Here is a 487,587-nt window from a genome sequence, read left to right as displayed (position 1 = left end):
GGGCGGAGCTCCACCAGGGGTGCGGGATTGACAGGAAGTGCAAATTTGACAAGATGTGCAAAGAGCAAGTGCGTAGAGCAGGTAAGTTAAAAAGAGCAATTAAATTAAAAAACAGCAATCTGTTTAGAAAATGCTTTAAAAATGTCCAAGGGTTACCAGCCGTTAAGCTTAGCTTCAGCCTTGCCGAGCCGCGTAGTCTCCAGTATCTGACTCGCGTCTGCTCGTGCCAAGGCTTTCAGGTATGGGGCACCGAGCGCCTAGACCGCTTAGCGCCGGAAGTGCCACCCAACCAGGAAGTGTGTCCGGTCTAACCCCCTCGGCACTCTCCGTTCCTCCGTATGTTGGCAATGCTTCCTGAATTCTGTTACTAATTTTTACTCCTCTGCAGCTTAGGTGCAGTTCTATACACTTACTCTTTCTAAAAAAAAAGTGTGATTTATTTTTTCCCGATCCACTTACATTGGACCTCTCGGTTCATGTTTTGTGCTGTAACAGTGTTGAAACACTAGGCAGTATAGAAAAGAACTGTAAATGTTTCCATTAACAGAAAATTGTTCACTGACCTAAGCTATCCTGCCAACTTTAAGGATTGTGCTTTAATTGGTGATAATGATAATTACGCACTTGTATAGCGCACGACTACCCGCAGGCATCTCGGCGCTTTGTAAGAATACCGCTGAGGAACCCTTCCTGGCCTTTTCCCTGTGAGGTGCCCGCTCCTGGTCACCCCCAAGATGAAGCCAGGCATCCTTAGCGTTGTTGGGGCCGTTGTGGAGATTAAGCAAGCTATTGCCCAGAGGTGCAGAGTGGGGCTCATGATTAGAATAGGTACTGATGCGAGAATTATCAGGTCCGAGGAAATTTTGAGCCAGAGACCCACCGGGGCGGGAATTGAACCCTGGTCCCGGCCAGACTTCTGCATCAGGGTCTGCCGCTCTAACCATTGAGCCACGCTTCGTGGTTATCACGAGGAAGCTGCAGGAACAACCTCAGATTCACTGGACGCCATCTTGAAGAACTCCCAGGGTTCTCTGTGCATTTATGTGGTGTCTGCTCTGGCATCTGCAGGCAATTTTGTAACCACCAGGAACTGGTTAATTTGCTGGCTCCACACTCACAGCCATTGGGAAGGTGATTACCTTCCTGCATTATCCATGAAAATAGAGCTTTGTGTTGGGTCAACCTGCAGAGATCTTAGGCTCCAAGCACCAGGGGTGTGGGGTTTGAGTGTTTTCAACCAAAAAGCAGTGACACTAGATCTGAAAATGCCTGATCTGTAGGCATGAAACTCCATTCCAATCATTGAGGCAGGCCCGCAGACTCAGAGTAGGACTTCATTTCTAAGTGAGAGGGGACTCTCGATGAGAGGGACATTGATGCTCTGCAGCAGAACCCAAGAAACTGACCTGAGAGATTTCATTGTCATAAGGAGTAGTGTGCAGGTATAAACACGTCTGGGCTGCATGGTCGCTTAAATTTAGTAATTTTAAAACATAGTCCTCCATAAAAAAAAACACAAGAAAATAATGAAGTGAAAACAACCTCTTTATGTGAATTTATGGAAAATTTCATAGCTCCGCCAACACAGCGCAAATATAGCAATGGCCTTCTAAAATTCAGCAAACGGAACAGTGGGTGGCCTGATGGCTTCTAACTGGGTAACGCGCTATCGCAGTGCGACTCTAGGATTCCGCTTGTTCCTCTGTGACTGCTGTGGTGCTGTGTCTAAGAGACACGGTGGACGGCTCTTGGGTGAGAGCTGCAGCAGATGACTTCTGGGTGAGAGCTGCAGCAGATGGCTTCTGGGTGAGAGCTGCAGCAGATGGCTTCTGGGTGGGAGCTGCAGCAGATGGCTTCTGGCTGAGAGCTGCAGCAGATGGCTTCTGGGTGGGAGCTGCAGCAGATGGCTTCTGGGTGAGAGCTGCAGCAGATGGCTTCTGGGTGGGAGCTGCAGCAGATGGCTTCTGGCTGAGAGCTGCAGCAGATGGCTTCTGGGTGGGAGCTGCAGCAGATGGCTTCTGGGTGGGAGCTGCAGCAGATGGCTTCTGGGTGGGAGCTGCAGCAGATGGCTTCTGGGTGGGATCTGCAACAGATGGCTTCTGGGTGAGGGCTGCAGCGGATGGATTCTGGGTGAGAGCTGCAGCGGATGGCTTCTGGGTGAGAGCAGCAGCAGATGGCTTCTGGGTGGGAGCTGCAGCAGATGGCTTCTGGGAGAGAGCTGCAGCAGATGGCTTCTGGGTGGGAGCTGCAGCAGATGGCTTCTGGGTGGGAGCTGCAGCGGATGGCTTCTGGGTGAGAGCAGCAGCGGATGGCTTCAGGGTGGGAGCTGCAGCGGACGGCTTCTGGGTGAGAGAGGCACCGGATGGCTCCTGGGTGAGAGAGGCTGCGGATGGCTCCTGGGTGAGAGAGGCTGCGGATGGCTCCTGGGTGAGAGAGGCAGCGGATGGCTCCTGGGTGAGAGAGGCAGCTGATGGCTCCTGGGTGAGAGAGGCAGCGGATAGCTCCTGGGCCTCGAGCAGGCTTGGGTTGAGCTCCAACAGCGACAAACAGGTGAAAGCCCAGTTGTAGAGATATTCTGCAGGAATGGAGCCATGCCGCCACACCGCTCCCCTTGGGATCCCTACAAAACAGAAAGAAAAAGAAACCAGGATAAGTTACATTTTCCCCAATAAACAAACATTTAATTATTTATTTGTAGTTTATATGGTATTTTTCAGATAATGGGCTGCACATGTGTTGAGATGTTGCAACTACAAACAGGAATTTGACAGAGTGTAGCATGTTTCAACTACAGTTATGAAACAGCTTTCAATACGTTAGGAGTCATAACTCGCACAGTGCATCACAATAACCTGGTCCTAAGAGGAAAGGATTCATGCTGTATGATAGTGATGGAGAAATGCAATCATTTCGAAAAACACAGCGGAACATTAGGGGAGCACATTGAGAAGGGAAGGCAGAGAGACTAACTCCAAGAAGAACTGCATAGGCAAGTTTTAAACGTGCCCTCCTCAAGGTCAGGGGTCTCTTGCTGAGATTCTAGGGTCTTGAGTCATAGCTTGGATGCTCCATTTTTTTCTTAATCTCAAATTCAAATTCAAATTCAAAAGATACTTTATTCGGTATATTTCAACCATAAAAGTGCATTAAAACATAAAGTACATACTTCAAATATCATTATATAATATATAATTACAGATGATGAGAGAACTGAAAACATTACATCCATTAGTTCATTCATTGGTCCAGACATAATCGCAGTTTAAGAGCCAATTTTAAAAATTCAAGAACTTGAAGGACACTATTACTGTGTAGCAATTGTAAATATAAAAAGGCTGGTCGTATCTGCTTAAAATTCTTTTTTTTTTAAAAGAGCAATTAAAAAGCGTTTACGAGGGAATTCATAAAATCTGCATAAAAACATAAAGTGCATCATATCCTGTGGAGACTTTCCGTCGCAGCCACAGGATGATAGATTTTTACAGAAGCTCTCCTTTATAGGTCTAATAAGCAGATGTTGAAACAGGTTAAATCTAAATCTTGTTAGCATGAACTTGTCGTGGGTACTGAAAGTGCCGAGTAGATAAGGCTCTGTTGTCAAACATGTTTTAACCATGATAAATTTCCTTACACTAACTTTTTGTAGCTCAGCACCCTCCCTCTCAGCCTTCTTACGCTGAAGAAACACCTGCTTGACTAGATCAATGTCCGCTTTTCCAATTCCTGATGGATGTTCAAACAGATCAGGACGACCCATTTCAGTAAAACAGGTTTTTAAATAGTTCAGCCAGGGAGTGCCTAACGCATTCTCGAGGGCCATGAAATCATTAGCAATTAAATGTGTTAGGGGAATTTCTTCGCATAACCACATTTTCAGCCAGCATAACAGAGGTCGTGGGGACAGGATATCGCTCAAATACCCCACTCCTAGTTCCTCATGAACCACAAAGTTGGAAGTGGAGACTGGAACACACAGGAGCCGTTTGTAAAACGAATTTTCTGTGGTCTGAAGTTGTTCCCCAGCCATGTAGCCCCAAAGCTCACTCCCGTATGCTGCGGTTGCTACAGATTTTGCGTCATATAGTTTAATCATAGCAGCCGTAGGCTTTTTACCAAGCTTTGAAGCGAAATTGAAAATGGAGGCATTAACCTTAGTCACATCACTTTTTTTCTTAGCAAGTTGCGGGGCCCAGGTTAACTTGGAGTCAAAGAGTACTCCTAGATAGGAGAATGTATTAGAAAGTGGTATTACTGCCTTATCTAGTTTGAAGGTGTATTGTCTCTTTGGCTGTTTCCCCACCTGCATAATGAAAGATTTAGAGTTGTTCACTAACAAATCTCTGTCTTCCATGAATTTTTTTAATGCATTAAGTAGCAATTGGAGGCCTTTTTCAGTTCTTGCTAACAACACCGCATCATCTGCGTATAACAGAACGGGGATGCTTCTTTTCCCCACTCTTGGACTGTCTGATTTCACCTCCTGTAAAACGCCATCCAGCTCATTTATATAAAAATTAAAAAGGAAAGGGGCTAATATGCAGCCGTGCCGCACCCCCTTCCCGGTTCTAAAATCATCAGTTACTGACAGGTCTTGGCAATACCTTATATTTGCACTTGTGTTGCTATGGAGGTCAACCAGAAAGTTTATAATGCCGCTGTCTACTCCCTTCTCCCTCATGGACCCCCACAGCTTCCCCCTGTTGACACAGTCGAAAGCTGAGGATAGGTCCATGAAGGCCAGATGGACTGTGCCCTTTTGGGCGATGGTATATTTACTAAGTATTAGAAAGAGATTTAGACATTGAGTTGTGGTTGAGCGGCCGTTACAAAAACCATATTGGGTGATAGACATAATATTGTTGTCCCGTGTCCACTCAGAGAGTCGCCGCAATACAATTCTCCCCACTAATTTCGCCATGGAGTTAATCAAGGAGATATGCCTGTAACAAAGGGGGCTATCCCTGTCCCCCTTTTTAAATATAGGCACAATGGTGGAGAGCCCCCATGATAACGGGCATCCGACTCTCGCGGCTGCGATGATAACCGCCACAATAATCGGGGCCCAGAAATTAGGATCAGATTTGAAGAGATCCGGGGGTATCCCATCAGGGCCTGGTGATTTAACCACTGTGAGCCCCTCTATTCCCACCAAAACCTCTCCTATACTAACAGTCAGGCAAGGATCCCCTTTGGTGCATTCAAAGGATACCGCATTAGTTTCACATCCCCCGTACAATTGTTTAAAATGTGCAACCCATTCATCTTTTGTTATAACACATTCTAACCCCTCCCCCGAGTCTTTCACCAGAAAGGGTTTCTTAAGCGCCGCCCAAAATCTAGCACTGTTTTTCAGAGTTTGTGGTTCCAGGATCTCAGCCCAAGCCTCATTCTTCAGTACCTCCTTCCGTGAGGCAATGACTGATTTATACTCTTTTCGAGATCTCTGTACTAATTCCTTGTTTCTTGGTTTTAAAGACAAGGCCGCTCTGAGGTCACGAGCTGCTTTAGAGCATTCCTTATTGAACCACCTCGGGCCCTCCCTCCCTCTACTCTTTAAAGGTTCTGTCATTGAAATAGCTATTTTATCTGTTAAGCTCTGAAAATCAGACAGAACCTGAATTGGATCAGAATCAACCTGAGTGCATCTAGCGATTATATCCCTACAGTTATTTTGGATGTTCTGGTATATGAGGTCCGCAGTGCACATGGACCATTTTAGGCGGCGTCTGCCATCAATTGCTTTTACCCTACCCTTAACCAGGTTACGACTTTCACTAACCACCCAGGGCCCCCTTAAATGTATAGTCAAAGGGTTGTGATCGCTAAGTGGGTTATTGTCTATAGAAAAAGACCTGCATGGGCAAGGTTAACAGCATCTAATCAATAAACGTCCCCTTCCCATGCCCTTTAAAAGTTGGGATAAGAAAACGCTTTGAGGGGTCACATAATGCCATTGCTATAGTGAGACCATGATCATTGAGAAAGTTATTAAAACAGGCCCCCTCCACGGTGTGTTCCAGATGTAAACCATTTATTCTGGAACAGTGTAATTCCTGGAGGTTTTTCCCTAGGGGGTCACCACACGGGTGAATATTAAAATCGCCCATGATCAACAAGTTATGTGCACAATCCCTCATTGAGGTGCCTATATAATCATTTAAAATTTCTAAGTTGCCGTAACTTGTAGCATTGTTAATAGAATTATAAAAATTGATCAAACCAACCTTACAATTGCCCCCAGATAAAACTAGACCTTGTATACCAAGATTGCTTGAAGGCCTACTAACAATTGTACATTTCAGTGCTACCGATATAAACATTACCATACCACCCTTTGGTCTTCCCCGGTTTGCTGATACAGCAGGTACAAAGTATGCCTTATAACCTTCAATGTACATTTCACATTTTACTGACCAAGTCTCTTGTAGGCAGATGATCTGAAAGTCCCTAATGTATGATAGCCAGCTTTCGTCTTGCATTTTGTTTTCTAAGCCCGCCACATTCCAACATATGACATTATTTTTTGTTATTGTTGGTGAAATCACCTCTATCTGTTGTGCTGCAGGAGGCTGTACGGTACTCTGACTCTCCGAGACCCTCAGTCAGTCGCAGGCATCCAGCCCTGAAAACATTTCGAAGCGATTATGTATGGGAACATTGTACCCTCTCAAATTCTGGTTGTCAGCATTAAGATTTGCTATCGGTGTCTGCCAACCATTTGAATTAACTGCCAGTGTCTGCCAACCATTCAGCCCATTGATATTATTGTTATACATATATGGTGCTACCGGACTTGGGGTCTGAGCATGTGATATAGGCCTATACCCACGAGGATTTTTAGGCGAATTTTTGGTGGAGTTCTGGTCAGGTGCATAGAAGTATCCCAGGGGGCGCACACAGACACTGTTTGCATTGTAAACCAGTGAGGATGCGCGCAGTAAGACTGTTGCGACATGTTGGGGGTGCTGGAAGTTAACAACCACGCAGTCCCCCGTGGTCGCTTTCCTCGAGGGGCCAACCCAGTTGACCCTTTCAGTAGATATGATTTGGTCATAGTAGTGAGATGGGTAACCACAGTTTTTATTTAGCCACGCCACCGTTTTGTTTTTTAGGGAGTCATAAGATTCTCCGTGTGGTTGGGCTGGTACTTCCTCATAACGTGGAACATTGGTTAGCACCACCACATATGGCACACAATCAGGGGGGAGATTTACATTCCTAAGTCTAGCCCTCTGTGGGGCCACTGCACGGTTACCTAGGGATACAGGGGCCTGTTGAATTGGCTGGTTTACTGGAGCTGTAGATGGCACAGCCCCAGCGCCAACCGAACTTTGAGGATTTTGCTGCTGCTGCTGCTGCACACTCTGTCCCCTGGCTGCATTCTCCTTCCCATCCCTAACAGGGATAATTTTTGGGGCTGTAACTCCTGGGGCGGGGGTCAAATGTGCCGCCACCAAACTGCCCAGTCTTTCTACCTCAGAAGCTACTATGTCCAATCTGGACATTATTGGGCTGATTAGATCTGAAATTTTGGCCTCCAGCTTTCCTACTATTGTGTTTATTAATGCTTCTAAGTTGGAGTCAGACAAGATCACGCTTCCCTCATTATTACTGCCCTCTTGGTTAGTTTCTTCTGGGCCCTGGTTGCTTGCGCTGTTAGCGTTAGTGGCTTTGGAGTTATTGGGTGGATTAGTGTGAGATTTAGTTTTTAAAGATTTCCCCCCACGCCTCCCCTGATTCTTTCTGCACTTCCTCACTGATCTTTGTGTAGAAGGGGCCTCTAATGACACTTCCACTGCTGAATCTTCCTCCGAAGTGTTAAGCAGGTCCACAGGCTTCTCAGAGTATACCTGTGCCTGTATCACTATGCTGGGTCCCTCTATACTATGCGGGGCATGTTCTAGAGTGCCTTCTAATCCCTCTGCAGTTTCATTGGGCACGGTATCCATGACAGGGGGAACACTTTTACTGCCTAATGAAGCCCTACGTTGCTTATTTATTAGCGTAACTTTTTTTACCAGGAAATTATCCATGGTGCGTAGGCCAGATATCAATGGATCCGTAATTATTGTGGGCATGTTAGCAGGTAACGAGAAGGCTATATTACCTCAATGTAATGCGACAGTTTCCCTACAGTACAGAAATAAAATAAAATACAATATGAGCAGTTCAATGTCTCACTTGAAAGTTCTAGGTCCTTGAGTTGGAACCAGGGACCGTGGCCCGTCCCGTCCTCTTCCGGCCACTGAGGGCCCGCCCTTTGCCCGGGCTTCTCCCGGCGCGATCCCGCGCGCGTCCCGCGGGGCGGGAGGCGCTACCTATCCTTAAGGCGCCTCCGGGCGCACCGCTGACCTCACTCCCGTGCCGAAAGCTGGGGCAGCTGGAAGTGGTAGTCTAACCCAGCCGTTGCCCTCACAGCGCTCGGCGGAGCCCACGGGTAATGGTGGCAGCAGGAGCCGTTTCCCTCATGGCGCTCGGCGGAGCTCGCAGGTGGCAGATGGGCTATGCAAAGCAGGAGCTGTTCCCCTCACGGCGTGTCCGCTCGGCACTGCTGGTAAGTCCCCCAGGAGCTTCAAGCGCTCCCTATCCTTAAGGCGCCTCCGGGCGCACCGCTGACCTCACTCCCGCGCCGAAAGCTGGGGCAGCTGGGAGTGGTAGTCTAACCCAGCCGTTGCCCTCACAGCGCTCGGCGGAGCCCACGGGTAATGGTGGCAGCAGGCAGCAGGAGCCGTTTCCCTCACGGCGCTCGGCGGAGCTCTCAGGTGGCAGATGGGCTATGCAAAGCAGGAGCCGCTCCCCTCACGGCGTGTCCGCTCGGCACTGCTGGTAAGTCCCCCAGGAGCTTCAAGCGCTCCCTATCCTTAAGGCGCCTCCGGGCGCACCGCTGACCTCACTCCCGCGCCGAAAGCTGGGGCAGCTGGGAGTGGTAGTCTAACCCAGCCGTTGCCCTCACGGCGCTCGGCGGAGCCCACGGGTAATGGTGGCAGCAGGCAGCAGGAGCCGTTTCCCTCACGGCGCTCGGCGGAGCTCTCAGGTGGCAGATGGGCTATGCAAAGCAGGAGCCGTTAACCCTCACGGCGTGTCCGCTCGGCACTGCTGGTAAGTCCCCCAGGAGCTTCAAGCGCTCCCTATCCTTAAGGCGCCTCCGGGCGCACCGCTGACCTCACTCCCGCACCGAAAGCTGGGGCAGCTGGGAGTGGTAGTCTAACCCAGCCGTTGCCCTCACGGCGCTCGGCGGAGCCCACGGGTAATGGTGGCAGCAGGCAGCAGGAGCCGTTTCCCTCACGGCGCTCGGCGGAGCTCTCAGGTGGCAGATGGGCTATGCAAAGCAGGAGCTGTTCCCCTCACGGCGTGTCCGCTCGGCACTGCTGGTAAGTCCCCCAGGAGCTTCAAGCGCTCCCTATCCTTAAGGCGCCTCCGGGCGCACCGCTGACCTCACTCCCGCGCCGAAAGCTGGGGCAGCTGGGAGTGGTAGTCTAACCCAGCCGTTGCCCTCACAGCGCTCGGCGGAGCCCACGGGTAATGGTGGCAGCAGGCAGCAGGAGCCGTTTCCCTCACGGCGCTCGGCGGAGCTCTCAGGTGGCAGATGGGCTATGCAAAGCAGGAGCCGTTCCCCTCACGGCGTGTCCGCTCGGCACTGCTGGTAAGTCCCCCAGGAGCTTCAAGCGCTCCCTATCCTTAAGGCGCCTCCGGGCGCACCGCTGACCTCACTCCCGCGCCGAAAGCTGGGGCAGCTGGGAGTGGTAGTCTAACCCAGCCGTTGCCCTCACGGCGCTCAGGGGAGCCCACGGGTAATGGTGGCAGCAGGCAGCAGGAGCCGTTTCCCTCACGGCGCTCGGCGGAGCTCTCAGGTGGCAGATGGGCTATGCAAAGCAGGAGCCGTTCCCCTCACGGCGTGTCCGCTCGGCACTGCTGGTAAGTCCCCCAGGAGCTTCAAGCGCTCCCTATCCTTAAGGCGCCTCTGGGCGCACCGCTGACCTCACTCCCGCACCGAAAGCTGGGGCAGCTGGGAGTGGTAGTCTAACCCAGCCGTTGCCCTCACGGCGCTCGGCGGAGCCCACGGGTAATGGTGGCAGCAGGCAGCAGGCAGCAGGAGCCGTTTCCCTCACGGCGCTCGGCGGAGCTCTCAGGTGGCAGATGGGCTATGCAAAGCAGGAGCCGTTCCCCTCACGGCGTGTCCGCTCGGCACTGCTGGTAAGTCACCCAGGAGCTTCAAGCGCTCCCTATCCTTAAGGCGCCTCTGGGCGCACCGCTGACCTCACTCCCGCGCCGAAAGCTGGGACAGCTGGGAGTGGTAGTCTAACCCAGCCGTTGCCCTCACGGCGCTCGGCGGAGCCCACGGGTAATGGTGGCAGCAGGCAGCAGGAGCCGTTTCCCTCACGGCGCTCGGCGGAGCTCTCAGGTGGCAGATGGGCTATGCAAAGCAGGAGCCGTTCCCCTCACGGCGTGTCCGCTCGGCACTGCTGGTAAGTCTCCTTGTACCCCTTGGTAGTGGAGCTGTCTGCCTCCACGAAGCAGATACTCTGCTTTTTAGTTTATGTTTTACTTATTGACATATTTATTTTAATTTAGTTTCAATTCCTGCATAGTGGTTGCTTCTGAAGGAGCTTGTTAGCACCCACAGAAGCTACCAGGCTCCAGTTCTAATTCCCCCCCTTACCCGGCTTCATTGGATAGTAGCAGTTTTTCAGGCCACGCACTCTGCCATATGCAAAAGTACTTCTGCTACAGGGCTGCTTAAGACACGCCAAACACAAGCATATCTGTGCCCGTTTGTGGCGCAGCACCAGAAACCCTGCCTCTCTGTCCTCTTAGAGCATCCCCCTTACCTAATTGTGTGGTAAACTACTGGCTCTAATACCTACATGTAAATGCTGCCCTAACTGCACCTTTCCCTTGTTTCTGCTTGAAGGTTGTATCTTGTGCACTTTGCCTCTTTTCTCTCCTTCTAGCTAATGCATCTAGAACCCCATTTCTTAAGGCACTCCCCTCACCTTCTCCTCCCCAGCTGGCCAAGCCTACATCCAACTCTTTCCTAATCACTATATGATCCTTAGCCACACATCAGCTGACTTCACTTACCACTGACCGGACAGTGTCTTTTTAAAGGAGACTTGGCCTCATGATACATCTGCCCCTGATTTCTCAACCGCAAATTCCCCCACCCGAGAAGGTATGTTGACCGCTAGGGTAAACAGGAAGATGGATTAGCAATAATTTCTACTCTTCACATACTGGAACTTTGCTTTCTACCTCAGAATGTAATCATGGCAAGATCTTGCTTCACCTTTAACCATACTACTTGTTACTCAGGTGCCCTTATCTATTGCCCTCCTGTGGCCACAACGGGCTGTCCAATAATGGACCCGAACAGTAGGAAATTGCTGGGAGCGGTACAGTTTTTGAAGCATCTCCGCCGACATTCTGCCACCAGGTTCCATGTGTGGTTGTTCAGAATCACACCGTCAAGGAACAGAGCCAGGACAGGAACTCCAATGGCTGCCAGTCCATAGAGGTAGTTTCTCTGTTTCTCACAGGGACAGTTGAAGGCAAGGAATGAGTACCGTTGTTGGCTGCCTAGAGTACCCAAAGCCATCAGGCCATTGAAAATGACCACATCTTTGTTCTTAAACATCAAGGTGGAGAATTTGAGATTTTCTGAAATCACAGAAGACATGTCTTACGGTGTTACCGGTACCAATCTCCAGTGTATAAAAAGAGAGGTCACAGGCTCATATCACCAGTTTCTGTTATCTTCAGTTAAGTATGACAGCCAAAATGACAGTCTTAGAGCTTGCCAAGCAACTCAAGACTGACAAATATATTCTGGAAAAAACACTCCATCACATGAAGACAATAGTTAGAGCTGCGTCTGGAATCGTCTGAGACCAAGTTCCGAAGAGCTCTCAAAACCCACTTGTTCCGCCCTACACTTGTGTAATCGAATCCGGCTATGCCTCCACTTCCCTCTCACCTTAGCGCAGGGACACGCCGGTGCGCGTAAACCAGGCGCTTTACAAACTTCCATAATAATAATAATAATAATAGTCTATTCAGTGACTCGCGAAAAGCAAAAACCCGGACGCCGATCAGCAGGAAATGCGTGAATGTATGGCCTCGGGGGTGGGGCGCCTAATAACTAATAACACTGATGCCAGTAATCCTACCTGCTCTTTTGAAGCTCTTGGTATATGTAAGTGCTCCGTTGAGTAGATTGGGTCATCTTTAGACCCTATCTTTTCTAACACTGATGGCATTTACGTCCTCCCCCTCTCTTCCGCACACCTGGACTGACCCTCTTGCAGTCCCATTTTTGATTCCCTCAACTACTTTAAGAAACACTGGGCCAGATGTAGGTAAAGACTATTCACCGATTCTTAAATACCGAATTTTACCGATTCGGTATTTAAGAATAGGTAAATAGTATGTAGGTAATTTTTCGCTAAATTTGACAGAATCTGTAAAATTCGGTATTTACCGATTCGGTATTTACCGAATCGGTAAAGACCGATTCGGTAAAATAGGGCACACATTCAAGGGTGGCAGGGTGTCACATTGACACCCTGTTGCACCCCTGAATAGTGCATGGGTGCACATGTGGCACACATACATGCCCTAAAGGGCATGTATGTCTGCCACATCGCAGTGTTGGAAAAGCAAAATATTGCTTTTTCAAAGGTTTTCGTTATTTACCACCAACTTGTAGTTGGTGGTAAATAACGAATCCTTAACTGAGAAATGCACTCACTTGAGTGCCCTCTACATTACGGATTCGGTAATTTACCGAATCGGTATGTTAAGAAATTAGTAATTTACCGATTCCTTAAGTTACCGATTCGGTAAAATACTGAATCCTACAAAAAGGCCAACTACATTCCAAATACCAAATACCGGTCGGTAACGGCCGAAATTCGGTAATTTCGGCCGTTACCGACCGGTATTGGGCGACCTACATCTGGCCCACTGTCCTTAAGCTGAAACTCAACCCATCCATTGTTGGGTGAAGGTCTCACTTGACTTTATGCAAAATGTTATTCACTTTGTCCTCTGACATTAACCTGGGCGCAAATGACTTCTATTCACGGATTCATGGTGTTTGCGATGAGATTGCATCTTTCAAAAGCCTCAATGTAAACTGATTGAGCACCACGGCGCTATTCCTACATCCCTGCATATATACTAAAATATATGTCACCTATCAAATATTATAATCTTCTCATTCATAAAGCATGCTTTGAATATTAGGAAGTCAAAATGAATGCTGCCTCAGCTTTGTCATGTGAGATGTTTTCCGTTGTTAAAGACCTCTCCCCTCCTTCATGCCGACCTGATATCTCTTGTTGTCAAGAACTGTGTCAGGAGCTCTCTTTCTCTAATTTTCCAGCAACATATTCTCCATCCAAATACATGTTGTTCCTTAACCTTCATCAGAGTTGGTCCTCTACAACATTTGTCATATGCTTCCACCGATATCAGCCGGTCTCTTCTCTTTCAACTCTCTTTGTTAGGAGGAAGTTCTCTCTCCACTCACATCCATCAAATTAGGTTCCTGTCTTAACCGTGGCCTTCTGTGTATTGCCACTCTAGCCGCAGAAGTTGTAGGTCCTGCTATGATGGAACTCGGTAACCTTTCTTTTCACATTGCTACCATTCCCAATAGTTGGAAGTCAGCCCAGATAGTGCCCAGGCTTAAAAAAGCAGTAGCTGTTCCCAAAATTCTAAGTAACAACCATCTGTGCCGACCAATGCGGGTTTATCCCGACCGCAATACGGCCATGAATCTAAGGAGATTGAATCACATCATTCACGAAGTACGCGGCGGGGAGGAACAGATGGTCCTGGTGTCGATTGACCTCGCCAAAGCTTTCGACACCGTTAATTGGGGGTACCTCCTGCAGGTCCTCCGGATGGTAGGATTGGGTCCCGCCTTCTGTTGCTGGATCCGTATATTGTATACAACCCCTCGGGCCAGGGTACGGCTCGGGGCAGCACGATCGGAGGAATGGCTCTTGGGAAGGGGGACGCGGCAGGGGTGCCCCCTCTCGCCGCTCCTCTTTGCCCTAGCGATCGAACCCTTGGCGGTCCACGTGCAGGCAGAAATGGCGCAATGGGGCATTATAGTGGGCGACACGTGTCATGTGATCTCCTTATATGCGGACGACGCCCTCTTCTATTTAATGGCTCCACGAGAGTCGTTGCCTGTCCTGATCCGGAACCTGGACCGTTTTGGTGCGGCCTCGGGATTGAGAGTCAACTACGGGAAGTCTCTGGTCTTCCCGTTGGCAGGCTGTGGTGAGGGACCGCCCCCGGACCTGCCGCTCCTGGGACTGCGATGGGAGCAGGAGGCGTTCCGCTACCTTGGGATCCACGTAGCCCCGACGGATGCACAACTGTTGGCTTGCAATGTTGACCGGGTTCTTCAATCCTTACGACAGTCCGTGACCTTCTGGAACTCCCTGCCTCTCTCCCTTATGGGACGGCTGGCCATCGCAAAGATGGTGATGCTCCCTAGGACACTATATGTCCTTCAGAACTCCCTGTGCCCGCTCCCCCCACGTGTTTTTCGCGTGCTCAACACCTCGCTCACTTCTTTACTCTGGGCAGGGCGACGTAGCCGAGTAGCCCTTTACATTGTTGTCCGCAGCTGGGAGGAGGGAGGCCTGGACGCCCCAAGGTTTGACCTCTACCACTATGCGGCGCAATTGTTACCAGCTGCTCGGTGGTTTGCGGACGTTGACAACTGGGAAACAGGTCTTCTGGCCGGCAGGGCTGATGGACGAGCCTTAAAGGTAGCACTGATGAGAGGGCGAGGAGCGGACGAGGCCTTACCCTACATCGTCCGCCACACGGCATCAATCTGGCAGCGATTTGTGGAGAGAATATTAAAACGGGCACCCTTTCACAGGGAGTTACCGGTCTGGATTCTGGCCCCTATCATTGCTATGGAAGAGCACATGTCCTTCAGGGACTGGAGACTAGGAGGCTGTGAAACCCTGGCGGACCTCTACCCTGCTGAACTGTTCCGAACCTTCGAACAGGCTTCGGAGGCTTTTGACTTGGGGGAGGGACAGTACTTGCACTATCGGGGCCTACAGGAGGTGGCGAAGGAGGCCTGGCCCCAATTCCCTGAGGCGCCCCCGGTATCCCATACCCTGAACATCCTTCTTTTGTGTGGGAGAGGGCACAGGCTGATATCATTGCTGTATTCGGCCATGAGACAAGACTCGGCCCCGCCGACCCCCCCCTCGTGGGTAGCTTGGGAGGAGGACCTTGGATTTACTTTAGACCCGAGTCAGCGCAAACGTATAGGGGGCCTTACCCGCAAAGGGTCCTGTAATGCCAGATTCAAACTAACACACTTTAATTTCATGCATCGCACCTATTTAACCCCGCTTTCCTTGTGGCGTATTTCGGAGGGCAGGGTAGATAACTGTCCCAGATGTGGTGTAGAAGGAGCGGGATTCTTACACCTGGCGTGGAACTGCCCCCTGGTCAATAACTTCTGGGTGGAGGTGGTGGACCGCATCCACGCCATGACCGGCCTTAAGATAGAACTGACTCAGCTCCACTGCTTGCTGGCCCTGGTACCTAAGACTCGGAAGAGGAACCTTTCTTATAAACTGTTGCTATTAATGTTAGTATTGGCAAGGCGTAGAGTAGCGATAACCTGGATGGGGCGGAGGGCCCCTGAGATGTCAGCCTGGCTTAGGGACGTCAAGGAGTGGTCTTTGGCGGAGGAGACGCATATGCAGCACACACGCAGGGACGCGAAGTTGCAGGAGGATTTGCTTGCGTGGAGACTCATGTGTACCTCAGAATTACACCACAGTGATTCAGACGGCACGAGTGCTGAACTCTCTTCATCAGGGGGGTAGGGATCCGATGGGGAAGGGGAGGGGACCGGGGAAATTGAAGCTGTTCAAGACTAGTCCTATGCTTCTCCCTCAAATGCATTTCATGTTATGATTGTCAAACTCTCTGTTTTTAAGTTGCTCATGAATACGGCCTAAACTGTGATTTCACTACCTACTGGTGCCATAATGAGATGGTCGAACTGTATGCATGTTCTACATGACTGATGCCAATTCTGGGGGGATTGTTTATTTTTCTTCTTGTTGAAAAACCAAAAAAAAGTTTAAAAAAAAAAAGTAACAACCATCTGTTTTACCATTTACTTTGACATCCAAAATCCTTGAGTAAAGCATTAATAAATATCCTTATTCAGTCTTGTAATCCATTTCTCTTTTGGAACCTTCTCAATCTGGCTTTTGGTCCCTCCACATGTCTGTCATGGAGGATCTCCGAATACTGTTGGACCAGGGACAATCTGCCACCCCTGATCATATTTGGTCTCTCTGTGAATTTCTACATTGAGTGCCATCCCATCCTGGTCAACACTCTATTCTCTCTAGGTATCAGCTAATCATCCCCATAAAAAGGATCAGCTCCTTTCTCTCTACGAGGGCACAGCCTTTCTCCCTCCTATTAGGTCCTCTTCCTCTCTTTTTGATTGTAGGGTTCCTCAAGGGTCTTATTTGAGCCCCACCCTTTTCAAATGCCTACATGACCCTACTTGCCAATCTTATGTGTTCCTTTGGCCTGATTGTGATATCTTACATTGACGGCACTGGTATCATTGTTTCCATCTCGAAAGACCTTACACTTACTGTGGCCAATTGCCGATGTTGCACGATTGCTAATGTTGCATGAAAGATCACTGCCTCAAATTTAGTGGGGATAAACCCATGGTTATCTTGTTTGGCCACCATTCTGTCACCTTGACTTCCTTATGATGGGCCACTGAACTTGGTACTGCATCTGGCTCAGTCAATTGACGTAGAAATCTGGGCTTAGTCCGTGACCAACATCTCTCATTTGACCCACAAATCACACACATTGCTAGGTGCTGTTTTAATATCCTCAGAAAGCTCATCAATATTGTTCCTTTTCTCCCACTGAGCATGCAAATTCATTATCTACTCCCTAAATAACTTGTGTATGGACTACTGTAACTCTTATCTACTTGAATGTACCTAAGTAGCTCACCCAATGCCTGCAAATCATTCAGAACTCTACAGCTCACCTTCTTCTTGGCCTTCCTTCTAGTACTTGCCTCGACCCATCTTTTTGATCTCCATTGACTCCCAATCACTCAGCACTCTATAATCAAGGCCCTTTGACTTAAGCATAAGGCTTTTATGACCCTAGCCCTTTCTATTAATGGCACATATTTAAACCTTATTTGCCCTCTTCTGGTCTCTGTTCTAGCAGAGCCAAACAAATCCATGTTTTCATCATTAAAAGACACTGTATTGAGAGTGCCAAGAAACACTTTACTATGTGGCAGTTGATGCTTAACATTAATTAGATGGTTCATCCACCAGCCAAATAGAGGGTTGTAGATGGTACCTGCCTTTTAGGCATGGCTTTGTGCACACAGTGAGTGATCTGCAGATTCATCTGCACCTCACATGATACCCTGTGCCCCCAAGGGAGTGGAGTGCTCAGACATCTGGCCCTCCTGAGAAGCTATCTGGCACATGGAATCCATGTCATGGACTCACCTCTGATGTTATTCTTGTGAGTCTCCCTGCCAAAGGGAAATGGTTCTTGCCTCCTCCACCCACTGGCCAATGGTGCTACTTTTTTTTAACCTTTTATTCTCTTGAGGTTGGGACTGTGTCCCATGACACTGATTGTTGTGATTCCTGATCTCTGGAGGTTGTCCAGTGGCCCTGGAGCCGGTACTGCGACCCTGACCTTTGGAGTTTGGTTCTGTTCCCTCTGGCTGTAGATCTGTTGCCGCTAATGTTTTTTGTGCTTCTGAAGCACTGGTGTTCCACTGTCTCCTGGATATGTTCCCTGTGCACTAGTCCCTTAGTGTGGGTTTTGCGCCCCCTGCATTTGGGAGGTGGTCTGTGTGTAGTTTTGGTATTTATTGTGTATCTGAGTTGTTTATTGTCTAGTGTTGTCCTATTAGAACTTTCCAGAAGCACCTTAGTCCCCAGACTGTAAGCTAGATCCTGTACCTTAAACATTACCCACCTCGCCTGCTTACCTTTGATGTACTTGGCGACGAGCTCTGGCTTAACCTGCACTGTACTTGCTGTTGGGTCGAAGCTTGTGATCTTACGCACTAGGCTGGTGTTCACCTTCTGCAAAGAGAACATGAAAAGGAAATATTTAGCCACAGACCTCCAAAGGAAGCTAGCAAACCAATACCCATGGATAACTGTGCAGCTGAACAAACAGCATAATGAGATAAACTGCAGCTGAGGCATTGTACATGTTGATTAAAAGCACTGTCCATTGCAAGATTCCTCCACTTCTCCACATTAAGTGCCTTAGGTTTTTTGTACAACCATTTGGTTATATTCTGAGTCCTTTAATAATAGAAAGGGACCTGCCAACAGATGATACCACAGAGCAGGTGCTGCAGCTCTCCCAAGAGCTTAGAAAGTTAGGCTACTGAAAGCCTAACAATGAATGTCTCTTCCAACTCCAAGACGGGATCCTGGAACCTCTGTTCTTTTCTGTGCTCTGCTGGGCCCTCGGCCAAATATGTTGCTGAAAGTATTATTGGCTTTTGATTTGCCTAGGACCAAAAGTTTTAGAAGCAAGTATCCCACTGTTCATTGATGTAAAAAACAGTGATGGTGCTTTCTACATAAATCAGTATTCAGTTAGAAATTCATCTACAAATTCTGTGCATTTTTACACAATTAACGGACATCGCTTAACCTAGATATTTCCTTTAACTCCTTGCGAGCTCATGACGAGCTCAGCTCGTCATGCAGCTCTGTGGCCGTGTGCTGATGACGAGCTGAGCCTTCTCATGGTACCGTGGGCCAACCTTTCAATCACCTCTCAATGGAATATTGATGCACACTGTAAACACATTTCCCCCTCATTTTTAGGAACTCTGAAACATATCATAGGGTCAATGAAACCGATTGGTGATTGGTCTGAGCACACAGGTTTGGCGCTCAGCCAGGGAATGGGGGCCTGGGCATGTTCTGTACCCAGGCTGTAATGCAGCCTGGGAGGAGAACATGCAAAGTACGCATGACTGTTTGGCCGGCCCCAGCCGGCTGGCCAAACAGTAATGGGCTCTTACAGTGTGCCACCCACAAAGCAGCAGCACCAGGAAAAAAACATTTATATTCACCTTGAGTTATTAGCATTTTATTTTTCCTTTATTTCACTGCTGCAACGCAGTGGCCTGATGCTCCTCCACCTTAGTGGAGTAGCCGCCACTGGACACCACACCACCTACTTTTCTCGAAAACACTCTCACTAATGCTGTCCTCGGTTAATGTTCACCTCTTTTCGGTCACTGGGTCTGTCGGTAAGCCTGTCACTAGCTAGTTCACCATGCACCCTATTCAAATTCAGATCCTCCAGGTTGTTGCAACATCAGAGCTGATTCCTTCCTCCTAACTTTCAAGTCAGTCTTCAAGGCCCTGCACAGGCAGGAGGAAGGCGTGCGGGAAGGGGTGTAGTGAAGGGTGCATTCACTACACCTCTTCCCCCATGACCCTCCATCTAGGGTCCGACCATGACCTCATCAACTGTACAAAACTGTGTATATTTGCATCTGTAATTAATTATATGTCATTTACTAGCATTTTATCGTTCAACCATTCACTCATGCCCAATATTTGTAATCACCCCATAGTCTGTGACCTACTGTACCGTCTTTGTTGCTGTGTACTGGATTTCGTATCGAAACACTTCCTTCACTAACAATATCAAAATTAATTCAGATACAGAAATGTGTGGGGAGAGGAGACTCGGGCGTGGCAGTGGAGGCAGGTTAGGTCCCATTTCAATGAAATCTGATTCAGCTGCCCCACCAACAGAGCAGTCGTCTCTTTAGGTCTCACTTCGGATACATGAGCAGTTGCCCTGCAGCACCTTCAGATTGTGTTTTAAGTACAGATTTAGTTTTTTTCGATCTTCGTGAATTTGTGGGAATCCAGCTCCGTTTTTGACAACGTAATCTGTGAAAATGGCTCGCCAATGGAGGTCTGTAAAATGAAAAAAATGTTTCATTTCCTGCAGTACTTTAAAATCCTCCAGTGGGTTTTACCCAAAAAGGATGTATGTCATTACAACAAATGCTTTCACAATGCATGCCTTTACAACGCAAGTTTTACAACGCAAGTCGTTACAATGACTTGCGTTGGGGGGTGCTGGATAGTGAGTAGTTTAATTTACTATTCCAACTCCAGTCCCCGTGGATAGTAGGGAAGGTGTTGGATAGTAAATTAAACTATTCGCTATCCTAGAGCGCCCCCCCAGCGCAAGTCGTTGTAATGGACTTGCATTGTAATAGTTGCGTGGTAATGGTATGTCGTTGTAATAGTTGCGTTGTAATGGTTGTTCACCACCCAAAAACACGTTTTCTGCTCCAAAAAATATGCCTGGGAGCTGCCTAAGGAGAAGGACAAGGCTAGAGACGTGTCTGCTTTTTAAGACACCCTCAGGCGTTTTAGACAAGGGGAAGAGGGATGTGGAACCTACTCCCAGGACACCCCCGCACCGCACGGCCACCAGCTGCTGCGTGTGCCCCCCTGCCCGCTGCCTCTCTCAGCCTCGCTGAGCCTGCCGCCTCTACCCCGCCCCCGCTGCCCTAGCGGGATCGCTCTCCCTGCCTGTGTGCTGCCGCGCTAATTTTGCCACTGTTTCTGCACTATTACTGTTGCTGCATTTGTCCACTGTTGTTCTTTTTGTTCCCCCTGAGCCTGTGATTTATTTTTATTTCCCCGTGTTTCCCCTGTGCCCCCCGCCCCGCTCCCCGCCGCCGTGCCAGCGGCCACGCCCCCTTTCCTTTGTGTACCCTCCCCGCTCCCGCCTCCCAGCTCCTCCCTCCCTCCCACTTGGCCATATATGGCGACCGTGCAGTGCAGGTGAGTGTGACCTGCTCCCAGGACACCCCCGCACCGCACGGCCACCAGCTGCTGCGTGTGCCCCCCTGCCCGCTGCCTCTCTCAGCCTCGCTGAGCCTGCCGCCTCTACCCCGCCCCCGCTGCCCTAGCGGGATCGCTCTCCCTGCCTGTGTGCTGCCGCGCTAATTTTGCCACTGTTTCTGCACTACATTTGTCCACTGTTGTTCTTTTTGTTCCCCCTGAGCCTGTGATTTATTTTTATTTCCCCGTGTTTCCCCTGTGCCCCCCGCCCCGCTCCCCGCTTTCCGCCGCCGTGCCAGCGGCCACGCCCCCTTTCCTTTGTGTACCCTCCCCGCTCCCGCCTCCCAGCTCCTCCCTCCCTCCCACTGCCGCCTCTACCCCGCCGCCCTAGCGGGATCGCTCTCCCTGCCTGTGTGCTGCCGCGCTAATTTTGCCACTGTTTCTGCACTATTACTGTTGCTGTATTTGTCCACTGTTGTTCTTTTTGTTCCAATGATTAACAAGAAAGGGACTCAGTTGTTCCTAGACGAAGAGTAATAATAATAATAATACTACTACGGTCAAGAGGGGAGGAAAATTGATGAAGGGGTAGTGCTCAGTGGAGTGCTCCCCTGGGCATCCCATTAGTTGGAATGAATGGCCTCACACACTCTTGCGAGTGTCATGCTTCATCATCGGCCGTTGCTCCTCGTTGGGCAGGCGGTGCAATGTCCAACGGGCTCACCTCTAGGAGGGGCTCTTTATCGGAGATCTTTTTTCCAACAGCCTGTGGGTGAAGTGCAAGTGAGGGGCCAGGTAAGAGGTGGATAGTGTGGGTGGGTGTGTTAAAATATAGCAAGGGATACCGGAGAGCAATTTATTCTGGTGGTTCCCCTACTATAAGTAAAACCAGTGGGTGGCCTACGATCGCCAGAAATTAGGTTCTGTATCACGATCTAGGACTACACAGCGTTACGTGAGGTCAACATGTTTCTCGCTTCTGCGGTTGTGCTGCGATTCTTCAGGACCTTATCTAATTTACATCTATCACAAAGGGGAAGACCTTAAAGTATCAACCTGTAACCATCAATTTGTAACTGTTGTACTACCTGGGCGTAACCGCTCTTGCCTATAGGTCAAGGAGTACAGGTGTCAACAGTACCCGGTAGGTGTGGCATCAAGGGAGAGAACCAATAGGGGTTTAATGGTGCTCAGAGCCTCGGCCAGTGCTCTTTCTCCTACCCATCTCTACCGGATCCGGATAGTTCTTTTTGTTCCCCCTGAGCCTGTGATTTATTTTTATTTCCCCGTGTTTCCCCTGTGCCCCCCGCCCCGCTCCCCGCTTCCCGCCGCTGTGCCAGCGGCCACGCCCCCTTTCCTTTGTGTACCCTCCCCGCTCCCGCCTCCCAGCTCCTCCCTCCCTCCCACTTCGCCATATATGGCGACCGTGCGAACGTGCAGCGTTGACGCGCTGCGGGCGCGCCGATTGTGCGCCGAAGGCGCGCCAAAGGTAAGCCCATCTGCGCCCGTCCGTGCCTGGACCGTGCCCAGGGCCCGGACCCCTGGCTCCCACCGACGGAAGACGACCCGACGGTCCTACGACGCCACCGAACTCATCGCACTCAACGCCGGCAGACTCCCGGGCTGCTGCCGAGCCACCCCGAGACGCACCCACGGACCCTTCTGCTGCAACTCCTGCAAGTTCACCTGCATCCGGACCTGCACCACTCCAGCAGTGCCCAAGACCTCGACGAGCAACAGCAGCAGCCACCTGAAGTGCATCCTGCTCAACACCCGCTCAGTCCACAGACACGCCGTCGAGCTCTGGAACCTGATCGACACCACAACATCAGACGTCGCCTTCCTCACGGAAACCTGGATGAACGCCTCCTCAGCGCCCGACATCGCCATCGCCATCCCGAACGGCTACAAGATCATCCGGAGGGACCGCGTCAACCAGACAGGAGGAGGCATCGCCATCATCCACAGGAACTCAATCCGCATCACGACCAACACCGACGACACACTCGCACCCGCCGAGCACCTGCACTTCCAGATCCACATCAACCCCAAGACCACCCTCAGAGGCACGCTCATCTACAGACCCCCGGGACCACGCACACAATTCAGCGAAGACATCGCCGACTTCGTCAGCCCGCATGCCCTCCCCTCCGCTGACTACATCCTCCTCGGGGACCTCAACTTCCACCTGGAGAACAACAAAGACCGCAACACCACCACCCTGCTGGACAACCTCGCTAACCTCGGACTCAAGCAACTGGTGACCACCCCCACCCACTACGCCGGACACACACTCGACCCTGTCTTCTCCTCCAGCAAGGACATAGCCTTCAGCCACGCCACCGGACTCCACTGGACGGACCACAGCTGCGTCCACTTCAGCTTCAAAAGGACCACGATCCACCACCAACAGCAACAGGTTGCACGCAGAAGCTGGAACAAGATCACAGCCGACCAGCTCGCAACCTCCCTGAGCAAGAACCCACCCACCAGCGCTACGAACCCCAGCCAAGCGGCCACCAACCTCACGAAGTGGATCAGCGACTGCGCAGACGACCTCGCCCCCCTGAGGGCCCCGCCTAGCAGACCCGGCAGCAAGAAAGCCCCATGGTTCACCGACGAACTCAAGAACTCGAAGAAGAACTGCAGAGCCCTTGAGAAAGCCTGGTGCAGACACCCAACACCGGACAACATGACTGCCCTCAAGCTCGCCACCCGAAAACACCACCAACTGATCCACACCACCAAGAAAACTGCATTCAAGGAATGACTGGACAACAACGCACACAACAGCAAGGAACTCTTCAACATCGTTAAAGAGCTCTCCAACCCCAACGCCGGAAGCAACGACATCACCCCTTCGCAAGACCTCTGCAACTCCCTCGCCTCCTACTTCCACAACAAGATCGCGGACATACACAACAGCTTCAGCACTCAACCGACGCACGTCACGACCGAACCACCGCCCCCCACCACCACCCTCCGCGCCTGGACCCCGATCAGCACCGAAGACACCGTCCGCACAATGAACTCCATCCACTCCGGATATCCAACCGACCCTTGCCCTCACCACGTCTTCAACAAGGCCGACGCTGTCATCGCACCCCACCTGCGGGACATCATCAACACCTCCTTCAACACCGCTACCTTCCCGGAGAACTGGAAGCACGCCGAACTCAGCGCCCTACTAAAGAAGCCATCAGCCGACCCCACCGACCTCAAGAACTACCGACCCATCTCTCTGCTCCCATTCCCCGCTAAAGTCATCGAGAAGACCGTCAACATGCAGCTGGCCGCCTTCCTCGAGACGAACGGATCCCTCGACCTCTCGCAGTCTGGCTTCCGGGCCAACCACAGCACCGAGACCGCCCTAATCGCAGCCACCGATGACATCCGAGCTCTGCTCGACAACAGAGAAACAGCGGCCCTCATCCTCCTAGACCTCTCCGCGGCCTTCGATACTGTCTGCCACCGTACCCTAGTACAGCGCCTCAGCAACGTCGGAATCCAGGAGAAGGCACTGGAGTGGACCATCTCCTTCCTTTCCGGAAGGACACAGAGAGTCCGCCTCCCCCCGTTCAGATCAGAAGCCACCGAAGTCATCTGCGGTGTTCCTCAAGGCTCCTCACTCAGCCCAACCCTCTTCAACGTCTACATGAGTCCCCTCGCAGCCATCGCACGCCAGCACAACCTCAACATCATCTCCTACGCCGACGACACCCAGCTGATCCTCTCCCTCACCAACGACCCCGCCACCGCTAGAGCCAACCTACACGAAGGGATGAAAGAGGTAGCCGAATGGATGAAGAACAGCCGCCTGAAACTGAACTCGGACAAGACGGAAGTCCTCATCCTGGGATCCTCACCCTCCACCTGGGACGACTCCTGGTGGCCCCCCGCACTAGGCAGCGCACCCAAACCAACAGACCACGCACGCAACCTGGGCTTCATCCTGGACTCCTCCCTATCCATGACCAGACAAGTCAACGCCGTCTCCTCGTCGTGCTTCAACATCCTACGCATGCTACGCAAGATCTTCCGGTGGATCCCCACCGAGACCAGGAAGACGGTCACCCAGGCCCTCGTCACCAGCCGACTGGACTACGGCAACTCCCTCTACGCCGGAACCACCGCCAAACTTCAGAGGAGACTCCAGCGGATCCAGAACGCCTCAGCATGACTCATCCTGGACATCCCCCGTCGCAACCACATCTCCAGACATCTGAGAGACCTGCACTGGCTCCCAGTCAACAAGAGAATCACCTTCCATCTCCTCACCCACGCACACAAAGCCCTGCACAACCAAGGCCCAGGATACCTCAACAGCCGCCTCAACTTCTACGCTCCCAAACGCCAGCTTCGATCGACCGGCCACGCCCTCGCCGCCGTCCCCCGCATCCGAAGAGCCACCACAGGGGGAAGGTCCTTCTCCTACCTCGCCGCCAAGACCTGGAACTCCCTCCCGACCCACCTCCGCCTGACCCAGGACCACCTCACCTTCAGGAAGCAGCTCAAGACCTGGCTGTTCGAGCAGTAGCGGACCCCCCCTCCCCAAGCGCCTTGAGACCCTCCGGGTGAGTAGCGCGCTATACAAATGCTTTGATTGATTGATTGATTGATTGGAACAGAGAAGGCACAGAACAGCCTTCACGTTTGTTGTGACCAGACCTAGGGGGCATGACGGTACTAAAGTAAAAGAGCCACGAATAGAAAAGAGATGGGAATTTTGTGTCAAAATAAAGTTTGAGCAACATGCTGGAAAAAAAATAATAATAAAGGGACGTTTTTGTCCCTCCACTCCTCCTCCTCCTCAAGGCAGAGGGATGAGAACCGAGATGACAGAATCTACTTTGGTGAAAAAGGACTGGCCTTGGCAGTAGGTCGAATACCCCCCAACAGGGCTTCCAGTAGCTAAGCTCTGTGAGCCCTTCAAGTGCCCGGGCACCTTTCTCAGAGTCAGGCACTGTCCCACGTGAACACTGCCCATTGGTAAAACTGCAGGGGCTGGGAAATACCATGAGCATGACTCGTCTCTATTGGGGGGAGAAATAAGCTATTGACGCCTGCGTGACGGCAGAGGAGGCTGGGTGAATGAAGAGCCGCAGTCTGCATATTGGGAACACAGTGGAGCAGAAAATAGGGGTGCTGGTCCACCGCCCACCCGAACCTGGGCCCAACTCTATATTCTGATGTTTATGCACGTTTCCTGCATCCCTCTTCAGAAAGATATCTCGTTCCAGTGGGGTAAATGGGATGGTAGCCAGACCTTCACAGCTTGTGATATATAATGAAGGAAGGAGGAGAGGGGAAAATGAAGGAAACTGCGGGCGTGCATTTGGGAAGAGTAGAGAAAGGAATGGGTAGGGTAGAAAGAAAGCAAGAAATAAGGGAGAGAAGAACACCAGAGAAAGGATGAAAACGCATGTGTCATGATAAGAAAAACTAGATACCAGTATGATAAAAAAAGAAGTGACTGGAGGACAAAGGAGCAATCAGATCCCAGAAGAGGTGAGAAAGAGAGAGTGTGTGTGAGAGAGAGAAAGAAAGAAAGAGAGACGAGGGTACACGATTTGTGCACTATGGCTCCTAACTATGTTCATATGTTAAAGTTGGGTGCAGAGCATAATTGTGCTTCCGGGTGGGATTTCAGGGCCTGCATCTGTAGTCTCAGTGTAGGAAACTTTGCCTACCTCTCCTCTTCCATCAGCCAGATCTCTCAACACGCGAGCTGGACTATTGCACAAGCCTGCTCCTCAGCCGGTATGCTCTCAAAACTCTTCAGCCACTCATTCACTTCCTGTATAGCAGCCACCACACCACATGGCTTTCTGTGAAACATCGGGCTATCCACAGACTCCTCAACCTAGTCTTCAAAGCCGTTCATTGCAGCTCATCTCACTACTTCACTCAGAAACTCTCCCTCTATAGACAAACGCAGAGTGCAGTAAATGCTGCCCCCCGCAGACCTCCATCCACCCCTTCTCAAAGCTTGGTTGGCTGCGGGTCCTCGCTCCTCTCATGAGCCCACAGTGGCATAACGAAACTCGAGGGGGCACCCACGCCCCGCACCCAATTAGGAGCTGTCTGCTGCCACGCATGCACAGTGCCTGAGGGGGATCTCTGGGTCTCGGGGCCCCAGCACCACGGGGGCTTTTGTTATGCCACTGAACCACACCCATCGGCGTAGCATGGGTTGCCTGCACCCGGGGCACGGCAATAATCCTTCTACTTTTCTTTTACAATTTTGTGTCCCTAAGAATTTTGCGCTCAGGGCAACCATACCTGTGGACCCCCCCCCCCCCCCCCCCCCCCCCGCCCCATCACTAGCCACCCCATATCACTAGCCTCCGCTGGCTCGAGATCTCCACTTTCACCCACTCTCACACTCCGCCTCACCACTGTGGACATGCCCCCCGCTTCTCCTTCCAGTGGCATCCCGTCTCTCCTGCTTGCACTGGCTCCAGTTGCAAACCCCATCTCACTAGCATGCACAGGCCCTCACCCACCGCCCCAGCGGCACTTGCCCCAGTCTTCCCCTACACCCACACCGCATCTCACCAGCTTGCACTTGCTCTAGTCTTCCCCTACACCCACACCGCATCTCACCAGCTTGCACTTGCTCTAGTCTTCCCCTACACCCACACCGCATCTCACCAGCTTGCACTTGCTCTAGTCTTCCCCTACACCCACACCGCATCTCACCAGCTTGCACTTGCCCTAGTCTTCCCCTACCAACACACCGCATCTCACCAGCTTGCACTTGCCCTAGTCTTCCCCTACAAACACACCGCATCTCACCAGCTTGCACTGGTTCCAAGCCCACATCCTCACCGACCGCTCCAGCGGCACGTGCCCCAGTCTTCCCCCTCACCCACTGCACCAGCGGCACTTGCCCCAGTCTTCCCACACCCACACAGCATCTCACCAGCTTGACAAGGCCCTCACCCACTGCACCAGCGTCACTTGCTCTTGTCTTCCCCTACACCCAGACCGCATCTCACCAGCTTGCATTGGTTCCAGCTCTCCACCTCGTCCGAGGCCGCTAGCTCGGGGTGGAAGAGGAGCAGCACGGCCCGCAGGATGTTGTGGATCATGGTGGGCGGCTCCTTGTAGCTCTTGAGCTCAGCGAAAGACTGGTGGTCAAGCTTCTGCACGCACTCCCGCAGATCCTGCAGCATGAACCGGTAGAAGAGGACCCCCATGCGGCTCTCCTCTCCAGTGCGCTCTGCCTCTGTGGAGCAAAGGCACATGTTAGGGCATCCACACACCTTTACTGTGCATTGTACTGCAACAACCAGTTAAAACTTTCTTGTTTTCTTTTTACTTACTGTGCTTTGTACTCCCAGTAGTCAGAGTACTCTGTGTTGAATGTTCTCTGCTTCAGGGAGCACCTGAAGTCACCCTTGCTAGGCTGTGTGCCCTACTTCCTGTTGCTTCTTACTCATCACGCAATGTGCTCTACCTTCTGTTGCCTCATACTCATTACGCGCTATGCTCCCTGTGTCAGGTCAATGTGCTTTGTACTTCTCATACTCTTGATTCGAACTATTATTTTATCAAATGCTTATTTTGCTTCACACACTTTTGTGTACTCAATCCTCATCATGATAGCCCTTTGCAAAATGAATGCAATGAAGTTATGTCTCTGTACATTGCTCTGTGGGTGCTGCATGTTGATACTGGTTTGCACTGTGTATGCCTGCATTATGTTCCAAATCACCTCTACACCTCTGTGCCACTACACCCCAAACACTGTTACTCCCTGTAAGAGTGGGATGACCCAATGAAAGATGGTGGTCTTCAAACACTGTTTGATACTGTAAGTCTGACGGCTTCTCACGCCTGCAAATATTGGACTCCACAGCCCTGAGCCTTATGACGGAGCGCACTGTTACCCGTTGTTAGATAGTTTGGTTAGGTTCTCACCTTCTGGATCTGATGTTGTAGATATTAGATCTTTGGCCAAACAAGTAGGTCTATACATTAGTAGGCCCCATGCCCTACACAACCTTGAAGACCAATATGAGATACAAATAGGTTGCAGGTTTTTCAGCTGCTGCACTGTGCACAAGTAGTACCCGTTCTACAAAATTCACAGGTACGTTTACATTAAAGGTGTTCACAGAAAGAAGATATATTAACACAATTTCAGGATGATTTCAGGACAAGGGTCATCAGGATAAATGTAAACCTCTAACTGTCCTAATGTAGAAAAACCCTGAGATCCCCATGATGGCTACTTGAACACTCATCTTAAAACTGTAGTCAAGCAGGACTCCACCCAACTCGTGAATGTGAGCCTCCAGCAGTAGATATGTTTTGTTTGTTAATTGGTGACAGTTCATGTTTCACATGTCTCCGGTGACTGTCCGACCTCACTGTCATCAGTTCCGTCTCGCTCGAGTTGAATTTTGGCCTATGTACTTTCAAACTGGCAACTTTGGCCAAAGATTTGTGGGTACTCCTCAGGCTGTTTGCAAATATATATATATATATATATATATATATATATATATATATATATATATATATATATATATATATACATATATCAAAGGTAGGTGCAGCGCTGATAACAGTAAAGCTCTGAAAGGGTCAGGGCACGCTATCAATACATAACAAGCATTGACATAGCCAATAGGCCTCGCCTTATGGACCTCATACGTGTTTAGCCATGCAGCGAGACCAGTGAGAGTATGGGTGATGTTAGTGGATGCTATCTACAAATATCAAGGATTATTGATGGGTCCTGCAAACTCACCCAGGTCAGAAGACTCTAGAGCATCCCCTGAAGGACGACTGTGGTTGATAGTTTTCAGTGGGTGCTGGATACCGTATGGCTCTTGACATTAGTGATGTAGACAGGATGCCATCTTTGGATGCTGGGTGTTGTAAGTAAGTGTTGGTGGTATCTCCAAGTGATGGGATTAGATGTGCAGTGGCTAGTGAGTACCAGGTAAGGGGTTCGGTCTGTAACATGCAGGATGTTGTGAGAGGGTACTGATGGTGATGGGGAATAGGAAGGGCCAGCTGTTTATGGAGACGTACAACAAGATAGGATGATGATGTGCAATATCTGATGGCGTGGGGTGCAGTAACTCAATTACGGATTCTGTCGGCGATTGGTGCCCTTAAGTGAAGTGTATGAGGTGCAGTCATTGGGCTCTGGATTCAGGGTGCTTCAAGCGATGCCTGTTTGGTGCTGTATTTTGTTGCCAGTGATTGATGCCTGCTGAGTAGTGTGGTCAGGAGGACGGGGGGGGGGGGGGTCAAGGGTGATGTCAATGGCAATGTGGCCTGTAGTTCCTGTGTGTCGAAAATGGGAATGGGCAATGTCTGTCAGGTTGGATTCAATCAATTCATTGATCTTTCCTACATTTAACATCTGAGAATCCATTATTTCACTGGCAGAATTTGGAAACACCACATGATTCAGTTGGGGAGAAGCATACTCAAGGCAGCAGCAGGCCTTAAGGAGGACTTTAGCACCCGCTGGTATCCACCTATCCATGGCAGCAGTGTGGATAAAGAGGAATCAGTATGGCTGCCAGGGATCACTTTCACTTTATAGATGGATCCTGCTCGCGCCAGGCTTGCCACCACCACTGGTACGATTTCGACTGGAAGAATAAGTAATGCATGCTGCTGCATCCCATTGGGTAAAAGAGAACCATGCCGCCTAAAACTTGGTTGTAATCTGTAACGCACTCCAATTTATAACAAGCTATAACTAAACGCAAACCCACTTTGAGCATCCCAAACTGACTTTGCGCCTGTGCAACGTGTGCCTCCTTATACTGCACCTGCTTTAGGCTGGCACGACTCTTTCAGACCTCTAGAGCTACATTTTAATAGATTAATGGTTTGTTTGTTTTTTAGTGTATATTCTTCAGTCTCTTTTAAGCAAGGTTTGTTGCTCTGCTGTTCAATTATGTTTAACACATTTTATTTCAAGACCTTTAGCCAGACTTTAAGAATATAAATAACACATAAATCTTCCCAGGGGCTAGTATGTTTCTAAAGATTGTGTGTGGCAAAGTCACAGTCCGGTAAAATGTTTTATTTTGATAGCATCCAGCAAACAACGCTTTCGCCAGGCTTCGAGGCACTGCTTGTTCTTCGGCACACGGTGAATAATCATTACTCTTTACTAAACAGACCGAACGTGTTTTAGATCTAGGGCAGGCTATTGCTATCATACTCTGTTGCTGTGCTTGCAAACACAAGTGAGGCGGACTATTTATTTAAAGGATTAGAAGGGTCTTTACACACAAAGGAGTGCTTCAGACCACTTTCCAGATACTAAGATAAGTAAAACTGTGACTTGATTGGCAAGATAAATAGAATGAGCATAGGAAGAGCGCCCTAAATACTTTGGTTTTTAAACGTCATGTAAGCATGTACTTGCAGTCCTGCGGTTGGCTGGACTATTTTCAAGTTAATCTTATGGGAACTCTGCAAAACAAGTCAATGCAAAGATTGACTGTTGCCCAGAATTGTGAGTGTTGGCCTATGTCCAGCAGCTTCGAGTTTTGGGCAGAGCGTTATCCAAATCCTCCAATAGCTGAAGGAATAATATGTCCTGCTGTTGGAATTTTCCAGAGGAGATTCACATCATTTCGATGCTTCCAGTGTTTTGAGAGTTTGTGAAACGTTGTTCTGAGGGGACTCTTGCATTTAAAGCATATATAGGAGGCCTGCTATGAAGCAAGGCAAATGCACGAAACATAACGAGAAAATAGAAACAAAAGGCACAATTAGGAATATTTGTGGAAATGCATACAGGAAACTATCAGAGCAGAGGTGGATTTTGAATCTATTCGTTTGGTAGAAAGTGTACTGCTATCACACAAGGCTCTGGAAACAAAGGTAACACTAAAGTAATACATCTCTGTGAAAACGCTAAATGCAGTCAGTCAAAGTGAAATTAGCCAGTGGCTGAAGTAGACATTGCCCCATGTTGTTTGTTGTAGTGGGGGAAACAAAATGTGAATGATACAACAACAGACCAAGGGATGAAGTATATTATACATATCATTTTAGTAAATTCAAAAGGTCTTGGCTAACAACAGACCTAAAATGGAGGAGATTATACAGGTTTCTGTCTTGTATCACTTATGGAATTTCGCCTATCAATGCGGTGTTAACAATTTAATAATAATTGTTAAGACTCTGTAGGCACAGAACTGCTTTGGACAGAGAAACCCAAACAACCTGGAGCAATCAGGCTATGTATAGACAGGCACATTCCAAATCAGGCGATTTAAAGGGAGTTGCACATCACCTCGTAGCTCAAGGTTTCTCTAAGTTGGACCTCAAATGCGGGGTGAAAACAACTGATGCTGAACCCCAAAGCTGATACATGCAAGCTTTTCAACACATTAAGGCCTAGGGAAGTACAAATGGCTCAAATTGGGAAACTCATCTGCTGCAGAAGTTTTCAAGCACACCTTCAAGGAGACTCTATCAGAATTACAAGGAGTAAGGAATATAAAAAAAACATACTCATATACTCATCAACAATGAAGGAGCACCACTGGAGCCTGCAGGCCACTCTTCAGTGGCTAGGTAATTATGGCCTGACACCAGGACAAATGTTACTTTTTCTTATCAAAAATAGAATTATTTGGCTATGCCTTCATGAAAGACAGGTTAAAAGTAGATCGCAGGAAGTCTGACGCGATCCAGCAGGTGCCAGCCCTGAAGAACGCCACAGAACCTTGAAGTGTCCTGGGCATTCTATTGTGGACGTTTCCTACCAAACCTAGCAAAATTCACAGAGCCACTAAGAGCCCTAACAAAGTCAGACATCCGAAGGATCTTGGGCCCTCACAAACTACAAGAAGGTACTACTGACAAACACCTTGATGGAGACAAAACCACTGAGCCGATAGTAGATGCCAACCCTGTCAGTGTCGGGGCAGTGCTCACGCAAGAAAGAAAGCCAGGTCAGTTGGTCCCCCTTGATTTTGCCAGTAGAGCTCTCCAAGCGGCAGAAGCCAGATACACCCACATTGAAAGTGGATTGTTGGCAAAGTATTGGTGCAACTACTTTCATCTCTACCTCTGTGGGAGAGACTTCAAAGTAATTAAGGTTCATAACCTTATTTGGAGGCACCACACCTCAACCGCCCCCGCAAATTGAGCGATGGGCAGTACAGCTGCAGTAATAAAGATTTACTGTGGTATACCATCCAGGGGCAAAGGTCGGCAAACTTCCTGTCACACCACCCCAATACACCGGGAGGTGATTTGAACGACCAGGATCCAGCCACGGAAGACTACATATTGATGGTTAGTGATAGCTCATGCCCCAAAGTGCTCACCACTGACTAGATCAGCCGGATGACTCAAGATGACGAGGTCCTTCAAAAGACCATCACCTCTCTCAATGAGGAGCATGGGGGACATTATTGTGTGATGTGAACCACTGGTTGGACACAGACAGGGAACAGCTGTCGCAGCTGTGGATAGAGGGGGATGAACTAAGCGTGACAGTGGATGGTCTGTTGTTAAAAGGTTAGCGGATTGTACTACCAGAAACGTTGCACTAGAGAGTAGTGGACTTTCAGCCCAAAAAAATACCAAGGAGCTGCTACGACCAAAGCACACCTGAAAAAGAAAATAAAGTTCCCCGGGCTCGACAACGTAGTGCAGTGCTGCCTAGCTTGCCAGCTGATCGACGAACACAGTGCGACAACACCGGTAGCCACTGAGGAGCTCTATGAACCACCGTGAACAAAGGTCAGTTTGGACTTTGGGAATTTTCTGGACTGACAAATAACCCTAGCATGTTGGATAGGTTCTTCAAATAGTCAGTGGTAAAAATAACTGAGTCTACGGTATTCAGCAAAGTGGGACCTGTGCTTCTAAGGATCTTTGTCACTCTTGGCCTCCCAAGGGGGTGAATTCAGAGAGTTCCTTGAATACATGGGGAATCAAGAACCGGAGAATCAGCCCTCAGTGGTTACAAGCCAATAGGCATATGGAACGCTTTATGAGGCGCTCAACAAGACGATGCACATTGCCATAGATGAAGAATCAAGTGCAGAGACCAGCCTACAATGGTTCCTGCAGGCATAGAGTAATACACCACACTGCATTACTAAATGCTCTCTGTTGGCGATAATGCTAGGGCGCTCAGGCCGTAACACTATGTGAATGAGCCCAGGCTGGGAAGCCACTACTTTTTACCCTGAATGTATTCAAAGGTGAAGTAGACCCAATGACAAAGCAAGCCAACAAAGGAGAGCCAAGACATCAGACACAAAGGCAGGAGACCGCATCCTTGTATGTGATTGTCATCCATGGTTCTGCATGTCATGCAATGGTAGGCTGTGGACAGTTGCCACTGCGGATGACACCCTAGTAGTGTCCAACCAAGGCACGGAAATAATGACTAGGAATGTGCGTTGGTTTTAGAGAGTGACAGGGACAGAAGGAAAAGAGATGGTGAAATAGATGCCTGGGAGCACTATGAAGATGGAGTCCGGGAAGATCAAAGGCCCACAACATCAAGCCAAGCACCTATCAAGTGATGATCAACACCATGTTGTCTGCAAATTTTAGCTCACCGCCACCAGGTCCACCGGTGATTGAAGAAGCCAGAGAGCCTGAACAGGCCCATGCCATGTCCCAGAGTAAGAGCTATGACATGCAGCCCAACCCTGCTCCCAGTCACAGACTGGAGTGAATAGTGACTCTTTCAGTCGAACATTGGATGGGAAGTAGTGAGCTACCCTGCTCAATGTAAGGATCTGGTGACGAGCACACAGCCCGACGGCTGGGCAAGGTCGGTAGGTAATTGCGCACATTACCTTTTATGAGTATCCAAACTGTGTGTGACTGGATCACACAAAATAACACTTCAGAAAGCAGTTTCAACTTCTATCAGTAGTGCCCAGAAGTCGAAGTGGGCAGGATCTGAGGGGCACAATGTGCCCATTTTTTTCCGATTTAAGAAAAAACGTTTACCTACTTTTTGTAAAAAGACAACCGTCCCAGTACGGTTAGTGACGATAGTTTAAATGCTTCAGCTGAAGTGTCATTCAGTGAATCTCCTGTGCTATGGAACCGTAGCTGGGCAGACAGCTAAAGTAGCCTTCTTGCCAGGGTGTCTGCTTGTCTGAAAGAAATGCAAATGTGCTCACAAGTTAATTCTGCAAATGTAGAGGGCTATCTGCAAAGTAAAGGAGGCTTGGGAGCCTGTACTGGCTTTAATTGAGCGAATTACTCAAAACTTTGTGATGACAAAGATGCATTCTTTTTGAGCGGTAGTGGAAAGCTGAGCTGTTAAATGCATGCTCTTAATTGTATTTATAAAGTGCTTACGTATTTATAAAGTGCTTACTACCCCTGGAGGTGTCGAAGCAACAGTAATGTAAAAAGTTGCATTACCTATAGTCTGGGTATTACTAAAATCTATATTTTAGAAGCACCTTTTTAGCTTAAGCTTTAAACCTTTTTGCGCATTTTGTAGCATTCTATGTTATACTGTGTGTAATGCAAGATTAAAATAATGTGTAATGGACAGCAAGTTATGTTTTTTTTTTACTGAATTCTCACTTATCAATGCTTTACTGCTGATGACCTGTATACAATACATGTTATAGCATTTATGACATCATGCCATAGTCTATGCTTATTATGGCTCAAAAACAGCAGCAAGGGTGTAATTCAGACTAATCTTAAAGTGTAGGTGCCAGTCTATTACTGACAGTTGAGAGTTGTGCAGTACAACACTTACAGATACAGTAGGGTCAACAAGACGGCAAGCAGAGTCTATATTTCTTTGGAGCAAGTCGGAAGAAAATCCATGTCTTCTCATCTGCGCCTTGCTCGGCAGTTGTAAGTGGTCTTGTAATCAATCATATATTCAGTTGATGGTTTCCCACTCCCTTCTACTCTGTTTACAAGTGGTGTGTGGCACCACGAGCTGAGCTCTGCAGTTTAGTTCTGATCACTTGAATAAAGACATTGGGGCTTACAGTCCACGTCCATACTTTCTCATCTCTACAAGAAGTGCGCTCACCATGCACATTGCGTTTTAATGTGATTTTTAATGGGAACAAGGCTGACTGTAATATTAAGTCCTTGTTAATATTTTCCAAAGAAGAAACTAGTTACTTACCTGTACACTATAGTTATCCAGTATTATCTTTCATAGATTCACATGCTTGTATCTTCACCGTCGTCATGGTGGGAGTCTCACGGTAACAGAATGACCAAAGCAGTACCATGGAGAAGAAAAACTGCATAGAAAACCCCATAGGCAATGAATTATTTGGTAACCAGACCTCCTTGTTGTTTGGTCCAAAACTCAGCCAATCAGCAGTAAGCCCTGACATCACACTCCCCAGCAGAGCTCTCCTACCTCAGATTTCCAGCCCCAAGTGAGAGACATGGATATACCCAGAGGTAAAAGGTTCTACCTGAGAAACAGGGAGGTGGGCGGGCGCATGTGAATATATGAAAGATAATACTGGAGAACTATAGTGTACATGTAAGTAACTAGTTTCTTCTCCAGTACTGAATCTTTCAGATTCACATGCTTGTATCAGAGTAGCAAATAGTACCAAAATGTTTCCAGGATAGAACCCTAGGACTGGTTCTGCTCCTAAACATTGCGATGTCACAACTATTAGACGCCATCCATAGTAAATGAATAATCTCTGTAAACCTTGAAAATTGGAATATATTCCACATATAATAACACTAAATTAGTGCATAAATTAAACATTGTTCATTAGTCTTTATATTTTCTACTTATTTCTATGTATATTTATGCATATATACACACATGCGTACGTAAACAATTAATTGTATAGAAAAAATGCCTTATTGAAATAGACGCCGAAGAACGGCTTGTCCCACTGCTGTGTCCTCCTTCCACGCAGTATCTAGACAGTAGTGTCTAGTAAATGAGTGAAGGCTCTTCCAGACAGCTGCTCTGCAGATGTCTGGCAGCGACACCCCTGCAAACAAGGCCGTTGAGGTTGCCATCTTTCTAGTGGAATGCGCTTGTACTTTGGAGCGCAGTGGTTTCCCGGCCTTTTCATGACATTTGATAATAGCCGATGTGATCCATCTTGAAATACTTGATCTGGATAAAGGCAGTCCTTTTCTCTGTCCCTCAAAAGCTATAAACAACTGTTTTGACTTTCTGAAAGGTTTTGTTCTGTCAATATAGAATTTGAAACATCTTTTGATGTCTAGCGAGTGAAGGGCCCTCTCTGCTTCTGTTGAAGGATTTCCAAAGAAGGTAGGCAATATTACCAGTTCATTGAGATAAAATATTGTAGGGACCTTAGGGATGAATTTAGGATTCGTCCTTAATATCACTTTGTTCTGATGAAATTGATGAAAGGGTTCTGCTATTGAGAAAGCTTGTATTACGCTAACTCTCCTCGCAGAAGTGAGGGCCAAAAGCAATGCTGTATTCCATTATATGAATTGCAGGTCTGCCTTATGTATTGGCTTGAATGGAGGCTTCATAAGCTGAGACAGTACTATATTGAGATGCCAAGGGATCGGAGGGTGTTGGATCGGAGGGAATACCCTGAAAAGTCCTTTGATGAATTCATTGATTTTTTTTTATTTTTTTTGAAAATATTTTTATTAGCATAGTTTGTAGAGCAGTAACATGCACACATTTTCATATATACGAACTCAGTATGAACCCCGGTGGCACATGCATGTGGTTGCTCAGAGCATATGTATAAGCACAGTGTATACGATTTTCATTTTTCGATGTATCAGAACAAACTAACAAATCCCGTTCATACCCAAACCCACCCCCCGCCCCTAGGAAATCCCACCCGACACTCTCAAACAGGCACATAATCAAAATATCAACAAGTGGGTCACTCCCAATGTACGAAAAAGTAGTGTACGTTGAACACACAGGTAGGGTGGGTTAGCGTGTTCGATGGGTCGGGGTCCCCCGTACCCCATCGCAGTGCACCGTAGGCAGTGTTCGTGCATGGGTGAGTGAATCAAGGCATAGTGACGTCATAGGTGTCTATTCACTTGTATCTCCTTCATCCTCGTCATTAGCAGTCTCAAATGCCCCCAGCGCGGCAAACCATTCCAGTGAGATCTGAGTTTTCCGGTGGCCCTTACTTTCCTCTCTCTGTAGCGCTTCACCCTCAGCTTTACCCCAACGCACTACTTCTGCCCGCCACAGGTCAGGGTTGGGCGGCTTAGATGACTTCCATCTTATCGTGATGGCGCGCTTCGCCAGCAACAGGGCCAGATCGGAGAAGCGCGTCGCCACGGTTCTGGTGCGTGTCGATGGCCCCAGCCCCAGCAATGTACGCTCCAGTGTAGGTGACCTAGGCAGAGTACCAGCCTTCTCAAGTGAGTCATGGACAGTGTTCCAGAAATACCCTAGTTTAGGGCAGTGCCACAGCATATGTACCAGTGATGCGTCGTCAGCATCGCATCGGGGGCAGTTGCTCTTGGATGCAGGGAACATCACATGTAGGCGGTGTGGAGTCAGGTAGGCTCTATGTAGTAACATCAGCTGGATAAACTTGTATTTGGGGTTCCTAGCTACTTTTTTGGGGAACTGAAGTATGCGCTCCCACTCCCTGTCTCTCAGTGGTCTTCCAACATCTGTTTCCCATGCCGCCCGCAGTGGTGACAGTGTAAGTGCCCTCCCCGTTCTGATGCTAGCTGTGAGCCACCTGGTCAGATGGCCGCCCGTTCCCATGAGGTAGAGCATTGTAATGAGAGGGTGCGTAACAGGCTCCCGCCCGTCAGGCGACCACTTGCGTGTGATATAATGGCGGAGTCCGGCGTGCAGGAGAAAGGAGCCTCTGGGGACGCCCATCCTGGTTCTGAAGTCTTCGAAAGATAATAGGTGCCCCTCCGCAAACAGGTCACCCACGTGTGTCACGCCTGCGTCATGCCAGGGCTCCAGCAAGGTCGTCGTGAGTGTGCCCGAGCCCAGAGGTATGCCCAACAGTGGGATTGTGGGGGCATAAGGTGTCCCGGGGGACGTGTACTTTAATGACTTCCGCCAGTATGTTACCGCCAGCTTGAGAAGCGGCGGGGCGTTTCTAGGTAGATCCGAGCCAGGCAGGAGTAAGATGTGCACTCTCCCCCTAGCATGGTCGTCCCCCGAAACATGGATCTCATGAAGATTGCGGCCCGCCACCCAGTAAGCTAGCCATTGTAGTTGACATGCATAATTATAAGCCCTGAAGTCCGGCAAGCCCATGCCTCCAGAGCCAGAGGGGAGCTGCAACTTGGCCAGACTTATGCGTCTACGGCCATGCCCCCACACAAGTTCTGCGAGGAGGGAGTCGAGGGTCGTAAACGTCACCGCTGGAATCTGGAATGGCAGATTGGTGAAGTAGTAGATGAGACGGGGGAGCATCACCATCTTGGAGATTGCCACCCTGCCGGGTATTGAGAGCGGCAATGTTAGCCAGAACTGAATTTGTGACTTCAGTGTTCTGATGGCCCTTCCCAGGTTGCCGTCTATCATCATGCCCGCCTCTCTGTATATCTGCATCCCAAGATATCGGAAAGTGGTGTCCGCCATCTGGAATTCATGAGGGGCAAAAGGCAGGGGGGCCGACTCGTCTGCGGCTACAAAGGTGAACCCATAGGATTTAGACTCACTGATGGTGAGGCCAGAGATCTCTCTGAAGTCCTCGAAAACCTGGGAAACTGGACTCAGGTCGCCCCTTAGGTCTCAGAGATACAAAATAATATCATCCACGTAAGCAGATACGATGTGATCCGTACCATGTCGGCGTATGCCATATTGGGGGGCCATCGACCGAAGCTTGCAGAGCAACGGTTCGAGGGCGAGGACGAACAGGAGAGGGGAGAGCGGGCAGCCCTGCCTGGTTCCTCGTGCTATAGCTATGGGACCAGAGATTTGCTGGGAGGTGCGCACCCTGGCCGTGGGGATGGTATACAGTAATCTGACCCAAGCGAGAAATTCGGGCGGAATCCCGAATTTTGACAGGGTGGCGAACATATAGTCCCACCTCAAGGAATCAAACGCTTGTTTTAAGTCTAGAGATATGCAGCCTTCGGAGACCGTGTTCGCATTAACCCCGAGCATGAGCTGGGCTAAGCGCCTAAGGTTCATGGCCGTATTACGTCCCGTTACAAAACCACATTGATCTGGGTGGACCAGTTGTGGCACATACTGCACAAGCCTCGACGCCAGCACCTTGCTCAATATTTTAGAATCAGTATTGAGAAGGGACAGGGGTCTGTAATCGGCCATCTGCAGACCATCTTTGGCCGGTTTCAAAAGGGACGTGATCAGTGCTTGCATGGATGATTGCGGTAGAGAGGAAGTACGCAGGGCTTCCAGATAAACAGTGTGTAACCGTGGGGCCAGGAGGTCTATATATGTTGCGTAGAATTCAGCTGGCAGGCCATCCGTTCCGGGGGCCTTGCCCTTCGGGAGGGCTCGTATCGCCTGTCTAATTTCCGCCACTGAGATTGTACGCTTCAAGTCTTTGTTCTGGTTGGCAGTAAGTTGTGGGAGGTCCAGTCCCTCCATGAAGGCCGCAAGTGCGGGTTCTGATAGGGGTTGTGGGGGACCGTACAGCGTGGTGTAATAGTCCTTGAACGCCGTATTAATCCCTATTTGGGTGGTAGCCGGGCGGCCAGTTTGGTCCAGGACCCTCAAAACGGGATGGCTGATCGGGGAGTCCCGTAGAATGCGGGCTAGTAGGGGACCGGCGCGGTCTGCCTGTGTATGTTGCCTATTCATGTATTCCCTATAGTCTATAAGCCGCAGGTCTTTCAGAAGCTCTGCGTGTCTAATATGTGCCTCTTGCAGTGGTGTAAAGGGAGCATTGGTGCCCGCTGCTTCGTTCTCTAGGGATGCTAGTGAGCCCTCCACCTCCTTCAGCTGGTTGATCACCTCTCGCTTCCTTCCCACCCTAGTGGTCATTGCAGTCCCCCTGAGACAGACTTTGAAAGCGTCCCATTCCATCTGTCGGGAGCTGGCCGAGTTCGCATTCGTGGAGAAGTATGAGTCGATAGTGTCGGACAGGGAGGACCGGAGGACCGAATCCTCGAGGAGATCTGGGGACAGTCGCCAAGTCGGAATGGGAGCCAGCCTCCTACCCCACCGCCACGTAACCTCCACTGGGTTGTGGTCCGATAGAGTTTTCCCCATGTGCTGAGTCTGGACAATCATTGCCGTAAGGGAACGGGAGCAGAAAACATGGTCAATTCTGGTGTGAAGCTGGTGGGGAGGGGAGAAAAAGGTGTATTCCCTTTCCAGAGGGTGTATGCTGCGCCACACATCCGCTAAATCCCAGCCCTCAGCCCAACTCGCAAGCGCATCTGCCTGTTTCCTGCTCTCTGTAGCCTGTAAGGGGGGGTGTGATCTATCTAGCAAAACATCAAGTACAGCATTGAAATCGCCCCCGATGATCCAGCGAAGATCAGCCCAACCCGCAAGCACCTCGTTGACAGTTAACAAAAAGTCCGACTGGTTTGCATTAGGTGAGTACACACAGCCAATGACAACCGCCTCCCCATCCAACAGTCCCCGCACAAACACATAGCGACCCTCCTGGTCAATCCGTTGCTCCAGCATCTGGAAGGGAAGAGAGCCACGAAGCCAAATCGCCGCCCCCCTTGAGAATGCTGAATATGAGGTAGCAAAGAGTTGCCCCCTCCATTTCTTGCGCAATTTCACCGCTTCAGCAGCGTTCAAATGTGTTTCTTGCAAGCACGCGATCTGTGTCCCCCTGCGGTTAAGTTGTGCAAGGATTCTGTGTCGTTTGTGCACTGATCCCATGCCACGCACGTTCCAGGTGCACAACTGGTAATTGTTAAGAGGTCCCATTACCATCTGTGCGGTGCGACAATGTGAAACAACTGGGTGACCCCACATGTCCTGCTGTGCTAGAAAATGAGAGTGTCTCGCAAACAGTGAACCCCTGAACAAAAGGGTCCCTGAGCAAACGTACCCAAGAGCCAAACCATGGTGCCCAACGTGGGCACAAGTCCGTCAAGTTCGTGTGCATACCGGGGGTGGTAGGCCTCCGTCGACTGTCACTGAACGGACTGCGCGGGCTCGATAGCCCACAGCACAATGGGCCCCTGCACATACAACCCACCATACGTGAAGGAGGGGGATTAGCTATACGTTACCACCCGGAGGGGATCAATCTTGCCGTGGCTCAGAACTCTGCTGCCATCTGGGCCGTGATCTTCGGGAATAGCTGCAGGCTGTCAACTGAACCGGACACCTCAGTGTGGGTGTTGGTGGTGCCAGTGTGTCTGTCTCCGGGTGCTCCCGCGTCGTGGGCGGCCAGTGCCTCCTCAGTTAGACGGTGTTGCGGAGATGATGACGAGTGGTCCACCGCCAGGCGTCCAGGGGGATGCGCCATCGCTGATGCTCCATGGGATGAACGGTGGCCGGGGCTGTGATTGTTGTTCCGTCGGCCTGGCGAGCCCCTGCGGGTGTCACTGTGGCGGTCTACGAATGGGTCCTGCGATGCCGGCGGTGTCAGAGTGACCTCCATCCACTCCGCCGCCTCCTCAGGCGAGTCAAAGAAATGGGATCTGTCGTTATGCAGGATTTTGAGCCGAGCAGGGAACAAAAGAGCATATTTCACATTCCTGTCCCGCAATGTGCGTTTCACCCCCATGAAGGTGGACCTGGCCCGCTGCACAGTGGGAGTGAAATCAGGGTAGACCGATATAGTCTTATCCTCGAAGCGTATTGGCGCTTCCTCCCTGGCCGCTCGCAGGACAGTATCTCGGTCTCTGAAGTGCAGGAGACGAGCGATCAGGGGGCGAGGAGGCGCCCCTGTTTGCGGGGGCCGCGATGGCATCCTGTGGGCCCGTTCCACACTGTAGAGGGGGGTGAGGTCTCTCTGGCCCACTAGCTTCCGTAGCCAATCCTCCACAAATCGCGTGGGGTCCCTCCCTTCGCTTCTCTCCGGAATGCCCAGGATGCGGACGTTGTTGCGGCGGGCACGTCCTTCCGCATCGTCCACTCTACCCCATAGTTGCTTCAGCTGCTTCTCTACGTGGTCCAATTTCGTGGAGTGTTCCGTCTGCTGCGGGATTAGGTCATCTAGCGCTATTTTTTGCTCTGCCACCCGATCCGCCAACTTGTTGTTATCAGCCTTCAGTAGGGACAGTCCAGTCGCCATGTTGTCTATGCGCGTTTCTAGCGCTTCCCGTGTCGCGCGTATTTCATTCAGGATCAGATCTAGCTTGGCGTCCTGCGAACCCTTTCCGGTCGGCGGGATGATGTCCATGTTGGAGGAGGCCAGAGGGTCGTCAGAGCCCGTGGACTGCACGTCCGTCTGAGCGCCCTGGCCCCGAGGTTTGTCTCTGTTTTTGCCCATGGATCTCGTTAGCAGGGTGGCGCTGTGGTGGATGCAGCGGACCGCTGCAGTCCCTCCGAGTGTCCGGCAGTGGTTATGGGGGGACCACTACGTGCTGGGTGGAGGCGGATGTAAGGAAGACCCAGGTCTGGTAGGGACAGCGCAGTCCGCCAAGGCGAGGTGTCAATGCAGGGCGGGTCAGTGTGCTCCTGGCGTCTCCTCAGGCAGGGTGGGCCCCTGGCCCGCAGTGGCGGCTGGGGGGGAGAGGTGGAAGGGTCCAGCCGCAGCAGGGCTTGTCGCATCTGCCGGGAGCGCGGCAAGGGTCGGGGTTGTAGCGTCGTGATAAGGCGCCAAAGCGCGCGTCGCACCCCCCCTTTTCAGACCCCTGTACCTGGGGTTTGTGAGTCCTCAAAATGTGCCACCCCGCGTAGTGCTGCAGGTCTTCCGGTCAGCGGCTCGGGGACAGGCGAGATGAGAGTGTCAGGGCCCGGGTGTCTCGGTCAAGCCCCGGTGCGTTGGCAAGATGGCGCAGGATATTATTGAAGACGGGCCGATCCGCACTGTGACACAGTCAGCCTGCGCAGGGCGAAGCCAGTCCTGTGGTGGTGGCAGCGGACTGTGTGTGCCGTCCTCTCCTCTGTCCCTGTCTTTGTGGCGGAGTGCCGGAGTCTCGCTAGCCTCATGGGTGGGCGGGGGGGGACGGCCCGGCCATAGGCTCGCGTCCCGAAGGGCCACGCAGCAGGGCAGCCGGTCTGCAGTGAAGTGACCAGGCGGGCTGTAGCGGGGCCCGGGTCAGGACGGGACACCACACCGCACTCCGGAGCCCCGGCTGGTAACACAGCAAAAGTCCAATCCCGGGTCCCGGCCGGACCGCGAAGGAGGCAGGGGGTAGGCCGGCCAGGCCGATCACTTTAGGCCGGGGCTCCACTCCGACTCGCAGGCCGCAACAGGCTCCGTCGTTGGAATTTGCCGGAGGAGCGATCCGAGAGGGGCTAAACCTCACCGCTCCACGTCGCTCGCCCCCGGAGACAACTTATGTAGAAATCAGGCGAGCTGCAGGCAGGGGAGTGCAGGATAATCAGCTAGTATTCAGGGCTTAGGACGGAGCTGTAGAATTACACGTCCACCATCGACGGCTCCAGGCCACGCCCCGATGAATTCATTGATCACTCTATGCGACCAGAGCGAAGGCTGATTTGGGACTCTCCTATATCTTGAAATTGCTACCAAGTACACTTTCAATAAGGCATGTGAGAGACCTGCTTTCGACAAGTAAAGAAGATATGGCAAAATTTGTTCCGCAGAAACTGCGAAAGAATGTAGCGCCTAAGATGCGCACCATTGACAGAACCTTTTCCATTTTGCCGCATATGTTTTATTTGTGGAGACTGCTCGAGTTTGAGATAGTATGTCCCTGCAATTTTGAGGAATGTTCAGAGATTGGAACTCATGCTCGTGAGGTTCCATGCCGATAAGTTCAGCTATGTCAAATTTAGGTGGAGAATTTGTCCTTTGTTCATGGAAATCAGGTCCTGAGTTACCGGGAACTGTATCCTGTTGGTTACTGAAAGTTAGAGAAGCTCCGAGAACCATGCTTGTCTTGGCCAAGCTGAAGCTACCAAAATCATGCGACATGACTCCGACCTCATTTTGCGGAGTACTCTTGAAATCAGAGAAAACGCGTAGGCGAACATTCCTGTCCATCTCAGATGTAGCGCATTTCCCAAAGATCCTGTCTGTGGATATCTGCTTGCTAACTGTTCGCACTTTGAGTTGTTCTGGGTGGCGAACAAATCTAATGTTGGCGTGCCCCACTGCTGAAACACTCTTTGTAGTTGTGCATGATCTATTTCCCACGAGTGCTGGCTGTTCTGCTCAGGACATCTGCCCTTGTGTTGTGTATTCCTTGGATGTGTTGAACCTGAATGGAGATGTTGTGACGTATTAGCCATCTCCAAATTTTTCTGAGCCTGTGACGAGAGTGGCTTCGATCTTGTTCCTCCCTGTTTCAAGAGGTAGAACATTGTCGTTGTACTGTCTATTTTTATCATCACCGTAGAACCGCATATCCTGGGAAGAAAGGCCTTTAGACCCAAGAATACCGCTTTCAGTTCCAGCATGTTGATGTGTAATTGTGCTTCCTGCTCGGACCAGTGACCCTGAATTTCGAGTTCTTAAAGATGCACCCCCCAACCTTGCAGCGAAGCATCTGATGTCATTACATAACCGGGACATTGGGGTTCGAAAGCCAGGCCTTGTACTAGGTTCTCTCTTAGCTTCCACCATGACAGAGACTTCCTCATTTGAGGAGATATTGTGATCCGTTCCTGTAAAGGCCTCATCTGTACACGGCAGTTTGGAACCAGTGGCATACAGGAAGACATCATTCCCAACAAGGATTTGTATATTCTTACTGAAGTGTACTTTTTTGACTGTAGGGTTGAGGCCAGACTTAAGATCTACCGAATCCGCTCCTCCGACGGATATGCTTTTGCTTCCTTTGTGCACAGCAAGGCCCCTAGAAATTGAAGCCATTGAGAAGGTACTATTGACGATTTTTCTAGATTGAGTCGCAGACTCAGGCGCTGAAAGAGATCCATGCAGCATTTTAAGGAGATCTGGACTTTCCTGTAAGATGGACCTTTTATAAGCCAGTCGTCCAGATAGGGGAAGATTTAATGCCCCTGCAATCTTAGGTGAGCTGCGACTAGAGCCATGCATTTTGTAAATACCCTTGGGGCCGATTTTAGTCCGAAGGGCAACACCTTTTTTTAAATTTATATTTAAGTTTATAAAGCGCTCAGCTACCCGTAGGTTTCCCGGCGCTAAAACCATAAATGAGAGGGGAAAGTCAGAAAGGAAGGCAGTTTACATGTTGAATAACCAAGTTTTTACCTGTCTGCGAAATCTAAGGTAGCAGGGTTTAGTTCGTAACTGGAGGGGAAGGGAGTTCCAGAGTGAGGGGGCTAACCAGGCGAAAGAGCAGCCACCCATTCTGGATTTTTTGATTCTGGGAACCGAGAATAAGTGCTGATTAGATGATCGCAGAGTGCGGAGGGGACAATAGTGCTGTACCAAGGAATTAAGGAAGGGTTGGGCCAGGCCAGTATTTATTCTGTGCATGATGCAGAGGGCCTTAAATTTTGTGCGGCTTTCAATGCGAAGCCAGTGCAGAAAGCGTAGGGAATTAGAGGTAGGGGATGTATTGGGTAAATTACAGAGCAGTCGCACTGCCATATTCTGGACTGTCTGTAATTTACGAATCACCTCTTTACAGGCTCCCAGGAGAAGGATGTTCCCGTAGTCCAGTCTAGAGGTGATTAAAGCCTGGACCACGGTTTTCTGAGTGTCCTGGGGGAGCATCCAGATGATCTTACGCAACCACTTAATGATAGTAATGCAAGTGGAGGAAGTTTTAACCGCGTGGTTCTTCATAGATAGCTGGTCGTCAAAAATGACGCCGAGGTTGCGTGCTGTTTTAGATGGAGTGGGTAAAGTGCCCATTTGCGAGGGCCAGTGTTGGGGTCCCCATAAGGTGGTGTTATGGCCAAACAGAAGAAGTTCTGTTTTCCCCCTGTTCAGTTTCAGTTTGTTATCAAACATCCAGGCTGCGATGTTACTCAGTCCTGTGCAGAGGGAGGAGGGAGAGGAGTGAGAACCAGAGGAAAGAGAGTAGATGACCTGGGTATCATCGGCGTACGAGTAGATAGTGAGCCCAGCTTGCTCCGCAATAGCAGCCAAAGGTCTGACATACAAATTGAAGAGCAAGGGGCTCAAGATGGAACCCTGCGGAACACCGTACGCTGATGAATAGGTTAGGGAAGCAGATGAAGAAGAGAAAACTTGAAAGGTGCGGTCCGATAGAAAGCTAACAAACCAGTTGAGGGCTGTGCCGGTGATGCCAGAAGATCTAAGGGCGTTGATAAGAATGGGGTGGGAAACAGTATCAAATGCGGCACTCAAGTCAAGCAGAATGAGTGCCAAGGTTTCCCCCCTATCTACTCGGCATCGAATGTTTTCAGAGACCCCCAGCAGAGTAGATTCTGTCGAGAAACCAGATCTAAAACTGGATTGGGATGGATGTAAAATTCCCCTTGATTCAACATGGGTTGAAAGTTGAGAGTTGATGTGTTTTTCCAAGATTTTTGAAAAAAACGGAAGAAGTGAAATTGGACGGAAATTAGATGGAATGCTAGGGTCAGCGTTAGCCTTTTTTAGCAAAGGCACTATCATCGCATGTTTCCATGCAGAGGATACCTTTGCTTCTGTAAGGGAGGAGTTTAGAAGGTCCATAATGAGTTCGAGGGAAGAAGTGTCCAACATTTTTAATATTTGGGGGGGAAGAGGATCCAGTGGGGAGTCGGATTTAATTTTACTGATAATATCAGAAAGAGTATTGATGTTAAGCGGATCCCATGTGTGAATCAACTGTAAGGCGGGAGGACAGGTACCCCGTGGGAACCTAGAATCACAGGAAGTCGTAAGATTAGGTAGTGTGGGTGGGGTCTGCTGAGCAGGGGTAAGGGGCCTGTCCTCTAAGGTCACTCGATCAGAAGATGAGATTGGGGCTGGTAGATAGGGCAGAGAAGGGGCGGGGGCAGGTTTCTCAAAATCTGAATAAATGGTGTCAATTTTGGCGATAAAAAATTCAGCCAATGAGTTGCACTGTGCAGTATCTAAACATGGTGGTTTAGGTTGACACAAAGCGCCCGAGAGCTTTTGTACTACCTTAAAAAGTGCTTTAGGACGATTTTGTGCCTCAAGGATAGTTAAGTTGACATGTTCAACTTTTGCAATTTTGCATAAGGAATGGTATTTTGTTAAGGCAGCTTTGTAGATTTGCTTGGAGCATAGATCATATTTTATGCGCCATTTGCGCTCAAGGTTTTTGCAGATGTTTTTTTCTTTTTTTAAGGCAGCTGTAAACCAGGGCGCAGGCGGGTGGTGAAGGTTGTGCTTTTGCATGCGCTGAGGTAGGCATGCATCGGCAGCCTGTGCGAGCCAGACATTTACAGCATCCGCTGCTTCAATACTAGTGACTTCCGTGAGAGGTCTAGAATTCTCAAGACAGGAGTTGAGTTTCTTAGAGTCCAGTTTATTCCAGTTTCTGGATAGTCTAGATTCTGTAGAGTTAGAGGGGGTGATCGGTTGACGGCCAATGGTGACAGTGAAAGTCACCATATAGTGGTCAGACCATACAATAGGTAAAGGCGCCTCACAGACAATGGCTTCTAAATTAGAAAAAATGGGGTCTAAAAGGTTCCCTGCTTTGTGAGTGGGACCAGAATTATGTAAAGTAAAATTTAAGGCAGCCAAGTCCTGTAAAAGATTGCTGCTGGTGGAGCAAGAGGGATCATTCAGGTGCAAATTCAGATCACCAATAATGAGAAGTTAGTAGAATTCTGAGTTAGCGGTGCTATGTACTCAGGAAAAGTAGCGGCCCAGGAACTCCCTGGGCCGGGGGGACGATAAATGAGCATCCCGGAAAGAGTGAAGTTGGGAGACAGCGAAAGCTTAAAAAGACCTGCCTCGCTGTTTGGTAGTACAAAGTCTTCCCATTTACAGGAGTACAGTCTATTGTAAACTATGGCTATCCCTCCACCATCTTTCATTACTCTGTTTTTACCAACATAAGTGTAATTGTCAGGGAGAGCAGCAGCAATGTCCGGTCCAGAGTAGTCTTTTAGCCATGTCTCGGTGAGGAATAGGGCTGCGGGTTCCTCCGAGACGAGTAGATCAAAGATTTCTCTCTTATGTTTAACTAGTGATCTACAGTTTAAGCTGATCAGCGTCCGAGTCTGACGCAGGTCTGTAGCTGTAGGTTTAGGGCGTGAAGGAGGAAAGTCAGATGAGGCTATGTTGGTTATAGAAGGAAAGGATGTAAGGGGGAAAAAGCAAACTGGGCAGGAGCAGGGGACACAGTGAGGATTCATAGTAGTACAGTGAGCACACTGTGATGGCCTGAGGCTAAGGAGAACTTCCCTGGAGTAAGTATGAGGTAGACCAGAGAGTGGAAGGCCAGGGGTCGTAGCCCCTAGTCCCGGCCCGTCGCGGACGGGCGCAGACGGGCTTGCCTTAGGCGTGCCATCGGCGCGCAAACGGCGTGCCCGCTGCGCTTCCTGAAGTTACACATTTATATATGTGACGGAGGAGGGTTAGGGGGACGTGGCCTCGAAGTGGGCGTGGCCAGCGGCCTCGCCGGTGATGGCGGCGGGAAGATCTAGGTGGGCGCAAGGTCCCGTGGCAGCGCTAGCTCCGCTGCCCGGTGACAGAATACATTCAATCAGGTAGGATTGTTATTAAAATACAGCAACACAAGTAAAAATGAAGATCACAAACTGTGCCTACTCCCGGCTTTCCGCCTCAGGAGAAATGGTTTAAGGGAGCGCTCGTAGTCAGCGCTATTTAAATACCAGAGGGTGGAGGGGGCGTGGCAAGTGGGCGTGGCCAGCGGCCTCGCCGGTGATGGCGGCGGGAAGATCTAGGTGGGCGCAAGGTCCCGTGGCAGTGCTAGCTCCGCTGCCCGGTGACAGAATACATTCAATCAGGTAGGATTGTTATTAAAATACAGCAACACAAGTAAAAATGAAGATCACAAACTGTGCCTACTCCCGGCTTTCCGCCTCAGGAGAAATGGTTTAAGGGAGCGCTCGTAGTCAGCGCTTTTTAAATACCAGAGGGCGGAGGGGGGCGTGGTCTCGAAGTGGGCGTGGCCAGCGACCTCGCCGGTGATGGCGGCGGAAAGATCTAGGTGGGCGCAAGGTCCCGTGGCAGCGCTAGCTCCGCTGCCCGGTGACAGAATACATTCAATCAGGTAGGATTGTTATTAAAATACAGCAACACAAGTAAAAATGAAGATCACAAACTGTGCCTACTCCCGGCTTTCCGCCTCAGGAGAAATGGTTTAAGGGAGCGCTCGTAGTCAGCGCTATTTAAATAGCAGAGGGCGGAGGGGGCGTGGCCTCGAAGTGGGCGTGGCCAGCGGCCTCGCCGGTGATGGCGACGGGAAGATCTAGGTGGGCGCAAGGTCCCGTGGCAGCGCTAGCTCCGCTGCCCAGTGACAGAATACATTCAATCAGGTAGGATTGTTATTAAAATACAGCAACACAAGTAAAAATGAAGATCACAAACTGTGCCTACTCCCGGCTTTCCGCCTCAGGAGAAATGGTTTAAGCTGGAAGTGGCGTCCCTCCACTACAAAACGCAGATACTTCCTGTGTTTTAGAATCGGGATGTGGAAATAGGCATCCATAAGATCTAGTGATGCCATGAAATCTTTTTGTCGTAGAAGCAAGAGAATCTCCTGCAGTGAAAGCATACAGAAGGGAATTTTCTTGAGGTACTGGTTCAGATCCCTTAAGTCAATACCTGTCTCCATTTTGCAGTCTGTTTTTTCTTTATCAGAAAGAAATGAGAGTAAAATTATTTTCCTCTCTGCCGAAAAGGAACTTCCTGTATTGCCCCTTCTGTATAAGGGAAAGAACTTCTGCTTTTAGAGCTGAGAGATGTTGTTTGAAAATTGGGGGATGATTTGGTGGTATCTGAACAAACTCTAGGGTATGGCCTCGATGTATTACATCCAATACCCATTTGTCTGATGTTATTGACATCCAATGCTTCGAGAAGAGATAGTGGTCGTTGTCGGGTATCAGCCGGGTGGAGGGCGCTCTGGTTAAGTCATTGTCGCCTATTAGATTGTTGTGCTTTTCCTCTAGCCGTGGTTTTACCTCTGGACTGCTGGTGAAAAGAGGTATTTGAGGATCGATATTTTTGATTAGAAGGATATTGTCGGTAATTTTGTTGGTTGTATGGCTGGTACCTGTTCGACTGGTACGATGAACTTTGACCAAAATTGCCCTCTAGCACCTCTTTTCCAAAGGGATTGAAATTTTCCTTGCTGAAGGGACCCCAGCGCTCGCGCCGTGTACGTATCTGCCTTAATTCCTTGAAGTGCGTTGTCTATGTGTTTTCCGAAAAGATTTTCCCCTTCAAAGGGCATGTAAACTATTTTGGCCTGTGCTTCAGTCCTAAAAGAGGTAGCTCTCAGCCAACCTTGCCTTCTAAGCGCCACAGCTCCTGCCATTAGACAAAAAGCCATCGAAGATATATCCATGGCGATATCGATGGATTCCGAGGCCGCCTTTGCTCCATCTTGTAGAAAAAAGCTGCTGATTCTTCTTTTTTATCATCTGGCAGGTGAGCCAATAATGGTGCTATATATGACCGCATCTGCCTGTTATAACAGCTGAGGGCCATAGCATTTGCCGCCTTGATGGTAGATGCTGCCATTATTGCAAACCTCTTTCCCGCTCCATCTATTCTTCTTCCTTCTTTATCAGGCGGAGCCATAGATGTGGAGACAGGATTTTTAGAGTGCCTCTGCGCTGCCTGCATCACCACCGATTCTGGTTGTGGGTGTCCTATCAAACACGCAGGTGAAGTTTCTGGCGCTCTATATTTTTTCTCTATTCTTCGGACCGACGCTGCCACTGAAGCTGGTGTCTTAAGAATTTTAAGACCCTCATCCCATATGTGCTGTAAGATTGGGATCGATCTGGTGGATTTCCTACATTCCTCTTTAAAATCATATAAGGAACATTCTGTTTCTTGAACCGGCATGCTGAGGTCAAATCTTTTTGCAGCCTTTTCTATAATATCGTGAAATCCTCCAATGTCTTGAGGAGGCGAATTCACTGGAGAAGGTGATGGTGAAGGAGTTGTTAGCAATACGTACTCATCCCACTCTACTCCTACCGGGGTATTGTGAAGAAGTTCACCTTTCTCCGGTTGATCATCCCCGTCACTCTCTGCCAAGTCATCTCTGATTGTGACTATTGGCGGGGAACGCATTTTTTGCACTGCAGGTGTAGACTGTGCTGCTGGTGCTTGAGTCTGAGCCACTGGAGCGGATGGAGTAGGGGCATTAGCCTCAGGTATGCAACGGTAGTAATCGTCAATCATATGACGTAAATCCGTTACTAGTGATATAGGCATTGATATAGTTTCTTCCCCTTCTTCAGCCTGTTGCTCCTCCTCTTCCTCGTAGTCGCAAGGCTCCTGAAATGATTCATACCTCATCGACTTGGTCTGAGTACTATCTTTAAAGGAGTATACTTCCTCCTCATCCGTCTCTTGACTCTTGATCTGCAGCTGAGATGGACTATACGCCACCCCTGAAGATTCTTCATCGTCCGATTCCTGCATTTCTAGTAAGTTTGATGGAGGTAGCGGAGATATCTTTGTCCATGCTGTGAACTCAGAAGACTTTCTTACCGTCGACGGGCCCGTCGATGAGTGAAAAGATCTGATAGAGATCAAGGTCTTTGACTTCGGAAATTTAAAAGCCTTCGTCAACGGGGCCGCCGTCGACGGGATGCGTATGGTCGTCGACGATATTGCCGTCAACGGTACCGTTGACGAGGTCGTCATCGATTGTTTCGACGACGGAGAAGTAGCCAGCCCTGTCGACGGAGTCGGCGACGTCGACGGCGTAGATTTGGTACCTATCGTCGACGCTGCAGTCGTCGTCGAAATCGTCGTCGTCGACGATGTTGCCATCAACGGTGTCGTCGACATCTTCACAGAAGTTACAGATGGAGACACCATAGTTCTGGTTGGCGGAGCAGAAGACACTCCCCTATTACCTGAAGATTTCTTCAGAGGAGTTTGGGGAAGAGAAGAAGTCTCTTTTCCCTTGGTTTTCAGCTTTTTAGTATCCACCGATTCTTCTGGATTTGAAGATTTCCTCCTTTTGGAAGGTTGGCTTGTGGATTCCTCCTCTGACTCAGAACCTGAGGTGGCCTTCTTCTTCTGAAGCCACAACAGAAGGCGTGCCTCTCAATCCCTCAATGTTTTAGTAGAAAAGGTTCTGCAGTGTTTGCAGTCCTTAGCTACATGCTTGGGGTGAAGGCAATATAAGCAGTCCTTATGTGGATCTTCTGAAAAAAGCCTAGCTTTTCCACAGGATCTGCAGGGCCTGAATAGCCTCTTTTTAGAGCTTTCAGCCATTATAAGGTACAAGATGAATCACAGTACCTTAAATCCAGTAGAGAATTCAGCAGTTGGAAAGGTCAAAAGTTCACACAGGAACAAACTGAGCAGAGCTCAGGGAGACTCCTTTCTCACACGAAGGCGGTTGGAAATCTGAGGTAGGAGAGCTCTGCTGGGGAGTGTGATGTCAGGGCTTGCTGCTGATTGGCTGAGTTTTGGACCAAACAAAAAGGAGGTCTGGTTACAAAATTATTAATTCCCTATGGGGTTTTCTATGCAGTTTATCTTCTCTATGGTACTGCTTTGGTCATTCTGTTACTGTGAGACTCCCACCATGACGACGGGGAAGATACAAGCATGTGAATCTATGAAAGATTCAATACTGGAGAATCTTCGCTTCACAGCACCTCCAATGCGTTTTTAATTTTTTAAGCTAATATGGTGCAAACCATATGGGAGTGCTATAAACAAGCAACAGTTACATTACATAAGGTCACGATAATTTTTTTAGACACAGGGGATTAGGTGATCTGCCGAGAATCACAGGTTGTTTAGCCAGCTGTAAAGCCACACCCTCTCCGGTATAATAGGCAACTTTCTGCTGCCTTTTGTTGCATCTCTGCCTCGCCTCCTGCCACTGGATTGGTTATTTTGAACAGTGGTCGAAGTACATTTAAACAAGGCCATTTAAAAACAAAAATTTTGAGACATGACCCTAGGAAAAACATAAATATAACAATGTTTATTAGTACTACAGCAATCGGGAGGGGTGAAAGATTGCAGGAAAAAAAGCAAACATTCAAAACACATGGCAATCAGGATGGGTGAACGTGTAGAGGAAGAAAGGCTGATATTTGAAACACAAGGGCAGAAACAAACTAATACAAATAGTGTGCTTCTACAAACCTACATGCACAGAAGGGCAAGCTTCATGTAGCAGGGGCGTGCTCCATGGGTGGGGACGAAACACCAAAAGGAGGATCAATTAAAAGCAAAGCACCACTGCAAAGCAATGATTTCAGAGATTCTCACCAAAGAACAAATAAAAAACAATGGGGGTGCTTGAAGCCCACAAAGTAGATACAGCATGTATCGAGACAGAGCATGCGCAACCTAAAAATCTACCGTTCCTGAATGTTCTTTTGCTGAATTGCATCAAGTAAGCCATTTTCATTTTGCAGACTATGAACACCTCAAGCCTTCAATACTCTATAAAAAAAACATATGAAACCTCTTCTTCCATATCTCAGCAAGACACACAGATGTGATGGGCACAAGGTTCCATGTAATGAAAGAACCCAGTATCCAACAAGCTGGAGCCAACCCATTGAACTCACTCCTAATGATCACCAGAGGTTGCCTACGGTTCAAAATGGCCACCACAGCCTAGCGAGTACTGTAGATCTCAGATATCAGGATTTGCAAACCTGACTGGAGCACTGACTAGGGTTTCTCCTGGCTTTTTCTAAGGTCCCCATCTGTCCTGATTTTCTCAAATCATTCCTTGAATATATGATGTTACAACGCATGCAATTACAACACATGCTTTTACAACGCAGTCTTTACATTGCAACTACCATTACATTGCATGACTTTACAATGCATGCCATTACAACGCATTTTAAAAAACTACCATTACAGTGCATTCCTTTAATCGCATACCGTTACAACGCATACCATTACAATGCATAATACTTTTAGGGCAACAGTAGGGTAAGTGTTGGATAGTGTAGGAGTAAACATTACTATTCCCACTCCAGTGAGTGCAAAAGTAGGGTAAGTGTTGGATAGTGTAGGGGTAAATATTACTAAGTGTTGGATAGAGTAGGGGTAACAATTACTATTCCCACTCCAGTGAGTGCAACAGTAGGGAAAGTGTTGGATAGTCTAGGGGTATAAATTACTATTCCCATGTACCCCAAAACCCATACCCACCCTATTACTAAAAAAATCTCCATTACTTACCTTATGACGTGTTGTAATGGCATGTGTTGTAATGGCATGCGTTGTAGTGACATGCATTGTAATGGCATGCAGTGTAATAGCATTCAATACAAAGGCAGTTGTGTTGTAAAGGTAGGTCATTGTAATGACTGTGTTGTAATGAATGTTTCCCCATTCCTTATTTGTGACAAGTTGGCAATCCTTCACTGTATTCTTCAGGATGTCAACCTGTGCATCTAAGGGCAAACTGCCAAAATTGTTTTGAGTGCAGGGACCCTATACCTTCCCAACGGTTCCTGGGCGCACCCATTTGGCAATTAACCCTGCAAGAAGTGTCAGTCTGAAGAGTGTGAGCCTGCTGTGTGACAAAGACACTGCAATTCATACTGAAATTGTGACTCTTTTCTTCAATGTAGGCATGGCTTGTTGGGTCTCGCCTGCAACAGTACATGTGCTGTATTCACTCTCACTTGCGTGAAATAATGTATACAACAAGAGCCTTGGAGTCGGCCCATTGCTCAACGTTTGTTGGCTTCATTGTCACTCTTATTTGATGCCTTCCAATTCCCCAGCACATGCGGACTTCACTTCCTCTTCTTTCAGCTAGAGCATGGACAATTACTGATTGCTTCCGCTTGATTGCTGTCCTGCTGATCAGGGTGTGATTGAGGTACTACTTTTATTTTTTCTTCCATGTCATCCTTGTTGACCCTCTTGCCATTGTAGCTATGTTTTGCTCTGACACACACACTTCAAAGAAGATCTTTTGTCCTTTGAAATGGATGTTTATTGTGACAACAGATCTATTTGCTTCCAAATGTATTTTCACTAAGACATTGACATGGGTGCAGTTGCTTTCTTTATGTGATAGGATTTTTTGCCAAATATCGTATTTATTTTCAAGCATGGAGAGGCTAACTTGTAGTATTTCCTCTGGTTCCCACTTTTGTTCTTCCTTGGTTACACATATTAGCAGCTTTAGGCTGCCTTTACTTTGCGCAGTCACACATAATACATTGTTTTTGTGACCTATTATTTCAGCACACTATGCATATTATTTGATATTTGGTGATTTTTCTTTTGATTTAGTCTGGCCATTTTTTTACAAGGTTGAACAACATGGTGTGCTGTTATCTTTTACCCGGTCAGCAACATCTCCTAACGTTTTTAGACACAACACTGTAGCACAGCTACAGTTTTTAATACAACAGTTTCTATAATATAAACTGTGGCTCAACCCTTTGGAGGTTAGGGGGGAGAATTCCTGAAGAGGGACCAGTCTTGGAATGGAGGCAGCAGCCTTGCGTAAACTGAGTTTGCACCTTTCATGTGGACAACCTAACTACACACATCAGGTATGGGGTTCGGTGCTAATCCCAGAGATCACTAATATATCCCTGTGCTCATCTAGTGAGGGTAGGATGAGATAGATATATTAGTTGCAATGGCTGGGCTGTTCATAGTTTGTATCATGTTAGTACAGTTAATTAGTTTTCTTAGTTTTATCTGTTTACTAATCGCAGCAAACCTGCTTCAAAATAGACTACGACAGATTCAATAAATATATTGTTAACTTCCTCTGTGTCTTTCTTCTGTTTACTATGGATATGCATGAGTGAGAACGAAAGGTGATGATCTGTTTCCACGGTTCCGTTGGGGACTAGAGGTTCATGTTCTAGGTTTGTCGAAATCACCTGTAGCTCTGGAAGGTTATGAGTGCAGGGGAGGCACCGTGAGCTAGTCAGATTTGAGCCTACAGGTACTGATGTGGTAGCGAGACTCAGTCCCTACAGTCTGATGTCCTGTTCTCTCAAGGCACAGTTCTGTTTCCAAACAGAATCTCTGCAACAAACTGATTTTCTCAGAATCACAGGGGTGTTGTGCTAAGACCTAACAAGCATTGACAAAGCCAATCGGTCTTGCCTATGAGACCATTGCCTTTACCATTGCTTTTTGTTCGTGCTGTAAATTATGGGCATTGCCGACTTTGGCAATGATTTGTAGCCATGGTGTATAGCACTGTGGGTGCTGTTTAGCATGGCTAAAAAGAATAATAAATAATGAACTATGACACTTCCTGCCATACAGCATTTTTTAGCAGAAGTGCATTTGCTCTGGCTGTGTCATAATGCTTTTAAAAATGTGTTTTAGCTACCCTGCAAAGCATATGTGCTGCTGTACAGCATGGCCACAAAACATTGCCAAAGCCAATAGATCTCAAAGGCACAACCCATTGGCTTTGTCAATGCTTGTTTTTTCCATGATATTTAGAATTTAACGCATTTGCTGCGATTAGATATTCTTTTTTTATTTTTGTTCACTTGAAACTACTTCCATGCTCCCTTTGGTGAGACGTGATATTAATGTAAATAAAGGCTGGTGGCCAGACATACAGAACCTCCACAAATGACTTCCTGTGCTCTACAGATGGCAGCCAGCTTGAACCACAGCTTTACATTTTTGGAGAAAAAAAACCTGAATCTGCAGTGAGACATTAGAGGCCAAATCTATCCGCTCTCACAACTGACAAAAATTCTGAACTGCTCCCCATTATTACAGCGGGTGTACTTGTCACAGCCACCAACTTTGGGGTAAACCTCCTGTTGCTGGGGGAGAGGGTCCCCCTAATGGAAGCAAGTGAGAACCAACATGCAGATGTAAAGACTGCGTCTGTACCTATTTTCCAAAAGAACATTCTAACAACTAATGAAACCTCAGAACATTGTAATACACCCAATGATTCACTAAGGACATGTAAAACCATTGGCAAATTCACAAACCCAACAATGCAAGGAAAAGCAAATACTTCCTGCAGTGCAGTGTGGCGTGCAAAAGAAGTGTGGCACCTCCACGCGGCTTATAACGTAAATCTCAGATGACTGCAGGAATTAGTAACAGCTTGCTTATTCAGCACACACTGCAAAGCCAAAAGGTCTGGCTTCAATATGCTAATGCACGCAAATTACATTCATGTATTGGTTTGTTTCCTTGTGTAACCACATTAAAGCCAAGCCTATTTGTATTGCAGCCATTTGTTTAGGTTTAAGCTGCTGCGTCCTTGTCGGTGGGTACCTCAAAATGAACATGTCTGTGACTCACACACGATTCCAACTAAAATGTTTAAATAGCCTACTGCAATGAAAGAACTAAACAAAAGGTTTGCTTTCTTTATTCAATACATGTATGAGATAAAGAATATATCGCATTCTGCTTCAGTGTACTTTGAGAGCCCCTCATGCATATCAATGAAAGCATTCTGTGGGAGGCGGAAAGATACATCAAGCCCTTAATAGAATACGGTCACAGAAATACTCCTCTAGGGGAAGCCAATGCCCACTCTTTGTGTTCTTTAAGAACTGATAGCAATAGATCCTGCAGCCAGCTGCACTGTGAAGCCAGACCTAAGAATAAGTCACTAAGCCCCGTAATTCCTGGGAACCACTGCCCCTATATCCAACCTGCCATCTTTGCCATAATAAAAGTTGCGTAAGAAGACTGTTCTTCTATTAAACACCCTGTTCACGGCTGCATTCTCTAATTCACTGTGATCCCCATAGCTTTCGGCCACATTCATGTGCTGCCTTTATTACTTGCTGTTCCTCACTTCTTCAAGCACCGCTATGCCTGTGCTCACTATGACAGAGTGCGCTTGAATACAGGTCTCCTGCTCATCGACCCAGCACCCTGACCAAGGCCAAAGTTTCAAAATCAAAGCATTATCTACAACATGAGGGACACATCCCCTGCTGAAGACGCGATGTCTGGATTTTAGTGATCAGTTGAAACTCTTCTTGGCCTCTATGACTATGCTGCACACTGATGTGCCATCTTCTCTGTTGCTGCCCCCTCTTCTCTGAGTGCACTGTACGAGGACAGGTCTCCCGTTGAACAGCCCGGCACCCAGACTCCAGGGGGCAGGTTCTTACTCACAGCACCACTAAGAGCTTTGGTGCCTTGCGGATGCCACATGTCAGTAGCATCAGTGACACAGTGTCCCAGGAGGAATTTAAAAGATATTAGAAAGAAAGCTGGGCTAGCTAAAAAGGTATGTTTTGGGGAATAAAAGGTGGAGGCAAATATTCGAATTTTGATCTGTTGTAGCAACGAGTTGTGGGGTGTAGTCTAAGAGGTACTGGGTGCAAAGGATAGTATTCCAGTTTCCAACAATGGTGGTGATCAGAGACATTTATCTTTTTGGAAATATTGGCGAAATCCTATGGATGAGTTGAGTGCGTTACTACACGTGTAAGCACATCCCTACAATTGGGCACACTTAATGTGGTTCGTTGTGGCATACAACTGACTCCAGTAGATTCAAATAAAAGGTATCTTTTAATTTTCAGAAAGTCATTAAATGGTATGATTCTTTACAGTTCATAAATCATAGTATCGACGTTTTTCAATGATGCTTTTATCGTTGTCGGGAATAGGGTTAACCAAAAAGATGCTCCAACCAGCACCCTTCAAACACAATTAATGGCAAAAAGATTTTTGTGCAGAGGATATCCCAAGGAAACCGTCAATGAAGCAATTAAGAGAGTATCCACCATCCCTCGATCAGAAGCCCTCAACGGCTCAACCAAAAACGACAGCAAAAGAACCGTAATTGTCTCCAGATACTCCACATCCAGCAAAATGTTCAAGAACATTATTTTGAAGCACTGGCGAATCTTATCCCTAGAACCAGATTTTGGGGATATGTTCAAGGAAACACCCATCTTTGCCTATACACGCACAGAGAACATCAAAGAGGTCTTATCTAAACCCACCAGTGAACATCACACGCATACTGGCACACGTCTGTGCCACCACTGCAATAACTGTAACAATATCATCAAAGGGAACATCAAAATACCTTTTATTTGAATCTACTGGAGTCAGTTGTATGCCACAACGAACCACTTTAAGTGTGCCCAATTGTAGGGATGTGTTTACACGTGTAGTAACGCACTCAACTCATCAATAGTTTCACGACGTACTCGGACAGTTATGTCACCTACTGGAGCACCTTGAAATTAATGAACTTGGCTTTATAGCTACCCATTGAACTTCTTAACGATATCACGCAGTGCGCCACGCCAGTACTTATCGGCCTGAAATCCTATGGATGCAAGTGATTGTTGGGTGTCACAGCTGCTGTGGATGCAAATGCAAAGGATACATGTTGAATTAATTCAAAGACTCTGTTTTAGGTACTACTTCAGTGAGTTTGATATTGACTAATCTTTGAATTGACCACGTTTAGCTTTTATTCAGATTCGATGTATGTTATGACTAAAGACACTGAAGTTTCCTCATTTATGTCACGATTTTGAGTGACTGGCTGCACTTACTAGGGTTGATCTAAAGAGTCTGTGCACAACGCAAGCGCTCAGTTGGGCAATACCAGGAGAGAGCGGGGGTACCAGGAAGGGATGCCCTACCTCCATCATTGGTACCTCGTTCAAAGCTACCACAGTCATGATTGGGGAAGTATACCATTTGTAGGCTATCTTTTGTACTGGGCATGACCTATTCATGACGTCTGCAGAGAGCGACTGCAGGAGCATCTCTGCAGACCCTATGGTGATCCGGAGCTGGGAGGCCTAGAAGAAGCACCACAATGTATCTCTGGTCAGCAAAGAAGGACGAGGCATGCACGTGTGCCTGGAGTTGAGTAATATATGACAGACAGTGACGCAAACCCTACCACGCAAGAGCATTGAATGGAATAGCCTTTTACTTGTGCAGCCAGAAGTGCATTGGGGCTTTGTCACCGGTGAAAGGCGCTATATAGATGCTACCATTACTACTATTCTTGTGCCTGCTTCGGGCTATACTTGTGGCTTAATATGACTGTATCTATCCGATCCTTCTTCTGCCTGCTCCTACATGTGTCTGTGCCTGCATATTGCTGCATTTATGCCGTATTGCGCCTATCTGTACTTGTGGGCCGGTCCATCCTCTCATGCCTGTCTGCATGGGCTGAGGGAAGGGAATCCCTCCTTTTCTGTTTGATTAGATCTATCATGCTTGTGAAAACCATGCAAATGAATGCAGTGATGGCTGCTCATTGCGCGCCTGTCGAAACACAACTATAAACGTGGTGAGAAGACGATTTGGAGAAAGAAAGTCATCATGTTTCATATCCAAGGAATTCCTTTAAGGGATGTGCAAAAACTGTAAAGGTGATACACCTCCTCGTTTCCACACCAAGTTATTACCGGGTGCATTAACCCTGCGGCCCCTAAAGTTTCCCAAGGTCAATGTCAACTGCAGAATTTTATGAGGGAGAGGTAAACGCACAGGGGTTGCCTGGAAATTCAGCATTCAGTGAAGCAGGCACCGAATTCCATATGTTAAGCCTCATTTCTGAGTTTACCGAACCTGGAAAATTTCTCACACTGGGTTGCAGCATTTACGTGGCCAGTGAATTTCATCTGTCCCTCTGGCCCACTTCTGATCAGGGCATTGTATCCCCGAAAAATAAATGGTACTCCCTGTATTTTCGAGCACATTGAACCAGTGTTATCGGTTAGAAGTTAATAGTACTTCAAATACCAATTTACGGGATAATCTGGGGTTTCTCCTATGGAATTATCAACATAATTAATCGAAAACAGTGCATATGAAAGCATACTTTTAACACATCCTAAAGACTTGCACATTAACTTCGATCTCTGCCTGTCTCTCCCTCTCTCATTCACGATCCACAGTCTCCCTTTCCCCATCTTTCCGCTCTCCATATGCCGCCCTCTCCGTTATTGTCTCTTTGCTGCTACCCACTTCTCCTTTCGCCACTTCAGCCTGTCACAATTTCCTCCAGCTTGGTCTCTCTTTATCTCCACCTTTCACTTTGTTCCCTTTCCTTTACCAGTACCCTCTGTGTAGGACTCTTTGTCTCTCTTCCTTTCCTATCTAGATGAAGAGAACCTTGAACGTGAAGAGGCCAGAGTGGGTAATGCGGATCTACAATTAATGGGGCATGTCAGGGAAGGTTGTAAAACAGGTTCTAAACAGTTTCAGTCATGCCAGTTTCCACTGGCAGCAGCACACTGTTTTCCTAGAGTCCTGGTCAGTCGTATGCTGCGTGTATATGTTATGTCAATGGTATCTATGGCGGAGGCCGCTTGCCGTAAGGAAGAGCTATAAACTATTCTTTTCTTTTTTTATGAGTATAGAATCCAACTGTATATCTCCAGGGGAGGTGCTCGGTCTATAAATATGGGTTGATCCGCACAAGCCGTCCCCTTTTATGCAAATTATAGCCCTTTACGCTTCACCCAAAAACATGATCCCGATTTATGGAGTCACATCATCAAGATTCAACCTCTCTAATGGCATATGTGACCGCGGCTGCCATGTCCCACATGCTCATTTTTCTCTCTATGGAACACTTTGCTGAAAGAATAGGAAACACAATACCAAAAATAGGTTATTTTGAGCAACCCTCAGCATTCTATGCCCAATTTATTTCAGGAAATCAACATTTTTACCACGTCTGGATGTGAACTAAGCGAAGATAAAACCGAGGCTCTTCCCTGACTAATCTCTGCTTTAAACACTTTAAAAAGTGCAAATTCAGATGAAGCTCATCCCAAACAACCTATTTAAAAAACCTGTGTGCAAGAGAGTTGGCCACTACTCCCACCTTTTCCAACACCATCCGAACATTTAGGAGATCAAGAAGAGAGTGACGCCATAGTCTCTACTGAACCTGTCCCGGTGGAGATGACTGGACGCAATAAAAATAATAGTCACTCCCAAGATACTACACTCCAGTTATGTGTTTCCCCTATTCTTTCCTATCTCGTTCTTCCGTCACCTCAAGCCTTTGCCACTACTAATAATCATAAAACCTAGCCTGCCCTAGGTCGGGTGACCCCCATCAACAAAACCAACCACAAATGGGGCAAAATCGTCAGCCTAGCCAAGAAAATGTGTCTAAATAAAAGTTTATGGTATAATAATGATCTCAAAATGACAATACAATGCCCATTCCGGGAGCTCATGGATTAATAACCACGAGATAACTATTTGATGAAGAAGTAATCATCTAATTGGGGTTCAAAGTGTGGCAATAGAAATGGACTGGAGTGATGAGGGGCAGAGTCATTAAAAGCAGAGTTTAACAGTCGAACTTATGCATTTAAATTTTTTTAACTCTGCGAGAAAGAAATTGTCAAACGTGACAATAAATCTGTTCTGGTTCAATTGGGTTCAAAGGTTGCATCTTATGGGTTTAAGGCACCTGTACAGTAAATCACAGTAAAGTTGCGTGCCCAGTAAATCACAGGGAACCATAATAATAGTAAAATAACTCTAGTGATTAATGCACTCCCTGGAAAGATCTGTATTGATTTGCTAGCCATTTTATTCCCCTTGCACTGTCTTGTGCTGGGGGCTCCCCCTGACTCTATGTTGGTCTCGTGGAATGCCTGGATTTAATCTTTTGCAGATCGTTTGGTTATGAGGCCCATGCTTTGCCTGCCTGACTTGGTGCTCCCTCCTTGTTGTTTCTGGAATTGACTGGACTAGTCTTAAATCCCTGCTTGGTTTCAACTGTGGAGTCCTCCTTGCTCTCCTGATTCTCTGTTGTGATCGCCTGCATTGTTTACTGTTTATGCACATCTGCTTGTTGATGATCTTGGGGCTCCTTTGGTGTTGGGCGTCACGCTGGCTGGTCTGCCCTCCATCTTAGGATTTCCGTTGGCCCACATCTGGGCCCCATCCTCAAAAAGGCAACCATTTCACCTTCTGTGCAATATTCAGAGAATTGGAACCTCTCCCCTTCATGGAAATCAAAGAAGGACTTCCTGGCACACTTATATATTTGTAATTAAATTGTGACGGTCATCTTATTATGGCTAATGGTCTACCTGTAAGCTATCTCTGGCAACCTACCTCACTAAATATTCCATATTTAGATTCAACAAATATTAGGCCAGGGCCTGTGCAAAAAAGGCTTTGGAGTTGCATTTTCCCTCTGAGCGCCCATTTGAGAAAAATGCCTCAACGTTTTGTCCCCTATGTCTAAATTGAAACAAGACCCTTCTTTGCCATTTTACCTTCTCTTGAAGATGCTCCACGTCCCCCAAACAAAACTGACGTTCAGTCAACAATAGCAATCATAGGACTCTAATGGCTAGAAACCTTACATCAGAAATATATCTCACATCTCCCACAATAGCCACAGTTCCGGAGGTTGCCATTGTAACCTTCCCTCCTCTCCTACTCCCATGCCCCCCTCAGGATCGCCTCTCATTCTGTGCCCCTCCTATCCGTGTATCTTGGTTGCAGACATGGATCCCAATCCCTTGAGGACACTTGACACCAAACTCGAGTTGACTGGCTGCAATCCTTATATAATTAAGTACCCTCCTAATCTAACGAAAAACGCATTCAAAAGCTTTAAGCACTGACTGCTCAAATCACCTAGAAACTCTAATCTCTGACCCATACTTCTGCTCGAAAAAAGAAACTATAATAAGTGACCTCATCTTATACACTAAAAGAAGAGCTCAATTTAGGAAAGAACTTTACTCTCAACTCCTGATTACTACAGTTAAGAAAATCCCATGGTCAAAGACTCTTGGTAGCACCCTCACCTACCTGCAGAGCAGATGCAACCATCTCTATATGTAATAAAGAAACTATCCTCATACAATCCTCAGACCGCAAACTAGAAGTTTTTGATGACATTTTCTCCATCATCAAAAATTCTCTGACTAGCAACAAATCTTACCTCGCCCTTGGCTGTCCAAGCTCTTTAACTAACCCACGGGAACCCCAAGTAATGTTTCTCCTATATCCTCTTCTCTTCAAATACTCCACACCTTACCCCCTCACTCCTCAAATAACTCCACACACTTCGTCAAATTAGACAATTGGGGCCAAATCCAAACAATTTCTTCAAACCCACATAGAGAACCCAGGCTCAACTCCAATGCTATAAACACATCCAATCTTTAGTGACTTCCCATCACACAAACTAACTCAGCTGACACCAATCCATACCTTAAATGCATGCTTCTCAACTGCAGATCTGCAGTGAAACATGCAGCAGACATTGCTGACCGTATCCTTGCACAGAAACTTGACCTACACATCCTTACTGAAACATGGCTTAAATGACCCCTCTGAACCAATCCTGGACACCCAAGTCCCACCTAACCACAACATTATTAGAACGGACAGAGCTAAAAAACCAGAGGCTGGCAACACCTGTATACACCATTTAGTGAAACAGGCTCAAACAGTGGCTCCATCCTCTTGCGAATGTCTATGCTTAGATATTATAAGTAAAAACAGGTCTTTATGCAAAATGCACACTATTTACTATTCTCCAGGTGACAAGCCCTCATTTATTTAATACATTATGGAAATCATCTCATCCAATGTGGGTCAGCAATGTTGCCAGATCTTCCTGGGAGACTTCAACCTCCACTGTAATTACCCAGTAGTGAATAGCCTTAAATACTTCCTAGCAGACCTCTGGGCAAATCACTTAATCTCCCCATGCCTCACAAAAATGAATGTGTGTCCTCATGTAACGTAACTGGTGCTATGTAAAGCGCTCTGATACTCGATTCGGGTCAAGTTCGCGCTATATAAAACTCTGCAAAAAAAAAAAATACCTAATCCAAATCTGCAACATTCCCACCCACATCATGTGTGCAACCTTGGACTTAATCATTGCTAAGGCCAATTCCACCCAACTGGAATTGATCGTGCCGTGTGACTGGACTGACCACCACCGCATCACTTTCAAAATCTCGGTATGTTGGAGTAGAAAATGATCTCAACTAAGGAAACCCACACACTGGAAAAGAAATAAACGAAACACAAACCTGAATCAAATGTTATCCCTCAGCAATAATATCTTGCCTCCTCCTGTTGACATGTCTGATGTCCATGATCTCACAGTCCATTACAACAATTCCATGTTAAACATTCTTGACGCGATTACCCCGCTACAACTAAAAGAATTTCCACCAAAGACTCCAAGCCATGGTTTAATGGTAGCCTAAATGCTGATAAAAGCAATCTGAGACTAGCTGAATGATCGTGGAGATTTTCACCGTCCCTCGAGCACCTTAAGCACCTGAGATCGATGAGGAGCATTTACAACAAACGGATCAGAAGTGCAAATTGAATTTCTTCAGAAATCAACTAGGTAAATCCAGAAATCACCCCAAAAACAATTTGAGTTAGTTAAACTACAATCCAACAGCCAGCCCAACCCTCCCATAATAGGGTCTAGTCTGCTATCAAATTGCCAGGAACCTGCCTCCTTCTTCCTTGAAAAGAGGAAGAAGATTGAAAGTGATTTGCTGTCAACAATGGGCCACTCCAAGGTCATTCCTCATATTAGACCCCCCCGACACCTGGCCCTTGAGCCCCTCCTTACCCTTGGACCCCTACCCCAAAAAAGAACTTCTTGGAACAAATTCAAAACTTTTTATGAAGTCTCCAGCCGCAATATTCTTACAGCACTGAAACCCTCAAACCACTTCAGAGACCCTCTACATGTGAATTTCTTCAGTGAGATGAGGAATTCTATACTTCCACTTTTGACCGAGATAGTCAATGCCTCCCTACTTCAAGGCATGATCCCTGATTGCCTAAAGTTGGGGCAGGTAACTCCTATTTTGAAAAAACCCACGGCGGACCACGAGGACCCCAACAACCTCACTTTGGTGAAGCTCGTCGAGAAATGTGTCTATGTCCAACTTTGCAACCACATAGATCAATTCCATCTCCTTGACCAATTCCAATCTGGCTTCTGTCAGGGTCACAGCACTGAAACGTTGTTTATTCACATAGTTGATGACGCGTTAAAAATTCTGGATCTGAATGAATCTTGCATTCTAATCCTCGTATTTATATATTTATAAAATTAATTTATATTTTTATTTTTATATTTTTATATATATATATATTATATATATATATATATAATAAATTATATATATATAAGTTATATATATATATATATATATAACGATATATATATATATATATATATATATATATATATATATATATATATACTCATGATGGCAGAGTGGGGGGGAGTGTAATTTAGAGTTTCTGGAAAAGGAGATTGCGCCACAGGGGGATCCACAGTTTAAACAGAAAATGGTGGAGGAGATGACTGTTCGTCTCAAGAAGGAGTAGGAAAAAATTAAAAATCGAAAAACCTATAAGTTTAGGCGAGACCGTGATGACTACCCGAACGGACAGATCTTCACGTTCCCAAAAAGATATGATTCAATGCGAGTGGCTACTGCAAATAGACGCATGGATAATGTTGACGACAGAGGAAATTGAAAGCCAATTGAATCCCCCTCAGCTTCGGACTTAAGTTCGGCCGTGGAAAGCGGCTCAGAATTGGATAATTTGGGAGAACGGTCGGAGGCCAGCAACATCAAGTTAACTCTGGGGGAAGAGCTGGAAATTTTAAAATGCAGTCGGAGGGATACATTAGGCAGCGCATCAAAGTGCCTGCCAGAACAGGGCAACCCGGAAAAGAAGGGGGCGCCGGCAAGCAAGGAGAAGGCGCCAAGAAGCGCGGGAGGGGCAGGGCCCGCAGATAGGGGCTGAAACAGGGGATTTAATACGGGATGGCAAGCACGTTGATCCCAGTGCCTCGGAAAACAATACCATCATCAACCTAGCAGGTATTGATCTCTCTGATGCAGAGAAGCAGCTCTTATCTCTTGGATTGTCGTATTGTCCGGAATCTAATTTCAGTTACACCCAGACTCGGGCAGACATATACAGGTTCATTCGGAAATCGAAATAAAAATGTTCCATCCCCAGCGTAGCACCCAGAGGAGGCCTGAAGGGGCTGAAAATGGTATCACAAACCCCGGGGATGCCGGGACTGCTGGGGTCGGATTATGGTCTATTATATGATCTGCAGAGTCTGGAAAGGTGGGACACAATAACAACGGATACCCTCAATGAGTCCCATGAGAGAACTGAAACAGTAGGCACGGATGTGCGGCAATCACAAGTACATGGGACTAATGTCAAGCCACATACTCCTTTTAAACTGAAATCCAAATTTGTCACTGTAGTAGCGCGGTCTAGTGTTGCACGTCACGTAAGCTACGTGACGTGCCGGCGGCGATGTTAGGCTGCGCGCGCACAGCGAGCGAGTGGTGCGAAGAGCTGGTACGAGCAAGACAGGCTCGGCGCTCTTTAGGGAGTGTATTACGAATAAATAGTTAAACAGCACAGAGGCTGCATCGTCTTATTTGGGGATAATAAGGAATACTACAATGGCGACGAGGATGGGATGATCAACCCCCCAACCCCCCACAGAGAGGAAAAGACCACCGAGGAACACAACTATACACCGGTGGACAGGAGAGACCAGCAGCTACCACATCACCACACAGGTACCCTAAAGAGCGCGGCAGGGCCCAAGAGCGTCCACAGGAACAAGGCAGCCACCACAGAAGGGGACAGACCCGGGAGGGCACAAGAAGTGCGCCAAATCCAGCCACCAACCACAACCTAAGGAAATAGAGCTGGATATTGCACAAAAGAGCGAGGGGGCTGACGCAGGTAGTCCCCAGGCCCACGCAAGCGAGGAAGAAGTAGACAGCGCGCCGGGGAGCCCCAAGGGCCCAGCAAGCGCAGAACCCAAGGTCAAGAGCGAGAAGATGAGTACGCAGGCGGCGTATGCGACGGCGCCGGTGCAATTCCTACCCAGGCCCGGTGAACCACTGATGAAGTGGGAGGACTGGCGAGAGTACATTGACAATTTCATAGGGGTATTAGAAGACGAGAACGAGGAAGTGTTCAAACCCCAGCGGAAGAAACGCACGGACAACGACGTATACGCCCATGCCATTGATGACCTCAACTAACATTTCAGGCCGGCAGTGTGCGTGTCAGTGGATAGATTCAACTTCCAACAAAGAAAACAGCGCCCAGGAGAGACGGTAGAGGAATACGTGGCAGCACTGAAACGACTAGCGGCTACCTGCAAACACGACAATTGGGAGGAAGAATTAATCAAGGACCAGGTGGTAATGCACACCATGTGCACGTCAGTACAAGACAAACTATGGGCCAGCGGAGACACCACCCTAAAAGAAGTCTTGGTCATCGTCAAAAGGGCAGAGTTGGCAAAGAGGTGCGCAGAAGCGACGAAGAGAGAAACTGCGTCCAGCACCATGGTAAACAGAGTAGACGACGAAGGGCCCCGTAAAGACCACCTGAACAAGAAGACTGCAGACAAAGGACAGTCCAGATGGCAAAGCTACGGGGGTCCTCCAGGAAAAGTGGCGGGAAACAACAGGAAGCCATGTTACAGGTGTGGAAGCTGGACGCACGAGGCCCACGACAGAAAATGCCCGGCGTTTCGCGCCAAATGCCTATACTGCGGTATAATAGGTCATTACGAGAAGGTGTGCAGGAAAAAGGCCTCCAAAGGCGAAGTGAGATACGTAGGCCAAGACAACGATGACCATGATGAAACGGCGGAGCAGGAAGTATTTACGTTTCTGTGCATATACGACCAGCCACTGGGCGTCGAGGGGCAAGTGCTCAGCATCGATGGCAAAAGAACATTGAAGCCCATCCTGGAGATGACGATAGGCGGCATCACGATCAGTGTGGTGGCGGATACTGGCTCACCATACACCATCGTCCAGCGAGCAGTATGGGAGGAGAAATTTGCACCGCACTTGGGCTCGGAACTGGAAAAGCTAGACATCCGTCCAGTATCATACAACGGGGACCGAATACCTATGGCGGGGTTCAGACCGCTACTCTTCGAGTTCCGCGGCCGGTCAGCCAACTGCAAACTCTATGTGTCGGAGAAAGGCCCCTCGGTCCTGGGATGGCTGGACCAAGGTGACCTAGGCATCAAGCTTGATCCGGGAGGAAAAGAGCAGATACTACTGACGGAACCAGGGAACTGGCCAGACCTGGAAAGGTGGAAAAGCGAATTCCCAAAAGTCTTCGGAGGAACAGTGGGGAAGTTAGAAAAATTCGCACACAAGATAATTCTAAAGGAGAATGCGGTGCCAGTAGCCCACAAGGCCAGGAACATTCCCTTAGCGGTACGTGAAGCAGTCAGGGAAGAACTCAATGACCTGGAGAGAAAAGGGATCATCGAGCCAATAACGTGCACCGAGTGGCTGGCGCCCTTGGTGGTCGTCAAGAAACCCAGTGGCAAGGTCAGGCTATGTGTCGACTTACGCGAACTGAACAAGAACATTGTGGTGGAGAGGTTTCCCCTACCCCGAATAGAGGAGATGCTGGCCAACACCAGGGGGATTAAATGGTATTCCACCATCGATCTGACCTCTGCCTACCACCAAGTAGCTCTACACCCGGAGAGCCACCACCTCACATCATTCATCACCCCATTTGGATGCTATCAGTTCCGCCGAATGCCGTTTGGGCTGGCCTCGGCGGCAGCTGTGTTCCAGAAGTTGATGCACCAGCTATTTCAGAAAACAACCGGAGTGCAATACTTTCAGGATGACATCCTAGTGATGGGCCAAGATAAGACTGACCACGACATGAAATTAGGAGAAGTGTTGCGGATTCTGGAAACGAAAGGCCTCACAGCCGAGTGGTCCAAATTCCGAATAGGAATGGAGTCGGTGACGTACCTGGGGCATGAGATAGGAGTAGGAGGAGTGACCCCAAAAGCAGACAACGTGAAAGCAATATGCGAGGCACCCCCACCTGCCAACAAGGATGAAGTCAGATCGTTTATCGGCATGGCAGAATACTACAGCAAATTTATGCAGCACTTCGCCTCTAAGACACACCATATGAGGCAACTCACACGAGAAAACACAGAATTCAAATGGTCTGAGGAGGCACAAGGGGAATTTGAGGTGGTCAAGAAAGAAATAGCAGAAGCCATCCCACTCCAAGGTTATGACCCCCAAGGGAGGACAGTGCTGACCACAGATGCCAGCGACAAAGGGCTAGGCGCCGTCCTCATGCAGGACCGGGGACATGGACAGTTGGACACGATAAGCTTCGCCTCTCGCACACTGAGCGACACGGAAAAAAGTACAGCGTGATTGAAAAGGAGATGCTGGCGGTGGTGTGGGCCACAACCAGATTCAGGCAGTTCCTGTGGGGCACACGGTTCCAATTAAGAACGGATCACAAGCCCTTGCTAAAGGTACTGGCGTCTAGTGGGCATGCCGAAGCAACGCCCCGGATCTCCAAGATGTCGCTGAAGTTACTGGAGTTCAGATACGACGTAGAGCACATACCCGGGAGCAAGAACAGAGTGGCAGACTACCTGAGCAGGGCGGCAGCCATGGAACAGAGCGATGGCGACAATGCGGGAACAGAAGAATGGGTAGCGCTGACAGAAGATTTAGAGACCACCATCAGCCTCCAGGAGTGGAGACAGGCATATGAGGAGGACCAGATCCTAATGGCAGTGAAAACACATGTCACCCAAGGATGGCCGGAAAAGAGATTGATCAGTGGAGAACTGAAACCATACTTTGAAGTCAGGGAAGAACTATCGATAGAGGATCGAGGAGTATTTATGCACAGGGGGGAGAAAGTGATTCCTCCGGCTAACCTCATCAACAAGTTGTTGGACATGCTCCACGAAGGGCACCTTGGAATATGCAAACTGAGATTGAGGACACGACAGGATTACTGGTGGCCAGGAATGGACATAAGGGCTGAAAGACATGTGAGGAACTGCACCAGATGCCAGGGAGCAGACAAAGCACTCAAACCCCTGCGACCAGCAATGGGACAGTTTGACCACCCAAAAAACCCATGGGAGGAGTTGTCTGTGGACATCCTGGGTCCGGTTCTGGACACACGGGGTATACAGAAGTATGTTTGTGTCATGGAGGACAGGTACTCGAAGTGGCCAGAACTCAAGATAGAAGAAACAATGGACACAGAAACAATTATAACATTCATGGCAGATACATTTGTGAGGGAAGGAATTCCTAAAGCGATCCTCAGCGATAATGGGCCACAATTCAGATCGGAGAAATGGAACAGCTTCATGCATCGGAACGGCATCATATCCAGACACAACTCCATTTACCACCCGGCTGGGAATGGCCTCGTAGAGCGTTTTAATCGAGTAGTGATGGGGTCAATCCAAGCGGCCATATCGGACAACAAAGACTGGGAAGTGGAAATATGGCACATGGTGTGGGCATACAGGATTACCCCCACCAGCACAGGTTACAGTCCATTCCAAATACTGAGGGGACGAGAGCCATTCACCCAGGACAACAGAGTGTGGAAAGAAAAAACGTCAAGAGTGAATGGTCCCCAGCAGTGGTGCGAGCAAATCTGGAGAAGGCCCAAGCGGTTTACACCAAACACTACGACAACAGGAGAAAGGTGAAGGACACTGGATTAGAGAAGGGAGAATGGGTACGAGTAAAGTTGGCCACGATGCAGAGGAAAGGAGAGAGTAAATATAGTAAGCCCATGCAGGTGAAGGAAGTTCTGGGCAGAGCGGCATTGCTGAGCGACGGGAACGTATGGTCGCAGGACCGCATGGCGAGGTGCAACAAGATCTTGTGTTGGGACCAAGGAGCAACAGACTTAGACGAGGAGGACCACGAAACAACTAAGCAGGAACAGCCAGAGACAGTGATTGATGGGAACGGAGAAGACCTACAAAGACAAAAGACTGAAACGAGTGGCCGAGAGCAGAGGGCTGGAGAAGGTACGAATGGAGGAGATGGAGGTGCGGCCGCACTAGTAAGTAGAGGAAGAAGCGATGGAGAGGACCCCAACACCCCGGTAAGACTGACCCGCAGGGGTAGAGTGGTGGTCAAGCCAGCCAGGTTCAGAGACTATGAGATGAGCAGTGGACTATAGTTATGTTGTGCATACATTGGGAAAAAAGGGAGATATGTAGTAGCGCGGTCTAGTGTTGCACGTCACGTAAGCTACGTGACGTGCTGGCGGCGATGTTAGGCTGCGCGCGCACAGCGAGCGAGTGGCGCAAAGAGCTGGTACGAGCAAGACAGGCTCGGCGCTCTTTAGGGAGTGTATTACGAATAAATAGTTAAACAGCACAGAGGCTGCATCGTCTTATTTGGGGATAATAAGGAATACTACAGTACCTATCATGGCTAGAGATTTCATAGATGTTTTTAATGAAAAAGTAGTTGCACAAATAAAGAGACTTAACATCGCCACCAATAATGCCAACAGGAAAGTTACCAATCAAGAGAGGAAATATTGGCAACTTGTAAACAAGCTTAAAGAAAATCATCAAATCATAATACGTAACTTGGACAAAGGAGGTAATTTGGTATTATGGCCCTTAAAGGAATATTTGGAGGAGGCGCATAGCCAATTGAATAACATTGATGTTATAGAAAGGTTTCTTCCACAAAATTTAAGGACACCTAGGAGTCATTGTTTACGCAATTACTAGCCTGGAAAAGTACAGGGCTGCTAAGTTGGGAGGAGTTCAAATACCTAAAAAAAGAGCACGCTACTATCCCGGTGATTTACTTTATACCTAAAGTATACAAGTGACAAACCACCGGGGCGGCCCATCATCGCTGCATGTGATGGCCTTTTAGAAAACCTTTCAAGATATATTGATTTCTTCTTGCAGGACTTTTTCAAAAGTCTTAAATCATTTGTGCAAGACACGTGTGACTTTCTGAGGAAGATACAAAATATGACATGGAAGTCCACGTATTTATTGGTAGCGCTGGATGTGTCCGCCTTATATACATGTATTAAGAATAAGGACGGAATGAGGGCGGTTGACTACTTTTTGATGAATAGACCAATTGCATCATCTCAACATACCAATATGCAGCTTAAAATGTTATTATTCTGCTTGGAAAACAACTTGGTTTTGTTTGACAGCAAAATGTATCAGCAGACTAAGGGGGTTGCTATGGGGCCAGCTTCTCCCCAGCTATGCCTGTTTGTTCATGGGATGGTGGGAGGAGCTGGTCCTCATGCAACAACATGAGCAGATTTTTAACAAGAGTGTGATAACATGGCTGTGCTGTATCGATGATTTGTTCATAGTGTGGGACGGTGATGTTGAGAGTGCAACTGCTTTTATTGAGTTATTGAATAATAACACAGTTAACCTACATTTTACTTCTGATATAAGCAAGGATATGGTCACATTATTGGATGTAAGAGTCCAGGTAACTAACAATAGGTTATCTACGACCCTTTATAGAAAACCTACAGCAGGTAATACACTCCTTCCTGCCTCAAGCGCATCCGCCCCATCTTATCAAGAGCATTCAATATGGGGAGATGCTTCGCATTGGACGGATATGTATCGAGGAAGTTGACTGCAATTTAAAACAGAAGGAAAGTCAGAGTAGGTTTCTAGATAGGGGATATAGCTCAGATGTGATCGAATCGGCAATTGCCAAGTCTAAATCATTGGCCAGACAAGATCTGTTGAAATACAAGTAGAAACATGCCAGCAAAGATTTAAGAGAGGAACCCACAAGGTTGATTCTAGGTTTTTCACGTCATGAAAAACAAATAAGGGCAATAGTGAGGAAGAATTGGCACATTGTGAAGGACGACCCAGTGATTGGGGGGTTACTACCTAACAATCCAGCAGTAACCTTTAGGAAAGCCAACAGTATGGGTAGGTCATTAGTCAGAAGCAACCTTGAAGTGAAAGGAAAGGGTTCATGGGCAAGGAAAGGATTCTATAAATGCTCTGTATGCAAGGCTTGCCAATATGGTGTAAACACCACGACTTACACAACAGCATTTGGCTCCAAAATTTGCAAAATAAGTCAACATCTTACATGCAAGTCTGACTGGTTTATGTGTTAACCTGTAGCTGTAATTTGAAATATATAAGTGGCACAAAATTACCAGCGCATAAAAGGATTCTTCAACATATCCGAGCTATTTGCAACAATGATGAGAGCTACCCTGTTGCAAGGCATTTTAAGATCAGCCATAATAGCGATCCAAAACATCTGAGATACTATGTTATTGAGGCCACAACTCCCCAGAAAAGAGGGGGTGACAGAGAGTCAAAATTGAGGAGGCTGGAAACAACTTATATCCTGCAATTTGATTCTAAGTACCCCAGGGGTTTGAATGCTAGTGAAGATTTGTATACTTTCTTATGATGATGTGGGCTAACTGAGTAATGAAGAGAGCTTTATGGAATCTAGGGGGTAAGAGGAAGTACTGATGAGACAAATGTATACCTTCTTCTATGACGAATGTTGATTGGTCGCACCTAACATGAATTTTTGTCTTGCAAATTTTAGGATAATATTTATATAATTATGATATTTAAGGATGGATTTTAGAAATTATTAAGGGAAAGTGTATTTTTATGTTTCCATATATATTTTGTGATTTTCTGATGGATCTACCTATTATATTGATTATATTTATTACTGTCCTAGTACTCTTTGCACTTTAGCAATTAATGCAATTTGCACAACCATATCCGCTCACAGCAGAGGTTGTGTCAGCCAAATGCGCTGCCTTGAACGGATGATTGTAGGATCATGTGATAGGTAATGTGAGCTCGTTAATGAGTTGAGCTTTAAGGAGGTCACCTTACTGCAACCCGGAACTGTGGAGTGTTTTTGTTAGTTTTTTATGGGATTCACTAGGAATTATACTGCACTGATTTTGTTAAGCACTTTATAATGTTTACTGGTTGGACATAGTGAAGAACTGTAATGATTTATACGTTTATGCTATTATTATGTATGTATGTATGAATTGCGACTTATATAGCGCACGTATCACCCGAAGGCATCAAGGCGCTTGCCTTGGGAACCCGTCCTGGCTTTTCCCTGTGAGATAACCCCTACTGGGTATCCCCAGGGTGAAAGCCAGGCATCCCGCAGCGGGGTGGGCCGCCGTAGTGGAGATTAAGCAACTATTGCCCAGAGTTGCAGCGTGGGACCCCATGATTAGAATAGGCACCGAGGCGGGAATTATCGAGTCCGTGGACATTTTGGGCTCAGGACCCTGCCGCGTCGGGAATTGAACCCTGGTCCCGGGCCAGACCTCTGCATCAGGGTCTGCCGCTCTAATCAGTGAGCCACACTCCTCCATTGTATATATAAATGTACAGTTATGCCATTTTAATTTTGAAAGGGCTGGGGTTTTTAGTGGTCATGCTTGCTAGGTATTCTGGGAAACGTAGTCCACCATGTACAAAATGTTTGTGGAATTATTATAAAAGACCCTCCAATGGGCCCGAGGCATGCATGGTCAATTACAGGCGCTGTGGCTCCATTCCCGAACCTGTGGGTAACTTGGAGCTTTCATTGATACGCGGCGACGCAGACGTAAGGGGAAGCACCACCGCATGGATGGCAGCGGGCCAGGGAGCTGGAAATTATGTCCAGTTCTGAATATATATATTAGCCATAATACCCCTTCCATCTGCAGTGATCTTAATCAATCAATCAGACAGGTTTTGTAGAGCACAGCTGATCACTCGTGAGGGTATATCGGCACCAGATTCTTGCTGCTGAAAGCTGAATCTAAAAGCCCGGTCTTGAGTCCCTTTCTGAATTCTGGGAGGGAGGGAGAAGTTCAGGGGTGAAGGAGAAAGTCAATCCAGTATTTGGCGGCGAGGTAGGAGAAGGAGCGTTCTCCACTGTAGCTTGGGCAGATGCAGAGGATGTGGGTGAGGGAGAGGGAGGAGAATCGCTGGAGGGTCAGTGGAAGTTCAGGCAGTGGTTGATGTATACTGGTCCTAGGACTTCAATGGCTTTGTAGGCATGTATCAGCATCTTCAAGTGGCATCTCTTCTGGATTGGGAGTCAGGGGAGCGTCTTGAGGTGGGGGTGGTGGGGGTCCATTTAGGGAGGTCGAGGCTGAGTCTGGTGGCAGAGTTTGGTGTTGTCTGGAGTCTTTTCAGGAGTTGGGTGGTGATTCCTCTTTGGAGTGCCTTGCCATGGTCCAGGTGTCTGGTGACTAGAGCTTGGTAGTTTTCCTGGTGTTGATGGGGAGCCATCTGAATATTTACAAGAGCATGATGAGAATGAAGAAGCAGGCAGAGAAGATCACATTGATCTGCCTTTACATGGTGAGTTTGCTGTCTAGGATGATACCAGGGTTGCGCACGTGGTCAGTTGGTCTGGGTGATAATCCAAGTATGGAGGGTTACCAGAAGTCGCTCTAAGGAGTGGTGTTGTTCCCGAAAATCAGCACTTCTGTTTTGTCCATGTTGAGCTTTAAGCAGTTGTTCTTCATCCAGTCGCTGAAACTCTTCATGCACTTGTGTAAGTTGGTTCTAGTGGTGAAGGGGTCATCTGAAAGTGAGAGGATGAGCTGGGTGTCGTCTGCATATGATATGATTTTGAGGCTGTGGGCTCTGACAATGTTGGCAACATGCAGGTGTTGAACAGGGTGGGGCTGAGCCTTGAGGGACACTGTAGATGATGCTCTTGGGTTCTGAGGTGAATGGTGGAAGACGGATTCTCTGAGTTTTTCCTGTGAAGTAGGAGGCAATCCATTTGAGGGCATCTCCTTGGATCCTGATTTGATGTGTCATCTTCATCAGGGTTTGGCCGGACACCGTGTTGAATACCACTGCGAGGTTGTGGAGGATTAGGGCCATTGTTTCTCCCTGGTCAAGGATGGTTGTGACGTCAAAAGTGGCAGCATTCAGGGTAATTTTGGTGCTGTGGTTGGAGCACAAGCTGGATTAGGAGGTGTCCAACAGATTGTTGTTCTTTAGGTATTCTGTGAGTTGAGGTTGATGGCTTTCTCAAGGACTTAGGTGGGAAAAGGGAGCAGAAAGACGGGGAGATAACTCTTGAGTTAGCTGGGGTCAGCACAGGGGTTCTTGAGGAGGGGTTTGACCTCTGCGTGTTTCCATTCTTTGGGGACAGTGGGCGTGGTGATGATGTTTTAAGATGGAGGTCTGTGGGTGCTCCTGAGAGGATGGAGTTTATGACGGTCGTGGTGTTCTGAGTAGTGAGCTGTTCCCATGTGGTGAGCAGGTGGTTGGAGTTGGCAGCAGATGGAGCAAGGAGGCTTTAAAGGTCGGTGGTTTGAGGTTTGAAGTTTTTGTAGATGGTGGATATCTTGTCGTGGAAGAAGTCCACCATGGTTTCGCAGTGTTCTTGGGGAAGGGATGATGGTGTTCTTAATGGCTGATGGACTGGAGAACTCTCTGACAATGTTGAAGAGTTCTTTGCTGTGATTGGAGTTGGCTTTGATACATTTGTCCATAGTGCATCCTTTTGTGTCTTTCATGCGTTGGTGGTAATTGTTGAGGGCTGTCTTAAGAGTGGCTCGGTTCTTGCTGGTGAGCCGTCTCCTTTCTGGATGCTTTCAGTTGCCTTTCATGGCTCTGAGTTCCACCGTATACCAGCTGCCCTGTTCGGTGAATGTCTTGGGTTTGGAGGGCTACTCTGTCAGCACAGTTGGTGATCAAGGTGTAGACATTCTTAAAGGCCTTTTCGAGGTTGGTAGCAGGATCGGGCTCAGTGGTGTTGAGGGCGTCAGTCCACTGGTTCTCTGTTATTTTGTTCCAGCTGCAGTGGGAGGAGCTGGAAGGCTTGATGGTGGTGGAAGGGGATCCTGTGATGTTGAAGTGGAAGGTAGCATGGTTGATCCAGGTGAGCTCGGTGACATGACTGTATTTAATTCTGCTGCTCGCAGTAAAGAGGGAGTTAAGCATGTGTCCTGCGCTGTGTGTTGGGTTGGTGACCAGTTTGGTGAGGCTGATGTTGCTCATGCTTTCCAGGAGGTTGACAGTGTTTGTGTCATTGAGGTCATCGTGGTGGAAATTGAGGTTGCAGAGGAGGATGTAGTACTTGGAATCAATGGCAAGTAGGGTGATGAAGCCCAGGATGGCATTGTAGAAGAAGGGGCATGTACCTGGGGGTCTGCAGGAAAGGGTGCTTTTGATGGTTGTTCTGCCTTTGGTATGGTGATGGAAGTTGAGATGTTCCATAATTGGTGTGGTGTCATCTTCAGTGGTGGTGTACCGGATGGTTTCTTTGTGGATGATGGCGATGCCGCCTCTGTGTTTGTTGGTGCGGTCTCTGTGAATCATCCTGTAGCCTTCGGGGGTCGCAGTGGTGATGTCGGAAGTAGGGTTGAGCCAGGTCTCGGTGATAAAGATGGCGTAGGGGCGAGGGAGGTGATGGTATCCAAGATTTTGGTGGCATTCTTGCAGGGTGATCGTGCATTGAGCAGGAGGCAGTGAAGTGGTTCTGATACTGTTATGGTTGTCGTGGTGGTGGTGGACGAGGATGTAGGAGTTCCAGTGATGCAGAAGAAGAGACAGTGTCAGCAGGAAAACAATCTTACCATCGACTGTGGTGAGATGTGTCTGCAGTTGTTGTGGTGGAGTCCTGAATCCAGAGCTTGGAGGCGGTGTATCTTTGGGTGGTGCGAGAGCCAGCATTCCTGGCGCTGTGCACGGTCCAGTTACAGACGGCTTTGCCTTTAGCACGCCAGTGGCATGCCAGCGGCACTGCTGCGGCACGGCTACGCTGCAACCTTAATTAAATAGATCCTGGGAGGAGAGAGGGGCGCTGGGTGGGGCTGACAAGCAGCGGGAGGGAAAAAACAACAGCAAGACCAGGAAAAACGAGCGGAAGGAGGTGCAGGGAAAATAGAAAACATAGCGAAAAATTAAAAGCTAACTGAAAAATACAATGGCAGAATTAACAATGACAGCAGTGTTGATATTTAAAACTAAGGCTAACAAACAATGACAGAATTAACAAAGAATATTGACAACAGCTGAAGATATTGAGAGACTAACGCTAACAATAAATATATAACAGCAGAGGTAACAGAGTACACAGAACAGAGATTGAAAACAGTGATACTGGATATGCTAAAACAGAGGGCAAAAATAGAGTAGAAGGTGGGGATTAGCTACCAGATAGGTGGGAGAACAAGCGAGGAAGAGGCAGCGGGGAGCTGTCACGAAGGGCCTGAAATCTTTCTACTCTCTCTACGTCTACTCTCTAAACGATTCTAAGCTGCGTTGCTGTTCCCCACCCTTCGATGTCAGTGCCATGATGATGTGGTTGTTTAAAGTGCTCTATAAATAAATACTCATTCTTCCCTCTCCACCCTCCTTCAGTGATGTACCTAATCCTAATTGGTCGTTGTCTTGTATGCGTTTAGTCCTCCCTTGATAAGTTTGTCATTTGTTCCAGCAACAAACCAACAAAGCCTGCACTTCTCAGCAAGTGTGCATGTTGTGTTTCTGAGGATAAAAACAGTGGTCCACATTTACTATTGAACAGCAAGTGCCCTCCGGCTATGCCATGTAGCACAAAGGGCAGCCTCAATCGACTTTTGCACACAAAAGCTAAACACCACGAAAGAAACGCTTTCCGCTACAAACCAACAAATTAACATATATTATCATCCAATAATATATTCAAAGGGAGCCTAACGGGTGGCAACGGGCGAATACCCCTCAGACGCCATGCAAAGCACGATCTAAAAATAGCATGGCCTGGCTTTGAGTAAAATCCTAGCTCCAAACAAAACCACTCAAACAATTGCTAATGGGATTATTATCATGTGGCATGTGTAATTTCCATGAAATTACACATTTTTTATGACTTGACTTTGGTCGACTGTCATCACATAGAACACTGTGCTGGGGAGGGTGGATCTGAGGAACAAATCGCAGGCAAGAAGTTCGCTGGCTTGGTTTTGAAACATGGCGCAAAGTTTAAAGCAGTGTGCAAATATGGCAGTGGGCCTTATTTACAGAAAGTGCAGCACTAGCTCGGCAACGCAAGCCCTTTGGCTACGCCACGCTGCGCTACTTTCAAAGCACAGGGATGCGTTATATTTACAACAATATGTCGAATCCCTGTGCATTCCCCTGCCCTGGCGCACACACGGCTGCCATGTGCCACACAGGCACCCTTGTGCCATGGTGCAAGGGTGCCTGCGTTGCGGAGGCATTGTTTCTGTGCAGAAAGGTGTACCTTCCTGCACAAAACCACTAAAAAAAATAAAAAGGTGTTTTCCTCTTCATGTGTGTACTACAGAATGCAGTACCGCTAGAAAGGAAAAAACAAGGAGAAATGTAAACATTTCTCCTCGTTGCGCCTCGCTACGCCTCCCTGGGGTGGTGTAGCGTTCTGATGCATTTCCAGGTTTATGAATTCTCGTAAATCTGGAAATACAGCAGCAACACCCATGGAATGCAAGTGTTGTGTGAGAAGGGGCCATATTTCCTACGACAGGAAAAGCCACCCTGCGTGGCTTTTCGGAGGTTCCGCCAGCGGAGCATCACAAAAAGTGAGCTTGCAAATAAGCCTCTGCATTTTTGGACAACTATGACTAATTACATCATCAACTATCACAGTCTAATCTTTAATCGTTTACAGGAGTATCACTGGAGATTTTCATGTACCTCTTCGCATATTAGTATATCTGGGCCCACATCTCTGCACTTTTTAATTAAATCTGTTTGTAGCCTGCAAGATGTTTCTTCCGCGTGGCTGTAAATCAAAATGCATTTTTTGAAGCATATACGTTGAAACTTACGATGACTTTCATTTGACCTACAAAAGCATATGAAGGTGGCACTGACTTTGTACTTGGTGAATAACGTGGGTTAGGGTAACCAACCGTCCGTAAATTTCACAGGCTGTCCGTAATTTGGACTTCACGTCCGTTGTCCGTGAGGAACCCTTTTACGGACGCCTTTTGTCCGTAATTTTGGCCATCACAAGGAGCAGCACTACTCTCCTGTGAGAAGCCTTAGCCCCTTGATGCTGGCGCCTAGCACTCCTCCTCGAGCAAAAGAGCAGTCCCACCCCGCCCATTGTCATTCTGTATGCAAGCCAATTGCCACATACAGAATGTCAATGTGGCAGTCTAGGGTGTAACAGCATGTGGTGGCCTCCTCCTGCCTCAGTGTACAGCAGGGCATTCTGTTAGATAAAAGGTAAAACGCCCATGCTGCAATGTTAGAAAACAGTTTACATAAAGAAGCCTATGAAACAAGTTAAAAAGAACATGTTATATTCTTTCACTATCTCATCATTTTAGAACTGAAGTATTTTCAATATTATATTCAACAGTCATGGTTACTGCTTTTTTATAATAACAACCCTTGACAAAGCCAATAGTCCTGGCTTGTTGTTGGTGTAATGATGCTTTCTGTATTATATATCTGGATGCAATGACAGAAACAACATAATACCTGTCGCGCGAAACACTATGCTAAGCACAGATTTTTAGCCTAGGTGTTTTAAACCACTCCCTTAATTACATCAAACACCCCCTTTGAAGAGACCCCCCAGCTTTTTTTACGCCAATTAAAGCCCTGGAAACAACACCATGTCACAGTCACCTCACATCCTGACACTGTGCATCAAGCATTACTCATGACTTCTAGGGCCCGATGTAGGTAAATCCCATTTACCGATTTTGAAATACCGAATCCTACCGATTCTGTATTCAAAAATCGGTAAATGGGATGTAGGTCCCAACATCTGGATTCGTTACCGAATCCTTAACAATTCTTAAATTACCGATTTGGTAAATACCGAATCGGTAATGCCCATTCATTCCTATGGGCTTTGAAGCCCATAGGAATGATTAGGCATTACCGATTCGGTATTTACCAAATCGGTAATTAAAGAATTCACAAGGGTGCAGGGGGTGTCACTTTGACACCCTCTAGCACCCCCAAAACGGCCATGTGTGCAATGTGGCACACAGACATGCCCTAAGGGCACGTCTGTCTGTCACATGGCACATGTGTACATGCACAGATGGGCATGTACACAGGAATCGGTTTTTTACCATGGATTTGTATTCCATGGTAAAATACCGATTCTGTAAGCCATGTGCTGCCGGAACATAGGCTACCTACATTGCATTTTCGGTAATTTTACCGAATCGTTATCATTACCGAATCGGTAAATATTACCGACTCGGTAAATTTACCGATTCGGTAATGATAACGATTCGGTAAAATTACCGAAAATGTGCCCCTACATCTCCATTGCCCTTTACCGATCGGAAACGGCCGAAAATCGGTATTTTCGGCCGATTCCGATCGGTAAAGGGCTACCTACATCGGGCCCCTAGTGTTCAGATTACCTATGTGCAGGGGCATAGTGAACCCTCCTCCACCCCACCCCTTGCTTTAGGAACTACAGCAAGGTGAAGTTCTTGATGGGCCTCTGTCTGCAACTCTGCAGACAAAAGCTCATCTCATAATGTGAAAAAGGTGGGTGAGTAAATAAATGAAGGGATGTGTGAATGGCTGGATGGATTAGTGAAAGGATGAATGGAAGGGTGAATGGATAGATAATGAAAGAAAGGATGGATGGATGAGTGAGTGAATGAGTGGAAGTATGGATGAGAGAAAAGGTAAATAGATGGATGTATGGGTGGAAGGGTAGATGGATGGGTAAAGGGGTAGATAGGTGTGTGAAAGGATGGATAGATAGATGGATGAGTGAAAGGGTAGATGATGGGCGAGCGAATGGGTGAATGGATGAGTGAAAGGATGGATGGATTGATGAATTGATAAGTGAAAGGGTGGATGGATAGATAAGTTAAAGGGTGGATGCAAGGATTGATGAGTGAGTGAAAGGGTGTAGATGGACAAAAGGATGGATAGATGAGTGAAGAAGTGAAAGGGTGGATGGATGAGAGAACGGATGGATGAGTAATAGGGTCAATGGATGGATTCATGAATGGATGAGTAGATGAGTAGGTGGGTGGAAGGATGGATGGATAAGTGAAAGGGGGATGGAGAGAGAAAGGGAGGATGAATGACTAAAAGGGTGAATGGGTGGAAGAATAAGTGACTGGGTGGATGGATGAGTAAGTGAAAGGATGGCTGGATAGGTGAAAGGGTAAATGGCTGGATAGATGAGTGAATAGATGAATGGGTAGAAGAGTGGATGGATGACTGTACGGATGGATGGGCTTAAAGGGTGGGTGGATGAATAATGGATGGATGAGTGAAAGGGTGGATGGAGGGAAGGATGAATGAAATGATGGATGGAAGGATACATGGTGGATAGGTTTGCAAATGGTTGAATATGTTTGGATATAGATGGGCACATAGATGGAAGGACAGAATGAATGGTGAAAGACTGAATGATATGTATTACACCTTGTAGCACCCATTATCGTAAGTAACATTTCCTATACATTGACTTTCACGTTTATATGAGTCATTGTCTCTACAAAATGTGTGTGTGATGTAACGCACTCTGACACCCTGCCCTACATACTTGGGATGAGTAACACTATAAAAGAAATTAAATACACATGAGAGAAGGTCTATGTGAAGATGAGGGGCACCATTGGAGGGTTGTAGCAAGGCGGGACTGGCCAACTGGGCATCAGGTGTTTCCATAGGAGGCTGGAAAAGGGGGTGAGCGGTTTTGATACTTGGGGCTGGCACTGCCAAGTTCCTTGGTTATCCAGTAGTTTTCAATCAACAATAAAAGCGGCCTCACTTATATTCAGGTGTGGTTCACCATCGTCTGGTGACTAATGTACCTCCTGGAGCGAGATACCAGTTTTGAATCGTCTAAGGTAGCAAGCAGCTGCCATACTGAAAAACCGTGAAGTGCACGATTGTCTCGACCTAATATAAACTTATTTTAACTTGTACTTAAGTGTTTGTCTATTTACTTACTTATATACTATTGCGCGACCTCTTCTGACACGTCTGTAAAACTTACCTTTTGTCATGAATTTTGACATTTTGTCCCGAATTTTTGTGCTGAATTTTGACCGTTTGTCCTGAATTTTTACACTCGCCGTTTTGAATTTGCACCCATGCCAGTTGGTCACCTTAACGCTGGTGCCTCCAGTAGAGTTCTGCTTTTACTGGGATCTACAATCACTTGAACGCTGTTTCTCTTGATTCCGTGTTTTTGAGCTTTCTCTGCCAACAGTACATGAGTGGTGGTTCCTTATTAAGCATATTCAATTCCACTAACGTATCCCAAATGGATAAAGCAGTAATCGAAAATACATACGTAGCTCGCGCAGTTATGAAATACATTAAACTTGCAATAACGCCGACTAGCGGCCTGGAACACAAAAAAAGCTACTGCTACATACAGTGGCATTCTACCGTGCTGCCACAGCGCCATCTTTTGGTTAGTTGGGGAACTTTTGTCCAGAATTACTGTGACAAGGGTGATAAATATGCAACAGAAGACAAGCAATTTGGTAACTAATGTATTTCTTTGTACGGTTTCACATCATAGCTTACTGTGAATCATTCTGAAAATCACAGTGTGAGTTTCACACCAAACGTTTGTACATTGGCATTGTTATTTCCTGCTTGTGTGGTAAGTTAAAGTGGATGACGAGTATCCAATATTTAGTCGAGGCGTTTGATGACAAGTTGACAAAGAAAATATATTCCTGTACACATGTCAACTGACTCATTGGTAAACCTTTACCTTTAGCAGTTTAATTGGAAAATGTTATAAAATGTAATGAAAAGTTACATTACTAAAACAAAAGTGCATTTCCCAAGTTGGCTGAAGCACCTACAAATCAAAGATGCGGAAATACTAAGGCACTCATTACGAGTGGCCTGGTCATGTGTTATTTATTGCACCTGATAAAATCCGACTCCACCACGTTGACATTTATCAGGTATGATAAATGTCACCCAAATAAGAGTGTTAGGGGAATAACATGCATATTTTGATGCTTGGTGCTTGAAAAACCCCATGTTCTAGAAAATACTGGAATGTTCCCTTGATAAATATCAGCAAGCTTGACCTGCTGAAATTTATCACGGAACTCATAATTGTGATATGTGAGATAACGGAAGTTACAGCACATACTGCAAGTAACCGGGCTGCTTGTAATGAGCGCATATTAAGAACATCATTCATAACCAAAAGCAATCACTTTAACTTCTTTACACCCTCTTAGACACAGACTAAACATTGCAGTATAAAAAAGACAGATGCACTGAGCTTCCAGGTGCACATTCTTGTCACATAAAGGTGTATTTTTTTAAAGTACCTAAGACAAAGGTCTGCTCCGTCTCGCCTTCAGCTTCCTCCAGGATCTCGCTGCAGGCGGCCTGCAGCATCTGCAGCATCTTCTGCAGGTCTTGGAACTCGTGTGCTGGCAGGTCCCGACATTTGCCTGTGCTGACATCAATCACTGCCAGCGCTCGACCAGAGGGCTCCCGGATGGGGACAGCGATGTGCCTCTCACCGTAGGCGTCTGTGGTGATGACCTCTGAGCTGTCTGCACATTTGAAGAGGTAGTCTCTGTGTGAAGAGACATAAACTGTTACACCTGTTGGGATCTACTGCTATGAAATCAGACAATCCAGTGGCTCACTGCTGAGGGCAGTGAGCCTAATTTACAAGACAATGACGCAGTGCTGCGCCGCAAGCCATTTTATTGTGCCGAGCTCTGTCATTTTCAAAGCACACAGATGTGTCGTATTAACAATATGATGCAGCCATGTGCTCTCCCCTGCGCTGGCACACAATTGGCTGCCCTGGGCCAGCACAGGCACCCTTGTGTCATTATGTAAGGGTGCCTGCATTGAGGGGATGACTGTTTTTGTGCAGGATAGGACAACTTCCTGCGCTAAAACAATCTTTGATGGCATTTTCTCTTTCTATGCATGCTGCAAAATGCAGCATGCATAGAAAGATGAATAAACAAAGAGAAATACAAATATTTCTCCTTGTTGCGCCACTCCTATGCCTCCCTTGGGCAGACGCAGGATTCTGACGAATTCCCAGATTTACAAAACGTTATAAATCTTAAATGTGTCAGGTTCCATGGATGTTGTGTGGGAACATCACAGCAAAATCCATGGAACGCCCCTTTCATGCAGAGTAATGTGCGAAAGGGGCCCGTATTTACAAGGCCATGAAAAGTCATGTCGGGTGACTTTTCCTGCCTTGTAAATACGGGCAACCCATTGTGCAGCCAGGACGTCAAAAAAAGGGTAATGCCAGCAGTGCAATGGGCTTTTAAATGAGGCCCTGTGCTTGCCTATAATATCCAGACCTGCCAACTCACATTGTGCCACCATTTATCACACCATATCCGTACCTTTCACACAGTCACTTGGTGAAGAGCCAATATCACTTGGGGGCAGCGAAGACAAAAAACAAGTTACTTACCTGTACATTGTGGTTCTCCAGTATTGTTATATTTCAATGATTCACATGCTTGTATCTTCCCCGTTGTCATGGTGGGAGTCTCACGGTAATTAGAAAAGTAGTACCATAGAAATACATCAGAAACATCCAGAAGGTGGGACAAACTTTGCCATTTGTTAGTCTTCTTATGTAGGTCCAAACTTCGACCAATCACAGACCAGCCCTAGACCTCAGCTTCCCAGTTTGAGCCACCAGACCTCCGATTTCGTGCACAAGTGTGCTAAGGTAAAGAAATAGCCTCAGATCGATTCAGGCTGGACTGTTCCCATGAGGCACAGGGTCAAGACTGATTTGCATATAGCTGGGTCTGTACTGAAGTGGCGAAGTGAGCTAAAGAATGATTATGGATTCAACCCAGATCAGTGACTGGAGGTGAGTGTCTGAAAAGTTTCAGCGCTCCATCCATCATCTCCTTGTGTTTGCTTTGTTCGCCCTTAGTTGGCAGGGTACGCCTAGTCGTGGGTCCCTTGCTCACTTTGCCACTGGATTCAAGCTAGCCTGGCTGATGAAGGGTGTTATCCAGAAACCGTTCCCAGAATGCTTGTTTCCGGTTCAGGGAAGACCTGGCTTGGCAGTTCGAGCTGGACTGTTCCCATGAGGCACAGGGTCAAGACTGACTTGCATATAGCTGGGTCTGTACTGAGGTGGTGGAGTGAGCTAAAGAATGATGATGGATTCAATCCATATCTGTAACTGGGCGTGAGTGTCTGAAAAGTTTCAGTGCTCCGTTGGTTCAGGGAAGACCTGGCTTGGCAGTTCAGGCTGGACTGTTCCCATGTGGCACAGGGTCAACACTGATTTGCATATAGCTGGGTCTAAACTGAAGTGACAAAGTGAACTAAAGAATGATGATGGATTCAACCCAGATATGTGACTGGGGGTGAGTGTCTGAAAAGTTTCAACACTCCGTCCATCATCTCCTTGTGTTTGGTTTGTTCACCCTAAGTTGGCAGGGTATGCCCAGACGTGGGTCCCTTGCTCACTTTGCCAGTGGTTTCAAGCTAGCCTGGCTGATGAAGGGTGTTACCCAGAAACCGGTCCCAGGATGCTTGTTTCTGGTTCAGGAAAGACCTGGCTTGGCAGTTCGGGCTGGATTGTTCCCATGAAGCACAGGCTCAAGACTGCTTTGCATATAGCTGGTTCTGAACTGAGGTGGCGAAGTGAGCTAAAGAATGATGATGGATTCAACCCAGATCTGTGACTGGGGCTGAGTGTCTGAAAAGTTTCAGCACTCCGTCCATCATCTCCTTGTGTTTGCTTTGTTTGCCCTAAGTTGGCAGGGTATGCCCAGACGTGGGTCCATTGCTCACTGTGCCACTGGATTCAAGCTAGCCTGGCTGATAAAGGGTGTTACCCAGAAACCGGTAGCAGTATGCTTGTTTCCGGTTCAGGGAAGAACTGGCTTGGCAGTTCGGGCTGGACTGTTCCCATGAGGCACAGGGTCAAGACTTATTTGCATATTGCTGGGTCCGAACTGAGGTGGCGAAGTGAGGTAAAGAATGATGATAGATTCAACCCAGATCTGTGACAGGGGGTGAGTGTCTGAAAAGTTTCAGCTCTCTGTCCATCATCTTGTGTTTGCTTTGTTCGCCCTTAGTTGGCAGGGTACACCCAGTCGTGGGTCCCTCGCTCACTTTGCCACTGGATTCAAGCTAGCCTGGCTGATGAAGGGTGTTACCCAGAAACCGTTCCCAGGATGCTTGTTTCCGGTTCAGGGAAGACCTGGCTTGGCAGTTCGGGCTGGACTGTTCCCATGAGGCACAGGGTCAAGACTGACTTGCATATAGCTGGGTCTGTACTGAGGTGGTGGAGTGAGCTAAAGAATGATGATGGATTCAACCCAGATCTGTGACTGGGGGTGAGTGTCTGAAAAGTTTCAGTGCTCCGTCGGATCAGGGAAGACCTGGCTTGGCAGTTCAGGCTGGATTCTTCCCATGCGGCACAGGGTCAAAACTGATTTGCATATAGCTGGGTCTGAACTGAAGTGGCAAAGTGAGCTAAAGAATGATGATGGATTCAACCCAGATATGTGACTGGGGGTGAGTGTCTGAAAAGTTTCAACACTCGGTCCATCATCTCCTTGTGTTTGCTTTGTTCACCCTAAGTTGGCAGGGTATGCCCAGACGTGGGTCCCTTGCTCACTTTGCCACTGGTTTCAGGCTATCCTGGCTGATGAAGGGTGTTACCCAGAAACCGGTCCCAGGATGCTTGTTTCTGGTTCAGGGAAGACCTGGCTTGGCAGTTCGGGCTGGATTGTTCCCATGAAGCACAGGGTCAAGACTGCTTTGCATATAGCTGGGTCTGAACTGAGGTGGCGAAGTGGGCTAAAGAATGATGATGGATTCAACCCAGATCTGTGACTGGGGGTGAGTGTCTGAAAAGTTTCAGCACTCCCTCCATCATCTCCTTGTGTTTGCTTTGTTTGCCCTAAGTTGGCAGGGTATGCCCAGACGTGGGTCCCTTGCTTACTTTGCCACTGGATTCAAGCTAGCCTGGCTGATGAAGGGTGTTACCCAGAAACCGTTCCCAGGATGCTTGTTTCCGGTTCAGGGACGACATGGCTTGGCAGTTCGAGCTGGACTGTTCCCATGAGGCACAGGGTCAAGACTGCTTTGCATATAGCTGGGTCTGAACTGAGGTGGCGAAGTGAGCTAAAGAATGATGATGAATTCAACCCAGATCTGTGACTGGGGGTGAGTGTCTGAAAAGTTTCAGCACTCCCTCCATCATCTCCTTGTGTTTGCTTTGTTTGCCCTAAGTTGGCAGGGTATGCCCAGACGTGGGTCCCTTGCTTACTTTGCCACTGGATTCAAGCTAGCCTGGCTGATGAAGGGTGTTACCCAGAAACCGTTCCCAGGATGCCTTTTTCCGGTTCAGGGAAGACCTGGCTTGGCAGTTCGAGCTGGACTGTTCCCATGAGGCACAGGGTCAAGACTGACTTGCATATAGCTGAGTCTGTACTGAGGTGGTGGAGGAGCTAAAAAATGATGATGGATTCAACCCAGATCTGTGAATGGGCATGAGTGTCTGAAATGTTTCAGTGCTCCGTCGGTTCAGGGAAGACCTGGCTTGGCAGTTCAGGCTGGACTCTTCCCATGCGGCACAGGGTCAACACTGATTTGCATATAGCTAGATCTGAACTGAAGTGGCAAAGTGAGCTAAAGAATGATGATCGATTCAACCCAGATATGTGACTGGGGGTGAGTGTCTGAAAAGTTTCAACACTCCGTCCATAATCTCCTTGTGTTTGCTTTGTTTGCCCTAAGTTGGCAGGGTATGGCCAGACGTGGGTCCCTTGCTCACTTTGCCACTGGTTTCAGGCTATCCTGGCTGATGAAGGGTGTTACCCAGAAACCGGTCCTAGGATGCTTGTTTCTGGTTCAGGAAAGACCTGGCTTGGCAGTTCGGGCTGGATTGTTCCCATGAAGCACAGGGTCGAGACTGCTTTGCATATAGCTGGGTCTGAACTGAGGTGGCGAAGTGAGCTAAAGAATGATGATGGATTCAACCCAGATCTGTGACTGGGGGTGAGTGTCTGAAAAGTTTCAGCACTCCCTCCATCATCTCCTTGTGTTTGCTTTGTTTGCCCTAAGTTGGCAGGGTATGCCCAGACGTGGGTCCCTTGCTTACTTTGCCACTGGATTCAAGCTAGCCTGGCTGATGAAGGGTGTTACCCAGAAACCGGTAGCAGGATGCTTGTTTCCAGTTCAGGGAAGACCTGGCTTGGCAGTTCGACCTGGACTGTTCCCATGAGGCACAGGGTCAAGACTTATTTGCATATTGCTGGGTCCGAACTGAGTGGCGAAGTGAGCTAAAGAATGATGATAGATTCAACCCAGATCTATGACAGGGGGTGAGTGTCTGAAAAGTTTCAGCTCTCTGTCCATCATCTCCTTGTGTTTGCTTTGTTCGCCCTAAGTTGGCAGGGTATGCCCAGGCGTGGGTCCCTTGCTCACTTTGCCAATGAATTCAAGCGAGCCTGGCTGATGAAGGGTGTTACCCAGAAACCGGTCCCAGGATGCTTGTTTCCGGTTCAGGGAAGACCTGCCTTGGCAGTTTGGGCTAGACTGTTCCCATGAGGCACAGGGTCAAGACTGATTTACATATAGCTGGCTCTGAACGTAGGTGGTGAAGTAAGCTAAAGAATGATGATGGATTAAACCCAGATCTGTGACTGGGGGTGAGTGTGTGAAAAGTTTCAGCGCTCTGTCCATCATCTCCTTGTGTTTGCTTTGTTCGCCCTTAGTTGGTAGGGTACACCCAGTCGTGGGTCCCTTGCTCACTTTGCCACTGGATTCAAGCTAGCCTGGCTGATGAAGGGTGTTACCCAGAAATTGTTTCCAGGATGTTTGTTTCCGGTTCAGGGAAGACCTGGCTTGGCAGTTCAGGCTGGACTGTTCCCATGAGGCACAGGATCAAGACTGACTTGCATATAGCTGGGTCTGTACTGAGGTGGTGAAGTGAGCTAAAGAATGATGATGTATTCAACCCAGATCTGTGACTGGGGGTGAGTGTCTGAAAAGTTTCAACACTCCGTCCATCATCTCCTTGTGTTTGCTTTGTTCACCCTAAGTTGGCAGGGTATGCCCAGATGTGGGTCCCTTGCTCACTTTGCCACTGGTTTCAAGCTAGCCTGGCTGATGAAGGGTGTTACCCAGAAACCGGTCCCAGGATGCTTGTTTCTGGTTCAGGGAAGACCTGGCTTGGCAGTTCGGGCTGGATTGTTCCCATGAAGCACAGGGTCAAGACTGCTTTGCATATAGCTGGGTCTGAACTGAGGTGGCGAGGTGAGCTAAAGAATGATGATGGATTCAACCCAGATCTGTGACTGGGGGTGAGTGTCTGAAAAGTTTCAGCTCTCTGTCCATCATCTCCTTGTGTTTGCTTTGTTCACCCTAAGTTGGCAGGGTGTGCCCAGGCGTGGGTCCCTTGCTCACTTTGCCAATGAATTCAAGCTAGCCTGGCTGATGAAGGGTGTTACCCAGAAACCAGTCCCAGGATGCTTGTTTCTGGTTCAGGGAAGACCTGGCTTGGCAGTTCGGGCTGGATTGTTCCCATGAAGCACAGGGTCAAAACTGATTTGCATATAGCTAGCTCTGAACTGAGGTGGCGAAGTAAGCTAAAGAATGATGATGGAATCAATCCAGATCTATGACTGGGGGTGAGTGTCTGAAATGTTTCAGCGCTCCGTCCATCATCTCCTTGTGTTTGCATCAGAAGTGGCAAGCCTAGACGGGGAGGAGGAAGGGCTGCATGTGAATCTATGAAAGATAACAATACTGGAGAACCACAGTGTACAGGTAAGTAATTTGTTTTTTCTCCAGTATTGAATCTTTCATAGAGTCACATGCTTGTATCAGAGTAGTTAGCAGTGTAAAACCATAGCTTGTGGCTAGGTGGAGCCCTTCTTTTGCCAGAAGAGACATATTGAACGCATGATAATCTTTATAAATTATACATTAAAACGAATCATAAATAATTCATAACTGTGACAATCAAATACACGAGACCAAATTGAAATAATAGATATGAAAACACTGTACCTTAGTCAAACAGATGTCTCAGGACAGCTTGACCCACAGCAGTGTCCTCTTTCCATGCTACATCTAAGCAGTAATGCTTAGTAAATGTGTGCACGTTGGACCATGTTGATGCTCTACAAATATCTGGAAGCTACACACCGGCAAACAATGATGTAGAAGCTGCCATCTTCCTCGTTGAGTGCGCAGACATCTTCGCAGATAAAGGTTTTCCAGACTTGCTGTGGCAGAACATAATCGCTGAGGAAATCCAATGTGGCATACTGTTTTTTGAAAGTGATTGACCCTTTCTAGGTGATGTAAAGGACACAAACAACTGATCAGATTTTCTGAAAGTTTTTGTTCTGTGCATGTAGAACTTGATGCATCTCTTCACATCCAAAGAGTGCAATGTTCTTCCCGCGTTGGATTAAAGATTCCCAAAGTACGTGGAAAGCACAACTGGTTAATTTAAGTGAAATTAAGTTGGAACTTTAGGAATGAATTGGGGATTTGTCCTCAAGATAAGCTTATCCTACGCCCTAAACATCACAAGGCCCAGGTGAAGTTCCTAGACTTATCCTTGCTGTTGGCAATGAGGGTCCTAACCATGAGGTGGAAGTCCGCCAGGCCTCCCGACCTAGAGGTATGGCGTAGTGACTTACTAAGATGGGGCAGAGCAGAGGGAATGGTTCTGCGTAGGGAGGAAGAGGGAGGACAACGGAAATACCCGATTGCGCAGGAGTGGGAGCAGATGCTACTGGAGGTGGAAGAAATGGAGGGGGAGCAGGAGCCAATTCATGCAGGCGACCCCTAGGTGGGAAAGAGCGGGGAGCGAGGTGGGATGGATGTGAAGCGACCTAGCCCAGATAGCGCGCAGGTTGGTCAGCTGAGTATGAATACACTAGCTGAGATGCGAATGATTAAGGCCTGGGCAGTATACCAGGTACTTGAATGGACCAGGAGACGTACGAAACAGGGTGGAGGGAGAGGGGTGGGTGGGGAAAGGACAGACTGAGAAGATCCTGGACTATTGTTACACATCTAAGCCGAATGCACAGCGATGTAAGAGAAGCTATACTAGAGGTGAATGGAGTATACTGTTGTACGGTATAAAGACTGTGCACGAATTGAAAGATCCGTTAGTAACAAGCTCTTACAGTTGCATCTTGATGGTCTGGAGTTACTAGCTGTGGGAGTAAAAAGAAAAGACTGTACACTGATAGAATGTTTAATTGTATAATGTGATGATATGCAGTCGCCAATAAAGAGTTTAAAAAAAAAAAAAAGATAAGCTTATCCTGACTGATTTGAAAAAAAGGCTTAACAATCGTGAAAGCTTGGATCTCACTAACTCTTCTCGCCAATGCGAGGGCTAAGAGTAGAGTCGTCTTCCAAGAAACATATTTCAAATCGGTTTTATGAATGGGTTCGAAAGGTGATTTAATCAAATGAGCCAGAACTGTATTTAGTTTCCACGAAACTGCAGGGTGGGAAAACTCTGAAGAGTCCTTTCATAAACTCCTTAATGCATCTTATTGACCACAAAGAGAGTTCACCTGGCCTTCTACGAAACCTGGAGATTGCCGCCAGGTGGAAGTTGATTGATGAGTGAGCAAATTTAGAATGTTCCCATCCACTGCATCTGTAGAGCGTTCCCCCAAGAATTCTTCAGAGGAAATCTACTGGTAAACTTTTCGCACTTCCTGTTGTTTTCTGTCGTAAACAGATCCAGTTTTAGAGTGCCCCACAATTTGAAGACCCGCTTCAACTGGGTGTCGTTTATTTCCCATTTGTGACACTGGTAATTGGTTCTGCTTAGATAATCTGCCCAATTTTTGTCCATTCCCGGGACATGCTCTATCTGTAATGTTATGTTGTGATGAATTATCCTTCTCCAAATCTCATGGGCCTGTTCTGATAGAGTGAGAGGCCTGGTACCCCCTTGTTTGGCAAGGTAGAACTTTGTTGTGGAATTGTCTGTTCTTACTAGAATGGAGGAACCCTGGATTCTGGGAAAAAAGGTCTGCAGTCCCAGAAACACTGCCTTCAGTTCTAAGAGATTGATGTGTGAACGTATTTCTTGAAGGAACCATTTTCCGTGAATTTGCAGCTCCTGAAGATGCGCCTCCCAACCATCCATTGAGGTGTCTGTCATCATGATATAATGAGGTTGAACTAGTTGGAACGAAAGTCCCGGAGAAATATTGATTTCCTTCTCCCACCATGACAGAGACTGTTTTATCGTCTGAGAGAGGGAGATGACGTCTTCGATTGAACCGTGTACCTGCACCCACTGCATGTTTAACTACCTGCAGAGGCCTCATGTGCAGCCGACAATTTGGAATCAATGGGATGCATAATGACAGCATCCCCAGTAAGGATTTGAATACTCTCACAGAAGTGAACTCTTTTGCACGTAGAAGGGATGCTAAGCGCATTATCTTGAGCTTCCGTTCCGAAGTGGGATACACCGTCATTAGCCTTGTGTCTAGAAGTGCACCTAGGAACATACGCTTCTGGTTCGGAACCAAATGTGACTTCTCCACATTGAGCTGTAACCCCAGAGACTTGAAGAGCCATTGACATGCCTGCGTAGATTTTCTGTCAGAGTGAAATGTCGCCCCTTTTACCAGCCAGTCGTCCAAGTAGGGGTAAACTTGGTGTCCCTGTCTTCTCAGAAAGGCCGCTACCGGAACCATGCATTTTGTGAAGACTCTGGGAGCTGACGAAGGCCGAATGGCAAAACCTTGAACAGGTAATGCCAACTCGAATCTCAGGAATTGGCAATGATTTGAATGAATGGGGATGTGAAAGTATGCATCCAAGAGGTCGAGGGACGGTAGAAAATCTCCCTCGTTTATTGATAAGAGAATCTCTTGGAGAGATAACATTCTGAACAACTGCTTTTTCATGTATTTGTTTAACTGCCTTAGGTCCATGCCTTGCCTCCATTATCCACATTTTTTCTTTATTAAGAAGACCTAGGAATGAAAGCCTTTCCCTCGTTGCCTGAAAGGTACTCTTTCTATCGCCCCTTTTTTAATAGCGTTAAAATCTCTTGCCTCAACAAGGACAAATGAAGATGGTGAGATTTCCTTGGAGGTGGAGTTTGAGGGGGTTAGTGGAGAAACTCCACGGTGTGGCCGTGTTGGATGATGTCCAGCACCCATTTATTCCTCGTGATGGTTTGCCATTGATGCAGGAATGGAGAGAGGTGATGAGACCGAAGACGATGCAAATGAACTGAGGTGACTGGAGGATAGATGTCACTGCTGTCTTGATGAATCCTGCAGCTTTCCTCGACCTGCAGGATTACGTTTAACTGACTGTTGGTTGTAAGACGTGTTGGAGGAACTAAATTGCTTTTACTGCCCTCCATATTGTGATCTGTAGCCTTGTTGACAATATGGCTGATATCTGTAGGACTGATAAGATTGTCTCTGCTGAAATTGACCTCTACCTCTGCCTCCTCGAAAGGACTGGAATCTTTTTTGTTGCAGCATGCCCAATGAGCGTGCAGTTCGGTATCCTTTTATGCCCTGCAACTCTTCATCAACATGCTTTCCGAAAGATTTTACCCTAGGTGCACGTCTAGCACCTTGGATTGGACCTCAGGGCGGAAAGACGTCACCCTCAACCGGCCTTGCCTGTGCAAGACTGCAGCACCAGCCATTTGCCTAAAGCCAATGGAAGATAAATCAATTGCGGAGTCAACCCTTCCGAAGACGCTCTTGCACCCTCCTGCAAGAGGTCCTTTGCTTCTTTCTTCTTATCCTCCAGGTGAAATTCGAGAAGAGGAGACAGATCTGACCATAATTGACAGTCATACCTTCCCAAAATTGCTAAGACGTTAGAGGCCTTAATGGCGGTAGCCGCCAAGGTCGCAAAACATTAGCCGATACTGTCCAGGCATTTGCCTTCCCTATCAGGCGGTACTGCACAAGGAGATTGCGGGTTCATGTAATGGCTCTGGGCAGCCTACATTATAACGGACGAGGATGGCCAATTAAACAAGCTGGAGCCGAATCTGGTGCCTTGTATTTCTTCTCCATCCTCGGTAACACAGCCGGGACGGAGGCTGGATTCTTCATTATCTTCAGGCCCTCACTCCAAATATGATCGACAATTGGGATGGATCAGACCGATTTCTTTGCAGCATCCTTAAAATCATAAAGAAAACATTCGGTTTGCACCACAGGTAGAGGCAGATCAAACCTTTTGGATGCTCTCTCAAGCAATTCATGGAAGACCACTATGTCTCCCGGGGGTGAAATAGCCGGAGAAGGAGAAGGTGACGGAGAAGATGGAGCCACATAATCATTCCACTCTTGGCCAAGAAGGTTCATATCTTGTGTGAGCTCTTCCTCCTCGGGCTGATCGTCTGGATCACTTTCTAAAAATCATACTGGATGGTAATACATCGAGGAGCCTGTTTCTTTGCCTGAGCAACAAGCGGCGGATTAATCACAGGTGGAGGCAGAGCAACTTGAATACTAGGACCACCAGATGTCAAAGGAATTGTAGCATGAGAGTCCGGAAATCTCTTACAGTAATCATTAACCATGTGTCTGAGATCCGTGACTAGGGAGACTGGGACCAGCATGGAATCCCTCCAAATCTACTGACGCTCTTCATAAGCCTCGTAGGGATAGTGCCCTTGAAAAGAGTCATAACGCTGAACTTGGGAGCGTCCTGTAAAAGAATAGTCCCCTTCCATACACTCTGATTGTGCTTGTTCTTCCTCTTCCTCATCAGTGAACTGACATTTGACTCTGAGTTCTGAAAGACCATAGGCGAGACCAAAAAGACTGTCATCCCCTGATTCCTCCGTATCCAGGAGGTGAGAAGGAAGTAAAGGCGAGACCTTGGGTAAAGGTGAAATTCCATGTGACTTTAGTACCAGATGCAAGCTTCTAGAAACCTGTGCATGATCCGTCGATGACGACGTCGACGATGGGAGATGCCTGATAGTGATCGTCGATATTGGCCAAGGAGGTGATTTGAACACTACCGTCGACACTTCCTTCGACAGCGGCGATGTTTCCGTCGATGAAGTCGTAAACGCGATCATCGGCATAGTGACTGTCGCAGCATTGACAAAGAGATCTTCATCACTATTCTCGTCAATGAAGCCGTCACCACAGCCGTCGACGAAGCGGTCGTCACCACAGAAGTCGGAGTTTCAGAAGAAGATCTCGACGACGGGTCCGCCAAAGGTGTTTTGGTCATCGACGAAGCCTGTTTGAGAGGTGTGACAGGCAGAGAAGCAGCAGATGACTTCTTTAGGCCTAGTTCTTTAGGCTTAACAGCTGTTTTCTCTGCAGTGGAGGATTTTTCTGCCTTTAACTTCTTCACATCAGCCTTTAAGACCCTCATTTTTATGCTTCCTCTCACAGAAGATGGCCCAGGGTTCTCTTCTATATCAGACCCAGAATCTGATTTTTGATTTCTTCTTCTGGAGGCATAAAAATAACCTGGCTTCTCTATCCTTCAAAGTTTTAGCAGGGAATGTTCTACAGTATTTACAGTCTTTTGCCTTATGTTTAGGATAAAGGCAATAAAGGCAATCCTTATGTGGATCATCAGAAAAAAGTCTTGCTTTTCCACAGGAATCCGTCTCGAGGCCAACCATCTTCGCTTCCGAAAATTTCTTTAAACTTTTCTGTTCTCTTGATTGTGTCACTATTTCTAGTTTGGGTGTGTCTTGCAGCGCTGGGAGGCCTTTGGTACCCCTGCGCTTTACAAATGCCCTCATTCATTCATTCATTCTTCTTAGAACCCTCAGACATCTTTAAGTAAAGAAGGTTGAAAACACAATACCTTGAGGCGAATTCAAACAAGGTCAAAAGTTCACCACTAGAAAACTGAGCACAGCTCAGGGAGACTCCCTCACACATGACGTGCGGTTAGAAATCTGGTGGCTCTGACTGGGGAGCTGAGGTCTAGGGCTGGTCTGTGATTGGTCAAAGTTAGGACCTACATAAGGAGGCTAACGACTGCCAAAGTTTGTCTCTCCTTCTGGAGGTTTCTTATGTACTTCTATGGTACTTCTTTTCTAATTACCGCAAGACTCCCACCATGACGACGGGGAAGATACAAGCAAGTGAATCTAAGAAAGATTCAATACTGGAGAAGCTGGAAACCCCTGCACAGATTGGGTTTCCAGCTCAACTTTGGAGGCTGTAAGCAGTTAATGCCCATTGTGCATACCCCCCAGGACATCGGCAGAAGCCTCAGCGAGCTTTGTTTTTTTTAAAGAGAGAGATGGCGGGGGCCGGTGACAAAGGTGCCTGTCATGTAGTTTTCGCCATTAAGACCCCACCCTCTGAGACAGGCCGCCTCCTCACACTGTGAACGTTGTTTTAAAGTTGACAGGTCTGAGCATCCCTGAGTACCATGCAGAGTACCATGCATCCAGTGCTGACCAGGAAAGCACCGGTACCCCCCATTTTTAGCCACCACTTCCCAGGTATGATCTTCTTATTCTGTTCATTCAATGAAATGGAGAGCTTTAGGGTATATGTATTTACCACAGAAGAGACACCTTATTGGTGTGGCAATTTAAAACATTTGAAAATGGCTGCTAGCTAAGTTTATCTAAAATAGCTTGTACCCGCTCGACAATGCCTTTCTTGGCTCCCAGATCCAAGAGCTCTGATTCCAGCAACCGCTTCATGCTTCACTAGACCATCCTTCAAGCTTTGGCTCCCTGCAGTTTCACCTCCATTTTTTCAGAGCAACTTTTATTATTCATGGAGATAACATATGTTCCTCTTTGCACGGTAGGTCTCTATGTCACCTTTCCTTGCACATCTGTATCTGGTTATGACGTGGAATTGTGATGGGTGGAAGGTTCTCTTGTAAATGTTCATAAAATATTAGAGTGCAAATCTCCACTCCACTGAAGAGAACGTATCCTTGGCTTGGCAGAGCCTCATCCTTGCTGCATCCCCCCCCCCCTCAACAGGCATATGAGTGACCAGCGTTATAGAGCAAGGAGCCTCTTACCTGAATAGATTTTCTTTTCTGCGCAGAGTCCCCGGGGAATCGTGGATCTCAGAGAGCCCTGTATTATTGTCTGTTGTCATCACCTTGCGTAGAACGTAGTCGGGAAGCTGGAAGTAAACACAAACATGTTTTATGCACCAATTCAGTCTCACTAGTTTCAAGATAATACATTTTTGGTATCCTCTTAAAACATAACTTCGAGTCCAAGCCTTAATATGATGCACATAGACAATATGAGTTCATAACATGTTATGTTATGTTATATTATTTTATAGAGTGCACAGCTACTCAGCAGAGTGTCCCAGTGCTAGGCAGAGGGGGAACCAACAGGCAACTGAGTTTACTGTTAAAGAGGCAGGTTTTTAGTTTCCTCTTGAACATATCCAGGTTGTGCTTTTGCTGCAGGTGTAATGGGAGTCTATTCCAAAAGAGAGGTACCTGATGGGAAAAGGATCTCCCATCTATTCTAAGGTGGCTAATGCGGGGTACCCTTGCCAGGTACGCCAAGGAAGAGCGAAGGGTGGGTGCAGGTATGTAGGGGCTGATCCTTTTACTAAGATAGGACGCACCCGTCCCACGCAGGGCCTTATGCATAAGGACCATGTCCTAAAATACCGCCCTCTTTTTTACTGGGAGCCAAAGAAGGGCCCTTATGTTGGGGTCATATGGGACCTGGGTGGGAGTCTAAGTAAGACTCTTGCCGCCGCGTTCTGCACCACCTGCAGTCTCCTAAGGACATAGTCTGGGAGACCGAGGTACAGTGAGTTCCCATAGTCGAGTCTCGACGTAATCAGGGCTTGCACTACCTTTCTACCAGCAGACTCAGTCATGTGATCCAATCTGCAGCACAAATGTGTGGTTGAGTTTCTACTAATTAGAAAGTAGTGCCTAATTTAGAAGTGGTTCAGTTACTGAATGACTAGACCTCAAAGAGCGTGCACTGACAACCATTCACTTTGCAGAATAATAGTGTACATTTCTATTATGTGAGCAAGCCCTTTCTACCCCTGCATGCTGTGTGTTTTTCAATTTCAGCAAGTCATCAAAGAAGAAGCTTAAATTACGGGTTCTGTAATGTAATATTTGTGTTCAATAAAGGATGCCATGTGCAAGAAGGTCTGATATTCTGTTGCTTGTCACAGTTTCTTGCTGATGCTCTGCATTTGTCATTCACTAGTTAAATAGACTATTGCATTTCTGTATTACATAAAATGTAAATTAATTTCCTTAATTAGTTATGCATAATCTGTCCAACAGAATGCATTAGGAAGTAGGTGTCTCTGGAAGTATCTTATTTATCAGAATAATGGTTGGTCTAAGGTTAGTACCATTGCTAGTTTACCCCTGTCGAGCCATAACAAATCATGAAATATGGGTGGATTCTTTATTCTGAAACATTATAAAAACTGCTGTATTTTGGAGAACAACCAAACTTTCTTTGGCCTTTTATCTGAGCTGACTCTATGTCAGTCAATTCGCTTTGAACGTAGTTCTTTTCATGGGTTTCTTTCAGAAGTTGACCATATTTTAAACCTCTCGCAGAATATTAATTTTGCTATTTTAATTGATGCTCATTGCTAATTGAATAATTACTTTTTGCTTTCTGTAATGATTATCTTTTTGAATAACCCATGAAGTTTTAACCTGGAGTTCTTGTTTAACATAGGTTTGTTCATCAGCCTTTAATTAAGTCTTAGGAAGACTCACAAGGCCATACGAAGACTCAGGCGGTCCTGATTTCATGTATCGACCCTGTTAGTGAATAACTGTTGACAGAAGTTTGGTGGAGAATACAGTCAATTGGTCTAATTATTCAAGCTAACTACTACTAATTAGTGAAAATCTTTGGTTGTGGGAAAGTTGGAGCATTTCGAAGCTTTTTGGATTATTGCCAGAATTCTCACGCTTGTTGTCTAATCAGTGGATTTGGTGATTAATATTAGGGTTTTGTGAGTGTTGTGAGATGTCATGCGACGGGTGATATGTTATATTGATTTGATGCTCGTACTAGTGGCATGGTATTTGTGTGCACCAAGCAAAGTTTTGACGTATTGCAATACATTATGCGTCATTGTAATGCAGTCTGTCTATTTGCTTTATACTTAGTTCTTTCTTGGGTTTTCTTCAGAGGCTGACCTTACGTTAGCCCTGTCTCAGAATTTTTACTTTGACAATTTTTATTATTAATAATAATAGCGATCTAGACCAACTGAAATTTCGTGAGGATCTTCTGGCCATTTCTGACTGGATGGCAGACAATTATTTTAAACTTAACACATCCAAAACGGAGGTGCTCCTGGTCGGGCATAACACACACCAATGGGATGAATGTCTGACAAAATATCGATTACAAAAATATCTACCTACAAAAATATGGCAACAAAAATGTCGATTAAAAAATATCGACATGCTATCTCTAACAAGGTAAGTACAAAAATATCGAGAAAAAAAATATCGATGTCAAAAATATCGTAATTAAAAAATATCATTTTTTAAATTAAAAAAATATGTAATATAAATAAAATAATACTTCTAAATGTAATAAACATAGTTAAAAATATGTTATAATATTTAAAATTAATAAATAATATAAATAGGGGCCGATTCCGATTCGGTAAAATCCTGTCCGAATCGCCGTACGGAGCTTTTTTCCCGTACGCAGAACCGTACCCACCATGTAGTATGATGTGTACCCAAAGCAGTTCTCCATACGACTCGTACCGAAGACCGTACAACTCACTAATCCGTACGAATCGCATTTGGAATGCTCAGTACTCGATGTCCGTACGGATCGAAGCTGCATTTTCCGACCCAGCAAGTACGAATCGTATCGACAACACTCCGTACGACTCTTTTTCTAAGGGGGCTTAAGAACGTCCGTAAAAGCAGATTTCGCCTCGAAATGCATACGTAACAGTACGGTGCATACACCCCATGATTGCAGGGGTACAGTGCATCGGGGTACTGTGCGTACACTCCTGGATTTCAGGGGTACAGTGCGTATGTCCCCGTGTGTACACCCCAAGGTCGTAGGTGTACGGACCATTGGGGTACGGTTTGTACACCCCAAGTTCGTAGGTGTACGGTGCGTACACCCCGTGCGTACACCCCTTGATTTCAGGGGTATGTGATAGTGTTGCCCTCCATACGAACTCCTCATACGCGACGTTTACGGTACGAATGGCGTTCTCATTCCTCGGTCTGGGTCGTACTTGGCGAGTCGTACGGTATTTTTACGAATCGTACGGTTCACTGTGCGGGTTGATGTTGTACAGATTTACCCTTCATTTTCATACGGTTCGCAATGATTCTGATGTATTTTCTCGCAACGGATCGTACTACGCGATTCGGATGGATTTGTACGATTCGTATGGAAACGGCTATGAATACGAATTGTCATACGGATTCGTTTCCCGAATCGGAATCGACCCCATAATGTAATAAAAAAATTAATTAATAATATACTTATAATACATAATATATACTTCCTTAATATTAGCTTATAAAAATAATTTTAATAACTTATAAATAAACAAAAATATTATAAATTACAAATACATTTATATACATAAAATAATTATATAAATATAAATTAATAAAATGTAAAACAAATTAAAAAAATAAGTAAATGTTGGATAGCGTAGGGGTAAAAATTACTATTCCCACTCCAGAGAGTGCAACAATAGGGAAAGTGTTGGATAGCGTAGGGGTAAAAATTACTATTCCCACTCCAGAGAGTGCAACAGTAGGAAAAGTGTTGGATAGCGTAGGGGTAAAAATTACTATTCCAACTCCAGAGAGTGCAACAGTAGGGAACGTGTTGGATAGCGTAGGGGTAAAAATTACTATGCCAACTCCAGAGAGTGCAACAGTAGGGAAAGTGTTGGATAGCGTAGGGGTAAAAATAACTATTCCCACTCCAGAGAGTGCAACAGTAGGCAAAGTGTTGGATAGCGTAGAAGTTAAAAATAACATACTTATAAATAAATTAATATTTTAAAATATTTAAAAAAGTAATTATTAAATCAATATAAACTATTTACTAATACCAATACATAATTATTAAAAACATGATTAGCAATAAATAATTAAGTACAAATAAATTAATAATAAATACCAATTAATCATATTTATTTGCCAATTAATAATGAATTAACAAAAATATAATTAAAACAATTAATTAAAATAAATTATTACTTAATTACATTTAAATTACTTCCCACCCTATTCCCCTATAAACCATAACCCTCTACAGAACATAATTATCAATTATTCAATTAATGAAAATTAATTACCAATTAATTAAAATTAATTTATAATTCATAAACATTAATAATTAATTTAGTATAATTAAATTACTTCCCACCCTATTCCCTATAAACCCATAACCCGCTACAGAATATATTTATCAATTAATCAATTAATTAAAATGAATTACCAATTAATAACATGTAAATACCAATTAATTAAAATTAATTTATAATTCCTAAAAATTAACAATTAATTTAGTATAATTAAATTACTTCCCACCCTATGCCCCTATAAACCCATAATCTGCTACAGAACATAATTATCAATTAATCAATTAATTTAAATTAATTACCAATTAATAAAATGTAATTACCAATTAATTAAAATTAATTTATAATTCCTAAAAATTAATAATTAATTTAGTATAATTAAATTACTTCCCGCCCTATTCCCCTATAAACCCACAACCTGCTACAGTACTAAAATACGAAATTTACTTAAATGACATAAATAAAAATAAAATACATATTAAATACATAATAATATACATACAAATTATAAACAAATCGATATTAGTAACATCGATATTACTAACATTGATATTAGTAACATCGATATTACTAACATCGATATTAACAAAATCAATATTACTTACCTTCGAAATTCTGTCCCATCGATATTAAAAATATCAATATAACTTACCTTCTATATTATGTACCTTCGATATTTAAACATCGACATTTTTGTATGTCGATATTTAAAAATCGATATTTTGTCTGCCTACCCAATGGGATAGCCAGTGGTGGCCCACAACATTGGGCTCCCCTCCTACCTAAAACGGTGGTCAAGAACCTAGAGGTGCTGACAAATGGGGTCCTTTCATGTGAGCCACATGCTAAAAAAGTAGCCGGGCTATGTTTTGGTCTTCTCCGTGGCCTCAAACCCATTCTGGGGTTTTTTGATGCCCCAATCAGGCAAATAATTGTACAATCTGTAGTGCAGTGGCGGCTAGATTACTCCAATGGACTGTTATTAGGGGAAAATAAAACTGTGACCAAACGACTTAAACGCGTACAGAATGCGGCTGCACATACTATTTTTGGCTTATCTAAGCACTGCCATACTTCCAACCGTCTTCATCGTTTGCACTGGCTATCAATCGAACAGAGAGTTAAGTTTAAATCTCTCTGCACCACTCAAAAGATTCTTCATGGTCGGGGCCCCCAAATTCTCCAGGGTCTGTGTTCTGCATATGTTCCTTCTCGGGCCCTACGCTCTGCTAACCAACATCTGGTCTGCACTACTCGAGTGCATAGGCGTAGAGCAAGGAGGCTTGGGCCCCGATCTTGTGGAACTCTGCCCCTCTTGCTGCCCGGTGTACACAGCATCACTGGACTTTCAGAAAACTGATCAAAACCTGTCTCTTTTCCACCATCTAGCTCACTTCTCTCTACTGGGCAGCCATGTGCATTACAAGAACATTTAACATAACATAACATTAGTGCTGTGACTATTTTTTCAATACTTTGACTACTTTTATTAAAGCTAATTACTTTTTTCTTTCTCTAATTATTATATTTTTGAATAAACCCATGATGTTTTAACCTGGAATCCTTGTTTTGCGTTTGTTTGTTCATCAGCCTTGGACTAAGTCTTATGAAGACTCACAAGGTCTTACGAAGACTTAGGCAGTCTTGATCTAGTGTATCAACCAATATGTCTGCTACAGCGTCAACAAATGCATCAGTTATCAAGTGACATGGAGGTGTTAGATAGAACAATACAATTGCCAGTGCTGAGAACCTAAATTACAACTTCTTAATCAAAGAAATGGTTGTCATGAATGTAACATGAACACCTGCGTTAGAAATTGCAACATATAACTTTTTATTGCTTCTTTTTCTTGGGTAACCAACAATACCAACAAGACCAGCAGCAACAACAACAACAAAACCAGACACCTTTTTTAGGACGAGGCCAACAGAGAGGCAGAGGCCGGACGCGCTTCATGCAGCCATGGGAGATGAGGACTCGCCGTCAATATTACAGGAGCTAGACCAATTACCCATTTTCAATCTATCTGACAGGACTTTAACATCAGCAGAAACATCGATATTAACGAAAGGTCTCAGTTTTGTTCCATCTAGACCAACAGACTTTGTCAAAATGAAGTTGGAGACACTTGAGTTTTGTGGCAAAATTCGGTTAAAAACATTTTTTATGGAAGCCACAGAGGACCAACAGTTAGAAACTACGGGACTTAGGAAGAAATCAACTTTTTGCCCTGCAGGTTCTAAAATTCCGAAAGAAGTAATAACATTTGAACGCACTATTCTATCAGGGATTTCTGCAATTGAAAAAAAGAGAAATTACGTCAAATATAACCTTTCTAAAGCAGAAAAGGACGCGTTATTTACTCTAAAGAATGATAAACCAGTGGTCGTCAAGCAGGCGGACAAGGGAGGAGCAGTGGTCATCTGGGACATCAATAGATATAAAACAGAAGTCCATCGACAATTAGATGACATCAACTGTTACAGACGCATTGGCAAAAATCCAACCAATGAGTTACAAAATCAACTTTTTGATATGATCCAAAAAGGCTTTGACCAAGGTTTTGTAGGGCCAAAAGAACTGGCATTTTTGCAGAACAGGAATCCTAGAATCCCCGTGTTCTATGTGCTTCCTAAAATGCACAAAAATGAAACCAATCCACCAGGCCGACCTATAGTGTCCGGTTGCGAGTCCCTAATTGAACCAGTGGCCAAATACATTGATTTCTTTTTTAAAACCTTTTATAGAGACAATTCCAGCACATCTCAAGGACACTACAGCCTTTCTACATAAAATAGCGACAATACAGTTTGATGGCAACAGACAACTTTTGGTCACTCTTGATGTAGTCTCCCTTTATACCCAAATCCCCCAAGAACAGGCTCTTGAAACATTGGCAGTATTTCTGGATACAAGAGAAAGACCGATGAAAGTACCCACTGAATTTATTCTGGGTTTGGCAAAACTTTTTCACCTTTGATTCTGAGTTTTTTTATCAGACAAAGGGAGTAGCAATGGGGTGTCCCTTTGCACTGGAAGTAAATGTAAATGTAAATGTAAATGTAGTATACTTGTAAAGCGCACAGCTGCCCCAGCAACGGGGCGTCCCGGCGCTGTATAACTCTGGGGAACCCGTCCTGGCTTTTCCTGTGGGATGGTCCCTTGCTGGGAGTCCCCAAGGTGGAGCCAGGCATCCCCGGAATTGGTGGGGCCGTTGTGGAGATTAGGCAAGCTAATGCCCAGAGTTGCCGAGTGGAACCCCTGATTAGAGTAAGCACCGAAGCGAGAATTATCAAGTCCGCTGACCAAGGTCCACGACCCTGCCGCGTCGGGAATTGAACCCTGGTCCCAGGCTGACTTCTGCTCTCAGGCCTGCCGCCTCTAACCAGTGAGCCACACTACTCCACTCCACGCCAAGTGGCAGTCCTGTTTATGGGATTATACGAAGAAAAATTTGTGTATAAGGATAATCCTTACATTGATTGTATATCTCATTATATGCGATATATAGACGATGTGTTCCTAATCTGGACTGGAGGACAAGATGATCTCAACAGTTTTGTTGGATGGCTGAATTCAAGGACTAATGATATTAAATTCAGCAGCACGGCATCAAATAAATCCATCACATTTTTGGATGTCAAAGTTGAACCACATGAAGGGAGCCTGAGTACCACCTTATTCCGCAAAGCGACGGACAGAAACAAAGCACTGCACTTCACGAGTAATCATCCGCGGAGCCTGAGACAGAACCTACCTTTTGGGCAATTTTTAAGGATTCGCAGGAATTGCTCAAAAAAGGAGGAATATTTTGAACATGCTGGCCAATTAAAAGATCGTCTTCTTCAACGAGGATATCCTAAAAAACTTCTAAAAAACTCTCTCAAAAGAGCCTGGTGGACACCCCGTGAAACATTACTGGAGAGGGAAGTCAAACTTGACCTAAAAAGACTGGTATGTGTTTCTACTTTTTGCCCAGCAGCAAACCAACACAGAAAACTAATAACATCCAACTGGCACCTGCTTAAAGATTTACACGACGACTTCGCAGCCCCCCTTTATTTGCCTACAAGAAGGAGAAAAGTGTGGCTACCACATCGTTAGGGCAGCCCTCCCAATTGAAAAAGCACCTACAGTTGAAAATTCAGTATTTACTTTTGAAAAAATCAGCTGGAAACACGAAACCTTTACCAACTGTAAGACCAGGAATGTTGTGTATGCCATCGTCTGCCCCTGTCCCATGTTATACATAGGGAAAACAACCCAGGAAGTTAGACAGAGAATAACACAGCATAAATCTAGAATTCGTAGAGGAGTGGAAAATACCCCCTTAGTCAACCATTGGGTGGCCAAAAATCATGAAAAAACTGATCTAAAATGGACAGTTTTATCCAAAATTGACAGAGACCCACGGGGAGGCGATTTGGATGCAAGATTGAGTCAGCGAGAAGCGCTGTTAATAATGAAATTTAATACAGCAGTGAGGGGTCTGAACGAAATCTCAGAAATGTACAAACCTAGTTCTTAAACATCTTATACTCGTTTTTATTGACATGTCCCGCTACACTCCACTCGTTTCACAAACGACTACAATCCCCAGAATCCTATGGGGCGCCGCCGGTTCCACAGGAAGTAATATACGCTTCTATTACAACATACACGCTACTGAAGGAGTTGGAGCAAGTTCACCGGGAGAAGCACTACCGCGACCATTAGCGGTAAGGAGGGAACATTTCAGGACAGTTCAGACTGCCGGAGTAACGGTCTGTAAAACGAGTGGTAACACGCTCTCCTTCTCGCCAACAGCGAACCATTTTTCATACGTTGAGTTTCCAACGACATGGACCGAGGACAGCGGGACTGTGGACAATAGGACACTGACAAATTTGAATAGGAACCCGTACTCTAAACGGGTGAGTTCAACAATTGAGTGGGCAGCGAGTGTTTGTAGTACCAACATTGTGTGAACCTTGATTCTAAAAACTATGCATGCGTGTGTCTCCTTCTAGCTCCTCCTTGAACATTGGTTTGGAATACAACTTTTTACCCTCTCTGATTTGGAGCCTTGACCCAAGAATTGAGGTAGGCTGAGGGGAGCAAGGTGTTTGATAGGGCTTGCCATAAGTCTCTTAGTTCGGATCAGAATTCTAAAGTGATGTTTTCTTCTTTCTAGTAAAATTTGGTCCTGAGGAGAACCCTGGCATTGGCGGGGTTTGAAACGCGTCGACCGACCCGGTCCCGGGTCACAAAAACATTTCTGTTTTTCTCGTTTTTGTAACTCTACAAAGAACTGTATATTGATCAAAAGAACAGGGTTTATTTATGTTTTTGTATAGTATCGTTGACACCGGGACCAGTATGTGTATGTATGAGCAGTAGTATGAATGTGTGGCCAAGAGTGTTTGAAATTGATAGTGTGTTTAATTTTTTGCTTATGAATTTTACACTTTTTGTATATAAATGTATATAGTCTGTTTGTATTTCCATGCACAAAACAAGTATGTGTTAAAAATTGAATAATACTTGAAAAAGAAGCAATAAAAAGTTATATGTTGCAATTTCTAACGCAGTTGTTCATGTTACATTCATGACAACCATTTCTTTGATTAAGAAGTTGTAATTTAGGTTCTCAGCACTGGCAATTGTATTGTTCTATTAGTTAAGTTTGGCTCAGCCTTGCTGAGTTTTGAGTCAAGACCCTTTCAGTTGTCTTATTATGGAGGTGTTAGAGGCAGCTCACGAGGAAGCCTCAAACTCTGCAGTACCAGGAGACGATTTGCCATCACAACAACTTGTCAGGGAGAGCAGCACACTCTAAAGCCTCTGGAAGAGGTGACATAACCAACTCGTTTGCCCTCCTTTTCATATGAAAGAGGATTTCACCCCTGAGATAGATAATCATTATTGCATGACTTGTGCTTATGATCTTCAAACTCTTGAGTGGAGCACTTGCCCTAAAGCCAGGCCCTTCGCTCAGTATTCACACCCCACGAGCCCACCAGCCATGGTCTTCAGCAATACCAAGCTTGCTCCTAGAGCAGGGGCTGACCTACAGCCAGGTCCTTCTTTCAACACACCTTTTTTCAGAGATGATTTGTGTAGGAAGGTGGCTACCTGACTATGGTTACCCCAGATTTTTTGCCTTGTGTTTAGCTGGTTTTTGACTTAGTTGGCCTGGTTCCCTGCTAATCAGGGCCCCAGACCATCTGCTCTCTCTGTAAAATGGATTCCATGTACCCTAGGTACATACCCTAATTGGAAATGGACTCCTTGTCAGCCCCGGTACTATGCACTATAGGTGCCCAGGGCATAGGTGCCACCAAGGCCTACCAGGGGCTGCAGCATATCTTTTGCCACCCCTGGCTGGTTCTTAAATTGACACAACTGGCTGATCACTCAGCTGGGGCAAGGTGGTGTAATCACCCCTTGCTTAAATATAGTATACCTATATCTGAACCTATATCTGGACACATATAAACCTGTGAGCCACTCCTATGGCAGGCCTTAACAATCCTGGAGGCAGAGTGCGTGGTTTTATGTGAGATGGAGCTCTAGCATGAGCTGAGCCTGTCTGCAGCCGTCGGGAACAAATCCCTAAGCTGTTTCAGGATAATGCCATACCATATACTCTTAAGTGCATTATAATCCTCGCGGTTATATAGCAACTCTGGTTTGGCTTTATCAAAACATGTCGTGTAAGGTGTCATACGATTTGGAATACTATCCCCTCGCCAGTTCTGGCGACGGGGATAGCATTCCACCCCTCTAGAGGGGTAAGACATGTTACTTTACTTAAATGCGGTTAATTTCTAAAAAGACCTTGGATCCACAAAATGGATGCTTCTGCCACAGACACAAGTCTGACCCCCTGAAGCTGACTGAAACTCAGCCAAGGGGGCCTGGACAAAGGGTTTCCTGTCGCAGGGAGGTGTCACACCCCCCTAGACAGGAGATAGTGGATTGTAGCAGGGAGGTTTGAAAGAAACCAGACAGTGCCTGGGGAGCACAAGGCTGCCCCTTGCATAATCCGGCCAAACCGGTTCTGGGGCACTCCAGCCCCCGTCCCAGCGCGGCCAGGATCAAAGGAAGGGGGTGTAACCACCCACTTCCTGGGTCCCACCCATAGGAGGGGACCTAGCAGGTAATCCAGCCCCCTAGATTAGTATAAGACTGGGAGCAGTGCCAATGCACTTCAGATTATCCTGATGAAACATAAGAAACGAAACTCTGGACCCTTTGACATCCTACTCGACGTAGAAGCCCGAAGAATCTCCCTTGTGGTCAAGGAGTGACCACCCTGTGCAAACAGGCACCATCCAGCCATCGACGTCTGCTTTGTTGCAGTTCCCGCCGGAACTCGAGCGACAGAGATCAACGAGATCAAGCTTGCCTGCCTTCCAACAGCCCGATCCACAGTCCCTGCAGAGCTGAGACCCGTGGAGGCGACCGGAAGCGTGGGGCACGCCATCTTGAATTGACCACAAGACGCTGACCGTGCAGCCCACGAGTGACCCTCGAAGCTGTACACCGGGGTTTGAGAAGCCCCAACCCTGAGCCACTTCTGCACCGAAGTTCAGCCCTCCACACTCGACGAGTGCTGCGTGGGGCCCTTCTGCTCCATTTGGCTCAACGCGTTGGTCCGGTCACTTGCCAGCCGGCTTGTGGCCGCTGTACCGACGAAACTTGAAATTCGACCTGCGATTCTGGTTGCTCCAGATCTGCACCAGCTTCCCTGAAAAGGAGCCCCCACTCTAATCCTCCTGGTTCGAGTGAGAAGCAATCTCCTGGTTTCGCGTGGATTGCTTTTGCCAAGTGTTGTTTGCTCCAATCTTGAAGCCGACAGCGCCGACGGCGAGAGCATGCATGGGACAGATCGTGACCCGCTCCTGGACGTCGTAGATGCCCCAGAGCCCACGTGACAGCGGAGAGAAGCTCCTCAACAACCACCTGATTGCGCCCGACATTGCCTGGTTCCATCCTGGTTCCACCCTGGTCACTGCTGAGTGACCCAGACTCTGTCCCCTCTGCTTTCAGGTACTTTTCGACTTGAGTCCACCCTTGGACTCCACCGGATACTTCTCCTTCACCTCGCCTGCAGCCCTTTCAGCTCCAAGCACCAAGAATCTGCGTGACGAAACCCGACTCAACTTCGACCCTGTGCACCCACTTCCTGTGGGTGAGGTAACATTGCAACGCCGGTGTTCCCACACTGGTACACACCTCTAGGGTCTGTGTCTTAAGTTTTGTTCCTCTAGATTCAGCGGAAGTGTCTTTTATCTTTAACTTTGTACCTTTTACGCACCATTGACTTTACATTGATGCAAGCCGCACTTTACGTGCTGCACCCGAATCCCGCGGGCTTTTCCCGACTTCAGCATTGCTAGTCCCGACTGCTCCCAGCGATTCCCTAGGCCCTAGGCCTAACCACTGATCGAATGGTATCCCTTATACCATTTTTTTAGTATATGGTTTGAGTGGCCCCTAGGCCTCATCCAAAATTGTGCAACTTTGTATGTTATACTGTGCTTTTGATTTAACGCTTGTGCCCCTTTATTCATAAAGAATACTGGGGATTGTTTTTAGTAATAAATACATATATTTTTATAATATATACTTGTGTGGTGTCCTTTCATTTGATATTACAGGATTGTATGTGGTAAAACAGCTCGCTTAACACGACCTCTTAAGTTAAGCCTTTAGGCTGCTTAGTCCATGCTACCCCTAGGATAGCTTGTCTAATAAGGTTGACTTACAACCAGACACCATAAGGGTTGTTTGGACTGATACAGGGTGGTTCCAGAATTGGAAACATCATATATCAGGCCAACTTCTCACATTGGTGGCAGCGGTGGGATTTGAGCTTGCTGTTGTTTTACCATTGCAATCTTTTTATCAAATTGAAAGATCACATCAAGTACCTCTAGGTACATATAAATCAAAAGCTTAGCATATTAAGTTCTACTGAACTTAGTAGTTGTAGAGGAAAGGGATTAGCACACCCTGACTACAACTCACTAGTAAGGGACAGTAGGAAAACACTTAGTGTAGGTAGGTGCATCACTTACACCACACTAGAGTCATGTCTGACACAGGAAAGGCCTCAGGGTCTGGTTCTGTGACAGTTGACCTTACCAAGGCAACTTCCAGCTATGACAAGCTAACCCACAAAGACTTGGTTGCCTTGTGCATCTCAAGAGGGTTAAAAAGGGGCAGAAGTCCCACCAGTCCTTCCCTGATAGCCATTCTAGAACAGGATGACTTAGAAAAGGCGAATGCAGTTCCCTTAGAGTCAGGAGATGGAGTGAACCCCCCTGTAACTGATACCACTCCAGAGGAGGAAGAAGAAGAGGAGGAAGAGGAGGAGGATGGTTCAGACTTAGAAGAACCTGAAGATCAGGAACTAGGGGTTAACCAGGTTGTAGTTGCCAGGCTTAACCAGGCTAACTTAAACCTACTGGGGAATGGAGAGGGCCAGCACCTGCCCAGACCCTATAGCATTCTCCCAGGCAACAGAAGAGTGAGATCTCCATCAGGGGACTCTCATATTTCTAGTGCCTCAAGAGAATCTCAAAGAGGCATGACTGCCTCACAAAAGATAGAGCATAAGGCCAGGATGAGAGCTGTCAAACTCCAAATAGAGAGGGAGGAGGTAGCCCTGGCCCAAGCTAGACTTGCCTTGGCAAGAGAGCAGAAATTGTGTGGCTTAGATGCCACTGGTGGCAGCAATATTCCTAAAGAGAAACCCAGGTCCTATGATAGTAGAAACCTGACAAAGATTGTGCCCCCCTACAAGGAAGGGGATGACATCCACAAATGGATAACTGCTCTTGAGAGAGCCTGCATGGTACAGCAGGTTCCTGAGGAACAGTGGGCAGCAATTTTATGGTACTCCTTTTCAGAGAAAGGGAGAGATAAGCTCCTCACTGTTAGACATGAGGATGCAAACAATTACAAAGTCCTGAGAAGTGTCCTAATAGATGGGTTTGGCTTAACCACTGAACAGTACAGGTTGAAGTTCAGAGACACCCAGAAGACACAGACACAGGACTGGACTGATTTTGTAGATTGTGCTACTAAGGCTCTGGAGGGTTGGCTACATGGCAGCAAAGTACATGACTTTACAGGATTGTATAATTTGATTATGAGGGAGCAGATCCTAAGTAATTGTCAGAACCAGCTCTTACACCAGCACCTGGTGGACTCAGATTTGACCTCTCCCCATGAATTGGGAAAGAGGGCAGATAAATGGGTCAGAACCAGGATTAGGCCTAAGAATCAGGACAGTAACCAGAAGAAGGAGTCTACCATGCCTCAAGATAAGGGTGGGGATAAAAGTAAAGAAAAGACTTCCCCAGGGCCCCAAAACTCCAAGAATGGGGGTGGGTCCCAAGACACTTCTTCAACTGAGAAAAAGCCTTATTGTTATGCCTGTAAACAGGTTGGGCATTACAAAACAGACAACTGTTGTCCCAAGAATAACAATAAAGAGAATATACCTCCAAAGCCAACTCCAGCACCTCCTGTTACTGTCAGCAGTAATCCTCCAGGAAGTGGGAGCACACCCAGGAATCTGGGTGGGTTTACTCTTGGAGCACAGGTGGACCCTGGCCTATCCAGGTCCTCATCACCCAATAATCTTGTTCATGAGACTGGCATGGGGTTTGCCAACTTCTCTGATTGCCCAAATACTTTGAGCAAATATAGACAAGAACCCATCATCAATGGTTTGAAAGTTGAAGCCTTTAGAGACACAGGGGCTAGCATCACCATGGTGGCTGACTGTATAGTCCCCTCTAAGCAACTCTTACCAGGTGCCACATACCAGGTAACAAACATTGATGGAATCCAAACAAATCATCCCATGGCAGTAGTAAGTCTCAGCTGGGGAGGTGTCACTGGCCCAAAGAGAGTGGCAGTGTCATCAAACTTGCCTGTAGACTGCCTACTTGGTAATGATTTGGAAATCTCAGCCTGGGCTGAGGTTGAACAGGAAACCCATTCTAGAATGGTAAATTCCAATAGAAAGGTTAGTGGGGCTGTAATGGCTACAGCCCCAATTCAAGATGTCCTTCCTGAAAAGGTTGGTAGGGCTGAGCAACCCTCTGCCCCATCTTTAGCAGAAGCTCTTCCTGAAAAGACTAGCAAAGCTGTTATGATAACAACAGAAACCCAAACTGAGTCTCCTCCTGAAAAGGTTGGTGGGGCTGTGATGGCCACAGCCCAAACTCAAACTGATATGTGTGTTGTGAAGCCTGAAATGATGGATAACTCCACACAAACTGAGAGCATGGAGGAGGAGGAGAAATCTTCCCCTCACCAGACATTAGGACATGATCAGCCTCCTCAGGGAACTGATCTTACCCCTGATGAAGGAACTGCCCCAGAGGTGGTTGGGCCTAGCCTGACATAACCTCTGATGTCAGTGGACCCTTCTCAGGTGGGACCCAGTCTGGAGCAGGTAACCTGCCCCTCTCTCCCTTGCCTTAGCCAGCCCAGGGCTGCAGAGGACAAGAAGGACAGTGAGGCCCAGAGGGCCCCCTGTCAAATAAAGCACCCCATCAACAGATTAGGGGCACCAAAACTAGTAGCCCTAGTGAGGTGAAAACTTTAAAAACTCCTGAGGGAGCCCCCTTAAAAACAGTTAGGGACCTCCCACAGATGGATTCTGTTGGGCACAGCCAAACCTGGGACCCAAAGGGCCCAAACCTGAACTGTCCCTCCAGCAAGCCAAACAGAGGGACCCAGCCTCCAGCTTTAGGTAGCCAGAGGTTGACCCTGAGAGCACAGTGCAACTCAGTTAGAGAAAGAAAGGCACACCTGGTGGAAGATAATTGGAGGAAGCTGAGCCCTAAATTAGTGGAGCCTCACTTCAATACTCCATATCCAAACCAGCCTTTAACTTTGCATAAACACACCCAAGGTAGTGATTCCCTATGGTGGAGACCCTCTAATACCCCTAGGGTGAGGGACTGCTTAGTGGACCATGAGACAGGGGGTACCCATTCTAGTGCAGGTACTTCCTTATATGGCCACTCAGGCAATATAGGCTTACCTGGCCAAGGATAGCCTTATCTCCTTTCGTTTGGGGGGGGGGGGTTGTGTAGGAAGGTGGCTACCTGACTATGGTTACCCCAGATTTTTTGCCTTGTGTTTAGCTGGTTTTTGACTTAAATGGCCTGGTTCCCTGCTAATCAGGGCCCCAGACCATCTGCTCTCTCTGTAAAATGGATTCCATGTACCCTAGGTACATACCCTAATTGGAAATGGACTCCTTGTCAGCCCCGGTACTATGCACTATAGGTGCCCAGGGCATAGGTGCCACCAAGGCCTACCAGGGGCTGCAGCATATCTTTTGCCACCCCTGGCTGGTTCTTACATTGACACAACTGGCTGATCACTCAGCTGGGGCAAAATGGTGTAATCACCCCTTGCTTAGATATAGTATACCTATATCTGAACCTATATCTGGACACATATAAACCTGTGAGCCACTCCTATGGCAGGCCTTAACAATCCTGGAGGCAGAGTGCGTGGTTTTATGTGAGATGGAGCTCTAGCATGAGCTGAGCCTGTCTGCAGCCGTCGGGAACAAATCCCTAAGCTGTTTCAGGATAATGCCATACCATATACTCTGAAGTGCATTATAATCCTCGCGGTTATATAGCAACTCTGGTTTGGCTTTATCAAAACATGTCGTGTAAGGTGTCATACGATTTGGAATACTATCCCCTCGCCAGTTCTGGCGACGGGGATAGCATTCCACCCCTCTAGAGGGGTAAGACATGTTACTTTACTTAAATGCGGTTAATTTCTAAAAAGACCTTGGATCCACAAAATGGATGCTTCTGCCACAGACACAAGTCTGACCCCCTGAAGCTGACCGAAACTCAGCCAAGGGGGCCTGGACAAAGGGTTTCCTGTCGCAGGGAGGTGTCACACCCCCCTAGACAGGAGATAGTGGATTGTAGCAGGGAGGTTTGAAAGAAACCAGACAGTGCCTGGGGAGCACAAGGCTGCCCCTTGCATAATCCGGCCAAACCGGTTCTGGGGCACTCCAGCCCCCGTCCCAGCGCGGCCAGGATCAAAGGAAGGGGGTGTAACCACCCACTTCCTGGGTCCCACCCATAGGAGGGGACCTAGCAGGTAATCCAGCCCCCTAGATTAGTATAAGACTGGGAGCAGTGCCAATGCACTTCAGATTATCCTGATGAAACATAAGAAACGAAACTCTGGACCCTTCGACATCCTACTCGACGTAGAAGCCCGAAGAATCTCCCTTGTGGTCAAGGAGTGACCACCCTGTGCAAACAGGCACCATCCAGCCATCGACGTCTGCTTTGTTGCAGTTCCCGCCGGAACTCGAGCGACAGAGATCAACGAGATCAAGCTTGCCTGCCTTCCAACAGCCCGATCCACAGTCCCTGCAGAGCTGAGACCCGTGGAGGCGACCGGAAGCGTGGGGCACGCCATCTTGAATTGACCACGAGACGCTGACCGTGCAGCCCACGAGTGACCCTCGAAGCTGTACACCGGGGTTTGAGAAGCCCCATCCCTGAGCCACTCTTGCACCGAAGTTCAGCCCTCCACACTCGACGAGTGCTGCGTGGGGCCCTTCTGCTCCATTTGGCTCAACGCGTTGGTCCGGTCACTTGCCAGCTGGCATGTGGCCCCTGTACCGACGAAACTTGAAATTCGACCTGCGATTCTGGTTGCTCCAGATCTGCACCAGCTCCCCTGAAAAGGAGCCCCCACTCTGACCCTCCTGGTTTGAGTGAGAAGCAATCTCCCGGTTTCGCGTGGATTGCTTTTGCCAAGTGTTGTTTGCTCCAATCTTGAAGCCAACAGCGCCGACGGCGAGAGCCTGCGTGGGACAGATCGTGACCCGCTCCTGGACGTCGTAGATGCCCCAGAGCCCACGTGACAGCGGAGAGAAGCTCCTCGACAACCACCTGATTGCGCCCGACATTGCCTGGTTCCATCCTGGTTCCACCCTGGTCACTGCTGAGTGACCCAGACTCTGTCCCCTCTGCTTTCAGGTACTTTTCGACTTGAGTCCACCCTTGGACTCCACCGGATACTTCTCCTTCACCTCGCCTGCAGCCCTTTCAGCTCCAAGCACCAAGAATCTGCGTGACGAAACCCGACTCAACTTCGACCCTGTGCACCCACTTCCTGTGGGTGAAGTAACATTGCAACGCCGGTGTTCCCACACTGGTACACACCTCTAGGGTCTGTGCCTTAAGTTTTGTTCCTCTAGGTTCAGCGGAAGTGTCTTTTATCTTTAACTTTGTAACTTTTACGCACCATTGACTTTACATTGATGCAAGCCGCACTTTACGTGCTGCACCCGAATCCCGCTGGCTTTTCCCGACTTCAGCATTGCTAGTCCCGACTGCTCCCAGCGATTCCCTAGGCCCTAGGCCTAACCACTGATCGAATGGTATCCCTTATACCATTTTTTTAGTATATGGTTTGAGTGGCCCCTAGGCCTCATCCAAAATTGTGCAACTTTGTATGTTATACTGTGCTTTTGATTTAACGCTTGTGCCCCTTTATTCATAAAGAATACTGGGGATTGTTTTTAGTAATAAATACATATATTTTTATAATATATACTTGTGTGGTGTCCTTTCATTTGATATTACAGGATTGTATGTGGTAAAACAGCTCGCTTAACACGACCTCTTAAGTTAAGCCTTTAGGCTGCTTAGTCCATGCTACCCCTAGGATAGCTTGTCTAATAAGGTTGACTTACAACCAGACACCATAAGGGTTGTTTGGACTGATACAGGGTGGTTCCAGAATTGGAAACATCATATATCAGGCCAACTTCTCACAATTGGCATACCCTTTCTGTATGGTAAGCAGCACGTGGGCACACATCTCTCACTGCAGAGCGGAGTTAACATGGTCTTCTAAAACACTGCGCACCCTCTTTGGCGTCGCCAGTGCTTCGTTTAGGCCCTGTGCTCTGCACCCGTTCCCACAGATGCCACTGGGCTCAATGTTTGGCTATGGCAAGCAGAGTGAGTCTCCTGGGATAGCCCTGTACCTAGCACCTTCACCCACACACCCTGCTGGATATGCACTTTGCCTTTAGCCTTTCAACGTTTCTAGTTAATAGATGCGAAACAATGAATCATTAGCGTTGTTACTGAGGTAATTGATGATAACATCTGTGACATGTGTGAGGTCATGTCCTGCACCTAGGGGTTATGCATGTGTAGCTATTTATGTCAACACACTTTCATAGCTTTATGCTTTTAATTGTACGTATAATGCCACTTTACCGGAAGTGTTTTAGAGGATCATATTATTTTTATTTCACACAATATTTTGTCTTTTAAGTAATGATTCCTATCTTCGCCTGGCCAAAGGTTTTTCAGTGAATTGTTCTAATTGTTGATGATAAACTTTGGCTCCTGCCCAAAGTATCCACTGAACACAGCCTGTAGCCATGTGGCCAGCTGGCCCAGCGCCGAGGAAGTGGCCTTTTATATCGGCCTGTCCTGCTCACCTCAGTAATCTGCTAGGTTAGTACTCTACTTTTAAATTTAAAATTTGGAAGTTTGCGAACTGTTCACAACCAGAAATAATCTTAAATGGTTTAAACGGCGCCGCACAGTTCACAAATAACTACTGATGCATTCAGTAACCTTGTCGCAACCTACTACTCGCTGTAGTCATTCTTTGTCTGGCCAACTACTGATCCAAATCGGTTCTGTAACCTGCCAGTGATCATAGTATTATTTTTGCGACTCCCAAGCATGTATTTGATTTTGTTGCACACGTCTGTGATCATTGGAGTGCAGACCTGCACATTTTGAATTCGTATTTTGTTTATTTTAAAACACATTTTCACACCACTCTGGTCTTCACCCGATTCACCACAGGGTTGGTTGTGCGCCTCTCACTCCTACATGAACCTTGTAATTTTTGTCTGCAGCACATGGTACACGAACCGTTTCCCATACTCACCGCCTTCATCTTTTAAAGGCAGCAGATACAGGATTTTTAACCCACAACATCCAGACACATTTTTAAATATTTACAACAGTTTTGAGGTTTGCAAAACCTGCAATACTGCAGATGATGATGAGAAAAGCAGCCATCTCACCAAATCAGATTAGTGTTCAAGGTCTTTGTGTCTCTGTGAACTGCTGAATTCCAGTCACTATGAGGCTCGTGACCTCAGTCAGTAATGGTATGGTACTTCGTATCCTGCACTCCGGCCTCCGTAGGACGGGGCTTCCTCATATCTGTGTGGAATCCTGAGTGGAACTTCCTTCTCTGCCCGCAAGCTCCCTAACCTTAATATAGCATTATGGTCTGCTGTGAAGGGCTATACTAGTCGCTAAAGAACCCCTACCCAATGTATAGCTATGAGGAACAGGTGAGGGCTATAACACAGGAGAGGGCCTTTAACAACCTGGTATAGCCTGAAGCAAGGAGGCTATAATGCTAGTGGAACATTGCAACCACTGAGGGTAGAAAGTTTTAAATCGAGCAGGGAGAAACGTTGGAGCAGAAGGCCTATACAAGCCACTATCGGCCCGGAGACACTCCGTTGTCTTCAGTGCAGCTCTCGACTTGTCAATGCTGTAATTGGTAACGCTATTTCTCTATGTCGGCTACTGGGCCGTAGTCAATAGGGGTAAGAGTCTTCATAGCATAGTCGGCTTCTGGGCTGTAGTCAATTGAGTGTAGTTTTTACTTACCTAACGTGAAGCCTCCTCGACTTGCATGTTCCTTCCATGCACTGGCAGATTCTTAACTAAGGCTAGAAACTTTTTTCTCCGGACTATGAGCTCCTAAATATTTCCTCCATGCACCATGGCCCCTAGTTTTGGAAGTTGACCTAATCTTCCTGCGGACCCATTCATACCTTTTCTGTGCCAGGCTCCATGAGGTAGGTGGTGACGTTCTTGATGTTGGGTGCTCGGTTGTGGATCCAGGCGAGGGCACTGCTCACCAATTGTAAGATGTTCCTCCGGGTCTGCACATAGTGATACGCTTCGCTGAATGTGTTGGAGACTCCCTAAAACGAGAGCCATCCAATATGTAAGATAACATCATTCCAGTGAGCATGGAAAATCATGGTAAAATAGAATGCCATTCACGCTACCACACCCAGCCAACCATGTGTAATCACTACTTGAATGACATTCACCCAGCCATGGAAACTTAGCAAACCATCATCACTGATTGAGTGAGAAGTACCTAGTGAAATCACCTCCACTTATTCAGTGAGAGACTTTGTAAGTAGCCAGTCCGTAATTCGAGTGCACAGCATGGCTGACGCTTAGCCAATCCCCACTTATTGAGACAGGCACACTTTGCCAACAATCAAAACAGACTTCATGAGGTACACTTACCAAATATCTCCCTCAATGGATGTGGGAAAATTAGTCAATTATCAACACTCATTGAATGAGAGCCACCTAGTCAACCACCTACACTCATTGACTGGAGACACTTGACCTATTACATCCATGCATTAGGGAAGGACATCTGATTTATGATCTCTCAATGAAGGGCCCTCAGCTAACTATCTACACTAATTGATAAAGGAACAATAAGCTAACCACCTAGAGCACTGATTGATGGACCCATGACCTACATATACTCTATGGGGCAGAGTTACAAGCCCCTTGCGCCACTTTTGCGTCACTTTATCCATGTTAAAAGTGACGCAAAAGTGGCGCAAGGGGCTTGTAAATCTGCCCCTATATTTTTCAATGAGTGAGGGTGACTTAACCGATAGTCTCCACTGAGTAAGGGCACTCAGCTATAGACCACCGACTGTCACTCTCTAGTCACTGAATGAAGTGCCCTTGGCCAAGACGCTCAACTCAGAGAAGGTTATTGACCTCCAAGCAGCTACAATGGTCCACACAACTCTCCACTGACTAATTAGCAAAGGAAACACTGAGTGTTAGGGAGCAAGTCTGGTGTTCATGGAAGTTGTGTGTATAGCGTAGGGACATGCCCTTTCCTGACCATAAGCTAATCACAGTGCAGTATTACAGTCACGCTCAATATGGGAGATTCTTTGACACCTGATAAAAGCTGATCTCATGGGTTAGGAAGATATTCCGCTCCCGCGGATCACGGATTGTGTCAATGCCGAGTGTTCCAAAGATGCGCATGCGTGAGTCCTTCAGTGGTAGCACCAGGAAAGACCCTGTTCTCTCATCCAGCGGGCGGTCGTACTTCCAGAAATGGATATTTCCATGGTACTGGACCCGGGGAACGTGCACTGGCTTTCCTTCATCCACTGCGTTGAAGCTGGAATATATGAACCAGAGAGAGCAGGAGAAAAGGGTGTAAGATTATCACAAAACCATGAAATCGTGTAGGTGTCCACTTAGTAGTCGTAATCTGAAATTACCCAATTTTCCTCATACCTTATTCAGTCCTGGAACAGTATTCTTTTTGTCCACCCTCAGTCACCTCCACCTCCCAGTACGCTCCACTTTCTCACTTCCAACTCAACAGCAGAAGTTTCATTCATCAGCACTGTCAGGCTATCTCCCACAGTGTCATCAGCGAAAGAATAGCACATCTGTTCTGCCCAGCGGTGGTAAGATACCAGATATGTTATTTCATGGTAAAGTGATGTTACGTTGGTTGCTACTAAAGCACTTAATGCAGTCCAGAGTCTATTGAGTGCTGGGTGGAGGAGAGGATGGGATGAAACAGGGAAGAGGTAATTAGTGAGGAGTCTTGTGAATAAAAATAGCATTCCCAAAAGCATGTACAACACCAGTTAACAGAGCGGTATGGCATTATAGGTAGCAGTGGCGGTTCCTCAGCTAAGGCGGAGGAGAGTTGCACCACTGCTTCAGCTGTATGATGAATGCAAAAAATAAAATGATAATAACGTTCATTGTTATCATTTTGTTTTCTGTGTTCAGCTTGCAGTTGAAGCCAGGCAGATGGGCTGTGCTCCCTGCGTCACAGGGGTAGGAGAGGTGGCAGCATCTAAAGTACGCATGATGCTTTGACCGGCTGTCTCGGGCCGGCCAAAGCGTCATGTGCACTCTGAATATTCTCCATGCAGGCTGTATTGCCGACTGCGTGGAGAACACGCACAGCCTGTCAGCCCCTGTCTGAATGCCAAACCACAGTGCTCAGACCAATCACAACACTGCTAATGCAGCATTGTGATTGGTCAGGGGATTCTGGGAGGCTGTGTGCTTTCTGCCAAGACTCGATGAGGACGGAGAAAGAAGAGGCAGCCGCCGGCGCAAAAGAGGCGAGTTGTATTTTTTTTATTATTTGCCCACCCTCCCTCCCCCTCGCCTTACCTCCCCTGGTCAGTAGCAGCCGCTACTGATGGGTAGCAATCCACAATTGTGGCTAGACTGACACAAAAGAGCATAAGAGTCTTGGTGGGAACAGGGACTGAGAGATGGAGCCAGAGAGCCATGAAGTAGAAAGTACGAAATGGTATCTTACAAAGCAATGATGATGCCTCCTACAGTCGGACGCTATTGCAAAAGGATTGATTCTTTCTTAGTTGCAGGCTTACTGCCTGAAGATGTCAGCACTGTAGATAGCTTGATATTGAGGAGTCAATGGGTATGCAACCCAAGATCAGATATGGATAAGAGAGATAAAAGGAATTTATTCTGATAGTTCAAACTTATTTTGCTGACATCATGATGCTAAAAGCTATGTAGCCAGACTCTACATTTATCAACATTACATGAAGAAGCCTAAGGCAGTACTTAATGAGATTGAGAACAGAACCGGTCTTTCCGGGTCTCTTGTGGCACATTAATGGAGCGACCCACAGACAGGCTTCATATTTAGTGTACTCGTATGTCCATTGGATTTCATATTTTCACAGAGTGAGAACCAGCATGGTACACCAGAAGGGAACTTTGGTGGTCACCTTGAAGTCCATCCAAGACATGACCATTTCCAGTGGTTCTTTGTACCATACGACAGGTGAGAGGAAGTGTCCACTGTTGCAGGTCACTGTGTCCCCTATCAGTTTTTGCAGCCATGTTCATCTAGGAAAATCACGAAGCAGCGGGCACACAACATGCATTACAAGCTGCATTTTGTAGCACGTTTTGCAGTACTCCTAACATACTACAAAATGATTTTCATAAACTTATATGTGGAGTTTACCCTTTGCCTCTCCTATCTTTTTTATGTTTGGAGATCTCTGCTTCGACTATGCAGTCTCCTAACCCGCAAGTGTATGTTTTAGTGGTAAATGTGGGAAGTGTAGAGGCAAGTGGCTGGGAAATGGGGAATACCTACGAGGAGGGGATTTGGTACGAGTATGAAGGTGTTTAGGGAGTGTTAACTGGAGTTTTAGGGTTTAGGGAAGGACGTGCACCCAGCCACAAAAGAGTAAGCCCATTGCTAATCACAACCTTCACTTGTAAAGTTACTACAGCCAAAAAAGAGACCCAAAACAGTCGAAACTTACTCCAACTCAGAGATTAAGTAAGTCCCACAACACACATAAATAACCACTGGCACTACAACATTCTCCCACTGAAAATAATGGAGACAGGGACTTCAAATAAAACCCCATTCAATAATTTACAATAATATTTAACACTAAAATATTTCTGAGTTAAGTGAAATCTCTGTATAGTAAAGTGTAGGAAAAATTAAAAAGTTTATTAAATTTGGAAAACGTTAACAAAAATACCTTTATGTTAAATATTATTTTTAATTTATTGTACATATTTATTCTAAATGTCAAAAAAGTACTACAGCACTAACTAGTTAATTTTATATTAAATCTTTAATTAAAATATATTGAAATTATTTTTCTGAAGTTAAACTCAAAAAATAAATTCCAACTAAAGTGAAAAAATTATGTTTTTATAACGCATCAATTATTAGTAAAAGTGATGTATAATATGAATTAAAATTCATTGTATTATATTTTCATACAATTTAATCTTACATTAATCTTTAAACTTTAAAAATGTTGTTAAATGATTTAATAATTAAATAATACATCTTTTATTTTTACATATATATTGCAACAAAAATATATGTATTTACATTTTTAGCTATTTGTAATAGTAAAATGTATTCTAACTTTATTTCTTATGGGTTTTATTTTATGTCCCTGTCTCCTTTATTTTCTATGAAAGATTGTTACTGTAAAAATGGTTGGAAATGTGTGGTGCTGGATCTACTGCTGTTTCTGTTTGGCAGTAGTATCTGCCACTTGAAGACTGGCTCCATCCCCTTTTTCAGAGGGTGGAGATGTGTAAGTCTACACTTTTGAGTAACGTTATACTTGAAATTTGTGAATAGCCAAAAGTAGTAAACATACTCAAAAGTGTTAGATTAAAGTTGCACATGTTACTTACTCGCAAGTGTAAGTTACCTATGTGAATAGCCAAGAAAGTGCTTATTTTGTAAAATAATAGGCATCATGGCGCAAAGGTTTCCTTTGGAGATGACCACCTAAGATTTCCAATGCAAATGCAGGTGCACCTCTTAGTGCTTTGTCTCTTTTTGTTATATATTGGGCACTCAATTTTGCATAACTGCTCCCCATTGATCCTATAGACACCAACACATAAGGTTCATTTCGTCATTTGTTTGAATCAAGCCACAGTCTACGTTTACGCAGAATCATATTGTTCCTGATTTGGTCCATCGTTAGGGAGTTGCCTGGATAGTACTGTTGTTTGTTTCCACTTTGGTATTCGTAATACAGCATTTATAAATTGAAGTCAAAGCACCAGAACTCGGTGAAAAAAATATAATACGATTTAAGGTGAATTCAATGCCACAACTCGATATTTGTTTTGGCTGGGAATGTAAATCTAAACCTGGCCACACCAATGCACACAGTCCCACATTACTGATACAGTAGGTATTTTAACACAATATTGTCCTGAAAAAAGAATATCTAAGAAGTCCCATTTTTAGTTGAGTGCACCACAGTGCTATCATCATGCTTTGGTGTGGGGGGTTGCCTTGGATGAAGCATGCCATGATAAGTTGTGGGTGTGGCGACCTCTCAAATATCTTTTTTTTATCATGTTGGTGAGGAATTTGAGGCTCCTAGACCCTTTACCAGAAAATGTAATTACTACTCAAGCATGTTTTGTGATTTCTGTGCTTGGAGGTTATTCCATGCTTTCAGATCAATAGAAAGTAAGGATGTCATCGATTGAATCGTTTTTGATCCTTTCAATCTGTGGAAGTTTCTGTGTATGGAATGAGAAGCCATATCTTAATCTGAAAGATTTCAGTGTACATCTGCCAACGTAGCTGATAACTTTCTGGCATCTGTGCAAAGTAGGAGCATCTGTACATTGAATAATTTGGGTGGGACAAATCGCACTTCATACAGATAATTTCTCCAATCCCATGGACTTTATTTCTGGAGGACAGAGTAGAACACGTTTAAGGCTGTGCAGCACTGTGTAATATAACCCTTGAATCTTTTCCAAGGTATCTAATGGTCCAGCAGCTTGCTTCCCTTCATCCAAGATGAAGAAAAGATCTTCTCTGAAGTTCGTCAGTGCTGTCTCGGTTCCCTAAGGCCTTGACTGTAGGTCAAAGCAAACGTTTGCACACAAAACATTCTTAATGGGTGTTAGTCGCATCCTTCTCTAGGATTTTACTTGATTGTATGTTAGAAATTGATCAGTGGCCTGCCAAATCTTGTGGGTTGGCTGTGAGCTTCTTCAGGAAGGTCTGATGATGGCATCACTTTTACTAGCACCAGAAATTATATGTGCTAGCTGTTCTGCTCAACAGCTAACTACATCAGAATCAGTCTTCTGTTTCAGTAAGTATTTTAGAGTATACTCTGACCCCCCCGCCCCCCGGGGAAAGGGGGGGTGGGGGGGGGGGTGGGGGTAGCACATTGCCTGGGCCGGTTTTGGTTCCCAGTCCGGCCCTGCTGTCTGTCTGCCTGACGATGGGCTTTGGCACTCTTAATCCTCAGAGTCCAAGTGCAGTTCTACAGTGTAAACTTTCTTATGTTATGTTAATTAAATTTAATGTAGTGCACGACATCTCGGCGCTGTCAGCAGTTTTACCTTTATATAAATATTACATTTTATATAAAGAAGCGTGTTTCCTTCCCCTTTTTGTAAGACAGCTAACATTTACAGAACACATCCATTTTATAACGGATCTAAGTCATAACTCCTTCCTAACTAAGGTAAGTTGGCCGGCATGGAATGGTGATAAGCTTAATAAGTCATTAGAGTACGACATAGGACCAGAAGGATCAGATCAATTTAGTACTTCAAGGTAACCACCGACTATACAAATTAATTCCATTCATATTAATTTCATGTACATTTATTGCATCTGGATATTCTGAAAACCTGGCATGGAACTGGCCCTTTTGGATCTATACTGAACATCCTTGCTTTGCAATCACTTCTCAGACCAACTAGCATCTGTGCCACACATGGTCAATTTGGATTCATACTCACCTCACTCCCTTCATGTCTCGGTATAAGGACTTATTCAGGAGATACGGTGCATCTTCTAGAGTGCAGGCCACATATCGGAGAAGGTGAGGCCCCCGCTCTGCCTCAGGGGGACTCTGCTCCAGAAGCCCGATACTTGCACTGATCTTCTTTCTGGTCCCATGAGATTCAGCATCCTGTGTGAAGAAATGTGCCTGTCACCAAATGATAGCTTACCCCTTTGCAACCCAAGGGTACCTGCACGACTATATGGTTTCCAAATGGCCGGCTTTAACTGAAAAATTCTAGATGTCCTTAAATCATGGTGACATTGAAAATGTCTCTGTTTTTAGGCTACTTTGTTGGTGATAGAAGTCCCTAGCCTCTTTGAAGTGCAGGTCAGTAAATGCTGATATTGCAATTACTTTATTAGTAAAGAGTGAGTCTCTGCCCAGGTACCCCATCACTCTGCAAGGACCTAAGCCATAACTGTGATGTGGGTGTCAGAGGCGCCTAACCTTGGAAGCTATGGTGTGGGATATCTGGGAGGGAAATATGTATGTGTAATAGGACAAGGATTTGTGATAGGACAGAGGTACGTGTGATGAGACAGATGGTAATGTAATAAAAAGAGAGGAATGTGTGACGACACAAAGGTGTGTTGGCATGCAGGGATGTGCATCAGGGCCGTCCCCAGTGGTGCATTCTTTCTGGTTCTGACAGATGCTGCTGGCCACACCCACCTTGTAAAGTGCCTGGAAGGCAGCTTGGTATATGGGCTCTAGGCTTCCGCCGCTTCTCTCTGCAGCTCTCTGGATCTCATTCAGCCACTTGCGCCGAGCAGACCCGCGCACGCGCTCCGTCTGTGTTCGCTCAATGCTCGCAGTCAGGAACTCCACCAGGCTCTCGAAGACTTCCTCCGGTGTGCCCGGAAGCTCCTCCATGAGGGATTCGATGTAGCGCTGGAAACCTCTGGAGTTGATCTTCACGGCCTCATCCTTGCAGACCTGGGCAGATTTGAGACGTTCCCGTCCTGGGTGTGAAATGAGAGCAGGACAAGGGTTGCTGTTGTCACAGAGAACATGATATTTTGATTATTCCAGGAACTATACTTAGAGTCTGAGCACTCATAATGTCTGGCCATGGGCCATTGGCTCCTCAATAGCTTTGTGCATGACCCACAAGCTCCCACGTTGTCAGGCCAGGTACCATAAGATTCCTCACGTGTGTCATTCCTCATACATCTTCCAAGCTGCAAGCACGTTACTCCCAGGAGTCATGACGTCCCACACACACTGTCTTACCATGTGCCCCACTGAAGCTCCTCACAGTGTCAAATGCACCTCATACTGTTTCTATATCCCAAGCTCCTCACAAGCTGATCATATGTTCAAAGATCCTCATACTCTCTGTTCATGTGCCCCATGTGGTATATAAAAGATGTTCTTGAGTCAGGATATATTTCATGTAGCTTTATTCATGGATAGTTACAGGTCCAGTTCTTATGATGATATATAAGAGAGACCCCACCAGGAGTGATCTCCTTCTCACTCAGCCTGCCTCCAACTGTCAATGGGCATAGGCATTAACTACAACATTCTATGATGTCATTGGGTAAACATACTGTGACATCAAGTGAGCATCAAGGAAATACAAACCTGGGGAAAAGGGATAAAGTCATGTACAACATATCTCCTTTCTTTAGGGAAAAGAACAAAATGATATATACTAATAACTTTGTTAAATTTGCAAACAAATTATGGCGCCAAACAAGAAGATACGAACATGTAAGAAGTTATAAGAAAGGAAGAGAAGATGAAAAACAAGGAAGACACAAACGCACACCACCATCCTCTTCCTAATTATGGTCGAAGGCAAGAAACATATAGAAAATTATGAGAAGACACAAGAGAGAGAGAATACCAGACGTCTCCGGCACCTTAAGTATAGTGTACAAGAATCCGCCAAAACACATGTGAACCAGCACTAAGAGTAAAGGCAGGAGACTACACACCAAATTACAGAAAAGTTGAAAGTTCAAGAAGAAATTGAATACATGAATGAAGGAATTTATTTATCCAACATTCACTTAACCCGGAAACAATCAGTGGAATACATTTAGTCACATTTACTAACAGTAAAGTATAAACTCACTCATCAATTACTCAACACTAAATGTTAATAATGTAACACGTAAACGACCTGCAGGAATTACACGTGTAGAATTAATATGAAAAGGATGATTTATCCTATATAAATATCATATTGGGGATGCTCTCATCCTTAAAGTATAACTAGGGGTACATTTATCCTTCATAAATATCACATTAAGGGATTCACTCACTCTTATCGAATGTAAAAAATTTAAAGAGATATGCTCATCCTTAAACCAGTTGCAGGGATACACTCACCCTGGAATGCAACTTTAACTTAACGGGATTTATAAGAAATACTTAACCCGTGAATTTCAACATTCTATGATGTCATTGGGTAAACATACTGTGACATCAAGTGAGCATCAAGGAAATACAAACCTGGGCAAAAGGGATAAAGTCATGTACAACACCCCAAATCTCTCACACTGTCAATATAGCCCCAAAGATCTTCACACAAATCTTTTGGCCACCAGTGTGTCATACTGCCTGCCCACGGGCCTGAGGCCTTCCCACATTAGTGAAAAGATGCTGTAACGGGAGTGGGATTTTGGAAGGAGAAATGAATGAAGGTTCTACATCTTTTCTTCACATCTTCCAAACACTATGATTTTAGTGTAAGAAGAAAGAAGAGGCTTTGAAATAAGGGTCAGCCTTAGTCTGTGGTTCTTTGTGAGTCTCTTTGACCCGGACAGTCTGGACCTTTCGGATTCACTGGATCAGCATGAAGTCATGATGGACCGACTAATAAGAGCGTAAAGTATCAGTGGTGAGGCCTCATGTGTGGTAATGTGTCCCAGCCTGGATGGTACATGTTGCGGAGGGCTCATATGAGATATGCGGTCAGGTTTCTGGAGTCCGCATCTGGAGCATTATGTTGAGCCATGGCTGGCACAACTGGAGTACTGTGACCTAATTTAGAGGCACGTCTGGAGTATTACATCGATTTCAGATGACAACATTCTGCGTCTTATTTCAAGGTCTGGAGTCCACACGTAGAGTGTCATTCCCACTTCTGAGGCCTCTATGTGGAGCATTGTGTCCAGTTGTTGAGGCCTCATCTGGATTAATATTCCAGTTCAGGAGGTCACACCTGTAGTGCTGCATCCAGCTCCAGAGCCAGGATGGGCTCCTTCCATGTCTTGAGGCAACATGTAACTTCTACATATGGGGTACTGTTCTATTCTGGACACTACATCTGGCATAGTGTGTCCTCTCAGGCAACACCTGTGTTAGTATGTAAAGACCACATCTGATGTACATCGATCAGTCCCAGAGGTCGCACGTGAAGTATTAGGTCCTGTTCTGGAGTCTGTATGTCCTAAAGATAAAGGCTGCTTAGAGACAGTCCAGAGTTGTGCAATGCTGATGAGGAAAACTAAAGCCTCACTCCCTCAAGCATTTAAACATGATTGTTCTGAGAGAATAGGGCCGAGGTTCACAACTTAAATACTCCAGTTCTGATGGGATTAGTTAGTAACACACCAGGTAAGCTGATATGAGCTATACCAGCTGCCCTCTGTTCCGTGTTCCTAACTTTTGTCCCAATGTATTCTTACGAGAAAGGTCCAACCCTATTCAAAGGAGGCAGGCGCCACCATAAAAGAGTGGCCTTCGTACTGAGCAACTGTGGGACTTTGACTTGTGTTTCCAACCTATGCATGGCTATAAATGTCCTTGATTGCAAAACCACGGACAGCAATGAACTTTGCTTTCTAAGGTGTGTGGGAAGGAATCTCTTAAAGAAGGGAGTCGCTTATATTCCTGAAATAATTAATTCTGTAAAAAGGGTGGCAATTTCCACTGGACCTCGAGGCCATAGTGTGAGTGAGACATGCCGAATGGAGCCCGCCCTACAAATATCTATGAGAAATATTTTTGGGGAAAACTGTTGTGAATGCGTAAAACAACTTCGCAGCAGGTGGAGAGAGGAAAAGTAAATACATTCATAACGGATCGTGCCAGATACAACCGAGCAATGGTAGTTAGAACACAATGGGAACAGCTGAAGAGCAGTTTTTGTGCCAAGAGCAAGTAGAACATTGACAACATGAATTGAGCCTACAATGCTTCTTCGCCTGTCCGCAAAGATAATTGCATGTTTCTTTGAGATGTTGAGTAATGTGTAATCAATCCCACGTGGTGAGACACAAATCAGCGCTCTTGTTGCATTCTACCAGCAGGGGGCAACGTGTTACAATCTGATAAAGCTGCTCCGTGTAATTTAATATTTCTCCTTGTTTTTCAATTCTTTATTTAGCATTTATTTTATTGCTCATGGAATACAACAGTGGTATAGCACAGTCAAACAACAACAAGTATGATGGTATACGACACTGACAGCAAGTCCCAAAGGCAATATACAGCATACAACAGGAATAACAAGCATTGGCACGGCCAATAGGTCTCGCCTTTGGCACCTTATAAGTGTTTAGCCAGAGCTATTGGCTTTGCCAATGTTTTTAAACTATATTGTAGAGCAGGTTGTCTGTGGTGCAGCATGTTGAAAAGTTAAAATAAACAAGCGTTAGAGCTGTTGGCGTTGTAAATTACAATGTCTTTTTCCTATGTTTTTTGATTTGGAGTGTAGTGGATGTATGCGGTTTGGAGTGGAATTGCATGTGTTGTATTGGATTTGTTAATTGTGAAATTGTGTGGCGTGGAATAGTGTGGGCTGGATTTGTGGAATGGAATTATGTGGCATAGTGAACAGACAGGGCTTGGGATCTGTAAAGATTAGTTAAGAAGTCAAACGTAGGAGCAGCAGCAGCAACAGGGAGTTAGGGGAACAACAGAGGAGCTGGGTGGGATATTGGCTGTGTTTGCCTAAAACTAAACATTGGCATTGTAAATGATGGAGTGCAGTAGATGTATGTGGTGCGGAGTGCAATCATGTGGGTTGGATTCGAATTGTTAGTTGTGGAATTGTGCAGCATGGAATAGTGTGGTGCGGATTGGATTTGTGTAATGAAATTATGTGGCACGTTGTGTAGTGGAATTCCATGGATATTAATTATGTGGTATTAAGTGTGAAGTGTAATTATGTGAATTGGTATTTTGTGTTGTTGAGTGGTCTCTAGTGGAGTTTATGTGGTGTGCTGTTGAATGTGATGTGGTGTAGTTTGGATGTATGTGGCGTGTTATGTAATTGTATTGTTGAGCAAAAATCTGTGGTATGTTGTCAAATTATGTGGTGTGCAATGGAAATGTGTGGAGTTGAATTGTGAGGGCTTGAGTGGAATTATGTGATACGCAAACAAATTAAGGTTGGAAAGCTGTATAAATCATACGTTCATCCCTAGTCAAGAGATCTAGGTTAAATCCATTGTTCTTTTGCTCACTACACCACCCCAGTTTGGACCAAGCTGTATGCGGATAAGTCTTGCCTGATCCCAGGATGCTTGTTTCCGGTCCAGGACCTGGCTTAGTTGTTTGAGATAGACTGTTCCCATGAGGAACAGAGTCAAGACTGATTTGTATATGGCTGGGTCCAAAATGGGATAGAATGGTGAACAAAAGAACGATGGATAAAACTCAGATCTGTGTGAATGGGGGTGAATGTTTGATTTGTTCAGCATTCCGTCCATCATTTGTTCCTTTTGCTTTTGTCACTCTAAGTGGGAAGGGTTTGCCCAGACGTTGGTCTGATGCTCACTAGATTCAAGCTAGCTTGGCTGATGAGGGGTGATGCCCCGAAACCAGTCTCATGATTCATGTTTCTGGTCCAGGGAGGACCTGGCTTGGCAGTTTGTGCTGGACTATTCCCATGAGGAACAGAGTCAAGACTGATTTGTTTATGGCTGGGTCCAAACTAGAGTGGTGTAGTGAGCAAAAGAACGATGGATAACACCCAGAGCTGTTTGACTGGGGATGAGCGTTTGCATTGTTCAGCATTCCGTCCATCATTTGTTCCTTTTGCTTTTGATTGGAATTATGTGGTATGGTGTGCAGTGTTGTTTTTTGGATTGTTGCTATGTGATATCAAGTGCTTTTATGTGGGGTGTATTTATCTGGTATTGAGGTGAGTGAAAATATGTGAAGTTGAATTGTGTTGAGTAGTATTATGTGGAGTGTAATTATGTTGGGTGGTGTTGAATTGTGTGGCGGTGAACTGTGTGGTTGTGAATTCTGTGCATGTAATAAGTTAACCTACCCATTAAAACTGATGTGCAACGTTACCACAGAGAAAATTAGCCCATGATTGAGTGCTCCCTCTGCCTCATCTCTTTCTTTAACCACAAAGTATGTATGTTTACGCACAATGCAGAACTCGGCCCCTTTGTTGGAGCCCAGGGCCTTCCGGGAGTGGAATGCGGACCTTCCTACCCCAATCACAGAGGAGCAGTAGGCGTTTTGTTGCAATCAGCTAACTGTTTTATCCCCCAACTATGAGCTCTGCTTATTCCATTTTAAATTCCCCCATAGATTCTATAGGACTCCAACCCATCTTCACCTTATGGGAATTAGAGATATGTGCACTTAAACTTGAAACAAAGCGTTTCTTCACATAATACTTCTTGTGTTAAATAGATCAATTCACAGTTTTTGAGAATTCAATCGTTTTGTTCAATTTATTAATTCATCAATTACTTCATGGGGAAATTCATTCCAACTTTCTTGATAATCTTTTGTAATACAACATTGTTTATGGTAACCAATGCATTTCTGGTCATACAGAGACCCTTCCTCAGGGGTCTAGAGAAGAGATACAAAAAACCAGATGAGGATTCTATAATTGGTGTATATATAGTTCACAAAAAAACAATATATATAATTACTACTGTAAAATTAATATTGCAGCAACTCAATGAGTGAATATAACTCTGATCTTTAGACTTGATACAATTGTCTAAAACACATAAGGTCCCAAAGGTGAGACCAATTGGCTATGCCAATGCTGGGGGTGGTTGTGTGTGTGTGTTTGTATGGGTGGCTGTGTGTGGGAGGGGTTGTGTGTGGGTGTGGTTGTGTGTGTGGGTGTGGTTGTGGATGTGTGTGTGGATGTGTGGTTGTGTGTGGTTGTGTGTGTGGTTGTGTATGGCTGTGTATGTGGTTGTGTGTGTTTGTGTGTGTGGTTCTGTTTGTGGTTGTGTGTGGTTGTGTGTGTGTGTGTGGTTGTGTGTGTGTGTGGTTGTGTGTGTGTGTGTGGCTGTGTGTGTGTGGTTGTGTGTGTGTTTGTGTGGGTGGCTGTGTGTGGGAGTTGTTGTGTGTGGGTGTGGTTGTGTGTGTGGTTTTGTGTGTAGTGTGTGTATGTGGTTGTGTGGTTGTGTGTGTGGTTTTGTGTGTGGTTGTGTGTGTGTGGTAGTATGTGTGGTTGTGGTTGTGTGTGTGGTTGTGTGTGTGTGTGTGGTTGTGTGTGTGGTTGTGTGTGAGGTTGAGTGTGTGGTTGTGGTTGAGTGTGGTTGTATGTGTGTGTGGTTGTGTGTGTGGTTGTGTGTGTGGTGGTGTGTGTGTGTCTGTGGTTGTATGTGTGGTTGTGTGTGTGGTTGTGTGTGTGGTTGTGAGTGTGTGGTTGTGTGTGTGTGGTTGTGTGTGTGTGGTTGTGTGTGGTTGTATGTGTGGTTGTGTATGTGATTGTGGCTGTGTGTGTGGTTGTGTGTGTTGCTATGTGTGGTTGTGTGTGGTTGTGTGTGTGGTTGTGGTTGTGTGTGGTTGTGGTTGTGTGTGGTTGTATATGAGTGATTGTGTGTGTGTGTGTGGTTGTGTGTGTGTGGTTGTGTGTGTGTGTGTGGTTGCGTGTGTGTGTGGCTGTGTGTTTGTGTGGTTGTGTGTGTGTGTTTGTGTAGGTGGCTGGATGTGGGAGTGGTTGTGTGTGGGTGTGGTTGTGTGTGTGGGTGCAGTTGTGTGTGTGTGGGTGCGGTTGTGGATGTGTGTGTGGATATGTGGTTGTGTTTGGTTGTGGTTGGGTGTGTGTGGTTGTGTGTGTGGTTGTGTATGGTTGTGTGTGTGGTTGTGTGTGTTTGTGTGTGTTGTTGTGTTTGTGGTTGTGTGTGGTTGTGTGTGTGTGGTTGTGTGTGTGTTTGTATATGTGGTTGTATGTGTGATTGTGTTTGTGGTTGTGTGTGTGGTTGTGTGTGGTTGTATGTGTGGTTGTGTGTGGTTGTATTTGTGGTTGTATGTGTGGTTGTGTGTGTGTGGTTGTGTGTGAGGTTGTGTGTGTGGCTGTGTGTATAGTTGTGTGTGTGGTTGTGTTTGTGTGTGTGGCTGTGTGTGTGGTTGCTGTTGTGTGTGTGGTTGTGGTTGTGTATGTGGTTGTGTGTGTGTTGTGTGTGTGTAGTTGTGTGTGTGGCTGTGTGTGTGGCTGTGTGTGGTTATGTGTGGTTGTGTGTTGTATGTGTGGTTGTGGGTGTGGCTGTGTGTGTGGTTTGTGTGTGTGGTTGTGTTTGTGTGTGTGTGGTTGCTGTTGTGTGTGTGGTTGTGTGTGGTTGTGTGTGTAGTTGTGTGTGTGGTTGTGTGTGTGGTTGTGTGTGTTGTTGTATGTGTGGTTGTGTGTGTGGTTGTGTGTGTGGTTGTGTGTGTGGTTTTGTGTGTGGTTGTGTGTGTGTGGTTGTGTGTGTGGTTGTGATTGTGTGTGTGTGGTTGTGTGTGGGTGCAGTTGTGGGTGCGGTGTGGTTGTGGGTGTGGATGTGTGGTTGGGTGTGGTTGGGGTTGTGTGTGTTTGGTTTTGTGTGTGATTTTGTGTGTAGTTGTGTGTGTATGTGGTTGTGTGGTTGTGTGTGTGGTTTTGTGTGTGGTTGTGTGTGTGGTTGTATATGTGGTTGTGTTGTGTGTGTGGTTGTGTGTGTGTGGTTGTGTATGTGGTTGTGTGTGAGGTTGTGTGTGTGGTTGTGGGTGTGGTTGTGTGTAGTTGTATGTGTGTGTGGTTGTGTGTGTGTGGTTGCGTGTGTGGTTGTGTTTATGGTGGTGTGTGTGTGTTTGTGTCTGTGGTTGTATGTGTGGTTGTGTGTGTGGTTGTGTGTGTGTGGTTGTGTGTGTGTGGTTGTGTGTGTGGTTGTGAGTGTGTGGTTGTGTGTGGTTGTATGTGTGGTTGTGTATGTGATTGTGGCTGTGTGTGTGGTTGTGTGTGTTGCTATGTGTGGTTGTGTGTGGTTGTGTGTGTGTGTGGTTGTGTGTGTGGTTGTGGTTGTGTGTGTGGTTGTGGTTGTGTGTGGTTGTGATTGTGTGTGTGGTTGTGGTTGTGTGTGCGTGCGGTTGTGGGTGTGTGGATGTGTGGTTGGATGTGGTAGGGTGTGTGGTTGTGTGTGTGATTGTGTGTGTGGTTGTGTGTGTGGTTGTGTGTGTGGTTGTGTGTGTGGTTGTGTGTGTGGTTGTGTGTGTGTGGTTGTGTGTGTGAGGTTGTGTGTGTGGTTGTGTGTGTGGTTGTGTGTGAGTGTGGTTGTGGGTGTGGCTGTGTGTGTGGTTGTGTGTGTGGTTGTAATTGTGTGTGTGGTTGTTGTTGTGTGTGTGGTTGTGGTTGTGTGTGTGGTTGTGTGTGTGTAGTTGTGTGTGTGTGGTTGTGTGTGTAGTTGTGTGTGGTTGTGTGTGTTGTTGTATGTGTGGTTGTGTGTGGTTGTGTGTGTGGTTGTGTGGTTGTATGTGTGGTTGTGTGTGTGTGGTTGTGTGTGATTGAGTGTGTGGTTTTGTGTGGTTGTGTGTGGTTGTGTGTTTGTGGTTTTGTGCATGGTTGTGTGTGTGGTTGTGTGTGTGTGTGTGGTTGTGTGTGTGTGTGTGTGGCTGTGTGTGTGGTTGTGTGTGTGTTTGTGTGGGTGGCTGTGTGTGGGAGTGGTTGTGTGTGGGTGTGGTTGTGTGTGTGGTTTTGTGTGTAGTGTGTGTATGTGGTTGTGTGTGTGGTTTTGTGTGTGGTTGTGTGTGTGGTAGTATGTGTGGTTGTGGTTGTGTGTGTGTGGTTGTGTGTGTGTGTGTGGTTGTGTGTGTGGTTGTGTGTGAGGTTAAGTGTGTGGTTGTGGTTGAGTGTAGTTGTATGTGTGTGGTTGTGTGTGTGGTTGTGTGTGTGGTGGTGTGTGTGTGTTTGTGTCTGTGGTTATATGTGTGGTTGTGTGTGTGGTTGTGTGTGTGGTTGTGAGTGTGTGGTTGTGTGTGTGTGGTTGTGTGTGGTTGTATGTGTGGTTGTGTATGTGATTGTGGCTGTGTGTGTGGTTGTGTGTGTTGCTATGTGTGGTTGTGTGTGTGGTTGTGTGTGGTTGTGTGTGTGGTTGTGTGTGGTTGTGGTTGTGTGTGTGGTTGTATATGAGTGGTTGTGTGTGTGTGTGTGGTTGTGTGTGTGTGGTTGTGTGTGTGTGTGTGGTTGTGTGTGCGTGTGGCTGTGTGTGTGTGTGTGGTTGTGTGTGTGTGTTTGTGTGGGTGGCTGGATGTGGGAGTGGTTGTGTGTGGGTGTGGTTGTGTGTGTGGGTGCAGTTGTGTGTGTGTGGGTGCGGTTGTGGATGTGTGTGTGGATATGTGGTTGTGTTTGGTTGTGGTTGGGTGTGTGTGGTTGTGTGTGTGGTTGTGTATGGTTGTGTGTGTGGTTGTGTGTGTTTGTGTGTGTTGTTGTGTTTGTGGTTGTGTGTGGTTGTGTGTGTGTGGTTGTGTGTGTGGTTGTGTGTGTTTGTATATGTGGTTGTATGTGTGATTGTGTTTGTGGTTGTGTGTGTGGTTGCGTGTGGTTGTATGTGTGGTTGTGTGTGGTTGTATCTGTGGTTGTATGTGTGGTTGTGTGTGTGTGGTTGTGTGTGAGGTTGTGTGTGTGGCTGTGTGTATAGTTTTGTGTGTGGTTGTGTTTGTGTGTGTGGCTGTGTGTGTGGTTGCTGTTGTGTGTGTGGTTGTGGTTGTATATGTGGTTGTGTGTGTGTTGTGTGTGTGTAGTTGTGTGTGTGGTTGTGTGTGTGGCTGTGTGTGGTTATGTGTGGTTGTGTGTTGTATGTGTGGTTGTGGGTGTGGCTGTGTGTGTGGTTTTGTGTGTGGTTGTGTTTGTGTGTGTGATTGTGTGTGTGGTTGCTGTTGAGTGTGTGGTTGTGTGTGTGGTTGTGTGTGTAGTTGTGTGTGTGGTTGTGTGTGTGGTTGTGTGTGGTTGTGTGTGTTGTTGTATGTGTGGTTGTGTGTGGTTGTGTGTGTGGTTGTGGTTGTGTGTGTGTGGTTGTGGATGTGTGTGTGGTTGTGATTGTGTGTGTGTGGTTGTGTGTGGGTGCAGTTGTGGGTGCGGTGTGGTTGTGGGTGTGGATGTGTGGTTGGGTGTGGTTGGGGTTGTGTGTGTTTGGTTTTGTGTGTGGTTTTGTGTGTAGTTGTGTGTGTATGTGGTTGTGTGGTTGTGTGTGTGGTTTTGTGTGTGGTTGTGTGTGTGGTTGTATGTGTGGTTGTGTTGTGTGTGTGGTTGTGTGTGTGGTTGTGTATGTGGTTGTGTGTGAGGTTGTGTGTGTGGTTGTGGGTGTGGTTGTGTGTAGTTGTATGTGTGTGTGGTTGTGTGTGTGTGGTTGCGTGTGTGGTTGTGTGTATGGTGGTGTGTGTGTGTTTGTGTCTGTGGTTGTATGTGTGGTTGTGTGTGTGTGGTTGTGTGTGTGTGGTTGTGTGTGTGTGTGGTTGTGTGTGTGGTTGTGAGTGTGTGGTTGTGTGTGTGGTTGTGTGTGGTTGTGTATGTGATTGTGGCTGTGTGTGTGGTTGTGTGTGTTGCTATGTGTGGTTGTGTGTGGTTGTCTGTGTGTGTGTGTGGTTGTGTGTGTGGTTGTGGTTGTGTGTGTGGTTGTGTGTGTGGTTGTGATTGTGTGTGTGGTTGTGGTTGTGTGTGGGTGCGGTTGTGAAACTCCTTCCACCCCAGCTTGCTTTTTTGACTCGGGGGATAGTGACAAGCTTTTGGTCTGCTGACCGTAGTGCCCTATTAGGTGTATACCAAGTACAACGTTGCTGAAGAAACTTCGGTCCTATGCCATGAAGGGCTTTAAATACTAGGCATAGTGCCTTGAATTTAGTTTGTTTGCGGACCGTGAGCCAGTGAAGTTGTTTAACCTTGTTTGATATGGATTTAAATTTTGGTGTGGCTGTTATGAGTCTAGCAGCTGCGTTTTGTAACATCTGCAACTTGTTCATTGCTCCTTTGTGAACAGTAAGGTAAAGACTGTTACAGTAGTCCAATCTTGACATTATAAGGGCTGATACCACTGTTTGTTGTGCATTCTTAGGTAGTAGGGGCATGATTTTTTTGCAGGATTTAAGGATAAAAGATGTGGTGGAGGCGACCTGGTTTATTTGGTCCATGAAGTTCATTTTATCGTCGATCAAGAATCCAAGGTTCTTGACCTTTTTTTTCGGGGCAGGCAGCGGTCCCATCTCCTCTGGCCAGCAGTTAGGTTTCCCAAAGGGGGGGTCATTCCCAAATAGGACCACCTCCGTCTTGCCGGCGCTCAGCTTTAAACAGTTCTGTGACATCCAGGCGCCTACAGCTGTCATGCATTCCCCTAGTTTAGTAGCTGTTTCAAATAGGTTATCCGGTAGAAGAGATACAACGATTTGAGTATCGTCGGCGTAGGACGTTAAGGAAAATCCAAAGCTTTGTATTAAAGGGGCTAATGAAGACACATAGACATTAAACAATGTCGGGCTTATCCTTGTGGCACACCACACGGCAAGGAAAATGATTTGGCTTTGAATTCATTTAGAGTTACCATTTGGACTCTGTCTGTGAGGAATGATTTGAGAAGCTTCCAGGCCTTGTTCTTAATCCCCAGTTTGTCCAAACAGTTCATCAACAAAGTGTGATGGACCGTATCGAACGCCGCAGATAGATCCAGCAAGATCAATACGGCCTTGCCCCCCTGATCAAGTATGGTTCTGATCTCTTCTGTAGATTTCAGGAGTGCTGTCTCCGTACTATGGGACTCTCTAAAACCGTATTGAGTTGGATCTAGCGCCTGTGAGTCCTGTAGAAACTTATAAAGCTGGTTGTTCATATTACTTTCAATGAGTTTTGCAGGGAGGGGTAACCTGGAAATGGGTCTGTAGTTGTTTGGCTCATTTGCATCCAGATTTGCCTTTTTTAAGAGGGGTAAAATGGATGCTTGTTCCATTCCTTAGGGAAATATCCCTCGAGGTACATATTATTAAATATTTTGGTCAGTTGTGTTGCAACAGGTCCAGCTGCCTTCTTAACTGTGGAGCATGGACATGGATCGGTTGGGGAGCCTGATTTGGCTTTATACAGACGTTTGAGAGTATCTTCTACCTCTACAGTGGAAAAATCCTTGAAAGTTAGCATATCTGGGTTTGTGGTCTGCCCATCCTTGTTTTGCCTGATATTGTCATCAGACGGTGAGAATGTTAGGAAAATGCTGTTGACTTTATCAAACAGGCCTTGAGCAATTTTGTTGCATACTTCTTGACTAGCCACTATTGGAGGTGTCTGGGGGTGAGCTAGGGTGTTAACAATTTTAAAAAGTTATTTAGGGGAATTCTTCGCTGAGGCAATTTTGTTGCTAAAGAATTCTTGCTTTGAAATCTTAAGAAAATTCTTATAGAGTTGTAACCCTGCTTTATATTCTTTTGTATCATGTTCCTTATAGTCTCTTCTCCAAGCCCTCTCCAAGCGCTTACAGGCCAGCTTTTGTTCTTTCAGTTCCTGCGAGTACCAAGGAGCGGAGGGATGCTGTCTGGTATGGCTAAAAGTTTTTAGCGGGGCTAATTTGTTCCCTGCTAGTTCTAGCCATTTCGAGTAAGCTCTAGTGGCTTTGTCTAGATTGCTAGGGATGGGAGTGGAAGATTCAATTAGGGTTTGGACACGATCTTTCTCATTTATTTTGTTCCATGCTCTATTTCTAGTGTATTTAACAGCTAAATTCCTCATCTTTCTGTCTGGTATCCTGAAATCAAATAGAATTGCTGAATGGTCGGACCAAACTAGAGGCAGAATAGTAATTCCAGAAATTTGTGAGTTGTTAGTGAATATGGCATATAGGGTATGACCAGCTTGATGAGTAGCCCCCTGCACAAGTTGTTCTAGGTTGCCACCTCTCATGGTTTCCAATAAGTTCATAGTGTCAGGGTCCCCCGTCAATTCCATATGGTAATTGAAATCTCCTAAAATGGTATAGGACTCTGAACATAATCCCCTTTCTATTATGTTACTAAGCAGTGTGGGAAAAAGGCCTCTTGGGCCCGGCGCCCTATAGAGGAGAGTTCCTCTAAAAGTGTAATGCTGGGAGAGTTTGAGGCAGAATTCCAAAGCTTCGCAGTCCTCTATAGCTATCGGATTGAAGGATGTCACAATCGATTGATGATAAATAATTGCAAGACCACCTCCACGTTTCTGTTGTCTATTGAGGGTGTAACTAAAGTAATCGGGAGGGGTAGCTGTAACTAAGTCAGGCCCAGAGGCCGCGTCTGTCCATGTCTCTGTAATGAAGGCAATGTGTATGCATTCCTCCATAATGAGGGAGGCGATTTGTACACTATGCTTTACAAGTGACCTAGCATTAAACAAAGAAAACTTCCTGCATGGATGTGGTTGTGTGTGTGTGTGGTTGTGTGTGTTGTTGTGTATGGTTGTGTGTGTGTGTGGTTGTGTGTGCGGTTGTTGTTGTGTGTGTGGTTGTGTGTGTGGATGTGTGTTTGGGTGTGGTTGTGTGTGTGTGGTTGTGTGTGTGTGGTTATGTGTTTGTATGGTTGTGTGTGGTTATGTGTATGGTTGTGTGTGGTTGTCTGTGGTTGTGTGTGTGGTTGTGTGTGTGTGGTTGTGTGTGTGTGGTTGTGTGTGTGTGGTTGTGTGTGTGGTTGTGTGTGTGGTTGTGTGTGTAGTGAGTGAGTGTGGTTGTGAGTATGGTTGTGAGTGTGGTTGTGTGTGTGGTTGTGTGTGGTTGTGTGTGTGAGTGGGTGGGTGTGTATGTGGTTGTGTGTGTGGTTGTGTGTGGGGTTGCGTATGTGGGTGGGTGTGTGGTTGTTGTTGTGTGTGTAGTTGTGTGTGTGGTTGTGATTGTGTGTGTGTGTGTTTGTTTGTGTGTGGTTGTGTGTTTGTGTGTGGTGGTGTGTTTGTGTGTGGTGGTGTGGTTGTGTGTGTGTTGTGTGTGTGTAGTTGTATGTGTGGCTGTGTGTGTGGTTGTGTGGGTGTGGTTGTGGTTGTGCGTGTGTGTGTGTGGTTGTGTGTGGTTGTGTGTATGTGTTTGTGGTTGTGTGTGGGTTGTGTGTGTGGGTGTGTGTAGTTATGGTTGTGTGTGTGTGGTTGTATGTGTGGTTGTGTTTGGGAATGTGTGTGGTTTTGTGTGTGTGTGTGGCTGTGGGTGTGTATGGTTGTGTGTATGGGTGTGGTTGTGTGTGTGGTTGTGTGTGTGTAGTTGTGTGTGTGTGTGTGGTTGTATGTGTTGTTGTGTGTGGTTGTGGTTGTGTGTGTGTGGTTGTGGAGAAGTGTGGCTCACTGGTTAGAGGAGGCAGACCTGGAAGCAGAGGTCAGCCCGGGACCAGGGTTCAATTCCCGGCTCGGCGGGGTCTTGAGTCCTAAAATGTCCATGGACTCAACAATTCTCGCTCCGGTGCCTACTCAATTCACGGGTTCACACTCTGCAACTCTGGGCAATAGCTTGCTTAATCTCCACAACGGCCCCTCGCGGCGGGATGCCTGTCTTTCACCTTGCGGATACCCTGCCGGGGTTATCTCACAGGGGAATACCAGGACGGGTTCCCTAAGCAAGCGCTTAGAAACCGCTTGGTGATTTGCGCTATATAAATTCCTGTACATTTACATTTACATTTTGTGGTTGTGGTTGTGTGTGGGTCAGTAATATTAAAAGCATCTCAAAATAAAGGAACACAAACATCGAGTTTGTGGAAAGAGAAAGCATGTCATAAGTCAAAGGGGCAGCAGCAAAGCATTAACACAACAGCATGTTCTTTGATGTTTGGTGTTCTTTGAACGAGGTTGGCCATATGGTGCCTCTGGTCCCTACGCGCACGCCCGCGCACATGCACTGCAAGCTATAGCCGATGGTAGCATTTTTTGAAGCCCTTCTTACTTAAGATCTGGCCAGCCCAGCGCAAGCACTGAGTCAGGCGAGACCTAAAAAAGGGCTATGTTGCAGCCAGTGTTAGCCGAGTCAAAGCATTTTTTTCTGATGGGACTTCTGTGGGGGAGAATAAGGTAGGTGGAAGAGGGGCAAGCAACATCAGGTGGGGGCGAGCAACACATTGAGAGTGGCGACGGGGCACGGCACAAGCAGAAACAAGCGGCTGAGAAAGAGGGCCACGGAGAAAGCACAAACAACAAAGGAAAGAAGAATGTGGGAGGGGCACCAGCCAAGCAAGGACTTAGGATGGGACAAGAGGAGGCATGGGCAAGTGCAAACAACGGAGTGGGAGCAGGAGACAAACAACAGAGGAATGATTTTATGGACACAAAATATCAACCAGTGAAGGCAATTATAAACTGGAAGCAACAAAGAGCAATTGGGCAGCGGCGGCCTCCATAAACAGAGGGTAGTGGGGCGGATGAGGTCGCGTGGGAGGAGTCATGTGGGGTGAGGAGAAATACATTATTTAAATTAAAAAATAAAACATACCTTTCGCCGTGGGCAGCCTCCAGCATCACGTCTCCCCGCGCTGCCTCTACTCTTCCTGCCTGCTTGTCCCAGCAACCCTTTGCACAGACTCCCTGTCCAATCCCTGTGCTGCAGAGCAGCGTGGGGATTGGTCTGAGCAGGCAGGAAAGACACCCTGCTCAGACCAGGAAGTCTGTGGGGTTTCTCCAGCCCGGCTGCTCAATGCAGCTGGCAGGAGAAAGCCTTTGGGGCATATTTTCAAGGCGTTGTTGGCACATTATCACAGCCAAAGCCGCGATAAATATATCACCCCATTCACAAGCTGGTGCTAACAGCCCATAGCACCTGTTTACCCGTGATAGCAGCAGCAAAAAACATCGCCACAGCTGACCCCCGCAACTATCGCTAATGAGATACAGAGTAGGCGTTCCCGTGTAAAAAGCCACGACAACACCATGAGAACCCAAAACAGGGCGTGTTAGCAGCAGGAAATTAACACCTGCTCTGACCTGGTGTAAAGTCGGCTGACAGCCTGCACCAGAAAAGGGAGACAAGGCCAGAGCCACACATGAAGGGCAACAGATGTCATGGAACCACTGACCAGGCAGATGGGAGCCCCAACAGGGCCACAACACCCACCACCAGCCCCCCCTCTAGGACCACCCCGGACCGACACCGGGGCAGCAAGGACAAAGACAGCAGCCCTCAGAAAATGCACCAACCTCACAGACCCAACACCAGAGAATGTCATTGCCCACCACAGGCTCAAAAGGGCAGCCATCCTCCGCATCCTGACCACCATTGTCCACAGGCTGACGGTACCAACACAGCTGACAACCAACATCCCACCTCAGACAAAGCTTCTGGCTGTGCTACACCTGTTGGCCCCTGGTACCCTATAACCGACAACCGCCTGAGGAGGAGTCTCACAGCCAGCACAATCCAAGTCCCTCAAAACGGTCATGGATGAGACCATCAGCTTGGTACCACACTATCTACACTTCCCCCACACTGTGCAGGAACATCTGGAGACCAAGAAAGGCGTCTACGCCACAGCTGGCAACCCGCACGTGTTATGGGCCAATTGACTGCACACATGTCCTACTTGAGCCCCCTGGCAACACCGCACACAATTACCGCAACAGAAAGCGCATGTATACCATCAATGTCCAGGCAATAGCGGACCACCGGGTAATCTCTACCAACATCGACGCCAACCACCCAGGCAGTGTACATGATCCCTACATTTTCCGACAGTCCATCACCAACCAGCAATACCAGGATGTCACCCACGGAAATGCAATGCTTGTTGGCACATACCAAATGTATCAAAATGGCAGATAGATGCACAGCTTGTTGATGATGAGAGAGGTTAAGCTTTAGTTTGTAGGCTTATAGGTGCTCAATAAGGTGACGTCGAGGGTCCTCCGACGTCGAACAAAGTATTAGAATAGTAGGCTAGAGGGTCTCTAGTCCCATCCCTTAATTGGCACACAAAAATGGTTGTCCTTTCTTGGAACAAGAAAGAGACTTTCATTCAATGTTCATTCAAATTTGCTTTGATGTTTATTTCATGATCAAGTTCATTATTTTTCAAAAAACTGTTCTGATCATTTCACGATCATTTTCAACATCGTAAATCCAAGCACTGTCTTACAAGCGGGTCCAATGCATTTCGGGCATTGTTAATATGCCCTTCATCAGGGAATTGACACTGAAAACAATGATATGAGCATACGTTAGCACTGTGTTTGGTAAGTGTAAAAAATCATAAAGTAGCATACATCATCGTGCAAATAAAGATACAAAAAGCAATCATTTAGCATGTCAAAAAAAGCATTTGTGAATGCGTAAAAGATAAACACTTATGATATGTACATGCATTACTGAACTCTAGAATGAGACGCCGTGTCACTTACGTGCCTCTGATGGAAAGTTTATCAAAATCTAAAAAAGAAGGTGAACGAGCTCTCATTAAAGTCTGACGGTTATGTGAATGCCATTCTAAATGGGTTAGCGGGGAGACTAAAAACTAACCTGATGTTAAGCGGCAATGCGCCTGGGTCCGATGTTTGACTCTGAAAGTCGCCGGCAAAAGATTCACGTTTGCCGGTTGAGATACATTCAAATAGGGGTGTCATGTGATCGGTGACGTGTGGATCAACATAGTAGAAAGACTATGTGTTCGTTATGAGCTGTGTTGAGGTGTGGGCTCAAAGATATACTGTGCCGGTATTCCCGTGGACCGGTTTACAAAAAAAGGGGTGTAGGAATGTAATGATAAGAGCAAGAATAGTACTACTAAAAATAAAAAATAAAAAATGTTGAAAAGTTAAAATTAAGAAGCTCGGGGATTCGAACCGGGGTCTATAGGGTTATAAACCCAGTGATTTAGGTTAAGTAGCTAACTGGGGGTGGAATGAAAACAAGCTGTTTAAACAGTGTCAATGAGATTATAACTTGGAACGTGCACATTAACAGCCAAGTAGGTGTACTGAGCAATTAAATCATAAATAACATGAAAACTCGATTCTGTCATTAAGGCCCATTGGTTTCTGGGTCGACAGTTTATATATCCAATAGTTCTCTCGTCTTATGTTGGACACAATTCAACACCCCAGATATGGCCATTCCATCAAACTACGAGTGAATGCAACTTGTGACACCAGTAACTTGATATACGGAATCAAATGCCCATGTGGCAAGTTTTACATCGGTAAAACAGAAAGACGCATCAAAGTGCGCTTAACGGAACACAAGTCCAACATAAGACTGAAAAATTCCAAATCAGCGTTATCATCTCACTTCGTTGAAGCACAACACAATGTTTCCCAGATCAAATTTACCATTCTTGAAACAGTCATGAAACAAGAGGGAAGAGACAATAATAAATTTCTACTCAGACGAGAGAACTATTGGATATATAAACTGTCGACCCAGAAACCAATGGGCCTTAATGACAGAATCGAGTTTTCATGTTATTTATGATTTAATTGCTCAGTACACCTACTTGGCTGTTAATGTGCACGTTCCAAGTTATAATCTCATTGACACTGTTTAAACAGCTTGTTTTCATTCCACCCCCAGTTAGCTACTTAACCTAAATCACTGGGTTTATAACCCTATAGACCCCGGTTCGAATCCCCGAGCTTCTTAATTTTAACTTTTCAACATTTTTTATTTTTTATTTTTAGTAGTACTATTCTTGCTCTTATCATTACATTCCTACACCCCTTTTTTTGTAAACCGGTCCACGGGAATACCGGCACAGTATATCTTTGAGCCCACACCTCAACACAGCTCATAACGAACACATAGTCTTTCTACTATGTTGATCCACACGTCACCGATCACATGACACCCCTATTTGAATGTATCTCAACCGGCAAACGTGAATCTTTTGCCGGCGACTTTCAGAGTCAAACATCGGACCCAGGCGCATTGCCGCTTAACATCAGGTTAGTTTTTAGTCTCCCCGCTAACCCATTTAGAATGGCATTCACATAACCGTCAGACTTTAATGAGAGCTCGTTCACCTTCTTTTTTAGATTTTGATAAACTTTCCATCAGAGGCACGTAAGTGACACGGCGTCTCATTCTAGAGTTCAGTAATGCATGTACATATCATAAGTGTTTATCTTTTACGCATTCACAAATGCTTTTTTTGACATGCTAAATGATTGCTTTTTGTATCTTTCTTTCCACGATGATGTATGCTACTTTATGATTTTTTACACTTACCAAACACAGTGCTAACGTATGCTCATATCATTGTTTTCAGTGTCAATTCCCTGATGAAGGGCATATTAACAATGCCCGAAATGCATTGGACCCGCTTGTAAGACAGTGCTTGGATTTACGATGTTGAAAATGATCGTGAAATGATCAGAACAGTTTTTTGAAAAATAATGAACTTGATCATGAAATAAACATCAAAGCAAATTTGAATGAACATTGAATGAAAGTCTCTTTCTTGTTCCAAGAAAGGACAACCATTTTTGTGTGCCAATTAAGGGATGGGACTAGAGACCCTCTAGGCCTACTATTCTAATACATACCAAATGTACACACCACACACCTCAACACCACAAACATGCAACTCACAACTCTGGGGATGCACACGTCACAAGCTCACATACACCATGCCAAACAACATGCAAACACACCAGACACAACAGCACAACTTACTGTGAGAACCTGGGCCAGCCATGCAAAGAAGCCATCAACGACAGGGCAGCTCAGCCACACAATAGCAGATTGTGGGAAGAGGAGGGGCCCAGGCATGTGCGAAGGAGGCAAGTGACCCATGAATAAGAATGTACACAATGCCAAGTGTGGCGTGGATGTGCTGGCCAGACTGCAGTATGCAGACCACAGACATGTCCATGTCGACATATACCGCTGGTGTTTGGAGTGTAGTGGACCGTGGACGCAACCATGTCACCCCAGCCAGTGGGGAAGATCGCAGAAATGTAGCTTGTTACGTCTCCCCCGTAAGCGTGAGTGAAGTGGGCTGGCCCAGCGTATGCCAGGCCAGCGTAGCGGTGTGAATAAGGTCACACATTTGGTACTGAGTCTTGGCAGTGAACGTTATTTAAGGCAGAGTTAATGTCACTACTCCCTTCGATGTGGTGCCACCAAGTCTGTGCATAGCATTACAGCCACACGTGTCTGTGGGACTACTGCCCTCGGGCCAAACTGCACTCGGGTAGGTCACACAATTGGAACTGAGCATCGAGTTTTCAATTGCAGAGTACGTATCATTGCACACAAGGGGATGTGTAAGAGGAAGACGTGTTGCAGTCAAGAGGAAAAAAGGATCATCCTTACGTAGGTGATCGAACACTACCGACAACTGCCCTGCTGGAAACTGTGAAATGGAAATGTACTCATACAAACTCACATCCGTCATGTAGTCCAAATTTCCACTGTCCCACATCTAAATCCAGCACCTCCCAAACAGTCACCATGTACATTTTCATACAGTCTGCATGTATACAAAAACAATGCGCCAACATACATGTCAACATAATGTGAACATGCATCTCCACATATCAGAGGGACACACAACACTTCCAGCAGAGCAGAGAAGACCACTCATCAGTGATGCCAGAGAGGACCACCACACCTTCGACACCGACGCCCTGCAACAGCCAGTAACGGACATATGCTGCAGGCTCGCACCAGTATTTATTTATTTAGTGTATTTTGTATAGCGCGCAGATACCCCAACGGGGTGTCCCGGCGCTTCTGCACATTTGCTCAATCTTACACAAGTGAGTTTAGCAGAAAATAAATGTTTTCAGTGCTTTGCGGAAAGGTAGCTCCTCCTGTATCATCTGGATGGAGAAGGGGAGTTTATTCCATTGAGAGGAGGCACATACCTGGAAGGTTTTTCCCCCGGAGCGTGCTTTTTTTAACCTGGGGGTAGATAACAGACTTTTTGAGTTGGATCGAAGGTGTCTCGCATTGCTATATGGGCGAAGACAGGAAGAGAGATAAGCAGAGCCCTTTCCTTTGATAGCACGATGGGCTAAGGTGAAGGCTTTAAATTCCGCTCTTTTACTAACAGGTAACCAGTGTAGCCTGCGTCGATGTGACGAGATGTGCTCACGTAGGGAGATGCCTCAGACCAGCCGGACTGCTGCATTCTGGACTGTCTGTAACCGATGACAAAGGCCAGAAGCAAGTCCCAGATATAGACCGTTGGCGTAATCTAAATGGGATGTTATTAATGCCTGAACAATGGTTTTCCTGGTGCTACGAGGGAGAAAATTGATAAATTTTCTGATCATCCTAATTTTTTAAAAACAGGCAGCAGACACCGTCTGGACTTGATTATGGAAGGATAGGCTAGAGTCCCATATTACCCCCAGGTTTTTTACTGCTTCCTTGGGGGAGGGGGCCACACTCAAATCAAGTAGCCACCAGAGGTTCGAGTCCAAAGGAGAGGGTTGATGGAAAAAGAGAACCTCGGTTTTTCCTGCATTCAACAGAAGGAAATTATTGTCCATCCAGCAGGCGATGTTACGAAGACAGAGTTTCAATGGGTCAAAGGTGGTCTGAGTGGGAGCATCATAAGAAAACAAAAGCTGAATGTCATCAGCATACGAAGTAGCCTTAATTAGTGACTGAGCAATGAGCTCGGCCGGGGGTAAAAATAAACAGTAAACTACAGGGGGCTTAGTGAGGAGCCCTGAGGGACACCCCACTTTAACGGACGGCTCTCAGAGGTGTAGGGAGGAGTGAACACCGCCTGTGTCCGATTGGATAAAAAAGAGGACAACCAGTCCAAGGCCTTACCTTGAATACCTTTAGACCGAAGGCGGTCAAGCAGGACGGGGTGAGAGACGGTGTTGAATGCTGCCGAAAGATCAAGCAGCACCAACACCGCTCTTGAACCCCCGTCCAGCTTCTATCGCACGGAATCCGCCATCTCTATTAAGGCAGACTCGGTGCTGTGGCCTGGTCTAAATCCATGTTGGGAGCCATGGATTAGACCATAGGTGTTAGAACCGGGTCTCTAGTTGGCAGGGGTATGTACCCTAGTCCAAGTAGGGACCACCGCTTCCGACCTGGTAGCTTGGCGCAGAGCAGCAAAGGCGTAACTTCAGAGGCAATGTGTAAAGTATTTGTGCAACACGCAGCAGCAGTGACGCAATAAGAAACACTCACAAAAAGGGACACCACACCAGTTTGTATATAAAAATATAAATATCTTTATCTAAGAATTATGAGAGATCAATCATCAGGTAAATGCAGTTGCAGGCAATATCAATAATTAGCCAATTCTAGCTTCCAGCCCAAATCAATGGTATAAATGAATCTAGTTGCCAGGCAAGATCAGTATTCAAAAATGAACCCAGTTTCCAGGTGAGTTCAATAAGAAAGGAAAAGTCACACACAAATCCTGGGTTCTCAGAGGGTTCTCTCTGTTGCCTGCGTCTATGTAAGCCAGCCTTGCAGGTACAACAAGTCTGTTCACAGGGGTTATGGCGGCAAGGCTGGGGCAATACCAAGACTTTACATGTGCATCCAGCCGTCCCCTTGAAGGCTGCTTGAGTGGTTTGGCAAATCACAAGTAATGTGGCAACCCAAGTCCGGTCTTTGGGGGCCTCCGTTCAGCTCAGGGGGGCACTTGCACAATCCTTCCCAACGAGCCTCCCCCACGGTACTGCCGCGTGTGAGGGAGGGGAAATGCGGTATCCCTGAAATGCCCCCAATGCAGGTGCAACAGTCTGGTCGGCCCGCTGCCCTGAAGACAGCTCCCCGCAGCCCGCTCCCCCAGTGGAACAGTTTCCTAGGAGGCCTCCCGCCCAAGACGACAATAGGCGCGGGAGGCTCTGCACACACCCGGGCTTTACCTGGGAGCCAGACGGGGGCTGGCAGCAGTTCGGTTCCTCTCCCGCCTTCGGTGTGACCTTCTCTGTCCCGGCCGCAGCTGGGGAACCCTTGAGGCAGCTACCAATCCTAGCGCGGACCTCCAGTGACGTGAGGGGAATCCCTCGAGGCATATCCAATGAGGAAGCGGCAGGCTGATGATGCGACGGGGACTCCTGGCGATTGCAGCCAATCCCAGCACGGCCTGGGGCTAACGTCGCACCAATCCCTGCGCGGCTTCTCGGACACTGGAGGTGGCGCGCCCGGGGCTCCCGGCCACGGCGGTGATTACGGTGCCAGTATCCCGCTACGTTTAAATGCGGGCTCCAGTGAAGTGCGGACACCGCGTCCAGCGCCACGGGGTTGATTTAATTAAGGCTCCCAGTCCGGCCCTGCGGCGGTGACTTCAGTGGGCCCGCGCTTCACTTCCACAGCGCTTCCCAGTGCCCCGGGGGCCCGGCGGCAGGGGTGCTCTTCAGGATCATAGCGCTTCAATTCCTTTCACAGCGCTAAGTGGCACAGTTCGGTCCCTGTTAGAAGTTATTCCACAAGGGGAGGTTCCCAATGTTAGCCTATGGAGGATTAAACCTTACTGCGGTAGCAGTGGCTTGTGGCAGATATGCCAGCCTCACAAGGTTTTAGGGAAGAGCACCTGCACCTCAGCACTGTTTAGCAGTGGTGAGGCGCCCAGAGTCCTAAGTCCAACGAAATGTAAGGTAAAAATGGGAGGCAAAAAAGGGCAAAAATGTAGGGGAGACCACCCTAAGGCTGACAGGTCTAACACGTGTCCCCCCCAGCTGAAAGTGGGGAGAACTACCCAACCTCCAGGGAGTTCTCATCACTAAGGCGGAAAAACAGAGAGAGACCGTCAGCATTGGCGTGGTCTACTCCGGGTCTGCGTTCCACCCTGAAGTCCATCCCCTGTAGAGAAATGGACCACCTCAACAATTTGGGATTCTCGCCCCTCATTTGCATGAGCCACCTGAGGGGCCAGTGGTCAGTCTGAATCAGGAAGTGGGAGCCAAACAAGTATGGCCTCAGCTTCTTCACAGCCCAGACCACCGCAAAGGTTTCTCTCTCTATCGAACTCCACCGCTGTTCTCGGGGGAGCAACCTCCTGGAGATGAAGGCTACTGGTTGGTCCCTTCCCTCCTCATTGAGTTGCGAAAGTACCGCCCCTATGCCATGCTCTGAGGCGTCCGTTTGGACAATGAACTCTTTGGAGAAGTCAGGGGCCCTGAGCACAGGAGCGGTGCACATGGCCTGCTTTAGAGAGTCAAAGGCTTTTTGGCAAGCCTCTGTCCAGATCACTTTCCTAGGGTATTTCTTAGAGGTTAGCTCAGTCAAGGGGGCCACAACGGTGCCATAGCCCTTGACAAATCTGCGGTAGTAACCTGTGAGGCCCAGGAATGCCCTGACCTCAGTCTGTGTTTTGGGAGGCTCCCAGGCCAGGATGGTTTCTATCTTGGCCTGTAGGGGCTGCACCTTGCCCCCGCCTACCAAGTGTCCTAGGTAGACTACCGACCCCTTCCCTATCTGGCATTTGCTAGCTTTGATAGTCAGGCCTGCCTGCTGCAGAGCCTGAAGCACTTCCTGGAGGTGACCCAAATGGTCCTCCCAGCTGCTACTGAAGACAGCTATGTCGTCCAGGTAGGCAGCAGAGAAGGCCTCTAAACCGGAGAGGACCCGGTTCACCAGCCGCTGGAAGGTGGCAGGAGCATTTTTCAGTCCAAAGGGCATCACTCTAAACTGGTAGTGGCCCTCTGGGGTGGAAAAGGCGGACCTCTCTCTAGCTCCGTCTGTTAGGGCGATCTGCCAGTACCCTGACGTGAGGTCAAAAGTACTCAGGTATCGGGCAGCCCCTAGTCGGTCAATGAGCTCATCCGCCCTAGGGATAGGATGAGCATCAGTCTTGGTCACAGAGTTCAGTCCACTGTAATCCACACAGAACCTAGGTTCTGGTGTGGTGCCCGGTGGAGCAGCTTTTGGTACCAGAACCACCGGACTGGACCAAGGGCTGTTGGAGGGCTCTATCACCCCCAACTCCAGCATCTTAGCGACTTCACTCTGGATGCTGGCCTTCACCTTATCTGACAGCCTGTAAGATTTAGACTTGACAGGGGGGCTGTCTCCTGTGTCCACATCATGGGTACACAGGTGGGTAATCCCGGGGATAAGGGAAAACACTGAGGCGAACTGCCCCAGGACCTGGCGACAGTCCCTCTGTTGCTCAGGAGTCAAGGATGGGGAGAGGACCACTCCCTCCACCGATCCATCCTTCTCTTTGGAAGCAAAGAGGTCCGGGAGAGGTTCACTTTCCTCTTCCTCTGCCCCATCCGTCACCATCAGTAAGGTGAGCTCAGACCTCTCATCGTGGGGTTTGAGGCGGTTGGCATGTAGCACCCTGTGGGGCTGCCTGGGGGTCTTAAGGTCCACTAGGTAAGTGGCCTTACCCTTCTTCTCCAATATCTCATAAGGGCCTGTCCAGCGATCCTTGAGGGCGCTAAGCTCTCCAGGCTCCATGACCCACACCTTCTGTCCAGGTTCTAGCTCCACAGGGTGAGAATTCTGGTCGTACCATTCCTTCATCACCGCCTGGCTGGCCTCTAAGTTGTCAGAAGCTTGCTTCCACAACTTAGCCATTTGGCTGCGGAAGGCTAGCATGTAGCTCACTACATCTTTTTTTTTTTTTTTTTTGCAGAGTTTTATATAGCGCGAACTAGAACCGAACCGAATCAGTTATCAGAGCGCTTTACATAGCACCAGTTACGTTACATGAGGACACTTTCATTTTTTTTTATTTTTTTTTTAGGCACGGGGAGATTAAGTGATTTGCCCAGAATCACAGGGGGTTTTTGGCGTCGTTACCGAGACTTGAACCCGGTTCCCCAGGTCCGAGGTCGAGCGCCTTAGCCGTTAGGCCAACCCCTCTCCCCTGAGGAGAGGGGTTGGGGAATCTTGGGGAAGCCTCCTTGGAGTCTTCTCCCACCCATCCTTCACTAAACTGAGAGGTCCCCTAACAGGGTGACCGTACAAAAGTTCAAAGGGGCTGAAGCCCACTCCCTTCTGCGGTACCTCCCTGTAGGAAAACAACAAACAGGGCAAGAGGATGTCCCACTTTTTCCTCAGGCCCTCAGGCAGACTCCTGATCATGCCCTTTAGGGTCTTGTTAAACCTCTCCACGAGACCATTGGTCTGTGGGTGGTAAGGGGTGGAGAACTTATAAGTAACCCCACACTCCTTCCACATGGCTTGCATGTAGGCAGACATAAAATTGGTACCCCTGTCGGACAACACCTCTTTGGGGAAACCCACTCTGGTAAAAATCCCCATCAGGGCCCGGGCCACTGCAGGTGCAGTGATGGTTCTCAGAGGAATAGCCTCTGGGTACCGGGTGGCGTGGTCCACCAGAACCAGGATAAACCGGTGGCCAGAAGAAGTCGGTGGATCCATAGGCCCCACAATGTCGATGCCCACCCTCTCAAAGGGGGTGCTAACGACAGGTAGTGGTTCCAGGGGAGCCTTCAGCTTAGCCCCTGTTTTCCCACTGGCTTGGCAGGTCAAACAGGTCCTGCAGAAGGTATCTGAGGAGACCCTCATCTGCGGCCAATAAAAATGTGGGACAAGCCTAGCAAAGGTCTTGTCTTGACCCGAGTGTCCTGCCAAAGGGATCTCATGGGCCAGTTCCAAAAGAAAGGCCCTTTAGCACTGGGGGACCACTAAGGCCCTCGATGACCCATGCACAGGAGCCTTGGGCTCACTGTAAAGGAGCCCATCCTCCCAGTAAATATGATACTTCGCGGAGGCATTGCCTGCTGCTTGGGCTTCGGCCTGTCGCCTCATGCCCTCAAGGGTAGGACACTCCTTCTGTGCCCGGCAAAACTCCTCCCTGGTGGGCCCTCGTTCCACCTGCCACTCTGCAAGGGTAGGTAAGTCCCCCAAGGGAGCAACATCCCCCTCCGTGGACTCCGGTGCAACCTCCTCAGGTGCCCCATCCATCTCACGGGGTGACTGCCCCGCGGCGGCCTTCCCACGCCCTCGGGCTCCTCCCTTCTTAGCAGCTGACTGGGCCATTTTTCCAGGCTCCAGCCCTGGTTGACTCCCTTTCCGGGCAGCCATAGACCGTGTGGTAGCACAAATCCACTCCGGTAACCCCAGCATCTCCACATGCGCTTTGAGCTCTACCTCCTTCCAGGCAGTATGTTCTAGGTCATTCACTAACAGACAGTCCACTGGCATGGCAGGGCTCACAGCAACTCTTAAAAGGCCTTGAAACCCCTCCCCACTCAAATGGAACCTGTGCTATGGGATAGTGACCCCCCCGGTTGTCAGCCATCACAACTGGATGGACTGCATCGGGAATTATTTGCTCTGGGGACACAAGCTGACTCCTTACCATAGTCATGCTGGCACCTGTGTCCCTCAGGGCCTCCACCCCCGACCATTGAGGGTGACCCACTGCTTATACTTGGTAGTATTTGAGGGCACATGGACCTTAGGAACCATCTCACTGTCTCCCAGAGACACTAGGACAAGCCCTGCCCCCTCACTCCCATCATCTAGGGACAGCTCCTCCCCAAGCGCTACACTAGCCACCCCAGGGTTTTTACCTCCAGTGGGCTGTGGTGCTCTCTTGCGACACTTGGGATCCCCCTTGTAGTGTCCAAGTTCACCACACTCGTAGCACCGGACAATTCTGGGCTGCTGACCTTTGTCAGGATAAATGGGCTTCTGGTGGCCAGATTGGGGCTGGGACCCAGACCCTTCCCCTTGTGAATTATTTTGGGGACCTATGGAGAACTCTTTCTTTTTGTCTCCCCCCTCTTTCCTCTGGTGGGAACCCTGACCACCCCTTTGGGAGTCCCCCCCAGGACCCTTGTTGGACACCCTGGTACTGACCCAGGTGTCCGCCTCCTCCGCAAGCTTCCTAGGATTGGTCAACTTGAGGTCAACCAGGTGTTGGCGCGGCTCTGGAAAACATTTCTCTAGAAGGTGCTCTCTTAAAAACAAGTCATACAACCCTTCATTGTCATGCACATTGCTGCCCCGCACCCAACCATCTAAAGCTTTACTAGCGTAGTCCAGGAAGTCTACCCAGTTCTGTGTGGGAAGTTTTTGGCTATTCCTAAACCTCTGCCTATACCTTTCAGGGGTAAGACCGAACCTCTTAGGCAATGCGGCTTTCATGACAAAATAGTTAGTCTGGTCTTCCTTCTCTAGGTAAAGGAGGGTGTCCCTAACATCTGGAGGTAGGTACTTATACAAACCACCCCCCCAATAACTCTCTGGGACCCCATGGGCTCTTAAAGACACCTCATAGGCGACTAACCACTTATCAATATTATCCCCCACCTTAAAACTGGCCATCACATCTTTAGGCATAAAGACCCTGGACTCACGTGAAGCTTCCATAGGTACGCTGCCACCATTCTTGTTGCTGTTGGCCCCTACTTCTAGGGCCCGGATTTCCAGTTCCTTCAGGCTGAGCTCATGGGCAAGTTCTTTTTACCGCATAGCCAGTCGCTTGTTCTCGCGATCCTGCTCCATGGCCCACCTTTCTCTTTCCCGCTCTTTCTCCAGCTTGGCAAGCTCCAACTTGAGCTGTCTCTCCTCCCTCCTGTCCTCCAGGTCCTCTGAGGACAGGCTCTTCACTGACACACTACTGCCTGCCCTGGAAGGTACCCTTGTACCTGGTAACAAATTACCATTTCCCGCCAAGTGCAGTAGGTCAAGATTTCCTGTGGTGTCATTCTCCGGTCCTTGCCCGTCCCCATCTCCTTCTGGGTGGGCTGTTACCCATGCTCTCAAGGCTTTCTGAAGCTCTGACTTCTTGGCGCTTCGCTTGAAGGGCACCCCTTTCTCCTCGCAGAATTCCTTGAGTTGTGCCACTGTGTAAACTTCCAGATTGGCCAGCTCGAATTCCATCTTGCTAGGTAGGGCCTCAGACGTTTGTAGAGAAAACCAAATGGGACTTAGGCAAAAGGACTTTTAAAAAGAGCAGCCAGTCAGGGAGAATTTAAAAAAAATTCAAAAATGCCAATTGGAGAGGGTAGACAAAAATTCAATAGAGTCAGGTGTAGGGTTGCGGTGTACACTGCATTGCTGCGCGGTGTTACACAAGCACAAGTCCTATCCCACCGCTCGATCACCAATGTTAGAACCGGGTCTCTAGTTGGCAGGGGTATGTACCCTAGTCCAAGTAGGGACCACCGCTTCCGACCTGGTAGCTTGGCGCAGAGCAGCAAAGGTGTAACTTCAGAGGCAATGTGTAAAGTATTTGTGCAACACGCAGCAGCAGTGACGCAATAAGAAACACTCACAAAAAGGGACACCACACCAGTTTGTATATAAAAATATAAATATCTTTATCTAAGAATTATGAGAGATCAATCATCAGGTAAATGCAGTTGCAGGCAATATCAATAATTAGCCAATTCTAGCTTCCAGCCCAAATCAATGGTATAAATGAATCTAGTTGCCAGGCAAGATCAGTATTCAAAAATGGACCCAGTTTCCAGGTGAGTTCAATAAGAAAGGAAAAGTCACACACAAATCCTGGGTTCTCAGAGGGTTCTCTCTGTTGCCTGCGTCTATGTAAGCCAGCCTTGCAGGTACAACAAGTCTGTTCACAGGGGTTATGGCGGCAAGGCTGGGGCAATACCAAGACTTTACATGTGCATCCAGCCGTCCCCTTGAAGGCTGCTTGAGTGGTTTGGCAAATCACAAGTAATGTGGCAACCCAAGTCCGGTCCTCGGGGGCCTCCGTTCAGCTCAGGGGGGCACTTGCACAATCCTTCCCAACGAGCCTCCCCCACGGTACTGCCGCGTGTGAGGGAGGGGAAATGCGGTATCCCTGAAATGCCCCCAATGCAGGTGCAACAGTCTGGTCGACCCGCTGCCCTGAAGACAGCTCCCCGCAGCCCGCTCCCCCAGTGGAACAGTTTCCCAGGAGGCCTCTTGCCCAAGACGACAATAGGCGCGGGAGGCTCTGCACATACCCGGGCTTTACCTGGGAGCCAGACGGGGGCTGGCAGCAGTTCGGTTCCTCTCCCGCCTTCGGTGTGACCTTCCCTGTCCCGGCCGAAGCTGGGGAACCCTTGAGGCAGCTACCAATCCTAGCGCGGACCTCCAGTGACGTGAGGGGTATCCCTCGAGGCACATCCAATGAGGAAGCGGCAGGCTGATGACGCGACAGGGACTCCTGGCGATTGCAGCCAATCCCAGCACGGCCTGGGGCTAACGTCGCACCAATCCCTGCGCGGCTTCTCGGACGCTGGAGATGGCGCGCCCGGGGCTCCCGGCCACGGCGGTGATTACGGTGCCAGTATCCCGCTACGTTTAAATGCGGGCTCCAGTGAAGTGCGGACACCGCGTCCAGCGCCACGGGGTTGATTTAATTAAGGCTCCCAGTCCGGCCCTGCGGCGGTGACTTCAATGGGCCCCCGCTTCACTTCCACAGCGCTTCCCAGTGCCCCAGGGGCCCGGTGGCAGGGGTGCTCTTCAGGATCACCGCGCTTCAATTCCTTTCACAGCGCTAAGTGGCACAGTTCGGTCCCTGTCAGAAGTTATTCCACAAGGGGAGGTTCCCAATGTTAGCCTATGGAGGATTAAACCTTACTGCGGGAGCAGTGGCTTGTGGCAGATATGCCAGTCTCACAAGGTTTTAGGGAAGAGCACCTGCACCTCAGCACTGTTTAGCAGTGGTGAGGCGCCCAGAGTCCTAAGTCCAACGAAATGTAAGGTAAAAATGGGAGGCAAAAAGGGCAAAAATGTAGGGGAGACCACCCTAAGGCTGACAGGTCTAACAATGGGTTTCCATGAAGCCTGCTAGTTGCTGATGTACCAGTTTTTCAAGAACCTTGCTGGGGCGGGCAACAAGGAAATGGGCCTGTAATTGGCCGGTTCGTCTGGGTCTGCGCCCAATTGTACCCAATTGCAGTACCCAATTGCAGTGGCTTCTCCTTGCCCGACCCAGGCTCCAATTGCTAACATGGATTACTTTAACTTTTTTTTACATTCATAGTTCAGAATTTTTTTGAGTGCTTCGCCAGTAAGGTTAAGGAGATGAACCTACTGCACTATATTGATGTGCCTGAGACCCGGACGGACCCGATCAATTTAAATACCTGCTTAAATGGCTCTGAGTGGCACAGAGGTGAGGCGATTCATTTAATTCACCAGCACTAGCCGAATGCTTTGTTTCAACATGATACCCGCAGGCCTCTTGGGGATGGGGGCGGTTATAGGTCGTTATTGTGCCTAATAAACAAAGTTAATCCTTAAAATATGCAGCCATTACTTCAGCACAGATTCGCCTTTGACATGAAGGTCAGAGGTTTGAATACCGGCCAGGTGACTCAGCCTTGCATCATTTCGTGGCAGCCATAATGTGTACGATAATGATCACTCCTATTAATAAACTGCCGAAAGGCAATTCACTTTGTGACTACAAAGTGCACGCAGCGCCTTATCTGAATTCTAATCGGATGCCTGGAATGGAAATCTAGAAGAGCAAATACTCAACGTTCTACAGTAACTGCGTGATACTGAGAAGTGCTGGTAATCGCCAATTGAATGTATTGTGCACCTGCTGAGAAGTGCAGGTATATTTAAAGAAGTGAATATGCTTATTTAAAGCACTGACTCAAATGTACATTGTATTAAAATAAAATAGTAGCTGTAATTTTGGCAGACTGATGCTTCTCACGAAAGGCCTTCCCATGTTAAGTTGACATGTGACTGACTCTTTTCCTGCCCTATTGCCTCTTTAACAGGAGCCTGCCTGTCCGGTTTTTCTGTGGGACACCTCCATTGCTCATTCCAGGATGTGACGTCACTCACCTCTCGTCAGCACCGCAGATTCCATCCCTTCCTTGTACTTGGAGAGCACGGCTTCCAGCTCGCTCAGCTCGATGAACCCAGAGCCGTCCATGTCCCACTTCTGGAACAGGGCCTCGAGGACGAGCTTCCGCCGGGCAGAGAAGGCCTCGCGACGAACCTGGAGACACACAGCAGCAGTGGAAGTCATGAGAAAGGATGTGTCAAGGTTAGCTTGGTATACATTTACAACGAACTGACCAGCTGGTGAGGACATTTTGATAAAGTGGCGCCAAACTGCGCTTTAAAGCTACTCTTCAAATAAACTGAATATGCAATTTGACATGGCCCCCGCCATCAAATCACAAAATAAAATATAAAAAAAAACACTTTCCTTCAATTCTACCAACGACTTGTTTTCATCTTGCCACTTCAAGGTAGATTTGCAGTCGGATAGTCTGAATAACAAAGTAAAGGTAGAGCTCAAACCTTGCATGGCAGAACTATGTTTCAGGTTAGAAACATGTCCCAGGCTGGGACAGCAAACCTGGGTGCACTGACCTCCGAGGCCCGTGGCAGCAGTTCATTCTAGTGTATGAATTTTTCATTGTCATTGTGTGATCTTTATATGTTGTAAGAATGTGAATGTCGATAATCTCACAAGTGGTGACATTCTTTTCCCCTGGTGACCCTCCATGCACTGGTGGGCCTCAACAGCTGATATTATGAGAGCAGGTGTAATGGCGATCTTGTGACAGTAAAGGGCACTGCAGATCCCACCAGCCCTGGAGAGCAGAGCTGATGGTGGCACATGAAGACCACAATAGGCAGCTACCACACTGCGACACCATAGGACGCCACAAAAGCGCGCCAGGTTGGACAGGGACTTGTTGCTCTGACAGCCAACTGGAATTTTGTCTGAATATCTGAAAATCCTTGCTGCAGTTCTGGGGGTCTCTAGCAGCACTGTTGGTATAGATACGGCTCCATTGATTCAGCACTGGACAGGATGCATGGATGTCGTTGAGGGTTCACCAGGGGTCGCAGCAGGCCCGGCTCCAGGAATTTTTATTTGGGTGGGCCAAGGACGCATTTGGGTGGGCCACTGCAGGCTCGATTTGTCGCATATATGTCTGGGCAGACCTGCATCAGGGCCCCCTTTATCTCTTCTTAGTCTTACAAGGCCCAGTAAAACTCACTCTTTTCCAAATCTCTTTTTAATGTTATCACTCTCAAAAAGTGTTTTTCCATGTAATGTTACTTTGATTGGGAAGAGGAGGTTTCTGAGGTGGGAGGATCAGGCAAGTGATACTTCTCAGGCTCCCTCTGTGTGAGCCTTCAGGGAGAATCCATCTTCATTACTACCTCCACCTGACCTCGGACTCTGCAACGCACTGCCTTACAGGCTTGAATATCCACTTCTCGACAGTGCACCTTACCGAACAGCTGACCTTGGACCCCAGCCCCATATCAGGCACCATCTCCCGGTAAAAACATTAGTAAAATCACCTTCATACTTAAAACATTGAATAGAGCAATAAATATAATTAGCATGCACTTTAAAGTATGCTCCACAGTGGCCCTTATGGCCCGACTGCCAATTAAATAAACAAAAACAGAAAGGCCATGACAGGGCCGGCTTCAGCGCTGATGCAAAAGTCTTTTTTGGCGCTGCACCAAAAACCTCTTTCTCCATAAATACCTTTACTCCCACCTTCCAACAGTGCCCCTCATCCATGCATGCCCCCCTATTGACCTCTTCCTCGGATTCCCTCACTGCCACACGCCACAAGTGCCCCTCATATCTCCATAGCCCCTCCCACTCATGACCTCCTCCTTGGAGACCAATACCCCTTATCGCTCTGTAGCCCCTCCCACTCAAGACCTCCTCGTCTAACTCCCTCACTACCATCCTTCACCAGTGCCCCTCATCGCTCCATAGCCCCTCCCACCACCTCCTCCTCAGACTCCCACACTGCCACCCTCCACCAGCGCCCCTCATCTCTCCATAGCCCCTCCCCCTCATGACCTCCTCCTCAGACTCCCTCACTACCACCCTCCACCAGCGCCCCTCATCGCTCTATAGCCCCTCCCACCACCTCCTCCTCAGACTCCCACACTACCACCCTCCACCAGCGCCCCTCATCTCTCCATAGCCCCTCCCCCTCATGACCTCCTCCTCAGACTCCCTCACTACCACCCTCCACCAGCGCCCCTCATCGCTCTATAGCCCCTCCCACTACCTCCTCCTCGGATTCCCTCCCCCAATGACCTCCCACTCTGATTCCCTCACTGCCACCCTCCACCAGTGCCCCTCATCTCTCTGTAGCCCCTCCCCCTATTGACCTCCTCCTCGGACTCCTTCACTGCCACCCTCCACCAGTGCCCCTCATCTCTACGTAGCCCCTCCCCCTCATGACCTCCCACTCTGATTCCCTCACTGCCACACGCCACCAGTGCCCCTCATCTCTCTGTAGCCCCTCCCCCTATTGACCTCCTCCTCGGACTCCCTCTCTCATATGCGTTTCATTTGTTGTATAGCGCTACTCATATCAGTGTATTGTGTGTCAGTATTTTACACCACACACACATTACACAGAGACAATGAATCATAGAAGTATGTAAATCAGTCTACAGGGAATGTCACATAAGCCAATGAGGATTACAAGGTGTATGAATCACATGCCATCCATACTGGTGGGCAGGATATTTTAAGAGGGTTTGGTCTGGGGAAACACAACCTTAGGATTTAAAGAGTATTCCATGGGGGTCAGCTTTACTGATAAAAATGTGTATCTGCCCAAACACACTCATTTAGCAACATTAGAATAATGAAATACTGGGGAAGTTCTAACTATATCACACAAAAAAAAGCGACGTTCTAATTATACCATTCATGTTTGTTTGCAGCTCTTTGGTGGCAGTTCATTGTTCACTGCCTTTTGTTAGGATTGTAACTTCTGAAGTAACACAAGGATCTCTGTGAGAAAGGCAGTAACCCACTGAGCTATCCACATAAAATACAGTGCGTCTGCATTTAAAAAATACTAACAGACAAACGATTGCTCTAAAGCAGGTTCATTAACCACCAACTTTATCTGGGCATTGGCATTTTGTATTGTTTTATTGTTCACCAGCATCGGCTATGATGAAATTATAAAACCTGTTTAAATGAAGCACATACGAAGCTTGTGTCCTGCTGGGCCTGTGCAGATTTTAAAAAGAATTTTTTTTGTAACACATTCTCTTACCTACTCCATTAGTCATACTTTGTGTCACAGCCTTATGTGATAAGCAGCTGCAGGGGTCAGGGGGTGACTAGGAATAAACAGACCACTTTTCCCCTGCGCTGCATAGAAAAAGAAATATCAACGCAGCAGGACAGGAGGCAAAGCTTACCAAAGGTTACCGTTGTAAAAGAAAGGATTTGTCCCCTTTCACCATGCAGAGATGAAGGGGTGAAATAAGTAAACAAAGCCTAGTTAACATTTTAATGGTCTTTTAAAGACCTGTTAAGTACTTTGGTGCGGCTGCGAAAATCTTAAACTGTCTGTATGTGTGCGCCCGGGAAGCTGTCCCGGGCTGACACACACGACCTGTGCCTTTCACGCCTGCCTTCAAGCCCTCACTGCGAGGGCCAAGGCTCCTGATTGGGTGGGCCAGGCTCATCTTTGGGTGGGCCGGGCCCACCCGGCCCACCCGCTAGAACCGGGCCTGGGTCGCAGCCGCAGTTGCGACCCCTAGCTTCCCTCCTGTGACCCCTGGCACTGCCTTTGCGACCCCTGGCTTCAGAGGTGGTAGGGGCAGTGCCAGAAACACAAGCTAGACAAGGCTCCAGTGAGTCTTGTTTACATTCTACGCCCCTCAGCTATATCATGTGAGGAGCCAGGTAAGAAAGTGCCGGGGTGTCTCCTGCTGCCACGGAGCATGTGAAGGGAGCTGGAAATACAAGAGAGAGAGGGGGTGGAGGGTAAAGACTCTAAGGGGAAAGGAGGGGGAAATAACAAAAAGGAAGAACAGGAAGATGACACCACAGAGAGACGAGGGAGAGAGACAAAGACTCTCTATTTGTGCATGTGAGAGAGAGAGAGAGAGAGAGAGAGAGAGAGAGAGAGAGAGAGAGAGAAGGGTTAAAGAGACAGCAGAGGGAGGTGACTGGTGTGAGAGAGGTATAGACAGGTTTGAAAGAAAGTGTGGCAGTTGAGAGCAATAGGTGATAGACACATAGACAGGTGACAAAAAGATAGTCAAGAGATAGACATAGGGGGGATTTCAGTGAGAGGGCATGTCCATATGAGAGATGTGATGGACAGAAACAGGTAAGTAAGAGATAAGACTGGTGGAGAAAAGTGATAAAGAGAGACAACTGGTGATAGACAAATGAGCAGCAGAGGGAGATTGGTGAGACTTGCTAGAAAATGTCAGCTTAGGGAAGGCCAGGTAAAAGACAAGTAATAAAGATGCAGCTGCGAGCATGGAGACAGGTGAAAGAGGTGAGGGACTGGTGAGAGTCTATTTAGAGAGGAGAGGCACAGAATGAGGGAGACAGATGAACAAGTTACTAACCTTCAGTACCACCTTTTCTGATATAACCGCAGATTCCTCACCTTTGAATTTTCCAGGCATCAGACTGGATCCTGAAGATTTTTTTATGAGCATTACCGCTGCGTGCCGGTGGGTGGATTCGTTTGGCTCGACGTGCGACGGCAGCACCCATCCCGGAAATGACATCCGCTGCACCTATATAGGCTCAATTTAGGCGCGCTGACGTCAGTTTCTTTTCACGACTTTCCACACCAGAAGCACAGAGCCATGAAGAACACAGACCACCGGTGTGGGAAACTAAGGCCCTAAAAAGAGATCAGCCCTGTCCCTAGGAATCCTTTCTCAGAGCAGGGAGGATGGGAGGGTTGGTAAGGTCTCTGTGGCTAGATATAGTGTTTACCAGATAAGGTGTTATTTAAAGTAAGTAACTTGTTCATCTGATAAAGACTTCTAGCTGCAGATTCCTTACTGTTTAATAGATACCCAACCAATACCATCCCCGGTGGTGGGTCTGTGGACCAATTTCAAACAAGAAGTCCTGCAGAACCGAATGGGCAAAGTGCCCCACCCTAAGGGCCTGATTGTCCAGCAGTCAGTAATGTTTGGTGAACGAGTGCAGGGCAGCCCACGTTGCTGCCTGGCAGATGTCCAGGACCCGAACTCCATGAACTAATGCAGTGGTCACATCTTTAACTCTGGTTGAATGAACTTGCAAACCTTCTGGAGGTTGCTTCATGGCCAATGCATAGCAGACTTTAATGTAGATGGCCATGGTCCACTTTTGCACAGCCCGGCTTTTCTTCGCACCAACATACCTCACGAAGAGTTAGTCATCCACCCAGAACGCTCATGTGCGGTCAAGATAGAACAACATCAAAAGAAGAGGGTTAGAGATAAGATAGTAGAATATGTTTAGAATTGCCGCTCTGCAGAAGAAACGTATTTATACTGTGCATAGACACTGTCTAATGACTAAATGTACTGCTGTGATTTTGTCGTTTTGTTTTAATAAAAAGAGTTTAAAAAAAACAACAACGCTCTTTTTAGGTCCCGATGGTGGAGTCCCTCCACTTCTTCAGAAAGATGTAGAGGAGCGTAAAAGGTAGGCTGTGTGATGGACTGGCCTACGTGAAAATGGATAACCACTGTGAGTAGAAAGGAGGCCGTTGTGCAAAGCACCAGTTTGTCAGGATAAACTGAAAAGTAAGGCGGCATAGATGGCAAGGCCTTCAGCTCACTTACTCTATGGGCAGATGTAATAGCCACAAGGAAGGCTGTTTTAATCGTCAGATGCCTGAAGGGACAATTATGGAGATGCTTGAAAGGAGCACACATCAAGAAAGTCAACACTAGATTAAGGTCCCACTGAGACATGATAAATGGTGAATATTGTGGGTGTGTATTAAAATTACTGAGACCTGTGGAAGGGGTAGTGGTCTTCAGAGTGTCTCAATCACTCCAGTTCAATCTATGCTAGACATGTATGCCCTTTTCCTGTCCTCATCTCCTCCATTTGCAAATCTTACACCTTATATCTTTCCTCTTCAGTACCCTCTTTTCACTCTCTCCTGAAAGCATTTTCTCGCATCTTCGTCACATTTCACCAAAGCCCAAACATACAATATGCCAACTCGCTTGTAAGCACTGCAGTTTCTTTTTCTTTCACCTTGTCAATATTTTGACAACTGTGCACCTTCTTCACACATTTTTGCACAGATACATAATTGTAACTGGAATACATGATTGTGCACTCTGCAGACAGACCAAGGATTGGGTGATCATATATTTTAAACACCTTTTTTGACCTACTGACAGGCATTATGAGAAATGTGCACTGTCTCCAGCCTCGACTCCAGAGGGAAGAGATGAACAAGACTCTTTAGAAACCCATGTACAATAGGGGATTTGAAGAAAGAAGGTTGGTCAGGCAGCCGCAAAAAGGCAGAAAGAGCAGACAGATATCACTTAAGAGTGCCCAGAGCACAGCCCTGCTGGACAAGCAAAAGAATAAAGAGTAAAACTACAGAAAGGAGGACAGAAAGGGGATCAATGTATTTTTCTGCACACCAAGCCACTCATTTTTTTCCAACTGCAGGCATATACCTTCTTGGTGGTGGGACGCCTGGCTGCCAAGATGGCGTCACAGCCTTTGGGAGGAAGGTCAAAGGCTGTCAACTGGCAATGCTCAATCTCCACACAAGAATACACCCCTTGTGTGCTGGTAAGGCCAAAAGTGAGCACGGTGAATTGAAAGTGCTTGTGGCCAACCAGGAACCACAGGTAATGCCAGTGGGCAAGTCCAACGCTCCCATTCAGTCTCCTGGGTCCAGGGCAGACAGAACCTGAGCTAAAATGAGCATTTTGAATTTCTCATTCTTGAGGAAGTATTTGAGGGGCCATTAGCTGGTCGTGAGATGGTGGCATAAATGGAGGGGTTGTTACAAAGGGGAGGCAGTAGCCCCTTCTGAGGAGTAGCAAAACCCACCTGTCCAATGTTAGGGCCTACCTGTGGAGCAGGTGATGGTGAATCCTGCCGCCAACTGGATTCCCCTTCTGGTCATGGGGCAGATTAGGAGGGTTTTGAGCAGTGCTTAATTTGTAAAATATTAAGTGCCAGGGCTCTGACCAGGAGGCCACTGCAGCTTGCACCACCCTTCGCCCCTGTCATCGCTGCCAAAACAACTACTAAACATCTCTCTTGCATGGAAATGCAACAGTTCAGATAATTCCAGGTCCCAAAGCTAAAGGAATGGCTGTGGAGGCAGGTATTAGTAATTTTTTTATATATATTGTTTTCCCTCAACAACTGTTATACTGCTCATCTCTAAATTACATGAGCAGCGCCATCTTGTGGCAGACTACACTAAGTGTGGTGTTGATAATTAGGTGTGGGTGCGAGCACTGGAAATGGATTACGTGCCGGTGCTCAGCACCTGAAAGCTCCGGCTCAAATTAAGCACTGGTTTTGAGGCTGGAGCTGCTGGGGGATGGTGGACTGCCCAGACGGCTGGCAGCCTGACCCACGAGGTCTGTGGGTACGGCAGTATCTACCACGCAGAGGTTTGAGAACATGCGCAGCTCAGTGGCTGGGAGAGAATAGGTGTGACTGAAAGCCCCCTCCATAGCCACACAAGGAGGGAAAGGCGGATTGAGGGTTGCGTGGGGCCACAAGTATCGCCCAAGGACTTGGCGGTAGCCAGACTGTCCTTAAAACACTCCAACGTAGAATCCGCCTTGTCTTGAAAGAGACTGGTTCCATCAAAGGGCATGTCCATAAGAGAGAATTGGACATACCCCAAATGCCAGTCATCCTCAACCAGGCGCCTCAAAGCCACCATCAAAAAACTGCTCTGCCTAGAGAGTCCACAAAGGATAGTGAACTTCGCTGTATCTCTCCCATTGGCAACAGCCTGAGTGAGTATGGCCCGGGCTTTCACCATAACTGTTGGCAGCACTTATGCAACCATGTCCCACAGAGCATGGCAGTAATGGCCCAAAAGGAATGTGGTGTTCACGGATCACAATGCCAGATAGGCGGGAGAAAACATCTTCTTTCCCAAAGAGTCCAGCCTCTTGGATTGCTTATCTGGTGGAGTGGTAGGGAACGTACGTTGGGGTGTAGAGGCTTGGACCACCAAGCTCTTCTGGGTAGGGTGTTGGGTGAGGAAGTTTGGGTCCCCTGGGGTGGGGCAATGGCAGCAGGTGATCACGCTATTCAAAGGAGCCCCTGTGTGAGTATTGGGTCAAGTCCTCAAAAGGAAGTCAGTGAGGGCATCATTGAAACGGCAGTAGCAGTTCTGAGGGGACCACTCCCGGCTGCAGCACCTTTGTCAAGACGTCAGTCTTGACTGCCACTGAAGGCAACTGAATGTAAAGGACCTCAGCCATACTCCACACCACCATTGCATGAGGAGCTCCCTCCTCCGTATCCACAGCAGGGGGGAAAGCATACCAGTATCTGGAGAAGTATCCCGTTCGCTAGCTTCACTCAGTTTCTCACACCAGTCCATGTTAGGGTCTGGTATGCCTCGGGGTCCAGCAACCCCTCCCATTCCTCTCCGAGTCCTAACCCAAGGAAATAGGATCCTGTTGGTGCCAGATGCGATGCCCCTCTGGCTCCATATCCGAATCTGAGATCAGAATGGGGATGGCGCTGCCGGTGGGGGCTGGTGCCGTTGGGAGTTTTGACATCGGTGCCCCAGGAATGGATCCTTGGGGCCCGACTGGAGCTTGGCCAATGCCGCTGGTGCGGAACCAGATGGGGCCTCTACTGACCATGCAGAGCCAAAAGGCATGCAGGTAGGATTGACCCGCCCAAATATGAGACGCGTAGCCTCATAAAACTCCTTTAGCTGGGCAGGAGTCTCTCCAGGAAAGTCGGGGAGGTGCAGAGTCGGCTCAGGCTCTACCAGGGAGCCAGGTTCTGATTGTCAAAGCTCCCTTGTCTTGCCGGCCAACAGGTGAGGAGAAGTCGAAGACCTTTTAAACTACTTCTTCTAGTGTCAAGACTTACCCGAATGCCCAGAGAATGGGACGAGGATCTCGGACTCCATAACCACTCCCAGGACCTTCCCCTAGACCAGGACCTCAAGTTTTGTGCTGTCGTCCGCCAAGCCACCATGAGCTAGAGGGACGGCTCCTGCAAGGCCTTAGGATTCATGGAGCAGCACTAAGATCACAACTTTGGGTCGTGGTTGCGCTCGTGACACCACAGGCATTCACGATGCAGATCCGTCACCGACATCAATCGATGACAGGCTCCACAGGGCTTGAAGCTGGCTTTACTGGAGGACATCCCTGCCACACCAGGAAGAAAAAACCTCGAACACTCAACAAAAAGTTTACAAAACTCAGTGAAGCAGTGATTGAAGAGGTAGCTCTTCTACAGATCAGCGTTGGCTAGCACAGAAAGAAAAGAACTAACGTCAGGCGCGCCTGGGTGGTGCCTATATAGGTGCTGCGGGCGTTATTTCTGGCATGGACGACGCTGTTAAAGCATGCAAAGCCAAACAATGCCACCTACCGGCGCACAGGGATACTACTCACGAAAAGTCTTCCGGATCCAGTCTGATGCCTGGGAAATTCAAATGTAAGGGATCTGCGGTTTGAAGTCACTATCAGATGAAAGAGCTGCTAGAGACAATGAAAGATACAGCTCAGACAGAAGGGAAGGCAGGTGTGAGAAAAGTTCAACAATTAGACAACTTAATAAAACAGCTGTAAGGAGGACGAGTAAGAATATGGCAGCTGAAAGAAGGAATATTTAGAGAGGTGATAATGTGACAGAGCTGAATTGGAGACAGAACAGTTCTACAGTTTAAAAAAGAAAGTGGAGATAAGAAGACAAGTTAGAGAAAAACAGCTGAGGGAGAGGAGTGGAAAAGGAAAGATAAGAAACATGGAAGTTATATTAAGATAAGACAGGTGAGAGGAGGGAGATAAGTGAAAGAGGTGAAAAAGAAATAGTACAGGTGAGAAAGTCAGGTGAGAGGGGAAGGTAAGTGAGATATTAAATGGAGATCAGTAAGAAATACAGTTGAGATACAGGAGACAGGAGGGTGAGAAAGAGACAGCAACAGCTGAGAAACAGACAGCTGAAGAAAGGGTGACAGGGCCAATGGTCATTTGATATCACTTCCTGTAATTTAATTGGGGGTAAAATGCTATGTGATGTCACTTCTGTACCCTAGCATTTTGGTGAACAGACGTTGCTGACAGGGAGGTGCTCTTACCTTTTCCAACCGCTTGAATTTCCGCTCCTCTGTCTCCATGTACCCGTTTCGAATGAAGGCAACCAACTTCTCTACCACTGGCAGGGAGGTCTCTTCCGCCAGGAAAGATTCCATCAGCTGCACAAACTGGGGCAGATTCAGAGAGCTCCGGTCAAAGGCGCTATTGATACGGGGAGGCTCCCAGGAGTGGATATCAGTTATGATGGAGCGCAAATCTGGGCAGGGGGCAGAGCAAGAGAGGAAATGATGGAAAGCACAAATATATGATGAAACATGATCAGGTTTAAATACACCCAGGCCGGCCTAAATGCCGCATGCTCTTTTTTAATATGAAAAACTGTTTTATACCTCAAGAAAGCAAGTATAAAGACCTTCAAGAGCTAAATCATGACGTTTTTCCACGGCTCATCTGAAACTTTCATGCCTACAGAACCGTTTACCTTGAACTGCCTGTAGGTGGCAGCAGCAGATAAAGCATCTGAGAACTGTCATATCTTAACTGGGGACAGAGCCATCTGCGAACGCTTCAATTACCAAGGGCAATGGAAGTATACAAAACATATTGGTCCGTTTCTACCCTACAGCAGAAGCTTCATGCGGCCAATTCACAGGGGTATTTAAGAAGGAGAAGAGGCTACAGAGCCTCCCTTTAGAGAGTGATATCTCAAGCTTGGACGTTTGCATCGCCAACGGGGAGGCAGAGACACTGGTGCTGGGACACCAGTTAAGACTGCGCCTCTGGGAGTGGCAGGAGTTGTTGCAGGATAGCACCAGGGCACAGGCTCTGGCCCCACAACATCGTCTATACAATGTGGGAGAAAAGGCTAGTAAACTGCTGGTGTAGCAGGATAAGAGAGAAGCAGGTAGTAGGTAGCAAAAAATGTCTTTGTAAGTCGGCTACACATTGACAATTCCCTATAAGGCATGGATACTCGCAGGGCACACGTCCTAAACAAGCATTTACAATGCAACGGTTTCGCCTTTGGAAAAGTTAGAGCTATTGGCATTGTAAATGACAAGTTTGTATTTATGTGTTGGTTTTGAAAACAGATAAATAAATGGCATTGTCATTTACATTGCCAATAGCTTAATCTCTCACAAATGTGAGACCTATTGTACCCTACTGACGAGCTCAGCAGACAGCAATTACTACCACACACACACACACCCAGAGCCACACACACACACCCAGAGCCAGCCACACACACCCAGAGCCAGCCACACCCAGAGTCACACACAACCAGAGCCACACACACACACCCAGAGCCCCCCACACACACCCACCCAGAGCTCCACACACACACACACACACCCAGAGCCACACATACACACACACACCCAGAGCCACACACACACACACCCAGAGCCACACACACACACACACACACACCCAGAGCCACACACACACACACCCAGAGCCACACACACACACACCCAGAGCCACACACACACACACACCAAGAGCCACACACACACATACACCCAGAGCCGCACACACACACACACACACACACACCTAGAGCCACCCACACACACACCCAGAGCCACACACACACACACACACACACACCCAGAGCCACACACACACACCCAGAGCCACACACACACACACCCAGAGCCACACACACACCCAGAGCCACACACACACCCAGAGTATAATATAATAAATAATATTTTTACTTTGGGGTAGTTTAAGGACAGCGGAGATCAGAATTTTCATGCATTAGTTTGATTAATTAGGTTAGTGCATTTCCATAGGAATTACTTGGCATATGATGTTACAAACCTTTTTAAAGTAGCATTTTGTGCTAATAATGGTTTTTGGTATAGCGTTTTATTGCACGGATACCAACACAGTCGGCAAAAATCTAAGGAAAAGTCTGTTTTTGAAGTAAAAAGGAGCAACAGTGAAGGGATCTGGCCAGAACGGGGAGGCAGAGACACTGGTGCTGGGACACCAGTTAAGACTGCGCCTCTGGGAGTGGCAGGAGTTGTTGCAGGATAGCACCAGGGCACAGGCTCTGGCCCCACAACATCGTCTATACAATGTGGGAGAAAAGGCTAGTAAACTGCTGGTGTAGCAGGATAAGAGAGAAGCAGGTAGTAGGTAGTAAAAAATGTCTTTGTAAGTCGGCTACACATTGACAATTCCCTATAAGGCATGGATACTTGCAGGGCACACGTCCTAAACAAGCATTTACAATGCAACGGTTTCGCCTTTGGAAAAGTTAGAGCTATTGGCATTGTAAATGACAACATTTGTATTTATGTGTTGGTTTTGAAAACAGATAAATAAATGGCATTGTCATTTACATTGCCAATAGCTTAATCTCTCACAAATGTGAGACCTATTGTACCCTATGGACGAGCTCAGCAGACAGCAATTACTACCACACATACACACACACACCCAGAGCCACACACACACACCCAGAGCCACACACACACACCCAGATCCAGCCACACACACCCAGAGCCAGCCACACACACCCAGAGCTAGCCACACCCAGAGCCACACACACCCAGAGCCACGCACACACACCCAGAGCCCCACACACACACACACCCAGAGCTCCACACACACACACACCCAGAGCCACACACACACACACACCCAGAGCCACACACACACAGAGCCACACACACACACACACACACCCAGAGCCACACACACACACACACACACCCAGAGCCACACACACACACACACCCAGAGCCACACACACACACACCCAGAGCCACACCCACATACCCACCCAGAGACACACACACACACACCGAGAGCCACACACACACACCCAGAGCCACACACACACACCCAGAGCCACACACACACACCCAGAGCCACACACACACACACACCCAGAGCCACACACACACCTAGAGCCACACACACACCCAGAGTATAATATAATAAATAATATTTATACTTGGGGGTAATTTAAGGACAGCGGAGATCAGAATTTTTCATGCATTAGTTTGATTAATTAGGTTAGTGTATTTCCATAGGAATTACTTGGCATATGATGTTACAAACCTTTTTAAAGTTGCATTTTGTGCTAATAATGGTTTGTGGTATAGCGTTTTATTGCACGGATACCAACACAGTCGGCAAAAATCTAAGGAAAAGTCTGTTTTTGAAGTAAAAAGGAGCAACAGTGAAGGGATCTGGCCAGAACGGGGAGGCAGAGACACTGGTGCTGGGACACCAGTTAAGACTGCGCCTCTGGGAGTGGCAGGAGTTGTTGCAGGATAGCACCAGGGCACAGGCTCTGGCCCCACAACATCGTCTATACAATGTGGGAGAAAAGGCTAGTAAACTGCTGGTGTAGCAGGATAAGAGAGAAGCAGGTAGTAGGTAGTAAAAAATTTCTTTGTAAGTCGACTACACATTGACAATTCCCTATAAGGCATGGATACTCGCAGGGCACAAGTCCTAAACAAGCATTTACAATGCAACGGTTTCGCCTTGGGAAAAGTTAGAGCTATTGGCATTGTAAATGACAAAATTTGTATTTATGTGTTGGTTTTGAAAACAGATAAATAAATGGCATTGTCATTTACATTGCCAATAGCTTAATCTCTCACAAATGTGAGACCTATTGTACCCTACGGACGAGCTCAGCAGACAGAAATTACTACCACACACACACACACACACAGAGCCACACACACACACCCAGAGCCTGCCACACACACCCAGAGCCAGCCACACACACCCAGAGCCAGCCACACCCAGAGCCACACACACCCAGAGCCACACACACCCACCCAGAGCCCCACACACACACCCGCCCAGAGCTCCACGCACACACACACACACCCAGAGCCACACACACACACCCACCCAGAGCCACACACACACACACACACAGAGCCACACACACACACCCAGAGCCACACACACACACACACACACACCCAGAGCCACACACACACACACCCAGAGCCACACACACACACCCAGAGCCACACACACACACACACACCCAGAGCCACACACACCCAGAGCCACACACACACAGACACCCAGAGCCACACACACACCCAGAGCCACACACACACACACACACCCAGAGCCACACACACACCCAGAGCCACACACACACTCAGAGTATAATATAATAAATCATATTTATACTTTGGGGTAGTTTAAGGACAGCGGAGATCAGAATTTTTCATGCATTAGTTTGATTAATTAGGTTAGTGTATTTCCATAGGAATTACTTGGCATATGATGTTACAAACCTTTTTAAAGTTGCATTTTGTGCTAATAATGGTTTGTGGTATAGCGTTTTATTGCACGGATACCAACACAGTCGGCAAAAATCTAAGGAAAAGTCTGTTTTTGAAGTAAAAAGGAGCAACAGTGAAGGGATCTGGCCAGAACGCATGGCATGTCCAGCATTAAGTGGGGGAGGGTCGGCCGCCAACAAGGTTTTAACTCCAAGCCGGGAAATCGGAAAGGGGAGGGGTGTCCAGCATCGCTAAGCTTTTGGGCAACCCTGTCCACACCATGGCAAATATGCCTGGGTCTTTCATGTACCGCCTGACTGATGGAGGTAACTCGCGCCGAAACAAAAAACTCCAAAGACAATATTTTTATTTTACCTCAACAAATAAACGTCATATGAACTAAGGCCCCAGGCGCTGCCGCTCACGGCGATCGTGCTAAGTGCATCATCGATGCTACATTTTAAAAGGTCGAAACAAGCAATGGCGGGAGCGTTACTAGAGGGGAACTTAGAGGTCCAGTTCGCGCCGGCCCTTCACGGTACACCGAAGGTCAGGGGAGAGAGCATTCTGGAGCCAGTTAGATGTTGCACGCGAGGTACAACTCTCTGACCTCAAACTACATACACACCACAAAGTGCCTTACTTCCTGCATGCGCCAAGCTTAAAGCAGTACACAACCACCACGCTTAGCAAGAGAATGGCAACACAGGGCTTCACCCACACACACCCAAGTGTTGGTCCTGGAATCCATAACGGAGAAGATGCATTTCTGTCAAACTGTTTTTTCCTAGTTTGTTAAAACAACGGCCTAAGCCACCAGAAATGTCACTAAGGAGGCTCTGCAGAGACTGAGGAGGTGTATGCAGAGACTGAGGAGGTGTCTGCAGAATCTGAGGGGGTGTCTGTAGAGACTGAAGAGGTGTCTGCAGAGACTCAGGAGGTGTCTGCAGAGACTGAGCAGGTGTCTGCAGAGACCGAGGAGGTGTCTGCAGCGACTGGAGGCTGTGCAGAAACTGAGGGGGTGTTTGCAGAGACTGAGGAGGTGTCTGCAGAGACTGAGGAGGTGTCTGCAGAGACTGAGGTGATGTCTGCAGAGACTGAGGTGATGTCTGCAGAGACTGAGGGGGTGTCTGTAGAGACTGAGGAGGCTCTGCAGAGACTGAGGAGGTGTCTGCAGAGTCTGAGGGGGTGTCTGTAGAGACTGAGGAGGTGTCTGCAGAGTCTGAGGGGTGTCTGCAGAGACTCGGGAGGTGTCTGCAGAGACTGAGGGGTGACTGCAGAATCTGGGGAGGTGTCTGCAGAGTCTGAATGCTGTCTGCAGAGTCAGCAGAGACGGAAGGCGTCAGCAAGGAGGGTCGTAGCTGTCAGACGCCTGGCTCGCCGTCCCGAGGCCCTGGGGCAGCGGAAGAGGCTCGGGTTAAACTCTGGCTTCGCTGTGATGCTTTCATGAGGTTTTTAAGGGTGAGTTAATGACCTGAAAGCCCCTTCCTGGGGCAGTTATGAGCAGATGCCCTCAGAGTCTCGCTGACTGCAGCGACCACAGCAGAGAGAGAGGGGCTCTGGCCCACCCCGTGCCCTGACACCCGAGCGACGCGGGGGGGGAGGCCGCTCCTCGGCCGCCTGCGAGCCGTGGTGCATGGGGAGAAGGGAAAGGGCTACCTAGGGGGAGGCTGACCCTCAGAGTCACGGGGATAGAGTTCCGCCGGCCCTGGAAGTCAGTGGCATCCCTATGCCCCCCTGACGACGGAGGTGTGTGCCCCGGTGCCGGGAACGCATGTCGTGGGCACACTCGCCCTGTCTAGGCACCTCCTCTCAGCAAGGAGGCATGGCACGGACAGTGTTAAGACCACCTCTGACAGGACTGCACAGGTGCTGCCTCCTGACGGCATCCCCACAAGCCCCCGCTATGCTCCCTCGACAGCCCAGAACCCACTGAGATACATAACAACGGTTGGTTCATCAGGAATGCATCGTACTGTCTGCCCCGGGGCGCAGTGCCAATAAAGTTCTCAGGTGAACAGCCCTGAACATCTGCCCAGCGGCCATCGTGTGCCCCAGGCCTCGCGGTGTAATAATGCATGTAGCACTTCCTGCCAGAGGGTCTCTGCTTCAAAGCACTGTAAACAACACGTGGAAAGAGGCGACTTTTCCATTCAGACCTGGGTTATTTCGGATCAGTCCTGGCACTGAAAGCTCGAGCACAATCTGCAGTGGAGCCCAGCCGTCAGCCCGACGTCACAGGCAGGCAGCTCTAAGGGTGCAAGCCAGACGTGAACTTGCTTGGCTCACTCCCTTTGCCATGGCTCACTAAGGCTGCACGCTGGTGCAACAGCGGCAGACTGGACAAACCCTGCTCTCAAAAGTGCTGAGACGGGAAAACGCTAAGTGCAGCACTTAAAAAAAAGAAATCAAAGAAACAAATACATGTAGGGTTGTTGTGAGCTCTTTGGATAAAACAGGTGAGAGGAAGAGAGAAGGATCATGGAAAGATGGAAGTGTGTAGGAGCATAGAAAGGAGGAGATGGAAGGGAGATGGAAGGCCGTGAAAAGGAGCCCAAGGCAAGCGGAAGACTGTAGCATTCTATCGGATAGAGAACACGTTCTTCCACCGCCAGAAATGGGTATTTCAGTCAGAAATGCAAGTTTTCTTTTCGGAAAGGACCCCCTCCCAAGAAGACAGCCCGCGCAGTGCCGGCTGCTGCTACTGGTGCAGTTAAGACCTCGCCGTCCCAACCAAGGGCAATAAAAGCTGTGTAAATACCACTATACAATAGTCTAATCTCGGAGCATCTGTGAAGCCTGTGCCTCCCGCCGTGGAAATAGTGCCAGGCGCATCACCGGACTCCGAACGAGCGTCTTTCCCCTCTGTCATACCGGCACTCAGTGATGTGACACTTTATACTAGACACACACCTGCGTGCAGTACATGGAGATGGTGGGTGAGTAACTGGGCATTCCCATGGAGTGAATGTCTCTTCTAAAACAGCCCGTGAAGAGGCCCCTTCCACAGCACGGGCCCCTCAGCTGTAAACGCAGTACAGAGCGCCAGGCACCAAGCGCCCCGCGTACCCTCCCTGCGGGGGCAGCACCTGTTAGGAGCGTCGCTGGACAGGGGCGCCAGGGTCCGCCTAGCGCCTGAGTTACTGGCTACCTACCTTGTGGTGCGGTGTGATCCTGGATAGATCACTTTATTGAACTGCGCCAGTCGACCCTTATCGGCCAACAGTGTGACTTTTTAGAAAGAGTCAGCCACACAATATTAGGGGTTACATAAGAAAAGTGGGCCGTGACATTACTTTTTGTCTCCATAGTCCCGATAAGTCTGCTCTCTGTTACAGTCACATCTATGTTCTCTTCCTAGAATATTAAACACCTGCGAAGGCTTCCCTTATGCTGTCCTCAACCCACGCATTCCACTTTATAGGGCAGTTCCAAATCTTAGGGGTATCCTTGCCCCAAAGAGGCGGGCAGGGGCGCCCTGCCAGTTTTTGGTATGCTTCACATCACTGACTGGGCAGAGGTGAGATCCGTTGGCTCATCTGTGCGCTGCCGTGTCATGGGAACTCACCTCTGATCCCGGCTTCCCCCATGTGAGCGCGCTGTGATCCTGTGCAAACCCTTTCTCTCCGTGCGCCGCGGTGAAAAGAGAAGGGGCCGATAAGAGACAGGATGAGCGTCTGCATGAATCCCGGGCTCCAGAGTGGGCATCCCTGAGTGTATGCACCTCGATTGCACCGAGAGATGCTGCCCTCCCTGACCCGACGGCAGAGTTGATGCACATCTCAGGAAGAAGCAAGAAGTGCGGATAAAGTGCTGCATGAGATGCAGGTACCGCAGAGCTCTCAGTCCCAGCTCTCCTTGGTACTGAGAGCGCCGCTACCTGCCAAGTACTGGCATAATCCGCCCTTCCTGCCCCACATGAGCATAGGCCCTCGTGACAGACAGAAACAAGCAGTGTACGCAAAGTGCTGCACGCCGTCGGGGCAGCTGTAGGTATAGCGGGGCGCTCCGTAACAGTTGGCACTTAGAAAGCACTTAAATACTGATGACACAGCACTTCCTACTCAATACTCAGGGTACTTCGATCTCTCCTACTGGGACACTCTTCCCTTCATACCCCCGCGTTAGCACTGATCACAATGACAGGCAGAAACAAGATGTGTCCATAAAGTGCTTCAAACAGCTGAGGCAGCTGCGAGTACCCGTGGCACAGTACCAGTACGTGATGATACCTAGAGAGAGTACTCTAACCGCTCAAGTAGTGAAAGAAGGCGCACTTGTACTCTACGTTAGCACTGATCACACTGACAGGCAGAAACAAGGTGTGTTCCTAAAGTGCTTCAATACAAGTCAGGTCCCGGGCCGGCAGCCAATCACAGCGCGGCCCGGGGAATGACGTCACGGGGGTGTCCCGGGCCGGCAGCCAATCACAGCGCGGCCCGGGGAAGGACTTCAGGGGGTTGTCCCGGGCCGACCGGCGGTGATTTTCACACGGCAACAGATGAGGGGTGGGCTCCCTCAAAATAAATAAATAAAACGGGACTAAGCAAATTAAAAGAAGCGCTCCTCAGCGCGGACCTCGGCGAGAGGGAGGGTGTGGGGGGCGGGACTTAAAAAAAGAGACAGAAACACCCACGGATCGCATCAAGCAGCGGACCTCGGCGAGAGTGAGGGTGAGGGGGGGCGGGACTTAAAAAAAGAGACAGAAACGCCCCCGAATCGCATCGTGGCGGGGGAAAGAGTAATTGACAACCATCTCTTCCAATGGCTAGCCTCCATTTATGGAGCTAGCCAATGGAAGAGAAGGCGGGACAAAGCCCCACACTGTAGGATCATAAGATTTCGCCCTGCGCAGTGCTACGGCATGGCGAAACCTAAAAAAGAAGTGGGGGGACGCTGTCACCGGAAGTGAAGTCAGGAAAGGAAGTGACATCACGAAAGGTGGCTTGCACCATCGGGCTCATTGCCTCCCCTTGCTCACCCCTTTGATGCGATTGCTTCTACGAAATCAGCGTGTGTGCAGCGTGCGGTGAGCTCCGAGCTCCTCGTCCCAAAGAGGCCAAAGAGTGAAGTCCAGCTATTTGGCAGGGGGGACGGTGTCCACCCGGTAAAATAAGTGGGGGGACGCCGTCCACCCGCGTGGTACCCCGACTCGGGCCCTGGATACTCGCAAACATCTTCCCAGGGGCCAAAAGGTGTGCTCTGTGATGTGACCGAGGGACACACTGATGCCAGGGGAGTGCGGTCGGGCCACAGGTAGAGGTGTGCATTGGCCTTAAGGTGGGTGTAGGGGAAGCAAAACATATACATCTAGTTGCTGAATTGCACTATGTGCAACCAGAAAACCTGGGATTCATCTCGGCTTCCCCACTTTAACAAGGTGTGTGATCCTAGGCAATAGTTTTACTTCACTTTCCCTCCTTTTTCTTCATTATTACATATACGTGGACTCGAAGTACATGACTTCAGGATACTTGCTGTACAAAACCTTCTCCTGTGTTTAATTTCTACTATAATGTTTTACTTGTACACTAGTTACTCAGGCAACCTAAATAGTGCACATGACAACCAACTTAGCTCTTTAGATCACTATTGGCATTGTTATCAGGGTGAAGGGAAGAATTAATGTTTCTAAATTCAATAGTGAAAAATATCACTTTAAAAATAATACTTCTCAATGCACTGATATTATCTGATGTAGTAAAGTGAGATGCTCCTGAAAGTAAATTAAATACGCTTTTTGAATTTTGAAGAGACTTATATCACATTTTTACACTTTTGCTGTAAGATGACTTTAAAAATGAAGGTGCTCCTAAAGTTATGTGGTGCAGGACTTGCTAGTTACTTCCTTTCTTGAACACCAATTAATCTTTAAATAAATCTTTCTTGTTTATTTAACTTTGTTTTTTAATTATTTGCCTCTATCCAGTAAACAGCTGAACAACAGGGGGCCACCTGTAAAGGTCAGGATGGCTGCATGTGGCTTTGAGTGTCACTGCTTTTCAAAGGTAAAGTGCAGAGAGGCACAGTCCTTTCAGTTTCTAGTAATTGTATATGAATATTCCTTGAATATTTCCACTTTACATGTTTTGGGATATTTACAAAGGCATTTATCAGTATGTGATGTATTCACATAATCGGAAATGCCTTTGTTCACTTGGTCCTGTGTGGCAGAGAAACAGAAGTTTGCAAACTGTGCAGCACATTTTTGGCAACTAGAAGGTACTGCTTCATACAAAGTTTAATTATGAGCTTAATAGTATTAGTGTGGAATACCATGTGGGAGACTACAACCCCTTCCTCATATTTCGCTGCGTTGTATTTTCTTATTACAGGTGAGTTCTCACATCAGAATATGCCGGTTATAAAACTATGAACACCTGGTCTCTCGTAATAAGGTATTGTAAGCAACTTGTGATGACAGAGTGTGCGAAGTCCATGGCGGCCTCCACTCAGTGTGAAGAAAGCTGGTACAGAGGGCCCAAGCCCTGTAGTTTGTAGAAGCAGCTTCTAAAGTACACTCAGCCTGATTCATCAAGCTAAATTGCACTCGCAAAGGGCAAGATTCTCAGAATCTTGCCTTTTGCGAGTGCAATTTTTGCATTTGGGATTCATCATCCCAAATGCAAAATTCGGTATTAAAGAATTCGCACATTTGCGAAGAATAGCATTTAAGGAATCTCTATTTGAGATTCCTTAAATGCAATTCATGAATCATTTTAAAATTGCGAAATTGCAATTTTGGGCCGCTATTTACCGAGAGGTCAGACCTCTCGGTAAATAGCAAAAACTTAGAAAAATGCATTTAAATGCATTTTTCTAAGTTGCATGTTACACACACACATGTCCTTTGGACATGTGTGTGCGCAACACCAATGTAGATTACATTTCAGGGGTGCTTTGGACACCCCTGCACCCTTGAAATCGCATCCTTATTTGCGATTAGCTAATTGCTAATCGCAAATAAGGAACATGTAGGAATCGCAATATTTTTTGCAATTCCTACATGAGTACCGTTTTGCAAGTCCTTAATAGCGATTCCTTATGATTCGCTATTAGGGGCTCGCAAAACGGGAGAATGATGAATCAGGCTGTATGTCTCTTAACAGAAACAGTCCTTGGGCTGCGTTCTACCTTCCTTAATTTCCAAACGTAAGTACTCTTAGGCAGGCTGCAGGAGTGAGCTGTGCCTGTCCGTCTACGGAATGAAAAGCATTTCTTTCACAAGTATGTAATTGTAATTTGTAATTGTATTTATTAATACCCCTGACGAGGCATCGAAGCACTTTGTCGGCAAATAGCGTGCTACTCCGGAACCGAAAAAGGATCAGGGGTGAATTAGTATAGGAAGATATGAAATTAATTAGAGCTGTGGACATGTTAGTTTAATATTTGTACTGCAAAGGATAGTGGAGGGATAGAAGAGAGAAGGTTTTTTATTTATATAGCGCTTGCTACCCCTGATGAGGTGCTGAGGTGCATTTCGGCGGGTAGCACGCTACTCTGAAACCCAAACAGGATTAGTGGGGAATTAGTATAGGGAAATATGAAATTAATTTGATTGGTGGACATGTTAGTCTGTTAGTTGGATTGAAAGCATAGTGGAGGGATAGAAGAGGGAAGGTCTAGAAAATGTTTCTGTTTATTTTTTGGAGCTCATAGCAATAGGAGGAGGTTTGGGATGAGTAAAGGGGAGGGGGAAGAGTTGGAGGGAAGTGTTTAGAAAGGCTTGTTTGGGATATCTGAATAGTAAATGAGGTATGAGATGATGTAAGGAGGGAAGAGTCTAGAAAAGGTTATTTTAGGGATCACAGTAGTAGAATGAGGTTTTAGATGAGTCAGTGATTGGAGGTAGAGGATATATTGAGAGAGGTATAGGTTGGGATATAGGGTACCGCATTGGAGATGTTGAATTTGAAGTAAAGTAATACATATAAAGATACATAAGAAGGTATATATGTATAAGGAAGGTATATATAGATTTATATTTAATAAACTCAGACTTTCAAGTGTTGCTGTACTTTAAGTTAATTTATTTATTTAAATATTATTTGGGTAAATCAATAGTGAAACAATTGTAGATAAATAGTTATGATAAAAGATTCACTTATTTAGCAGTCCCTGATATACATGTTAAACATTGAATAATATAACTATAATATGTACATTTGTTCAGCAGAACTAACACATATCTATATATTTATTAACGTGATTATTATACACGTTTATACATAGCAATACTCATATGTAGGTACACATCTATGGTCCAAATCGATGCTATATACAGAGGGAAATGCTGTATATTTATATTTGAGTATGGTGGTTATGTGGGGAGGAGCCAACCCTTGAGTAGTCTTCTGAAGATAAGGTGGTTATCCTTGGATCTTATGTTTGGGGGTAACGAGTTCCATAGTTTGGCAGCTTGAACAGAGAAGTATGTGCCACATATGTTTTTTTTCTTGTATGGTGGGATTTTGAGCCGAGGTGCCATACTAGAGCTGAGGTTCCTTTGTTGAATGTATTTGGTGATTTTATTCCTAATGAAGAGCGGGTCTTGTTCCATGTATCACTTTGTGGGTGATGCAAAGCATTTTGAATGTGAATCTTCTGGCAACTGGTAACCAATGTAGGGTTTTCAAGGCTGGGGAGATGTGGGCTTATGGCTTTATATGTAAGAGCAGTCTGGCAGCAGAGTTCTGAATCCTTTGTAGTCTTTTCATAGTTGTTAAAGATGGTCCTAGAGGCTATTGGCATAATCAAGTTTAGATAGAACCAGAGAGAAAGTAGCCTGGACCTTGTGTGAGAATCTCAGGTGTGGAAAGATACCTCGAAGAGTTTTTATAGTAAAGAAGCTTGGTCTTGCTAGTTTGTACACTTGGGCATTCATTGGTAGGTTGGATTCCGTGGTTATTTACTTCCTTTGATACTTTAGGCGGTCAGAGAGCGGGGGGGAGGGGTTTGGGCATTCTCTTTTGTCAGGATTTCACCGAGGTTTCAGCTGCCAAAAGAAAAAAAAGAAAACAACAAAAAGAACGTAAGGATGTGGGTCTGATTGCCTTATACAGTGATCAGGGGGAGAGGAGTGAAGGGAGATATCACCTGATACCAATGCCAGTGTTCGCAGCTTTCTTGCACTGTGAGAATAGTAACGCACAGTTAAACCAAAAACACAGTGAGCGCTTTGTCCTGCTTAACTCCCTCCACCCGTCCCCTCCTTGGGAGCACCAGCCCCCTTCCTCCACACAGTCTCAAACCAGCCCTGTACATTGTGTAGCCACGTCCCTCCTGGAACGTGGCTGGTGTCTGCGTGATGCCAATGCGAGAAACTCTTAAAGGAACAGTCCGTATCCTGCGCCGTGATCCCTGTCTCTGAAAACAGAGAAGAGGACACAGAGAGAGGTAAGGGGGAAAGTGTTCTATTGCAGCGTCCTGTGCTTCTGTCTGACGTGGCGATCCTTCGTCACACACCCCTACCCCAGCCTGTTCCCGGTTGGGGAACAGGGAAATGTGTGAGAGGAAGTCCGCGTTCGCATTGTCGGCACTCATACTATGCCTGACCTCAAAAGAGAAGGGTTGGAGGGAGAGGAACCAATGCAGTATCCGCGGGCTGTTCCCCTTGTTCCTACTCATCCAGCGCAGTGGGGCATGGTTGAAATACAAAAGGAAATGGGTGCCCTCAAGGTAGTACCGGAGCTTATCCACAGTCCACTTAATCGCACGGCACGCCTTCTCTATTATGGGGTATCATTGCTCACGCGGATGGAGTTTGCGGCTAATGAACAGCATGGGATGTTCAATACCCTCATCAGATGCCTGTGACAAGAAGGCCCCCAGCCCGTTTTCAGAGGTGTCTGCCTGTAGAAGAAAGGGCTTGGTAAAATCAGGAGTGCGAAGCATGGGACTGGATGTGATTACTGCTTTCATGTTTTGGAAGGCCACTACCGCCTCGGATGGGGGATGTAGTAGATCTTTCGTCTTGGTCTCTATTTTCAACAAGTCAGTGAGAGGTGAGGCCATTTCCGAGTATTGGGGAATGAATCTCCGGTATAGCCAAGAAGTCCTAGGAAGGCCCTGACTTCTTTTTTCGTGGTGGGCAAAGATGTATGAACTCTCGCTTTTATCTTTTCCTGTTGGGGTTCTATGTACCCGTTCCCAAGGAGATACCCGAGATATTTCACCTTTTGGAACCCTGCCCGTGATTTCTTTTTTTTTTTCCATTTCTTTTTGTCCTCATATATGCCGCCAGTAGATGTAACCTCTAAGTGGGATCACTCCGCGCCACTTACACATTTTATTTTTTCTTCGATTCTGCCAACCCAATGTGCACAGCATACAGAGATCGCCCAGAGGCAGGCTATTTCTTAGTCCAACTCCCCCTTCGAGATGTTACCTGGGAGGACCAGCCCAATAACCTCTGGCATAATCATTGGACTTTGATTATTTTATGACCCATGCTCTTAAAGCTGACCACACTTTGCTAGCAGTTTCACCACCACACATCATGTCCGACTGACTTATTATCATGATATTTCTCAAGCACTCTGCGAATTTTGGAGGGGCCACCGACTTCCACTCTCTACATATTTCTCTCCTTGCAATCACAACTACATAGAAGATACATTGAGTGGCCGGGTTGTTGAGCGAGTAGCCAGGTGGGAGCCCAAAAAAGATTAATCTGGGACTACAGGTGATCGATGTCAACAACACCTCTTCCAAAAATCCGCATACCTGTCTCCAATAGCTGGTAATTTGTGGGCATAAAAAAACATATGTAAGTCGTCTGCTGCTACCAACTTACACCTTGGACAACAATATCTCTCTGCTGATATCCTGGAGAGCTTAGCCGGAGTCCAATATACCCTATAAACTGTGAACAAATGATTCCTTCTAAGATTTGCTGGTTTTATTGTCCTTTGTGATATTAGAAATGAATCTGTCCAGATTTTCCTGCTCTCTTCCGGATTATCAGCTAGATCTCTACTCCAAAGAAGAGATACTTCAGAAGTTAATGTGTCCTCTGCCCCAATCAAAGTGTTGTACCAAAAGGCTACCTCACGTTTCCAAAGATTACTCCTTTCGATAAGATCTAAGAATTGGGGTTCCTCCCGCAAGCCCCATTCTTGTCTCCCCCACCAAGCGGACAACTGATAAAACTTAAATCTTGTGAGGGAGCCCCCCGTTAAATTTGCTAAGGATTCCCAATCAAGCAATTGTAAATTCTTACAAACATCTGCCCACTTTTCAAGGCCCGCCTCTTTTAACGGAATTGCCAATCTATCTAGCAGGCAATCAGGGGGGGCGGGTGATTCCCAGATGGGGGCATGCATATTATAATAGGGGTTTGCAAGATTTTCATGAGATACATCCAAGTTTTTAACGCTGCCTGGAAAATTTTCAGGCAGACTTTTTTGTAACATTTTTGGTGGCCAAATTTATAAAGGAAAAATTCCAAACTAAGTGACTGATCAGATAACATTGCATGAAATAGGCGACCATGCGAGGAGGAGTCAAGTCTGTTCGCCAAAATTCTAAAGTTCTTAAGCTGGAAGGCATAACAGTACATCAACAAATCTGGTAAAGCAAGGCCACCCGGCTTCAGCCCCCTTCTTAACTTCCTCCAAGCAATTCTAGGAGATTTTGAGGCCCAGATAAATGTACCTATTTTCCCTTGTAGGTTGGCAATGTCTTTGATACTGAAACATAATGGTATATTATTAAACAAAAAGGTCATTTTAGGGAGAATGGTCATTTTTATAAGGTTTACTCTACCATAAATGTTCAAAGGTAGAGACGCCCACCTTGTTAATAGTTTGCTGACTTCTTTTACTACCATGTGCCAGCTGGTTTTGGCGGTGTCTGCTTATTTCTGTGTGATTTGTATTCCCAAATACCTCATTTTTTGTTTAGCACCCTGTATAGGGGGAGTGCTGTTCCAACTCATGATTTCAGTCTTCTCCTTATTTATTTTGTAGCCCGACACCCTCCCAAATTCTTCAGACAGTTTAAATAATACGGGGATCGATTCTTTGGGGTTGGTAGTATATAGGAGAAGATCATCCGCATATAACGCAGTCTTAAGTTCGACATCCCCCATTTTAAAGGGCAGGATATTGGGGTCTGATCTTAGGGAACACACAAAGGGTTCAATATAGACATCAAACAATAAGGAGGACAGGGGACAACCCTGCCTTGTACCCCTTGAGATGTCAAACCAGTCTGTCATGGCGCCATTAATCAAGACTCTAGCACGGGGGTTCTTATATAGAGTTTTGATTCCCTCAACAAACGTGGATGGAATCCCCATCTTAGTGAGTGTTTGATTGATTCAGATGCTCCGTCCATCACCACCCCTTTTTGTACCGCTTTTGGCCGCCATTAGTGTGGTAGGGTATGCTCAGACGTGAGTCCCTTGCTCACTTTGCCACTGGATTCAAGCAAGCCGGGCTGAAGACGGCTGGAATACCAGAAACCGGTCCTCGGAAGCTTGTTTCCGGTCCAGGGAAGGCATGGCTTGGCAGTTCGGGCTGGACTGTTCCCATGAGGCACAGGGTCAGACTGATTTGCATATAGCCATGTCTGAACTGGGGTGGCAGAGTGGGCTAAAGAACGGTGATGGATTAAACCCAGATGTTTTGACTGGGTGTGAGTGTTTGATTGATTCAGATGCTCCGTCCATCACCACCCCCTTTTGTACCGCTTTGGCCGCCATTAGTGTGGCAGGGTATGCTCAGACGTGAGTCCCTTGCTCACTTTGCCACTGGATTCAAGCAAGCCGGGCTGAAGACGGCTGGAATGCCAGAAACCGGTCCTCGGAAGCTTGTTTCCGGTCCAGGGAAGGCATGGCTTGGCAGTTCGGGCTGGACTGTTCCCATGAGGCACAGGGTCAGACTGATTTGCATATAGCCATGTCTGAACTGGGGTGGCAGAGTGGGCTAAAGAATGGTGATGGATTAAACCCAGATTTTTTGACTGGGTGTGAGTGTTTGATTGATTCAGATGCTCCGTCCATCACCACCCCCTTTTGTACCGCTTTTGGCCGCCATTAGTGTGGCAGGGTATGCTCAGACGTGAGTCTCTTGCTCACTTTGCCACTGGATTCAAGCAAGCCGGGCTGAAGACGGCTTGAATGCCAGAAACCGGTCCTCGGAAGCTTGTTTCCGGTCCAGGGAAGGCATGGCTTGGCAGTTTGGGCTGGACTGTTCCCATGAGGCACAGGGTCAGACTGATTTGCATATAGCCATGTCTGAACTGGGGTGGCAGAGTGGGCTAAAGAACGGTGATGGATTAAACCCAGATTTTTTGACTGGGTGTGAGTGTTTGATTGATTCAGATGCTCCGTCCATCACCACCCCCTTTTGTACTGCTTTTGGCCGCCATTAGTGTGGCAATGTATGCTCAGACGTGAGTCCCTTGCTCACTTTGCCACTGGGTTCAAGCAAGCCGGGCTGAAGACGGCTGGAATGCCAGAAACCGGTCCTCGGAATCTTGTTTCCGGTCCAGGGAAGGCATGGCTTGGCAGTTCGGACTGGACTGTTCCCATGAGGCACAGGGTCAGACTGATTTGCATATAGCCATGACTGAACTGGGGTGGCAGAGTGTGCTAAAGAACGGTGATGGATTAAACCCAGATTTTTTGACTGGGTCTGAGTGTTTGATTGATTCAGATGCTCCGTCCATCACCACCCCCTTTTGTACCGCTTTTGGCCGCCATTAGTGTGGCAGGGTATGCTCAGACGTGAGTCCCTTGCTCACTTTGCCACTGGATTCAAGCAAGCCGGGCTGAAGAAGGCTGGAATGCCAGAAACCGGTCCTCGGAAGCTTGTTTCCGGTCCAGGGAAGGCATGGCTTGGCAGTTCGGGCTGGACTGTTCCCATGAGGCACAGGGTCAGACTGATTTGCATATAGCCATGTCTGAACTGGGGTGGCAGAGTGGGCTAAAGAACGGTGATGGATTAAACCCAGATTTTTTGACTGGGTGTGAGTGTTTGATTGATTCAGATGCTCCGTCCATCACCACCCCCTTTTGTACCGCTTTTGGCCGCCATTAGTGTGGCAGGGTATGCTCAGACGTGAGTCCCTTGCTCACTTTGCCACTGGATTCAAGCAAGCCGGGCTGAAGATGGCTGGAATGCCAGAAACCGGTCCTCGGAAGCTTGTTTCCGGTACAGGGATGGCATGGCTTGGCAGTTCGGGCTGGACTGTTCCCATGAGGCACAGGGTCAGACTGATTTGCATATAGCCATGTCTGAACTGGGATGGCAGAGTGGGCTAAAGAACGGTGATGGATTTAATCCCAGATTTTTTGACTGGGTGTGAGTGTTTGATTGATTCAGATGCTCCGTCCATCAACCCCCCTTTTGTACCGGAATCCCCATCTTAGCCATTGTCTCCCATAAAAAAAAACAATTTACCAGGTCGAATGCCTAAGCAGCGTCTATCGCCACTATTGTGAGGGGAAGACGTCTTTCTTCTGCAATATCTATAGCCCCTAACACCTGGAATGTAAGCTCATTAAGTTGTCGACCTGGTATGAAACCTCTCTGATCTTGATGTATTATTGATTTTATTACTTTTGCTAACCTGGAAGCTAGTACCCCTGAAAAGATTTTCAGATCAGAATTCAAGAGAGAGATTGGCCTGTATGATTCTATCCTCTGGGGGTCTTTATTTGGTTTTGCAATTAATACAATTGTAGCTTCGAGCCAAGAGGGGGATGTACTTTCTCCTTGGATGAGAATTTTGTTAAAAAGTGATACTAGGGTGGGGAGAACCAATTCTAGATTGTCTTCGTAGACTTCTATTGGTAAGCTGTCAGGGCCAGCCGCTTTCCCTCGACTCATCTTCTTCACTTGCATTCTGACTTCCCCTTCCGTGATCTCGCTGGCCAACAGGCCCCTCTCCTCCTCGGATAGTTGGGGCAGAACAATCTGACCCAACCATGAATTAACTGCCTTTGATTCGATATGTCCTACCTCCTGGTATAGGTCTTTAAAGAAGTCCCTTGCCTCCTCCCTAATCAGATCTTCTCCTGTTAGCATGATCCCAGATATTCGATGGATCAGTGAGTCTATGTTGTTTCTACTCTTCTCTACCCTCGCTTTCCACGCTAGCAAAGCCCCACATTTCTCCCCATACTCGAAATTCTTCATTTTGCTGACCTCCCATCTGTCCTTAATGATTTTATCGCTTTTTGCTTGAAATTGCGATTGAAGATCCAGGAGATCTTTTTCTAGCCTTGGGATACTTTCTCTATCTAACTGGACTGCAAACTGCAGCTATAATTCCTTCTTTTTTTTCCCATCAAGATCAAGAGTTTCACTTTTCTTCAAAGATTTTCTCTTAAAAGACATTAGGGAACTGAAAGTTCCCCTTAAATAGGCCTTAAAGGAATTTTCAGAGGTGTCTGTCTGTAGAAGGAAGGGCTTGGTAAAATCAGGAGAGCGAAGCATGGGACTGGATGTGATTACTACTTTCATGTTTTGGAAGGCCACTATCGCCTCGGATGGGGGATGTAGTAGATCTTTCGTCTTGGTCTCTATTTTCAACAAGTCAGTGAGAGGTAAGGCCATTTCTGAGTATTGGGGAATGAATCTCCGGTAATAGCCAAGAAGTCCTAGGAAGGCCCTGACTTCTTTTTTCGTGGTGGGCAAAGATGTATGAACTCTTGCTTTAATCTTTTCCTGTTGGGGTTCTATGTACCCGTTCCCAAGGAGATACCCCAGATATTTCACCTTTTGGAACCCTGCCGTGATTTCTTTGCGTTTATATGTAAGCATGCCATTTGAAGGGCTGGAGGACCTGATGACAATGGTGGAGATGATGTTCCCAGGTGGAGCTATATATTATGATGTCATCAAGATAAGCGGACGAATGTGCTTGGTGGTCTGATAGCACCCTGTTCATGAGCCTCTGGAAAGTGGCATGTGCTCCGTGGAGACCAAAAGACAGGACAGTGAATTCATACAAGCTGGTGGGGGTAGAAAAGGCAGTTTTTTTCTTGGTCCTTTGGTCTGAGGGGCACCTGCCAATATCCCTTCGTGAGGTCCAGGTTTGTCATATACTGGGCATCACCTAGCTTTTCAATGACCTCGTCCACGCAAGGGAGGGGGTAAGAGTCACATTTTGATATAACGTTGACAGCCCTGAAATCTATGCAAAACCGGTTGGAACAATCCGGTTTTGGTACTACAAAGATTGGTGAAGACCAATCGCTTTGTGAAGGCCGTATCACTTCCAGAGCGATCATACCTCTTGTCTTATCGCCTCTGTGCCGGCAGTAGGTATGCAATAGGGTTTCTGCTTCACTACCTTGCCTGGCTGAGTGGGAATGGAGTGCTCCGTTAAGGAGGTACTCCCTGGAAGATCAGAAAACAAAGGGGCGAAAGGGCGTAGGGTGGCTTGTAGTTTTTTTTCCTAATCTACAAAGAGATCATTGTTGACTACTAGTTGGTTTAGAGTGGTATTGGTGTCCTGAACGGGGACAACAGTATGAAGGTCCTTGGGAAGTGGCCCTAGCCATTTTTTCAATAGGTTCATATGGTACAATTGTGTCCTCTTGGGAGTGACATGTACGTGATAGGGCGTTAGGCCTATTTTGTTCGTGATTTTGTATGTGCCTTGCCATTTGGATCTGATTTTGGAAAGGGCGGATGGCATAAGGACTAGGACCAAATCCCCCACCTTTAAGTGTCTCCATTTCTTTCCTCTGTTGTTGAACAATTGCTGTCTGAATTGGGCTTGTTCTAGGTTGGCATCTGCGAACTCTCTTAACTTGTGGCGTCGGGTACGTAAGGCTTGTGTATAGTCAAGGAAAGATTTGGTTTCCTCTTCTTTTTCTTATTCCCAAAGCTCCTTGGTTATGTCTAACAAACTCCGGGGCGCGCTGCCGTAAAGGAGTTTAAAAGGGGAACAGCCCAGACTGGTTTGGTCTGGCTTCTGACGACATACAGAGCCAGAGGGAGAAGCATGTCCCATTCCTTGCCCTCAACACTCAACAGCTTTTTTAACGTCAGTTTAAGGATAGCATTATACCTCTCACACAAACCATCAATTTGTGGATGGTGTACTGCTGTTTTAATATGTGATATGTCAAGGGATTTACAGATCTGTGCCATCAACCTAGAAACAAAGGGGGTTCATTGGTCCCTGAGAATTTCATGTGGGAAATCGACTCGGGAGAACAATTCTAACAATTTGTCACTGATGTTAACAGTGGTGGGAGTATGTAGAGGAAAAGCCTTGGGGTACTGGGTGGCATAGTCTACTACGACTAAGGTGTACAGGTTGCCCTTCCTGGTTCGGGGTAAGAGGCCAATAAGATCCATGCCTATTCTCTCAAACGTCCTTCCGATAACCGGAAGTGGCTGCAGGGGAACAGCTGGGGGTTTGTAGGGGTTTTTCTTTTGGCATACCTCACATTCACTACAGAACTTAGTGACATGTGAAAAGATACCTGGCCAGTAAAAATGCTGCAACAATACGTGCATTGTCTTTTGCACACCCCTGTGTACTGCCAGTAAATGGGAGTGGGCGAAAAACAAGACCTGTTCCCTAAAGGCCTGCGGTACCACCAATTGAGGGGGTCCCCTGGGTACCAATCCTGTATAGTAGCTCATTTTTAACCTGAAAGTGGGGGTACAGAGGGTTTGGTAAAAGACAGGTCTGTCTAGCATGGTCCCAGGAGACTTGCAAGGTGGGGTTGTGTGTCTGGCTGAACCCAAAGCTTCTGTCAGAAAGCCTGGGGCCTGAGTGAGGAAGGACTTTGCGAACTGGGTCTTGGGGTTGAATTCAGTCCCTCAGCAATGTGAGAAACGCCGGTTTGTCCTGTCCTATTATCAACTGCTCAGGGAGGGATGGCAGCACCCCAAGCTTAGCCTGTAGGGTCTGACCATTTGGCAGAGAGATGGGTAGCTGTACTATGGGGTCGATACGGATGTCTCCGTGTATGCACCTGATAGGCACAGTTTCTCCCGTAGGGGTGGTTGAAGGGTCGACCAGAGATTGGAGTATAACTGACTGGCGACAGCCGGAATCTAATAAAGCTCGTTCTGTCGCACCCTTTATGAGTACACTTACGTAAAAACTGGGTCCCATTTCCTCGGTGTAGAGGATAGAACGGGGTATGCAGCTTATGTCCATGGGTTCCTCCCGGGATTTCTTATGGAGAGAGGCCCTAGCAATGTGGCCCCACTCTCCAAGTTCAAAACACTGAGGACCCTTTGAGGGAATCGGATCAGGGACGAAGGTGCAAGGTCTCACAAGCTCTGGTAAGGGTCACAATGGCTTTTTGTCGGTCTTACTTGGAGGACCGGAGGGAAGTGTGGGTTTCTCAGAGTCCCAGGACAGGGAATGCAGTTGGGCCCGGTAAAAGGAAGTGGCCATTTCCACGGCTTGTTCCACCGTAAGGTTGGTATGTTGTTTTAGCCACCTCTGTGTGGGAAAGGGTAACGCTTCGATGTTTTGTTCCAGATAGATCAATGACATGATCATGTTTGTGGTTTCAGTCACTTGTCTGCGGCGGCCTTTAATTTAAAGAACAAGGTCTTTGGGTTATCCGCAGGGGTTCCCCGCTCCTTCCTAAACCGCACTTTATAGGCCTCGGAATCCATCCCCAGATGGTCCAGGACGATGCTCCTTATTTCATTGTAGGGAGTGTTTCCGTTTGCATTGGCTACCTGTAGGAGAGTAGGGTCTGCTATCCTATGATCACCCCAATTTTTGCTTTTTGCTTCACTGGTTTCGACTTAATGTGGCTGTGGGCCTGCTAATCAGACCCCCAGCCTGCTGTTCTCTCTCTAAATTCACAGACATGTACTTTAGGTACATCACCAATTTGGTACTGGACACCTTGTCAGCCCCTATCCAGAGCACTATAGGTACCAAGGGCATAGGTGCATCCAAGGCCTACCAGGGGTTGCAGCATATCTTTTGCGACCCCTGGCTGGTACTTAAATCGACACAACTGGCTGACCCCTCAGCTGGGGCAAGGTGGTGTAATCACCCCTTGCTTAGATATAGTATACCTATGTCTAAATCTATATCTGGACACATATATACCTATCAGTCACTCCTATGGCATGCCTTAACAATCCTGGAGGCAGAGTGCTTGGTTTTATGTGAGATGGTGCTCTAGCATGAGCTGAGCCTGTCTGCATCTTTCGGAACCATTTACTTATAGCTGTTCTAGTGATACTGCCATACCATATACTCTTAAGTGCATTATAATCCTCGCGGTTAATGCTAACTTTGGTTTGGCTTTATCAAAACATGTCGTGTTTGGTGTCATACATTTTGGAATACTACCCCCTTGCCAATTCTGGCGACGGGGGTAGCATTCCACCCTTTTAGAGGGAGAAGACATGTTACTTACTGCAAATGCGGTTAATCCTAACCAGAGCCCCAGCATCACAAAATGGATGCTGCTGCCACAGACACAAGTCTGGCCTCCTGCTGCTGACCGAAACTCGGCAGAGGAGGCTTGATCAAAGGATCTCCTGTCACAGGGAGGTGTCACACCACGCCAGACAGGAGATAGTGGATTGTAGCAGGGAGGGTTGAAAGAAACTAGACACTGCCTGGGGCGCACAAGGTGTCCCTGGGCAGATTCCAGTCAAAACGGTTCTGGGGCACTCCAGCCCCAGTTCTGGCGGCAAACTGGACAAAGGGAAAGGGGTGTAACCACCCCCTTCCTGGGTCCCACCCATAGGAGGGACCTAGCAGGTAATCCAGCCCCCAGATTTGGAATATAGGTGGGAGCAGTGCCAATGCACATCAGATTATCCTGACTGAAACTTATGAAACGAAACTCTGGACCCTTCGACATCCCACTCCTCGTGGAAGACTGAAGAATCTCCATTGTGGTCAAGGAATGACCACCCTGTGCAAACAGGCACCATCCAGCACCTCGACATTTGCTTTGTTGCAGTTCCCGCCGGAACTCGAGCGACAGAGACCAACAAGAGCCAGCTTTCCGGCCTTCCAACAGCCTGATCCACAGTCTATGCAGAGCTGAGACCCGTGGAGGCAACCTGAAGCGTGGGAGTGGCCATCTTGGATAAACCACAAAGCGCTGACCGTGCAGCAACTAAGGCTCCCTCGAAGCTGTGCATTGGAGTTTGAGAAGCTCCAGCCCGAGCAGCTTTTGCACCGAAGCTCACCCCTCCACACTTGACGAGTGCTGCGTGGGGCCCTTTTGCATTTTTCTGCTCGACGCGTTGGTCCGGTCGCTTGCCCCTTGGCTAGTGGCCCCAGAACCGACGAACCTACAAATTTACACAGCTGGTCTGGTTGCTCCAGACTGGCACTAGCTCCCCTGAAAAGTAGCACCCGCTCAGACCTTGCTGGTCCGAGTGTTAAGCCATCTTCGAATCCTCCGTGGGTTGCCTTTCCCAAGGCTTGTTGACTCCGATCCGGAAGCCGACACCGCCGACAGCGAGAGCCTTCGTGGGACAGCTCGTGATTCACTCCAGGGCATCCTCGGTGCCCCAGAGACCACGTGGCAGCGGAGAGAAGCTACACGACATCGACCTGATTGCGCCCCCGACATTGCCTGGTTCCTTCCTGGTCACTGGCTAGTGACCCAGACTATGTCCCCTCTGCTTTCAGGTACTCTTCAACTTCGATCCACCCTTGGATCGCACCGGACACTTCTCTTCTGGACGCCTGCAGCATCTTCATCTCCAGGCACCCTAGATCTGCGTGACGAAACCCGACACATCTTTGCACCTGTGCACCCGCTTCCTGTGGGTGAGGTAACACTTGAACGCCGATGCTCCTGTAGAGGTTTACACCTCTAGTGTCTAAGTCTGAAGTTTTGTCCTTCTAGTCCAGTCGGACGCACCACTGATTTTACATTGGTGCAAGCTTGTGCTTTAGGCGCTGCACCCGAATCCTGCGGGCTACTCCCGTCCTAACTAGTGTTAGTCCAGTGTAGTCCAAGCGATTCACAAGGCCCTAGGCCTTACCCCCGATCGATTAGTGATTGTTATACCACTTTTTTGATATATGGTTTGAGTGGCCACCGGCCTCATCCAAAAACGTGCAACTTGTATATGTTTAACTGTGCTTTTATTTAAACGCTTGTGCTTCATTGCTCATAAAGAGTAGTGGGGATTATTCTGAGAATAAATACATATATTTTGATAATATATAACTTGTGTGGTGTCCTTTCATTTGATATTACAGGATTAAATATGGTAAAACAGCTGGCTTCACATGTCCTTTGGAGTTAAGCCTTTAAGGCTGCTTAGTCCATGCTACCCCTAGGATAGCTACTCCTAGGATAGCTTGTCTGTAAGGTTGACTTAAGCACCACCATAAGGGATTGTTTGGACTGATACAAGGTGCCCACAGAACTGTGGACATCATATACCAGGACAACTTCTCACATTGGTGGCAGCGGTACGGATTTGAGCTTGCTGTTGTTTTACCTTTGCAATCTTTTTATCAAATTGAAAGATCACATTAAGTACCATAGGTACATATAAACAAAGCTTAGCATATTTAAGTTCTATTGAACTTAGTAGTTGTAGGTAGAAGGGCTTAGCACACCCTGACTACAACTCACTAGCAAGGTACAGTAGGAAAACACTTAGTGTAGGTAGGTGCATCACTTACACCACACTAGAGTCATGTCTGGCACAGGTGAAGCTACAGGCTCTCTACCTGTGATGGTTGACCCTCCACAGGCAACCTCCAACTATGACAAATTCAGCCACAGAGACTTGAGTGCCTTGTGCACTGCAAGGAAGCTGAGAAAGGCTCACAACCCTACCATTCCTATCATGGTGGCCATCCTAGAAAAGGATGACCTTGAGAGAGCTAGAGTAGTTCCCTCAGGACCAGTAGAAGGAGTGAGCCCCCCAGATACTGAGAACACCTCCCCAGAAGTAGAAAATGAGGAGGCAGACCCTGAATCAAATGGTGAAGAGTCAGATCAGGATCAAGGGGTTAGCCAGGTACCAGTTGGGAGGCTTAGCCGGGCCAACTTGGACCTACATGGAAATGGAGAGGGCCAGCCCCTTCCCAGAGTACATAACAGAGTTCTCCCAGGCAATAGGAGAGAGAGAAGCCCTTCCAGGGATTCTCACATTTCTAGTGCCTCAAGAGAATCACAGAGAGGAATGACTTCCCCTCAAAGAAGAGAGCATAAGGCCAGGATGAGAGCAGTTAATCTCCAAATAGAAAGAGAGGAATTAGCCCTGGCCCAAGCTAGACTAGCTTTTGCAAGAGAGCAGAAGTTAAGTGGGGAGACTCCCACTGGTGGCAGCATTATCCCAAGAGATAAGGACAGGTCCTATGATAATAGAAACCTGAATAAGATTGTGCCCCCCTACAAAGATGGGGATGATATCCACAAATAGATAACTGCTCTTGAGAGGGCCTGCATGGTACAGCAGGTTCCTCAAGATCAGTGGGCAGCAATCTTGTGGCTCTCCTTTTCAGAGAAAGGGAGAGATAAGCTCCTCACAGTTAGACCTGAGGATGCTAAAAACGACTCTGTCTTGAAGAGTGCTCTTATTGACGGGTTTGGCCTAACCACTGAGCAATACAGGTTGTTGTTCAGAGACACCCAAAACGCACAGACTCAAGACTGGACTGATTTTGTTGATTGTGCCACTAAGGCTCTGGAGGGTTGGTTGCAGGGAAGTAAAGTTTCAGACCTTACAGGATGGTACAATCTTATAATGAGAGAGCAGATCCTTAATAACTGTACAAACCAGCTGTTGCATCAACACCATGTAGACTCTGATCTGACCTCTCCCCAAGAATTGGGAAAGAAGGCAGACAAATGGGTCAGAACAAGGGTTAAGCAGAAACCCCAGAACCAAGGAGGTGATCAGAAGAAAACAGACCAGAAGAGTGGAGATAAGAAATAAAAAGACCAGAAGTCTTCTACAGGCCCCCAAAATAGTAATAAAGAGGGTGGTTCCCAGAATGGTAACAAGAAAAAGAAGAATGATGGCCCAAAGAAACCTTGGTGCAATTTTGGCAAGTCCACTTCTCATTGGGGAAGTGAATGCACTAAGAGAAACCCAGCTCCTACCACTGCAGTCCCTAAGACACCTGCACCCCCTAGTACAGTTAGCAGTGGTAGTGCAGAACCCAAGGGGATAGTAGGGTTACTTAAACACACGATAGGGCAGACCAGGTCAGAAAGTAGTGTATGACTATACCAGTAACCGTGATGCAGTTGGATGCATGTGTGAGCTAATGCTGTTGGAAAAATGCAGTTCAAGACACAATGTTGTTGAAAGCAAAACAAAACAAAGCAAAAGCTAGGACAATTCCCATCAGACCACCCTTTTGGTGGAGTTTGCGTCATGTGGGAGTTGTCAATCATTCCATGCCGCGTCCGACCATCTAGTGCCGGTGCGGGAATGGATATCAGTGATCTAGCCATGATGTTCATCCTAGACTAGTAAAAGTAACAAAAAAGTGCAGTGCTCAAATAATAATAATTAAAATCGACTACCCAGATTCTGAAGAAGTCTTGAACCAGAAATCTACGTGTCAGAGATTAAAAACACGCCGGGTAGTAAGACTACCCAATGGCGCTATGCAAAACGGTCGACATGTTTCAGCCAAAAAGGGGATATTACCCCGGCTTTCTTCAGGACCTTAGGACATATAATAGCTACTGCGAATATACGTGATGTATAAGTGAAAAATCATATCAACAAATGTACTCAAAAAAGAAGGTACATATCTACCAGGGACCTTGAACGCTTTGTTTGCCCACTGGAGGGAGAGAAGCATATCTTCTTCCTAATATAAAGACAAAGGGTCTTATTATTTACACCAACATTAGATAACACACATACAACCGCATGCAACCACAGAAAAACCGTGTAGACATACACATCTGCATGAATAATTTGCATTCTGCATATTGGAAAAGCATATTAGCTAAATCACCTAGAGGCATTTCCTCATAGTGATACTCACCCAGCTTTGTGTGGGTGAAAGACCTCACCTCACCCGGCGACCGCTCGGGAGTATGAGGCCCCGCTCTATAGTGTAGAAAAAAGGACACAGTCAGCATACAACTGTAAAGTGCCTCACCTAAATACTCTACACATATAACCCAACAGATGTGTGACAGACACCCAACCGATGGACCTAGAGCCAATCTGTACAATGACTCACATGGACCATTTAAAAGTCCAGCAAACTGCGACATTCCTCACGTCACAGGTCACAACATAGACATCTACGTGTGCTTCTCAAAATTGTTCCATTAAGTTGTAGATGGTAAAAAAGGGGGGGATTGACGCCCAAAGATAACTCAAAAAGCCACCCAAAGGTACAAGGTTCCTCAAGTGACTGGGGGCTACAAACAACAGAGTCCCAACTTTAAAACTAGAGTCCTATAGGGTTAAAAAGCCTACTAGACCTTTCCCCTCAGCGAGATTTCAAAGAACTAATTTCCTCAACGAGAGCTGACTGATGTGGAGAAAGACGAGGAAAGATAGAGAGAACCACAGATGGCTCACCTGTCCGTCGGTGCCCCGGGTTTGAAGCCAAGCGGAAGGGAAGGTGAAAATGGTTCCGCCCTTCATCTCTTTATAGTCGCCGGTAATAGGTTATACATGGAAAAGAAGGGAAAACGCGAAAGTACGCGAGGAAAACACTGTTCCCTTGCGCATGCGCAGTCGATAGAGAACGCGAGGTGATCACGCATTGTTTCACCGCGTAGACATTTGGAGCAAAGGAAGAGGAAGAAACCCGCGGAGGGCTCCTTTCATAGTTTGCTCACGCGGGTACATATACATCTGTCTGTGGTAGTCCACATAGACAGTGGTGCACACTTAGTCAAACGTTATGCTCTTCCTCGGGTTCGTGTCCAAACTCGGCTCCTTCGCATGACGAGAAGGGAGACACTTTTCTCTCAGGCATGCGCGCAGAGAGTTCAATTTGATAAAACCAAACTCGACAGTATCATAAAGGGCATCCTCAATATGGACAATGCCCAGATCGAAAAAATAATATAGGAAAATGCATCCTACCTATTTTCTACATGATTATGTTCAAATAGCTCAGTCGTTCCAGAATAGCTCCACATTGAAATGCTCATACAATGGCTAAGTTACAAATACAGAACTCTTAACTAGAAAAGAATGTACATCGACATTTGAGTCACTAAATGGTGGCGCCTCACTTGACCACATATAAGATCTTGTATAGTTATCTTGTAGTCGACATGAAGTCCACCCACATATTAATGTGAAATGAGACAGATGATGTTATCCCTCAATGTTGGAAAAAGAAAGGGTTAAACAAGGTGGACAGATGGGCAACATGCACAAATAAGTTGGGTGAGCTATAGGTGCAAACTAGGGTGTGTTTGCATCCTTGTTTAATTGACCCGCAACCGAAGGCTGCTCTAAATACTGACAAAACAAAAGTGTGGAGGGTCGAGGGGAATGTTTAACGACCTGTCTGCCCAATCCCCTATTTACAAGATACTTAAACACACGATAGGGCAGACCAGGTCAGGACCCTCCACACTTTTGTTTTGTCAGTATTTAGAGCAGCCTTCGGTTGCGGGTCAATTAAACAAGGATGCAAACACACCCTAGTTTGCACCTATAGCTCACCCAACTTATTTGTGCATGTTGCCCATCTGTCCACCTTGTTTAACCCTTTCTTTTTCCAACATTGAGGGATAACATCATCTGTCTCATTTCACATTAATATGTGGGTGGACTTCATGTCGACTACAAGATAACTATACAAGATCTTATATGTGGTCAAGTGAGGCGCCACCATTTAGTGACTCAAATGTCGATGTACATTCTTTTCTAGTTAAGAGTTCTGTATTTGTAACTTAGCCATTGTATGAGCATTTCAATGTGGAGCTATTCTGGAACGACTGAGCTATTTGAACATAATCATGTAGAAAATAGGTAGGATGCATTTTCCTATATTATTTTTTCGATCTGGGCATTGTCCATATTGAGGATGCCCTTTATGATACTGTCGAGTTTGGTTTTATCAAATTGAACTCTCTGCGCGCATGCCTGAGAGAAAAGTGTCTCCCTTCTCGTCATGCGAAGGAGCCGAGTTTGGACACGAACCCGAGGAAGAGCATAACGTTTGACTAAGTGTGCACCACTGTCTATGTGGACTACCACAGACAGATGTATATGTACCCGCGTGAGCAAACTATGAAAGGAGCCCTCCGTGGGTTTCTTCCTCTTCCTTTGCTCCAAATGTCTACGCGGTGAAACAATGCGTGATCACCTCGCGTTCTCTATCAACTGCGCATGCGCAAGGGAACAGTGTTTTCCTCGCGTACTTTCGCGTTTTCCCTTCTTTTCCATGTATAACCTATTACCGGCGACTATAAAGAGATGAAGGGCGGAACCATTTTCACCTTCCTTTCCGCTTGGCTTCAAACCCGGGGCACCGACGGACAGGTGAGCCATCTGTGGTTCTCTCTATCTTTCCTCGTCTTTCTCCACATCAGTCAGTTCTCGTTGAGGAAATTAGTTCTTTGAAATCTCGCTGAGGGGAAAGGTCTAGTAAGCTTTTTAACCCTATAGGACTCTAGTTTTAAAGTTGGGACTCTGTTGTTTGTAGCCCCCAGTCACTTGAGGAAACTTGTACCTTTGGGTGGCTTTTTGAGTTATCTTTGGGCGTCAATCCCCCCCTTTTTTACCATCTACAACTTAATGGAACAATTTTGAGAAGCACACATAGATGTCTATGTTGTGACCTGTGACGTGAGGAATGTCGCAGTTTGCTGGACTTTTAAATGGTCCATGTGAGTCATTGTACAGATTGGCTCTAGGTCCATCGGTTGGGTGTCTGTCACACATCTGTTGGGTTATATGTGTAGAGTATTTAGGTGAGGCACTTTACAGTTGTATGCTGACTGTGTCCTTTTTTCTACACTATAGAGCGGGGCCTCATACTCCCGAGCGGTCGCCGGGTGAGGTGAGGTCTTTCACCCACACAAAGCTGGGTGAGTATCACTATGAGGAAATGCCTCTAGGTGATTTAGCTAATATGCTTTTCCAATATGCAGAATGCAAATTATTCATGCAGATGTGTATGTCTACACTGTTTTTCTGTGGTTGCATGCGGTTGTATGTGTGTTATCTAATGTTGGTGTAAATAATAAGACCCTTTGTCTTTATATTAGGAAGAAGATATGCTTCTCTCCCTCCAGTGGGCAAACAAAACGTTCAAGGTCCCTGGTAGATATGTACCTTCTTTTTTGAGTACATTTGTTGATATGATTTTTCACTTATACATCACGTATATTCGCAGTAGCTATTATATGTCCTAAGGTCCTGAAGAAAGCCGGGGTAATATCCCCTTTTTGGCTGAAACATGTCGACCGTTTTGCATAGCGCCATTGGGTAGTCTTACTACCCGGCGTGTTTTTAATCTCTGACACGTAGATTTCTGGTTCAAGACTTCTTCAGAATCTGGGTAGTCGATTTTAATTATTATTATTTGAGCACTGCACTTTTTTGTTACTTTTACTAGTCTAGGATGAACATCATGGCTAGATCACTGATATCCATTCCCGCACCGGCACTAGATGGTCGGACGCGGCATGGAATGATTGACAACTCCCAGATGACGCAAACTCCACCAAAAGGGTGGTCTGATGGGAATTGTCCTAGCTTTTGCTTTGTTTTGTTTTGCTTTCAACAACATTGTGTCTTGAACTGCATTTTTCCAACAGCATTAGCTCACACATGCATCCAACTGCATCACGGTTACTGGTATAGTCATACACTACTTTCTGACCTGGTCTGCCCTATCGTGTGTTTAAGTATCTTGTAAATAGGGGATTGAGCAGACAGGTCGTTAAACATTCCCCTCGACCCTCCACACTTTTGTTTTGTCACAATAGTAGGGTTAACCCTGGGGTCTGAGGGGGAGACTGGCTTAGCCAGGATCCCTACTCAGGCAATTCTGATCTGTGAGGGGGACATAGCCATGTCCTCTACTATAAGACCTAGTAACCTGGGCAAGTACAGGCAGACGCCTTTAATTAATGAGAAGCTGGCTCAGGCCTACAGGGACACTTGTGCCAGTGTCACTATGGTGACACCTAACTTTGTGGACCCTGAACAGATGATACTAGGTGAGAATTACCTAGTGACCAACGCTAGCAATGCCACTACTACACATAGTGTGGCTGTTGTTAACTTCTCCTGGGGAGGGGTAACTGGCCTCAAGAAAGTTGTTGTTAGTGCAGACCACCCAGTTGATTGTTTGTTGGGCAATGATCTTGAGGAATCCTTATGGTCAGAAGTGGAGTACAGGACTCATGCAGAAATGCTAGGGATTTCAGCCCATGTCCTTGCTGTAACCAGGTCCCAGGCCAGGAAGTGCCTACCTGAACCTGTGGTGGATCTTGAAACAATAGACCAACCACAACCCAAGAGAAGGAGCAAGAGGGTCAAGGCAGTGCCTTCCCACTTGCCCCAGGTTGAGGATCAGACCTTACAGGAGGGTGATTCTGTGATCCAAGAGGAGACTGTCTCTGAAGAGCCTGAACCTGATCAGGTTGAGTTTCTGTGGACATGGGGACCCTCAAGGGCAGACCTGGGGCAGGCTCAGTTGACTTGCCCTTCACTTGAACCCCTCAGACAGCAAGCTGCTGAGGCTGCAGGGAATGCTCAAGGTACCCATAAAGTGTATTGGGATGATGGGCTCCTTTATTCAGAGGCTAGAGACCCCAAGCCTGGTGCAACCAGGAGGTTGGTCATACCTCTGCAATTTAGGGGCTTCCTTCTAACCTTGGCCCATGATATTCCCCTTGCAGGACACTTAGGCCAGAACAAGACTTGGGACAGGCTTGTCCCTCACTTTCACTGGCCTCATATGTCAGAAGATGCCAAGGAGTTTTGTCGCTCCTGTGTCACCTGCCAAGCCAGTGGCAAATCAGGTGGCACCACAAAGGCCCCCCTTATACCTCTACATGTAGTGGGGGTGCCCTTTGAGAGAGTTGGGATTGACATTGTTGGACCAATGGATCCCCAAACAGCATCTGGGCACAGATTTATCCTGGTGGTAGTGGATCATGCCACCAGGTACCCAGAGGCAATTCCCCTGAGGACCACAACAGCTCCTGTTGTGGCAAGGGTCTTACTTGGAGTTTTCTCCAGAGTGGGCTTTCCACAGGAGGTACTTTCAGATAGAGGTACTAACTTCATGTCTGGATACTTAAAAGCAATGTGGAAAGAGTGTGGTGTGAACTATAAGTTCACCACACCCTATCATCCTCAGTTCAATGGGCTTGTGGAGAGATTCAACAAGACCCTAAAGGGAATGATAAAAGGATTACCTGAAAAGCTCAGGCGTAGATGGGACATCCTTTTACCCTGCTTACTCTTTGCTTACAGAGAGGTCCCACAGAAGGGGGTTGGCTACAGCCCTTTTGAACTTTTGTTTGGCCACCCTGTGAGGGGTCCATTGTGTCTTGTGGAGGAAGGATGGGAGTTACCTCTCAAAAAGCCTAAACTTGATGTTGTGGACTATGTACTTGGTCTCCGCTCCAGGATGGCTGAGTACATGGAGAAAGCATCCAAAAACCTGGAGGCCAGCCAAGAATTACAGAAAGCTTGGCATGACCAAAAGGCTGTTCTGACTGAGTACCAGCCAGGGCAGAAGGTGTGGGTGTTGGAGCCAGTGGCCTCAGCAGCCCTCCAAGACAAATGGTCTGGACCCCACACCATAGTGGAAAAGAAGGGAGAGGTCACCTACTTGGTGGACCTTGGCACCCCTAGGAGCCCCCAGGGTGCTCCATGTAAACAGGTTGAAAGCATTTGTTGACAGGGAAGACATGGGCTTGCTCATGGCTACAGATGGGGATCAGGAGGAAGAGAGTGACCCTCTCCCAGACCTGCTTTCCCAAAACCCTGATGATGGCTCAGTTGATGGAGTAGCCTTGGCAGGCAGCCTCACTGACCAGCAACAGATGGACTGCAGACAGGTTTTGCAAGCCCATAGACACATGTTTTCACTTACACCCAGTTAAACTAACTGGTGCACCCATGAGGTGGGCACTGGTGACAGTCTGCCTGTGAAGAATACGATCTACAGGCAACCTGACCATGTCAGGGATTGTATAAAGGCTGAGGTGCAGAAAATGTTAGACCTTGAAGTGATTGAGCCATCAGTGCTTGTGCCAAAACCTCATACCAAAGATGGAAAGAGAGAAATGAGATTTTGTGTGGACTATAGAGGTCTCAATGCTGTCACTAGGACAGATGCTCATCCCATTCCAAGGGCAGATGAGCTCATTGATAAGTTGGCTTCTGCCAAATTTCTGAGCACATTTGATTTGACAGCTGGCTATTGGCAAATCAGGTTAGCTGAGGAGTCTAAAGCCAAGACAGCATTCTCTCCCCCCAGTTGACATTATCAGTTTGTGGTGACGCCCTTTGGTTTGAAGAATGCACCTGCCACCTTCCAAAGGTTGGTGAATCAAGTCCTTTCTGGGTTGGATGACTTTTGTGCAGCATATCTAGATGATATTGCTGTCTTTAGCTCTACCTGGGAGGATCACCTGATCCACCTGAAGAAGGTTCTGGAGGCCCTGCAAAAGGCAGGCCTGACTATCAAGGCTACCAAGTGCCAGATAGGGCAGAGCAAGGTTGTGTACTTGGGCCACCTGGTAGGTGGGGGTCAAGTTCAACCATTGGAGAGCAAAATCCAGGCTCCTCCAACTACCCAGACACAAGTCAGAGCCTTCTTGGGCCTGACTGGGTATTACAGAAAGTTTGTAAAGAACTATGGGTCCATTGTGACACCATTAAATGATCTGACATCCAAGAAGATGCCCAAAAAGGTTCAGTGGACAGTTAGCTGTCAAAGGGCATTTGATGACCTGAAGAAGGCCATGTGCTCTGCACCAATCCTTAAGAGTTCTGACTACTCCAAACAGTTCATTGTTCAAACAGATGCTTCTGAGTTGGGGGTGGGAGCTGTGCTTTCACAACTTAATGTAGATGGTCAAGACCAGCCCATTGCTTTCATTAGCAGGAGGCTGACTCCCAGAGAGAAACGTTGGTCAGGCATTGAGAGGGAGGCCTTTGCTGTGGTTTGGGCCCTGAAGAAGCTGAGGCCATACTTGTTTGGTACTCACTTCCTAATTCAGACAGACCATAAGCCCCTCTTGTGGCTTAATCAGATGAAGAGTGAAAACCCCAAACTGCTCAGGTGGTCTATTTCCCTACAGGGGATGGACTTTACAGTGGAGCACCGCCCAGGGACTGACCATGGTAATGCAGATGGTCTCTCCAGGTACTTCCACTTAGAACATGAAGACTTATCTGGTCAAGGTTAAGTTTAATGTCCCTGCATTTGGGGGGGTTATGTAGGAGAGTAGGGTCTGCTATCTTATGGTCACCCCTATTTTTGCTTTTTGCTTCACTGGTTTTCGACTTAATGTGGCTGTGGGCCTGCTAATCAGACCCCCAGCCTGCTGTTCTCTCTCTAAATTCACAGACATGTACTTTAGGTACATCACCAATTTGGTACTGGACACCTTGTCAGCCCCTATCCAGTGCACTATAGGTGCCAAGGGCATAGGTGCATCCAAGGCCTACCAGGGGCTGCAGCATATCTTTTGCCACCCCTGGCTGGTACTTAAATCGACACAACTGGCTGATCCCTCAGCTGGGGCAAGGTGGTGTAATCACCCCTTGCTTAGATATTGTACACCTATGTCTAAACCTATATCTGGACACATATATACCTATGAGTCACTCCTATGGCAGGCCTTAACAATCCTGGAGGCAGAGTGCTTGGTTTTATGTGAGATGGTGCTCTAGCATGAGCTGAGCCTGTCTGCAGCTTTCGGAACCATTTCCTTATAGCTGTTCTAGTGATACTGCCATACCATATACTCTTAAGTGCATTATAATCCTTGCGGTTAATGCTAACTTTGGTTTGGCTTTATCAAAACATGTCATGTTTGGTGTCATACATTTTGGAATACTACCCCCTCGCCAATTCTGGCGACGGGGGTAGCATTCCATCTTTCTAGAGGGAGAAGACATGTTACTTACTGCAAATGCGGTTAATCCTAACCAGAGCCCCAGCATCACAAAATGGATGCTGCTGCCACAGACACAAGTCTGGCCTCCTGCAGCTGACCGAAACTCGGCAGAGGAGGCTTGATCAACGGATCTCCTGTCACAGGGAGGTGTCACACCACCCCAGACAGGAGATAGTGGATTGTAGCAGGGAGGGTTGAAAGAAACTAGATACTGCCTGGGGTGCACAAGGTGTCCCTGGGCAGATTCCAGTCAAACCGGTTCTGGGGCACTCCAGCCCCAGTCCTGCCGGCAAACTGGACAAAGGGAAAGGGGTGTAACCACCCCCTTCCTGGGTCCCACCCATAGGAGGGACCTAGTAGGTAATCCAGCCCCCAGATTTGGAATATAGGTGGGAGCAGTGCCAATGCACATCAGATTATCCTGGCTGAAACTTATGAAACGAAACTCTTGGCCCTTCGACACCCCACTCCTCGTGCAAGACTGAAGAATCTCCCTTGTGGTCAAGGAGTGACCACCCTGTGCAAACAGGCACCATTCAGCATCTCGACGTGTGCTTTGTTGCAGTTCCTGCCGGAACTCGAGCGACAGAGACCAACAAGAGCCAGCTTTCCGGCCTTCCAACAGCCTGATCCACAGTCTATGCAGAGCTGAGACCCGTGGAGGCGACCTGAAGCTTGGGAGCGGCCATCTTGGATAAACCACGAAGCGCTGACCGTGCAGCAACCGAGGCTCCCTCGAAACTATGAATTGGAGTTTGAGAAGCTCCAGCCCAGAGCAGCTTTTGCACTGAAGCTCACCACTCCACACTTGACGAGTGCTGCGTGGAGCCCTTTTGCATTTTTCTGCTCGACGCGTTGGTCCGGTCGCTTGCCCCTTGGCTAGTGGCCCCAGAACCGATGAACCTACAAATTTACACAGCTGGTCTGGTTGCTCCAGACTGGCACTAGCTCCCCTGAAAAGGAGCACCCACTCAGACCTTGCTGGTCCGAGTGTTAAGCCATCTTTGAATCCTGCGTGGGTTGCCTTTGCCAAGGCTTGTTGACTCCGATCCGGAAGCCGACACCGCCGACAGCGAGAGCCTTCGTGGACAGCTCGTGATTCACTCCAGGACATCCTCGGTGCCCCAGAGACCACGTGGCAGCGGAGAGAAGCTACATGACATCGACCTGTTTGCACCCGACATTGCCTGGTGGTTCCTTCCTGGTCACTGGCTAGTGACCCAGACTCTGTCCCCTCTGCTTTCAGGTACTCTTCAACTTCGATCCACCCTTGGATCACACCGGACACTTCTCTTCTGGACGCCTGCAGCATCTTCATCTCCAGGCACCCTAGATCTGCGTGACGAAACCCGACACATCTTTGCACCTGTGCACCCGCTTCCTGTGGGTGAGGTAACACTTGAACGCCGATGCTCCTGTAGAGGTTTACACCTCTAGTGTCTAAGTCTAAAGTTTTGTCCTTCTAGTCCAGTCGGAAGACTCTTAAAACTGTAACTCGATAACTTTTACGCACCATTGACTTTACATTGGTGCAAGCTTGTGCTTTAGGCACTGCACCCGAATCCCGCGGGCTACTCCCGTCCTAACTGATGTTAGTCCAGTGTAGTACAAGCGATTCACAAGGCCCTAGGCCTTACCCCCGATCGATTAGTGATTATTATAACACTTTTTTGATATATGGTTTGAGTGGCCACCGGCCTCATCCAAAAACGTGCAACTTGTATATGTTTAACTGTGCTTTTATTTAAACGCTTGTGCATCATTGCTCATAAAGAGTAGTGGGGATTATTCTGAGAATAAATACATATATTTTGATAATATATAACTTGTGTGGTGTCCTTTCATTTGATATTACAGGATTGCATATGGTAAAACAGCTGGCTTCACATGTCCTTTGGAATTAAGCCTTTAAGGCTGCTTAGTCCATGCTACCCCTAGGATAGCTTGTCTATAAGGTTGACTTACAACCACCACCATAAGGGATTGTTTGGACTGATAGAAGGTGCCCACAGAACTGTGGACATCATATACCAGGCCAACTTCTCATACTACCTGATAGACAGCTTGTGCTTCTCCGGTGAGGAGGGGAGCCAAAAAATAAGCCCATTTAGCTTCCGGCCAACCGGATGCTCTTGCAGCCCTCTCAAGTTTAGGAGGAATGCGTTAGGGTCTTCCCCTGGACGATACTTCTGTAAGGATACCTTGGGACTGGTCCGAGGGTGTGCTTGGAGCTGGGCCGCTAGCTACAACCGATCATCTGCTGTTTTCTGTATGCACTCCACCTGATTACTTTTGGTGTCCTTAAACATATCCCTGTCGGCTTGGGCTGAGGACATTTGTTTTTCTACAGCCCACCATAGCTTCTCTTAGCCACGTATCAACTGTTGAATAAGGTTCTCCATACCTGCAGTCTATGGAGGGTAGATCCCACTTCTGACACCATGTGTGGCGTGGTGCAGAAGCAGACAGGGATACGTTTTAAGTGTTTCCATTAATTTATTATCAATACAGCTGGTTACGGGGATTTTGGATGCTCAGGGTTTTTTTCGTGCTCGCTCTGTGGGTAACCGCCATCTTTCCTCTCTTGCATCAGAAAGCGGGGGGTTTCAGGCGTTCTCTCTCGTCCTGTTTCGTCAGGATTTCACTGGGGTTTCAGCGGCCAAAGTAAAAGAAAAGAAAACAACAAAAATAATGTAAGGACATGGCTCTGATGTCCTTATACAGTGATCAGGAGGAGAGGAGTGAAGGGAGATATCACCTGATACCGACACCAGTGTTTACTGCTTTCTTGCACTCCAAGAATAGTTAAGTGCAGTTCAACCAAAAACACAGCGAGCACTTTCTCCCTCTTAACTCCCTCCACCCATCCCCTCCTTGGGAGCACCAGCCGCCTTCCTCCACACAGTTTCAAACCGGTCCCATACCTTGTGTAGCTACATCCTTCCTGGAACGTGTCTGGCGTCTGCGTGATGGCGAATAGGGTCCGGTTCCCTCCCTGGTTCTTCCTCGCGAGCGGTTCTTCGGCATTCCTGTTCTGGCGTCCCTTCCTCCTCGCCTCGTGGTCCTGTCACTCTTCGGATTCCCGTTGATACGAAGAAGGTCTGGATTCTTCTTTATTCTTCTTCCAGGTCTCCTCCTTCCGCTCTCCCAGCTGGAGTCGAACGCGCTCTCTGATCCGTTTCTTCCGTTTTCAAGCTGGGCGGATCACATGACCAATCACATGATCTGAAGACGGGTCCCAAAGTGAGAATTTCTTAAAGGAACAGTCCCTTTCCTGCTCTGTGATCCCTGTCTAAAAACAGAGGAGAGGGCATGGAAAGAGGTGAGGGGGAAAGTGTTCAATTGCAGCAACTTGTGCTTCTGTCTGACGTGGCGGTACTTCGTCACACCCACTTAACTGCCTTCAGGAGTCAATGGGGAATGCTATAAATCACTGCTGCAACCCAGAGACATAGCAGGGGTACTGGGAAGTGACCGTCACCACAAGGCATTGATGTGGAATGCCCGAATCACGCTACAACCCAGGATCAAAGCAGAGACACTAGGAAGTCACCGCCGCAGCTAGAATCGCCAGGAAGTCACTACCGCCACCAGGATCGCCAGGAAGTCACCACCACCACCAGGATCACCAAGATGTCACGGCTGCCATGGGGATTGCCAGGAAGTCACCGCCACCACCAGGCTCGCCAAAAAAGCAGGGAAGTAACGGAGAGGCGAGAAAACCATACAACGCCATAGACCAGCAGGATTCGACTGCCATGGAAGGGAAGAAGACGATGTGTCAACAGGTAGCAGGCACAGCGGTACTCCTGGAACACTAGAATGCAAAGCGTTCAGCGTCGGGAGCGTGGCTGTTTTATACCTCACAGCAGTACATAATGCGGCAAGCCCGACATTCATTGGTAGCTTGGAGACCATTGTTATTCCAAGGTTTCTTACTTCCTTTGATACTTTAGGCGGTGTTCCCAGATGGTCAGGCCATGCGGCGAGTGGGTCATAATATTTCCAATCATCACATGTAAGTATTTCCGTTTTGGAAGCATACAATTTCAAAGGGCCCCATGTCATCCACAGATCCATGGCTCTGAGGAAACTGAAAATGTTTGATTTTCCAATGTTTTTGGGCTTTCCAGTTGGAGCATGTGTGTGTGTCAGCTGCATAGTTATAGCATGTGAGGTGAAATTGAATGATCAGTGCTGGTAATGACTTCATGTAAATGTTGAAAAGCATGGGTGAGATGATTGAGCCTTGAGTAACCCCTGCTTCTGTGAAGTATGATTTGGATGAGAAGGGGGCGTATGGATCAGATTAGTTCTGTTGTGAAGGCAGGATGTGATCCAGTCAAGAGCGGTCACCTCTATGCCGCCTTCATAGAGTCTTAGTAGAAGAGTGTCATGGTCAACCGTATCAAAGGCAGCTGAGAGGTCCGAGAGAAGTAGTGCCGCAAACCCGTTCCAGTCAACTTTGTTCTTAAGGTCACCCCAGATGGCAAAGAGGGCAGATTCTGTGCCTCCTCCTAGACGGAATCCTGTTTGAAAGTCTCAAAGCATGACATTATCTTCAATAAATTGTGACATCTGGCCAAATGCTACTCTTTCTATCAGTTTGCCCAGGAAAGGTCCACTTGTGATTGGTCTGTAGTTGTCGGCCGGGCTTTAATTAGGATGGAAAACTGGGGGGGATGTCTCTCAAAGGGCCGTGGCCGATGTAATTAAGGGCATGGCTTAAAAACACATAAGCTGAAAATATATGCTTAGCTTAGTGTGCCACCCGACTGGTATTGTGCAGCTTCTGTCATTACATCCAGATACATAATACGGCAAGTAATATTACACTTACAACAAGCTACTACTATTTGCTTGGTAAATGGTTGCTTGTAGCATAACATAAATAAGCAACAACCATGGCTTCGTAGTATAGCATATTGAAAATGTTTGTGATGCGTAGCCAGAGTCGGGGATACAGATCTGATTGGACCTCTGCCAATCACTCACTCCACATTAAACTTTGTTAAGGTTCCCTATCATGTCCTAAATTCATGTCCTTTGTAGGGAAATACAATGCTCAAATTCACAACAGTAGAAGGACTTGAGGGTAATCCATAACAGCAATACAGTGTTTGTTTACATTACATTTTAACTCCCATCTTCCAATCTCTAAGAGTATTTGTTTTTTAAAATTTTTATCTTGCATTTCTGAAGTCTTTTCATACAACTCATGGCTCTTTTATGTGAACAGAGTTGCTTCTAGGTGTCTGGGTGAGTTTCGGTTGTGGGTGAGTGTTCATGAGGGGGCACAAGTGAAATTTCTGGCAAAGAGTCGGAAGGCAGAGTGTTGAAAAGGTGTCGACATTTCATGCAGATGCAATCTGGGCCTCAAAAAATCCTACGCTCTTGCTCCCCATCCTAAGCCTGGTCTGCCAATGTTAGATATGGGCTTATACTAGCCTGCTCTTTTGAGCCTCTCTGCCCTATATTACTCTGAGGAAGAACTGGACTAGAGTGAACAATATAGTCCAGACTATCCCTACAGTGGCTGGCTTTACTTTTTGAAGTAACTGAAAATGAATGCCCTAATCCTGTCCATTATCACAGTCAGTTGTGATAGCCCGCTCAATCCTTTTGAGTCGGATACACCTTATTGCTAGTTGGAAAATCTCAGCCTCAAACACCCCTGATATTATTGCCTACACCTCGCCCCTGCCTTTCACTAGTGAAAGAAAATATTTTTTTCCGGGTGTGCTGGCACCATGGACGTCATTTAGGTCGCAGCCACAACCCCTGGCACTGTCTTGCAACCCCTGGCAAAATCAGTGCAGGGAACACAGTGGCAGCTATGGATGTCGGTTGGGGCGCCAAACTCCTTGTTTTCTGTCAATTCTGTTATTACACTAATAGTGAATAATATTTCATTATGTAATATTAGTGTAATCAAAATGGTGTACACTTAGCTGGAATATGACCTTTGATGGCAGCTGAGGTAAGTTAAAAAAAATGGTATTAAAATATGCTGTGTACATGCTTGCAGGTAAGTGTGTGTTTACATGAGAGAGACAGTGTGTGCATCTGTCGAATGTGTTTATATGTAAGCATGTGTGTGTAAGTGAAACTGAAGGTAAAATGTCATGTGATATCACATACGGGTGCCCCAGACATTTTGGTGAATTGTTGTTCATGGCCAGCACTGCTAATTCCTACAGGCCTCAACGTAGCTGCCAAGATGTCCAATGTCATGTATGAAATGTACAACAAGTCCTGCCTTTTTAGCGTACAGCAGGTTGAATTCTGGGGTATGTTATCTTTAATTTCAGAATTGAGAATGCCAGGATCCAAAGGAAAAAAAAATGATGGAAGATATCATACGACAGGTCATGGTGCCACATTCCAGCAGAGGAGGGTAACAAAAAGCCCACCTATCTATTATATGGGATCAAATGCATCCTTAATTTACATTATAAAGGATATTGCAGTTTAGTGACCACAAAAGACACTGGGCCAGCGGCTTTCTGCCTCCATATGGTCACCTCTGTGACTTTGCAATGATTTGCGGTGTCCTTATAAAGTACTGAAGGGGGTATGCTCTTCCATATCTAATCACTGTATACCCTCTTTCAGACGCCATTCTAGGTCCAGGCATTCCTAGGCAGCTGCATAGGGCACCAATAGTTAGGAGTAGTAATGGGAGAGGCGCTTATTTCTTCCCTACAACCAGAGAAGTATGTCCACATGCTAGTGGTTGGTCTTGGTTCAGATACATCACTCCACCTCTAGTGGCAGAAATCAGTGCACTGACCCATATTTGCTCCATTCCAGGAACTATGAAAGAAAAGGCTGCAGGATAGGACATTTTTTGTAAAATACAACCAAATTTAAATACAAATATTTCAAAATATATCAGCAGCAGGAAAAATTCAAATGGGAGGCCATTTCAATGAAAATGTGCTTTCCGCAAAAGGCAGTGTACTAGCACACTATGCTTTAGACATATATTTGGGATAATGCACCAAAAAATGCCCAGCTAGACACACACTACTCGCCCACCATTGTCCTGATGAATGGACAAGGTTCATTCTTACACTTTTTGTAATACATGGATTTTTCACAACTCCTGAGACGTCAGTGGCATAAGATTGATGTCAGCACCCCATCTATGATACTGTTTCAGCACAACTGAGTGTTGTGTGTAGTGATTGTGGGCTGAGAGCCACTTTACAGCAACTTAGTCTTTGCTTACCAAATACCCTAATGATGTTATATTTTCAATTGCAAAGCAATTGCATGATCTCAGTTGCCATGTATGATACCCACTATACAACAGGGTGCTCATCAAGATGTTGGAAAGTCAATGCCCTGCCTGGTTTGGAGATGTGTAATTGTATAATGCAACATTGGCCTGTGAGGTCCAGAGCCATACCAGTTTTTCAGATTATCTCCCAAAGGTATAGTTTCATGCAAAGAATCGTAATGGGAAATAATCTCTATAGTGAGTGGTTATCCTGAAAATATATATGGTATAACTCCAGCCCTCCTGGACTAATATTGACCAACACTGGCAAACAGAAATATTAGTAATCGGGTTACTGGTTGACTAGGTATGAGCCCTTCTCAAGCAGCAACAAGGGGCATAAAACATGCCCCCGCAGCCCCCCAGAGGCTGGGGCCACCAGGGGGCCCCTCATCACTGCACTTCTACTGGAAAGCTCCAGATTGCGTCCAGAGGGGGCCACTCCACGCACCCTGCAAGGGGACCCCCACAAATTTTGTTACGCCACTGGCAGCAACCACAGTCCTAGTCAGGGTAAGGTACAAGCACACCCCAAATCAACCTGTAGTCAACCCCGTGGTAGCTTGGCACAGAGCAATCAGGCTTAACTTTGAGGCAATCTGGATTGTATTTGTATTTTATTTGAGGCGCTGTGTATGGTGCTTGTGCAACACTTCAAACAGTAAAACAGTGAAAACACCACACAAATCGATCCACACCAGGTTAGTAAAACAGAGCTTAAATTAATAAAAACAAATAAAATAAGAGAAAAGCACCAAAAGGTGTAACGCTGGTTGTGCAGGGATCCAGTTAGGCCTGCTGAACAGAGTATCCTAAATCCTGGTAGGCGGAGCATTGCGTGGACCTGCTTCAAAGACGCGTTGTGCAACCGAGGCGATGCGTCGGTTCCGAGATGCATAACGGCTGCGGTACGTGTTCCTGTTGAGTCGACATCTAGGATCCCATTGACGAGGGCTTTCAATGCGAAGTCCAGTGTCAGGGATGCAATGCGCAGTCACGCCGATGCGTACGTTCCGAACAGCTGCGAGGCTGCGATGCAATGTCTGTCGTCGAGGCTGCTGTCAACGAGAGATGCGACGGCCTGCGCCCGGGATCCTTCCTGGCCCTGGCTCTAGACTAACTACAGGGAGTATGCAGCATTTTGTGTGGAGACAGGACGCAGCCTACTCAGGTGTAAGTGAGGCTGGCCGCAGCTTCTCCCTCCAAAACTGCTTGTGGTGGCCCATCCAGTCACACCTGAGCTCTCACTGCGTGTGGCTATCTAGGAGGAATATACAGAACCCAACTGCCAACCACACCAAGTCATGTGACCAGAGACAGGCTGTAGGCACTAAATGGCTACGGCATAAAAAAGCTAACTTTCTAAAAGTACCATTTTCAGAATTGTAATTTAAAATTCAACTTTGTCATAAGTTAGGAGTTAAAATTAGGATTCCATATATGTATTTAAAAGGACGGCTTGAGCCTGGCAAAAGGTTTATTTTGCCAAGCCGACATAGATTGAAACTGCACACACAGGCTCTGCAATGGCAGGCTTGAGCCATTTTCAAAGGGCTACTTAAGTGGGTGGGGCAATGCGCGCTGCAGGCCCACTAGCAGCATTTAATTTACAAGCACTGGGCAGATGTAGTGAACTTTCCTTAGGACATATAAGTATATTAAATGTGCCAACATGTTTTGAGCACAGAGCACAAACACTTTTGCACTGGTTAGCACTGGTAACATGCACAGACTCCAAAGACCAGCACAAACAAAGTCAGCATTAACAGAACATCTGAAGGGAAAAGGGTTGGGGTGGAACCACGCCTAAGATGGCAGGTCTCACAAGAGTGTATAGGACAGAATCTTAATTCTAAATGTTTGCTTCTTTCATTTGTGCCAACCCTTTTTTGTTTTACCACACATGCACACCCTCTCATTTCACCAATGGTATTTGCTACCTGTGTTTCTGATTTGATAGATATTGTTCTTTCTATAAATATACTGAGGGTGAAATGTGGGCCTGGCTACTCCCTACAACAAGTCTTCTATTTCAAACCACTGTCTGTGTGCTTGAGGGAGAAGCTTTTATGTACAGTTGTTTGCTGTGGATTTTTGCATGTTGTCCAATTGTATTTTTTTAGTTGACGATTTAGGCAGCACTTTCTGTCCCAGTAATGATATGATGAGAATTACCTACAGGTTCCCTTGAAGTCTTTTTTTTTTAATGGAGATGGTCCTTTGAGGGCCCTTTAGAACAGTTTTTAACTTGCAGAGTTATTTTAAAAAATATTTTTTCATTGTATTTCTTAACATGCAGTCTAGCTTTTCCTACCAGTTCGAGAGAGTACCAAACAACTGCAAGGTAATGAACCCACAATCAGCTGTGTGTCCTTCAGTGGTTACGAGGAAACAGTTGACCCACAACAACAAAAAACACCCCTTCCGAACAGCCAGTCCTCTAGTGGTTGAGTTGAATGGCAAGGACCCAGGCAGAGACCTGAGTTCTAAATCCAGCTTCCGCGCTTCACCTAATTATGTGACAATATGGCTCAGTTCATCATTATCATGAGATTTATACAGCCCTTAAGGCCCCCATGGCATTAGAGGGTTTTCTTATCTGCTTAAAATAAACAGTGTATTAAATACCAAATAAGAAGCTGCACCGGAAATATCCTACCCATACCAGATCTGGGGCCTTATTTATGAAAAGTGACGCATCGCTGCGTGAAAACAGCGATGCGTCACTTTTCACTGCGCACTCCTTGCGACACCAATGATGCGTCATATTTAATGTATGACGCATCATGTCGCAAGGAGTTACAGATCCGTCAGTATTTCTGACGTATCTGTAAGCACAAAAGTGACGCATTGCTGGAGTGTGTCACAAAAGTGACGCAACTCCAGCAATGCGTCCTTTCACATGGGGAAAGCCCCATGTGAAAGGGCTTGCGTCAGTCTTACGCCTGCTGTGAGGCAGGCGCAAGATTTTGACGCAACAGCGTCCTAAAAGTGACGCAGTGAAATCTCATAGATTTCACTGCGTCACTATTACGAGGCTTTTTGTGGGGGATCGCCCCCTCTGCATACATTATACCTGACGCAGGTATAATGTGGCGCAGGGGTTTAAAAAGTGACGCATCTACCTAGATGCGTCACTTTTTAAATATGGCGCAACAAGGAGCATGTTTTACGCCGCCGATGCGAAAAGTGACGAATCAGCAGCGCAAAACTGACGCAAGGCCTCATAAATGAGGCCCCTGGAGTCTGGAAATAGTACCTGTTTCTGCCCAGGTCTTGCACTGCCAGGAATTCTGAAGCAAGTGAAACATTAACAATTTTTGTCACAATGACAAATCTACCTGTATATCGCGAGGCCGCCACGCTCCACTCATCCAGGCTTCTGTTCCCGTAAGACCCATACTTTAGAGCCAGGTCGGTGGTCAAGAGGTCTCCTGCACCGGATAGAAAAGGAAATATTTCCGAGACTGCATTGAGATCAAGGATGGCGGCAGGCATGAAAAGACATGTGACCAGTTGCCTGCACTTCTGGGTGAGGGGAGAGGGGTACAAGCATGACACTGCATGCAGAAAAATCACAAGAACTTAGGGGCCTCAACTTACCTGACCAGGGGATACCGTCAATGTCCTGTGGCTCCTTTGTCACACCCACATCTCCTATTATAATTACAGAGAAATATAAACATTTAGTGTCCTCACGTCTTCATACAGTAAACACAATAAAGTAGTAAGACTCAGATACATACATGATTTAGGAGCCCACACTACCAAACGACACACATCATAAAGGCAGGCACTACTTACCTTACCTGCGAATTACACAACTGGACCTGGTGTTTGGAAATCTGGGACCTTGGATCCTTCGTCCAAAGAAACCTTGCAAGATCATTTGGCCTAGAGTATATACACTTACACTGCCCAGTGCAGACCTCCTGTGATTCCAGTCATGATCACTATTTGAGTCTTTTGACCTGTACTCTACAATAAATTTCAGGCCTTGATCACTATGTCTTCCTTCTGATCTGTGCTATGTGATAGGTCTCAGACATTATGCAATATTTCTATCTTTATGCGTACTCCATAATTCCCAGTGCATGAACACTCTTTTGGTCTTTCAGAACTGTAGTCAAACGATAACTCTCAGCCTTTGACCACTATGTCTTTTGATCTGTATCCTACAAAATCTCCCAGTTCTTGACTATTTTGTCTCTTGACCGGTGCTCTATAAGAACTCCCAGTCATTGACTACTGTTTCTTGGTTTCAATCATTGTGATTGAACATTTTCAACTGTACAAGGTAAGGCATATCCACCTACATTTCACTATCCCAAAACAGCAATCCCTCCTTAGTATGTTTATCCCAGTCTAAATAGTTTTCACTTGCCCATTCAAAGTTTTAGTCTCACGGACGTTTCTATCGTTAGACCTGAACTCTACAGTAAGTTCCAGTCTTTGACCATTATTTCTGTCTTTTGACCGTTTTGATAAACTTGAGTCTGTGACCTTGATTTCCACAATTAGACTTTTACTCCACACTGTATCCTTCATCACTATTTTAGTTTTTTCACCAGTATTTTATGATAACTCAGAGTCCTTGACTACTATCTTTTTCTCATGACTTGTACTCTAGAGTAACTCCCAATCCTTGGCCACTCTTGTTGTCTTTGACCTTAACTCTATAGTAACTCCCAGTCCTTGGCCACTCTTGTCTTTGACCTCAACTCTATAGTAACTCCCAGTGCTTGACCATTATTCTGCTTTTTTTTTTTTTACTTCTTCAGAGTATCATCCAGTATTTGACCACTATGCCTGTCTTTTGACCTGTACTCTACAGTAGGTTCATGCTTGACTATGTTCGCCTTTATCCTGTGATTTACAGTAATTCTCAGTCCTTAACCACTATTTCTGTATTTTGGCCAGTACTATACATTGTTGATTGAACCTAACAGGTGTTTGAGATCATGACTTTCACCACCATCTGTTTACCTGTTCTCTGATCTTCTGAGTCTTTTGCTTCTTCGGTGACATCTAATGAAGATTCCTTCTGTAGTTTCTCCTCGGTCACTGTAGTAGCACCATGTTCCTCACCAACTGTGGGTTCCTCAGCAAAACTCTCAGCGTCTTTCACTCTGTCTGCCGATGTGGAGGATATTGCTGACTGAACCACTGTTTGTTCATCTCCCGCGGGCTGAACATCCATCACTAGGGAAGGACTCTGCATGGAAGCACTATGTTCCCGCCCTGGGGCTATGTTTTGCACATTTGTACTGGCCTCTCTGGTAGGAGGATGGCTACCAGGTGGGCTTCCCTGTGCTGGATCTGCTACTAGATCACCATTGCCAGCATTCGTGTTTGTATTCTCCTTCAGGATTGGCATAGCGTGATCAGGCACCGTCATTTTCCCCTCCGAGGACACTGCTGAACCTGCTGCACCCAGGCCCACATTATTACTTTTCTTCATTTCTACCGACCCAAGTTTTCCCGCACTGTGCTGCTCACCCACTGAGTCCACTGACCTGTCAATCCCACTCTTCATCCCTTGTGCTGACCCTACCCGACCAGCACTGTGTTTCTCACCCACTAAGTCCACGGCCCTTTCACTTCCACTCTTCTTCCCTTCTACTGACACTGCCCGACCAGCACTGTGTTGCTCTCCCACCGAGTCCACGGCCCTGTCACTCCCACTCTTCTTCCCTTGTACTGACCCTACCCGACCAGCACTGTGTTTCTCACCCACTAAGTCCACGGCCCTTTCACTTCCACTCTTCTTCCCTTCTACTGACACTGCCCGACCAGCACTGTGTTGCTCTCCCACCGAGTCCACGGCCCTGTCACTCCCACTCTTCTTCCCTTGTACTGACCCTACCCGACCAGCACTGTGTTGCTTACCCACTGTCTCCACAGCCCTGTCACTCCCACTCTTCATCCCTTGTGGTGACACTACCCGACCAGCACTGTGTTGCTCACCCACTAAGTCCACGGCCCTGTCACTCCCACTCTTCTTCCTTTGTACTGACCTTACCCGACCAGCACTGTGTTGCTCTCCCACTACGTCCACGGACCTGTCACTCCCACTCTTCTTCCCTTGTACTGACCCTACCCGACCAGCACTGTGTTGCTCACCCACTAAGTCCACGGCCCTGTCACTCCCACTCTTCTTCCCTTGTACTGACCCTACCCGACCAGCACTGTGTTGCTTACCCACTGTCTCCACAGCCCTGTCACTCCCACTCTTCATCCCTTGTGGTGACACTACCCGACCAGCACTGTGTTGCTCACCCACTAAGTCCACGGCCCTGTCACTCCCACTCTTCTTCCTTTGTACTGACCCTACCCGAGAAGCACTGTGTTTCTCACCTATTGAGTCCACAGCCCCATCACTTCTACTTTTCTTCTCCTGTACTGACCCTACGCGTTCCACACTGTGTCGCTCAGTCACTGAGTCCATGCCCCAATCGGTCTGGGATCCTACATGTTCCAAAGCACCAGAGATGACCCCAGATGCACGGACTTCAAGGCCCTCTAAGGATTCTTCGGGTGTCAGGTATCCTTCTGATAAAATGACTTTTGGCGCTTCATCAAAGTCAGCCCAGAATTCGGTAGGATCCATCTCACGAAATTCAATCATGGGCCCTGTGTAAGATAAGACTCCATCAATACAATAATACCACAATTCATCACATTCACTAAATAGGCACGGCAGGGTTGTTCATAATTAGAAAACAATTACCTATTTTTTGCCAGAGTACATCAGCACAGAATTAGTTGCTTTTTTACAGTCTAAAGGCTGCAAATAACTGCAGAAAGCATCATTTTTCAGTGATGTGATAACAAATTTGAGAGTACTGTGGTTTAATGAGGTTAGTGACATTTTACTGCATCCTTCCAAGGAAGTTTGAATCACTGCATGCAACATTTGAAGAGATATTATGCTGCAATGACCCAGAATGGCAGGGTAGCCACTTACGATAAATATACATAACGTGAATCTAAATAGAAATCCATTACATTGTAGAGGGTTATCCTGAAATCTGGCATGGATCCGGCCTGGTGGGACAATACTGGGCTTCCCTGGGTATATTTTCCTGATAGTTGCCCCTCCCTGTCAAGTGCTAAGCCAGAACAGACCCAGAAACCTTCCCACAAATTCAAGAATGCCACAGTGCTCTCAGTGCATAGTTTGTAAAAACATAAGTGCCGGGGCCCTCGTCAGGAGACCACAGCAGTTTGCACCACACATTGCCACTGTACTTACACAACTACTAACCATCACGCTGCTAAAAGTGTGACAATTGAGACTGTTCGAGGCTGCCAAAGTTTTAAGAATGTCTTGGGTGGCAGGTAGTAGTCATTTTTAATGTATACTTAATTATCAAACAACTGATTTTCGGCTCATCTTTAAATACGGGAACAGGCTCAGGAAACCACCGGCTCAAATTAAGAGCTGTGTGCTCTATACTCACACTGCCGAGGGTTACGAAAACCCCAACCTGCGTCTTCCAATCCTTCACTGTCATAGAAAGCCTCCAGAAGCAACAGCACCCTCTGCCTGTCCAAGACGCCAAGCTGGAAAGAAAGCAAGAAGGATCTCGACTCAGGTTAACTTGTATTCACCCTTCACTCCCTGCCAGCCCGCCTGGGCCCAACCCTGCCCTGTGCTCCTTGGTTTGTAATGTTTTTCCGGGCTATGAGAGCTGGCCCTAAGCTAGGTGTGGACTAACTACCTTTTTACTACTGCGTTTTGTAGTACACCGTTTTTACCCGGCATGCATTTAGGTGTATCATATTCTCAAGATTTCTCAAATATTCTTAAAATGCGCCAGTCGCGTCTGGCATGACTCGCGTGTGGGGAGGGTAGGGGGTCGCGCAGGGAGGGGGTCACGCGGGAGGTGTAATTTAATTTTTTTTAATTATTAAACCTTACCTTCGCCTCCGGTCCCGCGTCGCGTCTCCTCTCTCAGCTCACAGGAAGCAGAAGCAGGTAGCCTCCCCCACCTCCCCTATGCCAATCACAACGCTGCAATGGCAGCGTTGTGATTGGCTGGGACACCGACCGCACAGGTGTCTATGGGAAGGCCATTTTCTCTATGCAGGCTGCATGCAGCCTACATGGAGAAAAAGGGAGAGTGGGCATGACTGGTTTGGTCGGCCTCGGGGGTGTTGGGCCGACCAAACAGTCAGCGCCCACAACATTGGGCAAGCCACTCCTCCCCGACCTGCCCACCCGCCTGCCCCCAACCGAACCATTCTTCTGCTTTCTTGCAGTGCGAGAAGCAGAAACATAAAATGGTATCTGTATCATTTTATGTTTCTGCTTCTCGTACTGCGAGAAAGCAGTGGGGTGATGCTCCTCCGCCCACGTAGAGGAGCCGACCCTGAAGAGCGCACAATTTACTCTCAAATGCTTTCTCTCAACACACAAAAAGCCCAAAACATATAAGCTCGTTTTTGTCAAGTTGGCCCCAGAGATTTTACAATATGGTGCTGTCATTTTGAATACAAAGTCAGGAATGATACAAGGAGTTTCAGCGTTCCAAACAAAAAAATGCTTTTAGAGCCCTCCCCACCACCCAAGAAGAACGAAATATTTTCAGGCTTTCCTTTCATTGTGGCACTAGGTCACCCTGCCTTCTGTGAAAGTCAGCACTGCTGGACGTAGAAGGACTCGAAGGTGTAATAGGAGTTTTTTTAGCTGAAAGACTGGTTCAGTGAGAATGCTAGGAGGGTACATGTGCCAAGATGCTAGACTTACTCCAAGACTAAGCTGGAGTACATGTACACCTGTTTTGTGACATTTAGGGTTGCAGTGACTTTATAAGTGTAGTTTAGGAATAGCGATGGTCTTACTATTTTGTGGGTGTGTGCAGGGCCGGCTTTAGCGCAGGTGGCGCCTGGTCCGACAGTCTTTTTTGCCCCCCCCCTTCACCCCTCCTTATGACCTCCTCCACAAATTCCGGCACTACTGCTCTCCAATAGTGCCCATCACATCTCCATTGCCCCTCTCTGACATACTTTTCAATTTCTAAGTACCTAAACTCTACCCATAGTTCTCACACACTACCCTCCTCCCCCCTCCCCCAGATTAGAGAGGAATTCGCGCACCCCACCTACCTTCCCATGGTCACAGGCCAGGAAGAGGTCGGTGAACATCTGCCTCCAGCGGTCGTGCCTGATGGTCTCCCGGAAGACATTTGCACTTTGAGACAGATGGTGCAGAAGCGCGAGGAAGAGGTCTGTGCTCAGGTCCTTGATGTAAGAATGCACATACTGCGGAGGCAACAGAACAAGAGGGCTTAGCTGTCATGTACACCTCCCTGTGGCGGAAACCGGCATCTGAGTCTTAAAATGAAGGCGCCTCAAACCCTCCTCAAAATGCATCTGGCAAAGTTTACAAAATTAACCAATTTAAAATCTAAAAAAATGCATTTTCAATTATCAGTTCAGCACAATGTTTAGAAGCTTTATTTATTGCCGTTGAAAACATTATTTACTCCTGTCAGGTAGGCACACTCATAAGCTACAACATGGAGTTATATGGGGTAATTAATTCAGCAGGGTTGTACTAGACAATCAGAGATTAAATATTGACCTGTCTTTATATCGACTCTACAATATCTACTACCAACATTATCATTAAGGTAAGTATCCGGGCATGCAGGAAATCTTTTTCTTAGGACCAATCTTTACCTTTTATTTATTTGGTGTTTTATTATTGAATGTATGACTGCCAGAAGTTGTATGTTTGTGATAATGACTGCACTTCAAATTGCAATTTTTTACTAACATATTTTGCAAGGAAACAGCTGTCAAAAGCCAGACACGGACAACAGCCGAGAAAAGGCAAAATAGGCAGAATTTAGTGCAGTATATATAGAATCCGCTTGTTATGCTCTATTCGTGGGCCACAAAACTCATAAAAAAGACGTCATTTCTCCTTGTAATTAACCGACGCTTGGTCGCGGATGAATCCCAGGTGTAGGAAACACTACACCCTATAAATGCCACCTTCTATGAACACCACCTCCAATCAGGGTCTTAGGGTCTCCCTCGGTGTCCCATGTAAGGGTGTGGTATTTACTAGGTGCTGTTTTCCATCCCAAGTTTGCAGCTTAAAATGGTGGATAATGTGGTGATACTCCAGGTTTCCCCCACTCGGTATATTGCAGTTTTCCTGTTCCAGGTTGCATCAGGTTGTAGGAAAGTGTGTGCAAGGAAAGTAAAATCATTTTGCACTACGGGTGATCTAAAGTCAGAATTATCAAGACCCCTGATATCCAGAGTATGGCACTGGCTGAGCGCATGGAAGCACAAGCAGAGAATAGTGAAGCAGTGATCACCAGTGACCACCAGTGACCGCAGCTTCACATTGGCTGAGGTCCTGGATGGACATACAGACATCCAATGGCACAGCAGTGATATTTTTGGGCTCGCTTCAGTAAAATTGAACATTTCATTGTCAGTCAGAGTATGCCATTGGTTGACATTCTCAAAGGACCAATTCTACACTGGTACAGTACTGATGTCTAGTTGTCAGTCAGGGCATTACACTTGCTTGTACTCTGCACCCCCCTCAAAGGATTTCTTGTATCCTGTAACTATGCAATTGTCATCCCATTCGCTGTGTAATTAGGTCTCTGATTGGATTCACATTACCATGCAAAGCCCTTCTGTGTCCCTCATGTCAAGGTCAATGATGTATAAATACTGCCAATACAGAAAATAACATATTACTACAGCTCCACTTGATAAATAATAGCTTGTGAGATGGTTCACACTTGCTAGGCAGCTACACTGCTTGTTCTCCAACAAACCAGTTCCCTCTTGGAAGAGAAATCACTTCAAGATGAATGCTACTACCAGGAAAGGATCCCAATCTAAGATGGCCACGAGTGACAACATAAACCGATCCTTCATAGATTCCCCCAGAGCTAACGTATCACAGTTTCCTGTAGAGTCAACCCCTTACCGTCATGTTTGTCAATATAAAAATAAAAGAGTTCTGAACTCAGATTGACCACAAACTCTCCTGGTTCCTCCTCGCCACCAGGCTCTTTGCTGTTGCAGCCATCTTTAGTCTGTACTCTTGCAGAGCACCGACATGCTAAATCTATTACCTCAGAGCCTGTACTGGTGTATTTCTCGCCTCATTGTCTGGAGGACCGTCCAGTTTCAATTCTGCAGAGTCTGCCGTCTTCAAAGCAGCCGATTATCAGTCCATTTGTTGCTTCTACTGATAATCCTTCAGGACTGCACCCTCATCACATAGAACATGAACAATGGAGGTTTTATTATGACTGTTGCCATTTCCCCCTTTTTGTACCTTTTCACTAAACATTCTAGAATGGGTTTTGGGTGAGCAGGCGACCATGGAGAGGTTTGCCCCCAGGGAGTTTGGGACATGGTGCAGCCCGGGCTGCATCGGGCTTCTTTTGGGCTGCTTTTGAGCTGGGCTGTGTTGGGCTTTAAGCCATTATATACCCAGACATTTTATAAAGGCAATTACCGTTTTGCAGGTGACACGGTGGCCGTCAGTACCTAGTCAGGAAACTTTTTTCTGCATTTCTTGAGTAGAGGTACTGAAATTTAGCTATGGAGTATTTTCGCGTTCAAGAAGCCATTCGCCTGCATTCTGAGGAACGTCTCATGGTTTAGCTCACCCCAGACGCGTGGGTAATGGTGCGCCTGGCGAGGCATGCAGCAGGCGGTGTGGCATCAATAGAAAATTGAACAAGGGCTTTTCTAATTTTCGCAAGCGTGTATTGCGAAACATATCCAGAGCAGTGTGTATCCCTCTTTAAATACATGGACGTAATTTGCATGGCACACGTCACGTACGAAGGGTATGCATGGGCACATTATGACGAGGAGCTTAGGGCAATGGTGGCATGGGACACAGAGGCAAAGTGTGGTGAAATTGACACTGAAATGCCAGCAAACAATGGGGTCAGTTCAGTTTGGCAAGACAACATACACAGTGAGTGGGTTAATGTTGGTGTATCAGCCCTTTCAGCCCCGCCCCACCCAAGGGGTGTTGGGGACCGCAGCCAAGGCACGGGGGAACAATGGGACATGCTAAGACTTCAATAAAGACTTGTGCACTAGACTTCTGTAAGTTCCGGAACAAATCTTCAATATGTTCGGGAAGAAATTTGCTCGGGAAGACATATGGAGTGGGAGGAATGCACAGGATATACTGCCAGGACAGTAGAACCAATACCAAAGACGCTATAATGGACAACTGGGTAATCCAGCAGCTGGAAACAGGGGAGGACAGGGGCACATGGCAAAATGGACAAAGGCTCATATGTCAATTCAGGGTGACCGGCTTGACAATTGGTTGATGCAATTTCATGACAGACAGGACACAAAGTTGTTGAGCGACGGTTGCCAGGAGGAGTTTCGTTTGGGGTACAGGGGCCCCAGAATCACAAGATGGGCAGACAATTTGAAATCTGTGGCAACACATAAGCATGTTGTGAGGGAGAAGGTGGCAAAAGAAGTGAAGGATGGCAGAATGGAGGGACCATTTGGGCAATGGTCTATGCCCAATTTGATTGTGTCACCGATCGGGGTGGTGCTGAAAAAAGAATGGATGCAATTTCGAATAATACAGCACTTGTCATGGCCGGTAGGGAACTCGGTTAATGACTTTATTCCAGGTGAGGTTACGTCGGCATCACAGTCCTCAGTGGATGTGGCCGTGGCATTGGTAGAACAGATCGGAAGGGGGCACTCATGGAGAAGTGTGACATCAATCAATCAATCAATCAATGACATTTATAGAGGGCGCTACTCACCCGTGAGGGTCTCAAGGCGCTGCGGGGGGAGGGGGTACTGTTACTGCTCGAATAGCCAGGTTTTGAGGTGTTTCCTGATAGTGAGATGGTCCTGGGTCAATCGTAGGTGTGTGGGGAGGGAGTTCCATGTTTTGGCGGCCAGGTAGGAGAATGATCTTCCACCAGTGGTGGTTCTGCGAATCCGTGGGACGGTGGCGAGGGCGAGGTTGGTGGAGCGGAGCTGGCGGGCGGGGGTGTAGAATGAGAGGCGGTTGTTGAGGTATTCGAGGCCAATGTTGTGGAGCGCTTTGCGTGCGTGGGTGAGTTGTGCCAGTTCGTCTGGAGGATTTTTAGTTGCTAGGCATACAGTTTGAGGGACAATGGTACGCTGATAAGTCTTTATACATGGGCTGTGTGATAGCTTGTGCACTGTTTTAAGAGATTCAGCTCCTTCCTACAGTAGATTTTCACATAGCACATGGGGAAGTGGACTGTAACGCACTATCTGGATGATTTCTTTTTTGAGGGGCTGCCCGATTCTGCAGCCTGTCGATGGCAGTTGACAAGTTTTCAAGAGCTCGTGGGAGACATTCTGGTACCATTGGCTCTGGAAAAAACTATGGGCCAGCAACACTGCTTTCGTTTTGGGTATCGAACTGGATTCTGTATCGATGGAAGTATGCCTCCCAGTGGACAAGAAGGTGCAAATGCAACTGTTATTGGGCACAATGCTGGACAAACGAAAAGTAATGGTCATGTCTTGCTGGGACATTTGAACTTTGCGTGTAGAGTAGTCAGGACGGGTAGGACTTTCTGTAGGCACTTGGACATGTCCTTGGCAGGGCTGTCATTGCCCCATCATCACATGCATCTGTCTGCGGGCACAATGGAGGACTTGCGCATGTGACGCAGATTACTGGAAGATTTCATTGGGATACCAATGATCAGTCCAAAGGCATGTGAGTAGGACAAGCAGATGTACTCATATGCCTTTGGGGGGGATCAGGCTTGAGCTTTACTGGCACAGCAGGTGGTGCGCAGAAGAATGACCAGCAGCATGTATGCAGAGGGCTAAGAGCATTGCTTCTCTGGAATTCTTCTCATTAGTCGTGGTAGTGACTCTATGGGGGCAGGAGCTTGCTCACAGAAAGGTTTTACTCAGAGTAGATAATATGTCAGTTGTACATGTAGCGAACAGGCAGTCTGCGAGAGATGAACAGGAACTTAAGCTGCGGCGAGTTTTCGTCATGTGTTGTTTAAAGCATGATGCTGCCTTTAGAGCAATAATTGCAAACACAACAATGATGGACAGAATGTGGATCAATGTCACACATTCACCCCAGTCCAAAGATCTGGGCCCAAATCCATCGTTTTTCCACTCCACACCACCCTGGGTTAGACAATGGCGATATGCAAATCAGCGCTGACCCTGTGCCCCATGGGAACAGTCCAGTCCGAACTACAAAAGCCATGTCCTTCCCAGAACGGAAACAAGCATCCGAGGACCGGCCCGGTTTCGAGGTAACACCTCTCATCAGCCCGGCTAGCTTGATTCCAGTGGTGTGGAGTGCCTGGGACTCACGTCTGAGCATCCCCAGTACACTTAGAGCGGTAATTGCAAACACAACAATGATGGACAGAATGTGGATCAATGTCACACATTCACCCCAGTCCAAAGATCGGGGCCCAAATCCATCGTTTTTCCACTCCACACCACCCTGGGTTAGACAATGGCGATATGCAAATCAGCGCTGACCCTGTGCCCCATGGGAACAGTCCAGTCCGAACTACAAAAGCCATGTCCTTCCCAGAACGGAAACAAGCATCCGAGGACCGGCCCGGTTTCGAGGTAACACCTCTCATCAGCCCGGCTAGCTTGATTCCAGTGGTGTGGAGTGCCTGGGACTCACGTCTGAGCATCCCCAGTACACTTAGAGCGGTAATTGCAAACACAACAATGATGTACAGAATGTGGATCAATGTCACACATTCACCCCAGTCCAAAGATCTGGGCCCAAATCCATTGTTTTTCCACTCCACACCACCCTGGGTTAGACAATGGCGATATGCAAATCAGCGCTGACCCTGTGCCCCATGGGCACAGTTACCGCTCTAAGTGTACTGGGGATGCTCAGACGTGAGTCCCAGGCACTCCACACCACTGGAATCAAGCTAGCCGGGCTGATGAGAGGTGTTACCTCGAAACCGGGCCGGTCCTCGGATGCTTGTTTCCGTTCTGGGAAGGACATGGCTTTTGTAGTTCGGACTGGACTGTTCCCATGGGGCACAGGGTCAGCTGTGATTTGCATATCGCCATTGTCTAACCCAGGGTGGTGTGGAGTGGAAAAACGATGGATTTGGGCCCAGATCTTTGGACTGGGGTGAATGTGTGACATTGATCCACATTCTGTCCATCATTGTTGTGTTTGCAATTACCGCCTTCAGAGCAAAGCATGTGCCAGGGGTGGACAATGACACTTTGGACGCTTTGTCTCGTTCACAGTGGAAGAGGTTCCATGGGCTGGCCATGGAGGCAGACAAAGACACAACGATGATACCAGAAAACATGTGGAGCATAGGAGAGAGAGGATGCTGCAGTGGGTGGTAGGGTCGCTGACCCTATCCATCAGAAAAGTGTATGCTCTGGCCTGGAAAAAGTTTAAAGTGGGGGGGCAAAGGAGAGGTCACAGCAGTGGGGGTAGGGAAGTAGATGTAGTACATTACATCCTCACACTGTTTGGAAAAGGCTTTCAGTCACAATAGCGGGAAAGCTGGCAGGCATTGCCTTCACGTGCAAGCTTTTATGGGTCTATATGCCTTCGGCAAGGGAACGGGGAAGGAGAATGTTTGGGGGATGGTCTAGGCAAAGAGGGTGCTGCCTCGGCTTAGAAGGCATTTATCACAGCGGCTGTTAGGCAAAATGATAGCGATGCTCCCTGAGATATACAAGGAAAGGGGTTCTTTTTTTGACTGTCATATTCTGGATGTTTTTCGGGGCCTTACAGGTTTTTGAACTGCTGGGTAGAAAAGGTATTTCGGGGTTGGAATGGGTAGATGTGGAAGGCCAGGAGGGTGGGAAGAAATTGTGCATTCGGCAATCCAAGACAGATCAGAGGGTGCTGGGGAAGAGAGTGAGGCTTCAAGTTTTCCCAGCCAAGGGCGTGTGTCTGGTACAGTGGGGAACGAAGTGGTGGGCAGTTAGTGGGGCATCAAGGGGGGCATCAAGGAGGGAAGTCTTTTGTCACGTGGGCAGGGCCCAGGTGACTGCTCATCAGCTTCTGTGGGTCATGCGAAGAACATTGGAAAGCAGTGGGAAACCCCTGAGGTACTTCGGGACACATTGTTTTAGAATTGGTTTGGCCACGAGGCAGCTCGGAGGCGCTGGGTCAGGGAAAGGATTATGGCATTGGGGCTTTGGTCATCAGACTGCTTCCTGCAATATGTGCGCAGGGAACAGGAAGGAGGTTTATGAATGGCATCAATTCGGTATCTCACATTTCGTGTGCTGTTTTCGGGAGTGCTAGTTCCACTGTCTCAACACACCACAACTCCCAGAATGCAACAGATTGTTAAATAGAAATCCAGGACTGGAGCGTCGTATCATGGTGCCTTGTAGTCGTGTCTAGTAACTTTAAAATGTACACAACTTAAACCAGAGCAGGCAGTGGTGATAATTGATAAACAACTCCAAAACATATATAATGGGGAGGCAAAGAGTCGGAGGGTAAGGAATAAGTGTGCACGGCACAGTGCACGAAAGCGAAGTCGAGGAGGAACAACGAGGCTGAATTATGGCCATTTTTCTTTTCCGCATAACCGGCGCTCAGAATATCCTGAACCACAGTCACAGCCCTGTTCCCTAAATAGCCCGAGATGACATCCGGGGCAGCCACACATTCCAGGATGGGATACTGAAGCCTGCTGGGAAAAATCCAAAGTATTTTAAACCAAAACAAAAAAAAATGTCCAAAGAAAACAAGAACTTGTTTCTTCTTTCCTGTTCGTGCGATGCTTGGATTTTATTACGCATAGAGATACAGAGTACAGAGAAAGACACATACAGTGTCTTTACACTTGGTTGTGGTTTCCAAATTGTATTAATATTATGAAAAATCTCATGTTCTGCTGTGACTCGACCCAAAATGACACTCTTGCACGAAAAGTATACCTAAATGGAAATAAAAATGGCAAAAGAAAGATATCCTTAAAACATCTAGTACTTTTGAACTGGCGGCCATTATTTAAGAGCTGAGGTAGCAAAGGGGGGGGGGGGAGAGGCTGGGGTGGAAGCAGCAATATTTTTAGAACACTCTTGTTCAAGGAAAGTGTGGTGAACTCATGGAGCTGCCTCCAATAAATGTTGTGGAGAAAGAACGGTGGTGGCAATAAAAATGGCCAATGAAAGACCTTGAGGAGCTGCATTATTTGACAAGCGAGGCTAAAACTGGAGGCAAAACGTTCGAGCCAAGGTGCAGAGAGTAGGAAGGAAATACGAAACATCACAGGACTGATGGCCTTGTCCACTCTCAGATACTTAATATTAGAGACATTATGTAAGAACGAAGATCACTAGAATAGTGAAATGTGAAGACAAAAGTGAACTTGATGAGGTTTTGATTAATAAAAACATTCCATTTCTAACAATAATTATTCTTACATTATTATTATGCATGGGACGTGCCTGTCCACATTCCTACAACTATTACCCGGACTGTAATACACCGATATTGCTGAGAAACGTACGAGCTGCAGAATGAAATATTATCATGTGCCAAAAAAACAAAAATTACGTTTTTGTAAAAGTGCATTATTAACAAGCTATACGTGCAGAATTAGATCTATGAGTAGAGTTAGATTCAGGAATTGTGTGAGTGCCAGTTTTTTGTAGGGTTAGGTTTGTAGGTCTATGTTTAAGGTTAGATTTAGAGCAGGCTTAGAGTAAGGGTCAGGGTAAGGTTAGAATTTTGGTTGAGGTAAGAGCTGTGGTTTGGTTTAGAGCTGTGTTCAGGGTTATGGTTAGACTTGTAGTTATGGTCAGATTTATCGGCCTATGAACAAAGTTATCTTTAGGTTAACTTTAGAGTAAGGGTCAGCCTAAGGTTAAAATTGTGGTTGGGGTTAGATTTGCGGTTTGGTTTAGCGCTGGGTTCTGAGTTAGGGTTAAGCTTGCAGTTGTGGTTTGGGTTACAGCCATGGCTGTTTGAAGGGTTAGACTTATCAGTCTATGATTAAAGTTATATTTAGGTTAGCTTTAGAGTAAAGATCAGGCTAGGGTTAGATTTGCCGGTTAGATTAGAGCTGTGGTTTGGGTTAGACCTCCAGCTGTGGTTTGGGTTAGGGTTACAGCTAGGCTTGTTTGAAGGGTTAGACTGATCAGTCTATATTTAAAGTTATATTTAGGTTTGCTATAGTGTGAAGGTCAGTCTAAGGTTAGAGAATTAATTCGGGCTAGACCTCTGGTATAGCTTGTGGCTCTGGTTTAGGTCGGGTTACAATTTGAGATACTGCTATAGATTGAATTTGCATTTAGGATAAGGTGTTGGGTTTTTGCAAGGTGTTTTCCTAATTCTGATATTCGTTATAATGGGCTCTTCATAACAGCTAATTCAAAGCCAAACACACTTCTCATTTTTGGTTACTTATAACCACTTCTTCATGAATGCATTTCCTAATTTTCGCATTCTTCATTATCACACATCCTTTCTAGTGGCATCAAGAGGGTGAGGCTGGCTAGCCCTGGTTTAGACCAGATGTCTTTGCAATTCCATGAATTCTTTCTTGCCACACTAGATCAGAAACCCCACCAACCACCCCTCCTCGCCCTGCAACCTTAGCCCCCTTCCTTTTGTGTTTCAATTGCCCATATTTTAATTTGCCCTCATATGTTATTAGAAGGTTAAGGAATACCTTTCTGCTTGCACAAGGAATTTTGCCATCATAGACTAAGGGACATATTTATGAGAGGCTTGTGTTACGTTTGCACCAAGCAAAGTGATACATGTGTGACGCACACCTCTAAGTCAGATTTTTAAAGCCACTTTGCGTGGCTTTGTGTGGCTCCAAAAACACAGCGTAAATCCCATCATTGCGTTACTCTAACTTGGAAAGGTGTTCCATGGATGTTGCGTGAGTGTCCCCATACAACTCCCATGGTTTTTGGAGCATTTCCAGATTTACAAGACCATGTAAACCTTGGAATGTGACAAAAAGATATGTCTCACCAGGAGAGGCGTAACGAGGACGAATATCTGTATTTCTCCTTGTTACTTCCTCTTTCGAGAACACATAGAAAGAGGAATATGCCTCTCAGGCTTGTTTTTGTGCAGGAAGGTGCCCCAAAACAATCCTGCATGCAACGCAGGAACACTTGCACCATGTTGGAAGGGTGCCTGCATTGGCGCTAGGCAGTCCATTGTGCTCCAGCGCAAGGGACAAAGTCAGGAATGTGCCGTAAGCATTAAATATGGCGCATTCCTGCCCTTTCCCAGTTACGAAGTGCAGCAAGGTGACTTGCTGTGCTGCACCACTTTTCATATGCTTGCCCCTAAATCTGCTAGTATTGTCCAGCCTTCCTGGCACCGGACAGACGTGGTGTGTATACCACATGCAGCTTTCCATTTCAAAACCCAGACTGGACACCTGGCAACTCTCCTAATTTCCAAAAAAATCCATTCATTTAAGATATTTAAAGCAGAGCAGAAAGGGGGTTTTGATAGAGGTACATGTATGTTTTTGTTTCCCGTGGGGCTTTGGCATGGCTTTACTTGATGCAGGTTCATCAGAAACACCACATTATACATTTGTCTCATTTAGGGAGAGGAGCTAAATTGGGCACTGTACCCCCATGGTCCAGTTACAGTTTATGTGAAGTTGGTGTTGGGTTTTACCGCTAAATTTAGTAGTTTGTACAATAAGATACAAAAACGGCCTTATAACAGGCACACACATTTTCTGTGTGCTTAGAGGAAGGTAAAACGAGCAAAACCCTAAATATATGAGTACAATTCGCTGTCAGCTAGCAATAGGCAAGTGTGTAAAAAAGAAATCATTTGCGCCTTAGTTTTCTTTTAGCACGACCTCTAATAAAGGTCCTGGTGAATTTTTGTGATGTTCAGAGATGGATCCATGTCACTCGTATTATCATAATTAACTGCTGCAGCACCCCTAAGGAATGTATATGTCCATACCTGTAAGAATGGAGTCTGACTCCAGTTAAGTGTATCCAGTTAAGTATATCTGACCATATTTATAATGAGGAGAAATGGGAATTCCATTGGGGTGTTTGGGGCATACTTAGGAGGAAGAAGTGAGACATCATTAAATTGAATGGTGTCCTAAACATAAAGGGAATGAGAAACCATTGAAACGTATGCGACTGTGTGACTCTACCGAAGCTTCTGCTGGCAGTGATGTGATGAATGAGGGCAACTCCACTAAAACATATGTCACCAAGCTGAACATGTAACAAATGAGTGCGACTCCATAACGTGTGAGGTCACAGTGGCCAAAGAGTGGGCTTCAATCAAAGTATGTGGGTGAATTATAACAAAAAAGGAAGACTCCATTAAAGTATCCAAGGCCATACAATGCACATGCCAAAGAATGGGAATGAAACAAGGCGCATATGGATTATGTATACACAAAAGATGCGTCCATTTCAAGGGAGGTGAAATTCCTTCGAAGTGCGTCAGGCCAGTGAAGTGATGACTTAAGAATACTCTACTGAACTGCAGAAGACAACGGCTGTGCAAAGGCATGCGTCTACAGTGGAGCGTAGAAAATGTTGGATTTGTGGCCTTAAAAAGCTGTTACAAATGGATTAAGTGAGTTACATATTTTTGGGTGATTCGATTGTTCTGCTGGTTCTTAAAAACATTATATTAATTTGGTAAAATATTAATTGTTTTATAAAATTAGTTTTATACAAGCCAGTTTATAAATAATGGCCCATGACAGAACTTCTCTTTGTACTGTTGAAAACATAATGCGCAGATTGCATTCTCGGTAATTATATTGATTATGTTTTGCCTTTAAACACAATGTTGTTGGAATGTATTTTACACTGTACTGCACACAGAGTGTGCCATGAAACATTTCACCTATGAATTTCGATCAGATTGTTTAAACTGGTAATTCCAATTGATTCTGAGAGCAGTTGAAGTATATCTTGCCAGAACAAGCACCACATAATTTGCTAACCAAGGAATGACTTAAGATATTTAGATGGCACCTTCACAATAAAGAAATTCTGAAATATAAATAGTTCACACATTAACTTAAAATGTGAGCACAGTCCAACTTTGGGATAACATTTATCTTTGCTTACTACCTCTGGTGTGGGGGTAATGGAATGTTGACACTACAAAGGTTTGACCATAGGTGTTAGACGGAGGGTTGCTGGGGGTGAGGGGTCCTGCAGCCATACTGGAGTTCAGAAGGTGAAGAAGCAATAACGAAGCATTTAAATTTAATTTTTATCTTGTCCCAGAGGTCAAATGTTAGGCCCTGTCTTCTTAGAAAATGCTGCTTATTCTTTTAACACAGTGGTTGGTGTTTATGTTACTTTCTTTGACTGCAAAATGAGAGAATGTTGTATTGTGAACTATGTGACAATTTTGCTGAATGTCAAAGCAAAGGTAACGGAATGTTATTTTTTTCTAACACACAACAAAATAAACTGTCCAATTATTTAAAAATATATCATCAGCTCAGAAGGCATAAAGGAAGCACTTTCTTTTATAGCTCTAAAGCGTATTGGAAACAAATATTGTAATAGGACCAAAACAAATCAAGACACTTACTTGGTGAACACACAAGTTCCGCACATTATCATTTGTACGCTTTATAGCAGTGGTGGCTCCAGCATTTGAGCAGAAGAGCGTCGCCCCACAAGACCCAGAGCTGAAAAATAAAACTGTAATGAAGTTTATTTATTACCGTTTTATTTTTCAGCATCTGACCCATCCTGAGCTAAGTGTCAGGACGGTCAGCACTGCAGAGTGGCAGCAGCACAGAGCTGTGTGCTTTAAAATGCGGATGTCTGTTTGGCCGGCCCTCTTGCGACGGACAGCCAGACATGCATATTTTAAAGTTCTCTAACCTAGCTGTCTTACACAGCTGGGTTAGAGAAAGAACAGGCCTCCAGTGCTCTTAGGAGCGCTGAGAGAGGCTGCTCTATCCAATCCTGGTGCTGCTTTCATGCTATGAGAGCAGTGCCAAAATTGGGTTGTGCATTTTCCTGTATCAGGAGCTTTCTGGAAAACACTGGAGGGAGGAGGGAGGAGGATGTTGCGCTAGGAAGGTAAGTGAATTTTTTGTATGTGCCCCCGTCCACCACACTCGGTACAAGCCAGCCGTCGCTGCCATATAGTTTAATCAGAAACCTACATGTCAGTGCAAATTCAGTGGACATTTCAATGGAAAATGTGCTGTCTGTAATTGACAATGTGCTACCAAACCGTTCCTTAGTAGATTATTTATGACAGTGTGCTCCAAAATGCACCTCTGCCTGCATACCACACTCTTACCATTCGCTGCTGAATGTGCCCAGCTCATTTGCCACACTTGTTGTTTGTATGATGCTTGAGTGTTCCACAATCTCTATGGCTGCAGTGACATGACATTGATGGCGGGCAGCCCCACTCTGAAAATGGTTCCAGCACTTCTCAAAATTGTAAGGGTTGCATTGAGACAGCATATTGCAGCTGGTCCACATTTGCCTCATAAGATCAGCAATGTTTAGACAGAGAAAATCATATTCAACCGGATTTTGAATATTTTCACCCTAATGTCTTACCTCAACAAACTCGTCTGCGTTCAGCTTGTGGTCCAGAGTTTCCTCGGTTGGCAGGTCTTTACTGTAGACCACTAGCGAGAGAAAGAACAACATCATGACTCAGGAGCAGCAAATCTCATTAAAGTGTGTCCAACGTAGGTCCAGAGGTTATGACCCATGCCACATTTTCAGGAGACCCACTGACTATGTAAATTAGATCCATTTACAGTCAAATGTACATTCATCTTACATATTTATATCATGAAAAACTGACATGAATCTGGCTCTCGCAGCCCTACAATGAACCTGCCCCTCCACCACCTCTGTAATAAAAGTGTGAAATAAGGATCCACCTGTGAGACCTCTTCCCCACTATCTTTAATTGGTGCTGAGGTCCTGTGACCCCACTCTCTATTTGAGGGTTCTGTGGGTGTCCCTCCTAGAAACAAATAGTAGCTCTGGAGGTTGAGCACCTTCTGCACGGACGTATTTGGGACCTGCGGATCACAGGTTTTAATTCCAGCTATCTTGAGTCAGCATTCCATCCTATTGAGATTGTTAAAATGAGTACCATTGAGTAAGGTAATAATTATCATCTAAGCACCAAAAACAAATTGCTGTAGAGTGCATTGAGTAAATGGTCAATGTCATCATAAACATGTATTGGCGGCCCTCCACTACTGCATAGCTCCATCTTTTGACAGAATACACTAAGAAACACCTGCTTATTGGTTTGTGCCAGATGCAAGGCCCCGCTTTTGGAATTCAATACAGACACGGATAGATCTGTGAGCTCAAAATAATTATTTATTCTTGTGCCCTGAATGGTTAGTGGAAGATGGGGTTCTGTGGGGAAAATAGGAAATAGGAACCAGTTGGAATCACAGAGAGGTTGCCATTTTTCCAAAAGGTCTTATTGTACGTACGATACACAGAACAGTCTGCATGCCACTAGGCCCTCTCAGCTACTATCTTCACAGGAAGGGTACTTTGAAAGTTGGCAATAGCTCTATTGGTGTCTAGGTAATAAGTCATGTATATATTTAGGGAATCATAATAAGAAGCTGGGAAACCTATGTGATGTTCCCATCCCTGATGATAACGATACCACTGAGATTAGTAACGCCATGAAGTGGGAATACTGTGGAAAACCTCAGCGTCACCTGAGAAATCAGGAATTACAAGAGGGGTTATTCTTTCTTCACCCCGTTCCCCCAGTACTTTCCAATTTTAGGTGGGCTTGCCGCCCAGACATTTCAGCACATTTTTGCAGCTGAAAATTCAAGGCAGGAAATTCAGAAGGCGAATGAGTAATAAAAAAAAGTTCACATGATAGACTATACCTTCTGACAAATTGCTGCTTATTTGGAAACTAGTGTTTACTTTTATTTTTCTGACTGCAAAGTGAGAGGATTTTGTCAAAGTGGTCTAATTGACAATCCTTGTGGGTTACAGGATGTGGGAGGAAAGCTGTAGGATGTCAGTTTTCTTCTAGCACACAACATTTAAATATCTGTAAATGAACTATGCACATATTTCAAAATAAATTAGCAATTGGGAAAGCACAAATTAACCAATTTTTATTTGCAATTCTGAAGTGTGATGCAAACAAAGATATTAATAGGACGAACACAAATCAAGAACCTTTAATTGGTGATGCAAAAATGTTAAATATATGCCAAAACCCGACTTCCACACATTATCGATTGTGGTATGTAGTTATACCTGTAAAAACCTTACCACTCTTCTGCTGAATGGGCATGGCACACTTGCTACACTTGTTTTTGTGTGGCACTTAGGTTTTTCACAATCCCTATGACTTCAGTGATATAACATTAATGGCAGCACCCCCACTCTGAGAATTGTTCCAGCACCACTGCCAAAGGCAGGGCTGCGCATTGTGGAGTCCAGCCCGACCAAGCCCAGCTCCCATCCCAACAGAGTCTTGAGAGGCAGGGCCCAGACTCGGGCACGCCGCCACTATGGCGGTCGCGCCTGTCCCCTGCATCTATGGGAGGCGGGTGGCGCCGTGCACGGTAGTGACGCGGCGCCCCGGGCCTCCGCTGGGTCCACTGGCGATTGGCTGATGGCACGCGTGAACCGGAAGCGCTTATTAGTGCTTCCGGTTCACGCGCTCGGGTAAACTCAGGCAAGCTGGTTGGGACTGGCTTGCCCACCGCACCAGGGTATAAGAGGCAAGCACACCTCTAACCAATGCACAAGGAACCGGGAAACCGAACCAGCAATATGTGCTAACTGCACAGGACCACACCCAGCAAGCTATCGCGGCTGTCCCTACCTGCAGAAGGCAAAGATGGATGGACCACGCAAACTCCCCCAACCACAAAAGACTTCCCTACACTAAACAGCAACAGACCAGGGACAAAGGAAGACTTACAAATCCGCTTTAGCACACAGGATCCAAACTGGCAATCCAACCAACAGCCATAGCAACGCGCGCTTGGATGGAAGAACATACGCAGAAGCAACAGGACCCAAACAGGACAGCCCACCACCAACAACTGCCCCAGCACCATCCTGTGAAATAGGCTTAGCCATCAACTGGCAGGAACTCATTGCGAAAACAGCTGCCGACATGAAAATCTACCCTGTGGTGACAATGGTGGCGAATCTCATTGCCGGACTTTTCCACGGTGAAGAAAACACCCAAATGGCAGCAAAATCTAAAGGAAACTCCCTGTTCTTGCTAACAGCATTCAGAAGGAAACTGCAGAACTCCTGCAACTGATGGTAACCATGGATGTGAGTATAGCGCTTATCTCCGAAACCCATCTCCAAGGAAGCCAGAAGCTCAACATAGCAAACCACAGGGTGTACCGCACAGTTCGCACCACCGGACCCAAGGGCGGAGGAACAGCGGTGGTTGTCAGTACAAAAGTGAAGCACCACGACATCTCACTACCACCAGTGGGGAGTATTGAAGCAACTGGCATACAGATCCAAATATCTGCAGGCCCTCTACAGCTGATTGCTGCCTACTCACCCCCAGGCAAGCTAAGCCCAAAGGACTTGGATGCTTTACTGGACCCCAGCATCCCAACGTTAATTGGAGGGGACCTTAATGCCAAGCACCAGTGCTGGGACTCTCGCACGGTAAACAGCAAAGGACACGCTCTACTTGCCCACTCAAAAAAGGAGGATTTTGTAGTGGCTGGCCCGACTCAACCAACACATTATTCAGGCTCTGCACTGCATAAACCAGATGTTCTGGACATCGTCATCATGAAGAATCTCTCCCAGTCTATGGAGCTTGAAACCTTAATAGCACTGACGTCCGACCACAACCCAGTGCTGATCACAGTTGGAGACATACTTGAAGACCAGCATCAGGGCACCAGGCACAACTTCAAACAGGTGGACTGGAGCCTATACAAGAGAAGCCTGGAGGAGACACTGGTCCCTGGCCCCCTACGCTGCATTGAAGACATTAACCAGGCGGTTCACCACTTCACAGCTGCAGTCCACACTGCTATTGAGCGCAGCGTTCCCGAGCAGAAACTTCAACGATGCTCTATCTACGACCTCCTGAAGGGCATCAAGCAGTCGATAGCTGACAAGAAAAGAGCCCGGAGAGAGTGGCAAAGGAATCGCACCCCGACCTGCTGAAGAAGTACAATGAGCTGACAAGACAGCTGTAGATGCAAATAAGCCAGCACCGAGGTGAAAAATGGGAAGCAGCTACAGCTAACTTGAAGGACACAGACAACTCTCTCTGGAGAATGACCCGACGCTTGACTGGGAAGAAGGAACCAAACCCACCGATACAAGGGAAGACTCACTTGGCATGCAGCAACAGGGACAAGGCTGAGCTCTTCGCTGACACACTGGAGGCATCCTTCAGGCCTAACCAGGCAAGCAAACTGGCAGCAGAAGTCAAGCAAGAGGTCGCTAAGCACCACCCGGAGCACCCACCATAAACAGAAGCGGCAATCATTGAGGAATGCTCAATGGGCGAATTATTGGCCTGGTAAAGACACTAAAAAACAGCAAGGCACCGGGAAAGCACAGAATAGCCAACCAAGCCTTCAAGATGCTCCCAGATACGGCAGTGGATCCTATTGCTGAGATATTCAACGCGTGTATGCAGCACCAGTATTTCCCTAACGCCTGGAAAGAAGCAAGAGTCCTCGTATTCTCCAAGTCTGGGAAATCACTACGAGATCCTGCAAATTACTGCCCCATATATCTGCTATCTGGCTATCAAAGCTCTTCGAAAAAGTTATCCTTGCCCGCCTCGTGGACTTTGCGACAAGCGAAAACCTCCTCGCCAAAGAACAGTTTGGGTTCCGGAAAGACCACTCAACCAATCACCAATTCCTCAGAGTTGTGGACATCATTAGCCATGGATTCAACATCAACAAGTCTACTGGAGTAGTCTTTCTGGATGTAGCCAAAGCATTCGACCGAGTATGGCCTGAGGGACTGCTTTACAAACTTATCAAGCTCAAGTTTCCAAGCTACCTGGTTAAGCTGCTGTCTAGCAAGTTGTCAAAGCAGACCTTTCATGTGGCGGTACAAGAAGAATGCTCAACGCCACGCCCAATTTGTGCTGGAGTACCTCAGGGATCAATCCTAGTACCATTCCTCTTTAGCATATTCACAAACGACATCCCCACAGACCAAAAGAAGACTGATCTTGCCCTTTACGCCGATGATGTTGCAGTCCTCTCCCAATCCTTTAGCTACAAGGAAGTGGCTTAAGAACCTTGAGACATCGCTCTGCAGACTCTCCAAATGGTACAGTGACTGGCAGATCACCCTGAACACAAGAAAAAACCCCAGCAACATTATTCTCAGGAAGGTGAACAGGAAACACCCACATATCCTCCTCAATGGGGATGAGATCAAATGGGAAAACAGCAGATCCTACCTGGGGTGACTCTGGACTCTAAACTCAGATGGAGAAACCACATAGAAAAGACCTGCCAGAAAGCAGCAACAAAACAGGCTGCATTATACCCACTCCTGAAGACCAAATCGATGGCCATGCAGAGCAAGGTGCGAGCAATCACCACAATAATTCGACCAACCATGACGTACGCCTCACCAGTTTGGAGTGGCTGCCGCCCGCAGCATCGGAAAGACCTACAGAGACTACAGAGCAAGGCCTTATGGATTGCAGCAGGTGCTCCTATCTTCACAAGAACAGCAGACCTCCATAGAGACCTAGGCGTTGAGATGTTGGACGACCATCTCGGCAAACTCAACAGGACATTCTACAAAGGATTGGATCAAAAAGAAAACCCACTGATCAGGAAACTTGCAGACATTTCTACAAACCCATTTGACCGCTACCCGCGACCCATCGAAGCGCTAACCTTGTGAAAGTGAAACTGCAACCCAGCATCCAAAACTCATCACTGCCTGACGGCAACCCCCTGGCAGGCACCCAAAACTCATCACTGTCAGAAGGCAACCGCTGCGGCAGCCATCAAAAACTCATCACCGCCAGAAGACATTTGACAGACGAAAACAAGACTCTGCGATAAAAAGTTGCTGACACTTCTGCAAACCAAATTGCCCGCAACACATGGCCTATCACATCGCTGACCTTGTGATACAACCTCAACTGTGACAAAGCATCACACATCAAGAAGACAACCTAAACAGCGACTAAAAAACTCGAAATGAATGTGGAGTAATGAGGTTACCGCCTCGGTATCCAAAAAACTCACCACTGTCAGAAGGCATCTGGCAGACAAAAACAAGACACAGACTGAGGACGACCTCTCATTCACCGCTCCCCAGCCTGGGGGAACAAACCTAGCACGATGGGTGGGTCCCGGCCTCCGGCGGAGGCCCTAACTATTCTTTTTCCTTTGTTTACCTGCAGGTTTCTGGACTAAAAGGACAGGGCGGTCTCCAAAGGTGTTGTTACCCTCGGAAATTCCAGGGATTTTGGGCACCTTTCGATGGCGGCTGTTTTCCTATGCTTCCTGCGCGTGCTGTCGGTGACCCCAGGAACGGTGTCGTGCTCAATACAGTGTGGTGCTTGAATTGTTTGCCTTGGAGGTAAAAAGAGGGGGGGGGAGGTTTGAGCCCCAGGAGAACCGGGAGGGGCCCACCCCCAAGGGTTGAGGGTGAAGAGGAGGGGGACTTTAGGCAAGTTCCAGGCCATATCAGTGGCGTGGGAAAGAGAAGAGAGAGGAGCACCCCCATCCCAGCTCGGTGGAGTGATGCGAAAACTGCTCTCCTTGAAATGCTGCCCGGCCTGTGGCAGCAAAGCTCGGCTGCTGAATGGGAGGAAAGCTGCTGAGGTGCGAGCTGAAGAGTCCTCCCGCCACAGGTGGCGCTCGCGCGCAGCCCTTTGTCTCACAAGTACAGCAGGCGCTCATCCTGCCAGTTACTGGTGGGCGCGAGCGCCTGGATGCTGCCGGAATAACACCTGCTGTAGCACTGGAGCAGAGGTCTGCTGGATGTTCTGCCGTTTAGATTACTTTCGGTGCAGGTAGGCTAGCTATTTATGGGGCCTCAGGGTGTGCCTGAAAAAGACGCCATTTGCTCAGAAAAGACGAGACAAACCTCAAAGCTGATGTCTGTAAGCCGGCGAAACCTGATCCCTGCGTTGCTGAGATAGTTACGAAGTTTGACTTCTCAGAAGGCAAAGAGAAACCCAAGTGAAACGCATACAAGCACGTGTGAAAAGCCAATAAAAAACATTTTACTTCTTGCTTTGATGCAATATATTTAATGACAAATCCGTCCAGATTTGCTATTTCGATGCTGATAAAGACATTTGTTAAATAAAAAAATACTAAATGTTCCAAGGTAGTGCCTCTTATGAGAAGCGAGTGCAAACCGAAAGCCACCTTTTAAAAATATTAATTGTCAAACTTAATTTGCTTGTCTTTTTAATTCAGTATCAGTAACACTGCAGTAGTTTACCTTTATGCAGACTTTGACAGATGAAGGATATGAGGATGTTGGTGCATAGCAGGAGAAGGCCTGTTGTCTTGTTTTTTCTTTTTTCCCACCTCTTTGTCTCACCCCATTGGTGTCGTGGCTACGGGTGTGCCAAGAGCCACCAGAGATGGTGGGTGCTTGTCAGCCTCATAGGTAGGGATGTTGGTTGCGATTGCTCTGTAGATGATTTCACTGGTTTTGAAGTTGGTGAGGCAGCCAGTGTAGTTCAGTTGAGATGGGGTGGTGTGGTCCTATATCTTCTGGCTCCTGATGAGGCATGCTGCTGTGTGTTGGATAATCCAAGACACTTGGCACAGTGAAGAACTGTGTGAGCGTGGATATAACGAAGATCAGTTTTTTGTGTGCACTAACAAGACCAGAGGACGTCTGTGAAATATCAAAGAGTGAATCAAGACACGATAAAGAACACTGTGAGTCAGGACAAGAAGGATTCTGGATTTTGATTAAAGCAGTTTCAGTCTTCATTAGGAGATAGACAGAGGGAATTTGAGTCATATCATTGTTGCAGGAATTCCAGCTATAGTCAAGAGTAGAGTGAGTGTGTACCAAATCAAGTACTAAGTGAGTCTGTGCACTGTAAAGCACTTCTACCATGGGTACTATTAGGGTCTAAATATTCTCAAGAGCTGTAGAACTGCGTTTAAGAGCTAGATGACTTCGAGTATTATAAAGGATAGAGATAGTCCAGGTGAAATCTAAAGCTGATCTGTTCTGGAAAATATAAAAAACTGAGGGCCTGATGTAGAGTTTGGTGGATAGGATACAACACACATTTGCCATTCTCATTCACCCCCTCGCTCAGTAACATGAGAGGTGCTCTGTTTTACTGACCTTAGTCAACACCCCCACTCTGCATCGTTCCAGCACTACTGCAGAGTCTAGACCAGTGTATGGCCCAGACCAGACTATTAAAGACCAGTTCTGCATTGAGTCCAGTACTGTCCAATCCTGAGCCCAGCGAAGCATAGCCCTCTTCATCACAGCCCAGCACAGCCGAACCCGCCTTTCATCTGCGAGTCCTACCCATAACCATGCCCAGACCACAGATCAGCACTATTCTTGGGAAAATAATTCACTGCAATATAGGTCATCATGGTAGAAGTGTCTGAATGTTGTATCATATTGCATTACAGAATTTAAATAGAGCTTCCTACCCATGTCAAGGATCCTAAGGCTCCCAACTTCATTGGGTTTCTGGGAGGCCCATTCATACAGCAAGGTTGAAAGGGTGTGGTGATTCATATGAACCAACATGTGAAGTGTTGAGTGTGGTGAGTGAAGATCGGGGATGTGTAATAACCACTGTTTGGAGAACTTGTGGTTGTGCTTAATCATGAGCTATTGCAGAAAATTATGATTATGGAAGAAGTTGCACACACTTATGTCAATGGAACAAGCAAGGTTTTTCATGCCATCTGAAATTTGAGGTAGTTGGCACGTATTCTTATTGTTACGGGATTCAAGTTCCAGGCCTGGGCTGTCTGGAATGAGCAAGGTTTTGCGAGTGCAAGTCTTTTTGAAAAAAGAGATGGTAAAGAGAGGCACCGACCCTAAACGCAATGGTTTAGTTTGGCAGTAAGTGTGAACAGTGGTGTAACAAAATGTGAGGGGGCTTCCTGCGATATATTCTGAAGGGGCCTCTCACACTCACTTCAGTAGGGCTGAGGGGGGCCCCTCCAGTATGGGTAAGCCTATCCCACCCCCCACACCATGGGGGCCTCAGGGGTCTTTGTTACGCCCTGTGTGTGGAGTTTATTTTGAAGGAAGAATGGTCCAGTGCTAAGGATGGTTCGATGTGTGATGCGCATTGCTTTGAAGGTGATATATCTTTCCTCAGGCAGTTAGTGCACAGAATGTATGATTGGTGAGCTGTGTGTTTGGAAATAAAGGCAAAGGAGTTGCCTGGCATCTGTATTCTCTGCAGACTTTGAAGGAGGTTGAAAGGGGCTGTAAGTTATAGCGTGCCTTCATAGTCGCAATATGAAAGCACTAAAGCGATGGTGACTTGAATGAGGGATTCCTAGCTAAAAGAATGCAGATTGCTTTTTCAAACTTTAGAATGATTTGTGTTTAATTAGTAGTGTAGTAGCAGTTGAGGCTGAAGAAGGAAAAGAGGTGAGGAACAGCCCTGAGGTACACAGGGGTGTGGAATTTAATAAAATATATACTTGTCCATTGGGCAGGTTGCTTCATAAATCTACTTGTCCTGTAACAAAATCCACTTGTCCCTTCAGCGTCATGTAGTGCGGCAACAAATTATGGCAGCAATCTCATTATATAAGAGCTCTAATATAGCATCTCTGATTATGCCAGGGCTCATACCATAGTAGTGGTTCAATACTTGCAATCCCTTTATATTGCAACGTTTCCACAGATCTTCATACTGGGGCTGAAGGTAGTGATAAGCAATAGTTCCAGTGTTAGAACGCCCTCTTGAATCTGTGCAAACCTACTAACTTGCATGTTTTAAGGGTTTTCATCAACTCTTCTCTAATATTTTCCCATACTGAGAAATGTTGGAAATTTACTCCTGGCAATGGCAAATGTAAACCTTCTTTCAGAGTTGGGAATAAAAGTGCTTGGAGGGAAAGTGAACTTGCAAACACTCAGATTTTCCCGTGAGCAAACATACACATGCATATTTGCTCATGCTAAAATGCATTTACAAATATTTCCTAGGGTACTATTTCTTGTCCTATTTCTATTAATTTTTGGGAATTCATGAAAGCCGTATAGCTGCACATAATGCAAGGGCATATACCATGGGTGCACCTTTGAGACTTTCTTTAATAATTGGGACCCTAATTTGGTCTGGCATTGACCATTACCTTTTGCGTATATTAAAATTCTGTCTCTCTCTGTATTTGCTGGCTTCACTGTGAGTGACAGCATTCTGCTCTTTCACAAGGAGCATATCGGCACACAAAGTAGTTTTGTTCAATGGCAGTAACTACTGTGGCAGTGTATTTTTTTTTAGACCAAAAACAATTTTTGCTTTTGCCAATGTATGTTAAAATGGCGAGGGCCCAGCAGCTCCCACACCAATAAGGTTTTACAAAAACCATGTCAAAAGTCACACATTGACAAAACTAAAAAACTTACCACCAATTTTAGACCTACTGGCTTTGCCAATGCTTGTTTATTTTTGTTTCCCATAATCTTATTGAAACTGGTTAAACTGATTTTCCATTATGAATACTTTTGGGAAATACTAGTATACATCAACACATTTTACTAAAGGATGCTGCAAAGAAATGGTACTCTAAATTTTACAGTAGTTTAATGAAAAGAAAAAAATTCCTGCATTTTATTTTGAAAGCAAAGAATCATCAATCATGCTTTCAAGCTTCTGCAAATATCTGTATCAAATTAGAGACCATTCTGGGAGCATTATAAAGTAGCCTCATGTTGCTAAACTTTGAAAACGTGTGCACACATTTTTATACTGGATCCATGTCAGAAGTGCAGTCAGAGGTTACAGCATTTACTTAGAGCACTCACCCTAATAATAACGTCTTCCAATTAATGAACCATAAATACAAGTTTCAACAGCATTAACATATGGACAAAAATATGACCTTAACTGCAGTCAGTGCCCTTTCCTGATCCATAATGTGGTACTGCAAACTGGCAGCCAAATGGTTTGTGCTGCATGGGATTGGGCCTACTTGTCCCAAGGACAAAATTCACATGAAAACTTGTTGCCCTTGACCTCAAACAATATGTCCTAGGCGAATTCTACACCCCTGACGGTACATATTGAAGAGGAGTGAGAGGATGACAGAGCCTTGAGGGACACCGGCTGTTGAGGGGAATGACTTTAGGATGAATGGAGGGAATGATTTAAAATGACATCAGTCTTTGAGGTTAGAAGTGAAGAACAGTGTCAAATGCTCCGATGTTGTCAAGGTTCTGTTGCAAGGTATGGTGATGAATCAAGTTTGGTCATCTGAGAAAAGTTTGTTTCCTTCAATGAATGCTGATATTGGCTGATCGGTACAAAAGGGGGTGGTGATGGACGGAGCATCTGAACCAATCAAACACTAACACCCAGTCAAAAGATCTGGGTTTAATCCATCACAATTCTCTCGCCTACTCTGCCACCCCAGTTCAGACATGGCCATATGCAAATCAGTCTGACCCTGTGCCTCATGGGAACAGTCCAGCCCGAACTGCCAAGCCATGCCTTCCCTGGACCGGAAACAAGCTTCCTAGGACCGGTTTCTGGCACTTCAGCCGTCTTCAGCCAGGCTTGCTTGAATCCAGTGGCAAAGTGAGCAAGGGACTCACGTCTGAGCATACCCTGCCAACTTATGGCGAACAAAGCGGTACAAAAGGGGGTGGTGATGGACGGAGCATCTGAACCAATCAAACACTCACACCCAGTCAAAAGATCTGGGTTTAATCCATCACCGTTCTTTAGCCCACTCTGCCACCACAGTTCAGACATGGCCATATGCAAATCAGTCTGACCCTGTGCCTCATGGGAACAGTCCAGCCCGAACTGCCAAGCCATGCCTTCCCTGGACCGGAAACAAGCTTCCTAGGACCGGTTTCTGGAATTTCAGCAGTCTTCAGCCAGGCTTGCTTGAATCCAGTGGCAAAGTGAGCAAGGGACTCACGTCTGAGCATACCCTGCCAACTTATGGCAAACAAAGCGGTACAAAAGGGGGTGGTGATGGACGGAGCATCTGAACCAATCAAACACTTACACCCAGTCAAAAGATCTGGGTTTAATCCATCACCGTTCTTTAGCCCACTCTGCCACCCCAGTTCAGACATGGCCATATGCAAATCAGTCTGACCCTGTGCCTCATGGGAACAGTCCAGCCCGAACTGCCAAGCCATGCCTTCCCTGGACCGGAAACAAGCTTCCTAGGACCGGTTTCTGGCATTTTAGCCGTCTTCAGCCAGGCTTGCTTGAATCCAGTGGCAAAGTGAGCAAGGGACTCACGTCTGAGCAAACCCTGCCAACTTATGGCAAACAAAGCGGTACAAAAGGGGGTGGTGATGGACGGAGAATCTGAACCAATCAAACACTCACACCCACCATTGGCTGATGGCAGGTCTTTTCATAAGTTTTGGTCATTAAGAAGAAGGTTCTGTTGGGCCCCAACACCAAGGAGTGGTTAATGACAGCTCTGGCCCTTGCATGGTTGTTGGAAGTTGATCTTGGGGGATTAGTCTGCTTGAGAACCAGCTGAGCCACAATGTGTTATGAGCAGTGGAGTAGCAAGGTCTGGTGGCTCCCAGTGTGGAAAATTTCTTGTCACCCCCGCTTGACAAAATGGGAAAAATATGTGTTTAAAACACATATTTTTGCCATTTTGTCAAGCCGGGGTGACAAGTGTCATCACTGAGGGGGTGACAAAATGGGAAAATCATGTGTTTAAAACACATATTTTTGCCATTTTGACCCCCCCCCCCTCCCCCCACCCTCAATGATGATACTTGAGGCGGTCCGCATCCAACGCACCCCCCTTCCTACGTTCCTGGTTATGAGGTTGATGAAGTCCTTGGAAGACCCCGGATTGATGGAGCAAAGCTGAGTTTGTTTGGTTGACTGAGAGGGCATAAATGATGTCAGGCTGATTGGTTTATCTTCTTTTGTTTAATTGTTGTGCCACTATAATTTTCCAGTTCTTTGACATTAAAGGTTAAGTGGTCTGCTAGTGAGTCACATAGTTCTTGAGAATGAGTAACTTTGGAGGCAGTACTCTCCAGGTTGTAGAATTCAGCAATCATTTTTTGAAGTCTCTTCGATGGACAGATGGTGTCTCAGATGTGGTAGGAGTAAAGGAGTCTTTTGCCTTTTGATGAAGGATTTATACATCCTGGAGTGAGGTGGAGTGCAAGCTTCTCCAGTGCTTTTCCAGGATTCTGTGTTTGGATTTTAGAGATTTAAAAGAAATTAATTTTGTATTGTTTTTCTTTTATACAACTGTTGTATTACTGACACAAAAATTGCAAGATGTGCTGAGTTTATAAAAAGGCATTATATATCTAAGTCGTTTGATTACAGAGTTGGTAAAGGCATACCAAGTATATTAATTGGGATAGGTGGGCCCTCTGTTAATGGGTGTCGTGCAAACCCCCGATGTCATAGTTTTGTTATTTTGAGACTGCGTGTTCCCCCTTACCCCCTGCATTTATAATTCTGAAATATCTCATATTCTATCAAATTTCCTTGGACATCCTGTTGCCTTGCATGTCACTTTTTCTGCCATCATATATAAGTCCATCCCCATTTTCAACTCATCTAACGTGGGTGGAGTTGGTGCTCCTCAGTGTTTTGCTAAGTCTCTCTTCCCTACAATTATTCCCAGATTTGCAAACAGTAATTTCGCTCTAGGCAGGTCTGTCTCTGTGGTTATTCCTAGCAGTAGGTATTTGTTGTCCATTGGTATTGGTACATCTAGTTTGCGGCTAATTTCTCTGGCGAGGGAGGTCCAGTAAGCAGTGATTACCCTGCAGTGCCATAGTTGTGGAGATATAGCCCCCATTCAGTGTGGCATCGGAGGCATGGAGGTGTTGCTGCTCTTCCAAAGTTATGTAGCCGGGCCCTGTCATAATATGTCCTATGTAAGATCTTAAATTGTATCAGGCGGAGGCGGCTTTTATTGCCACTTCCCTGGGGTGCATCAGTGCTGCCTCCCAGTCTACGTCTTTAGAGGCCCAAGTTCTCCCTCCCATGTAGCCCTTAAGTTAACTAATGTGTCTGGTTAATTGTTGTTCAGGGCTTATAGGTCTAGGAGATCGCCTTTTATCCAATTTCTCCCTTATGTAGTCTTCCCTGCAACGGTGCATATTCAGGCATTGCCTCCTTTTCGAACTTTTGTGATTTCCGGGCATGAGTAACCTGTAGGTATTTATAGTGTTGTGTTAGTGTTGTGTTAGTTCGTACTCTTTCTGTAGAAAGTCAAATAAAGCGAGAGCCCCTTGCTTCAATATATCTTCCACTTTTGAACTCCCCAGCATATCCCAGTGTTTGAAGCCCTGCAGCTTTGCAAACTCCTTTAAATGTGTTCCCGCCCATAATGGGGTCTCCTGTGGCACACGGTTGTCCCAGTGCATTCCCTTTTCTGCTTTTATCATCCAGTCTTTTCGTGCCTTTCCCTCCATAAAGGTTGTGAATGTGAGAGGAGGAGCTAAACTGGGTTTGCTCCAATGCATATGTGGGGTGGTCACTTGGGACGTGTTCTCAGTCGTTGATGACAATGAGGTGCTCCGCCCAGTAGAAGGCTATAGTGCTAGGATGGGATATGCCTCCATTGTATTGATTTCTTTGCAGTGCGCAGAGTGCCACTGTAGGTTTTGCACAAGCCCAGAAAAAACATTCAGACTATCCATTCTATTTTGGTGAACACTTCATCCTGCAGTTTATGATATGTGTTTTGAAGTATATAGAGGAGCTTTGGTAGTTGTATCATCTTGTACATAGCTGCTTTTCAGAGGAGTATCAGTGGCAGCGTTTTCCATCTGTCTAAGTCGCTCTGGAAGTCTGCAACCACTCTATGGAGGTTATGGTGCATACTCGTTTCTCTATTCAGGGTAATGCACATGCCAAGGTAGGTAAAACCATTTGGGGTTATTTTCAGGCATCCCGTGACATCAGCTTGATATAGCTCACGTCCAGCTGTGTACACACTGGATTTTTCAGAGTTTATCTTCTAGCCCGTATGGGTCCTGTAGGTCTCAAATGTTTCCAACGGGCAAGGGATGGTACACCACGGATTTGTGACGTATCAGAGGATATCCTTCCCCGCCCCAAGCCTTGAGGTTCATGTCGGACTGCTGTTTTGAGCCAGCTGTCCTCATCTATTCTGCGTGTGATGTTTAATATTCCAACTGTCCCTTTTGTCCCCCCACAATGACCCTCCCCAACCCCCTCTCCTGCCCATATGTCAACATGACAACTGTGCCGCGGGTGGCTCTGAGAGCTCTGTCGCCCACCCAACCCTCAACTTCCCTGTGGTCTCACTTTTGGTCTCCTCTGAAATCCGCCTAATGGTAGGTAGAGGTAGGGGGAAACATGCAAAGTGGATCAAAAACAATTCTACTTAACAACAATGATGAATGACTAATAAATTAGGGCTCACAGTCTCTTGTTACTTCCTGTGAGGTACATTTCTCTGGTAGCGATGTGGATTTCCATCGTTTCGTGAGCACCTCGGATCTCCTGCGTTGCTTTTCTATACGCCATTGCTTGGGTCCCAATGCCTGCTGCCAGTCGACAACGGAGGATCTTCTATTGTCCTTTCCCGATCGGAGCGGGGGCCGTTTATTTATCCATGCCCATGCTACTTCTGTGCTTCTGGGGTGTGGAAAAATAGAGTTTTCTGTTTGAAAAGGACCCTGAGTTTAGCGAGAAATAGTAGATTATATTGAATGTTCATCGCTCTGAGTTTGGCCTTCCTCGAGTCAAATGTACGCCTTTGGGATTGTACCTCTCTCGAGTAGTCGGAGAATCTCATTATTTTAGCATGCGCATGTCGGAGTTCTCCCAGGTTCCTCGCTTCTTTCAGGATCAAGTCTCTATCTTGAAAATTGAGGAACCTAGCAATACGAGGGCGGGCAGAGGCACCTGCGGGAGGTTTTGCTCTGAGTGCTTTGTGTGCTCTCTCTATCACAAAGCATGTCTAGAAGCCCGCCTCTGGGAAGGTGTTCTATAGCCAATTTTCCAGGAACTCTCCAGTGTTTGAGCCTTCAACTCCCTCGGGAAATCCCACGATGCGTAGGTTGTTCCTCTTTGCACGATTTTCGGCATCGTCTACTCTCCACACCATCTCCTTCATCGTATCACTGAGTTCCGAGACTTCCTTCCGCATAGTATTGTTGGGAGTCGATTTAGATACCGTATATAGATTTCCCGATTTATGCCCTTATATAGGTACAATTCAAATTGCCCATATTTAGGCATAGAAATCCAGCCCTTATTTAGACATTGCTCATGCTAACCAAATACAGGCACGGTCAACTGCATCCGTTCATCTTTGTCACAACGAGTTCTTGGAAAACCAGACTCTTAAGCCTTTAGGACTTACCCTTGCTTGGATATTGATTTATCCAAGAATTCATTTATTATGCATGAACATCTATTCCTTAGGGGTTCATTCATGACGTTCTTATGCCCGGCTTGTACATCAATACTGGCATTCCTAAACACCTTCAAGGTATAAATATACCTTCATTTGCCATGGCAAACCACGGTTCGGCTGCCCATTTGCACGACGCGGCTCACCACGGCAAGTTCAGAAGGAAGTCAAGTCCCCGCCTGACGCATTGACCAGACGCTGTCATCCTCCTCGCCGAGAATCCAGCTCCTGTGTTTCTGACTCCCATTGCGGGGTGTTAGGGATCGAGTCCCGGAAAGAGATTCCAACCTCACTCATTCTAAGGTATGGAGCAGACTAGAACCTAGGGAAACTTTTGGCAAACACTTGGCAAAACTAAAATTTGGCTAACTAGACTATAGCTAAACAGCACCTACTTCTTCCCTCGTAATACACTTAGCTTAGGTTCACTGGGTAGGATTATTTTAGAAGCACCAGATGAGTATTTTAGCCTGTGTTATTTATGCATGTATTTTTATGAATATAGGTCATACCTACCCACCATGCTCTTGCAGTATTATTTTATCTTACTCCTAACCTGTACGTATTATACTTCTCATTCTGTCTTTCGATGGCAGCAGTTCATATCTCTTGCATGAGAAATAAGACTGTTCAATAAACCCTTCTTTATTGAAACGCCCATCTCTCTATTTCTGTGCAACTCTGTAGAAACGAAGCATGCACAATTGACTTAGGGAAACTGTTATCTATTGTTTCCACGATTCTGAGATTGTTCCGATTCTAAGGGAAACAAAGTTGTCATGTTTATGCGGTTGTCAGAAACGAATCCCTTCTTGTTTATCCGAGAAGTTTCTAGTGGCCTCTGAGTTAGCTGGCGCACACAAGTAATTCAGTTTAATGTACTCGATAGAGACATACTGACCTCAGTCATATGTCAAATCTATGGTGTAGGAGAGTAGGATCTGCTTCCTATGGTTACCCCCTCTTTTTGCTGTGTTTCACTGGTTTATCGACTTTACCCTGGCTGTGGCCCTGCTAATCAGGACCACAGCCTAGCTGTTCTCTCTCTAAATTGGTTACCTGTACATTAGGTACACTCCAGATTGGTTACTGGGTTACCCTTGTGAGTCCCTAGTATATGGTACCTTAGGTACCAAGGGCATAGGTACCCCTGAGGCCTACCAGGGCTGAAGCATGTATTATGCCACCACTGGGAAGCCTTCCAAAATGGCACCACAGGTCTGCACTTGCAGCCTGGGTAAGGTGGTGTAAGCACCCCTTACTTAGATATAGAATACCTATATCTACCTATATATATAGACACATATTAACCTATAAGTCACTCCTATGGCATGCCTTGACAATCCTAAAGGCAGAGTGCTTGGTTTTGTGTGAGAGGGTGCCCTAGCATGAGCTGAGCCCCTCTGCAGCTTTCTGAATCCCTTCCTTATAGCTGTTCTATGATATAGCCATACCATATACTCTTAAGTGCATTATAATCCTCGCAGTTAATGCTAACTTTGGAATGGCTTTATCAAAACATGTCGTGTTTGGTGTCAAACACTTTGGAAGACTACCCCCCTCCCCCCGCCAGGATTTGTAGTTCTTTGGCTGCTCGCTCCGTACTACGGACCCGCACAGCTATCCATTGCCGAATCCTGACACTTGTCATCTTGCGTGAGTTGCTGTTGCCAAGGCTTGTTGGGTCCAATCCGGATACCGACAATCCAGGTCCTGGTTCTTGTCGACGCCTCCTGGACCTCGTGGCTGAAGAGTCAAGCTTCACCTACATCCCTTGAGAGCACCCGACATCGGCAGCCTTCTTCCTGTCGCCATCCTGGTCACTGGCTAGTGACCCAGACTCTGCCCCCTTTGCTTTCAGGTTCTTCAGATCCCAGATCCACCCTTGGATCCATCCGGACACTCTTCTCCTGGACGCCTGCAGCACTTCTTTGCAGCTCTCCATTAGAATCGACGACGAAACCCGACACAAAAAGAAACCTATGCACCCGGCTTCCCTGGGTGAGGTAACACGCGTACTTCGGTGCTCCCGTGGGTCTTGACTCTCGAAGTGTCCAGTTCTGAAAGGGTTTCACCGTAATCCACGCCAAGGTGTCCTTAAACTTTAAAACTGTAACTTAAACTTACTTTCTCTATAGAAGTCAATGGTGATTCTCAGCTGTGTTTAGACACTGCATGCGTTTCCCGTGGGTCTCCTGCGTACGTACCCTGGGTGGTTCCTGGTTGCCCCAGCGGTTCTATAGGCTCTAGGCCTGGTCTCTGTGTTGAGAGCAGTACTTACTCCACTTTCTTAGTACATGGTTTGTGAGGCCCCTTGGGTAAAACGTATACTGAGCTAGATTACTGTGTGCTATTTAAGTTCTTGTATTGTACTTTTGCCTCTAGCCATATAAAGAGACTAGAGGGGTTGTGTTTAGAATAAATACATATATTTTATATATATACCTGGTGTGGTGTTCTTTCATTTGATCATTCAAGAGATTATAGACTGGTAAAACAACCTGCTTTACATTCCTTCAAGACTTAGCCTGAAGGCTGCTCTCCACAGCTACCACTAGGATAACTTTCTATAAAGGTTGTCTAAACCTACCATGAATAAGGGTCCTTTGGACTGCTGCAAGGTGCCCACTAGAATAGTGGACATCATATGTCAGGCCAACTTCTCACATATAGTTGTTATTATTCCAATGCGCAGAGCTTATCAGGGATAAAGGAACTACACTACAATATGTGTCGAGTCTTCTACCCCTGAAATTCTTTTTTCGCCTGTGTTACCCTCTCCGACTCTTGACGCAGATCTTGGTGTAGAAGTGTGACCTCTTTGCGGACTTCCCCTATTTTCCCTCTCAGCGTGTCCCTGTCTGCATGGATAGCTTGCAGGAGCGTTGCATTGTGGGATGCCCGGTATCCTGGTCTGCCAGTGGGGCAATCATTTTCGTGAATTTGTCCAATTTACCTTGCCTTGCGGTTTGGATTTTTTGTCCCTGGCCATGGTTGTGGATCAGTGTAGCACAATGTTCCAGGGGCTGCTGGGTCGTCCCTTAGTGTCTCAATGCAGCTCCCCCGGGCAACCTCTGTCCTCTGCTTTTCTTACTCGATTAGGCCCAAGATATGGAGGTCTCTTGACTCAGTGGGGTCCTTCTCAGTTCCTCAGGGTAGTTCCCATCGGAGAGAGGACGGTGGGGCCACTATTTTACCGTTTGTGGGGGGATTTTCTGTCATCTGGGCAACCCTGTGAGACCGGTGTCCTTGGGACAGCAGTGCGGAAGTAACGGAGGGAGGGACCCCCACCACCAACGCTATTTAATTTAATTTAATTTAATTGCGGGTTTCTAAAGCGCTAGAATCGACTCCCGAAGGAGTATCTCTGCGCTGTAGACCGCTGGGGAACCCATCCTGGCTTTCCCTGTGAGATGGTCCCTACTGGGTATCTCCAAGGTGAAGCGTTCTGGAAAAAGGGTCGTGCACCGCCTATTCTGAAGAATTTTCTACCGTGCTTACATGGGAATCACTCCCCTCCTGGAGTGTAAACGTTTAGACAACAAGTTGCACACCTATTATGTCATAAGTGTGTCTCCCATGGCACCAGTGTTAATGTGCTGTACTCCTACAGCTTTGTTATAACAAGGAAAACTTCATGCGACTGTTCAAATGTTCAAAAAAACTGTATTTAAATCACTTCTCTTCTTAGTAAGATGTTGCAACAATCCTTAAGTTCCAATGCATTTCGGTGTTTACACACACCTTCATCATGAACGTCTACAAATGAACAAAACAACATATACATTGTATCAATTCTTTGTAATATTCGTATTTTTACGCGCTGTTAACCGTCTAAACTAATCTAACTGTGGAGGCGTATTAAGTACCCCTTAAACAAAGTGGTCAGCGGATGTTCTGCTTATGTGTTAAGGTGATCCTAATCGACTCGGCTTGTTTGTATAAATGCTCTAAACTGGATTCCCTCGACCCGCTCCGCTAAAACGTGTAACGTTAAATGCCCAACTTAACCGGCTTTCAATAAATGGGGTTCCCTTCTCTATTAACACGTAGAGGTTACTCCTAACGTATCTATATCCGCCATTGCTCACCTTTGTTGCTGAAAAGTGTATCCCGCTCGCCGTGCGAGGTCCTGCTATTACGTTCTCACTGCTGTGAGTGTAGACTAACGCCGCGTACCTGACGCATGCGCTTTAGGTTAAACTGGCGTCTTTTTTTAAAAACGCTTTTTTTTGTGAATGCAACCAAATTAACTTTAACATTCAATGACTACAAAACTAGGAACGTTCTAAACGTCGAGGTTAATCAGGACTCCAAGGCTCATCCCTCGCGCAATTACTAATGTTACTGTTGACTGTATATTGATAATAATTACATGTTGGCATAAAGTGAGATGAATCATAAATAACATGTGAATTCTGTTCTGTCATTCAGGCCATTCGGCTTAAGGCTACAAAGATGATAAATCCAATGATTTTCTCTTTTCAACAGATTTTTTTTGTTCATGGCACCTTCCTTTCTGGGTATCACTTCCAAAACACAAGCTCTCAATTGGTTGATGTTGTGGCGTTTCTCAGCAAAATGTGTCGCTACAGTGGATTTTGATGAGTGGGTTCTAATGTTGCTTTTATGTTCTGTTAGTCTCACTTTCAGTTTTCTTTCCGTGTGTCCCACATAGACGCTGCCGCAGGGGCATTTCAATAAATATACCACATTGGTGGCATCACATGTAGCGTTGACCTTAAGAGGTATTTTGTGTCCTTTCATGGGGTGACTAATGTTCGTACCCTTAATGATGTTGTGGCAATTAGCACAATTTAAACATGGGACAGTTCCTTTGTATGTCTGGTGGTGGGTAGCCTGCTTGGATTTCTTCAAAAGTTCACCAATGTTTTTTCCTCTCGAATGTGCAAATAAGGGCTCTTGATCAAATATACCATTATAGTCTGATTCCATTTTTACTATTTGCCAATTCTTGTGTATAATTCTTTTGAATTGAGTACTCACGTTGGAAAATTTACTTACACATGTTATACGTTGTGTTTTAGTGGATGCTTTGTAAGTCAATAGTTCTTGTCTGGTTTTCGTTAGTGCTCTTGTCATAGATTTCTGTATCATATCCTCTGGATAGCCTCTTGTGGAAAACCTGTTCGCCATGGTCTGCAGTTGTTTTTGGCATGCATCATCCTCGGAGACCACTCTCCTGACCCTGAGAAATTGTGTGTACGGAAGGTGATTTTTCAATGATGGAGGGTGGTGACTCGTATACTGTAACAGATTGTTTCTATCTGTAGGTTTACGGTACAAGTTTGTTGTGATGGTGGCTTTGTTTAACGTGATTTCTACATCAAGGTATTGAATGATGGTATCATTGATGTTCCATGTGAATTTGATTCTGTCGTTTCTTTCATCCAGGATTTTCAATTGTTGTTCCAATGATTCCTGTGTTCCTTTCCAAATGATGAACATGTCATCAATAAATCTCATATATGCTAACAGATGTGTTGCCCACGCTTGGTTGTTATATATATGTTCCTCTTCAAATGATCCCATGAACAAATTTGCGTACGCCGGTGCGGCGCAATTTCCCATAGCCGTTCCATTGAGTTGGATGAACCAGCGTTTGTTATAGGTGAAGTAACTGTTCATGAGAGTGAATTGCATCAATTCCATCAAGAAAATTTGCAGGTTTTCTGGATAAGTGCTATGCAGTAAAGCTTTTTCAATGGCTTCTAGGCCTTCTCTATGGGGAATTGCTGTGTATAGCGTTTTAACGTCTATGGTGGCCAAAATACAGCCTTCTTCCATTTTTACTCCTTGTAGCTTAACCAAAAAATCTGTAGTGTCTTTGATGTAAGACAGGTTTTTGATTACCAGTGGTTGTAAATGTTTATCTATGAATTTCCCCACCGGTTCGTGGATACTCATTTTGGTGGATACGATTGGGCGACATGGAGGGTTTTGTAGATCTTTGTGTACCTTTGGTACTAGGTACATGGTCGGGATTCTCTTGCATTAAATATCTTTTGGTTTTTTCATTGATTGTCCCTTTTTCTGTGGCTTGATTTAGAATCATTTGTAGGGTTTTGCGAATTTCCTCTGTTGGGTCTTGATCTATTTCCATATATGTGTTGATATCTCCTAGATGTGTGTTTATTGCTTTTTCATAGAACTCTTTGTTCATTATTACCAGTGCACCACCCTTGTCTGCTTTTTGACAAATGATTTGTTCATTGTTCGCTATGCTTTCAATTGCTCCAAATTCCTTTTTAGTCATATTTGGGTTTTTAACCCTTTTGTTGATATTGATTTTATTGATTTCCTGTTTACATAGGTTTTCAAAAAGATCGATCGTCTTATGTGATGTAGGTGGCATATAAGTACTGGGAGTCTTTAATCCTTTCAATTCATCATCCCTTAAAGGGGGTTTTTCGATTATAACATTCTCAAAGAAATGTCTCAATCTCATTTTGCGTGTTAATTTGAAGAGGCTCACCTCTAGCTCTAATTGGTTGGTATGAGTGCTCGGTACAAATGATAATCCTCGTTGTAGAGTGTTTATCTGAAACTCATTAAACTTCTGATCCGAGATGTTTAACACTAAATTCTCGATGGTTTCTAATGTTGTTTCTTCCTGTCTTTCCTGGTCGTGGCGTTTCTCGTTTGTGGCTGGTTTGTTTCTTTTGTTTTTGTTACGTCCCCTCCTGGGTCTTCTATTTCTATGTGACCTGATCCTAAAAAAGGCTCCGATGTTGTTGGTTTCTCTGTGGGTACGTTTTTTGTTGAGTCTTTAGTGGGTTTTCCTCTGTCTGTTCTGTCACTTTCAGTTGATGAGGTGTCTGTATGAAACGTGTATTGTTTGGTTTGTCGCCGTCTGGCGTAAACTTCTGCCCATGTGTAAACTTCTTGCAGTTTATAGTCGAGGGTATCCCTTCGGTATTTTCTAAGTTTGCGTTCATTAACTTCCTGTGTGTGATGTGCCAATTGAGCATTGATGTCTTCAAGGATTTTTTGTAACTCTTCTCCTGTTACTCCCTTTTTCAACTCTTCTGTGACTGTTTCAATTTCTGTTTTGAGTTCATCCAAAATTTTTGCAAGCTCTTCAATAATAAGTAATATTAAGTCCAAACTGCATTTGTTTAATATAGCATACCATCGTTCGGTGAATGGTTTTGAATTTTTACATAACGACGGTTTCAGGGCGATTCGGAGGCCTCTAGGGATTCGCTGTGCCTTATGATATTTAATCATGGTGCTCGCATGGAGTCGCTGATTGATTTCTCTTCGCATTAAGTACATAAGTTGTTTGATTTGTTGTTCCTTATTTCTTGTAACTTTTGGTTCCAATATTTCTGATTGTATTAGACAGGAAGAAACAACATTAGAAACCATCGAGAATTTAGTGTTAAACATCTCGGATCAGAAGTTTAATGAGTTTCAGATAAACACTCTACAACGAGGATTATCATTTGTACCGAGCACTCATACCAACCAATTAGAGCTAGAGGTGAGCCTCTTCAAATTAACACGCAAAATGAGATTGAGACATTTCTTTGAGAATGTTATAATCGAAAAACCCCCTTTAAGGGATGATGAATTGAAAGGATTAAAGACTCCCAGTACTTATATGCCACCTACATCACATAAGACGATCGATCTTTTTGAAAACCTATGTAAACAGGAAATCAATAAAATCAATATCAACAAAAGGGTTAAAAACCCAAATATGACTAAAAAGGAATTTGGAGCAATTGAAAGCATAGCGAACAATGAACAAATCATTTGTCAAAAAGCAGACAAGGGTGGTGCACTGGTAATAATGAACAAAGAGTTCTATGAAAAAGCAATAAACACACATCTAGGAGATATCAACACATATATGGAAATAGATCAAGACCCAACAGAGGAAATTCGCAAAACCCTACAAATGATTCTAAATCAAGCCACAGAAAAAGGGACAATCAATGAAAAAACCAAAAGATATTTAATGCAAGAGAATCCCATGAGCCCGACCATGTACCTAGTACCAAAGGTACACAAAGATCTACAAAACCCTCCATGTCGCCCAATCGTATCCACCAAAATAAGTATCCACGAACCGGTGGGGAAATTCATAGATAAACATTTACAACCACTGGTAATCAAAAACCTATCTTACATCAAAGACACTACAGATTTTTTGGTTAAGCTACAAGGAGTAAAAATGGAAGAAGGCTGTATTTTGGCCACCATAGACGTTAAAACGCTATACACAGCAATTCCCCATAGAGAAGGCCTAGAAGCCATTGAAAAAGCTTTACTGCATAGCACTTATCCAGAAAACCTGCAAATTTTCTTGATGGAATTGATGCAATTCACTCTCATGAACAGTTACTTCACCTATAACAAACGCTGGTTCATCCAACTCAATGGAACGGCTATGGGAAATTGCGCCGCACCGGCGTACGCAAATTTGTTCATGGGATCATTTGAAGAGGAACATATATATAACAACCAAGCGTGGGCAACACATCTCTTAGCATATATGAGATTTATTGATGACATGTTCATCATTTGGAAAGGAACACAGGAATCATTGGAACAACAATTGAAAATCCTGGATGAAAGAAACGACAGAATCAAATTCACATGGAACATCAATGATACCATCATTCAATACCTTGATGTAGAAATCACGTTAAACAAAGCCACCATCATAACAAACTTGTACCGTAAACCTACAGATAGAAACAATCTGTTACAGTATACGAGTCACCACCCTCCATCATTGAAAAATCACCTTCCGTACACACAATTTCTCAGGGTCAGGAGAGTGGTCTCCGAGGATGATGCATGCCAAAAACAACTGCAGACCATGGCAAACAGGTTTTTCACAAGAGGCTATCCAGAGGATATGATACAGAAATCTATGACAAGAGCACAAACGAAAACCAGACAAGAACTATTGACTTACAAAGCATCCACTAAAACACAACGTATAACATGTGTAAGTAAATTTTCCAACGTGAGTACTCAATTCAAAAGAATTATACACAAGAATTGGCAAATAGTAAAAATGTAATCAGACTTTAATGGTATATTTGATCAAGAGCCCTTATTTGCACATTCGAGAGGAAAAAACATTGGTGAACTTTTGAAGAAATCCAAGCAGGCTACCCACCACCAGACATACAAAGGAACTGTCCCATGTTTAAATTGTGCTAATTGCCACAACATCATTAAGGGTACGAACATTAGTCACCCCATGAAAGGACACAAAATACCTCTTAAGGTCAACGCTACATGTGATACCACCAATGTGGTATATTTATTGAAATGCCCCTGCGGCAGCGTCTATGTGGGACACACGGAAAGAAAACTGAAAGTGAGACTAACAGAACATAAAAGCAACATTAGAACCCACTCATCAAAATCCACTGTAGCGACACATTTTGCTGAGAAACGCCACAACATCAACCAATTGAGAGCTTGTGTTTTGGAAGTGATACCCAGAAAGGAAGGTGCCATGAACAAAAAAAATCTGTTGTAAAGAGAAAATCATTGGATTTATCATCTTTGTAGCCTTAAGCCGAATGGCCTGAATGACAGAACAGAATTCACATGTTATTTATGATTCATCTCACTTTATGCCAACATGTAATTATTATCAATATACAGTCAACAGTAACATTAGTAATTGCGCGAGGGATGAGCCTTGGAGTCCTGATTAACCTCGACGTTTAGAACGTTCCTAGTTTTGTAGTCATTGAATGTTAAAGTTAATTTGGTTGCATTCACAAAAAGAAGCGTTTTAAAAAAAAGACGCCAGTTTAACCTAAAGCGCATGCGTCAGGTACGCGGCGTTAGTCTACACTCACAGCAGTGAGAGCGTAATAGCAGGACCTCGCACGGCGAGCGGGATACACTTTTCAGCAACAAAGGTGAGCAATGGCGGATATAGATACGTTAGGAGTAACCTCTACGTGTTAATAGAGAAGGGAACCCCATTTATTGAAAGCCGGTTAAGTTGGGCATTTAACGTTACACGTTTTAGCGGAGCGGGTCGAGGGAATCCAGTTTAGAGCATTTATACAAACAAGCCGAGTCGATTAGGATCACCTTAACACATAAGCAGAACGCCCGCTGACCACTTTGTTTAAGGGGTACTTAATACGCCTCCACAGTTAGATTAGTTTAGACGGTTAACAGCGCGTAAAAATACGAATATTACAAAGAATTGATACAATGTATATGTTGTTTTGTTCATTTGTAGACGTTCCCTGATGAAGGTGTGTGTAAACACCGAAATGCATTGGAACTTAAGGATTGTTGCAACATTTTACTAAGAAGAGAAGTGATTTAAATACAGTTTTTTTTAACATTTGAACAGTCGCATGAAGTTTTCCTTGTTATAACAAAGCTGTAGGAGTACAGCACATTAACACTGGTGCCATGGGAGACACACTTATGACATAATAGGTGTGCAACTTGTTATCTCCAATGTGAAACCAGGCATCCCTGGCGTATGTGGGGGGGCCGTTGTGGAGATGAGGCAAGCTAATGCCCAGAGTTGCCAAGTGTGATCCCTGATTAGAGTAGGCACCGAGGCGAGAATTATCGAGTCTGCTGACCCTGGTCCACGACCCTGCTGCGTCAGGAATTGAACCCTGGTCCCGGGCCGTCCTCTGCTTTCGGGTCTGCCGCCTCTAACCAGTGAGCCACACCACTCCTATGGAGAAAGCTGTAGTGTCAAATTGTGCACATCTCTAGGCCTCCCCTTTCGCCCAGGGCCACACGTGTCCACAGTCCCTGCAAAGTCTGCTTTTGCTAATACTGTGGGCCCCTCTTTGTATTGGCTCACCTGGAGACCTGCAATGATGTCTTATGGGATCCTGTGTGCGGAGGAAGTCAGCTATCTACCACTGTCACCGTGGGCTAGCCACTCCTGGATAGTCTATGTCCACCTCCGGCCGTCTCAGCCTCTAATTAGCTTGCGGTGATGCACGCAGGAGTAGTGGAGTATCTGTGAACATTGGAACCCATCCTACCTTATGCCACCATCAGTGCTCCACACTGGTCTTCCCGAGCAGGGAGATGTCTGCTGAGTCTTTGGGGGGAGAGGCCCAGCTGCTCGGAACTCTCACTGCCCCAAGGTGCCCTTAATTACTTGAGGCCGGTTTCGGCTCCTTCTTTTCTGAGGGGCCAGGAGGCGTCCAATGCACCCACGTGGGGGGGAGGGTCCCAACCATTTGGCACCCCTGCTGCACTCCAGAATATCCCGGATCACTGGAGGCCGGCCGCATCCTTGCCGTCACTCTTCTTCTCTGGGAGTGGCGCTGGTTCCCTCTCTGGGTTCCAGAGTTTGTCTCCCTCTGTACTTGCTCAGGCCCGCCCTCGCTTCCCAGGTCCCACAGCCAGGCAGGTCGGGTTACCTGCCTTGCGGCATCTAGCTGCAGGGACACTCTCTGCGCTGCTTGGGTCCTGCAGCTGTCTTGAGGGTTCCAACTGCAGGTTCAGTCAGAAGCGTGCAGATGGGCCCACCTTGGACAGAGGGTGTTGCAGGAGCCGCCCATCCAGTGTCAGGGGTTGCCGCACCAATCTGGCAATTGGTAGGGCGGTGGATGGAACGAGGAGGACAGGATCAGTGCCGGAATAGCAGGTAGGGTGGAGGAGCTCATGTTCGGAGCTGCTATTCTGCCATGTTTTTGGCCACTCCCTGATTTTAGAGACTTTTAATTCAGGTTTTAACCAACTTATTTTCCAACAGTTTTGAGTGGCTGAGGGTGTCATAAAAGAGGTGAGGTTGTTAACAAAGGATATTATCAAAGATGGAACTCATGAACTGTTATTGTTGTGTTCTCAGGTACAAAAGTGGTAAGTTGGGATTGAAAAGTGAATAGGTCATGGTTCTTCTAAGATCCAAAGCATATTTTTGGAGTCTGTGAAGATTACAGATATCCTTGACAATGGATGATTGAGTTTAAAGTTAATGATGATGGTCAATCCAAATTGTGAGGTAGTTGCTAACCACACTTATAAGACTGTCATTCTTGAATATTGAATTCAGTGTATGAGTTGTAAACGGTATCAACTGATCCACGTCAAGTCAAGCCATTTGAGGCTAGAAGAAGAATTTAGTCCGGGGCATTCCGGGTTTATCAAACCAAATATTATAATCAGTATGCAGAGGCCAGAATGCTTTGAGGTGATCTCTGGGAATCCAGGAAAGCATCAGCAGATGAAGGGTTGTATGCTGGCAGTCTGTAAAGCAATAGGAATGAGTAAGTGAAGATTGTTTATGGAGGAAATTGGACGAGCAGAAAAAAGAATTTTGGAGGCAGCGACTTCTTGGCTGGTTTCTGTAAGGAGAAATTTTTTATAGCCATTTTCTAATTATCCTCTGATCGTCTAACTGAGGCAACTCTAAACAGCATTTTTAACCGGAGGGAAATGTGTTATTTAGGGTAGTTGCTGCCTTATTATTTAGCCAAGCTTCTGTAATGTAGAGCAGGTCACAGCTGAAGTTTTATATAATTTCAGATATTTAGATGTTTTTTGTTGTTTTTGTTAATTGATCATGGTTTCAAGAGGATACTAGAGAAATGAGAAGTAAAATGCATAGGCAGGACTGGTTATATTTTGTCCTACTTATGTTTGTTCTAAGAAAAAGCCCCTGCTTTGGAGATTTGATCTTAGAAACAAAAAACAATGCAGAATGAGCTGCCATGACATTGTGCTCTCACCGGCATTCATTTCTATCAAAAGTGCTTCTGTTACATTTGCTGAAGCATATCCACAAGGAATTATAAAGCTTCTCCAGTATCCAACTTTAGGTCAGGCGGTCTGCTGTGGGATGGATGGCTTAAGCACATTCTCTCCTGGGCCTAAATGGCCCCATAAAGTCAAAAGTGCTGGTTAATCTGTCTAACACCAAGCAGCTAACACCTAGCAGCAGTGTTGGTGGAAGTCAAGAAGATTGAATGAATGAAATAGAATTTCTAAAGCGCAACACTCACCCAAGGGTATCAAGGCTCTGAGGTGAACGGACATCATGAAGGCTCTAAAAAATGGCAAGTTATTTGTTGAAGAGCCAAGTCTTCAGGTTCTTCCTGGATTCCAATAGGTTTGTCTTAGATTTTAGTTCTAATGTAAGCGAGTTCCACAGCCTCGCTGTACGTAGAATGAATCCTCTCCCTCCCTAGTTGGTTTTCTTAAATCTAGGGATTACAAGAATTGTGAATGGTGGATGAATGCAGGGAGCGAGCTGGGGTGTAGCGCTGGAAACTCTGTATCAGATACTCAAGGCCAGTGCCTTGTTGTGCTCTGAAGGCATTGCAGAGTGCCTTAAACTTAATCCGTTTACATATAGTAAGCCAGTGTGATTGGATCAGTGCTTGAGATGTTGATTTATGTTTTGGAATACCTAGCAATAACCATGCTGTGGCATTCTGCTGTGTTTGTAGCTTATGTAAAAATTGTTTTCGAATATTGATAAAAACTCATTAGAGTAGTCTACTATAGATGAAATGAGAGTAGTAACTACCGTCTTGATGGAATGAAAGGCAGCACTTTCCTTAGAGTTTTTCAAATAAAGAAATATGCTGAGGTGATGATGTATTTGTCCTTCAAAGGATAGTTTAGTGTCAATAATTACTCCAAGGCTTTTTTCTCTGTCACTGGGGATAGGTAGGTTCCCCAATTCCTGGGGCCAACAGTTGATCGACCAAAAAGAAGGATTATTGCCGAACAACAAGACCTCTGTCTTCAAGGAGTTTAGTTTTAAGCAGTTACTGCTCATCCACTTCCCAATGTGAGACATACAGTCAAGGAACTGGGCTGCAGTGGCTTTGGGATTGTCGGTGACAGACACAATAATCTGAGTGTCTTCCACTTACGAAACCAAAGAAAAACCAAATGAACGTATCAGAGTCGCAAGTGGGGTAACATAAAGATTAAATAGAGTGGAGCTCCGGGATGAGCCCTGACGGACCCCACAAGGCAGAGAGAAGGCTGGTGAGATAAATTTACCGAGAGAGACCGTCTGGATACAGTCAGCTAAAAAGGAGGTGATAAACTGAAGTGCATTATCCTTGATCCCAATTGATTCCAGGTGATCGTGTAGAACAGCGTGATTAACCATGTCAAATGCGGCTGGAAGATCTAAAAGGATCAGATCCGCATTTCCACTGCCATCTATTGTCTAATTTCTTCCGTAGCTGTGACCAACGCCAGCTTGGTGCTATTATGACTACAAAATCCGAACTGTGTAGGATAAAGACTCTTTGTATTGTCTAAAAAAGTAGTCATTTCTTGATTGATGATTTTTTCGATCAATTTGGCAGGAAATGCTAGTCATGTTATTGGGCAATAATTATTTGGGTCAGCAGCATCCAGATTGATTTTTTTTAATAGTGGAAGAACGAACCCTTTCTTCCAGTCCATAGGAAAATATCCAGCAGCGAATACGTTGTTGAACAGGGCTCTGAGGTATGTGGCTATCACTTCTGGGGCTGGATGAATTATTCTGGCTGGACATTGGTCCTTGGGAGAGCCTGATTTAATCGGCATCCGTATACTTTGGGTCTGATCCACCGTCAGATGTCCGAAATGGGATAGAGTACTGGCGTTGTGGGTGCTATACAGCGGTCTGTTGGGTAGATCGACATTTGGATTAATGTCTAAAAAGGAATCATAGACCAATTTGACATTGTCTTGGAAATGAGATGCTAGTTTTTTACAAAATTGTTGATTATTATTGGGGTTCTTAGGGTGGTAGTTTTGAACATGTATTATCTGTTGGAAATAGTTCCTTAGAGGAATTTATAGCTCCTTCTATTTTTGTCACAAAGTAATTATTTTTCTCTGTTAAAATCATTCTTTTATAGGTCTGTAAGTTGGCTTTATATACCTCTTTGTCTTCTGGTTTGTGCTTGAGACTCCATTTACGCTCTAATCTCCTACTGCTTTTTCATCTAAGATACTCGCTGAACCTTGATTCAGAGGGGTTAGTCTTATTGCTATTGGAGTTTTTTGCTGGAGATAGCAGGGCTAATGGTGCATCTAGCCACAGCAGTGTCTAGATCGGGTCAGACCAGGTGGGTTGATTCCATGAGAGATACATTAAACTGACTAGCATCTATAGTGTTCTATCGGCAACGAGTGATATTCCTAGTATATGGGCAGGGATTTTCTGATTTGAATGGGCCATTTATCTAAAAAAAGATTGCCTTATGGTCGGACCATGCCAAAGGGAGAGAGGATACCCAATGAAGCTGTGGATTATCCGTAAAGATGCCATCAAGCAAATGACCGGCTGTGTGTGTTGAGCCCTGGACAATTTGTGTTAAGCCAGCGCTAGCAATCTGATTCAGGTTGTCCATATGGTAATTAAAATCGTCAAGAATAGTGAAATTTGTGGCGTCTACTTTAAGTTCTATCAGGCTTCCAATGGATTGAGAGAAAGCTGTTCTAGAACCTGGTGGTCGATAGATGATAAGTCCATTAAAGGAATAGTGACTGGTAAGTTCAATTTTAAAATGTAAGGCTGCGCAGAGTAGCTCATTGGGAAGAACATTAAAAATAGTTTTGAAGTGATCTCTGAATCTTATTGCAAGGCCTCCGCCCTTTTTTAATGGACGGTCATGACTTACTATCCTGAAGCATGCAGGTAAAGCCAATGGTAGATCTGGCTCAGAAGAAGGATCTGCCCAGGTTTTAGTGATAAAAGCCAGATCAATATTCTGATTTTCCATGAAGATTGCGAAGTCCAGTGCATGTTTTATAAGTGATCTGGCATTTATGAGTGTAAAACGGCATCTCATTCTAGACTGTTTAGGTGATACCACTAGGTATTTTGTACCTGTAGGAGACATACAATCACAGAACAGACATACTAAGCCAGAATGGCAGTGGTACAGGTCTAACTAAGTACCCCCACAGTACTTTCTTGAGGAATTAATTAAAAGCAAAGTTTCCCTGGAATAGGTGATAGGGTGCTCACCTTCTGGGGTCAAACTAGTAGGGGGGCTGGCGCTGAGCGCAGATCGAGAGCGGATGGGTGCAGACGGGCTTGCCTTTGATGCGCCCTCTGCGCACGTCTGCTACGGGCTCGGATTTACATGTGATTTTGTAGCCCCAAAGGATGAAAGTAAGAAACGCTGGACCGTCCATTGCACAAGATGGCGGCCAGCTGAGGAACAGGCAAAGGAGAAAAAGGAACTCTCTCCTCACAAACGGGTGACCCGCGTCAGACCAGAGAGTCTGAAACTGTAGGAATGCAGGAGTTGAGGAATTGCCTAGTTACAGCGGAAGCACAGTATCTACAATTACACTTAGCCCAGTAGATACATTTAAAAATGCAAGTAAAAATCAAGAGTCAAGAGTTTAATTGTTTAAAATGTTTTAAAATGTGCCGGAATAGCTGTAGGCTTTGAGTATCTTATTAAAATGAAATGAACTCCGGGCATATGCTGGAATTAAACTATATTTTCTTTACTGGCGAAGGATACTGATTTTATTGAACTGAGAAGGCTGAGTGGACCAACTGGGATTCAAATCTGTAGCCATGAAGTCACACAGGTTTCTAAAGTGGATGCATTGGTCAACTCAGGCACAAGACCCAACTCATTTGAATAGGGTGGCTTGGTAGTTTATAATGACGCCGTGGTAGATATCTCCAACCACTATGAAAGGGAGTGGAATGCAGGATTGAACTAGGATCTTCGAAGAAGATACCTGTGATGGCAGATGGAAGAGGCAAAGATCAAAAGAGTGCAATAAAACCTACTACTCTGATGATGATGTGCCTAATGTGGAGTATGGTACCATCAATTTCACCTTCCCTTTGTCTCCCACACTTTTCCTTTCATGCCTTCCACATTTCCGCAGTCTCCTCCCACCTCCCTACTTCTTCTTTTCAACATTCTTCTCTTTTCAGATGCTCAGAAACTACAAGTCTTCCTCTACTTATGCCCTGCATGTGCCAAGCAGCTGTGAAATAGTCTGTTAGCATAAGACCTTTGGTTTGGATTCTGGAGACTGGAGGATCTACAATTCATGCACTGTGTACTTTTGAGTTAATATCTTGCCCTGATGTGGCCGAAGTGCTAAATCTAGGGATCTTGGGAGTAAATACGTCCAACCCTACCACTCACACTCAATTGAAACCTGTGATAAGCAAAACATGTAATAAGTGGAAGGGTAAAGTCCTCTTCTCACCAAATTTGGGCTCCACTGGTAAGCGAGAGGCTATTTCCTGGAATGACTTCAAGGCGCTTTGAATCTGTGAAGGAAAACATAAAATCTCAGTAGGTGAAAACTTGCATGAGGTTTGAAGAATAGAGCTTTCTTGCAGGCTGGGAAGTGGAGTCTGGCTATACTGAAAGAGTGAAAGGAAGGATTCTAGGGCCCTTAATGGGTCAAAAATAACATGTCACAGGACGTAAAGTAATACACTGAGATGTACATAGTGAACAACACCATTCCTCACTCTCCCACGTCTGAATGCTCCCCCACACTTAATGCCAAGTCATCATGAGTTTTCAGTCCCTGTACTACATCATACCACGTAAACTGATACCAATCTGCACAAACTCACCCCCTGCTGCACAACTGCTCCTATTTGCTGGAAAACTGGGACACCTTCTTTATCATTCTACATTCTTTCATACAATCACTTTCCGTCACTGTCTTATTCAGTGCAGCTTTTACACTGTGGAGAAAGATGCCTGCTATTCCAAGCCTTTCAGTGCTTTCAGCCTTTGTTCCCTCTGTGATACCAGCCCTGTATACACTTGCTATGCCTGCTGGTTTGTGTGTTTCTCCGGTGTATATAACCAGCATCTGCCCCTTTTCTTAATAGTACAGAATAAACAAATGTATCAGAATAGTAGACACTTCTTGTCCCTGCTATTATTGAGTTCAGGTTCCCTAATGTCCATGAAGCCCTTTATGAATTATTCAGTTGTTAATGTGCAGTTCATGTGTGTGGCAAATGGAAACTGAGATTAATTACATTGTTAAGCAGAGTTAGAGGCTAAGTGGTTCATGATCTTTTGAGAGCACTGTAGTGGTAAATGGAAAGCAGACTCTGCCAATGTCCAGTGGTTAAACACAGAGTTCGTGCGTTAAACTTGGGGGCCTCCGATGACACAAATATCCAGGTTCACACACAGACATGCCCTTTCACCCACTGATATCAATGAATCTCTCGTTCATTAGAAAACACAGAAAGCTCCCATAGCCTCACCACTGGGAAACAGAAGTGGCCATGGCCAGTCCTGAGAGGAGAAGTATTTGCTTCTGAAGAGGAATCTCTAGCGTGCAAGGATCACTGGTCACCCACCTAGCAAAAATGCCAATTCAGCTTACCACCGCAGCTGGTATCCGGCCGCTAACATCCAGCGTCCACTCTGGAAATTGCAAGGCCAGTGCTTGCTTCCTCGCCGCCATCACCTGTGCATCGATGTCCTCCAGCTTCTCCCGCTTCTCTAGCGCCGCCTTCATCTCCTGCTTCAACTGGGCCAGCCTAGCATTGGCAGAAACAGGAACATCTCATCAACCTCATTGCTTTCAGCTCAACCCCCAAAGAACCCAGCACATAAATACATTAAGCATGACCTTCCCAGCACTCCATTCCCACAATGTAACCAAATCTGATCTCTTAGTTTGATGCTCAGAATTTTGTATTGTATTGTAATTGCATTTATATAGCGCTTACTACCCCTGACGAGGCGTCGGAGCGCTTTTACGGCAAGTAGCACGCTACTCCGGGACCCATAGAGGATTAGTGTTGAATTAGTATAGTGAAATATGCAAGTACATTTTAAGTGGTGGATAGGTTAGTCAGTTATTTGGATTTGGAATGATAGCAGAAGGATAGAGGAGGAAAAAGGTTTGTATTTATATAGCGCTTGTTAACGCACGCTATTCAGGAAGCCCATAAAGGATTAGTGGTGAACTAATATGGTGAAATATGAAGTAATTTCAGTGGTGGATATTTAGTCAGTTATTTGGAGTGAGAAGGATAGCGTAGGGATAAAAGGGGAAGAAAGGTTTTCTTTCATATAGCACTTGTTACCCCTGATGGGTGTTGAATCGCTTTTCTGGCGAGTAGCACGCCACTCTGGAACCCATAAAGGATTAGTGTTGAAAATTAGTATAGTAAAATATGAAGTAATTTGAGTAGTGGATATGTTATTCAGTTATTTGGGTAGAGTAGGGTAGGTGGCAGGATAGAAGAGGGAAAGAGGATTGTATTTATATAGCGCTTGCTACCCCTGATGGGGTTTTGAGGCTCAAGTAGCACGCTACTCTGGAACCCATCAGTATTAGTGTTGAATTAGTATGGTGAAACATGAGAGTAATTTTAGTGGTGGATATGTTAGTCAGTTATTTGGATTGAGAAGGGTTGGGGAGGGGTAGAAAAGGAAAAATGTTTGCATTTATAAAGCACTTGTAACCCTGATGGGGTGTTGAGACTCTTTATTGGCGAGTAGCACGCTACTCTGGAACCCAATAAAGGATTAGTGGTGAATTAGTATAGTTGAATATGGAATTTGAGAAGTGAACATGTTAGTCTATTAATCTTGATTGAAAAAGATAGTGGCGGGATAAAAGAGTGAAGGATTTATTTTATGTTAGGTCTTAGCAGTAGGAGTAGGCTTTTGGATGAGTAAAAAGGAGTTTTGGAGGGGAGGAGTCAGAGGGAAGAGTTTAGAAAGGTTTGTTTTAGGAGATCGGTATAGTAAAAAGAGGTGTCAGATGATGCAAGGAGGGGTAGAGTAGGAGAGAGTCTAGAAAGGGTTATTTTGGCGATCATAGTAGTGGTATAGGGTTTGGGATAAATGAGAGAGTGGATGTAGATGATATATTGATAGATGTATAGGATGAGAGATAGGGTAGTGCATTGGAAAGAGTAGTAAAAAGAAGTTTGAGATGAGTCAGAAGGTTGAACTAGAAGATATATTGAGCGAAGTATAGGCTGAGAAATAGGGTAGTGGATTGGAAATGCTAAAATAGAAGAAAGTGATAAATATATAGATCCATAAGTACATTGAAAGTATATCTATAACTATTATAAAGGAAGAACTTTGAACCTTTGAGGCGGGTAAACTCGGGAACCACATCGCCAATCCACACACCCGATACATTGTTGTAATTGTCAGGGTGTGCAGATGGACATAGGCTATATAAATTAAAAAAATATAAGTTATTTAAAAAATTTACAAGAAAAAAAAAGTAGTCCCATGGAAGTAGCGCCGGCCGCGACGTGCGCGCTGACATCAGGAGCGCGGGGAGGAGCGGTGTCCAGGAGCGCGAGGAACAGCGGCGGACATGAGCGCGGGGAGGAGCGGCGGACAGGCGGGGAGGAGCAGTAAGGAGCTGCGGACAGGCTGGGAGGAGCGGAGAGGAGCGGCGGACAGGCGTTAGCCTCGATGCCCGGGCTGAGATGCCCTAACCCTGGCCTTTTATAGTCCTAGTAATGAGGCGCCCCCTTCAACCAATGGGAACCCTAGCCCTAACGCTATCCAATCACAACACTAGCACTAAATTCTAGAACCAATAGGAGAGCAAGACCTTAAAGCCAATCTTAGCCCTAGTCCAAGCACCCAATCAGTTCAAAAACCCTGATCTCTACGTCCAATAAAGGCCCTAGCCTTACCAGTAGTCCCAAACCAAGTCCAAGCAACTAATGGCACAGGTAGCCCTAGTCCCTACTTCCAATAGAAAGCCTAACCCTACTCTTAGTCCCACAACTAGTCCAGCAACCAATCACAGCAGAAGCCCTACTCGCTACTTCCAATTAAAGGTCTAACCCTAGCCCTAGTCCCACCCTACTCCCAACAACCAATAACACAGGAAGCCCTAGTCCCTTCTTCCAATAGAAATCCTAACCCTAGCCCAAGTCCCAACCCTACAATGATTGAAAGCATCTGTATGGCCATCTTCAGGTCAGATAATGCATCTGTGCTTCTTAGAAGCACTACAGACAAATCAGTCTTTCAAATAGATGGCCCACAAAACACTGACCTGACAAGTTCACCCAATATCAAGAGTTAAGCTATACCATGCACATAGGTCCCACAGCATACAAAGATCCAAGTCTTAGTAAGACAATGCAAGAAGGACATCAAGTTGCACAATAAAAGACATTTAAGCTACAAAGTCTAACTGACGCCTGCTTGAAAATGGTTCCTCACCTTTTTGGACACAAGTACCATGAGTAACCATCTATGACTCCGCAAGTCTTGGAGCTCACATGCTGTAAGCACCAGATTTTCCTTCTTCAGTCCGGAGGCGCTTTCACGCAATTACATTTGTCGATCTACTACACAAGTTAATCTTTGGTTTGCACATTGTTCTGTGTATTTCCCTAGTGCCCCTTATACATTTTTCACTGTGTTGCATTTTTTTAGAAAAGCATACATTTTAGTGCATTTTTTTTATGTAAAACAATTACGGCATTTACAATTCATAATTTTTGGGTCTCGCACAGACAGCGCTTGCGCTGTCTCTTTGAGACATGCACAAATTGCAGTATGGACTTGAAGCTCTGGCAACTCTCCTCCCTTCTTTTAAATTGGCTGCTGTCGCTGTCCTTTGTAAATGGTTGCTTTTCATTTGTTAATAGGCGTAGTCCCTCCCTGTCTCCTATTGTTACCTCCCACGAGGACTGGCACTTTTACATATGTTGTTACTCAGTAAGTTTTATTTACGTCTGTCTGCACTGTTTTCTTAAACAAGATTCTCCAGTCTGCTGTTCTAGGCACACGTTTTGCTTCCTAGTTAACACAGAGCATTCTTATTCTGCTCATCAGAGCGTTTGGCGAGCACCTGCTCTGTTCCCTGCACTTAACAACTCCTGCCCCCACCCTGAATGTTTTAATAATTGTTGACATACTATATCAGCGCCGCGCTGGTTTCACTTTTATGGTTGTGTATTTCTCAGCTCTTCTGTTCCACTTTCTGTGCTCTCCTTCCTCCCTCCCAATCAGTCAGCAGGTTCCAGCCTGCCTCACAGCAGAGGCAGGCCTCAGAGCAGGGGGCACTAATGTCTGTGCCTGCCCTGCTCCTCGCAGCTGCCCCAGATGTGGACTCGCTCTGGTTTCCAGGAAGAACAGCTGACATGAGCTCTTTCTATTCGCTCTTAGGGCCCCATTAGGATGTCGGGCGGATCGCCACCGCCATGCGACATCTTTCCCCGCCTGCCACCCATTTCCCTCCTGCCATATTACTATGGCGGGGGGGACCGTGGCAGAAGGAAAGACCTTCCGCCGCTTTTCCGCCCGGTCAACTCGTTGACCGGGTGGAAAAGGGTTTCATATGGTGGCGGTGTCTGTTAGACACCACCATCCATATTAGGGTGTGGGCGGGAACATGCTTTTCCAAAGGCATGTGGGAATGTCTTGTGGGGGCCCGTTGCGGGCCCCCAGGGACTCCAGGGGGTGGGGGAGCACATGGTTGGTACCTATGGTACCCCCCTGCACTTCACTGTACAACGTGTACAACTGTACAACGTGGCAGGCACCGCACGGTGCGTGTCACGTTGTGCATTGAAGTGCGCAATGTTAAAAATGCGGGAAGCGCCTGCCAGTGTGGCGGGCGCATCCTAATTGCCCCCACGGGACCGCCCGTTTTTCGTCTGGATGGGGGGTGGACAAAGTATTTTTTACTCTGTACAGTTGTAGGCAGTTAAACTTTGATCCTTGCTTCAAAGTCGGCACCTTTCTCCCTTTATTTTGCTGATGTTTTTTTCGTCCTAGTTCTATAATATACTGTTTCTTTCCTAAAATAAAACGTATTTCTACTCTAGTTTAGCTATATATATATTCTTTATTCTGCGCAGTGTGTTTTTTCTGCGTGCTGTATAAGGTGCGTGAGCGTGTTCTGTAATATGCTGTTTGTCTTTTATAACAACCAGTACTAAAAGTCATCTGTGTTATACTTCCTATTAGGTTACACTATATTGCTTTTCTTCAGGGTGTCATGAAGCTACATTATTTTTACACTTTAATACCTAAAACAAATTTGTGTTGCACGTATTTTTTGCCATCCACACTGTATAACGGCCTTATGTAGGGTTACACCGTTTTTTTAAAACTACATACTGGGTGTAAATGTGCACTCACTTATTTATATAAACAATATTAGACTTAAAACTACTGCATCATTTCTGCTGGGGTTTTTCTGTACACAGAACTGAACTCAATAAGTAACACATGCTCTTATAATGCAAAAATCATCCAAAAGTATTGATTGAAGTGCTTTTAAATAACAACACCTAAATCCATAATACATTTACGTACACACAAAGTATATAAAATATTTGCCCAGGATCACAGGATATGGGGGCCGCAGCAAAACCTAAACTTTAATCACCAACCTCAAATTCGGCACCTTTCTCCTTTATGCCACATCCACTCCACAATGACCTTCCTCTCACACATTCTGTTCCTTCTTTACAGCACATTCATTTGCCTTTCTCACCTGATCCCTTCCTTCTTTTCTTCTCTTCCTCCCACACGTTTTTCCTTTTAACATTTCCTCCTTCTCTCTTCCACTCTTTCCTAATTTCTCCCCACACTTGCCCTCACTTACTCCTACTCTCTCTTAGCCACTCTCTCCACACTTTTTTTCCTTCTCACATTCTTCTCCTCTTCGTATCTATTTCACACTCACCCTCTCTCATACAATGCCATACCACCCTGCTCTACGCAACACCAAACCACTCTATGCAACGCCACTCCATTATACGCAGTGCCACTCCATTATATGCAGCGCCACTCCATTATACACAGCGCCACTGCATTATATGCAGCGCCACTCCATTATACACAGCGCCACTCCATTATACGCAGCACCACTCCATTATACGCAGTTCCACTGAACGTAACGCAACACTGCTTTGCTCCACGCCACTCAGCTTTACTACACTCAACGCCACTCTGCTTTACTCCACTCAACACTGCTTAACTCCACTCCACTTTACTCCACTCTACTTCACTCCACTCACCTCAACGCCACTCTGCTTTACTCCACTCCACTCTGCTTTACTCCACGCCGTTTTACTCCACTCTACTCCACTTTACTCCACTCTACTTTACTCCACTCACCTCAATGTCACTGATTTACTCCACGCCACTCTGCTTTATTCCACGCCGCTCTGCTTTACTCTATGCCTCTCTGCTTTACTCCACACCGCTCTGCTTCACTCGTACCACTACGCTTTACACAACTGCACTCAATGCCACTCTACTTTACTCCACTCCACTCTGCTTTCCTCCACACCACTCTCCTTTACTCCATACCACTCTGCTCAATCCCCCTCTCCTTTACTCCACTCTTCTCAACACTACTCTGCTTACTCTACTTCACTCAACGCAAATCTGCTTTACTCCACTCTACTCCACATTGCTTTACTCCACTCCATGCCACTCTAATTTACTCCATTCCTATGAACAGTACTATGCAGTATGCTTTACTCCACTCTCCTTTACTCCACTCCACTTTATTTCACTCCACTTCGCTTTACTCCAATCCATTCTACTTTTCTCTACTCAACTCTGCTTTACTTGACTCCACTCCGATTTACTCCACGCCACTCTACTTTATGGATTCAGGACTACCATGCTACTCTTGGAAAAAGTGCTTCAACACCTCATCATGGGTTGCAAGCGCTATATGAATGCAAACCTTTTTCCTTTTCTATCCCTTCACTATCCTTTCTCTATCCAAATAAGTGACTAACATATCCAACACTAACATTACTTTCATATTTCACTATATTAAGTCACCACTAATCGTTTATGGACTCTGGAGTAGTGTGCTACTCGCCAAAAAAGGGCTTCAACACCTTATCAGCGGTAGCAAACGCTATATAAATACAACCCTTTTCCCCTCTTTTATCCCTTCACTATCTTTCTCAATCCAACTAACTGACTAACATATCCACCTCTCAAATTACTTTCATATTTCACTATACTAATTCACCCTAATTCTTAATGGGTTACAGAAAAGCGTGCTACTCGCCAAAAAAACGCTTCAACAGCTCAACAGTGGTAGCAAGCGCTATATAAATGCAAACCTTTTTCCCTCTTCTATCCCTTCACTATCCTTCTCAATCCAAATAACTGACTAACCTATCCACCACTCAAATTACTTTCATATTTCACTACACTAATTCAAAGCTAATGCTTTATGGGTTCCATAGTAGCCTGCTACTTGCCAAAAAAGAGCTTTGATGCCTCGTCAGGGATGTATGCACTATGTAAATGCAACTACAATACAATACTTTACTACATACCACTCTTCTTTACTCCACTCCGCTCAATGCCACTCTGCTCTGCGCCACTGTGCTTTGCTCCACGTCACTGGTCTTTACCCCACTCTACTACTCCACTTAGATCTACTCTGCTTTACTCCACACCGCTCTCCTTTACTCCATGCTACTCTGCTTTACTCCACGCAGCCTCTCTGCTCAATGCTACTCTGCTTTACTCCACGCCACTCTGCTTTACTCCTCTACACTGAACACCACTCTGCTGTACTTCACTCTGCTGTACTACATTCTACTCTACTAATGCTCAACGGCACTCTGCTTTGCTCAACTCCACACTGCTTTACTCCACTCAAATCCACTCTACTCTACTCCACCCCACTCTGCTTTAATCCATGCCACTCTACTTTACCTCCACTCAATGCCACTTTGCTTACTCCACTCCACTTTACTGCACTCCACTCTGCTTTGCTCCACTCACCTCAGTGCCACTCTGCTCTACTTCAAGCCACTCTGCTCTACTCCACTCTGCTTTACTCCATTCCGCTCAACTTCACTTTACTTTACTCCACTCTGCTTTACTCCACGCCACTGCACTCAATGCCACTCTACTTTACTCCATGCCACTCTGCTTTACTCCACACCACTCTGCTTTACTCCACTCTGCTCTACTCCACTCTGCTTTACTTCATTCCACTCAACTTGACTTTACTTTACTCAACGCCACTGCGCTCAAAGCCACTCTACTTTACTCCATGCCACTCTGCTTTACTCCACACCACTCTGCTTTACTCCACTCTACTTAACTCCACTCAAGGCCTCTCTGCTTTCCTCCAAGTTTAAAAAAATATATTTTATTAGTACGTATTGGGGGTAAATGTGCGTACAGTAATTTATGTAAACAATTTTAGCCTGTAAACTAGTGCTTAATTTAAGCCAGGGTTTTCGGGTGCGCACCACCCAACTTAATAATTAACACATACTCTTAAAATAATTTAAAAAATCACCCCAAGGTATGGAAGTGATTTTAAATAACACCACTAAAGCACATTATAAAGTTACATACCTACAAAGTAAATAACATTTTTGGGCCCACTTAATCTTTATTCCCCAACCACAGAATCGTCCTCTTTCTTCCTTATGTCACATCCACTCTACAATGACCGTTCTCTCACACATTCTGTTCCTTTTTTATAGCACATTCATTTACCTATCTCACCTGATCCCTTCCTTCTTTTCTGCTCTTACCCCTTCACACTTTCTTCCTTTTAACATTTTCTCTTCCACTCCTTTCCTAATTTCTCTCCCCTCTCACCCTCACTTACTCCTATTTTGTCAGCCTCTTATGTTATGTTATGTTAAAAGTGCTTGTTACCGCGCACGTACACCAATTGGTTTCATGGCGCTCAAAGACAAGTGGAGGAGACTTGAGGGGTGAAAAGTAGCTACTCATAGGCAAGACGGAACAGGTGAGTCTTCAGCAACTTGCGAAAGGTGATATAGTCCGGGGCAAGACGAATAGAGAGGGGAAAGGAATTCCAAGTGGAGGGGGCAAGAAAAGAGAAACAAGCACCACCGTGTTTCTTACGTTTAACTATAGGGGTGATCAGGAGGTTTTGAGCAGAGGACCTAAGATGTCGTGGTGGAGCATAGGGATGAAGACTGAGAGCAATAAAAGCAGGAGCGAGAGTGGATAGAGTTTTACAGACAATACAACCCAATTTGAAAGTACAGCGGTGCGCTACCGGGAGCCAGTGAAGTCTTTCCAATAAAGGTGAAACGTGTTGGAATTTCGGTTGTTGGAATACCAATCTGGCAGCCTGGTTTTGCACCAGCTGGAGCCGGTGGAGGTGGTATGAAGGGATCCCCACGTACAGACAGTTGGCATAATCGATACGTGAGGTGACCAGGGCCATAATGACTAGAATGAGAGCCTCCGGGGATAAATACCTTCGGATTTTCCCAATTCTCCTAAGATGATAAAAACAGGCCGAGGTAACCGCATTAATTTGGGGCCTCATCGAGAGATCACAAGAAATAGTGACGCCAAGACTTTTCACGGTTTTAGCGGGGCAAGGAGCAGGACCGAGGGCCGAAGGCCAAAAGCTGGAACTCCAAGGATTCGTGGGCCCACCAATCAGAACCAACTCGGTCTTGCTAGGGTTGAGCTTCAGCTGACTGAAGTTCATCCACTCATAGATAGTGAGCATTATGGTTTGGAAATTAGAACAAGAAAGAGGGGAAGAGTCAATGGGAAAAATTAATTGCAGATCATCTGCATAATTGAAAGTGGTAACGGGGGAGTGACGAAGAGAAGCAAGAAGAGGCTGCATATATAAGTTGAAGAGGAGGGGAGACAGAGCAGAACCCTGGGGAACACCACAAGAGAGTGAAATAAGAGGGGCAGAAAAAGGGAACAGCTGAACCGATTGGAAACGGTGTTGAAGAAAGGATCTAATCCAGGACAAGGCAAGGCCCTGGATGCCAGCATTTCCGACACTGTCGATCAAGATGTCATGATCGACCGTGTCGAAAGCGGCCGAGAGATCCAACAACACCAGGGCCTGGGCCAGGTTCTTATCCGCCCCCTGTCTCAAAACGTCCATAACCGCTACCACCACTGCCTCCGTGGAATGGGCCGGTCTGAAGCCTGCCTGCTGATCATCGAGGAAATGAGAGCTCTCAATGAAGGCGCTAAGGCAACGGGTGACATAGGTCTCCAGTACCTTGCCCAAATAGGGGAGAAGGGAGATGGGTCGATAATTCCCCAATACAGTGGGATCAGATCCAGGATTTTTGGGGAGGGGTACTACCACTGCTTTTTTGAAAGCATCGGGGACAAAGCCTGTAGCGAGAGAACGATTGAGCAAAGCAAGGGGAGGGCCTGGGCAAGCCATGAAAGCGTCTCTTAGAATTTGAGAAGGGCAGCAGTCATGGGGGGGAGCCAGAATTGACTGCCCACAAGAGGGAAAGGAATACATCTAAAGAAAAATAGGGGGAAGTACGTGCAAACTGCAGGAATTAGGGGGAGGAAGGTCACTAACATGGGAAAGGGAGGGAAGGGGGATATTGTTTTTAATAGTGGAAATCTTGTCAATGAAAAATGAGTTGAGGGAGTCACACAAAGCCTGTGAAGGTTGGGGCTGAGCCGTGACACGGTCAGGAAGGGAAAGTTCGGCCACAATCGAAAAGATCTCTTTTGTTTTAGAGGCAGAATTGAGAATTTTTTGAGAATAATAGAGAGATTTAGCTGAGATGATTGATTTTTTGTATGATTTTAGTTGTTCAGTAAAGATAATTTTCAATAAAGGGTCATAACTTCGCCTCCAACGGCGCTCAGCATGTCTAAGGGATAATTTATCTGCCTTGAGTTGTTCGGTAAACCAGCGCTGGGCGTCGTGAGGGCGTTTGGATTTGATGATTTTCATTGGAGCAACCACATCGCAGGCTTGGGACAGCCATTGATCCACTATGACAGTTTGAAAATTCAGGTCAGCGTGATCATTAGGGAGGGTAGTGGCGAGGGTTGTGTGAAAGAGGGGAATATCCGCGTGTTTCCAATTGCGTGCCGAGAAATTCGATACTGGTGGGGGACGGGTGGGTAAAGATAATTGCAAAGAAAAAGAAATGAAAAAGTGATCAGACCAAGTGCAAGGGTAGACAAGGGGAGGGGAAATATCCAAATTAATGGTCCATAACTGGTCAAGGATATGTCCCTTGTTATGGGTGGCAGTGGAAATGTGTTGGGAAAAATTAAGACCAAGTAATAGGTTTGTAAAATCAGCTGATGAAGCAGTTTCGAGGGGGTCTAGTGGCCAATAATTAAAATCAATGAGTGTGTGTGGGGACTGCACTCGTGTAACCAATATACCTATTTAAACGGTACGTGTGCGCGTTGGATTAGTGCCTGCACACTATTTGAATACAAAAATGTGGGGCCTGGTACCAAAGGAGACCAGGACTCCAGCGCGCACCAACAGAATCAAATTATCCAATTAACAGTATGTTGTATGTTATAATCACATATTTAATCATTCTACATTATATTCTTTCATGAATTGCATCACATTTCAAGTGAAATATCAAAAATCAATTAAATCCAATACAGGGTATGTAAATAACACCAAATTAAATAACATCACAATTTGCAAAAACCCAATGCATTTCGGGGCTTAATCGCCCCTTCGTCAGGGGTCTGTGTGAGAAAGAAAAAGAAGAAAGAGAAAAGGAAAACTAAGTTACTTCCGGTGCTGTGGAGGACGAATTTCAACATATATTGAGTTAAACAATATTCTTACCGCAATTATGAACAAACGAACCCAATTTTGGATTCGGTGAATATCGTGGCGCGTGGCAGTAATCTAAAGAATAAGTGGATGTTGTAAGAAAACTCAGTGTTCTCTTAACAAAAAATACTTGTGAGTAAAAGCATAATGATGCTCTTTACCTTAATTTCGGTGATTAAATATGTGATTATAACATACAACATACTGTTAATTGGATAATTTGATTCTGTTGGTGCGCGCTGGAGTCCTGGTCTCCTTTGGTACCAGGCCCCACATTTTTGTACAATAATTAAAATCGCCTATGATCAAAATCCTGGCGGAATTAATGGCCAGCTGAGAAATAAGATCACCAAAAAGAGACGAAAAGGAGTGCATATTAACAGGGGGACGGTAAACTAAAACACAAGTAAAGGACATTTTTGGAGACATAAATTTTAAAGTGAGTAAATCAGAATGAAGTATGGGGGTAGTTGTAAGGGAAGTGAAATGAAGTTTAGACCGGATGATGGCGGCAACGCCGCCGCCCGGTCTGCCAGAGGACCTATTAGATTGAAGAATGTAGAAACCTGTAGGGATGGCAGCCAGGATATCTGGGGAAGAGTCATCATGGAGCCAGGTTTCTGAAAGGAGTGGAATGTCGATTTTATCGTTGTCTAGTAATTGGAATACTTCAAGCTGATGTTTAGGGAGTGAACGGGTATTGAGATAGACAATCGAGAGGGAACAGGCAGCTGAAGAGCTAAGCCTGGTAACTGTGGGGACAGGATTACAGGGCGGAGATGGGGCCGGAATGGGAACTGGAGGGATGGGAGAGGGAAGGGGAGACAGGATGCCACAAGTCTGGGCAATAATAGCCGCCTGAGGGGCAAGAGGGGCAGTACAGTAAAGAGAAAGAAGATCTTGGGAGGAATAGGAATGCGGCGGGCAGCATGCATGGCCCCGGGCCTCGATCAGCCGCGGACGAGCGCAGACGGGCTTGACTTGTGCGCGACTTCGGCGTGAAGTCGGCGCTCCCGCTGCGCTCGTCCGCTGCGCTTACTCCAGATCGCCATATATGCGGTCCAACGTGAACCACTAGACCGCTCGCCTGCACGTTGGGGAGGCAGGGAGGAAGTGGTGCAAAGCCAAGCAGGAAGTGTCGCTCGTCGGAAAGACCCTCCGCACAAACGGCACACAGCCGGGGCGGACCGGGGTCGAGAGCGAGAGTAATAAGGTAAGCTGGCTAACAGGTCAACAAAGTTGAATATGCGGGCACAATTACACAAAGCACACAACAATTTTTAAAATGGGTAAAGTACACAACGCAGCTCGTAATCAGCTGTGTTGCAAGTTTAAAATGTAGGCAGCGCTGGAACACGCCCGTAGCCTGCCCGCCACAGTAGCCACTCTCTCCACACTTTCTCTCCTCCTCCCATTCTCCTCCTCTTCCCTTCTCATCTGTTTTACCCCCTCCCTCTCTTACACTCCTCTCCCTAGGACATATTTCACAGTGAAATTAACTGTATTTAAATGAGTCCTTAATTTTAGCCTGGGTCTTCCAGTGTAATAGCGAAAAACAATCAACCAAAAGTATTGAAAGTAATTTAACATACCACCACTTAATACTATAATATATTTTCTTCCATACAAAAATGAATAAATATTCTGTCTCTTAGGTTAGATAATGTTTTCTTTCATATTTAATGAGCAACACTCTTTTTTGGGGGGGGGCTTGGAAGGCCTTTTAAGTCAACAGTGCACACATGGCATTCTTTCTTTTGTTTTCAAAACCGGACCCATTAAGCATCCTGTTTCCCACTTGCGTCAGAAGGGTTTTAACAATTATCAGCACTGCCACCTTTTCTATATGGATCATTTGCACCCAGACAGTAAACAGAACACATACTTTACCACATGCTGTTTCATTTCACAGTTTGTTGTGAACGTTCAGCCAATGGGCTAAATTATTTCTTTGCTGGATACATTAGCATCATGCTTTCAAAACACAATTGCACTCTTCTATAGGTTTCTGCAAAATGTTTGTACCATCCATACTGCAAATATGTTTATTTAACCCAAATATATTACACTTTTTTTTAAACATCACTGGAGGGCATAATACATTTTCATACAGTCAATAACATTACAGGATTTTCACAAACACACATGCTGTTAGGCCACACCACGTTTGTTGTTGTAGGCTGCACAACGTGTGTTTTGCTTGTGCAACCCCTGATGCTGCAGAGTAGGCACATTTTTTATATTCAAATTGCTCAGTGAAGTGAGGATAACTGCTGGTCCAGGATCAGTTCCTCACTTAAAATCCTTTCCTTTTGCCCCATCTGGAACTGTGGGACCCATGGGAGGTGGTGTGCATGCTGGCAGTGTACCGGCTAAAGATTCACTATAAAGTCAGGTATGCGCACTCTTAGGAACAGCAAAAAAGTAGTCACAGTGTTGCAGGAAGCTGTGTATTCACACAAAGCGTTTCGGCTGTCCAGCAGCCTTGTCACATGTGCATACATCACCAAAATGGTGTCCTTAAAAATGCATGGTAGAACTAAAGAGAGGGACACAATGAAGTCTAATGTATTGGCCATATTGAAACATGGATCTAAAAGAGACCGTGAGAGTGGTATATGCCATGGTGACTGTATATCATGCCAAGTTTTAAAGTGACAAAGTCAAAAGCACTAACATATTTCAACTTCCGCCTTCCTGAGGAAGTACAAGATGGTCTGCTCAGTGACTGCACAGATGGCACTGCTAAATGTTTAAGAAGCATCATGAGTGAAGATTCCATTTGGAATGTGGAATCAATGCAATCCTGAGATCTCAGTCTTTTGATCATGGGCAATTTGACAAATACCAATCAGGAAGACTCCACAGGATCTACGCAGGAGTTAATTGCAGAAATGGGCGTCAGTGTATCTGTTAGAGCTGAATCCCCCTTTAAGCCAAAATCAACCTTTGTTCCAATCATGCCGCGTGATGCGATAGATATCTATCAAGATATCATCATTGAAGAGATCAAGAAGCTTCGCCTGGCAATTAAAAGGCGGAGAACTGGCACAAACTTTAAGTTCAAACAATATCAGGACTTAATCAAAAACCTACGGAAACACAATGAGGTGATTATTAAACAATCAGATAAAGGGGGCAATATAGTCTTGTGGCCCAGAGAAGACTATATGTTGGAGGCGGAAAAACATCTAACCGATACTCAATGTTATGTCAAATCAAATATACAACAACTATCAACGCTTAACGCCCTATGTCTGAAACAACTATTCAAATGGAAAAGAGACAATTTGATTAATAACGAGGAGTTCAACTACCTGCGAACTGAGTTTCCAACAACTCCAGTATTGTATTTTATACCAAAAATACATAAGAGAACTGTGCAAGTACCGGGGAGACCCATAATCAATGCGAGAGGAGGAGTTTTAGAAAAAATCTCTGAATATGTGGACTTCCATTTGCAGGAATTGGTAGTTGCCTTGCCATCATATATTAAGGACACCACTCATTTTTTTGAGAAACTTAAAGATATCTCATGGTCATCTACTGGTATCCCTTGATTTGTGTGCTTTATACACTAGTATTAACCACATAGATGGTATTAATGCAGTTAAGTTCTTTTTAGGAAGTAGACCCATGGAACTCTATCAACATGGCAAAATGATTGTAGAAATTATAACGTTATGTCTCCACATTAACTACTTCTTATTCAATAAGGACATTTACCATCAAATCAGGGGAGTTGCCATGGGGGCCTGCTTCTCCCCCAGCTACGCGTGTTTACACGTGGGCTGGTGGGAGGAGCAGGTTCTCAGGGTAGAATATAGAAACATATGGGAGGAGCGCATTATAGGATGTATGCGCTTCATAGATTACATATTTTTCATATGGATGGGGCCTGAGGCTTTGGTAAGAGACTTCATTCAGAGACTTAATGTCAACAATCTTAATCTCCAGTTCATTGCAGAAGTTAACAACAAGTCCATAGATTTTTAGATGTACATGTATACATTGGAGAAGGTGGTATTGAGACCACATTACATATAAAGAGTACAGCTGGAAACTCAGCGCTTTACGCTTTACGCGTCAAGTTTTCACCCCGCCCATTTGAAGAAGTATTCCATTTGGGGAATTCTTAAGGCTGTGTAGAATCTGTAGCACTGATCAATTATTTGAAGACTGTATCACTGAAAGCAAGCTCAGGTTCTCCGCTAGGGGCTACAGTGATCAGGCCATCAACACAGCTCTGACCAAAGTTAGAACCATATCTAGGAGCAAACTATTAACCTGCTCCAAAACCTCAGGCAAACAAAGAAAAGGAAATTCCACCTTTGAGTATCCAGAAACCACTTCAATGAGATTTGTAACATATAGTTGCCAACTTAAGAAAATCAGGACTATTATAAACAAACACTGGCCAAAAGTACAAACAGACACAGTACTGAATTAGTTATCCCCAATCCCTCCAGATTTGACAATTAGAAAAGCAAAGTCTCTGAACAATGCCTTAGTCAGGCCCAGTCCAGAGCTGACAACTACAGCTGGCCAGCCCAGTTCAATGTGGCTAGCACCACGTAACGGTTTTATTAAGTGTAATACATGCAGAACATGGAAATTTGGAATTAATAGTCACAGTACACTACGTATATGGTGCATCATGAAACAAAATCAATGCCAGATACAGCTGCCGTACCGAATTTGCTGTCTATGTGTTGAGTTGCACTTGCGGCTTGCAATACGTAGGCAGCACTAAGCTTCAGGTACATGTACGCATTTTGCAGCACCTAAGAGCAATAGTCAACTCGGATATGACTTATCCAGTGGCTAGACATTTCAAGGCAGTTCACAGAAATGAACTAGAAGATCTTAAATATTATGTCATAACTACAGTTCCAAGAATGAGAAGGGGAGGGAACAGGGAAAAAGTCCTTAAACAATTGGAGGCAAAATGTATACTTGAAGTAGATACTCACACTCCTAATGGACTTAACAATGGGGAAGAATTGTATAACTTTTGTAAGCGAAACTTTTTCAGAATTTTGTGGATTATTTTTATGAATATTTGTATTTTATGGAAATTTAATATTTTACATTTTCTATAATATATATTTTTTATTGGTATTTATGAAATCATCATAATATAATCATAACAACCTATTATATTCAAAATGTAATTATAAGAGTGTATATAATAGCTTAGACCCTCTTTTCTGGGATACCAATATTTATATATGTAAGTACACACATATTTAAGACTTCCCGATTTATATCAAGGTTCCCAATGGATTTTACCCTGTGATTTTACCCTGTGATTTGGATTGACTATCTGAATTCATTGTAGTCAATATACAGAAGTTCGGATCGGGCTACTCGTTGTAATAAGATTATTACGCCCCTTCTCAAATCAGGAAAGTCACATTGATCAAGGAATTTTTTCCATCAGTAATTCTGCTTATGGCAGTACATATAATCAGCAGTCTACAAAACTTCCCAAAACTCCTGAAAATCTAGATTTTAAAGAATTTAGTTTTTTCAGATTGTTACAATCACAATTAGTTCAATTTATTTTCTGTTTTGATGTACCAATACACTTTATAATGCACTGTTTAAAGCACTTCAATATATTCTCATGCAGTGTGAATACTAAGAATGGCAGCTATTCAAGCAACATGGTCATGATGAATTCAAACAGAGGGTCATAAGCAAGGTACAAGGGAAGCTCCCATGGATTTTTATGGTTAGGTATGTTACCACCAATAAGAAAGTACTTTTGACAATTTTGTCATTTTTGCAAAAAGTATAGTGAGTAACACCATATTCTATAAATGTAGCATTTCCCTTGGGCAGGTATAGGCATTTATGTACTTATAGTCAATTGACAAAATGTGATATTTATGAAAAGCATATGCCTATATTTTGTGCAAATTAATGTATTTAATAACTATTTTTTATCTGCTATTTGCACTTGACTCGTATCAGTATTTAAACCAGTATTGTATTTCTTCAAGATTTTATTCATGCACGTTGCACTTTGTTATTTATATCTTTTCTGGGATTGATCCAGTAATTACAAGAATAATATAAATTTTATTGCTGTCTAACTATCAAGTTCAAAAATGGGTAAATATATTGAGTATTTCTTTCATGTTCACTAAAATCACGTGACGCAATGAGTGGAAAAAAGTGTTGAAAAACTGAGGGAGACGAGAGTCTCGTCATGTGAGCAAGCCCACTTGTTGGGTGAAACGTGCCATCCACTATGCCGATGCGTCTGCTTTTTATATAAAGAAAAGGAAATCACGCAAGAACCTGGAGTCCGTGTCCCATTTGTTCGATTGTGGAGCAAGTCGTGGGAACTCTGGTGTAAGACACACACACACACATATATATATATATATAGATCTCCGCTACTTTTCCTTCTCCTTACGTAAAGAAAACAGCACTCGCGGGAGTAGGATCTAGATTTTTATTTTTGGATCCTTTGAGCACCAGACGCGTTTCGGCTCCTGCCTTTGTCAGTGGTACACTGACGCGCCATTTTTTTAACTTTTTTATACACCTCATGTGACACACGTTTAGAACAATAGAAACAGGACTACATTGAGCGCCATGTTTAAATGTCTACATTGTCCGAATTCATGTAATGACATTCTCACCCTTATATAAGGTTAACAATTGACATTGCGCCCTGGATGGGCTTACATTTGTTCCTGTATTCTGTACACATTTACAGGTCAAGTTATATATTGCGTTCTCTCATTTCGCCCTGAATGGGCATTCTATATATTATGATGCACAGGTGAAAGCAATGAGAGTAAGAGCCAAAAAGGGAGACGCAACACAAGTGGAAGAATCAGGAGACACAACTGAGTCAGAAGTGTCCGAGAATGAAGAAGCACGAGGGGGCAAAGAGGCAATGGGAGAAGCTGGCATGACCAAAAAACTCCCTTTTCACGACGAGTTCCAAATCCTCAGACAATCACGACAAAGAGGGGAAGGGGGAAACCCCCAGAGCAACAAAGAAGCGCCCCACAAGGAGGAGCGGCGAGTGGAGGAAAAAGCAACTACTCACCACCAACAACACGCAGTGCGAGATTCAACAGAAGACGAATGTAGATAACGAACAAGAAGAATCTACCAATCTGACCATTTGTTAACTTGAGTGACCGGATTCTGACCAAAGAAGAAGAACAAGTGCTAAAATTGGGACTCTCCTTTTGCCCATCCAAACCGCTAGAATACACACAAACAAAAATAGACTTGTATAAATTTTCAAGAAAATTAAAACTACATAAATTCTATAAATTAAGACCTAAGAGAGCAACAATACAAAACCCAACGACAAAGGAACAAGAAATTTGTGTGAAGGACATTCCGGCTCTTGAAGCCTTGCATGAATTAAGAGCGGAAGGGGCGAGTCAACCTGAAGATTTATCACAAGCAAACATACCCCAAAAAGGAGGGGAAACCAACTTCAAGCCGGCGTCAACATTTGTACCACAGATGCCCGCTGACAATATAGATCTTTTCATAGACACAGTCTCGAAAGAATTAAGGAAAATCGGAAAGAAGGGACCAACGAATAAACAGTGGAACCTAACCCGTAAACATCAAGAGGCCATCAAGAACTTACAAAGTGATAGGAAATTAATTATAAAACCCTCTGACAAGGGAGGGAACGTTGTCCTGCAAACATACGAGTCCTATAATGAGGAAGCATTAAGGCAACTACAGGATACAACTTGTTACTGTAAAGTGGGGAAGAAAGATTATCAGGAGAGCATCAGTAAATGCCACGAAATGCTGAAGGAATGGCATGGGAAAGGAATAATTGAGACCGAGGAGTTCCTGTACCTGCGATGCCTGAATCCAACCACACCTTGTTTCTATCACCTCCCGAAGGTCCATAAGGACAAAAGAAAACCACCCGGACGTCCAATTGTAAGTGCCCAAGGCAGCCTCTTAGAACATATTTCCATTTATGTTGATTATTTTTTGATTAATCATGTCAAAACTTTGCGGAGTTATATAAGAGACACGAAAGACCTGTTGTGCAGATTGGAACAGCTCGATTGTAGAGAAGGAGACCTATTGATAACAATGGACATTGCTAGTTTATATACAAGCATAGGTCACGAACAAGGTATGGAAGCAGTGGAAAAAATCCTACAAACACGAGCGGCCAACTATATAGAGCACAATGCTATGCTTCTGGACTTTCTCAGATTCAGTCTAAAGAATAACATCTTCTTATACCAAGACCAGTATTATAGACAATTGGTGGGAGTGGCCATGGGCACGAGTTATTCTCCCAGCTTTGCAAATATCTTCGTAGGATGGTGGGAAGAGAATGAAGCATGGGATCCCAAATATAAAGAATGGACACAACATATACTGGTTTGGTACAGATATATAGATGATCTGTTGATCATATGGAGGGGACCAGTAAGCAAAGCTGAAGAATACATAGATAGGTTGAACGATAACTGTTATAACTTAAGTGAAACTGAAGTGAGCTTCCTAGACCTAAAAATAAGACTTGAGCAAGGTAAAATAAGCACACAACTGTATAGAAAACCCACAGCGGGGAATTCTACCCTACACTCTATGAGCAGCCACCCCACGAGTTTGATACGGAGTATACCGTACGGAGAACTCTTACGTATTAAACGAAACTGTACATCAGAGGAAGACTTCAAGGTCAATGCCAGGCAAAGCATAGAAAGATTTAAGCTGCGAGGTTATGGGGAGGAATGTCTAAGAGAAGCCCTTAATAAAGTGGAGACCATCCCACGTAAAGATACACTACAGGCAAAAGAAAGGGAACTAGAACAAGAGGGGAACCTCAGGTTAATCACGGTATTCTCGGAAGGGGCAGGGGTGTTACGAAAAGTAATGAAAAAGAATTGGAATCTGCTCACCACGGATCCAATTATAGGTCCAGACATCCCCATACAACCTATGATAACCTATAGGAGAGCGAGGGCATTGAGAAATGCTCTTACGAGCAGTTATCTCCCCCGTCCAACAATAGAACCCTTTGGGAAATCTATGCCAGGCTTCTACCCCTGTGGACGCTGCAAAGCGTGTAGAAACAGTAAGAAGGTGCTTTCTTACCAGGTTCGAGGGAAACAACGGCAAATTAAGTCTTTCCTAACATGCACCACACCCTATACTGTCTATTGTTTAGTATGCCCGTGCGGACTGAGGTATATAGGGAGCACAGTAAATCCAACGAAAATGCGAATTCTAGAACATTCTAGAGCAATCACAAACTGCGATCCCACATACCCAGTGGCTAGGCATTACAAACAATACCACAACAGCAATAGTGACCATTTAGTGTATTTTGCCTTGGACCAAGTAATGAATAATCCCCGTGGAGGTGACAGATTGAAAAAACTGAGAAGACTAGAGTCTAGGCATATTATAGACATCGGCACGAAGACCCCAGGAGGTCTTAATAGTCACGAAGAAATGACAGTACATTTGGGATGAATGCAGCAATGAAAATGAGGATTTAGTGTATAGAGGGAGAACTGGTTATGACGATGAAAACATTTTGAAAAATTTTGCAAATGAGATATGTCAAAGGAAATTTTATGGTTTTAATATGGTGATGGGGAGAAGTCGTACAGTGTGTAAATATTTTGGAAGCAGGACTGATAGAAGAGCCAGAATGCCCATTCAGGGCGAAATGAGAGAACGCAATATATAACTTGACCTGTAAATGTGTACAGAATACAGGAACAAATGTAAGCCCATCAAGGGCGCAATGTCAATTGTTAACCTTATATAAGGGTGAGAATGTCATTACATGAATTTGGACAATGTAGACATTTAAACATGGCGCTCAATGTAGTCCTGTTTCTATTGTTCTAAACGTGTGTCACATGAGGTGTATAAAAAAGTTTAAAAAAAAAAAAAGTTTAAAAAAAAATAAAAAAGTTAAAAAAATGGCGCGTCAGTGTACCACTGACAAAGGCAGGAGCCGAAACGCGTCTGGTGCTCAAAGGATCCAAAAATAAAAATCTAGATCCTACTCCCGCGAGTGCTGTTTTCTTTACGTAAGGAGAAGGAAAAGTAGCGGAGATTATAGCGAGCAGCGCCGCTCGCGACACGCACCCGTGCAAGAGTGCACGACTTGGCGCAACAAGGAGCGATAATATATATATAGATATATATATATATATATATATATATATATATATATATATATATATATATATATATATATATATATATATATATGTGTGTGTGTGTGTGTGTCTTACACCACACACACATATATATATATATCTATATATATATATATATATATGACCAAGAACTCCTCTGTAGGAAGAAGAGAGGCCACAACAGGGAAGACAGCGGAGGCACCTTTATTCTGCAAAACACACTCCAAGTGGCGAATGCATTTCGGCGTCTTCGACACCGTGTCATACGACATCATGACAGCCAGGCTAGTTAACATCGGCCTGGAAGGCAAGGCGTTGTCATGGCTGAGGAGCTTCCTGACAGGTCGTACCCAAAGGGTCACCCTGGGCGATTATCGGTCAGAGGAGTTGGAGATCTCTAAGGGGGTGCCACAGGGCTCTTGTTTGAGCCCTACTCTTTTTAATATCTATGTGGCCCCCCTAGCTAACATCATGAGATCGTATGGATTTATTCCAGTGTCATATGCAGATGACACCCAACTCCTCTTTCCTTTTAAAACCCTTACGGTGGAGGTCAGGAACTCCTTTGCCCAGGGGATGAAGGCGGTGGCAAACTGGATGGCATCTAACCTCCTGCAGTGTAATGTTGCAAAAACGGAGGTGATGCTGTTCGGTGAGGCCAAACTTCTGTGGACCCCAGACTGGTGGCCTCAAGATCTTGGCCCGGCTCCAGAACCCAAGCAGGTAGTGAAAAACCTTGGCGTCCGACTTGATCAGGAGCTTTCATTAAAACATCATAGCAATCAAGTGGTGGGCTCCTGCTTCCATATCATCGGGATGTTACGAAAGGTTTTCCCTTTACTACCAGACGCTACTAGGAGAACCTTGGTGCAGGCCCTAGTATTGAGTCGCTTGGACTACTGCAATGGGCTGTTGTTGTCAACAAATGAAGCGGTAATCTCTAGACTCCAGGTAGTCCAGAATACTGCTGCCCGTCTGGTCCTGAACAAGCCCTCTCGTACCCCCTCTAAACCCCTTCTTGAGAAGCTGCATTGGTTACCCATCAAACAGAGGGTGAAGTTTAAGATCTGCTGTACAATGCATAAGTGTCTACAGGGAAATGGTCCAGCATATCTGATTAATAAATTCTCCTGGTACACACCGACACGCTCTTTGAGATCCAGTGAGCAGGCATTGTTACAGATTCCAAAATTTAGCAAAGTGAGACAAGGGGGAAGATCTCTTACGGTTGCTGGTCCAACTTTGTGGAACAGCCTCCCACTGTTTTTGAGACAGTGCAAGGACCACCTTCCTTTTAGGAAGCAATTAAAGACATTCCTTTTTCAAAATTGACTTATGTTTATGGTTAGGGTCCGCTAGTTGCTTTTTTTTGGCTGCCAAAGGCGCGGAGATACTCCTTCGGGAAGTGATCCTAGCGCGGTACAAACACGCAAATAAATAAATAATAAATAAATAAATAAATCACCTTCTTCAGCGCCAGGGGTGCATTCAGGATGTGGGCGCCAATCTGGATTTAAATACCCCGCCCCATCCTGGTATCTGACACGCCACTCCGCCCCCAAGGTGAGTATCATTAGCGTACACTTCCTGCAGGTCACCTGTTGTATGGTGCCTACAGGTCCCAAAATGCAATGTTCATTTTAGGGTAGTGTTGCAGGACTGGATGTAGCAACATCATGTTATTGAGCCCCCAATTAGGTGTGACCGCCAAATTTCAGCTGCCTCCTCGGCTCCCCAGACCGCAACAACCCCCAAACCACGGGGTTAACTATGGCAGGGGCAAGGCTGGAAATCCACTTCGCCCGATGTGCAATCACTGATTACAGCACCGCCCCATCTTTTCCCGGGCCTGGAGGTGGGCCTTGGTATTCCAAAAACCTAGATGCGAAGAAAATTTCACCGAAGCGGAGACCAGCGTGTCCAAGGCCGACTTAATGCTGCGGGGGCCTCCCAAGCGCAACTCTGGCAAACGCGCTGAAAATATGACCAAGAACTCCTCCGTAGGAAGAAGAGAGGCCACAACAGGGAAGACAGCGGAGGCGCCTTTATTCTGCAAAACACACTCCAAGTGGCAAATGCATTTCGGCGTCTTCATCGTATATATATATATATATATATATATATATATATATATATATATATATATATATATATAACACCTCATTGTGTTTCCGTAGGTTTTTGATTAAGTCCTGATATTGTTTGAACTTAAAGTTTGTGCCAGTTCTCCGCCTTTTAATTGCCAGGCGAAGCTTCTTGATCTCTTCAATGATGAGAGAACGCAATATATAACTTGACCTGTAAATGTGTACAGAATACAGGAACAAATGTAAGCCCATCAAGGGCGCAATGTCAATTGTTAACCTTATATAAGGGTGAGAATGTCATTACATGAATTTGGACAATGTAGACATTTAAACATGGCGCTCAATGTAGTCCTGTTTCTATTGTTCTAAACGTGTGTCACATGAGGTGTATAAAAAAGTTTAAAAAAAAAAAAAGTTTAAAAAAAAATAAAAAAGTTAAAAAAATGGCGCGTCAGTGTACCACTGACAAAGGCAGGAGCCGAAACGCGTCTGGTGCTCAAAGGATCCAAAAATAAAAATCTAGATCCTACTCCCGCGAGTGCTGTTTTCTTTACGTAAGGAGAAGGAAAAGTAGCGGAGATTATAGCGAGCAGCGCCGCTCGCGACACGCACCCGTGCAAGAGTGCACGACTTGGCGCAACAAGGAGCGATAATATATATATAGATATATATATATATATATATATATATATATATATATATATATATATATATATATATATATATATATGTGTGTGTGTGTGTGTGTCTTACACCACACACACATATATATATATATCTATATATATATATATATATATGACCAAGAACTCCTCTGTAGGAAGAAGAGAGGCCACAACAGGGAAGACAGCGGAGGCACCTTTATTCTGCAAAACACACTCCAAGTGGCGAATGCATTTCGGCGTCTTCGACACCGTGTCATACGACATCATGACAGCCAGGCTAGTTAACATCGGCCTGGAAGGCAAGGCGTTGTCATGGCTGAGGAGCTTCCTGACAGGTCGTACCCAAAGGGTCACCCTGGGCGATTATCGGTCAGAGGAGTTGGAGATCTCTAAGGGGGTGCCACAGGGCTCTTGTTTGAGCCCTACTCTTTTTAATATCTATGTGGCCCCCCTAGCTAACATCATGAGATCGTATGGATTTATTCCAGTGTCATATGCAGATGACACCCAACTCCTCTTTCCTTTTAAAACCCTTACGGTGGAGGTCAGGAACTCCTTTGCCCAGGGGATGAAGGCGGTGGCAAACTGGATGGCATCTAACCTCCTGCAGTGTAATGTTGCAAAAACGGAGGTGATGCTGTTCGGTGAGGCCAAACTTCTGTGGACCCCAGACTGGTGGCCTCAAGATCTTGGCCCGGCTCCAGAACCCAAGCAGGTAGTGAAAAACCTTGGCGTCCGACTTGATCAGGAGCTTTCATTAAAACATCATAGCAATCAAGTGGTGGGCTCCTGCTTCCATATCATCGGGATGTTACGAAAGGTTTTCCCTTTACTACCAGACGCTACTAGGAGAACCTTGGTGCAGGCCCTAGTATTGAGTCGCTTGGACTACTGCAATGGGCTGTTGTTGTCAACAAATGAAGCGGTAATCTCTAGACTCCAGGTAGTCCAGAATACTGCTGCCCGTCTGGTCCTGAACAAGCCCTCTCGTACCCCCTCTAAACCCCTTCTTGAGAAGCTGCATTGGTTACCCATCAAACAGAGGGTGAAGTTTAAGATCTGCTGTACAATGCATAAGTGTCTACAGGGAAATGGTCCAGCATATCTGATTAATAAATTCTCCTGGTACACACCGACACGCTCTTTGAGATCCAGTGAGCAGGCATTGTTACAGATTCCAAAATTTAGCAAAGTGAGACAAGGGGGAAGATCTCTTACGGTTGCTGGTCCAACTTTGTGGAACAGCCTCCCACTGTTTTTGAGACAGTGCAAGGACCACCTTCCTTTTAGGAAGCAATTAAAGACATTCCTTTTTCAAAATTGACTTATGTTTATGGTTAGGGTCCGCTAGTTGCTTTTTTTTGGCTGCCAAAGGCGCGGAGATACTCCTTCGGGAAGTGATCCTAGCGCGGTACAAACACGCAAATAAATAAATAATAAATAAATAAATAAATCACCTTCTTCAGCGCCAGGGGTGCATTCAGGATGTGGGCGCCAATCTGGATTTAAATACCCCGCCCCATCCTGGTATCTGACACGCCACTCCGCCCCCAAGGTGAGTATCATTAGCGTACACTTCCTGCAGGTCACCTGTTGTATGGTGCCTACAGGTCCCAAAATGCAATGTTCATTTTAGGGTAGTGTTGCAGGACTGGATGTAGCAACATCATGTTATTGAGCCCCCAATTAGGTGTGACCGCCAAATTTCAGCTGCCTCCTCGGCTCCCCAGACCGCAACAACCCCCAAACCACGGGGTTAACTATGGCAGGGGCAAGGCTGGAAATCCACTTCGCCCGATGTGCAATCACTGATTACAGCACCGCCCCATCTTTTCCCGGGCCTGGAGGTGGGCCTTGGTATTCCAAAAACCTAGATGCGAAGAAAATTTCACCGAAGCGGAGACCAGCGTGTCCAAGGCCGACTTAATGCTGCGGGGGCCTCCCAAGCGCAACTCTGGCAAACGCGCTGAAAATATGACCAAGAACTCCTCCGTAGGAAGAAGAGAGGCCACAACAGGGAAGACAGCGGAGGCGCCTTTATTCTGCAAAACACACTCCAAGTGGCAAATGCATTTCGGCGTCTTCATCGTATATATATATATATATATATATATATATATATATATATATATATATATATATATATATATATATATATATATATATATATATATATATATATATATATATATATATATATATATATATATATATATATATATATATATATATATATATATATATATATATATACATATTTTTTTTTTCTTCATATATACGAAACCAGCACCTCTGAAAATACCCCTGTGTGAAGTGGCGTACGGCAGGGCGAGGAACTATCTGTAATTGGCCCCCATGTGGTGAGTGAGATTCAGCATGCTGTAAAAGAGATGCTTGAATGTTTGTTTCTACTGAGTGACAGTCGTTACTATAATGAACTTGTACGAGCACAAAGCCATACTCACTTTGGAGATGATATGAAGCATTAATGCTGACATGGCGGATGCAATAACAAAAGCAATTGACACAGTTCGTCATCACTTACTATACTCTTTAATGACCAATAGGAAAACGTACAAGGATATTTAAAATGGGGGCAATGTAACTGATATGCATACTAGGCATTGAAAAAGGAGAAATGATGAAACGCGTCTGCATGCAATAACTTGAAGGATATGTAAACCGTGGAGTGTGTTGTTAATTTCCTGCTTGGAATTTGGTGAACAAAATATTGCGTGACAGCAACAGCACCCGCCCGTAAGTCTTGTTCTGCAGGAAGTGGCATTTGGTGGATAATATATATATATATATATATCTATATCTATGAATCTGTATCTATATCTATGAATCTATATATATATATATATATATATATATATATATATATTACCTTACGGGTGATTGTTCGTGCTTTACAAATGTGGATTATTATTCCGATTGCTTGGCTGTAGATGTGTGCATGTGTGTGGTGTATATATATATATATATATATACACACATGCACACATCTACAGCCAAGCAATCGGAATAATAATCCACATTTGTAAAGCGCGAACAATCACCCGTAAGGGTCTCAGGCACTGGGGGCCGTTGGGAAGATTAAGCAAGCTATTGCCAAGAGTCACATGGTGCTGGGCTAATCTGCTGCTGGCGATCGAACCAGGATCCCCAGATTCCGGAGTCAGTCACCCTGGCCGTGGCGCCACACCGGCACAACGGCAGGCAGCAATTGGGACACCGGTAAAAACCATCTATAGGAGTTTGCTGCATTATTTAAATGGCGAAGCAATGTGCATGTACAGCTCTTTTCTAAATTAAAGTAGGGTTGGAGCACCCCTGATAGATTTTGGAATGTTGTTTCAGGCCCTGGGTGCACAGATGGGAAAGGCCATCTGCCTTTCATTTTGCTTTTTACAATTCTGATGGTGTCCTGGTCGTGCTGGCTTTGTAAATGATGCCGCTGTCTTTGAAGATGATGTGGGCCAGCAAGGGAAGCTAACTGAGTTCAATGAGGATGGGGATGATGTTATCATATTTCTTCAGGCCCTGGAAGAGACATACCGCGGCTTATTAGGCTGCCTTTAAGGGGTGACAGTATGGAGTCTGGGAGAGCATGGCGCACGCGTTACCACCATTCAGATATGAGAGAACGAGGACTTGAACAACAGTTCACAAGTCACTTTTGGAAGAAACTTTCACTTTCTTTAGAAGCAAGAACTGGGCCCAAGACGTTTTTCTAGTGTTTCTTGATGGTGAGCTTGGTTTCCAGAGTGAATCAAAGTTACATGACAATCAGTGGAAGTTAGGGTTCAAAGCCTTCAAGATTCTTGTCATTGAGTCAGGCATACCAGAATCAACTGCTGGCATGGTGTGAAACAAATGTATCACCGTATCTTTATAAATACCTTGCACATTTAAGAAAAACATGCCATACAAGCCTTGGTAGAAATGACTTATGTTCAAATAGCAGGGAAAGTGATTCCTTATAGACCTTGTTTGGGAATCCTAGTCCTACGTTTCCTGTAAGATTTGGAAGTTCAGCTTATCGCAGCGACAGATTTTACACAACAAAACGCCAATACTGGTAAAATGTTAGAAACTCAAGAGGTTAATTACAAATGACTGCTTATTCGAGCATTGAGGCAATTGAGGAGTGTTTATGTAGAGTACAGTATTTAAATGATACCTCAAATAAATGAAAAGATGGAAATATGAACTCCCACAGAAAAAGAACACTATTGAGGTTCTTGATAACTGTTTTACACCTTCTATGTGCATCTCCATTGACAATTAAATTTTTTTCAACAATGGCGATCTACTCACGAGTCAACTGAGGTTTAAGTTGTAGATCTTAAGAAACATACTATTTCCTGAATTATTTATTTGAAGCAGACTACAGTGGTGTGTTTACACTATACTAACCTATCTCATGTAAAATAAATACATATAATCTAGCTTTAGAGCCCCCTGGCGAGGGCTGTACTGGTTGTTAAATTCTCTGAACCCAGTGGCTCTGGCATATTTTGGTATAGCCTGAAGCAAAAGGGCTATAAGGCTGTTAGAGCATTCCACCCACTGAGAGTAGAATGTTCTAAATTAAAAAGGGAAAACAGAAGGATTAATGTTGGAGCAGAAGGCCTATTCCAGCCATTATTAGCCGTGAGCCATTAGATTGCCTTTAATGGACCTCCCAACATTCCAGTGTTCTAATTTTGCTTCTCATTCACAAGGATCTGATTATTCTATATGTTTTTGGAAACAATTGTAATACAGGTCATAAAATTGGCCTCGAAATTGTTTTCTTCAATGTGAGGAGGGATGCTCTTTGAACATTGCTTAATCAGGCCATTACCATTCCAATGTATCATTCCCCTTTGAACATAGAAAGACCGTCACTCATACCCTGGTCACCAGCAGACTTGACTACGGCAACGCACTCTACGCCAGAATAAACAAAAACCTCACACGCAAGCTACAAAACATCCAGAACGCCGCCGCAAGACTGGTCCTCAACCTGCCAAGACACTGCTACATCTCCAAGCATCTGCGCACACTCCACTGACTCCCCATCGAAGCTAGAGTCACCTTCAAGATGCTCACCCACGCTCACAAGGCCCTCCACAACACCGGACCAGCATACCTGAACAGCCGACTCAAATTCCACGCACCCCAAAGGACCCTATAATTAACCCAGCTCCCCTACGCCGTGGTCCCCCGCACCGGAAAGACCAGCTCAGACGGCCGCTCCTTCTCCTTCCTCGCGGCCAGAGCCTGGAACGCCCTCCCACTCCACCTTAGACAGACAACATCTCTCCCCATCTTCACAAGAAACCTCAAAACCTGGTTCTTTGCCAGACCCCCTCCTTGATGGACTAGAACCTCCGAAACCCCCCTCCGCCAGCGCCTTGAGACCCTTACGGGTGAGTAGTAGTGCTTAACAAACGCGTGATTGATTGATTGACTCAGCACCTTCCAAACAGGTAGTGTTCAGTAAGACTTGTTCATTGTGATTATGTCATACAGAGAAGTGGAAGGTGCCCACCTGAATGAGTTTTGGGGGAGAGACTTTGAAGGCACGGGTATGGCTAGGATTACTGCTCGAGAAAAACATTTATAGATAATGCATGCATTATCATAGATCAATCTTCTCCACAGGGAAGGCTCCTGAGCAAGGGGATTTAGAGAAGGGTTGAGAGTCTTTTATGTGCACACAAGGGCCATTAGACCGCAGTGTCTTCATTGCAGCTGACCAATGCACCTCATACCCCAATACTGGAGTAGACTAATAAATTGTAGTGAAAGAAAGAGTTGCCATTTGGCTGATTCTCATTGTTAACCGAACTGAATTTCTGTGGAACAGGCTTGTGTGACTCGCACAGCCAAAACTTGGTAAAAACTCCCTATAATGGTATTCTTGAAAGATGTGAACCCCCAAAGTGTTACTGTCAATGCAGCATGCTATTCAGGAAGGGCTATGGAACATCTGTGGTAGGCAAGGTGGTAAGGTGTCAGGTGACAAGGGTTAGTCCAGAAGGGGACATGTCCACCTATCACTTTTGGGCAGGAGCGACCTGCACCAAACGGGGGTGGCTGTGCGAGGGGGGGTAAGTGGGAGTAAAAAATTAAAAAAAATTAACACTCCCCTCGTCACGTCTCGCCGCCGTCCCACCGTCTTCTGTCCTGGCCGGTCTTCCAAACAGGAAGCACCTAGACTGATGCTCCCCTGAGGCAATCACAAGGCTGCATTCGGAGCGCCATGGTTCAGCGCTCAGACGGGGCTGGGGGACTAGGCATGTTCCCTATGCAGGCTGTAATGCAGCCTTCATGGAGAACATGCAAAGTGTCCATCTCGGGCCGGCCAAACAGTCATGCGCACTTTCTAGTAGCAACCCACGCCTTTCCTGCTCCTCTGTCATCGGAGCAACCCCACCTCGAGTTATTATCATTTTGTTACTTTCTTTACCTGCTGCAAAGTGAGGCAACACTCCGCCACTGTTTTTTGTGTTTAATGAATGGCAGGTACTCCCGTTTTTTAAATGCACAAATCCCAAGCAAACAGTACAGTATTATCAAATTAAAGAATTGCCACCTTAAGGGTGACCATTCCAGCCAGAAACATAAATCTCGTAAACAACCCATTTCGCCCTGTTTGACGTTAAACAGTGCCTTGTAGTTAGCATGCTTTGACAGTAACACACATAGGACAGAGCTGAAAACAAAACATTTGCAATGCAATGGTAAGATAGAAACATGATGGCAGAGAGAGACAAAACAAAGTTAGGTAGCTCCTGAGCGCCTTGCGCTAGTATTTATATATGGTCACAGGGAGACAGAGTTTCTGCAATTAGTAGTGAACTAAGACTAACACTCCCAGACTAGTTCATGTAATACCATGCTCCTCTTACGTCGGATAATATATTAAGAGACACCTTATATGCATTCACGCCTTCAATAACTTAGATAATAGTACAGACTGGTATGTACAGAACGTACAAACAGAAGGAGTGTGGTATGACGCGTTGTACAAACCAACGTTATTACATTATTATTATAGTTAGTAGTAGTAGTAAGTAGTAGTGATAATAATAATAATAATACCTGTTGAACTCCAAATCGAAGACTTGAGATTTCAGGTCCTTCACAACTTGTTTCAAGCCTCGATCATAAGCAGAGGGCTTCTGGCCACCTACAAACTGAGGGTTGTTCCTCATCAGAGTCTCTGCCAAAAAGTTCACTGGATTGAACTTGGGTGATGTCGTTCCAGGGGGATCCAGCAGCTGCCGCTTCTCCACCTCCTTTAGAAGCTTCTCCACACCTGGCACGAGGCTGGGCAGCAGTTTCTCCAGCAGGTAAGCCCTGGTGTCCACGGTCTCCTTGTCTGCACTAAACCACTCCCTGGCCAAGGGGTCCGGCGGGGACTTCTGAAGCAGCTTCTCCTCTTCCGCCTTGACCTGACTCAGGACATCCACAGTAACCTGCTGCAGGTTAAGCCCTCTCTGCTGGACTTTATCAAAGAAGTTCCGTTTCCACCTAGCATCTTCAGGCTCACCGACTCGACGGCCCTTTCGTCTTCTGCTGCTGCCATTCTCGCAGCCTGACTCGTCATATTCCCCACGAGAGACCGGCTCTGTGCTTTGGTCCACTATCCCATGGTCTTCACTGAACCGCACATTGGCCAAGTGTTTCGGTGGGGATTCCTGAACCAGCTCCTCCTCTTCCGCCTCGACCTGGCTCAAGACATCCTCAGTGGCCTGCTCCAGGTCAAGGACACTCGGCTGGACTTTATCAAAGGAGCTCTGTCTAGCATCTTCTGCCTCACCGACTCGACTGCCACTTTGCCTTCTGCTGCCCCCATTCTCGCAGCCTGACTGTTTCCATCTTACGGCCGGCTTTCTGCTTTTCGGCTCAGTAGCCATCTTTCACTGTAAAATATATAAATTTACAAAGAGTAGAATTAAGGTGGGAGCTGACATGCTTGCATTTATAACTTACGAGCTAACTGACTGAATCACTCAAGCTAAGAAAACACGAATGAGCAGAAGATACTTAACCATAACTTTATTTTCTAATTGTGTTATGATGCAACAGAGAGCAACTGGCCTATTAGGACGCTGCAGTATTCCCCATTTTAGAACTAGTCATATGGCAGAAACAGTGCCATGGAGAAGATGTGGCATAATTGTTAAGGAGACAGCTGCTGAAGCAGACCCCTAGGTTCAAATCCTGGCTTCCCCATTTGAACACACCGATGGAGCCTGGACAAATTGTTTAGAATCCTAGGCCTTACCTTCCTGCCAAGCCTGAGAGGCCTTAGAAACAGGTTACGCCTGAGTAATATATACTAGCATCTTGGTTATATATACTGCACAAAGAACTGAGCATTGCACTATTTTGAGAAAAGGAAAAATGGTGCACAGCCCTCGGGCAGTATATAATCCTTACACATCATCAAATGTAATACATGAATAAACATAGACCTCTGTGAAAAGTAGGTTTTGCTCATAGCCTATCTTGCTATTACCTTTGATATTTGAAAAATGTGCACAAAATTCGGCAGACGCTTGAAAAATTTCAGGACATATTTTTCACTTTTAATTTTATTCAACTCGGTAAAGAGCGTCAAAATTATATATGGTGTGATCTGCAGGTAGTTTTTGCTGTTTTAAGCCCCAGAGGAATCCTTTTACTTTGCTGTAGCAAAAACTGCTAAACAGAATTAGACAAATTTTTTTTTTTTTAAATCTTTTTATTGGCGAAGCTCAATAGATAGTACAATAGCATTTGCCAAAGCATGCACGTTGGAGATCTTTTTACATAGGTTTGGATGACAAATGTTAGGGTGGGGCGGAAACCATCATGTCAATGAAGAAGAATCAACATTAAAGAGGCATCATTATCTGATCGGCTAGGGCCTCCCTGACCTGCGCCCGGCTCCAGTGACCCCCTGTAGACTCGCCTAGGTGCCCACACCGTTTCCCATTTCTTAACACACCCTCTACTCTTGTACTCCTCTGCTCTTTGGCACCAATCTGTGTCTTTCTCCCAATCCGTCACTGAAGGGGGAATTGGCGTCCCCCACCCCTTAACAATATTGCGTTTCGTGATCCCCGCTGCCAGTGAAAGCCAGATGGTGACATACTTAGGCCAAACCACCTCCTCCTTGATTATAAGTGGAGAAGTGTGGCTCAGTGGTTAGAGCGGCAGACCCTGATGCAGAGGTGTGGCCTGGGACCAGGGTTTAATTCCTGCCTCGGCGGGTCTTGGGCACAATTTCCTCGGACCTGATAATTCTCGCCTCTGTGCCTATTCTAATCATGGTTCCCACTCTGCAATTCTGGGCAATAGCTTGCTTAATCCCCACAATGGTCCCAACAGCGCTGGGCCAGGAGTGGGCATTTCACAGGGAAAAGCCAGGAAGGGTTCCACAGCGGTATGCGTACAGCGCCAAGACACCTCAGGGTATACGTGCGCTATACAAATACGAATTCATTTCATTTCATAAGTAAATGCCATTTTGCGTCTAGCGGCATGTCAGCACCCACCACCTTGGCCATTATTGTCTTAACTCTGCACCAAAACGACACTATTTTAGGGTATTCCTACAGGATATAAAAGAATGTGCCCTCACTCTGGTAACCACGGATGCAGTGTGGGGATGGCGCCCTACCTATTCTGTGCAAAAGTGACGAAGGGTAGGAGCAATGCACAATCCTGAGCTGGATCAATCGGAAACGTATTCGTATTGCTATTTCCCTTGGAACCTGGAGCACCTCTTGCCACTCTCGTTGTCTTTACTGCCCAGGATGTCCGTCCAAGCTACCCTTAATGTTGTCAGTTGGTCAGGCAGGTCGTTCATAAACTTCCGATACTGTTGAACTTGCTTTCTCGGGGATAGGGCCAATTAATAGTCTGTCTTCAAGGGGAGAGTAGTCAGGCAGGTAGGTGTCACCCCTCAACTGTGTCTGAGTCTCAAGTAATGAAATCTCTGGGTCTCAGCCAGTTAGAATTCCCGCTGCAGATCCGCAAACGGCAGTGCAGCCCCTTCCCCCCAAACATCCCCCAATTGCTCTATTCCTATATTCCTTCAGCCTGTAAACCCTTGAAGCGAGGCTACCTCTTTCAGCCCAGCGTTAGACCATAGCATTGTTCTGCTGGTCAATTTGTTCTGCCACCCCGGTGCCCGATTTGCCTCCCTCCAGCATGCGTCAACTACCGCTGTGTGTGGGGGGCAGCCAGGGTCTTGCTTTCCCGCATACAGCAGCGGCTCACAGTTCCCGGTAGGCATAGCGTCTTGGTCTACCCTATATGCTGGCTTGTCCCTACCCGTGTACACCGAGTCGTTAACTACTAGCAGTTGCGATGCCCAGTAATGGTCTGACATCTGGTATTGCCATCATATACCCCTCTTTGTAGCTTATGTAATGCAGTCAATTAGACAAAACTTGATGTGAAGATAAACGTTTACTCAGTCTTAGCCCTTTTCATGGTTTAGTGTAAATCCATTTACTAATTTTCAATATGTTAGTGAATGAAAGAGTATCAGGCAGGATTAAAATGGTTAAGCTTTTGTGTATCTGGACCACTAATTTGCAAATTATTTATGAATCTGAAGGGTGCTAATTTTAAACAAAATACTTGAATTGGATAGGATGAGGGAGCAAGGTTCCAAGCAATTTGATTGACTGGGCTTGTTTGGAAAATTATGTTTTGGCTTGTGATGCTACAGATCCCCAGCAACTAGTAGAACATGCCTCATAGAAAAATATTAGGTTATGAGGATGTAGGGGTACATACACATACCCCACACACGATGTGAGGTATTACTATTATTTAAAAGAAAACAGTAAAAAAACAACATTGAAACAGAGACCTCTATATTGTTGCACAATGCAATGATTATTTGCAGATTCTGTGTGCCAGCAATAAGGGCAATGAGGAAGCCAGAATGACGTTTGGAATGCATGTTGAGGGATTATAGACAAGAAGATTCTATCCTCACAATTTTTGAAGAAATGTATTAACGCCACTTCCAGAAGGAGGGTTCAGGATGTACCTAGAGCCCACTATGTACAGCTGCAGTCCGGCACAACTTCTTTGAGGGATAAGGTAGTCAAAGCTTTTTCTAAATGTGCACTTTTGGGTGACATATGATTTTTGAATACTAATGCTTTCTATACTGGATTTAGTCGTAGCCGATGAATTATTAATGGTGCATTTGAAATGATTTTATTTAGAGGTTTAGAAGTGTGTCTAATAATGTAGTTTACTTATGCCACTTCTAATCAATGTCCCTCTACGTGTCTTCTCTCCCCACAGTGTTCACGGGGTACAGGGCACTGTGACCTGATTGGTTATTTTCCTTACAGAACACACGCAGCGGATATCTCTGAACTCATCACATCACAAGAATTAGACCTCCTGATTCTTACAGAAACGTGGCTTAATGACTCCTCCCCCCCAATTCTTGATATCTTAATTCCTCCTGGCTATGACATTATCAGATGCGATAGATCCATTAACTCTGGGGTGCCATTGCCTGCATCCATCGAACTAGCCTTGTTTTGAAGCAAACTCATAAGGATCTGATGTCCTCCTGTAAGCTCCTGGTCACAAAAATTTGGAACACGGGCAAGATTGTTTGTGTGCCTCACTCGATCTATCATCCACCTGAGGATAACTTGCGTTTCGTAGCACAATTGATGGAATCCATCTCCGACAGCTCAGCCCTCCACCCTAACCATATCTTCCTCTGTGACTTCAACCCTCACTGGATTGACACTAATGATCCCCTAGTTTGCTCTTTTAACCCCTTCGATGCTTATGACGGAACGGTTCCGTCATGAGCGCCGGTTGGACTGTGCTTATGAAGGAACCGTTCCGTCACGGCCCCACCCGTTTTTTAGAACCTACAGCACAGCACGGAAATTCGCGCCGCGCTGAAAGTGTTAAGACTTTCCTCTCCGACCTCAACTAGATAAAGGCCTGCAACGGACCCACCCACTACAATGGCGCTACCCTTGACTTCATCATAGCTAGAGATCACATCATTAAACTGGATGACATAGTACCATGGGATTGGTCGGATCATCAACAAATCTCCTTTCACATACAGGAAAAGGTATTGCTCAAACAAGGTCAACCGCTCAAAAAACAAGCAACTGACTCGTAATCTGAGAGACATTAACATCTCTAACCTATCCAACTTGAGCAAGAATCTTCTGGAACTGCCCACTAATATAAATAATTTGGATGGGTTGACGGAACACTATTTCAACGCCATGTCAAATATTATCGACTCTGCAGCCTGAAGCAACTCCAAAGGATTACTTGCAAGCAATCCAAACCTTGGTTCAAAGGTGCCCTTAATGATGAACGTCGCAAACTGAGGCTCTCTGAGAGACGTTGGAGAAATTCCCCCTCCACCTCTAGTCTCAACCAGTTAACAAACTCATAAAAAACTCATTCGCATTGCTAAATCAGATCATTTCAGGGAGCAGCTTGACCACGCTAAAAACATTCCCAGGAAACTGTTTGATATCATCCAACAACAAGCTAATCCTACTCCAGCAATCAAAACCTCTGGACCCAGTGAGGAGGACTTCTCTGTACACTTTTCTGAAAAGTCTAGGAGTATTGAGCAGGAATTGCTACGTGCCGCTGCTAACCTGTTGTCTATGAGCTCCTTGGGTTCGGCAGTACCTGCGGTAGAGAGTGCTCCACTTTACCCCACAGAGTACACACCCAAAAACAATGCCTACTGGAATACCTTCCTGCTCCCGGATTTGGAGGAGCTGTCACATTTCTTGGCATCTCTTAAACCATCCAACCATTTCAGTGATCCACTCCCCGCCAAGTTGCTCAAAGACTTCAACGGGGCCATTCTGCTCCAGGATCCTCCAACAATCTCTCTTACAGGGGATGATTCCCGACTGCCTTAAAATGGGGCAAGTCACACCCAGACCCAAGAAGCCCAATGCAGACCTAACAGTTCCCAATAACTTCCGTCCGATCACCAGCATCATGTCTTTAGCAACATTGCTCGAGAAATGCGTGCACATAAAGCTCTGCAACCACATCGAGAAATTTCAGCTCCTAGACCAACATCTGTCAGGCTTTAGATCAGGTCATAGTACAGAAACAGCTCTAACTCACATTGTTGATGATGCCTTGAGAGCTCTTGACCAAGATATGCCTTGTCTTCAAATACTTCTGGACTTGTCCTCTGCTTTTGACAGTATCAAACATGATAACTTGATTTACCTTCTTCAATATAGGATGGATTTATCTGGCCCTGTATTAAATTGGTTCTTCTCTTTCCTGCATAACCGATCACAAAGAATCAAAGTCAACCAATCATTGGCTGCCATCACCACGGTCTCTATTGGAGTACCGCAAGGATCTGCACTCTCGCCCACGCTCTTCAATCTCAATCTATTCATGGAACCTCTACCTGCTATTCTGAACGGTTCAAACATTCAGTACCATATGTACGCGGATGACACTCAAATGTATTTGAAGATCTCCTCTCTAGATGACATTAAAACACTTAATGGAGTGCTTAAAAAAACTCATCAGTGGCTAACACATAACCATCTGTTACTAAATTCACTCAAAACAGAATTTCTCCTGATCACCCCTCGTCACCACGAGGCCCTTATGCAAAACTTGATCAAAAAAATCTCTGCACTCAACTGCACCCCGCATATGATGGACTTCGCTTGTTCTTTATGTGTCACCATGGACAAATTTCTAAACATGCAAGGTAACATCAGTGCCACCATTAAGAGTGCCAATCACCAACTCAACACTCTTAGGAAAATCAAACCTTTCCTACCTCCTGAGGACATCCAGTCAGCTGTCCAATCTTTAGTTATCTCTTGAGTAGAATATGACCTGGTGACCCTAGCTGGGCTTCCAAAATCTCTGTTAGCTCCGCTTAGAACTACTCTGAACGCCTCTGCCAGACTAATCACAGGCTCCAAAAAGCATGATCATATTTCACCTGACTTCAACTTAACTGGCTTCCCATTGAAACATGCATCCGCTTCAAGATAGCCTATCTGGCGCATAAAGCTATACACTTCAATAGACCTGTTTACCTGGCAAAAAAACTCGAGCTCTCCGGTTCCAGTCAAACCTTAAGAAGCTCTAATACCCTAATACTGAAACCATCTAAATTTAACAAAAAAAGAACTTACAATCGTACCTTCTCAGTGCTGGCTCCAAGAATTTGGAATGCCCTTCCGACGGAGATCAGATCCAACTCCGTGTCTTCTTTATTAAAAAAACAGGTCAAATGGCTACTTTTGCAAGAACTTCATCAGCAATAGCCTATGTCATTTGCTAGACACAGGCCTCTCGTGCTTGAAAATCATTTTTTTACTTTGTATGTTGAAATGTATGCTTGACAATCATTCTTACTTTGTGTTTTGAAGTATGTGGTTGACAATCAGTTTTACTTTGTGTTTGAAATGTATTTTGTCGTTCTTTGGACGTAGTGTGATGCTAAAACGGCACAGCCCCGTCTAGTAGGGCTTTTACCTGTTTGCACACTTACTACCTCGTCTTCTCTAGCACCCACATTTACTTTTATGTTTCAGGTTCCTCTTATGTTGACTTATTGTTTTGTACCTATACTGTTTCTTCACGTCAATGTGAGTATTTCCTCTTTGTACAGCGCTCTGATACCCGTCTGGGTCTTGTTTGCGCTGTATAAACTTTTTCAAATAAATATATTTTGAATTATACTTTCTTTGTGTACCTAATGTAACATTCTGAAGAACACTTCTGCTGGAAGTTCAGATGCAGTCCTGGTAGCACACTTATATATGAGTCTATGTTTGAAAATTTGTAATAATGTGTTTTACATCTCTGGATTGCATTGTTGCTGCGGAAGCTGCTGGAAGATTTCTTTTATCTTAGAAATAGGTTATTGTTATAATTATTATTCTGATGAGCTCTATTCTGATTTGCTCAATATGTGTTATCTCTAGTCATGCAATACTGAATTTGCAGTTTTACAGTTTTTTCTCATTCTGTGTTCATAATGTGTAAAAAAAACTTTTGGTTTTTTTGAGTGAGCCACAGCGTTTCCCTTTCCCCTAGAGATGCTGTCAGTGTTCCTTGTGAATCTGATAAATAGATTTTAGAGACTTTAATTTTCCTCACAGGACTCTGTCCAATTATTTTGATGATTTCCCTTTTCTACTAGGGTCTTTCCATTCCATTTATGATTGTTGCTGCTTACTGGGACGTAGAATTATTCTGATTTCTGACTATGTACTCTGTATTTGATCCTTTGTGGTCTGTATTTTGCATTTCTCTGTAATTCCTATTTTTAGATTTTTTAATAAACCCTAAAACCTTTCATTGATCTAGAACTCAGCTATTGAGTGGTCCCAGTCACTATAAATATTACTCTGCTAAATTGTTGGGCCTGATGTCGAGGAGGATGGTTACTTTAATTGCAAGATCAAGGGTGCAGGAGCTGAGCCACCAGGGGTAAAGTTAGGATGATCAAAATATCAGGGTGCAGTAAAATATTGGGGGTTGGCTCCCAAAAATGGATGTATGATGGAACCCTGCATGTCATTCCGATGTATGGCTTTACAATGCGTCATTAGAATGACCGCAACACTACCACGCAAGTCTTTACCAAGTAAGTCTTTACCACGCTTATGCCTTTACCACGCATGACTTTACAACAACATTTGCGTTGCTAAGGCATTGGCATATGCATGGTATTAACTTATCAGGTAAGCATATACCCAAATATATATTTATTTGTTCATATATATGTTTGCTATTATAGTTATATATATTGATGTATATATTTATATGTATGTATGTATTTATATATATATATATATATATAATTGTGACTAAATGAATTCATGTATTGAAAATGCCATTATTCATTCGTGCATGAGATTAGCTACCAATGTAATATTTACATTGACTGATTTAATCAAATGTTCTTTCTTTCCTTAAATCTAAGTATAAGGATTAGCAAATTGATATTCTTTTAATTTATTGATTGTGAAATAATTATTCTTTATTGTGATACATTAGAACAGCTTTTCTTTGACCGTGCAATCACATATATATGGTTATCTAGCCTTTCAAAGATGGCGGACATATATATATATATATATATATATATATATATATATATATATATATATTCACTGAAAAAACCATAGGGTTCAGCCACGTTGTAGTTAAAAATTAGCATTTAAAAAACCTTAGAAATTCACTGAAAAAACCATAGGTTTCAGCCATGTTATAGTTAAAAATTTGCATTTAAAAAACCTTAGAAATTCACTGAAAAAGCCATAGGTTTCACACACGTTATAGTTAGGAATTAGCATTTAAAAAACCTTAGAAATTCACTGAAAAAACTATAGGTTTCACACATGTTATAGTTAGCTGGACATTTCCCTCACACAAAACCATTGAAATTCCCCCGTTATAGGTAATTCAGCTAACTATAACTTGCGCGCCCGCAATGCACTGCTGATGACGTCACATATTACATCACTCGTGACATGGTCAGTGACATCACTCATGACATCACTGATGACATCTCAAATGACATCACTGTGTGTCTTTCTGAAAAATAAATATGTTTTATATATGTATATCTAAAGGTCGATGGAAGAAAAAATGTGTAAATAAGTGTCTAAATGGATGGGTTTTTTTGTAAAAATAATTGTATAACTGACTTATTAAGTGTATCTTAGTGAATACATGTATTAGCGAGTAACGTTTAAATATGAAAATATCTGTATCAGTGTCTCACTTTGTGTATAAGTGGTTGTATGGGTTGGTGACTAGCTACAAGAGTGTCGATATGGGTTATTAGTTGGTTTTTAGAGTATCAGTATGAGTGTCTGTATGGTTTGGTGGGGGGTATTACTTACCGCATAGATGCATGAATGGGTGACTCACTGTTTGTATGTGTTTTGAAGGCAGCATGTGTGCAGGACTGTATGGGTGGGTGAGTGTGTGTATGGGTGTGTTAGTGAGTGAATCACTGTCTCAATAGTATCTTTATGAGTAACTACATATGTGAGTATTGATGTATATAAAAGTGAGTATATTTGAGAGCGAGAGATTGTAAGAGTTCCTGTATAAACAAGTATGTGGTTCTATAAGTGATTGTTTAAGAGAGGAAGTGTGTGTACGATTCTGTAGAAGTAAGTGTAATGGTGAGTGTATAGCTGTATATGCAAGTAAATGGATGTTTGATAGTGTATTTGCATGTGTGTGTTTGTGTGTGAGTAACTCTATAGATGAGTGTCCGTGTGTAATGAGATGTATAGGTGTATGAGTACATATGATGAGTGAGTACATGTCTATATAGAACTGTTAGTGAATGACTGGATGTGTATGTAGATTTTGGAATAACTGAATAGGTTGTTCTAACTGGAATTGGTATCTCCGTTTTTTTGAAAATTTTAGTTTCTATTTTTGGATGTGTGTATCAAGGGTTATATTGCGCTGAGAGGAGGTCTGTCACTCTTTCACAAGGATGATGTCATCAGTGATGTCATTTGAGATGTCATCAGTGATGTCATGAGTGATGTGACTGATCATGTCATGAGTGATGTAATATGTGACGTCATCAGCAGTGCATTGCGGGCGCGCGAGTTATAGTTAGCTGAATTAACTATAACGGGGGAATTTCAATGGTTGTGTATGAGTGAAATGTCTAGCTAACTATAACATGTGTGAAACCTATGGTTTTTTCAGTGAATTTCTAAGGTTTTTTAAATGCTAATTCCTAACTATAATGTGTGTGAAACCTATGGTTTTTCAGTGAATTTGCAAGGTTTTTTAAATGCTAATTTTTAACTATAACATGGCTGAAACCTATGTTTTTTTCAGTGAATTTCTAAGGTTTTTTAAACGCGAATTTTTAACTATAACGTGGCTGAAACCTATGGTTTTTTCAGTGAATTTCAAAGGTTTTGTAAATGATAACTTTTAAATGTATTAATTGTTATATTTTTTTATACTGATTTACTACATTAGTTTAAACTATTTATTTTTAGATCTTTTATTTTTTAAATTACATTATACATTTTTAATATAAATTGTAAAAAAAGTTTTAAAAAATATTGAAATTGTAATATTTTTTTATTTAATATTTTTTTAATTTATATATATTTTATATAGCAGGCAATGATATCCTATGGAAGGAAATTCAAGTTACTGGTAAGTACAGTTAAATTTACTTTTCAGGAATAGTAGTGAGCTAGATTGGGGAATTAATTCCTCTTCAATCCTCCAGTATGCGCCAGGCATCTGTGTTGCAGAGAGTCGTTCAAAGGGCACGCCCCCTTTTTACAACACTCTGCAACACAGCTCTGTGGCGCTTACTGGAGATACCTGTTGGACTAGTTCCCCCCCCAGGGGACCTCTGGTTTGAAAGGAATTAATTCCCCAACCTAAAACGCGCCTCAGGGCATGTTTGCACTCCCATCACCTCAAGCCCCGCCCCCTACCTTCACCACTGTGCTAACGCGCCCTGTAGAGTGTTCTAAGTTGGGGGATTAAGTCCCCTTGCATACTGGGGGTCCCTGGGGGCCAACTAGCCCACCGGGATCCTCCAGTACGCACCAGGAGGTTGCGTTGCAGAGACGTGTCATGAGGCCACGCCCCTTTTTACACCCCCCCCCCGGGCGCGTTTGCAGAGGGGGAACCAATTCCCCTTGCATACTGTGGGTCCATGGGGGCCAACTAGCCTACCTGGAACCTACAGAATGCGCCAAGGGGCTGCGTTGCTTTGCCCCGGGGGGTAGTGGTCCCCGGGGCAGTGTGGGGGGCATTGGGGCCCCCCCACACTTCTTTTTCACTATGCCCCTGGGATTTGGTCCCCCTGGGGGGTCATTTGAAAAAAGCAGACCGGGTTTAAAAAAAAAACAAGCATTGAAAATGCAATAGGTCTCGCAATAGAAGAGTTTAACATTTTTCGTTTTGCAAATGGATGAGTGGCGTTGCGTGGATGAGTGGCGTTGCGTGAATGAGTGGCGTTGCGTGGATGAGTGGCGTTGCGTGGATGAGTGGCGTTGTTTGTGTGAGTGGCGTTGCGTGTGTGAGTGGCGTTGCGTGTGTGAGTGGCGTTGCGTGTGTGAGTGGCGTTGCATGTGTGAGTGGCGTTGCGTGTGTGAGTGGCGCTGTTGTTTGAGTGGCGCTGTTTCAGTGGCGTTGCGTGTGTGAGTGGCGTTGCGTGGTTGAGTGGCGTTGCGTGGTTGAGTGGCGTTGCATGTGTGCATGGCATTGCCAATAGGTCTCGCTTTTGGGACCTTATAAGTACTTAGTTATGCAGCACAATATCCTTGGTGCAACAACATCAACTGTTGCATGGCTAAACACTTATAAGGTCCCCACGGTGAGACCTATTGGCTACGCCAATGCTTGTTTAAATGTGTCCCCTTTTCACCTCGAAAAAACTTATGTGGGGTAGAACATACCCCTCCTTGTGACCAGTGTACGTTTTAATTTCTAAGTGTCACATGTTAAATGTTACCTCATGTAGCGATTGGCTGGCACTGTCCTGCGATCTGCTTCAGACGATGATGAGAGCTATGTATAATGCCTTTGAATATCCCCAAATGCCTGAATTGTACACACTCCTAAGCCAGAGTGGGCTACGGAGAACGCACTAAAGGCTGGTCACTCGCAGGGCTGGTGGGGCTGCAGAGTCACTCATATGATGGCTCCCTCTGCTGTGCCACTCAGTACTAGTCCTAAACCGACATCCAATCAGTACCTACAAGAATGGTCTTCGTGATAAATGCCATGTCCTCTATGAGAGATCCGTGAATGCATGCCACCTTTGTGGGGAAGCACTCACCGGCTGCCATGTCCTCTATGAGACATCCATAAAGGCATGCCACCTTTGTGGGGAAGCACTCACCGACTGCCATGTTGTCTATGAGACGTCCGAAAGATTTGAAGTTGAACAAGGACAGGATGGTGAACCCGCTAAATACAGACAGCAGAGCATATCTGTTGTCACTTCATTTTACACATTCGGAATTCAAGTGCTGAGATGATTATTTTCAAAGAAGCGCCTTTAGTATTGTGAATACATCACAGTATCTTCACTAAAGATGCCATTAAAACCATGAAACTGCCTTTGAGGCGAACATGTATGAAGAGAGGCTCCAGGGCTCAACAGGCAACATTAAGAAACAAATTTCGGGACCGACAAAAACATTCACTCCTTGCCGACAGTATAAAAGCAACGGGTGCATGGGAGGCGATGCATTCTGCTGATAGGCACTACTTTTATGAGCACATGAAAATGTAAACTTCAAAGCAGTATTACAATTTTTTTTACAACATTGCATGTGTTTCAGCCCCATGGTTCATGCTGCTCCTATGAATGAAAACAAGGAATGGAGTAGGATACAAAACGCGCATCGTAGTAGCAGCGTGTGGTCTGAAAGGCTGCACTGCACACAATATTTCCTCTCAATGACACATGTATTCGGGATGCGTCCCCGGTACGGTGTGCGTGTCGGTCGGATCAAAGCACGAAAACGCCAAAGGGGAAAGGGGATGGCCGAGAAGAAAGGGGATGACCGAGGAGAGATGGGGGGTGCAGCTTCCTATCTCCCGCCTGGATCACTAGCGGGGATATGGGTGACCTGGCACAGCTGCTGAAAGTTTGGCGGCTGTATGCCTGGGCAGACTACAAGGAACAGAAGGGGAGGTGCGCAGTGCGGATCAAAGCACGAAAACGCCAAAGGGGAAAGGGGATGGCCGAGAAGAAAGGGGATGGCCGAGGAGAGATGGGGGGTGCAGTTTCCTATCTCCCGCCTGGATCACTAGCGGGGATATGGGTGACCTGGCACAGCTGCTGAAAGTTTGGCGGCTGTATGCCTGGGCAGACTACAAGGAACAGAAGGGGAGGTGCGCAGTGCAGTGTAGGTGGAACAAAGATGAGCCACTCATATTGGGAGACAGAGCGCACACGAGGCGTACTGATCTTCCAGGAGTAACAGGTTTCACCCCAGATCACACTACTGCAATGGAGCAACAAGACGGAGGGATTAAACAAGACGGAGGGAGAGAAGGGGAGGGGGGAGGAGAAATGCGACACGGCGGGCAGGGGAGGGGGCGGAGCGGGGAGAGGGTGTTAAAGCAGCCGAGAGAGGGGGAGGGGGGAGGAGAAATGCGACACGGCGGGCAGGGGAGGGGGCGGGGAGGGGGCGGGGCGGGGAGAGGGTGTTAAAGCAGCCGAGAGAAGGGGAGGGGGGAGGAGAAATGCGACACGGCGGGCAGGGGAGGGGGCGGAGCGGGGAGAGGGTGTTAAAGCAGCCGGCTGAGGGAACTGATGTGCACGCGCTTTTAAGCTCAATGCACATGCGCATTGAGCTTAAAAGTCACGGGCACTGCAAGGAATCGCCACGATTCCTTGCAAGTTAGTTAAAGACTGTTTAAGCCCCAATAGTCTCGCAAGCTCGATGCGCATGCGCATCGACAGGCGAGACCTAATAATTGGGGGTCCTTGTGGGACCACCTGAGCAGGCCTAGGGGGTCAAGCTGTGACTCGGTCTACCGAGCACTAGATGGCTGCCAACACTTCCTGGTTTGGAGTGTTCACAGCCAATGAGCATGCAGCTCGTACTCGGAAAGGTACGCATACGGTACTCGTACCCCGCGTTTTATGTCAAAAAAACATGGGGGGGCCTTGGGGGTCCTTGTGGGACCCCCTAAGCAGGCCTAGGGGGTCAGGGTGTTTCTACCCTGCCCCCTTTTTGCGTTCTACACGTTTGTTTTTCTGCTTTCTTGTGGCTCAGTCTACTGAGGCACAAGATGGCTGCCAACACTTTCTGGTTTGGAGTTTTGACAGACAGTTGACAGCCAATTAGCATTCAGCTCGTGCTCGGGAAGGTACAGAGTACAGTAAGCTTACCGTACTCGTACGTTACACGTACGGTACTCGTACCCCGTGATTTTTGTCCCGAAAAAAAAAATTGGGGGGTGGGCCTTGGGGGTCCTTGTGGGACCCCCTGAGCAGGCCTAGGGGGTCAGGGTGTTTCTACCCTGCCCCCTTTTTGCGTTCTACACGTTTGTTTTTCTGCTTTCTTGTGCCTCAGTCTACCGAGGCACAAGATGGCTGCCAACACTTTCTGGTTTGGAGTGTTGACAGACAGTTGACAGCCAATTAGCATTCAGCTCGTGCTCTGGAAGGTACAGAGTACAGTAAGCTTACAGTAAGCATACCGGATCCACCTCTAGATATACTTATGATTTTACTTTTGATTTTCTCAGGAACTACTGAACGGATTAACACCATTTAACAAAAAGGCCCATCTGCGAACAGAACTCTACCTTTTTGCCAAGTTTGGTGTAATTCCTTTCAGCCGTTCGGGCTGTAGCCCCGGCTAAAGGTCCTATGGGCTTCTTGGAGAAATTCGCGAAGATTCGTCCACCGGCGCCAAAGTTATTCCAAATAGAATGTTGCGGATTTCCTATGGAAACTAGCTCTTAACTATAACTACCTACTGGCGACCGCCAGCAGGTAATATATATATATATATATATATATTCCTCACAAATTGCCCTCTGCATTAGAGGATCACACACGATGTCCTGCCCTCCGGCCTGTTCCTTGCCGCTAGACTTTCAAGTGTGCATTCTGTTTAAGTATTGCCTACGCGTTTCAGGGCCAACGCCCCTTCTTCCTGGGCATTCAATGATCACACCTGACACCTGCGCATTGTATTCACGGTCTTTATTACACATGCCTTGCTTTCATGGGCGTGTCGGTTTCACTCATTCCCAGAGGCATGATGGGGCATGTAGTCCTCAGTGCAGGTGATTTATTTCCCATTGCGAAGTTTCAGGTGCTCTCCTTCATTTTTCTTCGTTTTTATCTCTAAGTGAGTTTATCACGCTTGAACTGTCAGCTTTCGTGCATTTAAAAACATCGTACCGCTTTTAGTCCTGAGGGTTCAGTGCTCGCGGCTCCATTCTGCTGGGGTAGCGTTCTGACCCAACTGATGGCGGTGCCTCCTCCCACGGCTGGGCCGCCGTGTAGTATATTCCTCACAAATTGCCCTCTGCATTAGAGGATCACACACGATGTCCTGCCCTCCGGCCTGTTCCTTGCCGCTAGACTTTCAAGTGTGCATTCTGTTTAAGTATTGCCTACGCGTTTCAGGGCCAACGCCCCTTCTTCCTGGGCATTCAATGATCACACCTGACACCTGCGCATTGTATTCACGGTCTTTATTACACATGCCTTGCTTTCATGGGCGTGTCGGTTTCACTCATTCCCAGAGGCATGATGGGGCATGTAGTCCTCAGTGCAGGTGATTTATTTCCCATTGCGAAGTTTCAGGTGCTCTCCTTCATTTTTCTTCGTTTTTATCTCTAAGTGAGTTTATCACGCTTGAACTGTCAGCTTTCGTGCATTTAAAAACATCGTACCGCTTTTAGTCCTGAGGGTTCAGTGCTCGCGGCTCCATTCTGCTGGGGTAGCGTTCTGACCCAACTGATGGCGGTGCCTCCTCCCACGGCTGGGCCGCCGTGTAGTATATTCCTCACAAATTGCCCTCTGCATTAGAGGATCACACACGATGTCCTGCCCTCCGGCCTGTTCCTTGCCGCTAGACTTTCAAGTGTGCATTCTGTTTAAGTATTGCCTACGCGTTTCAGGGCCAACGCCCCTTCTTCCTGGGCATTCAATGATCACACCTGACACCTGCGCATTGTATTCACGGTCTTTATTACACATGCCTTGCTTTCATGGGCGTGTCGGTTTCACTCATTCCCAGAGGCATGATGGGGCATGTAGTCCTCAGTGCAGGTGATTTATTTCCCATTGCGAAGTTTCACTGAACCCTCAGGACTAAAAGCGGTGCGATGTTTTTAAATGCACGAAAGCTGACAGTTCAAGCGTGATAAACTCACTTAGAGATAAAAACGAAGAAAAATGAAGGAGAGCACCTGAAACTTCGCAATGGGAAATAAATCACCTGCACTGAGGACTACATGCCCCATCATGCCTCTGGGAATGAGTGAAACCGACACGCCCATGAAAGCAAGGCATGTGTAATAAAGACCGTGAATACAATGCGCAGGTGTCAGGTGTGATCATTGAATGGCCAGGAAGAAGGGGCGTTGGCCCTGAAACGCGTAGGCAATACTTAAACAGAATGCACACTTGAAAGTCTAGCGGCAAGGAACAGGCCGGAGGGCAGGACATCGTGTGTGATCCTCTAATGCAGAGGGCAATTTGTGAGGAATATATATATATATATATATATTTTTTTTTTTTTTTAAATCTTTTTATATATATATATATATATATATATATATATATATATATATATATATATATATATATATATATATATTCCTTTTGGCATTACACTAAGTTGTTGTTTTTAACGTTCATGTCAATCATGCTTTGCAAAAACGTTATGATATCAGCTGTATGGATTACGTTCAATGAATTGCTCATACAGAGCTGAATAGATTGTGTTTATCAAATATCATCTTTCACCCTTATGATTTAATGTATCAACAGATCTCTGTGGGTTATATACCTTCAAAGATGGCGCCCACAGGCTGTGTAAGTAACAGTCCGTTAACTATTTCCATGTAAATTCTGCACTAGAAATGATCGCATGTAGTTACTATAAGTATGGTGTTAACCCGTCTTTGCTCACAGTGGAAAAAGGCGCAAAGCCAAACCTCGTCTTGTTCGCTTTCTTTGTATAATAAAGTAACTGAGTTCATCCCCTACATCAGTGCGGTCTCTTCACTTCCCCTGGGTCGTGAGGTTTCGAGCAGATTTATCGGCATGGTCCCACCGCCACAAATTACAGACCGGCACCTGTTCTGTTCTGGAGTGCTAATCGCGGCTACTGGTGGACTGAAACTTTTGTCGCGCACTAGCGCCGCTGTGTGAATCGCTGGCAGCAATTGAAGAAGACAACTCGGACGGGTGAGTCGGAGGACGCACAAGTCCTTGTGGTTTTTATCTTTTATGTGATTATCACGTTATATATAAAAAAAAATTGGATGGAGTATACAGTGATACAACATGACTTGCTGTAATTGTGACTTTGGATAATGTGATGGTGAAGGGTGAAACATAGCAGTGCAAAGTGAAATAATGATATATTCAGTGGATGCACACGACACCACCCTCAAGCCAAGACAAATCAAACATGATGAGTGTGGACAGGATGGTGTGCCGTCAGTGTCTTATAACGTGACATCAATAGTTGAATTAGAATTAAAATAGTACTTCAAAGACACATCCTATTGGTGACGGGAAAAGGAATGAGTCATAGAAATTAGTTGGATAATGGAAGGTCGTGAATATGGAAAGCGAGATCAATGGAGACCTTAGTTGGCAATATGAAGAAGTGCACTTCTTCATATTGCCATATTATTTAACTTCGCACTGCTATGTTTCACCCTTCACCATCACATTATCCAAAGTCACAATTACAGCAAGTCATGTTGTATCACTGTATACTCCATCCCAAAATTTTTTTGTATCCTCCCCAGCCCTGATGAGTCGCGGAAATATTGTGATTTCTTGCGACGAAACACGTGTCGGCTGGCACTTGTATGAACAATAAAGAAGAAACTTCCGTATGATGGACTACTTCTCCGTTTATGAACTTTGAATTATATGTCCATTGAGACATCACCTGTTTTTGAATTTCTCTATAAGTGTGCTGCGGAACTTTGTTTTTCTGTTATTTAATGTGTCCTCCAAACACATTGTGAGGGGTTACAGGGATTGCCTCTTATCTGTATGCACCTTATGCACTAAGCATTCATTGTACGTTTACCGAGTAGTGCGCCCAGAATTTCCCTCACGTCTGAAACCCTGTTCTTTTGAATTATCACGTTATATATGCCTATCGCTTGGTTTCCCCGTTAGTCACGGCTGGAACGCTTTAGGGGGTGATTGTTCTCTTACTAACTTCTGCACAGACGGGTGCATTGAAAACATACAACCAACATGTTTCACGACGCAATATGCCGCGAGGCTGCAGTTGGCATTTTCAAACGCGGTCCAATTCAGCAAGGAGCCGATAGAGATCCCACGACTAATGCACAAGGAACATTTAAATCTCAGTTTGGAAAACTTGAACGCCTTTTTGAATGCGAGATCTGCAAATGGTGGGAGGCTACCTGCCTGTAAAATTATATAGATGTGTAGTGCATTCCACGCGGTCTGCGCATTTATACCATCCCTGCCTACGAAAATCCAGACCCTAAATGACTGGATGAGTGGTCAGCATATACAACCGAAGTATCTGTAGGAATGCTTAAAATTCTAATAAAGTTTGCATGGAGTGACTGTGACAAATCTTTAAAAGAGACAGCAGAACTGGAAACTTTAATCATGCAAGATCAAGATGCTAAAGCCAGAGAGGAACTGAGAGAGGCCATGAAGGCACACCTTTTAGCCTATTAGAAGTAGATAATACAACGTAAACACACCATATTCAATAGGGATGCTCATAACTATGAGCTGGGCAGGATTCTTACATTTGCCCGCAAATTCGATGCACCACGTAGAGCCTTGAGAAGCAACATAAATCGAAGAACCGTGGAGCAAAGAGAAATCTCAGAGTCAGACCTAACTACAGACAATGTGCAATCTGGCGAGGACAGCACTGACACCCAAGTACAACTTCTGTGAGATCCCTTTTTCACAAGGAGTTTCAATTTATGAGACAATCCTGGCAAAGGGGAGGAAAAGGCAAACCCCAGAAACAAGCACGTCAAAGAACACAAAAACGCAACTGGGGGCAACAACAAGCTCAAATCAAGATGTGGCCTTGCAGACTCGAAGCAACAGAGGATCAAGAAAATAAATCAAGTGGAGGATTTAACAATTATTAATCAAACACCAAATAAAGTGTCTAAGACTGAGGAAACAATTTTAAAGAAAGGACTTACATTTTGCCCGACGCAAGGCTCTAAGTATATGCAAACAGGTATAGACTTATATATCTTCACTAGGAAGTTGAAACTCCATACGTTTTTCAAGATTAAAGGCCTACAAGGACAAGAAACGGACAGGATCAAGTCCTGTAAACATTTAAATTTGTTTATGATTTAAACGCCTATCAACATTTCTACCGAGAGGTTGTCGTGTTGGTTTTTGGAGAACCACTAAAAATCTCCTTTTTTGCCAAATATTACATTTAAAAAAAACTGTTGGTTCATAAAAAATGTTATGTTGAGAAAAAACATTTGGATAATTCTTCCCCTTGTTGTATGTGTGAAATGATATCACATAAGGACAGTTGTGTACTATTTTTGCACATTTGCACAATTTATGTATGTTTTGGTAATTTTTTGTTTAAACCACATTTTTTGCATTGTAAATATTGAATCTTTCATTGTAAATATTGGACACTAAATGGCCATTACGTTTAAGGCTTTGAGATTTCTCTTGACTATAGTGACATGTTTTCCTTTTTTGAAAATTGATGAATAAAACTGGCGCAACTAATCGCCAAGGTAAACACATTAAATAGTGCTTATCTTTTTTCATCCCCAAAAAATATATGGTATGAAAGTCATAGAGGTGCGGGTTCTTCCTTTTCGTGTAAAGAAACGGGGGCCAGCACAACTACAGGCTCAGTGATGCCAATGGATGTTTTAACCCAAGATGATCTTACAACATTGCAACCACTGGTAAGTCATTTTGATCCCAATATCACAGAAGAAGGTGCTGCTTTCATTTCTACAAGACCTCTCCTAGAACACAATAAATCTAAAGGTAACACATCCATAGATCAGTATATATCAACATTGTCCCACACACAACAGGAATTATTTGAAAAACATATGTCTATTTTATTTATTTTTATATATACACAAAACAAGTTTCATCAAAATATTTCAAAGTACACCATCAATATAAATGTATATGTATATTTATATTGATGGTGTACTTAGAAATATTTTGATGAAACTTGTTTTGTGTATATATAAAAAGAATTAAAATAGAAATATGTTTTTCAAATAATTCCTGTTGTGTGTGGGACAATGTTGATATATACTGATCTATGGATGTGTTACCTTTAGATTTATTGTGTTCTAGGAGAGGTTTTGTGTTTTTGTTTGTACTTGCTCCCTGCTCTCTTCTCCTAGTATCATTATTACCAGGGACCCTCGCTTGTTGTTGATAGCTGCTTTCATTTCTACCATTGAGAGCTTTGCGATTGCACAAAATCCTGTAAAAACTCATTTTAAACCAAAGTCTACCTTCATACCCATCACTACCTTTGAAACCATTGACGTGTTTGAAGAAACTATCAAAAATGATCTGGCTTAATTGAGACAGCAAAAAGTCAGCAAAATGAATCACACCAATGCAAATTTGACACTGGAACAAAAAAGAGCGCTGGAGCAAATTCAGAAAGATCCAAATATTGTATGCAAAACTTCAGACAAAGGCGGAAACATTGTGCTTATGACAAGAGACTTTTATTGCAAAGAGGCATTACGACAGCTATCGGATAGCACATGCTATGTAAAAAGTACCAAAGAAGAATACAATGCAAGCATTCAAGAGTACCATATAATGATTCAAACATGGAAAGACAAGTGAATGATTGATACGGATGAATTCATATTTCTTTCTTGTCCTCAACCGTTGATATCTACGTTCTATCGCCTTCCCAAGAATCATAAGGATGCAAACACACCACCTCGTCGTCCGATTATATCATCAAAGGGAAGTCCGACAGAATCCATGTCATAATATATTGATTACTTCCTAGCTGACTTTGTGAAAACATTACCATCCTATATTCATGACACAAAGGATTTTATTAGAACAATTTCCAATATAACTTGGGAATCTGATATGTTAATGATGGTGCTCAATGTAACAAGGTTGTATACATGTATTAATCATGCTAATGGAATTCATGCTATTTGATACTTCATGAAAGGAAGATCCCTAAAGTTTGCAGAGCACAATGAAATGTTAATCGAATTTCTTCTTTTTTGTCTAACAAATAATATTTTCTTGTTCCAGAAACAATACTACAAACAAGGTAAAGGCACGGCAATGGGCACTTGCTTTGCCCCCAGCTACGCGAACCTGTTTGTGGGCTGGTGGGAGAAGCAAGTGGCATGGGCCGAAAGTAACAACCACTAGGTATCATCTATCATTGGATGGTATAGGTACATAGTTGACCTTTTCACCCTTTCGAAAGGTCCACTAGCTGAGGCAGATAAATATATTCAGGAACTCAATAGAAATACAGTCAATTTACACTTTAGTGGACACATCAGTACTACTGTAGTAGCATTTCTAGATCTCAGAGTCTTTATTAGAGAAGGGCATATCTGCACTTACCTGTTTAGAAAGGTGACCGCTGTGAATTCAATTCTCAAGGCCCATAGCAATCCCCCAAAATCCCTAAAGAACAGTATCCCCTATGGGGAACTCTTACGACTGAAGAGGAATTGTACTAGGTACTATGATTTCAAGCAGGCAGCGGAGGATGCCACAGAGAGATTTACAGTGCGAGGTTATTCTTCTCAACTGTTACAGAAAACTCTGACCAGAATAGAGAAAATCCCTAGACAATGCCTCCTCAGGGATAAGAAACAGCCCAATAAAAATCCAGTGGAGACATTTAGATTCATTACCACATTTTCCAATGAATCAGAGGCATTGAGGCAGATTCTCTCTTGTAACTGGCATATTCTCAAATCTGATTTGGTGATCGGAAAAAGTTTACCGGACCACCCGAAAATCAACTACTGATGCTGTCGGTCCCATAAGGACAAACTTGTACAGTGCCAATTTGAAGCTATTCCCTACAATCAGAGAGTGGGCAGTTTGACGGGATTCTTTCCTTGCTCCAAATGCAAGGCGTGCAGGAATAGTCCTAAAACGCTAACATATGAAATTCCTGGAACGATACACCGCAGAGCTATTAAGAAATTTTTAATCTATAATACACCTTTCTGCGTCAACTGTCTAATCTGTCCATGTAATATGTGATACGTGGGAAGTACTATTCATCCAACCAAATGTAGAATACTAGAACATGCAAGGGCTATTGAGAAGAACGATTTCTCGTAACCTGTGGTAAGACATTTTGCTAGATTCCATCAAAGTGACAAGAATCTTCTGAGATTCTACTGATTGGATCACGTTCCCTCTCATGAACGGAGAGGGAACAGAGAACTTAAATTACGCAGACTAGAATCCAGATTTATGGTTGATTTACAGACCAAAGCTCAGCTAGGCTTAAATATGGAGGAGGAACTAGCTATTCATCCGGGATAGATCAGAGTAGACTTCAATCCTTTAAGACTAGCCCTCAATTTGACTCTGTTCCTCAGGATGTAGATCGGCCTTATACTAGGCTTGATTTGTATGGAACTACATATCATTTACCATATGCCTATGTATCTTTGATATGTCGATTCTATTATCCGTGATTTTTATGGAACTATATGTTATTTACTATATGCATATGTGTCTGCAATATTTACCTTGTAAAACGCTCTGATACCCGTAAGAGTCTTGTTCGCTATATACAACCTTCAAAATAAAATAAATAAATCATTTTGATCTGATTAGTTCAAAATGTACAAAAAGCGTTTGTTTGCCTTCTTTAAGACCTCGATATATTTATTTATATAGTAGCAATGATTTGTATCGAGTGATAAATGCACTAGGAAGTGGTTTACTTTTTGCGAATCTGAGCCCATTCAGTGCACAATTATGACTAAATGAATTTGTGTATTGAAAATGACATTATTCATTCGTGCATGAGATTAGCTGCCAATTTAATATTTACATTGGCTGATTTAATCAAATGTTCTTTCTTTCCTTAAATCGAAGTTTAAGTATTAGCAAATTGATATTCTTTTAATTTATTGATTGTGAAAGAATTATTCTTTATTGTGATACATTATAACTGCTTTTCTTTGATAGTGCAGTTACGTACATATGGTTATCTAGCCTTTCAAAGATGGCTCATATATATATATTCCTTTTGGCATTATACTAAGTTGTTGTTTTTAATGTTCATGTCAATCATGCTTTGCAAAAACGTTATATCAGCAGTATGGATTACGTTCAATGAATTGCTCATACAGAGCTGAATAGACTGCGTTTATCAACTATCATCATGCACGCTTATGATTTATTGTCTTAACATATCTGTGCGGGTTTTACACCTTCAAAGATGGCGCCTACAGGCTGTGTAAGTAACAGTCCGTTAACTATTTCCATATAAATTCTCCACGGAAATGATCGCATGTAGTTACTATAAGTATGGTGTTAACTCGTCTTTACTCACAGTAGAAAAAGGGGTGAAGCCGAAACGCGTCCTGTTCGCTTTCTCGGTATAATAAAGTAACCGAGTACATCCCCTAAATGAGTGCGGTCTCTGCACTTCCCCTGGGTCGTGAGGTTTGGAGCAGATATATATATATATAATATATATCCAATTTGCACAAACTCCTTCCGGAGATTACTGCCCATCAAGGGGTGGCGCGCACACCGACGGAGTATTACGGCAATTAATATCCAGCAAAGTTATCGAGTAGAGCGCGCTCTCAGGTCACAAATATACCATCCACAGCTCCAAGTTATAAAGGGGGTTTATTCAATTCATAAACCTCCATGACGTGTTTCGACCTCAAAAGGTCTTGATCACACACCGGAGTGAAGCTTACAAGGGTCTAACATACATTTGCTGTTAAACAGTAAAAAAGGACTAAGCCACAGTATGTACACGTAATGTTTCAGCAAAACCGTAGCCATCTAATGACGGTGAAATTAAAGATAAAGTACTATACGGTTCTAAATTCCAAAGAAACGTACTAAAATCAAAAGTAAGGTGCTATACAATTTATGATACCAAGGTAAAATACTGACCATAATGCTGAATCTTTCCACTGAAAATACAGTTCATACATGTAACCTCGTATTATCCAAAGTACAGTACTTGTGCCAGCTGCAACAGGAAATGATGTTCATAATGTCTAGCTTGAGTCTCTATGAGAAAATCTTGGGCAAAAATCCGATGAGGCAGATGCAATACTATTGCTATGTGCGTGCATGCTCCGTGCACGTGGGCGGGACCTAGTTCCATTCAAACATTTATGATGTCCATGCTGTGCATCTGGAACCTGATGTCCCATGGAGGTGACCGAAAAGTGTCATGGGGAGCTGGAGCGGAAAAATGGAATAAACTTATTTTGCACATAATTGGAGTACGTACTCAGTATCAAGTCGCCAGTAGGTAGTTATAGTTAGGACCTATTATCCATAGGAAAACCGCAACATTCTATTGGCAATAACTTTGGCGTCCATTGATTAATCTTCTTGAAATTTTCCAAACTTTTGGCCAGCTCAGTTCCCCTCCTTCCCTGAAAGTTTGGGGGTGATTGGTCAAGCGGGGGCCATGAAAAAAGGGGGGTCCCAAAACATGTTTTCCCCATGCAATTTCCCATAGGACCTTTAGACACGGCTACAGCCCGAACGGCTGAACGGAATTACACAAAATTTGGCAGAGAGATAGTCCTCAGTTCCGACTTGTGCCTTTTGCTTATATGGTGTCAATCTGTTCAGTAGTTCCTGAGAAAATGACGGTTAAAGTCATTTATAAATCTATGGGCGCGGTGGATCCGCGTATCTATCCGCGTACCCAAAGCGCAGCCTGCACGCACCCTGCCGTGCACGAGCTGCATGCTGATTGGCTGTCAACAGTCAAAATCAGAAAGTGTTGGCAGCCATCTTGTGCCTCGGTACAAAAACCCAAAACAAATGCCGCAAAACGTGAAAAGGGGGCAGGGTAGACACACCCTGACCCCTTAGGCCTGCTCAGGGGGTCCCACAAGGACCCCCAGGGCCAAATATATATATATTTTTTTTAAAGACGCGATCGTCCCTAGGCCCAGCCCCCTTCTTGCACCACTCTGCAAACGTGCCCCCTTGCGCGTTTGCAGAGGGGGAACTAACTCACCTTGAATACTGGGGGTCCCTGGAGGCCAACTAGCAAACCAGGAACCGCCAGTATGTGCCAGGGGGCTGTGTTGCAGAGAGGTGTTCTGAGGCCATGCCCCTTTTTACACCTCTCTGCAACACAACTCTGTGGCGCTTACTGGAGGTACCTGGTGGGCTAGTTTGCCGCCAGGGGACCTCAGGTTTCAAGGGGACTTAACCCCCCAACTTAAAACACGCCCTGTGGCGCGTTTTAAGTTGGGGAATTAAATCCTCTTCAAACCCAAGGTCTCTTGGGGGCCAACTAGCTCACCAGGTACCTCCATTAAGCGCCAAGGAGCTGTGTTTTAGAGTATTGTGAAAAGGGGCGTGGCCTCTGAATACCTGAACACAGATGTCCTAAATCGCTGCTGGCCACCACACCTACCTTTGTTATTTCTTGCTTCCTAAGACGTTATCAGAATATTATTGGCATTGTGACCTATTTATGTCATGAAACTTTCTCTTCTTTTGAGTGGAATATATTTAGACCGTCAATACTGTACTTTTGCCCTGAAGAAGTCTCTGTAGAGTCGAAACGCGTTGGCTAAAAAGAATCATGTGCTGACCGTTTGGATTTTAAACATCAGAATTTAACAATAAAGAATATTTTTTCGACTACAAATGACCTTCGGACCCGCTTTTTCTATACTGTTATATAGACTTGCTGTGTTCCAAAGAAAAATTATATTTTTTAAATAATGGGTGCCGATTCCAATTTTTCTTGTGTTTGTATTTGGGCTATTGTCCAATAGGAAGTAAAGAGGGGTGTACTTCCTGGATTTGTGAGCACCATCGTCATACCATTAAGTCAATAGTAATAACAGGTGCAGGTCTTTTGCCTCAACCACTTTCTGTTTTTGTTACACAACATATGCCCCCCTGTGTGCATGCACACCAGTACCTGCACGGCATTTAGGAGAAGTGTGGCTCACTGGTTAGAGGAGGCAGACCCTGAAGCAGAGGTCAGACCCGGGACCAGGGTTCAATTCCCGACGCGGCAGGGTCTTGAGCCCAAATATCCACGGACTTGATAATTCTCGCTTCGGTGCCTGCTCGAATCACGGGTTCACACTCTGCAGCTCTGGGCATTAGCCTGCTTAATCTCCACTACGGCCCCCCTGCGGCGGGATGCCTGGCTTTCACCTTGGGGAAGCCAGGACGGGTTCCCAAGGCAAGCGCCGAGATGCCTACGGGTAATCGAGCGCTATATAAGAACGCATAATAATAAATAATAATAATTTACTGCCTTTGATGTTCCCATTGTGGTGCCTTCTTAGGACCCACCCTGGGAACGCCAAAGAACAGCCCACCAGACAGAAGAAACTCCCTAATCTAGAAGGCAGTTCAAGTGTGGGTTTGTCAGTGTGGGAGCGGTGCGGACCCACTCCTGCACCGCCAAGGCCCATGCAGACTAAGGGACCTTATTTTGACTTTTTGTGGAAGAGAGTCCGCCACGCCTCCGCCTCGCTACCACACCGCCAAAGCCAAAATAGACCTTCTGCTAGATAACTATGTTTTTTGTATCTGTTTATTTAGTTGTGTACTGCGGTGCCTATGAAAAAGGCACCGCAATGGGAGCGTGAAAGGCAGTTCCTGCGGGGCATGGACATCCATGCAGGGCATGGACATAACTGGGATGCATGCATACAGGGGGCACAACATGTGCCCCTCTGCATGCACCCCATGGCCCTGAGCCTACAGGGGGTCCTGTATGCCCCCTTTGTTTCCTCACCACTACTATTTTCATGGCTGGCTCACCGCCATGAAAAGTGTGGCGGTGAGGAAGCTAATAATATGCATAGCAGTGCCTCAGTTGCGTGTAAGCCCGGTGGCAGAGGGCTAGCGCGAGGCTGTGTGCACGTTTGGTTTTTAAATATTTACTTTCTCTGCTGCTGATTGCAAGCAGTCCTTTGCCCCGCTGACCACGAGCGGCTGGCTTGTTTGGGTCTTTTTTAACCCGCCTCCCAACCCGCCCTGTTAACTCCGCCCACCCCCCTCGCATCTGCCTACTTAGGCTTCTCTCTCCCTGGCCTCAGTGTTGCGTGTAAGCCCGGTGGCAGAGGGCTAGCGCGAGGCTGTGTGCACGTTTGGTTTTTAAATATTTACTTTCTCTGCTGCTGATTGCAAGCAGTCCTTTGCCCCGCTGACCACGAGCGGCTGGCTTGTTTGGGTCTTTTTTAACCCGCCTCCCAACCCGCCCTGTTAACTCCGCCCACCCCCCTCGCATCTGCCTACTTAGGCTTCTCTCTCCCTGGCCTCAGTGTTGCGTGTAAGCCCGGTGGCAGAGGGCTAGCGCGAGGCTGTGTGCACGTTTGGTTTTTAAATATTTACTTTCTCTGCTGCTGATTGCAAGCAGTCCTTTGCCCCGCTGACCACGAGCGGCTGGCTTGTTTGGGTCTTTTTTAACCCGCCTCCCAACCCGCCCTGTTAACTCCGCCCACCCCCCTCGCATCTGCCTACTTAGGCTTCTCTCTCCCTGGCCTCAGTGTTGCGTGTAAGCCCGGTGGCAGAGGGCTAGCGCGAGGCTGTGTGCACGTTTGGTTTTTAAATATTTACTTTCTCTGCTGCTGATTGCAAGCAGTCCTTTGCCCCGCTGACCACGAGCGGCTGGCTTGTTTGGGTCTTTTTTAACCCGCCTCCCAACCCGCCCTGTTAACTCCGCCCACCCCCCTCGCATCTGCCTACTTAGGCTTCTCTCTCCCTGGCCTCAGTGTTGCGTGTAAGCCCGGTGGCAGAGGGCTAGCGCGAGGCTGTGTGCACGTTTGGTTTTTAAATATTTACTTTCTCTGCTGCTGATTGCAAGCAGTCCTTTGCCCCGCTGACCACGAGCGGCTGGCTTGTTTGGGTCTTTTTTAACCCGCCTCCCAACCCGCCCTGTTAACTCCGCCCACCCCCCTCGCATCTGCCTACTTAGGCTTCTCTCTCCCTGGCCTCAGTGTTGCGTGTAAGCCCGGTGGCAGAGGGCTAGCGCGAGGCTGTGTGCACGTTTGGTTTTTAAATATTTACTTTCTCTGCTGCTGATTGCAAGCAGTCCTTTGCCCCGCTGACCACGAGCGGCTGGCTTGTTTGGGTCTTTTTTAACCCGCCTCCCAACCCGCCCTGTTAACTCCGCCCACCCCCCTCGCATCTGCCTACTTAGGCTTCTCTCTCCCTGGCCTCAGTGTTGCGTGTAAGCCCGGTGGCAGAGGGCTAGCGCGAGGCTGTGTGCACGTTTGGTTTTTAAATATTTACTTTCTCTGCTGCTGATTGCAAGCAGTCCTTTGCCCCGCTGACCACGAGCGGCTGGCTTGTTTGGGTCTTTTTTAACCCGCCTCCCAACCCGCCCTGTTAACTCCGCCCACCCCCCTCGCATCTGCCTACTTAGGCTTCTCTCTCCCTGGCCTCAGTGTTGCGTGTAAGCCCGGTGGCAGAGGGCTAGCGCGAGGCTGTGTGCACGTTTGGTTTTTAAATATTTACTTTCTCTGCTGCTGATTGCAAGCAGTCCTTTGCCCCGCTGACCACGAGCGGCTGGCTTGTTTGGGTCTTTTTTAACCCGCCTCCCAACCCGCCCTGTTAACTCCGCCCACCCCCCTCGCATCTGCCTACTTAAACGCTTCATATGCGTCAGCGCAGCGGACGAGCGCAGCGGGCGCGCCGACTTCGCGCCGGAGTTGCGCCTGAGTTAAGCCCGTCTGCTCCCGTCCGCGGCTGGCCGGGGCCAGGGGCCGGCTACTCTGCTCCTCCGGTCATTAGTTATCTCCCGGCCACTATGCTCTTATTGTGTCACCCGCGCCCACCATCCCTCACAGTGTTGGAGCGTATCTCCTCTCTTGGACTATGCAGACCTCCCCTTACACAGCCATGCTCTGCTCTGCCATCACATCAGTCGCTTGAGGTTTCGCCTCCCTTCGCTCACTCGTCACCTCTCCCCGCTCCCACCCCTCTTTCCCCCCCCCAGTCCACCATCAATGCGATCCTCCTGAACACCAGGTCGGCGGTCGCGCACCAGCATGAGCTATTTCATCTGCTCGACTCTCGTCAACCCCACCTATTGTTTCTCACTGAAACGTGGTTCAGGGATGACTCCCTTCCGAGCCTCTTAGCCACGCTGCCCCCGACCTATTCAGCCATTAGAATGGACCGCCCTGGGGGCAAGACAGGAGGTGGCGTAGCCTTGATTACTCACACCGATTTTCATTTTCACACACTCTCCTCTCCCCCCATCCCCGCTGTGGACTATTTAGTAGTCCGCTCCACTTCATTTGGGGTTCCCCTGACCTGTGTTCTGATTTATCGTCCTCCCCAGTCCACCCCCCAATTCCTCAGTTCTCTTGAGGATCTCTTGGCCACCTTAGTGGTAAACAACGCAGCAGTCTTGCTCCTCGGGGACCTAAACTATTGGCCTAGTGATCCGGCCGAGGACGCTAGATCTAAGGAGTTCTCTGCCTTGCTCACTAGTCTCAATTTTCTTCCCCAGCTGTCCACACCTACCCATACCTTAGGTCATCAACTCGACCAAATATGGACCCTTAACATCCCTACCAACCCCCCCACCGTTTCGCCCTGCCCTTGGTCAGACCATTTCCTCATCTCCTTTGCGCTGAACCTTGGTCGTCCACCTAAACCCCCCCTGCCTAAAAACACCTGGTTTAGGAAGTGGGATAAGGCCGTCCTCCCTGATGTCTGCTCCTCCCTCGCGGGATCTTGCCCAGAGCTTTGTGATCTTTCTCTTCCCACTCAGCTCGCAGCCATCAACACCTGGCTGCAAAAGACATGCAACAGCATTGTTCCCCTTAAGAAAGTAGCCATTAAGCGAGCCCACGCTGCTAACAGGTGGTTTTCCCCCCTTCTTAAAGTTAAGAAGTTGGAGGCGCGCAGAGCGGAACGAGCTTGGCGACGCACCTACTGCCCCCTTCTCAAAGCCAAGTATTGCCTTGTACTCAAGGAATATAAACAAGACATATTAACGGCTAAGGCTGAGTACTTCTCCGGTAAGATCTTGACAGCTGCAAATCAATCGAAGGAAATATTCGCCACGGTGCACGAGCTCGCTGCCTCAGACAGGGTGATCTCCAAAATTCCCCCGTCCCAATCCCTATGCAATTCCCTCAATTCCTTTTTTATAGAGAAGGTGGCTCTCATCAAGGCGAATATCCCTCCCTCACTTCCTATCCTGTCCACTGTGGACCCGCATGCCGCTGCCTCACTTCTTACCCAATTCCCCCTTCTGACACGGGACACCCTTCTCCCCTTACTGGCTCGGGTCAAATCGGGCTCACCGCATGACATCGGACCGGCATTCGCCCTTAAAGAGATCTTTTCCAGTTGTTACTCCCCCCCCTCACTTTAATCAATAACTCCCTCACTTCTGGCATTGTCCCAACTGCCCATAAATCTGCAGTTATTATCCCTATTTTAAAAAAGCTAGGCGCTGATCCTTCCCTACCTGCCAATTATCGCCCCATCTCCTTGCTCCCTTATCTGGCGAAGGTCTCAGAGGCTCATGTCACCTGCACTCTGAGTTCCTTTGTGGAGTCTACAGGCCGCCTCTCCTCCCGTCAGGCAGGCTTCCGCCCACTTCACTCAACCGAGAAGGTGGTAGTGTCAGTGATGGACAAACTGAGGGAGGGCACTGACATCTGCACCCCCCAGGCCTTGGTCCTCTTAGATCTGTCCGCCGCGTTCGACACGGTGGATCACGACATTCTTCTGAACCGTGTCGAGGCGGCGGGCATCAGGGGCACGGCCCATGCCTGGCTCCGTTCCTTTCTAACGGACAGGGAGCAGGCAGTCCACCTGGCAGATTTTGCCGCCCCCCCTCGCAGAGTGACATGCGGCGTTCCCCAGGGTTCCTCTTTGTCCCCCTTGTTATTTAATTTATACATCTCACCCCTCATTTTTGCTTTACAGCAGATGGAGGTATCGGTGTTCAATTACGCCGATGACCTCCAACTTATTTTTAACCTTTCTCACTCCCCTTCTTCGGCCTAGAACTTTCAGAGGGTGATGCTCTTCATCCAAAACTGGATGAACTGCAACCACCTCAAGTTAAACCCCGACAAAACAGAGTTGGTTTTGACTGGGGGTGGTTGCAGCCCATGGTCCCCATCTTTCTGGCCCGACTCTCTTGGTTCCCCTCCCTCCCCGGTCTCCAAGGTCAAAACCCTCGGTATCTTTATCAACTCCCAGCTTTCGCTTCACACTCAGGTTCACTCGGTGGTGTCCTCCTGCTTCTTCTCCCTTCGCACTATCCGTAAGGTTTCCCGTTTTTTTTCCGTTCCTGCCCTTAAGCTCATCCTCATGGCCATGGTGCTATCGCGCCTTGACTATGGGAATGTGGTCTACAATGGCGCCCCAGACTATCTGATCCACCGACTTCAGCAGATTCAGAATCAGGCTGCTCGCCTGATTTATGGACTCCCTAAATTTCACCACACCACTCCCCTGTTGCAATCATTGCATTGGTTACCGGTGAAGGAGAGGGCCCTCTTCAAGCTGGGCTGCATGACTTACCAGGCCAGATCTGGGACAGCCCCTGCCTTCCTCTGTGAGATTATATCTACTTACCTCCCGGCCAGAGAGCTCCGTTCCTCCAACCAAGCTCTACTGACAGTTCCTCGCTTTAGGAAGCGGAGGTCTGGGGGGACGAGATTTGCGGTCCTAGCCCCCTCTTTCTGGAATTCCCTACCTTTTGCCCTCAGAGCTTCCACTTCCTACGTGGAATTCCGTAAACTCCTCAAAACTTTTCTGTTTCCCAGACCCCCAGCAGTCTAGCACCCGCATTCGTCCCCTCCAGCTTACCGCTACTTAGCGCCAGGAAACCGCCCCGGTAACAGAGCGCTTTAGAAAACCATTAAAATTCAAAAATTCAAATAATATGCATAGCAGTGCCTCAGTGGCACAGCCAGTGTATTACTAAACTCACACGACTGCGAGACCGCGGATCCCTGGTGGCAGCAGTCCAACCGCTATAGTCAGAATATGGCAGATGGACCGCCACCATGACTATGGCGATCCAATGGACAAGTCTTATAGTGCTATTAGAGTTACAGGACCTGTACTACAAAGGTATCTGTAGTTGCTGCACGTGGCAATGGCGTAACACGTGTTGTATGACTTCTCTTTTTTAAATAAATGTAAAATAAATGAATAAAATACTACAACTAAAAAAAAAAAACGTAGCGCCCGATCCGAAGTTTGGCGAACAGGTTACTGCATCACAAGGAAACAGAAGTCAATAGGATATAACTCTAGATCCAGGCCCTTGGTAACTTCACACACCACAACCACCGATTGATAATACTGCACATCGAAGCACTATGTCAGCTGCCACTGTCTCCATCCTTTACCGGAAACCTACTCCCTTCCATGCATTACCGGAACCAACCCCCCCCCCCCCCAGCCCCCCACCCAACTCCGAGAAGACTTTAAGAAAGAGATGACATGGCTGCCTTAGTGCAGTAAAGCTTAACAACTGTGTGTTCGTTATTTTATTTCGGAATGGGACTGTAAACATAAATGAATAACGTATGTACGCTGACTGAAGTGTTTACGTAACGTGCTAATATTTTAATATTGCTCAACAGAAGGAAGGTTATATGTGTGCACATTTCTACAGGTAATTGGTGTTAAATTACCTATCTGTATTTCAAAAGATTGAAAACTTTAGTGAACTTCGGTTGTTTATTTTTGTGTTCTGTATTTTTTGTTGCTGTATTTGTTATAGGTAGATGTCATTATTCCAGTTATTCATTTATTTTTGCCAAAACAATGCGTGCCAAAATGCACTTTACTTTGTAATTTATGAAATTGTGCATTTATGTTTGTGGTCTGTGCACAGTGCAGTTTTATTTTGTTGTAGCAACAACGGTTTTGTCTACATGAAGACAAAAGGTGCCTGTACTATGCTTAGGGGATGTCTTTGCAATTATGCTTAAAACTAAACTCAAAATGACCGTCGTGAACAGGAGTTGTACGGAAGTTGCCCCAATACAACAGGCACCCCTTGGTCCATACCAAAATAAACCACTTCTCCTTCACAGTACAATGTCAAGCCCTGATAAAACCCGTCCTTTGCATAGGTATGCGGAATTAGTATTCTCACCGCTTCTCAGGAAGAGCTGGTGTAAATACGTTGGAAGGATGAACGTCCAAATCAGCCGTGCTAGAAATGTAACCTCAATGCCCGGTTGCTGGTTACGCACCGCTCTCCATAGGAAGCGCATCAACCCATTGAGTTATCTGTCCCAATACCGAGCCTTGCCTTACCTGTGTTAATGGCTTATGAAGAAGGAGAGGCTGTGAGCACTGTAGACATTCGACCCGTCATGGGTTACACACAGGCCTCCATTACTGGTGCAGTAGCCCACTATGCTACCTTGCTTCCTACTCCGCCTCACCCTTTCCATCCGAAGCGAGACCCACGCCTCCCCTGCTCGGCACCTGTTCTTGATTAATAGTAATGATGTCCCGGCGGGAGCGGCGTTGTCACGGTGCCCGGTACCCCGGTGGCTCCTGTGGACACCACCAGACTCGTGCCGCCACTCTCTCCCAGGCGGTGTTTACAGACGCCTGTTGCTAAGCGACGCGTCCGAGCCGCAGGGCCAGTCGCTTACTTGGTTACTCGCGCGCTCCCTCACGTTCTCTTCCTCGCTCTAGCTCTCTGTGTCTTTTTTAGGAGGAATTCAGCTCGTGCAAAACGTTTCCAGTATCCCTACGTCAGTTGTGGCGCTGGCTCTTGATCTTTGAACGCGCTGACACTGGATTTTGAATTTGAGCAAGCCTAGCAAACAAACCCAACCTGTTTCAAATTACGTGTTTTATATTTCAAAGTTTTTTTATTGAAAAGTTTACAGATATAGTACAAGTACAGCACAGTAGCGATGCGGGGGCACATACAGATGGGTCACTGGAGTATCGTGGTTGATGTCTGGCGTCGATTGGGTTTATTCCTGATGCTGGTGAGCGTATACCTGTAGGCCCCAAGAGTGAAGAGAAAGAGAGAAGAGGGGGGGGGGCAGATCTCTGGTGCCATCTGCTGAGCCTGGCGTGCCTCTGCGGTCTAGGGGATTTTGTTCTGTTCTAGATGTTTGTCTAGGGTGGCCCACATCTCATTCCTAGCTGTGTGGTTTGTTGAGTGTTTTGCTGTGATATTGTCTGCACAGTCACCCAGTTTACAAATTACGTGTTTTAATTAGATCAATTGCATACCCATATGCAACTACCATCATTTTGCCATTCATGCGGCACATATATCGTGTGTTCAAAATGTCAAATGTCAAAAATTCATATAGTATGCCAGGGTAAGCATTTTCTCATGTTGCCTCCCTTCCCCCATATGCATGGTTGTGCTCCCTTTGCCAATAATTACCTCCAATAAGACAGCACAAGCATTTTGCCATTGGTGCTCCCATTTTCCAAGAACATGTCTCCAATATACCAGGGCCTGCATTTTGCCATGGGTGCCCTTGCTTACCTCCCCTACTTCCAACAGGTGGCCATAGGCATCTCCATAAGTCAAGAATTACCTTAAGTATGCCATAGCCAGAAGCAGACTCACAAGCATAGCACACACTCTCTTGCTCACTCACTCACAACCACTCACTCCCCCTCATTCATTCTAACTCACATTCAGTCACTCACCCATAGCTGTCATCCAGCTATTAGTCACTACCACTCACTCACACAAATATACTGACACCCTAATCACACACTCGCTTTCTCTCATTGCCTCTCACTCTCACTTGCTCACACAGTCTCAAAGGCACTCAAACACATTCTCACACCTGCACACTGCATCTCCCTTACTCCTCCTTGCTCAGTCATTCGAAGCCACTCATATTCATACTATCTTACTCACTCTATCGCCCTATCTTACTTGTCATACTTATTCTAGTGGCGGCTCCTACGCAATGGCGGAGGAGCATCGCCCCACTGGCTCTGAGCCAGCAGCTGAAAAATAAAACAATATTTTATTATTGTTTTATTTTTCAGCTGCTGGCTGAGCCGCAAGTGTAGGGAGGGGTGGGCCGGGCCATGCAGATGGGGCGGAGTGATGTGCACCGCTAAGTTCGCATGTTGGTTTGGCCACCCGTCTTAGGCTAGCCAAACAGACATGCGCAGTTAGGTTTCTCCATTCCAGCTGTATTGCACAACCGGGTTGGAGAAACAGCACAGACTCCCTCTGCCTGCGCGGGTGTTAAACCAGCCCGCTCAGGGCAATCCCAGCGCTGCCTTCATTCAACATAAAAGCAGTGCTGGGATTTGAAGGGGAGTTTCTGATGCTGTCCCAGTGACTGCTGGGAGCAGAAAGCAGAGGAGCACCGAGGCATGAGGTGGCCGGCAGCATCAGGTAAGTTTGTGTCGGCCACCACTGACATAGTTCCCTCTCCTACTTCTCTCACCCACTCATACTCACTTTCACTCACTGTCGCACACACACTCCCAAATCACTCAAGTACATACTCTCACTCTTTCACACTTCCTCTCTCATTTCCCCTTAATCATTCTAACTCATGCATGACCTGATGAGGATGTGTGCTTAACAATACGGATCCTGGTATTGGATTAGGGTAATCAATAACCCTACATTGATTATTAATTCATACAAGAGACTGATGAATTCTAAAGTGGAAGAATATTTTAAACTGAAGGACTAAAAATAATCCAAGATGTTATATGCATGGATACTCTAAACGGATGTGATACAAGCTACAAGGATAAGCCCTGAGGAAGTTCAATAGAACTTGAACAAAACGCATTGGCTGGATGTTATTAATCTTTGGATCTCATAGTCTCAAAAATTGGATTTGAATAAAGAAAGAACTTTTCTAATGGACTTAAAGACTCATTGTTCTATTTTATTATGGTTGCACCACTCCACTTCTTTTCTCTAAGGACTATGTTGCTTCACAGTAATATCACACAACGGCTGGTATTGGGATAGAAGTGCACTGTGCTATACTATTTTGAACCATATGTGAGGTGCAGTTGAGAGGTCCGCCGTTGATCTTTTCTTCGCCTAACTCACTCACACTACTTGACACACTCACTCCCACTATCACCCACCCCTCAGTCTCTCAATTACTCATTCTCGCTCATACTTATTTTCACTCACTGTCAGTTACAGACACTCACCTCTCACTTGATGGGACGTTCTGTGACTAGCCCCAGTCCGACCAGCATTCAGGCTTGGAGCCAAATGGCTGAGAAGACAGCACACCGGAGTAGCCTGCAGGTTTTGACTGCTGTTGCAGGATGATGCTACTAATTGGTTTTATCCACACTATGTGTGGGAGGGTATACTCAGACGTGAGTCCCTTGCTCATTGCACCATCAGGATTCAAGCAAGCCGGGCCGAAGAAGGCTGTGATGCCAGAAACCGGTCCCCGGAAGCTTGTTTCCTTCCCAGTATAAGAATTGGCTTGGTAGTTTGGTTTGCCCTGTTCCCATCATGCACTGGGACAGGAACAGACTAACTTGCATATAGCCAGGTTCTGAGCTGGGATGGTGCAGTGAGCTAAAAAACGGTGATGGATTAAAACCATGATCTCTTGACTTGGTAAGAGTATTCTGCATCATTCAGAAGCTCTGTCCATCACCACCCCCCTTTTCCAAAATCGGTTTTATCCACACTATGTGTGGGAGGGTATACTCAGACGTGAGTCCCTTGCTCATTGCACCATCAGGATTCAAGCAAAGCGGGCCGAAGAAGGCTGTGATGCCAGAAACCGGTCCCCGGAAGCTTGTTTCCTTCCCAGTATAAGAATTGGCTTGGTAGTTTTGTTTGCCCTGTTCCCATCATGCACTGGGACAGGAACAGACTAATTTGCATATAGCCAGGTTCTGAGCTGGGATGGTGCAGTGAGCTAAAAAACAGTGATGGATTAAAACCATGATCTCTTGACTTGGTAAGAGTATTCTGCATCATTCAGAAGCTCTGTCCATCACCACCCCCCTTTTCCAAAATCGGATGATGCTACTAATGCCATCGGAGAGTTACCAGGACGGCTGATTGGGAACACTTTCAGGAGTCAAAAAGACACAGAAAGAGTGATCACTGAGAGGAATCAGAAGATAAGCAGGAACAAACAGGAAGGAATAATTTCAAAGGTTCGAAAGAGGCAGGAACAAACATGGACATTATAACAAATGTGTAGAGTATCAAGCAATCAAGTGATGGACTACAAAGTGCAAAGTAACCCAAAAGAATTGGGGAAGGTGAACAGGGAATATCAGTTGCTACAGTGCATGTCTTTAAAACACAATATTTTGCCTTGTGGTATTTCACGCCTAATGAGTTGTAATAAGTGATATTATATATATATATAAGGCCTGTCAGATTTAGGATGGTCTTTCCCCTAACCTTTTTCCTTTACTTCTCCTGTTTTGTAAACATTCGTTTTTGTTGGCTTTAGGACTGTGCACTTAACCACTGCTATTGAGTGTTAAATGCTTGTACTCACTCCTTAAAAAATGTCACAATTGACCTAAACGTGATTGGCACATTTTATTTACTTATAATTCCCTAGTAAAGTGATACATGTAGCCAGAGCCTGAAAATTAAATGCAACTAGTTGGCCTGATTCACTTATTGTGCCACCCACTTACGAAGCTCTTAATAACATGTTTCAGGCATGCAATTGCAGCCTGCAGTACGGTTTTAAACTGCCAATTCGACCTGGCAAAATAAACCTTTTGTCATGCCTAAACCTCTTGTTTTTTTTATATGTCAGCCCTAAGGTAGGCCCTAAACAGCCCATAGGGCAGGGTGCATTGTATTTACAAAGTTGGACATGTACTTTTACGAATTACATCCCTTTGGTAGTAAAAATCTCCTAAATTCATTTTTCACTGCTGTGGGACCTGCTTGTCCCGTAGGATAACATTGGGTTACCTTATTACTTTTAATAAGTGCTAACGTTTGATTGGGGGCAGGTAGAAATATCCTGTTTGGACTCAAATGATTTGTAATTTGAAATCCTCTTTAATGGTAAATTCAGATTTTGGTTTACAGTTTTGAAAATGCCACTTTTCTAGGAGTTTCCAGCTGCCTGGGCTTAAAAATTGCTCCCCCGTCAGGAATGTATATTGGGATCAGACAGTGAACAATAGGACTTGAGTGTAGCTGGGAGAGGGTCATCCCGCCAGCATGGGGAGTGGGGGTGAAGCTGTTCCTTGCCCCAGTTACATTTCAATGGAGCTACCTCCGCATACTCAGAAAGAACTTGAGATTAGACGTTTGTCACCCTGGACATCTTGGGACCTGGACAGGGAGAAAGACAATTCCAGAACCATCAGGGATGGGGACTCCAGAACTTTCTTCTACTTCAAACTGGCACCAGATATAGATAGTGGACCATAAGACCATCTCTTCAGTACACTCCTGGAACTACTGAAGGACTGTCTTGTACTCCAGAGGACTGCCCTGCTGTTTGAGGCCTGTCTTGTTTTCAGAGGACAGCCATGCTGCTACCAGAGAACTGCCCTGCTGCTTGAGGCCTGCCTTTTTTCTTGCAGAGGACTGCCTGCCCTGCTGCTTGAGGCCAGCCTTGCTGCTTGAAGGAAAGAGGATCCTCTCCTTTAACCCAGGACTAACAGAGTGACTCCAAGCCCTGCTGGATTGAGTTCCTGATACCCACGAGGTGCCTCCTCAGGTTCTGGACCCTTGGCTGGCATCAGTTGCGCTTCTCCAGTGAAAAGCTAAAGTTTTGAACTCTTGCCGCCCTACTTTGAGAAAGTAACTTTCTCAGCTGGACTAACATGGTCTCTATATCTGGCTTGCACTCTATTGCGATCAGCCTGAACTTGTGACTTTGTCCTGGTCTAATGCAACAAGATACCCACAGTTAGCACTTTCTGCTTCTTGGCACTATTTTTACTTAAACCTTTAAAATTGCATATCTTTGGTTATACCGACTGGATTTTTACCATTTTGATCTCCTTCTATTTATTACATTACATTCTGTTTTTCTACATTGCTGTGGGATATCCCTTGTGTTTTAACTTCATTTCTGTTTGTGTTCTGCATAAATACTTAACACAGTGCTTCTAAGTTAAGCTTAACTACTTTTGTACCAAGCTACCAAAGGGTTAAGCACAGGTTAATTTAGTAACTTTTGTTGTTCACCCTAACCAGGATTGTAGTAGTTGCTTAAGATGGTTTTTCACCCCCTCAATCAAAAATCCATTTGTAACAATAAACATATATGTGTTTTATGTAGCTATTCAATAATTCAATATTCAATAATATATATGTATAGTATATACATATATATATGTGTGTATATATATATGTGTGTGTGTGTATATATATATATATAACCCTTTATTTCCTTTTTGGAAACAATTCATACCCGGCAGCTCCAGCCGTGAGAAGTGCACCGCCGTGAATATCGAAGTGTCTGTGTGGTTGTGCACCATCACAGCCTGTTCCAGCACAAGGAAATATGTGAATTGGGAAGCGGTTTCATGAACCAGAAGCCCACCGGAGGGCTGTGAATTTATGAATACTGGCAGATGGATTTTGTTGGAAAGACGGACTCCATTGGGGGAGAAGAATCGGGACTACTATTCCCGGCATGCTGTTTACTGGAAGACACATGCCAAAAAGTGTCATATAGGTGATAGTCCAGTGCCTGTTTTCCAACTGCCTAGAGCCCCATGATTAAGGTGCAGGTGGCACTGAAACGCGTAGGGGAGACGATTTGGCTGGCCTTTTGAACCGCTTCGAGAAATAAAGGGTTCTGTTGAACATTTCCGTGTGGAGTGCATTTCTAAGCGCGGAGGCTTTTTGGAAACAATTCATACACGGCAGCTCCAGCCGTGAGAAGTGCACCGCCGTGAATATCGAAGGAAGGTCTGTGTGGTTGTGCACCGTCACAGCCTGTTCCAGCACAAGGAAATATGTGAATTGGGAAGCGGTTTCATGAACCAGAAGCCCACCGGAGGGCTGTGAATTTTTTAATGCTGGCAGATGGATTTTGTTGGAAAGACGGACTCCACTGGGGGAGAAGAATCGGGACTATTACTCCCGGCATGCTGTTTACTGGAAGACACATGCCAACAAGGGTCATATAGGTGATAATCCAGTGCCTGTTTTCCAACTGCCTAGAGCCCCATGATTAAGGTGCAGGTGGCACTGAAACGCATAGGGGAGACGATTTGGCTGGCCTTTTGAACCACTTCGTGAAATAAAGGGTTCTGTTAAACATTTCCGTGTGGAGTGCATTTCTATGCGCGGAGGCTTTTTGGAAACAATTCATACACGGCAGCTCCAGCCGTGAGAAGTGCACCGCCGTGAATATCGAAGGAAGGTCTGTGTGGTTGTGCACCGTCACAGCCTGTTCCAGCACAAGGAAATATGTGAATTGGGAAGCGGTTTCATGAACCAGAAGCCCACCGGAGGGCTGTGAATTTTTGAATACTGGCAGATGGATTTTGTTGGAAAGACGGACTCCACTGGGGGAGAAGAATCGGGACTATTACTCCCGGCATGCTGTTTTACTGGAAGACACATGCCAAGAAGGGTCATATAGGTGATAGTCCAGTGCCTGTTTTCCAACTGCCTAGAGCCCCATGATTAAGGTGCAGGTGGCACTGAAACGCGTAGAGGAGACGATTTGGCTGGCCTTTTGAACCGCTTCGTGAAATAAAGGGTTCTGTTGAACATTTCCGTGTGGAGTGCATTTCTAAGCGGGAGGCTTTTCGGAAACAATATATATATATATATATTTATATATATGTGTGTGTGTGTGTGTGTATATATACATATGCATATATATATGTATGTTTATATAAAAATGTATTACAATACACAGTAAACCCATAAAACATATAAAGAATCCAAAAAGTAAAGATATACTCATTATATTCATTAATTTAGACAATAAATAAAATATTAAAATTTAAAAAACCCAAAAAGGACATTTACTAAAAATACTATAAACAATAAAATACATTAAAAATAAAAACACATATTATAAAGTATATGTAAACCAATTGATGATATAAAATCTATTTTAGCAATATTATGAAAACTATTGGATTCTAAGAATATTAAATATACTATTCCCACTCTAGTTTATGCAGAAATAGGGAAAGTGTTGGACTTAGGAGGGGTTAAATTTACTATTGCTACTCCCATCACTGCAACAGTAGCGAAGGTATTGGACCTCAGATGATTTAGATTTACTATTCCTACTCCAGTCAGTGCAACAGTAGGGAAAGCATTGGACTTCGGAGGGGTAACATTTACTATTCCCACTCCAGTCTGTGCAACAGCATGGAAAGCATTGGATTTCAGAAGGGTTCAATTTACTATTCCCACTCCAAACAGTGCAACAGTAGGGAAAGTGTTGGATTTCGGAGGGGTTAGATTTACCATTCCCACGTCAGTCTGTGCAATAGTAGGGAAGAGTTAGACTTAGGATTGGTTACATTTACGATTCCCTCTCCAAACAACGCAACAGTAGGGAAAGTGTTGGACTTCTGAGGGGTAACATTTACTATTTCTACTCTACTCTGTGCTAAAGTGGGAAAAGTGCTGTGCTTCAGACGGGTTACATTTACTATTACGACTCCAAGCATTTGGATTCGGATTTTGGATAGGTAAAATCTACTATTCCCACTTCAAACAGCACAAAAATGCATTATTCCCACTCCAGTGTGTGAAATACTAGAGAAAGCTTTGGATTTCGGAGAGGTGAAACTTACTATTCCCACTTCAAACAACACAACAGCAGGGAAAAATTAACTGCGAAGAAGTTAATTTTACAATTCCTTCTGCAGTCTAAACTAGATTAGAGAAAGTACTTCGCTTCAAACACAATACACATATAAGTAACACCATGAAAGGAAAAAAATTTACTCTCTATAAAAAATGATTAATTAACATGAAAATATTTATATATGTAATACAATTCAAAAAATTAATCAATTTAAATAATTACTAATAAATAAAATAAATATTTATCAATGAATAAATAACTATTATTCAATTATTCATTCATTAACTTCTCAGCCTTTACCCCTACAAACCTAACAGCCCGCACCTTAAATATAACTAAAAAAATAAGGATTCCACAATTCACATATCAGTTAAATAATTAAATAACAATTAATAATTATTCCTAATTAATTAGCACTTAATTAGCTTCCCAGCCTAGACATATATAAACCTAGCAGCCTGCAACTAAAATAGAATTAAAATAAATGGGTATTCCATAATTTAAACATTTAAAATGCAATTAAATAAATAATTAGCTAATAATAATTACTAGTTTAATAAATATTACTTAATTAGCTTCCCACCCTATCTGCCCAAGTAAAATAAATAAATAAGGATTCCATAAATTACATAAATATAAAGTCAATTAAATAATGAACTTCCCACAAACCTAAAAGCCTGCAAATAACATATAACAGAAATAAATCAGAATTATATCATTTACATAACACAATATCAATCATATAATTACATTTAAAATAAATTAATTCAGAATGAATTATCCTCCCACCCTATGTCCCTTTAAACTGAACAACCCGCTACAACACTATAAATTACTATTAAAAATTAATTAAATCTAAGGCACTTACAATTATCAATTATATATTTTTTTAAATAACAACATGTATATAAACAATAGTAGCACATAAAATTCAGATATCAACTAAAACACATTCAAATAATTAAAAACACGATATTCTTCACCACTATATTATTTAAAAGAATATTAAAAACATCGATATTATTTAAAACAATATTACTTACCTCAAAAAATGAAATCCGTGTCAACGATATTTGTGCATCATGATATTTGTGTGCTGATATTTCTGTCTCTCGATATTTTAAATCAATAGTTTGTCCAGACACCAGGCCCGATAGCTTTGTTATTCCTCCTAAGCAATGGCAGGTCAAGGATGATCGATACAAGGATAAAGGCCTAATTGCTAATTGGAATTTTTCCTCCTTAAAGTCATTATGAAACTGACAGTGGGTATTCGAATTCGGCCTGGTAATGTCACAAAGAATCCTCAGTAAGATAACCTTTTGAAGCACTCACATGGGCGGGTGGGGTTATCTACCAGCATGCTTCTGTTTTTTTTATCCTGCATGGAAATGGGAAAGAACTCATAAGTAATGAGTGTGACAAGTGTGAAAGGGCTAAGACAAGTAGGAATTGTGCTTACTTTCTATCAGTTTCACATATTGCATGACTATGTTCAGTGAAGAATGATGTAGAAAGAGAAATCAGAAAAACCTTAAGTTAATCCTTGCAATTATGTCTTATTATTATTATTATCCAGGTTTAAATTTGCAACTACTATCAGAGTAGCTCTGTTAATCCAAACTAGAAGATATAGTGCAGTTGCCTACCTGACTGTCCCCGGCTTGGGCTTCGATTATGATGTTAGTCGGAAAGCATTCTGACCGAATCAGATTCGGGGAATCCGACCGACCGTACATGATGGTTCTGAATGCCATTCGGCTGGACTCCCATTGACTTCAATGGGAGCCTGTGTTCCGACCGAATACCCAGGCTCCCATTGAAGAAAGGGGTGGGTGGCGAAAACTGTGCACCCTGGGCGGGCACCCCATGGTGCCTGCCACTCTGTGCATGGTCTGAAAGGGGGCCCCTTGGGGACCTCCAAGGGCCCCATTCAGAAGGCTCAGGGTGAAGGGGGCCGTGTCGAAACAACCGATTCAGAAAGGCTATCTGAATCTGACATCGTAATTGCTCGGTCGAAAACGCGGTCTGTTGACCTGTACGAGTTGGCTCCGAACCGACTCGGTTCCTCCGAATGTTATTCGGAACCGGCTCAGAAAGTCCGAATGCTTTGCAAACATTGTAATCGGTCAGTCGGAAAGCTTTCCGAATCGGTCGAAATGACAGGTTCCGAATTGGATTTGGCGGACCCGAATCCGATTCGGAGCCTTTCTGACCGACATCATAATCGACCCCTTGGTGTTCAAACTTTTTCACACTGACCACATCCAGGCCATTCAATATAATAATTTAGTGAAAAACTTACCCCCAAAACATAACTGATAAGTTTTCAAATATTGTTTTGCTAAATTTTTCAAGGAAAGTAAAACATTATATTGATATTTGAGGGTATGCAACAGACACACAAAATGATTTTTAGTAGTGCTTTTCAAAATATGTATGAAATTAAATACATTGAAATGTGAAACAATCCCAAATACACAGTTCTGTTTATGTTTAGTAAGCCAAAAAGTATCACAAATACTCTTTTGTTCTTTGTCTAATAGGGAGGGTCAGTCTGTCCATGTTACTTTGCACAAGGAGTAAACCTCTACAGTACAGTAGAATACAATACTGTATCCCTGCAGCAAAATAGACAAGACTGAAGAACTACAACCCCTAAGATGCCGTGGGAGAGAACTGCAACACGTGCATGTGTCAAGCGAGTCCAGAACTGATATACAGCAGACCAACTGCTCTACATTCCTTTTTAAGTTTGGCTTTAGCCAAGACCTTTTAATTTCACTACAATTCTATGTATAATACACTTACTCATTAGGGGCTTACAGCCAGGGCTCAAGTCGGGGTACCACGCGGGTGGACGGCGCTCCCCCACTTATTTTACCGGGGGGACGCCGTCCCCCCTGCCAAACAGCTGGACTTCACTCTTTGGCCTCTCTGGGATGAGGAGCTCTGCACCTTTCGTGACGTCACTTCCTGTTGTGACGTCACTTCCGGCGACAGCGTCCCCCTACTTCTTTTTTTACGACTTGTGCCCTGCTTACCGCCCTCCTCTTCATCAATTGGTCTGTTGTTATGTCATTCACATTTGTCTTCCATGCACTACCAGTATGCAGCATGGGACAGTGTGTCAGCCCACTTCTGACATTGGCTATCTTCACTATCATTGAGGGCATCTTACCCTTTCACAAGGAGCATATCCACCCACCAAATTGTTCTCTTCGGTGCCAGGGAGAACTATGGCAATGTGTGTTTTTTGAGGGCCAAAAATATTTTTGCTCTTATCACAATTTTATTCCAAAGATAATGTCTGACAAAAGTATGTTTTGAGGGCCAAGTGCCAGCTCTACGTATCTCCTGAAGAGAAGGTCCATGAAAAGACAACTTTAGTTAAGTGTCTCTGAATTCTATTTGTAATAGACTAATATTGCTCTGTAAAAGCCATAGCAAAGGTAGACTTGATCCACCAGCTCAAATTCATTTTAGAGGCCTTCTTACCTCTCTCCCTAACATGCTGAAAAATACAAAACAGTATTCTGATTTCCTGAATGCACTGGTCCTGTCAAGATAAATTTACAGCACTCTCATAACATCAATAGTAAGCAATGATTCTTCCTCATCAAAAGTAGAAAAAGAAAGAAGGTTGGCAAGATAATATCTTAAGAAGCATTAAAAAGAAATATTGGCCAGTGTAGGTCATAGAATCAAACCATCCTTAAAGAATCTTGAAAAGTGAGAGCGATATAGTAAACCCAAAAGTTCATGTACCTATCGAGCTGACATGATAGCTACCAAAAGGGAAGGTTGTAGGATAAACATTTCAAATCTACAGAGAACAAAGACTTGAAAGGCTGTGACTGGAGATATACGAGAAACAACATAAGATCCCAAGGAGGAGAGATAGAATGAGAAGGAGTTCTGGAAAGAGCAAAAGTCTTGAATTATCTGGACACCAAAACTTAAGTATCCTGGAAGGAACCAACACATTGTCAAAAAGCCTTGATGGCGAACCATTGCGTTTACAAACTAAAGAGCCATAGATGGGTTCTGTGGTAACCATCCCACAGAAATTGTAAAATAGAAGAAATTAACATGGTGGAACAGAGAATGGGAAGTACACTATTTGTGAATACAAATTCAATACCTGGAGTAGGATTTGAGAGTAGAAGGCCTTCTAGAGTTTTGTATGACATCTACCAGATTGGTAGATGGCCTTTACTCCATAGGATAAACTTTTCAACCTCGAAGCCGACAGGGATAATGTGAGAGGTAGTGGCACAGTAAAGGATCTGAATGGAAATGGATATATAGGAAGGATCCAAGCATGAAGGACAGCCATAGATTTTAGAAAAGGCAACCAAGATCTGCATAGCCGAAAGAGTACTATCAATATCACCTCCGCTCCTTTTTTCTGTATCTTGTACAGGAGTCTTGGAATCAGGAAGAAAGGAGGAAATGCATACAGTAACTTCCTGAGCCATTTCACCACCACAGCATACCCTGCCCCCCGTGCTCCCTCTTCTGGGAATCGGGAGTAAAACCTCAGAAGGGAAACATTACTTCACGGGCAAAAAGGTCTAGAAATGTGGTTTAAGTGAGTGAAAGCTTTCTGCACAGCATTGAAAAGTTTCAGAGCTAAAGACAGGTTCTGAGAGGATGGGATCACTGCTTCACCTGCACCAAGAGTCCCAAAGATCTTTTTTCCTAATCACAAAGTCTCTTCTGATAGTTTCTTAAAGCTAATTCTCGCCAAGATTGCCCCTTTCTCCAACCACCAGCACTTACCTTAATGGGGCGCACAGAAGGTATAGCCACAGATGATCACAAAACTTTTCACCTCTTGGCCAACTCCAAGTGAAAGTCCACATATACACGGTCTACGCTATTTATAGCTCATCCTCAGCATCGGAACACTTCCTTCCATCTCAGCCAGGAAGCATAAGGGAGATGCCATCCTGGCGTGTCCAGTGAGCTTTTAAATATGCCTCTCCTGACAACACCAAAAGCACGTTACGCAGCCAGGGATCCATCCATACTCCTGCAACCTGTTGAACCCGCAGCGCAGTTCTGTTTCCCCTAAAGTCTGGAACGGGAGGACATAATAGACCAAGATGAAGGTGTAAGGTAGGGAGATACCTCTAACTTACCTCCCTGTGGCCCTGTGTCTCGTCTCTTCAGAAGGATGCAAGAAATGCCAGACCAGCTGTGATACCCAATATAGGATGGGCAGGGCTTATATTTTCAGCACTCTTGGGACAGTCTGGTAATCCTGGGAAATGCAGGACAGGTATGAAGGTAGAAGTAGGACAGACTAATATTTAAACTGTAGTGCAAATGCAGTGGAGGTAGAATGAAGTTACTTAAACAAGGGATTTTCAAAATGACGAGCATCCTGATCCAGGATCCCTGGATACAGCGGTGTGGGGTGGCGACATAGATAAGGAGACTTGAGGCAGCATTTTGTGGTGGACACATCATAAGGCGGTTGACCCCTCCTCGCTCTCCTCACACCAGGATTAAGAATGAGTATGTTGACCAGCAGAACCATGCGGTTCATTGAGTGTCTTGTTCAATTGGACGGCTGGGTGGAGACATGGGACTCGTCTGTTGTACTCCTGGACGCTGACGTCATTGGTTTCTCTGCCAGTTTGCATGCTCCCCGTTCTCTTGGTGTTCTATTGTGATCACATTGCAAGTTCCTGTTGCACTTCTGTGCACGGACTGGTTCCACTCTCGCGATAATAGATGCCTGGTTTCCACCTAGTACGGCACTGTAAGGGGCCATATGCTCTGTATTACCCTGGGACTCTCTCTCTGGCACTTCGCATGCTGTCATTGTTTATTCACGGCACTGTTTTCTTTCATTGGGCGGCCGTCTGCTTAACCTTGCTTAAAACTTAATAAAACAGATTCAAACGAACAAGAAAATAAAGTCACACAGGTATGGACGGCAGAAAGGTGCGGAGGGATCACGTGATAAACCGATGAGAATAAGAAGATAAAACATCAGTTTTTTTTTTAAACCTTTACCCCTACAAACCTAACAGCCCGCACCTTAAATATAACTAAAAAAAATAAGGATTCCACAATTCACATATCAGTTAAATAATTAAATAACAATTAATAATTATTCCTAATTAATTAGCACTTAATTAGCTTCCCAGCCTAGACATATATAAACCTAGCAGCCTGCAACTAAAATAGAATTAAAATAAATGGGTATTCCATAATTTAAATATTTAAAATGCAATTAAATAAATAATTAGCTAATAATAATTACTAGTTTAATAAATATTACTTAATTAGCTTCCCACCCTATACGCCCAAGTAAAATAAATAAATAAGGATTCCATAAATTACATAAATATAAAGTCAATTAAATAATGAACTTCCCACAAACCTAAAAGCCTGCAAATAACATATAACAAAAATAAATCAGAATTATATCATTTACATAACACAATATCAATCATATAATTACATTTAAAATAAATTAATTCAGAATGAATTATCCTCCCACCCTATGTCCCTTTAAACTGAACAACCCGCTACAACACTATAAATTACTATTAAAAATTAATTAAATCTAAGGCACTTACAATTATCAATTATATATTTTTTTAAATAACAACATGTATATAAACAATAGTAGCACATAAAATTCAGATATCAACTAAAACACATTCAAATAATTAAAAACACGATATTCTTCACCACTATATTATTTAAAAGAATATTAAAAACATCGATATTATTTAAAACAATATTACTTACCTCAAAAAATGAAATCCTTGTCAACGATATTTGTGCATCATGATATTTGTGTGCTGATATTTCTGTCTCTCGATATTTTAAATCAATAGTTTGTCCAGACACCAGGCCCGATAGCTTTGTTATTCCTCCTAAGCAATGGCAGGTCAAGGATGATCGATACAAGGATAAAGGCCTAATTGCTAATTGGAATTTTTCCTCCTTAAAGTCATTATGAAACTGACAGGGGGTATTCGAATTCGGCCTGGTAATGTCACAAAGAATCCTCAGTAAGATAACCTTTTGAAGCACTCACATGGGCGGGTGGGGTTATCTACCAGCATGCTTCTGTTTTTTTTTATCCTGCATGGAAATGGGAAAGAACTCATAAGTAATGAATGTGACAAGTGTGAAAGGGCTAAGACAAGTAGGAATTGTGCTTACTTTCTATCAGTTTCACATATTGCATGACTATGTTCAGTGAAGAATGATGTAGAAAGAGAAATCAGAAAAACCTTAAGTTAATCCTTGCAATTATGTCTTATTATTATTATTATCCAGGTTTAAATTTGCAACTACTATCAGAGTAGCTCTGTTAATCCAAACTAGATGATATAGTGCAGTTGCCTACCTGACTGTCCCCTGGCTTGGGCTTCGATTATGATGTTAGTCGGAAAGCATTCTGACCGAATCAGATTCGGGGAATCCGACCGACCGTACATGATGGTTCTGAATGCCATTCGGCTGGACTCCCATTGACTTCAATGGGAGCCTGTGTTCCGACCGAATACCCAGGCTCCCATTGAAGAAAGGGGTGGGTGGCGAAAACTGTGTACCCTGGGCGGGCACCCCATGGTGCCTGCCACTCTGTGCATGGTCTGAAAGGGGGCCCCTTGGGGACCTCCAAGGGCCCCATTCAGAAGGCTCAGGGTGAAGGGGGCCGTGTCGGAACAACCGATTCAGAAAGGCTATCTGAATCTGACATGGTAATTGCTCGGTCGAAAACGCGGTCTGTTGACCTGTACGAGTTGGCTCCGAACCGACTCGGTTCCTCCGAATGTTATTCGGAACCGGCTCAGAAAGTCCGAATGCTTTACAAACATTGTAATCGGTCAGTCGGAAAGCTTTCCGAATCGGTCGAAATGACAGGTTCCGAATTGGATTCGGCGGACCCGAATCCGATTCGGAGCCTTTCTGACCGACATCATAATCGACCCCTTGGTGTTCAAACTTTTTCACACTGACCACATCCAGGCCATTCAATACAATAATTTAGTGAAAAACTTACCCCCAAAACATAACTGATAAGTTTTCAAATATTGTTTTGCTAAATTTTTCAAGGAAAGTAAAACATTATATTGATATTTGAGGGTATGCAACAGACACACAAAATGATTTTTAGTAGTGCTTTTCAAAATATGTATGAAATTAAATACATTGAAATGTGAAACAATCCCAAATACACAGTTCTGTTTATGCTTAGTAAGCCAAAAAGTATCACAAATACTCTTTTGTTCTTTGTCTAGTAGGGAGGGTCAGTCTGTCCATGTTACTTTGCACAAGGAGTAAACCTCTACAGTACAGTAGAATACAATACTGTATCCCTGCAGCAAAATAGACAAGACTGAAGAACTACAACCCCTAAGATGCCGTGGGAGAGAACTGCAACACGTGCATGTGTCAAGCGAGTCCAGAACTGATATACAGCAGACCAACTGCTCTACATTCCTTTTTAAGTTTGGCTTTAGCCAAGACCTTTTAATTTCACTACAATTCTATGTATAATACACTTACTCATTAGGGGCTTACAGCCAGGGCTCAAGTCGGGGTACCACGCGGGTGGACGGCGCTCCCCCACTTATTTTACCGGGGGGACACCGTCCCCCCTGCCAAACAGCTGGACTTCACTCTTTGGCCTCTCTGGGATGAGGAGCTCTGCACCTTTCGTGACGTCACTTCCTGTTGTGACGTCACTTCCGGCGACAGCGTCCCCCTACTTCTTTTTTTACGACTTGTGCCCTGCTTACCGCCCTCTTCATCAATTGGTCTGTTATGTCATTCACATTTGTCTTCCATGCACTACCAGTATGCAGCATGGGACAGTGTGTCAGCCCACTTCTGACAATGGCTATCTTCACTATCATTGAGGGCATCTTACCCTTTCACAAGGAGCATATCCACCCACCAAATTGTTCTCTTCGGTGCCAGGGAGAACTATGGCAATGTGTGTTTTTTGAGGGCCAAAAATATTTTTGCTTTTATCACAATTTTATTCCAAAGATAATGTCTGACAAAAGTATGTTTTGAGGGCCAAGTGCCAGCTCTACGTATCTCCTGAAGAGAAGGTCCATGAAAAGACAACTTTAGTTAAGTGTCTCTGAATTCTATTTGTAATAGACTAATATTGCTCTGTAAAAGCCATAGCAAAGGTAGACTTGATCCACCAGCTCAAATTCATTTTAGAGGCCTTCTTACCTCTCTCCCTAACATGCTGAAAAATACAAAACAGTATTCTGATTTCCTGAATGCACTGGTCCTGTCAAGATAAATTTACAGCACTCTCATAACATCAATAGTAAGCAATGATTCTTCCTCATCAAAAGTAGAAAAAGAAAGAAGGTTGGCAAGATAATATCTTAAGAAGCATTAAAAAGAAATATTGGCCAGTGTAGGTCATAGAATCAAACCATCCTTAAAGAATCTTGAAAAGTGAGAGCGATATAGTAAACCCAAAAGTTCATGTACCCATCGAGCTGACATGATAGCTACCAAAAGGGAAGGTTGTAGGATAAACATTTCAAATCTACAGAGAACAAAGACTTGAAAGGCTGTGACTGGAGATATACGAGAAACAACATAAGATCCCAAGGAGGAGAGATAGAATGAGAAGGAGTTCTGGAAAGAGCAAAAGTCTTGAATTATCTGGACACCAAAAGTATCCTGGAAGGAACCAACACATTGTCAAAAAGCCTTGATGGCGAACCATTGCGTTTACAAACTAAAGAGCCATAGATGGGTTCTGTGGTAACCATCCCACAGAAATTGTAAAATAGAAGAAATTAACATGGTGGAACAGAGAATGGGAAGTACACTATTTGTGAATACAAATTCAATACCTGGAGTAGGATTTGAGAGTAGAAGGCCTTCTAGAGTTTTGTATGACATCTACCAGATTGGTAGATGGCCTTTACTCCATAGGATAAACTTTTCAACCTCGAAGCCGACAGGGATAATGTGAGAGGTAGTGGCACAGTAAAGGATCTGAATGGAAATGGATATATAGGAAGGATCCAAGCATGAAGGACAGCCATAGATTTTAGAAAAGGCAACCAAGATCTGCATAGCCGAAAGAGTACTATCAATATCACCTCCGCTCCTTTTTTCTGTATCTTGTACAGGAGTCTTGGAATCAGGAAGAAAGGAGGAAATGCATACAGTAACTTCCTGAGCCATTTCACCACCACAGCATACCCTGCCCCCCGTGCTCCCTCTTCTGGGAATCGGGAGTAAAACCTCAGAAGGGAAACATTACTTCACGGGCAAAAAGGTCTAGAAATGTGGTTTAAGTGAGTGAAAGCTTTCTGCACAGCATTGAAAAGTTTCAGAGCTAAAGACAGGTTCTGAGAGGATGGGATCACTGCTTCACCTGCACCAAGAGTCCCAAAGATCTTTTTTCCTAATCACAAAGTCTCTTCTGATAGTTTCTTAAAGCTAATTCTCGCCAAGATTGCCCCTTTCTCCAACCACCAGCACTTACCTTAATGGGGCGCACAGAAGGTATAGCCAAAGATGATCACAAAACTTTTCACCTCTTGGCCAACTCCAAGTGAAAGTCCACATATACACGGTCTACGCTATTTACAGCTCATCCTCAGCATCGGAACACTTCCTTCCATCTCAGCCAGGAAGCATAAGGGAGATGCCATCCTCGCGTGTTCAGTGAGCTTTTAAATATGCCTCTCCTGACAACACCAAAAGCACGTTACGCAGCCAGGGATCCATCCATACTCCTGCAACCTGTTGAACCCGCAGCGCAGTTCTGTTTCCCCTAAAGTCTGGAACGGGAGGACATAATAGACCAAGATGGAGGTGTAAGGTAGGGAGATACCTCTAACTTACCTCCCTGTGGCCCTGTGTCTCGTCTCTTCAGAAGGATGCAGGAAATGCCAGACCAGCTGTGGCACCCAATATAGGATGGGCAGGGCTTATATTTTCAGCACTCTTGGGACAGTCTGGTAATCCTGGGAAATGCAGGACAGGTATGAAGGTAGAAGTAGGACAGACTAATATTTAAACTGTAGTGCAAATGCAGTGGAGGTAGAATGAAGTTACTTAAACAAGGGATTTTCAAAATGACGAGCATCCTGATCCAGGATCCCTGGATACAGCGGTGTGGGGTGGCGACATAGATAAGGAGACTTGAGGCAGCATTTTATGGTGGACACATCATGAGGCGGGTGACCCCTCCTCGCTCTCCTCACACCAGGATTAAGAATGAGTATGTTGACCAGCAGAACCATGCGGTTCATTGAGTGTCGTGTCCAATTGGACGGCTGGGTGGAGACATGGGACTCGTCTGTTGTACTCCTGGACGCTGACGTCATTGGTTTCTCTGCCAGTTTGCATGCTCCCCGTTCTCTTGGTGTTCTATTGTGATCACATTGCAAGTTCCTGTTGCACTTCTGTGCACGGACTGGTTCCACTCTCGCGATAATAGATGCCTGGTTTCCACCTAGTACGGCACTGTAAGGGGCCTTATGCTCTGTATTACCCTGGGACTCTCTCTCTGGCACTTCGCATGCTGTCATTGTTTATTCACGGCACTGTTTTCTTTCATTGGGCGGCCGTCTGCTTAACCTTGTTTAAAACTTAACAAAACAGATTCAAACGAACAAGAAAATAAAGTCACACAGGTATGGAAGGCAGAAAGGTGCGGAGGGATCACGTGATAAACCGATGAGAATAAGAAGATAAAACATCAGGACCTGCGAGACATGGGCCTACAAACGACAGGAGAGCCACGAGGAAGTAATGAGCCCCGCGCACGCTGTTACCACTCATTACGTGGTGGTACTCATTTCATGGGTCCTGATGAAAGGCTGAGACGATCTTGCCTGACCTCCAGGACGTGCATTGTCCACACGTCTGACTCTGACGCCAGGGTTCAGCCAGCTTTAAATGGACCAATCCACCAAGACTTCCAAAACAGGTGTCCATGGTTTAAAAAGCGCAGGTTGTGTCATGACACTGCACTTCTTTCCAGGGAAACCAAACAAGCGCGTATTACAGCTCCCCCGGCCCCTCCTTCCGCAAAGAGCTATAAATACTGCCAGCTGCGGAGGCTGCGAAACTACAACGCATCGTTCATATAATTAAATATCCTGCAGGAATAATGAAGAGTCTGATTAAATATAGATTGCAGTTCCAATTACCACACATACGTCTGCACCTGGGATATTTCCAGACTTGAAAAGAACAGGTTGCATTTCATCTACGCGCTGGCTATCAAAGGATTGAGCCGTGCCATTTGCCAAGGTGGGGCAGCTATGTCATGTTACCCCACGGCAGTTATGTTTGCATTTGCGTCGACGTCACATGGTCTTTACGTCTGTGCGCTTCCCCATGCGTCAGAGTTATGGGAACAGAGGCCCTATTGGGGACTTGATTAGTTATCGTTTACATATATGGTAGGACCCGCTGTGACAGACATTTTCCTGTAGTACAGGCGTTTAATTGGCACACAAGTAGGTCAGCGAAAACAGCGAAAAACAGTCCAAACTCGTTCCATTTCGTCCTATATTCAAAGCTTCGGTTTTGTTGAATTATTTTAGAGTCAACTTTAAACAGAGATCTCAAATTCAGGTCAGGTGTGTTCCCTTGTATTTCTGCTCGTTCAATGTATAATTGGAAAAGGAAAACTGCAAGTAAAAGAAGTCAGTATGTCAGGATCCAGCTTGACACCTCTTCACTAGGCTTCCTCCGTAGACCTTAGTCACCTCTTCAATATGTACAGCCACCTGATGGCGTGTGCAGGTCTGTAGCAGCGGGATAGCCAAGCACGGCTCAGCCGCTTTTACCAATACCCAGTTCGGTGGTGCTCAATTTAATGGCTTTGGAAGGATGAACGCTTGAGTAGACAGTACCCATGTACCCACAGACCTCTACAGCAGGTATCCTGACCCACCAAGCTACATTAGGAGATATTCTAAATGGACACATCATTTCAAAGGAAAGCCTAGAAATGGAGTACACAGGTACCTTTGCCGCCTCTGGTATATACTAGGTATGGAAAGAATCACCCTTCCACCTACTGTGCAGTGTGTTTCATATGAGCCTGGAGCACTTTTATCAATCAATCAATCAATCAACATTTATAGAGCGCGCTACTCACCCGTGAAGGTCTCAAGGCACTAAGGGGAGGGGTGCTGTCACTGCTCGAATAGCCAGGTCTTGAGGTGTTTCCTGAAGGTGAGGTGATCCTGGGTCCTTCGTAGGTGTGTGGGGAGTGAGTTCCATGTCTTGGCGGCCAGGAAGGAGAACGATCTTCCTCCGGTGGTGGTTCTGCTGATCCATGGGACGGCGGCGAGGGCGAGGCCGGCTGATCGGAGCTGGCGGGTGGGAGTGTAGAACGAGAGGCGGTTGTTGAGGTATTCGGGTCCTTTGTCGTGGAGCACTTTGTGTGCGTGGGTGAGGAGCCTGAATGTGATCCTCTTGCTGACGGGGAGCCAGTGCAGGTTTCTCAGGTGGGCGGATATGTGGCTGTGGCGAGGGATGTCGAGGATGAGTGGGCGGAAGCGTTCTGTATGCACTGGAGTCGTTTCTGAAGTTTGGATGTGGTTCCTGCGTAGAGGGCGTTTCCGTAGTCCAGTCGGCTGCTGACGAGGGCCTGGGTGACGGTTTTTCTGGTTTTGGTGGGGATCCATCGGAAGATTTTTCGGAGCATGCGTAGGGTGTTGAAGCAGGATGATGAGACGACGTTGACATGCTTGGTCATCGAGAGGGAGGAGTCCAGGATGAATCCCAGGTTACGTGCGTGGTCAGTGGGAGTAGGTGCGGAGCCCAGTGCTGTGGGCCACCAGGAGTCGTCCCATGCGGAGGGGGAATGTCCGAGGATGAGGATCTCCGTCTTGTCTGAGTTCAGCTTCAGGCGACTGAGCTTCATCCATTCTGCGAAGTCTTTCATTCCTTCCTGGAGGTTGGTTTTGGCAGTGGCTGGGTCCTTGGTGAGGGAGAGAATCAGTTGGGTGTCGTCGGCGTAGGAGATGATGTTGATGTTGTGTTTGCGTGCGATGGCGGCGAGGGGGCTCATGTAGATATTGAACAGTGTTGGGCTGAGCGAGGAGCCTTGGGGTACGCCGCAGATGATATTGGTGGCCTTTGAGCGGAAGGGAGGGAGGCGGACTCTCTGGGTTCTGTCGGCGAGGAAGGAGGTGATCCATTCCAGGGCCTATCTATGCATCCCGGTGTGGAAGAGGCGGGTTATCAGGGTGCTGTGGCAGACGGTGTCAAAAGCTGCCGAGAGGTCTAGGAGAATGAGGGCGGTTGTTTCTCCGTTGTCCATCAGGATCCTGATGTCATCGGTGGCTGCGATGAGGGCGGTCTCGGTGCTGTGGTTGGCTCGAAATCCGGACTGTGATGGGTCGAGTGAGTTGTTTCTCTCGAGGAAAGCAGTCAGCTGTTTATTGACGGTTTTCTCGATGACTTTAGCCGGGAAGGGAAGAAGAGAAATGGGGCGGAAGTTCTTGAGGTCTTTGGTGTCCGCTGTGGGTTTTTTCAGAAGGGCGTCGATTTCAGCATGCTTCCAGCTTTCAGGGAAGGTGGCTGACGTGAAAGAGTTGTTTATGACGTTCCGGAGGTGGGGTGCGATGATGTTGTCGGCTTTGTTGAAGATGTGATGGGGGCATGGGTCTGAGGGGGATCCGGAGTGGATGGTGTTCAAGACGTGCGTGGTGTCTTCAGTACTGATGGGGGTCCAAGTGCTGATGGTGGTGGTGGGAGTCGTTGGTTCGATGGCTGGAGGCGGAGAATGGGGTCCCAAGCTGTTGTGTATATCTGAGATCTTACAGTGGAAGAATGTGGCAAGGGAGTTACAGAGGTCTTGTGACGGTGTGATGGTCGTTGTTGCTGGCGCTGGGGTTGGAGAGCTCTTTGACGATGCTGAAGAGTTCCTTGCTGTTGCGGGTGTTGTTGTCTAGTCTCTCTTTGAATGATGTCCTTTTGGTGGTGCGGATCAGCTGGTGGTGTTTGCGAGTGGCGTTTTTGAGGGCTGTCATGTTTCCTGTGGTCCGATCGTGGCGCCAGGTTTTTTCGAGGGTCCGGCAGGATTTCTTTGATTCTTCGAGGGCGTCTGTGAACCATGAGGTTTTTCTGTTGTCGGTCTTGCCTGAGGGGTTCTTCAGTGGAGCGAGGTCGTCGGCGCAGTTAGTGATCCATTGAGCGAGGTTGTTGGCTGCGTCGTTGGGGTCAGAGGTGTCGGCTGGCGGGTTCTGGCTCAGTGATGAGAGGAGCTGGTCTGTGGTGATTTTGCTCCAGCATCTGCGGGGGATTTGTTGTGCGCGGCGGTGCGGTGTATTCTTTTTGAAGGTGAGGTGGATGCATCTGTGGTTGGTCCAGTGTAGTTCTGTGGAGTGGCTGAAGGCGACGTGGTTGCTGGCGGAGAAGATGGGGTCAAGCGTGTGGCCGGCGAGTTGGGTGGGTGTGTCCACCAGTTGCCTGAGTCCGAGGTTGGCCAGGTCGTCGAGCAGGGTGGTGGTGTTGTTGTCGTTGTTTTTCTCCAGGTGGAAGTTCAGGTCCCCTAGGAGGATGTATTCTGCTGAGGCTAGGGCGTGCGGGCTGATGGAGTGAGCAATGGTTTCGCTGAATTGAGTGCGCAGGCCTGGGGGTCTGTAGATGAGTTTTCCTCTTAGGGTGGTCTTGGGGTCGGTGTGAATTTGGAAATGTAGGTGTTCGGCGGCAGAGAGTGTGTCTTCGGCGTTGGTCATGATGTTGATGGTGTTTTTGTAGATGATGGCGATTCCTCCTCCGGTTTGGTTGGTGTGGTCCTTTCGGGTGATCTTGTAACCGTCCGGGATGGCTATGGCGATATTTGGGGCTGAGGATGCATTCATCCAGGTCTCTGTGAGAAAGGCGACGTCTGGTGGCGTTGAGTCGAGGAGGTCCCAGAGTTCAACGGCGTGCTTGTGGACGGAGCGTGTGTTGAGGAGGATGCACTTGAGGTTGTTGTTGCTGATGTTAGGTCCGGCGGGCGGTCTGCAGGTTCGGAGGCAGGTGAATCTGCAGGTGAGCCAGGTGAAGGGTCCGTGTGTGCGCTTAGGGGTGGCTCGGTAGCATGCCGGTGGTCGTCCGGTGTTGAGTGCGTTGAGGGCGGCGGTGTCGTATTTCAGTCGGGTTCCTTGGTTCTGGCGGGGGCCAGGGGTTCTGGCCCTGGACGCGGTCCAGGCGTGGACTGGCGCAGATAGGCTTGCCTTAGGCGCGCCAGTGGCGCGCCCGCTGCGCGCGGCCACGCAGCGGCCTGCATTATGTAAGGGTCGAGGGAGGGAGGAGCAGCTGGGAGGGGGAGCGGGGACCAATCGGGGGTCAGGGGGCGGGGCCACAGGGGACACAGCAGTGGGAACGAAGGAGCAACGGCGGGGGGAAAACTACAGTGGGACTCTACTATCCTCCGAATATCGAGAACTTACCTGCCCAAATATTATTGTCTGCTTCGTTTGACAGATACCCTGTCTACTTCATCCTCCGAGGTTGACAAATGAGATACAATGCATATACTGCATGATCATATCACTTACAACACTGGATATCATCTGGTGCTGGGGGAGGGGGATTTGGGGAATCTGTTATCAATTTCATTTTTTGTATTGCCTAATATAATGGAGCTATGTTTGCTCCAGGCTGTTATTGACGAGCTATATTATATTATAAACAACAGGGTTGTACCCATAAAGTCAGAGGAGATGGCCTAACGGCTAGGGCGCTCGACCTCGGACCTGGGGATCTGGGTTCGAGTCTCGGTAACGACGCCAAAACCTCCTGTGATTCTGGGCAAATCACTTAATCTCCCCGTGCCTAAAATCAATGTGTGTCTGTCCTCATGTAACGTAACTGGTGCTATGTAAAGCGCTCTGATACCCGATTCGGTTTGGGTCTAGTTCGCGCTATATAAAACTGCAAAAAAAAAAAAGAGGGACTTGGGTGAGTATTTTTTATAGACAGAGGGGTCCCAGACGCGAAAAATAAACAAATAATGTAAAATATATACAGATTGAAAAGAAGAATCAAAAAAGTCAACAAAAGTGCAGTGTTTTATTCACAACGCACTCATATAACCCTTTCATGGTTAGACAGTATGCATCATACACAAGCTCAATATCTTTCTTGTGTTGTATTATGTGCCCATATAGGAAGAAGGGGGGGGAGTGTGTGGGGTACAGTTAAAGGTAAGATAAATGTGACTCACTTAACGTAAGTTTGTGACATTAAACATACATTGAAATTCATGTATACATTTTTGTTAGATGGTCCCCATCAGATAGGGCCTCGTAAAACGTGCAAAAGTCAAACACATTATTATATACAATCAAGCTCCTGAAGGGCTGTATAAATCACTCTGGTATTAGGAGTTGATGGGGTAGATAGCAGTATACGTTTCGACCCAAAGATTTGTAGGATGACTGATCCTTACATTGCGGGTCTTCATCAGGACATAAGGGGGAAGGGCAAACCTCCTAGGGTCAAAAGGAAATGAAAACTAATTATTATAAAGGACTCACAAAATCCTGACAAACTAGCGGAGAAACCGCTGGGTGTTCTCCATTAAAAACACTGAGGGCTATATACATATAGAGCCACATGGTGTGCTCTCAACCATGAATAAATCTTGATTACCTGCCCCGTTTGCTGGTGGGAGGTAATTGATGCGACCCAAAGTTTTTCGTCGATGATCTAAAGAAGCGAGAGGACCGTGTGAGGGGTGATTGCATAGGAAGGCATTACGTGCGATGTTAAAAGGGCGTAACATCTAAATTAGGTTACCTGTTAGCCAGCAGAAAAAGCTGGACTTGATCGGCAGCCCGTATCTGCGGGAGGGAAATGAAGCGTGGATCAGTAAATCTACGGGCGACAAATTGTCAGGCAATCATCCCAAACTCACTCAAATATGACACAAAGGTCCCGTGTTGAGCTCAACTAATTATTCAGATCCCTGAAAATGAAGGGTGGTCTTGTGGTTAGCGCTCGTCTCCAATACCCGTAACCAGGAAGTAAGACGGGAGGGGGCGTGGTGACTTTAAAAACCAAGGTGATGGAAAGTGAAAAAAGACTGGTCTGTCGCGGTTGCTTAGTAACCGTTAGCGTTCCAAAGGGAAGACGAGGTTATCACCTAGTGGTAGATGTAATGATTCCTAAAAGGAGAAATTTGCTGGCTTCCCAAACGGATCACTTAAATATAGGTTCAAATTACACTAAACATTTATGGAGGCCTTAAGATTGCGTGAACCTACCGCCAAGGTGGTTAAAACGCATATCTATTTTCGATAGGCCACATGTATACCAAATTCCATTTTCACAGTCAGCGTGAAACTGCACCACGGCGGTTTTAGACGCACGTTATTACACAGTGATAGAATCAGAGATTCAGATTGAAGTAAAGTGACACAGTAGGTTTATGGGATTAGCCTAATCACTTATTCAGAAATTTAACATGAGCGGAGGTCTTATGATCGCGCGAACCTACCACCAAGGTGGTTAAGACGCATATCAGTTTTTTGTTTAACATAAACCATATTCACCATCTACGTGAACCTGCCAACAAGGCGGTTTAAACGCACATCATTACACATTGTTGACTTTTTTGATTCTTCTTTTCAATCTGTATATATTTTACATTATTTGTTTATTTTTCGAGTCTGGGACCCCTCTGTCTATAAAAAATACTCACCCAGGTCCCTCTGACCTTATGGGTACAACCTTGTTTATAATATACTTCGAGCAGACGTATGTCTGCGAGGTTTTCTTGCTTTTATTAGAGAAGTAGTAAAACTGCCGATTTTTTCAACTAATATAAAATGGTTGACAAAGACATTCTTAGTTACACTGAGGACTATATCAAGGACCTTCTCCAAGATCCAGCTTATAATTTTCTTTCACCTAACATACCAGCTATTGATTTTTCACTTAATGACAAAATCAACAAATTAGAGCGCCTTGAGAAAAAACTGATTCGCACGAAATTACATGGACATTTCCTAGCACAATGCCTGCAATCTAACATCATTCCTGTAGGCCTACAAGTCAAAGTCGAACCAGCAATTTTTGTGGACGTCCCGAAATTTCGGGAAGGTTTCAGCTTTGTCGCGAACAATTGTTCGCGGCATTGGATGGTGCTTGGAATCGAAACGGCCAATGAACAAGTAGCAACCCTGACGAAACAGATAGCAGATTTGAAGGCTGAAATCACCAGTGACTCCACTCTCACTAATTCTAAAGAAGCTTTGACTAAACTCGTTGCCACACTCCAAGATTTTGAGACGACTACCATCAAGAAGAAATTGGAGAAACTTGCACGAGATCTGAGACTATATGACAAGAAAAAAACGTACCCCTATCTTCAAGAGGAATATTACCGCCAAGATACTCAAGGGAGATTTACCAACCGGGGACGTGGTGGCTTCAGGGGCAGACGAAATTTCACCACTTTCTCTGACTCATCATACAGCTCCGGTGAAGATTCTGAGCAAGCCGGCCCTAGTGGGTCTTACAGATACCAAGAAGCCTACGGCCCTGCCTACCAACCCAATCCTTTTTTAGGACAAGGAGGATGGAGACCCCCACGGGGCAGAGGCAACAATTGGAACAGAGGCAGTGGGAGGGGCCAACAGAATGTGAGAGACGAGTGGGACTCCGGGAGAGGGAGAGGCACGAAACAGGTGAATTTCCCCCAGGAAGAGCACGGGGATAGATCGACCCGCAGAAAGAACTACAGATGGTAAGGCCCACTACCTCGCCTGTGATAAACATCTCCACGTATAATTTGAAGGAAGAAGAAATCAAAGTACTCAGCCGCGGCCTATCGTTCGTACCAACATCCACACCCAATGTCTTCAACACAATAGCAGAACTGCATAATTTTTTCCGGAAAATTAGACTCAGTTATTTCTTTAAGGATAAACCATCTCGATCGCACCCATCTGCCACAGGTCTAAGAATACCTTCCACCTTTGTTCCCCCTACCAATGCTATGACTCAATGCATTCTGGCATACGAAAGCCTTGTAATACGCGACGTAAAAAAGATTTTGGATGAAAAGAAATTCATCAAGCATAACATCAGTAGAGCGGAGAAACTTGCGCTGTCATCACTTAGAGAGAACAAGGAAGTGGTAGTGAAACCTGCCGACAAGGGTGGCGCTATTGTGGTCCAAGGTGTGGACGACTACACTAAAGAGATCATGAGGCAGCTAGGGGATGGTATTAGCTACAAGAAGCTACCGGGTGATCCTTCAAAAGACTTGGCTGTTGAGATCCTGAGAGTCACACAAGAGGGTTTGGAACAAGGATTTCTATCGGAACAAGAGTTCCAATATCTAAACCAAAAAAAAACACGTATTCCAACAATATATACTTTACCAAAAGTACATAAAGACCTGCAGAAGCCCCCAGGATGACCGATCGTCTCCGGTTGTGGCTCAATATTGGAACCTCTATGTAGATACATAGACTTTTTTCTAAAACCTTTGGCTGAAGAAACCGCAACCTATTTACGTCATACAACACACACGATCAACATGATAGACGGACGTCTATTTGATTCAAGACATGAACTACTGGCAACTTGCGACATTGTGTCGCTTTATACTAGTATACCCCAAGAAGAAGCACTGGTGGTGGCAACACTTGCATTGAATAAACGAGAAGCACCCGTTCGGGTCCCCACGTCATTCATTATCTTACTACTCAAAATCGCCATGATGCGGAATTTTTTCTTGTTTCAGAAACACTTCTATCTCCAGACCGAAGGCGTGCCAATGGGGGCGGCCTTTGCCCCAGATCTGACCATAATCTTTATGTCCACATATGAGGAAACATTCGTACTAAATGACATTAATCCATTTAGATCAAATATACATATGTGGATGAGGTATATCGACGATATCCTCCTTATTTGGGCAGGAACTGAAACAGAAATCACAGACTTCTTCACTTGGCTCAATATGAGATCACAGGATATCCAATTTACTATTCACTTTGATAAAAAAATCATAAACTTTTTGGATATCTACATCATTGCTGAGGACGGGGCACTCCATACAACTCTATTCAGGAAGTCGACTGAGAGAAATTCATTACTGCAATATTCCAGCCATCACCCCAGAGGCCTTAGGGACAACCTGCCCTTTGGGCAATTTCTGCGAATTCATCGCAATTGCAGTAAAAAGGAAGACTATATGGAGCAATCTGGGAACCTCATGGAACGACTGATAGAACGTGGCTATCCCAAGCTCTTGATCAAGAGAGCCAGAAAGAGAGCGTGGTTTAACCCACGAGAGGTCTTGCTACAACCCAATGAGCGCACACTGAGTAACGAAAAACGCCTGATCTGTGTAACAACCTTTTCTACTCAGAGCAATGCGATTAAGAAAGTGATAAACAAACATTGGCACCTGATCTCAGAAGACCTTGACCTCAGGAATCCACCTCTACACTCCTTCAAGAAGGCCAAAAATATCCGTGACCACGTTGTGTGCTCATTTCTTGACAGTGACCAGAGACAGACAATCACCTCAATGTGGAACCTTCCACCAATTGTAGGCCATTTCAGATGTGGCAATTGCAAGGCCTGCCCATCGACGATACAAACAAAGGAATTTGTCCATAAACAGCTACGTGTAACACTTAAATCACACACAAACTGTAACACCTCCAATGTGGTGTACTGTATCACCTGTCCGTGTGATCTAATCTAGGTCCGACAGACACAGCAACGAGCAAAAATGCGTTTCTTACAACACTGCAGTCGCATCCGTTGCAAGGTCCAAGGAGCTCCCCTTGTGGAACACTGCAATAAAGAAAATCACTTACCTGAAAATCTAAAGTGGGTCATATTAGAACAGGTTAAACTGGGCCCGAGGGGCGGGAACATAGTACCTATTCTAAATGTAAGAGAACTCCTTTCTTTGACTCCGTGCACAATGGTCTCAATGAATCCGAAAGTAGTTTTGCTCAGCTGGCTAATCTCTGAAATCTATTCTGTCATTTTTTGCAGTGGGCTAATCCCTTAAACCTACTCTGTCATTTTACTCTATTCTGTATTTCTGATGCTAACTCTGTGTAATGATGTGCGTTTAAACCGCCTTGTTGGCAGGTTCACGTAGATGGTGAATATGGTTTATGTTAAACAAAAAACTGATACGCGTCTTAACCACCTTGGTGGTAGGTTCGCGCAATCATAAGACCTCCGCTCATGTTAAATTTCTGAATAAGTGATTAGGCTAATCCCATAAACCTACTGTGTCACTTTACTTCAATCTGAATCTCTGATTCTATCACTGTGTAATAACGTGCGTCTAAAACCGCCGTGGTGCAGTTTCACGCTGACTGTGAAAATGGAATTTGGTATACATGTTGCCTATCGAAAATAGATATGCGTTTTAACCACCTTGGCGGTAGGTTCACGCAATCTTAAGACCTCTATAAATGATTAGTGTAATTTGAACCTATATTTAAGTGATCCGTTTGGGAAGCCAGCAAATTTCTCCTTTTAGGAATCATTACATCTACCACTAGGTGATAACCTCGTCTTCCCTTTGGAACGCTAACGGTTACTAAGCAACCGCGACAGACCAGTCTTTTTTCACTTTCCATCACCTTGGTTTTTAAAGTCACCACGGCCCCTCCCGTCTTACTTCCTGGTTACGGGTATTGGAGACGAGCGCTAACCACAAGACCACCCTTCATTTTCAGGGATCTGAATAATTAGGTGAGCTCAACACGGGACCTTTGTGTCATGTTTGAGTGAGTTTGGGATGATTGCCTGACAATTTGTCGCCCGTAGATTTACTGATCCACGCTTCATTTCCCTCCCGCAGATACGGGCTGCCGATTAAGTCCAGCGTTTTCTGCTGACAAACAGGTAACCTAATTTAGATGTTACGCCCTTTTAAAACCGCACGTAATGCCTTCCTATGCAATCACCCCTCACACGGTCCTCTCGCTTCTTTAGATCATCGACGAAAAACTTTTGGTCGCATCAATTACCTCCCACCAGCAAACGGGGCAGGTAATCAAGATTTATTCATGGTTGAGAGCACACCATGTGGCTCTATATGTATATAGCCCTCAGTGTTTTTAATGGAGAACACCCAGCGGTTTCTCCGCTAGTTTGTCAGGATTTTCTGAGTCCTTTATAATAATTAGTTTTCATTTCCTTTTGACCCTAGGAGGTTTGCCCTTCCCCCTTATGTCCTGATGAAGACCCGCAATGTAAGGATCAGTCATCCTACAAATCTTTGGGTCGAAACGTAGACTGCTATCTGCCCCATCAACTCCTAATACCAGCGTGATTTATACAGCCCTTCAGGAGCTTGATTGTATATAATAATGTGTTTGACTTTTGCACGTTTTACGAGGCCCCGTCTGATGGGGACCATCTAACAAAAATGTATACATGAATTTCAATGTATGTTTAATGTCACAAACTTACGTTAAGTGAGTCACATTTATCTTACCTTTAACTGTACCCACACACTTCCCCCCCCCCCTTCTTCCTATATGGGCACATAAAACAACACAAGAAAGATATTGAGCTTGTGTATGATGCATACTGTCTAACCATGAAAGGGTTATATGAGTGCGTTGTGAATAAAACACTGCACTTTTGTTGATTTTTTTGATTCTTCTTTTCAATCTGTATATATTTTACATTATTTGTTTATTTTTCGAGTCTGGGACCCCTCTGTTATTGACGAGCTGGCAAAAAAGTTGGCAAGTAGGGAGTATTATGAGCAGAGATGCCAGCCTTGATGGTAGAAGTATAGCTGGAATGAAAAGGTAAAGTTATTTGTTTAGGAAGATTGGTCCAATTCCAAGTGGAGGTGAAAATAATCAAAGGCAAGGGAGAGGTCAATGATAGGCATTCTGGTTCTCCATTTGATTTCATTGCAGTGTTTAAATCATCCCTTGTGGACATCAGTACTACCTTTGTGCCACAGCCTGACAAGAATCTGTTTTTGTAATCTGAAGGAAGGTTACTTTCTTAGATGAATGTAAATATTTGTCTTGAAGCCAATCTTTCAATCTTTTTGGCTAGAAACAATTGGTTATTGACCAGAAGTTAGAAGGAGCCTTTGTTTTAAGGCCTCTTTGTTTTAGGGAGTTCTTTTGGAAATGGACCTTTAGCCAAGGAGTTGGTGATATTTCTGGATGGATTGGCTGTAGCGCTATTAATAAGGATATTCTTGCATATATGAACAGAACATGGGTCTGCAGGTGATCGTGCTTGCCTACAAGCTTTTGTAGACTTGATGAAATCCTGTGTGGTCATGAGACTAAAGATAAGTATCTGTGGTTATTGTAATGATTTGTTTTCTAATAAACTGCACAACACTGTTAGAATCGTGATTGTGCAACGATTGAGCAACGGAGAGGAAAGCAGGGGGTCTAAAATGATTTGGAGGGTTGGAAGGAATGCAGGTGTGCCAGGCACACAGCAAGGGCAAGTGGCAAGGCCTTCGGCTGTGCTTCCAAAACATCAGGATGTCCAGAGTTACTGCCACTTCAGGAACCGTGGTTGGAGGACCCTTTTTCCTGAGAATTCTTCCAGCAGGTCTGTTTTTGTGAACCTGAGACACATCATCAGCTCTTCCTATTCAGATCTCCTGTCTCATGTAAAGGTCTCTTGAACACTGCCTACTCCACAGGCAACAGGTTAGCTTTCCAGGGCAGAGGGCAGGTTATCTTGAAGCAAGGCAGGAATCCACTGCTTTCCTGGCTCCAGTAAGGTTTTCTTGCTACCTAATCCGGGGTTGTTCTTCAGAAGAAAAGAAAATTAAACTTCCATGCTGCTCACCATATAATGGATGAGCGGTGACTATTCCAGTGGGTGTTAGCTGTACAGACATGGGCAATTATTGGAAAGAATATATGTTTAGTTCAGTTGCTAAATGCAAAAACAACAATTGATGGACAGAATGCAGAACAATGTCATACATTCACCCCAGTACAGAGATCTGGGCCTAAATCCATCGTTTTTTTGCACTCCACACCACCTCAGGTCAGACATGGCTATATGTAAATCAACCTTGACCCTGTGCCTCATGGGAACAGTCCAGCCCGAACTGCCAAGCCATGTCTTTCCTGGACCGGAATCAAGCATCCAAGGACCGGTTTCTGGCTATCAGCCTTCATCAGCCTGGATAGCTTGACTCCAGTGGTGTGGAGAGCATGAGACTCACGTCTGAGCATACCCATCCCACTCGGGGTGACAAATGCAAAAACAACAATTGATGGACAGAATGCAGAACAATGTCATACATTCACCCCAGTACAGAGATCTGGGCCTAAATCCATCGTTTTTTTTGCACTCCACACCACCCCAGGTCAGACATGGCTATATGCAAATCAGCCTTGACCCTGTGCCTCATGGGAACAGTCCAGCCCGAACTGCCAAGCCATGTCTTTCCTGGACCGGAATCAAGCATCCAAGGACCGGTTTGTGGCTACCAGCCTTCATCAGCCTGGATAGCTTGACTCCAGTGGTGTGGAGAGCATGGGATTCACGTCTGAGCATACCCATCCACTCGGGGTGACAAATGCAAAAACAACAATTGATGGACAGAATGCAGAACAATGTCATACATTCACCCCAGTACAGAGATCTGGGCCTAAATCCATCGTTTTTTTGCACTCCACACCACCCCAGGTCAGACATGGCTATATGCAAATCAGCCTTGACCCTGTGCCTCATGGGAACAGTCCAGCCCGAACTGCCAAGCCATGTCTTTCCTGGACCGGAATCAAGCATCCAAGGACCGGTTTGTGGCTACCAGCCTTCATCAGCCTGGATAGCTTGACTCCAGTGGTGTGGAGAGCATGGGATTCACGTCTGAGCATACCCATCCCACTCGGGGTGACAAATGCAAAAACAACAATTGATGGACAGAATGCAGAACAATGTCATACATTCACCCCAGTACAGAGATCTGGGCCTAAATCCATCGTTTTTTTGCACTCCACACCACCCCAGGTCAGACATGGCTATATGCAAATCAACCTTGACCCTGTGCCTCATGGGAACAGTCCAGCCCGAACTGCCAAGCCATGTCTTTCCTGGACCGGAATCAAGCATCCAAGGACCGGTTTCTGGCTATCAGCCTTCATCAGCCTGGATAGCTTGACTCCAGTGGTGTGGAGAGCATGAGACTCACGTCTGAGCATACCCATCCCACTCGGGGTGACAAATGCAAAAACAACAATTGATGGACAGAATGCAGAACAATGTCATACATTCACCCCAGTACAGAGATCTGGGCCTAAATCCATCGTTTTTTTTGCACTCCACACCACCCCAGGTCAGACATGGCTATATGCAAATCAGCCTTGACCCTGTGCCTCATGGGAACAGTCCAGCCCGAACTGCCAAGCCATGTCTTTCCTGGACCGGAATCAAGCATCCAAGGACCGGTTTGTGGCTACCAGCCTTCATCAGCCTGGATAGCTTGACTCCAGTGGTGTGGAGAGCATGGGATTCACGTCTAAGCATACCCATCCCACTCGGGGTGACAAATGCAAAAACAACAATTGATGGACAGAATGCAGAATAATGTCATACATTCACCCCAGTACAGAGATCTGGGCCTAAATCCATCGTTTTTTTGCACTCCACACCACCCCAGGTCAGATATGGCTATATGCAAATCAGCCTTGACCCTAGTTGCAACACATTGAGGCAGACATATGCATCAGTTTAGTATCCATGGGATGACACATTTAATGGAGTCCACTAAACATGTACGGAGTAAACAAGCCATAAGCGAGCTCATATTAATTTAGGAAAAATATAATGTTGCATGAAAATGCTCTACTAGAAAGGATACATATTCCGACAGGACAATTGTTCACTGCCTAGCTCTTTGTAGTCATTTTCATCCACTTACTAAGATTTCAATGAACCAAAGGCAGAATCGGTGCAGATAGGAACTGTGCAAGATTATTGGCAATCAAATTAAACAATGTGATTTTGAATAAAGCAGATTGTAATAAAACCACTGTACTGTTTTTGTATAATGACTAATACTCTGCAACCATAACTCCATTACTCAGTCTGGAAAAGTCAAGATACCTGTATAGTATTGTGATGCAATTAAAAAAAAACACCTTAGTTAGAGGATGTGTTTCAGAATTTCTGAGATTCAGAGTTGTACTTTTTAGCTCTGGATGCACATTGCAGCAGCCACTTGGCCATATGTGATCAACAGAAAAAGAGTTTTAAGAAGCACACCTGGTCTCTGCCCACATGTTGGTTACCTTGCAGTTGAGAACGCCTTGGTCTTGATTCCGCAACCATGTCACGTCCGCTCAACATTGTAAGAAGGCCCTTGGAGTAACTAAGCAGGTTATTGACGGCTGGCATAGGCTTTCAGTTATAAGTTAAACTATTGTTATTATGGGATCAATCAGGGATGGAGGGTGGAGGAACTAAATAATGTGCTGATCCTGCAACAAACTTCCAGTCATGTGATAAAGTTTGCCAGCTCAGAATGTTGATGCAAAATAACCTAAATTCTGTCTTTTTAGCACTTATCTGTGCATTCTTAAAACAGCAAATATAAATAGAAGGCACTTTTAATTGTGTTCTAGGGCTCCATTTATGATCCTTGACTAATAATTAAAGGAAACAAAGACAGAAGTCATTGTACAAATATCACGACAAGGCCTTTGCAGGCCCTTTAAACAACAAATGGCCAGTATTTTTCTTTTGAAAAGGTGGCAACCCTACTCATGATATGAATTTTCATGAAAAGCATTCTCCCACCGTGGCACTAAAAGTAAAATACAAATGTAAGGAATAGGCACAGTGGGGGCTCGGGGTGCTGGAACCAGTTAAAAAAAGGCTCATTAACCAGTTCAAAAAAGGCATGTAAATGGTCTTTTAAAGACCTATGACAAACTCAGGTGTGGTGTAGTCCTTGTGCACAATAACAAACACGCAGGTGTCCTAGTTCGACAATGAAGCTCAGTGCATCGTGTAGAAACGGTCTGCTAATGAGTATGCATGAGTCGGGTATGCAAATGTTCGCTGGTCCAGTATAACAACAGGTTACTCAGGGACCCCCAGTGTCCCTGTGTCTCTTTATTTTTGCTTCTAAAATCAGAAGTGCTCGACTACAAGCAGTGTCATAGTAAGGATTTGGGGGGGCCCTGGGCAAGAAATATTTTGGGGGCTGTTGTTTGACACAACTTTGAATTTTATTAGCTGCTTTCTGTTAATTCAAGACCTATGTTGCCTAACAATATTGAATTAGACGTTGAAGGTAGAGATACAGAAGAGCTAAAGAGAAAGTTCACTTTCCCAGGGCCCCCTCTGGAGTCAATTGCCCACTTTGCCCATGCCTTAAAACGTCTCTGACTGTCTACAAAGACCAGATTATAAAGGAAATCCAGGGCACAATAAGCTACTCAAGTGCGACCTCTCGTTTGTGAACCTCTAATAGAAGAAACACCTGGAAAGGAAGCTTGTTCATTACTGATTTTTTGCCACATATTTGAACGATGCCCACGGCTTGCTTGCCTTTGTTGTAGAAATCTGCATTGGCCTTTGTGAATATGCAGCGGCAAAATGGGCTGCGAGTCCACTCCGTGCACTTACACACATCATGATTTTAGGAGGGAAAGTCCTGCTTGTGCATCGGTAATTACTTGGCGAACCTGATCTGTTATTTTAAATAAATGACGTGCATCCCTTCAGTTAAGTGTTCGCATGTCTCCTTTGCTGGCGGACGCCGCAGCGCGAGACTTGTGGTGCATCGAAGGGATTCTCACCTCGCCCACAGGAGTGAGCTTGAGCTGTTTTCCCACGCCCCCCCCTAGTTCCCATTTGGTCACGTGACACGAGCAGCCAGGTTCCTTCCCAGAGACGGTGCATGTGGCGCAGTCTTCATAAACCCAAAGTACTGTAACAGTAAAAACATAAAGAACGTAACTGTCTAAACAAGAGTTACGCGTAAAAAGAAAAGTATATTAACAAAAATGCAACATTTTTTTAACATTCTTTATTCGTGATTGGGCACACGTAGTCTATAATCATCATACATTTAACAATCACGGTTTTCTCTTTTCATCCCAACAGCAGGTAAAACAGTAACGATATCCCACCAACAGTTTGGATCTATGCAATCTCCATACCTGTATTATGACACTCAGCGTGCAACATTTCACAGCCAGCCACGGGCATCTTGCTAGAGAGCATCTTAACTCATACAAGGTACTAAAGGAGTATACCTGCACCCTCCCGCTACCACCCCAACTGACCCCCCCCTAACCCCCCCATCTCCTGAGCGCAAATGCCTCACTTCGGTACAATTCTCCTGGTTACAATTCTGACCACTCCAATACAGTAATAACACATAAACAGATACAGCAATCCGGCCTTTGCATGATCAAACCCCAAACTTTCGTACTTAATGCGTACTATGTGGTCCATTTCCCTGTGACAGCGCCGGGTCTAGGCCATCTAAGTCCAGCAGCATAACCTCCCAATCCATTGCCATAGGGTGTTTCCGCCTCCCAGTTTCCTCCTCTCTCCTAAGGGTGACACTCTCCACCTGGCCCCATTTCACCACATCTCTCTTCCATGTCTCCATGCTAGGCGCCCTAGGAGATTTCCATCTCATGGTGAGCCCTCTAATCGCCAAGATGAGTGCTTGGTCTATAAATTTCAGCTTGGCTTTCAATGCTTTAGGGCGGTGACGAGCTCCCACTAAGCAATATAAGGCGGTGTCTTATACCTGCATGTGTGTAACCTCCCGCAGTATCTGGCACACTTCCCCCCAGTATCTCCTCAATAGCGGGCATGCCCAAATCATATGGAGAAGACCCGCCTCATCCGCACGGCACCTAGGGCAACCATGGGGGGAGTCCGGGAACATCCGATGGATCCTCTCTGGGGTCAGGTATGCTCTATGAAGAACCATGGCCTGAATAAATTTAAATTTCACATTCCGTGAAACTCTTCTAGGATGTGCGAGTATCACCTGCCACATATTATCCGTTATCTCCTCGCCAGTCTCCTGTGCCCAAGTGTCTCGTAATGTAGTGAGGGATATTGCTGCGTGCATTCTGATTCCGGTATATAGCCATCGCACCAAGTGTCCCCCTGTCCCCATAAGATACATCAGGTGTACTAACTCCTGTCTAGGTGGTTGAGTGCGTTGCGGGGCCCAAGTCGTTCTAATATAGTGGGACACTGTAGCATGCAACAAGTATTGTCTATCAGAAGGCCCTGTGACTTGTACGAAGGTGTCATAGTCCAGGAGAGTGTCGTCTCCAAAGAAGCTCCCAACCTCCCAAATCCCGTTCTCCGTCCAATGGCGTAGTGTGTGTCTTGTAAGTCTTCCCTGTGGTGCTGGGATGCCCAATAGGGGGATATTCCCGGCATAGGGTATTACTGGCGCCGTGTACGCCAGTGCCTTCTTCCAGCAAATGAGGGCCGTGCGAAGCAGTGGATGACACGTCCGTGGCAATTTACTCTTTGGCACCAGGAGACTGTGCAATTCTCCCCGGTCCAATCGCTCGAACGTAAGTCCAATTTCGTACAGATTCCTACCTGCCAGCCAGTATGACAACCACTGGAGCTGGCTTGCGTAATAATACCCTCGGAAATCTGGGACTCCTAGGCCTCCAAGTCTGGTGTCAAGCTGGAGTTTGCGAAGACTTACCCGTCTTCGGCCCGTCCCCCATATAAGTGTGGTCAGCAGAGTGTTTATCATGGTAAATACCCGTTGCGGAAGACAGACCGGTAGGTTAACAAAAAAATATAACAGGCGGGGGAGCATAACCATCTTGGCTATCGCGATGCGACCCATGACGGACAGAGGTAATGAGGTCCAAAACCCTATGCTGCTGCGGAGACCTGTAATAGCTCTTACGATATTGCCATCAATTTGGTCCTCCGTTGTCCTATATATTCGAACCCCCAGGTATTTAAAGGTGGATTGCTCCACCGGGATCCGATAGGCTCCGAGGGGTATGTATGGAAGGAGGGTGAGGTGCTTCCCGGAAATAAAATCCAACCGATTTGTCTGGGTTTATAGCTAAACTCGACACCGTTTCAAACCTGCGAAAGGTGTCGTACAATTGCGAATGATCCGCTTCCAGGTCTCGGAGATATATCAACATATCGTCCGCGTATACGGAAAGTAGATGGCAGGTCCCTGCCACCGGGATGCCAAATCTCTCCGTGTGCATCCGCAAGGCAATGGCCAGGGGCTCGAGCGCCAGAACAAACAGCATCGGGGACAGAGGGCAGCCCTGCCGGGTGCCCCTATGTACTGGGTATTCTGCCGAGACATATCGCCCGGTTCGTGCCTGGCGGTGGGATCGGTGTATAACAGCCGGATCCACCGTAATAAAGGGGTAGGGAAGCCGAAGCGAGTCAGGGCTTCAAACATAAAGGGCCAGGAGAGGGAATCAAACGCTTGTTTTAGATCTAGTGCAATGCACCCAACCCGGTGCAAGTCCTGTGGCGACGCTGCCATTAGAGCATGCAGGCGTCTCGTATTTAGAGAAGTACTACGCCCTGGAAGGAACCCACATTGGTCGCGGTGGATAAGGGCAGGCAGATGAGGCTGTATCCGCAAAGCGATAGCTGTGCTCAATATTTTATATTCCGTAGACAGCATGGATAAGGGTCTATAATTTGCCAGTTCCATAACATCCCTACCCGGTTTAGGTATGGAGATCACCAGGGCTTGCATGGTGGATTTTGGTAAGTGCCCCTCCTCGAACGCTGTCCTATAGATCTTTTCTAGGACCGGCACCAAGGTCTCAGCATATGTCGAGTAAAACTCCACCGGTAATCCATCCATACCCGGCGTCTTGTTCCTATTTAAGTGCTTAATCGCAGCGCGTATCTCGTGTTGGGAGATAGGCCCTTCAAGTGTCTTCTTCGTAGCTGCCGTTAAGGATGGGAAGGGGAGATCGCGCAGAAACTCAGCGATCTGCTCAGAGCCCTCGGAACCCATAGGAGCATAAAGTGCCTGAAGGTGTTCGTGAAAGGCCTGATTAATTTCAGATTGAGTGTGTACCAGGGTACCCCTCGGGTGACGTATTTGGGTGATTGTCGGTGGGTCAGGTCTATCCCGCACCAGCCGGGCTAGGAGAGCCCCGGAGCGGTCTGCTTCAGTATGTTGTCTCCGCAGATACGCCTTGTAGTCTATATTCCGTAACGACTCTAACGCTTCTGCGTGATCTATGTACAATGCCTGTAGGTCTTGTTTTCTATCCGGGTCTACACTCGCCTCCCGTTCAATCCCCTTGAGTCGTTCCTCCACCTCACACAATTTCTTGTGTATTTCTTGTCTAGCCCCCACCAATTGCCCTATAGCTACTCCCCTCACTACTACCTTCATCGCATCCCACACTACTACATTAGAGGAAGCAGAGTCCCAGTTATCTTCCAGGTAGTTAGTCAAGGCGTCCGCCAAAGTCGCCCGAAATGGGCCGTCCTCCAGGAGACGTGGGTTAAGTCTCCAGGTTGATACCGGGGTCGGTACCCTACCCCAGTGGAGGGTGATCGCTAAGGGCCTATGGTCCGAGAAAGTTTTCGCCAGATACTCGGACGAACCTACCATTGTGACAAGAGCCCCGGAACACAGAAAGCGATCTATGCGGGTGTGTAGATCATGCACCGGGGAGTAGAAGGAATATTCCTTATAGGAGGGGTGAAGCGTTCGCCAGACGTCATTGAGCCCCCATCCCTCTGCCCACATTGTAAATATGTCAGTCAGTCTTGTAGTTCCGGACGCCTGAAGGGGGGGGTGCGATCTGTCCAGGCCCAGATCCAGTACAGCATTCCAATCCCCCCCAAGTATCCAGGGTATTCCTGCCCAGTCTGCCAGCTCCCTCCCAACCTTATGGAAGAATATGTCCTGCTCATAATTCGGGGCATATATACTGCCCAGAACGATCAGTGTGCCATCTAGGGTGCCTTTGACTAGGATGTACCTGCCCTGATCATCTATCCTCCTTTCCAACTCAACGAAAGGTGTCCCGTGACGGACCCAAATGGACGCCCCTCTAGAGAAAGCAGAATAGGACGTGGAATAGATAGTGCCCCTCCACTTCTTTCTCAGCTTTTGCGCCTCTGCGGTTGTGAGGTGTGACTCTTGGATGAAGGCTATATGTGTCTGCTGTCTGAGGAGGAAGGAGTGAACTCTATGTCGTTTTTGCACCGCTCCCAGACCCCGAACGTTCCAGGTTATGAAATTATAAAACCCAGCCTTCTCAGCCATGATCATTCGCCGTCAGATTGGTCAGTGTCAGTGGTCGTGTACCAGGATCCCTTAAAGTAAGCGCCCAGGAGAACACATACCCCAACATTGTGAACAAAAACAGAACTAACTCGGCACAGCCGTTTAACCCAGCTGAGCCCAACATGAGCAAATATAACAGAAAAGTCCAAAGTCTTGTGCGTTCGCTATTGGGGGGGCGGCGAAACACACACACGTTCATGATGTTATCGTCATCAGGCGTTGTCGGCTCAACGGCCGCCCAGCCAGGGAGCATCGCTTATCAATGATACAAAGCCTTTTCGAAATGGTTGCCACGGGACAATCCGTGAGCCTCTCACAGCACTTTATACAATCCCCAAGTACCAGCAGGTCCAGTGAAGGCTTCCCACCCCAGAAACACTGAACCACTCAGAATTAAGACAGGATCTATACAGCATGATAGCATAAAAGGATACAGTGAAGTGCATCGAGAGATACATTACTATAATACTGCAGTCAGCCGGTCAATTGTCCATAAGTTCGTCCGCAGCTCGGGGAGTGACCGTGGGGAATAGAATTACACTGTTCTCCGAGTCCGAATGTAGTGTACCGTCCTCCGAATCCGTGGTTATTCTTGTTGCATCTTCCCGGAAATTACCAGCCACCAACAAAGCCCCGAGCTGTTCCTTCGTTTGTTGCGTCCGGGATGGGCCCCGTCGGTTCCTCTCCTCACTGGCTCCCGGGGACCTTCGGGCCTCCTGGTCCAGGCCCACACTCGAGTTGTCAGTAGCCGCCGCCCGGGAGTCTTCTTGGCTGCCATCGATGCCCATCACCTCCAGCCATTCGTCAGCATCCGAGGGGCTCTCGAAGAAGTGGGTTTTCCGTCCATGTATGACTTTCAAGCGGGCCGGGAAGAGAAGCGCGTATTTCAACTGCGCCTTCCGGAGCTTCCTCTTCACCTCCAGGTATGACCCACGCCGTTTCTGCACCATGTTTGTCTCAAAGTTCTCAAAGTGGATGGTGGACTTATCTCTGGCCCTCTGTAGAAGGATATCCCTATCCCTGTAATTCAGGATACGTACTATCAACGGGCGCGGAGGGCGACCCGGTCGTGGCTGTCCAGACGGGATCCTGTGCGCACGTTCCACGCAGAAGTGTGGGGACAGCCCTTCTGGTGCGATCTGGTCGCGGAGCCAATGTTCCATAAAGTCCGTCGCCTGCACCCCCTCACATCTTTCCGGCAGGCCTATCACCCGTATATTATTGCGGCGATTGCGTCCTTCCGCATCCTCCACCCTGTCCATCAGGGAAGCGACCTGGCTTTGCAGCTCCTGTATGGAAGTAGTATGGTCCGCCACAGTTGGTGTGATATCAGCTACCGCTAGACCGTGATCTCTGACTGTCTCCGCCAGTTTGGAGTGGTCTGTCTTCAGGAGAGAGAAATTGGTGGTGAGGGTCCCCAATTGTTGCTCCATCGCAGCCCTAGAGTCCCTGATTTCTTGGAGGATCAGGTCAAGTTTATCCACTTGCTGTGCGCCCGTCTGGGCCATTACAGACGTCCCTGGCCGTCCTCCGCCGTCAACCGGCCCAGTCTGCTGTTGGGAGTCCTCCGGCTCCCCCTGTCCTTCAGTGTTTTTCAGGCCTCTGCGCCCCATCTCGTCCCGTGGCAGGGCTCACCCCCTCCAGTATGCGGATGTGGCCCCAGTCTTCCTCCCACTGCGCAGGCGCCCTCTCTCACAGGGTATAGGCGTTCGTCTCCCAGAGGGACCGAATGGCAGTGCGCGGGTAGGTGGGGGGTGGGTACTGTCCACCCTGGGTCAACTGGAGGATATAATGTCCAGGCCTCTCATCTGCCTCTCCAGGGTCCTCACCCTTGACAAGCACCCCCTCCAGAATCAGGGGGTAGGGGAGGGGGGGGCGGGAGGGTACCGCTATCAGGTCGTCACCTCACCTCCACAGGGTCCTCCTTGTGGCCTCTCATGCAGTCCCAGCCTGCGCAGTGTGCCGTTTCCGGCGTGATCAGTCCCCCAGCGTCTGGCAGTGCAGAGCCAGGCGCGGCGGGGGGGCAGTGTCGGCCCCAGTGTTCAGCGCCGCAGGTCCAGGGCCCAATCCGCGGCCGACCGCCGCTCGACAAAAATGGCGCCGACAGGGGCTCCGAAGCGTCTCCCAGAGCACCCGCGGTCAGCACGGCATACGCTCTCCCCTCAGCCCGTTACCGCCAGACCGGATCTAGCGCAGTGTGGATGCAAGGGGGAAGCTCCGGCGCCATGCCTCACCGCAGCTTTCGCAGGCCCCTGGACACTCCGCAGCTATCCAGCGGCCGACCGTAGGACTTCCGGCCGGTTGCCGCCTCCACTCCACGTCCCGGCGCCAACAGCCCGCCGCGTCCAGGAGGCCCGGTCCTCTCTCGGCCAGAGCACAGGTCAGTGAGCACCGAAGCCGGGCCCAAGGCAGTTGCCCAGCTTCGTCTGTCGTTGACCGGCAGGCTGCACTCCGGATATTGCCCGCGGCTCCCCTTCAGCAGGATTTTTCCCGTGGCCGGGCCCGGAGCTCTAACAAACGCCGTCCGCCATCGTGGCTGTTCGGCCACGCCCCCAACAAAAATGCAACATGATGCTGAAAATCAGTTTTCAGGGTTAAAAAATGAGTACAAATTAAAAGCTAGTGTGTGCTGCCTAGAAGAAATAATGCCAAGAAGGGGATAGTTTTCCTGGTGAGGAACTAACATACATCTGATCCAACAAAAACTACCAAAAGGTGGAACAGCCAAGCCTGCAAACTTGAGGCCTCGACAGGGACCACAGGAAGGCAGCGTTCCACACGTTACTTCCAGTGAAAGATACACAGACCTGCAGAGCTGGGTGGGTGAGTTGGTGGGTGATGTAACTTCATAACTTAGTTTTTATACCACAATTTGTATATTGCCCTTGTAGAGACTCTCACATGTATTTTCTTCACAGATTCAAATGTTCCATCTTACAGAATATAGAAAGGGTGTGTGAGGGGGTGTGTGAAGGTGAGGGGTGCGAGGGTGTGAGGGTGTGAGGGTGTGTGAGGGGGAGGGTGTGGGGTTGTCAGGGTGAGGGTGTGGGGTTGTGAGGGTGAGGGGGTGTGAGGGTGAGGGTGTGAGGGAGAGGGTGTGAGGGAGGGTGAGGGGGGTGTGAGGGGGAGGGGGTATGAGGGTGAGGGGGTATGAGGGTGAGGGTCTGTGAGGGTGAGAGGGTATGTGAGGGGGGGTGTGAGGGTGAGGGGGTGTGAGGGTGAGGGGGTGTGACGGTGAGAGGGTGTGTGAGGGCGTGATGGTGAGCCGGAGTGTGTGAGGGTGAGTGAGGGGGTGTGAGGGTGAGGGGGTGTGAGGATGAGAGGGGGTGTGAGGGTGAGTAGGGGTGTGTGGGTGAGAGGGTGAGGGAGGGTGAGGGAGGGGGAGGGTGAGGGGGTGTGAGGGTGAGGGGGTGTGAGAGTGAGTGGGGGGGTGAGGGGTGTGGGGGTGTGAGGGGGTGAGGGTGAGGGGGTGTGTGAGGGGGTGAGTGAGGGTGGGTGAGGGTGAGTGAGGGTGAGGGGGTGTGAATGTGAGGGGTGTGAGGGTGAGGGGTGTGTGGGGGGTGAGGGAGTGTGAGGGGGTGTGAGGGTGAGGGTGGGTGAGAGGGTGTGTGAGGGTGAGTGAGGGTGAAAGGGTGTGTGAGGGTGAGAGGGTGGGTGAGGGTGTGTGAGAGGGTGAGTGAGGGTGAGGGGGTGTGAGGGTGAGGGTGTGAGGGAGGATGAGGGGAAGTGAGGGTGAGGGGATGTGAGGGTGAGGGGATGTGAGGGTGAGGGGATGTGAGGGTGAAAGCGGGTGAGAGGGTGTGGGAGGGTGAGGGGGTGTGAGGGTGAGGATGAGGGGGTGTGATGGTGATGGGGTGTGAGAGTGAGAGGGTGAGGGTGCATGAGGGGTGTGTGAGGATGAGGGTGTGAGGGTGTGTGGGGGTGTGAGGGTGTGAGGGTGAGGGGGTGTGAGGGTGAGGGTGTGTGTGAGGGCTTGTGAGGGTGATGGGGGTGTGAGGGGGTGTGAGGGTGAGGGTGGGTGAGAGGGGGTGTGAGGGTGAGGGTGAGAGGGTGGGTGAGAGGGTGACTGAGGATGAGGGGGTGTGAGGGTGTGGGAGGGTGAGGGGGGGTGTAGGGGTTTTAGGGGGTGAGGGGGAGTGAGGGTGAGGGGGGTGTGAGGGTGAGGGTGAGGGGGTGTGAGGGTGAGGGAGTGTGAGGGTGAGAGGGTGTATGAGGGTGAAAGGGTATGTGAGGGTGAGAGGGTGGGTGAGAGGGTGAGGGGGCATGAGTGTGAGGGGGTGTGAGGGACGCTGAGGGGATGGGAGGGTGAGGGGATGTGAGGGTGAGGGGGTGTGAGGGTGAGAGGGTGAGTGAGGGTGAGTGAGGGTGATGGGGTGTGAGAGTGAAGGGGTATGAGGGTGAGGAAGTGTTTGAGGGTGAGGGGGTGTGAGGGTGAGGGGGTGTGAGGGTGAAGGGGTGTGGGGGGTGAGGGTGAGTGAGGGTGAGAGGGTGAGGGTGTGATGGTGAGTGAGGGTGTGAGGGTCAGTGACGGTGTGTGAGGGTGAGAGGGTGTGAGGGCGAGGAGGTGTGAAGGTGAGGGTCCAAAGTAAATGGTGGCTGGGCAGACATCATAAGACAGAGAGAAGAGACTGCGTCGTGACTGTGTTGGTCAGTTTCAGAATCAGGAGGGGCAGAGTCAGCACAGTCTGCAAGGGATCAACGTGTCTAGAGGCAAAGCATAGCGGATGTAGCATTGCAGCTAACAAGTCGAGTGTTTTCAAGCTGAGTGTCCCTAGAGAGATGGCAACATAGCAACAGCATTTGAGGAGCAAGGCTACTGTAAACAAGCACGGTAGGCTTTCACTTTCGTCCAGAAAAAAAACCGAGAAAGGTGCAGAGAACGCCGAACAGAACACGGCTTCCCCGCGAAATGGATGCAAAAAAAAACACGCTCTCGGCATTGCTGTGGCGCGGGAGCGCATTCCTTTGAAGTTTGATGCCAAGGCTCAGACAAATGGTGGAGTGCGATGTGCACGCGGGGGAGCGGCAGCCTTTGAAGTCTGATGCCGAGGCACAGACAAATGGTGGTGTGTGAAGTGGCCGGCTCTGTGCACGCGCATAGCTCACATAAACTGTACGCGATCCGCAGGCTAGGTAGACTTTTCTTTTCCCCTTACTATAATCTCGCCTATTTATCCCTGCGGGATATAAAAGGCGAGACCTAAAAAGAAGTGGGGGGACTAACAAGGGTTAGGCACCATGAAAGGGAAATCATGGCGCGTGCCATCACAGCGCATGATGTCACGGCGCGCGACATTGCATGTGACATCACAGGAAGTGACCTCACTGGAAGTGATATCACAAGAAGTGACATGCAGTGAGCTAAAGACCAAGAGCTGGTAAGGAGGTAGAATAGTACAGTCTCCTTTCTTTTTTTTTTTTAAAGCGATTTTCCTACCCATGATTGTATCATTTTTATAACTGTTCTGCTTGTGGTTGTTACAGTTAAAAACTGTAGTTTTACCCTGCCCGTGATTGCATAATTCCTCACTTGTTTTGTGTTTAAATTTGTGGGGGCAGATTTACAAGCCCCTTGCGCCACTTTTGCGTCCCTTTTCCCATGTTGAAAGTGACGCAAAAGTGGCGCAAGGGGCTTGTAAATCTGCCTTGTGGTTTTTACTTGCCCGTGACTGTAATCATTTAACCTGTTGAATTGTGGGATTTGCAGTCCAAAATCTGTAGTTTTTGTTCCCTCTCATTTCCAGTGACTGTCTGTTTTCCCTCCCAATTTCTCCCTTGCTCTGTGCTCAGAACTGTAGGTTAAGCAATCCACCCCCAGCTCCCATTTTGTGTTAGCAAGTCAGTGAAACTAGACCCCTCCTCCCTTTTTCCCCCATAACAACAGGGATATTCTACATCAGAGAGTGAACAGAGGGTGCTCTGAGACAGCAGTAATCTGCTGTGAGCTGTTTAAGCTATGTTTTATAGGGATTGTGCACTTTTTTGTCTAGCAGAGTGAGTAAAGTTTGATACAAACAGTATTGTTAGAGGACAAAGTTTGTTAGGCCCTTACCTGCAGAAGTCCCAATTGTGGATTGAGCCTGTCTGTCTCCTAGGAGATTCTGAATAGAGGAGCAGTTTCCAACTCCCTGGCCAGCAAACCTTGTCTATGGTCGCTGGGACCTTATATAGTCTGCTATTGGTTGGTACATGTGTGCACTGATTGGTGGTTGTATCTGGTGTTTCTATTAGATTAGTGTCAGCGTTCTCATTGGTTGGGTATTTGAGGGTTCTGATTGGTTTCTCAGTCTTTGATTCAATCAATGTAGGGTTTGAACTAGGGCTAGAATTTTTGGGAAGTATGGACTAGGGCTTCCTGTGTGATTGGTTGCTGGGACTAGGGTTGGGACTGGGGCTAGGGTGAGGCTTTCTATTGGAAGTAGCGATTAGGGTTTCTTGTGTGATTGGATGCTGGACTAGGTGTGGGACTAAGACTAGGGTTAGGCTTTTTATTGGAAGTAGGGACTAGGGTTTCCTGTGTCATTGGTTGCTGGGACTAGGGTTGTGACTACAGCTGGTCCCAATGAAGTGCAATCTATGTCTAGTGTTAGCAAGCGTAAAAATATCAAAATAATGAACTAATACTATCACATAATGTGTCGCATTATGCTGCATAGTTTGCTTTTTCTTGTTGCACAATTTACTGCATAATTTGACCCATGCTTCAGCCTCAATTTTCCGCATCTACATTTTAAGGTTGTGACAAGCAAAGTCCTTCCCCTGAGTCATTCCCTGTGAATACTTAATTTGCTGTTTTTGAAAGATAAATAATCACAGGCTTTGACACTGTTACGTTGGTTTTGGGTCCCCAGAGCACATCACGTTTGTGCAGGTCCCCACTGCTTTAATGGGGGACCACAAAGTATGGTCATTTAATGTTAGCTGTATATGATGGATCCCTGAACAGTATCATGATTGTGCATGTTTGCATTGTGCTGAGGGGATTACCAGGTAATTGTTCACGCAGCTCTGAGGGATGCCACATGTGGTTTTTCTGAGTCCCCAGATAGATCATGCATCTGTGTGTTCTCTCTTGTACTGCCAGTCACCGGTGTATTCAACTGTGTAGCCTTGGACCGTGTCATGTATGTGCATGTAACTTGCATGATCGAGGTAACTATTAGCGGCAATACTACTTGTCTCTGGGACCTCTTTCAAGTGCTTGCTCTCCTTTTTCCCCAGCCCCCCAGGGGCGGCAATCCAAGGGATAGCCCCGGGCGTCACAAGCTCTAGCTACGCCTCGGCCTCCACTATCTTTTTCAATCAAATAACAGACTAACATGTCCACTCCTCAAATTTCATATTTCATTATACTAATTCACCACTAATCCTTTATGGGTTCCAGAGTAGCGTGCTAATCACCTAAAAAAGTGCTTCAACATCTCATTAGGGGTAGCAAGCACTATATAAATGCAAACCTTTTTCTCTCTTCTATCCCTCCACTATCTTTCTCAATCCAAATAACTGACTCATAACCACCACTCTAATTACTTTCATATTTCACTATACAAATTCACCACTGATCCTTTATGGATTCCGGAGTAGCATGCTACTCGCCAAAAAAGCACATCAACACCCCATCAGGGGTCACAAGCGCTATATATATATATGCAAACCTCTGACCCTCTTCTATCACCCTGCTACCCTTCTCAATCCAAATAACTGACTAACATATTTACCACTGAAATTACTTTCATATTTCACTATACTAATTCAACACTAAACCTTTAATGGATTCTGGAATAGCGTGCTACTCGCCAAAAAAAGGGCTTCAACACCCCATCAGGGGTAACAAGCACTATATAAATGCAAACCTTTTTCTCTCGTCTATCCCTCCGCTATCCATCTCAATCCAAATAACTGATTAATATCCACCACTCAAATTACTTTCATATTTCACTATACTAATTCACCACTAATTCTTATCGGTTCCGGGGTAGCGTACTACTCGCCATGGAAGTGCCTCAACACCCCATCAGGGGTCACAAGCACTATTTAAATGCAAACCTTTTTTCCCTCTTCTATCCCTCCGGCTATCCTTCTCAATCCAAATAACTGACTAGTATCCACCACTCAAATTACTTTCATATTTCACTATACTAATTCACCACTAATCCTTTATGGGTTCCAGAGTAGCGTGCTACTCACCTAAAAAAGTGCTTCAACAGCTCATTAGGGGTAGCAAGCACTATATAAATGCAAACCTTTTTCCCTCTTCTATCCCTCCACTATCCTTCTCAATCCGAATAACTGATTAATATCCACCACTCTAATTACTTTCATATTTCACTATACTAATTCAACACTGATCCTTTATGGGTTCCGGAGAAGCATGCTACTCGCCAAAAAAGCGCATCAACACCCCATCAGGGGTCACAAGCACTATTTAAATGCAAACCTTTTTCCCTCGTCTATCCCTCTGCTATCCATCTCAATCCAAATAACTGATTAATATCCATCACTCAAATTACTTTCATATTTCACTATACTAATTCACCACTAATCCTTATCAGTTCTGGGGTAGCGTACTACTCACCAAGGAAGTGCTTCAACACCCTATTAGGGGTAACAAGCGGAGTATAAATGCAATCCTTTTTTCCCTCTTCTATCCCTCCGGCTAACCTTCTCAATCCAAATAACTGACTAATATCCACCACTCAAATTACTTTCATATTTCACTATACTGATGCACCATTAATCCTTTATGGGTTTCGGAGTAGCATGGTACTCGCTAAAAAAGGGCTTCAACACCCCATCAGGGGTCACAAGCGCTATATAAATGCAAACCTTTTTCCCTCGTCTATCCCTCTGCTATCATTCTGAATCCAAATAACTGACTAACCTATCCACCACTCAAATTACTTTCATATTTCACTATTCTAATTCACCACTAATCCTTTATGGGTTCCAGAGTAGCGTGCTAATGGTCGAAAAAGCACATCAACACCCCATGAGGGGTCACAAGCGCTACATAAATGCAAATTTTTTTTCTCTCATCTATCCCTACGCTATCCTTCTGAATCCAAATAACTGACTAACCTATCCACCACTCAAATTACTTTCATATTTCACTATTCTAATTCACCACTAATCCTTTATGGGTTCCAGAGTAGCGTGTTAATGGTCGAAAAAGCACATCAACACCCCATGAGAGGTCACAAGCGCTACATAAATGCACATTTTTTTCTCTCATCTATCCCTCCGCTATCCTTCTGAATCCAAATAACTGACTAACCTATCCACCACTCAAATTACTTTCATATTTTACTATACTAATTTAACACTAATCCTTTATGGGTTCCGGAGTAGTGTGCTACTTGCAGAAAAAGTGCTTTGTCGCCTCGTCTGGGGTAGTAAGCGCAATATAAATGCAATTACAATTACAATACAATACATATGATTATCAGGTATATTATGAGTACATTTAAGAGCACTATGAGATTTAAACAAATGAGATTTGGTGTCTGGGTTGTGCCAAAAAAGTTGTACAACCCTGACCCAAAATCTGGGCCTCAACTAACACATATATGTTTTTTAAACCCTGCCACAAAGAAATTGGCAACAAGGAGAGGCATGACAGTAGATCTGCTATGCTTAATTGGTTGCAAAGTCTACATTTTAAAATATTTGATTGGCTTAAGGCATCTGCTGTAAAGAAGCCCAGTAAATCTCAGGGAACAGTGGTAATGGTGAGATGACTCTGGAGTTTATCACATTTGTTGGAAAGATCTGTAGTTTGTGAAGCCCTAGATTTGTATCAAAGTAATATAAGGTTAAAGTGTCTCCTGCAAATGGGCATCACGCAACATGCAGATGACTGCTTTTAACACAGAGATCCTTTTGTTTCCTGCAGTTCATAAATTGTATTCCTTGTAATATAGCACAGTGAGCTATGAAAGACATGTGACTCCTACACCTTGTAATCCTGTCTCATGTAACTCATCTTGTACATTGATTTACACTTGTATATGATTTATTGTCAATGTGTATGTTACGTAAAGAGCTCTGACACCCTGCATTGTGTTGGTTAGCGCTATAAAAGAAATAAAAGGATGTATGACGTTACAACGCACACTTTTACAACACATACCTTTACAACGCATTTTTTACACCGCAACATCCATTACAACGCACACCATTACAACGCACACCATTACAACGAATTCTTAAAAAATACCTTTACAACGCATTCCACTACAACGCATACTACATTTACAACGCATACCATTACAACGCATTACATTACATTGCATATAAGGTAAGTGTTGGATAGTGTAGGGGTTAAAATTACTATTCTAACTCCAGGGGGGGCAACAGTAGGGAAAGTTTTGGATAGTGTAGGGGTTAAAATTACTATTCTAACTCCAGGGGGTGCAACAGTAGGGTAAGTGTTGGATGGTAAGTTTTGCGTTGTAATGGTATGCGTTGTAATGACTGCGTTGTAATGGTATGCGTTGTAGTGGTGTGCGTTGTAATGACTGCGTTGTAAATGTATGCGTTGTAATGGATGTTGCGTTGTAAAAGTTTTGTTGTAATGGTAGTGCGTTGTAAAAGTTGCGTTGTAAACGTTGTATACCGAAATAAAATAGTGATAATGAAATTGTGTAAATACTGGGACAGACCAACACATCTTACATTCTCACAGTGCATGCATGCATCTCTTATAGGCAGGGACTGAACAAAGGCAAAAGCTGCCTTTCTTAAGTACCTGTGAAGATATAACAAGCTGTATGCATTTGTTTCCCCTCCATGGCATTTACATTTAAGTGTGAGGTTCCAGGCCGCAACCAGTCAAGATATTCAAACAAAAGCAGGCCTCATGGCCCCTTAACTTCTGCCCAGCGGGAGGTGAAAAAAAAGCTCCCTTGTTGCCTTTACGTTGCTGCTAGAAATTGAAAGCAGACAACAAACATGCACTGCTGAATGTGTCGGGTGTCTTACACCTGGGCATGTTCAGCATATTTCTGTGGGGCCCAACTTATTGGCAGGTGGCGTCCACCCTGTGAAAATAGTGGGTGGACGCCATTTACCTGCGTGTACCCCCAACTTGTGCCCTGTCCTGGAGAGAGAAAGCCTTCGGAAGTCTCTGCAGGACTAAAGGGTCCACACAAAACACACATGTCCCTTAATTTGTGTCTGTAAGATGATGATATGGGGGGGGGCTACGGCAGAATAAGGAATACTGTTATCAAGCAGTGGCCCTAATGTTCGTGGAAGTGGGACTGTAGGGCTTTCTGAAAGTGTGTGCAAAGAGACAGCATGGTTTGCCATTTTCATGCTGCAGTACAACAGGAGGCCCAGGTTGATTAAAGCCTTGCACAACTGAGCAAAGGAGTATTTACCATATTGAAGCGTTTCTGTACTTCTTCGTCTCCTGGGTGTAGCTGTATTCCCACGGCTCACTTCAAAAGCGGTGGGGAGGCATAGAAAATGCCCAAAGTATTCAAGTACGGGTCTTCGAGCATGGGAAATTCAGGGGATGTGGTTTCTAGGTCAATGGAGATATTGACGATCATAGATTCCATACTTCTATCAACATCGAAAGTCACTACTAATTGTTTAAGCATTATTCCCGATCCAAGATGGCAGTGTTGTCAGCACCAAGAATCTCGTCTTTTGTTTCCAAGATTGTGGCAAAATCTCATACAGGAACTTTCGGGTCAAAATTGGCAGCTCTAGTATAAGAGACCACTCCACCTCTGCTGCTTTGCCTGGCAACTGTGTGCTAAAGAAGGCTTCTCCTCATCTCACCCCAGTTCACTCTGGGCCTCCCTTCCTGTGCAGTTTGGATTTGGTTGTTCTCCATTCGAGTTCTGACCATTTCTGATGGTCCTAGGCTACAATTTTCTTCAGATTCTTCCTGGTCCAGCCTTTCAGCCGTCTGTGGTTCCTTCTCCTGGCTAAAGATCATCACACTGTCAGGGTCACACTGTGGGTCACACTCCCTAACTAGCCTACAGCGGTGAGTAAACTTAGTTATTTGTCATAATACATGTTTATCTTATTTAAAGTTAGTCAATTCAGATAACTGATAATAATTGTTGTGACTCTGCTTACCTAGGGGGTGGTCTGGCCTGAAAGTATTGGTGTGCCAGGCACCTCCTATCAAGACCAGTGCTTCTCTCTTTTCTCCCTGGGTCAGTGTGTGATGGCCTTTCACTCTACTCTACGTCACTCACTGCCACTACACTCTATGCCACTCTACTCTACTCTGCACCACGGCACTCTTTGCCACTCTTATCTACACTGTGCCACTCTACTCTATGCTACTCCACTCTACACCACTTCACTCTACGCTACTGCACTCCACGGCACTCTAATCTGCATCACTCGACTCTATGCCACTGCACTCAACGCCACTCTACTCTACTTTGCATCATTTTCTACGCCACTGCGCTCTATGCTACTGCACTCTACTGTGCACCCCTTTACTCTACACTACTTTATCTTTCAACACTGTGCTCTGTGCCACTGCACTGTACACAACTACTATGCACCACTCTAATCAAAGCCACTGCATTCTATGCTACTGCACTCTACACCGCTCTACTCCACTGCACTCTACGTCACTATACAGTGTACCACTCTACCCCATGCCAATGCACTCTGTGCCACTGAACTCTATGCCACTGCACTCTACTCTGCACCTTTCTACATTATGCCACTACATTCTACACCACTCTACTCTGCATCACTCAACTCTATGCCATTGTACCACTCTACTCTGTATCACTCGTATCTACACCACTGCACTCTATGCCACTGCACCGTACACCACTGTACTCTACACCATTGCACTCTATGCCACTGCACTCAAGGCCATTGCACTCTACTCTGACCACTCTACTCTATTCCACTGCACTCTACACCACTGCAATTTATGCCACTGCACTCTAACACCACTGCACTATACGCATCTCTACTCTGCACCATTCTATGCCACTGCACTCTATACCACTGCACTCTATGCCACTCTACTCTGCACCACTCTATTCTACACTACTGGGCTCTACACCACTGCACTCTACGCCACTCCACTTTACTCTTTACAGCTTTCCTCTATGCCACTCAACTCCGTCACACTCCACTGTACGCCACTCTATGCCACTCTAACTGTATGCCACTCTTCATCGCTCTACTCCACTCCACACAGTGTCACGCTACGCTAGACACCACTTCACTCTACCCTACTTCACTTTATACCATTCTACTCTGCACCATTCTATTCTACACCACTGGGCTCTATACCACTGCACTCTACGCCACTCCACTCTACTCTGCAATGCTCTCCTCTATGCCACTCAACTCCATGTCATACTCCACTGTACCCCACTCTATGCCACTCTAACTGTATGCCACTCTTCACAACTCTACACCACGCCACCCCACTCCACAGTGCCACTCTACCACACTCCACTCCACATTATACACCACTTCACTCTACCCTACTTCCATTCCATTCCAACCCACTCTACTCCATGCCACTCCCACCAATCTATGACTAGCCACTTCATCCTACTCTACTCCACTCTGCTCCACTCTATGGCACTCCACTCTATACCACTCTAGACTACTACACCACACTCTATGCCACTCACTCAACTTTACTCCACACCACTCTACTCTACACCAGTCCACTCCGCTCTATGCCACTCTGGTCCACTCTACTCTACACTACTCTACCAGCCGCGGCCCATGGAGGGTGTTTCGGTGGGGCAGAGAGGCGGGGTGGGGGGTGCTAAAAACCGGAGTATGGATAATTGAAGGTAAGTAAACAATTGAATTAATAAAACGAATTTCGTAGCACACCCTGCATCACATTTTGCGATGCGGGGCGCGCTACGAAATTCGTTTTATTAATTAAATTGTTTACTTACCTTCAATTATCCATACTCCGGTTTTTAGCACCCCGCACCCTGCCCCTCCACCGCCCGCCTCTCCGCCCCACCAAAACTCCCTCCACGGGCCGTGGCTGTACTCTACGCCACTCTACTCTACACCACTCTACGTTTTTCCTGTCCACTCCATGCCACTTCACTCTATATCAATCTACGCCACTCCAGGCCACTCTAATCCACTCCACTGTATGCCACTGTCCACCACTCTACGCCATGCCACTCCACCCCACTCATTTCCAATCAACGCTGCTATACAACATGGCTAAAAGACATTGGCAAAGCCATTAGCTCTTGTGTCAGTTAAGCCTATTGGTTTTATCAATGCTTGTTTGTTTCGCTGTCTGCACCTCCCTCTACTTCATTACTCAGTAAACTCCCTCCCTTCCATTTCAGCTGTTGGAATTAACCATGTGATGGCTGTCTTTTAACAAGCGGAGGGGAACTGTTTTTTGTTAAATTATGCCCACAGATCCGTCCACTTCGACTTCTGAGAATACCACATTTTTAGGTCGAGCTGGAGATAGCAATATCCAGCTCGACAACTTATGTCGCCCGTCTCCTGGGAATTTGAGACAGCGGTCGGGCACGCGCGGCGATTGGTGTCTGTGGACGCGCCCGTCCAGGCCGGCGCCGTGCACATCCCCTGCCTCAGATTCCCTGAAGTGGCCAACACACACACACATACACGCTGGCAGGCAGGTACACACATAGGCACAACACACAGACGCAGGCACATACAAGCGCACACACACACGCACCCCCCAAGGGCTCACGCGCACACACACAGCCACACACGCACCCCCCACCACTCACGGGCTCACGCGCGCACACACACGTGCACACACACGCACACAGACACACACACATATCCCCCCTCCACTCAGCGTGCTCTTTTGTCAAGTCGGCGCTCTACAGGCTCCGCACTTCCCTTTTCTTTGCCGCATCACCATACGCGGGGTTTCCCTCACGATTGGGAGGCCCCCGTCACCGCTGCTCTCTGTGGGCCGGGCTTTCCGCAAAAAGCGGAAGTCCCGCCCCAAGACGTGACCCTTCGGAACTTCCGTTCATTTTAAGGATTTCTCTCTATGCCTTGCTTCACTCCCAGGAATTTTTTTTTGCCTGTAAATAAATACTAAAAAAGAGACCGACAGGGAGACAGGTAAACGCCCATCAACCCAGTCAAGCGGATAGGGGGCACCTGAGACCGTCACCTGCATGCGGTTTTAAGGCCTTGCGCCGTCTCGGTGTGTGCCGTTGAATTTGCTTATTGGACATACTGAGCAGTTTAGCAGTCACTGATAACTGAAAAGTCTGGTGTCAGTAAAGCTCAATAAATTCTTCTTGTCGCCCCTGCCTCCCCCTTGCTTCCTCCTCTCCTGTTCGGCCCTCGTTTCTCCAACCTGTCTGGCATTTCATTGTTTTCTTTCCGTGATTCAAGCCCCCTCTCCATCATTTAGTCCCTATGTCTCTCAATCACTTTATCTCCCCCTCTCCTCGCAGTGCCTCGTTTTGCGTGCGCCCTATATCGGCACTAAGGGGGCTCCCACCACCTTCATACTCCACTGCGTCTGTCTGGTACAGGGCACAGCTGGTCTCGACGAGCGCGCAAATCCATCCCATTTCCTGAATCAGAAGCCATTATGGATATGTTTTGTCTTCAATTTCAGCAAACTTTGGTTTTTATAATCTCGGTAATTAATCCTTGTTTATTCATGCTGTGAAAGAATTCAGTACAAAAGGGCCTATGTTACAATAAAAAAACAATCCCTGGCAAGTGCTCAAGTGACCACAGATTCCGTAATTTTTCGTTTTAAGCACATCTTTGAAACCTTTTCGTGGAACTACAGTAAAATATATATTTTTTATTTTAATATTTTATATCTAACATAACTCCTGCAAGCCATAATCTACACGAAAGCAGGGCTAACATGATTGACACCTCGCATTAGTAATTAACAGGTCAGGAGACAGCTGCTAAGAATTCAAAACAAGGTCAGAGCGTTCCAATGCTGAAATACATCAGCCTCTAATACAGCACTTTTCATATGGCAAAGCAAAGGCCTTTCAGAATAATTGCAGCAATGCTGATAAAGCTTTCTTTAAATTATACGGCCCTGGTTTCTTTCTTTTTCTGATAAGCTTATTTGCCTACATATATAATAAAAATATGATGCTGACTCAGACAACAAGAAGAAAATCCCTGAACAGCACGGTTCATGGTGAAACAGTGATCGACCGAAATTCTAAGTTGCAGTATTACATTCAAACTAACTAATACACGTCATTAGGATTAACATGATTTCCTATACTATTGTATTGCAGAATTAACGGGTCTACAAGATAAGGACAGGTAAAACAAACCGACACAGAAGAAGGACCAGCATACAGAATAACTACACATAAAACCATTCAAAGAAATATTCTGTCCCTCAGAGGATGTCTTAAGCGTGTTGAGTGGTCTTAATTATGATGTTTTATATGCTTGTTTTTCTTTGCAACTGAAATCTTACCATGGAAATCGTAAGCACTGACTGATCCTGCAACTGAGTTCTCTCACGAAGGTGATGTACCGGAAATGACAGGGCCAATGCCGGCTAAGGCCGTACTAGGTCGCTGCTGGGAGTACCTAATACAAACAAGCATTTACAATGCAATAGGTCTCACCTTTACTTGAGTTTGAGCTATTAACATTGCACATAATGCCTTTTATTTTTGTTTTTGTTTTTGAAACATAAATAAAAGGCAGTGTCATTTACAATGCCAATAGCTTAAACTTGCGTAAATGCGAGACCTATTGCATTGCAAATGCTTGTTTTCAGTTATGTTTTCTTACTGGCACATTATATGTTTGACTGTCTGGGGAGGCAGCGGTGCAGGAATGGAGCAATGGGCTCTTAAGCTTGCAAGAAAAACAAACTCCCCGCTCTAACTGGGATGCAGGGGTCAAACACCTAGGGGACCTTGTGACACTAAACCTCTGGCACTACTGATAGCCAATGTCATTCCAGCATTTCAAACGTCCCCAAGGCATGGGCGGCAGCCTTAACGGGGAGGCGGTGAGTTAAAGTGCAGCAGGGTATGCTCGTCACAAAGGCCGCCCTCCCCCAAAGGCCCGCCGCTCCTGTTATGTTATGTTAATTACATTTAATATAGCACACAACTCCTATAGTAGCAAGCACGCATCCACAATAAAACATGGTGAGCATTTTCAGAAGTTGGCAGCTCTGTGCATCCTTTCAGGTGAACGAAATAGGCATGTTGTCATGATGTGCATTTTACTCTAGGTCAGTGCTGCTGGCTCTTCCTCTTAGACAGGGCCCGTTAGAGTACTGGGGACATGCACGAATTAAAGGGTGCGCACATTAAATAAATCTACATACAATTAATGGAAGAGGACATCATTTGTAGCTTTCCTGAAAATGGGGCATGCATCTCACCACGATTTAAGCTCATTATTATTGCTGAGCATTGATAAAATAAAAAATAATCTTTTCGAATTTGTCCAGGTTCGAGTCAGAAAATGGAATGTTGCCGACATTAGTCATCCCATGGCCTCTCCATTCCTAGTATTATACCGCCACTCCTTCCTCTTTGCGTGCACTGAAGACAATGACGTTTTAATTCACTTCCTCCACCATCAGTTACTCACTGTGGCCAGCAGATGGCGCGCACGCTCATAGTCGCTGTATCAGATGCGCCGAGCCTGATGTGTGCTGGAGTTTGCTGACACAATACATGCCTGCCTGCGTGCCATCTGTTCTCTTCTGCAGCTGGTTTTGTGAAGTGGCATCTTGAGGCCCTCTGTGTTCCCCCTTCTACTCCCAGTCAATAGAAGAAAGAAACCAGACCGCCGGGAGGCAGCTGGCGTGGCATGGAGACCGGGGGAAGGCGTTAAAGTGTGGCGAAGGCGAGATCTCAGCTGCTGTGCAGGAGCACGGCACAGGCCCCGCTCCAGCCCGCATACCCACACAGACGAAGCAGGTGACCCACTTCCGAAGCGTGCACTGCAGCCTGCTTGTTATGATGGTGGTCAGCAGACGCATTTCCATTAATTCCACTGAAATCGCTTTTTAAATACAGACATTTAACTTTCGAAGATCTCCCCAGATAATGAAAATTAAACTATGACTCTCAAGGCACCGTCGTTTGGAGTTGTAGGGGTGCAGCAAGCCTCAACCCCACCCCACAGCCAAGAAGCTGGTCTGGGCGGGGGATTTTTAAGTTTACGCTTTAAAACTATTACTTTTAACAAATGCCCTTCAATGCAGTGATATCATCTGAAGTACTAAGGGGAAACACATCTGCATGCTAACGACATACGCTTTTTTTTTTAAAGCGACTTGATCATATTTTTACATAATGCTTGTAGCATGATTTACTGGCCAAATATTTTCATGTCTTGGCTCGTACACATGTTTTTAGAGCCAATCTCTTTTAAAAGCCAAGCCTGACATTCGGCTCAGTTCTGGCTCGACTCTACCTACTTGTTCATTGGCTTGCCCATTTCTACCCCGACTGCAGCTACAGTGACTTGATGTATCTGTTGCTACAGACCGGTCCGACTGATAGTGCCAGGCCAAATACTGACTATGTAATTAATTATTAGAGGAATGTCTCACTCCATGCACACCCTCAGAAGCTACGTCCACGCTCCCATCCAGTTACATATTGCTATCTTCGAGAACGAATGTATTAGCCAGATGGCATTAAAAGTAGAAAGTGCAATATGTTTAGGCAGCTCTTGTACAACAAGGAAAGAAAGCATCATATTTAAAGAGTGTACATTTACAAATGATATATGAGTATGTAAACCTATGCAGAGAAGAGCAGAAAATATCCACGTGGGAAAGAAAAGTGCAGGGTATTTAATCAGTAGGTATTTGTCAAGATTAATATTTCTTCAAAGAGGAAGCCCAAGGCAGAATTCCTGAAATATGTAGCAATATTTCCAGAGAATTCCACCATTTTACATCAGGGGAAGCCATTTTATATCACAGGAAGATGCAGAGATTTTGATTTGCTCATTTAATAGGCCTGCTCATATCAGCTTTAACACCTGCCATGGGGTTGCCCTAAACACTGACTGATTGGAAACCTATGTAGAGTGTATCAAATGTTAAAATATTGAGTCTTTGATCTAGAGGTCTTGAGTGGAAGAGGTTGGTTTTCCATAATTGACAACATGTCTTGTCACAGATTTCACATTATTCCATATCAGGTTTGAGTAGTTCACATAGACCTGGTTTTTCTCTGTTTTCTGGTTTTTCAGTCCTGGATTTATACGGCGGAAGAAAATCCAAAAGTAGCATCAGAATACAATATTAAATACCAGACTCCACAGACCTGGCAGGTGGAAGCCTGAGGCCTGTTAAAAAATGTTCTGAGAATTGTGAGAGTGGTAGATGGAAATAAGTCAATGCATGCATGCTTCCATGATAAGGCACTTGATGAGCAACCACCTCGGAGCAGGCCCTGGTCTGGGACATGGCATGCCCAGTTCTGATCTTTGTCACTGTACAAGATGTAAGCTTCAGTCTTAAGGTCTTATAGTCTGAGTTACCTAACCCTTTGTCACCGTTTAATATTCAGCCTCCCAAGGTGCCAACACCACAGCTGCCTCTATGACCACAAACGAGATGAAGGGCGTCTTGGTTGTTAGTGTGTGGATTCAAGCTAGCCTGGCTGAAGAACTGTGACATACCCTGAAACCGGTCCCAGGATGCTTGTTTCCGGTCCAGGTAGGACCTGGCCTGGCAGTTCGGTCCCATGAGGCACAGGGTCAAGACTGATTTGCCTATGGCTGGGTCCAAACTGGGGTGGCGTAGTGGGCAAAAGAACAATGGATTTAACCCAGATCTTTTGACTGGGGGAGAATGTTTGCATTGTCAGCATTCCGTCCATCATTTCTGTGCTGTAACACAAGTCATTAAAAGCTAGTCACGAATGTAGGAGAGAGAAGTATTTATCTTAAATTCTTAAGAGGGGGTAGAGCTGATAGCATGAGGTATAGAATTCCACATTTTTGGAGCACTCCCAGAGAATGATTGCTTCAGAGTTTTGGACTGTTTGAAGTAGGGGTTTCATATAGGAAAGACTGCTGAACTGGAACTTTGTATGCTAGATCAACATAGAGAAACCGTTCAGTTTGATCTTATTTACTCACCCCAATTCCAAGTAATTTTGGGGATCCCCTGGTTAACGTAACATAATCTGACCATTGATTGGAGGGCCCGTACTATGTCTTTCTCTTCCGAATATTGTATGCTCCATTGCAATCAAGAACTTGTTACGCAAAAAGATATAGCCTTACTTATAGATTCCAATGAACCTGCTTTACCTCCCTGCTATTAAGTTATGGCGGAGGTATTTGATAAGGAAAAAGCCCCTAGACTGCTGCCATACTGACCTTGCGGCTGTCGTATAGATCTGGTCAATGGAGCACACATTCTGGGTTGTCGGATTTATGCTTTAACTGAAAAAGAGAATATTTATCTCATGGAATATTTGGATGAAATGCTCAGAATAGGGTATCTCCGTACTTCCCGTTCACCTGCTTCTTCTCCTCTCTTCTTTATTCCTAAACAGGAGGGAGGTATTCAATGTTGTATTGGCTCCTGCACCCTTAATGATATACCCATAAAAAAGCAGTACCCCCTGCCACTTATCCAATCGTTACTTGATCAGGTTAAAGAGGCCAACATCTTTACCAAATTGAACTTAAGGGGAGCATATCATTTAGTGAGAGTAAAAGAAGGCGATGAATGGAAGACGGCATTTCACACAAAATTTGGGCTCTATGAATACCTTGTGATGCCTTTCAGCCTCTGTAATGCCGCTTCTGGCTTTCAGTTTTTTATTAATGAAGCTTTGAGAGATATGTGGGATGTATGTGCTATAGCTTATATAGATGACATCCTAATATACTCCTGTACTACCACTGAACATGTAAAACATGTGGAATGTGCTTAAATGCTCGAGGGAGAACCACTTATGTGTGAAGCTGAATAAATGTGAGTTCCACACATTAAAAGTGACATTTTGTGGGATTTGTGCTATCTTCTGAGGGGGTAACAATGGACCCACAAAAGATAACTGCCATCATGCGTTGGACTTCCCCCACTTCTGTAAAGGGAATTCAGAGCTTTCTGGGTTTTGCTAACTTCTACAGGCATTTTGTTGACAATTTCGCGCTTCTGGCAGCTCCCATTACTAAACTGCTCAAAAAAGGGGTTTCCTTTTGCTGGTCTTCTGAGGCTGAAGAAGCATTTACTCAAATCAAAAATGCTTTTGTCCCTGCCCCAGTTTTATAACATCCTGATTCATCCGAACAATTTATAGTAGAAGCAGATGTTTCTACCAGGGGCGCAACTAGATCTTAATTTCGGGGGGGGGGGGGGCTAACATGGCAAATGAAGGGGCGTGGCTAATGTTAATCAATGGGGCGGGGCTAAAATTGCAGATAATCAGGATCGGTTAATGCTCAGGTCAAGCTGAGAAAAAATGTGGTGAATTCTGCATTTGAAACTGGACAACAATTAGAGCACACCTTTTTGTTAATTTGATGCATTTATATGCTATTGTGTTATGAAAAAAGAACAGAATGTACTGAATTAAAAGGCCAATTTAATATATTTTACTACAAAGCACTTTAGGAACACAATATAACCAATTTTCAAAATGCCATTTCAAGGCGATGACCCTTTTTCGCCAGTTCATTAACAATTGCTTCTATAAGAGGACAATGTGCTCGTGAAATCCATAGACAGGTGTGTGGGAATGCCCTAGCTCCACCCGTGGAACGACTTCCCAACGCAAGGTAACTCAAGGCAGCTCAATGCTCTGCCTCTCATTACTGTGGAGTTTCTAAACCACGCAAAACCACACAAAGTGGCCTTTGTGTGGGTTCGGTAAATCCCAATTAAATGGGTAAAATGATGGCAGCGTAAAAGAAAATCAGAATGGGTGGATACAAGGGTGAAAGAATAGTAAATGTAAATGTGAGAGGATAGATGCGTTGGTGAAGGGATGGTAGAGTAAATAAATATCTGAGATGATGGCTAAAAGGATGGGTGTAAGGTTGGTAGAGTAAATTGAAATCAGAAAGGATGGATGGTTGGATTGATGGATGAAAGAATAGTAGCTTCAGCATCGCACACATGTATGACATTACAACACATGCCATCGCAACGCGGTTGTAACAACTCAAGTGCTGTTACAACACGTTACCATTACAATGCAAACTTTTACCATGCATATGCCTTTACAACAAAGGCATATGCACACGCTAGAGTGGCCGTACTTATGGGCGGTCCTTGCTAAATTTGGTTTCGGTTCGGCCTTCATTGATTGGGTGAAACTGCTTTACACTGACCCCTTGGCTCAAGTGGTTGTGAACGGTCGAGTCTCGGCTTCCTTTGCGCTTGGTAGGGACACGCGCCAGGGCTGTCCTTTGTCTCCTCTTTTGTTTGCCCTTGCCTGGGAGCCACTGGCAGCCTGGTTGAGGTGGGAGCCGTCCTTGAAGGGCATTAGATGGACTCCAGAATTTGAAGACCGCATATCCCTATATGCGGATGATATTCTGCTATATCTTACTTCCCCGCGAAAATCACTGATAGTCCTCTTTGACGTTCTGACTTCGTTCCGCAAGAACTCTGGTCTTGTCATTAACTGGTCGAAGTCTTGTGTCTATGTCCTTGCGGGAGACGCTCCTATTTTGCCCCGCGGCTGTCCCATTACAGTAGTGCGGGAGGGATTTAAATACTTGGGGATCTTTATTACCCTGGACCCAGGACTTCGATATGAACGCAATTTGCTACCTCCTCTCCAGCGCCTACGTGCTGATGTCCTTGCTTGGGGTAGACTCCCTCTCTCTCCCCTCGGTAGGGCGGCGTTGTTCAAGATGATGTCGCTCCCCCGTTTCCTCTACGCGTTGCAGAATTCGCTGGACGCCGTGCCTGCTAGTTATTTCCGAGAGATCGAAAGTTTACAGAGACATTTGGTATAGGGAGGCCGCTCTCGTATTGCTATTGCGAAATTGACGCTGCCCTGGTACGATGGAGGTGTCGCACTCCCTGACATTCGTCGATACTACTGGGCGTCTCAGTTAGGGGCCATTAATCACTGTACCTATGCTCCTTCGCCGACTCCGGCCTTTGAGATGGATAAGTGGCTACTGCCTGGCGGAGATTACAATAGGGCTCTCTATTCTAGGTCTGCCGGTGGGACCCTCACGGGCCCGACTAGGACGGCAGTCCAGGTCTGGCACCGTGCTACGGTGGCTCTGGGTTGGGCTGATAGGTTGACCCGTGCGACTCCGTTGTACGCATCGGATAAACTCGGGTCCCTTTGGCGGTCGAAGGGTTTTGACAGGTGGGATGTGATCGGTATTAGCAAGGTGAACGAAGTGTGGACCAAGGGGAGAGTCAAGACGTTTGATGAGTTGAGAACTGAATATGATTTGAATGATAGGGAATTTTTTCGGTACTTGCAAATTCGTCATGCGGTAACCTCGGTCTTTCCCTCTGGTACGGAAGTACCGGAGGCGTCCCCGCTCGAAGATAGGGTACTGGATGGGTACGTACCTGATAGCACGATCTCGCTTATATACAAAAAATTGATCAATTCCAGGGCTGATCTCTTATGTCACTTTCGAGAGGTGTGGACCGCCGATGGGCTGGAACTTGATGATGAAGACTGGCAGGCTGTGATCTCCTCCCCTAAGGAAGTGGCGATCCCGGCGCGTCTCCGGTTCGTCCAGCTTAAGATTCTGCACAGGGTGTATGTGACCGGTCCTCGTCTGGTACGCATGGGCTTTTCTGTTGATGGACTGTGCAGGCGTGGCTGTGGTCTCGTGGGAACGTTCCTCCATATCATTTGGGAGTGTCCAGTAGTGATGCAATATTGGGCTCGTGTGCATGAAGTTATGAGTGAGGTTACGGGTGTGCGGTCGATGCCTGAGGTGAGGCGATGTTTGCTGAATGTTTGGGAACCGAACGATTATAGTGTGGCGCAAATTCGTTGGGTGACCTTAGGAAATATGATTGCCAAGAGAGACATTGCCCAGCTATGGGGTGCCCAGAGATCGCCGACGGTTCAGCTCTGGAAACAGAACTTGGACTGGTGTATGTTCAGGGAAAAAACGGTGTATATCTCCCGGGGCACGCCCCGGAAATGGGGGAAGATATGGACTCAATGGAATGTGTATCGTGGCGAGATATGTACTCCCCCCTTCCAGACCTTGATATTGACCCGCCATCTCCCCAACCCGGTGTTTCCTCCGCACAGACTTAGACATATTTGACTGCTTCTGGTCCCTCTGCCCCCCGCACTTACGAGATGTCTCTACCTTCACTTTGACATGTGCCTTCCCCCCCCCCCACACGCTGTAACTCTGTGATGATGGTGCTGCCTTGTGTTTGTTTCTTGTTTCTGTTTCTGTTTTTTGTAACTTTATATTTAATAAAAAGTAAAAAAAAAAAAAAACAAAGGCATATGCGTGGTAAAAGTTTTAGTTTTGTTTTAAAATATAACTATTTTACAGGTAAGTATAAACGCTATAAATGTTCACCATTTATCTGGTGAGCAGCGCAGTGGATGTGAATTCCATCCAAGTGCACAGACAGCAGGGGCAAAGGGATGGCAGTGCAGGTGACGCTTTTCCATTGTAAATTAATTTCTGCTGGTGTCATAGCCCAGGGTTTGCTGTCTGTGCACTTGTGTGGAATACACAGCTATACAAGTGCACATACAGCACACCCTGGGCTATGATGCCAGCAGAAATTCCTTTACAAAGGAAAAGTGTCACCTGCACTGGCCAGCCCTTTCCCCCTGCTGTGCACTTCACACTCCATGCTCACAATACATCAAGTGCTTAGGTGAAATCCCTGCCTTCAGGCAAGGATTTCACCCCTGCACCACTCTAAAGAAAAACAAGAGGTGGGGGCAGGGGGGTTCACTCGCTGAAACTGTTCAGAGGCTGGCTGTCTGGCTCGGACTGCTGGGCCTCTCAGAAAGCATTAAGAAAATCATTCTCAGATCGGATGCGCAGCGTTAGTGAAACATTTCAGTGCATGTCATCTTAGCCCGGGCAGAGGAGGCGACGGGGGGGGGGGGCTGAAGCCCGGTGAGCCCAATGGGTGTTGCGCGCCTGGTTTCTACGATAAATTGCTTCTCAGGTTGCCATGGAGGACTTTTGTCACTGGGCATTTACACCCGTGGCTTTCCATTCCCATAAACTAAACCTAGTGAAACAAACCAATTCTGTAGGAGGTAGGAAATTGCTAGCCATATATGTGCTTTCGAAGAGTAGCGTCAATATTTATTGGGTGCTATGCATACAGTGACCATTTAACTGACCATAGGAATTTACAGTTATTGAAGATAGCTAGAGCTCTTTCTGTGTAACAACTGTGCTGGACACAGTATTTCAGTGACTTTGATTTTGTTATACAATTTCAGGCAGTTAAAAACATGGTAAAGCAGATGCCTTATCACGATATGGCAATGAGGAAGCAGTGAATGTCATTGATCATCCCCTTATCATAGCACAGGAATGCTATGATAGAGGCTTTTCTGAGGAAAGCTTTTCTGAGGGAGGTGTTGCAAGCACAGGATTGTAGGGAAGTCAAAGAATTGGAACAAAAACACAGTGGTGTAAAAATAAATGATCCCTTGTGCATCCAAGGGGGCTTGGTGCTTCTCACAAAACCGATGTAACTGTGATCGCTTGAATGGTGTCACTCTCACATGTTATCAGGACATCCAGGTTACAAGAAAACAATATAACTCCTCAGCAGGTCCTTTTGTTGGCCTACTATGGTTCAGGATACCCACCAGTATATCCAACAATATTATGTGTGTGCTCAGAGCAAAAGTCCTCACTAGGTTCCAGCGGGATTATTGACACCCATGCCAACACTCCCCACTCCATGGCATTCAATCTCTATGGATTTAGTTGTAAAGTTACCAAAAACTATTCAGGGGTTCACTGTGGTTCCGTTTGGTGGTGGATATGTTGACCAAAATATCACATTTCATTCCTTTTAAAACTTTGCCTACCTCTAAAGAATTGGCTACAATATTCCTATAACACATAGTAAGATTACATGGTCTTCCATCCGTTATTGTATCTGACTGAGACCTCCTATTTGTATAGAAATTCTCGAAGGGGTTGGGGGTCCTTGTTACGCACTGATGTGCGTCTTTTATCTGCCCATCATCCTCAAACAGATGGTCAGGCGGAAAGAGTGAACCAATGTTTAGAGCAATATCGAAGGTGCCAATTGCTTCTTTCCACTGCTGATTGGGCTACTATTTTGTGGGCGGCTTAGTTTGCTTTTAACAATGGGAAGCAATCTTCTATTGGGTATTCTCCTTTTTCTATAAGTACCATTTTCAACCACGTTGGTCATTGTTGCCTCTGCCTGTTGTCACACCTAACCCTGCTGCCCTTGAATTTAATAACCCCCTTCATGCCACAGAAGACAGAGTTTCGTTATACACACATAACATAGCAGTGAAGGGATCACGTAAATTCAAACCGTATGCCATTATAAAGGTCATCAATCCGGTTGCCATGAAGTTGGACCTCCCTTCCTCTCTCAAAATGCACCTTGTGTTTCATGTGTCATTATTACAACCAGTGGTGCAGGGTACAAGTTTACCTGTTCAACCCCCCAGCCTATGAAGTGGAGGCTATTGTGGATTCTTGTTAAGTGAGGCGTTGTTTGCAGTATTTGGTCCATCGTAAAGGGTATAGTCCTGAGCAACGTACGTGGGAACCAGTTGGACAAGTCAATGCCCCTTGACCTTTGAGTTTGTTCCATAGGCGCTTCCATAGGCGCTATCCGGGTAAGCCCAAACCGGTGGGGGGGCTCTGAGGGGAGGGGGTGTACTGTCGGGCTTGCTCCAATCGCGAATATACGGGGGTGGAGCAAACCAGAAACAAAAGGGGCTGAGCAGGATAGAGGAGCGATTTGCGTTCTTCTGACACATCTGTGTCTCCCGCCCTTCCTTTTGTCACGTTATATATGCAGCTTTGCTGACGTTTCCCGATGCCACGGGGGCCTTCATTTACATTTACTGCTTCACTGATATTTTCCGAAGCCATGGGGATACCAGAGTTTCCATGATGACGGTTTGCTCAACGTCGGGGGCCTTTATTTCTTTCCTGTAAATAAAAAAAACATAAAGATATTGCTCAGAAAGCATAAACGTTCATCTATGTGGTGACATTTTATTCTATTTTTTCATATATCAAATATATACTAATCTGAGATAGTCTCATTGGTTCATGGAGATTCTGTTTCCTTGCTAGCATTACTTTGTGGGTATAAATAAGAAGGATAGATAATATTAGTCTCCTGAGTTGTAATGAGGCTGTATTATTATCTTAGCAACTAGTCCTACACATTTTTGTGTATATTTTTGTATTATTTATTATCCTGTTTACTGAAGAAAACAAACTTGGACCCACTGAACCCTGACAACTACAAACCCATTTCAAATGGACCGTTTCTGGGCAAACTGATAGAAAAAGCAGCGTTCGACCAGATGTCACAATTCATTGAAGAGAATGGCATACTTTCAGACTTCCAAACAGGATTCCGTCCGGGAAGAGGCACTGAATCTGTCCTCCTTGCCATCTGGGATGACCTAAAGAATACAGTTGACCGCAACTGGGTTGCTGCGCTACTCCTCTTGGACCTCTCAGCTGCCTTTGACCCGGTTGACCATGACACTCTGAAACAAAGACTCTATGAAGCCGGCATAGAGGGAACTGCTCTACACTAGATCGCGTCCTACCTTCGAAACAGAACTAATGTCATCCATACCCCACCTTTCTCGTCCAAACCGTACTCCACAAAAGCAGGGGTCCCTCAAGGCTCTATCATCTCGCCCATGCTTTTCAACATCTACATGAAGTCATTACCAGTACTGATCAATACATTTCACCTCTCGTGCTACAACTATGCAGATGACACGCAAATACTCCTTCAACTGGAATGCCCCAAAGACATTGGAAAATCATCAATTTTCTGCTGTCTCAGAGCCGTGGATCAGTGGATGACCTGGAGCCATCTCAAATTAAATGCTTCAAAAACTGAAATACTCACGTGTGGCGATTGGAAACATTACAACCCGCTTACCGCATGGCCTGATGAACTGGAATCACTGCCTAAAGTATCGAGGGAAGTAAGAAACCTCGGAATGACCATGGACTCCAAGCAGTCGATGAATGCCCACGTGGGTAAACTAGCAAGATCAAGCTTTGATACTATAAGAACGCTGCAACGAATTTTCCCTCATTTGGGATTTCCACACAAGGTCCAAGCTACCATCTCTCTTGTTCTGTCCAAACTCGATTACGCCAAAAGCCTCTACCACGGATCACCTTTAACGACCATGAAAAGACTACAACGGATTCAGAACTCGGCTGCCAGACTACTCTTGCATATCAAACCGCGAGACCACATCTCCCCTGCCTTGAAAGCCCTGCATTGGTTACCGGTTGCCAGAACATCCACGTTCAAGCTGCTTTGAATCACCCACAAATCAATACATGGAATGGGACCACTCTTCATCAGGAATAAAATCACCAAACACATTCAACAAAGGAACCTCCGCTCTAAAGGAGCATCTTGCCTCAAAATCCCACCATACAAGACAAAAAACATAGGTGGCACATCCTTCTCTGTTCAAGCAGCCAAACTATGGAACTCTTTACCCCCCAACATAAGGTCCACCGACAACCACCTTATCTTTAGAAAACTACTCAAGATTTGGCTCTTCCCCACGTAAGCACCATACGCAAACAGAAATTTACAGCATATCCCTCTTTATACAAGCATTTGTTTTCACTATAGATATGTACCTATCTTTGTGTATTACTCTGTATAAACATGTAAAATAATTATGTTGTTGAGAGAAAAAATAATAATAAATAAATAAAAATCATCTTTGGTCTACATTTAAATACTTCCATTGTGCATCTATGTACCTTCCATGTACTTGGATCTGTGTGTCTGTTACTTTTCTCCTGAAAAAGCATATCCAATGCACTACCCTATTTCTCATCCGGTGCCTCTATCAATATCTTTAATATACATATACTTACCTCCTTTATGTATCTATATACTTTCAATGTAATTATGGATCTACATATTTATCACTCTCTTCTAATTTAGCATTTCCAATACACTACCCTATTTCTCAGCCTATAATTCGCTCAATATATCTTCTAGCCCAACCTTCTGACTCATCTCAAACTTCTTCTACTACACCTTCCAATGCACTACCCTATCTCTCATCCTATACATCTATCAATATATCCTCTACATCCACTCTTTCATTTATCCCAAACCCCATACCACTACTATGATTGCCCAAATAACCCTTTCTAGACTCTCTCCTACTCTACCCCTCCTTGCATCATCTGACACCTCTTTTACTATACCGATCCCCTAAAACAAACATTTCTAAACTCTTCCCTCTGAGTCCTCCCCTCCAAAACTCCTTTTTACTCAACCAAAAACCTCCTCCTACTGCTAAGACCTAAAAAAAAATCATTCACTCTTTTATCCCTCCACTATCATTTTCAATCAAAATTAACAGACTAACATGTTCACTTCTCAAATTCCATATTAAACTATACTAATATACTACCCAAATAAATGAATAACATATCCACTACTCAAATTACTTCATATTTTTTACTATACTAATTTTCAACAGTAATCCTTTATGGGTTCCGTAGTGGTGTGCTACTCGCAAGAAAAGCGCTTCAACACCCATCAGGGGTAACAAGTGCTGTATGAATGCAAATCTTTCTTCCCCTTTTATCCCTTAGCTATCCTTCTCACTCCAAGTAACTGACTAATATCCACCACTGAAATTACTTCATATTTCACGATATTAATTCACCACTAATCCTTTGAAGGCTTCCTGAATAGCGTGCGTCAACAAGCGCTACATAAATACAATCCTTTGTCCTCCTCTATCCTTCTGCTATCTTTCAAAATCCAAATAACTGACTTACCTATCCACCACTTAAAGTGTACTTGCATGTTTCACTGTACTAATTCAACACTAATCCTCTATGGGTCCCGGAGTAGCGTGCTACTCGCCGAAAAAGCGCTTCAATTTTTTTTCATTCCCTTCTCCCTTTCCTTGTTTTGTTTTCCCTCTTCCCCCATATCTACCGTGTTAGCTTTGACACTGTTGGGCTGACATTGGTGAGTGTGGGAAGTTGGTACCTATCTTCGTATCTTTCATCTTGCTCCTGTGGAAACAACAGGTGAGAATTAAATTCACTCCTTTTTTAAAATGTATATTACACATTTACACTAACTCTTGGCCTGCTTGGACTTAGCTGCCAACCCCTTACTGTTGACACTCAAACGATTTTCAAATTATTAATGGACCCTATTAATGATAGACTGAAAGTAGCAGAAGTAGTTGAAGTTATTAAAAAGTGGATGAATGATTGCCGGTTTAGTTTGCATATGTCAGAAACAGAGTTTCTGTTGGTTGGTATCGACCACTGGCTGAAAAACTACAGTGCGGGTCATCATATTTTTGTGGTTGGTTGAGGTTCAAGTAAAAAACAAGGTTAAACTTTGGGGATGTACTTTGACAAAAGGCACTCGATGGACTGCCAATTCAACCAGATGATCTGACCATCTATTTGCCATCTTTAACTTCTAAGCAAAGTCCAACATCTTTGCCACATGCCATTGCCAGATGGTTATTTGGTCTAAAATCAACTATTGTAAACCGGAAAGTAAATGTCGGTAAGTTAAAGTTCGAAAGAAAATCCCAGTAGGAGCATTCTTTAATGTGCCCAAGACAGGTAACACCTCAGAGGCTCGTCACAATCAACACTGGCTTTTGGTGCCATCCCAGACTAAGTTTAAGACATTCACATAGATGTCTGAAATCTTTTGCCTGACTATATGAAGCAATGTATTACTTTGCTGGTATTCTTTATTAGTACCTTTTAAAACTATCAAGTAAATAACAGAGGTACAGTCCTTTTCAGCTATGGTGAGAGCATTGTGGAATTCCCTGCTGGATAGCCTTTGATATCTCCAGTATCTCATTCTGTATTGGAAAGCAGTAAAAACATGTTTTCTAAAACCTTTATTGGCAGGATCTACTAGCCGCGCATAGGTCCCTTATTCTGAGTTTTTTTGCACTTTACAAATACAAATTGAATTGAACCGAATGGCAGGTTTGTTGCCTGCAATCGCAGCTCACCCCAAAGTACTGAATGCACTCCATCTATTAGCATCAGACACTTTCCAGAGCACATGTACATAGATAGCTGGGGCTTCACGAGGTGCTCCTTCTGCTTTCCTGCCCCATGTGTTGGAGGCATACCTCTTCACCACAACCCTGCACCTCAGGTTTTCCACACCAAGCCCCAATCAGCAGGACGTGCTCCTCATCTCCTGTGTGCCCTACACTGCACATATGTTACATTGATGATATCGCACATATACAGAAACCACACAGATACATAGACACATACACAATACATTTAGCTTCATCAATGTTGCAGCCAAATACCCAGGGAGTAAACCTGACTCTAAGCTGTTTAGGCAATCAGTCCTTTGACAGGGGGCCATAAGTAGGCATGTATGACACACATGATCATACACTCCATGCTGAGATCTCAGATCAATGGCAACATGTGTAAAATTCATTCATTCACAAACCATAGGTAACCAAGGTTACACCTTGACACCATCGTTGACCATACTCTTTGCAACTCCAAATGAGGACACATGGCCTCATCAAATGGTGGTTTGGCATACTCAAATTCAGATTTTGCTTCCTAGATCTGTCTGGGGGTAGATTTATTTACTGCTCCAAGATTGTATGTAACATGGCTGTAGTGTGTTGCTCTGTTTTTATGCTCTGAGTTGCAAATCATGATATATTTAGTTATTCCTGGTTCCCAGCATCCATCATATCCCTATCCCAGTCTTTTGGAACTCTAGTACAAAACATTTCAGATATGATTGCAAATCTGGTCAATATCTAGTCCATCTCAGACCCGTAGGCTCATTATTTGGAGCTGTAGCCTGGGAAGTGGCATGTTTATTTTATTTATTTAACATGTTTTATATAGCGCTAGCTGGACCCGGGGGTATCAGAGCGCTTTACAGGGGTAATTTGTTGCAATACAGTAAAAAATGAGGTAGTATTTAGAAATCAATACAAATGGAAGACATCCTGTAAAATATTGCATAGTCTAAACGAAAACAAAGGCGGGAGTAGGGAATGGGGATGGGGAGGCAGGGAGTGGGATAATAAGGGGATAATACAGCAATACATAGATCGGACTAATTGAATGTAACAGGATAAAAGTGAGATAGAAATCAATACCCAACAGGAAGGTCCAAACAATTCTAGAATTAGCATCGTCAAAATATATGAGTAGAGATGGATTACCAGCTAGTCCTGGGATATTTATCCTGGTATGCGAGGGAAAGCATGGAGAGGAGGGGGAAGGGTCGTTGAAAGGAAGTGGGCTAGGATGAGGAGGGGGGTGAGATTTCGATCATAACAGGTGGGAAGGGGTGGGTCATATAGGGAGGACATGAGGGAGAAGTTATCAGGAAGAAGGACGGTGCGAGGGGGATAAAGGAATAGGGGTCGGGGGTGGATGAGCGCTCATAGGCGGATTTAAGGGCCCCAATATTTGTTCAGCAGGAGAATTTTGAGGTCTTTTTTGAAGCTGGCGTAGGAGGGGTTGCAACGAAGATCTTTGGGGAGCGAGTTCCAGATGATCGGAGCATTTCCGGAGAAGGAGCGGGATTGTGTGGTTTTCTTGTTTAGTAGAGGAGTTACAACAGCGAGGGTGGTGGTGCTTCTCAGTGATCTATAGTTGCCGGCTATGTGACGTTTGTCAGTGAGGTACTGCTGGGAGCGTTGATGAAGGGTTTTGTGCGTAATGCACGCTGTCTTGTATGAGGTTCTTCCTTCAATGGGCAGCCACTTAAGGGCTTTAAGAGCGGGGAGATACAATCAAATCGTTTAAGGTCACTAATGAGCCTAGCTGCCAGGTTAAGACCCGACTTGATAGGGTCGAGGTGGGCTTTTGGAGTTCCGGTGAGGATGGCGTTCCCATAGACGATTTTTGACAGAACCAGTAATTGGACGACTAATTTAAAGTAGTCAGCCGGAATGAAGGGTTTTATTTTCTTTAAGTGATGGAGTGTGTAGAGGGCGCTTTTGACTGAGTTTTTTATGTGGGTGATCAGAGACAGCTTCAGGTCAATGTTAAAACAGAGTGATTTAACAGAGTTGGATATGGTGAGAGAGCAGTTGAGTGCAGTAAGGTCTGAGATCCAGGATAGAATGGGGAGCGCGTTGTTCTTGGGGGAGAAGAGAAGGATTTCGTTTTTTGGGGGGTTGAGTTTGAGGTGGTTATGGTGAAACCAGGATTGAATTTTACTCAAGGTATCATTGAGGTGAAGGATATCCGAGTGGGATTGAATTTTACAGTAAAGTTGGGTGTAATCAGCGTAAAGGTGGTAGTTGATTCCTGCTTGTTTAAGGATGAGGGTGAGGGGTTCCATGAAGAGATTAATAAAGAGGGGGAGAGGATAGAGCCTTGAGGGACACCAAGGGAGATGGGCATAGGTTTAGAGAGGCAATCCCGGATTCTAATTTGCTGCGTTCTGTGTTGTAAAAAGGAGGTGACCCATTTAAGGACTGACATTGTTACACTCCAGGAGATCTGGGCCACAGCATACTTAGATCTGGACTGGTTTACAACATTTCATATTCTGTCTAGGCCTTCTACTGTGAGCCGCCTCAAGGGGCGAGATCATTGCTTGGATAAAGGGTGCTTTAGGTTGTCAAGTACTGGTTATGTGTTTACCTAATCTTTTAACATTGAAAAGTACCACAGGTCATCATGACAAATTAATTCTAATTATAGATTATGACTTTGACTCCTGAGACCCACATAGTCAGATTGTTGATTTTTAAATAGATATTTGCAACTCGAGTGATCATAATCCGCAAATCACTCTGCTTAAATCCTCCTTTCCTTGGTATGCTTAAAAAATTCTGATTCCCAGGAAAAAAGTATTAGTCTCACAAGGAAAGACATTAAAATGTGGCCAGGTCGATATGAATTAGAATATGAAAAGAATTGTCATTAATTCTTTCAATACATAGATGACCTGCCTACACACGAGTGTGCGTGTGAGACTCAGATTCTTTCTGCTAATTCAGCTCTGGTTCAGACCCTATCTGTTGAACTTAAGTTTTTCTGCAATGAGAAGGTTTTCTGCTCAACCAATAATTGATTTTATACAAAATGTAATGATGCTAGCTTAATCCTGCGCCGTACTCTCAAAGCTCTTTAATACCAGAGGGGGAAGCTGCTGGGAGTACAACACTATAAAAGTTGTCCAAATGTGGAGGAGATATTACAAAAGAAACTTGGAAGAATTTGATTGACGCTTCACAATGTAAAGATAATACAACTTTCTCTAAACCTGCAAATACATCTCCCTTTACCCATCATCCCATGGATCATTCCTTTCATTTATAGGGGTCATTACCTGTGCAGGGCGAAAGGCGTATATACCAAACTAAACTGTTGGGTTTTTGTCTAGATGAGTTGTAAAGGCAATTGCTTTGAGTTCAAATAATAAAGCTGTGGTCTGGATGGAGTTCCCCTGGATCCCTTCAAGCATAGCATTCAATTGCGAGTTCCTTTGTTAACCACAATTTTAAACAATAGCACCCAATATGCTTTTCTGGACATCTGGGCTTGTTGAAATTTAGTACGTTTTGGTGAACATTATCTGCGCCATCTTGCCTCTTCCCCTGATGCCACACTTTTGTCGTGCGCGCCCGCCATTTTTTAAGATGCCCCGATCAGAACGAACCCTTTTGCATGCCGCTGGCCCCTGACATAGCCCTTCGCCTTCACCAAGCCTGCACGCTGACCACCCCCTGCTTGCACCTGCCTTGAGTCATAAACCCCTCTTCGGCGCTGCTCTGCCCCAGGCCCTCATCCTGTTCCCAGCGCGACACCTCCCTGCTTCCCTTTCATGATCTCCGGCCCTTAGATGCAAACCCCCTTCTTCCCCGTGTGCCCGTTTTGTCTTCCCCGTTCCCAGGCCGACACCCAGCTCTGCCGATACCATTCCTTGCCCCTCCCCGTACAATAGAAAGTTTCCCCCATCAAAGGATCCCCGGGTTGATCAAAGCCCCCACTCCATGAGATCCGATCAAACCCCCCACATTCCGTGAATCGGCGGAATATCCAGCTGCGTGATACTCATCACCTGTTGTGACTAGGGTGGGGACTTCTACTGTAGATATATGTGGGAACGGGCCCAAAAGGGGGATTCCGGGAATGTCTTTCCGTATATCAAAGCTTTGTCATATGTATGTAAACTGTAATAAAAACCACAAACACTGTATATAAGGGGCCAGGCCTCAAACGTAAGTTAGAGCACCTCAGAACGATACCTTCTGTCCGTTTCGTTGTGTTCTCCTCCGGAGAAATAAAAAACCCTTGTTTCCTGCTTTCCAGTCTCCAGCGCCTGCCTCTTCATTGATTAAATAACTAGAGGGTCACAGAGGCAATACCGCCAGGCAAATATCGATTGTCCCCGACCCGACTCAGGTTTTAACAATTGGCGTCCCAAGCGTGGGGCCCATCAGCGACTCGTGGATCCAGTGGGAGAGGTCCCGACGACAGAGTGAACGACTGCAACGATCGGGAGAGCTCTTGCCCAATAGACCCTCGTCTGGCAGCCGATCATCCGAACTTCACTAGTTCCGAACAGACCTCTCTCGAGTGATCTACGGTCCTGACTGGGGACCATCAGGAGTGCCGTGAGAAATACGAGAAAAAGAGGACGATCGGGCGCTGGATTCGGAAGACAAGAAACTGTCCACATGGTCCGGGTAAGGTCGTGTAATCACGACAAGTTGCGAAATAATTGCTTGATTGTTTGATTGTTTAAAAATACTAGTATTGCTCTTTATTTATTTGGAGATTCACTGTCTACAAACGGAGAAACAACGGGCTCTCTCTTTGCAAGCAGTGGAGGATAGGTAGGGCAGCAGCCGTGCTTATTTTTTTCTCCCCCACTCAATAATTACTTGAAACTGAACTGTTGTTCGCAAAACTATTGTTTCCTGGAGATTCCCTGTCTGCAAACAGGGAAGAGACCACCCTTTTTGCAGATAGTGAAAAGGGTAGGTAACGCAGATCTTTGCGGACCTACTCATTCTCCCCATTGTTATTTATTGGTCTTTTTGTTATTTTTTGATCCATGAGGTATTCACTGCCTGCAAACAACGTTGAATAGAAATATTCTGTCCAGTCTTTGCACCTAGTGATAAGATAGGCAGTGCTGACTTTTTAGTCCCTCGTTACGAGCCGTCATGTCTGTCTTCTCCCCACTGATTAATAGCCTGTTTAGCCCGGACCGTGTATTAGAGGTGGACCATATAGCCCCACTAGAAGGCACCCCTAATAAGGACATGTTCATAAACTATGGATTAGTCACCATAGCCTATAATAAATTGTGGCACAGGTATACCGAAGAGAATCAAGACAAACAGTGGCCACTGGCAGGATCCTTTGACCTTGATAAAATAGAAACGTTAGAAATAGCCCTTCGAAATAATAAGACAACGCCAATTATGCTTGACAGTCTCGGTATGTGGCGCAGAAAGGCTATGCAACGACAGAGAAAAGACGAGGACAAACCAAGTAGGGAAATATACCGACAGGACAACCCCAGGACATCGCTACCCACGACTTATCCCCCGACACTATGCAAAAGACGACCAGACTTAGGGCCAGACCAATGCGCTTTTTGTAGGTATGTCGGACACTGGAAAGCCCAATGCCCGACTCTACTGAGCGTGAGTAAAGGCAAAGGGCCGACAGGAACGACAGACCGGCAGTACGAGAAAAAGCGCGAGACAAAGAAGAACCCGACTTACATAGACAGACCAGACAGAACCACCACGTTCGATTATGCCCGATGGCACAGATTTCGCCAGGACAATTTCAGCGGCATGCTCAAGTTCTCCTAGGTCGGGCAACGACAAGACGGGAACCCAGCCTCGTTTCAAATTCACAGACGGAAAGAGATAATTATAACCAATAACTGTTTTATATTCGTCTTGGGTCTTTGTATGTCGTACTTGTACTGTCCCCCGTCTGAGTTTGTGTGTATGTAATGTACAAATCTGCGTCATCCCTCTACACGTGTTTCCGTGTTACTCAACCTCTGTTAGCAGAAACTTAGCATAAAAGCAAACCTGGAAAGAAAGAAATGGTAAAACAAAATCCGTAGACCATTAATGAACTTGAACTTTTAATTTAGCACAACAAACAAGGAATAATAACGGTAAACTGTAGAAAATGAAAGTCAAACAGAACATTCGCCCCCCCCCATTCTGGAACCTTCCAAAGTAGGGCAGGGTTACGGCTACGCCCAACCAACGGCAACCCATATAAGGCGGGCCCGGCCGCCAACTCTTGGTCAGGAAATCTTAACGTATGGGGGAGCCGGAGGAGAGGCAGGAGCCAGCAGCCCGGGCAGTTGTAGGTAGTCCCGCCACATGTCTCCTCAGCCAGCCGCAACGGGCCTGGATAGACTTAAGTAGTCCCGCCACATGTCCAGAGAAGAACGAGGCACCTCTTCCTTTTCTCTTCCGTAACAGCCGCAGCAGCTCTGGACGGCGGGATGTCCTGCACGTACCTCCACAACAATTTGTCCAAGTTGGGCTGGGAGGGAGAGGCGACGCGGACGAGCCTCTCCCACCTCCACCGATAGGAGGTCTCCCAGCCCCCGGCCCGACGCCGAACACCCCCAGTCAGGCGATGGTGCCAATACTTCCACAGCACCGAACACACCATGGTGGCGCCCCAGTACTTGCGCAGCACCGAACGTGCAATGGTGACCATATTTTCGGAACACCGAACCTGCAATGACTGCACTGATACTCGTGCCGCGCCGAATGCGCGCCACAGGTGGCCATGCTCCCACAGCACTGAGCACAGGACTTGGGGAACACCGGATGTGGAGAGACCTTCATGCGGGGCGATGAAAAGGAGCGGCATGGAGTGCACCGGGGAGAAGGAGACGATGCGAACGAGTCTCCCTCGCCCCCCCCCCCCAGGTGGGGGCATCACAGCTGCACCCCAGCTGAACGTCCCGCTTTCACACAACAGGGACCTCTTCCGTTCACTCCGAAGGATCTCTCCCACTCTTGCAAACTCGACGAGAGTGGCCCCTGTAGGGCCTCAAAATGGCGTCTGGGTCCGCTGGAAGGCGGGCCCCGGCCACTAGAGTAACTTTGACCAGCAATATAACTCGAACATTTGCCCCCTGGAGCACGAGCCCCCATCTCCGACAGCATCTCCGCAGCCTTGAAGATCCTACAAAGGTCCCCGGCGGAACCTTCGGCCTTTGCAGGCTTCCGGTAAGGGACGGCTGCCTTGATCGCCAACGAAACAAACATGACATTGCCACTCCTTCTGTTAGCATGAATTCTAGAACTGCCGAAAAGGACTCTGGTCCAAACTGCCAGTAATGGGAAACATTTCCCCCTGATGCTGCTTCCGGACTGAGCCGGCCCCGCCCAAAATGGCGCTGGTATCAATCGGAACTTACGAACACCTCGTGGTGTTCCTTCGCACTAATGTAAACTTGATGTTCTGAGATTTTATATGATCCTTTGTACACTTGGCTAGAAAAGACAAAGGAGAACTCACTCGACGAACAGTATGAAAGGATCCCCGTTACAAATGTTGATTACAAATGTACAATGTATTATATTTTTATAACTGATGTAAACCTCATTTACGACGCTCACGTACGGTATGCATATAGGAAATCTGATTACCACTATTATGATTATGCTTCTAAATTATGAAAATAAATGCCCCCGAACCCCCAGCCAATTAATAGACGTTTTAGTCTCTTACAAATGAATGAGTAAAACTTTCCGATGTTTTTATTGCTGCAAACGACACCCCCCACTGTACGCACTTTAGCCATTGCCACGACCGGCCAAATACGACCGCACCCTCATAATCCACATGCTGAAATGATTTTGCAAAATAAAGTTTTTAAAACTATGGACGGGTATTGCATGCTTTATTTAAAAAAAATGTGGGATCGGTGGGAAAGTTCTTTTCTGTGCACCCTACTCTGCTCTCTCTTTAAGGTTAAAAGAAGATGGTTGCCCAGCCCTGGAGGACAGATCGGATCGACAACACGACACTCCGCCTTCAAAGTACGCGACTGACTCATGAACTCTCGCGTAGAGGAAGACCTTGACTTCCAAGGATGGGTAAAACGAACGGTGTAAATGAGGGAATGTAAAAGGAGGGTGAAATGAAATAATGTAAATGTGATAAAGTACAACGTTCCAAAGTATCAGGGAACGGAGCTGACCCAAGAACCGAAGAACCTTAGAACGCCACAGCGTTGAAAGAGGTTTAAGGATCCCGATAGTGAGATACATCCTTTGACTAGATACCTCGCACTAAGCGCCTCTGGTTTCCTTTTTACGTTTCCCCGCACACGACCTATATGGACACACTACCCCCCCTCGACTCCAGAAACCATATCCCCGGGGACCCTGCCCCGAGGAGGAAAGACGAGTAAGAGGTAAGTAAAGGACTTATGAATCCATGTATTTGAATATGCGCGAATGCTGTCTCCCCCACCCCCCTTTTTTCCTCCCTCTGCAGGTTACATCAGAGATTACAGCCGAGGTGTGGCGAAGATCTGAAGCCTTGCCATGTCTAATACACAAAGCGGACTAGCGCCGCAAGGTGGTGTCTAAGCACGCCTGCAAACTACTCACGTATCGAACAAACCCGGAAAATTAGCACAACCTGATAAAAAGTGATCACCCTTAAACCAGACCGGACGAATGAACCCATGTCACGTATGATGCGAAACTGTGAGGGAATGTGTGTGTGTGACTGAGGCGTCGACCCAACTGGTCGAAGGACCGAGAATGCGAGAAATGCGACAAAATGGTACCTCCTTTCTTCTCTCCTTTTTCTCAAGGCACGTCCCCTCTACCCTGTCTAATGCTCAAACTGCATGATTACAAGATTCTAACGCAGACCCGTAAATGCCCTTTACTGTGTAATGCACTAGATAGCCTTTCTTGAATACACTGCCACCCTCTCTGTTGCACGTGTACTATTTAGCCTGCCGTTGCGCTCTCTCTCTCTCTCTCTCTCTCTCTCTCTCTCTCTCTCCCTCTATTTTTGCACTCCCACTCTTCCGAGTGATTAGCCCCGAAATTGGCAGACTGCCACCCCTAGCACACCACCTAATTGGCTTCAAATACCGTCAGTATTTGCACAAAAACTTGTCTTTAATACAATCACCCTGAGGCCGCGTCATTACCTCTCCTTTTCCGCTAGAAGTCAATGAACCGAGGTTGGGCCGTAAGGAAAAGGACAGGTAAGACGACAGAGGTTCCCTAATCTGACCCGAAATAAGGGAACTACATGTCAACGGCTCCTATGGTATAAAACAAGGACCTCAGAATACGCGACCCTCCCCTCCCCGAATTGTCGCAATACCCAAACCGGAAAAATGATCACCCCTGTTACCTCCCCTGTATCAGCCGCCCAAAAACTGGAATTATGAAACTACCCCTCATTTCCGGTTGTGAGAGATGGGTCGATTTATGCCCTTACCACAAGTTTCCTATGTCCCTGGTTGTTCCCCATAAAACCCCTGTCCTTCCTAATTGAGTAATCGGGCTGTAAAAGGTTACGTAGGATCCAGAATGATGTTTTACAAGGTTAACAGACTAGTCCAAGGTAAAGAAATCATCGAAATGAACCCCGTAGTAGTTGAAAAGCAGGATGCATCGATAGAAAGGAAATGTTTAGCCATGTTCGTCTCTCAGCAAAATACCTGTGTAGTACCATGTTGACGACTCACAGTACCCTTTGTAAATGTAAAACTCTAGAGAACGGCATATCTTTGCCAGGTTCGTCTCACGAAGGTGGGTCACTATCAGATGAACTGTCGTGACTGTAATAAATAATTGTAAAGGAAAGTCATAGTAAATCCAACAGGCCCGTCACCGGTCATTCATATGCCAGTTGTGAACACTAATATAACGGGCATTTTTCATTCTTTGCCTGGAGCTGGGAGAGAAATAGATTTTTTGATTATCTTCATCTGCAAATTCTCTAAAGACTGTCTTTTCAAACTTGTTTAAGGGTACTGCTGTTGGAGGAGAGAAGGACCGGATGTGGGAGCACGAGGCCTGACTGCAGACTAAGGAACACCTGCGACATTGGCCAAGGCGAGACCGCGACAGAAAAGAGCTACAGGACGAGGCACTGTTTTCGACAACATGAGAAGAAAGGGTCGACCTGATGCCCCTGCTCGATGTCCAGTGTCTGTCGACAAGTCCCCGCTCTCTGAATTCGGTCACACGCCCGCCTATTTGAAGTCTCTCGTTCCCCTAGTTTGTTCCTAATTTGGCCTTGCTCCATCCCCCTTTTTCTCTGACCTACCCTATGGACTGTTTTGTACGCTCTTCTTCCATCTGAACTTTCTGACAATCACCTCAAAGGACACAGGGCGAAAAGGACCTTTCCGACCAGAAACGCGAGGAAAGGGTCGTGCCCTGCAACGCAGAACTTAGAACAGAGCTGGACTTGTAGCTCCACCGCCGGTGCTCAACAGCGCCAACGAAAGGCAACAAAGAATGATGAGAACTCGTTGAACTTCGAACATTTGACATCCCCAATCGCCGTTCCTGCTAGACCTCATTTCTCTCCCAGCCGCCATTGTATTGATCATGCTCCAATCCGAACCTGATATATATGTAATCACCTGCCAGTATGAAATCGCTACAGAATCGTTTTTGTATTGCATTCCTATGACTTTCCTGCTAAACAAATTGATCAAAGTTTATCAAATAGGTCCACCTCCTAAAAACTAGAAATGTTAAAATGTATTGTTTACAACTCTTTTCATCTAGGGTTCCTACCGTTTTCTTTCTCATGCCCACCACAATAGAACCGAGTAGAAAATGAACCAGCAAGATGTCTTGAATATGTTAAAGGGAGGACTGTTGAAATTTAGTACGTTTTGGTGAACATTATCTGCGCCATCTTGCCTCTTCCCCTGATGCCACACTTTTGTCGTGCGCGCCCGCCATTTTTTAAGATGCCCCGATCAGAACGAACCCTTTTGCATGCCGCTGGCCCCTGACATAGCCCTTCGCCTTCCCCAAGCCTGCACGCTGACCACCCCCTGCTTGCACCTGCCTTGAGTCATAAACCCCTCTTCGGCGCTGCTCTGCCCCAGGCCCTCATCCTGTTCCCAGCGCGACACCTCCCTGCTTCCCTTTCATGATCTCCGGCCCTTAGATGCAAACCCCCTTCTTCCCCGTGTGCCCGTTTTGTCTTCCCCGTTCCCAGGCCGACACCCAGCTCTGCCGATACCATTCCTTGCCCCTCCCCGTACAATAGAAAGTTTCCCCCATCAAAGGATCCCCGGGTTGATCAAAGCCCCCACTCCATGAGATCCGATCAAACCCCCCACATTCCGTGAATCGGCGGAATATCCAGCTGCGTGATACTCATCACCTGTTGTGACTAGGGTGGGGACTTCTACTGTAGATATGTGTGGGAACGGGCCCAAAAGGGGGATTCCGGGAATGTCTTTCCGTATATCAAAGCTTTGTCATATGTATGTAAACTGTAATAAAAACCACAAACACTGTATATAAGGGGCCAGGCCTCAAACGTAAGTTAGAGCACCTCAGAACGATACCTTCTGTCCGTTTCGTTGTGTTCTCCTCCGGAGAAATAAAAAACCCTTGTTTCCTGCTTTCCAGTCTCCAGCGCCTGCCTCTTCATTGATTAAATAACTAGAGGGTCACAGAGGCAATACCGCCGGGCAAATATCGATTGTCCCCGACCCGACTCAGGTTTTAACAGGCTGACTCAATAATCATTACACAACAAAGAGAGGAGTACCCCCTGTAGGCGTAACAGAGAAAATCTCTGTGCCTAAAGCTTAAGGCTTCATGAAGAGCTTGTGCCCAACCCATATACAGGACAAAGCATGTCCTTTAAGAAGACCCCTCACTCACCAACCTAGTTGGTGACATGCTTCATCATCGGGGTCCCACCCCGAAGGCCGAGTGCCAACAGGGTGTGCTTTGACACCTGATTACAGTGGAGCGGGTAATAGTTTTTTTATATGTGCATGATAAAACAGTGGTAAGTGGTTTAAAAAGGGGCCAGTACTACTCACTCCAAGACTTTATTCCTGAGTGACTGGACACCTTATAAAAGAAATGTGACACCTATGCCTAATTAGGTAGACTTCGGTGTTCAAGACGTGTGGTGTAGTAAAATAGCGACGTGTGCTATGTGAATTAAAATACAGGTCTACATGTTTCAACCATCAAACAATTGTGGGTTTTCGTCAGGACCAGTGAGTGACAGACCTTGGTGGTACGCACACGCTAAGGTGCGCCCTGCCCTCGGTCAGTGATAGTTGGAAACACAAAAATTATGTTTCTTATTCAAAATTTCTCCTTCCCGGTCTGGAAGAAAAACCTGTGGAAAAAAGGTTCCAGGATAGTGGGTGGTTGGGACCACAATACAAACGACAAACAATGGTACACAAAACATATAGAAGAGGTACACAAAACATATATACATATATATATATGTGAGGGGGTGCCACCCCCACAATGTGCGGGGCAGGTATATAGCATGGTCACTCTCCGCACTCACTGTGATGCCCTACATATAAGTCGGCATGTGAGTGCTACAGGCAAAGATTGTATGACTGTAGAGTGAATACCCAAGTCGATGCCTGGGTGCTGGCACCGTATTTTGCGATATTACCCTCGGGGGAGTTAGGTCAATGCAGAATATGTAATAGCACTTTAAGAAAAAAATGGTGGTATTGCTCTAAACGCTGAACCGCTAGGCCTAAAAAGACCGCAATTCAATCGATTTTCTATGAGGGTACCTAGGGTAAGATGACGCACAATGCTTACTCAGATCGCGGAGAGATTCCGCTTCATGGGCGCCCGGGTTCCAAGGGCGATGCTTACATCACCTAGGGAGTGATAGTAAGAGCGGGCGCGAGAACGCCGTAAGTGGCTGGATGTCTAATCATGCAGGGAGGCATAATCCAGAAGGATCGTGTTAATAGAAACTTACTTGTAGCTTCTGGCTACTTGGTTACCAGGACGGTACTCCCCGTGGGAATCCCTGAGGCGTAAGGAGACGAGGAGCTTGATATTAGCGACTCCGTCTTCCTGGACAGGGCGTGGTTAGACGGGTCACGTGGGTTGGTTGCACCAATCAAAGAGCTGCAGTTCCAAAGTGAGGTTTGGAACGCGGTGGCTATGGTAACCCTAGACGCCCATAGTTCTTGCCGTGATCAGGCTGCTTCACCGATGTTGAGTTCTGCCGTTCCCAATTGACAGAGCAAAAGGTCGGTGTCAGCGGGGGAAAAAGGAGGGAGAGGGTTCAAACAAGATGTGTTACACCTCAAATCTCTTTTCGTCTTTTTAATCGCGGTTAGGATATGGCAATCTCGTCTAAAGGCGTTAGGTGAGAAAGACGAATTAAACACAGTTTATTCCCAAATCCAGTTCAATGTTATAATTGGGGCACATGGAATCTTGCTATGCCAGCTTGGCATAGAATGAAAACGCTCAGATTGTGAGTTAGAGGGTATAGGTTAACAGTGAATGTATTAGTAAATTACACCATGATCGAGCCCCACGGGATATTGTCATTCAAACCTGTCCTGTGGGTGGACAGCCTATAAACCCATCTTTACTCTTTCTCAAAAAGACGTTGAGTCAGGTTGTGACCCGGGTTTACTTGTTCAATAACTGTCCATTGAAGGTCGTCAGGCATATGTCCTGCCGATAGATAATGTTCTGTTAGCCTGGTCATGGACTTTTTACACCGGATCGTGCTTCTATGTTCCCCTATACGTACTTTCACCTTCCTATTGGCCATACCAACGTAGTGTAGATTACAGGGGCACGTTATCCGGTAGTCCACATTCTCGTTGTTGCAATTGGTGTGGCCTCATATTGTCCAGATCTTCCCTGGTTCCAGTTGTAGGGTTTTGGTGTTTGTTGTCAATGGGCAAATGCTTCAGTTCCCACATCTGTAGTGGCCGGTGACTTTCGGTAGTCCCCAAGCGTTCGGTACAGTCTCATTCTCCACAATTTTAGTTACTGGTCTAGTGCTCACCACTGCATCCTTGATACTCCTCGCCTTTTTAAAAGAGAAGAGGGGTTTGTCCCAATGCATTTTGCCGGAGTTAAGGATTGACCAATGTTTATTTATTATCCTGGTTACATCATTGGAGACCGTGTTATATGTAGTAACACATGTGAGGGGGTGTCCTCCGGGGGTTTTTCTATATCATCCAACAGTGCTTCCCGTGGTTGGTTGCATGCACGCTTTTGGCTCTTTTGTAGGATCTGGTCTGGGTATCCTCGGTTCTTCAGTTTCAGAGTGAGATCACTCGCTTGTTCCTTGTAGTCTTTTAGTTTACTACAATTCCTGCGCATGCGTAAATATTGTCCGTATGGAAGATTCTCTCGCAACGGCCTAGGGTGAAAACTCTCGAATCTAAGCAGATTATTCTTTGCCGTGTGTTTATAGTGTGTTAATGTCTGAAAACTTCCATTCTCTTTTTTGATGACAAGGTCAAGGAACACCAGAGAGCTATGGTCTTTGACATAAGTGAATTTCAAATGATCATCACAGGTGTTCATCCAGTTGAAGAAGGAAACTAGTGAGTCTTCTGAGCCACTCCAGATTGACAGAACATCGTCGATGTACCGTTTCCATAATAGGATACTGGAGCTATAGGGATTTCTCTCACTCAGTATATATTTCTCTTCAAAATCATGGACGTAGAGCCCAGCCACGCTGGGGGCAAAGGTGCTCCCCATCGAGGTACCACCCGTCTGGAGGTACAGTGTACCCTCAAACTCAAAATAGTTCCTTTTCAATGCCAGCCTCGCACATTCCAGAATAAAGTCTCTTGGGGTTCTGGATGTCCATTCCTCATTTGCTAGAGCCTTTTCAAGTACCTTCAGAGTTGCATCCTGAGGGAAACTAGTATACAAACTCTCAATGTCAAAACTCACCTGGATGGTGTTCTCGTCCACAGTGAGATCGTTGAGTAGTTGTAACAAGCTCTTAGTATCTTGGAGATAGGTGCTGGTTTTCTGTACTAGTTTCTTAAAAAACACATCACAGAAACGTGACAGAGGTTCTAACCGAGAGCCCAGACCGGAGACTATTGGTCTACCCGGCGGGGGGAGTCTGTTTTTGTGCATTTTCGGAAGCGTATAAAAATAAGGTGTTCTTCCTTCACTTCTGCACAGAAAATCAGCTTCCTGTTTCGAAATAAATCCTTCTGTTTCCCCATGCTCTGCTAGTGATTTAATCTCACCGCGTAGATCTTCCGTGGGATCCGTTGGTAATTTGCGGTAGCTTGTTTCGTCTGATAATAGCCTTAAGCATTCAGTTTGGTATGCTGATTTATCCAGAACCACCACTCCACCGCCTTTATCCGCGGGTTTTATTACGATAGTTTCGCAGTTCCTGAGGGTTTCTAAGGCGAGTCTTTCATTCCTAGTCAGGTTAGTGAAGGTTTTCTTTGGGGTCGTCTTCTCCATTTCGTTGAAAACCGCTTGCTCGAATGTCGTTATTTCCACTGGAATCGTGTGTGGCGGAGGCATAAAGGTTGATTTTAATCGGAGGCCTGTCTCATTAGGGTCATCATTGGTCGCCAACTCTTCCCTTCTCTCAAAGAAAGCTTTCAGTTTCAATTTCCTAAAAAAGGATGATAGTTCACACTGGAGTCTGAATTTGTCAAGGTTGGCCGTAGGGACAAAGCCAAGGCCTTTATTCAGTACTTCTTCTTCTTCCTTGGAAAGGGGCCTTGTCGCTAGGTTTGTGACTAGGTTCATCTGTTGCTGGGCCCTGCCTGTGGTGTCTTGCCCCGTGATTGGTTCGAGTTCGGATCCTCCGGTCCCCAGTGCACTTGGTTGCTCTGATTGCCCGTTTTTCTTCTTCCCCGTCCCCTGCCGCGCCTGGCTAAAAAAGGCGGTCTGTAGATATTTGGTGGGTAGAAGGGCTTTTGGAATGGAGGTTGCCATCCATACATTTGAAAATTTTGGGGGTGATTAAAGGGATCCGGATAGCCTTGCATCGGTACCGGGTTATATGGGGGCCAATTGCCTTGCCCCTTTCCACGTCCTCTTCCTCTTTGTTTGGTACTCTCATTACTCGAATTGCTGCTTGCAGCGGAGGCGTTACTCGAGGCATTGCTGGATGCATCAGAGTTATCATCTGCCTTTGAGGGTCCTACAAACTCCGGATCAGAATATGGATAGGCTTTTACCATAGAGAATTTTTTAAGGTCTTTTTGAAATTTTTGTACTTTCTGCTGCATCAGGTTCTCCTTGTAATCATTAATTTCCCTGTTGAGTTCTTCCAGTTTTTTCTTGTAACCGGTGATGGTGGTTTTTATGTGGCCCTCCGCCAATTGGATTTCCACTTGTATTTTGTCTGATAGTCTTACCGCTGTTTTTAAAATGAGGACTATCCAGTCATGTGTACAGTGCCACGCTATCGCAGCCCAATCCTTACGAAAGTCGGCATCTTCTAAGAAGATACGGGGTGCGTTGGTTACAAGTAAACCCTTTGGTGCCATACTTTTGCTCAGGTATTGTTTTAAAATGGTGCCATGGAGGATTGTTCTTATCCTACTCCGTTTTAGCTCCGTTAGGTTCTCCCAATCTGTGGTTTGTGCAATACTCTGTGCTATGTTTGCATCTGCAAACAAAGATAAATCTCCCATGATTTCTTCAACCACCTCAGAGGTGTAGGAAAGACCTTGGTTTTCGCTCATGGTGGCGGATGGTTGCACGTAGAGGTGTGAATAAGATATGTGTTACTCTCGCAGCTGTGCGCTGCCTAAATTGTCAAAAACAATAAGAGAGAGTAGGGTATTTAACAAGAATGTAGGGTGGGAACTCCCGGTCCCCTTTTCAACATTACACAACAGTGGGAGAGGTGTGGCGCCGCGGCCAGGGCGACTGACGCTGGAATCTGGGGACCACGGTTCGATCCCCGGCTCCGGCGGCAGGTTAGCCCAGCACCATGTGACTCTGGGCAATAGCTCGCTTAATCTTCCCGACGGCCCCCCAGCGCCTAGAGACCCTTACGGGTGATTGTGCGCTTTACAAATGTGGACTTTACTTTACTTTACAACAAAGAGAGGAGTACCCCCTGTAGGCGTAACAGAGAAAATCTCTGTGCCTAAAGCTTAAGGCTTCATGAAGAGTTTGTGCCCAACCCATATACAGGACAAAGCATGTCCTTTAAGAAGACCCCTCACTCACCAACCTAGTTGGTGACATGCTTCATCATCGGGGTCAATAATCGCCTGATAATGAGATATAGATGACTCGAAAGAATTACTTTTCATTCTTTGATTGCTGAATCAGGCAGCAGTTATGGTGATAGGCAGGATTTTGCTTTCTTGACTCAGAGATTCAGAAGAGGATAGATGGATTATTACCAAAATGCTATGTGGTTTCCCACAATTGGTGGGTACAATCGAACAGTGCATCAAGTAATACTTGATTAAATCTAAATGTCCAGAAGGGATTGATCCATATTGACTTTAAGACCCTATCACTATCACTCTATCTATCTATCGCCCTAACTCTATCTTACCTTTGCCTCAAATTGTAAAGCGCTCTGATATCCTCCCGGGATCAAGTTCGCGCTATATAAAACTTTATAAATAAAAATTAAAAAATAAATATGCATGAGAATCTTTTTGTCAAAGTTCGGTTTGGTTGTAATGGGGAGTGTTAGACTTGGCATCTTTTGGCGTGTTTCCCCTGAGTTTTTGCTTTCTGCTTTCCCGGTTTTTACTCTGCTTTTGCTGGTGTAGTGTTTCTGCGCACTTTTCTCACTGCTGATCAGTGGTAAAGTGCAAGTGCTCCTGTGGTAAAGTGTGTTATGGATTGATGTTTCCTTGATTGGATATTTGATTTACTTGTTAGTCCCTAGTAAAGTGCACTGCGTGTGCCAGGGCCTGTAAATCAAATGCTACCAGTGGGCATATAGCACCAATTGTCCCACTCACGCGAGTAGCCTTAAAAAGGCAACTCAGACCTGCCATTGCAGTCTGCGCGCAGTTGGTAACTGCTGTGTCGACTTGGCAAGTGCACCCACTTTCCAGGCCCTAAACCTTCCATTTTCTACATGTTAGTCACCCCTAAGGTAGACCCAAGGTACCCCTGTTGGCAGGGTGCAGTGTATGTGAAAGGTAGGACATGCCCTGGTATGTGCGGCATGTCCTGATAGTGAATTAGAGCCCATTTCGTTTTTCCCTATTGCAAGGCTACCTGTTCCCCATAGGACAGAATGGGAAGTTTGTTTATACCATCTTATAAACATAACTGGCCCTGGGAATTAGGTAGGGAAATAAAATGTATTAAGTCTGAGCTCAGGATCTAAAGATGCATCTTTTAGTGAAGGTGATTTTTACATTCTGTGTTTGAAAATACCACTTTTAGAAAGTAGGTATTTTCATGTTCAGTCATCCCCTCTGCCTCTGCTGGAAGGTGTATTGCCTGTCTTGGTTTGGATGACAGTAGGCTGGGGAGCAGGAGTGGCTCCAGATAGTCTAGGTAGGGTCAGGAAAGGGCTGAATAGACCTGGGCTGCAATGGAGGAAGGGGAGGAGATTTCCTTGCACCTTAAAGGGCTTGGTCTGCCTCTGACAATGCCGTCCCCCCCTCCTGGTAGGAAATCACACCAAAGAAGACAGAACTGGTTCTGGCTGGGCACAGACACTCTCTGCCTAAGAGATCAAAGGACTTTGGGATATAAATATTGGGGCCCAGAACCCTGAACTTTAGAACTCTTTTGTACCAAGAACACTACCAGGAAGAAGAGCTGGAGAAGCTGTGAGGAGGACCTACCACTTTGCTGTGTGCTTTGCTGTGTTGGCCTGCAGTGGCTGCTTCTGTCTTGGGCAGTGAAAGGACTGGACTGAACTTTCTGCAATCTGCTTTTTGAGTATCTCTAAGGGCTTTGCAGAGGGCAGTGCCACACCGCGACCTTGGTCTCACCGACAACGCCTGTTGACACTGCCACTGAGCCGCTGCTTGCACCGCAACCTATGGGCACCGCACTGCGCACCGCCATGCTTCACGAAGACACCTTGGTATCCCTGACAACGACACTCCATGCCGGAATTGACACCGCTGCTTGCACTGTAGTTCGAGGGCACCGCTCGTAAAGTTACAGGACGCACTGCCCTCATCCTACACCGCAGCCTTTGCCTACCGACGCCGGTGCCATCAACTCCAGTTCGTCAGCCGACGACAGAGCTTCAGCAACGACGACGACGCTGCTTGCACCGTGAGCTGCCAGCACCGTGACGAGCACCACCTTCATCTCGCACGGCGACTCTGGTCTCAGTGACAATGCAATCCGACGCCACCACCGAGCCACTGCTCGCACCGCGACCTGGGGGCACCGCATGCCGCACCTCTGCACTTCACACCTCAGCACACAACGCCTGCCGACGCCAATGCTCCTAGAAGGTGGTCGACCTGCTATGTGTGCGACTCCTGCACCGACCTCCGGAACCGATGCCTGTGGACGCAGTGTCTTCGGAAGCTCAACGAGAGGACGCAGACGACCTGCATTTCTAAAAGGTACTGTTTGCGGGTCTTCCTGTCACTGTATCTGGCCCGCGATGCCGTGGTCAGCCAGAACTGTTTGGATTTGTTTGCTCACGATGCCGTGATAGCCCCGTATTGCGCTATCGACATAAAGGAACTGTTTTTAAAGCTTATTTTGACTACCATAGATTTTTGAGTACTGTATTGTGGATTTTTATCATTTTTGGTCTTGTCTTAAAGTTTATAAAAATATTGGCTACTTTTCTAAACTGGTGTGGTGTCCTTTTGTAGTGCTTACACTATATTACTGTTGGTTATGTGCAAATGCTTTACACACACTGCCTCTAAGATAAGCCTGACTGCTCGTGCCAAGCTGCCAAGGGATTGAGCAGGGGTTATTTTAGGAGTGTAATTCCCTTATCCTGACTAGGAAGAAGGGTCCCTATTTGGACAAAGGTGCAAGCCCTTGTCATATAGAGACCCCCATTTCTTTTTTTTTTTTTTTTTTTTTTTTTTTTGAAAACCTTTATTGACAATGAAAGCTCACAAATACTGGCCTACAACCCCACGGGCTGGCCAGAAACAGAATGGTCAAATAACCAGCATACAAAAAGAAGATCTGCACAGGATATAACATCAGGAGCACTGGTGAAACAAGAAAGACCATCGAGCGTTCAGCAAGAGCAGGATAATAAAGGTTAAGTTTTCTAGCACGGGGAGGGGACCAAAAGAATAACGGGCCGTATACGAGAATACAAGGGAGGGACCGCGGCAAGCCGCCATTTTATAAACACAACGTAAAAAAATGAAGCCATATAATCAAATCGAGCAAAGGACAAAAACAGAATCAGACCATCAAATAGCGACAGTGGCAACAATCAATCGCGCACACTCACCTCCGCCCCCACCCAAACAAAGAAGACGTGGTCAAAAAGCCCCATCACAAAGACTATGCAATACGCACCCCAACGGAAAAAGGGCACCTCCATAAAGGAGGAAGGGAAAGAGGGAAAAAAGACAACAGAAGGAACACCCGCCAGACCATGCATCCTCAGGGGGAAAAACAGGACAATAAAACCGGCATGCGATGTAACAGCAACATAATACCAGAATAGGCAGCAAACCACAATCAGCCACACACCGGAAGAAGGACAGAATACCCCCGGGGGAGATACAAGGTGACAGAGTCCCGAAAAAGTGAATACACAAGAGCCATAGAACAAAAAGGGAAAATAAGGGGGGAAAAAGACCCCCCGACACAAACAGACCCCCCCCACCCACCCCTAAGCCCACCCTGCACCCCTGCAGAAGGCTACGGCCTACCCCCCCGCAGCGTGCCTGTCGCCCTAAGTTGAACCCGAAATTTAGTGGAACAAGAAAAGTTGGAATTAGAAGACAAAAAAGGGGGGGGGGGAAAGGGAGGGAAGGAAAGAAGGGAATAAAGACACACAAACATACACACGGGGGAGGGCCAAAGACAGGAGTAAATGCACCCATCCACCCGCCCGGGTTAAGGGTCCAAGTCCTCGGGAAGCCAAAGAGTACCAGGCCAAAGTCCAGGAGCACTAACCAGTTACACAGAACCATATCAGGACACAGAGATCATCCAAACCGTTCATGAACCACCGCATATAGGAGCCAGTTTTCATCAGCCCTGACCCTTTTTATCCAAAGCAGTAAGGGTCCGATCCAACGAGGACCCTGCCAGAAAGAACAGAAGGCAGGCAGCAGGAAAGTCCAACGGCAGTCCAAAAAAGTCACAGGAAGAAAAGCATGGAAGATCCAGGAAAGTCACAGAATGTAGCAAACGATGCAGGCACAGTTCCAAGGATATATCCATAAGAGCCGACCCATCCGGGCCGGTACAGGAGACGTCATCGGGCAGCGGTGATTGAGAGGGACCAGGAGAATCATGAAAGTCCGGCAAAACAAAATCCGGCTCCCGGGCCAAGGGCAGAGGAGGCAGCACAGGAGGAGAAGGCGCCATCAGGATGCGCGCCTCCGGGGTGGCAGCCGGGGCCGAGTCCGCCAGGAGAGTACCAGCCACACCCCGCGATATCGATGCCTCATCCGGTCGCGGGGGCCCGGGAGGCCCGTAGTGAGGAACCGTCTCGAGAGCCAGGAGTGGCGCGGCCACCGATAGCCGCCAGGATAACAGGACGGTCAGGATCCCCTTAAGTGCAGGAAAACATTCACAGTATCCGACACCCGGGCCTTGTGGCGGGCCCCCAGTGCTCGTCTGGGCCCGGCCCAAACAAATGGGGCTGGTCGCCATCTTGAGAGCCCGAACAGGCCGCGCGGCCAACAACCTCCGCCGGGGCGGCATTAAAGCAGATGAAGTCCCGTCGACAGGCAGAAGAACACCCCGGACAGGAAGGGGGGCCACCAGAAGAAGGGGATTCGCCGGCCCTCCAATGTCGCCAGTCCCGTTCTCCGAGTCCGGGCGGCAAAGAACAAAATGGCCGGACCGGAGAACAAAGGGGGAGGAAGCCGAACACACGAGGAACCCCAATAATGAAGGGCAGCGTCACCATCCAAGGCCGCTGCCACACAGGAGTCTCTCAGCCAGGAACCTCCGGCTCACACGAACAGCGGCCCTCCAATCACCTCCAGCGCGCCCCGAAGGGCAAGCCCGCAGGCTGCATCCGGCCCAGGAGCCGGGACGAAGAACCAGGCCAGTCCGCTCTCGAGTCCCGGGAACGATCGGGGACACTGCACCGGACCCACAGCAGCCAGGACAACCGGAACAAGTGGTAAGTGCCTGCAGTGCGTCGTAGTAGTACCACACAGCAAGGAGGGCTTCCCGGGGCAGGATAAATGCAGGATAAATGTGAAAAACACAGGCGGGCGAACGGAGCCGAGCTAAAGCGCGGCCATCTCGGTCGCGAGCTAGGCTCCTCCCCGAGACCCCCATTTCTAACATTGGTTGTCAGCGGTGAGGATAGGACTTGCGTTTGCACTTGACTTACAGTAACTTAGAGACCCCCATTTTTAACAATGAGTGTACAGATGTCGTCCCCCACAACTGATCCCTCGTAGGTCTAGAGCCAGAGAGTTTAGTTCTTTCTTTGGACCAGGTTTTTTGGAGGCAAATTATATTGCAGGTGGATATGAAATGTAATGCGTCGTTTTTGGTTAACCATTTTGAAATCCCTGTAATGTTACATGAAATAATCTTAAAGGATGACTTGTTTTTTAGGCAAGGGATTGCTGTAGAATTTAGCTATAATAGTTATACTAGTGAGCTATAATAGTGTAGCCCGCTTGCTAGGATAAAATATTGGGGGTGGGGGATTTAATCCTGAAGCTACCTGGTTCGAAATATCCTCTAGGTTCTTATCTATGATGAAGCTTCCTCTTGCCACAAAATATATTCCATGTTTTACCGACTGTAAACAAACATTAATTGGCGTCTAAATTACGGCCAAAATTGCCCATCCTTCCACGTGGATTTTTTTAACTAACCTTGACAGTACATATATTTTTTGTAGAGTTTTTGTTGTGGGGCAAATCGATCAGAACTGTGGGATACCCAGTGGTAACTGGTCTGCTTAATTTGATGCTCCATTCTTATAAGGAATTGTCTTTGGCAGAAACTGACTCCCTGGTTGTCTTATCTTTCCTCACCACTCTGGTTGATTCCTCGTTTACCATTGCCTGTTGTTCGGATCTATCCTGTTTGCAAATATTACACCATTGATGTGTTTAGACTTCATATTGGAGAATTTGGAATTTGCTGCTATGAGTTTTAGGATGATCAGGATTAATGGGATGAAGCTGTATGCCTTAGAACCTGGGTGCTAATAACAATGTGAGCGACAGTGGTTCTTACCAGCGTCATCTTAAGAATTTGGGGGGTTCTAGACAAGAAATATTTTGGGGGACCTTGTTTGGAACTTTTTTTAATCATTTTTTGCTCATTCAAATCTTAGGTTTACTAGAAATATTGAGTTATACTTTAATGGTTAAGATGCAAAGGAAGCAAATCCTATCAGAAATGTATTGTATAGGAAATATCATGTCACACCTGCAATGCCTTACAGCACTGTATACACATAAAGGCACGCAAGAGGTATAGTACAAACATAATAGAATGCTCAGCAGTTTTTGTTATATATGTTTGAATCTGTTGCACAATCTCTAACCATCACTTCTAGCAAATACAGGCAGATAGTGACCAGTACTACCTACCGACAAGCTTATTGAAGTAATGCACAATGTGTACAGTGGGTAAACACGGACTAAAATGAAAAACTGTGAACAAAACTTGAGAAATACAACTGCTTAAAACCTTGTATAAGAATGAAAATGTTATTTATATAATATGTAAGCAGATGTATATTAACCAAATTTCAATTAACAGATGTTTCCCCCCAAAAAATGGCGAAGATACAAAAATACACGGAAGTTAGCAAGATAAATATATCACTATCTTAGGGTGCTCCTTGGAAACTTGGGGACCTGGGGATTGCCCACTTTGCCCAAGCCTTTAAAACGTCTGTTTCTTAAGGACATATGTTGGTGTGACTTCAAAAACATTTTGAGGCTACGCTCAGTCTTCAGAAGATGGCAAATCAGAACACAACCCAGCAACAGCTTAGAGCCCAAAGCAAGCAGTCGGTTACTTTCTATGAATTTGATATCAGTTGTACATTAATTGTGCTTCAAGTCTCAAAAACGTGGCGCTGCACGTGAGAAGTGGCAAATGTGATGAAAAGAAGAGACTTACAACATTCAGAAAACATTGGCTGTAGGATATATTCAAAGAGAGACAATGTATCGAGCCACGTGTGTCTGCAGTTCACACATCCTGTATAAAAAGTCCAAACACTTGTGTGCCTTCCTTTGGGAGGGTGAATATTAAAAACTTTTCGGGATATTTTTCTTTTTAAATAACTGGCAAGTAATGTCATGTATTTTGTGATATCAGCCAGTCTTTACTTTACAGGATGTTGCATAGTGAAACCTGTAGTTTTGCTCTACGAACGATCTACAAATATCAGATCAGAACTGGCTGAAGGTGTCACACTTTCATGGAGCCTCATGGAGCTGTCTTTTGAAATTTTACAAAGTGATCAAATCTATTCTGCAAACTGTCTCCTTGCTTCACGTGCAAAAACGTGAGTAATCTTTGTTCATATATTTTGTGAGAGCTCATTTTTTTCACTCATTTATTTTCACTCAAGCACGCATTAATAATGGCACTCGTTCTGGCTTTTGAATAGTGAAAAGGTTCACACCAAGCTTAATTCATACACAGCACTTGGGCAGTAGCAGAGCAAGCTTCCCCAACACAAAGAATGATTAGAAGACAAGCCGGACGTTCTCTATTTCTTTTAGAGTTTTTAGCTTCATTTCTCTGCTATTGTTTACACCTTATTTTTATGTTTAATTGTATATGTATTTTTATTTTTAATGTTATATTACGTTTTCTAATATTTGTTATACAATTTAAATAAAAGGACTATAAATCACATAGAAGAACAAGTGGTAGAAGCGGTAGCTCAAGGTTCTGTCACACAGTGAATTGGCACAATACAGGTAGAAACAGTGCATCGTTTTCTCTCTGGCATAACAGGGTTTTCATACAACAGGTACAGCCTGGTAGCAGTAGTGCAAGCTTCCTTCCTCACAGAATAGGTTCAGCTCCAGCAACAGCAGTGGAAGCTTATCCTCTCGCCGATTGAGCGATAGTGCAAGCTTCTCTTCCTAGCAGACCATATACAGCGTGACAGCAGCAAAACAAGCTTTTCTCTCACACTCCAAAGGCAGAATAGTGCAGGCTTCCCTTCCCTACATAACAGATACAGCACTAGGACAAGCTTCTATCTATTAATCACAGAACAGCTTAGCCATTGGTGGCATGTTGGGTGCATGTACAGATTACTGCACCAGGTGCTTAGGTCACTTTGATGAGCTTATGGGTGAGTTCTGCTGCCACTCGTGTCATTTCTGGTCAATAAACCTATTGTGACACTCCGTCACACATTCCATTTTCACTCACAGTGCTGTCAATAATGCTTCCATGAAATCTTGAAAGTCCTTCTGTGGTCACTGGGTCCTTGTGTCACTGGACTAATGCCTCACATAATCATATTATACAGTACCATGCTGCTCAGGCCTACTGCTGTCAATATCTATAGCTTCCATTGCTTCAATTTTTTGCTGGCTCTGCTGCTGTCACCACATGCAATTTCTACCAACCTCATATCGTGCGAGTCTTATGGCTGTCACTCTGAGTTCTTGCATCACTCCATGTAACCTTTACCAGGCTTACCGCTCCATGCCTGTCACATAAAATGATTTTATTCTCTGTTGGACTTGCTGGCAGTGCCACTGCCATTGCTGGTCCTTCCTCTGGCTTGGTTAGAGCGGGCAGATATGCAGGTGAGATTTCTGCAAGGCTGCCTTCCAACTGACCAGCCTGGAATGCTCACATCCAAATATTCTCTACATGTAATGTAAAAATTCACCAACACAACATATGATAACATACCACATCCCGTTCCCTTAATATAATATTTCTAATATTCCTAATACATAGGTTAAACAAAAGGAATACACAAATAACAAAAATACAGTAATCAAATGATAAAATTGTGAGAAAGATAAGATGGCCATTTCTCAACTCCCCTTAAACTGAAGAGACAATGCCCCCAAAATAGCAAAATTGAGTATTCATCTCACATAATCATGAAGATAAGATGAAAGTCTCTGTTCTCTTGGTTCTCTAACAATACTTGTATCTTCTACAACTTCACTTCTCACAGCACTCCCTACACTCCTCGATGAATCACAAATAGCATCATGCAGTTCCTCATCTCCCATTTATTTATTTGTGGGTTTATAAAGAGCTTGAATAAACTCCCGAAGGAGTATCTCCGCGCTCCAGAGACAACAGAAGCAAAAACCAGGGCAATAATAATAATACAGGACAAAGAATCATATGTGGTTATCTCATGATCTAACTAGTTTAGACCTGAAACATAACAGTTTTCAGTTTTTTCCTAAAGGCAAAGTGATCTGAACACTGCCTGAGTTGGAAGGGAAGATTATTCCACAGAATAGGACCCATCACTGACAGAGCCTTGCCACCCTGTCTTGTCCTGCTAATCTTGGGTACCCTTAGAAGCAACTGATCACTTGACCTGAGAGTACGTGTGGGAACATAGGGAACACATTTTTTTGCCAAATAGGAAGGTCCTAGGTCATGTAGTCCTTTATGTACTATACAGCCTGTCTTAAATTTCTCTTTGTGAACAGATAACCAGTGAAGTTTTTCCAGTAGAGGTTTAGATGGAGGCCTGGGGGGAGCATTGAGGACCAGCCTGGCTGCGGTGTTTTGTATCACTTGCAGTCGGTCCAACACCTCTTCATTAGCAGACTCCAGGAGGCCGTTACAGTAATCAAGCCGGCTGATCACTAGAGCCTGGACCAAAGTCTTTCTAATGGAGTCCGGAAGGAGCGGGAATACCTTACGGAGGAGTCCTATCACATGAAAACAGGACCCCCACCGTATTATTTCCATGTTGTTTCAAGGTCAACTCCGGCTCCAGGCGAACCCCAAGGTTCTTGATTACTTGTTTTGGTTCGGGAACTGGCCCCAGGTCTAGTGGCCACCAATCAGGGGACCATAGTATCTTGGCCTCACCGAAAAGCATAACCTCAGTCTTACCAACGTTACACTGAAGAAAGTTGGAAGACATCCACTGGGATACTGCTTTCATCCCCTCGGAGAAGGATTGTTTAACCCCTGGGGTCAAAGATTTAAATGGAAAAAGCAGCTGGGTATCATCAGCATAGGACACTGGGCAAGAGCCAAAAGCTCTCGTAATATTTGCCAGGGGGGCCACATAGGTGTTAAAAAAAGTTGGGCTCAAACAGGAGCCCTGTGGCATCCCCTTGGTGATCTTAACCTCATCCGACCGGAATTCACCCATGGTGACACATTGAGTGCGGTCGGAGAGAAAGCTCTTTAGCCAAGCCAGTGCCTTGCCGCCCAGTCCATTCTCAGTCAGTCGTTCGATCAAGATCTCATGAGAAATGGTATCGAACGCTGCCGATAAATCCAGTAGTACCAGGACAACAGAAATACCCCTGTCCTGGTACATACGGAGATCATCAGTTATCGACAGCAAGGCCGTTTCAGTACTATATTTTGGCCTAAAACTGGACTGTGAGGGATCAAGGCTTCCAGATTGTTCCAGGAAGTTAGACAGATGCTTATTAGTATGCTTTTCGATGATTTTACCCAAAAAAGGCAGCAGGGAGATAGGTCTAAGATTGGACAAATTGGTCCATGGAACGGAGATGTTCTTCCGGATAGATCTAACTAGAGCCTTTTTCCACTCTCGTGGGACAAGTCCCGTGTTCAGTGAGAGGTTCACAAGGTTCTGAATTTCAGGACTAAGTGTCCTACCCACCACTCCCATTGTTCTTGCTGGTAGTTGATCTGAAGGGCTCCCACTTTTGATGTTATCGATCAACATCTCTACTTCTAACAGGGTGATATTCGGAAATTTAAGAAATACGCCAGGATTAGCACCTACTTTCGCCGGTGTGTGAATTCCACGATTACTTATAGGTAGGATAGATGCCTTAATTTTTTCATAGATAATGTCAATCTTATCAGTGAAAAAACCTGAAATGTCGTCACATAGTTGTTGATACGACATATCCGTACTTTCACAAGCCACCGGTTTTAGAAAGGTGTTTAAGATTTGGTATAGCACTTTAGGAGCATTACCTGCCGCCTCCAGTTGCGAGGTAACGTAACTCTTACGTGCAGCTCGGATGGCTTTGTGGTAGGTGCTTATTGCCATCTGGTAGCTAGATTTATCCACCTCCAGGTGCGACTTTCTCCAGACTTTCTCAAATTTCCTGGCGGTTCGCTTAAGGAGCCGCAGCTATTTGGAAAACCAAACTTCTTGTTTTTTTGCAGGACGGCTTTTAAATATTTTAAGTGGGGCAATCTGTTCTACTGCTGTGTGTATAGCAAGTTCATATTTAAGTAGAGCAGAATCAATGTCTTCCGTAGGCTGGATTTTCGGGGCAATATATACCTCCGTAAAGGTTTCATGAGATATTTTATGCCATTGCCTTCGCCGTACCGGAATCTGTAAAGAGTGGCTGAGAGGTACACCAATTTTGGGCATTGAAAACTCCAAAATAAAATGATCTGTCCAATTAGTCTGTCTAGGCGCATCGCACTTACTATCAGGAAAATTGGAAAAGATCACATCTAGGGTATGCCCCGCCAAATGGGTAGGCCCGTTATTACACTGTTTTAACCCTAACAGGGAGACATCATTCAGGAAAGATTGGACCTCCTTATTATCTTTTACCTCGCTGTGGATATTGAAATCTCCAAGCAGTAAAAAGTCTTTGTCTGTTTCGATATACAGGGCCAAAGCTTCCACCAGAAAACTGGAGACGCTTTTTATGGGGCCTGGAGGACGATACACTAGTGCTCCCTTCCTACAATATTTAGCAGACGTGCCAATTTTAAAAACCATCATTTCAAAAGCAGAGTTGCAACATTGATCTACAATAGAGACAGCTATGCTACATTTATGCACAATCGCTATGCCCCCTCCTGCTTTCTTTGGCCGATCCAATCTAATGATCTTATACCCCTCCGGGATCCCAAGAGTGATAACAGGGATCGAGTGGGGTTTGAGCCATGTCTCAGTAAGAAAGCAAAGATCAGGTTCGAGCGTAGAGATAAGGTCCCAAACCTCAACATAGTGTTTGGAAAGAGACCTTATGTTACATAACAAATTCTTCCCACTCTGAATGGATTCAGTGACCATGTGTGTAGTCTTATATTGAAAGAAATCTGTAGTCCGGAAAATTGGATCACTTACTGCCTGAAAGTGGCATTGCCTACATGAGAACGGCCCTTCGGGAGGGGTGTGTTCTTCTGACCCACAAGTTATCTGTGGTTTCATCCTTAAATACATCAATGCCTGAGAGGAATAGCTCACCCTAAGCTTGGTTGGGTCTCTTACTCCCGAAGATGTTAGTGTCATGGCCCCTGGCCCCGTCCGGTCGCGGACGGGCGCAGACGGGCTTCTCTCTGGCTTGTCTCAGGCGCGTCCTCAGGCGCTCCCCTGCGCGCGACCTCTGCGCGCTCAGAGCGACGAGAGGGCTAAGTAGCCCCTCCTTGTGAACAACTAGACCTCTACTCGCTGCGTGCTAGCGGAAATGGAGTGAGTGTCTCGCTCTTACCTGTCCGCCCTCCACTCTACGGCGCTAATTGCCGAGTCGGACCGGGGCGGGCAGGCTACAACATCGAGCAGACTTCCTTGGATATAGGCAAGTATTATTTACCCCAGTGACACCCAGCAGCGTGAAAGATCGTTGTTAAAAACGGCGATACAAATTTGTCTATAAAACCATTCAAATTGTGCAGTATTTAAAACATCAAATCCCAATTACAAACATGAAATGCTTGTTCCAGTTATTATTACGCTTGTAGTCGCTATCTGGCGTCAGGCGGATCGGGGAGACACTGCCACTGTCCTCCCTAGCCGCGGTCAGCCGGCAGCTACTCGCTGCCTAAGTAGCCCCTCCTTGTGAACAACTAGACCGCTACCCGCTGCGTGTTAGCGGAAATGGAGTGAGTGTCTCGCTCTTACCTGTCTGCCCTCCGCTCTACGGCGCTAATTGCCGAGTTGGACCGGGGCGGGCAGGCTACAACATCGAGCAGACTTCCTTGGATATAGGCAAGTATTATTTACCCCAGTGACACCCAGCAGCGTGAAAGATCGTTGTGAAAAACGGCGATACAAATTTGTTTATAAAACCATTCAAATTGTGCAGTATTTTAAACATCAAATCCCACTTACAAACATGAAATGCTTGGTCCAGTTATTATTACGCTTGTAGTCGCTATCTGGCGTCAAGCAGATCGGGGAGACACTGCCACTGTCCTCCCTAGCCCCATCAACATCACTCCAGAACATCCCTCACTCTATCTTTCACACACACCACCTCTGGTACAATACCACATTCCTGAAATTCCACCTCTCTCCGATTTCAAGAACAACAGAGAATGCACCAATATGTTTGAGCCTAAAGGGACCATTACATTTTGACAATCCACCACTTGTACACCCTGACATGATTTTAACTCAATCTCCTACATTTTACTTACTACACACCCTTCTATTAAAGAAATCAGAATGCCTTCCATCAAAAGAAACTCAATTCTTCAACCAAGCAGGAACTAACTTAGTCCCTTGTGCATGTCCACGCATCTCTTGCAATGTGACACTATTCACAGTGGTGCGATACGCCCACATCATATCAGACACCATTTCTTTTAACATCACAGTCATTAGCCAATGCCGTCTGAATAATCCTTTTGACTGATCTGTTAGCTCGCTCAGCTAAACCATTTCCTTCGAAACTGTACAGTGAGGTACGAATAGTTCTAACCTCACAACACTTAAAAAATCAACATTTCATTTGAAGAGAGTTGGGTGCCATTATCTGTAATAAGAATGGAAGGCATTCCCTCCTCATCAAACACAGCTTCCAAAGCACATATCGTACTCCTGATCGTTATCTTATTCAAAAAAATCACAACTAGCCATTTAGTATGAACATCATTCCAGTGGCGTAACTAGGCCTTAAGCCCCTGCATTTGCCGCCTGCAGCAGCCTGATCGTAGATGGGGGGGTGGGAGCGCTGACGACCCATGTGGCCGCAGGTAATGGAAGGGTTCGGGGGTGCTGCCGATTCTTGCAGCCGTGTGGGCTGCAGGTAAGAGCGGAAGGAGGGCTGCTGGCCCCCACCCCAAAACTTGTGCCTCCTGGTGCGGTCCACCCCATCGCCCCCCACCCCCTCCTACCTACGCCACTGCATCAACTTTTACCAAGGCAAACTTCATCTCATGGCTCCCAGTGGACAAAAGGTCATTGAAATCCCAACATTGCCAAGACAATCCTGGATCCTCGATATGACCTGCAACCAATTTGTTACCAACTTTCAACCACTTCTCACTCTCTTTACAGACACTACATTGTTCAACCCACACACTAACTTGGTTTTCCAAACCAGGCCACCAAACTTACCTTTTATGTATCTTTTTGTCAAAGATTGCCTTGAATGGCCCTCATGATCTATATTAAACAATTTGAATTTCATCCCAATGAGAGGTACAAAATGCTCACCCCACAAGACCACATTTTTTTTTTGTCCTCATTTATGTGATTTTATAGGTTATAGCAAGCCAGGTCTCCTCTTGTAAAAATGAACCGCCCAAGGTAGAAGAGGCAACACCACGTCTAAAGCTGCCAGTGAATTCTTAAAATTCTTTTGGATCCACTATCTCGAGGCCACTCTGATGGATCACGTAGTCGCATTTGGTAAAATCATTGGACATCCCTTCCTATCCTAAGCCATGTTTTTGTCCCATAAGTCCCAATATCCCGTTTGTTTGCTTACCCCTCTAAGTGCATCCAAGCTCCTAAACTTGTTCACTTGAAAAAGCCAATCATCTGTCTTTGGAGGGAAAGAGAGGATCCAATTTCTACAAATTTCACGTCTGGCTAGTAGCATCAAAGTGAATAAGAGGCATTTCTGATTTTTATTTAGAGCAACATCCTGATCATTACCCTCTAGAATACCAAATATAATATTAAAAGAGCTTACCTTCACGTTAGTGTTAAGCGCTTTATTAATTATCTTACCAATCTCCTTCCAATAGGTGTCAAGGTGTGCGCATTGATGAAACATGTGAATATCATTTGCGTTTATATCACCGCACTTGGGGCATTTTCTTGTCACCTGATTATTTATTTTAGAGAGACTCTCTGGCGTCCAGTAAGATCTGTGTAGGGTAAAGAGATGATTTCTCCTGAGTGGTGCAGAAACAGTGAGAAACCATAAAAAAGTGCAAGATACTTGCCATTGCTGTTGCAAGCCTTGAGCCGGGAAGATCTTGTTCCATTTATCATCTGGAGTGTTGAAGTCTGCTTCATTTTTTTCGATCAGGTGCCAATACCATTTGGAGACTTCTTTTGGAGCCGGGTCTTTTAGTATTTCTTCCTCAATTCCTTCCATATTAACTGGAATTTTCTCTTGTTCCTTACACCAACTTGCCAACTGATAGTATTTAAACATTGAGATAGTTGCGTTAGTCCTCTCCAATAGTGTTGCCCAGCTTATTAGGTTACCATGTTCTATTAGCTCTCCCCATCTCAATATCCCAGCTCTTTTTAAGGGATCTGCAAGGCGTTTTCATGCATTCTGGGGTGCCTGGGGAGTGCCAAATTGGGGCTTGCTTACTGTTGTACGGACGTTTCCAGGATTTCGTTATTTCATACCATACTTTGTATGTTGACTTTTGAACTTTTAATTTGCTTTTTTTTAAGTATTTGGGATGGCCAAACATATAAAGACAAAAGTCAGTGTTAGTTGTAGCTTTCCAGTAGGCACTATAGGCGGTTTGCGCTTTAAAAAGTATCCTAATGTTTTTAAAGTTAAAGGCTTTATAATATGTCATGAGGTCCGGGCTAGCTATCCCCCCTCGAATTTTCTTTTGACATAGCTTTTTCCAAGCTATCCTGACTCCTTTCGAAGCCCAGATAAAGGTGTTTATTTCGCTCTGAATCTTTCTTAATGACTGTAATTTAAATTCCAATGGGATGACATTAAAAAGAAACATACATTTTTAGCAATATAGCCATTTTAATAACATTTGCTCTCCCTATAAATGTAATAGATAAACAATTCCATGCCTTTAGTAACTTCCTCATCTCCTTAGCTTTAGCAGCCAGATTCACTTGGGCTATTTCATCCAAGTTTTCTAACATATCTATACCCAGGTATTTAATTTTACTATTTGCTTTTAATACTGGTGATGTGATGTTCCAATGCAACACCTCTGTCTTCTGGTGGTTTATTTGATACCCAGATATATTCCCAAAGTCGGATAATATGTCTGTTATGCTATTAATAGAAGCATTAAGGTTGCTTGTGTAAACCATTAAATCGTCTGCGTATAACGCAACTTTCACGTTCCACCCATTAAAACTAAATGGAATAATATCATGGAACTTTCTTATCTTCTCTGCCAAGGGTTCTATATAAAAGTTAAAAAGGTGAGGGGAGAGTGGGCATCCCTGCCTGGTGCCTCTTTTGATCGAAAAACCCTTTGACAGTCTCCCGTTTATAAGTATTTTTGCCACGGGACATGAATAAATGTTCATTATGGCTCTTAAAAAATGATTCCCTAGACCATAATAGAGGATAACTTCCTGTAAGAAAGACAAGTTCTTGCGGTCAAAAGCTTTGGCCGCGTCGAAAGTAAGAACCGCCAAAGGTAATTACTCACGTACAGCAATGTCAATTGCACCGATTAGTTGGTGAATAAGGTCGTGCAATTGTCTTCCCATCATAAAGCCTTTCTGGTATTCATGAATAAGGTTATTTGATAATGAACCAAGTCTTCTTCCCAAAATTTGAGTGAATATTTTGTAGTCAGTATTAAGAAGTGAAAAGGGCCTATATGATTCGCAGGTAAGAGGGTCTTTACCTGCCTTTAAAATTAAGCTAATAGTCGCCTCATTCCAAGAAGGTGGAGGTAATGCGCCCTGCACATAAATGGTGTTAAACAGATCAGCCAATTCAGTAGCCAAGGAATCTTTTAAGACTAAGTAGAATTCATTTGGAATGGCGTATGGCCCGGCTGCTTTTCCTCTTTTTAATTTCTTTATCGCCTCCACTACCTCCTCTGTTGTAATGTTTGCGTTTAATAATTCACATAAGTCTTTATCTAGTTTAGGGAGGTGTAAGTCGTTCAAATAGGAACTTATAGCTGAAGGTGAAGGCACTTAAGGCCAGATGTAGGTAGCCCAATACCGGTCGGTAACGGCCGAATTTACAGAATTTCGGCCGTTACCGACCGTTATTGGGCATTCGGGATGTAGGGGACCCAAAAACATCCGAATCGGTAAATTTACCGAATCGGTAAATATACCAAATCGGTACATTTACCGAATCGGTAAAGTTTACGAATAGGAAAATTTACCGAATCGGAAAAATTACCGATTCGGTATATTTTCCTAATCGGAAACTTTACCGATTCGGTAAATTTACCGAATCGGTAAATAAGAAATGGTAACATTGAATTTTGAGATGTAGGTACCATTTTGAATACCGAATTTGCATGAAATTCGGTATTTAAGAGTCAGTATTTACCATGGATTGAAATCAGGTGGTAACCAGGTGCAGGCTATAAAAAAGGCCCCAAAATGCAACACTTTCACCAGAATGGCGGCATTCTATGTCATTGCGAGGCGTCTACGGCTACAGACAGAAGGAGAGAGGGTCTGGAGGAGGGAGGAGCAGGTGTGCAGGCAGAGGATCACTCTATTCCAGCTAACTGAGCCAGAGATCCTACAACGGTACATATTGGCTCCCCAAACTATCCTGGACCTTATCAGGGACCTCCACCCACTGTTGGACCATCCAACCCCAAGGGCACACGCCATCCCTCCCCATGTGCAGGTGCTGTGCAGCCTACACCTGCTTGCATCTGGGAGTTACCAGAGTGTGGTCGCTGCGGTAGGTGGGGTGCCCAGAGCTGTCTGTCCCGTTTCTTAAAAAAATTACTTGATGCCATGTTGCAGAGAATGCATCACTACATCAGCTTCCCTGCAACGCATGCTGAACTGCTCAGGACAAAGACAGACTTTTATCAGATGGCGCATTTCCCAAACATCATTGGCTGTATTGATGGTACCCACATACCAATATGCCCACCTGCTGCCACAGAGTACATTTATCGGAACAGGAAGTCCACCCACACCATAAATGTACAGGTGATCTGTAATTCCAAGTACATGATCACTGACATAGTAGCCAAATTTCCCGGGAGTACCCACGACTCCTACATTTCCAAAACAGTGGGATCTACGCACGCCTGACAGCGGGGGAATTCGGCGAAGGATACTTGCTAGGTAACACACTGTGTGAAACTCCCTTGATACGTATTGCAGATGGATGTGTGTGTGTGCATGTGAGTAATGTATTTTATTCCTTATTCCTCCAGTCCTTCATCCTCACACCCTACCTCAACCCTACAACACAAAGCCAGAGGAGATACATCAGGGCACACAAAACAACCCGAAATATTGTGGAGCGCACCTTTGGTATGTGGAAGAGCAGGTTTCGCTGCCTCCATAAGAGTGGAGGGGCTCGCCAGTACACACCAATCACCTGCTGCAAGATGATTGCAGCCTGTGCAATGCTGCACAACCTTGCAGTTAAGAAGGGCACCGAAGTGGATATCTCTGATTTTGAGGACCATGATGACGAGCAAGCACTGCCTGAACCACACACATCTGGAGTTGCAACACCAACTGATGGCAGACACAGACGGGAGGAGGTCACTCGCAACTTCTTTTAAGTAAGTAAAGAGACACAGACAGGTGGAGTATGCACCCAATGTATTTTAATTGTGTCATGAAATAGGTTTTTAAAGCACAAATGTGCAACAACAAGAAGTTAACTTCAATGATGTCAGTCCTGGTTCACTTCACCATGAACTGTAATAGTCATTTATGTCCTCGCTTCCCACTGCCACTTGTCTGGTGCACACTCTGCTCACTCTCTTGCTGGCCTGTGGCCTCAGCGTGGCGCCTGCTGCTCCTCCTTGTCTCTATGACAAGGGAGCTTGCCATGCTGCTCCTCCTTGTGCTCTCCTCACTCACAGGCACATCCAGAGCAGCTGTCTGTGCAGTTTGGGCATTTAACAGCGCCTCAAGAGCACTGGTCATCCTTCCCATGCCCCTAGTGACCTCATTGGTGTTTTGGGTCATAGCCTCCTGCATGTTACTGCTCCTCCTGCAGAGCAGGGATGTGGCTGTAGCCAGGCGGTTGATAGCTTTATTTTGGCCATGAGCACGCTGTCTTTCCTTGCGCCTTGCCGCAGATTCAGTGTCCAGTTTGGTGCATAGCAGCTGCACCGATTGGCTCATTTCGCGCATCCCTGCTGCCATGTCTTTGTTCACTTCTACAAGCTCCCTGATGCCCTTTCCTATGTGTCCTATGTTACTGTTCAGGGACCTCATTTGGCGTTGGCATGCCTGGATGGCTCTTCCCTGCATCCTCTGGATTCTCACCATGCTCCCCTCCAGGCCACGGAACACACTTGGACCCTCCACAGGTGCATCTGCGAGCCTTTCTAGGACTCTGCGGCGTCTTGCACCACTATGGCCCACCCCTGCACAGGAGTGCAGTGTGCCAGAGCTGACATCCACAGGCAAGTTGTGCCTTTCTTCACCCTCAATGTCAGCTGCTGCTGACTCCATTTCTAGAAGTGGGGCCACAACATGCCTCCTGCTTGGTTGTGATGCAGGTGTTGTGTCATGCTGTGATGGTGGCATTTCTGGTGATGACAGTAACAGAGGGGATTGAGATCTGTGAGGGGACGCCTGCAACTCTGGAGCCATGTCTGAGTCTTGTGCTGGAAGATGGCTACTTGGTGCACATGTGTCCTGTTGTACGTCTTGGGTAGATGGACTTGGCTCCTGACTCTCCTCCCTCTTTGGTGGTGTGCCTTCGGTCTCCTGCGAACGCCTGCGAGACGTTTCACCTGTGGACATATGAGCGTACATTAGCTAAGCACTACTGTCTCACAGTCACTACAATTAAATATTTCTCACTTTAGCTTTATTCTCTCTGCAATTATTTCCCTAACTTGGTGGTTGCTGTGCTGTATGACATGTTCTTACATTTCCTGACTACATGTACCATGATGCATTTTCCTGTATAGTGCTAGCAGTACTGGACTGGGTTCACTTGGCCACAAAGGGTACAGGTAAGGATGATGGTATGGGGGGAAATGCTGTGCATGTCTCTTATCTTTTTTTCCTGCAGCTCTGGCTGAGCTGTCTACTTCTCCCAGTCCGCAGACGCTGTCTTGTTCAATGGTTGAGGCCACCATCTCCTCCAGGTCAGTAAGGGGGCTGCTGGGTTGTTGCCTCTCCCAGTTTTTGTTGCCTGCTTGTGGTGTTCAGCCAATTTTTTCTTGGTTTGGCTCCTGAGGTCGTAGAATCGCTTTTTAAGGTCCTCTGTGTCTCTGGTAGTCACCCCCACTGCATTAACTTTGTCCAGTATGTCCAGCCAGAGTTTCCTTTTGGCAGATTCTGCCACAGTGAGGGACTGCCTGCCAAACAGTTTTTGGTGCACCTTCACCACCTCCTCAACAAGGACCTGCAGCTCCATGCTGCTGAATTTGAGTTTCCTTTTCCTCTCTGCCTGCTCTTTTTCTTTGCTGCTTGCCATTTTGCAGTTTTAAAAGTGCTCAAAACCCTTTCTGCTGCTCAGGGACTCAGCTCAGCTCCATCTGCCTTTCCAGAAGCTTCTAATTAGTTGCAGCTGCCTCTGTAGCCACTTCCTGGTAGGGAGGAGGAGGGTGGTAGCACCTGTTTGGCTGCCTACTTAAGTTTCACTTTTGTTTGCTTTCCGATTCGGATTTTACCGAATCGGTATTTACCGAATCGGTATTTACCGATTCGGTATTCCGATTGTCCGATTCCGAATTTTACCGAATCGGTATTTTTTACCGATTTTTTATCTACACACCATTTTCCGATTCTAAAATACCGATTCGGTAAAATTCGGTATTTTAGAATCGGTAAAATTGGATTACCTACATCTGGCCCTAGGTCTTCTTCATATAGCTCCTGAAAATAAAATACGAATGCGTCCTATCTAAAACGCCCTCTACTCTAGCACCACTGACACCTTTTTTTTATTGCCATAATTTTTTTCCTAATAGAATCGGTCTTCAATTTCCAAGCCAGAAGTTTTCCACTGTTTTCTCCATACTCATAATGCAAAAAGCAACCGGCTTGCCACTTCTTCCTTACTCTTTCCTCCAAAAAGAGTGCTAAATCATTCTTTTTTTCTGATAATTCCCCTTTAATCTTGCTTCTTTCAACCTCCAGAATATTTGAATCTAACTTCTCCTGTTTTTTCAGTATTTCAGTTTCTAACTGGGAGATTCTCTGTGATCTTCCTTTATTGTTACTTGCTGCTAAGCTGATTAAGACCCCTCTAAGTACAGCTTTGTATGCATCCCAGGTTAGGTTAAGTGGGGTTTCAACGTTTTTATTCTTTTTAAAAAAATTAAAGGTTGAATTTTTTAATTTTTTCTACTATTTCCGGATCTAATAGGAGAGTGCGGCCTAAAGTCCATCTTTTCTCACCCTGTGTTTGAATTAGTTGAGCCTCCAATAGGACTAGCGAGTGATCTGACAGATGAGCGGGGGGATGTACAATCCTTTTAACTAATTTACTAAAAAGTTTATCAACCAAAAAGAAGTCTATTCTGGAGGCATGACCATACTTATAGTTCCTAAAGGTTAACCTGTTGTTTAAATCCCTCTTAGTTTCCCAGATGTCGATCAACCCCAGGTCTTCTCTTAATCTGTTAACCCCTTCTCTCATTTTTGGTAGGTTTAAAGCTCTATTTGGTGGATACCTGTCTTTTATGGGCTTCAATAATATGTTAAAGTCCCCACCTATTATAATTGGAATAGTTATTGTTATTAGTTCTGCATATAAAGATTGTAAGGGTGTGGGGTCATCGGTGTTGGGGCCATAATACCCTACCACTGCTAAGGAGATGTTACCTATCCTGACTTTAGCTATGGCCCACCTTCCTTTCGAATCTGTACAACTATCTGTTAGGATTATATTTGAGTGGTTTTTTATAATAATTGCAACTCCTTTAACGTTACACGACTGATTCGTGCAGACATTATTTCCAATCCACTTTTCGTGTTTTGTACTTTCATGCCACTCTTCTCTAAGAAGGTGGGTTTCTTGTAGTATGATTATATCACTCTTTACAGGCTTAAGGTATTCAAAAAATTGTAGTCGCCTTTTCCTTGTTCTCAGCCCATTAACGTTCCACAAACAGGCAACTCATCTAATACCTTGACAAATGGTCTCACTGACAAGGAAGTTACACTTTCTCTCAGAGAACTAGTTTGAATTATTTGTCATGACTTCTTTCATGACAAGGTCAGAATCCATGTTCTGTTACCACTCTTGACACATAAAAATACCCAAACCATAATCCACTGCATCTTGCACAAAAGTGACAGCCCCTACATTCTCACAGACGCTCCCCGCAGGCCAATCCATTGACTCCTAATCCAAAGGCAATTGTGATATGCAATCAGCTGGAGAGTTTCCCCAACCCTGAATAAACTCCAACGTATAGCGATACTCTTGTACCCTGGCAGCCAACCTAGCTAATATGCGACCCTTTACCAGCGCCACCAGGCAACAAGATTATCATCAAAGGTTTATGGTATGTTCTCTAAATGAATGAAGAGTCCCACTAGCATGTCTGAAAATATTTTGTTCTCCATGCTGCCGCGAAAGCTTCCCGTCCAATGATGGAATACTTCCTCTCAGACAGAGTGAGAGAGCAAGATGCTACTGTTTTTTACTTTTTGTAATGAATCGGAGACAGCACTGCCCCAATACCATGAGTACTGGCATCCATTGTGAGAATGGACTTGAGTTTAGTATCAAATGGTATAAAAATGACAGCACCACAAACTTCATCTTTTACATATTTTAAAGCCCTTTTGTTGTTCCTTTTCCGACAAAAACCTGCTCCGATTTCTTAACAATTTCCTTAACACCTCTGTCTTATCATCAAATCCTTCCACTAAATTAGCATATAACACAATAAGTCTCATAAACGATAGTAACTAGTCCTTATCTGTTGGTGATGGTACAAGCTTAGTGGCATCTACAATGCTACGTTTAGATTTTAATCCTCTGCTGAATTGGTATACCCCAAATATTTCTGTTCCATCAAAAATATACATTTCTCTTGATTCAAGATTAAACCTGGCTCACCCAACTTATGCAAAACGTGTCTCAGCACCAAATTTTGTCAGTCAAGTGTTTCACCAAAAAAGTCAAATATACTCCTGGAAAAAGACAATATACTCAATATACTTAAAAACCTCAGTCATCATTCTTTGAACTACACTAGCGGCTGATGCCAAAAGGCATATGGGTGAAACGAAAAATGCATTCCATTCTGATTAATTCCATTAGTGACTTGGATTCTTCATGCAAACGGATTTGATGTAACGCACTTTTCAAATCTAAATTCGAAAAATTTCTCCCAAATTTAAAAAAATGACACTAATCCATTAATAATTGGCAGAGGAAGTGTATCAACTAAAATATTTTGTTTTAAATACCTATGGTCTACCCAGACCCTTAACTGTCCGTCTGCCTTCTGCATGAGAACAACAGGTGAAATCAAAGCAGAAGCTTCTACTAGCTCAATGATACTCCTTCCAGCAACTCATTTAACATGTTTCTTACTTCCTCTCATACAACTGATGAAACTCTGCTCACTTTGGGCCAGATGTAGGTAGCCAAATACCGGTCGGTAACGGCTGAATTCGGCCGTTACCGACCGGTATTAGGCTTTTGAGATGTAGGTGGTTCTGAATTTACAGAATCGTTATATTTACCGATTCGGTAAATTTACCACTTCGGTATTTTACCGAATCGGTAAATATACCGATTCTGTAAATCCATATGTAGGTGGGACTCTTCAGAGTCCCAAAGGCCCTACAAATTCGGTATTTTAACACCCAATCCAATTGGGTGTTAAAATACCGAATTCAGGTGTGCATGCACATGTGTGCATGCACACCTAGCCATGTGACAGACAGACATGCCCTTAGGGCATATCTGTGTGCCACATGGCGCACATGCCTATTTTTGGGGTGCCAGAGGGTGTCAAAGTGACACCCCCTGCACCCTTGCTAAAATCGGTATTTACCAATTCTGTAATTACAGAATCGGTATTGCCCATTGATTCCTATGGGCTTCACAGCCCATAGGAATCAATAGGAAATACCGATTCGGTATTTCCAGATTCGGTAAATACCGAATCTTAACGATTCGGTATTTCCACATCTGGAAATACCTACATCTCCCCCCTTCATATTTACCACTTCTTAAATACGGAATCGGTATGATTCGGTATTTAAGAAGTGGTAAAATAAAATTACCTACATCGGGCCCTTTATGTTGTATCGGATCAGCATCATGTTTAAGTACAATTTTATTTAATACCCTTTGAGGCATCCACGTTTCTCATCTCTTGCACCACTCAAAATATCCTTCACACTCAAGTCTTCCACAACCATTATCTGATTTCTCCATCCTAATATAGGTTATCCATCCACAGCTAGATAGACTTTACCTTCCTCTTCAAGTTTCTCAAACCCAATTTAGCCGGGGTGTACCCCAAGATATCTATGGTTTCACCTTAATATCCACCAGGACATATATTCTTTGGTAATAAGATGACATTAGGCCAATGAATTTCAAATAAATCCTTTGAAATTATGGTGTAAATTGATACTGAATCTACCATCAATGCTTTCGGTCAAGACATCCTCCCCTTCTCACCACTCATATTTTCCTGAGCACTTGTCTCATCCACACTCAATATTCTGTTGAGTATGTCTACTCTGTCTCCATCATCACTAACCACTCCAACTCTGATTTGTATTGCCCTCCTTACACATACACACAAAATGGCCTTTGTGGTCACACTTCTTATAATCTTTGTTGTACGTAAAGCAACGTTTGGACTCTAACCCATGATACAAACTACCACATGTTGTGCATTCCTTGGAGGTAAATGTGTTATGAATACCTGATTTACCCCCCTCTTAGGGCATTTCACTACAACATTAACTTCCTGGTCAGAGCGTTCTTTGACATTTCTTGCTTCCACAATGGTTACATCACTTCCCACACTCTCTCTTTTACCAAATGCTTTCAAATATTACTGTGACTCCTTAATGCCTTTATTAATATGTATGGCATCTCTGATAGTGGGGTCTTTAGATGCCCACATGCGTTATTGTATCTTTCTACTCTAACACTAAACTATGAGTTGATCACAAATAGGTTCATCAGTCATTACCCCACAGGGACATTTTACTGAATGCTCTGAGAGTCTGGTTACAAATTCATCTACAGACTCTTGTTCATTTTGTGCTGGGTATAACATTTATATTGTGCCATGACTAAATTAACCTCTGGGGCAAATCTGGTCTCAAGTCTCTTCAACGCCTCTATAAATTCGTCATCAAGGGGTTGGCCATTTAGCCCCAAAGCCACAGGTTTTTAAAAATGTGCTGACCCCCATTACCCAGGGCACTGAACAGCAATGCTTTTATCCTAGCAAGACGAAGCTTCTGCCTATCCAACTCTGCAATGTAATTATCGAACATTCCTATCCGATCCTCCCAGCCTATGGGTGGAGGGCCCTGTTGTGATACAAATATAGGAAGAGCGATTATATGCATTCATATTGAAGTAAATACTCCTCAAAATGCAGAAGAAGTGAAAAAGATTGAGCGTATCACCGTTTATGCACCAAAATATTAATTCCAATTACATCCGAGGCAGGCAATTTACATGTAGTGTCCAAAAACCCAATCCAAGATAGCGGACATATGTGATGACTTCATATATCAACAGCACAAAATGTGCAGCCACTGCCTAAAATAAGGCCTGATGTTTGATACTCCCAACAGGAATAAGGCCAATTGTCCAAACTAAGATGGCACTTAAGCACAATGACGTTTAGACCTAATGTCTGGTGCTCCACGCAAGGCTATGGTCTGCTGCTCATACAAACCTGGTGCTCATTTGCAGTGATGTAATTATACTGCATACCAAGGGTCACCCACCGCACTCCGCAGACACCTCACAATCATTACCTTATCAAATGATGCACAGAGATATGACCATGTGCTAGAGCTCGAGTGCGGTAACGGTCCCAGAAATATGCCAAAAGGTAACAAAGCTCAATCCGGCAAAACAGTACCATGACCTATTGGACTGTTCTGAATTCCACAACTCTCAGCACAATGTTTCTCCAACTCTCCGAGTAGCCAGATCCTTAATATACCCCTCCGGTATTGACCACCTCAAGGGTTGTGCGGCAGTCTGATCTTAGCATACCATCCTCGTTGCCAAAAGTTGTAGTAAAGGAGTGGGTCCAACTCAGTATTCTTCCAAAATAAAAAGGCTTTATTGTACCACACAGCCCAAATCTGATCCTCCCAAGAAGGCCAGGCTCTAAACAATCGCTACATGGAATGGTAAGCTTCACCAAGACAACATAACACAGTCCATCTTCAGGTACAGGAGTGGGATTTACTTCATCAGCCTCAGTGCCTGTGTCACAAACATTAGAGTATGTCTTTGGCTGGTGGCATCACTAACAAAAGCAGGGCTCTGCTCCTGGCTCCTCCAACTTAGAAAGGTTCTGCACTCTCACCTAGATGGCCATCCATTCCTTCCATGTTCCTGTGTGAGAACCCAGAATGTGTTCAGCTGGAGGTCCATAAGCTGTGTACAGGCTTGCAGTGTAGAGGTTGAACACCAGCTGGAAATGCAGTGGGGCTGATGGCATAGATGCAGCAGGTTCCTGAGCAGATCTAAACTTTCGATCATGTGAATATATATCTCTGGGTCTCTCTCTGCCCATCTTAATCTAAACTTGCAGCAGTGCCTTGATCAGTGGATGCATACCATAACAAAGATACTTAGGTTGTTTTAGACTGCTTCAACTCCTTCAACAAAAAGGCCACCGTTCTACTTCCCGTGACCCCTCCTTGCATTTGCATATATCATGGTGCATGTGTATCCATATCACTGGGTAACACAAAGCATCCTTTGGCTAAAGCAAGGATATGAAATAGTTGTATCTAATTCCTCCCAAATACTCATTCACTTCTGAGCCAGTCCCATGATTAGGAAGAGGCTGTGGCCTAAAGGGGAGACGATGTGCCCAAACGTCTAGGGCGATTGACCTAGACCTGGGTTCGAGTCTCTCTAAATTTGTGATTACTTAAATTGCGATTGTATTTAAGGAATCGCAAAATGCGATTCCTTAAATGCAATGCATTAAACAAAATAAATTGCGATTTTGCATATTTGAATCGCAAATTACCGTCACTCTAAAGTTGATGGTAATTTGGGATTGCTTTGAAAAATGCACTAATGAAGAAAGTCCTCCACCAATTGCAGATGAGATTTGGGTATTCAGCTATGAATCTTTTCATGTCAAAGGAAAATGTCCTCCTTCAACGTTTCTGCATAATTACTCCTTCTCAGGAAGCATGGAGGGTGGAGGCCATGCCCATCACTTGCACATTAGACCTGTTGCATGTGTGTCCTTCGAAACCCTTGCTACCAAGGGTTGTCCAGAAGATAATAGAAGGCAAAGCCTTAGTGCTTCTGAAAGTTCATGGTTGGAAGAAATGCCCTTGGTACCCTATGCTAGTATAGCTGGCAATTCAAATCCACTGCAGGGTTCCTGTCCACCCTTACCCGTTAACTGGGTCTCCCTTGCCTCTTGAGTTATTACAGCAAATGCAACTTATGACTTGGCAGTTGAAGAGGGTAAATCTGTTGGCCAAGGGTTGTTCCTTAGGGTTGGTTGAGATAATTCAACAATCTGGGAGACTGGCTACCATTAAGGCTTCCACTAGACATTGAGAAACCTTTGACAAATGGTGCAATGAAAGATGTTTTCAGTATAGTTCAGTGGCTCCATGGTGGGTGTTGAATTTTTTATCAGATGCCTTTGATATAGGTCTCTTTGTTTCCATTCTGCGTGGTCAGCAAGAAAAACTTTTAGGAATCCTCAGTTAGATCATCAGGATTCTCTGGTGGTCAGATCAATGAAAGGTTTTTTCTTAAAAGACCTAGGCTTATTAGTCCTTCACCTTCATGGATTTACCCTTGGTACTAAGAGCTGTCACAGGTGCTCCCTTTGAGCCATTGGAGCAGGTGGATCTTAAATTCTTAACCCTTAAGTTTATCTTTTTGGTTGGCATCTCTTTTTTACAATTTGAGCCATTTCTGAAGATCTTCCCAGAACGAATAATTTTGAAATGAAACCCTAAATTTATCCCATATGTTGCTTCTGTAAATCACGCATTAAGAGAGGTGATCTACCAGTGTTATTTCCTAATCCTCACTCTGAGAAATATAGGTTTCTACACCTATTAAATGTACAAAGGGAGATTTTGATTTATCCAGAAAGGGCATATTCTTTTCATAAGGTGGATAGCCTTTTTTTATAACCTTTGACCCAGTCATCACCACATACATTTATGAACCATTATAAACTGGAATTGGGAGACAATAGTTCAGCACATTTTACTTCATCGGTGTTGAATACAAGTAATGATATTTAATATGCTACTTAAGGTATACGTTATTCATGTATTTTGGTTGAAATTATAGTAAAAGGATATTAAACCTTGTATTCTTAGCATAGACATTTTCACATGTATCGTGATAACTTGTTTTTTTTAAGTGATAAAGCCAATCTAGACTTTGGTATAAGCTCATTGAGTTATGACTGTGGTGAGAAAGAAGGAAGAGGATGTAATGCTCAAGTTACTTACCAGTATTCTTCATTACTCTGAGTCCAGGTCTTCTTCATCTTCAGGCAAGGTTTCACATCCATCCCTACCAGCCCATTCTTGTTCGGTTTCATATATTTGGGGGCTTGGTATTAAACGAAGATGTGTAAAGGGGTCATCTTCCATTTATGTTAATAATGAGGAAGAGGAAGTTAGCTGTCTTGGAGGGATGGGAAACTAGACCATTCAGTTTTATTTTGCTTGTAAAGTTTTGTCCACAGAAGCTATCGCTCATTTAATTATGAATGTGGCGGGGGAAAATTTTACTCAGAGTAATTAAGATTACCAGTAAATAACCAGGGCATTGTTGCTTCTCCCACCAGTACTATGTCTATTTTCACACTTTACAACACTGGTTTAGGTGGAAGAATTAAATATTTTCAGCAACAAATTACTTTTTTTAGCTTTCTAGTTGCTTGACTTTAACACGTTAAGAACAAAATTAAATGAGTCAGATTTTGGTCTTAATCTCTCTTACGTGTTTCTAATTATTGTCATGCATGTATTTCCCACTTCCTGACGTTCTTAAGGACTCTACAAACCAAGACAAACACAGACTCATGAACACACTCCTTTTCATCCAATGCATGTAAATTCTTCATCACAATTGATTGTTTGTCCTTACCTCAGCATTCTCCCCGGAATACCCAGTACCTCACCTCTTCCATTTTTGCATCCTATATTAGACCTCTAATCCTCGTCTACGGCCCATTCATTACAAAATGAGGTGATATCACCTCATGACAGGAGTAAACAACAGGAGGATCCTTGAAGACTGGCCCCTCACACCCAACGTAGGTGCCATAAAGTGGGTTGGCACCACTGACTCCTGCTTTTTAGGTCTCACTGAGCCAGTACATGCGCTGCTCTGCGAGACATTTAATGTGTGGGATTTTAAAAGTCCTACCACAGCTTCTTGGCTGGCATAGAGCGTGCGTTTACGCGCACAATGACGAGGAGAGGTGCCATCTGGCTTTCCTCTCTCGTCATGGTATGAGCACATCGCATACCACTCGCCAGCCTGCTTTCACTTTTGCCGTCGCGCCACTTGCAAATTGCCATTGCCGTTTCCTGGCAAACATGAGTAGAGTGCAGCAGGCAACCCCTCCTATGAGCGATCCCGCTGCCTCCGCTGTTTGTTTACCTTCCAGAGCGCGGCCAATGCTTGTTTTGTTACTACACCTCATTTAGGGTCCCAAGCACGTCAGTCTGCGTGTTCTCGATAATCGAAGCTGCTTAAACATTGAAGTGATCACCCCGCGGCAGTCCAATCTTTGAGTTTTCTCCGAAACCAGCAACAGCAGTGTCCCTTCTCTAAGGAACTCTCGGTCTAGGTTCTTGGCAGCTTCAATATAACCCTATCTGCACTGACTGCACATGGTTGTGGTAAAAGCTCACAGAATAACTAACCTCTTCCATTTCAGGGCTCCTATATGCCCGTGCTTAGCGCTGCGAAGAAGCTGACAGTCATTCAGGCACTGACGTCTAAGTCACAAGGGGGAGCTCTAAGTGTATGCTTCGGGTCCGCTGTCAGAATGTCCACAACACAACAAGAAACTGCTCAGATCGATCCATATATTCTCTATGGTAATGTCCAACCTCTTAAAACCGCAAAGGTAATGACTTACGGGGCACTAGAAGCAGACACTTCCAGAGAAGCAGGCCAAGCATTTCAGGGCCGGACTGGGAACCACAACCGGCCCTGGCAAAGTGCTCGGCCGGCCCCCCCCCCCCTCCCCACTCGGGGGGGTTGGAGGTGCCCCCGAGCTCTTTGCCGGGGCCGTTTTTTGCCCGATTTTGTTACACGGCCGATTTTGCAGCTATGCTGTAAAAACGGCCCTGTAACAAAAACACCCCCCAGAGGCCCAAAACCGGCTCCCACCCGTGTGGCGCACCCGGTGCCCACTATGGCCAGTCCGGCCCTGCAAGCATTTCATACACATTTGAAACCATTTTTCCAGGCGTGTTATTCACTTTTCCAACCAATCATAGGCTTTATATGTGCTACTGCAGTCCTGTCGACACATCGTAGATCCACCCCTAGCACGCTTTTTCTTTCAAGCAGGTTTTGTTTTAACTTATGTTGCTTGTAGGTTTTCTGAAGTACTTTTGAATGTAATGAGCTTGTTATCTTTCTTAAATTTGCATGCTTTCAATTTTCTTCCTTTCTTTATCTTTGTGTTTCCGCTCTTCTGCTATTCACTTCTTCCTTCCCCTCCCTTTCTTCTCGTATCCCATTCATTCTTTCCCTTTTTGACATTCCTCCTTCCCTCTTCCTTTGCTTTGCCCTCCACCCCCACACCTTCATTAATTATGTTTCTCCATCAGCCTGACATTTGTCCCTTGAATATTAAGGCCTTTAATTAAAGTTATCTAGTGGTTTCACTAAAATTTTTCTCCTGAATGTCTCTTGCGTGTGGTGAAGCAACTTTGGGGGAAAAAACGTTCTGTGACAGCAGTTCTGTCATGCTAAGGTGGCGTTGCGGATCTGTGGTGACCTATGCTATTTCTAAAAATTGTATTATGGGTGATTCAGAAATAATATAAATAATGTCCCCCAAGTGCTGGGACATTAAGGAGCTTTTCAGTTTGGGGCTGTCCTGTTTTACACAGTCGTCCAGACTGAAACAACACTTGCGGATATGGGAGGCCCCTCCCACTGCATATTCTCAGGCGTTGACTATGCCCCCAGAGAGTTCCAAATGACTCAGCCGATGGTGGCTTTGTAATGGGGAGCATGGCATTTGTCCGGCATGGTAACAAAGAGGTGTCCAGGTCGGACATCAAACACATTTTGGCACATATCTTTTTACTGTGAGCCCTTGATTGTCCTTGTACCCCCTTTTGACTTCTGTGCCCCCTGTGCCCCTGCTGCTCGCTGTTCTTTCCTGGTTACTGTTTGTTCTGTAAAACCCTTGATTGCCCTTGTACCCCCTTTACCTTCTGTGCCCCCTGTGCCCCGTTTCACCTAGCATGTCCAGTCCCCCGCTCCCCCGGTCCCCTCCATGCCTTCTCCCCGCCGCTGCGTCCCTGCGGCCCCGCCCCCTGCCGTTCCCATTTGCCGCCCCACTCCCACCTCCCAGCTGCCCCTCCCTCCCACAGCCCCTCATATGGAGGCTGCGAAGCGGCCGGGCAGCGGAAGCGCGCAGTGGGTGTGCCAAATGGAAGCCTGTCTGCGCCCGTCCGCGCCTGGACCGCGCCCAATGCCAGACCCCCTGGCCCACGCCGGAGCCAGGGAACTCGGCTGAGATACGACTCCTCCGCCCTCAACGGACTCAACACCGGACGTCAACCCGCCTGCTACAGAGCAACCCCGAAGCGAATCCAGGGACCCTTCACCTGCCACGCCTGCAAATTCACCTGCCTCCGAACCTGCAGACCTCCCACCGGACCTAACATCAACATCAACCAACTCAAGTGCATCCTCCTCAACACCCGCTCCATCCACAAGCACGCCCGTCGAACTCTGGGACCTCCTCGACACAACAGCACCAGACTTCGCCTTCCTCACGGAACCCCAGATGAACGCCTCCTCGGCCCCAGACATCGCCATAGCCATCCCGGACGGCTACAAGATCACTCGGAAGGACCGCATCAACCAAACCGGAGGAGGAATCACCATCATCTACAGGAACACCATTAACATCACGACCAACGCCGAAGACACACTCTCTGCCGCCGAACACCTTCACTTCCAGATTCACACCGACCCCATGACCGCTCATCTACAGACCCCCAGGCCCGCGCACACAATTCAGCGAAACAATCGCCGACTTCATCAGTCCGCACGCCCTAGCCTCACCAGAATACATCCTCCTAGGGGACCTGAACTTCCACCTGGAGAAAAACAACAACAACAACACCACCACCCTGCTCGACAACCTCGCCAACCAAGGACTCAAGCACCTAGCTGGCCACACACTCGACCCCATCTTCTCCGCCAGCAACCACGTCTCCTTCAGCCACTCCACAGGGCTACACTGGACCGACCACAGATGCATCCACTTCTCCTTCAAAAAGACTACATCCCACCTACGCACGCAACAAATCCCCCGCAGATGCTGAAGCAAAATCACCAGAGACCAGCTCCTCTCATCACTAAGCCAGAACCCGCCAGCCGATACCGCGGACACCAACAACGCAGCCCGCAACCTCACACAGTGGATCACCAATTGCGCAGACGACCTTGTTCCACTGAAGAACCCCCCAGGCGAGTCTCGCAACAGGAAATCCTCATGGTTCACCGATGCCCTCAAAAACTCAAAGAAATCCTGCCAAACCTTCGAAAAAACCTGGCGCCACGATCAGACTACCTAAAACATGACTGCCCTCAAGAATGCCACTCACGAACACCACCAGCTAATCCGCACCACCAAAGGGGCATCGTTCAAAGAGCGGCTAGACAGCATCACCCACAACAGCAAGGAACTCTTCAGCATTGTCAAAGAGCTCTCCAACCCCAGCGCCAGCAACAATGACATCACACCATCACAAGACCTCTGCAACTCCCTCGCCACGTTCTTCCACCGCAAATTCACAGACATACACGACAGCTTCCGACCCCAGACTCCGCCTCCAGCCACCGAACCACTGACCCCCACCACCATCCTCAGCGCCTGGATCCCCATCAGCACTGAAGACACCACCCTCACAATGAACACCATCCACTCTGGCTCCCCCTCTGACCCTTGCCCCCACCACATATTCAGCAAAGCTGACATCATCATCGCACCCCACCTCCGGAACATCATAAACAACTCCTTCACGTCAGCCACCTTCCCTGAGAGCTGGAAGCACGCAGAAATCAACGCCCTTCTGAAGAAACCTCAGCGGACTCCAAAGACCTCAAGAACTTCCGCCCCATCTCTCTCCTTCCCTTCCCGGCTAAAGTCATCGAGAAGACCGTCAATAAACAGCTGACTGCTTTCCTCGAGGCAAACAACTCGCTCGACCCGTCCCAGTCCGGATTTCGAGCCAACCACAGCACCGAGACCGCTCTCATCATAGCCACCGACGACATCCGGACCCTGATGGACAACGGAGAAACAACCGCTCTCAAATCCTAGACCTCTCGGCTGCCTTCGACACCATATGCCACCGCACCCTGATAACCCACCTCCTCAACACAGGGATCCAAGGAAAGGCCCTGGACTGGATCACCTCGTTTCTCTCTGACAGAACCCAGAGAGTCTGCCTACCTCCTTTCCGCTCAGCGGCCACCGAGATCATCTGCGGCGTACCCCAAGGCTCCTTGCTCAGCCCAACCCTCTTCAATATCTACATGAGCCCCCTCGCCGCCATCGCACGCAAACACAACATCAACATCATCTCCTACGCCGACGACACCCAACTGATACTCTCCCTCACCAAAGACCCAGCCACCGCCAAAACCAACCTCCAGGAAGGAATGAAAGACATCGCAGAATGGATGAAACTCAGTCGCCTGAAGTTGAACTCAGACAAGACGGAGGTCCTCATCCTCGGACAATCCCCTTCCGCCTGGGACGACTCCTGGTGGCCCACAGCGCTAGGCTCCGCACCAAAACCCACGGACCACGCACGCAACCTGGGATTCATCCTGGACTCCTCCCTCACAATGACCAAGCAAGTCAACACTGTCTCATCATCTTGCTTCAACACGCTGCGCATGCTCCGTAAGATCTTTCAGTGGATCCCCACCAAAAACAGAAAAACCGTCACCCAGGCCCTCGTCACCAGCCGACTTGACTACGGAAACGCCCTATACGCAGGAACCACAGCCAAACTTCAGAAACGACTCCAGCGCATGCAGAACGCCTCCGCACGACTACACCCCCACCCGCCAGCTACGCTCTGCCAGCCTCACCCTCGCCACCGTCCCGCGGATCTGCAGAACCACCACCGGACGAAGATCGTTCTCCTACCTGGCAGCCAAAACATGGAACTCCCTCCCCGCACACCTACGACTGACCAAGGACCATCTCACCTTCAGGAAACACCTCAAGACCTGGCTTTTCGAGCAGTAGCGACACCCCCCCCCCTCCCTCCAGCGCCTTGAGACCCTCACGGGTGAGCAACGCGCTCTATAAATGTACCGATTGATTGATTTATTACTGGCCTCCTTGAGATAGGGTGGTAAGTTAAGCCTGTTTCTCAGGTTTTCTGTGACCCTCATCTTCAGTGCGACTGAGATTGGAGTCGAGCGAAAGATATGGACAACACTTCTATCACTGCAACAAGATACACAGATTTCCCCTCTAGGGAAACAAGCATTGGCATAGCCACTAGGTCGTGCCTTTGGGACCTTACATGTATTTAATCAAGCAGCACAATATCCTTGGTGCAACAACATCAACTGTTGCATGGCTAAACACTTATAATGTCCCAAAGGCGAGACCTATTGGCTATGCCAATGCTTGTTTTGTTTCCTATGACTAGGACAAGGATGGGGGTGGGGTCCCTACGGGCTTTGACTCACTCAGGGTTTTTCGCACTTCTCTTGCTGGGCCTGAAGGGTGGCAGCCTCCAACATGGGAGCGGCATTCAGGAGGAGGAGTTTCTGCTTCTTCCCTCCTTCTGCAGCAGCGTAGGTCTGTCTCCTTCCGGATTTTGGTGGGCCAGTAAACATTGGTGTTTGATTTTGTGCCCCCGTCCACAGAACGCTGGAGCGGAGGAAGCGTCTGCTGCCTGCTCATGCACAATGAGGGGTATAAGGCATGCACAGTGGAAGTTGCGCCAGAAGGAGCGTGCCTTTCATAAATATGTAAGGATCCAAGTAAGCATTTCGGGCCCCATGCATCAAACTAAATACCGGATGCCAACGGCCAGATTCTCAGAATCCGCCCCTTTGCCACCGGTATTTTTGCATTTGGGATGCATCATCCCAAATTCACCAATCGCAATTTAAGGAATCTCTAAATTGCGATTCCTTAAATTGCGATTGCATTTAAGGAATCCCAAATTGAGATTCCTTAAATGCAATGCATGAAAGTTAAAAAATTTGCGATTTCGCTAGTAGGAGTAGCAAATTACCATGAAGTTGAACTTCATGATAATTTGCAAAAACTATGAAAAATGCACTTTTGTGCATTTTTCAAAGTTTTATGTTGCACACACACATGCCATTGGGGCATGTATGTGCAGAGATCAATTTCAGGGGTGCAACAGGGTGTCATTTTGACACCCTTGCACCCTTGAAATTGCATGAGCAATTTGCGAGTACCTACTGGTACTCGCACATTGCTCATGCAATCTCCAATTCATCCTGTAGGCCCATAGGAATGAATGGGACGGCATTCCTTAATTGCGACTAGCAATGTGCGAGTAGCAATTAAGGAATGTTTAGGAATCGCAATTTTTATAGTGATTCCTACATGCATAGGCTTTTGCGATTCCTAAATAGCGATTCCTTAAAAATCGCTATTTAGGAATCGCAAAAGCCTACGTTGATGCATGTGCCAGTTCCTTCTTTATGATGAGCCGTTTCCTAGGCTATTATTATTTTGAGGTTGTTTTTGCTGGTAGCATTTACTGAAATAATGTATTATGGGCAAGCATCTGGCTAAGAGTAGACACAATTCCGCTTTGCCTTCTGTTTCCTCTTTTTCTTCAGTTGCCTGTCCTTACTCTAAACACAGGAGGAAGCACAGGGAGGAGGAGGAGGTGAAAGAAAAATCCTGGGCCTTGTATTAGAGACGTTGGCAGCCTTTAACACAAAAAGAGGGGCTAGAAGGGTCTCCTGGCTCAGGGGTGCAGGCAGCCTGCATGAAGCCCTAATCCCCACTGATTTAAAGAGCAAATACATTTCAAAAGAAATTATATGAGATGTATTAGCTAATATTAGGGAGAAAGGGGGTTTTCCTCCTGTAGAGAAGCCAGGAACTCTTCGATGAGACTCTTCTAAGGCAAAGTCAGAAGACCTGTAATGTGGACTTGCCAATCCATCAATTTGTTATGGATGTGATTAAGCAGGAATGGAATGTCCTGGCAGGATTGTATTACCAACCTTGTGTCTAAACTTTATCCTTTTGAGAATTGGGGCATTATTTTGGCAAACAATATTCATGTTGATTCTGTAGTGGCAAGCCTTGTAGGCCTCTCCTCTAGGACAGTGGATAATATCTTGAAGGACTCATCCTAAAAAAAGGTGGATTTTGCCTGAAGATTTTTTCAGGATCTCATGTGGCAATGAGTGTTGGTATTTATGACGCTTAAACAGCACAAACACTCATCTCAGATTTCGAGAGTTTGTTTGATCCAATCTAGAATGATACAGATTGCCATCCTTTGCTGGAGGAAATGGAATGTCATTCCATTTCCTCCAGCAAAGGAAGGCAATCTGTATCATTCTAGATTGGATCAAACAAACTCTCGAAATCTGAGATGAGTGTTTGTGCTGTTTAAGCGTCATAAATACCAACACTCATTGCCACATGAGATCCTGAAAAAATCTTCAGGCAAAATCCACCTTTCTTTCGGATATTACATCTGACATAGGCAAGATTGGCCGCTCTTGCTGGAGGAGTATCCATAATAGCGAGAAGGAATCTGTATCTAAAAGACTGGAACACTAATGCAGCACAGAGTGGCCATAATAAAAATGCCTTTCGAGGTATTCCAGATTATTTGATATTGATATTAGAGGATGCACTACATTGAATCTTTAAAGAAAGGAAGCAATCCTCATCGTTTCAACATCACTCCCTGAGGGGTACAGGCTAGGGGTAATTTTTTCATCAACCTTCTAGATGGCAACAAAATCAGGATCAACCTTCTACATTTCTTGGCGAGGCTAGGTGCCAATGAATCAACAGGAGAGAAAGGGCGCGAGTAACCACTCCTATGCCCCAAACAAGTATATTATAAACAACTAAGGAGTGACTCTGTGTACAAATAAATACGCCGTGAAACAGAAAAGTCGTGTGAAGGTGTCAGGTTTATCAATAAGCCCCAGTATGGTTCAGATGACTACAAGATTAAGTACAACAATAATCTTGTTAACCAAGAGGTTCCAACCCAGTAGACGCGCGGTATTTACACCCAACTGGGAAGGACAAGTAAACCTCTATGTTAAAAGGACCCTCACTCACCACTAGTTGGTGACATGCTTCATCATTGGGTCCCCGCTGAGGTGGCCGAATGCCCCCCGAGCGTGTTACAACGCCTGATTTACAGCGGAGCGGGTTGGTGGTGACCTCCGGGCAGACGGCTTTCCTGAATAGTAGGTCAAAGGCGGGGAGTCGTGAGTGTATCAGACTGGACACCGCGTGAAACATGCCCGCGCCGTCCTGTCCCAGGAAGTGAATTTCCTTCCTTATGTTTGTATCTTTGGCTGCTGTGCCCACAGCGAGCCGGCACGGGCAATATCCGTGAGTAATTGCACCTGATGTATATAAAAGATTTTTTCAATTTTTTTCACATTTAGTGCCTCACGGGAGGGTGTGCCTTAGCGCGCACATACCACCGGAGAGCTATTATTTCAGAGGTCCTGACGAATGCTGTGCGATCTTGCGTTCTAGCAGCAGAAACATGTTGACCGTATATACTTATTAAGGACACTGGTCTCATAATTTAGAACCTTTAGTTGTCCGCCTTGCACGTTTTTAACTTGAATACAGGTTGGCCCATATTAAATATTTTGTTGGGTTTCAACTTTGTATTTTTTAATCCTGCACACACATATTTTGCACCTTCTTGAGTTATTCCACTGTTACACTCACCACCAACCCGCTCCGCTGTAAATCAGGCGTTGTAGCACGCTGGGGGGGCATTCGGCCACCCCAGCGGGGACCCAATGATGAAGCATGTCACCAACTAGTGGTGAGTGAGGGTCCTTTTAACATAGAGGTTTACTTGCCCTTCCCAGTTGGGTGTAAATACCGCGCGTCTACTGGGTTGGAACCTCTTGGTTAACAAGATTATTGTTGTACTTAATCTTGTAGTCATCTGAACCATACTGGGGCTTCTTGATAAACCTGACACCTTCACACGACTTTTCTGTTTCACGGCGTATTTATTTGTACACAGAGTCACTCCTTAGTTGTTTATAAGAGGCTAGGTGCCAGCCAAGATGGCTGCTTGGAGTGGAGTTTTCTTCCCCCCACTCCAACTTTTCTAATAAACCCACTCACATGAGCTTGGGCATTCCTTGCAGAGTGACCATGAGTAGTATACACCTCATAGCCCCTGAAACGAAGCCTTCAGGGGACTGGTCCTCGGTGCTGGGTTGGGCACTGTAGCTCCATTCCTGTGGCCCATGCACCCAATTCTTCACCTGCACTGCTGCACCGCTGCACAATCCTGAACATCCAGTAGTGCTCCATTGGCAGGGAGGCAGTTCCTGACCTTTGCTCTGGGGCAGGGGCTGAATTGCTAGGCGTCCCCTGAGTCCTCTGTTGTCTGACAAGGAGGCTGAGACAGTCGGAGAGCTGTTGATTGGGGGCTAGCCCACGTTTAGCCCAAAACCTACCAAATACTAATGCCCCTATTACACCTGCTGACAGGTGGATTGACTCTTGCTCCTACCTCGAGGTCCTGGAAAAGTTTTCTTTCACCATGGAAGTACCTCTTATCCTACAGACATCTTTAATGGGCCCCTGCTATGACATTAAGTACTACAGAGGTGGAGCCACGCTGGGAACCTCTGATGAGACTCTTCTAACTATCTTAGAAGATTGTATCTAACCATATAAGAAGGTCGTGTTTCCCAAACATTTCAGCAGCACTAGACCATACCTTTGTTGCTTTGTCTTTGCTGGCATTTTGACGTGCCTGGGTGTGCAGGTAACCCCTCTAATGACCACACTGTCGACCTGGTAGTTACAAGAGGATACTGTCTACACACTGGACTGCATACTTCACTCTTGGTATCTTCTTGCTGCGCAATTGCTGTTACACTAGCTTCAAGTATACCTACTGACTTGAGGCAATCAGACTCTAGATAAAGCAAACTGCTCTTTGAACAAAGGCTAAACAGGGTTCTGTTCCAGACCAGCCTCCCATGTGCCCACACCCCCATCTGAGGTACCTCCAGACAGTGATGCAGATATAAAACAATCATCTTAGAGATTAAATCTAATCTTAAGAAGATAGACTCTAAAATAGATCATTTGAATGTGCAAATGGATTTTATTAAAGCAGTCAGGATAAGCAAGGCGACTGCCTTAACGCAGCCAAAACTGAGATTTCGACCCTCGAAGATGAGACCCCCCATCACCAAAGCTACAGTTCATCATTTGGAGTAAAATCTTGCAAAGGTAATGGCCAAAAATGACAACCTGGAATCAAATTCACACAGAAAAAAATATCTGCATTATTGACCTTCTGGAGACCACCGGTATGGACAAACCTGAACCCATCATCGAATCCCTGATGGTTGAACTTTTGTTCAGAAGCAGATTCACTGAGTTGCTGGTGGTTGATAAAGCTTGATAAAGCTCATAGATCACTTGGTCGCAGACCACCGATTGGAGCCCATCCTCGTCTAATCATTGCAGGACTACTGAACTACTGCAACCGCAGAGCTGCACTATGGCTGGCGCAAGAAAAAGGCCCCTTGATCTATCAAGGTACAGACATCTCTATTTATCTTATGGTGGCTGTGAAAAAGGCCTGCAAAGCATTACTTGAAACAAAGAAGATCCTACAACCTAAAAATATCCATTATGCCATGCTTTACTCATCTCAGCTTCTAATACTACTGGCGGACCGAGTGCTCGTGTAGACAGAGAGGCATTGAAAAATCTACTTTGAGTCACACACCTAGCACTACTACTGAGAGCCATCTCTCTGCCACTAGCACAAGAGTGAGCCCTAACAAAGATAATGACTGTGATGACTTGAGAGGAAACTGGCTTATTGTATTATATTAGAAACGTATCCTGTTATATTACTTGGCAAGACTGCCTCTCTCTTCTAGGGTCACCCTTTTCATTTGATGACTGTGTGGTTCCTGAACACCAATTTTAACTATTCTCATATGATATGTCTAAGGCTAGCTCTGACATTCCTGCTATTATTAACAATTAATTTGTGTGATGTAAGAATAGCCCAATATAATGTGGGGTATGGTCGCTAATAGTCCCCTTCTGAGAAATGTTCTTAATGTTTCGATTTTGGGATGTTTGTGTGTCAATTGGACATACAGTGGCAGCTGGGCTATTCATGGAGTAAGGGGAGAAAGAGGGAATGGGGCATTTCTGTTATTTCTTTGTAGAGGTATGTATGCTACAATTTGTACTATGAAAGAGACAAACAGGCAAAACCTAGCTCTTGTTTATCATTTCCTTAAGAGCTATAGATGGGCAAGATTAATACAATTAGAAGGAATTTACGTGGTTTGGTAAACCCTCAAAAGAAGCGCCTGGTTCTGGCTTACAGGTTTGGCACAACATTGAAACTGGGTTCCTGCAAGAGACACACTTGGGGTTAGCTGATGTAAATGCGTTTGTCTTACCTTGGGGGCAGACTAACTGTTTGTGTCTCCCACAGCACTTAGTCTAGGGGTGTTGCTATAATAATGAGGGAATCCTTCCACTTTCAACTGCTATTCCTCCACAGAGAAATGGAAGGAATCACTGAAAAAAACAAAGGTTACAGGGACAGACGTTATAGTTAGGGAGTAGAATTTAAAAAAAAACGTATTTCATCATAAAAACAAAGGTTACAGGAGCGTTATAGTTAGGTTCAGATTTTCATACACAAAACCATAGGAATTCAGCAGTTATAGTTATCTCAAGTAACTATAACTTGTGCCCTAAGGTAACTATATCTTGCGTCTCTGTCACGCACAGTTTTCTCATCAATATTTTCACTGGCAAATGTTACAGTGATATTATCAATAATGTCATAGAAGATGTCTTGAGTAGTGTAATATGTTGGGTAATTAGCAGTGCATGGCGAGGCCACGAGTTATAGTTACCTTAGGGCACGAGTTATAGTTGCTTGAGATAATTATAACTACCACGGCTGAATGTCTATGGTTTTGTATGTGTAAAATCGGAACCTTACTATAACGTCCCTGTAACCTTTGATTTTTTTTATGAATTTCAAATCATTTTTGATTCTATTTCTTAACCATAATGGCCCTGTAACCTTTATTTTTTCAGTAAATGTAAACGTTTTTTAATGCTGTTTCCCAACTATACTATCCCTGTAACCTTTGTTTTTTCAGTGAATTTCTACTTTCTTAATGCTATTTCCTAACTATAATGTTCCTGTAACCTGGATGTGTGAGAGGGTGCATGAGTGGTTGCGTAGGTGTGTAAGTGTGTGGTGGGCTTGTCAGTGTGTGTGACTGGCTGTGTGGATCTGTGAGTGGGTGTGTGAATGGCTGTGTGGGTCTGTGAGTGGATGTGTGAGTGACTATGGGTGTGAATGTGGGTGTGAACGTGGGCGTGTGCATGCTCTGGTCTGTGAGTGGGTTACTGGATCTCTGAGTGGGTGTGTGAGTGGCCGTACAGGTGTGTGAGTGGGTGTGCACGGCAGTGTGTGCGTGGGTGTGTGAGTTAACAGGCCTTAATAATATAGGAAAACTGCATGCTTGTTTATGAACTTCGGACAGTCTGGAAGCGGGAAGATGACTACTATGACTCTGAGTAGATCCACCATCTTATTGGCTTTGCAAGACGGGAAGTGAAGCAAAAGTTTTATTGATTTAGACCCCTACAGGGATAAACAATGTTACTGCAATCATGCCATAAAAGATTTATTGCACATATCCTCAATATTAACACAAATTTAAACAAGTTTTTAAAAATGTTAATACATAAATATTCATTTGGTGGAAACATTATGAGGTTAATCATTTCATCAGCTCTTATTAAGTTGAATCTAACAAATAAAGAGATTCAATATTGAAGACATACTGCAGAAGCTGCCGGACAGATGTAGAGAGCTTGTCTTAAGTCTTGGATCCCTCTGTGACACAGTTCACACAGGATATGAGTATTATTTCAATGACTTCTATAGACGTTAAGTGGTAGAGCTCCCAGCCAACACAACTATTAAGCATCACACCGCTACAAGCGTGGCAATTCGGACTATTCGAGGCCCCAAAGCTATAAGAATGGCTGGGCGGCAGGTGGTAGTAATGGTTAATGTATATTGAATTTGTAATTGACTGTTGTTGTGGTTATCTCTAAATTTGCCAGACACCACCACCTTGTGGCAGACTGTCACAAGCTCCAGTGTTGACAATTAAGTGTGGACTATTAAGCGCCAATGCCGAGCACCAGAAACCACAGGCTCAACTTAAGTACTTGTCTAAGGTGTATGATAAATATTTTTGACGATGTTTGTAATCTGAAATAGCCGGGAATTACTTGTATAATGTAAAATTCATGCAGTGATGAATGCTCCTTTTTTTAATGTGGGCCTGATTTAGATCTTGGCAGAACTCCTGTCGTCCCTCCGTGGTGGCGGTTACAAGTACTTAATTGAGATGACAGCCCACCGTATTTAGATGTGGGCTGGCTGAACCGCTGTCCACATCAACAGACTAACTACAGTTGCGTAAGTGGTACACCTCTGTCAGCGTGGTGGACTCCTCTGCTGGCTAACAATACTCCATTGATGTCAGGCCGGCCGGTTTGCGCAAAGCCTATTTAGATATCCCTAGGGGCGGATTCCTGACGGAGTGAGTCCCTGGTGCAGTGGAGACAGGTAAGTACTACTTATTAATGTGTCAATACATATATATGTTGTGTTTGATTTTAAAATATATGTATGTAATGTGTTATGCCCCTTTTTATACATATTGCTTGTTAAACAAATAATACACACACACTATAGAACGCCCTCCCACAGGCACCACAAGCACAACACCCACAACCACCACAACAATATCATTTTTTTTAGGTGTCAATACAGGTGTGTTCATTTTAGCATGGTGAGTTGTAAAATGAAAACTAATGCATTACACAAAAGAAACACATTTCATGTAAGAGCAATGTCAAAAACACATAGTTAAAGCAATTGTCAGCACACGATTCATAGTAAGACAAGTGTAAAAGAAGCTTACCGTAGATCCCGGCGACAATGGAATTGAGTAGCGTCATGGTCAAGTAGTAGCAGCAAAGGGAGGACTGGGACAATGGGGTTCAGGATGAAAACGGAAGTGGGAAACAGGAAAAAAAGAAACATTTCTACCTCATTTTCTTCAATTCCACCAACTCAAAGTAGGAGGTATCCCTGCCATAGTTTCCTCAGCGAAAGGCCCATCGTGATTGGCCCAGCGGTAATCTTGGATAGACTCCCGCCGACAGCCTCTTCTGCCTATGATGCCATCGGCGTGGGGGAAAATTCCTGGCAGAGTCGGCAGCACTTGGGCGGTCTTTCATTCATGGACCCCCTAACATCTAAATAGAGTGTGCGGACTGACAAGTAGGTGGACGGTAAAACTGTCAAAAAAGTGACAGCGGGATCAGATCCGACAAGTCAGGCCCTTAGTCTTGGAATCAAAGTTTTAAAGAAAATTTTAATTGGTGCAGGGATCCAGATATATAAATATTGCATGTTGCATCCAGTTTATTTAAGACCAATTTTAGGTTTTCAATAAAAGTATATTCTTTTTTATGCACTTCTAGAAATTTCTTCCTCAATAGATTTCTAAGATTATCTTCTTTTGCAGGGGCGGTTTCTCCATTAGGGCTCAGGGGCTGTGCCCCTCTTAAATCCCTACACAGTTACATGCAAATATATTAAATAGATTTATTTATTTAGAGATAAGACTGTATCTCTAAACAAACCGGTGTATTTTAGTCTGGGCAATCTGTTTCAGGCTGCCTGCTCTGCCTCGTTCTGAAGCAGGAGACAGAAGCCAGGCAGTAAATCAACTTTCCACAATGTGAGACAGGTCGCAGGGCTTTCTGTTGTAAAGCCCTTCATTGCCATTGTGGTCTGTGGTGGTAAGCACTCTGTAGGCCTGAGACGCGATAAACGTTATGGTTTCGGGCATCAGCAACTTCATCTCTGTATGATTTCAGACGTCCGTCATTCACAGGCAAAAGATCCCACATTTATGTCATACGTGGGAGTGGATGCAAGCATGTCTGATTTGGTGCCTTGTTCTCTGTAATGATAAGTGTTTGAATGCTAATCTCTGGTGTTATATATATTGTGCTTATACCCCTCTCCACGCTAATCTCCCCCACTGTGACACCCCAGGCCCTGGCTGCACGTTGCTGGCCCGTTAGAAATGGAGCTGCAGCATTTATTCAAACGTGAAATGGATCCAAAAGACAAGAAGGCTAGCCAGAGTTCTTGTTCCCATGTGAAGTTGATCCAAAATTCCGAGTTAAAGGCAAAGGGAAAAAGATGTGCTTACAGTGGACAGTTCTCCGATGTATGATGGTTTCCAACAAGTTAGTTAAGATGTCCAACATTTCAAATATGTTTGTACTATGTTGGCCCTACTAAGATCCAGCGGGGACGATTTGGGAGTCACAGCTAGAGAGCTTCTTGAGTGATCCTAAACCACTAAATCTTAATTGTGGATGAAGAGGTACATGAAATATTAGTGGGAATATGGTCCACCATAGAGAATACAATTTGATATGTGTGGCTCTCTAACTCTTCACCCACTTTTAAAGGGAGTAGACTAGTGTGGTGAAATGGCTTAGTGCAATCTTAAAATCACTATAGTATTGGGGAGCATAAGGACTCTAATAAAAAATAAGGATTGTTTATTACACAGGTTGTGTATTTTAGGACATTTTTTGTCCAGGTTTCCTACCAGGTCACCAACATTTGTACCATGCTCAAGCTGAAAACCTTTACTACTCCAATGGTAGCGCTAGCCTCAATCTCACCTCTCTGTTTCAGCACATCTCAGAATTCCAGGCTGAAAGAAACCATGGCCTTTCATTTACAGAACAGACCAGTGTCCCCACAGTGGGGCAGACCAGGGAATCCCTGGCAAGAGCTGACAAACACACCCAATCACTTTGTTGCAGGAATGACAGCAAGGCTTGGGAACAGAATGCGGCATAACAGAGCAGAAAGCTGCACCCTGCACAAGGTGTAGGTAAACGTGCTTTGAGCTCATGTATTCTTGTGTATTGTGGAGGACCATTTCCACACCTGTAGGACTTTTCCACATTACTGCATCATCCTTCCCAGCGGCTTCGTGTAATTACCTGATGCCACTAGGTGGCGCATGTGCAAAATGGCCGTACTGCAATGAGGTTCTTGCGCTCGGCGGCGTAATCCGGCCATTTATCCTGCCCACAGATTATGAAATGCTTTAAAAACAAGAACTAATTGCCCACTAACCTCTCTGCACTTTATCGATTCTCTTTTCGGCTAAATGGAGGATTACCTGATGCTGTTGCGCCCTACTGCTCTGCCTATGCCGGAATCGCTGTGAGCGCCGCTGGAGGCGAAGTTAGCCTTCGTTGCTACAAGAGCCCCGGGGATCCCCCGTGGTGACTGGACCGCGCTGAATCCGCTGCGAGCGGAGTAGCAGCAACCGCTATAGAAGTAAGACCGGTGGTGGGCCCGCATAGTTTATGCGCCCTCGTTCCAGGATATTGCGGTGAGGAACTGAAGCGGCACGGGGGACGAATAAGCGCTGCCTCCTTGCGCACAAGAGATAAAAATACCGGAACCATTGCACTAATATTTCCCCCAGCAGTCCACGCTGCCATCGTACATCCCTGCAGTGGGGGGCACGTCTGTGAGGACACGTAAGAATCTCCTTATCAGCCAGGTATCTCCATAACCAGCCGCAAGTACTCGAAAGGGCCAGCCTCTTGTACTGGAGCAGGGAAAGTGAGCGCACAAGGCCATCATCACACAGATATTGTTCGCTCCGACGCATTTGGGTATTCAATTCAGGCAGATGAGGTGCTGGGGTCATATCACCGACCAGAATCTACATGCACAAAGGTACCCATTGGACAATATCGATAAAAAGGCGGGGAACTATCATACTCGTTTATTCAGAAAACAACTGGATGTGACCCTCAAACGTGGCACAGACGCCTCCCATCCTTGCTGTTCTGACAGTCATCTTTGGTGCCCACTGCCATGGTCAATGCAGCTTGTTGACCTTTGGGGCGATGTGATCCCTCTACTCTAAGTGACAATACCGTGGGGACTAATAAGCATAACAAATCATACCAGTAGCGGTTTCCCCGGGATCGTGATGCCATCATTGCCTTGCGTTGGTGGACGCTGGTGCATCTCCCCTGGCAGTAATATGGGCTACCAAGCTGCTCTTGGGCCAGAGTGCCATTGCTGCGCTACACTCGTACTGAAATGGGGAAAACAGACGGCAAACCGTCTAAATTACCCTTGGAAGCCAATAAAACCGTCACACATACTAATTCTGAGGAGCAGGATTATGTAAGTGTAGAGCGCACACAAGAGTCAAAGATCACTCAGGAGGATGATGTCAAAAATCTACTGCTTGCGATGTGACACAGCCTTACCTCCATAGAGAGTAAAATGGACTCTATGACAGCTCACATGGACTCCATAGTTCACAAACTTGACAAGCATGACAAACGATTCAAAGAGACGGGGAGATGAATATCAGATTATTAAGACACCACGATACAAATGCAAAAACAGGTCACTCAGATGGACAAGATTGTCAAGGTTATTGCTGCAAAAAATGAAGATTTGGAAGTGTGCAGAAGCCGCAACAACATACTCGTAATTGGCATCCCGGAAAGCACAAACACTGGGCGCATGGAAGATTTCATTGAACGCTTGCTGCAAGAAACATTTGGCACTAAGATCTTCTCCTCTAAGATGATAATAGAGAAAGCACATCGTTCGCTGGGCCCTAGACCTCCCCAAGAAGCAATCCCCGACCGATCATAGCCCGCTTACTCAATTTTCGGGATCACGATACAGCTCTGAAATTGGCCAGGGAACAGAGACATTTGATCTTTGAATGCAATGACTTTACGATATACCGTGATTTTACAGCAGCAGTGCAGGAGGCTAGATGTAAATTTATTCCAGCCAAGCAGAAACTTCGTAAGGTACAAATTGACTATGCTCTCATGTACCCGGCACGCCTGAGAGTCACGCACCAGGGTAAGCAGCACTTCCTTACAAATGTGCAGCAAGTGGATATCTTCCTCAAGCGTATCAAATGACAAACTTCACAACATGAAGCAAAGGGGCTCCCATCCAAATCTGCATCACCAAAATCGGACTGAAACTCAAGGGAACTAGTGACCCGCACTTTGAAACGGTTAAGCAGATGCTGGACCGAAGGATTATCCTCTCTCCTCCCTTAGGACTAGGATGGTGCCATATGGCCTGAGGCTTGTCTCCCAGCTGGCGTGAGGCTGCCTTCACCAACTGAAGGGAACGTTATTATGATGTCGGAATCAGATAAGTAGTTCTGGGAAAGAGAAGAGAGAGGGGTTAAGGGTAATGAAGGAAATGGTACTATAACAAGAACTATGCCGAGCACTCCCTCTCCCCTCCCAGATTAAAGGGAGGCTATGCCAACGCCTGTTGGAGAAGGGAGAATGTTGTGTTCCTACTAGTTTTCCCCCAAGGGCGTTCCCCCTAGCAGTTTTAGATAATCTCAATAGGTTTGTAATGGGCTGGGTTATTTGGGTGACGGGTGGGCAACGAAATGCCAGCATGTTTAGGGTGCTGTTGTGGGATGGGTTGGGACGGGAAACCCTGTTATGCATTCCAACAGGTTATGTTCTGAAATGGGTGGGTTTGATGTTACATGCACAGAAGAACATAGGCAGAAATAGGTCTAAAACACAATACAGTGAATACACGATGTATGATCTATGGCTCAACCAACGGATGCATTGAAAATTAGCCTTCTGACATGGAATGTTAGGTTTGAAGGATCCCCGTAAACGTAGAAAAATACTGGCATACCTAGATAGACACCAAATCCACATTGTTATGCTCCAGGAAACACATTTCGATACATGGGACACTCCCAAGTTCGCCAGTAAATGGGCTGCATATAGAGTTTTTCCTCATATTCTACATACTCTAGAGGTAGGATGATCCTTATTTAATTTAATTTAATTTAATTGCGGGTTTATATAGCGCTAGGAATCGACTCTCGGAGGAGTATCTCCACGCTTCGACCGCTGGGGAACCCGTCCTGGCTCACCCTGAAGATGGTCCCTGATGGGTATCTCTAAGGTGCGACCAAGCATCCCCGACGGTCTGGGGGGGCCGTTGTGAAGATGAGGCCAGCTGATGCCCAGAGTTGCCGAGTGTGGTTTCTGACTAGAGTAGGCACCGAGGTGAGAATTATCGAGTCCGCTGACCCTGGTCCACGACCCTGCCGCGTCGGGAATCGAACCCTGGTCCCGGGCCGTTCTCTGCTTACGGGTCTGCCGCCTCTAACCAGTGAGCCACACTTCTCCACATTAAGAAAAATACTCCATATACTCCAGGAGGGATTAGTCACGATTCCAAAGGGAGGTACTGCATGATGTGGGGCAGGTTGGTATCACAGTTGCTTACATTGGTATGCTGTTATGTGCCAAATTCTAGACGACCCGAAGTTCTACACCACTCTGTGGGGAAATATCCTTGAATTAGGCTCCACACATATAATATGGGGAGGGGATTTTAACACAGCTTTTAATCCAACCAACGACAGATCCAATCCTCTTCCGCATCACTTTACCAAAACGCCTGGCATACTGTTAGACATGTTCTCTGATAATGGCCTTTTAGATGCATGGAGACACATTCATCCCGGGAAGAGGGAAGGCACACATTATACAGCGATGCATTCAACATGGGCCAGGCTGGATTATTGGTTTGTGACCCGAGGAGTGGGCCCATGGATAGTTAATGCAGAGCTTCTAGCCAAGACCTATTCCGATCATGCCCCGGTACGACTGGTGATATCCCCTCCAGCTCTGACCACTACCAACTTATATAGCACTCGCAGGCAGCAGCCATCTGATTTTTCTATCTATTTGAGGGACATAGCCCTTGGCTGGCTGGGGGACGCACAGAGGGAGTTCCTCGCTGATCCCCTCGAGAGAGATGGGATACATGCTGCAATCATGCAGATGAAGTCAGGAAAAGCCCCGGGGTCAGATGGTCTTCCGATAGACTTTTACAAAACTTACATCGATCAACTGATTGAAGGAGGTCTATGGAGAAGCCCAAGAAACAGGCGTTCTTCCAGGCACTATAAGGGAGGCTCTGTTTATGGCGCTCCTAAAGCCTGGTAAACAGGCAGACACATGCAACTCCTATTCGACCGTTATCTTTAATTAATAATGACGCAAAGATTCTCGCCAAAATATTGACTAATAGATTGAGCCTGTTGATGGACAAGTTAGTGTTACCTGACCAGGCCGGATTCATTCCGAGGAGAGCGACATCTCACAATCTCCGTACATTATTCTCTATGTTACAAAATGTAGACCCTTTACTGGCTCTCGTGGCGGTCTTCTTAGACACCATAAAGGCCTTTGATGCGGTTGAATGGGATTATTTATTTACCATACTGCAATGCATGGGGATACCTATAGGGTTCCTGAAATGGATACGCTTTTTATACACCTCCCTGGTAGCCAGGGTTCTAATCAATGGCCAGACCTTCCTAACCTTTTCTGTTACACTGGGCCACCCGTCAGGGGTGTCCGCTTTCCCCCCTACTCTTTGCGCTTGCGATTGAGCCACTCGGGGCCAAAATAAGACAACATCACCAAGATAAGGCCCTACGTTGCCAACTGCACCTCATACTCATCTCACTATACGCAGATGACATTACACTTTATCTTAGGAATCCCCAACAGAAGCTCAACCCTACATTAAGATAATCTGTCCGGTTCGGAGAGCTCTCTGGAATACATATAAATTGGGTGAAATCCCAGATCTTTCTACTTACGACATCTGCAACGCCATTTATTCCTGACTTCCCAAAGGAATGGTGTGATGCAGAGGTGAAATACTTAGGGATATATATTACTAATGACCGTGCTGAATTGTTGCGTTGAAACTATGGCAGATGTTTGGAGAATATTACCAGCTGCATCACAAGATGGATTTCACTCCCATTGTCTATTGCTGGCTGTACTTCTCTCATTATAATGATTATTCGCCCGAAACTTTTATATTTATTTTTGAACACCCCATATGACCCTGGCAGGCAGTTCTTTACAACATTGGGCACTGAAATGATTTGGTTAACATGGGATGGTAAACTACCTAGGTTGAAATGGGATATGCTCACCAGGCCTTACTCCCAGGGAGGGTTTGATATCCCTAATCTAGAACTGTAATATATTTGCGCACAAGCTCACTACACACACTACTGGTTTCACCCTCCTAAATACATGCCACAAGTGGCTGCAGAGCAATGGCTTGCGGACCCCATACCCCTAGAAGGTGCCATATGGAGCACACCTGGACCTCGAGAATCTGACCTTACTTCGGTTACATGCATGGTGAAAGCTTGCCAACATATAGCCAGTCGTATGCAAGCTCCCATGCTATACTCACCTCTACTTCCCCTAGTGTATCATCCTAAGATGCCAGTTTTACAAGAAGGGGCCTTTCAGAAGACTAAAGTTAGGTTTAATATAACATGTTGGGGTGACCTGTATTTAAACTGAAAGTTCTGTACACTGCAAAAGATGTTCACTAAAATGACACCCTCTCCCATGGACATTTTTTATATGTCAGATTGAGAGAGAGTATGAAAGAATATACACCTTCATATCCGCAAGGACCACAGGAACTTACCCCTCTACATACAATATTACGATGGGATACGGCTTCACACGTGGTATCTACATTATATATGCTGATCAAGACCTAGTACAATGCACTGCAAGGAAAGATGGGCTACAGACATGGGACAAGAAGACATGGACAGACAATGGTCCTCATATTGTACACAGAAAGAGCAAATATTCTCTAGTAGTCGCCTACACATCACGCATTATAAATTCTTGGACCGCACTTATTACACTCCTGTCAAAATGTATACATGTACATTGCGAGATAATGACAAATGCAACAGGTGTGGGATAGAGATGGCGGTTTTTCTGCCGCTTGCCTTGGAGTGCGATGCTATCAAGGAGTACTGGTGACAGGTATTTTTGGCATTAGAACAGATGTCTTTACCTCCAATTCAGGCTTCACCCTTGTTAGATTTGCTGGGATACACAGTGAACATAGATGTAGGTCACTGCCGCTTTGTATCTCTGGGACTCTTGTTGGCCAAACGTAGGATAGCATGTAGATGGGGACGAATCAGGGCAACTAAGTGTAAAGATTGGATCAGAGATATGATCTATTGGCAGGATCAAACACTTACATATGCTGAACTCGTCCCACTAGCTTCGCGTGCCAGAGATATATGGGACCCCCTTAAAACGTATTTACTAGCGCACCCACTGGACACCCCGAGTAATACACAAATGCATTAATACACGCTGAATCCACGTAGACCTTGAGCGAATAAGATACAGAAAGAGCGCACAGTAGGTTGGAAGCATAACGTTTTAATTCTAAAAAATAGTTGATAGACTGTAATGAACAATTTATGAGCAAGAACACCTAAATGTAGATCTATTTCATCAGGCTGCGATAGACACTATCATGTATTTGATATCATCAAACAAAATGTATACGTATTTATCTACCCAAGTAATGTGTGTGTTGTACTTGTTTTATGTTTAATAAAATTACTAAAAAAAAAAATCTGATGCCAATCATTTTCTCCTTATTGCTCCTGTGCCCCTGTTGCCAATGCCCTCATGACAGTGTGCTCAGGTCACATCCCTTGTCTCATCATCTGTGCCCCTCTATCACTGTACCTGTACATTATCCCCATGTCAACAGAAGAGCCCACAATTCTGTGCCAGGGTCCCAATGTGCCTGTCACTTAAGCAGTCAGTGTACCAGAGAGTATGAAATTTAAACTGGCCCTGTCTTCGTGCCCCTAAGTTAACCCTGATGCTAAAGCATGGATTGATTTACGAACAATGAATGTTAAAAACGTTAAGCCAGTGAATTCAGTGATTTAGTTTGTGTCTTATTTAATATGTTTTACTTAATCTGGCATTCCCCAAGATATAGCTATTTTATAATGTTATTGTTTATCTGTATTTTTTTCTATACATATTTTTAGCCATGCCAGGTGTTTATGAGAGGGCTTTGACTGAGCACGCCGGTGCTAAGGCTGAAGCCAAACAGAGTGCCTGTCAGTGGTTTGGCCTCCCTGCAGAGCATACAGAAAAATGTTCATGTATTCAATTTGTAATTGAAATTCTGTGGAAATTATTTTGAAGGGGTTACTCCGATGACAAAATATATGCAAGGGAAAAAATAAAGTGCTTACATTTAAGGGAGTGAAGTGTATGTTTGGGGGCAGTGAAGTGAGGGAGATGTGAGGAAGTGCATTCGGGGAAGAATGAAAAGAGGGTGCTGAAGACGAAAGAGAGGTGTTTGAAATAGTGTGCAGATAGACGATATATGCAGAGAAAAAGAGGATACATATCTAACATAAAGCCCACATAACTGAAGGCCAAAACTCCTTCCACAGGCCTCAATGCTATTAAATTAACAGACTCACAATTTCAGAATTAAAACATTTCCGATGTAAATTATTTATAACAAATCATTGATGTTACTCATTTCTTTTTAAAAGCTACCAACCATTGACAAAGCCAATGGTATGACAGTTTTAGGTTTATGTCAGTTGTTGTGTCATTTATCTGAATGCAATTACATCTCAGAGAGAAATCAAAATACCGGTCAGGTGGCACACTATGGGAATCTCAAAAAATGTATTTGACATGTTCCTTTATAGAGCACCCCCACTTATTTCAACCCACTTGAAGACTTTTCTTCACATATTTCTATTTAACTGGTTGCAGCCAGCAGCTGTGGGTGCTTCCCGAAGCCTGGTTACAGCATTGTTTTCCAATGTTAATGCTGCATGCAGTGCAAGACAGTGGGGCAAACACACGTTTTAAAGGGCTAAAGTTGTCACACCATACAATTCCTACATTACAGTAACCGTTAAACATTAGATTGTAGTAAGATATGCAGCAGTTTTTAATGTGTTTAATATTTCAAGACTGTAAGTTCCCACTGCTTTATAAGCCTTGCTTTATCACCACATTCATTTACTTTAAAATGCACCATTTGACAATCTTTTTTTTTTCTCGGATGAGGGTCCCACCCTGGACCCCAGGTTTGTCCATTGGACTTGTTTGTGTTGCTCGCTATATAAAAGTCACACCCAATGTTTATGCCACACCACTTTCAAATATCACCAGCCACCACTGTTCTTTTACATGAAATACATTATAGACCCATCATACAATCTTTGCCATTGTATGGCAGATGAACTAGTAAGATCAAGTTCTAGTATTAAAGCCTGCACAGGGACTCCTTGACTTATCGTAGCCATGTTTTGAAGAATCTTACCTTCTTTTTTTTTTTTTTTGTAAAACAATTTTTATTGCAGGGATAGGTAAAACATTCCACTATACAGTGAGCATCATACAGTCCAGTGTTATATTGCAACAGTCGTTTCCCAGTTCCATGATACACAGCCATTTAGCCCACATCCCGGAGGCAGGGCGGCGTCATTTCTCCATATCGGTCACTTTGTGGGTCGAGAACGTTCTTACTGTGAGCTCTACAGGAACTCCTTACTCTGCTTTTATTTATGTAGTGTGTCACCACCCTATTGGGTTGATCGTGATGTACTTAACCCACCCCGGGAACCCTGATCCTAGATCCCTCCCCTCCCCCTATCCGTCCCTCCCTGCGTCTGCGTGAGTGATCGGTGCAATTGTGAGATCCAAATCGTGGGAAAAAAGAAAAACTGAGTTAATGCTGCTTATTGTCTGTGTGCATCTGGTGAGTTTGCCGTCGGCGTGTCTGATCCTGTTCGAGGTGTCTCGTCTAGTGTCTCCTCCCCCTCCTCCCCCTCTGCCAAACTATCTCTCAGCACCTGTACCAGTGTGTCCCACAGCATTGCAACTTCCTGCGCCTTGTCATTTGAACTACGGCGGGCCATCTGGTAAAGTATCGTGCTCTCCGCAGTTGCCCATTTCAGGAATTCATTCACCCATCTGCTATGTGTCGGTGCCACTTTCGATTTCCACCCTCTGGTCAGCTCCCTCTTGGCTATCAGTAGTCCCATATCTATAAATGTACTCGTTAGCTTGTTCTTCTTCGTGTGGGGGAACCAATGTAAGATGGACACTGCGCTATTGTATTGTAAATTTCTGTCAGTGACGGCGTTCAGGGTCTCCTCAATTCCCGTCCAATATACCTGCAGCCCCGGACAGCCCCGTAACATGTGGACCAGGTCAGCCCCTGCAAGATTACATCTGGGACATGCTGCATCTGTTACATGAAAATACTCTGCGATCTTGCATGGTGTGAGGTACGCGCGATGGAGTATATATAGGTGTATCAATTGGAAACGAGCGTTCCTAGTGCCTTTCTTGACTCTCCGTACTAATTGTGTCCATGTAGTGTCTGGGATCTCTAATTGGAGGTCAGCTTCCCACTTATTTTTAAGTGTTGTGAGCGGATGTAGGGCGTCCGTGTGCATTCTGCGATAAAGGCACGTAACAGCTTTAACCGTTCCCGCCGCCATCATGGTATACTGGCACGCTAGTGATGTAGCAGGCTCTATCAGTCCCTCACCCCAATGTGCCTGTACGGCTCTCACCACTGCTGCATGCAGTTGGTAGTCCCCCCTCGGGAGGTCATACCGTTCTTGCAGCGTCCGGTATGGGGATAACTCTCCATCCTCATAGAGGTCACCTACCATCTGCAGCCCCGCCTCTTTTCAAAGGTGCAGTCTCGACCAATCGCCGCCATGCGGGAGTGCCGTCACCATGCCTAGAGGAATTTCCGGAGCATACGGGTGCCCAGTGCCGGTCCGCCTCTGCGATCTGTTCCAGCATTGACGAAGGGTCCGCTCCTCCAGGGAGAGCTCTCGCAGAAGCAGTTTCTGCTGAAGAGTGATGTACGCAAGGACATGACGGGGCGTGCCGAACTCTCTCCTCTGTTCCGGGCCTCGGTACACTCTTGCGACCTCCTGTGTGAAGAATTGTAACTGAGCCGCTAAATAATAGAGCTCGAAGTCCGGGACCGCGAGACCCCCCTCGTCCTTTGGACGGGTCAGCGTCGTCAGAGCCACTCTACGTCTGCCAGCTCCCCACAAGAAGGACACCACCGCTGATTTCAGCTGTTTGAAAATCGTGCCGGGGATCCATACCGGGAGGGATCGGAAGAAATACAGGAGACGCGGCAGAGCGACCATCTTCAGAAGAGCAACACGGCCTGCCGTTGAGAGCGGCAGGGTGGCCCAGAAGGACATACAACTCTTCAGGGAACGGATACAGCGCCCTACGTTACCGTCGAGAAGGTCCTTCGGGTCGTGGTAGATGTGCACTCCGAGGTATCCCAGGCACTGAGGTTCCCATCGCAGAGTCTGGCGGAGTGAAGGGCTTTCCTCCCCCCTCCGCAGCGGGAAGAGACAGGTTTTCGACCAGTTCACCCCCACAGCCCTGACATATTACCGAAGTGCTCCAGCAGACTCTCAGCGCCCTCTACCGCCTCTTCGGCGTTGTCTAGAAAGAGGAGGAGGTCGTCCGCGTATAGGGAGATATAATGGAGTTCACCCCCTTGTGCCAGCCCGGCGTAATAAGCCCCTTTCAGAGCCTGAGCCGCAAGCGGTTCCATCGCGAGCGCAAACAGCAGTGGAGACAACGCACAGCCTTGTCTGGTACCTCGGTGTATCTCGTATTGATCTGACACCATCGATCCCACTCTCACTCTCGCTCTCGCCGAGGAGTAGAGTACCCCTATCCACTGAATGTATCCCTCCCCTAGGCCGAAGTTGTGCATTACCGTATACAGGTAGTGCCATTCAAGGCTATCAAAGGCCTTTTCAATGTCGACCGCCAACACCACGGGGGATCGCGCATCAGGTGGCGGAGCGTCCACTAATCGCAGTAATCTGCGAATGTTGTGCGTAGTGTTCCTCGTGGGAATAAAGCAAGACTGGTCTTTATGGACCAGTTCCTGCATATGAGTTAATAACCTGGTGGCCAGCACCGTGCTCAGTATTTTGTAGTCTGTTGTGAGCATTGACAGTGGTCTGTAGGACGCCGGGTCTGTGCTCTCCCCACGAGGCTTCAACAAGGGGACCATTATGGCTTCGCACATCGACCGGGGGAGTCTGCCTACTTCCTTGGCCTCATTATATACCGTTTGGAGTCTCGGAGCTAGTTGATCTAAGTATCTCCCGTAGAACTCTACGGGCAACCCGTCAATCCCTGGTGTTTTATTGCGCGCCATTCGTTTCACCGCCCCCCGTATTTCAGACAGGGCGATTGGGCTCCCCAGAGCAACTTCTTGTTCCCGCTCCAGGCGCGGTAGCTGCAGGTCGCTCAGGAAAACCTCCAACTCTGCAGCGCGGTCACTCAGCTCCGCTCCATACAATTTCTCATAGTACGACCTAAAACAGCCCAGTATGTCCGATTGTGTGGTAAGGGTGTGGTTCCCACTGTCCCGCAAGGCCAAGACCGGCTGGGTGCGTCTATTGGGGTTCGCCAACCAGGCTAGGAGTGTCCCTGTTTTGTCCCCTTCAGCTAGGGTCCTCGTTAGGTATGCCTTATGATCGAAACTACGGAGGCGTTCCATCTCCACTGCTACCGCTTCCCGTGCTCCTCTAATTTTCTCCTGTAACTCAGGATGATTCGGGCGATCTAGTTCAGCCTCTCGAAGACTTCGCTTAGCCTTGTCTAAGTCATCTAGTAATGTCTTGCGTACTCCCGCATATTTCCCGATGCAGTGTCCCCTCACCACTATCTTAAAGGCATCCCACTCTACCGCCCTGGAGGAAGCCGTGCCCTCATTTTCCGCAAAATACCGGGCAATCCGTTCCTCGAGTTCAGCTCTGAATGGTGGATCATCTAGCGTGTCGGGTCGCAACTGCCATGTCGGAACCTTAGGGGGTTCAGTGACCCAGTCCAGTGTCAGGAGAAGTGGGTTGTGGTCAGACAATGTACATGTCAGGTATTCCGTTCGGGTCACCGCGGCAAGCACCGGGGGGGAGCACAGGAAAGAATCTAGTCGCACGTGTAGGTCGTGTAGAATGAGTAATCGCGCTCAATGGGGTGCTGTGAGCGCCAACAGTCAGTCAGGGCCCATGTGTTCTGCCAGTCAGTCCTGCATCTCGCTAACCGGTGTACAGGGGAGGTGCGGAGTGGTGGGTGTGACCTATCCAGTGTAACATCCTCTACGGTATTGTAGTCCCCTCCCATCAGCACCGGTCCAGTAAGATAGCTGGCAATCCCCCTGGAGAGACCTGTAAAGAACGTCGCCTGTTCCGTGTTTGGTGCGTAAACGCTACAGAGCACTATGTGTCGTCCTCTCAGCAGTCCCTCAACAGCCACATACCTCCCATTGGGATCCACCGTATGCCTAGTCACCTGAAGTGGGATTCCCGCCTTAACCCAAATGAGCACCCCCCTGGCAAACGCAGAGTACACAGTGTAGAACAAATGACCTCTCCACCGGCGCTGGAGCGCAACACCCTCTTTTTTGGTTAAATGGGTCTCTTGCAGAAATGCTATATGCACCCCTCTACGAACCAGGTATGAATGGATCTTGTGTCTCTTCGCCATCGTGTGTAAGCCCCGTACATTCCATGATACACATTTCAACAATCCCACATTAGCCATTGTCCCGATGGAGAATAGGAGAATCATAGGTGTGTAGCATCCTGATCACTGACGTGACCCCACCCCCACCCGTCCCAAAGTAGCCCCTAACTCCCCATCCCCAACCACTCCAGGCCCACCCTCCCCCAGAATGGGATCCACCCTCAGAGGAGTCGTTCCCATCCAAATAGTTGAGCAACGTGCTCACGTAGTGACTAATACACAGTCAACGCTGCGTTGGCCTTATGGGCCGTGGGGTGCGCAAACAAGCTTCCGGGTCTATCAAGTGCTGTTCCCTGACCCCCCGCCCATTCACACATAGTAAGTCCCAGAACAATGAAGCCACATAAACTTCTGCTCCAAGGGCAATAATAATGTCAGCAAGCCCCCTCAGCCCAATTCGGTACCTTGTCAAGAAGTTCAAACCTCTACGATTTCCCCCGATGTCTGTGGCGTGATCTTCGGGCCCTTGGCTCCTCCTAAGTCAGACAGATCAGTGTCCGAGCCCGTGCCCTGGTCCTCCGAGCCCGTTCCTTTCTCCGAATGGGCCATCGCCGCTCCCGATACGTCTTTCACCGCTTGTAGCGCCGCCTTCCGTTCATCCGCCGTTTGAAAGTTCGTCGGTCTCTTCAAGCCCCGTCCGCACCCTCTGTGGCGCCTTGAACGTCGTAGCGATTGTCCCTGGCGCTCCTCCTCAGTCCGGAACCGGGCCCCATCTGTGCCAGCTTTGTAGGTGTCCCACCAGGTCCAAGCCTCCGAAGACGTCGGGAAGAACAGGGTGTTCTCGTCTACCTGCACTCGGAGTCTGGCCGGGAACAGCAGCGAGTACTGTATACCTTCCGTTCTGAGCTCCCGTTTCAGAGAAAGGAAAGAGGCGCGCTGTCTTTGGGTTTCGAACGTGTAGTCCGGGAACAGTGTCACCCTGCTGTTGTCGACCTGGAATGGGCCCTTCTCTCTCGCCCGCTGCAGTAGCAAGTCCCTGTCTTTGTAGTGGAGCAGTTTTATGACCACTGGTCGCGGAGGGAGTCCCGGCTTCGGGGGTCTCGACGGCACCCGGTGCGCCCTCTCTAGCGTGAAGAAAGGGGATAGCCCCTCCGGGGCCACCACAGATTGCAGCCATTCCTGTAGGTAGCTCACCATGTCTGTCCCTTCTGTTTTTTCCGGAAGGCCCACGAGGCGCACGTTGTTCCGCCGACTGCGATTTTCAGCATCCTCTGCCCTCCTCTCAAGCGCTTGAATCCGGTCGAGCGCGTCCGCTAGCTTCCCATCCATCAACTTCTGCGCTGGCGCCAGGTCCTTCAGGGTGGTCTCTGCCTCCTTGACCCTGTCCGACAGCTTCGCGTGGTCAGCTCGCAGGAGTCCCAGCCCCTCCGACACCTGCGCTATATCGTGGTGCAGGGCATCTTTCGTGGCTGCTATGGCCTCCAGAATCCTGTCCTGCCTTTGCTGTAGGTCCGTCGCAGGTTGCACGGGGTCCTCCGGCGTGTCCGTAGTAGGGGGCCCGTCCCCTTTGGGGCCCCTAGGCTTGCCCATACCGCACCCGCGTCGGCGGGCCGAATTCCCGGGGGTATGCAGCGAAGGGAAAAACCCCTGTTTTGGGTCAGTCCTCGTGTCTCAGTCCCGGGCCGGGAAAGCAGTCCCTCGGGTCCCTAGCTGCGGTGCCAGCGCCCCAGTATGGGGTACGAACAGGATCCTCACAGAAGGCCGGTCCCTGGCGGGTAGGAGACGGGGTGCATCCAGGGTCAGCCCACTCTTACCGGGAAGAATCTTACCTTCATATTGATTTAAGAAGAACCATTGCAATATGGGTGTATACTCAAGCGCTTTTGTGAAAGTCTGAGGAATTTTTACTCTGGATACATCTAGTAAATCTTTAAAAAGGCTCATCCCTGAAAATGTATTAAACTGGTTGGTTTAGGGCTACCATGTTTCCTAGACCTTGTTTCCTAACTGTTTCAAATGAGGTTTATTATCTAGACTCTGGGAGAACACTTTTCCTAAATATGTATATGACTTTCCATTTCAAGTGTGTTCTGCCTATGTTCCAACTAAAATTGTGACAATGCTTTCTTTCTTTAATTCGGGGGATCTTCCACTTCAATGGAAATCCACAAGTGGAATAGCCACTTCCTGGGTAGAATTTCAGAGAGTAGCAATTCAGGAAATTAGTAGGGCAGCTACTTGGTATCTAGAACATATTTTTGTTAAGCATTACTGCCTGAATAATATTTCTGAATCGTATTTGAATCTGGGGACAGGTGCTTTGAAATCTGCTTTATAGTTGGATTACTTTTCACTTTTGTTTTGATCTTTGGCATGAATTAAACCTGGAGGTGTTGCACAATTAAGATGGTTGTTCTTATCATTTGTTGGTTGTTCATCAAATGATGATGAAGATGATGATGAGGGTGTATTT

At 46.0% G+C, this 487,587-nt stretch overlaps 1 protein-coding gene across 2 annotated transcripts; it reads right to left on the bottom strand.

Moving 5' to 3' along the window:
• Nucleotides 1-1,541: 1,541 nt before the first annotated feature.
• EFCAB5 (EF-hand calcium binding domain 5) lies at nucleotides 1,542-336,840 on the bottom strand. 2 transcript variants are annotated; one of them, XM_078680019.1, is made up of 21 exons: nucleotides 336,565-336,840; nucleotides 302,388-303,211; nucleotides 271,167-271,323; nucleotides 270,015-270,078; nucleotides 236,800-236,870; nucleotides 223,339-223,494; nucleotides 221,691-221,793; nucleotides 219,214-220,860; nucleotides 217,831-217,884; nucleotides 217,569-217,661; nucleotides 170,678-170,892; nucleotides 160,425-160,581; nucleotides 128,308-128,597; nucleotides 127,589-127,761; nucleotides 122,201-122,429; nucleotides 121,027-121,179; nucleotides 99,837-99,943; nucleotides 86,141-86,394; nucleotides 27,914-28,143; nucleotides 18,059-18,155; nucleotides 1,542-2,620 (listed from the first exon to the last, which is right to left on the bottom strand). In XM_078680019.1, exons 2-21 carry the CDS (start codon nucleotides 303,203-303,205, stop codon nucleotides 1,683-1,685), a joined length of 6,006 nt encoding a protein of 2,001 aa, XP_078536145.1. In that variant the 5' UTR covers nucleotides 303,206-303,211; nucleotides 336,565-336,840; the 3' UTR covers nucleotides 1,542-1,682. The 2 variants fall into 2 exon arrangements, with proteins under 2 accessions (XP_078536145.1, XP_078536146.1); XM_078680020.1 differs by lacking the exons at nucleotides 160,425-160,581; nucleotides 170,678-170,892.
• Between the last annotated feature and the right edge of the window lie 150,747 nt (nucleotides 336,841-487,587).

This window comes from Lissotriton helveticus, chromosome 3_1, assembly GCF_964261635.1.
Source record: "Lissotriton helveticus chromosome 3_1, aLisHel1.1, whole genome shotgun sequence".
Lineage (NCBI taxonomy): Eukaryota > Metazoa > Chordata > Amphibia > Caudata > Salamandridae > Lissotriton > Lissotriton helveticus.
This window is presented reverse-complemented; position numbering and strand designations above follow the sequence as displayed.

Bases quoted from the DNA above. Each gene is read 5' to 3' on its own strand.
- EFCAB5 (XM_078680019.1), bottom strand. From the start codon at position 303,205: ATGGCTACTGAGCCGAAAAGCAGAAAGCCGGCCGTAAGATGGAAACAG. The intron at 220,861-221,690 runs GTGAGTATAGAG...TATCTTACACAG, and splicing joins TTTTCGTAACCCTCGGCAGT to GGCCCATGATTGAATTTCGT. The intron at 18,156-27,913 runs GTGAGATGCGGT...TTCTCTTTGCAG, and splicing joins GCTGGAACCAATGCAAGCTG to AAGGTGAACACCAGCCTAGT.